Genomic DNA, 530,535 nt, shown 5'->3' with positions numbered 1-530,535 from the left:
AAAAAACTTGGCATTTCAAAAGAATTCTCTTAAGAAATATTTCAACAAAAGTGCTTTTGTAAACTTTTTTCCTTTTTAAATATTACAACCTGAATTATTTACAAAGTTCCCTAATTCCTGGTTTCACATAAATACCTTCGGTCATGTCTTCAATTCCTTTCAAAAGAGTCCACAGTCTTGGTTCCATAGCAGCCACAGCTTTGAGTTTTGGTATGATGTTGGCCTCCCATTTACGAAGGAATAGGTCTGCCTTTTCACCTGTGATCCTTCCAAATTCTGAGTCCAGCTAAAACAAGGAAAAACAAAATACGGTTTTGGAAAACTAAAAGTAGAGCATTGTTGTTTCAGTAATAAACTTAGAAAACTAAACTTGGAAAAGAAGCAAACTTACCAGACTTCGCCTGTCCAGAAACCGTGGTTATTCACTCAATATTTCTGCAAGCGTGGTTGACTCCCTCGTAATCCAGGCTCTGCAATAAGTGATGTTTTCTCCATTCCTGACTTAATTGCTGAAAGGTTTTCGGAAGAGGCCCGCAACCTTTTGATCAAAGTTAACCACTCATTTGTGGCGTTGTCATTTTCAGTCTCAGTAGCATTGAATGTGTGTGTTTCCCCTTGGTCGCTGGTCACTTTTCGTTTCCTGTAGCACCTTTCTTCTTGTTGCAGATTACGTTGAAGGTTGCGCAGTTTAATCTCTAGGAACCCACTGTGAGATGCTGGATCATAGAAATGCTCCTAGTGAAGAATTTGTTTTTCAATTACCAGTAGCTGAGGATTTTTCAGAAATTCAAAAGAAATATACAAGGAGAGACAACTAAATCTTTTATTTTTTGGCCCCAAAAGAAAATTGCTATTTAGTTGACTTACAAATCCCTCCCCTTGTCTAGCCACCTGGACACTCAGAGATGGGAAGGTGGCAATGATGCTCTTTGCTAAGGCCAGCTTGTCTCCATTAAGAGGATAACTGGGGGGAAAAGACCACTTATTCTTAGTCATTTACTCAATTTACTCATACGACAAATGATCAGATTTTTCTACATCAGTTCACAAAGAGATTTGTAAAGTGAAAAAACAACTCTGAAGTGTCAACAATGAACAATACTTACAAACCACACCTCTCAACTAGATCTCCAATACACTTCTTCACAAGAAGCTTTCTTGACTGCATTGACAGGAAGCCTGTGGTTTTGTATTCCTGAAGAATCTGTGGAGCTTTTTTCATGAGTAGTGACTGTAAGGGCTGACTCTCCTCTCCCCTATTAGTATGGGGCTGTGGAGGATAAAGGTTATTGCTGCAGTATGTTTAATATCATCACAATAATCTTGAATCTAAGAACTATAAAGAAAAAGTTGAATGAGTTGGTGATTAAATTAGAAAATGTTTTAACCAGTAAAATTACAAATAAATTTACTCTGTAAACATGCTGAAACATGAAATCCTGATTTTAAATGAACATGAGAACAGTATAAAAATAAATACATTTATCCAACTCAAACACTACCTGGTTTTGATTCATCTCCTCAAGAGAAGCTTCCCTCCAGTTGACAGGAACACATGGAATCTGTCAAAGTCCTTCATTTCCACATTGGTGTCAACATACGTGTACTCCAAGAAGTCAGAGTTATACTTTAATATCCTGTCCAAAGAACAGCCAGATTGCTGGGCAAGATTTTGTTCAATGAGATTATTGATACTTGAAACATGAAGAATTTTTTTAGAAGTCTCTTTTCCATTTTGAAAAGTTGTTACAAGGACTTTGACAGATTCCAGATTGTCAAATGAGAACTGAAAAAGTGAATAAACAAAAATAATACAATTAGAACATTTTCGTCTAGATTACAGACATGAAAAAATGCTTGTTTGTTAGCTTTTGAATTCAACACCATCATGATCCAAAATTGCACACAAGACAAACTAAATTTGTTGAACTGCAGCCATCTTAAGAATAATGTTAAACAGAAAAGTTTTTTCCTATGCTAATACCATACTAATTCGTTCCCACGACATAGGTATAACGTGCGCATGAAATACTAAATCATAATCTTCCTATACAGCGCACTTTCTGAAACATAGGGAGGAACAAAACAACAACTGGATGAAGAGGGATAGTCTGATCGAGTTTCATTTTAGGCTGGGGAGAAGCTATAAAGAGATTGGGAAAAGTCTGGCATCTTATTAGTGAGAGACCATTAAATAGAATATTAAAAGCCAGGTGTTAACCCTTCCTGCTTCTGTTACCTGACCGTGGTCGGGAAACACAAGGGAGATACTTCCTCCATGGCCGAAATGGTTGTTCACTTCGGGGTGTAATTTTTGTACTCCCTGTACTTGCGTGTCAAAGGGGGTGAGACTTCTATAATAATAAAAGCAGTGGAGTTTTTAATATCTGTACTGCACACTGATTACACGTTAAATGTACCGTGGCCAGCTGAACTTACTCTCCGGTCGCTGTCGTGCATAGGCTACTGCCAAAACATACAACCGCACCAACACTCTTCTTCTCTCTCTGCACTCTTCTTCGTGGTCCGAATATAACAGCGCACATCGCCACCGCAAATATGCACACGTACACATTTACACACCCACTGTACACTGAGCTCCATCACTTATGAGTTACACATCTCCTGTAACACAGGTCACTTGATGCCTACTTAGTATTTCGAGGAAACTGATTAGTATTTCGTGCGCTCGCTATATACATATATATTCCCCCATGTCAGTTCCCAGGCGCCATAGACATCTATAAAAAATATTTAAGTTTCATATAAAACTTCAACCATCTCCTTTTTACATTAAATAATTTTAACATCTTACCTCTTCAATTAACTTTGGCCAAAAAAAGACAACTATAGCAAACCATACCGATAAAATGGTATTTTAGAAGCCTTGCAACGAGAATGAGCTAGCTAAATTTGACATGAAACCCAGCATAACTACATGCTACCCCGTCGTAGCAACAAAAAATACCATAACACATTTTCAACTATTGATTCGGCAAATTCCAATAAGACTAACTTGTTACCACTGCGTTAAAACAAATAAAACGTACTTACCGAAGTTACTGTTACAGAAGATGCAGCCTCCATCTTTGTCTACTTTGTTAATTTAGACCATAAGGCGGGAAAGTCTTCCTCCAACTAGAACACAAACCAACACAAATATGTGTTGAAATATACAACACATCGTGTGTTATACTTTTGATGCCATTTTAACACATCGTGTGTTAAAATTAACGCATAATGTGCTTTAAATGTAATAACACATATTCTGTGTTATTTTTTTAACACATCTCTTATAAGAGTGTACATGTTTGTGTTTGTTATGGCTTGTGTCCATTTTGACCATTTCCAATCATCATCACAGGATTACAATTAACTGTATATAAGGAACTCATTTAGAGTTTTGTTTTTTATATATAAAACTTTTTTTATTGTTTTTTTTTTTTTCTTCATCAGCATTTTCATTTATTCCTATTTAAAGCCTTGTTTTTATGAGATGCTAAACAGTTATTTTTTTCTAGCCTGCTTTAGAAATGGTGGTTTTTCAGCAAACAATGAAGAAACAAACTTTGATTTGATCAAATTTAATAAGTTACATGATGTTAAAAAGTCAAGCTTTCAGCTTAAATGTTTTAGAGCCTCTGGACATCAAGTAGCATTTAAAACTGAAATGTAGCTCATGAAAACATTATCAGTGTGAACCACTTATCTTGTAATAAAACCTGGGAAAAGCTCCTATTATTGTTATCAATGTGTATGTATTTAAATCCAATTTATGCACTGCTCTTTATCTTTCTAGCTACATTATGTTGGTCTATGTTTATTTGTTTAGTTGATTTTGTTAAAGACTGATTGAACTTAACCTATGTGCCTGTGTGTTTAAAGAAAAACAGAAGGGGTGTGAACACTTTGTGGCATTGTGGGTATTTTAAACCAAACAGTAGAGAAGTCGCATTATCAAAAATACATTCATGATGTTACATAGAAAGTCATTTACTTGAATATTGACATGTAAGGTCACACAGCTGAAGCTTTCTTCTTTAATCTTTAATCTTTCTATATTATTCAGTAACATTTGTGCTTGTTAATATTATTTTGTTTGTATTTTGCTAAATCCACTAAGATCTGGTTTTGCTCTCACCACCAGTGCTGCCTTAACTTTCAACAACTGCTTCAAGGTAGTTTTTTAATTTCTTACCAAGCTGAAGAAAAACTGCTTCAAAGTAGTGGAACAACTGGCTTTCGAGCTGAATTACATCTAAACTTGTTCATAATTATTAAATTTGCTGCACAACATGAGAATGTGATGTAAATACTTTGTGTGTTAAATAGGAATGTATTATCAAAATCTCTCCAGCAAATGAAAATATTTGGCTCAATGTGGAAAAAGGAAAGGTTTTAAGAATTAAAGGGCTAACGTCTCATCAGGATCTTGAGAAACTCATCCATGTGTTTATCTTTAGTGGAATAGATTACAACAACAGTGTCTTCAGGTCTGCCTAAACAGACAAGCTGCAGCTGATCCAGAACGCTGCTGCCCGCATCGTCACTAGAACTAAGAAAGTGGAGCCCATGGTCCCAGTTCTAAAGTCCACTGGCTCCCAGTATCTCAGAGAATAGACATTAAAATACTTCTGTTAGTTTATAAATAACTGAATGATTTACCACCAAAATACATTAAAAACATTCTATCAACCCTCCAGACCACTCAGCTCTTCTGGTTCAAGTCTTCTCTGCATCCCCAGAATCAGAACCAAACATGGAGAACCAGCATTCAGTTCTGATGCTCCACTAATCTGGAACAAACTTCCATAAAACTACAAAATGCTGAATCCCTGAGTTCTTTAAATCAAGATGAAAAACGCATTTGTTTAGAGTTGTCTTTGGTTGTTAAACATCATTAATTTCAGTCTGTAGTCCAATTTTTCTTTACTTTAATTTTTTTTGCCAATGCTCTGTACTTTTTTATGTTTTAATCATGTAAAGCACTTGAAATCATCTTGTTACTAAAATGTTCTATACTAATAAACCAGACCTGCCTTAAGTTGAATCAACATTAATCCTAAAAAAGATTTTTTGCACAAGAAAATAAAAATACATGTACATAATCCAGTCATCACATTTATATTTAGGAGCAACTCTCTACAAAAGAATGGAAACAATGTAATTCAGCATCTAAAAGGTTACCTGAAATTGCCATAATTATAAATATGAAACATAGAAACATATAAATATAAATGTTCTTTAAGATAAAATGAAACACTAATGAGAGAAAGCACAAACCATTAAAGGGTAATATAACCTACCCTTCAATCTGGATACAAGTAGCCTCCTATTTACATAGAAATAAATTATTCTTAAAGAACACACACTGTAAAAACTTAATTAGATGAAAAAGGAAACAAGGCAACATTTTTCAGGCAATTTTCTGTTGTTCAGTGAACTTACTGGCATTTTAGGTATTGAATACCTGAAATATTTTTGTTTTACTGCAAGCTAAGAAAATTAAGTTGCCTTCATAATAAAAAGCAAACAAATTGAGTACACATGAAACAAAAACTATATCAGCATCTCAAACAAAAAAATACATAATTAAAATAAGTAACTTTTGAAAAATATATATTTGTATATACTTAGACATACTAATATTTTAATATTTGTTTCTGTTATTTAAAATGTGTAAACGTATTCAAAAGATGTCAGCTTTAACATTTTTAAGGTTTTAAGATTTTTAAAGATTTTTAAAATACTTATTAATTTATCAAATGCAATAAGAAACATTGTAAAAAATAAACCAGACCTTGTTAGTAGAGCTAATAAAAGTTATCCAAATAACCTCTTCATTTTAAAAGCCAACTTTGTCTACTCTCTCATCTCCAGATAAAATTAGACAAAATGTGGTAAAACTGACATTTTTTAATATTATAAAGATTTAAAACACATTCCATAATATTTACAGTAGCTGCTTATTAAATGTAGGAACATTTTAAAAATGTGTCTTTTAGTTGGCTGATTTCACCAGCCAATATTAACATCTAACACAGCAGGACCTCTGCTTTCAAGAGTTGATGGAAAATGTCTCACACTTTTAACAATCACCACTCTTATCTAACGACACACTATAAAAACTACAGTAATTACAATTTTCCACTAATATTCACCTAATATTGACTAAATTTAGCATTGAAATGCAGTTAAAATAAATATTTTTGTTTAAAATGTATTTCTTTCTTTTTCATGGTGAGGACGACATTAAGATTCCTTGGATGAAACTAACATGCAGCCACAACATCACCAGTCCTACCAGTGACTTCAACACAATTAAATAATTTTATATAATTTTACATTTACAATTACAAATATTGGTATATCACTGCTGCATTGTGTCAATATCAAAATAATCAATCATTTATTCCAGGAAGTCCTTGTACTCAATATGCTCATAAAAAAAAAAAATTATATGATCGTTTAAAATATTTCAAACTTTAAAACTATTTGTGCTGCAGATTGTAGTCAATGGAAGCATTATTTATATAGTCTTAATATTATATTCCACTTATTAACCTCTCTAGTAGTAAACAAGGTGTTTTGTACAGAATAGAATAGTAATATGCATTTAGTTCACATGCTGTCGTCTGCCAACGTTTTTCTGCACATTGATTATTGCAGATGTGTTTTACTTTTTATGTATTGTTAAACATTTTTCAAGCAGCCGTTTTTGTCTGTTGATGGCGGAATAATTAAATAATAGCAAACACCCAGGATGGGATTTAAACCCAAGACCTTCATACTGCAAGGCAGCTATGCTATCAACTGCACCACCATGCAGCCCTTAGGCCAGTTAGAATTCTTCTGTCGTGTTTTTAGCTTTAAACAGTGTAAGAGAAAACCTGTATACATCATGAGATTGCTTATAACTTTAACTTCTAACAAAACAAGAGGAATCTGTAAAGTAACTCATTAGAACAGTCCTGTCACTCAAAATAATCCATTCAGTAATTTAGTAAAGTTACCTAAATTACATTATGTGCTTTAACTTAACACCCAAAACCTAAATTAAAGCTGAAAACAAATTCAGTTGTTTTTTCCAACATGAAACATGTGTAGGAACCATATGAGGGAATTTGGGCTGCATCTTGTACGTTTATTTTGTCATCTTGTTGTTTTTACAAAACCCCAAAGAAAGTTCACAGTCAAACTGTTGGTCATTAATTAAAAGAAATTCACTTTAAGGCAGCATTTGTTTTCCACATCACACAACAGATCTATAATTTGAAACAAAAATATGTAAAACAAGTCAAGTTAGTTTCTTTAAGCTCTGAATATAAAGTTTATCAAATCAGATCCAGGCCTCTTTTTATTGACATGAATATATAACCTGAGACTAGACAGAATTATGCTGATATAAAACACATTTAGAGACAAAGAAATTAGAATATAAACATTTTTGATTTTGGGATTCAGGATTATTTATCAGCTTCTTAATGTCAGATTGTACATCAGACTAAAGCACTTTTCCTACACGTACTGAAGTCCTCATGAAATTGAATGTTCTCTTTACTCATTGAAATGAACTGCTTAAAAACATCTTCTTGGGTTTTCTTCTCACTTGTTTGGTCATCACAGGCTCAGGTTCTTAAGACTGCAGATTTGTTGCCAAACAGCTTCTCCCCAAACATCACTGCTGTCCAACTACAACTTCAGACAACTGGCTTACGTCATTAAATTAGTACATTTAAGTGTAACTGAGCAAATAAGTTATTTTAATAAATCAACTTAATAAAAAAATTGTTAAGTTTGTTTTCCTTTACAAATACATTTTCATTTTATGAAAGTGTTCTTTTTATTTTGAGCTATTAACAGTATGATGATGATGATAGAATCAATGTAAAATAAAATAAAGCCTGAAGTCAGAAGTATTTATCCAAACATAAGAAAAGACATGTTGTGATCATCTAAATAAACTAAACAGTGTTTAATCCTGGTGATTAACCATGAATTCACAACACAGCAGTTTTATTAGTAGGACAAAACTATTTACATCGACTGTCATACAGTTTATAACCATGCTAATACAGTCAATACTTTTATATACAGAAGATAATCATGAGCATTATTACAGAAATGATTACTGTCGCTGTAACTCAGTATTTGGATTTGTTGTGAAGACCAGATAAAACTGCAGCTGCCCTGAAATCAACAGAAAATTTAGCTTTTTAGTTAAAAAACAACAGAAGTGTTGGGACCACAGCCATGGTTACAACATGAAAGGCCAGTACAGACTTTCCTGGAACTTTCAAAATAAATTGCATTTAACCTACTTCCAACATTTGGAAAAGTGGGGAGTAGCAGCGGACTTCCCATGATGCCACTGCCCGCATAAAACCCCCACTTCTCCCATAAGTCTTTCTCTTTCACACCGGTGATCATCGGGACAGGGGAGGCACAGCGCTAATGTCTCTTTGCTGGCAAAAAGACATAACTCTTCAACTGGATCAGAGAGTGTCATACAATCATCGATCATATGCACTAAGATAAGTACAAATGAATCACTGCTCGTGTATCCGGTAGATTCATTCATAAACGGGAATTAAGGTACAAGCCTGGCTTGACTTTTCTCTCTGAGGCCTACAGAATCAGGCTGTGTTATAGAGAGTTCCCGGCAGAGACGCTGTCTCTACGACTCCGAGTGGAGCAGTTTCCCGAAGGAGGACAACGGACGCATCACCATGGTCACCAGTAACCAGTAGCCGTGCCATCAAACAGCTACAGAGTGTAGAATATAAACTATTTATGTGTGTAATATTAACTATCTCTGTGTGTAACTGGCATGTGTACATAGAGCATAGGGGGGGTCAAGCTTAGGGAGTGAAGCATAGAAAGTGCAAGGTCCTTGGGGAGGGAAGTAGAGAGTCCAAAGTCATAAATTAGTGAAGGACAAGGAATCACTAATGGGGGAGAAGAAGACAGGGGAGAACAGCGCACAGAGAGGGCAAGGTCATAAATTGGGCCAGACACGATAAGTTTGTTATAAGAGAAGAACCAGAAGAAGAGGTTATATGGTTGCTGGGGAGATATCCACAGATAGAATGATTGTGTATGTGTACTGCATAGCAGCGAGGGGTATATAAAGGTATTTGTGGCCCTTCCAAAACGGACAACACACAGACGTTTCTAGGTACCAGTGTGAGTGTGTGTCCCCTCTCTGAATTCAGATTGTTTTTTTTATAAATTTGTGGAAGCGTACAACTGATCTCTGACTGAGGATTGTCCTTTGGGTGCCAAATAAAAGAGTCGGGGAGAGGTGAGGAGTAATGTAAGAATTAACTGACGGCCAGTAAAGTTTTCCTACCTCAACAAGAGGTTAGCTGGAAGCTAATCCTTTCATTCACAGAATTCTTCAAAATTCGTCGTTGCCCGGACAACTCCTCTTCAGCACGGTTCAACGAGGTTATGGTTTGGGCAGAGAAAGATTTAGGATGAAATTATCTGAACATTTTTCATTTTATGAAGTTTGGTTTTGTTGTGTTGAACTCAGCTATCTTGGTGTTAGCAGAATATCTGCAGCACACATGCTCAGGTTGTGTTCTTGTTTGTATGTTTTAAAGTTAAGACGAACTTTATTTAAAGGGTGATTTTAAACAGAAGATTGATCATAACGCGCCGTCGGCGCTTATGCATTTTGACCCTTTTATTAACGGTATTTTAAAGGTTGTGGAAATATAAAGGCCTTATTATTAGTAGTTAAAACTAAGATATATTTGGGACTTTGCTGCTTATAGACTGATTTTTATTGGCTTTAGTTATGCTTTTGAAGGTTAGAAAAAACCCTAACACTAGCCTCTAGTATTATAACACATGAGTGTTCATTATTCAAGGACAAGGCTTGCAGGTGTTCTCTGTCTGTATCCACGTGTGGGAAACAATTCTTAATTAAATAATGACATATGTCTCTGTTTTTTATGCTGTTGCTGGGGAGACATCCACAGACAGAATGATTGTATGTGTACTGCATAGCAGCGTGGGGTATAAAATGTAATGCAACGCAGCCCCCAGTGAGACAACACACATGGATTTCCAAGGTATAGCAGTGTAAGTGTGATGTCTCCCTCTCTGAATTCAGATTGGTTTTAATAAACTTGTGGAAACTACAACTGGTCTCTGACTGAGGATTGTCCTTTGGGGTGCCAAATAAAGAGTCGATGAGAGGTGAGGAGTAATGTAAGAGTTAACTGACGGCCAGTAAAGTTTTTCTACCTCAACAATTGGTGCCGTGACCCGGATTTGGCACTAACTAAAGGATAATTAATTGACTACGAGGCGGACGTCGTTCTACAACACCACAGGGTCGACCCAAAACAAAAGGTAAGGAGATTTATATTTAATCTGCTTTTGCCTGCTAATAGTGTAGGTGGTGTTGTGGAATAGATATGTTTTCTCTTAAATTTACAGTCTTGACCAGTTTTGGGTAAAATATTTGTTGGTTGAAATAATGTATTATGGTAAAGAAATTATATATTGAGTAAAAATATTTGTTGATTGACACAAGATAAATTTTAGCCGAGATACTTGAATGGTGAGGCTTTTTTCGGATAAATTTTAGCCGAGATACTTGAATGTTGAGGCTGTAACATACTTTTCACCAAAGATACTTAAATGGTGATGGTGTTGAAGTAAATAAGTTCCGGAATTGGCAATCCAAACTCAGTCCTGACGAGGACTGGGGTATTTAGGCTGGGGTTAGTAAGAGCCTCCCCGAGGGACTGAGGACGCCTCAAAGTGGCCAGGAATAGGACCCCGAGACCCTGAATCGGCAGGTGTAGGAAGCCAGTTGAGATACTTAAATGATGAAACTGTAATAATAAGATTAAGTAAAAGGAATTCCAGGGAGTCAACGGAGGGTTGATTCCTAGGTGTCAAACCGGGTTTGGCATCACAGCGGTTGACCAGGAGAGATTGAAAAAGTCCAGCTGAGTGGAAGAGTTAAAGGCCCTCCGCGGCGCGCCAGCTATATACCCTGTTGTGTTTTTGTATTTGTCTAACTGGATTTACTATGCATATGAGTGAGAAGAGAATACAAATGAGTGGCTGCGAATGGCTGAATGGCTGCACTTGAGTGTGAGTGATTATATAAGCGGTGATTTTACTATAAACTGTATTGCCATAGGGTGAAAAAAAAAAAGAGACAAGTTGTTCAACATGGCAGGAGAGATTGATGGTGAAAAGAGTGATGATGGATGGGGAAGAGGTCCCTGGATATCGTTGTCAGATCAGGTAACTGTGCTGGCAGACTTTATGGAAAAACATGAGAAAACGTCAAAGAAGGAAGTTCAGAAAACTATAGAAAAGATCATGGAAATGATTGTCGAAGGAGGAGTAGGAATGGATGACAGGTAGATGAATATAAGAGGTATCTGAAGGATAAAGAAAGTTGGTAGATTAAAGCTGATGAGAAAGGACGACTTGGTGGAATAAAGTATAAAGTTGAAGCAAAAGACGCAGGTAAAAGAGAGACAGGATGGGGTAGTTTGTTGGTTTGGTGGCAGGGATTGATTCACTGCAGCAAGGACAGAACACAAAAGAAGCAGTCAGAAAAAACAGCAGTACCCCCGGCAAGTGTCCCTCCGCCCTATAGTCTCACACATGGTATATATCCAGTGATAGATGTGCAAAATGGAGAAATGTATATTAGAGGAGACACAGAATCAGGCCAGTTATGTGCGCATTACAACCCGTTTGTCCCTGAACTGTCAAAAGTATACACACCACAAGTGGGAGGACCTGCCTGTTATGAGCCCTTCTCTGACCGCATAGAGAGAGATAAAGAGGGCCCTACACACCACTCTCCCCCGCAGCACTCTACCCCATGCGTGAACCCACCTACAGGAGTGAGCCAGACCCTCCTGGGAAATTTTAAAGAGAAATTAAGTGTTTTGAAAGTGTCCGGTGAAGACGGAGCATGCGGCTCTGACTCACAATCTAGACAGAAAACGTGGCCGGAGGCACCCAGCCCTGGTGACCGGCAGACAGCGGGAACTCCTGTAAAGGTGGAGATATCCCTGAAAGGCAATTGGATCCCTGAGCCAGACGTGTCAGAGGAGGAAGCAAGTGTTGAGCAGTGTAGTGTGGCTTCTGGCAGTGATTGGTTGAGTGAAAGAGCTGAAGTAGGGCCTAAGAGAGACAGAAGCTCAAGAAACGCTTAGACTTTTAAGAGGGGTTACACTATTGGAATCAAAAGTGCATGATTTATATGAGAAAGCTTCTCAACAGATGACAGAAAAACAGTTTAAAGATTCTGGAAGAACACACACCATGACTACTCATAGCCAGAGCGGTCCGTCCAGATTTCAATGTCCGTTGTTGACCTCATCAGCTGGAATGACAAAATATGTCCCTTTTTCATTGGGAGATGTACAGGTATTAGTGGATAAGTTGCCACCTATTGCAGGATGTGGACGTGTCTGGTTACAGGAATTGGATACATTGACTAAAGGCATGACACTGGCCTTGGGTGACTTTAGAGCAATTTTGGGACGATCTGTGCGTCCCTCGGTGGCTAGGGAGATAGAACAGAAGGCTGATTGCAGTAAGGACCCTGATGACACACCCCTGACACGTGTAATGACAGCCCTAGGGAAGGCCATAAGAAATCAGTATCCGCCCCCGTTGCAGTCCCACAATTCGATTGGGACCCTAATCAGCATCCTAAAGAGCACATTAGTGCTGCCGTGGACACGTGGATGAGACACAGGACGGATGAGGCAGCGTGGGCACAGCAGATCCCATGTTGCCTGCAAAGGTGGGAGAGAACTGTCTGAATTTTTTAGTGGACACTGGAGCTACTTATTCCACCATAACACAGCAACCTCCTAAACCACTGCTCTCTACCAAGACTGTTTCTGTGATGGGCTTCTCAGGGGCTGCACAAATTCTGCCTGTGACTTTACCACTTCCTGTTCAGATTAGGACTCCGAGAGTAACTCACCCTTTTGTGTTTTCACCCAGCACACCTGTTAATTTGCTGGGCAGAGACTTATTAGTGAAGCTGTGAGCATCAGTGCTGTGTGGTACTGATGGGTTAACGGTAACCTTTCCAGATGGTTCCTCTGGCATGTGGACAAATGCTTCAGCATGGACAATATCTTTTACAGCCAGTTGAAGAGGAATATGCTGACATCTACTGGGGACTGCTGACCGCACCTTCTTCTCCAAGCAGCATCTTCTCTGTGTATCAGCTGTGGAAACCCTGGATTCAAAGTCTCTGCCCCTACACCTCTCCACCTGACACGCCCCATGTCACTCTGTTCTACGACTGTTGTCACACTGAATGGTACCAGGATTTGTTTAATGAAACAGTAGAAGGTAGGACATGGTTTATTTCATCCAAAATATTTATGTGGCTCCTGAGGGTGTGGCTGGAACAGTTGATTTAACACTTGACCAAGCAGAATGGTATTTAATGTCAGATGAAGCTGTTCCTCATGTTTCTCTTTCTTTGCATCCTGAGCATCAAACTAAGGAATTGGGAGGAGTGGTAAAGCTCTCTCTGGCGGCTGGGGACTGGCAGGACACCTCAGTCACCAACTTAAGGTATTCTAAAAGCACAGACACATACTGTATAAAATGTACAGCTACTGATGAAGTCCTGTTGCAGCATGACATGCTCATACATCATCCTGGAAGAGAAAAAACAGATCATCCCAAAGCTGCAGCTCTTTTGCAGAGCCTACCTTCTCAGTTATGGGCTGAAGGGCCCACAGATGTAGGATTAACCCCCTGCACCCCAGTTTCTTTTCAGGTTGCATCTCCCTTGCTTATTTGGGTTCCACAGTATCTGCCCAAAAAATAAGCTCTGGAAGGCATCAGAGACACCATTGAAGGCCTGAAGGCAGCAGGTGTGTTAGAAACCTCAGCATGGAACACACCCATCCTTCCTGTAGAGAAAAAAGGTACTGGAAAATACAGCATGGCACATGATTTCTGGTGACTCCTACTGTTCCTGTATGTTGCTCTCCCCAACCTTGAACCTTCACACCAGTGGTACACATGTATTGATCTAGATAATGCCTTTTTCTGTTTGCCATTAGCAGAAGAGTGCAGAGACATTTTTTCTTTCACCTATTGAGGGGAGCAGCTGCGCTACACCCATCTGCCACAAGGGTTCGCCCTTTCCCCAGGTATATTTAACCAGGTTTTGAAAGATGTGTTACAGACTTGCCCCCTACCACAGAACGTGACTCTAATTCAGTACTACTGGCAGCATCTACAGCGGAGCTCTGTTTGCAAACTACAGAACTCATGCTGAGACATAAACATGGATTCAAGGTCACTAAAAATAAACTACAAATAACAAGGAAGCAAGTTTCCTTCCTGGGCAGAGTTATTACCGCAGGAAACACGAGCATGTCAGGTTCACATAAGCAAAGTATTTTAACACACCCTAAACCTCTTAGGGTGAAAGACGTGCTGTCTTTTTCTGAGGCACATGGAGTAGGACACGTTGGAATTAAACAGATGCTGGAGAATCTGAAGGAGTGGTGGCATCCTTTTATGACAGACATGGTGAAACACGGTTAAATGCTGTACAGTGTGTGGGCAATTTAACCCAAAGAAAACTTTGACACCGTTGCAGGTAAAATTGCCTTTAATCACAAGACCAGGAAAGGAAATAATTATTGACTATACAGACATGGTGCAGTCACTAAGAAGTTTCAGATATCTGCTTGTGTGTGTGGATGCTTTCACAGGATTGCCAGAAGCATGGCCAGCGAAAAAGGAAGATAGTAAAACTGTGGTTAAATGTCTCATTAACCATTACATTCCCAGACACGGGTTTCCTGAAAAGATAAGGACTGACAATGGAACCCATTTTAAGAACCAGGAGCTGCAACAGGTGGAGTCCAGTTTGGGGCTGAAACACTGGCTCGGTGTATCACCCTCAGTCCCAAGGAAAAGTTGAAAGAATGAATCAAAACCTGAAAAACAAATTGGCTAAAATCTGTGCACAGACCAAATTATCATGGGTTGATGCATTACCTCTTGCTTTGATGTCAATCAGGTGTTCAGTGAACTCAACCACAGGATACACTCAATACGAGCTGGAAAATGGAAGGAGTTTTCCAGGACCACGAGGAGCAGTTCTGACATCTACAGGTGATATACAGAATCTGTCACACAAAGACTATTTTTCTCAGCTACACACTGTGGTGGAAACCTACAACAAGGTTCTGGGATCTGAGAGATCTACAAGAGAGCCAACAACACCCCAGGTCGAGTGGGTGTGGTTGAGAGTCATCAAGCGAAAGTGGGTGGAGCCAAGATTCACAGGACCATACCAGTGACTGAGAGGACATCCCACGCAGTGAGGCTGAAGGGCAAAGGAGACACGTGGTTTCATTGGAGCCAGTGAGGAGATTGGAGGAAACACAGCTTCATCACAAGGAGCAGAATAATCCCCTGAGCTGTCAGACAACTAGGCAGTCTACCTTAGTTGTTGAAGAAAGAAGACCAACAGACACCAGCGCACAAGATGTCACCTGTATTAGAAACCAACGAACAGCGAGACTGCGACACCCAGAGGACAAAATAAGACACACACAAAAAATAAATAAAATAATATAACATTTTCAATTTATGATTTTTACTTAACAAAAGTTATATTTTATATGTTTTGCATTTTTACTCTTTTATTATATTCATCAGTGTTGTGCTTACTGTTCAGGGGCCATAAGGACTGTAGTGATTGAAGCCAGACATTGTTTTTAATGAAGAAACAGTTAATTAATAGGACTGAGAAGACATCCTCCACTTAGAAGGGGTCAAGACATCCCTGCTGAGGATCAGAAGGTTTTAAGCACCCTGAGACTACAAAAGCACGAAATGCAATAGTCCTCAGGCAAAGGTGAGGCAGAGGCAGCTGGGCCTAAAGCATAGTTAATGTAAAAGAATCCTTCTGTCCCCTCTGGAGTAAGAGGTGTATATTGATATTGCTTTAATTCATTTTTATCTTCTCTCTGAAAGTATTAAAGTTCACAGATGATTTGATTTCAACGAGTTCCATTGCATTGTCGGTTCCAGGCATGCTTAATTATAGTACTCGCGGCTGCACTAATGACCAAAATGGAGGGCACCGGTGGGAGCACCGAAACTAAACGGCCCCCTCCTATAATTATGCGCAGCCCGTCTGACCCTTATGGCGCCAAATTGACCATTCATGCTAATACTAAAGGAATCACAGTAGCACAACTTGACTTAAGTAACATTATTAATTGTGGAACCAACCAGGTGGGTTGACGTGGTTATGACATCTATATGTGTGTGTTGAGAGGCCACCCCAGTCAATTGTCTCGGAATCTGTGTGGAAGCTGGGATCAGGTATTGTGGAACACTGGACCAGGCAGTTACACTCATCATTATGACCGCAGGAACAACTTAGGACAGCTGCAAAAGAATATATCCTTGATTAGAGCCACACCAGCACCTGGTGGACCTGCGATCCCCCTCAAATTCACCACTCGATATCTGACATATGTCCAACTCACCCCACAATCTCTTAAGACAAGTAATGGGTATTATTTTGTCATGGGTGTTGACAAATCAGAAAAAGACCCTAAAGGCATTATTAAGATACAACTAGCATCACCTATTCCCAGTCCTGGGCCGTCCCTTGTCCATTTTGTAGATGTACATACCGTGAAGGACCTTATAACATTGGAAACAGGATTTACTGAAGCTAACCTATGGCTAGAATGGATGGCTGAGACTGCGCAAGAAAATCATATGTCTAACTGTGTAGCCTGTGCAGCTGCGAGACCCTCCCTTTACACTGAACCTGCTCCTCTGTACCCCTCTGATACTTGGGGCTATAACTGTATGCTAAATTTAATCAAGGCAGCTACACCCACTAACTGTACCACACTGGCTACTATGTTTCCGCCCATTAACAATAAAACTCTCGCTGGACCATTTACCCCTTATAAAGGAAATGGAAGCTATACATGTTTTAATTTTACCTCTCCAAATGCTATTGTGCTTCTAGGTGAAATTCCACAGGATTGGTGTAACAGAACTGAACGTGGTTCAAACATTGGAAGGTGGGCTAGAGCAGGTTTATACTATTATTGTGGTGACAGGAGACTTTTGATTAGGATCCCTCAGGAAACCTGGTCAGGCTATGGTCAGATTACAGGCACCACTGATGTTAATTGATGAAGTCATAAAAAGAACTAATAACACTCATCTACCCTAACAGCTCGGAGGCGCAGACATGTGTTAAGGAAGCGTGCAACTAACTCCTTTGATCTCACGTAGAACTCTCCCTCCTATATTGATGCAATTGGAGTGCCAAGAGGAGTCCCAGATGAGTATAAATTAGCGAATCAAGTAGCTGTCGGCTTTGAAAATATCCCCGTAATCTCAGCATTTATTCCAATAACTCCTAACAAGAATGTAGACCGCATTAATTATATTCATTACAATGTACTACGACTGGCCAACTTAACCCGGGATGCTGTTGAAGGTCTCTCAGAACAACTAGCCCCCACCTCTCTCATGGCAATACAAAACAGAATGGCGTTGGATATGTTGCTAGCTGAAAAAGGGGGCGTCTGTGCCATGTTTGGAGATATGTGTTGTACTTTTATCCCCAATAACACCGCTCCTGACGGATCTGTAACCCAAGCCTTAGAAGGATTGAGAACTCTGAGTAAAACTATGCAACTACAGGTGCTTCTCAAAATATTAGCATATTGTGATAAAGTTCATTATTTTCCATAATGTCATGATGCAAATTTTACATTCATATAGTTTAGATTCATTGCACACTAACTGAAATATTTCAGGTCTTTTATTGTCTTAATACGGATGATTTTGGCATACAGCTCATGAAAACCCAAAATTCATATCTCACAAAATTAGCATATTTCATCCGACCAATAAAAGAAAAGTGTTTTTAATACATAAAACGTCAAACTTCAAATAATCATGTACAGTTATGCACTCAATACTTGGTCGGGAATCCTTTTGCAGAAATGACTGCTTCAATGCGGCGTGGCATGGAGGCAAGCAGCCTGTGGCACTGCTGAGGTCTTATGGAGGCCCAAGATGCTTTGATAGCGGCCTTTAGCTCATCCAGAGTGTTGGGTCTTGAGTCTCTCAACGTTCTCTTCACAATATCCCACAGATTCTCTATGGGGTTCAGGTCCGGAGAGTTGGCAGGCCAATTGAGCACAGTGATACCATAGTCAGTAAACCATTTACCAGTGGTTTTGGCACTGTGAGCAGGTGCCAGGTCGTGCTGAAAAATGAAATCTGTTTAACAGAAAATGAACACTTTTTATATTCATCCCATATTTTCCCCACATATTGCAACTCATGCTGTCTTATCACTCGTTTCTCTGTCACTCTGGGCTCTGACGTCAGTCTGTTTGGGGGTCAGTCAAGGTAAACCCCAAACCCAGTCTGGTGAGCGCGATAACAAGGAAACGGGGCGTGGAAACGACACACTACCTACCACTCGTGTTTTGCTTTATTGTGGGGAGCTGGGAGATAATCAAGAGGCTTCACACGGAAAGAAAACCAAGCCCAAATAAGTAACTTCACGTTCAAAGACAAGCCCTCATAACGCAATATGCGAGTAACGAGATTTAGAAGCGACTTTAGAAAAAAACACGCCCAAACTCGCTTATAATAAGCGGACTTGTCAACAGTGACTCCCTTCAGGAAGCCACAGAGACAGCCCCCCTTCCCTCTGCTCCACCAATCACCAGCCAGCTCGCTGCCCACATACATGCTGGCCCAATGGCAGACAGAGAGAAATAACAGGCTGGACAAAGGTTTCTTTTATCTGCTGACCGGACAGTCTTTCTGTTAGATACAAAACACCATTAAAAGCCTGAATAAAGTATGTGTTGTAGAAAAATTTGTTTTTACCAAGACAGAGACTGATGATGGTCACTCAGAACCAGCTTTATTACAGGTCCTTCTCAAAATATTAGCATATTGTGATAAAGTTCATTATTTTCCATAATGTCATGATAAAAATTTAACATTCACATATTTTACATTCATTGCACACTAACTGAAATATTTCAGGTCTTTTATTGTCTTAATACAGATGATTTTGGCATACAGCTCATGAAAACCCAAAATTCATATCTCACAAAATTAGCATATTTCATCCGACCAATAAAAGAAAAGTGTTTTTAATACATAAAACGTCAAACTTCAAATAATCTTGTACAGTTATGCACTCAATACTTGTTCGGGAATCCTTTTGCAGAAATGACTGCTTCAATGCGGCGTGGCATGGAGGCAAGCAGCCTGTGGCACTGCTGAGGTCTTATGGAGGCCCAGGATGCTTCGATAGCAGCCTTTAGCTCATCCAGAGTGTTGGGTCTTGAGTCTCTCAACGTTCTCTTCACAATATCCCACAGATTTTCTATGAGGTTCAGGTCCGGAGAGTTGGCAGGCCAATTGAGCACAGTGATACCATGGTCAGTAAACCATTTACCAGTGGTTTTGGCACTGTGAGCAGGTGCCAGGTCGTGCTGAAAAATGAAATCTTCATCTCCATAAAGCTTTTCAGCAGATGGAAGCATGAAGTGCTCCAAAATCTCCTGATAGCTAGCTGCATTGACCCTGCCCTTGATAAAACACAGTGGACCAACACCAGCAGCTGACACGGCACCCCAGACCATCACTGACTGTGGGTACTTGACACTGGACTTCTGGCATTTTGGCATTTCCTTCTCCCCAGTCTTCCTCCAGACTCTGGCACCTTGATTTCCGAATGACATGCAGAATTTGCTTTCATCTGAAAAAAGTACTTTGGACCACTGAGCAACAGTCCAGTGCTGCTTCTCTGTAGCCCAGGTCAGGCGCTTCTGCCGCTGTTTCTGGTTCAAAAGTGGCTTGACACGGGGAATGCGGCACCTGTAGCCCATTTCCTGCACAAGCCTGTGCACGGTGGCACTGGATGTTTCTACTCCAGACTCAGTCCACTGCTTCCGCAGGTCCCTCAAGGTCTGGAATCGGCCCTTCTCCACAATCTTCCTCAGGGTCCGGTCACCTCTTCTCGTTGTGCAGCGTTTTCTGCCACACTTTTTCCTTCCCACAGACTTCCCACTGAGGTGCCTTGATACAGCACTCTGGGAACAGCCTATTCGTTCAGAAATTTCTTTCTGTGTCTTACCCTTTTGCTTGAGGGTGTCAATAGTGGCCTTCTGGACAGCAGTCAGGTCGGCAGTCTTACCCATGATTGGGGTTTTGAGTGATGAACTAGGCTGGGAGTTTTAAAGGCCTCAGGAATCTTTTGCAGGTGTTTAGAGTTAACTCGTTGATTCAGATGTTGAGTCATCCGTATTAAGACAATAAAAGACCTGAAATATTTCAGTTAGTGTGCAATGAATCTAAAATATATGAATGTTAAATTTTCATCATTACATTATGGAAAATAATGAACTTTATCACAATATGCTAATTGTTTCAGAAGGACCTGTAATGCTTGTCAGATCTGATGCTGCAGAAGCTGTGTTTCACCTGAGCTGCTCAACTCTCATTGTGGAGGGGGTGGAGTTTATCAACTGAGGAGGGACAGAGTGGGTGGGGCTAAGACTGGAACTTTCAGCTCCTTTAATCTAAATTAGGCAGAGGAATGATTACAGAGATCAGCGCTGAGGCTCCCGTCTCGGACCGTCGCCGTCTGTGAAAATGATGACGAAAGAGCCTTGAAAGAAGGTCACATGTAGTTTTATATCTGGCACTCCAATGCAATGGATGTGCCCTCCCTCAGTGATTATAAATAGATTATGTGTGCTGTGGCTTTCTAATCAAACCAGTTACTGGCTGCTCCACTATCAAACCCAGTTCCCCAGCCTCAGGTCATTCCTGACAAACCTTGGGTCATTTATCCTTGTAATGTGTGTCGATGAGCATTCTTATCCTATTCTAACAAAAAGGAAACATTAGAACTTATGATTTATATCACTATGGTATAATTGGGAAAAACAGCTATAAATAATATTAATAAAGGTTATTCCTAACATCTCAAAGCATTTGATAAAAGTAAATATGGTGAAATCTGCTGGCAGACCTTAAACATTGCATTTGCATGAAACTAAGGTCAACAGTACAGCATTGTTGTATAAAGAAACAACAAAGGTTCTACGTGCATCTGGAAATGTTTTGCTTTATTAATTTTAAAGACAATATTATACTATTATGTGAGCTAAAACTTGATTGTGTCGCCATAAAAAACTGCATGCAGGAGAGATTTGCAGGATTGCTATAAATACAAATATATATTTACAAAATATTAAAAATGCTTATGCAACAATAGGCCCGGAGTCTAAAAAACGTTATTAATCCCTTATAGGACCATTTGTTTACCATCCAGACCATTTACTGTACATCTCAAGAAAACAGACACAAACATTAGTACAGTAACTGTAATGTAGCAGCACCAGTTAAAACCAAGCCTGCTGTATTGTATAAGTGCAACCATAGAGTGTACTATAATATATAAATTTAAAAGAGTAGAAAAGGGAATAGAAGAACTGCAGTGGAGTCATTTAGGGCCGATTATAAAAGCATAATTTTATATGAAGTCAAAGACCTAGAGTTGCAAGAGCATGAGATAATGTTGAAGGCATCACAGTCTTTGACTTTTGATGCGTTCAATCTTCTTCCTGCCCTTACTCTGCCATAGTGACAGATCTCTGTTTGGTACCAATATATTTAGCATATGTTATGGAAATTTTTAGTGACTTGCTTGATTTGCACTTTGATACTCTGCAGGAACTGTCAAAAGTATTAGAACCCCTCAGTGTTGTTCCATTTTTCTCTTATTTAGTCTTAGAGTAATGGTTTCTCAGCCTTCTGCTTGCAGCTGTGTGAGATAATATGTATGCCACACTGTTAAGATTATGTCTAGGACAACAGGTCTCATGAGAGGCACCTTGAAAACTGTTGTAGCTTATAAGGAGAACCTTTGCTTTGTCTAGGCAGAACGATTTGGCAGCAATACTGAGCACATCTCCAATGCTGTAAAAAATCCTTCTCTCTTGCAAGATTATAATAAAGCTGATTATGAGTGACAATCATCAGTCTCTGTCTTGGTAAAAACAAATTTTTCTACAACACATACTTTATTCAGGCTTTTAATGGTGTTTTGTACCTAACAGAAAGACTGTCCAGTCAGCAGATAAAAGAAACCTTTGTCCAGCCTGTTATTTCTCTCTGTCTGCCATTGGGCCAGCATGTATGTGGGCAGCGAGCTGGCTGGTGATTGGTGGAGCAGAGGGAAGGGGGGCTGTCTCTGTGGCTTCCTGAAGGGAGTCACTGTTGACAAGTCCGCTTATTATAAGCGAGTTTGGGCGTGTTTTTTTCTAAAGTCGCTTCTAAATCTCGTTACTCGCATATTGCGTTATGAGGGCTTGTCTTTGAACGTGAAGTTACTTATTTGGGCTTGGTTTTCTTTCCGTGTGAAGCCTCTTGATTATCTCCCAGCTCCCCACAATAACGCAAAACACGAGTGGTAGGTAGTGTGTCGTTTCCACGCCCCGTTTCCTTGTTATCGCGCTCACCAGACTGGGTTTGGGGTTTACCTTGACTGACCCCCAAAAACACTGACGTCAGAGCCCAGAGTGACAGAGAAACGAGTGATAAGACAGCATGAGTTGCAATATGTGGAGAAAATATGGGATGAATATAAAAAGTGTGCATTTTCTTTTAAACAGATGTTGAAATAAGTTTTTTGTTGACTGTGTTTATTGTCATTTTGTTGTTACGTATGCAAAATTCACTTTTTAAAAATCTTAGTTTAAAAGTATGTTATTCCAAGAATCTTATTTGTTCCAAATGTGTATGGTAAAACTGTTTAGCATACGTTTGCTGCTGTTTATGAATAATGCCCTAATAACTGAATACATTCATACCGTTTACAAACGGCCTCTGTTTTACACAGAGTGGTGGGTTGAACGTTGGGCTTGTTGTCATAGATCTGGCTGCTCTATAGGAAGAAAACACTTTCTCTTCCTGGTAATCCCTGTACTGAGAGCTGTTATTAGTGCGTATTAAACGTGGCTTATTTATCTGCAAATCTGCTGGTTTACGCGTCTTGTGGAGCTGTAGCAATGCTTTGTTCTCTCTTGGATAGACTTTTCAACTGAAGACTACATTCTGCTATAATTAATTAATTTCTTTTCAGGCACCTGCACAGACAGACAAATAATGGACGTCAAGCATTCGCCCCTTTGCACTGGATGAGAAAATTGCAGTTTCTGCTGGAACCCAGTTTTAGCACATTACACTGATCACCGCACTATAAACCTGCGAATATCCGAAAAGGAAACTAGAAACAAATTTAAAGGTTACTGGAAATTAATTTCTGACTCACTAAAGAATGATGAGTAACAATGGGAATTTTTTTTTAATTGCCTTTAAGGAAATGTTCCATTTTCTTCATTAAAAAATACAGAAAAGGAGAAAAATGGAGGAAATAACCAAATAATTAATTTCATATTATAAATCATAATGGAGTGAAGAAGACCAAATCAATACCAGTATCATGCAGTCTAAACTGGACAATTATCAAAATTAAGCTTGCGGGGTGTACATAGAGTCAAGAGCCAGGTGGCTGGAAGAAGGTGAAAAGATACTTTATATTTTAGAAAATGTAGAAAAACAAAGACAGGAGAAAAATAACATTTAAAGTCTCATAATTAACGTTGGGGAATGCACAGAGTTGAAACAAATATCTAAAGAAGTTAATTAATGTTAAAGTATTTTGGTAACATCCTCATATTCAAAACAGGACTCAGAATCCTTTTTGGGAAAAATCTAAAAAGTTATTCTTACCACTGATGAGACATTTAGAAATATTTGTGAAGAGGATTTCCAAATTGAAGAATTTGGCTGTGCTATTAAAAAAGCATCATCAGATAAAGCCCATGGCTCAGATGGTATACAAGCAAACTTTTCTAAATTCTATTAAAAAGACATAAAAATGTTGTATTTTTAATGCAGATATTGAACGTATTAAGCAAAATGAACTAATGACAACCAACATGAAGCTGGGTTTGATCATATTGATACCTAACCAGGAAAAGACAAAAGAAAGCTGAATAATTTAAGCCTGATAGCACTTCTAATCACAAATTAAAAAATATTTACTACAATTCTTGCAGCTCGCTCCCAGTGATCTTCACCCTTGTGTCCTGCCATGGTCTACTCCACTGTTTACGATATTAGTCATTATATGTGTTCATTTAGTGTTGATGCCTTCTTTGAGAATCTACGTACAATTTAAATAGTCATAAAGAAAACCATTAAATGAGAAAGTGTTTCTAAAACTTTTGACTGGTTCTTATTTCATTATGCATTCAATCAGTCATTTTCTATACCGCTTCTTCCATAGAGAGGGGATGGGCAGGAGGAACATCCTGGACAGGTCACCAGTCCATCACAGGGCAACACACAAACAACCAACCATCCACTCAAGGGCAATTTGGAGAAACCAGTTAACCTAACAGGCATGTCTTTGAACTGTGGGAGGAAGCCGGAGAACCCATGCATGCACAGGGAGAACATACAAATGCAGAAAGAACCCCGGCTGGGAGTCGAACCAAGGACCTTCTTGCTGCAAGGCAACAGTGCTACAAACTGCGTCACCGTGCAGCCCTTATTATATATCATAAATGTTACATTAATCACATTACCAAGTCAAACAGGGACCCTTTGTTGAAAGTCCGGGTAAGATCTAAGCTGACAGGTGACATCATCAATGACCCTCTGCTCCAATAGCAGAACTATCACCAAACTGCGTCCTCGCCAATAGGCGGAGTGCTTCCGATCAGGAAATCTTTTTATAAATCGTGCCGTTGTCAAAGGAAACGCGCGCTGCTGTTGTGTCCACAAACGGTAGAAACATAAAAAAAACGTTTCTCTTTTAACCAAAAAACGTAGCCGTGAGCACCGAGTCTGAGAGGAGTGGCTCCACAGTCTTCTAGAAATATCTGCTGGTGATTAAACTGTTCAGTGGAGAGCAGCTATGGAGCTTCTTGTTCTGGTGTCTTTCTGCATTCTGACGTTTACTGGAAAGTCGTTTGGTGATGAAACCGGTAAGAAAACCAAATATAGTCATTTTATCACTTTATTCAGTAGTAATTTATACATACAATTTATTCGGAAATTTATTAGTAATATCAGATATTCTTTGCTAAAGCACGTTTGTCACATTTAAATTAATCCTCCGTTTGAAATGGTGTAAAATTCTGGAGCTTGAAGAGTCACCAGGCTGCTTATAAAGAGTAATAAAATAGCGGAAACCAGTCTTCACTCCTGCGTTTAGGTGTGGCTCAGAATAACTTGAACACTTCATCCTTTACAGCTGAAGTGTCGCTAGGAAAGAACTGCATCTATCTGCCCCCATACTTGTATTTTTATTTCATGCTTGTAATGTAGAAATATCTTATTATTGACTCTGAATGTTGCACCATTTGTGGCGCATCGGATAATCTGAGGGGAGGATGTGTACTGCGTCTTTAAAACCCAGATCTGCTTCTGAGAATCGACAACCATGAACTGCCTACGCTGGTTGCTGCATTAATTTCTGTGCCAAGAATAAGAGCTCTGACTTCCGTTGTTTTTAGAGAACTAAAAATCTGAAGCATGTTGGTTTGTTTTCAATTAACTCTCATAAGCTTTTACTGTTTATTTTATTTAACGAAAGCAGAAATGACCATCTCGAATCTGTTACATCCTACTTTAAAGATTAAATATTAATAAAGTAATTTTTAAATTAAGTTATTATTTAAATATCTTTAAAGAAGAAACAAATTTGAACGAAAAAACAACATTTACTAAATTCAGTCAATAGATTTTCTTGTCTCATTTATTTATTTAGTTCCAGTAAAGCTGTAATACCAGTTTAGATGGTTTGTGTTGGTGGCAGATGGAGATTCTGTTAAATAATGTCTGTCAGACAAGCTGCTACAGGAACCTGAAAATATAAATACTTTATGTTTTATTCTCCTAGTTATGTGTTGTTAAACCTGCAGTAATTTTAATCCGTGGACACTTGAGGGCAGTAGAAACACCCAACTTAAAGAATTTCATAAAACTTCTCAGACATGTTTGAGCGTTTTCCTCCATAATTAAACAAAAACCAAATCACATATAACCAACAGTCAATATGGAATAAATACATTCAAGGGCGTGTTTGTTTCTATTAAATGTTATCAAACTGCTGTTTCAGACTACTTTTGGGAGAATGTGTGAACACTTTAATGATGCATGTTTTTTTTTTTTTTTTTCAGGTCATGTCAAGATCAAAACAGATCAGGATGTCACCCTACCTTGTTATTTTGGCAAAACACTTTTGGATAAGCGCATTAACTGGAAAAAAGATGGCAAAGATATATTTCTTTATGAAAATGGCCAAGTTAAACCTTCAAGTCAAAATGGGCAGTGTAAAGTTCGGGTCTCTCATTTTAAAGATGAGCTGAAGTCTGGAAACGCCTCAATAACTATCAAACAAGCAAAGGTGTCAGACAGTGGAACTTATATCTGCTTGTTTTATGAACAAGGTAGAAGTCTTCCATCAGGACGTGTGGAAATTAAGCTTACTGTTGGTGAGTATTTTTAAGGAAAACTTAAAGACTAATGAATTAATAGATTATATTTTCATTGATTAGTACTTGTTTGTTCACAGAAGGATTAAAATGACACCAGAAGTCAAATTGCTTTTGCATGAAAGGAACATTCCAGTGTGGATTTATTCTTTTCTTGCTGAGAAACTCCAGCAGAAAAATAAGTTCTGCAGAAAGCTATATATATTTTAAAGGAAGCCCTTTCTGCAGCAATTGTTCAATAATTTTCAGGAAATGTAAAGTAGAAGTAAAAGTAAATAAACCTAGCTAAAATCTAAGCTCTGTGCTGAAAAATACATTTAAAGGAATTGAAATCAAGAACTGAAGCACATGGACCAATCTACATTGATAAAATAAGCAATATTTGAAAGCATCAGACATTTATTTTAGGTTATAAATTATGTAGTTATGCATTATGATCTTAGTGTATTTTTTTCCTTCTTTTTTAACTGTTTTGCTTCTGGGATTTTAAGTAGTGTTTGGCTGTCATGTTGTTTACCATTTCTAGCTGCGTTCCCTTCATTCATCTGGCCTAATTCACTATTTAGGCTTGCTACCTTTTCTCTGAGGTGATGGAAATACCCCATCCAGGATGATATGACCAGTCTTGTCTGTAAAAAAGTCTGAATGTTTATAATATGTTAGATTGTAGCTTTTTTCATTGCAGCGATAATGAAATCTTAAAGATGGTGACAATGAAACACTTTTAGAGTTTCCTTATCAATTTCAATTCAGTTCAGTTTCAATTTATTTATATAGTGCCAATTCACAACACATCACCTCAAAGCACCTAAGAAAAAAATAAACTCAACCCAGTCATACAGACAGATTCCAACTCAGCTGAGCCTAATTATCAAACAGTTAATTCAAGTTCAGTTTAATATTAAAATTGCTTAAAAACTTTTCCATCTAAGGAGCAGATTGCATCACTGACATGAAGCATTCACTCCTGGAAAGTGGACTGTCGCTTGCATTGTGACGTTGACTTTGCAGCAATCCTGACAATGGAAAACAAAACACCCCTTTAAACAGGATGAAACCTCCAGCAGAACCAGGCTCGGTGAGAGCTGGGACCTGCCATGGCCGACTGGGGGTTTGAGAAGACGAAGCATACACACAAAAATATAAAGAAACACAGAACCACTGACCCAGGAACACCTTCTTTATTAAAGAAAAGTAAAAGGTTAACAGCTATGCAGAGAATCTCAGAGCCAGTTTTCAAGTGTACAAGATGAAACAGAGACATACATTTAGTCGCAGCAAAATCTCAGGCAGTAGCTGTGTCTGGGAGCAGAGCCGTCGCAGGTAGGGTGCGAGGCCCTGTGGGAACTTGAAATGTGAGGCCCTGCTCTTTGATATGGATGCGTAATTGCACATGAAAACCTGCGATCTGTGCCCTACACCCCCCCTAGAGTTGGCCAGAATATTGGGTACAGCACGGGAAAGCCGCACAGAGTATAAAACGCTGCAAACGCTGTTAGCGACGTTCTTTGCGTAGATGAGTCAAGCATAAACCAGGCTTAACAGTCACACAGACATGGCTATTATAGTAATACTGAACACATTGTCACGCTGCAATACGTTTGTATCAAGTAGAATAATACAGCTTAGATTTAGCTGTGATTTGTTGCTATTTATTTCAAAAAGGGAAAAAATCAACAGTGCAACAAGTAGCTTTGCATCAAGTCAGCTCAGTCACTGTATTTTTAGCATCTTGACATCTCTTACACAAGTAGCTTAGGACACTTTTCAATTTCATTAAAACTCTACACAATATATTCACTGCACAGTAACTCTAAAGTATGAAATGGACTCACCAGATTGCGTAGAGACTGTTCATGCCAGAGTCAACTTTCTAGCCTTCTTGGTCGCAAGGTCAACCACAAGGTCTGTATAGTACTGTTTGGATGCAATATCCTTTTTAGTGGATATCCGAGAAAGCCCACACAGTCTATTCTGTGATATGGAGGTGTGCAAATAGTTTTTAATCAGTTTCAACTTTGAAAAGCTTCGCTCGCCTGATGCCACATTACTGGAAAGGTCAAAAGGATCCTGAGTGCAATCTCACAGTTAGGAAAAGTTCTTTCAGTCCGTTTGAGGTAACGAAGTGTTTTAGGTACTGTGGTTGTTTCCTTTGGGATTATATCTCGAAGTATCCTCAACTCTGCAAAGAGGTCCAGTGCAATTATATCCTGAGATTCGGATGTGCCCACAGCATCACTCACTCTTCGCACTGCCTTTGCAGGTTAGTCTCCTCCATTTTACGCAGCTTGGTCACATCAAAAAGAAATCTCAAAGTTTTGTCAAACTCCTGCATTTGTTTAAAGCGAGTATGGAGAGCAGCGAGGGTCCGGTCCACTATTACATTGAAATATTCAGATATATACACCTGCTCTGGGTCTGGAATATTTTCATTTTCATCACGTTTCCATTTGCTGCTTTTATTATAGGTTCAATGTCTGTATCAGAAGCAATCTCTGTTGCAGTAGCTTTTGCAGACACAAATCCAATGTCTCTGTATTTTTAAGTGAATTAATTCATATAGCTGCGATAAGGCCGTGTCAAGCTGCATGTCTTTTGACTGGAGTGTCTTACTGACGGTGTTCACAGCAAACAAGATATCATATCACCATGGAAATAAGAAATTCAGAGCATTGTATTGACTTGACTTGACTTTTAATTTTGGGGTCGTTACAGTCCTCTGACACTTGGAGCAAAGCATCCTTAATGCCACTTATTTGATTGCTTTCACACTCTCTCCCCGACACTCCCACCTTGTTTCAGACAGAGGTTTAACCGTGAGATTCTGAATTTGTGCTCTGAGTATTTTTTCTTCGTTTAGGAGAGCCAGCGAATATGGTATAAGGTTGTTTTACAATACCAAAAGTGACATTGCTTTTGGGCAGCATTTTGCCATATCTCCAAGTGTTAAATTCAGGTTGTGGTAACCGCATGGCATGAAGTAAGGCTGGGAATTGAGATGCTGAATATGGGCTTAGATTCCCTGATTTTGTCCCTTCATATTCGCTCTGCCATCATATCCTTGGCTGCGACATTTATACTCAGTCCAAGGGCCTTCAGTTCCACCATGACAGCATTTGATAGTACCTTTCCAGTTTGGTCGTTTACTGGGTTGAAGGCAATGAAATGTTCTTTTACATCCACTTCTAATGATGTCATATTGACAAAACAGAGAATCAGTGACATTTGCTACTGATGGCTCCTATAAGGTGTGCAATCAAGAAGCACAGAGAAATGTTTTGCTCTCTTTGTGTCATTCACAATGGAGTATTTGACGTTATGAAATTAACTCATTTTGAATCCAAGGTCGTAAAAAATGTCTATGAGTTTCCTTACTTTTTATGCTCCTGACATGTTCTTGCATAGTGGGATCAAATTTGGCAAGAATCTCTATTAATCCCAAAAAGTTACCATTGTTCTCTTCATAAAGCTTCAAATGTGTTCTATGAAATGCCAAATTATGTTTCGTTTCATCTCCATCCATTTTGCAGCGTGTGCAATATGATCAGGGGACGTTTTGTGTTGTTTCCACAAAGTACTGAAATGTCTCCAGTCATTATTGCCATTATTAGCTAATCATTAACTAATTTGGACCAACTTGCACTCCTATTAAACAGTTTGCAACAAAAGCAAAATAATCTGTTTTCTTCTAATAAAGAAGCCAGTTTCTGCAAGCTTTTTCACCACTGGGCAACTTTCTTACATAGAAGTCATGAGAAAAGTGTCTTTTTTTCTTGATTCATGGATAAATGAAATAATAATAATCTAGACTTTATTGATCTCACAATAGAGAAATCTTCCTGTGCATTTAATCCATCCCTTAGGGAGTAGTGTGCTGCCACTGTGCGGCTCCTGGGGAGGATTCAGGAGCTAAGGGTCTTGCTCAACGACCCAGAGTGAGCGTCTGTGGGATCAGAACCAGGGTACTTGTGGCCTCTCCAGGACACAAATGCCCTGCTCTCTAACCTAGACCAATACTCCCCATAAGTCGGAAACCTTAATCGGTCTCTTTTCTACAAGTAAATCCAGTGTTTTGGTATCCAGGTTCTGGGGCCAATAGCTGTGGTCATCAAGGTCTGCAAGATGCACTGGTATTTCACTGCTGGAGCAATGCTCTTCATCAGGTGTTAGCAGGAACTCCTCTTCCAGGGCAAACTGATCAGTTGTATTAGAAAAAATGAGAGCTGATTGTGTGGTCCAGCTCAGCTAAATGGATCAGTATGAAAATAGCATGATTCATCATAAAATATTTGTGAACTACAGCTACTTATTTTTTCCTCACCTCAGACTTCCTCATCATCCTCAGTGCCCATGTTCCAGTCCTTCTGTTGTTGAAGCCCGCTAGGCTCTGCCTCTGTGTTGGTGAGGGTGATGCTAGATGGTTCCACCACATTATCATATTCAGACGAGCTAGCTTTGGGCACCACCTCTCTGAAAGTGCTGATAAATTTATCCAGTGATCCCTGTAGTGACCTATTGAGTTCCTCCTTGTTTTTAATTTCTTTCCTTTTCCCAGAACCTGATTCGTTCTTGTGAAATCAGTCGCGTTCTCTTGCAGCTGACATGTTGGCTTCCTCCCCTTCCTTCCTCAGGGAGGCTTAATAACATAGTAACAATGAAAAACCCACTAAAGTTGTTGCATTTTCTTTTACATTTTTATATGTTCTCGATGGAAACAGACACTGTCGTATATAACGAATGCATTTATTTAAAAAAATAAAAAATTACAGACGTGAGTCTTCCTAGTATCATGAGGTCCTGTGCGATTGCCCAGTTTGCACAGTATATGCGATGGTTCTGTCTGGGAGAGAGACCGGGTTAAACACTGAAAGACAGGGTCCAGTGTATCAACTATGTAAAGACAACATTAAGTTATTGGCAGCAGTAGCTCAGCAGATGTCACCCTCCAGGAAGCCAGGCCAGATGTAGCTTCTATGAATAGAAAAAACATTGTTGTGCTGTCTGGATTCTGTTCATTCTTTGAAGAAGCAGTTGAAGACTTATTTATTCAGACTGACTTTTAGAGCGTTTTATGCTGTATGATGTTAGATGTATTATGTTTGTTTTCTTTTCTGTTATGTTTTATCTTCTTTTTTTAATGCTGGTATTTATTGTAAATCACTTTGTGGTTTTTAACCTTTGAAAGGTGCTATATAAATAAAGTTTACTTATTACTTATTAAATAAAGTTTACTTACTTTAGTTTTTTAGCATATCTCCTGGACCAGATATTTCAAATTTGATCAATATTCCAGAGGTGGAAAAAGGAAATCTTAGAAATCTGTTTAATAAGGGATTTATGTTACTCCCAAACTAGTTACATTAACAACTATCTAACATATCCTTAATTTTCCCCATAGAATCTTCTTATCCTCCTGGAGTTGATCACTAGAAATCTTTATACTAGTCACTGTGAACTTTTTTGCAAAACCACTACATATATACCTTAATATTTTAAAGTAAACTAGAGGGGGCTTTCATTAAACACAAAAGACTTACGTGTTACCTCAGCAAAGACAGCTTGCTATAAAATAAAATAAAATTTAATTGATGATTTTCAGATATTGATCTATTTCCCACATTTCCATTTTAAACACATTAATTTACGTCCAAAAAAAAAAAAAGAACAGGTTGAAATTTAAACAGTAACTGTTGTTTTCTCTCCAGTCATTGTACTACATTTAAAATCAATGTGTTGCTGTGGATTCAAATATTATCATAAAGTGTAAATCAGGGCATCTCCAGTAGATGGACACAGAGTTCATCAACAATCACTTCAAAATAAACAATATATTTGTTTAAAATGTGTCATAAGTATTTCAAGAAAAAAAATCAACTTTGACTTGATTTAATTTATAGATTTTCTTGTCTCTACAACATTTATTTATTTTGTTTCAGTAAAGCTGTGATAGTTTTTTGTATGATTTATGTAGGCAGCAGACAGAGATTCATTGTTAAATAATACTTGTCAGACAAGCTGCTATAGGAACCTGAAAATATCTTTTTCCTCCTAGTTAGGTGTGTTTATACCTGCAGTAATTTTAACACGTGGGCACTTGAGGGCAGGAGAAACAGACATCTTATCAATTTTTTAAAATTCCCCAGACATGATATTAAGAGGGTTTTCCCCACAGTAAGAGAAAAAACAAATCATATATATAAAAACACTCAATATTGAATAAATACATTCAAAGGCATGTTTCTTTTGGTTAAATGTTATTAAACTGTTTCAGACTAACTTTAAAGAACGTGTGAACAATTTTAATGAAGCATGTTTTTGTTTTTCAGATCCTGTCAATATTACTGTGGACGTATATGAGGATGTCATCCTACCTTGTTCTTTTAACACATCATTCACAGATAAGAGCTTTGACTGGAAAAAAGATGGCAAGGACGTATTTTTTTTTGAGAATGGCAAATTTAAACATTTAAGTCAAGATGAGCAGTTCAAAGGTCGGGTCTCTCATTTTCTCGATGAGTTAAAGTGTGGAAACGCCTCAATAACTATCAAGCAAGTAAACCTGTCAGACAGTGGAACTTACACCTGCTTGTATATAGATGGTAAGGAGGAGGGACCCCGGCAAATTAATCTTACTGTTGGTAAGTATTTGTATGGAACATTTAATGACTAATTGATTAATAGAGTTTTTTTCTTATTGATTAGTACTTATTTGTTTACAGAAGGATTAAAATGACCCCAGTGCTCAAGTCAAATTACTTTTGCATGGAAGGAATATTCCAGGGTGGATTTATACTGAAACAAAACTCCAGAATAAGTTCTGCAAAAACCCATCTATATTTTATAGGAAGCCTATTCTACTGCATTTTTTCAATAATGTTCAGGAAATGTAATGTAGAAGAAATATAGGAAAATACAGGTAAATAAACCCAGCCAAAAAAATAAAAACAACTTACAAGGCATTGATATCAAGAAGTGAAGATTATTGTACTATTGTTTAGAATTTATATTTATGTATATATACTGTATATTTTTTGAGTGTTTTTCCAAATTTATTTTTTGAACGTTTTTGACATTTTGTAAATATTTAAATATTTCAATACTATATTGTTTATCATTTTGTTCCCTTTTTATTCATAGTAATTTATTATTCCTAATAATAATATTATTCCTAATAATAAATTGCCATAAATAATATTATGACAATATATAATAATATGACCTTACTAGAGGTGCACCTTTAATCTGTCCTGCTGCTGAAACTATTTAAAATTCACCATAGGGGGATGGCAATGTTAATCTTGTCTCTATATTAATACTTGTATGATTGTTATAGAAGTTTATGTTCTCATTTACTTGACTATTAAGGGGTTGGATCCCTGTGAGGTCGAGTCGGTAGCATTTTATTAATTTACTGTTAATCATTGTTCATCAAATATCTCTCCTTTCTCTCTGTCTCTCCCCCACCTTGCCTGCATAAGACACTCTTAAGCTCAAATGTCCTCCTCACGACTCTTAACATTTTCTCGTGTTAGCAGCTCTCTCAAGGCCTAAGATGCTTCGGGAATAACTTTTATCTTACCGAGGGAAGATACTTTGAATTTGAGAAATTTTATGATTTTTCTTAGAATGACGTCACAACGAGCTACTTTTAGTCTTAGGATTCTTTGTGAATATGGACCCAGATCTCTGATGTATGATGGAGGTTGATCATTTAGGGCTTTATATGTGAGAAGGAGAATTTTAAATTTTATTCTGAATTTAACAGAGAGTCAATTGTGTGAAGCTAAAATAGGATAAATTTGATCTTTCTTTTTAATTTTCATGAAAACTCTTATTGCAGCACTTTGGATCAGCTTAAGGCTTTTTACTGCATTTTGTGGAAATCCTGATAGTAACGATACAATAGTCCAGACTTGAAGTAACAAAAGCATGGACTAGTTTTTCAGCATCACTCTTGGACAGGATATTTCTAATTTTGACAATATTCTGGAGGTGAAAAAAGGAAATCCTTAAAACTTGTTTAATATGGAATTTATAGGATTCATCCTCTTATGTTTTTTATGTTACTCCTAAACTGGTGACTTTAACAACTATCTAACATCTCCTTTTCTCCCCCTATAGAATACATCTTAAAGGACAGATCAGGAGGAAAGATAAATGGTGAGTAACGTTTCTGATGACCTCATCGACTTCAAAGTCTGTGTGGGTTTTAATTATTCTCAAACCAAGAAACTAATCATCACGTTATTTAGATTACAACACGTAGTGCGGGTGTCGTCTTTAAACTAAAATTACAAATTAGATACCTAATTAGTTTAAATATCATGTTTGAATACACCATAAAATAACATTAGACATTTTAAGTCCGGTTCAACTGGAAGGTTTATGATGACGAGTTAAAATATTTTTGCGCTAAAATCAAATATTTAAATATAAATACTGTGGGTAAGAAGAAAGTTTGATTTTGATAATTAGGTAATTTTCTACAGAATCTGAGTTGTTCAGACGGCTTACAGATTACTTTGTTTAGTGATGTTTCAGGTATTCTTGATCAAATGTTCAACTGTTTTCTTGCTCCTAAAACGATCTTGTGAAGCACAGCTGAGGTAGGAATGATGAACATGAAACATTCAAGGAATATTAAACTTATTAAATAACATTTCTGTTCACAGGTGCATTTGCAAAACCATCAGCCTTTAGGCTGCATATTAATGGTGAAGGGGCACTGCTGAGGTGTGAAGTTCTTGGTGCTTCTCCTGAACCCACTGTAGTCTGGTATGACAGTGATGGAAACAATGTTTCTGATAGAGAACCAGAGGTCAGTGAAGAAGGTGACCTCTATCACATCATCCTGGAGACCAAAGTGACCAAGACAGACAACTATACCTGTGTAGCCACACAAAATGAACTTTATCATCAGTCTAATAAAACTACATCTGTAAATATCAGAGGTAAGTTCAACCATGTTCTGTATTTATTTTTTTAATTATTGTTTGTTTTTCTAAATCCTCTATTATCTTGAGAGTGAACATGGAGGAGATAATAAGAAAGACACTAGTGTGGGTTTTAAACTCAAACTTAAAAACCGTTTCAAAGTCAAATTTCTACTTTGTCTTTATGTGTGCAAATCATTATTTAAACAGAATAAACTGTTAAGAGATCTTACAGCATTTTAAAATAGAATAATTACATTTTAATGGAAGCCAGGTCTGTGCCAGACATTGATAGAAGTGTGGTTCAAAAACAAACCAAAAATATTTAGCAAATCTTACACTTGGACACAGTAACAGATTTAGAAAATGCTAGTTCATTTTCACACTCAGAATCATAAAAACACTACAGTAGAATGTAAATATATTTTATTTAAAGAGCACCTTTCACAGATAGAAATCACAGAGTGCCTCACAAAGACAGAGCAGAGAAATGAAATCATGATTAAGAGTACAGAAAACAATCAATGATACAGATTAATGATTGATATCTTAAAACAATCAATGATACAGATTAATGATTGATATCTTAAAACAATCAATGATACAGATTAATGATTGATATCTTAAGAAAAGGGATGCTTGAATAACAACGTCTTCAGCAGCTTTTTAAATAGTCCAGACTCTCAAAACATCAGAACAAAGGACGTTTGTTCCAATTTGAGAGTTGTCTGTAGTTTGAAATCTAACAACACATTTTTGGTTGTTTAAAACAGTAAAATGCTACAGCAGTTTGCAACAGTTGCATAATATAATGTTTTCTACTCCTGACAAGATACAAAGTATTTAATCAACTCTGTAGGTTGCTGCTCAAAATAACAATTTCCTGCAGTTGACTTTGAAACTTGTGTACCAAATTATTGCCTAAAAAACAAAATAAATCAGATTTATTTCTCTGAAGCATATTAGTTTTATCTGACTTCACTGGATTTAGTCACAAAATCAGGATGTTTATATTGGGCAGATATTGACTTGATCATCTGCTGATTTGTGAACTGTACTGTGCATCTGGATTCAGCCCCAGGAGTCAATGTTCTGTGAAATCATGTTTTGCCACAATAAAATCTGTGGTTCTCCTGGTTAACGTCTCTTTTACCTTTAAACATGTAGAGACGGAAATGTATTATGAATCTTCTTTGCTAAGTAGCTCAAGCTAATTTCAATTAGATGAGGAGCAATTTTAAACATCATTTTACATTTCTTGCCACATTCTCAACTGGATTTAGTTCTGGACTTTGACTGGACCATAGTAATATATGATTATAATTTGATCTAAACTATCACATGAATGTACTGTTTGTTAAGGATCGTTATACTGTTGGAAGACAAACCTTCACCTCAGTCTCAACTATTTGTAGCCTCGACTAGGTTTTCTTTCAGCATTGCCCAGAATTTAACTCCATCTTCCCATCAGTTCTGACCTGATTCCCTTCCCTGGATTCTTGGTGCTGCTTTGCCACTTGAATTTTCAGTTCAGTCGTACATATTTTCAGTAGGATTTAGTTCTGAAAACTAGATAGACCACTTATTTTGGTACTCCTTCATTGCCTTACTGGCATGTTTGAGTATTTGTTGTTCTTGAAAACTCCTCCTGATCTTCAGCCCCTCAGTGCGATGAATTCAGAAAGGAGAGGTATACTTAAAAAACCCTAACAATGTCCTCGGTGTTTCCATTTTAATAGTCAAATAATCCATCAATGATCTTCATCATCACTTTCTGTGATTGAAACTGACACATTAGTCAGTTTGTCCTTTTTTTTACCACTCTTGTTTATTTAACACCTTCACAAATGAGAACCCATACAATATGAATTTGAAAGTTAACTGACTTCATGTATTTTTTAAGATATACATTTTTAACAGCTGCTAAAAAGTCAAAGATTGAAATGTTTAAAAACATAATCTTTCAACATTCAAGCTTTTAACAATCCTTAATGTTTACAAGGATTTTAAATTACTGTGTATAAAGGTGAACATATGAACATGAACAGCAGTTATGTATTCATTGGACTACATTTTTCTCTAAAAACAATCAGTGGATCACCTGGATCAGGACTACAATACGGGAGATTGCTTATTTCAGAGCAGCTTGGTGCGTGTGTGCTCACAGGAACAGGTGGAAGCAGAGCGTCATACCCCAAACTGAAGTTAGTGTTAAAATCTAAATGCTGGTTTAGAATTATAAGCTACACCTAATCACTTATTCACCCAGTAAGACATGAGGTGGATGTTCACTAATGAGCATCATCATAAAGATGAACAGAGAGTAGACGGGTCTCACCTGAGCAACAGGTAAAGTTAAATACCCTGGCCATGATAGAAAACAGTAGGAACCATCTCTGTGAGCTTTTTCATAATGATGTGAACATACCTGGTCCTTTTGTTCAGTCAAAATCACAGAATTTAATCCTGACATTACATCTCACTGCTGCAGCCAGTCCTATTGTCCAGTTCTACATGTAGACAGAAAAAAGTGTTGCTCAAAAAAACCAGGAAAATATCTACTGTTGCCATTAAGACATAGTATAAAGTGAAAAAATAAGCCTCCATTTCTTTGATATCTTCTGATCCTAAACATACAGCCCTGGGTTGTTTACAGGTGAAGAATTAATAAGAAATAACTAATAGCAATTAATCACAACTGTACCATTAATTAGTTAACTGTTTTTTGTTTTTTTTTCAGAATAATACATGTAATATGTAATGTTATATAAACTAAACTTATTAAATAATGATACAGTTTTACTCAAGGTAAAGCATAAGTATAATTTTATGTATACATTTAATAATAATGTAATGTTAGTACTGATAACAGGACAAAAGGGACCAAGAAAGGTCCAGTGTGAGGCTCTATGATATATTTTAAACACATTTTTCTCTACAGAAAGTGTTTAATTGTAAAGACTTAACTAATGGCTCCCATGCTCAGTTGACGACAAATGACAATGTTGTAAAATATCTTATTTATTATTTTTGGCTGCCAAATGAAAATAGTTTCTACATATGTGTAATAGAGGCTGGAAAGATGGTACTAAAATCAAACAGGTTTATGAAAGAAGGAACAATTTTAATCAAATATTTAAAACACTCATCATACTTAAAATAAATAAATGTGTTTTTAGGATCTTACCATTTGATTAAGATTTAAAAAATCTGATTTATATCAGTTTCCTTTTTTAAAATGTGAGAAATTATGACCACAGAGCCTCAGGCGGGAACACTTTGAGAGTGCAATATTTATTTAGGTTATTTACATAGACTGGTAAAGAATCTAATTTTTTGTCCCACTTTAAACATAGTTTCTCAGAGTATAAGAAAAACGTTTGTCAGATGAATCAATTGTAAACTATTTCTCTTTATAAATTTACTAAATTTGAGAGAAACAAATATTTTTCTGCAATTATATCTTCAAATTGTCATAACCCACATGTACTGTTTAAAACCATCAATTATATTTTAAATGCTCCTCAAACTACAATTCTGATTGACTCTACTGATATTTGTAATAACTTTCTTCATTTCTTTGTTGACAAAGTTCAATCCCATCTTCTGGACGTGACCCATCTACCATGGTCCTGCTCGGCTTGCTTTAATCAGCTTGATCCTGTTTCACTTTCATTTTTAAACAAAGTAGTTGACCAAATGAAATCTTCAGGTTCTCCCTGTGATTCAATCCCTGCACTTCTTCTTAAACACTTCTTCAATTGAACCCTCAGTTCTTGCCATCATAAGCAGCAGTATGGTCTATGGAGTGGTTCCCAGTGCTTTTAAGCATGCGGTGGTAAACCCACTGAAAACAGAAAAAAGAAACGGGCCTAGACCCTTCAGTGTACGCAGATTTTCGACCGATCTCATAACTATAATTTCTGTGAAAATTATTGCAGAAAATTGTTTCTATCCAATTAAATAACTATCTGAACAGAAATGGGATTTGGGAGGTTTTCCAGTCGGATTTTAAACGTCTTCATAGCACAGAAACAACATTGTTGAAGGTCATAAATAATGTCCTTTTAGCAACCGATTCTGAAAGTTTTGTAATTTTAGAACTTTACACCTAACAGCAGCTTTTGACACTTTCGACCACAGTATTCTAATATCCCTTTGGGAACAATGGGTGGGGATTAAAGGTGTAGCATTAGATTGGTTTTGTTCATACCTACAGGGCAGAAGTTTCTGTGTTCACACAGAAAATTTTAGTTCTTGGCCCCTCTTCTTTTTTCTTTGTATCTTCTTCCATTAGGGTCAATCTTGAGAAATCATGGCATCTCCTTTTCATTGTTATGTGGATGACTACCAGATTTACCTCCCTATAAAGTGTCTCGACGATATCGATGGCCATGAATTTTCTGAGCTTTAATGACAAGAAAACAGGTGATTTTATTCCACCACAATAGATATTCATGCTCTTCCAAACCTTGGTGATCTACAACCATTTGTCAAGCAACAGGTTACAAATTTTTGTGCAACATTGGATTCAGTCTTCAAGTTCAGTAAACAGCAGAGTATTGCAGAAAAGTTTCTTTCAGCTACGTCAGGTAGTGAAATTAAAACCAGTCTTCTTGAATCGTGATCTGGAGATAATAATCCATGCATTTATCACAACATGTCTAGATTGCTGTAAGTCACTTAATGCTGGAATCAGCCAGGCCTCTCTTTAACTTGTCCAGAATGCTGCTGCTCGTCTTTTAACAGGAACATATAGGCATGAACATATCTCTCCCACTCTGTCTTTACTTCACTGGCTGCCTTTGCACCAAAGAATTGATTTTAAAATTCTACTCTTAGCTTTTAAATGTCTATATGGCCTTGCTACTCCACACCTCTTTGATTTGCTTCAGTCTTATGTTTCACCAAGGGCTCTTAGATCATCTGAACAGCTACATGGTGTCCTATATTAATTTAAATCTAAAGTACTTGTAAACTGGGCTGATGACTTATTAAATTAAAATATTTAGGTCCTGAGTTGAAACTCCCAATGTTTCAAGACCCACAGTTTGTACATCTCCCCTCTGTCACTACTGCATAGAGACAAAATGAATCATGGGATAGAGTGAGCCATTGCTCACCAGACAATTAAGGTTATACGGCCCTCTGCAGTCTCATTAGTAAACTCTATGTGATTTATGGCGCCTACCACTGAGACTGAAATATTCACCCAGTCTCTCTTTCTCTCCTCTCTTTGTCTCTCTCCTACATCTAGTGATGTAAATCTGATAAAATGGAAATACGTTTGGAACAGGAAGAAAATGAAACTCCCTACAAGCAGCCACATAGAACTACTATGCATAGAATGTGCTTCATAGATGATCCAATGATCTTTCTGCTCTAGGAGCTTGTCAGCGTCTTACTAATCCTTTACGATTTAATATTGTCATAAATTCAGTAATCCAGACCATACATGTTGGTTTATCAGGCTGTATGATGGGCCACCTGTTAGCTATTTGGGGAAACCAGTTAATTATTTTTACAAGATGGAGAAGAGATTATAGCCAGCAGCACAAATATGATTTGCATTATTTTGCGGTTGTTCTGAAACATATTGGCACTCTCACTGCAAATTGGTCTTCTACATCAATATATTGTTATTTGAAGATGTGTAATTTGTTTCTTGTTTACTTGTAATTTCCCACATTTTGTTTTGTTTTAAGGCAACCTCATTAGAAAGTAAATCTCATTTTTCTTTATACTTGTTCTTTCAGTTGGTATTTAAGGATACATATGCAAAATCCACTTTTTTAGCCTTTAAATAATTTGTTCTGTATACTTGGAGTCTGTAGGAGTGCAGAAAAGTTGAATTTAGTCTCTCCAGGTGTTGCGTAGATATCTTTATATTCTGTTTGGGTCATATTTTTTAGTCCGTTCAGTTTTCTCTAGTGGGTCGCGGGGGAGCTGGTGCCTATCTCCAGCAGTCTATGGGCGAGAGGCAGGGTACACCCTGGACAGATCGCCAGTCCATCACAGGGCAACACACAAACAACCATGCACACACTCATTCATACACCTAAGGGCAATTTAGAGAGACCAATTAACCCAACAGGCGACCCACTATGGAATAAGCGGTAGAAAATGACTGACTGACTGACAGTTTTCTCTATCATCTCTTAAGATTTTCCAACTGCTATGTCACACTATTTGCTGCAGAACAGCTAAATTACGTCTTGGACTTCCAGCTGATCAGTTTTGTGCATTCACCATATTTATTTCTCACTGCGATTTTGTAGTCCAAGCTCAAAATTGCCTACGCTGAAAGAGGATAAGTTCGGTTCGATTGTTGGGTGTATTAACCCACATACATTTTTACACCGTCCCTCAACATCAGAACATCTTCGAAGTGTCTGGTTAAATTTTATTTTTCATGGAATTGTTCCCACATAAGTTGGGAAATATCTATTTACCCCACTTCAAGGATGAGTGCCTTCAGCAACCTCCGCCAGTATTAAGAAAGATGTGCTGAAAGATTTCATCTGATTGGGAGTCAGTTCCTTCTGTCTATGGAAACAGACAGCAAAGCAATAAGCTGCAAATAATTCTAAAATGACAACAAACTTTATTTTAGACATCCATCTATTGTGTTGATATGACATCCTGGCCATTTGTCTTGTTTCTGCACCGCTAGATAATTGTATCTCTGTTATCAAACTAAAACATCAGTCTATATCTAATTAATTCATATTTGGGGTTTCACTTAGTGGATTAAGTTCTAAGTAATATTTATTTAACTTGTTCTTGCAGTTCTTATTGAAACAATCCCGTCATAGAAACCATATTCTTAATTTGAAACTGTATCCTGATTATTATTTAAATTTTTCAATACTGAAAAAAAATATTGTGGTAATTTCTTTGTCAATATCTCCCAGGTCTAAGTCCAAGGAAAGCAAGTTACTCCAGATCTGACCCATTATTATTTGCATTTTGTTGCCTCTAGGTGCCATAACAACAAAAAAAACATTATGGTTTTATTTATTAATACATATTTAGTGTGGACAATTTGAGACCCCGTAAAACAGACCCGCTAGTCGTGGGAACTCTCAAATGTTATTGAAACAAACAATAAACATGGTCAATGATGTATTGTTAAAAATAACTCTCCACCTGATTGCCACTTTTTTACTAAAAAATGTTTCACCACAAAAGGATTAGAGTTCAGTGAATTGAGAAAGGAGAAGGTATACTTTGCAAAATATGTAACAAAAGATGATGTATTCTCCTCTGAGCTTTCACATTTCTGTGCCACTGTTTCACCTTCCTCTTTCTCATCCCCTGGTTTTAAGCAAACTTTGTGATCAATTCTAAGTACTTTGTAAAGTCATTTCTCCTTGATATCTTAGAAAAACAGCAGATTTTTCCAATTTAAAACCACTGAAAGAAATAAGTGACAAATATGCCTCATTAAATGCGGTAATTGTTTAAAATTAGAAACATGGAGTCTAGATGTTCCTCTAAACTAGCATAACAAAAACTGTTTTTCAATTAGTTGAAATTGCTGCACTTTGTACTGATGAATTAAGACTGATTCTGAGAAAACATTTCAATTGGCTAAACAAACCTTTTTATTAATGAAAAAAGTTAATTTCTACATTACATTTGATGGACCTTCTCATTTTAATGAGAAGGTCCAGGAGGTTTCTTGGTCCTGCCTCCACAAATGTAACATCATTAGAAGGTCCAGGATGTCCTCTTTAAAGTGCATCAAGATAAATCGAAATTTTATAAACCTTAACTCACTGATAGATGCCAGACTAACATCCAGCACACAGGACAAACAATTTGTAAATGTATCTCCAGAAAAATCAGTTTAGCTCTAGAAATATCTGCCTCAACACAGTTACTTTATTAAATAATTCAGGTCAAATAGAGACTGATTCTTTTCTAGTTTTGACCTTTTATCAAATGTTTCAAAGTAAACTGGATGTGATAATAAAGTCAGGCTGGAATTCAGAGTTTCTCTATTTTTTTGTGAACAATATTTTCTTTAAGTTTTATTTTCTGTTACATAAACAGATCTTAGATATATCAGAAAGTGGAACACAAAGTATCTCTGCAAACGTCAACATAATTAACTTAAAAATTCACATTTCATGATAATTTTCTTAGAAAATTGTCTTTTATTTTACTTATAACTATTAGTTACACTCAAACGCTAAAGATTTATTCGTTTATCAACATTAAAAATTTTAGTTTTACAGATTAGATCATTAATTTCTGCTATGTTTATGTCTCCTCAAATTAGTGAGATCAAATATTTTAGGTTAAAAGAGAAAATATGGCACCAAGTTAAAAGTATTTTAAGTCTAATAAGTTTTATCTGATCCAAGTAAGATGCTGATTAGTCTGACTGGTTTCTGGACATTTAATGACTTCAGAGGTTTTGATTTGGTTACTGATTAAATATGTTTTCAATATTTTGTATATTTACTGATATTGTTTGTAGGTTTGTGTAAATCTTTTTCAACTTAACAAGGAAACTAACAGCTATTTTTATTGGAAATCTTTATTATAATTCTCACATTTGAAGAAGTTTAAAACATTTGTCTGAGTTTAATGTTTTAAAACAAGCTTAAACCATTTAAAAAAGGCAACAGATGTTGGGACACAAGTTGATCGATTTATTTTCTGGTTTAAGATAAACCATAAATAATAATAATAATATTAACAGGTTGTAAATAATTTACCAAACATTGTGCTTCTAGTAAAACAAAAGAAATCTAAGCTTTTGACAAAGATGTAAATAGTTTTTTTTTTGGCTGATATTTTCCACTGTAATGAAAACATACAGTAAATGTATTTAATAATATTTCTGTGTTTTTATAGAGTTGAAGGACATAAGAGAAAAACAAACAGGAGAGTCCTGATTTTATATTTCTTTAAATAGTTCTGGATATCAATAGAGAAGATATTTAAGTATTGGCCTATATATCTAGTAAAGATCTATTAAAACCTGCATGCCGGTACAATTCCACATTTACTAGAAAAACAGGCAGATTTGTTTGCATTTGTTTCATATTTCATACAATCAGTGTCTGTTTAACAAAACTGACTATTTGTACCAAAGACACAGCAGCAGCTAAGATTCACCCACATGCAGCCGGTGGTTCTTCTATTGTGTCTTAGCTCAGTAATCAGGAAGTTATCTAAAGGTTCTTCTCAGTCAGATAAGTGTGGCTGAAACTGGTGGAGGAAGAAGAGTTTCCTCCTGTTGCTGCTGGAACAGGAGAGCTGAGCTGCTTCCTCCACAGAATCAGGTTGGAGGGATTTTCTCCAGCTTGTCTCATTAAGGGAATCTGAGTCGTTTTTGTCTCAGTTATGAAAACATTTCTTCTGTTAGAGCAGATGAGTAAAAAATAAAGAGCTGATTATAAAAAAACAGTTAAGATAAAATTGCAAAAATGTTACAAAGGAGAAATTGTGTAAATTATTAAACACCCTAATTTATTAAATTTATTTCCTTTCTTCCAATGATTTAGACTTTATTAAATTGTAAAAAGTGAAGCTCTTGCAAAGGGTTTTTTTTGGACATTGATTGTTTTTAACATATTTTCTGTCCATTCCATGAATCTAACCATGACAGCATATTTATCTGTGTGCTTTAAAGATAAACCAAGCAGACAAGTGGAGGACAGAAGAGGAGTCAGGCCTAACAAATAGAAATGAGGAGAAATCCAGCAAAAACCAGAGACTGTTACTGAGAGAAGCATCATTCTTTAGCTGATCATCTACTTTGGTTAAATAAGAGAAAATAGACTTTTACTTTAAAAGATCACAACGAAGCCAGAATCCTTGATGAAATAAATGAAAACATCAGTAGAAGTGTTTGAAAACCTTTGGTTCAGCAGTGGAAGATCAGCTGAAAGGGCAACAGTCATCAGTCATAGAAAAATATTGTTTTTGCAGCTTTTGGTTAAATCTCAAACTAAATAAAATTATTGAATAACATATTTTTTCTAAATCTACATATTTGACCAAGGCTAAAATATAATAGAATGTGATTATATTTTAAATGTATCATTTTTCTAATTGATGGAAGGAGGAAGATGGTGGTCAAGGAGTGGGACACTAAGATCTTGGTCTTAAAGGACATTTAGGTTGATGAGGAGAGGATCAGACTCAGTGGTGATACTTTCTCTCAGTTTAGAAGCAACCTTTTGTCAGACAGTATGAGCAGAAACTCAAATATTGTTCAAAATGTCAAAAAATGACCTTTTATTAAATTTCACAAATGACTTTTTCATCTTCTCCAAACTCTCTGTTGTTTTTAGTCCTTTTAGTTCAGCTCCAACCAAATAAAATGTTTCCTCCTTTTTATTCATCACTATTCACTGACGTTCTAAATGGCTGAAACTATTGTTTTGAGATTATAATGTGGGTCATAGATGGCAAACATTGGTGATATAGGAGAAAAACAGCTACAACTACACCTGCCTGCAGTTTACACCAGATCCATGAGTCCTGAACCAAAAGGTGGAAACTATGAGAAATTACAAACAGATTCACACACAGTTTGGTTGTGTTAAGAAAGGCATAGTGTCCCATAAATTAAACTTTATATGGGAAAACTGTTAGTGTTAATCCCTGGTTTTTACAAGCAGAAATTATGTAAATGAAGATTGTTTCTCACAAGAGTCTAACAAAATGGTGTATTTTGAACTTAGTCATGAAATTGTGCTATTCTTGGGGGTTGGGCTGGAGGTTGCTATACTGATACATTGTGAGAGTAATATAATCCTCTTCTAATCCATATTTCAGGTAATGGTGTTCCAATTAAAGTTGTCATTGCATGTATCATTGGAAGTTTTATCATTGGAGGTCTCGCAGCTGCTGTGGCCTTTCAGCTTTGCAAGCGGCGCCGCAACAGAAACTCTTCAGGTAAGCTTCAGTGTTTCAGGTTTCCTAGATATGCATAATTAGCTGTCAGTAAGTCTAAAGAAAATAAATTAGCATTTGTTTTCTGCACCTCAGTGATGTGACATCATAAGCAAATCTGATCTGCTTCTTAAAAACAAAGTTTGGTTTTCAGGTCAGTCCTTTTTCTGATAAATAAGGGATCCTTTATCCTGTAACACTTCTTGTTACTATTCAGATTAGTAAAATCAAATCTGATCTGTGATTCAAAACCTCTTTCTTTCATTTCAACCTTGAGTTTTATTAAGTTTATCAGTTAAGCTTTTAAAAAATGGGTTCATTTTAGTTTTATGTCATTTTAATTAATAAATGTGTTGTTTTACTGTTGAACAAATCATTCTTAAATAGAAATATTTAGTTTTATACCTTCAACCAAAATCCTGTGTCTGAACTCAATGACCAGCAGGTTTTAAATCTGTGTTTAACTTCTTCAGCACAGGTTTGCAGCTGGATGATGCTGTTTAGGATTTTAACTATTCAACAAAATGAAATATTGCTTCTCTAAACTTAACAGAAAATTTGTATCTCAGTTTAACAAAGAATTTGACTTTAACTGAAATATGCTCTACTTTTTGCAGGTCAGCAAGATGACCAGACTAATGGTGCTAACCATCCCTTAACGAATGACCCGATGAGGATGAATTGATATGATGACGTTTCTCAATAAGAATAATTGATGTTCATTTTACATCAGTCAGTGTTTCTACACAAAGATAAATTATCTCCAAGGTGTTTTAGGACATTTTTTAAAGTCTGACAATTAGAAATATTACATCAAGATTTTATTGCTGTTTGTATTAAAATTCAGGTTTAATAACCAAATCAAGCTAAGAAAACAATGTCAGGTATGTGGTTGTTTATCACAAATTTCTTCATGAATTTATTTGATCTATTGAAAAACTTATTGGAAAGTTTACTATTCAAGTAGTAAAATTTAATCTGTGACTCAAGCCCTCATTTTCTCTCTGAAACACATTAGCTACTCTTTGTTGACACAAATTAATCATCAGAGGCAGAACAGCTTATTGGGTTTTACTGAATAAAACTCAGTATCTAAGATTTAGTCAAATAAATATTCACTGTTTCAGCAGTTAGTTTCTCCACTGCTGCAAGACTTTAATGTTCAGAATGTTTTCACCCTAAATTCAGTAGTGACTGTTTTGACCAAATGTCTGAGACTTTAACAGAGTTAAGGGTCAGGGTTGGTGAATGAAGGAGAAGACTGTACACTCTTAAAACAGATGTGTCAAAAACAACACATGAGGTGTTCAATTTTAACACGTGCTGAATCAGCTCAGGGACAACACATGTTGTCATTTATGACACAACTAATGCGTTAGTCATTTTAACACAACTATTGTGTTAGTCCAATGAACACAAATGTGTGTCAAAATGTGTTATTTTGACACATATATGTATAAAATGTGTTTTCATAGATAAGGTCAAATAAAAATGGGAATTTTCATTTGAGGATATTAGAGATACTTTTATTACAATTAAATATGTTACAACAATAATGGTGGGGCATCTAAATATTTTAAAAAGTTTTAAAATAAATTCATATCACAAAGTCAAGCAAACAAAATACCCATTTTTCTAAGGTATAAACACCAAACCTTTTTTAAAATCCCCAACTGTCTGTGTAATAAAATATATTTTCTAACATTCAGTGAACATCTATGAAAAACATGGCAATTAATTTCATAAAAGAAATAATGAAAAAGAGTCCCTGTTCCTTCCAATAATAATCAGCTTTTCCAATTGCACTCAAATGGCAACATGTATTTACAATCCAGTACAGTCATCAACCAAGGTACAAGATTTTGTATTTTGGAGACACATACAACTCTTTGGTGCCAAAACTCATAACATCTAACGGATGCAAATCTGGAACTTCTGCAAGTGTGATCAACTCGTATTCGCTTGTTTTTTGTTCTGCATAAGCATAAAAATCGATCATCAAAGTACAGTACATTTAGTATTCGAACAAACATGAAAATGGAGTCGTTATGCACCAGAATATGAACAACTTCTCCAAATAAAGACTCCTTTCTGTGATCTGTTCTCAAGGGCAGATTTCATTTAATAAAACTTGAATTTAAAACGAATTTAAGTTATAATATGTCCTTGGACAACTGTCTTGACCACATATAATTTTTATATTCTGTCCATCTGATAAGCAATGTATTTCACGGAGGTGCCATATGAGGTTTTTTACCTCTTTGAAAGCAGTCCCTCCACATTTTGGACAACTGTACATTTTACTTGCAAGCTTTCAGTTGTGCAATCAGTTCCAGCACTTTTGCCTTTCTTTGTGTGGAGAACGGTAGATCGTAGATGTACTCAAAGAATGTAAAGACAGGGCAGAGTTGTGGAGGATAAGACAAGTTACAGACCCAGTAGAGTTTGAAAAGCTTGTCCACAGCACACGTGAGACCATCATCTAGAGGGATGGTGACTTTGTCATTCTTAGCAACAATGACATACTGCTTCAATGACCCCAGGTCACCGATGCAGATCAGCTGGGGCTGATGAGTCGTTGATGAAGCAGAGGAATCACTGCACAGCGATGCTATTCTTGTTCCAGGCTTAGAGACAAAAGATCACAAATTAAACTAATTTGTTAGTGGAATAATCAGGGTCTGACAAATTTTATATTTAACAGAACTTTTACCAAATTAAAAACATACCAGCACAAAATCAAGAAGGTTCGTTATTGTTGTCTTGGCGCTACAACGACTGACACCAACAGGGGGTAGTAGATGTGTTAACAACACAAGCATTGTGTAACAAGCCTCATCTGAAAGTGGAAAAAAAAGAAAAACTCAAATGTGTATTTTATGCTGTGTGCCACTGTAAATACACATCATCCACCATTTTCTATAATTACCAATATACCCTCCTGCCAATGGCTGGCATTATACATAAAAAACTTGGCATTTCAAAAGAATTCTCTTAAGAAATATTTCAACAAAAGTGCTTTTGTAAACTTTTTTCCTTTTTAAATATTACAACCTGAATTATTTACAAAGTTCCCTAATTCCTGGTTTCACATAAATACCTTCGGCCATGTCTTCAATTCCTTTCAAAAGAGTGCACAGTCTTGGTTCCATAGCAGCCACAGCTTTGAGTTTTGGTATGATGTTGGCCTCCCATTTACGAAGGAATAGGTCTGCCTTTTCACCTGTGATCCTTCCAAATTCTGAGTCCAGCTAAAACAAGGAAAAACAAAATACGGTTTTGGAAAACTAAAAGTAGAGCATTGTTGTTTCAGTAATAAACTTAGAAAACTAAACTTGGAAAAGAAGCAAACTTACCAGACTTGGCCTGTCCAGAAACCGTGGTTATTCACTCAATATTTCTGCGAGCGTGGGTGACTCCCTCGTAATCCAGGCTCTGCAATAAGTGAATGTTTTCTCCATTCCTGACTTAATTGCTGAAAGGTTTTCGGAAGAGGCCCGCAACCTTTTGATCAAAGTGACCCACTCATTTGTGGCGTTGTCATTTTCAGTCTCAGTAGCATTGAATGTGTGTGTTTCCCCTTGGTCGCTGGTCACTTTTCGTTTCCTGTAGCACCTTTCTTCTTGTTGCAGATTACGTTGAAGGTTGCGCAGTTTAATCTCTAGGAACCCACTGTGAGATGCTGGATCATAGAAATGCTCCTAGTGAAGAATTTGTTTTTCAATTACCAGTAGCTGAGGATTTTTCAGAAATTCATAAGAAATATACAAGGAGAGACAACTAAATCTTTTATTTTTTGGCCCCAAAAGAAAATTGCTATTTAGTTGACTTACAAATCCCTCCCCTTGTCCAGCTACCTGGACACTCAGAGATGGGAAGGTGGCAATGATGCTCTTTGCTAAGGCCAGCTTGTCTCCATTACGAGGATAACTGGGGGGAAAAGACCACTTATTCTTAGTCATTTACTCAATTTACTCATACGACAGATGATCAGATTTTTCTACATCAGTTCACAAAGAGATTTGTAAAGTGAAAAAACAACTCTGAAGTGTCAACAATGAACAATACTTACAAACCACACCTCTCAACTAGATCTCCAATACACGTCTTCACAAGAAGCTTTCTTGACTGCATTGACAGGAAGCCTGTGGTTTTGTATTCCTGAAGAATCTGTGGAGCTTTTTTCATGAGTAGTGACTGTAAGGGCTGACTCTCCTCTCCCCTATTAGTATGGGGCTGTGGAGGATAAAAGTTATTGCTGCAGTATGTTTAATATCATCACAATAATCTTGAATCTAAGAACTATAAAGAAAAAGTTGAATGAGTTGGTGATTAAATTAGAAAATGTTTTAACCAGTAAAATTACAAATAAATTTACTCTGTAAACATGCTGAAACATGAAATCCTGATTTTAAATGAACATGAGAACAGTATAAAAATAAATACATTTATCCAACTCAAACACTACCTGGTTTTGATTCATCTCCTCAAGAGAAGCTTCCCTCCAGTTGACAGGAACACATGGAATCTGTCAAAGTCCTTCATTTCCACATTGGTGTCAACATCAGTGTACTCCAAGAAGTCAGAGTTATACTTTAATATCCTGTCCAAAGAACAGCCAGATTGCTTGGCAAGATTTTGTTCAATGAGATTATTGATACTTGAAACATGAAGAATTTTTTTAGAAGTCTCTTTTCCATTTTGAAAAGTTGTTACAAGGACTTTGACAGATTCCAGATTGTCAAATGAGAACTGAAAAAGTGAATAAACAAAAATAATACAATTAGAACATTTTCGTCTAGATTACAGACATGAAAAAATGCTTGTTTGTTAGCTTTTGAATTTAACACCATCATGATCCAAAATTGCACACAAGACAAACTAAATTTGTTGAACTGCAGCCATCTTAAGAATAATGTTAAACAGAAAAGTTGTTTCCTACGCTAATACCATACTAATTCGTTCCCACGACATAGGTATAACGTGCGCATGAAATACTAAATCATAATCTTCCTATACAGCGCACTTTCTGAAACATAGGGAGGAACAAAACAACAACTGGATGAAGAGGGATAGTCTGATCGAGTTTCATTTTAGGCTGGGGAGAAGCTATAAAGAGATTGGGAAAAGTCTGGCATCTTATTAGTGAGAGGCCATTAAATAGAATATTAAAAGCCAGGTGTTAACCCTTCCTGCTTCTGTTACCTGACCGTGGTCGGGAAACACAAGGGAGATACTTCCTCCATGGCCGAAATGGTTGTTCACTTCGGGGTGTAATTTTTGTACTCCCTGTACTTGCGTGTCAAAGGGGGTGAGACTTCTATAATAATAAAAGCAGTGGAGTTTTTAATATCTGTACTGCACACTGATTACACGTTAAATGTACCGTGGCCAGCTGAACTTACTCTCCGGTCGCTGTCGTGTATAGGCTAGTGCCAAAACATACAACCGCACCAACAATCTTCTTCTCTCTCTGCACTCTTCTTCGTGGTCCGAATATAACAGCGCACATCGCCACCGCAAATATGCACACGTACACATTTACACACCTACTGTACACTGAGCTCCATCACTTATGAGTTACACATCTCCTGTAACACAGGTCACTTGATGCCTACTTAGTATTTCGAGGAAACTGATTAGTATTTCGTGCGCTCGCTATATACATATATATTCCCCCATGTCAGTTCCCAGGCGCCATAGACATCTATAAAAAATATTTAAGTTTCATATAAAACTTCAACCATCTCCTTTTTACATTAAATAATTTTAACATCTTACCTCTTCAATTAACTTTGGCCAAAAAAAGACAACTATAGCAAACCATACCGATAAAATGGTATTTTAGAAGCCTTGCAACGAGAATGAGCTAGTTAAATTTGACATGAAACCCAGCATAACTACATGCTACCCCGTCGTAGCAACAAAAAATACCATAACACATTTTCAACTATTGATTCGGCAAATTCCAATAAGACTAACTTGTTACCACTGCGTTAAAACAAATAAAACGTACTTACCGAAGTGACTGTTACAGAAGATGCAGCCTCCATCTTTGTCTCCTTTGTTAATTTAGACCATAAGGCGGGAAAGTCTTCCTCCAACTAGAACACAAACCAACACAAATATGTGTTGAAATATACAACACATCGTGTGTTATACTTTTGATGCCATTTTAACACATCGTGTGTTAAAATTAACGCATAATGTGCTTTAAATGTAATAACACATATTCTGTGTTATTTGTTTTAACACATCTCTTATAAGAGTGTACATGTTTGTGTTTGTTATGGCTTGTGTCCATTTTGACCATTTCCAATCATCATCACAGGATTACAATTAACTGTATATAAGGAACTCATTTAGAGTTTTGTTTTTTATATATAAAACTTTTTTTATTGTTTTTTTTTTTCTTCATCAGCATTTTCATTTATTCCTATTTAAAGCCTTGTTTTTATGAGATGCTAAACAGTTATTTTTTTCTAGCCTGCTTTAGAAATGGTGGTTTTTCAGCAAACAATGAAGAAACAAACTTTGATTTGATCAAATTTAATAAGTTACATGATGTTAAAAAGTCAAGCTTTCAGCTTAAATGTTTTAGAGCCTCTGGACATCAGGTTAAGAGTTAAAAGTAATGAGTTGTCATAACCAATGACCAGTTACACAAAGCCTTGTTAAAAAACTTAGCCTACAAAAGTTAGCATTTAAAACTGAAATGTAGCTCATGAAAACATTATCAGTGTGAACCACTTATCTTGTAATAAAACCTGGGAAAAGCTCCTATTATTGTTGTCAATGTGTATGTATTTAAATCCAATTTATGCACTGCTCTTTATCTTTCTAGCTACATTATGTTGGTCTATGTTTATTTGTTTAGTTGATTTTGTTAAAGACTGGTTGAACTTAACCTATGTGCCTGTGTGTTTAAAGAAAAACAGAAGGGGTGTGAACACTTTGTGGCATTGTGGGTATTTTAAACCAAACAGTAGAGAAGTCGCATTATCAAAAATACATTCATGATGTTACATAGAAAGTCATTTACTTGAATATTGACATGTAAGGTCACACAGCTGAAGCTTTCTTCTTTAATCTTTAATCTTTCTATATTATTCAGTAATATTTGTGCTTGTTAATGTTATTTTGTTTGTATTTTGCTAAATCCACTAAGATCTGGTTTTGCTCTCACCACCAGTGCTGCCTTAACTTTCAACAACTGCTTCAAGGTAGTTTTTTAATTTCTTCCCAAGCTGAAGAAAAACTGCTTCAAAGTAGTGGAACAACTGGCTTTCGAGCTGAATTACATCTAAACTTGTTCATAATTATTAAATTTGCTGCACAACATGAGAATGTGATGTCAATACTTTGTGTGTTAAATAGGAATGTATTATCAAAATCTCTCCAGCAAATGAAAATATTTGGCTCAATGTGGAAAAAGGAAAGGTTTTAAGAATTAAAGGACTAACATCTTATCAGGATCTTGAGAAACTCATCCATGTGTTTATCTTTAGTGGAATAGATTACAACAACAGTGTCTTCAGGTCTGCCTAAACAGACAAGCTGCAGCTGATCCAGAACGCTGCTGCCCGCATCGTCACTAGAACTAAGAAAGTGGAGCCCATGGTCCCAGTTCTAAAGTCCACTGGCTCCCAGTATCTCAGAGAATAGACATTAAAATACTTCTGTTAGTTTATAAATAACTGAATGATTTACCACCAAAATACATTAAAAACATTCTATCAACCCTCCAGACCACTCAGCTCTTCTGGTTCAAGTCTTCTCTGCATCCCCAGAATCAGAACCAAACATGGAGAACCAGCATTCAGTTCTGATGCTCCACTAATCTGGAACAAACTTCCATAAAACTACAAAATGCTGAATCCCTGAGTTCTTTAAATCAAGATGAAAAACGCATTTGTTTAGAGTTGTCTTTGGTTGTTAAACATCATTAATTTCAGTCTGTAGTCCAATTTTTCTTTACTTTAATTTGTTTTGCCAATGCTCTGTACTTTTTTATGTTTTAATCATGTAAAGCACTTGAAATCATCTTGTTACTAAAATGTTCTATACTAATAAACCAGACCTGCCTTAAGTTGAATCAACATTAATCCTAAAAAAGATTTTTTGCACAAGAAAATAAAAATACATGTACATAATCCAGTCATCACATTTATATTTAGGAGCAACTCTCTACAAAAGAATGGAAACAATGTAATTCAGCATCTAAAAGGTTACCTGAAATTGCCATAATTATAAATATGAAACATAGAAACATATAAATATAAATGTTCTTTAAGATAAAATGAAACACTAATGAGAGAAAGCACAAACCATTAAAGGGTAATATAACCTACCCTTCAATCTGGATACAAGTAGCCTCCTATTTACATAGAAATAAATTATTCTTAAAGAACATACACTGTAAAAACGTAATTAGATGAAAAAGGAAACAAGGCAACATTTTTCAGGCAATTTTCTGTTGTTCAGTGAACTTACTGGCATTTTAGGTATTGAATACCTGAAATATTTTTGTTTTACTGCAAGCTAAAAAAATTAAGTTGCCTTCATAATAAAAAGCAAATAAATTGAGTACACATGAAACAAAAACTATATCAGCATCTCAAACAAAAAAATACATAATTAAAATAAGTAACGTTTGAAAAATATATATTTGTATATACTTAGACATACTAATATTTTAATATTTGTTTCTGTTATTTAAAATGTGTAAACGTATTCAAAAGATGTCAGCTTTAACATTTTTAAGGTTTTAAGATTTTTAAAGATTTTTAAAATACTTATTAATTTATCAAATGCAATAAGAAACATTGTAAAAAATAAACCAGACCTTGTTAGTAGAGCTAATAAAAGTTATCCAAATAACCTCTTCATTTTAAAAGCCAACTTTGTCTACTCTCTCATCTCCAGATAAAATTAGACAAAATGTGGTAAAACTGACATTTTTTAATATTATAAAGATTTAAAACACATTCCATAATATTTACAGTAGCTGCTTATTAAATGTAGGAACATTTTAAAAATGTGTCTTTTAGTTGGCTGATTTCACCAGCCAATATTAACATCTAACACAGCAGGACCTCTGCTTTCAAGAGTTGATGGAAAATGTCTCACACTTTTAACAATCACCACTCTTATCTAACGACACAGTATAAAAACTACAGTAATTACAATTTTCCACTAATATTCACCTAATATTGACTAAATTTAGCATTGAAATGCAGTTAAAATAAATATTTTTGTTTAAAATGTATTTCTTTCTTTTTCATGGTGAGGACGACATTAAGATTCCTTGGATGAAACTAACATGCAGCCACAACATCACCAGTCCTACCAGTGACTTCAACACAATTAAATAATTTTATATAATTTTACATTTACAATTACAAATATTGGTATATCACTGCTGCATTGTGTCAAATTCAAAATAATCGATCATTTATTCCAGGAAGTCCTTGTACTCAATATGCTCATTAAAAAAAAAAATTATATGATCGTTTAAAATATTTCAAACTTTAAAACTATTTGTGCTGCAGATTGTAGTCAATGGAAGCATTATTTATATAGTCTTAATATTATATTCCACTTATTAACCTCTCTAGTAGTAAACAAGGTGTTTTGTACAGAATAGAATAGTAATATGCATTTAGTTCACATGGTGTCGTCTGCCAACGTTTTTCTGCACATTGATTATTGCAGATGTGTTTTACTTTTTATGTATTGTTAAACATTTTTCAAGCAGCCGTTTTTGTCTGTTGATTATTTAAACTTTTAGATTTTCGTTCCTGCAGATCGCCGTGCCAAATAGGAGGAAAAGCAACTACTGAATGAAGCGAACCACCAGCTGGTCGCCTTGACAACCGCAGCTGAATTGTGTTTGGTTTTTTTCTCTGTTTGACACCAGTTTGGTTTTAAGTGAAAGCATTTTTACAGAAATGTACTTCATATTAACAAGCTGCTGGATAAACCTCAAATACATTGTTCCGACATGAACAAACCTTTTTTAAAGGGATGGCGGAATAATTAAATAATAGCAAACACCCAGGATGGGATTTAAACCCAAGACCTTCATACTGCAAGGCAGCTATGCTATCAACTGCACCACCATGCAGCCCTTAGGCCAGTTAGAATTCTTCTGTCGTGTTTTTAGCTTTAAACAGTGTAAGAGAAAACCTGTATACATCATGAGATTGCTTATAACTTTAACTTCTAACAAAACAAGAGGAATCTGTAAAGTAACTCATTAGAACAGTCCTGTCACTCAAAATAATCCATTCAGTAATTTAGTAAAGTTACCTAAATTACATTCTGTGCTTTAACTTAACACCCAAAACCTAAATTAAAGCTGAAAACAAATTCAGTTGTTTTTTCCAACATGAAACATGTGTAGGAACCATATGAGGGAATTTGGGCTGCATCTTGTACGTTTATTTTGTCATCTTGTTGTTTTTACAAAACCCCAAAGAAAGTTCACAGTCAAACTGTTGGTCATTAATTAAAAGAAATTCACTTTAAGGCAGCATTTGTTTTCCACATCACACAACAGATCTATAATTTGAAACAAAAATATGTAAAACAAGTCAAGTTAGTTTCTTTAAGCTCTGAATATAAAGTTTATCAAATCAGATCCAGGCCTCTTTTTATTGACATGAATATATAACCTGAGACTAGACAGAATTATGCTGATATAAAACACATTTAGAGACAAAGAAATTAGAATATAAACATTTTTGATTTTGGGATTCAGGATTATTTATCAGCTTCTTAATGTCAGATTGTACATCAGACTAAAGCACTTTTCCTACACGTACTGAAGTCCTCATGAAATTGAATGTTCTCTTTACTCATTGAAATGAACTGCTTAAAAACATCTTCTTGGGTTTTCTTCTCACTTGTTTGGTCATCACAGGCTCAGGTTCTTAAGACTGCAGATTTGTTGCCAAACAGCTTCTCCCCAAACATCACTGCTGTCCAACTACAACTTCAGACAACTGGCTTACGTCATTAAATTAGTACATTTAAGTGTAACTGAGCAAATAAGTTATTTTAATAAATCAACTTAATAAAAAAATTGTTAAGTTTGTTTTCCTTTACAAATACATTTTCATTTTATTAAAGTGTTCTTTTTATTTTGAGCTATTAACAGTATGATGATGATAGAATCAATGTAAAATAAAATAAAGCCTGAAGTCAGAAGTATTTATCCAAACATAAGAAAAGACATGTTGGGATCATCTAAATAAACTAAACAGTGTTTAATCCTGGTGATTAACCATGAATCCACAACACAGCAGTTTTATTAGTAGGACAAAACTATTTACATCGACTGTCATACAGTTTATATCCATGCTAATACAGTCAATACTTTTATATACAGAAGATAATCATGAGCATTATTACAGAAATGATTACTGTCGCTGTAACTCAGTATTTGGATTTGTTGTGAAGACCAGATAAAACTGCAGCTGCCCTGAAATCAACAGAAAATTTTGCTTTTTAGTTAAAAAACAACAGAAGTGTTGGGACCACAGCCATGGTTACAACATGAAAGGCCAGTACAGACTTTCCTGGAACTTTCAAAATAAATTGCATTTAACCTACTTCCAACATTTGGAAAAGCGGGGGGTAGCAGCTGACTTTCCATGATGCCACTGCCCGCATAAAACCCCCACTTCTCCCATAAGTCTTTCTCTTTCACACCGGTGATCATCGGGACAGGGGAGGCACAGCGCTAATGTCTCTTTGCTGGCAAAAAGACATAACTCTTCAACTGGATCAGAGAGTGTCATACAATCATCGATCATATGCACTAAGATAAGTACAAATGAATCACTGCTCGTGTATCTGGTAGATTAATTCATGAACGGGAATTAAGGTACAAGCCTGGCTTGACTTTTCTTTCTGAGGCCTACAGAATCAGGCTGTGTTATAGAGAGTTCCCGGCAGAGACGCTGTCTCTACGACTCCGAGTGGAGCAGTTTCCCGAAGGAGGACAACGGACGCATCACCATGGTCACCAGTAACCAGTAGCCGCGCCATCAAACAGCTACAGAGTGTAGAATATAAACTATTTATGTGTGTAATATTAACTATCTCTGTGTGTAACTGGCATGTGTACATAGAGCATAGGGGGGGTCAAGCTTAGGGAGTGAAGCATAGAAAGTGCAAGGTCCTTGGGGAGGGAAGTAGAGAGTCCAAAGTCATAAATTAGTGAAGGACAAGGAATCACTAATGGGGGAGAAGAAGACAGGGGAGAACAGCGCACAGAGAGGGCAAGGTCATAAATTGGGCCAGACACGATAAGTTTGTTATAAGAGAAGAACCAGAAGAAGAGGTTATATGGTTGCTGGGGAGATATCCACAGATAGAATGATTGTGTATGTGTACTGCATAGCAGCGAGGGGTATATAAAGGTATTTGTGGCCCCTCCAAAACGGACAACACACAGACGTTTCTAGGTACCAGTGTGAGTGTGTGTCCCCTCTCTGAATTCAGATTGTTTTTTTTATAAATTTGTGGAAGCGTACAACTGATCTCTGACTGAGGATTGTCCTTTGGGTGCCAAATAAAAGAGTCGGGGAGAGGTGAGGAGTAATGTAAGAATTAACTGACGGCCAGTAAAGTTTTCCTACCTCAACAAGAGGTTAGCTGGAAGCTAATCCTTTCGTTCACAGAATTCTTCAAAATTCGTCGTTGCCCGGACAACTCCTCTTCAGCACGGTTCAACGAGGTTATGGTTTGGGCAGAGAAAGATTTAGGATGAAATGATCTGAACATTTTTCATTTTATGAAGTTTGGTTTTGTTGTGTTGAACTCAGCTATCTTGGTGTTAGCAGAATATCTGCAGCACACATGCTCAGGTTGTGTTCTTGTTTGTATGTTTTAAAGTTAAGACGAACTTTATTTAAAGGGTGATTTTAAACAGAAGATTGATCATAACGCGCCGTCGGCGCTTATGCATTTTGACCCTTTTATTAACGGTATTTTAAAGGTTGTGGAAATATAAAGGCCTTATTATTAGTAGTTAAAACTAAGATATATTTGGGACTTTGCTGCTTATAGACTGATTTTTATTGGCTTTAGTTATGCTTTTGAAGGTTAGAAAAAACCCTAACACTAGCCTCTAGTATTATAACACATGAGTGTTCATTATTCAAGGACAAGGCTTGCAGGTGTTCTCTGTCTGTATCCACGTGTGGGAAACAATTCTTAATTAAATAATGACATATGTCTCTGTTTTTTATGCTGTTGCTGGGGAGACATCCACAGACAGAATGATTGTATGTGTACTGCATAGCAGCGTGGGGTATAAAATGTAATGCAACGCAGCCCCCAGTGAGACAACACACATGGATTTCCAAGGTATAGCAGTGTAAGTGTGATGTCTCCCTCTCTGAATTCAGATTGGTTTTAATAAACTTGTGGAAACTACAACTGGTCTCTGACTGAGGATTGTCCCTTGGGGCTGCCAAATAAAGAGTCGATGAGAGGTGAGGAGTAATGTAAGAGTTAACTGACGGCCAGTAAAGTTTTTCTACCTCAACAATTGGTGCCGTGACCCGGATTTGGCACTAACTAAAGGATAATTAATTGACTACGAGGCGGACGTCGTTCTACAACACCACAGGGTCGACCCAAAACAAAAGGTAAGGAGATTTATATTTAATCTGCTTTTGCCTGCTAATAGTGTAGGTGGTGTTGTGGAATAGATATGTTTTCTCTTAAATTTACAGTCTTGACCAGTTTTGGGTAAAATATTTGTTGGTTGAAATAATGTATTATGGTAAAGAAATTATATATTGAGTAAAAATATTTGTTGATTGACACAAGATAAATTTTAGCCGAGATACTTGAATGGTGAGGCTTTTTTCGGATAAAATTTTAGCCGAGATACTTGAATGTTGAGGCTGTAACATACTTTTCACCAAAGATACTTAAATGGTGATGGTGTTGAAGTAAATAAGTTCCGGAATTGGCAATCCAAACTCAGTCCTGACGAGGACTGGGGTATTTAGGCTGGGGTTAGTAAGAGCCTCCCCGAGGGACTGAGGACGCCTCAAAGTGGCCAGGAATAGGACCCCGAGACCCTGAATCGGCAGGTGTAGGAAGCCAGTTGAGATACTTAAATGATGAAACTGTAATAATAAGATTAAGTAAAAGGAATTCCAGGGAGTCAACGGAGGGTTGATTCCTAGGTGTCAAACCGGGTTTGGCATCACAGCGGTTGGACCAGGAGAGATTGAAAAAGTCCAGCTGAGTGGAAGAGTTAAAGGCCCTCCGCGCGCGCCAGCTATATACCCTGTTGTGTTTTTGTATTTGTCTAACTGGATTTACTATGCATATGAGTGAGAAGAGAATACAAATGAGTGGCTGCGAATGGCTGAATGGCTGCACTTGAGTGTGAGTGATTATATAAGCGGTGATTTTACTATAAACTGTACTATCACAGTATAATGCACTTGAGTGTGACTATAGAAGCGGTGATTATATTACAAACTGTATTGCCATAGGGTGAAAAAAAAAAAAGAGACAAGTTGTTCAACATGGCAGGAGAGATTGATGGTGAAAAGAATGATGATGGATGGGGAAGAGGTCCCTGGATACCGTTGTCAGATCAGGTAACTGTGCTGGCAGACTTTATGGAAAAACATGAGAAAACGTCAAAGAAGGAAGTTCAGAAAACTATAGAAAAGATCATGGAAATGATTGTCGAAGGAGGAGTAGGAATGGATGACAGGTAGATGAATATAAGAGGTATCTGAAGGATAAAGAAAGTTGGTAGATTAAAGCTGATGAGAAAGGACGACTTGGTGGAATAAAGTGTAAAGTTGAAGCAAAAGACGCAGGTAAAAGAGAGACAGGATGGGGTAGTTTGTTGGTTTGGTGGCAGGGATTGATTCACTGCAGCAAGGACAGAACACAAAAGAAGCAGTCAGAAAAAACAGCAGTACCCCCGGCAAGTGTCCCTCCGCCCTATAGTCTCACACATGGTATATATCCAGTGATAGATGTGCAAAATGGAGAAATGTATATTAGAGGAGACACAGAATCAGGCCAGTTATGTGCGCATTACAACCCGTTTGTCCCTGAACTGTCAAAAGTATACACACCACAAGTGGGAGGACCTGCCTGTTATGAGCCCTTCTCTGACCGCATAGAGAGAAATAAAGAGGGCCCTACACACCACTCTCCCCCGCAGCACTCTACCCCATGCGTGAACCCACCTACAGGAGTGAGCCAGACCCTCCTGGGAAATTTTAAAGAGAAATGAAGTGTTTTGAAAGTGTCCGGTGAAGACGGAGCATGCGGCTCTGACTCACAATCTAGACAGAAAACGTGGCCGGAGGCACCCAGCCCTGGTGACCGGCAGACAGCGGGAACTCCTGTAAAGGTGGAGATATCCCTGAAAGGCAATTGGATCCCTGAGCCAGACGTGTCAGAGGAGGAAGCAAGTGTTGAGCAGTGTAGTGTGGCTTCTGGCAGTGATTGGTTGAGTGAAAGAGCTGAAGTAGGGCCTAAGAGAGACAGAAGCTCAAGAAACGCTTAGACTTTTAAGAGGGGTTACACTATTGGAATCAAAAGTGCATGATTTATATGAGAAAGCTTCTCAACAGATGACAGAAAAACAGTTTAAAGATTCTGGAAGAACACACACCATGACTACTCATAGCCAGAGCGGTCCGTCCAGATTTCAATGTCCGTTGTTGACCTCATCAGCTGGAATGACAAAATATGTCCCTTTTTCATTGGGAGATGTACAGGTATTAGTGGATAAGTTGCCACCTATTGCAGGATGTGGACGTGTCTGGTTACAGGAATTGGATACATTGACTAAAGGCATGACACTGGCCTTGGGTGACTTTAGAGCAATTTTGGGACGATCTGTGCGTCCCTCGGTGGCTAGGGAGATAGAACAGAAGGCTGATTGCAGTAAGGACCCTGATGACACACCCCTGACACGTGTAATGACAGCCCTAGGGAAGGCCATAAGAAATCAGTATCCGCCCCCGTTGCAGTCCCACAATTCGATTGGGACCCTAATCAGCATCCTAAAGAGCACATTAGTGCTGCCGTGGACACGTGGATGAGACACAGGACGGATGAGGCAGCGTGGGCACAGCAGATCCCGTGTTGCCTGCAAAGGTGGGAGAGAACTGTCTGAATTTTTTAGTGGACACTGGAGCTACTTATTCCACCATAACACAGCAACCTCCTAAACCACTGCTCTCTACCAAGACTGTTTCTGTGATGGGCTTCTCAGGGGCTGCACAAATTCTGCCTGTGACTTTACCACTTCCTGTTCAGATTAGGACTCCGAGAGTAACTCACCCTTTTGTGTTTTCACCCAGCACACCTGTTAATTTGCTGGGCAGAGACTTATTAGTGAAGCTGTGAGCATCAGTGCTGTGTGGTACTGATGGGTTAACGGTAACCTTTCCAGATGGTTCCTCTGGCATGTGGACAAATGCTTCAGCATGGACAATATCTTTTACAGCCAGTTGAAGAGGAATATGCTGACATCTACTGGGGACTGCTGACCGCACCTTCTTCTCCAAGCAGCATCTTCTCTGTGTATCAGCTGTGGAAACCCTGGATTCAAAGTCTCTGCCCCTACACCTCTCCACCTGACACGCCCCATGTCACTCTGTTCTACGACTGTTGTCACACTGAATGGTACCAGGATTTGTTTAATGAAACAGTAGAAGGTAGGACATGGTTTATTTCATCCAAAATATTTATGTGGCTCCTGAGGGTGTGGCTGGAACAATTGATTTAACACTTGACCAAGCAGAATGGTATTTAATGTCAGATGAGCTGTTCCTCATGTTTCTCTTTCTTTGCATCCTGAGCATCAAACTAAGGAATTGGGAGGAGTGGTAAAGTGCTCTCTGGCGGCTGGGGACTGGCAGGACACCTCAGTCACCAACTTAAGGTATTCTAAAAGCACAGACACATACTGTATAAAATGTACAGCTACCGATGAAGTCCTGTTGCAGCATGACATGCTCATACATCATCCTGGAAGAGAAAAAACAGATCATCCCAAAGCTGCAGCTCTTTTGCAGAGCCTACCTTCTCAGTTATGGGCTGAAGGGCCCACAGATGTAGGATTAACCCCCTGCACCCCAGTTTCTTTTCAGGTTGCATCTCCCTTGCTTATTTGGGTTCCACAGTATCTGCCCAAAAAATAAGCTCAGGAAGGCATCAGAGACACCATTGAAGGCCTGAAGGCAGCAGGTGTGTTAGAAACCTCAGCATGGAACACACCCATCCTTCCTGTAGAGAAAAAAGGTACTGGAAAATACAGCATGGCACATGATTTCTGGTGACTCCTACTGTTCCTGTATGTTGCTCTCTCCAACCTTGAGCCTTCACACCAGTGGTACACATGTATTGATCTAGATAATGCCTTTTTCTGTTTGCCATTAGCAGAAGAGTGCAGAGACATTTTTTCTTTCACCTATTGAGGGGAGCAGCTGCGCTACACCCATCTGCCACAAGGGTTCGCCCTTTCCCCAGGTATATTTAACCAGGTTTTGAAAGATGTGTTACAGACTTGCCCCCTACCACAGAACGTGACTCTAATTCAGTACTACTGGCAGCATCTACAGCGGAGCTCTGTTTGCAAACTACAGAACTCATGCTGAGACATACACATGGATTCAAGGTCACTAAAAATAAACTACAAATAACAAGGAAGCAAGTTTCCTTCCTGGGCAGAGTTATTACCGCAAGAAACACGAGCATGTCAGGTTCACATAAGCAAAGTATTTTAACACACCCTAAACCTCTTAGGGTGAAAGACATGCTGTCTTTTTCTGAGGCACATGGAGTAGGACACGTTGGAATTAAACAGATGCTGGAGAATCTGAAGGAGTGGTGGCATCCTTTTATGACAGACATGGTGAAACACGGTTAAATGCTGTACAGTGTGTGGGCAATTTAACCCAAAGAAAACTTTGACACCGTTGCAGGTAAAATTGCCTTTAATCACAAGACCAGGAAAGGAAATAATTATTGACTATACAGACATGGTGCAGTCACTAAGAAGTTTCAGATATCTGCTTGTGTGTGTGGATGCTTTCACAGGATTGTCAGAAGCATGGCCAGCAAAAAAGGAAGATAGTAAAACTGTGGTTAAATGTCTCATTAACCATTACATTCCCAGACACGGGTTTCCTGAAAAGATAAGGACTGACAATGGAACCCATTTTAAGAACCAGGAGCTGCAACAGGTGGAGTCCAGTTTGGGGCTGAAACACTGGCTCGGTGTATCACCCTCAGTCCCAAGGAAAAGTTGAAAGAATGAATCAAAACCTGAAAAACAAATTGGCTAAAATCTGTGCACAGACCAAATTATCATGGGTTGATGCATTACCTCTTGCTTTGATGTCAATCAGGTGTTCAGTGAACTCAACCACAGGATACACTCAATACGAGCTGGAAAATGGAAGGAGTTTTCCGGGACCACGAGGAGCAGTTCTGACATCTACAGGTGATATACAGAATCTGTCACACAAAGACTATTTTTCTCAGCTACACACTGTGGTGGAAACCTACAACAAGGTTCTGGGATCTGAGAGATCTACAGGAGAGCCAACAACACCCCAGGTCGAGTGGGTGTGGTTGAGAGTCATCAAGCGAAAGTGGGTGGAGCCAAGATTCACAGGACCATACCAGTGACTGAGAGGACATCCCACGCAGTGAGGCTGAAGGGCAAAGGACACACGTGGTTTCATTGGAGCCAGTGAGGCACTGGAACAATGGAGACCCCTAGAGGAGATTGAAGGAAACCCAGCTTCATCACAAGGAGCAGAATAATCCCCTGAGCTGTCAGACAACTAGGCAGTCTACCTTAGTTGTTGAAGAAAGAAGACCAACAGACACCAGCGCACAAGATGTCACCTGTATAAGAAACCAACAAACAGCGAGACTGCGACACCCAGAGGACAAAATAAGACACACACAAAAAATAAATAAAATAATATAACATTTTCAATTTATGATTTTTACTTAACAAAAGTTATATTTTATATGTTTTGCATTTTTACTCTTTTATTATATTCATCATTGTTGTGCTTACTGTTCAGGGGCCATAAGGACTGTAGTGATTGAAGCCAGACATTGTTTTTAATGAAGAAACAGTTAATTAATAGGACTGAGAAGACATCCTCCACTTAGAAGGGGTCAAGACATCCCTGCTGAGGATCAGAAGGTTTTAAGCACCCTGAGACTACAAAAGCACGAAATGCAATAGTCCTCAGGCAAAGGTGAGGCAGAGGCAGCAGGGCCTAAAGCATAGTTAATGTAAAAGAATCCTTCTGTCCCCTCTGGAGTAAGAGGTGTATATTGATATTGCTTCAATTCATTTTTATCTTCTCTCTGAAAGTATTAAAGTTCACAGATGATTAAATTTCAACGAGTTCCATTGCATTGTCGGTTCCAGGCATGCTTAATTATAGTACTCGCGGCTGCACTAATGACCAAAATGGAGGGCACCGGTGGGAGCACCGAAACTAAACGGCCCCCTTCTATAGTTATGCACAGCCTGTCTGACCCTTATGGCGCCAAATTGACCATTCATGCTAATACTAAAGGAATCACGGTAGCACAACTTGACTTAAGTAACATTATTAATTGTGGAACCAACCAGGTGGGTTGACGTGGTTATGACATCTATATGTGTGTGTTGAGAGGCCACCCCAGTCAATTGTCTCGGAATCTGTGTGGAAGCTGGGATCAGGTATTGTGGAACACTGGACCAGGCAGTTACACTCATCATTATGACCGCAGGAACAACTTAGGACAGCTGCAAAAGAATATATCCTTGATTAGAGCCACACCAGCACCTGGTGGACCTGCGATCCCCCTCAAATTCACCACTCGATATCTGACATATGTCCAACTCACCCCACAATCTCTTAAGACAAGTAATGGGTATTATTTTGTCATGGGTGTTGACAAATCAGAAAAAGACCCTAAAGGCATTATTAAGATACAACTAGCATCACCTATTCCCAGTCCTGGGCCGTCGCTTGTCCATTTTGTAGATGTACATACCGTGAAGGACCTTATAACATTGGAAACAGGATTTACTGAAGCTAACCTATGGCTAGAATGGATGGCTGAGACTGCGCAAGAAAATCATATGTCTAACTGTGTAGCCTGTGCAGCTGCGAGACCCTCCCTTTACACTGAACCTGCTCCTCTGTACCCCTCTGATACTTGGGGCTATAACTGTATGCTAAATTTAATCAAGGCAGCTACACCCACTAACTGTACCACACTGGCTACTATGTTTCCGCCCATTAACAATAAAACTCTCGCTGGACCATTTACCCCTTATAAAGGAAATGGAAGCTATACATGTTTTAATTTTACCTCTCCAAATGCTATTGTGCTTCTAGGTGAAATTCCACAGGATTGGTGTAACAGAACTGAACGTGGTTCAAACATTGGAAGGTGGGCTAGAGCAGGTTTATACTATTATTGTGGTGACAGGAGACTTTTGATTAGGATCCCTCAGGAAACCTGGTCAGGCTATGGTCAGATTACAGGCACCACTGATGTTAATTGGTGAAGTCATAAAAATAACTAATAACACTCATCTACCCTAACAGCTCGGAGGCGCAGACATGTGTTAAGGAAGCGTGCAACTAACTCCTTTGATCTCACGTAGAACTCTCCCTCCTATATTGATGCAATTGGAGTGCCAAGAGGAGTCCCAGATGAGTATAAATTAGCAAATCAAGTAGCTGTCGGCTTTGAAAATATCCCCGTAATCTCAGCATTTATTCCAATAACTCCAATAACAAGAATGTAGACCGCATTAATTATATTCATTACAATGTACTACGACTGGCCAACTTAACCCGGGATGCTGTTGAAGGTCTCTCAGAACAACTAGCCCCCACCTCTCTCATGGCAATACAAAACAGAATGGCGTTGGATATGTTGCTAGCTGAAAAAGGGGGCGTCTGTGCCATGTTTGGAGATATGTGTTGTACTTTTATCCCCAATAACACCGCTCCTGACGGATCTGTAACCCAAGCCTTAGAAGGATTGAGAACTCTGAGTAAAACTATGCAACTACAGGTGCTTCTCAAAATATTAGCATATTGTGATAAAGTTCATTATTTTCCATAATGTCATGATGCAAATTTTACATTCATATAGTTTAGATTCATTGCACACTAACTGAAATATTTCAGGTCTTTTATTGTCTTAATACGGATGATTTTGGCATACAGCTCATGAAAACCCAAAATTCATATCTCACAAAATTAGCATATTTCATCCGACCAATAAAAGAAAAGTGTTTTTAATACATAAAACGTCAAACTTCAAATAATCATGTACAGTTATGCACTCAATACTTGGTCGGGAATCCTTTTGCAGAAATGACTGCTTCAATGCGGCGTGGCATGGAGGCAAGCAGCCTGTGGCACTGCTGAGGTCTTATGGAGGCCCAAGATGCTTCGATAGCGGCCTTTAGCTCATCCAGAGTGTTGGGTCTTGAGTCTCTCAACGTTCTCTTCACAATATCCCACAGATTCTCTATGGGGTTCAGGTCCGGAGAGTTGGCAGGCCAATTGAGCACAGTGATACCATGGTCAGTAAACCATTTACCAGTGGTTTTGACACTGTGAGCAGGTGCCAGGTCGTGCTGAAAAATGAAATCTTCATCTCCATAAAGCTTTTCAGCAGATGGAAGCATGAAGTGCTCCAAAATCTCCTGATAGCTAGCTGCATTGACCCTGCCCTTGATAAAACACAGTGGACCAACACCAGCAGCTGACACGGCACCCCAGACCATCACTGACTGTGGGTACTTGACACTGGACTTCTGGCATTTTGACATTTCCTTCTCCCCAGTCGTCCTCCAGACTCTGGCACCTTGATTTCCGAATGACATGCAGAATTTGCTTTCATCCGAAAAAAGTACTTTGGACCACTGAGCAACAGTCCAGTGCTGCTTCTCTGTAGCCCAGGTCAGGCGCTTCTGCCGCTGTTTCTGGTTCAAAAGTGGCTTGACCTGGAGAATGCGGCACCTGTAGCCCATTTCCTGCACAAGCCTGTGCACGGTGGCTCTGGATGTTTCTACTCCAGACTCAGTCCACTGCTTCCGCAGGTCCCCCAAGGTCTGGAATCGGCCCTTCTCCACAATCTTCCTCAGGGTCCGGTCACCTCTTCTCGTTGTGCAGCGTTTTCTGCCACACTTTTTCCTTCCCACAGACTTCCCACTGAGGTGCCTTGATACAGCACTCTGGGAACAGCCTATTCGTTCAGAAATTTCTTTCTGTGTCTTACCCTCTTGCTTGAGGGTGTCAATAGTGGCCTTCTGGACAGCAGTCAGGTCGGCAGTCTTACCCATGATTGGGGTTTTGAGTGATGAACTAGGCTGGGAGTTTTAAAGGCCTCAGGAATCTTTTGCAGGTGTTTAGAGTTAACTCGTTGATTCAGATGATTAGGTTCATAGCTCGTTTAGAGACCCTTTTAATGATATGCTAATTTTGTGAGATATGAATTTTGGGTTTTCATGAGCTGTATGCCAAAGTCATTCGTATTAAGACAATAAAAGACCTGAAATATTTCAGTTAATGTGCAATGAATCTAAAATATATGAATGTTAAATTTTCATCATTACATTATGGAAAATAATGAACTTTATCACAATATGCTAATTTTTTGAGAAGGACCTGTAATGCTTGTCAGATCTGAAGCTGCAGAAGCTGTGTTTCACCTGAGCTGCTCAACTCTCATTGTGGAGGGGGTGGAGTTTATCAACTGAGGAGGGACAGAGTGGGTGGGGCTAAGACTGGAACTTTCAGCTCCTTTAATCTAAATTAGGCAGAGGAATGATTACAGAGATCAGCGCTGAGGCTCCCGTCTCGGACCGTCGCCGTCTGTGAAAATGATGACGAAAGAGCCTCGAAAGAAGGTCACATGTAGTTTTATATCTGGCACTCCAATGCAATGGATGTGCCCTCCCTCAGTGATTATAACTAGATTATGTGTGCTGTGGCTTTCTAATCAAACCAGTTACTGGCTGCTCCACTATCAAACCCAGTTCCCCAGCCTCAGGTCATTCCTGACAAACCTTGGGCCATTTATCCTTGTAATGTGTGTCGATGAGCATTCTTATCCTATTCTAACAAAAAGGAAACATTAGAACTTATGCTTTATATCACTATGGTATAATTGGGAAAAACAGCTATAAATAATATTAATAAAGGTTATTCCTAACATCTCAAAGCATTTGATAAAAGTAAATATGGTGAAATCTGCTGGCAGACCTTAAACATTGCATTTGCATGAAACTAAGGTCAACAGTACAGCATTGTTGTATAAAGAAACAACAAAGGTTCTACGTGCATCTGGAAATGTTTTGCTTTATTAATTTTAAAGACAATATTATACTATTATGTGAGCTAAAACTTGATTGTGTCGCCATAAAAAACTGCATGCAGGAGAGATTTGCAGGATTGCTATAAATACAAATATATATTTACAAAATATTAAAAATGCTTATGCAACAATAGGCCTGGAGTCTAAAAAACGTTATTAATCCCTTATAGGACCATTTGTTTACCATCCAGACCATTTACTGTACATCTCAAGAAAACAGACACAAACATTAGTACAGTAACTGTAATGTAGCAGCACCAGTTAAAACCAAGCCTGCTGTATTGTATAAGTGCAACCATAGAGTGTACTATAATATATAAATTTAAAAGAGTAGAAACGGGAATAGAAGAACTGCAGTGGAGTCATTTAGGGCCGATTATAAAAGCATAATTTTATATGAAGTCAAAGACCTAGAGTTGCAAGAGCATGAGATAATGTTGACGGCATCACAGTCTTTGACTTTTGATGCGTTCAATCTTCTTCCTGCCCTTACTCTGCCATAGTGACAGATCTCTGTTTGGTACCAATATATTTGCATATGTTATGGAAATTTTTAGTGACTTGCTTGATTTGCACTTTGATACTCTACAGGAACTGTCAAAAGCATTAGACCCCCTCAGTGTTGTTCCATTTTTCTCTTATTTAGTCTTAGAGTAATGGTTTCTCAGCCTTCTGCTTGCAGCTGTGTGAGATAATATGTATGCCACACTGTTAAGATTATGTCTAGGACAACAGGTCTCATGAGAGGCACCTTGAAAACTGTTGTAGCTTATAAGGAGAACCTTTGCTTTGTCTAGGCAGAACGATTTGGCAGCAATACTGAGCGCATCTCCAATGCTGTAAAAAATCCTTTTCTCTTGCAAGATTATAATAAAGCTGATTATGAGTGACAATCATCAGTCTCTGTCTTGGTAAAAACAAATTTTTCTACAACACATACTTTATTCAGGCTTTTAATGGTGTTTTGTACCTAACAGAAAGACTGTCCAGTCAGCAGATAAAAGAAACCTTTGTCCAGCCTGTTATTTCTCTCTGTCTGCCATTGGGCCAGCATGTATGTGGGCAGCGAGCTGGCTGGTGATTGGTGGAGCAGAGGGAAGGGGGGCTGTCTCTGTGGCTTCCTGAAGGGAGTCACTGTGGACAAGTCCGCTTATTATAAGCGAGTTTGGGCGTGTTTTTTCTAAAGTCGCTTCTAAATCTCGTTACTCGCGGGTTGCGGTTATTAGGGCTTGTCTTTGAACGCGAAGTTACTTATTTGGGCTTGGTTTTCTTTCCGTGTGAAGCCTCATGATTATCTCCCAGCTCCCCACAATAACGCAAAACACGAGTGGTAGGTAGTGTGTCGTTTCCACGCCCCGTTTCCTTGTTATCGCGCTCACCAGACTGGGTTTTGGGTTTACCTTGACTGACCCCCAAAAACACTGACGTCAGAGCCCAGAGTGACAGAGAAACGAGTGATAAGACAGCATGAGTTGCAATATGTGGAGAAAATATGGGATGAATATAAAAAGTGTGCATTTTCTTTTAAACAGATGTTGAAATAAGTTTTTTTGTTGACTGTGTTTATTGTCATTTTGTTGTTACGTATGCAAAATTCACTTTTAAAAAATCTTAGTTTAAAAGTATGTTATTCCAAGAATCTTATTTGTTCCAAATGTGTATGGTAAAACTGTTTAGCATACGTTTGCTGCTGTTTATGAATAATGCCCTAATAACTGAATACATTCATACCGTTTACAAACGGCCTCTGTTTTACACAGAGTGGTGGGTTGAACGTTGGGCTTGTTGTCATAGATCTGGCTGCTCTATAGGAAGAAAACACTTTCTCTTCCTGGTAATCCCTGTACTGAGAGCTGTTATTAGTGCGTATTAAACGTGGCTTATTTATCTGCAAATCTGCTGGTTTACGCGTCTTGTGGAGCTGTAGCAATGCTTTGTTCTCTCTTGGATAGACTTTTCAACTGAAGACTACATTCTGCTATAATTAATTAATTTATTTTCAGGCACCTGCACAGACAGACAAATAATGGACGTCAAGCATTCGCCCCTTTGCACTGGATGAGAAAATTGCAGTTTCTGCTGGAACCCAGTTTTAGCACATTACACTGATCACCGCACTATAAACCTGCGAATATCCGAAAATGAAACTAGAAACAAATTTAAAGGTTACTAGAAATTAATTTCTGACTCACTAAAGAATGATGAGTAACAATGGGAATTTTTTTTAATTGCCTTTAAGGAAATGTTCCATTTTCTTCATTAAAAAATACAGAAAAGGAGAAAAATGGAGGAAATAACCAAATAATTAATTTCATATTATAAATCATAATGGAGTGAAGAAGACCAAATCAATACCAGTATCATGCAGTCTAAACTGGACAATTATCAAAATTAAGCTTGCGGGGTGTACATAGAGTCAAGAGCCAGGTGGCTGGAAGAAGGTGAAAAGATACTTTATATTTTAGAAAATGTAGAAAAACAAAGACAGGAGAAAAATAACATTTAAAGTCTCATAATTAACGTTGGGGAATGCACAGAGTTGAAACAAATATCTAAAGAAGTTAATGAATGTTAAAGTATTTTGGTAACATCCTCATATTCAAAACAGGACTCAGAATCCTTTTTGGGAAAAATCTAAAAAGTTATTCTTACCACTGATGAGACATTTAGAAATATTTGTGAAGAGGATTTCCAAATTGAAGAATTTGGCTGTGCTATTAAAAAAGCATCATCAGATAAAGCCCATGGCTCAGATGGTATACAAGCAAACTTTTCTAAATTCTATTAAAAAGACATAAAAATGTTGTATTTTTAATGCAGATATTGAACGTATTAAGCAAAATGAACTAATGACAACCAACATGAAGCTGGGTTTGATCATATTGATACCTAACCAGGAAAAGACAAAAGAAAGCTGAATAATTTAAGCCTGATAGCACTTCTAATCACAAATTAAAAATATTTACTACAATTCTTGCAGCTCGCTCTCAGTGATCTTCACCCTTGTGTCCTGCCATGGTCTACTCCACTGTTTACGATATTAGTCATTATGTGTTCATTTAGTGTTGATGCCTTCTTTGAGAATCTACGTACAATTTAAATAGTCATAAAGAAAACCATTAAATGAGAAAGTGTTTCTAAAACTTTTGACTGGTTCTTATTTCATTATGCATTCAATCAGTCATTTTCTATACCGCTTCTTCCATAGAGAGGGGATGGGCAGGAGGAACATCCTGGACAGGTCACCAGTCCATCACAGGGCAACACACAAACAACCAACAATCCACTCAAGGGCAATTTGGAGAAACCAGTTAACCTAACAGGCATGTCTTTGAACTGTGGGAGGAAGCCGGAGAACCCATGCATGCACAGGGAGAACATACAAATGCAGAAAGAACCCCGGCTGGGAGTCGAACCAAGGACCTTCTTGCTGCAAGGCAACAGTGCTACAAACTGCGTCACCGTGCAGCCCTTATTATATGTTATAAATGTTACATTAATCACATTACCAAGTCAAACAGGGACCCTTTGTTGAAAGTCCGGGTAAGATCTAAGCTGACAGGTGACATCATCAATGACCCTCTGCTCCAATAGCAGAACTATCACCAAACTGCGTCCTCGCCAATAGGCGGAGTGCTTCCGATCAGGAAATCTTTTTATAAATCGTGCCGTTGTCAAAGGAAACGCGCGCTGCTGTTGTGTCCACAAACGGTAGAAACATAAAAAAAACGTTTCTCTTTTAACCAAAAAACGTAGCCGTGAGCACCGAGTCTGAGAGGAGTGGCTCCACAGTCTTCTAGAAACATCTGCTGGTGATTAAACTGTTCAGTGGAGAGCAGCTATGGAGCTTCTTGTTCTGGTGTCTTTCTGCATTCTGACGTTTACTGGAAAGTCGTTTGGTGATGAAACCGGTAAGAAAACCAAATATAGTCATTTTATCACTTTATTCAGTAGTAATTTATACATACAATTTATTCGGAAATTTATTAGTAATATCAGATATTCTTTGCTAAAGCACGTTTGTCACATTTAAATTAATCCTCCGTTTGAAATGGTGTAAAATTCTGGAGCTTGAAGAGTCACCAGGCTGCTTATAAAGAGTAATAAAATAGCGGAAACCAGTCTTCACTCCTGCGTTTAGGTGTGGCTCAGAATAACTTGAACACTTCATCCTTTACAGCTGAAGTGTCGCTAGGAAAGAACTGCATCTATCTGCCCCCATACTTGTATTTTTATTTCATGCTTGTAATGTAGAAATATCTTATTATTGACTCTGAATGTTGCACCATTTGTGGCGCATCGGATAATCTGAGGGGAGGATGTGTACTGCGTCTTCAAAACCCAGATCTGCTTCTGAGAATCGACAACCATGAACTGCCTACGCTGGTTGCTGCATTAATTTCTGTGCCAAGAATAAGAGCTCTGACTTCCGTTGTTTTTAGAGAACTAAAAATTTGAAGCATGTTGGTTTGTTTTCAATTAACTCTCATAAGCTTTTACTGTTTATTTTATTTAACGAAAGCAGAAATGACCATCTCGAATCTGTTACATCCTACTTTAAAGATTAAATATTAATAAAGTAATTTTTAAATTAAGTTATTATTTAAATATATTTAAAGAAGAAACAAATTTGAACGAAAAAACAACATTTACTAAATTCAGTCAATAGATTTTCTTGTCTCATTTATTTATTTAGTTCCAGTAAAGCTGTAATACCAGTTTAGATGGTTTGTGTTGGTGGCAGATGGAGATTCTGTTAAATAATGTCTGTCAGACAAGCTGCTACAGGAACCTGAAAATATAAATACTTTATGTTTTATTCTCCTAGTTATGTGTTGTTAAACCTGCAGTAATTTTAATCCGTGGACACTTGAGGGCAGTAGAAACACCCAACTTAAAGAATTTCATAAAACTTCTCAGACATGTTTTAGCGTTTTCCTCCATAATTAAACAAAAACCAAATCACATATAACCAACAGTCAATATGGAATAAATACATTCAAGGGCGTGTTTGTTTCTATTAAATGTTATCAAACTGCTGTTTCAGACTACTTTTGGGAGAATGTGTGAACACTTTAATGATGCATGTTTTTTTTTTTTTTTTCAGGTCATGTCAAGATCAAAACAGATCAGGATGTCACCCTACCTTGTTATTTTGGCAGAACACTTTTGGATAAGCGCATTAACTGGAAAAAAGATGGCAAAGATATATTTCTTTATGAAAATGGCCAAGTTAAACCTTCAAGTCAAAATAGGCAGTGTAAAGTTCGGGTCTCTCATTTTAAAGATGAGCTGAAGTCTGGAAACGCCTCAATAACTATCAAACAAGCAAAGGTGTCAGACAGTGGAACTTATATCTGCTTGTTTTATGAACGAGGTAGAATTCTTCCATCAGGACGTGTGGAAATTAAGCTTACTGTTGGTGAGTATTTTTAAGGAAAACTTAAAGACTAATGAATTAATAGATTATATTTTCATTGATTAGTACTTGTTTGTTCACAGAAGGATTAAAATGACACCAGAAGTCAAATTGCTTTTGCATGAAAGGAACATTCCAGTGTGGATTTATTCTTTTCTTGCTGAGAAACTCCAGCAGAAAAATAAGTTCTGCAGAAAGCTATATATATATTAAAGGAAGCCCTTTCTGCAGCAATTGTTCAATAATTTTCAGGAAATGTAAAGTAGAAGTAAAAGTAAATAAACCTAGCTAAAATCTAAGCTCTGTGCTGAAAAATAAATTTCAAGGAATTGAAATCAAGAACTGAAGCACATGGACCAATCTACATTGATAAAATAAGCAATATTTGAAAGCATCAGACATTTATTTTAGGTTATAAATTATGTAGTTATGCATTATGATCTTAGTGTATTTTTTTCCTTCTTTTTTAACTGTTTTGCTTCTGGGATTTTAAGTAGTGTTTGGCTGTCATGTTGTTTACCATTTCTAGCTGCGTTCCCTTCATTCATCTGGCCTAATTCACTATTTAGGCTTGCTACCTTTTCTCTGAGGTGATGGAAATACCCCATCCAGGATGATATGACCAGTCTTGTCTGTAAAAAAGTCTGAATGTTTATAATATGTTAGATTGTAGCTTTTTTCATTGCAGCGATGATGAAATCTTAAAGATGGTGGCAATGAAACACTTTTAGAGTTTCCTTATCAATTTCAATTCAGTTCAGTTTCAATTTATTTATATAGTGCCAATTCACAACACATCACCTCAAAGCACCTAAGAAAAAAGTAAACTCAACCCAGTCATACAGACAGATTCCAACTCAGCTGAGCCTAATTATCAAACAGTTAATTCAAGTTCAGTTTAATATTAAAATTGCTTAAAAACTTTTCCATCTAAGGAGCAGATTGCATCACTGACATGAAGCATTCACTCCTGGAAAGTGGACTGTCGCTTGCATTGTGACGTTGACTTTGCAGCAATCCTGACAATGGAAAACAAAACACCCCTTTAAACAGGATGAAACCTCCAGCAGAACCAGGCTCGGTGAGAGCTGGGACCTGCCATGGCCGACTGGGGGTTTGAGAAGACGAAGCATACACACAAAAATATAAAGAAACACAGAACCACTGACCCAGGAACACCTTCTTTATTAAAGAAAAGTAAAAGGTTAACAGCTATGCAGAGAATCTCAGAGCCAGTTTTCAAGTGTACAAGATGAAACAGAGACATACATTTAGTCGCAGCAAAATCTCAGGCAGTAGCTGTGTCTGGGAGCAGAGCCGTCGCAGGTAGGGTGCGAGGCCCTGTGGGAACTTGAAATGTGAGGCCCTGCTCTTTGATATGGATGCGTAATTGCACATGAAAACCTGCGATCTGTGCCCTACACCCCCCTAGAGTTGGCCAGAATATTGGGTACAGCACGGGAAAGCCGCACAGAGTATAAAACGCTGCAAACGCTGTTAGCGACGTTCTTTGCGTAGATGAGTCAAGCATAAACCAGGCTTAACAGTCACACAGACATGGCTATTATAGTAATACTGAACACATTGTCACGCTGCAATACGTTTATATCAAGTAGAATAATACAGCTTAGATTTAGCTGTGATTTGTTGCTATTTATTTCAAAAAGGGAAAAAATCAACAGTGCAACAAGTAGCTTTGCATCAAGTCAGCTCAGTCACTGTATTTTTAGCATCTTGACATCTCTTACACAAGTAGCTTAGGACACTTTTCAATTTCATTAAAACTCTACACAATATATTCACTGCACAGTAACTCTAAAGTATGAAATGGACTCACCAGATTGCGTAGAGACTGTTCATGCCAGAGTCAACTTTCTAGCCTTCTTGGTCGCAAGGTCAACCACAAGGTCTGTATAGTACTGTTTGGATGCAATATCCTTTTTAGTGGATATCCGAGAAAGCCCACACAGTCTATTCTGTGATATGGAGGTGTGCAAATAGTTTTTAATCAGTTTCAACTTTGAAAAGCTTCGCTCGCCTGATGCCACATTACTGGAAAGGTCAAAAGGATCCTGAGTGCAATCTCACAGTTAGGAAAAGTTCTTTCAGTCCGTTTGAGGTAACGAAGTGTTTTAGGTACTGTGGTTGTTTCCTTTGGGATTATATCTCGAAGTATCCTCAACTCTGCAAAGAGGTCCAGTGCAATTATATCCTGAGATTCGGATGTGCCCACAGCATCACTCACTCTTCGCACTGCCTTTGCAGGTTAGTCTCCTCCATTTTACGCAGCTTGGTCACATCAAAAAGAAATCCCAAAGTTTTGTCAAACTCCTGCATTTGTTTAAAGCGAGTATGGAGAGCAGTGAGGGTCCGGTCCACTATTACATTGAAATATTCAGATATATACACCTGCTCTGGGTCTGGAATATTTTCATTTTCATCACGTTTCCATTTGCTGCTTTTATTATAGGTTCAATGTCTGTATCAGAAGCAATCTCTGTTGCAGTAGCTTTTGCAGACACAAATCCAATGTCTCTGTATTTTTAAGTAAATTAATTCATATAGCTGCGATAAGGCCGTGTCAAGCTGCATGTCTTTTGACTGGAGTGTCTTACTGACGGTGTTCACAGCAAACAAGATATCATATCACCATGGAAATAAGAAATTCAGAGCATTGTATTGACTTGACTTGACTTTTAATTTTGGGGTTGTTACAGTCCTCTGACACTTGGAGCAAAGCATCCTTAATGCCACTTATTTGATTGCTTTCACACTCTCTCCCCGACACTCCCACCTTGTTTCAGACAGAGGTTTAACCGTGAGATTCTGAATTTGTGCTCTGAGTATTTTTTCTTCGTTTAGGAGAGCCAGCGAATATGGTATAAGGTTGTTTTACAATACCAAAAGTGACATTGCTTTTGGGCAGCATTTTGCCATATCTCCAAGTGTTAAATTCAGGTTGTGGTAACCGCATGGCATGAAGTAAGGCTGGGAATTGAGATGCTGAATATGGGCTTAGATTCCCTGATTTTGTCCCTTCATATTCGCTCTGCCATCATATCCTTGGCTGCGACATTTATACTCAGTCCAAGGGCCTTCAGTTCCACCAGGAGTACATTTGATAGTACCTTTCCAGTTTGGTCGTTTACTGGGTTGAAGGGAATGAAATGTTCTTTTACATCCACTTCTAATGATGTCATATTGACAAAACGGAGAATTAGCGACATTTGCTCCTAATGGCTCCTATCAGGTGTGCAATCAAGAAGCACAGAGAAAGGTTTTGCTCTCCTTGTGTCATTCACAATGGAGTATTTGACGTTATGAAATTAACTCATTTTGAATCCAAGGTCGTAAAAAATGTCTATGAGTTTCCTTACTTTTTATGCTCCTGACATGTTCTTGCATAGTGGGATCAAATTTGGCAAGAATCTCTATTAATCCCAAAAAGTTACCATTGTTCTCTTCATAAAGCTTCAAATGTGTTCCATGAAATGCCAAATTATGTTTCGTTTCATCTCCATCCATTTTGCGGCGTGTGCAATATGATCAGGGGATGTTTTGTGTTATTTCCACAAAGTACACCACCTCTCTGAAAGTGCTGATAAATTTATCCAGTGATCCCTGTAGTGACCTATTGAGTTCCTCCTTGTTTTTAATTTCTTTCCTTTTCCCAGAACCTGATTTGTTCTTGTGAAATCAGTCGCGTTCTCTTGCAGCTGACATGTTGGCTTCCCCCTCTTCCTTCCTCAGGGAGGCTTAATAACATAGTAACAATGAAAAACCCACTAAAGTTGTTGCATTTTCTTTTACATTTTTATATGTTCTCGATGGAAACAGACACTGTCGTATATAACGAATGCATTTATTTAAAAAAATTAAAAATTACAGGCATGAGTCCCCCTAGTATCACAAGGTCCTGTGCAATTGCCCAGTTTGCACAGTATATGCGATGGTTCTGTCTGGGAGAGACACCGGGTTAAACACTGAAAGACAGGGTCCAGTGTATCAACTATGTAAAGACAACATTAAGTTATTGGCAGCAGTAGCTCAGCAGATGTCACCCTCCAGGAAGCCAGGCCAGATGTAGCTTCTATGAATAGAAAAAACATTGTTGTGCTGTCTGGATTCTGTTCATTCTTTGAAGAAGCAGTTGAAGACTTATTTATTCAGACTGACTTTTAGAGCGTTTTATGCTGTATGATGTTAGATGTATTATGTTTGTTTTCTTTTCTGTTATGTTTTATCTTCTTTTTTTAATGCTGGTATTTATTGTAAATCACTTTGTGATTTTTAAACTGTGAAAGGTGCTATATAAATAAAGTTTACTTATTACTTATTAAATAAAGTTTACTTACTTTAGTTTTTCAGCGTACCTCCTGGATCAGATATTTCAAATTTGATCAATATTCCAGAGGTGGAAAAAGGAAGTCTTAGAAATCTGTTTAATAAGGGATTTATGTTACTCCCAAACTAGTTACATTAACAACTATCTAAGATATCCTTTATTTTCCCCATAGAATCTTCTTATCCTCTTGGAGTTGATCACTAGAAAACTTTATACTAGTCACTGTGAAGTTTTTTGCAAAACTTGAACTTTTTTAAACCACAACATGCAATCTGCTGGGTTTCCTTAGACAGAAAAGCTTTTTATCCAATTTGAATAAATAACTGAATCTGACTGCACTGTTCAATGATTAGTATTAATTGGAATGTATGTACCTGACCTTTGTGAAGTGCCTTGAGACGATGTGTGTTGTGAATTGGCGCTATATAAATAAACTGAATTGAATTGAATTGAATATGTGCCTTAATATTGTAAAATAAACTAGAGGGGGCTTCATTAAACACAAAAGACTTACCTGTTACCTCAGCAAAGACAGCCTCCTATAAAATAAAATAAAATTTCATTGATGATTTTCAGATACTGATCTATTTCCCACATTTCCATTTTAAACGCATTAATTTACGTCCAAAAAAAAAAAAAGAACAGGTTGAAATTTAAACAGTAACTGTTGTTTTCTCTCCAGTCATTGTACTACATTTAAAATCAATGTGTTGCTGTGGATTCAAATATGATCATAAAGTGTAACTCAGGGCATCTCCAGTAGATGGACACAGAGTTCATCAACAATCACTTCAAAATAAACAATATATTTGTTTAAAACGTGTCATAAGTATTTCAAGAAAAAAAATCAACTTTGACTTGATTTAATTTATAGATTTTCTTGTCTCTACAACATTTATTTATTTTGTTTCAGTAAAGCTGTGATAGTATTTTGTATGGTTTATGTAGGCAGCAGACAGAAATTCATTGTTAAATAATACTTGTCAGACAAGCTGCTATAGGAACCTGAAAATATCTTTTTCCTCCTAGTTAGGTGTGTTTATACCTGCAGTAATTTTAACACGTGGACACTTGAGGGCAGGAGAAACAGACATCTTAACTAATTTCATAAAATTCCCGACATGATTTTTAGAGGGTTTTCCCAACAATTAGGGGAAAAAAACTAATCACAAGTATAAAAAACACTCAATATTGAATAACTACATTCAAAGGCATGTATCTTTTGGTTAAATGTTATTAAACTGTTTTAGACTAACTTTTGACTTATTTTAATGATGCCTGTTTTTGTTTTTCAGATAAAACCCCGATTATCATCAAAGAAGACGAGAGTGTCATCCTACCTTGTTCTTTTAACACATCACTCACAGATAATCGCTTTGACTGGAAAAAAGATGGCAAGGAAGTATTTCTTTTTGAGAATGGCAAATTTAAACCTTCAAGTCAAGATGAGCAGTTCAAAGGTCGGGTCTCTCATTTTCCCGATGAGTTAAAGTGTGGAAACGCCTCAATAACTATCAAGCAAGTAAAGATGTCAGACAGTGGAACTTACACCTGCTTGTATCTAGATGGTAAGGAGGAGGGACCCCGGCAAATGAATCTTACTGTTGGTAAGTATTTGTATGGAACATTTAAGACTAATTGATTAATAGAGTTTTTTTCTTATTGATTAGTACTTATTTGTCTACAGAAGGATTAAAATGACCCCAGTGCTCAAGTCAAATTACTTTTGCATGGAAGGAATATTCCAGGGTGGGTTTATACTAAAACAAAACTCCAGAATAAGTTCTGCAAAAACCCATCTATATTTTATAGGAAGCCTATTCTACTGCATTTTTTTTCAATAATGTTCAGGAAATGTAATGTAGAAGAAATATAGGAAAATACAGGTAAATAAACCCAGCCAAAAAAATAAAAACAACTTACAAGGCATTGATATCAAGAACTGAAGATTATTGTACTATTGTTTAGAGTTTATATTTATGTATATATACTGTAAATTTTTTGAGTTTTTTCCAAATTTATTTTTTGAAAGTTTTTGACATTTTGTAAATATTTAAATAATTCAATACTATATTGTTTGTCATTTCGTTCACTTTTTATTCATAGTAATTTATTATTCCTAATAATAATATTATTCCTAATAATAAATTACCATATATAATAATATGACCTTACTAGAGGTGCACCTTTAATCTGTCCTGTCGCTGAAACGATTTAATTTTGTCATAGGGGGATGGCAATGTTAATCTTGTCTCTATATTAATAATTGTATGATTATTATAGAAATGTATGTGCTCATTTACTTAACTATTAAGGGGTTGGATCCCTGTGAGGTCGAGTCGGTAGCATTTTATTAATTCACTGTTAATCATTGTTCATCAAATATCTCTCCTTTCTCTGTGTCTCTCCCCCACCTTGCCTGCATAAGACTCTCTTAAGCTCAAATGTCCTCCTCACGACTCTTAACATTTTCTCGTGTTAGCAGCTCTCTCAAGGCCTAAGATGCTTTGGGAATAACTTTTATCTTACCGAGGGAAGAATCTTTGAATTTGAGAAATTCTATGATTTTTCTTAGAATGACGTCACAACGAGCTACTTTTAGTCTTAGGATTCTTTGTGAATATGGACCCAGATCTCTGATGTATGATGGAGGTTGATCATTTAGGGCTTTATATGTGAGAAGGAGAATTTTAAATTTTATTCTGAATTTAACAGAGAGCCAATTGTGTGAAGCTAAAATAGGATAAATTTGATCTTTCTTTTTAATTTTCATGAAAACTCTTATTGCAGCACTTTGGATCAGCTTAAGGCTTTTTACTGCATTTTGGGGAAATCCTGATAGTAACGATACAATAGTCCAGACTTGAAGTAACAAAAGCATGGACTAGTTTTTCAGCATCACTCTTGGACAGGATATTTATAATTTTGACAATATTCTGGAGATGAAAAAAGGAAATCCTTAAAACTTGTTTAACATGGGATTTATAGGATTCATCCTCTTATGTTTTTTATGTTACTCCTAAACTGGTGACTTTAACAACTATCTAACATCTCCTTTTCTCCCCCTATAGAATACATCTTAACCTCTTAGAGCTGATCACAGCCATGTGCCTGTATGCAACTTTATGTCAGTCACCATTAACTTTTGTTGAAAAACTTGAACCTTTTTAAACCACAACATATATGTCTTGTTATTGTAAATTGAACTAGAGGGGGCTTTCATGAAGCACAACAGACTTACTTTTTACCGCAGCAAAAACAGCTTGGTAGAAGATGTAAATAAAACTGATAATTTTCAGATATTGACCTATTTCCCACATTTCCATTTTAAACACATTAAATTACCCCCAAAAATAACAGATCAGATGAAATTCACAGAGTAGCTCTGTAGTTTTCTCTCCAATAATTGCACTAAATTTAAAATCAATGAGATGCTGTGGATTAAAAAATGATCATAAAGTGCAACACAGGGCATCTCCAGTAGATGGACACAGAGTTCATCAACAATCACTTCATAATAGACAAAACATTTGGTTAAAATGTGTCTTAAGTATTTCAGAGAAACCATTAATGTTACTTCTAACCTAAATAAGTTTTCTAACATGTTATTTAAACTTATCGGGTTTTATAGTCTTTGAAGCGTTTGAATTAATACAGATAAACACGTGTTAACTGTTCATCAGCTCTAACATCATCGAGGTGTAAAATCTTAACTTATTTTGGCTATAAAGAGTTTATTTTATTGACAACAATCTCTGTATAATTTAGCTGAACTGAGTTTCTACTGGATGAAGGTAGCGCTGAAGAAACCAGAAACGTCCCCAATTGAGAGATACTCGACCCTGATTGGCTGACTGAGCAAAAAGGTTGATGAAGTTGTAACAAAACATTAAACGGAGATGCTGATTGGTTAGTTTCGTACCTGGTTGTTTGCGATGTGAGAGAACCTGAACCTCATTGGTCAACTCTTTAAGCGAGACTTTTAATACTTACGGAAATTTATTAGTTTAGAAGTTTGTGTCAGTTATTACGATCTAAACGAACTTTGGTGAATTTTATTTCAGGTTAATTGAATTCCGCTTGGATTTAAAATGACAGAAGTTATTTTACTAGTTTAGTTTTCTCAGTTGGAAAGAGTCACATTTTATTTACGTCTGTGTTTTTACCACAACTTTATTAACTAAAGAGATAAATGTCGGCAAACAGGTTCTTACTTTTTACTGATGTAAAATAAGATGAAAATCTTTAGATGCGCTTCACTAAGATACGTAATGCTGTTTTAAAAAAAAAAGTCCATCTATAGAAGCTTTCGATCGAGGTATAACACGCCTATGTAAACGTTTCCAAGCCTACTTAAATCATACAATATCAGTTTATTATTGTTTTCATGTAAATATTGGGTCGCATACAACCTCCGCGTTTTATAAGGTTAAAGGACAGATCAGGAGGAAAGATAAATGGTGAGTAACGTTTCTGATGACCTCATCGACTTTCTTCAGAGTCTGTGTGGGTTTTAATTATTCTCGAACCAAGAAACTAATTATCACGTTATTTAGATTTCAACACGTAGTGCGGGTGTCGTCTTTAAACTAAAATTACAAGTTAGATACCTAATTAGTTTAAATATCATGTTTATATACACCTTAAAATAACATTAGACATTTTAAGTCCGGTTCAACTGGAAGTTTTACGATGATAAGCTAAAAATATTTTTGCGCTAAAATCAAATAATCAAATATAATTACTGTGGTTAAGAAGAAAGTCTGATTTTGATAATTAGGTAAATTTCTACAGAATCTGAGTTGTGCAGATGGCTTACAGATTACTTTGTTTAGTGACGTTTCAGGTATTCTTGATCAAATGTTCAACTTTTTTAAATTTTTTGCTCCTATAACGATCTTGTGAAGCACAGCTGAGATAGGAATGATGAACATGAAACATTCATGGAATATTAAACTCATGAAATAACATTTCTGTTCACAGGTGCATTTGCAAAACCAGCAGTCACAAGTCCGAATGTTACTGGTGACTGGGTACTGCTGAGGTGTGAAGTTCTTGGTGCTTCTCCTGAACCCACTGTAGTCTGGTATGACAGTGATGGAAACAACGTTTCTGATACAAAACCAGAGGTCAGTGAAAAAGGTGACCTCTATAACATCATCCTGGAGACCAAAGTGACCAAGACAGACAGCTATACCTGTGTAGCCACACAAAATGAACTTAATCATCAGTCTAATAAAACTACATCTGTAAATATCAGAGGTAAGTTCAACCAAGTTCTGTATTTATTTTTTTATTATTGTTTGATTTTCTAAATCCTCTATTATCTTGAGAGTGAACATGGAGGAGATAATAAGAAAGACATTAGTGCGGGTTTTAAACTGAGTCAAACTTCTACTTTGTCTTTATGGGTACAAATCATTATTTAAACAGAATAAAGGAACAAAACTGTTAAGAGATCTTAAAGCATTTTAAAATAGAATAATTACATTTTAATGGTCAGTGCCAGACATTGATAGAAATGTGATTCAAAAACAAACCAAAAATATTTAGCAAATGTTACACTTGGACACAGTAACAGATTTAGAAAATGCTAGTTCATTTTCACACTCAGAATCATAAAAACACTACATTAGAATGTAAATATATTTTATTTACAGAGCAACTTTCACAGATAAAAATCACAGAGTGCCTCACAAAGACAGAGCAGAGAAATGAAATCATGATTAAGAGTACAGAAAACAATCATTGATACAGATTAATGATTGATATCTTAAGAAAAGGGATGCTTGAATAACAACGTCTTCAGCAGCTTTTTAAATAGTCCAGACTCTCAAAACATCAGAACAAAGGACATTTGTTCCAATTTGAGAGTTGTCTGTAGTTTGAAATCTAACAACACATTTTTGGTTTTTTAAAACAGTAAAATGGTTCAGCAGTTTGCAACAGTTGCATAATATAATGTTTTCTACTCCTGACAAGATACACAGTATTTAATCAACTCTGTAGGTTGCTGCTCAAAATAACAATTTCCTGCAGTGGACTTTGAAACTTGTGTACCAAATTATTGCCTAAAAAACAAAATAAATCAGATTTATTTCTCTGAAGCATATTAGTTTTATCTGACTTCACTGGATTTAGTCACAAAATCAGGATGTTTATATTGGGCAGATATTGACTTGATCATCTGCTGATTTGTGAACTGTACTGTGCATCTGGATTCAGCCCCAGGAGTCAATGTTCTGTGAAATCATGTTTTGCCGCAATAAAATCTGTGGTTCTCCTGGTTAACGTCTCTTTTAGCTTTAAACATGTAGAGACAGAAATGTATTATGAATCTTCTTTGCTAATTAGCTCAAGCTAATTTCAATTATATGAGGAGCAATTTTAAACATCACTTTACATTTCTTGCCACATTCTCAATTTGATTTAGATCTGGACTTTGACTGGACCATATTAATATATGATTATAATTTGATCTAAACTATCACATGAATGTACTGTTTGTTAAGGATCGTTATACTGTTGGAAGACAAACCTTCACCTCAGTCTCAACTATTTGCAGCCTCGACTAGGTTTTCTTTAGTCAGTTTGTCCTTTTTTTTACCACTCTTGTTTATTTAACACCTTCACAAATGAGAACCCATACAATATGAATTTGAAAGTTAACTGACTTCATTTATTTTTTAAGATATACTTTTTTAACAGCTGCTAAAAAGTCAAAGATTGAAATGTTTAAAAACATAATCTTTCAACATTCAAGCTTTTAATAATCCTTAATGTTTACAAGGATTTTAAATTACAGTGTATAAAGGTGAGCATATGAACATGAACAGAAGTTATGTATTCATTGGACTACATTTTTCTCTAAAAACAATCAGATTTCTTTCTATTGTATTCCATATATTCACTGCATGCTCCACCTAACCAGACAATGAGTCAAAAGAAAAGAAGACAAAAAATTGTTAGTTGCCCACATGGCACCACAGCTTATCAACTACTCGCACAGGGAGGAGCGGACTGGCAGTCTGGAGAAGTCCAGAAGGGCAGTCCTGTCCAGGACCATCAGTCTGCCTCGTTCATTACCTGAAAGTTACACTGGGCACCTGGATCAGGGCTACAATAGGGGAGATGGCTTATTTCAGACCAGCCTGGTGCGTGTGTGCTCACAGGAACAGGTGGAAGCAGAGCGTCATACCCCAAACTGAATGCTGGTTTAGAATTATAAGCTACACCTAATCACTTATTCACCCAGTAAGACATGAGGTGGATGTTCACTAATGAGCATCATCATAAAGATGAACAGAGAGTAGACGGGTCTCACCTGAGCAACAGGTAAAGTTAAATACCCTGGCCATGATAGAAAACAGTAGGAAACATCTCTGTGAGCTTTTTCATAATGATGTGAACATACTTGGTCCTTTTGTTCAGTCAAAATCACAGAATTTAATCCTGACATTACATCTCACTGCTGCAGCCAGTCCTATTGTCCAGTTCTACATGTAGACAGAAAAAAGTGTTGCTCAAAAAAAACCAGGAAAATATCTACTGGTGCCATTAAGACATAGTATAAAGTACAAAAATAAGCCTCCATCTCTTTGATATCTTCTGATCCTAAACATACAGCCCTGGGTTGTTTACTGGTGCAGAATTAATAAGAAATAACTAATAGCAATTAATCACAGCTGTACCATTAATTAGTTAACTGTTTTTTTTTTTTTTTTCAGAATAATACATGTAATATGTAATGTTATATAAACTAAACTTATTAAATAATGATACAGTTTTACTCAAGGTAAAGCATAAGTATAATTTTATGTATACATTTAATAATAATGTAATGTTAGTACTGATAACAGGACAAAAGGGACCAAGAAAGGTCCAGTGTGAGGCTCTATGATATATTTTAAACACATTTTTCTCTACAGAAAGTGTTTAATTGTAAAGACTGAACTAATGGCTCCCATGCTCAGTTGACGACAAATGACAGTGTTGTAAAATATCTTATTTATTATGTTTGGCTGCCAAATGAAAATAGTTTCTACATATGTGTAACAGAGGCTGGAAAGATGGTAGTAAAATCAAACAGGTTTATGAAAGAAGGAACAATTTTAATTAAAAATTTAAAACACTCGTCATACTTAAAATAAATAAATGTGTTTTTAGGATCTTACCATTTGATTAAGATTTAAAAAATATGATTTATATCAGTTTCCTTTTTTTAAATGTGAGAAATTATGACCACAGAGCCTCAGGTGGGAACACTTTGAGAGTGAAATATTTATTTAGGTTATTTACATAGACTGGAAAATAATCTAATTTTTTGGCCAACATTAAACATAGTTTCTCAGAGTATAAGAAAAACGTTTGTCAGATGAATCAATTGTAAACAGTTTCTCTTTATAAATTTACTAAATTTGAGAGAAACAAATATTTTTCTGCAATTATATCTTCAAATTGTCATAACCCACATGTACTGTTTAAAACCATCAGGGTGGATTTATACTAAAACAAAACTCCAGAATAAGCTCTGCAAAAACCCATCTATATTTTATAGGAAGCCTATTCTACTGCATTTTTTTTCAATAATGTTCAGGAAATGTAATGTAGAAGAAATATAGGAAAATACAGGTAAATAAACCCAGCCAAAAAAATAAATACAACTTACAAGGCATTGATATCAAGAACTGAAGATTATTGTACTATTGTTTAGAGTTTATATTTATGTATATATACTGTATATTTTTTGAGTTTTTTCCAAATTTATTTTTTGAAAGTTTTTGACATTTTGTAAATATTTAAATAATTCAATACTATATTGTTTGTCATTTTGTTCACTTTTTATTCATAGTAATTTATTATTCCTAATAATAATATTATTCCTAATAATAAATTACCATAAATAATATTATGACAATATATAATAATATGACCTTACTAGAGGTGCACCTTTAATCTGTCCTGCTGCTGAAATGATTTAAAATTCACTATAGGGGGATGGCAATGTTAATCTTGTCTCTATATTAATAATTGTATGATTATTATAGAAATTTATGTGCTCATTTACTTGACTATTAAGGGGTTGGATCCCTGTGAGGTCGAGTCGGTAGCATTTTATTAATTCACTGTTAATCATTGTTCATCAAATATCTCTCCTTTCTCTGTGTCTCTCCCCCACCTTGCCTGCATAAGACACTCTTAAGCTCAAATGTCCTCCTCACGACTCTTAACATTTTCTCGTGTTAGCAGCTCTCTCAAGGCCTAAGATGCTTTGGGAATAACTTTTATCTTACCGAGGGAAGAATCTTTGAATTTGAGAAATTCTATGATTTTTCTTAGAATGACATCACAAGGAGCTACTTTTAGTCTTAGGATTCTTTGTGAATATGGACCCCAATCTCTGATGTATGATGGAGGTCGATCATTTAGGGCTTTATATGTGAGAAGGAGAATTTTAAATTTTATTCTGAATTTAACAGAGAGCCAATTGTGTGAAGCTAAAATAGGATAAATTTGATCTTTCTTTTTAATTTTCATGAAAACTCTTATTGCAGCACTTTGGATCAGCTTAAGGCTTTTTACTGCATTTTGGGGAAATCCTGATAGTAACAAAGTACAATAGTCCAGACTTGAAGTAACAAAAGCATGGACTAGTTTTTCAGCATCACTCTTGGACAGGATATTTCTAATTTTGACAATATTCTGGAGATGAAAAAAGGAAATCCTTAAAACTTGTTTAACATTGGATTTATAGGATTCATCCTCTTATGTTTTTCATGTTACTTCTAAACTGGTGACTTTAACAACTATCTAACATCTCCTTTTCTCCCCCTATAGAACACATCTTAAAGGACAGATCAGGAGGAAAGATAAATGGTGAGTAACGTTTCTGGTGACCTCATCGACTGTGTGGGTTTTAATTATTCTCAAACCAAGAAACTAATCATCACGTTATTTAGATTACAACACGTAGTGCGGGTGTCGTCTTTAAACTAAAATTACAAATTAGATACCTAAATAGTTTAAATATCATGTTTGAATGTGAGGACTGCTGTGTACCATCATGCGCCAGGGTGAGTTACAACAACGATAAACCCTGGTTCACAGCTAAACTCAGAAGGTTAAGACTGGATAAGGAAGAGGCCTTCAGGAGTGGGGACAAAGACATATACAGAGAGGCAAAGTACAAGTTTGGCAAGGCAGTGAAAGAGGCCAAACGACTGTACTCTGAGAAGCTCCAAAACCAGTTCTCAGTCAACGACTCTGCGTCTGTCTGGAAAGGGCTCAAGCAAATCACCAACTACAAGCCGAAAGCCCCCCACTCCATCAACGACCGACGCCTCGCCAACGACCTGAACGAATTCTACTGCCGCTTTGAAAGACAAAGGGACAGTCCTGCAACCATCCCCCATGACACCCCCCAACAGCTGCAGCCACAATCCACCACCCCCACCTCCCCAACCTCAAGAGGGGCCTTGGCACCTCCAACCCCCACCGTGAAGTTCCCCCCCACCAGCCCCCTACCCACGCCGAGGACGGCTCTGTCCATCCAGGAGAGGGACGTAAACAAACTCTTCAGGAGACAGAACCCCCGGAAAGCTGCTGGTCCGGATTCTGTCTCACCAGCCAGCCTGAAGCACTGCACTGATCAGCTGTCTCCAGTCTTCACAGACATTTTTAACACCTCACTAGAGACATGTCATGTGCCAGCCTGCTTCAAGTCCTCCACCATCGTCCCTGTTCCCAAGAAGCCAAGGACCACAGGGCTTAATGACTTCAGACCCGTCGCCCTGACCTCTGTGGTGATGAAGTCCTTTGAGCGCCTTGTGCTCTCACACCTAAAAAACATCACCGACCCCCTCCTGGACCCCTTGCAGTTTGCCTACAGAGCCAACAGGTCTGTAGATGATGCAGTCAACCTAGCCCTTCACTTCATCCTCCGGCACCTGGACTCCACAGGAACCTATGCCAGGATCCTGTTTGTGGATTTCAGCTCTGCCTTCAACACCATCGTCCCAGTTCTGCTACAGGAGAAGCTCTCCCAGCTGAGTGTGCCCGACTCCACCTGCAGGTGGATCACTGACTTCCTGTCTGACAGGAAGCAGCGCGTGAGGCTGGGGAAGCACGTCTCTGACTCCCTGACCATCAGCACCGGTTCCCCCCAAGGCTGTGTTCTCTCTCCTCTGCACTTCTCCCTGTACACCAACAGCTGCACCTCCAGTCACCAGTCTGTCAAGCTTCTGAAGTTTGCAGACGAAACCACCCTGATCGGACTCATCTCTGATGGTGATGACTCCGCGTACAGATGGGAGGTGGACCATCTGTTGGACTGGTGCAGCCAGAACAACCTTGAGCGCAACGCTCTAAAGACAGTGGAGATGGTTGTGGACTTCAGGCAGAACCCAGCCCCACCTGCCCCCATCACCCTCTGTGACTCCACAATTGACACTGTGGAATCTTTCCGCTTCCTGGGAACCATCATCTCCCAGGATCTCAAGTGGGAGCCAAACATCAGCTCCCTCATCAAGAAAGCCCAGCAGAGGATGTTCTTCCTGCGGCAGCTGAAGAAATTCAACCTGCCAAAGACTATGATGGTGCACTTCTACACAGCCATCATTGAGTCCATCCTCAACTCCTCCATCACCATCTGGTACGCCGCTGCTACAGCCAAGGATAAGGGCAGGCTGCAGCGTGTCATTCGGTCTGCTGAGAAGGTGATTGGCTGCAGTCTACTGTCGCTCCAGGAACTGTACACCTCCAGGACCCTGAAGCGGGCAGGGAAGATTCTGGCTGATCCCTCCCACCCCGGTCACAGACTCTTTGAGACTGTCCCCTCTGGCAGGAGGCTGCGGTCCATCCGGACCAAAACCTCACGCCACAAGAACAGTTTTTTCCATCTGCCACCAGCCTTGTTAACAAAGCCCAGAAACCACCCTGACACTCTCCCTTTCCCCCACACCCCCCCCCCCTTTTTTGCTGACAGGACACCTGTAACCTGTAACTCTATGCGTTACATTAACGTTCAGCATGGACTCCTGCTTTACTTGCACAATGATCACCTGCACTGTTGTATTGCTCTTGCATCTTATACTGCTCTATATTTATTCTCACTCACTTAAAACTGTGCACATATATTTATATTATATTGTAGATATGTTTATACTGTTTAATTTGTATTGTATTGCACCAACTATGCCAAAACAAATTCCTTGTATGTCCAAAAACGTACTTGGCAATAAAGCTTTTCTGATTCTGATTCTGATAAACAGATCTTAGATATATCAGAAAGTGGAACACAAAGTATCTCTGCAAACGTCAACATAATTAACTTCAAAATTCACATTTCATGATAATTTTCTTAGAAAATGGTCTTTTATTTTACTTATAACTATTAGTTACACTCAAACGCTAAAGATTTGTTCTTTATCAACATTAAAAATTGTAATTTGACAGATTAGATCATTATTTTCTGCTATGTTTATGTCTCCTCAAATTAGTGAGATCAAATATTTTAGGTTAAAAGAGAAAATAAGGCACCAAGTTTGAAGTATTTTAAGTCAAAGTTTTATCTGATCCAAGTAAGATGCTGATTAGTCTGACTGGTTTCTGGACATTTAATGACTTCAGAGGTTTTGATTTGGTTACTGATTAAATATGTTTTCAATATTTTGTATATTTAATGATATTGTTTGTAGGTTTGTGTAAATCTTTTTCAACTTATCAAGGAAACTAACAGCTATTTTTACTGTAAATCATTATTGTAATTCTCACATTTGAAGAAGTTTAAAACATTTGTCTGAGTTTAATGTTTTAAAACAAGCTTAAACCATTTAAAAAAGGCAACAGATGTTGGGACACAAGTTGATCGATTTATTTTCTGGTTTAAGATAAACCATAAATAATAATAATATTAACAGGTTGTAAATAATTTACCAAACATTATGCTTCTAGTAAAACAAAACAAATCTAAGCTTTTGACAAAGATGTAAATAGTTTTTTTTTTTGGCTGATATTTTCCACTGTAATGAAAACATACAGTAAATGTATTTAATAATATTTCTGTGTTTTTATAGAGTTGAAGGACATAAGAGAAAAACAAACAGGAGAGTCCTGATCTTATATTTCTTTAAATAGTTCTGGATATCAATAGAGAAGATATTTAAGTAATGGCCTATATATCTAGTAAAGATCTGTTAAAACCTGCATGCCGGTACAATTCCACATTTACTAGAAAAACAGGCAGATTTGTTTGCATTTGTTTCATATTTCATACAATCAGTGTCTGTTTAACAAAACTGACTATTTGTACCAAAGACACAGCAGCAGCTAAGATTCGCCCACATGCAGCCGGTGGTTCTTCTATTGTGTCTTAGCTCAGTAATCAGGAAGTTATCTAAAGGTTCTTCTCAGTCAGATAAGTGTGGCTGAAACAGGTGGAGGAAGAAGAGTTTCCTCCTGTTGCTGCTGGAACAGGAGAGCTGAGCTGCTTCCTCCACAGAATCAGGTTGGAGGGATTTTCTCCAGCTTGTCTCATTAAGGGAATCTGAGTCGTTTTTGTCTCAGTTATGAAAACATTTCTTCTGTTAGAGCAGATGAGTAAAAAATAAAGAGCTGATTATAAAAAACAGTTAAGATAAAATTGCAAAAATGTTACAAAGGAGAAATTGTGTAAATTATTAAACACCCTAATTAATTAAATTTATTTCCTTTCTTCCAACGATTCAGACTTTATTAAATTGTAAAAAGTTGCAAAAGGGTTTTTTTTGGACATTGATTGTTTTTAACATATTTTCTGTCCATTCCATGAATCTAACCATGACAGCATATTTATCTGTGTGCTTTAAAGATAAACCAAGCAGACAAGTGGAGGACAGAAGAGGATTCAGGCCTAATAAATAGAAATTAGGAGAAATTCAGCAAAAATCAGAGACTGTTACTGAGAGAAGCATCATTCTTTAGCTGATCATCTACTTTGGTTAAATAAGAGAAAATAGACTTTTACTTTAAAAGATCACAACGAAGCCAGAATCCTTGATGAAATAAATGAAAACATCAGTAGAAGTGTTTGAAAACCTTTGGTTCAGCAGTGGAAGATCAGCTGAAAGGGCAACAGTCATCAGTCATAGAAAAATATTGTTTTTGCAGTTTTTGGTTAAATCTCAAACTAAATAAAATTATTGAATAACATATTTTTTCTAAATCTACATATTTGACCAAGGCTAAAATATAATATAATTTGATTATATTTTAAATGTTTAATGTTTCTAATTGATGGAAGGAGGAAGATGGTGGTCAAGGAGTGGGACACTAAGATCTTGGTCTTAAAGGACATTTAGGTTGATGAGGAGAGGATCAGACTCAGTGGTGATTCTTTCTCTCAGTTTAGAAGCAACCTTTTGTCAGACAGTATGAGCAGAAACTCAAATATTGTTCAAAATGTCAAAAAATTACCTTTTATTAAATTTCACAAATGACTTTAATCTGCTCCAAACTCTCTGTTGTTTTTAGTCATTTTAGTTCAGCTCCAACCAAATAAAATGTTTCCTCCTTTTTATTCATAACTATTCACTGACGTTCTAAATGGCTGAAACTATTGTTTTGAGATTATAATGTGGGTCATAGATGGCAAACATTGGTAATATAGGAGAAAAACAGCTACAACTACACCTGCCTGCAGTTTACATCAGATCCATGAGTCCTGAACCAAAAGGTGGAAACTATGAGAAACAAACAGATCCACACACAGTTTGGTTGTGTTAAGAAAGGCATAAAGTGTCCCATAAATTAAACTTTATATGGGAAAACTGTTAGTGTTAATCCCTGGTTCTTTTTACAAGCAGAAATTATGTAAATGAAGATCGTTTCTCACAAGAGTCTAACAAAATGGTGTATTTTGAACTTAGTCATGAAATTGTGCTATTCTTGGGGGTTGGGCTGGAGGTTGCTATACTGATTGTGAGAGTAATATAATCCTCTTCTAATCCATATTTCAGGTAATGGTCTTCTTATTGGAGGCCTCATTGGAGGTATCATTGTCATTGGAGTTCTCACAGCTGCTGTGGCCTTTCTGCTTTACAAGCGGCGCCGCAACAGAAACTCTTCAGGTAAGCTTCAGTGTTTCAGGTTTCATAGATATTTATAATTAGCTGTCAGTAAGTCAAAGGAAATTAATCAGCATTTTGTTTTCTGCACCTCAGTGATGTGACATCATAAGCAAATCTGATCTGCTTCTTAAAAACAAAGTTTGGTTTTCAGGTCAGTCCTTTTTCTGATAAATAAGGGATCCTTTATCCTGTAACACTTCTTGTTACTATTCAGATTAGTAAAATCAAATCTGATCTGTGATTCAAAACCTCTTTCTTTCATTTCAACCTTGAGTTTTATTAAGTTTATCAGTTAAGCTTTTAAAAAATTGGTTCATTTTAGTTTTATGTCATTTTAATTACTAAATGTGTTGTTTTGCTGTTGAACAAATCATTCTTAAATAGAAATATTTAGTTTTATACCTTCAACTGAAATCCTGTGTCTGAACTCAATGACCAGCAGGTTTTAAATCTGTGTTTAACTTCTTCAGCACAGGTTTGCAGCTGGATGATGCTGTTTACGATTTTAACTATTCAACAAAATGAAATATTGCTTCTCTAAACTTAACAGAAAATTTGTATCTCAGTTTAACAAAGAATTTGACTTTAAGTGAAATATGCTCTACTGTTTGCAGGTAAGCAAGATGACAAGACTAATGGTGCTAACCATCCCTTAACGAATGACCCGATGAGGATGAATTGATATGATGACGTTTCTCAATAAGAATAATTGATGTTCATTTTACATCAGTCAGTGTTTCTACACAAAGATAAATTATCTCCAAAGTGTTTCAGGACATTTTTAAAAGTCTGCCAGTTAGAAATATTACATCAAGATTTTATTGCTGTTTTTATTAAAGATTCAGGTTTAATAACCAAATCAAGCTAAGAAAACAATGTCAGGTATGTGGTTGTTTATCACAAGTTTCTTCATGAATTGATTTGATCTATTGAAGAACTTATTGGAAAGTTTACTATTCAAGTAGTAAAATTTAATCTGTGATTCAAGCCCTCATTTTCTCTCTGAAACACATTAGCTACTCTTTGTTGACACAAATTAATCATCAGAGGCAGAGCAGCTTATTGGGTTTTACTGAATAAAACTCAGTATCTAAGATTTAGTCAAATAAATATTCACTGTTTCAGCAGTTAGTTTCTCCACTGCTGCAAGACTTTAATGTTCAGAATGTTTTCACCCTAAATTCAGTAGTGACTGTTTTGACCAAATGTCTGAGACTTTAACAGAGTTAAGGGTCAGGGTTGGTGAATGAAGAAGAAGACTGTACACTCTTAAAACAGATGTGTCAAAAACAACACATGATGTGTTCAATTTTAACACGTGCTGAATCAGCTCAGGGACAACACATGTTGTCATTTATGACACAACTAATGCGTTAGTCATTTTAACACAACTATTGTGTTAGTCAAATGAACACAAATGTGTGTCAAAATGTGTTATTTTGACACATATATGTATAAAATGTGTTTTCATAGATAAGGTCAAATAAAAATGGGAATTTTCATTTGAGGATATTAGAGATACTTTTATTAAAATTAAGTATGTTACAACAATAATGGTGGGGCATCTAAATATTTTAAAAAGTTTTAAAATAAATTCATATCACAAAGTCAAGCAAACAAAATACCCATTTTTCTAAGGTATTAACACCAAACCTTTTTAAAAATCCCCAACTGTCTGTGTAATAAAATATGTTTTCTAAAATTCAGTGAACATCTATGAAAAACATGGCAATAAATTTCATAAAAGAAATAATGAAAAAGAGTCCCTGTTCCTTCCAATAATAATCAGCTTTTCCAATTGCACTCAAATGGCAACATGTATTTACAATCCAGTACAGTCATCAACCAAGGTACAAGATTTTGTATTTTGGAGACACATACAACTCTTTGGTGCCAAAACTCATAACATCTAACGGATGCAAATCTGGAACTTCTGCAAGTGTGATCAACTCGTATTCACTTGTTTTTTGTTCTGCATAAGCATAAAAATCGATCATCAAAGTACAGTACATTTAGTATTCGAACAAACATGAAAATGGAGTCGTTATGCACCAGAATATGAACAACTTCTCCAAATAAAGACTCCTTTCTGTGATCTGTTCTCAAGGGCAGATTTCATTTAATAAAACTTGAATTTAAAACGAATTTAAGTTATAATATGTCCTTGGACAACTGTCTTGACCACATATAATTTTTATATTCTGTCCATCTGATAAGCAATGTATTTCACGGAGGTGCCATATGAGGTTTTTTACCTCTTTGAAAGCAGTCCCTCCACATTTTGGACAACTGTACATTTTACTTGCAAGCTTTCAGTTGTGCAATCAGTTCCAGCACTTTTGCCTTTCTTTGTGTGGAGAACGGTAGATCGTAGATGTACTCAAAGAATGTAAAGACAGGGCAGAGTTGTGGAGGATAAGACAAGTTACAGACCCAGTAGAGTTTGAAAAGCTTGTCCACAGCACACGTGAGACCATCATCTAGAGGGATGGTGACTTTGTCATTCTTAGCAACAATGACATACTGCTTCAATGACCCCAGGTCACCGATGCAGATCAGCTGGGGCTGATGAGTCGTTGATGAAGCAGAGGAATCACTGCACAGCGATGCTATTCTTGTTCCAGGCTTAGAGACAAAAGATCACAAATTAAACTAATTTGTTAGTGGAATGATCAGGGTCTGACAAATTTTATATTTAACAGAACTTTTACCAAATTAAAAACACACCAGCACAAAATCAAGAAGGTTCGTTATTGTTGTCTTGGCGCTACAACGACTGACACCAACAGGGGGTAGTAGATGTGTTAACAACACAAGCATTGTGTAACAAGCCTCATCTGAAAGTGGAAAAAAAAGCAAAACTCAAATGTGTATTTTATGCTGTGTGCCACTGTAAATACACATCATCCACCATTTTCTATAATTACCAATATACCCTCCTGCCAATGGCTGGCATTATACATAAAAAACTTGGCATTTCAAAAGAATTCTCTTAAGAAATATTTCAACAAAAGTGCTTTTGTAAACTTTTTTCCTTTTTAAATATTACAACCTGAATTATTTACAAAGTTCCCTAATTCCTGGTTTCACATAAATACCTTCGGTCATGTCTTCAATTCCTTTCAAAAGAGTCCACAGTCTTGGTTCCATAGCAGCCACGTCTTTGAGTTTTGGTATGATGTTGGCCTCCCATTTACGAAGGAATAGGTCTGCCTTTTCACCTGTGATCCTTCCAAATTCTGAGTCCAGCTAAAACAAGGAAAAACAAAATACGGTTTTGGAAAACTAAAAGTAGAGCATTGTTGTTTCAGTAATAAACTTAGAAAACTAAACTTGGAAAAGAAGCAAACTTACCAGACTTCGCCTGTCCAGAAACCGTGGTTATTCACTCAATATTTCTGCAAGCGTGGTTGACTCCCTCGTAATCCAGGCTCTGCAATAAGTGATGTTTTCTCCATTCCTGACTTAATTGCTGAAAGGTTTTCGGAAGAGGCCCGCAACCTTTTGATCAAAGTTAACCACTCATTTGTGGTGTTGTCATTTTCAGTCTCAGTAGCATTGAATGTGTGTGTTTCCCCTTGGTCGCAGGTCACTTTTCGTTTCCTGTAGCACCTTTCTTCTTGTTGCAGATTACGTTGAAGGTTGCGCAGTTTAATCTCTAGGAACCCACTGTGAGATGCTGGATCATAGAAATGCTCCTAGTGAAGAATTTGTTTTTCAATTACCAGTAGCTGAGGATTTTTCAGAAATTCAAAAGAAATATACAAGGAGAGACAACTAAATCTTTTATTTTTTGGCCCCAAAAGAAAATTGCTATTTAGTTGACTTACAAATCCCTCCCCTTGTCTAGCCACCTGGACACTCAGAGATGGGAAGGTGGCAATGATGCTCTTTGCTAAGGCCAGCTTGTCTCCATTAAGAGGATAACTGGGGGGAAAAGACCACTTATTCTTAGTCATTTACTCAATTTACTCATACGACAAATGATCAGATTTTTCTACATCAGTTCACAAAGAGATTTGTAAAGTGAAAAAACAACTCTGAAGTGTCAACAATGAACAATACTTACAAACCACACCTCTCAACTAGATCTCCAATACACTTCTTCACAAGAAGCTTTCTTGACTGCATTGACAGGAAGCCTGTGGTTTGTATTCCTGAAGAATCTGTGGAGCTTTTTTCATGAGTAGTGACTGTAAGGGCTGACTCTCCTCTCCCCTATTAGTATGGGGCTGTGGAGGATAAAAGTTATTGCTGCAGTATGTTTAATATCATCACAATAATCTTGAATCTAAGAACTATAAAGAAAAAGTTGAATGAGTTGGTGATTAAATTAGAAAATGTTTTAACCAGTAAAATTACAAATAAATTTACTCTGTAAACATGCTGAAACATGAAATCCTGATTTTAAATGAACATGAGAACAGTATAAAAATAAATACATTTATCCAACTCAAACACTACCTGGTTTTGATTCATCTCCTCAAGAGAAGCTTCCCTCCAGTTGACAGGAACACATGGAATCTGTCAAAGTCCTTCATTTCCATATTGGTGTCAACATACGTGTACTCCAAGAAGTCAGAGTTATACTTTAATATCCTGTCCAAAGAACAGCCAGATTGCTGGGCAAGATTTTGTTCAATGAGATTATTGATACTTGAAACATGAAGAATTTTTTTAGAAGTCTCTTTTCCATTTTGAAAAGTTGTTACAAGGATTTGACAGATTCCAGATTGTCAAATGAGAACTGAAAAAGTGAATAAACAAAAATAATACAATTAGAACATTTTCGTCTAGATTACAGACATGAAAAAATGCTTGTTTGTTAGCTTTTGAATTCAACACCATCATGATCCAAAATTGCACACAAGACAAACTAAATTTGTTGAACTGCAGCCATCTTAAGAATAATGTTAAACAGAAAAGTTTTTTCCTATGCTAATACCATACTAATTCGTTCCCACGACATAGGTATAACGTGCGCATGAAATACTAAATCATAATCTTCCTATACAGCGCACTTTCTGAAACATAGGGAGGAACAAAACAACAACTGGATGAAGAGGGATAGTCTGGTCGAGTTTCATTTTAGGCTGGGGAGAAGCTATAAAGAGATTGGGAAAAGTCTGGCATCTTATTAGTGAGAGACCATTAAATAGAATATTAAAAGCCAGGTGTTAACCCTTCCTGCTTCTGTTACCTGACCGTGGTCGGGAAACACAAGGGAGATACTTCCTCCATGGCCGAAATGGTTGTTCACTTCGGGGTGTAATTTTTGTACTCCCTGTACTTGCGTGTCATAGGGGGTGAGACTTCTATAATAATAAAAGCAGTGGAGTTTTTAATATCTGTACTGCACACTGATTACACGTTAAATGTACCGTGGCCAGCTGAACTTACTCTCCGGTCGCTGTCGTGTATAGGCTACTGCCAAAACATACAACCGCACCAACACTCTTCTTCTCTCTCTGCACTCTTCTTCGTGGTCCGAATATAACAGCGCACATCGCCACCGCAAATATGCACACATACACATTTACACACCCACTGTACACTGAGCTCCATCACTTATGAGTTACACATCTCCTGTAACACAGGTCACTTGATGCCTACTTAGTATTTCGAGGAAACTGATTAGTATTTCGTGCGCTCGCTATATACATATATATTCCCCCATGTCAGTTCCCAGGCGCCATAGACATCTATAAAAAAAAATTTAAGTTTCATATAAAACTTCAACCATCTCCTTTTTACATTAAATAATTTTAACTTCTTACTTCTTCAATTAACTTTGGCCAAAAAAAGACAACTATAGAAACCATACCGATAAAATGGTATTTTAGAAGCCTTGCAACGAGAATGAGCTAGCTAAATTTGACCTGAAACCCAGCATAACTAAATGCTACCCCGTCGTAGCAACAAAAAATACCATAACACATTTTCAACTATTGATTCGGCAAATTCCAATAAGACTAACTTGTTACCACTGCGTTAAAACAAATAAAACGTACTTACCGAAGTTACTGTTACAGAAGATGCAGCCTCCATCTTTGTCTACTTTGTTAATTTAGACCATAAGGCGGGAAAGTCTTCCTCCAACTAGAACACAAACCAACACAAATATGTGTTGAAATATACAACACATCGTGTGTTATACTTTTGATGCCATTTTAACACATCGTGTGTTAAAATTAACGCATAATGTGCTTTAAATGTAATAACACATATTCTGTGTTATTTGTTTTAACACATCTCTTATAAGAGTGTACATGTTTGTGTTTGTTATGGCTTGTGTCCATTTTGACCATTTCCAATCATCATCACAGGATTACAATTAACTGTATATAAGGAACTCATTTAGAGTTTTGTTTTTTATATATAAAACTTTTTTTATTGTTTTTTTTTTTTTCTTCATCTTTCATTTATTCCTATTTAAAGCCTTGTTTTTATGAGATGCTAAACAATTATTTTTTTCTAGCCTGCTTTGGAAATGGTGGTTTTTCAGCAAACAATGAAGAAACAAACTTTGATTTGATCAAATTTAATAAGTTACATGATGTTAAAAAGTCAAGCTTTCAGCTTAAATGTTTTAGAGCCTCTGGACATCAGGTTAAGAGTTAAAAGTAATGAGTGGTCATAACCAATGACCAGTTACACAAAGCCTTGTTAAAAACCTTAGCCTACAAAAGTTAGCATTTAAAACTGAAATGTAGCTCATGAAAACATTATCAGTGTGAACCACTTATCTTGTAATAAAACCTGGGAAAAGCTCCTATTATTGTTGTCAATGTGTATGTATTTAAATCCAATTTATGCACTGCTCTTTATCTTTCTAGCTACATTATGTTGGTCTATGTTTATTTGTTTAGTTGATTTTGTTAAAGACTGGTTGAACTTAACCTATGTGCCTGTGTGTTTAAAGAAAAACAGAAGGGGTGTGAACACTTTGTGGCATTGTGGGTATTTTAAACCAAACAGTAGAGAAGTCACATTATCAAAAATACATTCATGATGTTACATAGAAAGTCATTTACTTGAATATTGACATGTAAGGTCACACAGCTGAAGCTTTCTTCTTCAATCTTTAATCTTTCTATATTATTCAGTAACATTTGTACTTGTTAATATTATTTTGTTTGTATTTTTCTAAATCCACTAAGATCTGGTTTTGCTCTCACCACCAGTGCTGCCTTAACTTTCAACAACTGCCCCAAGGTAGTTTTTTAATTTCTTCCCAAGCTGAAGAAAAACTGCTTCAAAGTAGTGGAACAACTGGCTTTCGAGCTGAATTACATCTAAACTTGTTCATAATTATTAAATTTGCTGCACAACATCAGAATGTGATGTCAATACTTTGTGTGTTAAATAGGAATGTATTATCAAAATCTGTCCAGCAAATGAAAATATTTGGCTCAATGTGGGAAACGGAAAGGTTTTAAGAATTAAAGGACTAACGTCTCATCAGGATCTTGAGAAACTCATCCATGTGTTTATCTTTAGTGGAATAGATTACAACAACAGTGTCTTCAGGTCTGCCTAAACAGACAAGCTGCAGCTGATCCAGAACGCTGCTGCCCGCATCGTCACTAGAACTAAGAAAGTGGAGCCCATGGTCCCAGTTCTAAAGTCCACTGGCTCCCAGTATCTCAGAGAATAGACTTTAAAATACTTCTGTTAGTTTATAAATAACTGAATGATTTACCACCAAAATACATTAAAGACATTCTATCAACCCTCCAGACCAATCAGCTCTTCTGGTTCAAGTCTTCTCTGCTGTAGCTGCTTATTAAGTGTAGGAACATTTTAAAAATGTGCCTTTTAGTTGGCTGATTTCACCAGCCAATATTAACATCTAACACAGCAGGACCTCTGCTTTCAAGAGTTGATGGAAAATATCTCACACTTTTAACAATCACCACTCTTATCTAATGACACAGTATAAAAACTACAGTAATTACAATTTTTCACTAATATTGACCTAATATTGACTAAATTTAGCATTGAAATGCAGTTAAAATAAATATTTTTTTTTAAAGGTATTTCTTTCTTTTTCATGGTGAGGACGACATTAAGATTCCTTGGATGAAACTAACATGCAGCCACAACATCACCAGTCCTACCAGTGACTTCAACACAATTAAATAATTTTATATAATTTTACATTTACAATTACAAATATTGGTTTGTCACTGCTGCATTGTGTCAACATCAAAATAATCGATCCTTTATTCCAGGAAGTCCTTGTACTCAATATGCTCATTAAAAAAAAAATTATATGATTGTTTAAAATATTTCAAACTTTAAAAACTATTTGTGCTGCAGATTGTAGTCAATGGAAGCATTATTTATATAGTCTTAATATTATATTCCACTTATTAACCTCTCTAGTAGTAAACAAGGTGTTTTGTACAGAATATAATAGTAATATGCATTTAGTTCACATGGTGTCGTCTGCCAACGTTTTTCTGCACATTGATTATTGCAGTTGTGTTTTACTTTTTATGTATTGTTAAACATTTTTCAAGCAGCCGTTTTTGTCTGTTGATTATTTAAACTTTTAGATTGTCCTTCCTGCAGATCGCCGTGCCAAATAGGAGGAAAAGCAACTACTGAATGAAGCGAACCACCAGCTGGTCGCCTTGACAACTGCAGCTGAATTGTGTTTGGTTTTTTTCTCTGTTTGACACCAGTTTGGTTTTAAGTGAAAGCATTTTTACAGAAATGTACTTCATATTAACAAGCTGCTGGATAAACCTCAAATACATTGTTCCGACATGAACAAACCTTTTTTAAAGGGATGGCGGAATAATTAAATAATAGCAAACACCCAGGATGGGATTTAAACCCAAGACCTTCATACTGCAAGGCAGCTATGCTACCAACTGCACCACCATGCAGCCCTTAGGCCAGTTAGAATTACAAAAATCATACATTTTTTTTTTACAGACTGGATTAAGTTTGTTCTTTAGAGTCACAGGTTTGGTACCAAGATAACAATTTAGTTCATATCTTGCTAATTCACAACAAAAGACAAACAAATTCAATTTATCAGACAAATAATATAATCAAATTAATCCAACCATATAGACAGATCCCCATTCAGTTACATCAATTCCAGTTCAATCCTAGTTAGTATATAATGCCATCAAATTCATTTTATTATCCTAATAGGTTAAACGTTTTCTATCTAAGGAGGTCCAGCTGATGGCGCCGAGCAAGCATGTGGTGAGAGTGGAAAGGAATACGTCTCTTTAAACCTGAACAAACCTGCAGCAGTGTTAGCTGCTATCAGCCAGGACCGATTGACGGTTTGAGAAGATGGAGCAGATGTACAAAAAATTATTAAATAAAAATATAAAAGCACTAATCCTGCAGTTTTTTCTATGTTAAAGAAAAAATAAACAGTTAATGGTGGAAGTAGCTCCCAAACAAGCTCAGACTAGTGCAGACTGCCCAGCTAGGAATTGTGGGTAAAATCTGGGGGGTGGGTCTTCTGTCATGTTTTTAGCTTTAAACAGTGTAAGAGAAAACCTTTATACATCATGAGATTGCTTATAACTTTAACTTCTAACAAAACAAGAGGAATCTGTAAAGTAACTCATTAGAACAGTCCTGTCACTCATAATAATCCATTAATTTAGTACAGTTACCTAAATGACATTCTGTGCTTTAACTTAACACCCAAAACCTAAATTAAAGCTGAAAACAAATTCAGTTGTTTTTTTTTTATACATGAAACATGTGTAGGAACCATATGAGGGAATTTGGGCTGCATCTTGTAAGTTTATTTTGTCATTTTGTTGTTTTTACAAAACCCCAAAGAAAGTTCACAGTCAAACTGTTGGTCATTAATTAAAAGAAATTCACTTTAAGGCAGCATTTGTTTTCCACATCACACAACAGAGCTATAATTTGAAACAAAAATATGTAAAACAAGTCAAATTAGTTTCTTTAAGCTCTGAATATAAAGTTTATCAAATCAGATCCAGGCCTCTTTTTATTGACATGAATATATAACCTGAGACTAGACAGAATTATGCGGATATAAAACACATTTAGAGACAAAGAAATTAGAATATAAACATTTTTGATTTTGGGATTCAGGATTATTTATCAGCTTCTTAATGTCAGATTGTACATCAGACTAAAGCACTTTTCCTACACGTACTGAAGTCCTCATGAAATTGAAGGTTCTCTTTACTCATTGAAATGAACTGCTTAAAAACATCTTCTTGGGTTTTCTTCTCACTTGTTTGGTCATCACAGGCTCAGGTTCTTAAGACTGCAGATTTGCTGCCAAACAGCTTCTCCCCAAACATCACTGCTGTCCAACTACAACTTCAGACAACTGGCTTACGTCATTAAATTAGTACATTTAAGTGTAACTAAGCAAATAAGTTATTTTAATAAATCAACTTAATAAAAAAATTGTTAAGTTTGTTTTCCTTTACAAATACATTTTCATTTTATGAAAGTGTTCTTTTTATTTTGAGCTATTAACAGTATGATGATGATAGAATCAATGTAAAATAAAATAAAGCCTGACGTCAGAAGTATTTATCCAAACATAAGAAAAGACATGTTGGGATCATCTAAATAAACTAAACAGTGTTTAATCCTGGTGATTAACCATGAATCCACAACACAGCAGTTTTATTAGTAGGACAAAACTATTTACATCGACTGTCATACAGTTTATAACCATGCTAATACAGTCAATACTTTTATATACAGAAGATAATCATGAGCATTATTACAGAAATGATTACTGTCGCTGTAACTCAGTATTTGGATTTGTTGTGGAGACCAGATAAAACTGCAGCTGCCCTGAAATCAACAGAAGAATGTTGCTGTTTAGTTAAAAAACAACAGAAAGTACAAGGAAAACAATCACAGTCCACATGTGTGCAGGTTTGTTTTAATTATAGTTTCTCCTTTTATTTGTTATGTGCAGAAGAAAACTTCCTATGAGTCCAATGATGAAGAATAGCAAACAAATGTGATCAGTGATGTTTACTTTTTTTTATTTGTGCATCAAATAGAGAAATTCTTAAATTTTTACAAAACAGTTAATTTTATCTTTCTACTTTTTTTTAAATGTGTTAAACATCACATTATGCTTCCAAGCATGTTAACTGTAAAATAATGATTAAAAGCAAATTTTACTGCTCGTTTGTTGCCAGAACATATTGATCTTAATTTTATTTTACATGTATGACATCCTGAAGAACAAATACAGCATTTCATGAATATTAAATTGTCTTATTAGCATATAAGCACATATATTTATATTAGCAATATAATATTATTGTACAGAGTCAATATTAAGTTGACCTTTCATTGTAATTCACTTTGACATGCTGGATCAACTTCAAGAAATTACTCGTTATCTGTTGGCTTCTGCTTATTCATCCACTCTGACTGAACATCTACAGACTTGAGAGTGTCTTGACCATGAATTCCTCTGCTGCTGACATTGAGCTAGCTCTGCACTGGTGGTAACATGACTATTTACTGCACCTCAGCAGGAAGGGATCATTGGGCTCCTAAAAAACCCTTCTTCACTGCATCTGAATCTCTCACCTTGAAGAAGCAAACAGAAAGGTGTTAAAAGTAACAACGGAGGGATATTCCTCTTTGAAGGTAACCGGTTTCCACCAAAGCTGCTCTTTTAAATGTAAAATATGTTTTATGGCAGTTCAGTTGGTCTCTTTCACCAGTGCCTATGAGTGTACTTAATGGAGAAAGCTGATCACTTTATCCCAAGGCAGACATTATTTGAAAGTGTTTTTAAAGTTAATAAATCAAGTGAGTTATTATACATTTGAAAACACTGCACAATACTGTTAAATACAATCAGAATTTTCAGTAGAAAAGCTGGAAAGGTTGAAAAACAGATTGTATTCCAGTCAAACATTTTGGCCATTTTTAAAACTGCAGCTGTTCCTTTTCATATTGAGTTATTCTGCAGCTTGAAATATCATCTCACACCAAACAAATTCACTTGGTTGGATGTAGTTTACAAACTGAACCTCATCCACAATCGGGTAACAGCACAGATGAAACTGTGAATATTAATGTGCCTTTTATAATTTAACAGCCATAAGATCTTTAAACACATTAACGTTGTACATGAGTAACTATGTGGACTGAGTAGCAGATATAAACAGAAACTCTCTGCGTTCAAAGTACAAAACCTTAGTTCTGAAACCTCTTCCACCAACAATAAAACAACGGTGACAAATTTTATTTCTGGGATCAGAGTTTGAGATTTCAGAAGCAGAAAAAAAAATGTTTTACTGATGTTTAAAATCTTTATTTAGGTCTATTTTCTACATTGAAACTGAGGAGATTTTTCAGAGGCAATTTCGGTCCAATAAAATTAATTATGCATCCAGAAGTTTTAATGATAGAACCTCATCACAGGACAGATTCATCATGCTAACCCAACATACATGTGATAAAATCTGATGTTTAACTAAATGATCTGTAGTAAGTGGAAAAACGATAACACACCCAGGTGAAACTGATAGCGTCATTATGACTGTAATTAACTAAGTCTGAGTCAGTGAACGCAACATGTGGATCCTGGAGAGTTTACATCTGCATAAACAGCAGCAACAGAAGCAGGACATTTTAAAAACTGATGGTAGAGCCACCAACATCTGTCAGTCAACTGATCTTTCTCCAACAGTCTGTAACTTAAACCTCAAAACCTAAAATACAGGACATTTGTTCAGAACATCTCTGTTAAAATGAACTATTTACAGTAGTCAGATGGTGGTACTGGGTGAAAGTAGAAGCAGGATCAACTGGTTTGATTCAACTCAGATCACTTATGTGACTTTAAGAAAAAGGTAACAAACAGAAATACAAACAAAAAAACACGTTCATTTATCAGCAGAAACAAACCTTGACTTTAATGGTTTCATTTTCTAAACAAAAGCTTCAGTGTCCAGTATTTCTGCAGGGCTGTTCAGGTACTCACCTGTGTGGACCAATCACAGTCTCTGTTTGAGTGTCAACTTCCAGGAAACAAACATGCATACAAACATTACAATGATTTAAAAAGTAATTGATTCAGTTACTCTCATAAAAATGACAAAGTGTGTATTTATTGTAGCTAATATTCTCTATAAATGTTCTTGTGTGTAAAACTATGCTCATATTTACGGGTTCAACTGCAGAACCATCATCAGCTAAAGCAAAACAAATCCATTGCTTCCTCAGCTTTCCGTAAAATGGGTTTTACAACCCTAAATGTCAAGTCTTTGTGTTTGTTTGTGAGGCTTTACTCCACATTTCAAAGAAGTGCACGTTTATCAAGCAGCTACTTTAGACTCAGAAAGACAACATCTTGCATATTTCTACACCAACTTCAACTTCAACCAAAAGTGAACACTTTAAATATAAATTATATTTCTTTTAACTTTATATACTGTTCAATTTTTACACACACAACTGGAAAAAATACTTTTTAGTTCCATCAAGGCTTCCATCGTCATATTTAGTTATTCAGTTTGCTGTATAGCTGGTTGATCTAAGCATCTAAAAACATAATCATTGCATTTTTAAATATTAAGATTTTTCATCTGGTCTCAGCAAAACTGTTCATTTGATAAGTGTGCATGTTTTTAATATATAGAAAGTACAATTCCTCTTAAATCTTATGGTGCTCTGTTCCTCTCTTAGTGCCATTCACTGAACATTATCAGAGCGAGGTATAAAGAAATCTGAATTCCTGTGCAAATTTTACACTTGAATTTCCCGTCAGTAGGACAGATGTTGATTATTCTTGTAAATGAAATCAAAATCAATAACATGACATCTGTGCAGTTTTAGGAAGTGGGATCGTTTGGAAATGTCACTTTATTTTATCCTGATGGATGTAGAATGAAAGCTATATCAGTTTATACAGGAATGCAGTGAGACGCAAAGAAAATGTTTAGATATCGAGGACATGTCACCGACCTTCACAGAACAGAGTCAGAGAAAACAGAATAGTTGAACCATCAGTGGTTCCTGTAGGACCTCTGAGGGGAATGTTCCAGATCCAGTTTGGTTCCGGCTCTCATTCTTATGTTCAACAAGAAGTTTCTGTTGTGTTTCTCTGAACCATCAGCTGACCTCACTCCTCACTGATGCCATGCTCCCACGCCACCTTAGCTTGTTCATCCTTGGTTGCTGCGATTATGGGCTGGGAGATCTTGCGTGGCATTGGCCGAGGTACAGGAAGGCGTGGTGGTCCGGACTGCGTTATCAGGGGGTCCTCCTCAGGGATGCAGCCCTCTCTGAGGAAGGGTTTAGGGGGCAGGAGAGGAGGGGGCTCATGGAGATGGTAGAGAGGTGGATTGTGGGGAATGTAGTGTGGGTGAAAGTGGTGGTGGTAAAATGGGTGTTGTTGCTGCTGCAGCCCATCCGGTTGTTGGGACTGTGGAGCTCCAGTGCAGCCCAAACCTGGAGCCTGAGACTGGATTTGATAGCCCACCTGGGCTGGGTTGACTCCTCCTGGGGCAGAGTTGCTGCGGCAGGACTGGGATTTAACTCCCTCCAGGACGTCTGGTTCAGACATGCTGTACCTGACGGGCTGGTAAGGAGAGTCCAAGTCATCCTGGTCTGTAGTCCAGGTCTGGCTGCTCGGGACGGAGTCCAGGGTGTCTGTGCGGCTGGCATGGGGGTCTGAGGAGGAGGTGGCGCCTCCGAAGTTGCTCTCGCTGAGGGAGGAGACCCCAGAGCTGGCGCTGCCTGAGAGTGTGGAGTTACTGCCATCCAGGACGGACTGCGAACTGGTGGGTGAGGCAGGTATAGGGTGAAGGGGAGACTGGCGAAACAGTAAACAGAGTTACAGACATTTAATTACATAAACTCACTGTTGACTAAGTCTGTCAGAAAAATAAAGTGATCAAGACAATAAAAAAGTAAAATTGGCCTTTTTTAAAATTAATTAAATAAAAATGGACCAAAAAAATAAAAATATCTCAGGAAATATATTTATAGTATTCTAAGATTGTAATAAATAAATAAATAAAAGGCAGTTGTTTTCATTTCTAAATGTGAAATCAACGTGACCACAGCAGAATAATACAGCTGGACAGGAAAGCACACAGAAGGATAAAAAAAACTGTTTTCTGTGAACATTTAAAAACATTTAAAAACATTTGTTTCTTGCTGAGAAAAGTAGTTTTTGATGATCACTTTTACAAACTCACCAATCAAAGTAACAATGGATAAAAAAAATTATCCAAAAATGCAAATATTCATGTGTGTTTCTCAAGGAGAGCTGACAGACTAATAGGAGGAACTGGGAGTAGAAGCAGGAGAAGGAGAAGGAGGGTACCTTTCTTAAGGAGCGCACAGGGAGAGCTGGAGGGAGGTCGCTGACCTGGTGGTGGAAAGCGTCAAAGTGCATCGACAGGTGTTGCCCTACAGGGGGAGAGACAGGAGGACTGAGATCTACACTCACATCTCAGAGGAGGTAGGAAGGAGAAAGGAGTGAGGCAGGAGGAAGCAGGATAGCAACTAAGAAAAGATGAGAGGAGAGATGAGAAAAAAGAGCACAAAAGAGACAGGGTGAGACGAGGAGCAGGAGAAAATTGTTTGATCAGAGAAGAGGTGGAGGCGTATGGGATGGAGAGGTGGCGATTAAAACTGTCCTAAAAAAAGCCAGTTTTATTGGGTTTCTTTTTTTCCACCTCTGAAATGTATGATTCTGTGTTCAGCTTCCAGTTTTCTATTTAACACTTTTCAATGAGGTTCATTTGGTCTTTCCAGTGTGGAGCATAAACGTTATCACAAACATTCTGCACAATCACAAACACTCTTGCAGTTAAATTGCAGTTATATTTGGAAATTTAACTGCAAGAGTACAAGTTGAAATGTTGAAAGAAAAAAGAAATTCAGCACACACAAGTGAATCCCTGAAGGAACACTGAAGCGAATAACTGACAGGCACAGACAGATACAAGCAGCAACAGTTTCTTACCATGAGGCACGTTCCGAGGTGGAACCGGTGGAGCCATCACGCTGCCAACATGGGAAGAGAGGAAAGGCAGGGCCTCCCTGGTGCCACTGTCCAAACTCCAACTGCTGGGAGTGGTTAGGACTGCAGGAGAGGACAAGAGAAGATAGTAGAGGACATTAAAAAAAAACCAAATGAGCTCAGATTTAATCTTATACATATTTTACAAAGATGTATTTTTCACTACCTTTCTCAGCCACAGAAAGGTTGGGGTCACTGCAGGGTTTACAGGGACCGATCACCTGATGAAACAAGGCTCTCTGAAAGTTCGGTGGCTGAAAAAAAACAGCGACCAATGAAAAACATTAATGGCTGCTTTCGGGGGTAAAAGAGAGTGCTCAAAATCCTGAAAAAGCTACTCAGACATGTGATGTAGTCAACATAAACTATTGTTTTTTAAAAGATCCAACCATCCCAATCCTGCCTTTGTACCTGTCCATTCTCTGTGATGTTGGAGTACATTGCACTGCTTGGCCTCTCTCTGTGGGGCGGCAGCAGCATCAGCATCTCTCTGTTGTGTCTGTACTTGTCTGGCAGAGAAGGAGAGCCCACTGGAGTCAGAGATACACATTTAGGTTGGAGAGTAGAAAAAAATGGTGTCACAAAGATCAGAAAACACAAAAATTAAAGTAACAAAGCTTTTCTCTTTTGGTGAATATCATGAGGACCTCTGATGCTGCAGGAGATCTGTGTTGCATTTGAACTGCTCACCTCTCATTGTGGAGGGGGTGGAGTTTATCATCTGAGGAGGGGCAGAGTGGGTGGAGCTAAGACTGGAAGAGGAGGGACTCGCCTGCAGCAAGAGATAAACATATCAGGGTATAAGACCTCAATTGTTAAGTACTGATGAAGAAATTGAGGGTTTCTTGAAAAAATGGATCCATGTGAATATATTGTGTTGAAATAGTTCAGTGTCTCAAAGCATTTGATAAAAGTAAATATGGTGACATCTGCTGGCAGACCTTAAACATTGCATTTGCATGAAGCAAAGGCCAACAGTACAGCACTGTTGTATAAAGAAACAAAAATGTAAATCTGGAAATGTTTAGCTTTATTTCTTTTAAAGACAATAGTATACTATTATGTGAGCTAAAATGTCATTCTGCCATTATAAAAAATATATGCCGGAGAGACACTTTTGCAAGATTGCTAGAAAACAGACAGAAACAGTAAAATTACTGTAATGTGACAGCACCAGTTAAAACCAAGCCTGCTGTATTCTGGCATCCAAAGTGCAAATTTAGAAACAGGCTTACCTGGGTGCAAGTGTACTATAATATATAAATTTAAAAGAGTTCAGTCAGTAAATAAGATAGAATCTTAAAAGACTGTGAATAAAAGAACGATAAAAGACTGTTTAGGGTCAATGACACTAAAAAGTCTTTACCCTGAGTGACTTTTATTTATAAAAAAAATCATTCAGCTGATTTAGGCTTCAGTTTGTTCCTCTTCTTTGTTTTTACCTCTCCAGCCTTATAAAAGAGCTACTTTCATGGCCCAGAGATAGCTAGTACATTATGGTAACCTTTAGCAGCGCTGTAAAGATTAAGATAAACTACTTTCTTTGACTACCAGCACACTAACCTTTTAATGTTCTTTTATTCGCCTTACACTTATCTTCTAATATTTCATTTTATAAGTCATAATATGTCAAGACAAGTCAAATTTTATTTATAAAGGACATTTGAAAACAACATGTTACCAACTGCTGAACAATAAAAGGCAAAGACAGGGAATACCTGCATTTAGATAATTCTGTTTTAGTACACTAAAACAGATTTATCTAAAAGCAACAGATGAAAACTAAACATAAAACAAAGCAAATACCTTAAAAACCCACACTGGGTCAAATACCAGGGAAAACAGATGGGTTTTTAAAAGAGATTTACAAAAAAGAAGCCTGTCTAATTTTGTAGGGGAGATTGTTCCAGGGTTTAGGAGCCACGGCTGAAAAAGTCACATCTCCTCTGAGCTTCAACCTAGTTTATGGAAAAAACCTAAAGCAGCTGATCAGATGTTCTCACTGCCCAAGAAGGAACATAAATTGAAGTAGGTCGGAGAGATATAAGGGTGCAAGGCCACTGAGGCATTTATAGGTCAACAGGGGAATTTGAAAATCAATTCTGTGAACAGCTAGGAGCCAGTGAAGGTAGGCTAAAACCTGTGAAATATACAAAAGCTTTTTAGTTTTGTTGGGACAAAATATTGGTTTATTCAACTGCCCTCTCAAATTATATAATGCAGCTAGTATTACATTACACATGTAATACTTTTGAAACCCTTGTTGTTCATATAGGGAATGAAAAGTTGCAGAACTGAAGCAGGGCCCTGAGCAACACCACAAGCAAAGTCCAAACATAATGACAAAAATAATCCCAACTTCACAAATATTTTTCGTCACTCAGTTTTTCTCACTCACTGCAAAATAACCCCTCTAATCTCATATCATTCCAGATTATTGTGATTTTTACTTTAACTGCAGATTAAATACTTGGCTAGAAAATGGGGGAATTTTGGCCCACTCATCTTTGCGGAATTGTTGTAATTCAGCCACATTAGAGGGTTTTCGAGCATGAACAGCCTTTTTAAGGTCATGCCACAACATCTCAATAGGATTCAGGTCAGGACTCCAAAGTATTCATTTTGTTTTTCTTCAGCCATTCAGAGGTGGACTTGCTAGTGTGTTTTGGATCATCGTCCTTCTGCAGAACCCACGTTTGCTTTAGCTTGAGGTCATGAACAGATGGACGGACATTCTCCTTCAGGATTCTTTGGTAGATGGCAGAATTCATGGTTCCATTTATCACAGCAAGTCTTCCAGGTCCTGAATCAGCAAAACAGCCCCAGACCATCATGCTACCACTACCATATTTTACTGTTGGTATGATGTTCCATTTCTGAAATGTGGTGTTACTTTTATACCAGCTGTAGTCTGTCACTTTCATATGGTGGACACATAAGCATTAACCTTAACTGAGGCAAGTGAGGCCTGCAGTTCTTTGGATGTTGTTATGGGGTCTTTTTAATTTAATTTAATTTTATTCTATTATTTCTACTTGTAATACACACATTTACCTTGTTCTTCCTTGCAATTTTTTCATATTTATCTGCACCTTGTTTGTGTGTTGCTTGCTGTAACAAGTTAGTTTCTCCATTGTGAGATCTAGTCTAAGTTATCTTATGTGACCTCTTGGATGAGTCGTTGCTGTGCTCTTGGGGTCATTTTGGTCGGCCGATCACTCCAGGGAAGGTTCACCACCGTTCCATGTTTTCGCCATTTTTAGATCAGGGCTCTCACTGTGGTTCGCTGGAGTCCCAAACTTTTCCAGACTGATTGATCTCAATCAAGTCAAGTCAAGTCAAGTTTATTTGTATAGCGCTTTTCAGCAACAAGGCACTCAAAGCGCTGTACATGAGGAAAAACATTACAATGATACAGAAAATAAAACACAGAAAAGCAAATCAAATGACATTAATAATCCTTGGGAATTTACTGGTAAGAGCTGGTTCTAATCCATTCTTTCTAATAGAGGTACTTAGCTCATTAAGTCCTCTGTTGTAGGGAATCATCCTGTGCTAGAAGAAAAATGATAATATTAATCCTTGAGGTCGCTGGAATGAGGCAGCTGTGGTCCCATCATTCAAATAGTAACAGTCATGGGCACTCACTGAAGTCTAAGTAGAGAAGCTGGGTCACTGGTTTAAAACAGTTCAGGTCCAAACTTTTTAAATACTAATAATGTTTGGCTTTCACTGGTATAAAATAATTGTAATACAATCCTTCTAAGAAATCTAAAAATCCACGGTCAATCACTTTCTTTCTCATTTGTTCCTGAAGTTCTTTGGATCTCGGCATGATGTCTAGCTTTTGAGGATCTGTTGGTTTACTTCACTTTGTCTTGCAGGTCCTATTTAAAATATTTCTATATTGAGAACTCTTGTGGCAGTAATCAGGCCTGGGGGTGGCTAGAGAAAGTGCCATTGTGTGTGGCGAATCGTCTATTGCTGCCTATTGTTTTATCTCTGCTGGTGCTGCTGTGCATTTTTCATGACGTTTACTCATTACTGATGGATGATTGGCACATCCCTCTGGAATGGCGTTTCTCTACGGCCAAATTTCTGCACTTTTACCATGAAAGACAAAATTCTTAGCCCCCGCTAATGGCCGGTATACTGGTTTACCTTGCCGGGCACCACTCCGACCTCACTGAAGAAGGCGTCACAGACGTCTTGGTAGGCGCAGCGGGCAGTTAGTGAAGCTGAGGGCCAGTGTGGGCCGATCTCTGGAAATTTTCCTGACTCTGTTTAGATCGATTGCTTGACTGTGTGTTTCTTGGCATTTCCTGGACCCAGTGTTTCCTGTCTGGTATCGGTTGTCGACTCTGACAAGGTGTTCTATCCCCATCTGCACTGGCAAGGTGCCAACCTTGGGAATTTGTGGCATTTTGCTCAGATTTCACCTACCTCTCCAACTACTGGTTCTTTGGACCAGGTACCCATCAAGGTATGTCTGGTGAACACAAGATCTGTTGCGCACAAAACGTTTATCCTTAAGGATTTATTCACATCACAGGGTATGGACTTTCTTTGCCTGACAGAAACATGGATCTCTCGGGGTGAGTCCAGTGTTTTTTCAGAACTATTACCCTGCAGCTACTGCTGTTTTAATACCCCAAGATCCTTGGGTTGTGGAGGAGGTTTGGCAACTATTTATAAATCAAGTTTTGAATGTAAGCAGCTGTCCCCCCCGACTGTTTTCCCTAGTTTTGAACTGAGCTGTTTTGAACAGGGCCGCCTCCTTCCACTGCTGCCAAAACATAACAAAGACTTCATACGGGACTTTTCAGACTTTTTAGGTGAAATTACATCCAAATATCAGCACATTTTAATTGTTGGGGATTTTAAATCCATGTGTGTTGTTCTGGGAAGCCTCTGGTGAAGGACTTAAGATTTATTGGATGCCTTTGCCCTCATTCAGTTGGTAAATGGCCCAACCTATGAATGTATGCACACACTGGACCTTGATTTGTTGGTTGGCTTCTCCATTGGTAATACTGAAATTGGTGATGTATTGTTTTCAGATGACAGGCCTGTCTATTTGATTTTATTCCTTTTATTCAACCTGTTAAACACAGCGCTGTCTTGTTTTTAATCTTTCCACCACAGCTAATTTCTCCCCTGTTTTTAATAATTGAAAATCACAACCCTCTGTGTCACAACAAGTGTGTCAGCACTGAGGAGCTTAGTTCTGTGGCCCTGGTTAAAAAAAGGCAATTAAAGCCCAGATCGGACCCTTGGTTAAGTGACCATACCCGTGCTATCAGACCGGAGAGCAGGAGAAATGAACGAAAGTGGAAAAAGGACCAATTGCAATTTTCTTTTGAGATACTGAAAGAGAGCCAAAGCTGTTATCAGAGAGCTGTAAAAACTGCTAGAGAGAAATATTTTGCTGACATCATTGCTGCTAACTCTCATTACCAATGTGTTCTTTATGATACAATTAACAATGCTCTAATTGCTCATGACCCTGTCCTTCTGAAAGCTTCCAGAGAACTCTGTGAAAAGTTTCTTCATTTCGTTTTGGACAAGGTTGGTAACACTAGAGCCTGTATTTCTCCTCCCTCCCATGACCCATCCATCTTGGTCCCCTGCCCTGCTATCCTGGATCATTTGGAGCCTATTTCCCTTTCTTATCTCAAGAAACTGGTTACTAGTATGAAATCATGTGGCTTCCCTTGTGATGTTGCTCCACCACATCCTCATCGGCCCCCTTATCCATAATGTTATTAATAGTAGTTTAATCTTCAGTGTAGTGCCAAGAAAATTTAAACACGCTGTGGTGCAACCCTCATTGAAAATATTTGGCATTGATACTTTCGCCTTGTCAAATTATAGGTCCATCTCCAAGTTACTATTTTTGTCAAACATTTTAGAAAAAATAGTTTTGACCCAGCTGACGGCCTTCTTGGATAAAAGTAATATTTCAGAAGTGTTCTAGTCAGGGTTCAAAATGTATCACTCTATCACTAAATCTGCTCTTTAAAGGGTTTTTAATGATACATTTTAACAATGGATTCTGGGAACTGTTTTATTTGAGCTTTTAGATTTAATAGCTGCTTTCGACACAGTGGACCACGACATTCCCATTTCTAGACTTGAGCAGTGGGTTGGTATCATTGGCTCAGCTTTGCAGTGGTTTAGGTCCTACCTCTCTGATAGGAGTTTTTCTGTCAAGATGAATGATTTTACTTCTGCTTCTGCTGCCCTCCCCTGGTAGGGGTACCCCAGGGTTTCCTCCATGGTCCTCTCCTGTTCTTACTTTATGTGCAACTTGACTCACATGTTAACGTTGTGGTTAAATACTCGTTTTTTCAGTTGAGTTGGCTGTCAAAAATAAAGCCCCTCCTGTCTAGACGTCACCTAGAGACAGTGATTCAACCCTTTATCACCTTGCACTTATTATCGTAACTCTATTTTGACTGGAGTTAGTCAGGCCTCCCTCTCACATTTACAACTGGTCCAAAATACTGCTGCCTTCAGGCACACTGGAGCACAGTACTCTGGTTTTAGCATCTCTTCATTAGCTTCCTGCTCAGTTTTGAATCCATTTTAAAATTATTTTATTTGTTTTTAAGTCTCTTAATGGTCTTGCCGCTTCTTATTTGTACGAGCTCATTCAGCCTTATGTGTCAAATCTTGCCCTAAGATCAGCTGACCAGATGCTTCTAAATATCCTTAAAACCTTCTATAAATCCAAAGGAGGCAGAGCCTTTGCAGTTTTTGCTCCATAAATGTGGAATGAGCTGCCGCTGGAGGTCAGGCAGGCTCCATCTCCTGCTATTTTAAAAACTCGTTTAAAAAATATACCTTTTCTCCTTGGCTTTTAACCTAGAATGAGTTAGCATCTGTCTTAATCTTTTATATTTTTAATCTTTTATTTTTATTTTTTGTTCAGCACTTTGGTCAGCTGTCATGTTGTTTTTAAAGTGCTCTATAAATAAGCGGTATGGTACAGTATAGGTTTGGATTTATTTCCTCTATTAATAATAAAAACTGCACTATGTGTTTACTTGTGTTGTATTTGTGGGGTGACAAACATGCAAAACAATAAGTCAGGAAGGGGGCAAACACTGTTTCACACCACCAGGCCTCGAAATAAGTTTATTTTACACAGAATCTGGACTTTTTTATCCCTTTTTGCAATCATCGATCATTTTAAATGATGTATTTCTGGGGGAAAACTAACCTGCATGCGATAGAAGTCCTCAGGATTCTCCACCACCATGCCATCGGCCAAGATCAGCAGATTTCCTACCTCACTGGAGTTGGAGGAGAGAGAAGGGGAGGAAATGCGCACTGGAGTCAAAACGGCAATGGGACTGGGAGAGGGACTAAAACCAGGAATAGTTTAAATAAAACAGATAAAAGAGAAACAGAGTTTGAAATAATAGAAAGGAAGAGAAACACAAACATAAGGAATTGTAATAAGAAATGATGGAGTGAAGAGGGAGAAAGGAGCCATGCAGATCGCAAAACAATAAATAATTGACAGGAAGGGGCCGAAATAACATCCAAAATATACATGCAAGTGATTTCGTAAAAATGAAAAAATCAGCAACCCAGAACAAGCAAGGACCCAAACATAGAGTGAAACCAATTGGGAATGACAGACAGAGAGAGAGAGAAAATTATGTCGTTCAGAAAGTGTGATATGAACAGAAGACTGTAGAAGCTACTGAGCTGCATTGAAGAAATTAACAAAGATCAGAAAGGAGAAACAGAAGATGGAAGCAGTTAACAGTGATAAAAGAGGAGCCAGTGAGAAGAAGCTCTGTGAGCCTTCAAAAAGCTAGAAGCATTTTTTGCCTATGTTGAATCAAATGCTATATTTTGTTGTTCTGTATAGCCCCATAGCAGTTAAGAATGATGGCAAAGCAACAAAGCTAGCAAAATTGATACTTTTTTCCTGACTAATGTGTTGTCCCTTGCTTGTCTAGGTCTGGATTCTGGGCTAAAATATCTACCTAAAGTAGACTTCTGACCCTGCTCTGCCTAACGATAGTTTTTCTAAGTGAAATTAGGGGTATTAAGACAAACATCCGAGGATTTGTTCCCTATCAGAAGACTTAAATACATCACATGGGAAAGGCCTGCAAGAGATTCTTACCAGAGCTCAGACACTGTTCAAGGTAAAGTAATGTTTGCTGGTTGTAACGTTAACCTTACTGTTTTGCTACTGATAATGGCTCAAAAGTATAATGTATATGAATTTTCATTTCAAGTTAAAAAGTGCAATCTTTATATAAAAATATCTAAATCTGTCGTTAGAATCAGAATCAGAATCAGAATCAGAAAAGCTTTATTGCCAAGTACGTTTTTGGACATACAAGGAATTTGTTTTGGCGTAGTCGGTGCAATACAGTACAAATTAAACAGTACAAACATATCTACAATATAATATAAATATAAGTGCACAGTTTTAAGTGAGTGAGAGTAAATATAGAGCAGTATAAGATGCAAGAGCAATACAACAGTGCAGGTGATCATTGTGCAAGTAAAGCAGTGCAAGTAAGCAGGAGTCCAAGCTGAGCGTTAATGTAACGCATAGAGTTACAGGTTACAGGTGTCCTGTCAGCAAAAAAAGGGGGGGTGTGGGGGAAAGGGGGAATGTCAGGGTGGTTTCCGGGCTTTGTTAACCAGGCTGGTGGCAGATGGGAAAAAACTGTTCTTGTGGCGTGAGGTTTTGGTCCGGATGGACCGCAGCCTCCTGCCAGAGGGGAGAGTCTCAAAGAGTCTGTGACCGGGGTGGGAGGGATCAGCCAGAATCTTCCCTGCCCGCTTCAGGGTCCTGGAGGTGTACAGTTCCTGGAGCGACAGTAGACTGCAGCCAATCACCTTCTCAGCAGACCGAATGACACGCTGCAGCCTGCCCTTATCCTTGGCTGTAGCAGCGGCGTACCAGATGGTGATGGAGGAGGTGAGGATGGACTCAATGATGGCTGTGTAGAAGTGCACCATCATAGTCTTTGGCAGGTTGAATTTCTTCAGCTGCCGCAGGAAGAACATCCTCTGCTGGGCTTTCTTGATGAGGGAGCTGATGTTTGGCTCCCACTTGAGATCCTGGGAGATGATGGTTCCCAGGAAGCGGAAAGATTCCACAGTGTCAATTGTGGAGTCACAGAGGGTGATGGGGGCAGGTGGGGCTGGGTTCTGCCTGAAGTTCACAACCATCTCCACTGTCTTTAGAGCGTTGAGCTCAAGGCTGTTCTGGCTGCACCAGTCCAACAGATGGTCCACCTCCCATCTATACGCGGACTCGTCACCATCAGAGATGAGTCCGATCAGGGTGGTGTCGTCCGCAAACTTCAGAAGCTTGACAGACTGGTGACTGGAGGTGCAGCTGTTGGTGTACAGGGAGAAGAGCAGAGGAGAGAGAACACAGCCTTGGGGGGAACCGGTGCTGATGGTCAGGGAGTCAGAGACGTGCTTCCCCAGCCTCACGCGCTGCTTCCTGTCAGACAGGAAGTCAGTGATCCACCTGCAGGTGGAGTCGGGCACACTCAGCTGGGAGAGCTTCTCCTGGAGCAGAGCTGGGACGATGGTGTTGAAGGCAGAGCTGAAATCCACAAACAGGATCCTGGCATAGGTTCCTGTGGAGTCCAGGTGCCGGAGGATGAAGTGAAGGGCTAGGTTGACTGCATCATCTACAGACCTGTTGGCTCTGTAGGCAAACTGCAGGGGGTCCAGGAGGGGGTCGGTGATGTCTTTTAGGTGTGAGAGCACAAGGCGCTCAAAGGACTTCATCACCACAGAGGTCAGGGCGACGGGTCTGAAGTCATTAAGCCCTGTGGTCCTTGGCTTCTTGGGAACAGGGACGATGGTGGAGGACTTGAAGCAGGCTGGCACATGACATGTCTCCAGTGAGGTGTTAAAAATGTCTGTGAAGACTGGAGACAGCTGATCAGCGCAGTGCTTCAGGCTGGCTGGTGAGACAGAATCCGGACCAGCAGCTTTCCGGGGGTTCTGTCTCCTGAAGAGTTTGTTGACGTCCCTCTCCTGGATGGAAAGAGCCGTCCTCGGCGTGGGTAGGGGGCTGGTGGGGGTTGGAGGTGCCAAGGCCCCTCTTGAGGTTGGGGAGGTGGGGGTGGTGGATTGTGGCTGCAGCTGTTGGGGGGCGTCGTGGGAGATGGTTGCAGGACTGTCCCTTTGTCTTTCAAAGCGGCAGTAGAACTCGTTCAGGTCGTTGGCGAGGCGTCGGTCGTTGATGGAGTGGGGGGCTTTCGGCTTGTAGTTGGTGATTTGCTTGAGCCCTTTCCAGACAGACGCAGAGTCGTTGGCTGAGAACAGGTTTTTGAGCTTCTCAGAGTACAGTCGTTTGGCCTCTTTCACTGCCTTGCCAAACTTGTACTTCACCTCTCTGTATATGTCTTTGTCCCCACTCCTGAAGGCCTCTTCCTTATCCAGTCTTAACCTTCTGAGTTTAGCTGTGAACCAGGGTTTGTCGTTGTTGTAACTCACCCTGGTGCATGATGGTACACAGCTGTCCTCACAGAAGCTGATGTAGGAAGTCACAGCCTCTGTGTACTCGTCCAGACTGTTGGTAGTAGTCCTGAACACATCCCAGTCTGTACAGCCTAAACACGCCTGGAGATTCTCCACAGCCTCACTGCTCCACTTCCTTGTCGTCCTCACAACAGGTTTGCAGAGCTTTAGTTTCTGCCTGTATGCAGGAATCAGGTGGACCATGATGTGGTCGGATTGGCCCAGTGCAGCACGTGGGACGGCGTGATAAGCGTCTCTGATGGTGGTGTAACAGTGATCCAGAATGTTGTCCTCTCTGGTCGGACATTTTATAAACTGTCTACTGTTAGTAGTGTTGTGTTGGACTACAATCCATCTCTAACTCAATTCTTCTCTTAAAAATCCCACAAAGATATTTAAACTTCTCAGCATGAAGACCTGCAGTTACCCTGCATAAGGGTCTGACAACAGGATTGCGTTGATCAGCATGGAAGCCTCTCAATGACCAGAAATTAGAAAGATTTTACGGTGTTGAACCTCACTCTGAGATAATGTAAAGCTGAAGCATTTGTGTTTGTGTGTGTGTGTGTGTGTGTGTGTGTGTGTGTGTGTGTGTGTGTGTGTGTGTGTGTGTGTGTGTGTGCCGCACACCTGTGTCGGTGCATGAGTTTGAAGCTCTCTGGGCTCATTGGGTTGTGAGAGGCCAGGATCCCTCTGTTCACTCCTGAACCAGACTTCTCAAAACCAGGTGGACCCTGAAAAGCAACATAGAAGCCCTGCTCTGATTATTCATACTATTCGTTCACAGACACAAATGTTCTAAAATTAAAATGAGAGAAAATTACATTGAGAAGGCTTTTCAGAGACATGCATGCTTAAAAAATACTACTGTTTTGGTATGAACAGGCAGGCTTCTAGCATCTGAAGAATCATTTCTAAATTCAGAAGGTGAAATGTTCAAAGTTAAAAGAGTTAAGACTCAGAGCTGTGATGTCTTTGCTCCAGGCAGAAGAACATCCTCTTTGAAGAACAAACTAATTAGGCTCCTTCCGTGCGCTGATTCACCCACTTTGATACGATAAATGACACACATTCCTCCAGACACACAGCTGATAAAGCTTAATTTCATTATAAAGAGCTCACAAAATTATGACTAAACAACAGTTGTGGCTCTGATTCTCTCAGTACATTATTCAGTGTCACAACTGCAGATAAAAGGTTGAAATAAAAAAATGAAAAGCTCTTTTTCTACACTCACATGGCAGAGGCTGCTCCTCATCATCTGGAACTGATCGATCAGCTTCTTGTGCAGGGGACGCATTTCTGGGTGCACCAACTTCTCATGCACAGCCAAGCCCACCCCTAAGATGTGAACCTGTGTAAAAATCAAATAAAATTTGGTTTTTAATTTTTGTTTTAATTTAGTAGGAATGAACACTTTTTCCTTCCTTTTCTTTTCAGCCCTCTTAGCTCAATAAAAACCTTCTGATTCACATCTGTTGATTTAGTCTCATTAGGCCTCTTTATCTATCAGGAACTACCACCATCTATCAGATTACAGTTGTATTTTTAAAATGTCAAAGTTGGTTCTTAATGTGAATAAAATTATATTATTATTATTTTCCAAATATCACTTTCAATTTCTAGGAGGTGCTCTTATTGAGACAGTAACATCATCAATATATTTTGGTATTTGTCTGGTTGATAGTCTTCTTTTCGGAGTGCATATTGAACATTTAGTAGATTAAACCGAACTTTTACTGTTGAAACAGAGCCTGTTTTGCCCTCCAAATTCCTTCCAGGAACTCCTGCCTCAAGTGGAGGAGTTCAAGTATCTCAGGTCTTGTTCACAAGTGAGGGGAGAATGGAGCTCCTTCAGGAGGTGTTCCAGGCAAGTCCCACCGGGAGGAAGCTCAGGAGACGGCCAAGGACACGCTGGAGGGACTATGTCTCTCAGCTGGCCTGGGAACGCCTTGGGCTCCCCCCAGAGGAGCTGGAGGAGGTGTCTGGGGAGAGGGACGTCTGGGTGTCTCTGCTGAGTCTGCTGGCCCCACGACGCGGTCCCGGATGATGCGGAAGACGACGAGTACGAGTACAAGTATGAGCCTGTTTTCATGTATTACTTAGGAAAAATATATATTTCTGAACCTTCTTGACTTTGATTATGTTATTTATATGCATGCTGTTTCTTCTGCAGCTCAGAATCAGAATCCTCTTTATTTAGTTTTTCCCCAAAATAAGGAATTTGAATTCAGTTCCACTTTGCTCTCAATGTAAAGGCATGTAAATATGAATATAATAACATAGTAAGAAATATGTTTTCAAAGAAATGTTTATATTGACATTCATCAAAAAAGAAGACAAGGTTGAATTAATACTGGTAAACAGACAAAGTCACACAAAGTCTCACTCAGAAACATGCAGACATTCATGATACATAGATTGGCAAGCAACTTGGGATTAAGTGCCTTGCCCAGAGGACATATCGACATGTCACAGAGGGACGCTGGAATCGATCCTACAACTTTCACTGTCACTGTCTAACAGCACTGGACTATTTCTATGCATAAAGCTGTGCTGGGTACACTCCCCTCTTATTTTAGTACATCCTTAAAACCTTCAAACACTGCCATGATTTGCAGTTTTTATTTGGGCTTTTGTTTATGGTTTAATGATTTCCATCGTAAGAGTAGGTACATCGAATCATAATGCTTTGTCTTCTGCTGGTTAGACTTTGGGAACTAATTGAATCCTTGAACCAGTAGTATGTTAGTTGTTTCGTTTTGTTTATATATTCCAATCAAAATGTCAGATTTTGAACTTGCAAACTGTGTGCCTTCATGCCCAGGCCTCTTCTGAAAAAGAGAAGCTAACCTCATGGGACCTTCTAGTTGAATTAAATTTAAATTCAAAATAAGAAAATTCATGACTTCTATATATAAGTGTGAATATTGTGTCACCTGCTCCTGCATGAGGTCTTTGAGCTGTGCGATCTTCTCTGTGTCTTCAGGGTGGCTGGTGATGTACTCCTTATCAAAGAAAGCCTGTTAAAAGGAGAAATTATGTCTGCTTTTACTGACTGGAGGATTACTGCTAATATCTGTAATTAGCTGAAAAGACTTTTATAATGCAGTAAAAGTCTTAGTTGACAAATTATAGAACCAGACTGAATTTCATAGAAATTCACTAATAGCTTTTACTTCTTTCATAGTTTAAAAATGAAACCTATTATTTTAAAAAAGTGGTCAGACAATATTAAAAGCTCCATAATAACACAAAAGATTTCATTTGGACTCTTAAAATAAATGGACAACCAAATAATACCTGAAGAGGACCCCTACAATAAACTCTTATTACATAACAAAGATGAAGGGACAGAAAGAAGGTAAAAGGTGGACTCATTAGAAGATAGGTCATGTTTTTTCAGGTTTTGTTCTCTCAACCTCTTGATATCTGGCGATGCCTCCATTCACGGCAGCGTCGATGACTCCATTCAGGGTCATGCTAAGCAGATTGATGTTCCCGTGCAGCTGCTTGTGTTGGTACTGACTGATCAGAGTCCGCAGCTCCTGGTTCTTATTTTCCACCACAGAGATGCCGTTTTCCAACGGACTCACCTCCACCTGGGAATGACAATGCAGTTATTAAGATAAAGAATAAGAATGCTTTACTGTCATCGGAGTTAGCCAATGAAATTATTCACGGCTTCTCTCAAAATTGATAAAGGTGCCACACATACGGATTATCTTTTTGTGTTACTTTTCTCGTTCATGTTTTCTAAGCCTATTTGACTTTACATTTTTAAAAATTAACTTACTCAGATTTCTAGATTCCTTGCATAAGTTTAGGATACTTTTTATTAAATAAGTACAAAGTTCCACTAACATTTTCATCAAAAATTGTGAAAGTAGTCAGACCACAAATATATAAGCACCATGAAAAACTAGACTGTATATGAGTGTATAAATAAATACATACTACAGCAGGTAAGAACATTTATCAACTCATGTCCCATAGAGTTTATTTTAAAAATCCCTTATATAACCTATGTTGTATCACTTGAGTGATCCCTCCTAATGAAACCTCTACTGGTGCTTGTGGTGTAGAATATTGCTACACCAAAAATGTTAAAGTTAAGATTTAATGTGGCTGAAGAAGACAAGCCTGTCACTTTGGTAGCTATGTCCAATGTCTCAGTAAAAATCTTAGGTAACTACAGATTTAGATCTTTCACTACTAGAAATTAGAAGAGGAAATAATAAAGTCTACAAATAAGAAGATTTTTCCAGGATCCATTTTCTTTTCCAATACAATCAAATTTCATACCTTTTTTTAACTTTCACTAAGAAACATTATTATAATATTGCCACACAAATTAACAAAATGTTATTATTCTAGTTTAACAAAAGCATTCCTGCTGTTTTAATAAAAGTAAACCACATCAACTCCTTTAAGTTCATGGGGTTTTCTCAAACAATTATCTATAGCTGTTAAAGGCATGGCAAGGCAAATTTATTTACATCGCACATTTCAGTAGCAAGATAATTCAAAGTGCTGTACATGTAAAAAGAAAAAAGAGACACAATAGGAAAAGTACATTACATTGGCATAAAGGTAATCAAATAATTAACGAACACAAATAATGAAAGAGAATAAAAACAAATAATTAAAATGATACGTTGATAAAATGATTGATAAGAAAATGAAAGTAATGTTGGACTGAAAACTTAACTAATAATGTTTAGATAGCACACTCTAAACAAGGCCGCTCTAAACAAATAAGTCATTAATATTTATTTAAAGCAACTTCGGGTTAAAGTGAAATGTAGAAATATTAACAATGGGGAAAAGACTTTGCACAGTATAGAAGATTAATTGACTCACCAGTTCTCTCTTTTCCACCTCAAACCAGCGTGAAATTCCAGGCAGAGGGTGGGTGAGGATCAGAGTCGTCCTTTCTATCCAGAGACTCTGAATAATAAAACATAAACACACATTAGTATTGACTCACTAAATGAAGTTCCTGCTCAGGTTTAACTTAAATCTCGCTAAGAATGTATTTAAAACAGTTCATGAAGCCTTTTTACCTCCAATAAGAACTAATCTGTTGGTTAGAAAACATTATAGATTATTTAAAAAAATTCAATTCCCCTTTGTGAATTTAGATGAAATTATATATTTTCTAAGACAAGTTTTCTGATCAAAATATGTGTTTAAAATTAATGATTTAGAAAATAATAATAGATTTTTCTTCAGGCTGTTCTGACAGGATTCTGCTGTAGTATTAGTTGATAAATTAAACAAAACAAAAATCTAAATTAAACTAAACTTGATAAAATAACACAGAGCACTAAGGATTAAGGATGGGTGTTTCGAGCTTCTAGTTCCCTTGCATTATTACATTATTCAAGCAAGTAGTCATTTTTTGGTATATTTACTGACCCTTTTGTTGTTTTCTCTAGTAGGTTTTTCTCTGGGACGGGCAAAGTTAGGTTTTATTTTTTTGAATTTTGGATGCTAAAAAATATTTTGAGTAAAAATATAATGTTTGCATATTACACCCAAAAGATGAACTTTGTTTTCACAGAAGAGCATTTTACACACTTCAAAACGTATATAGTCTAGTAAAGACATACAAGTCAAACTTTTCTGTTCTCACCTTAAACTCATTGTCTCTGTCTTTGGGTCCTTTGTGGAACGGCCGGTCATAGCGAAATCGCCGAACGTTGTTTACTCGATAGAAGCTCTTGATGCGGTCTGGAACTCTGTCCATCTGAAGGACAGTGACGCTTTCTGGAACTGGCGTCACAGCGTAAATCTGGAGGTCTGAGCCGAGGAAGTTGAGGTCAAACATCTAAACGGACATGTGGAGTCCAAACTTATATGATGGAAACAGTATTTGTAGGACATGAAGATGTTGAAGCGTTACATCTAAAGGATACATTGTGCGTCACACTGCAGAATGGCCTCATCTGGCTGATTTGGGTGCTGCATTGCAATGGCTTGTGGGAATTCTCCCAGCATCCTTTGCTGGAAGGCTTCTAACCTCTCATAGTCATGGCCACGGCAAACAAACTCTTTGTTCTGGTGTGAACCAATCAATTAAAAAAAACGTTTAAATTGTGTTACTAACAAATTCCAAAGGAAATGCACATTTTTCATCCAAAAACACTTAAAGCTTGACTTAATCGAGCATTAAAATGATGTCATACTCCCAAACATTTGACTCACTCTGAGGAAGAAAGGAAACTTCCTGCCATAGAATCCCACCCTGAAGAACTCCGGCTCCAGACGCTGCTGCTCCATGATATTGTCATAATATGCTGCTTCCATTTTCTGCAAACACAGACAACAATGGAAACATCTTATTAAAAACTATTTACATTTATCTCACGTAAAACTTTAAAAGGAATGAAAAATATTGTATTACTTCACTTATATGCAACCGAAGCATATCTGGTGTTTACAACAGACAGTTATACACTCTGATATTACTAAAGTACAATTTATTGCTGAATTAATGATGATCATAGTTTGTGTTAAGCTTACCCGTATCCAGCTGAGACTCTGGTAGTCGTACAGAGATTCATACTGGAAGGCCAGTTCTCTGCACAGAGGAATACCAAATTCCCAACACTGAAGAAAACACAATGCATAAACATTTTATTAGTCTGTTTTTTTTTTTCAAACAAATATTTAAAAACCTAATGTGTACACCACAGTAAAACTCGTTTCTAATATTACAAAATTTGAAGAAGAGGTTAAGCAATTCATCATTTCTGCTGCAATTTCTAACATTTTCTGACATTGTTTGACCTAAATATACAAGCACTCTGAAATTAATGAGAATTTTAGACTATGGAAATGAGTGTTAAAATAGGCTTTACACACAGAAAACAAGATGGAGAAAAAATGCAGAAAACACAATTAAATTGCTGTTTGGCTTGTCTACAAAAAAAGTTAGAAGAGGACATTTAGAGGGCACTGTTGTAAAATAAATATTGTTGTTTTGTACAATTTTAAGCATACTGACTAACATCAGATTTGTACCTCTTAATGACTGGTCATATTCAATAAATTAGAACATTACAGGGAAGTTTATTTATTTAAGCAACTCACTAAGTGAAACACATTATATAGGATAATTACACAGAGACTGATGTTTCCAAGCCTTTATTTCTGCTTATTATGATGATTTCTGCTTACAGCCAATGTAAACACAACATTTAACATTAGAATATTATATCAGACCAATAAAAAAAACTATTTTAATACAGAAATGTGGGCTTAATCAAAAGTGTGTTTAATTATTTCCCAAAGTTTGTTATTTTCAAAAGGTACTTTTAATCTAAAGGGCCTCATCGGAATGCATATTCTAATTTATTGAACATTTTGGTAGATATCATTGTTATCAGAAGCTAAATAATTTGTATCTTTAAAATTCCATGCAGTAAAAGCATGTTTTGGGGCAATTTATGGCATTAAAATCTAAATCTTTTGAATAGAAAAGCAGACATATTTTAAATATATAACCAATATAAATAACCATTGGATGCCTTAATTAGTTTGTTAGTTAGTTAGTTAATAGCTGCTTTTCTTTTGGTATTTATCCCAATTTGTTCCTTAAAGATTCAAAACACCAGCGATAATAATAGGACTGAGCTTTACATGCTTGAATTGGTCTGTTAACGTTTTGCATAGACTACTGTGTGTGATAACGAACCTTTCCCTTGTTGAAATAGTGGATGACTTTGCGGCAGAGGCCCTCCTTTCGGTGCCATTCAGTCTGAGCAGGGTAATGCAGGAACTCTTTAACTGGTCGCTCGTCCCAGTGCAGTAGCTCCCAGTACAACAGCAGGGTGAAGGCAGCCTCTGCAGCGATCAAACAGCATCAATAACACATTTCTAACTTCTTGTCTATACGTGTGATGATTTGAGTTTTTGTACCCGTATAGTTCTCAGCCTGCAGATGCATGTCACACAGTTTGTGGATATAACGGATGTACATCTCCTCTTTGTTGATTTCTGACTTGTAGAAATTCTGCAGAACAAAAATAATCACTGGTATTTTTAGTAAAAATGAATAAATTACTGAGCAAAATATGAGCTTGACTAAATCTTACAAGAAGGTTCACTGTGCAGCCAATCTTCTTGTTTTCTGTCTCATCTCCCTTCATACAGTCCCTGTAAAAAAACAATGAAACCAGGACTTGGTTTCACGGTGTGCTGAACATAATATATATCCTTTATGATCATAATCATAAAAGATGTGCTGTTAAAGCAGTTGTTAAAGAGATGATAATGTAACATATTTTACCTGTAATCCAGCAGTCGCTCCATCAACCGTGTGACCGATGTAACAAATGAGATTCCTGTTTCTCTCCACGTCTCCTGCTCAATCTTCTCCAACAGACTGAGAAGAAGACATGCAAAAATCAGGCAGATGGGCAAAAGAGAAACTGTTTTGTCCTTACAGGCTGGCAACAAATCTAAAGAACTGTTAAACTTCATCTGTAAAGATTGAATTTCTTCTTGTACTGTTGACTTTAAGAAACCATTTTGCATTGAAATTCTATCTAAAATCAAACATAACCTCCCTGCTGGCAGAGCTTCTGCAATAAAGGTAACATAGTGCAAATATTTTCCTGTTTTCCTGAACATTCACATGAACTTGTGCAGCGCATTTGTTTTTCTCCAGTTACAACAAAGTAAAGGGATTCCCAGGAAGTCCAGGATCAGTAATTAGTGGGAAATCAAAACCAACTCTAGGTTGTTATTTTCAATTGTGTTAAACTAAGAAGGTAATGTGAAGCATGTTTGGATGTTTTAATATATGTGTGAACAATAATAAGGATATTCTATTTTGGACATTTAAAACAAAGCTAAATGTAAAAGTGAACATACCATCACATTTTAGAGCCTGAAAACCTAAAAAAGTATGAAACATAAACAATCACAGTGGGCCTTTCATACCTGTTTTTAAAATAAAAAGTAATTTTAAAACACTCTTTCTAAAGGAAAGGTGTCTTCTAGACAGATACACTAAAACAGGAAGCACCACCATATAGATGCTGTTCTGTCTGTAATGCCACCACTTAAAAAATCTGTCACAGTAATCACAGAACTGCATTCTTGCCAAAAGTTGCTTTTTATACAGATCAAGCTGAGTACGCAAGATAATGCTTTTTGGCAACACAGAAAAAGAATGAAATGGACTGTTGTACTACAAAGATCATTGAAGCAGAAAACGTAGGACAGCTCTATGGAAGTAAATAGGTCTAAACAATGGATTTCTCATCTACGGAAAGCAAATTTTCTATTGCCCTAGGATCTAAGATTTAAGAGAAATAACCACCCAAACTTACCCAAAGCAGTATGAATAGATGAAGGCAAGAGTGTATGACAGCAGCTACAAACTGATTGTATTTATAAGTATTAAACTTCACCTCTATCCATCACATTTTAGGGCCAAACAACAGGTTTACTCACTATAGATTAAGACCAAAATAGCTTGAATATCATTTTGAAATATATTTATTTTGCTAATTTACTGAAGTTGCAGTATAAACCCTTAATGAGTAAAATATAGATTGATTATGTGGAGAAAAGTGAGACTTGCACAATTAGTGCATGGCTCACTAATAAAAGTATTCTGGTGGCTCAGGCCGTGGGAGGACTGTGCTGAGGCATGTCTGTGCACATCAGAGTAACAATACTGGTCAGAACTGGAGCAAAAATTACAATGCATGTTTGAATGCAGCCAGAATTCGAACGTTTTCTGTTAAACTTTTTGTCACAAGTGCCCATTTACCACTGTGGTGACTCGTTAAACCAGAGTCCCAATAGGCTGTGCACTGAACCACTTTAAATTTAAAGAGGAAATAATCTTATACATCTAAGATGAACAACACTAAGATGGAATAACTTTATTACACGTCTGCTAATAAAGTCGCTCCATAGTACTTCAAGTATTGCTGGAGTCTTAACCTCACCAGGTCATTGTCCCTCTCCATGCACCTTGGAAGTCCATAAAGTTATGGCAGAAACCTTTGGGTCTCTGGAAAATGATGATGAAAGTAATTTAATTGTCTTCTATTTTGTTTGTATTACTCATTGTTTTCCATCTGTGCAGATTATGCAAGACTTATATCTCAATTTACAGACTCACAACACCAACATGCAGACATCTGTGAGCATGACATTTTGTAACTTGTAATATTAACAGCATGGATCTCTGTGTATGTGATAAGGTTACCTGGGATAGGGCCCAAACAGCTGGGTTCTAGTCCCGCAGCAAAGAGCAAAGCAAACAGCAGAGAGCAGTGTTAGAGCAGGAGAACTGAGAGTTAATTTCTTTATCACAGACAGAGAGAGAGAGACAACTTAGCCAGGTGGGAGTTAAAGCAAAAAACAAACTCTGTGTTCCTTACAGCAACCCGAATAGCTCTCTGTAGTTCTCATCACCCTTTCCCTCCGAAACCAAACTGTCCAACTTGTCAATTAGTTCAGCCTCCACCTGCACATTCAAAGAGAAGTAAATTAACTTCCTATGTGTAGTTTCATGACAGAGCAGAACTATCTTGGGAAATCAAGGGAAATGTGAGTCTGCACATGTATATCTGTACCTGTTTGAAGTTTCCGTTTTTGCGCTGCTCCCAGTCCATCATGTCATGGAAGATCGGAATCATGATGTTTCTCACCTCCACCTGAGGGACCAGCGTTACTCCGAGGAACGGTCCAATCATCCCGGGAATGAAATGGATCTTATTCTCTCCTAAAAATCAGCACACGCTTTAAAATCTAAAATAAGCTAACAATTAATTCTATTAAGTTACATTTTAGAGCAAAACAATGAAAACACAAGATTTGATATGAAATATGTAGCAGCTACTAAAAAGACTATTAATGGCCGGTTTAAATAAATATGTCAAATAAAACACATCTCACCCAAGTTCTGCCACATGCTGAAAAGTTCATAAGTCATCATAACTCTCATGTCGCCATACCTGAAATGAAAATAAATCAGCTTTTAAAGACACCATTATTTCCTGATTATTTTATCAAACCCTATGTGTATTAGAGTTGAAAATATTTCTGCAAAACATATAGACTGAACCTTATTTTTGGTTTAATAATCTTACATAATAGGAAACGATAAAAAAAACAAACCAGGCAAAACCAAAACAAAATTTTAGAACCTACTTTTTACTGTCTGTACAAATTAAGAAATATAATAAGAACAAACATTTTTATTCAGAATGTGTAAAATATATATTGCAATATGTTTGCTTTATGATCAAATTAGAGCATGTATGTTTTTTATACAATGGTGTTTAATATTGTTTACTTTGCATGAAAAGCCCTAAAGGAGATTTCTTTTCTTAGTTTAGATGGAGTTTCACTTTGCATTTCACACATTAGACGTGTATGCCATTACTGCCTGGGTAGTGCTTGCAATTCTTACTGATTCCTTGAATTGTTTAGTGAAAAATGTATTTCTTTTCACATCAAGGAGTTGAATTGTCTTATTTGTGGGACTGTTTTCTCATCTCCTTGAAAGGAAAATGATCTGTCACATTGGAAACATTTGTGTCTCAAGTAAAGAATGTATGCATTAATGGCTCTATCATTTACAGTTTGTCAACAGATTTGCCATGCTTGGGATCCCAAGATGAAAAGTGCTGGTAACACTGTGACACCTCCTATAAATGTGTTGTGTGACTTGTTCATCGAAGATGTTAGTACTTTAATGGACGTTTCAAATATTTGAACCTATTTTTTCACATTTTTTACCACTGCTGTAAATCTGACTAACTTTCTTAATACAGCTATCAGACCCCTCTGTAGTAGCCATTCCTCTAGGAGTCCATTACTCTTTATTATTGCTGTCATCTTCCTCCCTCAACTTAATGATGGAATGATGAATTTAGTGATCATCATCCTCAGTTACAATAATAATGTTTTACTCCAGTGTTACACATTACATATATAAATCTTTTCCTGATATTTACATAGAGAATAAATGTCACATGGCAACCAATATCATTATTTCAGTCTAAATTAACATATTTTTCAAATTTTTATATATTGCACAACTTAAACCAGGAAACATATATATATCTATATATATACATATATAGCTTTTAATAGTTAATTTTCACAATATTTGCGGTGTTGGAAACAGAAGTGAAAGAAAATTAGAGAAGGTAACCAAATGTGGATGGAAATGATCTATCCTAGGAAACAGGCAGGTTTTGCCGCATTAAGGAAGAGTCTTAAATTGTTTAACACACTGATACAGCTCAAAGGTGTGAATAGCTTTTTTCAGCTTCTATGAAAATATGTAACTGTTGTAATGTTTCACATTGTGTGTTTTTTATTTTCTGTCTTCTTAATTGGAACATAGATTGATTGTGTTCTTACTTGTCTAAGATCTTCTTCCTCTTAATGGGACTCAAGTTCTCCAGCTGTAAACTTGGCTGGTTGATGTAGAGAACGGCCAAACTGAAGTAGGAGTTCCACACCTGCTCATGCACACACATACAGCCAATAAGGCACAGACCTTTCCAACATAGTATCATACTTTGAGTTCTGTGTAGGTCTATTTGAATAAATGTTTCAGTGCGGCACATGAAATGTTAAAAATAACGTTAACATCAGAGTCCTGCAGATGTATCCCTCTGGCAGGAGGATGTTTTTTTTTCTTCTTGTACGTGTATTTCCTTGCATCATAAAGTTCTAATTTTCTGCTATTTATGTCTCTGTGCTGAATGTTGTTCACATGCGTTGAAAGTTCAGAATATCAACTTAACATTAAGGGCTCAGAGTGTGTTTCAATTTTATTTATGCTCAACCACCCAAAATAAACAACAGAAAGATAACTTCCAAAGAAATAAGGAGAAGAAAACAAGTTATTGTTTATCATTATTTAAATCTATGTACCTTGAAGTCAAAGTCTGTTTCAGCAAAGTTCTTGTGCAGAGCAGGAGCGAGCTGCTGAGCTGTGGTCAGGATGATGCTGCAGAAAGCCAACACATATATAACTGGTTTTAGCGGCAGCTGTGGGTTCTTTATTTAGTTTCAGGTACTGATCCGTATCAACAATAAAACGTTTCTCGGCCATCTGGTAGACTATCTTTGCCTCTTACTTGCTGGTGAGCAGCCTCATGATGTTCCAGTCGCGAGGAAAAATACTGAGCTTCATCAGATTTCTAAACACACACAAAATCTTCAACAAGAACTCCTGAGGGCCAAGAAAAGAGAAGGTTTAGTGTTGCTCAACCAAAATCATTCTTTTGAGAAATGTTATTGGCATAAATAAGAATATATCTGAACTTCTTAACAGTCTGACTTGTCTTTACTCCTGTTTCATTACCAACATGACTGCAGTGTGTTTTCATGTTGTACCTTGAGCTCGTCCTTGCTTTGAAAATTTTCCATCAAGTGTTGAAAGTGGATGTCAGTCATCTGGCGGAGAAGCGAGAGGAGACACGAGACGTACTCCCCCTGCCAAGAAGCAAGATGGACAGACATGTGAGCCAATCATATGGAAGCATTTATCACAATACCAGATGATGAATCAGAGATAATGATAAGAAGCTCTTTCCTAGACAAGACAGTACTGCCATAAGGTTAAATCTATATCTATAGAGGACAGTAACTATTCTTAATCAGGTAAACTTTGGAATTTACCTTTAATCTCCCAGAATCAGAGTAAAGATTTGTTTAGTCACTTCAGAATATTGTTAAATATGATTTATTATTTCCCTACATGATGCTGTGGTTTATACAGCTAACAAATTGGTTGCTGTTGTTAATTTTCTCTTCATGGCTGCTGATGATGTTAACTTTTCTATTCTGAACATGTTTTAGTTTAAGATCATAAAAAAGAGCAAAAAGCATTAGTGAACAGGGAAAGTTGGGATCAGGTGTAAATGCTAAGGAACGTAAATGCGAATTGATTGACAACCATAATCTATCGTCAAAGTTTTTAATTGTAAAAAATTTTGAAATCCATGTATCATTTTCCTTCCACTTCACAGTTATGCATTTATTTACATAAATCACCTAGAATCCCAAAAACATCCATTGAGGCTCTTAGTTGTGACATGACAAAAAGTAAAATGAATACTTTTGCATGTCTCTGTATAATTAAAAAAGGATGTCAGAGAGCACATAAAAATGTTTTCAACATTTTTAATGCTAAAATTGAGGCATGCAAGCATTCCCAACAAGGATAAGTGGTTGGTGTCTTATCAGAAAAGTAATATGATGGCATGGGAATGATGACTGGATGGATTAGAACAGGGCAATATAAAATAATTTTCAAATGTTTATTCTGTTTGGACAAGATTTATATCTGAGCCTATCAAATGTTGTTAAAAATAATCAATAACTTGCTACATTATGAAAGAGGAAAAAAAACCGGGGAGGAAACCATGTTTAATATTGCCCAGCCCTAAAACAGAGAGGCAGCATGACGAGGGGCGGATCAGGAAAGAGGGCGTTGTAGTAGTAGTCATATTGTTAGTTACTAACAGTGATCTCCGCGGTGCACTGCGGACAGCGTTGACCCCTTACCGCCTCCTGCGATTGGCACTTGCTCATGATGGACAGAAGTGTCTGCAGGAGGACGTCCAACAGAGATTCCACCATCATCTCCACCTCTTCCTGCACCGACGTGTCCTGGAGGAACAGATGGGGAGCAAACATGGCATGAAGGGAACAATTTGGAAAAAAATGTTTAAAGGATAATGGAAATTTGGGTGGGGGTGGGGTATGTGAAGTAAAATACAATGACAAATAAAAGTTTACTGTAACTGCTTTTTTGGCCAATTTTGTAGATATTATAGGGGAGGAAAAAAAATCTAATGTTACTCTATGTGCTAGCTCATGTTTTCGTAATCATTCACACTAACACAATGGTACACTCTCCTAGCCTCGATTTCAAAAACAATGTTTTTTGTCGAATGATAGCAAGACCCGTGCATTATTTGTAGAAACAAGCCACGCACTGAAATTTAAAACAGATCCTAAAGAAGTCAAAATCCTAAAGAAGTCAAAATCTACATTGCTCCTTTCTTAGGAGAGAGTTGGTTAAACCCCTTTATCACTTTATTCTAATAACCTAAATGTATCCTGAATGCAGGAATAAATTCCACTAAATGTATAGATCTCAACATTATAAGATATCTATCTGTTTTGGAATAATATGACTGAATAACATCTACTTCACCAGGCCTAAGAGAAGAAGGGACAAATGTTTGGACCAACCAGCAGTCCATTATTGCACACTGATTTTTTAAATTTTGCAAAATTTAAACATGTCATCCTGTCGCAATAGACGATGCAAGATGCCAGCGCCTGTCTTAATCAGATTTAACCGAGTTCCATTCAAAACCATTTGGTGGTATCATAGATCAATTTAAAACAATCTATTCCTGCAGCTGTCCTCACAAGAACTCAAACATATTACAATTCTATGGCCATACTAAGTTATGTTAAGAAAAATCAAACTTCCTATTTTATTAAGTAGCTTTTAGTGTAGAATTATAGTCGTGCTTCTTTGTCAATATATTTATGTGCTTTTCGACTCAGCTAATTATTAGTAAACAGATGTTTAATTAATAATCAGCTTATTACTTGATTCCCTTAGTGATTACCTGTCTTCGATTATTTCTATAATCCTAAATTAGAATGCAATCATTACATTTTAAATATGAGAAAAGAATCATAGAAAACTCTCACTTCATGTAGAGGACTTCAATGAGAGTTTAGTTTTATCAGCTAGTTTCCTTTTGATGATGTGAATTCTCTCTAAAGAGCACAGAAAGTTACTTTACGTTGAACACCATTTAAAGGTTTGTGACTCCTTAAATATTTATGTGAAGTAAAATAATCTTTTCTCAAAATTAGACACAAATGACATCCGTGAACTACACACATGCATGATCTGAAGATATTCATGTGTGTACATGGGTTACCAGTGAGCTGCTCTTGATAATGGTGAAAATGGAGCTCAGTATTCCTGAACAGATGAGAAGTTCTTTCTGTTGCCTCAGATGAAGGTGGATGTGATGCAGGACAACGGGAAGCAGAATCCTTCGAGACTCTGAAAGCAAACACACGGGTCAGAGAGCCATTCATTATGTGCAATTAAATGGGTTCAATTTTTCATATATACATATATTTCATATATTCTTGAAAAACAATGATTCATGAACTAATTGTCAAAAACTAATCAGAATTTCTATTGTTTCCATACCAAAATGAGTAAAAACTGTTATAATTAACTTATTTCTGCCTTTTAATTCTAACTTAAACAATTTACACCCCCTTTCTGTATTGGAGAAAAATAAATACAAAAAAATAAATAATTAGACTGATCAATAAGTGTAAGCTTTTACCAGGGAAAGAGAAGAGTCTGCTATCCACAGTTCGAGCTATGGACTGCAGCTTTACCACGTCCATTGATTGTCCTATGTGCACCGTAGACGGCATGCTGCCCAAAGTGCCTCGCACAAACTCTGCCACCTCCTGCACCGTGAACATCTGCAGCAGCTCATCAAAGATGGCAGGGAATGAGCTTAACAGTGCAGCCTAAAGAAGAGCATGTAGAAAAGGGAGTAATTGAGGAAATTAGGAGGATATTTATATGACGGCACAGGTGAGAGGTGGGAAGATGAAGCTTTATGTTAGAAACAGAACAAGGAGGTTAATGATGTCAGTTACTGTGAATGCAATGATCGAAAGGTGCCCATGGTTTCTGTAAAACGTCCAAAGAGAGCAGAACTGAGTCACCGTGAAAAGCTGATTCCCTAAATGAATGAATATTTTCATCACATACAGGTGTGCAGCTCATGCAGGTTTGACCCAATCAACAACCTGATACAAGACTCAACAATAAATCTGTATGGGGTTTTAAAAGTGTGCTTTAGATTACCTCACAAGATCAAAAAAGGAAAAATTAAACAAATAAAAGGAAACTACTGTAAACCAGTAAGGGCAAAATGAGAAAGATTTACCAAAAACTAGCTAAGCATGAGTTAAAAATGAAGGCCCAGAAACAAAAGTGAGCTGAGTGGTAACCCTTCAGCAGTCACTAGCTTGTTTTTTATTAAATTGGTAAATCAGAGCTGCTGATACAAATTGGGGACCCTGGAGTGAACATTGTTTTAAAAGATAGGAGTTGCAACGCTCTTAAAACTGCTCATTTTGCTTCAACAGTGCAAATGTGCACCACAATCAGTATTTTAGCCGGTGCATCTACATTGCTTGAGCTAACATTATCATGATCAACTCAGATAAAAAGGTTTAGAAACAAAAAACTAACTATAATTAGACTATAATTCACTAATTTCTGACTAAAATGGTTTGGCAAAAAACAGATTTAAATGCAACTCTTTTTATTTTTATTTTAAATGACCATCACTCCAAAGCCGTCTTGGTCACCTCTTAAAGAATCCAACGCTATACTAAACTGTAAGATGGGTGTATGTGGTTATAGTTGTTAGTTTTTTAGCTTTCTCCGCTCTGTAAATAAAGCAAAATAGCAGATAAAATGAATATACAGAATGGTGCACAAATCTTGAATCTTTCTTTGGTAACTACATATTTTAATTCCAAAAAGCCAATATTTCTAGCAGACTTTTAAACTGGTGGTAGTGGTAGGTCTCCAGACTTTACTCCAGGCTTTCCAGAGGTCTTAAAGTTTTTCATTTTCTGCTATTTACTTACTTTCTGTCTAGTATCTGACCATTTTATGGGATTTTTTTCTTGTTTATTCTGTTGGCCACTGAAGAAAATGTGGTGTAGAGGGGAAGACTTGTTTGTCAGTTAAAAGTTTGCTGGTTCTATTGCAGCACTCTCTGCTACATGTTAATGTGTCCTTTGCAGGCAGGACATTGCTGTGTCCTCATACTCACTCTGACTGCTTTGCCAGACTATAAAGTGACTAACTGAATGAAGATGCATCTCCCAGGTATTGTATTTTTATTGAAGGTCTGGCTTTCAAATTTAGTCCATCTATAGGATACGTTTAAGTCTTCACATATTTTCTTTTTGACCTCCACTTGTTCACTTTGCTCATTTCATTTCGTACACACTGGGCATATGCTGACATGATCAGGTACAAGGACTGGACTTGATTTCAAAAGTACAAAAAATATATGTTGAAAGTAGAGATGTCCCAATCTAATCCCACATATCGGGACAAGACATTTTTGTCAGAATCCCTGAAGAAACACTACTCCCAGTACCTGTTTTGGTTTTTTTTGTCAGCCACTTCCCCAGTGAGCCATGTTGTAGAGCCAGCTCTTTAAAATCACAGCTTATGTTCATGTACATGGCTTTAAAAGCTGTATGCTGTCAGTGAAGTTGATCTTTCACTGTTTCATTCTGTAGGGTGAAAAAAGGTTATGTAAAACCCACAGTTCAGTACCTATACATTCTGAATTAGTTCAGAGTTCACATCTGAGTCCTAATATCCTAATATGAACTAATTCTTGTTCATAGATCAGTCCTCTTATGAAATGAAGTCTTTAATAACATATGATGTCCTTTATCAATTAGCCATTGATTATATTATCACCTAAAAGTTGAATAGTGGTCTTACCAGCTTATTGACCTCTGTTTAATTCTATAATGCTTCTTCACAAACTGTTTTTATGCAGCAAAATTCACAAAAAAGTCGCTCTCATTGACCTTTTGTGATGCTTTAGTTGTCAGAAAGCATAACAGACTGCAACAGACTTTAGAGGAGCTGAGCAGCTCCTTCAGACACCCTCGAGCAGAAAGGCCAGCTACCACAGCTCCATTGCGGTTAAACTGTTCAATACCACTGTATAATAACTCGTACAATATCCTCTGTATTTGCAAACAGCTACAATCATTGGCACTTTAACAATCACCTCCACTATTTATTTTACGTAAGTTATTTTATTGTATTCTATTATTATAACTTGTTTTTTACATTTACCGTATTTTCCGCACTATAAGTAATCCGGAGCGCCTTATATATGGATCAATTGGTTAATTGGTTGATCCATACTGGTTGTACACGGCGCTCTGTCAAAAGGTTTCAGTACGACTGGTAAACTACAAAGCCGCACCACTTGCAGCATTACGGCTACCGTAGTCAGGGGTGTCGCCGAAGTAATAGCGGTAAACACCTGTACTGTGCTTACTCCTAGTCCAACACCACTTGTGTGTGTATAACATTTGAATGTACTGTTGCAGGAATTGCCTGAACTACATGTGATTAGAAGCTCAGTGTGTGTGGTGTATGTTTCGTGTGTGTGTATGGAAGATGTTGACATTACTCCTCCGGACAGAGGTGGCGCTGTGTGCTGCCGCAGCTGAGAATCAAGAGTGAAGGAGTGACGTTGGTATTATTGTGTGTGGGGTGGGTAGAGACGGCGACCAGAGCAGCAGTGTATGAGTCTGTAAGCCCTGTGTTTTTACGTGCTGCAAAGTCATTAAAAAGATCCCCGAATCTCGTCAACAACTCAGTGTTTTGATGCTGTTTCTTCATGCTCAACTCAGCAACGTATGAGTGAGGGAGTTAACCCTGAGGAAACTAGTAACTTTGGCCCTGGAGAAAGCGTCTCCCCTGTGTCATCAGACTACGGTCAGGGGACAGAAACAGGAAAGGTTAACAGTACTAACGTTTGATTTAGTGCATCAAACTGTTTCTTTTACGTGTTTACTGAATCAGGGAAAAGTTCCCTTTCACGTTTTAACTAACGTTTGATTTCAACTTCAACGTCATAGACTCCAATGCATTCCTAACGTGCGGTTGGCTCTATTCAATAGAATTCTATGTAGAGGAGACCTTACCATGAGAGTGAATGGAGTTATCAGAACGCTGGTTTGTAGTGTATTAATAAAGTTTGACTGACTGACTTATCTGACTGTTTTGTTGACATTCTCTTTAGCACAGCTCCATCTAGTGGATGCATAACGCAACCCCAGTCAAACGTTTGACTGCAGTAACTTCTATTCTATGCGCCTTATAATCCGGTGCGCCCTATATATGAAAAAAGTTCTAAAATAGGCCATTCATTGAAGGTGCGCCTTATAATCCGGTGCGCCTTATAGTGCGGAAAATACGGTACCTTGTTTCTGTCCAGCTGTTAACAATGTTTCAACTGGCGTTTTGACAATTTATCTTTGTTTATGAAGTATTTGATATTTGAGGTAGGAAGGCCTCCTTTCCATCACTCTAATCCTTTGCTCCCTCCACCTTTCTCTGTCGGATTCAAGTTGAGACTCTGGCTAATTTTGAACTTTTGTACATTCATGTTTAAAATTTGCACCCGCTGCTGTTGCTGTTAAGGGCAATGTGGCTACAGTATCAAGGTGAGCATGATGTGATGTGTATTGGTTTAGTGTAACAGTGGTGACTCAATAGTGCAGAACAGGAATGTGTTCAAATGTGTGAAATAAATCAGGATGTGCAAAAGTGTCTGTGGGTTGTTCGGCTCACAAACAGCTGAAAACGTGAACAGGAAGTCTGGGCTTCACGCAGCAAACTGGGAGTTGTTGCTTGCTTCCAAACGTCTACTTACTGACAATGTAGGTGGTCGCAGAGCGTTGGAGCTCCAGGCCTGAGAGCAGCTAGATGGTGCGCTCCCAGGAACCTGTCCTTGGAAAGGGGTTTGGATTTGGCCCAGTGCAGAGACAATTGCTAATGGTCCTGCAGGCCCAATGCAGGGGCTTGGAGCCTGATTGGGGCCAGGGCAAGGCTGGGAGCCCTATAGTGTGTGGGTAAGAAGGAGGTCCAGGAGAAAACATTGGGACCCAATGAAAGACATTTCAAGGGGATTGAAAATGAAGGTGAAGCAAATAAGTAAGGAAAGTAGAAAAAAGTGTAGAGTGAAAAAAAGTTAAATTAAAGCAACTAATACAGAGAAGAAAAACAAGTCAAACTAAACAAATATTTATGGCACTAGATGTTATAAAAGCAAATTAAATTCTTGTGTAAGGCACAACAAGATGCAGCTTCATGTGTATAAATGAGAAGGAGTAACATTAAGTCGTAATCTTTATTTACAGGAATCAATGATTAAAAGAAAAAAGGCTGTGTTCAGTTTGTGTAATAAAAGAGTGCAGTCTCACCTGAGTGAATATGAGGGTCTCTGAGTTGCGGCTGTCCAGGCTGAGGACGAAGCGAATGGACTGAAAGAGTTCCTGGATGCTGGTTCGAAACTGCTCCTCCTCCATCCCGCAGGTGGCCCGGGAGTAAAGGATCCGAGACTGGATGATAAACTTGAACAGATACTCCAGAGCCTGATAGTAGTTTGGTGTTTGGGACAGAAAAACGCAGAAAAGATACTTAAATAAATTATGAACAATTTAAATACACAGAAAATAGGTGGGATATTTTTAAGAGAATGTTTCTTTAGTTTGCATCAGTAATAGACATACATTAAGCAAACGATTAACACAATGATCTTAGAAATAAACATTTCTATTATTGTACAAGGAATATTTAAACACAAAAAATGAATGCACCATACAAAGAAAGTAGAAAAGGAAACTGAAACTGAAAAAACTGTGTCATGGTGGCACCTGGACTCAACATGATGAAAAAGTGGTTTCAATCTAAGTACTAAATGATGTAAGCTGGATATGCATGTGTCTCACCCTTCAACAGAAACTACTCTCCAGCTCCAACTCAAAAGAAATTCAAGATACTGAATCAAGCTGTTTTCACTTAGCAGCAGCATATCAAGCCCGCCCAGCATAAGAGAGAAAACTCAATGATGAATGAACACACAGTTTGTGAAAGAATGCTAAACATTGTAACAGACACAAGCTAAAAACAGCTGAGGCACATGGAGACTTCCACATGATGATGAAAAAGTCAGATCGGAAGCCAAAGCTGCAGAATAAGTCAAAACTATCCTCAATAATTCATGCTGTCCACTTCTATGTGACAGTGTGACCCATGTGAAATGAATGTTTGATTCTGATTAATATTTCAAACTGCTCAGCAGCTTTGTTGAATAAAAGTGGTACATTTTTAAGATGGTGCATCTGTTTTAGAAAACATGCTCACTGTTCGATGCCAGCAAAAGAAGCAAAGACACAGCGAGATGATATAACTCTAAAAATAATTAAGGTTTTAGTTTTATTATTGTGGTTTGGTTTGGGAAAAACGAATTATTTAAAGAAAACTGTGTAGAACGGCACACACCGCAAGCAACAGTTACAAGTTTGGCTGCAATGGAGCATGTAAACCTATCTGAGAACCACATCTTATGAATGATGTGAGGTTACACTGGATCTTACCCTCATTGCTTCCTGAATGTGATCCTGTCTGACCACCTCAGCAGAACGATCCATGTACCACTTCAGACAGCGAATCAGCTCTCTGGAAAACAAGCAATAATCATAGCATTAGTTTCGATTACAGTTTATGTTATCAAACTCTCATATGGTGTCATTAGATGCAAAAATTTATTTGCCAAAAAAGTTTTATAAAATCTGAAGTTTGCCATAGATCAGTGCAAATCAGGAGGGCAAGCGATACACAACTCCATTTAATGAGAGCGGGTTGACTTCATAATTATTTTTGGCACAGTATAGCTAGGCTGAGGTTCAAAACATAAATCTTTATGACAAAGAAGAAAAACATAATTAAAAAACATTAAATTGCTAAATAATAAGTAATTTTGACATCTTGCAGTGTCTCACGGTCACTGTTTTAATAGTGTAATTCAATTCTTCTATTTGGAGAATAAGTCAAGTATTAACTCTCTCAGTGAACCAGACTAGTTAGAGCCAGATGATCTCACTTGTAGGCCAGAGCTCCAGCGAAGTGTTTCTGGATATACGTGTCCATCACCGGCCTGAAGTGGTAGTATTTACTGTCCCTGAGCAAGTTTATGATAAAAACCTGGAAGAGAGAGATAAGTCTGAGAAGAAAGCATAATGGAATATTTACAAGTAATAAGCGATGAGCTTTACAAAAAGGTGAGACACTAAAATAAAAATCTAGAAAAAATAAATAAAAACCCAAAAAAGTTCAGATTTGGCTTTTTTAGTGCATATGCCCAGTCCAACGTTAGTCTAATGAGAACATGGAAGGTCTGGAATGGTGAAGCCACCTGACCAACCTTAACTTTCCAGCCACATTTTCACGACATTTAAATGGAAGGAAACTTTGTATTTTCCACCTCTTTTTTGTGACATTTTGCTTAGGGGGATGCATTTAATGGTTGTTTGAAAAGTGACATGAAATAAAATATCATCTTTATTTATATGTTAAGGAAATACATCAGTCAACAGGGGGAGAAGTTGTATTCAGAGCACAGAATTAATGTTGACAATTATCACTATATTATTTGGCACAAATCATTTTATTGTGATTAAGAGTTTTCAACAAATCAAAGTCGGCGGCCTATAAATTGTCTCGACTTAAATCTTCTACCAAACCAGTCTTATTCCCTAATAGGTCTAGAATAGAACCTGAGGATGTGTTTGAAATATTTTGATATATTTGAACACAAAATCTAATTAAAACTGACACAGTATAACATTTGTTATTAATCAGTGTTCACTTGATCTTTAGTTGTGGCTAACTCAATAATTGTATATGAACATGTTTAGGCTCTTTTACATTTCAATTCTTTTCTGCTTTTATCATTTAACAAACTCTTACCAACGACTGGAACACAAGGGGCCCATATTTGTCTGTGTTCTCATCCAAGATGGAAAATAATGTGTCCAGAATATCTTGGAGAAACTGTAAGACAGAGAAATAGTAACACGTTTATTTGTAAGTATGGAGGCAGGTGGTCAGGTTTCCCTGAATACCGATCACATGACTAAAGAAAAATAGGAATTAATGTCTTTATTTTAACACAAAACATCCTGTTTCCAGCTGTAGAGAAAGACTGGGAGACTTATTTGGAAAGAAACTAACTCATACATGTGATTTAAGCACTGAATAGTTGCATTCTTTATGAAGTTAGAGGTTTAAATTCTTGCATCCCAGCTACAGTTCCAACAGACAGTTTTTACACCCTTTTCTTTTTCCACATTTTGTTACATTATAGCCTTATACTAAAACCCATTAAAGTAGTTTTCTCTACATTAGAATTTAGTTTCTCCTGGTCTGACAATAGTTTTTCCGTCTCCACATGGGGACACTGGAGCTCCACTTTAGTGGACACTGACTTCCTGTTCACCTCTCAGACCAAGCTCTTCTTCCTTCATTGCTTCAGGGAGCCAGATCTAAGGAGGGTCCTGGTAGTTCTTCGTTTTCCAAATAAAGTAGACAAGAGTATTTTTCCAGATAGTCAATGCTGCCGAAATATTTCTGGGTCATTCAACAGATTTGGGCTTTGCAGAGTTTGGTCTTGCACGTCTATAAAAGGTTGGTTAGACCATATTGCTTGGTTTCTGCTCTGATATGCATGTTCAACTGAGACTTGTAGATGCATCTTAAAGGATGGTCAGTGGATGCACTTGAGCTCAACTCTGAGTGTCATACCAATGGCTGTGAATACATGCCTAACATGTTTTAATGTTTAAATTTCATATACATTTACAGAAATACTTGAAAATATGCTGACATTTTGTCATTATGGGCTATTTTGATTTTTCTAAAATGAAAACTATAAAAAACTTGACATCAGAATAATTCTGCAAAATAAAATATGGAAAAAACGAAGGTATTTGAACACTTTCTGTGACAGTAAATGCAGTTGGCATATGAAAAACATGAACTAATGAGTTATATATGATCATGGCGCATTCTGCTGGCAGCTTTTGGCTGTCTACAACAGGGCAGAATGTTGAGTTAATGTTGACTGCAGGAACAGGTTTATACAAAGGTCACTGTGGCGGTACTTAGAGAGGAACACTGACTGAACATGACAACCAGATGGTCTTCAATAAGCCAACCATCCATGTAACTTCAAAAGAATTATTTCAGTCTTTATAAATTTGTAAAAAAATAAAGTACAGTTAAATTAAACCATGTTGAAATGTGCTGCCAGCAGTTTCACACCTTAGATGATGTGAACTGCCAAACACTGGACATCCCTGTCTTTTATTAACACCTCTGGGACAAGGACAGCATATGATCACCTGGGGATATCACACTATAGCATCAGAATCCTCTGAGCTGAACTCAAATAAAAAGTAAAATTGGTAAGCTGTTAGGCCATAAATGGATAACACAAATGTTTTCTCCTAAACCTGGTTCTGAAATAGTATGAAAATGAGACTTTGTCACAGTTTTTCACTGCTGGAACTCTTGCTTTAATCATTTCTTGTTATAAAGTAAGTATTTTGATGTCATGGAAATAATGGACAGAAATACAGCCTTTCTCCTCCCTTTGCTGTCACAATAAGCTTCACCTTGACTATTTCTTCACCACTGACGTGTCGGAGACGCCCAAGGATGTCCATGACCCGGTCAGGATGTGCTTTCCACTTAAGGAGGGCCAGGAGGTCCACTGAAAAAAAAACAAATCATAAAAATGAAATGACACAAAGAAAAACTGAATATTATAATATGGTTTGATGAATAAGTTTAGACAGAATCAGGAAAATATGACAGCAATATGTATTTAATAGAAACAAATCTGCTTTATAATAAATACTTCCTAGCTGTAAAGAGGCGGTGAGCCTTCAAAAACATGTTTCTAACAGACTGGTAAATCGACATCCTGAAATTGGTCCATGTTTTTCAAAAAGAAGAAATTCTGTTATTGCTGTTTGTTGATGAGAACAGCCAATATTTTATTTAAAGAAACCAGCAGCACCCCATCATCATGTGATTTTTTTCCCCTTTAAACACATTATAGAGCAAAATTATCTTTAGTATCTGTATTGTAGGTGCTCAATTGGCCTTGAATAGCTTTTTGCCATTTTACATAAAAATATCCTGTTACACTGTGAAATTTAAATGCATTTTACCAAACTTATTGACATAATTCCTGACCTGAATGGGGAGTTGGATTTTCTCAATCAAATTAAGAGCAGATTCAAATACACCCGGTTTAACTGGTTACCGTTCTGAGTCAGCTTGGTTGAAGAGAGCTGCGTGGAGATCCAGAACGTCTCCTTGATGCTTCGCTGGAAGATGAGGCTGGATGGGATGTTGGGACAGCTGTTAAAGTCGTCCTTACAGCAGGGAAGGCCCAGGTAGAGGGCATGGTTACTGAAGGTTGTATTCTCATCGCACTAACCCACAAAAAAGAAAAAAGAGGGTGAGAAGGTAGGAGAAGAGGTATTTCTAAAAATTTCTAATCAAGTTTTTCTGTTTTAGTTCTGAATTAAACATCAACAGATACAATCAAAAGGAATCTGATCTACGTTTTCCATTTAACAACTGAAAACAAAGCTTAAGAGACTTTACTTATCATTCATCACTAGTTCAACAGCCAAAAAAACCCTGGTGTAGCCCTAATTAGGTATGCTTTTGAGCTTTCCCAATGTGAATTGAAAGTTTAACTAGTTAGTAGACTGAATGCTTGGAAATACAAATGAACTGTATACTATTTTTAGACAAAGTTTGACTATTTGGAAGCAGAAAATCAACAAACACAAAGATGATGAGCCAGACAGAGAGAAATATGCAGCGTTTCTATCTGACCTTGTAGACATAGAGCTCATGACTCTCATCAGATAAAGTAGTTCCATCCTCCCTCATCAGAGGAGTAAAGGCAAAGCCATAAAGCTTTTTCTCTCCTTTATCCTTTGCTGTAAAATAAGAAAAAACAAGAAGTAAATAGGAATGTAAAAGAAAAGAGATAATGAGAGCTCACATGACAAGAAATCCATCAACTCAAAGTTTTCCTCTGTGTTTTATTTGTTTTCCTGTTGACTTTGGGAACACTCCGTTTACACTGTCATGGTTACCATTGATTTTTTTCTTTACCAGTACAGCTACTCTTGTCTGGTTACCAATAATACTTTTTACAGACTTACCTTTAACCAGTTTTTCACTGTCAGCTCTGTTACCTCAGTCAAGGTACCATTAATGAACTCACTTGAGCAATGTCTGAACTCAAAGCGCAGGTGGGAGCCTCTGAAACGATCGATGGGAATCGGCAGCTTAATCACTTCACTCCAGCGAGGGCTGTTGTTGTGGTAGAGGACGAAGGAGCGATACTCAGGGATGTTGGGCTCACCTGATCCCAGACTGATACACTCCTGCAGGGGGAGCCAGAGAGTGTGTGTGAACATAGATCAACAAACGTGATCAAGAGATAGCATTACTGGGGTGTTAAGGAGCCATTTTTTCTTAGATATGTTGAGCTTTGTTAAATGGGAATAATTATTTTGATTAATGTTAATTATTTAGAATATTTTCTGACAAACTGCAGTGGCAGATATAATTTGAAAATATACAAAGACAGAGAGCACTAGAATTATTCAAAACTAACTCAACTGTGCTGTAAAATGGGGAATTTCCAAGTTTTTTTAAAATTACAATTACATACAATTGCCGCTAACAATGTATGTTCACATTTTGTGCATTCAATACTGTAGCAACATGTTAGGTGATGTAAGTTGTGCAGAATTATGAATGTTGTTTATAGTGCAAATTCTGGCTTCAGAGGTAATGTGGTTGATTTCCCTGACTTGGAAATTCTTGCTTTTGAGTATAAGTGGAAAACTCAGGGACTGGGCAAACTATTAAGAGCATTACAAACTGATAACATGTATTCCTCAACATTTTACGCCTTCAAAACTGTAACAAGATGTACAAAACTATTTTCATAATTGATTTACTGAGACACAAATGACAGAAGAGCAACTAAACAGTTTATTACTGCAAAAATCACGACATTTTACACAAACATCAGGCATATTGAATTTCAAGGTTCAGAGGGCATTCATCCTTGTTGCTTGGTACGAAGACAGTTTTTCTAAGTACAAAACCAAAACAAAGGTACCCAGTAACATTCAAATTTTCACACATGACCAGTATTTCAGCTGTGAGCTGTTTGAGCAGTTTATGGCCTTAACCAAAAACAACACCAAATGTGCAATGATTTTGAACCCCAGTTTCATTAAAATGTGCCAATTTAGTTGATTTAACAGATTTATTTCCTGAAAGTTTTTTTTTTTTTTGTCTTTTTGGCAAACGTAAAAAAAAACATTTGTAGCAAATACTTAGTTTAATTAATGAGTGAAATCATGTACAACAAATTAGTGTCAATAAAATGTTCTAGATACTGAATGCTATGTGCAGTGTCAGTACAGAAGGTGTTTTCATAAAAATATGTAAGGTTAAGCAGGACGTAAATTGAACCGTAACAGGCAATAAATTATAATTTTCCTTTTATGCGATACTTTAACACTAAAACGTTTTTCTGTTGCTTAATATGTGGTAATGAAATGGTGAAAAGTGGCATATTTTAAGAACTAAACTAAGTATTCTTAATATTCTATCTTTCTCAAAAAAAGATTTATGAAGCATTAAGCTCTGCATCTTCACAGCTTTTAAAGGTCATATTTGAGCACAAGGTATTTCAACCCCACATTAGATATCATGATAGTGTCCAGAGGTACAGTACTGGGTGTAACAGGTACAGTAAAGCCCAAGATTAGTCATACCCCTGGCAGATTCAGGTTAAAAGTAATATTTTGATTTCTACAAAATATCAATGTTTTGGCATAGCCTACCTAAGATTCTTTGGAGAGAGCTGAAGATTAGGGTGATGGCAAGAAAGCCTTTTAGCCTGAACAACATGCAGATCATCACCGTGGTCAAAATATCAGAGGAAACCAGAAGAAACATGCAAAAACTGCACTGCAATTATTAAAACGTTCTGATAGCTGTGATGCTGCTGAAACAATTTCCACTGCTTATACAGGTCCTTCTCAAAATATTAGCAAATTGTGATAAAGTTCATTATTTTCCATAATGTAATGATGAAAATTTAACATTCATATATTTTAGATTCATTGCACACTAACTGAAATATTTCAGGTCTTTTATTGTCTTAATACGGATGATTTTGGCATACAGCTCATGAAAACCCAAAATTCCTATCTCACAAAATTAGCATATCATTAAAAGGGTCTCTAAACGAGCTATGAACCTAATCATCTGAATCAACGAGTTAACTCTAAACACCTGCAAAAGATTCATGAGGCCTTTAAAACTCCCAGCCTGGTTCATCACTCAAAACCCCAATCATGGCTAAGACTGCCGACCTGACTGCTGTCCAGAAGGCCACTATTGACACCCTCAAGCAAGAGGGTAAGACACAGAAAGAAATTTCTGAACAAATAGGCTGTTCCCAGAGTGCTGTATCAAGGCACCTCAGTGGGAAGTCTGTGGGAAGGAAAAAGTGTGGCAGAAAACGCTGCACAACGAGAAGAGATGACCGGTCCCTGAGGAAGATTGTGGAGAAGGGCCGATTCCAGACCTTGGGGGACCTGCGGAAGCAGTGGACTGAGTCTGGAGTAGAAACATCCAGAGCCACCGTGCACAGGCGTGTGCAGGAAATGGGCTACAGGTGCCGCATTCCCCAGGTCAAGCCCCCTTTGAACCAGAAACAGCGGCAGAAGTGCCTGACCGGGGCTACAGAGAAGCAGCACTGGACTGTTGCTCAGTGGTCCAAAGTACTTTTTTCGGATGAAAGCAAATTCTGCATGTTATTCGGAAATCAAGGTGCCGGAGTCTGGAGGAAGACTGGGGAGAAGGAAATGCCAAAATGCCAGAAGTCCAGTGTCAAGTACCCACAGTCAGTGATGGTCTGGGGTGCCATGTCAGCTGCTGGTGTTGGTCCACTGTGTTTTATCAAGGGCAGGGTCAATGCAGCTAGCTATCAGGAGATTTTGGAGCACTTCATGCTTCCATCTGCTGAAAAGCTTTATGGAGATGAAGATTTCATTTTTCAGCACGACCTGGCACCTGCTCACAGTGCCAAAACCACTGGTAAATGGTTTACTGACCATGGTATCACTGTGCTCAATTGGCCTGCCAACTCTCCTGACCTGAACCCCATAGAAAATCTGTGGGATATTGTGAAGAGAACGTTGAGAGACTCAAGACCCAACACTCTAGATGAGCTAAAGGCCGCTATCGAAGCATCCTGGGCCTCCATAAGACCTCAGCATTGCCACAGGCTGATTGCCTCCATGCCACGCCGCATTGAAGCAGTCATTTCTGCCAAAGGATTCCCGACCAAGTATTGAGTGCATAACTGTACATGATTATTTGAAGGTTGACGTTTTTTGTATAAAAAACACTTTTCTTTTATTGGTCGAATGAAATATGCTAATTTTGTGAGATAGGAATTTTGGGTTTTCATGAGCTGTATGCCAAAATCATCCGTATTAAGACAATAAAAGACCTGAAATATTTCAGTTAGTGTGCAATGAATCTAAAATATATGAATGTTAAATTTTCAACATTACATTATGGAAAATAATGAACTTTATCACAATATGCTAATATTTTGAGAAGGACTTGTAGACAAGAGCATAAATAAGTTTGGCATGCCAATTCTTTATAAAATGTAAACAAAAACATAAATACGTTTATATTTTTTTTATTCAATGTGGTGAATGTTGGAGAAGGAAACTGTGCATTTGAAACAGGTAAAGATTTCAATGACAGCAAAATATTACAACCTCAGTTCAAAACATTAAACTTGTATTGTCTTTTGAAAAATGCCTCTCTCCTTTACTTTTAGAAACAAACTTCTTTGTTGAACAGAAATTACTTGAAATGTCACTCTACCTGGGGTATGAATACATTTGGTACATACTGTTTCTTTCATCCTTTCCAGTTGTTGTTGTGTTCTGTTTCTTGTATTACTAATTTCACACTAAGCAGCATATTCTGTATATGTAGGACCACTTCCATACCTTCAGTATTTCTCCGTCTGCGTAGATGACATACATAGTCACTTCGATGTTTTTCTGAACACTCTTTCCTCCTCTTTCAAAGTCCCCTCGTTCCAGAGTAAGGTACAGGTCATTACGGATGTCGCCTGATTCAAGGAAGGATGAAATAACACAAAACAAAACAAATTAACAACAATAATCATGATAAAATATAATTAAATATTTTAAACATGAAAATCCGTCTGTTATAATTTAGGTACTATAAAACAGTCACAAAGCTTATCAAACAAAGAGAGCGTATCCTGTGCATGAAGGACACACATGTCCTCGAGCACAAACAGAGTCTCAGACACATTTAAAGTTGAAAATCTGTAACATACAGATAACAAATGGTCTGTATTATGATGTGTGGATTCATTTGTCATTTTCACTCATCCTTACAGAGGAGATGTCCCCTATAATATATCAGAATGGGTGTTAAATACTCAATCCATCTCTGTCATAGGGGAGGAGTGCTTAATGTGTGTGAAAGAGGTGTGAAACCCTTTGGCATGTTGTGTGTTTTACATTGCAGGCCTGTTGTCTCTGGTTTAGAAGATAGTTTAGGGATTTATATTCTTCACTGTGCTTATTTGGGTAATTTCTGAAAATATATCACAGCACATTAGTGGCTAGATGTTGAATTCTGATTATGAAGACATAAAACAAAATGGGAAGGATCTGGTGCCACAGACACGGTTTGGTTATTGCATATATAGGATTTTTAGGGGAAATTTAGCTGCCAGGCAAAGACTGTTTGTTCACATATCTTAGCATATCTCATATATGACAAATGTCAACAGATAAACAACTACAAAAGAGACAAATAGGTTAAAATGTAAATATGCATTCACCAAAAAAATTCTCACCCTAATTTTGTGAGTCTTAGAAATGCAAATAACTTTGTTTTGAAAACTATTGACTTGTGAAAACTGCTTCTTTATTGTGCTCATTTTCTTTTCTATTTAAGCCCGTATTTTCTATATTGAGAAGCCACCACTCCATGTGACAGGACACCACTAATGTTAGCAATATGTTTATCCCGCAGAACTGCAGATAAGACTCCACAGTGAAAACCTCACAGGTGACTGAAGGATATTTATACATTTGTTAGAACCCTGAAAAACAAGATTTTACTAGAAAGTTACTTGATGCGTCATTAAGAAATCCACTCAAGTCAAACACATTTACATGACCTGTCATAGTTTTGCTTGGATCTCATATTTCTTTCATGTTGCAGGGGTGTGCATGCACTTTATCGTGTTCTCTGTCTCACGGTGGAGAAGCTGTGGCTTCATAAAGCCATGTTGAAATGGAATGAAGACAGAACATTAAATGTTATAGATTTTAAAGTGGGTTGCTTTATATTTGTGGCTTTAAAAGCAACAGTAGAAAATCTAAGTATTATGATATATTCTGTGCTAGAAAAAGGTCTTAAATAATGAAATTAGCCTTTTTGTAACAAAACCGATAAAGTGCTGCAACTCCTCCTTTTAAGGACAATTTAAATAATTTCTGCATTGCTTTGGAAATATTGCTTAACCTCTGAGAAAGCTCAAATTTTACTGATGTTGGCAACGTCTTCTTTTGAACAGAAAGTTGAGAAAGTTAAGGTTGATTCAGAATGTAAATTGAACAGGTCAAGCGTTAAAATGACTACATTAGGACTTATTAGAGAAGCTATGACGCAAACGAACCAGGTTAATAAGAGATGAGGCATTCAGTTTTGAGAAATAAACACGTTTATGGTGGGTGAAAGACTTGAGCACCACCAAAGGTTACAGTGTCTTAGGTTTTGGGTTAGCAGTATGATTAGGTATTTGTGGATGCTAAATTTATACAAACATGTGTTCTTCTAATTCTTAAATACACACAGAGGCATATGTGCTCCAAAAAAAGCTCAACTAAACAAAAGGCATCTCTCTCAGTTGACACAGATTACCCACAAAATTAGGGTAACGCCAACCCTTTTTAAAATATATTTAGATAGATGTTGACGTGAGCAAATTGCATTGCAATTTTAAAGACCAGAGCTGTTTGCATCAGATTGGGTGGAAAAAATACTGTCAGTAGAATGCTTGAGGTAAATATACAAGCAGGAGAAGTTTAACAAAAAACAGTTGCTTTAATTTTGGAAACATCCATCTCTTATTACTTATGACTCGTACAGTCGAATGTTTTTATTTAAGTTTTAAAGAATGGCTTGTCAGGTCAGGAGTTCTCTGGTAGTTTTTATTTATTTATTACTTTGATCTGTTCTGCACCGGCTGTAGCTGAAATGAAAACAACTATAACCTGCTGCAAAAATAGAAGCAAATTTCTCACATATGCTGAACTTGAAGGACAGTATTGATCCTACATGTATTTGTTAATGTCAATGTCAACTTTATTTACAGTGCATCCGGAAGGTATTTACAGCGCTGCACTTTTCCCACATTTAGTGATCTTAAAGCCTTACTCCAAATGGTATAAAATTAATGTCTGTCATCAAAACATCATCTACACACAGTACCCCAATATGAAAACGTGTAAGACGTTTGTTTAAGATTGTTTCAAATTTATTACAAATAGTAAACTAAGAGATCAATTTGAGATCAATTTGATACCATTTGGAATAAGGCTGTAACATAACTCAATAGGGAAAAGTGCAGGACAGTCAGTACTTCTCAGATGAACTGTACAACAAACAAGTTATACAAAGTGCTGCATAGTTTAGTTTGCTACAAGAATCATTACTCATTTCCTACAGAGACTGTGCTGCCAAAACCTGATCCTGATTTTGTTACCCCTAAAAATGAAATCAAAAGTAAGTGGGTCAGAACCCCCGGAGGGAGTGTGGATCAGTTTCTATCAACCATGCTCATATTTCTGACTGTGTCCATCTGTCCATCCTTATTGCTTTTAAAATGTAATCCATACCCAGTTAATTATTTTCTTGGTATCTTGAACATTTCTCCCAAGGTTAAATTAAACAATACAATTTTTTACAACCAACAAACTTCAAAATCCAACAAACTAAGTTGTATCACTCAAAACAAACTTTTGGAAGCTAGGTAAAAATTATTTTCACTTCTAGTATTTTCACCTTTTCTCCTGATGTTGATTCAGTATGGAAGCATAGAGCTGCCACCCAGGCAAAGAGAAATAGAGCTATATAGTATTATAATGTGAAAACCTCATTGTTCTTACAATATACAGTACAGACCAAAAGTTTGGACACACCTTCTCATTCAAAGAGTTTTCTTTATTTTCTTGACTATGAATATTGTAGCTTCACACTGAAGGCATCAAAACTATGAATTAACACATGTGGAATTATATACTGAACAAAAAAAGTGTGAAACAAATGAAAAGATGTCTTATATTCTAGGTTCTTCAAAGTAGCCACCTTTTGCTTTGATTACTGCTCCGCACACTCTTGGCATTCTGTTGATGAGCTTCAAGAGGCAGTCACCTGAAATGGTTTTCACTTCACAGGTGTGCCCTGTCAGGTTTAATAAGTGGGATTTCAAGCCTTATAAATGGGGTTGGGAGCATCAGTTGTGTTGTGCAGGAGGTGGATACAGTACACAGCTGATAGTCCTACTGAATAGACTGTTAGGATTTGTATTATGGCAAGACAAAAGCAGCTAAGTAAAGAAAAACAAGTGGCAATCATTACTTTAAGAAATGAAGGTCAGTCAGTCCAAACAAATGGGAAAACTTTGAAAGTGTCCCCAAGTGCAGTTGCAAAAACCATCAAGCGCTAGAAAGAAACTGGCTCACATGAGGTCCGCCCCAGGAAAGGAAGACCAAGAGTCACCTCTGCTGCGGACGATAAGTTCATCCGAGTCACCAGCCTCAGAAATCGCAGGTTGACAGCGGCCCAGATTAGAGAACAGGTCAATGCCACACAGAGTTCTAGCAGCAGACACATCTCTAGAACAACTGTTAAGAGGAGACTGTGTGAATCAGGTCTTCATGGTAAAATAGCTGCTAGGAAACCACTGCTGAGGACAGGCAACAAGCAGAAGAGACTTGTTTGGGCTAAAGAACACAAGGAATGGACAATAGACCAGTGGAAATCTGTACTTTGGTCTGCTGAGTCCAAGTTTTAGATTTTTGGTTCCAACCACTATGTCTTTGTGTGGCGCAGAAGAGGTGAACGGATGGACTCTACATGCCTGGTTCCGACCGTGAAGCATGGAGGAAGAGGTGTGATGGTGTGGGGGTGCTTTGCTGGTGACACTGTTGGGGATTTATTCAAAATTGAAGGCATACTGAACCAGCATGGCTGCCACACCATCTTGCAGCGGCATGCTATTCCATCCGGTTTGTGTTTAGTTGGACCATCATTTATTTATCAACAGGACAATGAACCCAAACACACCTCCAGGCTGTGTAAGGGCTATTTGACCAAGAAGGAGAGTGATGGGGTGCTGCGCCACATGACCTGGCCTCCACAGTCACCGTACCTGAACCCAATCGAGATGGTTTGGGGTGAGCTGGACCGCAGAGTGAAGGCAAAAGGGCCAACAAGTGCTAAGCATCTCTGGGAACTCCTTCAAGACTGTTGGAAAACCATTTCAGGTGACTACCTCTTGAAGCTCATCAACAGAATGCCAAGAGTGTGTGGAGCAGTAATCAAAGCAAAAGGTGGCTACTTTGAAGAACCTAGAATATAAGACATATTTTCAGTTGTTTCACACTTTTTTGTTCAGTATATAATTCCACATGTGTTAATTCATAGTTTTGATGCCTTCAGTGTGAAGCTACAATATTCATAGTCATGAAAATAAAGAAAACTCTTTGAATGAGAAGGTGTGTCCAAACCTTTGGTCTGTACTGTATGTCATATGTTTGTACAATTTACTATGATGTTATTACAATGTACTCCTCACGTTTGAACAATATTACATTATTACAGTATACAAATGTATCACATTTTAACAATGAACATATTTTTAGAATATAAATATTATATTGTGCTAACGTGATAATTCAGTACTGTTTGTTAATCAAACAGTATTTTAACAAAATATGAATTCAAAGGTGTGCACACTTATGCAACCAGGTTATTGCTGCTTGGTTATATTTCATATTTATTTGAATTTATTAATTTTTCAGCTGATTTGCATGGGTTGTTTGTCACTTTAAAGGTGAAAAGGTTTTGAAATATTTTTTGTTGGTCTCATTTATTTTAGGTCACAAAAACCTGACATTTCAACAAGGATAGTGAATACATAAAGTCATAAAATAAAAATATTGTAAGAACGTGAAAAATTATTTTGTGATAATGTGATAAACATATACAGTATATTGTCGTAACGTGACATTCTATTGTGTAAACATGAAAAGTATATTTTTAGAACAATAACATGGCAGCTCTATTCCTCCAAATTATTGTTCTGTGTCCAGTTAGAACCTAAAAACAAAATAAAACCTCTGTGGGTGGACATGTGTTACCGGAGCACATTATGTGGGATGTGACTCGCCTGGCATGATGACATCTGGGAATCCCAGTTTCCGAGTGATGGCTACCCCTCTGCTGAAAATGAGAGGGTTTTCTCTGCGGACCTGGTCCATGTCACCTCTGAGCAGCTGCAGGGAGATGATCAGTCCTGCAGGGATTCATGGGGAGAAGACTTCAGAATAAGTCATTTCACAGAAATTAAGAGAGCAAAATAAAAGCAGAAATAAAAAAAAGAATGAAAGGGCTGCGTGCATAAAAAGAAACATCTTAGCCAATTCATTACTAAACAAGACCACAAATAATTGCATTTTGACTCTGAAAAAGACTAGCACATACAAAACTAAATACATAAGGTAATTACTTAATAATTGTATTAATGCAGTTGGTAATAATTCTCTCATCTGAAAATAATACTTCAGCTTTCACTTAGTATAAAATGACATTACAGATCGAAATGAACACAAAGTTTAGTTAAAACTGATACTACTCCAGGTCAGGCTGACTCCCCTACAGAGACACCAATTAAGACAATTTTCCAGCTGATGTCAGAGAGATTGCATCCATGAATCAGTCAGACGGCATGGAGGAGTTTCTCCCTGGAGGTTTGCATGTTTGTTTTCTAACTTTATGGCTTCTGTGTGCATTAGTTTAACTTGGCTCATTAAAGTTAGTTATACACTTGTTGTTGAGGCTGCTTGTTTTTTTACAACAGGAAATAAATTTTTCCCACAGACCTGTAAGGAGTGATATAACATATGCAAGAAAGAGAAAACAATAAACTTGTGAAGGGCTAAATCACAGTAAGAGTGTTTTGTGAAATGTAAACACCTGATTTTATGTAGATTATTTTAGATGTGAATGCATAATTATACCAGTTCAGCAGATAAAACAGTATAATAGTCATTTTTGTAATGCTCTCTTAGCTTGAATGAAAACTTAAATGAAAAGGAAAGACAAAATTAAAAATAACAAAAACACAAACATCTTAAAACATAATGGAAATAAGTCACTGGGGTTATTTAAACCCATAAAGCACAATTGTTTGCAAACTATTATTAATGTTATACATTGACAGTAGATCTTCAATAAAATAAACCAACCAAACATTGTATGTGGCAAAAATGTTTAAATGACAACGTATGGCAGATTAACTTAACATTAATCATATTCTTCAATAATCTGATGGAGTGTATGATGAGAAGAAGAGGAAACAAATAAGTTAACACAAATTGTTTTAAAATTCATTCAGTCTGCATAAAAATCAAGGCTCAGCATACTGACACAGTCACACACCAATGCTGCATCCATCCACAGTGGAGCTACACACACTCTCACTCGGCCTGTCCCTACCGTAGTTGGTGCTGGGTGTTGTGTATTTGGTGCTCGACTTGCGGATAATGTTTTCATGGATCTGGTACCATTCGTTCTCATTGTTACACCTGGAAGGCATCAAAAATGTTGTTAAATCAAAACATCAAAAACAAAAATGTTTGACAGGCAAGACTTTAGTAAATGTTCACTCATTTTTTCTCTACTGTCACATCCACTACAGAAACATCTAAATGTCTCCAAAGCTTGCACAATCTAAATGCACATTACACCGGGAGAGGAAGTTTTACAACCCACAAAATTAGTCATCTCATTTATTCAGACGCATGCCGCATGCGGACGGCACAAACAGGGACATAATGGTGCAATAAGAAGCACTTCAGGCTTCCTGCAGGCCATTCTTCAGAAGTTTTAGCCAACAGATATTTCTCTTCTCTAGGCCATAAATTCTTAAAGGTTTGTGTGTGAAATAATAGGTAATTGCATTAGGGAATTAGCTGTTGGGGAATCGTGTTTCTCTTTCATTTTTCTCATGATAAAAAGTAAAACTGAAAGAGGGAAAAAAAATTTAAATGAAACATTAAGATAAGATTAAAGAGTCAAAAAAGTAAAAACATTAATTAAAGGTTATGGTGTTTTTAGCACTCCTATTCCTCCCTCCTTTTTGATTTATCTTTATCCTCTGAGCCTGAAACATTCTGCGTTTGACTATATAATAACCTACTGTAAAAAGAATGTATTGTCAGCCTCCTGTTTTACAATACAGTAAATCTGTATCTGGTAAGATTATTCTTTACAAGATAATCTGTAAGAATAAAGTAAATCTCACTGTTTCTGTGAATAGGAGAGCTAACTCCTCATCCGATTTTTAGCATAACACACCAATACTGTCATCATTTTAACAATTTCTATTTAGGTTTGCAGAGCTTTGAGGTGCTTTTTAGTGGACATAAAAATATGTCAGATCTTTGTGACCTAAAATGAATGAGACCAATGAAAAATATTTCAAACTTTTCCACCTTTAAAGTGACACACCTGTTCAAATCAACTGTAAAATTAACAAATTCACTAGTAAAATATAAAAAAGCTGCAATGACTTGGTTGCCTAAGTCTGCACACCCTTAAACTAATATTTTGTCAAAATACTGTTTCATTAACAAACAGTATTGAATTGTCGTTGATAGAAGTCCATCGGCATATGCTAACTAGCAAAAGGCCTAAAAGTCTATCAAATTGTGAGGACATCTGTTGTCCACAGTCCTCTACTGATGTCCCCTCAGATTTTCCACAATATTTAGTTCTGGACTCTTTTCCAATGCTTTGATTTTCATCTAAGCCATTCTGTTGTTTTGAACAGATGCTTGGATTCACTGCAATGCTAAAAAATTAAATCCCTCTTAATTTTCAGTTTTCTACCAGATACCTGAAAGATTTGGACGGAAACTGACGGCTATTTGGAATGGTTCATAATTTGACAAAAACCCCAGTTCCACCTGAACTGAAAAGCAACTCCAGATCAAGATGCGGCCTCTGCCTTCTGGTGTTGTTTTAATGATGCACTGTGTTGTTTTTGTCCCAAATCTTTAGAAATGGTGGCCAAAGTTTGGTTTTATCAGACTATGACACATTGTGTCTTCAAGGATTTAGAAGATTTTAGCCGCCAGGTTTGGATGTTTTTATTGTAAAAAAAGGCTTCTGTCAAAGAATCCACATATAAGACCAAACATGAAGAATGCAAGAGATTGTTATTAGACGCTGAACACAATCAGTACTTGCCAGGAATTTCTTCAGCTTCTTCAGTGTTGCTGTTGGCCTCTTGGCACACTTCCTGACCAGCTTCCATCTTACTTTTTCAACAATTTTAAGGAAATGTTAAATTTTTGTAATGTCACTCTTGTCCAATTTTTCTGACTGATACTTTGGAACAATCAGATAATTTTGATCTTTGTAACCTCTCTGCAAACTATGGGTTCTGCTAAGGGATGCAAATGAGCAGATGTCTATCACTTTCTGAAAGGACAGCTTACGTTTATTTTGGGTTCATCACTGTAAGTGATGTTAGTTGTGTTCCAAAGAAGAAAGAACTATGAAACTGGATCAAAAGGTACATACAATCAAGTACTTGTCCAAGGCTGTACATATTGGTGCAGTCAAGTTATTCTAGCTTTTAATTTTGTTTTACATTTTACCCCCTGACAGATTGTTTGTTTTTTAGTTGAAATGTGTAGGAAATACACCATAAAAAGATGGAGAAAGTTATGAAATAATTTAACATGATCTGATTTGTTTCATCACAAAAACCTGGTTGTTTGATGGATGTGTGTGCACTTTAGAGATCCACTGTATACTGAATCATACGCAGATTAATGTTGTGACCGGGTTTGTCTCTGTGTGAACTTGTTTTAACGAACAGATTCTCAACCTGAACAGGGACACTTCTGTGTGAGAGCAGCCACTCACGTGTAGACTTTAAGCACAAAGTCTTTCTCCTCTTTGAGCTCTGAGATGATCTGCAACACATCGCTCATGGCCAGAACAGCGCAGCCGTACGGTCTGCGGTACTGAACATGTGCCGGACCTTTCTTACTGTCGTTCAGCAGCATGCGACCTGTAATAGGTATAAAATCATGTCAATTTAGACACTCTTTCGCTTCTGCTAAATAGCATGGATGCAAAACTGTGATCAAGTTAGAATTAAATAATTACAAATAATACCAGCAGATTCTAAAGTAAATATTGATTAAAATCTTTGAGCAGGTCCAAATATATTGATCCTTCATGTGTAACTGATGTTTAGCTCTATAGGCTGATAAACTTTAGGTCTTTTTTGTGTCTAAGGTACATGAAGGTATTTTATACAGTGTTGTGAAAAATGATATGCTCCTTTTACAGATTTCCTTAGTCTTTGTTTTTTGTTACACATAAATGTTTCAGGTCATTAAACAAATTTTAATATTAGACCAAAATAACCTGATTAAATACAAAATGTGGTTTTCAAATAAAGATTTCTTTTATCAAGGGAGAAAACCAACCTGACTCTATGTGACAAATAATTGCCCCCAGAACCTCATAAATGGTTATGCCACCCTTGGCAGCAACAACTGCTATCAGGGGTTTGCAATAACTGCCAGTGATCCTTTTCCATCACAGTTTTGTTAGAAAGGATAATTCTTGGTTCAATCAATTACAAAAAGTCATCCAGGTCCTAAAGAAGCAAAGTAGCCCCAGACAATCAAGCCACAACCATCAGGTTTGACTGTTGGTCCGATGATCTTTTGAAAAACAGTTTCATCGGTTTTACACCAGATGTCACACGATTCCAAACAAATCCACTTCTGTGTTATCACATTTTGGTCAACAGAGGTTCTGGCCTCGGACCTCTCCCATAGAAGCCATTTATGATAAGTCTCTTTCTTATTGTTGAATCATGAACACTGACCTTACCTGAGGCAAGTAAGGCCAGCAGTGATTTAGTTGTTCTAGTTTTTTTGCCAGACAGCAATCAGACCAGGGTGTGGCGAGTAAAATTAAACCAAAATCATTTATCACAATTAATTGCTTAACCAGGAGTGCAATATTTTTTCACAAAGGGCCAGGTTGGTTTGAATAGCCTCATTCAACAAATTATGTCATCCTGCGAAAACTGGCTTTTGTATTTATCCAGTTTAAATTCGTTTGGCATTTGTTTGATGACAAAAATGTTAAAGTAGAAGAAATATGTCAGTTCGCAAATATGTTTTTCACAGCACTGTAAGAGTCTTAGTAGGAACAGTCAGACCTGTTCGAATAACTTGTGAGACGATGTAGAGATCTCTCTTCATGTCTTTGTTGCTCAGGTCCTGCAGTCCAGGAAAAAAGAAACGAAACAAAACAGATGCTGTCAAGAAAAAACTGATGGATAAAATCAGGCCTACAACAAAAAGTGATGCATAAGGAGACCTTTGATTGGCCCTACAATTACAGGATGAGATTCTTGTTTCGGTTCAAACAGCAAGATTATTAAAAATTGTATATGTGGAGGATTTTTTTTATTAATCAGAAACGATTTATTTGAGAAAGATTAAAGTCTTTGGTTTATATATTTGCTTAAACCACCAAAATGACAGCTTAAGTGAAATTAACTAGCAAGTAAGCAATCACAAAAAGCAAAGTACATGAGTAAATATGCTCCAGCAGTTTAATAGTTTTGAGTATCATGTAATATCCAGTATTAATTAGATACTCAAAATCTTTGACCAAATCCAATGTCGCATTTTTTATTTATTTCATAATATTACACAAAAAAAATCCATCTCTCATAACTTCGTCTTTTAATTATGGCAGACACTTCAATAGGGGGCAATGCAACCTTACTTTTATCATTCTGTATTAGTTTTTCAGATGTGTTCTTTTTGAAAAGGCAACAAAATTCAGTACATGTTGTTTACATGTGTTCATCCTGGTTACCGTGAAAAGTGCACAAAGCCGGTCCACCTTCTCCGGATTCTTCGGTCCTCCATTCTTGTTTAGTCTCACCATAAACTTCTCGCTGAAAAACACAATCAAAGGTTTAAGTTGTAATGTTTCTGAGACTCTGGTTTTCAGACACCTGCTGGGAGGTTGCTACATGTCTGATCTCAGTCATAAAAGGAGCACAAATCAAAGCTGTGAGGACTAGAAAGTTAATTCGGAACACATTAAGCCTTTTATGAAAAGGTGTTTAATCATGTTTTTTGATGAGATGTAAATCATATTAGCAAAATATCATCAAGACAGACTTTGCTGCAACTTCTCATCTGCATATCCTTCTGAACATAACTCGAATATAAAGGAGCTCAGATGAGACTCCCCTGATGCGCGTACTCAGTGTCTTCAATGGCTGAGTTTTGACAGAGATGTGTTATCTCAGCTTGCTCTGGTGCATCACAAGCAAAGAAACTCTTAAAACAGGCATTTTAGCCAGGAAAAAAGAAACACAGTCTGTTTTTTCTATGAAATCATGTACATGTGTCTTTATTCTGTAAATATGAAGAGATGTGTCTTCACTGACATATGATTTTGCACTATGATTGTTCCTGAGATTTATACAGAAAAACTCAGGCATTTAAAACACAATGTCAAGCATTCATTTATTCGCTTATATTTGATTAATTTATTGGTTTGATTGTGACACATATCTCAATAAGTTACTATTTCGTTGAGAATTAGATACATTTGAATAATTCCATTCAAAAAGTGAAACTTGTTGATTTTGGCTTACATCCAAAATTATTTTTTACAGTTAAGATGAAACAAATAAAAAATAATTTTTAATACAGACGTGTGGGCCTACCTAATTTGTTTTGCAATAATTATTGCACTGCTGCAGCGTGCCATGGAGGTGGTCAGCCTGTGGCTCTGCTGAGGTATTAACAAATTCCAGGTTACTTTAATAGGGCCCTTTAACTCATCTGCATTGTTGGCTCTGGTATCTCTCATCTTCATCTTAACAATGCTGCAAAGGTTCTCTGTGGAGTTTAGGTCACCAGAGTTTGCTGACTAATCAAGAACTGTGATACGAGGGTCATTAAAGGAAGTATTCATACATTAGGCGGTGTGGGGAGTTGTAAAGTCAATGCATCCATTATCTATGCCCGCTTCTTACGTACAGGGTCGCGGGGGAGCTGGTGTCTATCTCCACTGGTCTACGGGCACACCTTGTGAATTCCCCATGATTGTGTAGCCAATTGACCCAGACTAAGAGAAAATTCAGAGGCTCAGGAAAACTTTCCAGATGTTTTGAGTTTACCAGCTGATTAGGGTGCAACAGCGGGAGTTTTTCAGTATTTTGCAATATTTGTTTACAGGGGAGTGCTCCTACATGTTTGTACAGGAGGTGTAAATGCTACAAGTGACTCGATGGAATCATCTAGGTGTCCTTTGACAGAAAATATTTTAATCAATTTGAATAATAAACCAAACTTGACTGCATTGTGTTACAAAGGTGAAAAGGTCACCATGCGCTTTTCAGGAAATTTCCAGATAATACGGCAGTTACATTGATTTGCTAAAGTTTTCATACTCATTAAACTTTTGCACATTAGTTGTCTTCCCACCACAAACTTGGATGCCTTAAATTGGCATTTCATATGCTGGACCAACAAAAAAAAATTCTTAGTTTTTGTGTGGAGTTTGCATGTTTTCCCTGTGCACGTATGTGTGGGTTCTCTCCAGGTAATTGGTTTTCCTCCCACAATCCAAAAGCATGACTGTTAGGTTGAATGATTTTTTAGTTGGTTACTCTAAAATTGCCCCTAGGTATGAGAGTATGTGTGCTGGTTGTTTGTCCTGTGAGTCTCTGTGATGGACTGGAAACCGGTCCAGGGTGTGCTGCGTCTTGTCCAATGGCAGCTGAAGATAGGTACCAGGCCCCCATGACCAGGCAAAGATCAATATGTGGCCAACAGATGAATGAATGTTATTTGTCACATTAGCAAACTTTTGTTAACATTTAGTGCAATCATCATAATGTTCAGATATAAACCTATATAAACATTACTGACTCAGTTGCAAGGAGAATAAAATTGACATAAAACAGACACAAAAAAACTACCAAAATCACATTAAGGTACTCGTACTTGTACACATTAAGGTAAGAGGCACAATTTTAACGTGACAGCCAAAAACGTAGCATTTGGCAAATAGTAATACGTTTTTTTCTTGGACATTTGGGTCTGTGAGCTAAAAAAATAGGTCAGAAGAGAGCCCACATTTTTTCTTGGTTTGGCAGAAGGCAGGTCGGTAATTAAACTATAATCTTTATAAACAAAACCAAAAGCTTTGGATAAGCAGAGATAACGCCAACTGAGAAGTAAACAAACACAAAGCTGAATTAAATTAGAAACAAAGCTGGGCAGCAGTAAAGAATATAATCAACATCTGACAATGAACTACTGTGCCTTGCAAAAATATACATACCCCTTTTTCTAATATGGTTAAGTTGCACCCACAAACATCAACGTGTTTATTGGGATGTTATGTAATATATCCAACACAAAGTATAGCATAATTATAAAAGATGATAAAAACGATACCTCGTTTTTCTTTCTTGTAAGTAAACTAATAAAATGTTTGGCTTGAATTTGTATACAGCCCCCTTTACTCTGTTTTCTCTAAATAAAATCCAGTGTAACCACTTGCCTTCAAACATTAACTAATTATTAAATAGAATCCACCTGTTTGCACTTATTTTTAAATAAATGCAACAATTCTGTTATGGCATTCGATGCTTGTTTGAGAACATTTGTGAAGAAACAGCATTTTAAAGACAAAGTAATAAAACATAAAGAGCTTGTTATAAAACGATAAACCGATTTCTAAACATCTCTGGGAGCAATCGCTCATCTGAAATTGGAAAGAGCATGGCTTAACAGCAAACCTACCAAGCACAAGTGTCCAGATAAACTGTCATGGTTGACGAGGACAGCAATAATCAGAGAAGCAGACAACAGACCCAACAGACCACAACTATTAGTCGTGCGCTCCACAAATCTGGTCCGTATGTAAGAGTGGCAAGAAGAAAGCCACTGTTAAAAGAGAGCCATTAGAAGTCCCATTTGTAGTTTGCCACCAACCATAAAGAGGGCAAAACAAATTGAAAATGGTGCTCTGATCATATTCCAAAATGTAATATTTTTGGCCCACATGCAAAAGGCAATCTGTGGTGGAAAACTAACACCCTTTATCATCCCTACAGTAAAACATGGCGGTGGCAGGATTATGCTGTGAGAATTATGGTTTCAGCATGGACAGGGTGATATTTTAGAGTTAAAAGGACCTTTAATGGGAAAACAGAAGCAAGAAACTCTGACAGAACAAGTTACCTGAAACATTTTTTTCATTTTATACGGTCCAACTTTGAAAATCTATTAATTGTTGTGCAAATAGGTTAAATTGGAATATTTATCTTTGAGTTGAGACTTGAGTCTGAGTATATTGGTTTACATTGTGGACAGCCCACGAGCACAGTGGATAGCACTATTGCCTTAATGGTTTTATTTAATCAGAACAAATTGGTCAACATTTTACATTGATTACAATTAGGACTATAAATAATTTTCCTATGAGGCAACATAATATGATCTTATTTGTTGGTGATTTATAAATAAACCAAACCAAATATAAATATAATAAACCATTAATTAAATATTCTCATAATCAGTTCTCAGAGGTCCAAATTACTGCTATTAGCACAAAAAAATCTTAATGAATTCAGGGTAATAAACATCGTTGTTAATTTAGGTATATGTCTGAGTTTGTGAGTCAGCAAAAACTTCTAGAGAATGTTCAAATCTCACTGCACATTTATGCATTAAATCCTTAGAGATGTTTGGGCAATTAAACTTCACCATAAACACAAAAACAGCCCAGCCCACTGAAAACGACATCTCAACACAGAAAAAAATATTTTCATGTTCTCTTTATTATTAAAGAACACCATTATAAACAAACACCACTCAGGTTACTGTTAACGTTGAAAGTCAGAGTTTCCTGCAAACACCAAGAGGACCAACAAATTCCCACAACAAACACTGTGTTGTCTTTAAACTGAAACAATTTATTCCATTCCCCCAGTGATACTGCAGCCTAAACAAATACCAGAAAATAAATATGTCTTTTCCATAAACAGTAGGCGAGAGGGACTGCTGTGTGGGTTTGTGGTAGGTGGGAAATAGGGTGTGATAAGGCGTGAAGAAAGACTGAGATACAGTCAATCTTTGCTCCTGTGTTGTTGGTGGATGTTTATTGATTTAAAAATTTACTGCAGTGTGGCCAAAATAAGCACCAGACAAGCAAGACAACACTAAATACATTTCTAAAGTTATATATAGAAGGTAACCATCTTTAACATATTTTGTACAGTATAGTGCGTCTGTGACACACATACATAAAGCATGCAAACAGGAGAACTCAAGCGTGAATGTACAAATACACACTCACTCTCATATAAAAAGAGGGTATTGCACTGCAGAATAACGCATGGATGCATGAAATCAGATGCATACTCGCTGTGCTCAGAGAGGCACCAATAGGCAAACACATACACGCAATATTCATGGGTATGCATATAAACCACTGCCAGGCTTCCTTTAAATAAACTTCATCTGTAGACTAACCTCATGACACATATGGTCTACAGGATGATACGAAAAGTTTACCTCATATTTATCAAGAAAATAATTTTTATTTAAATGTGCATGATATTACAATTCACTGACTTTTATTATTACCACATAAACCTTTTAAATCTCACACCCAGAAATGTTACTGTATCTTTTATGGAATATCTTATCATAGACAAAAGTGGTAAATGACTGTGAAGCGGGTGGAGAAGGATGCATGATTTTAATTTCTTTTAAAAAATAAAAATCGTTAAAGCGTGGCAAGCATTTTATGCAATTGTAGCTGCAAGTCTTTAGCGGTAAGACTCTCCCAGTAAATCTAGAAACAGAAACTTTGATCGTTTTCAAAATAACTCAGCGTCACTCAGATCAAATAGGCAGCATCTGCGAACATCATTTTTAAATTTTTGCCAGTTCAACTCTTGGATTTAGGTTTTGACTTTGTTTAATCCAACCATTTTGTCTTGTTCTGACAGATTATTCCACCTAAGCTGTGAATCTCTGCAGCTCCTCCGGAGATAACATGTCCCTCCTGACAGCTATTTCTTGATAGGTTAGCAGTTGTGCCATACCCTTCAATCTGCAGTTGTTGCCTGAAAATTTGGTATGTTTTTGTACGACCCTGACCTGTGTGCTGAGCTCCTTGTTCTTTATGATTCTGTTGGTTTACAAATGTTCTCTAACAAACCTTTAGAAGCTCCACAAGGACAGTTGGATTTATACTGAGAATAAATACATGTGGAAAACAAATGGAAAACTATGCATAATTTTCCTTTCACTTCACATTTACACACTACATTGTGTTGTTCTGTCACATATAATACCAATAAAATAAATGTATGTTCTTTCGCTGTTACGTGATAAAATGTGGAAAAATTCTGAAGTTTAGAAAGTTTTATATTTTCAATACAGCAGAAACATTGACAATGCTCAACATCAATTATAAGTGGAGCTCCATATTTAAGATTTAGTCTTTCCAAACTGCTCACCTGGGATGAACTTGTCCACTCTCGGGAAATCTATAAACCCCTTTAAGCACACAAAGACCTCCTATGTAATACTCCTATGTGCAAATGAAATCTGAAAAAAATTAATTATTCTGTTTTGTACATAATGTTAAACTTGCCAAGAATATTCCTACAATACAGAACACAGTATTTTTGACATCATCATATTTTATACATCTTAAGTAAAGGAATCAAAAACTAGCAGGTTGATTTCCTGTAGTATGTTATTAGGAAGGAACCACATGATACAAATAAATGAGCTGACTTTACAATAATCTATTCAAAAAAGTGGAAATACTTTACACACAAACTGCCTCAATTAGCTCAGTGTACCTGAGTCCAATGAGCCAGTTTAATCTCATTTCAAGAATTAATGCCTGATTTCACCAAATTACAATACAGTGGGAGATTCTGCACAGCCTCAACGTGTGACTACATACATTTACAGAAATATAGACATTTAGGTGACTCCCTCAAAGACTGTTTCCACCATATGACATATTTGGAGATAACAGGCATTTGTTGGAAAAAAAAAACCACACTGGTGTAACAGGGCTTCTGATTAAAAATAATTAATGAAAAGAGGATGAGACAGAAATATTTGGGCTCATCTGAATCACACGTTTTAAAGTTTTAAAAAGCCAGGAGTCAGAGAAGTGTCTGTTGTCAAAATGAAATGTAAAGTCTCAAGTTTTTCATTTTTAATTGAAAAACAGATAAAACAGAATTACTTGTTACGCTGTCATGCAAAATGTATTTATACTCTTTGAACCTTGTCACCTTTATTTATTGTTGCAACCATAAATGTTAGTGTATTTTACTGGGGGTTTATGTGATAGACCAACACAAAGTAGCAGATAACTGCGAAATGGAAATGAAACCAAGCATTTTCCTTTAAGAACTCGCCCAATGAACAAATAAAATTCACTTGTATGCACTTTAATCACTATATGAATCCAGCTATGTTAGAGAACATCAGTAAACAAACAGCATGATGAAGACCAAGGGACACAGCAGGTTAGGGATAAAGCTGTGGAAATGTTGTGCAAAAGTTAAGAGCAGAGTTAGGTTGTAAACAACAAACCAAACTTTGAACCTCTCACAGAGCAGGGTTCAACCTGAGGAAAGCCATGCCTCCAAATCATTTACAATTATGTGCTACTTGTGTTGGTATAACACATAAAATCACTGTGAAATACACTAAATTATGCTTCTTACACATAATGGAAAAAGCAATGTGAAAACAAAATGCAATTAGTAGGAAAATTACAAAAAAGTTTGAAGGAGATGAATTAAAAGTTGCAAAATTACACAGTTACATTAGTCTCCAAAGTCTACTAAATTACTAAAATAGAAATAAATTATCTAACAGATGATTTCCATAAAAACTTTCCTTCTCCTTCATTATTAAAGACAGGCAGCAGATCTGTTCCCTGAAGATGTATTCCTTCTCCTAACATATGAAACACAGGGATTGTTTTGAGGAAGGAGACAAAAGAAAAGAGAAAAATAATCTAAAGGACAAAACTCAGCATATAGCTAAGTTATACTGGGATACTGCCGGCAGTGAGTGACAAAAACAAATGGACACAACTCTCAACATCTCACTCGGAAACAAAAGCTTCCCATGCACCAACCGCCATCCTCTCCTCAGACCAACCGTCTGGACTTAAAATCTCTGAGGAAGATGTAAATAGGCTTTTTCATTGTCAAAAGACAAGGAGAGCTCCAAGACCTGACAATGTCTCCTCTTGCCTGAGAGTGTGCACTGACCCACTGGCCCCCATCTTCACTCAGATCTTCAACATGTTTTTTGGAGCTGTGTGAGGTTCCCTTCTGCTTTAAGCTTTCCACCATCATCCTGGTCCCCATGAAACGCACCATCATGGGGATATATGACTATAGGTCTCTCATTCTGATGTCTGTGGTCATGGAATCATTCGAGCGACTGGTGTTGAAGCATCTGAAGGACATCACAGGCCCGTTACTGGACCCCTATGCAATTTGTTTACTGGGAAAACAGGTTGGCAGATGATGCGGTCAACTTAGGACCACACTTCATCCTGCACCACCTCGACCACCCAGGGACGTACGCCAGGTTTGTGGACTTCAGCTCGGCCTTCAACACCATCAACCCAGACATCTTCCACCAGAAGCTCACCCACCTCACAGTGCCAGCCTTCACCAGTCAGTGGATCACCAGCCTTCAGCAGGCGATGGGACTCATAAGTGTCTTCTTCCACACAAGAACCATCAGCACTGGCACCTCCCAGGGGTGTGTTCTCTCTCCACTCTTCCTCTTTCTGCATGGTGGATCTGCTGGTCCACTGGAGCAGTCAAAACCACCTGGGGCTTAACCCACTCAAGCTTCCACATAATACACCCCATATTCCCTGTCTTTACCATCCTCAACAACGCTGTGTCTACTCTGTCCTTGGAACCAGCCTTTCTCAAGGCCTGAAATGATCCTCACAAATAGACAATGTTCGGAAGAAGGCCCAGCAGACACTGTATTTCCTGCGGCAACTCAAGAAGTACAACCTTCCATAGGAGCTGCTGGTCATCTTCTACACTGCCATTATCCAGTCTGTCCTTTCTTTGTCCAGTATTGTGTGGTTTGGCTCATCCACAAAACTGGACAGGTCTAAACAATAATGAACAATTAGGTCTGCAGAGAGGACCGCTAAAATCTCTGCAGACCTGACACAAACTGTTTCAACTTTCACCTTCAGGTCGGCCCTACAGAGCACTATTTGCAAAAACCAGCTGTCTTCCCCCAGGCTGTTTCTCTGATGAATACTTAACAGTCAGAGTGCCCAGACCGATACCATGAATATTTGCACTAATTCAACCTTGTCTTCCTCTTTTGTTAAAAAAAAACAACATTGTTTATATACATATTTACAAAAAACGTTTCCTTCCCTTTTTATATATTTATATTCTAAAAGGTCTGGTTCCTTGTTTGTGTTCACAAAGTTGGCAAATAAAGCTTCTGAGACAGGAGTTTTAGTTGCCTAAATACTTTCATAGGCACAACAGCTTTGATAGAGAAGCGGTCTCTGTGGGTGAGTTGGATTTAATGGCCTCAGGATGTTTTGGAGAGAAAGACAACAATGACCTCTCATCTCCTTCAACATCTCTCTCATCTGAGCACCTCAAAGGAGCAGGTCCAACCATTAGCCGCAGATGCTGAGTCAGAACAGACACTCAAATTAGGCTCTCAAGGTCAAAAATATTTGTGGGCTCAGCTGTGTGTTTGTGATGAGAGGGCAGAACCTTTGAGCTTGTTTTCAGTAATGTGTGGAATCAAATGAGCAAAAAGATGATGAGTGCTTGTTGAGCCCCTATTTATTTCAATAATGGACTGATATTGTCCTCTCTGCAGAGACAGACACGCAGTTATCACACATCCACAGTCATGCCATCACATTTGGCCTACATCAGCCTCTTTATTGACGTTAACTATTATTCATCTGTTAGCAGATAACTGTATAACTGATGGTCATTCATTAGGAAGGTAGGAGAGAGGTGGGGATAATGTATTATTAACGACAAGCTTTGTGTGGCCACTTGCTATTACTTATTCTACTTTATTAAGTAGATATGAAGGAGGGAGGGGTGGATGATGGGAAAGAGCACAACAGTGCAAGGTGGGAGAAAAGGATAAGTTGTCTGAATGCAGACAACAATGGAGTTCATTATGGTTTTTACACTTAGCATGGGAAATGTTTCTCATTTTCTCTTCTCAGTACTGTCGGAGCATGCTGTTTTGTTGATTTATTTTATTTTATTTATTTATTAGATGACTTGGGAATTACTGGCAGCCCTGTTTTTGTGAGCATGACTGATTTCAGGACCTCTCCATCTTGTGCATATTATGGTTGGGGCTACTATCTTTCCTGCTTTAGCTTTTTTAAGTATTCTGTTAATCCAGCTTTCTTTGAATCATTGCAATTCAAGTGTTTTTACATGCTATGTGTCCAATAAGCAATCTTATAATGGATTAAAAGGGTCTGGCAATATATTGCTTTTCATGTCAAAATGTAATATTATGAGAATCATGCTTTATCAACCAAAACCATGTTGTGTCACTTTATGATTTGACTGTAGTAACTCTTAAAAATGATCTAATTTAGACACAGAAAATCCCTTTAAAGCTTTGCATGTTTCCTGAATAATTTGCATTTTGCTTCATGTAAGGAGATTGAAAAGTTTTTGATATTAATAAAGACATTACAACATTCTGAGAAGTTTACAACACCTTCTTAACACTGAGCTGAATAACTTTAGCAAATTTTCCCAGAAATCACATTAATGCATACAATAACAGGAATAATTCTGTGAAGGAAATGGGGCTCGCTTAAAGTTAAATCAGTGAAACAATCTTATGCATGAACGACCTTTTGGATTCTCACACAAAGGACTAATGGATATTTCCTCCCTAGTTTAACTCACCTGAATTAAAACTTTAATAAAGAAATTAGGGTTTTCTCAGCAGTCAGCTCCCATTCCAGTATCAGATCCACCCGATCCACTCCAGTGAGTGACCTTTAAAACCCGTGTCTTTGGGGGCTTTTACAAAACTGATAAATGGCTTGCTATAACATAACAATACCATATGTTTAGTTTGTATTCAGTGTCTTAGCCCATCAGTCATTTGAATAGTGACACACACACACACACACACACACTTCAGGGTCATTTTGACTAATCTTTCATTCACACTAATTAATTTGGGTCCATTTCAAAGTAAATCATATGTCATGGGTTTAGGAGCAAATCATTTAGCTAAATTACCACAGGAAGGAGCACTCCACTAAGCAGAAATCTATAGAAATTAGGATGTCTCACATCCAAGCAATAATCACTGATTTAATATAACTCTTAATGGCCTCACCAACCAAGTCAATACTCCATTTAAAAATAATAAAACAAACACAACAATTGCAAAAAACCCTACAGACAAAACGGAAACATTTTACATTTATATATTGTGTGCATATACCTGATAGTCTTCCCCTCCCTCAGATCATACAGAGCGAAAAATATATCTGTGTCCTCCCCGATGCTGTTGTAGGTGAAGCTCTTTAGGTTGACCAGTAGGTGGTGTGGTAAAGGAACCCTGCAAGGTTCTCCATGTCTCTGCCGACTATTCTCACCCTGAAAAACAACAAAATAAGATAACAAATGTTTCTTTATTCATTTCAGGATCTGGTGCATGTACATAATTTAATGCCTCCATCTGGTGCTTATCTGTGAAAGTTTAAACTGTTTCATCACTTTTTTTTTAAACCTCTTATTTACATGTCTATTGGCTGTTCCACTGATGAAACCGATTAGTGTGTAAAGGACTGCTTGCATTGTACTATTTGGTTAAGCATGTATGTATGTTATACACATCCACATTATGGCCTATTAGATTGAGTTTGACTAACAATATCTGATTTAGATGAGAGCAGGCAAATTTCAAAAGCCCTTGGATGACCAAAGGCATTGGAACAATTTGGAACATTTTCTTTGCAACTGATATCATCACCCTAATATTAAAGCAAGACTGTAACTGTATGGTTTTCTAATGCAGTGCAGCCTTAGTTTTAACTTATCACTTTATGGATTGGATGCAAACATAAAAGGATCTTACAAAACCAAACAACGAATGGGCAGCTCTGTATTATTTGCGGAATCCAAGACTTTGAACTTCACATGGACAGTGACTGAAACACTACCTGTGTGATGCTCTGCTGGAGGCTGTGTCTGCTGGACAGATGCTGTAAAAAGACAAAATACATCACGTCTTTTTCTGCTTTCATGGCTTACTCTTCTGCTATCCTTTTTCATAAAATCACCATTCTCCATACCACACATACAACTGAACATGGTGTGCCTTCATTCCTTTTTTCTTCCCTATTCATTTTCTCTTCATCTCCTTCTGTGTTCTACTTCTTTTTTTTATCTGCTTTCTTCCAACCCTGGTTCTCTCCCTTCCTTCTCCTCTACATTCATTCCCTCAGATGATGAAAATATTTTAATACCCCTGAGGCTCATTACTCCAACTTGTCTCCTTAATTTGTCAAGTGGTTCTTTGAGTAGAGGGGAAGCAATAAGTCAAACCATGTTTGATGAATGAGAGTCAGGACCGTTAGTGACAAGACAGCTCTAATTATTCCAACCTGAGAGAAACCAACAGCAGTCTGCTACACTTTCTCTTGTTTTATCTTAAAACTAAGTTTGAAATGAATCAGAGTGGATTGCTTACTAAAACTGATACTGATAACAGAGACATACAATTTTATTGGTGCTCATGGCAAAGCGGCACAACAAAAACACACTTTTTGACTTCTTTTCAAATAGTGCCAGTTACCTCTTTAACTATGTGCTTATAAGTCATTTAAAACTAAACTAGCAAGAATATTAAAGAATTTTCAATATCTGTGTCCTGGTGTGGGGTGGCCCTGTGAGGAAATGCATGTTGGGGTTCATTGGGGGTGGGGGGCTCATGGGGTTAGGATCGAAATTCATTGGGGGGTTGGGAATATTTCATTCTGTGGCGGCTCTGGTTGCAACCTCTCTTTTGTACATGGCCCCCTCTCTGGATGAGGATGGAGGTCGTTGGGGACTGGGGTCGGTGGTGTGGGGGGTCGGGGTCCAGGCCGGGGTTGCTCAGGTTCAGGCACGAGCCCTGGCTAACACGGACCAGGTTCAGGTGAGGCGGCCTGCCTGTCTCCACCCCCGGAGGGAAGGGGACCACCTCCTGGGTCCGTGGCTGGTTGCCCCCGGGGTTGACCTGGGATTATATAGTATTTATGGGGAGTGTGACTGAGTGTACGACGTCCATTGTGCTTTGTCTTTACATTGGATAGATGGGTGTATGTGTTTTTATGTGTATGCATGAGGGTGGGAATGTGTGATTGTGACTTTGTGTGCCTGTTTTTTGTGTCATGTTGGGTCTTGGGCTGCTCCCTCTCCTGGATCAGTTTAGGCCCCCCATCAAACTATTTCCTCCCCGCCACACTACCTGCCGGTAGTTGGTGTCTCTGCCCGCCGATGTACTTGTGGTTCTTGGTGTCCGGGGCTGGGTGCTTTGGTGTCTGCTGGCTCACTACAGGTGGCTGCATGCTGGGGCCTGGACCCGTGGGCTCTGTCGAGCCTCTGCTTGGGAAGTGATACGTCTCGGGGTCTCGGGTCTCTGGGTCCATGGCTGCTTAGGCGTAGACGGCTGCCGACGGGGCCTGTGGGCTCATTGGTGCAGCTCCCTGGGGCTTCTGCACTGTGGCTGCTGGGTGGTTCCCCTGGGACTCTACCCTGCTCTTCTCTGGGGGGGTTTCGGTGGTGCCAGCGGTGGTTCTCCTGGGGTTCCTATGCTCTGGGGGGCTTTGGACGTCTGTGGCTCAGATTTCCTCTGTATCTGTCCAGGGTCCTGGGGGGCAGATCTCTGGCTCCTCACACTCGATATTGCATATTTTTATGGAGAAACCTTGTATTCACAAGTGCGCTCACACACAGACCCACAGGTGTTTAGATTCAGGTGTTAACAGATACACAAATGTTCTATATTGAGCCGCATTTACCACTTAATACATCTTGCATTCATAAGTACCATGCGATTTTTGGTAAAAAAAAATCTGTTAATAGGAACATTTCTGCAGGTGTAGAAGCAGGCATGGTGTTATCTTGTATTCTCTTCATCCTTCCTTCTTTCCTCCTTCTCCCCCCTTTTTCCTTTTTGCCCCACCTCTCTCTCTTTTGTGCTTCTTTTTTTTTCCTTTTCATTTCTGTCGTGTCCGTAACAACTGAAATAATCCGAAAGCAGAGAACAATTCTGAGTGAGACTCTGTGGGACAGGACACGGTTAAAAAAAAAAAAAAAAAAGAAAAGAATATTAAAGAATTAACTTTTATTATTAAGTTTTATACTTTGTATATTTAATTTCTTAAATAGCAACCAAAATATCTCTTTTAATAGCTTCATTCTCTATGCTCTAATACTCAAGAACCCAAATAGTCTCTAGTTTTACATGCAAACTGAAATTTGGGAAATTTTAGCTGGAACCAACACAACTTTTCTTTTTTGTTGCTTATTATATGCTCGGAACAAAGAAATACAATAAAGTGTTGAAGATGCCTGAAATCAAGGCCTTTCTCATTCTAAAACACTGTAAAGACTGTAACGTGGTGTTTAATCTCCATATGTTTAGTTCTCTCCAGATTCCTTTCAATGTCTATACACCTTTCAATCCTTTTCTCTTACTTTCAGATCAGTCTCTAAGTAACACAAGACCAGAAAACTTCCAGCAACATCATTGATTGACTGGGCCAGCTGAGCTATTTTAAAGCAAGCAAAAACGTGAAGTTTCTCTAAAAGACCAAGAGTCTTCAAGGGTACTGCAGCTGCACCGACATTTATTAGCCTTGGTTATGTTGTAATAGGCCATTTATTGTAACAGCTCTGAAACTGTGACACTGATTTAGTGGACCATATATATTCATCTATTCGTCTGTCCATCTGTCCGACCGTCCATATTTCTTTTTTCTTTTTTTTTAATGCAAGATCAGACTTTGGTTTTATTGATTTTCAACATCTTAGCATCTTAGCAAAACAGATGATGGGCTTTTTAAGCCTGAGATTTAAAAGTCATTACAAACAGGACCCAGTTTGCATATCATACACTTGCTAGGCAGCTGCTCCGCCTTTTGGCTGAACAATTCTATTAAAATCTAGAATATAGGGGAAGGAGAAAACTAAACTAAACTAAAGTTTGTTCATACTGCATGAAAATGACAAAATATGACTCAGAAATGGTATCTGAAATCTAAAACTTTGATTTATTTCTTTGTTGTTTCATTAAAGCTTTTGATTATAGCTTTATGCACACTTATATTGTGTACTAAAAACATTTTCCCTGTTTGTTGATTTTTAATTATCCTTACATCAAATGGAGCAAAATCATTCAAATATAAGCTCTGTATTTTTAAACAGAAACAAGTAAAATAAGTTTACCTTTAAGTATATAAGCTCTGTATTTTAAAACAGAAACAAGTAAAATAAGTTTACCTTTAAGTTTGGTTTGTCACTGAGGAGTTCTAGTTTGGCTTGGTAGATAAATAACATTATTCCTTATTTCCTTATTATGCCAGGATCCAGCATAACCTTTAATAGAAACATGATTTAAAAGATTTTTAAAACTGTTTAGCAACGGTTGGGACTATAATAATAATAATAATAATAATTATTATTATTATTATTATCGCTCCATAATAAGAACCTTATTTCTATAGAAAATGCTCCCAAATTCATCACAGTTTCTGAGCAATAGCTAAAATTTTCAGATTAATGGTTTTACGAGCAGGACCAAGAAAAGTCCACACAACTAGTCAGACTGATGCAGGTGAGTAATTTTACATTATTCATTAGTCAAGATCATTGGATCAACAGTTCTGAAGTGGCCTGGAGGATTCTGCTGAAGCCACCAGTACATGGCTGCACTCTGCACACTAACAGCTTTCTCTTCAGTTTATACCCTGTGATGGGTGTGGTTACATTTAAACAGCACAATAACTTGAAACAAAAAATAAATAAATAAATAACACATTGACTGCCGTTGATTCAGCATTTTAGCAACTAGGTAAAACATCTGACTGTTTCTACATTAAAGTTTTATTTAGATGTTGGTTTGATTACATGTGACTTGTATTTTGTTTACCAAGAAAAGAGGAAAAATAAATATCGGAAAGAGTGAGAGGTTGTTGAGCAGCAGACACAATCAAATCACATCCAAACATTTCAGCAGGTGGCTGATTTATAGCCAGAGCACAGATAACAGATGTTCAGCTTTACCATGGGAAGGAATTAAAATAATGTTTAAACCATTTTATTTAAAATATACCGTGTATTGGAGCACTACACAAGAATTAGACAGCACTGTTTGAAATCACGTGTGTCTGAAAAAGCAGTAAAGGATATTGATTGTGGAAATTGCTCCATTTTCACTACTTGGGTTGATTAATAAAGACTAGTGGCTTCTTGCAAACTCTAGTGTTCTTTCTGCAAAAACAGTTAAAACAAAATCTCCCTCTCCCAATGAACTGTAATTTCAAATCAATGTAAAAATCCAGCATGCAAGCAAAATGGGGCAAAAAGCACACCAGAGTGTTAAATCAACTAAATTAGCACAATAATTTTAAAATGGAAAATAAAGTCAGTCATTTTCTACTGCTTATTCCATAGTGGGTCGCGGGGGAGCCGGTGCCTATCTCCAGCAGTCTATGGGCGAGAGGCAGGGTACACCCTGGACAGGTCGCCAGTCCATCGCAGGGCAACACACAAACAACCATGCACACACTCATTCATACACCTAAGGGCAATTTAGAGTGACCAATTAACCTAACAGGCATTTCTTTGGACTGTGGGAGGAAGCCGGAGTACCCGGTGAGAACCCACGCATGCACGGGGAGAACATGCAAACTCCATGCAGAAAGACCCCCGGTTGGGAATTGAACCCAGGACCTTCTTGCTGCAAGGCAACAGTGCTACCAACTGTGCCACCGTGCAGCCCCAGAAAATAAAGTTTTAATGTAATTCTAATCCAGTTTTAAATCTAACCCAGTGTGCAGATTTTACGTTTAGACAAGATCAAAATGCTACATCAACCTCATATTTAACCGTCTAATTTACATCCCGATTATTTTTGTCGTTGCTCGACCTAAAAATGTAAAAAATTTACTGCTACTGAGAAAATTAACCACATAAAAAATAACAGTGTTTGGTGTGAGAGATGTGACAGAATATATGGCAAATGTGTTGTTCTAAGTGTTCAGAGTTACATCAGTTGTTTATGTATGATCTCAGCAGCAGCCAACGTATATACATATCGCTATAAAGTAGCCATTTGTGGCCCACGTTTTTTCCAACTTGGATGTATTCACGCCTGTTCTAATGATCAGATCAACTGTCTTACCATTTTATACAAGTCTGACACACTTATCTGGTCCTCATCAACCATCTCAAACTCCTTCCTTGGCACCAAGTCCAGACCCAGGTGTCTGAAAAAAAAAGGGATTATTAGTGTGATTAAATATTATACAAAAAAATTCAGTATAGACAGTTACACAGACCTTCAAACTCCTCCAAAGCATGCGCACAAAAACTTCTGTTTTTTGTAATGTGATTTTTAACGTCTTCTAATAATTATTGTTCATGACTGAGTCGTCTTTGTTTGCAAATCAAAGACCTTAAACTCAAAGACATGGTGCGCAAATGTCTTGGTAGTTAAAAAAGTTCAAGACATGAGTGTATTACTAATTAAGAGGTATGCTTAAATGGTTATGCATTAAATATTGAAATTCATTAGAAACAAAATTACTCTATAAATCTTCACATTTAGCTTAAACAATCAAATGTTTCATATCTAAATAGTTTATTTCCTATATTAATATTTTCATATACTAATGGTATTAATCATTAATACTTTCTTTAAAGAGTGAGCGCACTAAGGCCACAGTAAAGGGTTTGTTCTGAGATAAAAGCAATATAAATCATACGGCATTACTTATGTTATACCTGTGTGTGAGTGCTCATTGACCTCACAATAGGACCTTCAAAGTGTCGCCATTTCCATCTCCTCAATGTGAATAAACTTTCAGTCTATAGATCACACGGGCTGCTCCTCTACTTTCTGAGATCCACCAGCTTTAAACTGGATTAACATTGATCTACCCAACAAGATTAGCAGCCACTCATTAAGATGTTTGAGGTAAGAAAACTATTGGGTTTGCTTAATGAGCCATGTTTGCATTGATGTGTGAATAAAATAGTCAATAGGTAGTTTTATCTTGTTTAAAGAAATATTATAGCTGCAACGGAAGTCATTTGAATAAATCTTACTCTCTGAATTGTTGTTCATTAATTAAACACCTGTATTATTTCTTCTAACTGCAGCAACCAGGAACAATTCTCTAAGCTAAGTCTTTTTTAAAGTATCCTGGTTTTTAATGGGTCTTTAGATATAAATTCTCCTAAGGCTGCTATTTTGGTTTACTTTAAATGTAGATTACAAACTATCAGTACCTAAACATTTCTGGTCAGAAAACGGTACTTTTCCTGATTCAACATTTCATTCCATGTGTCATGTTTAACATAGAACAAATAAAGTTTACAATGAATTTACGAAAGTTACCTCAATAGTGGTCAGGCTTATAGGGCATTATAGGGATGGATGGATGGATGGATGGATGGATGGATGGATGGATGGATACAACTTTTAGACCATGGAGTAGGAAATAACACCTAAAAACATAAACAATTTCCCCATATATTTCTGATATATAGATATACATATAGATATATATCTCAGAACTTTCATTAACTTCTAGAGTGGTCCCAGGTCACTCACTTCCAAGCCCTTTCACAATTTCAGTCAATTTGAAGGCACATGGGGTTTTTACTTCATCCCATCTGTTTTTCATCAGCCTTTCACTGAGCTCATGACTCTTCTCAACTACTGGTAATGGCCTTCTATCACCTGCTTCTGAAAATCCCTTCTCTTGCCAAATGCGGGCATTGGGGGACACATTCATCTGCTGACTTGAGTTCTGATAAAGTTTACCAGTTTAAATCAAAACTTCTGGAAGAACTGACTGCTTGTCCTAAAATAGAAGTTGTGATGAAAGAAAGACTTCCATCATTTATGATGTTCAGGGTGGAGATTTTAAAATCTAAAGTCACTTTTATGTGCATAAGTGTGAAAAAGAGCATGTGTTTTTAATATAATTATGTTTACTCACTCGTTGCCCCAGTCGAGTCTGACGGTGATGTGTCTCTTAACGTCTCTGCTCTGGTCCTGTGTGAGGTGACCGGACAGCAGCTGCCTCCTCAGGTCGATCAGCTCCATCATAACATGACGGACCTTGTAGAACAGATCCACCTTGTGTTTCTGATAGACAGAAAAGAAGAAAGATTTCAATAAAGGGATTAGGCTTTCTTGCATTTATTTAACCTACAGGTTCTAAAACAACTCACAAGTGAATGCATTTCAGAAGAATTACAGAAGGTAATTGTGTTTAGCTGTAAGTTGCTTCACATTTAACTTTGAGTAGATGAGCAGAAATGATTGCAAACTAAAAAGGTTAGAAAATGTAGATAGATTTCCTACTGACAGTCAATTCTGTGAGCTGATGAGTGTTATTGTTTTTTTCACTGTTGGAATACAATACTTTCTCCCTTATCCCCTGGCTTCTGGACCCAAGGGTTTGACAATAGTTCAGTTACATAGTTTTGTTCTAAGGTTATATACAAGATGTAATTATACATTTTCTGTAAAATGTATTTAAAAGTTTGTTATATCTGGAAAGGGATCCATTTGGAAACCACCTCATATTGAAAAATAAAACATAGGCATATCACATCAGATCCATGTGATGAGAACATCTATAATCATCAAAGAAAGAGTGTTGCCCTGTTTAAATCGCAGGTATTTAGTTTGGTGTTCTGCTGACTGTTGAAATCAGAGTAAAGACCAATTTGCTGTCTGAGGACTTCAGCAACAAGTATCTAATGAGCCTGGTAAGGGACTTAAAGAAGTCCCAAAATAATTTAAAATCAGCCATTCTACTGCATATGAAAGAGTGTACAAGTGGAGGACATTAAAAACAACAGTCAACAAGCCCAGGTCTGGCCATCCAAGGAGGTATACCCTGAAAGCAGGCTCGCAAGTGCTAAAGGAAGTCAAAATTACTTAAATGTCGCCATGGGACCTGTAGCAGGTTCTTGCTACTATTGGTGTAAAAGTACATGCCGATGCAATCATGAAGAGACAGCACAAGTTTAACATTCATAAGATGTTTGATATATTTTGTGGTAATAAGCACCAATTCTTAGAGGTAGGAAGGCCTCTAGCCATCATCCTAATCTTTAGCTTGGATCAAAAAATAAAACTGAAATCCTTTATTTTTACTTAAATTTGTGTATAAAAATCAATAAATGTTATGTACAACATCATCAAATGTAATGATTTATTATTTGTATGAGAAGTATAGAATAATTGTTTCTTTTTTGCTTTTAAATAAAAGCAACTCAATAATGTCTTACAGTTTTGTATCAAGATGTGCAAATACTGCATTACCATTTTTACTAAAAGCTATTAGACCATCATAACCTCATATGTGCCCATGCCTATGCATAAGCAAATAAATGCTTTCTAATGAACCCTGCATCTTTGAGCTATGGAAATATAAATCAATTCCTTCAAGGTCTCACAAGCAACGATTAGACTCCCACGGTCAGTGGTTTTAGGTGCATAAAGTTCTGAATTCATGCACACTCACAGATAATTAACTCACACCTGCTGGAACATAACTCCCGTACCTCCCCCCTAGAAGCTTTTTCTATTATTAGTCCTCTAATTTATGCTATAGGCCTTCAACAGTAGGCTGTGGGGTTAAACGCCTATTCTGGTCTTGGCAGACAACTGCATCGACAGGAGAGAGCCAGGTGCATTGACCACACATACACACCTTTATTGTACATACACATGTTTATTGTCATTGAGAGAAAGATAGTGTAAGATGGACTGTATAAAACAAAACAGCCTATAGTAAACATTATCATTATATAAGTCATATGTAGTTGTGCTATACTTTACAGGATTTTGTGCTTTGTGTACAAATATCAACTATACATAATGTCATATGTGATTCCTCATTGCACCTGCTCATAGCTGTGTGTTGAAATATTCATGAGTACTTATCATGATGTAAACAGCATATGCAGAGGTCAGGAAGTAAACCCAGCAGGGGAAAAGCAAAGAGCAGTGCACCAGAAGTTTATTATGTTGCCAGGCATATCTCCATGTTTCTATCTAAGATTCTTCCTGTAATCGGAATCACAAACATACAGAGGTCTTCTGAACCATTAAATAAATGTGGCGGCAGTAGAGGTGGAGCTGTTGCTATGAACTTTAGCTTGGAAACACGACAACAAGAGTTCCTGCTTTAGAGATTCATATGCAGTTGTCACAGTGCAAAATGGTAACAAGAAACCAGAAATAACCTTATGAAATGATTGAATGGGAAGCAGATATAACACAGCTCCACCAGAGAAGACAAAATAATTAATCTTTTAATATACTTTTGAGTATGGATGGGCATTTGTTGTGTAAGATAGATATCCTGTAGCAGCCAAGGTTTATTGCGATTGATTCTTTTAATTCTACATTATCACTGTCTAATTCTAAAAGTTCACTCAAAATGTCTGAAAAGGGTTTCAAGCATCTAAATCTGTAACTATTTCAAACATTTAAATTTGGTTATGGTTGATCAGACATAAAATTTAAGGAGCGATCACTCACAAAGCTGTATCATATTGAATCACATCATACTGCAGGTTGTATTGTGGTGTGTCATTTGAACAATATACGTAAATCCTATTTGTTGTCTTTTAAATGTAATTATTATGGGTTGTGTACATTTTGAGTCTAGATTGGATTCAAAAGTCACTCAAGTAAAATAGATTTTGTAAATCATAACTCAAAATATTGTTTCAAAATAGAACCACACTGCAGTACTTTATGGCATTTTGGTCAAATATGGTCAGAAAAGGATGACATAATGTTGACTTTTAACACAAAAATTTGTTCTTTATTGTTATTTCCAAACATCTGGATTTAAACTAAGATTTACTTTTAAACTGATTTAACAAGTGTTTCAATTCAAATTTCAATGTAAAGAAAACAAATTAAAACAAACGTGGGATGAGTAGACTCAACTCTCAAAGACCATTTCATTCAGATAGAGAAGGAATGTCAAATCCAAAATACAAAAGGACAATAACACTTAAAGTCAATGCCAGTTCAATCTAAAGGAAGTAAGCTGTTGAGTAAAACAGAGGTGCTGGACAGAAAAAACTAGATGTATTGATGAATATTGGTGTGAAGTTCAATAAAGCCTGAAAATATACAGAATAAAACACAAGAAAATTAAACAGGAAGTCCAGAAAGCAATGAAACAAAACCATGTGAATAACTCAAACAACAACTTTTAAAATGTTGCCAACATACCATCTGGACTTCACAGAATTGCTTTTAAAAAAACAGCACAGCTTTACGGTTTGTGAACTCATAGGTTCACAGACTGGCTGGTTTCCTGCTGTTCCAGTTGGTTGTGAACTGTGGTGAAACTCTGAGGCAATACGTCCAAAAGAAACCTCTCATCACAAAACCAGCCTCTATTTCTTAGTTTCTCCTGCTGAGAAGCCTGCGCCATCATCCTGATGGTGCTGAGAAATTAGGAAGATTTCAACACTCAGTAATGCCTCAGGGTTAAAAATGCCAAAACTTCCAGCCTAAGGGTGTCGCATTTAAAATAGCTTTTCACTGGGTGCTTAGAAACTACAAAGGGAACACATGGCATTTCATGTGCAAACAGATAGATAGACAGACTGACTTTTACACATACAGGTCCTTCTCAAAATATTAGCATATTGTGATAAAGTTCATTATTTTCCATAATGTCATGATGAAAATTTAACATTCATATATTTTAGATTCATTGCACACTAACTGAAATATTTCAGGTCTTTTATTGTCTTAATACGGATGATTTTGGCATACAGCTCATGAAAACCCAAAATTCCTATCTCACAAAATTAGCATATCATTAAAAGGGTCTCTAAACGAGCTATGAACCTAATCATCTGAATCAACGAGTTAACTCTAAACACCTGCAAAAGATTCCTGAGGCCTTTAAAACTCCCATCCAGGGTTCATCACTCAAAACCCCAATCATGGGTAAGACTGCCGACCTGACTGCTGTCCAGAAGGCCACTATTGACACGCTCAAGCAAGAGGGTAAGACACAGAAAGAAATTTCTGAACGAATAGGCTGTTCCCAGAGTGCTGTATCAAGGCACCTCAGTGGGAAGTCTGTGGGAAGGAAAATGTGTGGCAGAAAACGCTGCACAACGAGAAGAGGTGACCGGACCCTGAGGAAGATTTTGGAGAAGGGCCGATTCCAGACCTTGGGGGACCTGCGGAAGCAGCGGACTGAGTCTGGAGTAGAAACATCCAGAGCCACCGTGCACAGGCGTGTGCAGGAAATGGGCTACAGGTGCCACATTCCCCAGACCTGGGCTACAGAGAAGCAGCACTGGACTGTTGCTCAGTGGTCCAAAGTACTTTTTTCGGATGAAAGCAAATTCTGCATGTCTTTCGGAAATCAAGGTGCCAGAGTCTGGAGGAAGACTGGGGAGAAGGAAATGCCAAAATGCCAGAAGTCCAGTGTCAAGTACCCACAGTCAGTGATGGTCTGGTTGCCGTGTCAGCTGCTGGTGTTGGTCCACTGTGTTTTATCAAGGGCAGGGTCAATGCAGCTAGCTATCAGGAGATTTTGGAGCACTTCATGCTTCCATCTGCTGAAAAGCTTTATGGAGATGAAGATTTCATTTTTCAGCACGACTTGGCACCTGCTCACAGTGCCAAAACCACTGGTAAATGGTTTACTCACCATGGTATCACTGTGCTCAATTGGCCTGCCAACTCTCCTGACCTGAACCCCATAGAGAATCTGTGGGATATTGTGAAGAGAACGTTGAGAGACTCAAGACCCAACACTCTGGATGAGCTAAAGGCCGCTATCGAAGCATCCTGGGCCTCCCTAAGACCTCAGCAGTGCCACAGGCTGATTGCCTCCATGCCACGCCGCATTGAAGCAGTCATTTCTGCCAAAGGATTCCCGACCAAGTATTGAGTGCATAACTGTACATGATTATTTGAAGGTTGACGTTTTTTGTATTAAAAGCACTTTTCTTTTATTGGTCGGATGAAATATGCTAATTTTGTGAGATAGGAATTTTGGGTTTTCATGAGCTGTATGCCAAAATCATCCGTATTAAGACAATAAAAGACCTGAAATATTTCAGTTAGTGTGCAATGAATCTAAACTATATGAATGTTAAATTTTCATCATGACATTATGGAAAATAATGAACTTTATCACAATATGCTAATATTTTGAGAAGGACCTGTATATATATATATTGTATTAACAGACCATTTCTAGTAGCAAGGGTGCACTTCAGCCAAAGGAGCAGCAAAGGAGTCAACATTAAACCCCTGAGTAAAATTGCACGAGGAGACCAACAGGCACATACAGGAGACAAAAGAAGCACATAATTATCTACAGCTACAGGCTAAAAGGGGATGTTTGCACTGACTATTCACGACACAATAGAGTCTAACAGTTCTCGGCTAACTATTGTATGGAAACCAATTGAGGAAACTTGAAGAAAATTGTTCAAACAATTTGATCTCAATGAAGAGGAGATGTTCTTCTCTGCTTTACCTAAGAGTAAGACTCTTTTACAGAAACAAATGTATTACGAACTGGGAATGTATTAGAAAAATGGCAAAACTAATATAATGCATAAAGTTTAAATAATAAAATAAAACAGTGCTAGAGATTAAATTAAAGAATTCCTTAAAGACATTAAGTAGACATAAGTATTAATTAAAAAGAATATGAGAAATCCTCTTTTTCATCTTAGGTGCAGTTGTCAGTCACTTAAAAGGTGTAATTCTTGATTCTGATGGAATTATTGATAAGTTAGGAGACACATTTAATATCGATAACTAGTGAGAACACTTGGTTTTTAGATATTTACTGAGAGTTGCTGCAACAAACTTTTTCGAAAATGACTGTATTGCATTAACACTCCACAGATGCTTGCACCTTGAAATAAGATAACCAGACTTCTGTTTGTTTCATGCCAAAGCTCACTAATTACATGATTCAAGCCATAACAGCTAACAAACAGCATACTTGTAGATACTTAGATTCCTAATTTTGTTTTGAGAATCATAAAGAGGATATAAAAGGAGTTTATGTTGCTGAGGACAAAACAAAACCTTGATGGCAGTTTGAAAGGTAATAGGCAGCAGAATAATCACAGCTATGTGCCATCTGTACTTCTTATAGTCAGGCAGCTTGCATCGCACCAAAATCTCTCCTAAATCCAGGAGTCTAGATTTATTTGGGACATCTGGCCATCACAGTCAGTGTGTACATGTGCTTGAACTGTGTGCCCTTTTATGAGACGATCAACTACATGAGAAACAGGCGCACCAGCTGGCTCAACGGGGGGAAACTCTTCACCTTCAGCTGGCATTCAAAAAAACACCCACCCACACTGCAACAGAGACACCGTGTTTTAAAATGAAACTGCATGATGTGTCTGACTTTAAGGCAAATAGAGATTCTCACAGGTCCATTTAAGCACATATTTTGTGTTTCTTAGTCTCATCGAACAAGTGCATATCAGTTTAAATCTACTATTTATGGATTCAGCCTTCTTCCCCCCCCCCCCCCCCCCCCCCCCCCCCCATAAAAGCCTCTGCTGCCTATTTCCCTAGTCGAAATGAGTAATCACACCTTTCCCTATGGCAGGAACTTAGACAGAAACCTTTAAACAGTTTATTGCTATTTCAGCAATACAAAAACAGTACAGCATATCTCTAACAATGATCCACTTGCTCTAACTCCACCTAACATTTAAAGGTTGCAATTTAAACAAAGTGAAACAAAGGACCGCCATCGAAATTCTCTCAACGTTTGATCCTTAAAAATTTAAATGCTGAGCACCATAGAAGAAATAAAGCACAGCTACTCATATTTAAGTAAAAATAACACTGTAAGAGTTCAGAAGTGTTATAGCTGTTGACATCAAACATTAACTATCATCTTCATTGCTGTTGTGGGACTTTAGGTTCACCGAGCTAGATATATTTCTAATTAATAAGGCAGCCCTTAGACTAAAAAGAAGACCATAATGTAATTTCATTAAAAAACACTGTATAGCTTTGCCTAAAAAATAAAATAAAATCAGCTAAAACCAAAGGTGGGACTTTGAGAAAAAAAAAACATTCACAGTTTGCATTTAATAAATAATCAGGTTTTATCAGGCCTGACAGCTTTGATTTGTACAAGGACATTTATATTCTTTTTTATTTCTGTTAGATTCATCCTGCTCATTCAACTCCTAATAGACATAGTCTAACAAGCAAAATGCATATTAAAAGTGTCTTTACAGGAATTAATAGTGTTCAAAAGGTTTCAGATTTCATTGCATTGAAACCTTTAGGCCTATTTACCAATAAAATGAGTTAGCAAGGAATGACTAATTCTTTTAATTTTTCCTTTTAAATATCCAAAACACATGGGAGAACATTAATATTAAGCTGAAGTCAAAGCCGAAGCCCATGGTAACTCTGGAAGAGTTGCAGAGCTCCACACCTTAGGTGGGAGAATCTGTGGACACAATTACTATTAGTCATACACTCAACTCAAATCTGGCATTTAATCAATGTAAAGTTTCTGGCTCATGTGTAAAACACTGTATGTGGAGGAAAACTTCCAATGCACACCACCATGAATTCACAACCCCCGTTGTGAAACATGGTGGTGGAAGCACTAATTAAAATCCTGGCTTCAGCTTGACTTTGTCAAGAGTAACCCAGGTGTATAGCTGTAAAACGTCCAACAAACATACTGAAAAATGCCAAATTGATCTCAAATCCAGTGCATCAGCATGACATCTCATATCATGTTGAAGCAAAACCTTGACATATTATAACATTTTAGTAGCTTGTGATATGATGAAACTACATGCCTGCACATGACTGTCAAAGGAACACTTTGGTCTAGAAACATGTTTGAAGTAGAACTATTCTACCAAAATCCACTTCAGGGAGAAGAAGGTGACTGCGCAGAACAATTGCAGGAGTATTAAAAAACTGATCCTAGTTTGGGTTCTTGTTAAAATTGCTTCTATATTATTTTGTTTCTATAGTGCTGTCATTTTTGTTTCAGTTGCTGATTCATTAGAGTAGCTTGGCTGGTTTGTATAGTTAGAACTAGTTACTGATACTGCTTGAAACTGCAGATTGAAACAACTGAAGACATAAAGCCTAAATAATAGATCTTGATTGTAGCTCTCCTCTGAATAAACAAAATTATAATAATGTCCTTTTAATAGAACTAGTCTTTTCACTGGCTGAGGCTTTCGTTGACATGGAAACCAAGTCAATGCACTGAAAGACTTTCAAGTACTACAGAAGAAGTCTGTAATTATAGAACAATATGTGTGTTAATGCTTTGTTGAGAGACCATGGTTATTTATTTACCTTCTTTGATACCTGGTCGAGCAGAAGTCAGATTAACCAACCCACTCAGTCAATTTGAAACAATGACAAAAAATACATCTAACCTGTTAATAAGAGAAAATAAGAAAATAAGAGAAATACACTAATTGAAATTCCTGTTAAAAAATCTGAATTGAGAATTAGATTTCATTCACCATTGTTTACTAAATTACAAATAAAACAAATATTTTTTTATTAAAAAAAAAAAGTATAGATCATTTTATTTGAAAACAGATGAGCAATTGACAGGTTTACAGTGATAAGCACAATTTCAAAAATGTGCACTGATCTTTATTATGACTGGCATTAAAAAGATATGAGCATTTTGTTGGACAAAAGTAGACTGTTGGGGAAAAGTGGCATATCTGTATTCATGTTTGATATAGAGCTGCATCTCGATAAATTAGAATATCATCAAAAAGTTTGATTTAATTTATTTTAGTCATTAAAGTCAAAAAGTGAAAGTCATATTTTATGTTGAATTATTACGTACAGACAGATATCTTTCAGGTCTTCTATTAATTTGGTTTACTGTGTCTTATAATTAATGATAACCCAAGCTCTTTTTTAGAGAATTAGATTATTATGTAAAGAAAGCAAATAAAAAAAAGAAAGAACAAAAAAAAAACAAGATTTTAATGCAGAATAGTTAGCCTACCGAAAAATACATCTCTGTATTGTGCAGTATATGAAGTGAGTTTTTGGCTGGGGGTCTTTGTTGACTGAATTACAGCAGGAATGCTGTGTGGCATGGAGGTGATCACCCTGTGGCTCTACTGAGGTTTTAAATAAGCCCAGGTTGGTGTAACAGCAGCCTTCAGGTCATCTGCAGGTCATGTTGGGTCTGGTCTCTTTCTAATTTTTATTTCAAACGTATCCTACATGTTCTCTGTGGGCTTTAGGTCAGGTGAGTTTACTAATCAGTCAAGCACTTGGATATCATAGTTGATGCCTTGTGAATTTTCTCCAAACCCCTGAATAAGCTTTACGTCACAAACCTCTTGAAGTTGCAGTCTGTCCAGCTGCTTGTGCACCTTTTTATGAGTTGATGATATTCTAATTTATTCCGATGCAAAACCTGCAAGAAATCTCCATCGACTGTGCTTCTAAACATTCTCATCTTCAGATCATTCATTTCCAGGTAATTCACAAATGAATGAAAGTATGATTGCAGATTCAGTTCTAGCACATAGCAGGATAGTGTCTGCTGTCCTAAACTGGAGTTCTGCATTTGACAGGAAATAACGAGAAACACATTAGAATTCTAACGTACGTTGACTACTTGAGCTGTGAATTTAATCTGGTTTTCTGCTGTATGTCACTACTTAGTTTGGGAAGTTACCAGTTTGAGGCTTCCCTAATAAGACATGACTCTATCTGGCTCCTCTTCAATCAGAAGGGACACCTCTGATCTATTAGTAAATGTCCTGCCTTGTCTTCACGCTTGTCAAAGCAGCTGCTGCGTTCCTGTAAACAAACGCGCTGAGACAAATCACCAGGGACAGCAAACAAAGAGCTGTTGAATCCAATTTTAGTACCTTCTACTAAGCTGTTACTGTAACAGGCTGCCACTTGTATTATGTACATCTGAATGAGGAAAATTTATATGCTAAATGTACCCTCTGGGCTCAATTAAACAACTGCAATAGATGGAGGGATGACAACCTTGTGGTTCAAAAGGAAAGACATGACCTCGTAGAACATTGAAAGAGAATTATTACTAAAATAATAACCCTTAGTGTCTGCCTGAGTGCATATTCGTTGGTACCATGTTCGTTTAAAAATATCTCATTTGGTGTCCTGTTCAGATTTGCAGTCTCTTTTCTGTTTCATTGAGGAAGAAATACTGCGTCCTCATCTTTATCTACTACACAGTTTACTTTAAATGACCAATCACATCTCTGTACTACAAAAGTAAGATATCTACTCTTTTTACTTTTGAGTATATAAATATAATCATAAGTAAATAACTTCATTAAAAACATGTTTCAAATTTTTACATTTGACTTATTTCTTAAATTATTAGGTTTTAAATATCATATTTATTACACACATTATCAGTGGTGGTTTTTGATATAGACTTTTCTGCACAGGGTGACACAGCCAGAAGGGTGTGGTGAGGCAAAAGAAACAAAACAAGTCATCTTTCATTTGTATCACAAACAAGTTTTCTGTTTTTTTTAGCATGACCAGTGAATGAGGAGTGGACACCAACTTTTTTTCTTGCATCTGGACTGAGATGACCTCCATTTAAAAATCTAAGTTTTGGATTTATCAAATCAGGTCTTAACTGCTCTACACTGAATAACTGGACATCTATCTGTATGGCGCCGTTTATGGCCCGTCGTCTGCCATGTAAGCTCTTTTTGCTTTTTTTTTTGCTCTGATGTCTCTGCTCTGCTGGTCTATGGTCGCATAACACTTCTCAGTCTCTGTTATGTTAAGTTGCAGACATCTAGTTTAGGCCTTTTCTTAATGAAAGCTGACACCAAGTTCCCCCTCTGTGTGCTCCTGGATCTCAAGCTACAAACCATCTACTTTAAACGACAACCCTCTGATCTCCATTCCATGGCTGGCAACCTCAAGGCTCCTCATTACCCTCTTCCTCAGTGCAACCTGTCCATTCTCCAATGCTCTCATCAAACCTCAGCTCCTTGCAACACCGTCGCCCTCCTTTCACCATCTAAACCACCACTTAGACCTCTTCCCCAGATTCCTCTCATTCACCCTGGCATTCATCCTCTGCATCTATCAGTAAGCCTCTTGCATTCCTTCACCATTATATCCATTCAATATTTCCTCTGCTCACCTCTTACCTCCTCAGTGACTGCTGTCCCGTTTTCCAAGAGAACCCAACCCAGACCAATATCTCCTTCATGTTAATCATCATTATATTTAATGAATGTATAAACCTTTCTCTGCCTTCTGGGAGTGTTCCTGCATGTAGGTCAGACAGTTAAACAAAACCATAACACTCTGGCTACAACTGTAGTTTTTGCCACTTTTGTGCAAACAGCTAGATGTATAAATTGAGGCATTGCTGGATTTAATTTGTGACTCTATTGCTCCCTTTGGATCTAGATCCTTTCACATATTGGTGGCGTGAATTGGATTTTATGTTTCTGACTGAGACTTGGCTTCACGTTGGTGAGTTTCATTTTCTGAACTTCTCTCTCTGAGGAGAGAATTTTCTTATAGCTCTCCTCGGACTGTCAAGGGAAGTGGATTAGCCTCTGTTTTAAAATCCAATTTTAACTGTGAGCTCCTTCCCACTCAGTTTTTCCAGAGTTTTGGGTATCTACTGCCCACCGAAGTACAGCAAGGATTTCATTCAATATTTTCATGATTTTTATGACATAATAGAACTAATATTACAATATGGCTGTCTTTTAATAGTTGGTGATTTTGATTTAAATGTCTGATGTGAGGCTGGACCACTGGTCAAAGACCTTTTGAAAACTATTGATTCTTTTAACCTCATACAGTCTGTCGCTGGTGCCACTTATAAAAAAAACAACCAAAAAACAATCTTGTGCTGTCCTATAGACTAACTATTGACTCTCTGGAAACCTGAACTCTTTAATAAGACCATCTACCTGTCCTGTTGACTGCAGTGATCTGTTGGTAGGAAGCAATGTGCTGGATCTTCTGTGCATTCTGCACACACAATGAACTCCAACACTACGCTGTGTTTCTCCACCAAAAGACTCGACTCTGTTTCCTGCAACCCACAGTTCTGCTCTGTGTCCAATTTCGAGAAGGTCACTGGTCTTTTAACTCTACTTGTGTTGATATTTTGAACTCTGTAGCTCCAATGAAGGTCAAATGATCAAAGTCTCCATCTCCACCCTGGGTGAACAAAACCACCCACTCTCTCAGACGTCAGTGCAGACATGCTAAGAGTGTTGAGTGTGGGACTGAGAGGTTAAAATGTAAATGGTTTAACTGGTTTATTGAAAAGGCCAGCTGGCTGTTACTTTATGTCATTGCTTGTATCGCATATAGTGTTTTAACAACCTGAAAGAGTTGAACAAATGACTTTCACAAAGACTCTAAAAAAACATATTTGCCATCTATCAATGACTGTGCTGTAGATGAACACAATGTAACTTGTGTTAGTAAAATGTTGGTAGAGTGCAATGTCAAATTGTCTCTGTGCTGTCAGTGTTTAAAAGGTAATTAGTGAGCATGAAACCTCCAAAAACACTTAAGCTTGTAGTGAAGAATATTAATACTTGATCGACATAGCCTCTGAAAGTCAAAAGACTTTAATATGTAAACTGTTTCCTGTTATATTTGAGTTTAATTAGTGAATCATGATTTTTGGAGCAAAATTTAAAAAAGGTAATATTTTGAAGTATTCATGGAAAAGAAAAGCTTGCACAAAATTTAACTCAATCGACAATTTATATGAACTTAAGGATAGTTTTGTGTAGCCAAAATAACAAATTTCTGCCTTTTTGTATGTATAACTTCCAGTCAGTTTCAGGTTCCAGTATAAAGTTATTGGTATTACATATAGATATAGGGATATAGACATATTCTCTTTATAACTAAAGAGGAAAGAGCCTTTGAATCTGAAGCAGCAAGATGGAGAAATGTGCCTCAACAGTGTAAAAGAGTTTCAACCACTTCTGACAAGAGGCACCTCAAAAAGTATACTGTATGTTTTCACGGGCTTTCTAAATCCCAACCAAGTGCCCTTTCTTTGAATCATTGAATTTATTAACAGTATGTTGTGTTTATTTTGTGTCGCATGTGTTATGAGTTGTACAGTGCTTTGTGAGTTTTCTCTGTGACAAGCACTATAGAAATAAATTTCACTTACTCTGCTTTTATGCTTAGACTGTATGGGAAAAACTGTGATGAAGAATATTTACTGGCTGACTCTAGCACACCGGCATCAGAAAATTAATATGTCCTCCTCTGAAGTATGAATCCACAGAACTAAGCCACCGGCAATCCCAAGCTGTCAAAAACGTTAGGAAGGCAGGAGTTCTAGCAGGAGTTCGGCACCATGCAGCATGCAATATGTGGTGTGTGTGAGTATGTTTCTGCGTGTTGGTGTGTTTGTGTATGAGTGCTCTATCTTGTGCCTGTGATCATCCCAAATCCTCACATAACCTTGTTTGAACCCTTTCAAGAATGACACACAAAAACGCACACAGAAAGATGGCAGGGGCAGCATGTGATAGCAGGGATGCTAGCTTGGCTCAGCTCATGCTGTGTGTTCTTGAAGAGGTCGACACAGGAAGGACAGTCTGGCGTCCAACTGTAAAAGTTAAACCACTGAGTGACACAAGTAATTAGCAGCACATAATGAACCTGTGAAATGTAACTGTTTCGTGTGCAGTTTAAGATCAGCTAGGTTTCAGGGTGTTTTAGAAGTCATGATATTAAATGGATAATCCTCTATTTTAGGCTTACATTGGTAAATAGTAAATGGCCTGCACTTGCATAGCACTCTATCAAGTCTGAGGACTCCAAAGCACTTTACAACACAATCAGTCATCCACCCATTCATACACACATTCACACAGTGACAGTGGTAAGCTACATTGTAGCCATAGCTGCTCTAGGGCAGACTGACATAAGTGGGGCTGCATTACAATAGGTGCCACCGAACTCTCTGGCCACCATCAGTAGGCGAGGCGGGTGAAGTGTCTTGCACAAGGACCCAACGACCAAATCGGCAACCCACTGGTTACCAGGCGAGCCAGTACCACTGTTGCCCTGTTGGGACCCAGCCATGGGTTACAACATTAAAGGCCAGTAAGACCTTTTCTGGAACTTTCAAAATAAATTGCAGTAACCAACTTCCAGCACAGCCAGGAACAGGAAGAGGGTAACAGCGGACTTCCCGTGACGTCACTGTTTGAATAAAAACCCCGCGTTCCAACAAACAGATCTTTTTCCATTGAGATCCCTACGGGAACCGGACAGGAGAGGCAAGCACCTGTATGTCTCCTTGCTGGCAAGCAGACATAACTCTTCAACTTGGATCGAAAAGTAACTTTGATCACATGCAACAAAGTTAAGTAATGATTTGCTGTTCGAGTATCCGGCATTCAATCATATGAAGGGTATAATGAGACAAGCGTGACTTGACTTTTCTTCTGAGGCCTCCAGAAGCAGCCCTAATCAAAGCAGATTTCCCCCACGACCTGGAAAAGAGGGCCAGGACTGCATCGCACGTCTTCCTGTGTGCACGTCCAGGTAGCGAGAGGTCGCATCGCGGCCACTCAAGGAGCACCTTTGTTGCGTCCTTGTCGTACGGTTTGGCCGGACCAGCTAAAAGCCCTTCCCCACAACTGCGGAGGTTAGCTGCAAGCTAACCCTTTGTTTACCAATACGTGGATGTTTTCCTCAACACCCAGGACAACTTCACCTCAGCACGGTTTATGTAAGACATAGTGTTGGGGCAGAGAAGATTAGTTAAGAATTAAATAATCTAATTTAATGAAGTTTGTTTTTGTTAATGTTGAGAAACTCAGCTGCAGTAAGTGCTAGCAGACTACCACTCAGCTAAGGATGCTTTCTGTGTTGTGTTTTTAAAGTTAAGACAAACTTTATTTAAAGGTTGGTTTTTAAGCCACCAAGGGTGGTTTTTGAGTATTTGTCATTCAGAAGGTTGGTTCTATTCAGCAAATCATTCTTAAAAATGTTATTTTATTAAAATAATGTTTTACCTGATCTTGCATTGTGAATAGTTGTTGGAAGGTATACCAATTATTGCCGAAGTCAGTACCAAGACTAACTTAACTTCATTTCCAGATTCATTTCAAGATAATCCTGAAGAAAGATGGAAATAAATGGGCTGAGGGAAATCTGTTGGGTAAAAAGATTCAACAGGAGTCTATTAGAGGGTAAAAATATATCAGTGCTTAAGAAATAGAAGAACAGTAAAATAATTTGGAAAATAAGATATTTTTAAGGAAACAAAAACATGTTTTAAAAATATTTAAGTGGTAATAAATTTGAAAGAAATACAAGGGGTAAAAAAAATAAAACAGCAAGAAATCCACCTGTTTTAAATAAACAAAGGAATAATATAGAACTCAAGAAAAAATATAATTTGAAAATTAGTGGTTAAAATAAAAATAGTGGATTAAAATAGAATATATTTATTTCTATCTGATTAATTGATTAATAATTTATTAAATCTCTTATTTTTATTATTGTGTTGCATTTAATGGCACACTAATTTATATTTCAAGCTACTTTTCAGCCCAGTAATTATTTTATTGAGTCATTTATTTATTTCTGTATTTATTCTTAATTATGGCAGGATCAGTCCTCCATAAGATTATAACATAATCGTTGTCCCACTCAATAGCTGTGATGCCTCTTAAGCAATTTCTACACCAAAAACCAAAGAACGCCTGAAGAGTAAGGTACAGATTTTCTCCACAGTTGCCTGTTCACACATGCACTTCACAGTGGGTGACTTTCACTGTGAGGCAAAATCTCACAACAATAATTCAGACTGGCACTGTGGAGTACACCGGAGGAGACATGATGTAGAAAGTACATTGTGAATCACAATGTTTGTTTACACCACCTGAGATGGCAGAAAAGGCTCCTACTTTGTGTTGCCAAAAATTTCTGCAACAAAACACAATTTTAGTCATTATACTAATACTACAATATATATATAACATTATTATTTATTTGACAGAACTACAGCATCTATTATGTGTGTTTCTGATCAAGAATTGTTGCAAGAAATTTTAAAGGTCACTCCGACAAAAACCAGCCAGAAGAGAGGAATGATTGCAGCACCATGAAAAAAAACCAAATAGGAGGATAAAACCCATTGTAAAAGTTTTTGCTGCCTGTGTGTTATTTCATCTTAGCATTTTATATTCCTTTGGCAAATTGTTGGTAAAAAATGTTTCATGTTTTAAATATACTAAATAATCAGATAACTGCTTAAAACTAATATGAACTGCAAAAAAATATAATGTTTACCTGAATTAGCAATGTGTACATTAGATTTCAGAGGTCAGTCATGCATTAAAATGGTTGATTTCGAGTTTCTGTACCCTGGCCCATATGTTTAAAGATAAGATTACCATCTATGCCAGCAATTCTCAAAGTTTAAACTTTTATCGGCATCTGGAGCAAACAGCAAGTCAATTTAGATCTAATTCATACCTTATTTTTAGGGCACAAACAGCTCTGACTGAGACCTGAACACAGCGCAGCAAGGTGCTCTAACAGTAGTTAGAGTTAAAGTTACAAAGTTCAAAGTAAAGTTCATAATTTATGAAGCAGGAGAACAACTCTTTGTGTAAGCTTTTTCACACACAATTAACTAAATACTCAAAGAAAACATGTTCTGGGCTGAGTTATTAACAAGGCATATCAAAACAAGGAGAAAACAAGCTAATGCTAGCCAAAGACCTCAGCAAACAGTTTCAGGTGCAAAGATCCCTGGAAATCCCTGCTCTATACCAAGTTCACCTGATTTGAGAAACATTTCACATTTACTTTGAGTTTTCACCAATAAAGGTTAACGATCTACAAAAATAAATAAATAGATATGCTACTGCTGTACAAAGACAAAGTTATTTCAAAAGGCCACTGTGGATACGTTGAACTAAACATTTAATTTTAAAGTATTATTTTCTTTAATTCAGTAAATTATTAAGAAAAACTGTGAGATGAGTACACACTTTTTTAAGTTAAAGTACATATGAAGATTGAGACAATTTAGCGGAGAAGTTCAGTCACCAAAATCAAAAACAACACACAGGTTTCTACAAAATGGCCTTTTATTATCGATTTCTTCACTCTCAATATAGACTTTTAAAGCATTTATTTCACTGGCATATTAAGCTGGCGCAATGTGTTACATTTTACAGTATTTTGTGCAATAATTACCCAAAGGGCCTCAAAAGTACAACAGAATTAAAAAAAATATTACAAAGGAAATCCACGTTGAACTACATACAACTCGTTTGTGATTTTTATGAAATAGTAAATCCAAGGACTTCAGACATTTTATATACATTTAAAAGTTACTTAGAGAAGTGTTCTAAAAGACACTATCAAGTAAGTGTAAAACAGCAAAGAGTTTTAGAATGGAAAAAGTTAAGAGACTATGGATTAGTTGCTTCACTTGGTGAGAGAATAATGACCAAACAAATGTATGCAAACTTCTAAATTTGAAGGGAATAATATGCACAATTATTAAAGGAAGTTTTAGTAAGAACTTGGTCTTTGCAATATTTCAATATATAGTATGTAGGATATTATTCTTTGTAACATTTCAATATACAGTATGTAGGATATTATATGATGTAGAACGTTAACCACATTTACATTTTACTGCTAAATCACAATAAATTATATGTATAAAAAAGATGAAATAGATAATATTTCATACACTTTTCTATCAATTCAACAAAAATCTGAAATTGCATGCCAAACAAGGGCCTTGTCACCATGGCAACAATGGGTGAGTCATCTTAGCAAATTTATGACACTGCACTTATTGAACAACTCTGGACAGACACTGAAAAACATGAATATATTTAGCCAAAGTATAGACCCAAGACGCTTTTCCTCTCTGTGGAGAGAAACACCTATGACACAAGCTGCATTCGTAAATACTCCCAATTACACAGCCATATTTAAGAGAAGATAGTATAAACTCACAGGCTTGATGGAGGGATGATACATGCACCAGTTCTGCTCCTCAGTGTTCTCCTCCTCCTCTCAATTTCTGTGGTTTGGACTGTTAATCAGCAGTACAAACGGGAGGAAAATCACAGCCTATCAAACGATTTTAGATCTGTTCACATTCTACAGCAGCAACACTACCACTCTCTCTCTCCCTGCTTGTGTTTTAGAGTCTACCAATGCCTTATTCTTCCTCTCTCTCTTCCTCTGACCTGCTCTCAATCTCCATCTTTGTGTATTCCCCCCTTCTTTCTGTAACACCCACCCACCCACGGGCCAGTGTGTAGCTCCAACCTCCACTTTTGCAATGTTCGAGAGAGCAGGAAGCTGAGAAAAGATACGGCGAGGTGTTTTTGCTAAAGATAGTGATGATAAAGACATTTGACAACAGAAGAGTTGACATCCTGAGGCTGTTGCCCACAGAGAGACTTTCAAATGAAAGGTGTGATATTTGTGTGTTCATAAAATATAGAAAATAGCAAGTCTGGCGAGGAGAAATAACTGCAATATATGGCAATAGACACAAAGGACTATGAGTCATCTCTTGCATTACATTGGGGATGAGGAAGTGGGTAACACCTTCTTCTTTGTTTTCACCACCTGGTCAGTTGACATGAATTCCAGCTGAGTAGTTTCTTCTCCTAAGCAGCCTTAAAACTGATATAGACAGATGAGGAATATCAGCGTGTAATAACATTTTGAACTTACATAAAGTAGTTTTAAGGTGACAAATTTCCAGTCAAATTCTGCATCCAAGGATATAGTTGGATGATAAAAAAGTTAAAAGTCAGAACTTTAAATGTTTTTTTCACTGAAAAATTACATTAATGGCCATAAGACAACCAACTGTCAATTATGTGTCAGTTTTGAATAGAGAAAGGACAAAAATAAATGACCTTAACAAAAACTCTGAAGGCTAATAGAAAATGTTTCAATTGCATCAATAGACTCAACAGAGTTTGCAAGTAGGTATCATATATTGATGGGAACTTGAAATCTGGATGCTGAATTTGGGCTGCAAGAGTGGGCACACACTTCTTAAGGGGTGAATGTGGTAGGGGTTTATTCTGTAACCAGTGGGTAGCAGATTTGAACCTCTGCTCCGTTTATCTCATCCTTGGTCAAGACACTACCCCCGCCTTGCCTGCTGATGGTGGTCAGAGGGCTCGGTGGTGCTTATTGTATGGCAGCCTCAATTCTGTCAGTCTGCCCCAGGGCAGCTGTGGCTACAGTGTAGCTTACCATAATCAGTGTGTGAATGGGTGTGTGAATGGGTGGATTACTGATTGTAGTGTGAAGTGCTTTGGGGTCCTTGGACTTGATAAAGCGCTATGCAAGTGCATGCCATTTACCATTTAACAAGCTGTTTTTCTTTAACATAAAAACAGTGTAATATAGTTTACACTGATTCACTACTCCTATGGAGTAAGAAATAAAAAGTCTGTATGACAACTGGCATTCACCTCACCGAATCAATAACATACAACATATAACCTGTAACTGAAAAAATTGTCTTTCCTTTTAAATAATAAGGTTTGTCTGTGCACATAAATGGACATCTCATAGGTATTATTAATTTTGTTATTAACCTTTATTTATCTAGGTGAGTCAATTGAGGATCATTTTTCATTTATAATGAGGACATGGATTAGACATCTGTTGTTCAGTGAAAAATCATGGGCACATTTGGTTACATCAGAAAGTTGTAGAGATGCACCTAAAATTACAAAACTACAATGCAAATTTATTGGATTCAATAGTAAAATTTGAAAATGTAAAATCAACAGGATGCTCAAAACAGTACCTCTGGTTTTGGATTTGGCTCCCATGTCGTGAGCCAATGTGTTTGCAAAGACAGATTACATTAGAACTGTTAACATCAAGCACAAAGTTATTTCCTAAAGGTGAAAATTTAACATACAGCGCTTCTATCTGATGGTCTCTTAAACAGATTTGCTTGTGTGGAGGAAACAGTGCACATCATACCGTTTTGGGACAACAATACAGTTTACATGATTTCTACTTCAAAGCTTCTGTAAAATATTTAATATCTTTCAATTTAAAATACTTCCTACACAGCAAAATTACCATTAATGCAAAAAGTAGCAGATTTCCATATTTCCTGATTAATACTTAGTATGTAAAGGTTAAATAATTACCTGTCAATGAATATCAGGGTACTCATTGAACCAGGTCTCATACTTGTACTCGTACTCGTCGTCTTCTGCTTTATCCAGGACCGGGTCGCTGGAGCAGCAGACTCAGTAGAGACACCCAGACTTTCCCTTTCCCAGACACCTCCTCCAGCTCCATTGGGGGAAGCCCAAGGCGCTCCCAGGCCAGCCGAGAGAAATAGTCCCTCCAGCGTGTCCTTGGCTGTTACGTGGGCCTCCTCCCGGTGGGACGTGCCTGGAACACGGCAGAAGCTCATTTTAGCCGCTTGTATCCGGGATCTTGTTCTTTCAGTCATGACCCAAAGCTCATGGCCATAGGTGAGGGTAGGAACGTAGACCGACCAGTAAATGGAGAGCTTCGCTGCACAGCCAATAGAACTCCTTCCCTGCTGGGGTCCAACATGCACAGGGAACAGGTCTGACTTAGTGCAGGCAATGCGGACAGAAACCAGATGGCCCCTAATAAAGGGCCCCTGACTCTGTACTACTGGAGCACCCCCACAGGACTCCACGAGGGACACAGTCGAATGCTTTCTCCAGGTCCACAAAAGACATGTGGACCAGTTGGGCAAACTCCTATGAACCCTCGAGCACCCTGCAGAGGGTGTAGAGCTGGTTCAGTGTTCCACGGCCGGGACAAAAACCACACTGCTCCTCCTGAAGTCGAGGTTCGACCATCGGCCGGACTCTCCTCTCCAATATCCTGGCATAGGCCTTACCAAGGAGGCTGAAGAGTGTGATCCCCCTATAGCTGGAACACACCCTCCGGTCACCCTTCTTATGAGGGGGGACCACCACCCCAGTCTGCCAGTCCTGAGGCACTGTCCCCAACAGCCACGTAATGTTGAAGAGGCGTGTCCACCATGACAGCCCCACAACATCCAGAGACTTGAGGTACTCAGGTCGGATCTCATCCACCCCCGAAGCCCTGCTATTGTGGAGCTTTTTAACCACCTTGGTGACTTCAGCCTGGGAGATGAAAGAGTCCAACCCCGAGTCCACAGCCTATGCTTCCACCGGGGAATGCATGACGGCAGGATGAGGAGATCCTCAAAGTACTCCTTCCATCACCCGACAATGTCCTCAGTCGAGGTCAGCAGCTCCTCACCTCCACTGTAAACAGCATTGGCAAAGCACTGCTTCCCCCTCCTGAGGCACCGGGTGGTGTGCCAGAATCGCTTCAAGGCCAACCAGTAGTCCTTGGCCTCACCGAACTCGTCCCAGGCCCGAGTTTTTACCTCTGCCACAGCCCGGGCTGAGGCATGTTTGGCCTCACGGTACCCGTCAGCCGCCTCAGGACTCCCACAAGCCAACCACAGCCAACAGAACTCCTTCTTCAGCTTGACAACATCCCTACTGCCGGTGTCCACCACCGGGTTCAAGGATTACCGCAGCGACAGGCACCACAGACCTTACGGCCACAGCTACGGGTGGCGTGGAGAACATAGTCCTCTCAGACTCTACACCACCAACCTCCCCCAGAATCTGGTCAAAGCTCTCCTTGAGGTGGGAGTTGAATACATCACTGGCCGAGGGCTCTGCCAGATGTTCCCAACAGACCCTCGCCATACCCTTGGGCCTGCCAAGTCTGTCCGACTTTCTCCTCTTCCAGTGGATCCAACTCACCACCAGGTGGTGATCAGTGGACAGCTCAGCTCCTCTCTTCACCTGAGTGTCCAAAACATGCGGCCGAAGGTCTGAAGACATGACAATAAAGTCGATCATCAACCTCCTGCCTACGGTGTCCTGGTGCCAAGTGCACTGATGGACACCCTTATGCTTGAACTTGGGGTTCATTATGGACGATCCGTGACTAGCACAGAAGTCCAAAAATGAAACACCTTCCCATCAGGAAGGCCTGAACCAGGCCTGATAGCACTATAATTAGATAATTGATGCGAAGTTTTTGGCTAACCCTTCCAAACTGTTTTTGTTAGCAGCAGTAGTGACATACAGTATATCCCTATAAGACCTATTGTCAGTCTAGTCATGCCAGATTTCATCACACATAGCAGGCATGCTGTTATAGACAGCTGGACACATGACATGGGAGCCAAATCCAAAACCAGAAGTACTGTTTTGAGCATCCTGTTGATTTTACTACAGAAGGCTGTCAGTCAAACTATATAAACCAAATGTCTGCACAGGCAGCACTCTGCTGTCTACTGCAAACACAAAGTAACACCAACTCCATCAGTGCCCGACAGACAGGGTAAATTGAAATTTTTCACATAAATCAATCAAACTACATAATTTTAAAGGAGCTGCCCTTCACATTCCAAGTGTGGTTTTAGAATATAAGAATTTAGAAATATACTATTGAGGTTACTGGTTAAAGCAAACCATATGAATACTGTACTTTTTATATAGCTGCAGTTATATAGGCAGGCCTAAATTATCTTTAAAAGGAAGCATAAATATAAAACACCACTTTTAATTTCAACTAAACACATTTAACAAAACAAACTTTCGAATTTTAAAACTACAAGTCAATAGGTTTCTCTCTCCTTTGACTCACTCAACTTATTTACTCACCTAACCTTACCCAGTATCATATGAATGTTTCAGAGCAATATTTTTCTCCTCAAATTTCCCTCTTTTATCGCATAAAAGGAAAGAATGGGATTGACTGGATTTAAAAGCAGAATTTTCAGAGATTTTTAGATTTTTTTCTTAATCCTTGATATTTTTCAAATTTGTACACAAAAAAAAATGTAATGAATTTTTAATAAATATTTTAGCTACCGACACCCCCATAATAACAAAGTTCGATTTCAGACTCTTAGTGTATGGCACATTCTATTCTCCTTTAAATATCCAGTTGTTGAATCTAAAACTACAAAAAAACCTAACAAGACCAACAAATTCATATTAAAAATTGTATCACTGGCAGCAGCTCACTGGCAGCTTAGCAACCCTGAAGTAAAATCAGCATTGATGAAGGGTTATGATATACACTGCTACTGAGCCCCTAATCATAACCACTTCTTAAATACACAGAAAAAAAGCAGACTTTGAATTAGGAAAATAGGTTCAAATAGGTCAGGTTCAAAATCATTTACTGAAGGTTTGTAACTGGACATCACTCGGTTCTATGAAAATATAAATATTGCGCAATAAGATATTACTTGTTGTACTTTAAAGTTTGATTATTTGAACAATTGAAACCAAGACTTCAATGTAATTATTAAGAAAAAGTAGTATCATATGTAGGAGCTGTGAGTTCAGACTTAAGAGACAAGAGACTTAAGAGACAACAAAAGCACTTTGATAATGGTTAGATAAACTTCTCTGCCTTTACCTTTTCCATTAAATTGTCCATCTATTGTCTACACCTGCTTATTTTTACAGCTTTAAGAGGGGACTGGTGACTTCTGTTAAGCTAGGTATATATCTAGTTAAATCAGAATTTGCTTAGAAACTTCAAGCTAAGTTAAAATTATCTCCTCCCTATTCTCCTGGTTTAGTCTGTGCTTAAATCTGTCAACAGACAATGTGAAGCACTTTGTGCATAAATTCAAAAAATCTTTTCTATTTAATGCGCCCTTACCTGTTCAATACACAGTCTCTATGTTTTTCTATTCTTTCACTTTGTTTCGCTGTAACTGGCGGATATATTTGTTGTTTGTCACCACATGCAGATATAAGGGAGAAAAGATAGCTGACAATTTCTAGAAAAGGTTTTGTTTTGTGGCGTTCTGTGGCTTCCAGTCAAGCCAGATTCACGCTTTTCCACACACATATGTTTCACATAATGTGCAAAAGAAACAGGATTTAACACAAAAAACATATTTTCACAAGCTGTCTGTGAACCATTAGATTTATACATGTTTTTAAATTAAACATTACAGACAAGCTGCAAATGTAGGTCCTCATACACAGTAAAATCACATCTTCACAGCGTTTATTCTTATGGATCCTGAACATTTCTCAGCGCACTAACTCTTCATCAGGAAGCTCTACTATCTACTTAGAACACACTGTTCCAGCTCTCCCTTTTAACATTGCTACTGTGCATGTACAGGCTTCCCTGCATAACCTTCTTAGTGTATTACTTAGTGTATTATTTAGTGTAATACTCAGAATTCATTAAAAAGGTGTAATGTGTGATATTATGTCTTGCTAAGCCATTCTTCCCCTCCTTTTCTCATGAGTATTTCTGTACTGTTGCTGCATTCCGCTGTACTTCCCTCCAGGGCTTTTCACCTTTTAATGGGTTGTTCCAGTTTGGTCTCTTGGGAAAAAGTAAAATAGGTATGTAACACGAAGCTTGGTACTTGGCCTCAAAAACAAAACATGTTTTCTTTTTATCACAAAGCGATACAACAAGACTTTCAAAGTAGTGTATTTCTGCAGTGTTTTGTGTTTCTGTTATGTTATATATAATAATATATATATAATAAAATGGCAAAAAATTGCAAGTCTCAGCAGCCAGTAATTGAGAAGAGGGACACGTTCATGCTGTTTATGGAGTATTCTAACCCTAACTTTTGTACTTTAGATTCCTAACCTTTCAGCTTTCATCTCAACCTCATACAAAAGATTTAAGGGTAAAAACCATAATATTTTAGAGCTGTAATACCAATATGAAATATAAACAAATAATAACTGAACTTTTAAATTTTTTTAAGATGTAATCCTAAAATCACTTTTTGACAACAGAAAAGCCTTTGTGGCCATGCCTCTCTTAAAAACAGGAAATGAGTACTATATATAGATAATGACAAAACAGCTGTTGTTTGTGATCATGAAGCTTATCTGGTAAGAAAATGCTTTGTTTTATGCTGATTTTCACTCTTTATGTGTCTTTATCAGGAAAAAATGTCAGATGAATCCGCAGATTTTAGTAAAACAATAACTGCTCTGCTCTGGAGGACTACCGGTTGGCTTCGAAGCGATTCTGGCAAACCGTCCGCCGCCTCAGGAGGCGGAAGCCGTGCTTTGCCAACACTGTTTACAGAGTGGGTGGGAGACTGCTGACCTCAACTGGGGACATTATCGGGCGATGGAAGGAGTACTTTGAGGATCTCCTCAATCCTGCCATCAGTCCTGCCATCAGCCTCTGTTTCCACCTGGTGGAAACTGAGGCTGGGGACTTGGGGTTGGACTCTTTCATCACCCAGGCTGAAGTCACCGAGATGGTTAAAAAGCTCTGCGGTGGCAGGGCTTCGGGGGTGGATGAGATCCGCTCTGAGTACCTCAAGTCTCTGGATGTTGTGGGGCTGTCATGGTTGACACGCCTCTTCAACGCAATGTTGAAGAGGCGTGTCAACTGGGGTCTGGACTGGCGGACCGGGGTGGTGGTCCCCCTACATAAGAAGGGTGACCGGAGGGTGGGATCACACTCCTCAACCTCCCTGGTAAGGCCTACGCCAGGGTATTGGAGAGGAGAGTCCGGCCGATAGTCAAACCTCGGCATCAGGAGGAGCAGTGTGGTTTTCGTCCTGGCCGTGGAACACTGGACCAGCTCTATATCCTCTACAGGGTACTCGAGGGTTCATGGGAGTTTGCCCAACTGGTCTACATGTGTTTTGTGGACCTGGAGAAAGCATTCGACTGTGTCCCTCGTGATGCCCTGTGGGGGGTGCTCCAGGAGTATGGAGTCAGGGGCCCTTTATTAGGGGCCGTCCAGTCTCTGTACAAGCGGAGCAGGAGTTTGGTCTGCATTGCCAGCACTAAGTCGGACCTTTTCCCGGTGCATGTTGGGCTGCCCTTTGTCACCGGTCCTGTTCATAACTTTTATGGACAGGATTTCTAGACGCAGCCAAGGGCCGGAGGGGGTCTGGTTTGGGGACCAGAGGATTTCGTCTCTTCTTTTTGCAGATGACGTGGTCCTGCTGGCCCCCTCTAGCCAAGACCTACAGCATGCACTGGGACGGTTCACAGCCGAGTGTGAAGCGGCTAGGATGAAGATCAGCTCCTCCAAGTCCGAGGCCATGGTTCTCAACTGGAAAAGGGTGGCTTGTCCTCTTCAGGTTGGAGGGGAGTTCCTGCCTCAAGTGGAAGAGTTTAAGTATCTCGGGGTCTTGTTCACGAGTGAGGGAAGAATGGAGCGGGAGACAGACGGATCGGTGCGGTTGCTGCAGTAATGGGGGCACTGTGCCGGTCCGTTGTGGTGAAGAGAGAGCTGAGCCAAAAAGCGAAGCTCTCGATTTACCGGTCGGTCTACGTTCCTACCCTCACCTATGGCCATAAACTATGGGTCATGACCGAAAGAACGATATCCCAGATACAAGCGACTGAAATGAGCTCCCTCCGTAGGGTCGCCGGGCACTCCCTTAGAGATAGGGTGAGGAGCTCGGCCATCCGGGAGGGGCTCGGAGTAGAGCCGCTGCTCCTCCACATCGAGAGGAGCCAGTTGAGGTGGCTCGGGCATCTATACCGGATGCCTCCCGGACGCCTTCCTCGGGAAGTGTTCCAGGCACGTCCCACTGGGAGGAGGCCCAGGGGACGCCCAAGGACACGCTGGAGGGACTATGTCTCTCGGCTGGCCTGGGAACGCCTTGGGCTCCCCCCAGAAGAGCTGGAGGAGGTGTCTGGGGAGAGGGACGTCTGGGTGTCTCTGCTGAGTCTGCTGCCCCCGTGACCCGGTCCCGGATAAGCGAAAGACGACAACGACAATAACTGCTCTCATCAAACAATATTCTTGCATGCTTATCCATGATAATCAGCTTCTGCTGCACAGATCTTTTTCAGTGTCTGAGCTGAATGAATGTTTGACTGCAACTGAACTGTTCAGTGGATTGGTATTTTATCTCCCCTTTCATCCACCACATGTGCGGCATGAGCTTGACGTGACTTTTTATAGGCTGATAGAGTTTGAGCAGCATTACAGACAATGCAGATTGGAATAGAAGCTACATCTAGCCTGGGTCTTTGTTTAGCTGTGACACCTTCCTGGAAGGGGCATCTGCTTAGCTGCTGCTGCCAACAACTTAATGTTCTCTTCCTACAGATACACTTGGCCCTGTGTTTAACCCTGTCTCTCCTTGACATAGCTACTGGCTGAGCTTTTACTGTAACTAATTGTATGTGTTCTCTTTGATACTGTTGGAAAAATGTATATAAGTTATCATTGTTTAGTTTAAATAATGTTTATGTCTGAAGTTCTACTATAGTTAAGATGATTCCTATGATTGCTTTTTTAGTGTGAAAAAGTGTTTGTGGAAGGTTAAGGAATGCTGTCTGGAGTAGATCTTTCCCTGGACATGACAAGCGTATACCACATATGGGAATGACTACTCTTTTAGGTTGAAATCTCTGTAAGAATTGGTTGAACCAATTCCCGCTTTTTGCTTGTAGGGATGTAAGCTGTAAATAAAAGGCTGGCGCAAGGATTTCTCCCTTTGTGAGAAGGAAGTCGCTGTTCTGGCAGAGGACTGTCTCACCCTTGCAAGTCAAACTTACTTGGTTCACTTGTGTCTTATTTTACACTTGTCTGTGTTTATCAGCTTTCTAACTCTAACACATACTCTAGACTTGAAAACTGGCTCAGAGTTCATCTGCTTACCTGTCTTTCCCTCTTAGATGAAGCCACTAAAGGAGCGACTACCATTAGTTAACATAGGACATTAGTACCATTTCTTTCTGACAGAAAGTAATCCTGGATTAGTGCTTTTGTGTTAATTTGTGTCTCTGCTCTGTTCTCTCAAACCCCCAGACTGACGTAGCAGATGGGTGCTCACACTGAGGCTGGTTCTGCTGGAGGTTTCCTCTTCAATGGGACTTTTCCTTTCCACTGTTGCTGCATGCACACTCAGTATGAGGGATTGCTGCAAATTAAGCAACTGCCCACTGTTGCTAAATGCTCATCCAGGAGGGGTCATTGACTCATTGCAATCTGCTGGGTTTCCTTAGATAGAAAAACATTTAAACCAATTTGAATAATAAACTGAATTTGACTGCACTGTTTGATAATTTGGCCGAATTAGAATGTATGTACCTGACTTGAAATCTGTATGATTCAATTGAATTTACTTTGTAAAATACCATTACACCACATGAATTGGCGCAATATAAATAAACTGAATTGAATTGAATTGAATAATGTTTTGACAGCTACATAACGTTTGTGTCCCTACACCCTCACAGGTAAAACACTGACTGATTATGTGGAAAAAGTGAGACATGCACAACCATTGCATTACTCACTATTATATAGGAGAATACACTGGCGGCACAGTTGTTGGAAGGAAAAGTAAGGCAAGTTTATTTGTTTACCATATTTCAGCTACAAGACAATTCAAAGTGCTTTACATGTACAACTAAGTACATTACAGTAGCATGATGACTACAGGCTTAAATTAATGATGTTTCAAACAACTGTTTAAATAAAACAATCAAACGAAATGTGCTTATACATGCCTCTGTACATCAGAGTAACAATACTTGCCAGAAATGGAGCAGAAATCTATCTGAAATCTGTATGAAGTTCGGGTTTTAAATTACAGCTTTTGCAACAAGCAGTTCTTTGCCACTGTGGTGAATCAAAGCAACACTTTAAATAATGCTTTTACATCACTTCATGTAGTGCCAGTCTCTTGTTGGTCACTGGACTACATTAGGTGTATCTGTAACTTTAGTGAACAACTTCTGGTTTCTGAACACTGATATTCTCCTTGCTTCTCAAATTCTTCTTTATTCTCAGTTTTTTGTTCTAAGCTGGTTAGTTCTATACCATTTTTCAAATCTACATTTTGGTATCTACTTTTGTTTATTTCAAAAATAATTTTCACCATAATTTTAGATATTAGCAGTAAACATGCTTAAAAACTTACAACTAGGTGTCTTTATGTTTCAAAGGGGTTTATTCATATGGCTCCCAGTTATGGTTCTGCTGCATCTTTCTTATTGTACTCAGATCTTTTTTTGTTTTATACATATTTGTTTTAGTTGTAGAAGTATTTTCTTCATTTATCCATCCTTACTTTTTTGTGATAATCTATCTTGCTAGCTTTTATGGGGTATCTTTACCCCAAAGGTTTACTTTATATACTTTTTTATTTATTTATATACTCTTTTTTTTAATTATGTATCTATGTAAACATTCAGTGTGTCAGTCAGTTAATCTGTCAGTATATCCAGGCCCTTGTGCTCCTTGATTATTTTGTCTTAATGCAATCATTCAATATAGTATGTTGGCCTTCCTACAAATATATTTCAATGTTTGCACATTTTTGTATTTAATAATTAACATTTTAGCTTTTTGTTTGTATTTTTACTGCATTTTGGACATCCTAACCTTTTCTTAAACATGATACAGCTAACAGTTGAAAAGGCTTATTTAAACCCTGATCTGAAAATACTGTTACTGTGTTTTGTGTAAAAATCCTCAAAAATAAACATTTGCCTAGGTGAACTTTTTTTTCTAAATTATTGTGCTCTTAAGCACCAGAGAATGTTTTTTCTTCTTGTAAAGCTAAAATATACTGGATTCTCCACAATCTGCCTCCTCCTACTGTGTCTCTTCTGTCACACCTCCTTTCTTTCGTTTCAGCTACTGAACACACAGACATCAACATAATCTTGTCTGCTCATTCCTCAGCAAAGAAATGTGTCTTTCTGCATTTATCCCAGTCTCCACATCTCTCTTTTATTGTTCAGTTGTCAGTGCACACCCTCCTCCCTCTTTCTTTAGCCTGCCTACACACATACAGGACAACGGAAGCCATTCTAACCACTTTGACATCAGAATAAGAGGCGACAGATAGAACAAAAATGTACAGAATGAGAAGCAAACTGTCAGAGAAGCAGAGGAGAGACAGGTCACAACTATTTGGGAGATAGTTATTTTACGAGAGGGTGCAAGGTTGTCAAAAATTAAGGTGACTGTAAATACTTAGAATAGTAACTAATAAAATACTATTGGTATGTATACAATGAATAACAAAACAACAAATTACCACAAATGAGGTGCCATAAGTGGTTTGAAATTTAACTATGTGTGCAGAACATTTTGCAGGAATTGCTGACAAAAAAGGTTTACAAAATCTAAAACTCCCCACTAGTGCTTTATTCAGAGGGCACAGCAGAATACAATAAATAAAACATGCCTTTGAGCAATCAGTCTTAGCAGCAATCAATTTCTTATTAAGAAGCCCAATCTTTAAATACAATGACATCAAGATTTTGGAGCATTACCTTACATTTACTCCAAACAAATTATAAAATAACTAATTAAATTTGCTGTCATTATTTAGATCAGTCTGTTACCAAATGCTTTTATTCATGCATTTCCTTTATTATGCAGTTTAGTAAAAAATTTGTTTAGTAATTAATGCTTTAAATGTTCAAACTACTTAGAATGGCAGATACAAAAAAATAAATAAATAAATAAATTATATTAAAATAAAATGAAGGCAGATACAAATACATCCATTTTAGCCAGTAAGTGCCAGTAAGAAAGTATTGTCCCTATTCAGTCAAGCAAACCTGATGTCAACCCCGACAATATAAACATCAAATAACATACAGTTGCAAATAAAATATTTCTTACATTGCCATTTGGTTCAAAGCAATTCATTTAGGGCTCTTAACATTTTATTTAAACTGTTCTTTTTCCAGTTGTAAGATCAAAACTTGGGGACACAAGCTTGAATTGATTATGGATTTTCTCTAATGCACACAGAATATGAATTATACATACAGGCTCAAATAAATCCATTGGGCTACATTTTTAAATAGGTGCTGCTAAAGGTTGTAGAGTGTCTTGTCTTAACTTGTCATGGCTAAGAACTATCTACTTCTTGTTCCTGACCATGACTGACTAAAGCTGCTAGTTTATCTTTGGCAGCATAAGAATTGTTGGAGAACACTCTTTGGATTGACCAATACACGAAATTATTAATTGTAAGTCCAGGGGACACAGTGAGGATCTAAGAATGGGTATTGCTCTTTTGGAGCCATTTCTAAACATCTGAAGATTCTAAAATCATTGGTTTAAACAGTTGTATGCAAGTATAAGTTACTGATATGCCGAAGTCTGGTAAAAGACCCAAACTGTTATCCTCACATAAAAGGAAATATGTTAGGATTTTAGGGAACAACCCAGGAATGACCAGAACTCAGTCCTGCAATGAACTGGAAACTAATGGAACACCAATATCATAGTCCCCTTTGAAAACGGCCATAAATCAGCACAGGCTGAAACAGAGATGTACCTGCTCTGAAACCAGTCCCTCAAACTGGACTGAAATCTGCAGCTGCTCACAAGGACAAGCCATATGCCTTTTGGAAAAAGGGTTTAGATTAGACATATATTAAAAAGGAGTCATAGTCAAGCTTTTAAACCTAAAAAGAACCAAATGTCAAGCATGATACTGGTAGCATCATGCTGCGGGACTGTTCTGCTGCCAGGTGTTCTGGTGCACTGCACAATCAAAACTAGAAGACTACCAGCCAAATTCTTAAATTTTCCCTTATATCAACAGTAAGACAGTTTAAATTGTGACAGAACTGTGTCTTCCAATAGAACAATGATCACAAACACATTAATGTTACTTCAGCAATCTTCAAAAGGCCTGACATTGTGCTTAAAAGCAATCTTTAAGTAAATAAACCAGTTTTTGAGTGAGCTATACCAATTTAGCCAAGATTTGTCAAATTTCCAGCTATAATCATAACGTTGGTTACAAAAGGTCGTTGATTGAGGTAGAACTTGCTAAGTAACAATCAACCAAACATTAGTGGAGGGGGTATATATATATTTTGGCCTGTATTTATAATAACATTTTAACTTTCTCTAAAATAAGCCACACTTCTTTAGAATTTCTTTTTCTTTAAATGTCAAAGAAGGTTCTGTGTGACACTGATATATTTCAAATACCTTGGTCTTTATCAAGGTTTTTGATCATCTTCAATAAGTCTCCTGGGAACCTCAGCGTAGGAGCAAATTATCTAGATAAACAGGTATGGTTTAGTGTGTCTAATATAATTACAATAATCCTCTGCCTGGGCACTTATTTTGGTCTCTAGTCACTTTCTCAAGGTACTTTTTTCCTTGTGTTTATATTCATTTAAAATCTACCACATTTCTCATAGTTATTCCGTTTCTAACAGATTAACATACACTATATAACATCAGTACAGTGTAAAGTGCATGTAGCAGCATGTGAAGATAATTTTTACAACACAGAATGCATTTTATAAGCTGTGAATTTACAAAGCAAAAACAGTAACTGATAAAAGTGCCACCACACTAAGATTCCAACAAAGGATGCATCTTTGTGCTTCTGTGTGAATAAGGATTTTGTTCATGTGTGTTTCTGTGTTTCACTCATGCCTCCTATGAGCTGCATTCATTCCTTCAGAGACTTTAACTTCATCGCTATCTACTTACTGAGAATCGGGCATACTTTTGTGTATCTGGGGGCTGGTTCAGTAACGCGTTGCTGTCTAACACTCTGGCTGGATAAATGCAAGCATTCTGACATTTGTTAACATTGTATAGGGATCAACACAGCTCTGACTTGTTGAGACATGGACTCTGTCCTGTTGTATCAAGTACCAAGAAGCTAGCAGTATATTCCCTCAGTCATAAAAAAATACAGGTCGGGTCTCAGTGGATAAGATTTGTTTTTCTGTGAAGATTCTTGACTGAGGTACTGAGGTTATTTGGAGGTTAAATCAATTAGTCATATTCCAAACGTCACGCCTCAACAACTTTTGATTTCAAACCTTGAAAGAAGTTGCTGCCATGAGGGAATAACTCTGTCGAGGAAGGGAGGAAGGTACATGGACTGTGATCATTTTTACCATGGCTGCATGTGTTAATTTCCCAGGGTTAGAACAGTATATCTTTATCTCTGGTGGCTAATATCTCTCTTATTAAGACCACACACATATGAATTATTTATCCAGGCTAACACATTCAATAGCTTCATACTTCAATTCTTTGGCTCATGCTTTCATTGTAAGTGGTTGTTGTGAAGGCTAGAGATGGCATTGGTCACCGTGAAAAGTCTACAGCTAAACACCATAAGGCCCAGAGAGGGCATAGTACCATAAAGTCATTACCTGTATTTGGGATTTTGCTAGAATCTTAAAATATATCCCTTATCCAACAGGAAACCAGTGGAGTCAGGCTAAAACTGGTGTAACAGAGATATTCTTTCTCTTTCTGTAATTAGTCAAGCAGCAGCATTTTGTAGTAGCTGCAAATGATGAAGAGGTGACTAATTTAAGCCTACATACAAGGAACTGCAATTGGCCCACAGAAACAAAATACAAATGTTAATAACTTTTTCAAAATCTGTAGGAAATATGCTCTTCCATAGCTAAACATCTTAGTTGCTAAAAGCTTGATTTCACAACTAGTCTGGTGTGAAAATATTTGTTATTGTTACATTGTTATTGTTACTGGTTTACTTTATATTCCATCACCCCTGTATTCTTAACATATTTACACACTAAATTATTACTGTAAAGAATATGAATATTTAGAAATGAAAACATTTAAAAACTTTCTAAATTGACATGGGTTGATGGCTTATTGTCTCCTGTTTCTGCACAACTTTAATCACTTGTCATGGTTCAAACAAGCCCACCTTGATTTTAAGGTGAACTACACAGTAGCAAAACGTAATGATTGTAACTTCCAAGATTGCAATTCTTTTGCAGTTTCATCAAATCCAAATATCTGGATAAGTATTCACAAACAACTTTGTGCTACAGCTGGTCAGGTCTGCATCACATTCGTAGTCTGGAAAAATATTTTTCATGCACTTCCACATTTTTAATCTCACATGTCAGCCATGTTGTTATGGCTATAACCTACTTAATAAATCTTTTCAATGTGTTCATATTATTATATTATGAGACAAGCTTCTCAGTGAAACAGAACATTTGTTTTAAAAGCTTTGTATTTTTATCTGCATAAAAATACACTAATGCACCAGATTACTAAAGCATCCTGTCCCCAGCCTTCAATCTTTTCTGGTTATTTTTGTAATTTATGTTCTTATTATTAATCCACATGGTATTTGTACCCAAATCATGAAATCTTCTTGATGCTGAATTTGCAATACCATTAACAGGACATTAATGTGAGCTCTCTACAGATGAAAATAGAAAATATGTCAGATGGGCCCTGATTAAAACATCTTGTCTCTCATTTCTTTTACTCTGGTAAGGAGGAAAGATAAAAGTCTGTTAATTTTGAATAAAAGAACATTGTGACAGAACTGGCAGGACATAAGGAAGATGAGTGATTAAACCAGCCAACCGAACAGATAAAGAAATGACGGGACTGTGACAAATTTAGATTTCATAAAGGCATCCATCAGAGACTTGCTCCTTTATCCATTTAGCGGAAGATGTATTTCTACTCAATCAATTAAGTGAAATTAATACAAAAGACACATAAAAAGACTCAGAAGTAAAGGCACCATATCCAAACTGCAGAAGGTAAAACGTTACCACTTCCTGTCTATAGTTTGATGCAGTCAGGCTGATTTAGGACAGAAATACACTCAACAAGATAAATATGAAAATAATTAATATTAAGTATGGCAGATTCATAGAATATCACTTTTCCCATCGCTCTATAAATCAGACATCTAAACAAAGGGAACCAAACTTTACTATGAGGAAGCACTTCTCCATAAAAAGAAAGAATAACCCATAATGGGTTAGGCTAATATATCTAGACCTCACCCTGGACCAACAAGCACAGTCTGTAATTCATCTTGTTTGGGCCAGATGTTTAGTCATAAAAACCAGATGATTTTTAGTGCAGATATTTGTCCCATGTTTTCTGCTTTTATAAGATTACTTTGCACAGATTTTACCTTAAACTATCATCTGTATATCTTACAAAGGACTCCAATGAGTTTGACTTTGTTCACATATATAACTAAAAATGAAAAAAATAAACATTGAAAAATCTTGACAAATAAAGTTCAATTTGCAGCTGCTCAGGTCTCTTGGTCTGCAATAACTCTTTCATCATCAGCACTTGGCAAACAGAAAAAATGAAGGATATATTCAGTAATTCCATGGCAAAGCAAGGCTGAGTGTGCAAACCAGGTAGTTCTAAAAAAATACTGCAAATAAAAATGTATTTAAAATGATAAATAATAGATTCAAATAGTTTTCCAAACATAGAGTGAGAAAACAAACAGATCAATAATTTGTGTTACTATCCTTTGTTTTCAAACCAGCATAAATTCTAATAGACACACTTAAAAAGTGAAGACTTTTGCAACATTAGTCATGTGTTTTACCAACTAATTATACCAAACAGTTGCTGATGATCATTGATTACACATATAGGTTGAAACAGAAACAGGCTGAGCACAGCAAGAAGGCGTAAGCAGCAGCATCAGCAAGACAGTTGCCATAGAAAGATTTCAAAGCAGACTGGGGCTTCAAGGTGTGCTGTGTATGTTTTTATGAAGAAATACAAATAAATGGACAATACTGAGGATCGCAGACAGAGAGCTTGGCCAAGGAAACAGATTAAAAACAGATGAAGCCATTTCACTTTTAAACTTAAGGATGTCCCACAGTATCCTGAGCTCAGAATTGGTAGAAAGATGTATTACTGCAGTACATCCATCTGCTGCTCTGTGAGGTTTGACCAGAAGGAGCTTTCATTGAAAAGTTCCAATCAGAAAGCTGCAATGCTGCAGGTTTGGTTTCAACTGTCGCTGGTGTTTTGTACTATTTATAAGTACTGTGCGCATATAGGATGTTTATTTGTCTGTCTGTCCTCTCTTAGACTGTGCATGGACTGGGTGGCTCTGAACAAATTGCCCTTAAAAGGGTTACTAAAGCTCTCCTGACCTGCCATGTCAAACAACAGGGCAACACGGTGACTAAACAATGAAAAAAAACACAGGATATGGAGTACAGAAAATGAGATCAGGCGCTCCTGACTGATTTATCAAAATGTGACAAATTTTGTTGTAGCAAAATGTTTGTTTGTTTGTCTCTTTGTTTGTTAATGGGCTGGAGAGCAGTACAATAATGAGTGTCAGAGGCAACAGTGAAGCATGATGCAAGTTTCAGGCTGCATTTCTCCAAATGTAGTTGGGGATTTAATCAGGATTAATGGTGTACTCAGTGTACAGAAATACAGGAAGATACTTATCCATCATGCAGTAGTACCATGATTTCTGGTTTATTCTGAATAAAGACAATGAGCCCAGACTGCCAATATCATTAAGAACCTGAACAAGAAGTACTTGAAGTGATGGTATGGCCCCCACTAACCCTGAACCTAACATGTTTGATTCTGTCAGTGATCACATGAACAATCTAAAAGATATGCAGAATCGTATATCCACAGAGGTTCTGTGGTTTGTTCTCTAAGATGTTTGGAGCAACATATTTTCATGATGTGCATTGTTGCACATGTACCCAGACAAAGGGAAGCTGATTTAAAGCAAAGGGTTGTCACACCAAATATTATTTCCATTCAAATTTATCTTCTAGCTATTCACTGCATCTGCCAACTGATGAAAATAAAATATTAACAATTTTTGAAAAAAGAAAAAAGTTTAGCTTTTTTTACATATCTTTTAAAATTTTGCACAGTTCTGAATTTTATCCAAACCCCATCGTGCACAAGTTCAATGTATTTTAATAGTAATATTAATCTTTAAAAAAACTCTTAGGTTCATGTATTTGGATAGCAAACAGCTCAGGGTGACTTTATCTTAATTGCCAACTTACGAGGCAAAATTAAACATAAAACAAACCAATATAAACATCATAAATATTATTTAAAAGGATTTTTACATAAATGTGATTATTATCACTGAACTGAGCTGTTGAGATGAAAATGGTTCAGTGTGCATTATTTGTGATGCAAAAGAATATCTTAAAAATATTGTGTAACCATTAATTATTTTCAAATATTCATTATTTTGACAACCCAGAACCAAAATACAGGAAAACAAAGGGTTATAAAAATGACCATAATAACCTGTCTAGCAGGCACAAAGTTAGGGTTGTTTTCAATCAGAATTTCACGTTGCAAAATTAGAAAAGCCTCTTAAAACCCACCTCCCCTGCTTGGCGTTTGTATAAGTTGTTGATTAGGGGGTTGCCGGTTTGAATCCCCGCTATGTCTCTCTCAGTCGTTGTGTCCTTGGGCAAGACACTTCACCCGCCTTGCCTACTGATGGTGGTAAGAGGGCTCGGTGGCACCTGTGTAGCCTCACTTCTGTCAGTGTGCCCCAGGGCAGCTGTGGCTATTATGTAGCTCACCACTGGCAGTGTGTGAATGGGTGGATAACTGAATGTAGTATAAAGCACTTTAGGGTCTCTGAGGACTTGATAAAGCACTATACAAGTTAAGGCAATTTACCATTTAATTTTGTTGTATTTGTTCCTGTTTATGTCATATTTTCTAGTTGCTACTTTTACTTGGATTTAAACTCTATAATTTTAGTAATTTTAATTCATTTATTTTAATTATTTTTGCTGTTTGGCACTTTTTTCAGTCCCTGCTGTTTGTAAAGTGCTTTATAAATAAAGATGGCTTGGCTTGACTTTAAACAGAACAACTGTTATCAGTGTTTCAGTGAACCAATGACATAAGTTGTTGTGTGTCTTTTTATAATACTTAAGGCAAAACTGTTGTCAAGCTTCTCAAGCGGCATTATGTGCACACAGCAGGAACACTCTAAATCTGCACAGTGGTTAGCTGTCTCAGTATAACCGATTTGAGAGTCATCACGATCAACAATTTTTCTTCCTGCTGAAAGACAGGAAAAAAAGTGTGAAATGTTGACTGAAAATGTCCTAGTAAGATTGAAGTCAATGAATTTTTTTTGGCTATTCTGGACAAAATTTATTTGACTCTTTTCCAATGGTTATGGTCAATCTGACAGATAGAGGTATCCCAATTGTTGTGGTTTTTAGTATAACAATGGCAATCAGTGGACAAACTGTCGACTTTAAGGCTAGGCTTAAAACTTTCCTTTTTGATAAAGCTTATAGTTAGAGTGGCTTAGGCTATCCTGAGCTATCTCTGTAGTTATGCTGCTATAGGCTTAGGCTGCTGGAAGACATAATGACCACTTTCACCCTCTTCACTACATTCTCACACTACTCTCTTATTCTGCATTATTTGCTGTTATTTCAGTTTTTAACTTTATGTTCTCCCTCTTTTCTCTTCCTAGAAGATACACCTGGCCTGGCTCTGTGTCTACCTGTGACACCTTTCTGGAGAGGGGCATCGTCCAAGCTTCTGCTGGCAACAACATAATGCTCACCCTCTACAGATGATCCACATGGCCATGACTTTTAGTGTTTAACCCTTTCTCTCTCCTAGACATGGCGATTGACTGAGCTTTTACTGTGACTAACTGTATGTGCTCTCTTTCAGACTCTAATCTTGAAAACTGGCTCAGAGTTTATCTGTTCTTTCTTTCTAGGTGAAACGACTAAAGGAGCTACATCCATTAACATTTACTTTTCCTTCCCATAGAAAGTACTCCTGGATCAGTGCTTCTTTGTTCTCTTTGTGTCTCTGCTCTGTTCTCTCAAACCCCCAGTCGGTCGTGGCAGATGGTCGCTCACACTGAGCCTGGTTCTGCTGGAGGTTTCTTCCTGTTAAAAGGGAGTTTTTCCTCTCCACTGTCGCTACATGCATGCTCAGTATGAGGGATTGCTGCAAAATCAACGCCAGTGACTGTCCACTGTCTCTACATGCTCATCCGGGAAGAGTGAATGCTGCAAGTCACTGACTGGATGCAATCTGCTGGGTTTTCTTAGATAGAAAAACTTTTTATCCAATTTGAATAAAAAGCTAACTCCAACTGCACTGTTCAATGGTTACGATTAATTGGAATGTATGTACCTGACTTTTGTGAAGTGCCTTGAGACAACATATGTTGTGAATTGGCACTAAATAAATAAACTGAATTGAATTGAATTGAATTTAGTTGCACCCTTTGGCATGACTACTATGAAGCATCCTCTTTATCCAGCAACAAGCAACTATGATGCCACATAAGTGAGCAAAATAAAAAGCTATAAACCACCAGTAACAGTTCCAGGACACAAAGTTTAGTACAAAGTGTCAAACACAGTTCAGCAGACATGAAAAAATTATGAAACCAACAATCAATACCCCAATCATTCTGTCAGGCTGAAAGGAAATGACAACTAGCTAAATAGTGTCCAGCGTTAAAAGAATAAACTATTTAAATTGGATAAAGTACTTATGTACTAATTCATTAAAGGTTCTGCAGGTCCTTATTGTGGGCAAACCTGAGCTTGTGCTTGTAACATATTTACAAAGGTGCATCGGCTCCTAAAATGCCTCTACTGACCGTTCTCTCTGCTCTGACAGAGTTTGCCAAAATTTGAATGAGGGACTAAGCACACATTTAGAGAAACTTTAAATAAACTTAAGAAAACTTCAGGGTATAAAAATACCGCCAGCTGATTTTGGTGGGTTTTATGTTAGAGGAGAAGATAATGGGAAAAAGGGACCTGCTATGCTGCTGGATTTACAAAACAGAGGTTAGAGATGTCACAGACGTCATAATTCATAATTTTTTCCAGTTTAGCTAGCCTCCCTGAAATATGTGCATAAATGTTTCAAACCAAATAACTTGTCTAAATTGTACTTGGCTGCAGAGGGGCACAGTACCTGCTTAGCATAGGATGTCACATAAATGCACCACCAGCGGGATATAATTGTTTTTCTAGTTATTTTTACATAACTAAAAGCTAATGTTGTATTTTTGTATATACAAGCTAATAATTTCCTAGTCTGATACATTTTCAACTTCAATCAAAGCTTTAAGGAAATAAATAAATTAAAGGAATTAATTGTTTTGCTCTCTACAGTATGGAGCACCACATTGATTACAAAACGCCATTCTGACATGATTCCTCCAGTCAAATGACAATAAGAATAAAGTCCAAATGTTTTTCTATTTTTTTGATCACTTCACAGCATCTGCTGTGTTTTCATGTAAAGAGAATGCGACTGTGACCTAATGCAAAAAAGGGGCAAATTACTTCCATCAGCTGAAGTACAATCTCCTTCTTGCAGTGCAGAAATAAAGCAAGGCGTGCAAGTCAAACAGTTGAAAAAACATGAATGAGATATCACTTCCTCATTCTCCCTTAAATTATTTTTGACTGAACAAAAATGTTTTTAATTGTGATTCTGTGACATCTTTAGAATAAACCCAAATTTGTAAAAAATACGTTTTTGTTTTTTTTCGTAATGCTATTTTCTTTACACACTTAATGCGGTTTAGGAACTAGAGCCTAACCCTGCAGTACGCCCCTGGACCTGTTGCCATGTCATTGCAGGGCACACAAAGAACAGAGACACAAAGACAAACACCTAAGGGCAATTTAGATTTGATAAGCAAACAAACATCCATGATTTTGGAGTGTGGGAACAAGCAAGAGTACCCAGAGAAAGTCTATGCATGCACAGGAAGAATATGCAAACTCTACACAAAAAAGGCAAAGCCAGAATTTTGACCAGCGGTTGCTAAGTTATAAAGTGACAGAGATAACCACCTGAGTCACCCCATTAAAAGTTCCTGGGAGATAAAGAATCACTTGTTGTATGTTGCATTTTTAAGTATTCATTGTAATAAATAGGGCTGCACGGTGGCGCAGTTGGTAGCACTGTTGCCTTGCAGCAAGAAGGTCCTGGATTCGATTCCCGGCCTGGGGTCTTTCTGCATGGAGTTTGCATGTTCTCCCCGTGCATGTGTGGGTTCTCACCGGGTACTCTGGCTTCCTCCCACAGTCCAAAGACATGCCTGTTAGGTTAATTGGTCACTCTAAATTGACCTTAGGTGTATGAATGAGTGCGTGCATGGTTGTTTGTGTGTTGCCCTGCGATGGACTGGCGACCTGTCCAGGGTGTACCCTGCCTCTCGCCCATAGACTGCTGGAGATAGGCACCAGCTCCCCCGCGACCCACTATGGAATAAGCGGTAGAAAATGACTGACTGACTGTAATAAATAATAAATACCTCTTACATCTAGGTATTCAACTAGCTGTACGTAGTTTGTTGCTTACCACATAGAGTTGCTTCCATAGTGAAGCCCATTCCTGAAGAGTTGATGTCACCTCTGTAACAATTGGGTCTTCCAGAGGCACCACAGTCTCATGAGGCCTGCACAGAAATGAAAGAAAAAACACACATTTTATTAACAGCCAATGATTTTAACAATCACTTACAAATCATGTCATGCAAAGCTTAGAATATCCCACAAAACATCAATTATCATTCAGAGTATAAGTCAATAAACTAATGAATGGGTTTTTGATTTATTGTGCTGTATTAGTCAGGCAAAATAAATTATTATTTTTATTGGCATTTCAAAGTGACAGTCGAGGGAAGAATGTTATAAGATAATCTGCTTCTATTTCATAAATATGTTATCCAGATGGCAGCCGAGAATAAATATTGTAATCATTTAGAGTTTAGTTAAAACTTTAGCTGCTAAAATGTAAGGTAAAGATAAAGTCAAAAATAATGCCGCAAGTGTTAAGTCAATAACACTTTACCAAAGACCACAGAGTCTTGACTGAGTTTGAGGAGATAAACTTGAAAGGAGCAAGATCAGAGTTATGAATAGTCCTGAGCCAACAATAACAGGACACTAAACAAAAAGTTATGGAAAAAAAGCAATTTCTTGATTTTATAATCTACTGTTCTCCACAGAACTTCTAAACCAATCATATTGTTTAATAATTTGCTTCCAAGCAGCTAGACTTATCTTTTAAAGTGTACTAAATAACCTCACTTTACTCATTTTTAGTCCAGTCCAGGTGGTCAAGTGGAAGAAAGAAGAGAATGTGCCAACCCTAAAAAAACTAAACTAGACGAAGGTATGTGAAGATATTGTTTTTGAGAAGTAGGAAAGAAATCCAACAAAGACTGAACACAAAACCTGAGAGTGACCTCATCCAACAGTTGATTTTAAGTTGACAGTTTTCTGGAAATTGCCTTGTTCTACCGATTAAAGCTTATCAAACTGTTATCTTTGGTGGTTTTTTATATTTGTATGTTTGTGACACACTGAGAGCGACAAACTGCCCAGAGAACCATCAAAAATGTATTGAAAACACTCAGTTTTTCTGCCTGAAGTGTCCTCATGAGGAGAAGTTAAAGAAAAATACTAAATGAAAAGAAGATTAGGAAATATTGATCATAAACAATACTTTGATGTGTACTATTTTCTCTAAAAAGTATTCATCAGGGGAAGACAAGACCTTATTCCACCTCTGAACATACCAAAATGATTCCTCTTTCATATATTATCTTTTTGTTTTATTTTCCTTGCTACTTTGCCCAGAGGGTAGAATGGTCAGTTAAAAATGAAAGGTGACTCACAGAGTCAGGCTGGAAGTCAGAAATAATCATGCAGTTTATTATTCATTATCTCTGCCATGGATGCCACATTTTTCTCCTTCCATCTTCATACTTTGCTTCCCATGTATTCCCATTCCTCTGCCAGCTCCTTCTTCTTCTGTTTCATAACTGTTTAATTAATAACAGCACTGTACCAGTTTAGCTGATCTCCCCACAGAACAGTAGATGATAACTGCCTGCTGAGTTCACCCATATCAGTTGCATTTCAGATGTCTCCTCTCTTCTTCTATTCCTCCTTTTTCCCTTCTCTTCTAAATTCATTTCAATACCTCCTGGTGCTCTTCTTAAAGTTTCTTATTATAACTTTACTTTTTTAACACATCTAACCCTAACTCTTTGTTATGACTACTGTCATTTTCATTTGCCTATCCCAACCAACCTCTACCTGTGAAACGCTGTGGTAAACACCTTTAATGAATTTGAGTAGGCAGGTTCGGTTAATATTTAAGATATTTTTTTTGTTGTTGTCCACCTTGAAGTTATACCCAGCTCCTCTTTAGTGTTAAAATCTAAAAAAGGGTTGTGGCGGGTGGTGTAGCATTAGAGCGAGTGACCCATATATGGAGGCTTCAGTCCTTGACGCATCAATCCAAGGTTCGAGTCCCGATCACAGAGACCTCTGCTGCATGTCTTCCCCCTCTCTCCACCCCACTTCCTGTCAGCCTACTTTAGAAAAATCTAAAAAATAAAGGCCACTAAAAAACATTTAATACTACAAAAAACATTTAAAATCTAGAAAGAAAAATACCATATTGTCAATAATCCATGCAAATATGACACAATTCCTCAATCAGCCACAGTTTTGTGGCTGATTGAGGAATTAAGAGGATGGATCACCTTCATCATGTGGCCTTACCACCACTAAACAGACCACAACACTCCTTCTGACCCAATTTCTGTTGGGTCAAGCTTTTTTAGGCTCTGTCTTCTTTGTTTTCCGATTTTAGGCTCTTTATTCCTCTTCCATATTCTTCTTACAACTTTCCCATTTAATAATTATTTGAGCTCTAATTATATGCCTTTGCATACGTTGATTCTATTTTTTTGGGGGGGGGGGGGGGGTTCTCCTGCATTTTTCATGTATTTTCTTTCTGTAGTTGTGCATTCACATTCCCTCGGATCATGCATCAATCACTCCACATCTTAGTTCTCATCCAGGCTACCATTTCTGTCATTCATCCATCTAAAGCCATCTTCTCCGTCCCAGCTGGCTTGTCTGGCTATGTGTTCTCCTCCTGTTGTTTTCTATCCCAATGTTTAACCATTATAAATAGACTTTCTGTGTCTCAGAATCAGATCAGAATCAGAATCAGAATCAGAATCAGAAAAGCTTTATTGCCAAGTACGTTTTTGGACATACAAGGAATTTGTTTTGGCGTAGTCGGTGCAATACAGTACAAATTAAACAGTACAAACATATCTACAATATAATATAAATATAAGTGCACAGTTTTAAGTGAGTGAGAGTAAATATAGAGCAGTATAAGATGCAAGAGCAATACAACAGTGCAGGTGATCATTGTGCAAGTAAAGCAGTGCAAGTAAGCAGGAGTCCAAGCTGAGCGTTAATGTAACGCATAGAGTTACAGGTTACAGGTGTCCTGTCAGCAAAAAAAGGGGGGGTGTGGGGGAAAGGGGGAATGTCAGGGTGGTTTCCGGGCTTTGTTAACCAGGCTGGTGGCAGATGGGAAAAAACTGTTCTTGTGGCGTGAGGTTTTGGTCCGGATGGACCGCAGCCTCCTGCCAGAGGGGAGAGTCTCAAAGAGTCTGTGACCGGGGTGGGAGGGATCAGCCAGAATCTTCCCTGCCCGCTTCAGGGTCCTGGAGGTGTACAGTTCCTGGAGCGACAGTAGACTGCAGCCAATCACCTTCTCAGCAGACCGAATGACACGCTGCAGCCTGCCCTTATCCTTGTCTTAAGTGATGAGAAGTGCTTTTGGCCATTTTGTTACAATTATTTGCCTGAAAATATGTAAAATCCACAACTGCTCTATTGAATTTAAAAGGCTTTAACCCTTTGACCAAGGGAAACTTAACTTTGTTTCATCACCTATCCAGTCATCAATCAATTTTTTACTTTCACAAAAACTAAATGCATCTCTTAACAATTTTGCTTTATTTATACTTGTTGATGTATAATCTTGGCGCTTTTTGGAGAATTAAATCTCGGATACAAGTATAATTATGTGTATCCACAGTTTCCTTGACCTTCGACCCACTCATCTGTGTTTATGGTCTATATACCGTACCAGTCAAAAAGGTTGGATATCTAAACTTGGCTTGCACTGTAAATAACTGTAAGCCCTACACATACACAGTATATTTTACGCTTGACACCTTCCTGCTGCTGAAGGTCCCTGACAGCCCAAACACACAGTCTGAATCCCACCTCCACCTATGACAGCAGAAAAGCCCAAACACTCAGCTCCTGCTTCAAAATGTTCTCTAGGCCATTTAAAAGAACAGCTTCTTTCTTTTTTTTCACACAAATTGTCTCCACTAAAAACTAGTGTAACATTTATCCACTTGCCTCTTCCACCTTCCCTTTCAAACTAGAACCATCATCCATTTGGCAATTCACACAACATTGATGTGGTTTCATAAAAAAAATTCTCGGGCCTAAATTAGAAATAGCTTTTGGCTTTTTATTGTTTTTTTTATTGACTTTAGTGCCAAAACAAAAACTTATAGCATTCAGTATGGGAGTTGCAATACAAAATCTGTATAATTAATTATAGCAGCTGGTCTTTAATGCATAGCTCAATTAAATACCTTGTTTTTCTGTAGTTGTCAGTAAATTTAGAAAGTAATGAAACAAAACTTTTCCAGTTTTTTATACATTCTTAGAGGTCTCTTAAGGTCAGAGTAAAGATTTCTTTACTTGAATAATGTTACAAAAGGCCAGTTTAAACAAAACTAGTTTTGTTTTGTCTGAAGGTTCACGAGTTAGGTTCAAATTGTAGCAACGTTGCTGCCGATGGGAAGAGAATTTTGTCTAAATAAGCCATGTTTTTAGCAACAATTACAACAAAAACTACACAATACCATAGCAAATAATTTTTAGAATAAAAGTAAAAAGTTGTCCACCAATTAGGTAAAATAAAGTTAAATTCCCAAAAGTTGTACCTAAATTTCCAGCTTTGGAAAATCTTCATTTATTCTTACATTTATTTATTTCTAGAGCACATTAATCCATGTTAATATCATGTTTTTTTGTTTTTTTTTCATAGAGTAGGTGTTTTAAATATTCATTTTATGACTGATAGCAATAAGGCTCACTATTTAAGTCACAGCAAACTTTACAAACCAAAGACTGAATAAATAGATGTGATATCAGTTTGTCTTGAGGGGTATCATTTCACGTAAATGTTTATATTGTATGTTGAAGACAATAGACTAATCCATGTTTTAAATTGGTTTATCCCACACCAAGAAGTTGAGTCCACATTTTAGCCGAAGTCATGCTGTTCTACTCTGACTGTTTGAGAATACGCCATGCATTGCAGAGCATGTAGAGCATGTTGTAATGTGTGGCATCAGATGTCATGATTGGAGGGGGACAGTGTGATCAAGTTGTTGTCGTCTTCAGTAATCGAGTAACATCTACTCAAAATGGCTTTATTTGATTTTTAAGTTATATGGAAATAGTCAAAAGCCGGTAACATAGCAGTTATTGTAATAGGGTCTAGCTCCATCATACATCAGAGATCTGATTGTTACATACGTTCCTAACAGAGCACTTCGTTCTCAGACTGCAGGTTTACTGGTGGTTCCTAGAGTCTCTAGAAGTAGAATGGGAGGCAGATCCTTTAGTAATCAGGCTCCTCTCCTGTGGAACCAGCTCCCAGTTTTAGTCCGTGAGGCAGACACCGTGTCTACTTTTAAGGCTAGGCTTAAATCTTTCCTTTTTGATAAAGCTTATAGTTAGAGTGGCTTAGTTTATCAAGGAGGGAGCCTTCCTCCCTCCCTGTTGGTTGGAGTAAGGGGGAGTCAGGTTTAGCCTAAATTGGCTCAGTTATGGTTGAGGTGCAAACACACCCTCCATTTCTGCTACCTGTGTGACCCCTTCTCTTTTCCGATGGTTGTGATCTGACAAAGAGAGGTATCTCAATACTTGTGGTTTTTAGTATAACAATGACCATCAGAGGGACCCTTTGTGGGGAGCCTTGAAACGACATTGTTGTAAATGAGCGCCGTTTAACTAAATAATCTGAACTGAAACTATCTGTGTAGTTATGCTGCTATAGGCTTAGGCTGCTGGAGGACATAATGACCACTTTCACTTCTGGAGAGGGGCATCATCCAAGCTTCTGCTGGCAACAACATAATGCTGACCCTCTACCGATGAACCACATGGCCCTGTCTTTTAGTGTATAACTCTTTCTCTCTCCTAGACATGGCGATTGACTGAGCTTTTACTGTGACTAACTGTAGGTGCTCTCTTTCAGACTCTAACCTTAAAAATTGGCTCAGAGTTTATCTGTTCTTTCTTTCTAGGTGAAATGACTAAAGGAACTACATCCATTAACATTTACTTTTCCTTCCCATAGAAAGTACTCCTGGATCAGTGCTTCTTTGTTCTCTTTGTGTCTCTGCTCTGTTCTCTCAAACCCCCAGTCGGTCGTGGCAGATGTCTGCTCATACTGAGCCTGGTTCTGCTGGAGGTTTCTTCCTGTTAAAAGGGAGTTTTTCCTCTCCACTGTCGCTACATGCATGCTCAGTATGAGGGATTGCTGCAAAGTCAACGCCAGTGACTGTCCACTGTCTCTACATGCTCATCCGGGAGGAGGGAATGCTGCAAGTCACTGACTGGATGCAATCTGCTGGGTTTTCTTCGATAGAAAAACGTTTTATCCAATTTGAATAAAAAACTAACTCCAACTGCACTGTTCAATGGTTAGGATTAATTGGAATGTATGTACCTGACTGTTGTGAAGTGCCTTGAGACAACATGTAGCTTCCTTCACAGAGACCCTTCAAATTGTAAAGTGACATTTTGCAACCTTTAAAATAAATACAACATAGGATGAATATGTTTAAACTCCTTCCTAATAAGTAGTAGATAGGCGAGGAGTTCCATGGTGTCTTTCTTTTACAGTTAAATTTTATGCTCTAGAAATGAAAAAATCTTGATGCCTGATAAGCTGCAGACAGACTGATGCAACTGAGCTTCTAATCCATGAGCTTCCAAATAGGTCTCTGTTGGAATATCTTAATAGCTTTTTTCCGCAAAGTACTTCAAATTTTTAGAGCAGCTTCAAACACAAGTGGCTGAAATAGAGGAAACAATTAACTCCATGGAGAAACCAAGCAGGATGGAAAGACAGAAAAAAGATTAAGGAGAAATATATGGTACCAATAAAACCCTTTTTTCAACTAAGTCTGAAAGAAAGTCTTTATAAATATGAAACAGTAGATTTTTGAGAATAGGTGGGTGGACACATTAGAAAACATACTGTCTGTAGATGTGATGCAAGCTTTTATTGCACATTTTAACACTCATTATTTATTTATCTCAAACACACACACACACACACACACACACACACACACACACACGTAGGTACATCTCAAAACAAGAGAAAATCATCAAAAATTCAGTAGTGAAATTTAAAAAGTAAAACTCATTACATAGATTTATTACACAGTGACAAATTTTAAGCATTTATTTATTTTTATGATTATGTTTTAGAGGTAATGAAAACCCAAAATCAGTTTCTCAGAATATTAGAATATAACCAAATAAACTATTGTTTTTAATATAAATTGTCATGTTATGGCCGTGTTAAGGAACACTCAATCATGGGTAAGACTGCTGACTTGAAAGTTGTCCAGCAAACAATCACTGACCCTCGGCTAAGAGGTAAACCACAATAGGGCATTGCAAAAGAATATGGCTATTCACACAGTTCTTGATTCAAGGATACAAACAGAAAGTTGAGTGCAAGTAAAAAGTGCACAAGCAACAGGGCTAACCAGCCACAACCACACACAGATTTAATTTTCCAGCAGGACTTTCCACGTACATACATACAAAAGTACTAATACCAGGTTTAATATCCATGGTGTCACTGTGCTTCATTGTCAGTTATTGTCAAAAGGAAACTAAAGTAACCAGATAAGAAAGCCTCCATGCCATGCCGCATTGTTGCAGTAATTTATGTAAAAGGGGCCCTGACCACGTATAGGGTGCATGCACAGTAAAGTACTTTGAAGTGTGGCATGTACTTTGTTTTTTCATTGGTCTCATGTAATACTCACCTGCATATCTTAAACCTCTAAAGTAATTATAATGTGAAACAATTTATGCCGCTGTTGAATACTTTTTACACACCTCAGTTCTTTTTAATTACATACACTAGATGCCCCTTTCTTATTACTCGTCATTATTTCCCTCACTCCCAGTGCTGCATGTTAGCTCCTCCCAACGAGAGTATGAAAGCGACGTCAGAGTATGCCTGTTGCCTCATCAGTTTCCTCCTGGATGTGAATTTAGAGGACATGGAAGTCCTCTGAGATGACAGTTAGGAAATAATTTTCATATAATGGAACTAAAGAGACCAAGCCAAGATTACTCAGCGTAATAAAAAAGAAACACCACAAGGACAGCCAACTGTAAAGCACTTTTTTCACTCAAAATGTTCATATTTAGAGGATATTCTAGATTCTTGATCAGCCCTCACATTTGGATTTATTACTATGCAGCAGCTTTTAAAATCAATGAAGTACACTCTAATCCCTAGCAAAGTGTAGCACTTCTTTGTCCTGGATGGTAGTTTGAAATAAGAAAAGAAACATTCCTTCGTTTCAGTTAATTTACCATCCCTGTCTAATTAAAAGAAAAAAAACTTATGTAAATTGGCATTGACACTGGTAAATTAGATTTTTTTCTGTTAAACAAGCTTTTGCAGTGATTATGCAAATATACCAAACATGAATTGTGTTACCTGGAAACAAAAAGGAAGGGTTTTTCTATATTTTTATTCAAAGAAAGGGTCTTTAACAACTAATCCCAAGACAAAGAAAGATTATACCGAAGAACATTTTAAATGTCTCACAAAGCCACACATTTTATACTTTTATACATTTTATATGTTTTATACTTTCTTTGCTAAGATTATAGAGATTATAAGAATCTCTAAAACAAAAGTATTTGATGCTAAAAAGAAATTTGGTGAGTCTGTTGCTCTGATCATGGTGTAAAGCTGCATCATGTGGAGAGAAAAGGGAACTAAGACATGAACTAAGACAGAATGACATCCACATTTTAGTAGCAGACCATATATTTAGGACAACTGTTCAGTCCTTCACTGAAGAGGTCATCAACAAGATGCTCAAGGGCTAATTATTTGTAAAGCTGTAGGTTTAAAGGCCACCGTTTGATTTGACACAGTCTAGTTATTATAGTCTATTTTCTTTTTTTTTTTTTTGATGACTAGTTTCTGATATAACTATATTTGTGAGTCACTGTAAATGTTTCATTTAGAAAAAATATTTGAAACTAAAATAAATACTAAATAAGATCAAATTATTTAAAAATATTTTTAAAAGTTATAAGAACATTAGGAGATAAAGGAGGACGCTATAAACAGTCTAACGGGTTAGTTTACTGTCACTTGGAGATACATATCTTAGGCTCAAGCGTCGTACAATTATTTCAGCTGTTAATATATTTGCTGCAGACTTTTGATTCAGCTACAAATCAACTTTAACATTAACATTTTCATAGCTGGGATACAACAGATTCATGTATCAGACTGGCAATATCTGTTTGACAGCTGAACTAAACCAAGCTATTCTAAGCACCTTAAGGACCTACTGTGAAATCTGGAGTTGTTTTTTTAGTTTTTATACAAAGTTCTTAAGAAAGTGGACACAATAGATTTTAGATTATCTACTACCGGATTTTGCACTTTCATGTAAATCAATCCACTGGAACATCAATACGAGGGATGGTGAATAATTTATGACTGGCTGAAGACCTAAAGTTGCCATTTGTTTTGATGTGGCTATATTGTAGTGCTCCTTTTGACACAGCAGATCACATAGATAATTGTTTTGGGATCTGAGGTCAGATGCCTCAATAATTATAATCTTATTGTTAGAAATGTTCCAGTTTGCTCTCTATTATAACATGTTCTCTAAATGTTTTAGGCAGTGGGTTCCTCAGAGATTTGTATTAGGTCCACTTCCGTTTCTTTGTATTTAGCACCTTTATGTCTGATTATTATTATTAATAATAATAATAATAATAATAATAATATATTTCTTCAGAAAAAATGTATTTCTTCATTTAGGAAGCTTCAAAAGCATTGTTGATGTGTATCTCCAAAAATGTAAAATGTGTTGACACTACTAAAGCATGTTAGAACTAATTATAGATGTGTCTAATTCAGTAGAAATAGGCTGCACAGATGCAACAACCTAAAGATAGCATGGCAGAGTTTCCATGTCTCTGAACTTACCCTCTGTTGGTAACAATGGCTTTCTTCAAGTGAATGTAGCTGGCAGGAAAAACTCCCTGTGAAGACAGAAAAATGCCGCATAATTAGATGAAGTTGGAGCTAGAATAAAATCAGCATTTTTAAAGCTTCACTAATGAATTGCACATGGTAAAATGAAACATAATAATGCCATTTACATATGGTAACCACCACACTTTTAATCAAGCCTGAGGAGTTGTATTATCTTATACAAATTTGACAGATTTTCACTAAATATATACAGCAGAGTGTTTTCAGTAATAGATTTTTCAAAGACTTTCCACTTGTGCAGACAGAACAAGCTTAAGACATCCAGAGAAAACCCTAACTGCCATGTATATCACGGCTATAAACGTGGAACATCCTAGAGGTGCACTGGTAAATAATTCATGAGAGACACCGAAAGTTAAAAAATAAGCTTCAAACTGGTAGACAGGGTGTTAAGTTTCTTTTCAAATACCAATAGTGCTTTCTGTAAACATGAAAAAAAAAAACAATCTGCATATACACAAGTGGAGGTTTATAATGCTCGTTACATGCAAATGCATATTCTTATAAGCAAAGCAATAGACAAATCAAATAATGCAGAGGTCATTTACATTTCCTATTGTAAAGACCTTAAATATGTATTATACTATTTTGTTTAAATAATGCTGCAAATTTATTAATTTCACGCTGCATTTACAATTTCGGCTAGTTGTTGACACTGTGAATAATTAGTAAATAACTTGTTATAGCTAAATGTACACATGAAGCAGAGAAGAATTCCCTAGTCTTTTGTATAACCAAAAAAAAAATCGAATTGACTAAATTAGACTAATACCCGTAAAGTTATTAGTGGTTTTTTATTAATCTTTTAGAGCATTTCCTCCAAAATATAAAAAAAATTCACGATGATATGAACAGAAAAAATTAAGTGAGGAGGGATGAAAATGACCCACATTACAAAGTGTGTATATCAGATTCAGATAGCATAAAATCAATTTTCTGGAAAGACTTTTTTTAATGTGAATACATGTTTTATGCTTAATTCAAGCTGTTACAACGTCTTCAAAACAGACAAAACTGAAAGTAGCAGCTTTGCAATCAAGATTGAAAATTCAAATCAGGTATTGATTTGACAGAGTTTTCCTTTTACTTTTCTCTGTTCTGCTCAAACAAAAGTCATTTTGACCAGAGGGCCTCATGTTCTGGTTATGGTGGGATTGCAACAGAAGCCAATCCCTCATGATTCAGTTTTCTTTTGCACTCATGAAAAATATAACTAAACCACTAAAACTGTATGATATAACCATCTACAGTCACACTGCTGGAGTGCTGATAAATCAGGTCAACATTTATCCTAATTTCCAATGATTATATATGTAATTGAGCTGTTTTAACCCAGAAAGGTTGATGAGACAGTGAACAGCATTTTATTCAACTGGCTTCCAGTCTGCTGCTCACTGACCACCTTCATTTTAAAAAGGGTACACTATATTTCAACTAAGTAGGAATTGTGTAACATAAAAGCTTTGTATCACAAGTAACTGGGTACACTTTCATAAAGAATAATTGTGACTGGAAGAAGAAAAGATCTTTTGAATTTATAAACTGCAGAGGGAGAAGCTGGCATCTCCTTATGGAAGGCTTCAGACTTCACATTTCACACTGAAAGCCACTAGTCATTTTAAACCATAAACACAAGGAATCTTTGTTTTTAAGCAATTTGGAAGGACAGCCACACACCGTCATCAAGAATAATAACACTAAATAGCATTTCAGCAGCTTCTCCTATCTTAAAAATGCATTGTGGTTTTCCTTGTGTGTCAACTACTAAAACCTTTGACACCAAACACAAGGTATCACTCTGTCATTTTGCTATTAAGATGTAAAGGCATTTTTATAGAAAGAAAAAAAAATAGCTGGAGTGAAAGTTAGAAGGTCAGCCATGCTTTTGAAATGAACACCTCAGAGATGTAACCCTGCTTCTAATAATATACTACAATAAATTTCCCATCTGCCCAGATTTGTAAGTTCAGTATGTGTATTTTTCCCAATTCAAAATCTTTGAGAACTGAAACAACTGAACTAAGCACATATTAAACACACAAACGGGTGCACCAACACACGTGCTTTCCAGACCTTTAAGTAAGATAAATGGACTGAACTTATATAGCGCCTTTCCAGTCATACAGACCGCTCAAAGCACTTTACACTAGCGCCACATTCACCCAATTGCACTCACTAACGCTCACACATACGCAGATCGGTAAGCAACTTGAGGTTATTGCCTTGCCCAGGGGCACATCGACATATGGCAGGAGAAAGCTGGAATTGAACCCACAACCTTCTGATTGCAAGACGACTACTCTTCCTACTGAGCCACAGTCGCCTGTCGGGAGCTGAAGGCGTTCTGAATGCACTGACCTGTACACTATCACCTACTGTCACAGCTAACTAGGCAGAGACAGGAAAAAGATGTCACGTATGTGTGTGCATAAGGGGTCGTGTTGTGCAATTCCTAATTTAGCTGATGGTGTCAAAACACCAGGGCACTCAGGGAAAGGTCAACCTGATACAGACAGAGAATGGAAAGAGAAAAATACAAGAGAAGGTTAAAAAAGAACCATATTATATTATAGGATATATAGAGAAAAGAACAGGGACAGTAAAGAGCAGCTGAGAAAATAAATGACAAACAAGGATGCAATGAAAATATCATCCTCCCACAAATAAATTGCCTCTGGACTCTTAGCTGCAAATACCTTATTGTCACCTTGTGTTGACCTGCTTTGAGCGCCTTTTAGAGCAAAAGTATTATCTTGAATCTGAAATATGGCATATGTCACATAATGAGAGTCCTGGAAAAAGAAAGAACTCAAAGAAAAGGCAAATGAAACCCAATGATGTACTGTAGATTGAGGCAAAAAGAAAAAAAAAGAAATGTAATTATTAATCATGCCCTTAATCATTTCAATCTAATTATTTTCAGATTTCTGTTCAAAGAGACTTTGCAACTAACTGATTACGTTTTATAACAGAGTTCAGTAATCACAATAAAGCAAACACAAAAATCCATTCCTTATCAACTTCACCACCACAGTTTATGCGTTGTTTGCTTGTGGGTGTCATGTGGATAAAATATGAATGATTACATAACACATAAACTCATACATTACAAAATATCAAACCATGTGAACAAAATGATTCCAACTTATTTTATTTGATCAATTAAGCATGGTGGAAAACAACAATCTAGAAGAACTATAAAGTTCAGCTTAGATGAGTGAGAGCAGAGTTATAAAACGAGCAAGAAGTGAAGAGCAGGAGATAATTAGGACTGTATCACATTAAAAGTAAGCTTTTGATATCACTGGATTGTTGAAAGCATTTATGATCTCACAAGGGGTCAGAAAAGCATTTTATTATCAAACAATCTGCAGATGTTAATTTCAAAGCTGAAAAAAATAATCAGTCAACATGCTCTCATCACTCCAGTTTGTAAAATATATGTCTTGGTTGATCACATAAAGTAGTGTTGAAAACATTCTTCGTCCCCTTCCTGATTTCTTCTTTTTTGCATGATTGTCACACTTAAGTGTTTCAGATCATGAAGTCAAAGAGAACACAAGTAAGCACAAAATGCAGTTTTAAGCCCCCCACCCCCCACTGATGCTGTTGTCAGTCATGAACAGAAAGAAATAACTTTTAAAATTCATGTAAATTCTATGAAGCTGCAGCTTGGAGCTGAGAGAAAGACATTGAATTAAACTGAGACTCGCATCACTAGCCCTTAGACTCTGAGCCATTCTGCATCATTTGTATCTTTTGATAGCTTGCCATGTAGGTTTGGATTTTTTCCCACCTACTAATAAAAACCTTTGTTTTAAAACTGCATTTTGTGTTTACTTGAGTTGTCTTTAACCAAGGTTTGTTTGAAGATCTGAAACACTTAATTGTGACAAACATGAAGAAAAAAAAAAGAAATCAGGAAGGGGGCAAAGCCTTTTTTACACCACTGTATGAACACAAGGTTAACTAACGGTTTCACACATTGATCTAGTCAACTTTCCTCACTTTAAAACAGTTTTCTTTCACTTCTTAATGCTTCTACACAGTTATTGCTCTCTATTGTTTCACCATTATCACACCAGCCAATATGTTTGGGATAATCTGCTCTTCATTGTACTCCATTTGCCTCTAACTCAAACTGAAAGAAGCCTCAGCTGTGCTCCACCCTTACTTTTTGCCTTTCTGATTTGTCCCTCTATTGTCCCAGAGGCGGTAATCTCCACTAACCGTAACATATCCCTCTATTCTCTTCCATTATGAGCTTTTCTGTTTTGTTCACGTCTATTCATTGTTTTTGTTTTAAGTGAGAATTGTGTAGCTCCCCTAAACAGCTTCATGCAGCATCAGAATGCAATCTGGGCTATAATTTTACACAGCACTTCTGATCGGTTTGGATGACAATATAACTGTGGTAACATCATAATCACCAATCTTGTTAATCCACTGTTGAATCTTTAAGAATTAGCTGCTTTCTAAATATTCAAAAGAAAACTGTTAAGTTGCAGAAATCTTTAAGAAGATGTTGTCCGGTTGCTGTATTTTCTTTTTTACATGACTTTTCTCTCTAACACTTTATACAGGACTTTATGGTTATGACTGATTTTCTCCAAAAAGACAATTTGCATCTACATTTGGTGTTTTAAGACTTTAGATGTTAAAACATCTACTGTGAATAAAACTATTAAAGAGGGAAAGGGATTAAAGATACAATTAAAACTAACATTCAAGATCTACTTTTCTCAAAGTCCACACCTTGGTCTGGACATCAAGTCAATCTAGACCTTCTCCACAGTTCAAAAAAAGGAATGAAAATGCAGAATTAAAAATGCAAAATGTAGAATATCATGGTAATTTCCAAAATTCCTCTAATAGATCTAGGGCTTATATAAAAGTAGTCATTTATTAATACAATGCTCAAAACAAAATGGTTACTTTATGAAGCCGGAGAACAACCATGTGTGTCAGTATAGTTCAAACATGATGGATTGTAAACACAGGGAGAACAAGTTATGAGCCAAAATATCAGTGAGTCATATGAGAACAAAGAGTATGAACGCTAATATTAGCCTGGAGTTTCTGCAGACTTACCCATCTGCAAGATTCCTCATCAGAGCGAGATGTATTTCCTGAAGACTTTATGCGGCTGAATTTACTGAGTCAGACTGCCCTTTATATAAATACATGAAAAAACTATGTGTGTTTTAAGTCAAGTGTTAGAACACTACCGCAGCTTTGTAAAACGCAGCTAACCCTGTGTTGGAGGTAAGAAGTGTCCAGAAATTCTGGGAGGACGCCACTGTTAAGAAAACACAAGCATCCTGAGCATAATAATTGCCACCTCAGTTGGGTCACAATTATAAAACTATTGCATCCAACATGATTATTATATGTAGTGTGAATGATGAATTTACATGTGAGGTCTTCCAGAAAAGACATTTGTGCTACTATTTTAATACAAAAATGCTTATAGATAAATTACTTTAAATAGTGATTCAAAAAAGAAAATATATTGAGCCCAATATTTTTTGGTTATTTTTCCGATTTATATGTTGAAACTTTATATTAACTATACAATACATTTTTTCAAGGTTAAAGAATGTTTACTTTGTAAAACATGAAATATTGAAAAATAAAACAGATTTTATTGGAAAACATCAGAGAATGTCGTGGATTTTCCTTTTTTCACATAAATATTGTCACTCAAATTCATCATGCTTTATTTGATGAGTACCCATTAAAAATCTCAAATATGCATATTTAATAACACAAATACCATTAAAAACTGCCTGTTCAAAGTGCTGAACTGTAGCCTGAAGTCAGCTGGCTGCAGTTGCAGGCAGACATGTGTGTTTTAAATTTGGCAGCCCCATTCACATAAAAATATGACCTTCAATGGACTGCTGTGAGAAACACCTTCCTTCGCTAGATATACAGTATATCACCAAAAGTATGCCTACTTTAACATCTAGAAGAACTTTGATGACATCCAATTCTTAATCTAAAAGGTCCAATTGGTTAATGGACCAACCGTTGCCAGCAATAGCGACCTATTCTGTAAACATCTTTCACAAGGTTTAGTATTATGTTCATAGTTAGATGAGAAAACTAGAATTTCAGCCACCACTCTAATTCCCAAAGGTGAACCAAGTTTCTCCACACCAAACTTTACACACCTGCAGCCATGGACGTTATTGTAACACCAGTACTTTTGGTGATATAGTGTACATACAGACAAGCCATGAATATTGATTTGATTGAATATTGATCACTCTAAAGTAATTTTAAAGATTAAGAACACATCTAAACTGCAGACAAATTTGAAAAAAACCCTCAACTAAATGCTTTAAATGATATTTATCTAGCACAAAAACAAATACGTCACACAGATGTCAGGTATATTGGGCCACCACGGCAGCAAACTGCTGCTGTCACCTGAAGAGATACTTAGACGAGGAACCACAGTCAACATTTCCAATTGTGTGAAAATAAAATGAAAATTACATATCATTATTACTATAATGAAAATACCCAGAGCAAGTTACAGCAGGACTTGAAAATATCCAGTTCAATTCAGAAAATGGAAGAAAAACATTAAAAGACATTAAAAAGAGCTGATAAACAGTGTCAGAACAGGTGAAGATAAGTGTAGAAATGCAAATAATTGACATATTTAATAACTTAACTATTGCATAAAACTGTGGAAGTATTGTGGATGGTTGCACTTTTTAAAAAGTGAATTTGTTCAGCCTTTGACATTTTCATTCCTGCACTTTATTGACAATTATATAAAACATTGTTATTATGCATGTTTTCTAAACATATTTCTCATGAGAATGAGACAGATTAGTTGTAGAAATATAAGTAAAATAAAATGTACAAAATAAAGCTTAAACTAAATTACACAAAATGTATCTAAAATTATTTTTAAAACAAATCTTGGTTTTCCATTTAAATTCTTTTTGAAAGTAAATAATGGAGTATTATTTATTGAGTTGTATATATGCACGCATAATACATCTTAAAGCAGAGAATATAGCTTTTTTTCTGTCTGCACGCTGCCCTTTCTGTTGTCTCAATGCTTAGGCTCATCCAAACATTGATGAAACTCAACATGGAAAGTTCTCTGCAGTGCAGCAGGATTAGAGATGACTCAGAATGGGAAGGCATTTCTTCAGGGAGACACAGTGATTCGTTTTAACTAGCATGCCCATTGTAAAGAAACCAGGTGATTACGGTGGAACTAACAGGATTGGGTTGATGCCTTTACACTGAGAAAAGGGAGTAACAAAACAGACAAACACAATCGCATTAAGGCATACAATCACACCGTGTAACAACAGAATAAAAGCATAAGAATGTATTCTGAAGCATGCATATTTTAGCACGTAAGCGGGCATTGTAATGCAATGGCTTCTTGTAAAGCATGCGCACATAGCTGCCGTTTTGTTAAAATAAACTTATGCAGATCTGGATCATGTCCCGTCGTAACTCCATCACAACAGGGGAATAAGATCTGCAACTTATCAGCCGATAATCATGTTTCTGTCTCAGCCTCGTTTCTCCGGTCTTCTGTTTTGCCAGATGTTGTTTCTGGAGCGTGAATTAAACCTGTACAATAAAAACAAATTGAGTGCTTGCTGTTGTGCTCCTTCTGAAATATTGCTAGGATTGTAGAAGTGTTCCGCGTCACCATATACCTTCTTAACCAAGGCAAGAACATCTCTAGCCTGTGATATCTCCATTGCATTCCAGACTTGAATATACACTGCTCAAAAAAAACACTCGTCGTCACACTCGTGGTAGCATGAGACGGACTCTACAACCCACACAAGTGGCTCAGGTAGTGCAGCTCATACAGGATGGCACATCAATGCGAGCTGTGGCAAGAAGGTTTGCTGTGTCTGCCAGCAAAGTGTCCAGTGCCTGGAGGCGCTACCAGGAGACAGACCAGTACACCAGGAGACGTGGAGGAGGCCGTAGGAGGGTGACAACCCAGCAGCAGGACCGCTACCTCTGCCTTTGTGCAAAGAGGAACAGGAAGAGCACTGCCAGAGCCCTGCAAAATGACCTCCAGCAGGCCACAAATGTGCATGTGTCTGCACAAACGGTTAGAAACTGACTCCATCAGGATGGTATGAGGGCCCGACGTCCACAAATGGGGGTTGTGCTCACAACCCAACACCATGCAGGATGCCTGGCATTTGCCAGAGAACACCAGGATTGACAAATCCACCACTGGCGCCCTGTGCTCTTCACAGATGAAAGCAAGTTCACACTGAGCACATGTGACAGACGTGACAGAGTCTGGAGACACCGTGGAGAGCAATCTGCTGCCTGCAACACCCTTCAGCATGACCGGTTTGGCAGTGGGTCAGTAATAGTATGGGGTGGCATGTCTTTGGAGGGCCACATGGCCCTCCTTGTGATCGCCAGAGGTAGCCTGACTGCCATTAGGTACCGAGATGAGATCCTCAGACCCCTTGTGAGACCATATGCTGGTGCGGTTGGCCCTGGGTTCCTCCTAATGCAGGACAATGCTAGACCTCATGTGGCTGGAGTGTGTCAGCAGTTCCTGCAAGATGAAGACATTGAAGCTATGGACTGGCCCGCCCGTTCCCCAGACCTGAATCTTATTGAGCACATCTGAGACATCATGTCTCGCTCCATCCACCAACATCACGTTGCACCAGAGACTGTCCAGGAGTTGGCGGATGCTTTAGTCCAAGTCTGGGAGGAGATCCCTCAGGAGATCATCGTCCGTCTCATCAGGAGCATGCCCAGGTGTTGTAGGGAGGCAAGTGGAGGCCACACACAATACTGAGCCTCATTTTGACTTGTTTTAAGGACATTACATCAAAGTTGGATCAGCCTGTAGTGTGTTTTTCCACTTTAATTTTGTGTGTGACTCCAAATCCAGGCCTCCATTGGTTAATAAATTTGATTTCCATTGATGATTTTTGAGTGATTTTGTTGTCAGCACATTCAACTTTGTACAGAACAAAGTATTCAATAAGAATATTTCATTCATTCAGATCTAGGATGTGTTATTGGAGTGTTCCCTTTTTTTTTGAGCAGTGTATATTCATCAGTATTGTTCACATGATTTGTCTGCATTGTATGTGCTTGTGCACAGTTTTGATGAGGCCCATCAAAAAAGGTACAAAATAATCAAGAGATTATTATTATCGCGTGGCGTAGTGGTAGAGTGCCCGCCCCATACACAGAGAGCTCGGTTCTTGACACAGCCGTTACGACCTTTTTTTTTAACCTCTTTCCTTTCCCTCCTCCCCACCTTCTCTCTGCCTAATTTGGAAAAATGACTAAACTAAAAGGCCAATAGTGCTGCAAACAAATACAAAAAATAAATAAATAAATAATCATGAGGCCCCACTCTGATCCTTGTGAAACTTTAAACATAAGTTGAGAAACACATTTAAACACAAGATTTCTTCTTCCTCGCAGATACAAATCCTCAGATAAACATGTTACATGAACACCAGAACAAAACTAAAATCAGTGCACGTAAAAAACATTATCATTGGCTCATTGGGTAAAAGAAAACTTCAGGAAAAAGCTGTATTATTAGAATTCAGTTCCAGTTATTGGTTTATGCATCTTTTCCACACTACTGCAAATCTTACATTAGTACTGACCTTTGTCTGGAGAGGATGGAGTTACATAAACCATACATCTAAATTGAAATATCACAGAAAACATCATGTATTTTGGAAATTTTATTCAAAATCTGAAATTCATATTTTCTAGAGTTATTTCATACACTGATGAATTTTAAGCATTCATGTCTGTAAAAGGCACGGCCGTTCAATCAGTAGCACTGTTGCCTTATAGCAAGAAAGACCTGGGTTTAAATCTTACTGCATGGAGTTTGTATGTTTGGATATAGGTGGGTACAGACAATGGATAAATTAATAGACATTGCTACACAATCTTAACAGCCGTCCAGCAAAAAGACAATGCTAAACAAGATCGGATGACCACTGAGTGCTGCATATAAAAGGGAAGTTAAGTAGAAGGAAAAAGTGAGTTAGAAAAGGGTGCACAAGCAACAGGAATCACCACTACTTGAGAGGATTGTAATTTAAATTCTATTGAAGTGGGGGACATTCACAAGGACCAAGTGCTGCAACACACAGATACATCCAAGACAAAAAATGCAACTGTGACATTCCTTGTGCTAAGCCACTCCAGAATCACAGTCCAGACAGAAGACTGGAGGAAGAGTGGAGAGGCACATAATTCATGTTGCTTGAGGTCCAGTGTGAAGTTTCCAGTCAGTGATGATTTAGAGAGCCATGTCGTCTTCTGGTGTTGGATTGTGTTTTGTTAAGTCCAAATTCAGAGTAAATATCTACCAGGAAATTTTAGAACAGCTTCATGCTTTGCTATGCTGGCAAAGCTTATGGGGAGCTGATGTTATTTTCCAGCTGTATCAATAGCTGGTTTAATGACCAACAGAATTGATGCAGAATTAAAGAAATGAAAAACTAAACTTTTTGATGATATTCTAATTTATTAAGTGGAACCTATAATCTAAATTATTTATATACCAAAAACAAAAAATACTACATTTTGGCAGTAAAATAAATGCTTATGCACAGGATAAAAAATTAATTTAATTTAAAATAATTAATTCTACGTTTATGTTCATAAAACTCTTCTGAGCCAAAATGAATTGTACTGTGGCTGTCATGTACTGTCTTTAATATTGTGGTGTTAAAGAGGTCATTTCTGAGACCAGGCCAGGAGACTGATGCTGATCTCATTGATTTCAGAACACCAGAGGTCAGTACTGCAGCAATACACTGCATACATTGCATCTGTTTTGTAAGAGGCTGCTTGTCATGCACATCAAATCTGACACAATTCTAGACTAAAAACGGTGTACATGAGATGTTCACTCAGTAAAGCTGCAAAAAACTCTGAAGTAATGAAGTTCAGAGACAGTTGTGTTTTACTTTCAGTGTTTATCTCCCTCCTCCTCCGTCTATGCTAGGAGGATTTTATGAGCCGAGGTCTTCCTCATAAAGCAAGGGATTTCTTTCCCTTATCACAGATGATGACTTAGTGCAGTGATTGCTTTGCTTTATCATAAAGAATGTTCTGTTTCTATGTATTGTGCTGTGCTCATGTTGTTTTGTTTACAGTTATTTTTCAATCAAAGAACAAACAATGGTTTAGGAAAACACTTTATAAATGTTTACTTCCATCTTTTATTCTTTTAGCCTTCAGCTGCTGTTGAAAGGAAATACAAATTACAGTTGCTATGTTAATGTAAATTCAAGATGAACCATCACTGCTAAACAGTTTTCTCTACCACAATGTTCAACATGTCCGATGTTTGAATAAAATGAGGAAACCTAATCTAAAACTTTTTCTCTCCTATTATCCCTGAAAAACTGAATCCATTTGCTCTTGTTGTAATAACCTGCAGGGCTCCACCCACAGCAAAAACATTTGATGGACCACTTTAACTGACATTTTATTAGGAGGTTGTGCCTCTCAACAAGATCTTATTTCCACATGGAAGCTCTTTCTCTCCTCTCACAGATTCAGTCCTCATCGCTTTGAGTCTTAGATTCAGTCATTCCCTTACAATTTGACTTCTAATCATTAATTTTACATCCAATTAACCTGAAAGAGCAGAGTGTCATAAAGCAGCAGCCTAAAAAATGCACCATCATTGTAACCACTTCTGTGCAGCCTAGACTTGTAGGTCAATTAAATTCTGAAATTGCTCAAAGCCAAAATGTAAATCAAAGATTTGATGAAAACATGTCAAAAATTTAAAAAAGCATTAAATGATCTTAAAGAATTAACTTTTCCACTTAAAAACATGGGAGACAATGCGTTTTATTTTAGCTGAACTAAGACTTTCCATGAGTAAGATGACATATTTTTTATTCTTGCTTTACAAAAACTGTTAAACAGAGTTTAAGCTACATTAAAACAGTTTTCAAATTTTGCTCCACTTGCAAATGATTTTTGCAGGCATGCTGCATTGCTATCCTAGTTACAATGATGTCCAAAACATCTAAGCAAGAAGCAAATCTCTGCGTGCTGATTGCTGAGGACCACAATGGGTTCCATTTGTTAATGAAGATTTTAATTCTGTGAGTTTACCTGCTGGTTAAAGTTAAACAGATTGCCTACAACCCAAACAAACAAATCGAAGAACAAGAAGAAATGCATTTGTCCTTTAGATGTAAAATATGTCAGGTGTCATTAGTAATTGTACTGCCAACATTTGTGATGCCATGTAGCTACAAGTTCAAAACAATGAACAAATTGTTACGATTTACATCCCATCTTTGCTTAATGCTGTTTGACAAACACTACATGATCCATTTAATGTGACAGTAGAAAAACTTGATGATTTTTTTTATGTTTGCTCCATGCAAATCTGAACTAACACACACATTTACAGAGTGGTTTCAGTGCTTGTGTGAATGAACTGACATATGGCCATTGAGCATAGAAATTCAAAACTAATGAACATTTTTAATGCAATGTTACACATATTTATTTAGAAATGATCTCACATTTACAAACTGAAATGTACTAAGACAAGTTCATAAATTTTTCACAAGAACAACAAAACAAGAGTACAAGTTTATAAGGAACAACACCACAGTATTCTCTTAAAAGTTAATTAGAGGATGCTGTCAGTCTGTCTTACCTTGACATTAGGCTTCCTTGTTGAGAATCCTCTGAACCATCCTAGAAGAGAAGAAAATTACCATTGACTAAAATAGATGACAACACAGAATCAGTAAAGAGATAAACATGGTTGAGACAACAGTTTGACTAGGTTTAATAAAAGCACTTTGAGAAAGGTATTTGATCTGATTTTGACCTTTTATTTCTCAAAACAAACTGTGAAATCAAGTCAAAGGAATCGAAGCATAAGTTGTCTCTGGTGTAAAGCAAATACTGTTTAGGACAGACATCATTCAAATATACCAAAAAAAACAAATCCAACCAAAATCAATAAGACAATTCTTTTCTAGATCTGCAAACGTTTTCCTAGTTACATGAAAAAGAAAAATGGGATCAGGCTTATATGTGCCTAAAATTACCCTTAAAGTAAAATTTCAAATTATACTTGAGTTCCTGAAAGACCATTTAAGGACTCCGTCCATATTCACAGTGCAACTGTAACCCACATGTTCTGGTAAATATCAGATGTTTAATATTTATTTTACCTGATTCAGTTTCTATTTTAAGAATTCAAGTATTAAGTTTAAAACTGAGTTCAGTGCTTACCGAAATGTACAAAGCAATAAACATTCTAGATCACAGGTGAAAAGACAGATTACTCAAAGAAATAAACCCTGAACCATGACTTCAAATATGCTTTCCAGATCTAAGCATTGAAGTACAAGGCTGATATAAAACTAACATGACTAATGTATGTAGGATTTTTTTCTGTAGGCAAAATGCATATTTAGTTTTGATTTAGCATCCTGTAGTCTAAAAGGAACTATAAATGTTTGATTATATGATAAAATAAAGAGTTGTAGATAAAAAAAAACTTGAGTCATTGACCTGGGGTGTTTAAGTGTGTCTCTGTGTCTCTGTGTGAGCGTGTTTGGAGAGGTTGAAGGGTAAGGTTGATGACCTAGTTGAAGTGAGTTTACATCGTATGCAATGAGCTCATGAATCTGGATGACAAAGTCTGATGGAGACACTGATGGACATGAAGCCCCGGAGCTGGAGACAGATTCAGTCCAATGCGCTTTACACTGTGTGGGTGGCTATGTGTATGCATATGTTATTAGATTTTCTATCTTTATAAGGAGCATTATGCAAACATGAATGGACGAAACTAATTTGTCCAACGTTAATAACAAAACTGTAGATGGTAGTATTTTAGCACTTTACCAGCTATTCCTTTATTAATGCCACTTTCTTGACTTCTTCAAACTGCTTTACTACAAGGTTTTATCAAAGTACATAGAAGGCCTTGCATTTCTTCTCAGACCTCTTGTCTCTGATACTGCTAAATAGGATCCAGATTAACCAACTTCTTTCAGAAGTCATCTAATCAAAAAATCCCTATTCAGTGTAATATAATCTCAGTATAAATCCAGATGTTCTGTAAAGGTCAGAGAACATTAGTGAAAAACAGCATCATGAAGAGCAAGGAACACACCACACAGGTCAGGGATAAATTTATATAAAAATGTAAAGCAGGCTTGGCTATAAAACAATTTCACAAGATTTAATCATCTTACACAGTACTGTTTGATTCATATTTAAAAATGACAGAAATGTAACACAAATACAAACTCACTAAAACATGGCCCTCCACCTAAACTCATAGGCCAGGCAATGACATGTTTTATTAAGTACAAATAATTACAAATAATAAAAATAATAATACAAATAAAAACCATGTTTGATTCTTCAGATTGTCACCTGAGGCTTTATTGTGAAAAATGTGGAAAACGGATATAAAAAAGGATATAATACACCTTTGCAAGGCTTTGGATTATGTACATGGTTAAATCAAAGTGGGAATTTTTAAGAATCAGATCTTGGGAAAATAAAACTGGATTTTTTTTTTGTAAATGAAGAGAGTTAAAACTAAGTTTATAAATATTTATGATGTTCATGCGAAAAACTTAAAGTCTGACTGGGGGAAAAATGTGCATCACATTTTGAATTTTTCTGCAGTTTTCTGAATTAATTACTGCAGTTTGACAGAAGAAACAGTAGTACTCATTAACACAACCCAACTATCACGAGACACCCCAAATTATGTTTCTCAGATATGAGTCGTTTTGCCTACAGACATTAAAAGATCTTTCTCCACTCAGCCTCACTGTTTGCATGCTAGGGTAAGAATCAGATTAGTGATAGGCAAAACTGGGTCGGTTTCAGCTTCTTGTCACTGATGGACCTCCTTCTTTTGCAAGTCTGAGAGTACAGCAGTCTTCCCACATGGAGGAACATCCATCAGATGCCTCAGCAGAGTAGGGAGCTGTCATCAAAGTAGACTCAAGTTGAAATAAAACCTTGACAGTTAAAAATTACTTATATCCAGGGAGTTAGTATTTCAGAGCCCACAGACAGACATTCTCTCAGACAGGAGAGACATCATTTGTCTCCATCTGAGTGGAAATGAAAATGATTGTTTCTGCAGCTATTGAAATTTAGGAGGTGAGCGATACTTCTTACTTTCACAGGAAGGAAAAAGAGACAATTATTGATCTTAAAATGGTATATTATACTGCTTTGAGCATATTAGAATAAAAACTATTTACTTCATAAAAAGTGTTTTTTCAACTTCAACAAGTAGGCAGAACTTAGAAATTAGAACGATTTGTAACAGCATGACAAAGAACTGATATGAATGTGACAAAATGTTGTTTTTGCAGAATTAATGTTTTGAAACAATTTAGAAGGAAATGTACATCTGGGGAAGTTTTTATGTACGGTTATAAAATAACGGCTCTCTGAAATGCTTAACATATGGCATAAATCAGAGTTTCTGACAGGATACTTCAAATTAACTTTCATCTTATCGTCCTGCAAAATTATGAGATTAATTTCTCTGTGGCACTCCATAATCTGATTTGAATATGGAGATGAAAGTCTAAATGACTGGCTAATTAATAACATATCAAGACGCATTTCTCACCAGCAATAAGATGGCTTATTCCCCGGTCTCTCATCTATATGATAATCACAGAGTGGTTGAAGCCGCACTGTCAGGGTCCATTTCTAATGGTTCTAATGGTTAACAACAAAATCTCTGGGAGGCACTATAAATGTTATCTGAATATCATAAATCTTTGAAAGTAAAGGTCACAGAGCAGGTGGTTGAGTGGTAGATCCATGCATACACAGGTGCATGTATATGCATAATTTGTCCTTTGAAACGCAGGCTTTCCATGATGAAGAATAATAATTTTCCACCCGCAACAAAAGACCTCACCCTGTAGTTATTAGAATAATCATTTTGCAGTATTATGAACATAATCCACAATAATAATCATGATAAATCATTTTCAAAGGACGGCAACTCTCAAGGGGCCTCTTCTGTGGTATTAACCGATAGACTAAACCTAGCTTATAACAGGCGCTGTATTACGAAACGATTTTTATCAGGCAATCAAATCAGACAAATGAGTCTTAAATGATGCTTCATATTGCTGTAGAGATCACCTCGAGCTAGGTTATGAGAAAAGAAATTATTTGTTTAACCAATAATGGAACCCAAGAGGAGCATCTTACTCTAACTTCGGTTATGACCATGATTTAATAGAGGTGTAAGCTGCAGCTGAGGCCCCAGTGTCACTATCTGCAGGCTGAGAAAACACAAATACAATCAATGTGTATGTGTTGAGTTACTGGTGGTCAAACACAAATCATTTTGTTTAAACACAATTCAGAACAGTGCAGTCATCTTCAAATTACCGATGTTACTGTGGAAAATTGCACCCTGAGGGGAAATGTGACCTTTCATAACAACCTATTTTCTGAACTTTAAGGTAACATTGCACCACCACACCGGAAAAACATGCATTTGCATTATTACTGTTCACAATGGTTATCACAAAATTTCTTGACTTTTCTCTTTCTCCTCTATCATCATGGTGTACCATCATTTGCTGAGATTTAGTATCTTTGTCAAATGCCGACATCAACAGCACTGAGAAGCCATCCAACTGGAATTACATTATATTAGTGAAGTAAAGCACACACACATCAAATGTGAACCTTAACCAACAGAAGTGATTTGTTACAGGACACTTCTAATGGGACCACAGATATAGCTTTAGATTTAAGGAAAGCAAACCCATCTCCATGCACGTGCTGGCCCAATATCTTATACATAACATGAGATATATATCTGTGTCTGTATCTGACTGGTTGATTCCTGCCTGACTAGTCTCCCAGTAGTCTGCTGAGCTGGAGTCAGTGGACTCCACACACCGCTGATTAGAATGCTTTTCTCAGTGGAGGAAGGTGATCACCCATTCCATAACTTCAACTGAGTTGAACCTTTTATTTTGTCTGCATTGTATGTTTTGTTTAGTTTGTGTAAAGAATGAATGAAACTGTTGCAAAGTTACATTTCTCATTGCATACCAGAGAGGTGAACACAGTTCATTTCCATCAAACAATGTACAGATTAACTAGATATTTAATTAGGAGTACCAAAATTACTTCTATTTGCCAAAGTTGAGAGAGTTTTCTTTCCATACACATTTCTTTAGTATTTGTAACAACTGACTTTTAAACTGCTTGAATAGGGTCAATCGTTTAGGGGTACTTCCACAATCTTCTTACAATTTGTTTTGCAAAATTTGGCCCATTCCTACAAACAGAACTGGTGTAATTGAGGCAGGTTCACAGCCCACCTTACCTACACACATTTTTTTATAGTTCTGCCCAAAAATGTTCTTTGGATCAGGGTTTTATGATGGCCACTCCAAGACATTGATTTTGATGTCCTTAAGCCACTTTGTAAACATTTTAGTAGTATGATTACAGTTATTGTTCATCTGGAGGACCCATTGATGCCCAACCGTTATCTTCCTGAATCATGCCTTGAGATGTTGATGCAATATTTCTGCATAATGTTCTCGTGACACCATGTGTTGGGACCCACAGCCATGGAAACAACACGAAAGATGCGTTACAAACTTTTCTGGAACTTTGGGGGGTAGCAGCAGACTTCCCATGATGCCACTGGCTGTATAAAAGCCCCCCCTTTCCAAGGAATTTTTCTCTTCTACCCGGACTCTGTGCGAGGCTGGCCAGAGAGACAGCGCTCTAGTGTCTCTTTGGTGGCAAACAGACATAAACTCTTCAACTGGATCCGAGAGTGTCATACGATCACGCGATCATATGCACAAGTTAAGTACAAATGAATCACTGTTTGTGTATCCGGTATTCATTCATAAAAAGGGGTAATTAAGGTATAAGCATTGCTTGACTTTCTCTCTGAGGCCTGCAGAAGCAAACAGTGTTCCAGAGTGTTCCCTGCAGAGACGCTGTCTCTACAAAGCCGAGTGGAGCAGTTTCCCAGTCTGAAAGGAGGACAACAGGGGACGCATAACCGTGGTAACATGGAGCTTGGTCGGCCCAACAGCAACTCTCCCCCCCAGGCCAGAGTGATTTAAGTGTTTGCAAACCTCTAAATCTCAGAAAAGTATTTAAGATTTTGATTTTAAAAATTCTCACTCAAATTATTCTGGTAGCCAGTGAAAAGTAATAATTTTGGTGATCCTAACTGACCCTAAAACAGGAAATGTTAAGCCAGATGTAATGTCAGACAGTGAGAAAAAAAAAGTTCATGATTCTTTTTATGCAATGTATGTAAATATCTGGTTTCAACCATATTTTAGCCATTAAACAACAAAATAACTACTTCTCTGGGATTTAATCATGTACACATGATCATGCAGTGCTAAATTCAAAAGAAAGAATAATTTTCTAGTGAATTCTGAATTTCATTTTTTGGTTTGTTACACCTTCAAGAAGCAAACATAAATGCATGTCCTCTGTTGGCATCATTCCCTGGTGCTGTATCTTTTTGAGGGCAAAAAGGTGTATATTGACAGCCCCTGCTTCACATTACATTGAAATATGCTGCATCCATTCTGAGGGGGTGTCAATTTCATGATAAAGTGTGACACTTTAAAATGTCACTGCACCTTGAAGCCATGGCCAACTCTATATCTTTGCTCTGCCTTTGGACGCGAAGCTCTCCCATCACTCACATTTTTGTTTCACTCCAACGCTGATGGATAAAATTCACTGGTGTTTATCAATATTACTACTAAGGTCCAAATGGAAATTTGAAATGTGGTTTTACACCTAATTCTTTATAAACACTGGTAGAACTCGCACAGTCATGACAAAATAAGATATTGTTTCACAGAGGAGGACATATTAAAAATGATCTGGTCAAAAATCATGTTTATATAAAATCATTTTTAATCTTATCTCAATAGTAGTAAAACACACGGCCGACTTTTATAACATAAAGATGAAGCCAAAATAAAAAAGCTGTGTATGAAAATCATGGGCCCCAATCGGACCTGGAAATAACAACTAAACGTGATGCAGGTGTGTGTTGCCAAGAAGGAAAGTCATCAGCAATGACCATAGAGATTCAATTGCATTTCTGTTACTTAAACTACTACTGCTACAAATCTCTGAGTTGGTGCAATCTGCTGGGTTTCCTTAGCTAGAAAAACTTTTTATCCAGTCAGTCATTTTCTACCGCTTATTCCATAGTGGGTCGCGGGGGAGCTGGTGCCTATCTCCAGCAGTCTATGGGCAAGAGGCAGGGTACACCCTGGACAGATCGCTAGTCCATCGCTTTTTATCCAATTTGAATAAATAACTGAATCTGACTGCACTGTTCAGTGGTTAGGATTAATTGGAATGTATGTACCTGACTGTTGTGAAGTGCCTTGAGACGACATGTTGTGAATTGGCGCCAAGTAAATAAACTGAATTGAATTGAATTAAACAAGGGAGGCATTAAGGCCATTTCCGAACAGCTGTCCATCACAATCCATAACATACAATGAGGATGAGCAAAAAAGAGAGTTAAAATAATTGTAAATACACCCAGCAATGTCCTGGCATATTCACCCACTGTCAGAAAGTGTAATGCTCAGAGAGAGAGCACAAATATCCAAAACATCTCAGACTCTCCATGGCCCAATATGAGAGATGTTAAAGTTCATGACAGTCCATTACAAAAAAACTGAACCTGTATGGCATGTTTAAAGCCAGAAGCCCTCTTCTGTTTGAGAAGAATTTGGCAGTTTAAATCAGGCTTGTAAAACTTCAAAGGATGAAATGCCTGGCCAAAACACACAAGAGCAAAAACAGCATCTTAGCTAAAACACCCAAACCACCTGTCAAGTAAGGTGGTGGAAGGGTGATGATTTGGGTTTGTTTTGCAATTATTGAACCCCTCTGTAAACCAACGTTTTCTAGTGCCTTACATGATCTATGCAGCATCTGAAGCTTGACAGAAACTTGGTGATCAACAGGACAATGATGAAAAGCACATGAGCAAGACTACAGCACAATGGCTGGAAAAGAAAGAAATAAAGATGTTAAAAAGGCCCAGTTAAGGTAAAGACTTCAACATGACTAAAATGCTGTCGGGGACCTTGTGACAGCTGTGCAGAAACAAACACGTGCAAACCTCAATTAACTAAATCAATTTTTCAAACTGATAAAGTAATATGAAAAAGAATGACTTTAATCTTTCTGTAATAACCAATGATGGTGTGGAATCTGGATTATGTTCTGGTACACCTGAGTTACAATTGAACAAATTTTAGAACCAGATAATTTTCACTGTCTTAATACATAAAGCTCTACAAGTGAAAGAGAGTGTACTTTCTTTTTACAAAGACTGTCACTCTTCTTCATAAAAAATAATCTTGTTAAGATTTTGTAGAATGATCTCATTAGGTAAAGATTAGGCAAAATATTCAAAAGTTTAATATGGCACAGTCATTGTGTTTTAAACCTAAGTAGCTTCAATACAAGCTTACAGGCTTAATGGCAAAATCATTAAGGACAAAACATTCTAGGATGCTTACCAGGCAGTTGTTTCCAAATTTCAAATCACTAGCTTTCTATACCATAATCCCTACTGGGTTGGATAATATTGCAGAAAGTGGTAGCTGCTTTGATATAGTGAGAAAAGTCCATTTGAATGTGAGTTTTACTTCAATTATGAACACTAATTTCTGGAATTGAGCATTGAAGCATTTCTGCAGCAACTAATTTCAGAAAAAGAACATCAAATACACTCCGCAAATATTTCTTTGACTGGTCTCTTCAACATCCACTCTTATCAGGGCTCTTTCAACTAAAACATTATTCAGATATTGACAGCAATTGTGTGAATCATCAAATTGTCCTGGGGATCTCTGATAAAAGTTAGGCCTGGTTTAGCCTGATAATCATTGTGCATCAGAGGGAACACTGTGATGCCAATTTCTGCCACATGAACTCAGATAATACCCTGTGTCCCTCACTAGCAGCTTTGCATTTCATAACCAGAGCAAATTAGATGCTGATAGGGTGCCATGGGAACAGTCGAACCTTTGATACAACTGGTCAGTAGGCACAGCAAGAGAAGGGGAAATGTGAAGAAGTGGAGCTGAAGAAGCTGAAAGGAATAACAGGAAGAAGAGGGAGGAAGACTAAATAAAAAAAACAGTAAGGAGGATTGCAGAGGATGACAACACAAGAGCATAAGGATACTGGAAGAGAAAAGTTAATCCATGCAATTTGCTTCCATCCATCAACAGAACATTCCTCCCTCTTCGTCTGCATCCCTTAGCTCCTTGCAGACATCTTACCACCGGGATGAGGAAAAGCCTAATCAGCCACTGGCACTGGATATATGCTATTGTCCTGCCCAGCTGTCCCTAATAGGCCACATTCTCCATCATTATCTCCAAAACAACATATTCCAACTTCAGAGGCATTCTGGCTTGAGCTGGAAATTTTGGGAGTCAAGTTAGGAGTAAATGTACAATTAGCATTAGCTAATAACTTTGGCCCTTATCCAGACTATTTGCAACCATTAGAAAAAGAGAACTGCAATATGTAGTGTGTTGCTTTTCTTTAGCACTTCTGTGTGTAAAAGCTGAGGCAGCATCCATAAGAAAGCTTTTCTATCTTGTGTAGTAACTGTCTGGACTAGCAGGGGAAAATGACTGACTGAGGCTAACAGAGGGACAAGAGGCTACTGCCTTAATGAACACTTTTTCGCATTCACACTAACATGATTACGTTAGTTTGAAGCTAGAATTTTCTACCATTTAGGAAAATAAACACTACAGATATTTCTCAAATTTAATGCTTTTTAATGCACTTGGACATGTCTTGATGAATAATATATGTTTTATGACGGTGCATCTCAAGAAACTGAAATATCTCCAAAAATGTATTTATTTAAACAATTTAATTCAAAAAGCAAAACCTATACATCATATAGATTCATTAGTCACAGTTATATATTTCAGGTGTTCATTTGTTAAATTTGATGATAATAATGAAAACCCAAAAATCTGTTTCACATAAATGTGAATATCTAAAAAAAAAAACATTTTTAATACAGAAATGTTACGTTATGTCTAGTTTATGGCCTATGCAGACCATGCAGAAGATTGCTGACTTTACAGCTGTCCACCAGACAATCCTTGGCACCCTCTACAAGTGAGGCTAAATCACAAAGGACCCAGGTCAAAGAAGCTGGCAGGGCTGTATTTAATTATCGGAAAGTTGAGTTGAAGAAAAAGTCTAGAAAAATGTATATAGGAATAACCACACGCCACCCCACAAAGACATACAGTATCCGGGACATGGCCTACACCTGTCACAATCATTTTGTTGAGTCACTTCTGAACCAGAAACAATATCAGAAGAGGCCTGGTCTAAGTAGGAAAAGGACTGTTGCCCTCCTTTGAAATTAAAGTAAATTTTGAATTTCATTTTTAATTAGTTCCAATGTCTGAAGGAAGAGCATAGAGATACCGAATTGAGGTTGCTGGAGGTCCAGTGCGATATCCATGCTGGCAAGATTTTTGGAGCTTCAGTTTTAATTTTCCAGTTGAATATGGCATCCACTCACACTTCTAAAAATACCAGTATCGTCATTAAAGCAGGTATCACCTATAGGGTATTTTCAAGAGGAAGATATGAGACACTGGACCAAATAACAGATTTGCAGAAGGCTGCTATTAAAGCAACCTATGCTTCCTTAACACCTCAGTAGTGCCACAGACTGACCACCTCCAAACCACACTGCTTTGCAAGTATTGAGAGCATATACTGTACTGTATTAGATGTACTTTTAAGTAGGCTGACTTCTTTGTTAAAAATCCTTTCCTTCTGAGAAACTGAAATTTGTGTTTTTATTAGCTTTATGCAACATTTATCAAAACTGACAACACATGTACAGTAACAGTCCTTATGCATGGAAGAAGATCAATAAATGATTACAATCAATAACATTTTCCAAAATATATTTACCTAATCAGTTTGTAAAATCAAAGCATTGCTTTTAGTTGTGTACATTAGGTTCATTAGAACATTAAGTTTGAGTGCAAGTCGCAGAAGATGTTTTTAGGTTGTATTTTTGATTATAAGGGTGTTCATTCATAATTCCGTCATTCACCATTAATCCTGTGAGCTCAATATTCTAACTGGGGAGTAAAGCCCTCAATTCTGGAAATGACCTGATCAGTCTTAAGAGGATAAGGTAAAGTATCATAAGGTTCCAGAGGTTACAACACTGCAAACCTGATTATTGTCTACAAGAATCAGAAGGCAAGATAACATTTTGCTGCCTATGGACAAACTTTTTTCTTTTTCCCATTTATGATGAGATTATGTATTTTATTTTAGGATAATAGAGCATTTTTATTAGTATACTATAATGTGAAACAAAACGGCTATCTACACAGTTTTTCATCACAGCATAGTTCCTCTTTAAGCTTTTCTGCAGTTAAGTAAAATGGTAATTTTATTTTGTGTGTCTGCCCACAATTTTATTATTCTTTATGTATGCAGAAAAAACAACATGAAGAAAACATGTAATTATATATTTATGCTAAATCTTAAAAGGTATGCTTAATGTTTACTCTGGGTTTATACTTACTTAAAAAAAAGAAAGAAGAAAAAGTACATAATTACATACATAAAACGATATTTATGAGACAAAAGTCTTACCTTCACATGTTTCCAAGATCTGCACTGTCTCCCCCACCTCCAGAGCCAAACCCTGAGTCACTGAGCCTCGGAAGTTACAGATGACTGTAAAGAAAGGGACATAAAATGAAAGATGAGATCCTGAAGAGATGATGAAGGTGTAAAAATCACAGCCATTGTAGAGATAACAGAGAGCTCTGATGAGCAAAGATAATGTCATGAAAGATTAATTTCATTCTCATTAAGGAAGAGACTATTTGATTTTGTGCAGTAGCAAGCACATCCTAATCATACAAAAGCTACGTCCCCACATATCCTCTGCACTGTCCTGTTTTGGTTCTCCAATGACAGCAGTATGATGTTAGCTTCAGAGCTTGACTGAATCCATCCACATACACTCCCATATTAGAAACTGTTTATGTTAATATTCCTCATGACTGCACTGATGCACCCAGAAAACAATGGATGTCAGAGCTTATTCCAGAGCCTTAGTCACTGTAAGTCACTTTGTACAAGGCTGAAATATCAGGTGTCAAAAAAATCAATCACCTGAGGGTAGATAAAGGTCTCAAACTACTGAAAACAATAGTAATACTTTTATACTTGACTTATTCTCCTCCTGCAACATCTCTTCACGCTCTTTTGGCCATTTAAGGTAATCTGTAACACTTTATATTCAAATTATGACGGATTTACTGCAGATTCAGAGCTCAACTGTCACAGTTTTTTAACAGGAAGCTAAAGGTCTAGAATGGTTTGGGTTCAATTATGAACTCTAGATAATGTTGTTTGGTTACATGTCCATTGTTGTATTAAATAGCAGTAGAAAACAAATGATGTTACAGAACCAGATGTCACACTTCTAAAGAGGATTTACATTATTGTATACCATATCCGGCAACAAACCTTTTAACTAAAATACATAATATGCCTGAAATAGGCCCAATATTTTGCTAGTCTGTTTTAAAAAATTTTGGAGGAAAATTCATGTAAATCAATTAATTCAAATCTACAAAAACATTTCCAGACAGCTCAGCCTATCAGGGTTCAAAACTATCCCAATGAAGTTTTAAAGCTTGTATGTTCATGTTATCTAAAATAATCCATGAAAACTCACCTCCAGGGGATTAAAAGAAAACATTGTTTTTGATAAAACATGAAGGCAAATTGCTTAGTAGGAACTCACACAAAAATTATGCCCCACTCGCTTTTTACTCGTTCAGAGAGAGGTGTTTGAAGAGGCAAGTCCGGGCCCAAGTCTATGCTCTGAATGTAGAACAAGCCTCAAGAGAAGTCTTTAACTCAGTCTATATGCATCCGTCTTTGTTAAATTGACTGTAAATGGCTTTTTGTCTGAGACATCTTAAAGATGCAATGGCTTTTTTTGCTCTTACAATCCATTGCTGCATGGCTGCATGGTGGTGCAGTTGGTAGCCCTTTTGCCTTGCAGCAAGAAGGTCCTGGGTTCGATTTCCGGCCGGCCATTGTTACATACAAATATCAGCGCTGTCTGCAACAAATCATAGATTGATTGAAAAAATACCATCTGCTGAAAGATGGTGGTAATTTTGATAGACAAAACCAAAGGAAATAAAAGCAACCTGTTGCACTGCTGGCATTACAGATAGACAAGGCAGGGGTGTCGCAGAAGGTAGAATTGATCCTCTCTTACACTGATGTTTGCCTGACTTATTTTTTCAAATAAGTCGTCTAAACATCATCATCACTCTTAGACTATTGATCTACTCATTAATCACCTCATTTTGGGACATTAAAGGATCTTTATAACATATTCATGCCTGATGCAGTCAGGCATTCTTCCTTAAGATTTGAGGTGTGCCCATTACTTGTCAGGACCTGGACTTCTATAGAAAAATAGCTTTTATCTAGATCTGTGCCTGTATTTGTAGCAGGAGCAAGGACATCTGAGACCTAATATAAAAGCAGATGAAAATTGTTCCTATCTACTGTTTGTTTTAGTTTATGCAAAAAAAAAAAAAAAAAACCTCAGCAAACAATGGAGGAAATTGCATTGGTTTGTAATCTAAAGGTTAATTTGAGTTGGATGTTGGAGAAATTGGGCTGCACGGTGGCGCAGTTGGTAGCACTGTTGCCTTGCAGCAAGAAGGTCCTGGGTTCGATTCCCGACCGGCGGTCTTTCTGCATGGAGTTTGCATGTTCTCCCCGTGCATGCGTGGGTTCTCACCGGGTACTCCGGCTTCCTCCCACAGTCCAAAGACATGCCTGTTAGGTTAATTGGTAGCTCTAAATTGCCCTTAGGTGTGTGCATGGTTGTTTGTGTGTTGCCCTGCGATGGACTGGCGACCTGTCCAGGGTGTACCCCGCCTCTCGCCCATAGACTGCTGGAGATAGGCACCAGCTACCCCGTGACCCACTATGGAATAAGCGGTAGAAAATGACTGACTGACTGACTGACTGTTGGAGAAATTTGTATTCCACAGAATACAGACAAGTAATTTCACTGTATCTTTATTTTGGTAATTTGTTACTGTTATTGTTTTACTAAATTTCGATTTTATATATATATATACATATATATAGTGCCTTGCAAAGGTACTCGGCCCCCTTGAACTTTTCAACCTCTTGCCACATTTCAGGCTTCAAACATAAAGATATAAAATTAAAAATTTTTGTGAAGAATCAACAACAAGTGGGACACAATTGTAAAGTGGAATGAAATTTATTGGATGTGTCAAACTTTTTTAACAAATAAAAAACTGAAAAGTGGGGCGTGCAATATTATTCGGCCCCTTTACTTTCAGTGCAGCAAACTCACTCCAGAAGTTCAGTGAGGATCTCTGATTGATCCAATGTTGTCCCAAATGACTGATGATGATAAATAGAATCCACCCGTGTGTAATCAAGTTTCCGTATAAATGCACCTGCTCTGTGATGGTCTCAGGGTTTTGTTCAAGGCGCAGAGAGCATCATGAAGACCAAGGAACACACCAGGCAGGTCTGAGATACTGTTGTGGAGAAGTTTAAAGCCGGATTTGGATACAAAAAGATTTCCCAAGCTTTAAACATCCCAAGGAGCACTGCGCAAGCAATCATATTGAAATGGAAGGAGTATCAGACCACTGCAAATCTACCAAGACCTGGCCATCCCTCTAAACGTTCATCTAGAACAAGGAGAAGACTGATCAGAGATGCAGCCAAGAGGCCCATGATCACTCTGGATGAACTGCAGAGATCTACAGCTGAGGTGGGAGAGTCTGTCCATATGACAACAATCAGTCGTACACTGCACAAATCTGGACTTTATAGAAGAGTGGCAAGAAGAAAGCCATTTCTCAAAGATATCCATAAAAGGTCTCGTCTAAAGTTTGCCACAAGCCACCTGGGAGACACAACAAACATGTGGAAGAAGGTGCTCTGGTCAGATGAAACCAACATCGAACTGTTTGGCCACAATGCAAAACGATATGTTTGGCGTAAAAGCAACACAGTTCATCACCCTGAACACACCATCCCCACTGTCAAACATGGTGGTGGCGGCATCATGGTTTGGACCTGCTTTTCGTCAGCAGGGACAGGGAAGATGGTCAAATTTGATGGGAAGATGGATGGGGCTAAATACAGGACCATTCTGGAAGAAAACCTGTTGGAGTCTGCAAGAGACCTGAGACTGGGACGGAGATTTATCTTCCAACAAGACAATCATCCAAAACATAAAGCCAAATCTACAATGGAATGGTTCACAAATAAACGTATCCAGGTGTTGGAATGGCCAAGTCAAAGTCCAGACCTGAATCCAATCGAGAATCTGTGGAAAGAGCTGAAGACTGCTGTTCACGAACACTCTCCATCCAACCTCACTGAGCTTGAGCTGTTTTTCAAGGAAGAATGGCCAAGAATTTCAGTCTCTCGATGTGCAAAACTGATAGAGTCATACCCCAAGCAACTTGCAGCTGTAATTGCAGCAAAGGGTGGCGCTACAAAGTATTAACACAAGGGGACCGAATAATATTGGACGCCCCACTTTTCAGTTTTTTATTTGTTAAAAATGTTTGACACATCCAATAAATTTCATTCCACTTTACGATTGTGTCCCACTTGTTGTTGGTTCTTCACAAAAAAATTGAATTTTATATCTTTATGTTGGAAGCCTGAAATGTAGCAAAAGGTTGAAAAGTTCAAGGGGGCCAAATACTTTCGCAAGGCACTGTATATATATATATATATATATATATATATATACAGGGGTTGGACCATGAAACTGAAACACCTGGTTTTAGACCACAATAATTTATTAGTATGGTGTAGGGCCTCCTTTTGCAGTCAATACAGCGTCAATTCGTCTTGGGAATGACATATACAAGTCCTGCACAGTGGTCAGAGGGATTTTAAGCCATTCTTCTTGCAGGATAGTGGCCAGGTCACTACGTGATACTGGTGGAGGAAAACGTTTCCTGACTCGCTCCTCCAAAACACCCCAAAGTGGCTCAATAATATTTAAATCTGGTGACTGTGCAGGCCATGGGAGATGTTCAACTTCACTTTCATGTTCATCACACCAATCTTTCACCAGTCTTGCTGTGTGTATTGGTGCATTGTCATCCTGATACACGGCACCTTCAGGATACAATGTTTGAACCATTGGATGCACATGGTCCTCAAGAATGGTTCGGTAGTCCTTGGTAGTGACGCGCCCATCTAGCACAAGTATTGGGCCAAGGGAATGCCATGATATGGCAGCCCAAACCATCACTGATCCACCCCCATGCTTCACTCTGGGCATGCAACAGTCTGGGTGGTACGGTTCTTTGGGGCTTCTCCACACCGTAACTCTCCCGGATGTGGGGAAAACAAGTAAAGGTGGACTCATCAGAGAACAATACATGTTTCACATTGTCCACAGCCCAAGATTTGCGCTCCTTGCACCATTGAAACCGACGTTTGGCATTGGCATGAGTGACCAAAGGTTTGGCTATAGCAGCCCGGCCGTGTATATTGACCCTGTGGAGCTCCCGACGGACAGTTCTGGTGGAAACAGGAGGTGCACATTTAATTCTGCCGTGATTTGGGCGGCCGTGGATTTATGTTTTTTGGATACAATCCGGGTTAGCACCTGAACATCCCTTTCAGACAGCTTCCTCTTGCATCCACAGTTAATCCTGTTGGATGTGGTTCATCCTTCTTGGTGGTATGCTGACATTACCCTGGATACCGTGGCTCTTGATACATCACAAAGACTTGCTGTCTTGGTCACAGATGCACCAGCAAGACGTGCACCAACAATTTGTCCTCTTTTGAACTCTGGTATGTCACCCATAATGTTGTGTGCATTTCAATATTTTGAGCAAAACTGTGCTCTTACCCTGCTAATTGAACCTTCACACTCTGCTCTTACTGGTGCAATGTGCAATCAATGAAGACTGGCTACCAGGCTGGTCCAATTTAGCCATGAAACCTCCCACACTAAAATGACAGGTGTTTCAGTTTCATTGTCCATCCCCTGTATATATATATGTACATTTACAAGAAATGTACAAACAAAAGTGGAATCAATAGGTAGGATTAATTTGTCTCTGTTTAAACGTTTTCTACTTGAAGTTAAATTGTTATATACTATCTCACTGCAAAATATAATGTTGGTATGATGTAATTTATTAGTACTGAAAATATCTGTTTTTTCTAATAGTTTCCTTTGGGGTGAAGTCATGAATAGGTAGTGAACTTGAAATATCACCAGAAAACTAAAGAGCACACTGAAGAAAAGATGGTGGGGGAGGGGAATGTTCAACAGCACAGCGAGACCCGCACTTGGAGGGCTTTTTATTTTGCTATTCAAAAACCCTTTGCACAAGCCTTTATCTAAAGAGTACTGACTTTAACAGATTTGAATACTTTTAAGTAAAAGCATGAAAACACAGCATAATTTATAATTAGTTTTCTTTTTTTAGTAAACTGAGTCCAGTATGCATCAGGTATTATTTTGCTGAATTTGTGTTTATGCATAATGCATTATATCTGCTTCATGCTGCATTAAGTAGATAAATGAGAAACATATTGCAAGCGGATTTAACCCTGTATTATAACCATAAGTACATGAAAAAGGAAAAATAGAAGTGCAAATCATGAGAAAGAGCTTCCTTTAACCAAAAGGAGGAATGCATGCTTCTATGGGTCTGTATTACAGAGTTGTACTTTAGAGCAAAAACCATTTTGCGAAATAAGCTGCTATATATGGGACCCAGACTGAAAATAAAACATGCAATCAGAAAAACTAAATGCATTGATTTGAATTTCACTTTTTAAAAATTTTACATACTAATGGACATTAATGTAAATAGAAACACGCTAAAAAACGATGTAACGCTGAGAAACAATATATTCATACATAGCATGCATCACTGCAAAGGAAATCAAACAAGTAAATATCACCACAATAATTTCTTAACCTCCTGGTTTCATATGCAGAAATTCTGTCTGTACTGACCAAGAATCGGTCCTCGGCCTGCAGAGTTGCTCTAACTGATGGTAGTCTCACTATTTTGTTTGATTAACTCTGATAATTACTTGACCAATTGGGCTTTAGAACATTGTTCAGTAGAAGACTGTGAATTTAAACCCATCATCCCAATACATACAAATGTATAGTACAGTTTCATATGGTTTCAAGTCTTGAAAGGACTTGATATTCCACAAAGTACCCACATTAAAAAGCATATTTAGATAAGCAAACATAAATGGCCAAAAAGGAAAAATGGCCAGATTAATGTATTTTCTAAACTGTTGTGGTGGTGTTGGACCCATGGACAAACAGGAGAAAGGGAATATCATGTTAAAGGTAAAATTTGTTAAAAGAAACAAAACAAGGGAACTGGGGAGAATCTGGTGAGAGCAATAAATGGCCCAACAACACAGAACAGGAGATGCACAGAAGGACCGCAAACTGGTCAAACCGGCAAAGCAGGCAAGCGTCAGAAACCTGACTGGCTTATGACTGCTATGGAGGTGATCATGTACATGAAAACCTGAACTGGAGAGCTGAGGGAAAATGACAAATTAAAACAGAAATGAATACACACGGATCTAAACGAGATACAAAGGGCTCTCCTGAATTAAACACTAAAGATTAACCTCCACCAATAAAGACAAAAAAGAACTAAGAATATCTGAATAAAAAAGTGAACAAAGTATGGATCACCGTAAGTCTCAAAACACAAAAATCATCCATCCATCCATTCATCCCTAGTAATGCTTGCAGGATCGTGAGGGCCGTGAACCCCGTCAAACATAATCACAGCCCACAAAGATCTAAATACAAAACCAACGTGACTAACAAAACACAAAGACCCACAGGTCATCACATTAATTGAAAGTATGTTTCTGAGATTTACTGCTTTTTTGAGCTTCCTGGTGCTGTTTGACACATTGCAAAAGTACTTTGCAAAGACAGGAAAAGATTGTTATAAAAAAGTGCAAGATTTTTACAAGAATAGAAAACTATATTGCAACATGCAATATATAATAATAATAATACACTATAATAAAAATGTGAAAATATTTTCCTGGGTTATCAGCTACACAAAAAGTAGGACTGAAGACACAACATCTACAAACAAGGTATGTGCCAGTTATCAGTATCAAGGTATACCAGGGCTTAAAAAGTTATGGTTTCAAAAATCACATATTTTGTATCATACATTTCTACATTTTAAAGTATTTTTAATGAAATGCAAGAGAAAAAACTGAAATCAACAGTTTTTTTATGGCTTAATGGAGCATAGAGAAACACAGTATTGCCCCATCCTTCTGCTGCTGCTGGGACTGCAGCAGCTTATAGAAGGCTTCAACACTTTTTGCCTCACTAAAAAGCAAGATAAATTTAGCTGTTTGGACTTATTTCCACTCTCAAAATGCAGACAACCATGGTGTAGAAACTAAAGGAACCCCACCCATCACTCCTTTTAAGATAACACTGTTTTGAAACTGTGAGCAACATGTTTGTTGAGCAGCTGACTGCAGGCTCACTACCCAAGCAGATGGCCCAACTAATTCCCTAGTTTTTAAGACTCTAAAATGACAAAATGGTATAATACTGATATCAAGTTGTCTCAGATGTCAGAGTTTAAATCTAGGAATGAAGGCACACACAACTTAAGCATGTTGTCAGAAAACCAGTAGAAATTTCTACTAGTTTTGCTGCTAACAAGGAACAAGCAGCCCAAGCTGATAATACATTTTACTCTATTTTATGCATTCAAACAAGATACATGTTCTCAAATGGAGGCTGCAGAGCACTGTGCGGGCCACTGGTTTAATGAGATACAAATTTGTAGTATGACAAACATAAAAACTTTAAGCCCATATGTAAAAACGTTTACAAAAAGTGATAATGCTTTGGCTTGATTATTGCAGGAGCAGATATTAGGTTACATGTTACAAGTTTGGCTGAAATAGATTGAGAAAGGCTGCAACAGAAGGGCTTATCCAAAACATCAACGAATCTCTGCATAAAACATGGCATGCGCATTAGTGTGGTTTGAGTGCATGAAAGAATGTATGGCGTTGTGATTGTGTGTCATCGTTCCCTGTAAAGAAATAAAACATTTTAATTAAGACATGCAGCTTGTTATTGTCACTTCATTCACAAGGCCCCCAGGCACACGCAGGCAAGCATGGTTAGCACTCCAGCAGCTGGATTGCATGTAAGTGTCTGAGACAGTGTTTGAGATTTTGCCCTGCAGTTGCAGCTGTTTCACCACATCTTGTAAAAATGTTGAAAAACGGTTGAAAAAAGCAAGAGCACAAAACTCAAACAAAAAGATGGGAGAATATGTTGACAAGTTTTCATTTTCCACGTTCACATGCATACATTTTTAATTTGCTGTATAATATTTAGCTACATTACTAAGAGTTGTAAAAGATGTGCAAAACAACAGAGAACGCTAAACATAGTGACAGGCTGTGTAGGGAAAACAATTTTGAAGAGAAAATAGATTTAAGTGTGCCTTAGTATCAGCAGTAGTAGTAAGCAGAACTAGGTCAACTCCACAAACCGGCATTTGTGACTGCAACAGCGACGAAAACACACACCAACCCATATACAGCTGAGATCAACTGTATGACACAGATGGGATGCAGACCTCAGTATGTCATGACGAGCCTGCTCTCTGCTTTAAAGAGGCTCAACGGTAAAAGCAATACGTCTGCGTAAGCAACAGTTCGGGTGGTTCTCAAAGAGCATCTCCCAGATGAAGACAGTCGGAATTAATTAGTTTCAACACCATGTTTTTCCAAAAGAATATGGTCACTAAAACCTTCAATGTTTTGTTCATGTGTCCACATCTTTGTTTTCAGCTGCTGCAGAGCCTTGTGATATCAGGGCTTATGTAACCGCATGCCTGTATCCTTTTACAGTGATGCAAGATGCTTATTTATCCACAGAATCAGTGACACAGAATGTCGCAGCCACAGTCCCAAACTACCATAATAATACTGGACTATTACAGAGACTGTAACTGTGAGTTTTTGTGGTGAAGGTTATTTCAGCATGAACTGGGACTACAACAACACTTACCAAATCATAAGTAGATTAGAAAACCCATCCTAGCCCAAATCTTACTATATATCTGAAAAAGTAATCTTTAGGATCTTAAAAGCACTTTCACTTGACCACATCTCTGATTTATTATGTTGTTGCCAGTGATTTTAGCAAGTTACAAAAAAACCTCTTTACATCTGGGATGCAGAACAGACTTTTCAGTTAAAGGTGATAAATTTCTAAGAAAGAATTTGCAGTTTAATTACAAATTTACTACATGATTCATCCATGTGTATTACAAAACACCAAATAAATAAAAGTGGGAAAGGGCTGAGGCAATTATTGAATAAACCTGAGGGAATTTCAACAAGTCACTCTAGCTGATTAGATTTTTTATCCATTTTGAAACAAACATGCTTTTCTTTTTATCAAGAACTTTCATCAGACTGTTAAAACCACACAGTTGTTTCCCTATAACAAGATTCCTTTTTCAGATTTATGTATTTCTGTAAGAACAACAACGTAAAATAATGCTCACCCACACTGGACATGTATGCCAAACATACTGAAAGGCGAAAACCTGCAGAGGTAATAATGTCAGAAGTACAACTGATGTTACAGTCAAAGAAACTATGTATTAGTTAGTGTAGTCAGTTTTTGGTGTTAAATAATCAAGAATAACAGCTAAAGAAGAGCAATATAGCCATAAAGACATACTAAAAGATTCTTAGGATTTTAAATAATCTACTAAATCTCCCTACTGAATATTTTTAGAATAACTTTGTTGGGGATCCAATCCAGCCACATGGAGAACAAGGAGTGAACTACATGCAGAGAACAAAAAAGACTGGTAAAAACTCTGAATCCCAGAATGCACAGTATTAACATATTCTCTTGACGGCTCCCAGGAAGGAGGAGTCACAGCACATGTGCTCCACAGTTCATCAGAACAGGTCACAGTAAGAGGTTGTATTTAGACTTTAGAATACTTTATTGTCCCCAGGGGGAATTCATTTACAGCAGAGTCCACAAATGAACACACACACAAGAAAAAATGACATTTAAACAGCATTACAAGATTTTGGCAGAGAAGATTAGTTTAGAATAAAACTATTTAAATATTGTTCATTAATTTTGCTTTTTTTTAATGGTTAAGCTGTGCCAGAACAGGCCTAGAACAAGCCAGAGCCTAGGCTATCAGATTCAAACTGTATCTTAATGAGTGGTTTGAGCACTGATAGCCCAGTAACATGAACGTTATCCATTTCATCTGTTTTCCCTTCCTCGCTAACCTGCAAAAATGTATGTCCACATAGTCGTTATGCATAATTGTGTCTCCATTATCCCAACTGGTAATACTAAATCTCTGCTAATTCTATTAGGGTAGCAACCATTAGTTCTGCTGTGTTTACCACATAGTTTATTCAGCTGGTGCTGCTATCATCCAAAGCATGCTGCTAGCAGTCATACAGAGACATGCTGCGAATTGGCACTATATAAATAAACTGAATTGAATTGAATTACATTGAACAGTGTAAGGAATAAAGAACATTGTTACCAGCAATCAGTCAACAGTCATTCTTAATTTAAACAGCACTTTTCATACTAACAGCATCGCAAAGTGCTTAAAGAATAAAATCAAAACAGAACACCCCACACCCCAACAACTTTCCTAAGTAAAAAAAAACATTAAGTAGAAATATGCAAATGCACTATTATAACCAGTTTTTACAGATATGGTATGGAAGCCGAACAAACACACATACCGTCATAAATGCCAACATACTTTTAAATGCAATGAAAAATCTGGTGCAAAGCTGCCGAGGAGGAAAGACAATCTTTTTTTTTTCTTTGTAGAAACAACAACAAAATGTAAAATAAAGAATTGATCCTTCATCTAAGAAACTGCACAATATCACAGTTGTTAGTACTGTTGCCTTCAGGCTGATTCAAATACCAGCCTGAAGACTTTTTAAAATTGCAACAGTTTTATTAAATAAGAAGGACAAACACGTTAAGGATTTAGTAAAATTATTTTCTGAAGTAAAGCCAGTTTGTCTCAAAAAGGGGCAAAGATGTATAAAGGATCCCTAGTTTGTCAACAAATATGTGTAAGACTGTTTAAAATGCTTAAATGTTAAAAAAAAGTGATTATTGTTTAAAAACTAGTGAAAGAAAATTACATTTTCTCCCTCTACACTGCAAAATATAAGTTATGTAAAATAGTCTTTATCTTTTGGAGATATTTGGATAAATTTAAGTGTAAATAATAATCAAACCTTAGCATGAAAATCATGACATTCAATGCTTTATGAGCAATGCATGAAGAACTATCAGTGATAAATAGATACTACGACAAAAGTGAGAAATTACTGGCATAAAATAAATTCAAATTCCTTTTAATTCCAAAAGGCTGTAAATTCAAATTGTTTCCTGGACTAACTCGCGTTTCTGAAATGAGTCATCACTCAGTGGACATGAGAATTATGGCCAACTAAGTAAATCGTGTTTCTGGAAGAAACAAAATTCTATGTGGTCAAGACCAAGACAAAGAGGACTATTCAGACTGCTGCGAAAAAGTCAAAGCCGGGCTCTGTGACAGTAAGAAAATGCGTTACTGCCACTGGCAAAGGTCATTTTGACTTGTGTGATGAAAGTACTCATGCAGAAAGTACACAGAGATTTTAGAGCAACATACGTTGCATTGAAGATTATATATTTCCAAGAAAGCCCACACATTATCCATTCTGGCAATGCAGAAGGCCATTATGCATACATTACAAAAACAAGAGGACCAAGGATTGGGGTGCTTGCAGCCCTGCTATGTTAGTAAGATGAAGGAAACTAAATCGCTTCTGAAAAATGCTTCAACTTCAATATCCTAAATGCCTGAATGACTCGAGTGTTGTTTTTTGGAAAGTGTTCCAGGCCTGATATCAAGAATTAGTATATTTTAATTTTAAAGATAGAACATGAAAATAAACTAATTTACACCGGGAATAAATTAAATGCCACAAATGGCTTCTGATGTGGGATCACAGCTGTGACAGATGTTAATATGTAAACAGCTTCTCCCACAACCTTTTAAGAAGCTCGCCTCTGACAGCTTCGGGTGACGAGAAACAAACACAAAGACAGAGGCAGGCAAATCTTTTAAGTTCACAGAGGGAAACACTACTTCTGTTGAAAGCTTTCTCTAATGCTGATTATAAGTGTCAGCATTTCTTTTTTATGAAATCCAACTTTTATTTTTGAAATCTGAACACTAGCTGGGTGATATGCCTTAAAGGTTCATCAGTTTCAAGTCAGCAGGACTGGACATGTTTCACTTTACACTAGAAATCACAAAGCAATAAAAACAAAACGTCTTGAAGCACAAAAAACTATATTTCTAATGTCTAGCATTTGCTTTTGAGAGAATATTTGTTGATTATCACTTCTACAAGCTTAAAAGAAATTGCAGTTCATCTGGTTGAGACCGACTAAATTTAGCAAAATGTTGTGATGTGGCACTTTCTCAACATCAAAACCAACACATCATAATCAGATAGTGTCTCTGCTTTTAAGAGAACATTAACAGGTAGTGCACATGTTGTACTGACTGTTGCACAATCAATTATAGTTAATATGTATAATAATATGTATCTGAATATTAATAATAATGGAGAACATGTTTTCAGATAATCACAGCCGACTGCACTTTCTCTTTTTTGCAAAACCCCTCCATATGCACAGAAGCATGTTTATGCCAATTGACCCCATATAAACTCCTATAGTAAAACAAAACAAAGTGATCTACATATCTATACAACATTAAATACAAATATACTCTGACTTTTTGGAAGATGTGAAATTCCCCAAGAAATGATAAATCTGAGCTCTTTAGACAACATCACAAATTATCAAGTTAAGAAAACCTTGGTTTAATATTTGTTTATCTACGTTTCACCTTAGCTGTATTTATAATACATATTAGGTACATGTTAAATATAAAGTCATAATTTGAGTCAAAGACTTGTGGGTGCATCTCAATAACATGGAATGTCACTGAATAGTTAAATCAAGTTGATTCAAAAAGTGAAACAATTACAGAGTTACTGCAGAGATTACTCCATGTTTTATTAGCTCTAAAACATCTGTACAACCAATACAGATAGAGAAACCATAAACAGTGTGTCCGTCTCTGTTTGCATCTGTAATTATTTCTGCAGTGGTATTTTACTGCTGAGTCTGCACTTGTCCTTGCAATGACAGAACACAGGCAGGGACAAAAATACCCAGTAAACAGCAGTAAACATGTCTGTCTTCTAATGCATATGTCTGTATTTATATTTATGCAGATTTTCTTAATTTACCCACAGAGCAAAGAGGACCTGGAGTAGGCTTGTGTGTGAATGTGACTAAGCATCTGTTCTGTCTTATTGAGATATGGTCTATTTGTGTATGCTTGTTTGTCTTGAAGACATCTGAGCTCATCTACATTTGATTTTTTTCTGCCTTTTGTCTGAATCACAATGTGATTTATATGCCTGTAAACACAAACTCTGTCTGCAAAACTTTCTCGCAAAGACAAGGGGGACAAAACAATGCATACAGAAATAAATGATCCAGGTTGCTCAGTGTCCTCAGGGCCAGATCACATTAATCATGTATGTAAACACCAACGTCCAGGTTTGACGGACAGGGTTTCTGATTAATTCAAAGAAGGTTCCTTCTGTTTCAGGGAAGAAACAAAATGTCTGATGAAACAACACATCTCAGAGACATCTGGAAAAACACAAATGAAGGTGTAAAACAGAAAGGGAATGCTCTAAAGATAGCTGAAGTAATAAAACAGCTTAAAACTCAAAGAATATTCAGGAATATCACTCAGACAGACAAAAATAAAATCTGAGGGGCTAAGGGAATTAAATAATTCATGTGGAGGGTGAAATGTGTGTCTAAGCCTCAGCAACAAACACATGAAACCTCAAATACAGAAATAATAATGCTGGGGCACTGGATTCCATCAGGTTGATCGATAAAGGAAAAAAGATGAGGTAGAGCAAAACACAATCCAGGTGTCTCATGCAAAAAAGAGAATCGTGACTAGAGGAAATTTTGATAAAATATGAATAAATGCTGGAATGGTCAAGGAAATAAAACTGATATAACAACAACAGGGTCATATAGAGATTTGTGAATAAGCATAAAGCTACAGATCTGGTACTAAAACTTTCAGTTAAAACCAAGATTAAAACAAAAATATATACTCATAGAACAGAGAAAAAAACAGACAAATAAGAGGGGCAAGAAGGATATTCTGCATACAACTTCTGGTAATTTTCATCTGAGAAATTTCTCATTTGCTTTTCTCATTCAAGATTATATAGGCTTTATCTTTTCCCCCTCAGTGAATTGCATCACTTATTCCTCCTCTTCCCTGAAGTAACTTTCAATTCAGTAGTGAAGACACATGGAGTATGTGAACAGTATAGCTTCATGAGAAAAGGAAGGAAGAAAATAACAAGAGTAACAGGACAGGAGTGGTGACTAATGCTTGGGAAGGGGGGGGTCATGTGTATTTTTGCTAAGGTAATTAAGCTAATTGAACACCCTTGGCGTTTTAAATAGTAGCTCCTATTTGAAGAAGGAGGGTTTCTGATGAACACATATGGCTGGAAGATCACTGATGCAAGGTTGGAACAATATCAGAAAACAAATAAATGCTATGTGAGAATGAAATGAAGCAAAACGTAAAAAGAATTTACTAAAAGAAATAAAAGGTGGCAAAAAAAACATGACATGATTAAGATAAACAAGAACGGTAAAACATTTTAAAATCTAGTCAAGAATTAAAATACACTAACCATCTTGCCAGTTGTCCACTTATAAACTGGACAAATGCAATACCCAGCTCTGAGTGTTACACATACAGCAAAATTTAAGCAACAAGCTGCTTTATTCTCACTGGTTGCAGATGCTGAAATCCAAACATTAACAGCTATAACAGCTCACTGTACAATATTGTGGTAGTATTGTACATCTTACAACAAAACATTCATTCAGTGGGTTTCCTTCTTCTATTCCTCACAATATCTCTCACCCTTCCTACAAAAAGAAGGCTGTGGAGCTGATGACCAAACTTGATGACCAAACTACTGATTTATATAAAATCAATATAATACACCAGAGTATAAAGCTAACATGTGGCTCATTGCTGCATAACCTTCCACTTGCTCTGCTTTTGTTTGATTCTTCACTTTTGCCAAAACATGAATGGGTTGGCAAAACACAATACCCATCAACCTAATACCTGAAAATGGAAAGAGTATGGCACAACTGAAAGCCTACCAACAGGACTGTGAACCTAAGCTGACTGAAATGAGCCTTGGGACTATGGTTTTGTATTTTTCTAATTTTGTGATTTAGTTAGTTTACTTTTGGCCTTTTGTGTGAGATTCTTGTTGTACTATATGCCCTAATTCCTGTTTTATTTATTTCATCTGTCTTCATCTGTCTATTTTTCTGTTTCTGAGTTTCACCTTTTGCTTGATATCTTGATTTATCCTTGTTTTGGGTTATGCTCTGTTCCTGGTTTGATGTTTCTGAGTACGTTTTCAGATCCTTGTGTGTTCATTCTGTTTAATATTCATCATCCACAGCTACCCTTAGATTCCTGCTTCTCATAGCTGCATTGCATCAGGTAGTCATCTCCCTGGTTTATGTGCTGTAATAGCATCGCCCTATATCTAACTCTCTGGTTTTTTCTTTATCAGATCTGAAGGCCACTTTCATTTCTAACTGGTTTGGTCCCTTTAAATAAATCCATTATGTAAAATTCAGGTACCCGATAGTTTTTTTTTCTTATAAATCACCTTAAATGTGCCATTACTTGTAATTGATTTAACACCATAGCAACCCATAGCAACACTGAAAGGTAAGAATAGCATTACCCAGACATGACTCTCTAGAGGATGCAAAAGTCCAATAATCAGGTGGTAAAATCTGTTGAAAGGAGAACTACAATACAATCCACACAACCGAGCTCTCTAGAAAAGTGGCAAAATTGCTGAATTGTTGAAAGATAGGTAAAAGATTTCCCCTCTGCCGGTGGCCATAGGCCATGTGGGTAACTCAGTAAACATGTGGAAGAAGGTGCTTTGGTCACGTGAGAGCAAAACTGAATTTTTTGGCCTACTTGTGAAATGCCTTCATGTCTTTCACATGTAGGCCAAAAAAACCTGAACACATCATGCCCATAATGAAATATGGTGGTGGCAGCATCATGCTATGGGGATGCATGGCGGGGAAGTTGGAAAATCAGTTAGAAACCACAAAAAAAACAAAAACTGATGGTTTAGAAATTAAAGCAGTTTCATGTGTAAAAAAACAAATATAGATCTAACAGCCAATTTTAGGCAAGGCTTGAATTTTGGTGTTCACAGATGTTTTTCATCCAACCTGAATGAGCCGGGACTACTTTCCAAAGAACAATTGGCCATATGTTCAGGCTTCAGACGAGCAAAGCTGACTGACACCGGAAAAAATACTGCTGCTATAATTGCAGTGAAAGGAACTTTTACAAACTATTAAATCAGGGGGCTGAATAAATATGCATGCCACATTTTCAGATTTTTATTTCTAAAAGCATTTCAAACCTGTGTACCATTTTTCTTACACATCACACTTTTGCGGTACTTTGTGTTGATCTATTATAAAAAATACCACAAACATATGGTTGTTAGGAAACAAAATGTGAAGCAATTCAGGGGTTAACATTTTTGCAAGGCAATTAACTCATAAATTTGCATCATGTAGTAAATGAAGGACAATCTTGAGATTTAAGCTAATTAGAAAACCTGTAAACCACACATCATTGTGGATCATCTTGAACGAGAAGAGTACATCATATGATGCAATCCGTTTAAAATTTTATCAGAAAAAAGTTATGCATTAAAAAAATAACTCAATCTCATTCTTAGTGAATAAAGTTTGAATCTAAGAGAATGAATACATGTCCACAGCAGCTCTGATAGTTTTACACTCATTAACACCAGGCAAAATGACCTAGTCATTAATCTTCTGAACAGTGACAGCCAGCAAAAAGCAGCTGCCCAAATGGCACTCCTCGCCTAGGGGTGAAAACATTCCCTCTGACAGCCTGTTTTAACAGGGACTGATCTGACCCCCCAGCAATGGAAACCTCTGATTGATCATATTTTTGTGATGTAAATGTCTGCTAAGTGGTCATTCTGCACACATTAACTGGACTGTCCTGTGTGCCACTGGTTAAACAAAATAATAAGATGAGCTCTTTTGCCATGTTTTTTGTTTTTTTTCAGTTTGGGACTTCAAACAAGTTTAATAATTAGATTAAACAGAAATAATTTCTTCTGGGCTTATAACTTTCTCTTTACCTACTACAATTTATGGGATCTACGGCAATAACAGAGATTAGGCTTAAAGATTGCTCCCTGATTAAAGGATGAGTTTTACTCTGGAAAACTGAATTGTAGATAGTGAACAGGAGATTAAAGAAAAGTTACAGAACTGAGGTTGAGGTTGGGTCAAAGGAAAGCTCAAGATGATCATTGTGAGGGTAACAAAGATTAGTTATGCTATGTTGCGATTTAAAAAATCACAAAGTGGAAAACATTAATGTCGCAATTACATTTATGGATTTAAAAGTTGATTAAACAGAACTGAAGCCGGGGTTAAACAGAGAGTCGCTAGCTAAATGTTAAATGGTTTAAAAAGTCAAACAGGAGGAGGGTGCACTTTGAAAACATGATGTGGTAAGGTCACGTCAAGCCTCTTTCAGTTACATCGCAGCCAAGTGAGAGACACTATTGTTTTAGGACTAAAATGTATCTGTGCACTCAGTAAAAATGTTCCTATGCTTTTTTTTTTAACAGAGGTTAAAAGCAGTAAAGTCATGTTAAAATTGGAAAATGGTAATAACTATATTTTCTCTATGCAGGATCTTCAAACTAACACCATTAACAAAGTATACTTTTGAGTATTAAAATTTGTTCCAAAATGAAAAAGAATGGGCTGATTTAGTAGCTTGTAGCAATACCTTTAAGTCATTTTGTTCTTTATCACTTTTTCAGTTACATTGTTGAGTAAACCACTTTAAATTTTTTATGCACAACTCTAATAAGTGCGGGAACAGCCTTTTTGGTAAGTCTGGACTTTGACTGGGCCACTGCAACACTTTGATTATTTTCTTTTCCCAAAACTCCCTGCTGTGTTTGGGATAAACATCCTAAATAAGAAAACTTTGTTGCTTCAGCTGTCAGATAGACACTCATCTATGAGTTTACAATATTCAGCTACATGTAAAAATCTCTTCTCCAAATTGCTCTGTGTGCTATAGACAAACATCTCCATTTGGTCTCATCCAGAACATTGCAACAGATGTTTTTTGGTTTTTCTCAAATCTAATTTTAAAACAAAAGATGTAATCCTCGTAAAAAGCAAAAGCTTTCTCCTGTTACTTCTTCCGAACAAGAACTTCTTAAGTCTTTTTGTAACTGTGCTTTCATGAGCTTTAGAGTGTTGAGCATAACGATAACACAGACTTGCTGGGATTTAAACAACAATTAAACCAGTTTAAGCCACAGAACACAACACTTACAAACAGGAAGGAAACGTAACCCAATAAATTCATTTTTGTAGTACAGCAAAGCCATTGATTATAAAGAAAAATAAAGATTTCCTCAAGATCTTGATTTTGGTATGAAGACCGATGACCCTGGGGCGACTGTGGGAGGAGTAGTCATCTTGTAATCTGAAAGTCGTACACTCCATTCCAGCACCCTCCTGTTACATGTCGATGTGCACCTGGACACTTAACACAACGTTGCCTACCAATCTGACTGTGTGAATGTGGCTTTAGCGTAAAGTGCTTTAAGTGGTCAAAATGACTGGAAGAGTGCTATATAAATCAGCCCATTTACCCTCACAGATGACTACAGCTTGCTTGGATGGAGACTTTGGGGAAGATAAAACATTGTACTGTGGCATCATTATCATCCTGTACAAGGTGTACCAACAACATAAGTGAAACCATTTAACGAGCTGGGTAGAACAGCCACAACTCTAGGGGTAGCATAACTTTAAATAATATACTTATATAAAAGTGAAAAGTAGTCATTTAAAAAAATTATGTAAAAGTAAGACTAAAAGAGGTTTTGTTGAAAAAACTACACCAGTACTGAGGAATTGTTTGGTCATAGTGCCTGATGTATTTTTCAGAAGTCATAATGTGGAAATTCTGGTAAAATAAAAAGTAAACACAAATAAATACAATTTTTACAAAATTTACATTAAAGCACAAGAACAAAAAGCTTTTGAAATCTATGTAAGGTAATGTATTCATGTTAAAACAATGAAACCTTCCTTCATACATACACTGTATTATAACTTGTCCTCTAAATAACACAGCAGGTTCAGCAGACAGAAAAAAATACAAAACATACAAGAAGTCCTACTTTACCATAAACTGTGTTGGTGTGTGTCTGTGGGCGTGCATGATTGGTTAAAATGTGCTTATTCTTTACTCAGTGTAGTCACACAAAGGTTCGTAGAGTAGCCAACAATTATACTCAAGTAGGAGTGGTGTTACCACTTAATAACTACTCAAGTAAGAATAAAAAGTATGGAGCAATAATTTATTTTCCAAATCTACGAAAGAATTTTCAAAGAACTTACTAAAGTAAATGTGAGTAAATGAAACTCCCACCTCTGACCATTTATGTTCTTTACAATCACATATTAGCTGAAGTTATTTACACCCTGATCCAATAGGCACATCACCCTGCATATTCCTAATGAATCCCTGCTGCAGCACAATTGACTTAAAAGACTGAACTTTATTGAGTTCTGTAGAAAAAAAGTCTTTGAACCATCAATGTCAGTCAGGTGTGTTAAAACAGGGAAGGATACAATAAATCATATCTATGTTCAGAGTCCCCCAAGGAACGGTGTTGGTAAATACACAGTAAGCGCATACGTTTAAAATAAATACTACAAATATAAAAACAGGTCCATTACAAACACAATTTTGGCAGAAATAACTTTAAACCTAACCCTATGTGAAACCCCAACAGGAGACAGCAATCACCTTTTAAATTATGATCCGTTTATTTTTTGGATGGAGTGAACCAGATGAAACTACGCTTGCTGGAGAATTCTCTGCTTTTGTTGTAACTCTAATGCATTCATACACGTTCTCAGAGCATCACCCATTCCCCAAATTATATATTGCTGATCTTGTGAAGAATACTGAGGGTTTAGAGTCAAATTCAAAAGAAAACAAGTTAATGTTGTGTATTGGTTAGGTATTTCTCCAACACAGGTCTAATAAATGGTAATGTAAACAGAAAACTTTGTTCCAGTTTTTACCTTTTTATTAGTTTTTTTTTTCATGCTGAGAATGATCATTTTCAGATATTTGCATATACTCCTTTGCAGTACCAAGAAATCAGAAAAAAGAAAAGAAATAGGAAAGCATTACAGGATCAAACACAGTAACACGAAGAAAAACAAGGATCAAAATGAGATTTACTGTACTGTAAATCTGTTCGTTCCTCATTTTAATTGGGACTGAATATCCTGAAAGCCCCCCTCCCCCCTCCATGCCTGGATGGTGGTCATTATTTCTAAAGCTCACAAACGTGCTAATCTGTGTAGTGTGTGTGTGTATGTATGTGTGTGTGTGTGTGTGTGTGTGTGTGTGTATATGAGTACAAAAAGTGGGTTAGGGGCCATAAGGTTCTGTAACTGTAAACCCTCTGTGTGTGCTCTGTCAATCTGTTATACACCCACATCAGCGCCATAGAACGTGGAGTTCCACAGCATGGCAACACTGTAAGGTGGTTTTATAGCGACTAGACCTTTGCACGCTTTACCAGCAACGCTAAGAAGATTTCACAATACTCTCAATCTTTTTATTTATTTATTGTTGCTTTCAGACTGGCACATTTAAAATCATTCTGACATAATGATTGACACATTATGATTACATTTAGACAGAGCAACACCCCCCTCCACACCAAACAGGGTTTGCTGCACAGTTCTCAGTTGGTATGTTTATGGAAGTCTGTTTTCCAGTTAGTATTGATTTAGATTTAAGAAGTAAAGAACAGAAATGCAACATTGCGCTTGTTGCATCATCTGACCACAAATGACCTTTAATTCATAACAAAAGGTTCCATAATACTCCTGTCACATTGCAAAGCTCACAAGTCAATTTGTTTTTGCTACATTTAACACTGTAGCATACACAACTTGATAATCTGATAAAGCAGCCTGCCACAATTTTTTGGGACATGTCAAAAAATCCCACAACATTAGCGTCACAGCTCTTTAACATTAGGCGTACTGCTGGGCTGGCCCAATGCATAAGCAAACTAAGCAAACTAAACAATTCTTTTATTTTTTTTGGATGTATAAAGATTTTTTTAGAATTATAGTAACAAAAACACACAACCATGCTAAACGTTTGCGTTTACTTTCTTTTTAAATGCACTCTAAACAATACTCATCAACAACACATTTAAGTGGTTGGAAGTAGGCTTGGGGTCTTTCCACATTACCGTTCGCTGTGTACCGTCTGGGGTTGGAGCCCGGGAAACCTCAAATTTAATATCATTTTAAGTCATTTTTAAGTCATTGTCCTTCTTTTTTCTGTTCCTCAGAAGCTTCTTCTCAAAGTCTCCTTCAGACCATGGATCATCATCAGCTCCGCCAGTTGACCCAGCTGAGTGGCCATCTTTCCTCTCAGAGTTAGACATGACAGAGCAGATGATCAGAGAGCCACTGCCTATTAAGGAGAACTTTTCCTTCCCCAAAAGGCATGACGGTAAAGGTTTTCATTATCAGTATACCTACAATTAGTCAATGATGAAAATGTCAAGCTAAGCTGGCTGACCTATTCAAAAATGAAAGATGCAGTCTATTGCTTTTGTTACCATTTTTTCCCAAAATTCCTTAAAACTAGCAACGGGGGGACAGCACGATTGGGCCAACTTAGGAGCACTGCTGAAACAGCATGAAAATAGTGAAGAACTAATGGCTAAACTTGATCCTGTCTTAAGAAGTCACGTGAGAGTCACATTGAGAGTGGAGCACAACATATAACATACTTGTGGAAAACAATAAAAAATTTACTGATAACCTGTGTAAGTGACCAAATACTGAAGACAATGGTGTCAGAAATAAAATATTTTTAATATTATGCAATCATTCTAGATTGCACCCTAGATGTTGGTCATCAAGAACCGATGTCGGTTGTTGTGCGTACCGTAAACCTTGGTAAAACACCAGAAATAAAGGAACACTTTTTGGGGTATCTTTTAGCTCCGGAAACTACTGGTCAAGGCTTGCCTGCACTAATTCTTCAGAAGCTTGAAGAACTGAACATCCCCTTTGAAGACTATAGGGGACAATCTTATGAAAGGGGCAAATAAAGGCGTACAGGCAAGGCTTTCAAAAACAAACCCACATGCTTTTTACATGTTGAGCCCAAAGCTTAAATCTTGTGGCTTTAGATGCCGCTAAAGTGTCTTTGGATGCCACTTGCTTTTTTGGAAATGTGGAAAAAAAATTAACAAACTCTTCTCAGGTTCCCTTCAAAGGTGGGCAATTGTGAAGAAGCATATGAACATCACACTGAAGTCCTGGAGTGAAACATGTTGAGAGTAACATTACGGAAAAGTAATGTACCCAATTAGGATCCAACAGAACACTGTGAACTCCATCCCATTCATGGAACTTTGTACAGCCAGTGTAAAGACTGTAGCAATGGTTAAAAGAGAACTACATTTTCTCATTAACCTTTAAAGGGTGGCTGAGGTTTCGTATGAGGAATACTCACCTTTCAATCATAAGGTTGTGAGTTTGATTCCAGTCTGCCCTTGAGCATAGCCCTCAACCCCAAGTTGCCTACCAATCTCCATATTAGTGTATGAACGTGACTTATGTAAAAGGGCTTTTACTAATCAGTATGGGCCAAGCAAAATAGCTTAACAGCACCCCCAAAATATTGCCCCTCACATTTTTATGTAGAGCTGATCATAATGTTATGCCTGATCATTGTATACCAGGAAAACATATACATACTTTCGCATTAATAACAGAAATATTATGCCCTCATGTTTGTAAAGTCATAAATGGAGATTATGGAGATTACTGTGCGGTTATACTTTTAAAACAAATAGTAAATCGCATCTACAACAGATACTGAAAAGAAACATAATATTTAAAGTTCTTCAGATTGAATTTCATGCAAATCATGCAAATCACATGATACATGTCACATGATAATCTGTCTGCCATAATGCTGCCACGAAAACCCAGATACTGTATGTGATGGTACTGAATGCGAGGAAGAGAACAAGGGAGACAAAGCTTCATCCAGCTGATAGAGGATTTGATGCGTGATACTGAAAAATGAAATGGCTTCATAATCTTACTGCCAGGAAAAGACAGGAAATCACAAGGTTAATCCCAATTCACATTCACTTTGTTGGTGAGAGCCAGTCTAATGAAATTTGGTCAGCAAAAAAAAAAAAAAGACAAAAAGGAGCTCTAATATTGTTAAACAAAGACCACTTTGGGAAATAAAAGAAGATTCAATTTTTTACTTCTGCTCCAGCCCAATAGAGATGGGAGAGACAAAGACTGAAATTAAACAAGAGGAGGGATGAGAAAAGTGGAACTGACTACAGAGGAAAGAGAAACAATAACGATAGGAGGGTGAAATAAAGGTATGATAAAATAATAGAAAAGTAAAACTTCACATGTAATCAAAACAGTCCTGTTCCACAAAATTCACATGGTGGAAAATAATGTTTTTACAAAACTGATCTAAAAATATTCACATAGAACATTTTACTAAAATCTTAAATCTTAAGTCAAATCAAGTAAGGAAGATAAAGGAATCTAATATTACAATCAAAAGCAACCTTTAACTGATAAAAAGATGTTCCAAAGTTTAGACCTGATGATTGAGTTTTTCCTCACATTTTATTTCCATCAACACAAATGAGGCATTCATACATAAACTGCAAAGCCATGAAGCTTAGCCAAGGCAAAAACATCCCTCATGTGTGCTGTTAATTTTGTGCCTTCGCCAAATTTCAGTTTTGCTCCTTTGATTTTAAAGCGATCTGACTTTTTCTCACTTTGTACACAGTATGACAACATTTGTACACAGTATGGAAATGAGAATTTACTTGGTACTTCTACACTGCCTCTACGTAAAAATATGAAAATCGGTACACATGTGGAACTTGAACTGAAAAAAAGGGGGTTGGAAGCAGAGTGAGTTCCTTGGATGGCAAGAAAAAGTTTATACACTAACCAGTGCTTTATTTTAAAGTCCCTCACTCTAACTTTCTAAAAAATATATATGCAATTAAAAAAAATCTGTATCTCCACAAGATTTCCCAACCCTGTTCCAAAAAAACTTAGCTGTAAAAGCCCAATCCCAAACTGAAAAAAATATTTAGCAAGATAATAGTCTGATAAAATCAAATAAGATGACCTGTGACTTTTTTGGCAATTTTCTGACTTACTGTTAACTTTTTTCATGTGTTATCACTCAGTTGTACTGAGCTACACCATAGAGTACTCTGCATATATAGGTAAAAACAGGTGCTGTGCAATCAGACCTCAGTGCTCTACATGTTTACATGTTCCTGTTCTGTTATGACTATACCTCCACCCACTGACAAAAAGAAATCACTGCTTTTTGTGGTGAATGTCTATCACCTCAGCTTCAACATGTGTCTGATAATGATATCAAGCTGAAGTCACATAATCCATGTTTTATAGGAACTTCTCCATTTTGGATTACAGTTCTCGCCAATCCGTCACCACCAAATAGGATGCTGGTAAAACTCAGAGACAAGGTCCGATCTCAACCAACGTTTTGCTGCTTCACAACACCTTTACGTATAAGTGTCTGATTGTCATTTTCAAGACTCGCAATTAGTGTTATTTAGTCACTAAATGCACAATTTGCGAGACAGAGGAAGTGAATTCACTGAGGTGACTGCACTCAGACAGGCAGGAACGCTGCCAAGGTGCGAGGGTCGTCCAACAGTGCTTGCAGCTTTAATTATTCATGTGATTATGTCACACTTTTAAATGAGTGTGGTGTTTATTATGTGAACCTGTCCCTTAAAGAATTTGAATTCTTATGCCAACATATTATTACTAAGCAACCTTTTTAACTTTAAATGTATTTTCAAAGTATTTTTGTGGCCCTGAGAAAGCTTTTTCTGAGGCTTTGTGAGAAAAGTGTCTCCCTCTTGTTAAATTTTAGGTGAGGGATGTTACTCAAAGGTTAAAATGATACTCTGCCAACACATCCTAAGTTGTGCTTATTTCTCAGTGGTCCTAAACTTTCCCGAAAGTACAAGCTGGAAATTCAACAGATTTGTTGAATTCTAACATGTTTTCCCTTGAGATTGAAGACTGATCAATCACTACCATTTTAAATCTCCTACAGGCACACTGTTAGTTTAACAATCCAATGTGTGAGATCAAGTCTAGAGAATTGGTCCAGCCGTTTTGGCTCTATTTTAGAGATGGAGATAATTAATAAAGATCAGAACATTAGTTGCTGTTAATATATATATATATTTTTTTTTCTGAGACTGATTTATTTAAGTTTTCTATTTCTGAAATGACTTATTAAAACTAGTGCTTATAACCTCTCTGAAAACTACTTCTTTAAACCATCCATCTATTTTTTTATACCTGCTTCCTCCATACTGGGTCGCGGGACAGCTGGTGCCTATCTCCAGCAGTCTACAGCTAGAGGTGGGGTACACCCAGTCATTGCAGGGCAAGTTCTTTAAATCTATTTATTATTATTTGGTGCCGCACAAACACACAGCTAAGCTGAGTATCTACAGCATACAAAAAGGAATATCTAAGACTCTTGTTTACCAAAGCATCAGTCATCCGAAGCTTTCTGTAGCTGCTCCAGCGGCCGTTTTAAATGTGGAGCTTTGATCCCTCAGGAAATAACACACTAACTTTTGCTGATGCTATCCTTGACTATCTATCCCCTGGCATGCTGTATCCCCCCCTTTTGTATGCGAACACGCTGTGTTTAAAAGTTTGTTGTAATTTTGCAATGGAAACCCCTATGTATGCAATAACTATAAAATTTCTGTCCATCCTTTAGTTTTATATACTTCAATGGCCCAAGGATAGATGGTTATCTTTGTCCATTTAGACTAGTTTGTAATTTGTGTTTGGGGCACTGTAAATAAATTAAACTGACCTGTATCTGGGAAAGGGAACAATGAAACCTCTCTACAGGTTAAAAAACAATAAATTCTGATTTAAAACAAGTAATGTTAGAGAGCTCCTTCTACATGACAGAGCACTGGTTTATGTTATTAAAATGCACGCTACTGTACTCTCATGACCTCTGGACCTGCAATGGCAGTGTTTCCTTATTGGATCGCTGACTCAGCACTTTGAATAATACATGTGCAGGGATTGAATGACCAAACGAAGGACATAGTGACATGATGAGTCATTCACAAAATATCTCTTTCCTCTAAACAGCTTCACACTTCTTTACGTGTCCATCTCTACCTTTTACTGTCCCTGTCCAATTTTTCTAATTTTCAAATAAAAGAGTTCAATGTAATATATATACATCACTGCTGGCCATAATGGGCTGCACCATGCCACAGTTAGTAAGAGTGTTTTTAAGAGTTTTGCTGCTTTAACAACTTTATTGACCACAATAATATATACATGCACAATTAATTACTCATTTAAAATCCAAAGAGACCAAGATGCTAGGAGACAAAAAGTCTCATCAGCAGTGTAAATTTAGTGTTTCATAAACTATGTAACACACAGTTCAGACCCCATTAATTGTAACAGCAGCCTCGTTCATGGTGTTGCGGTGCTGCCCACAACTGCAAATAGTCTGCAAATTGCAAATAGTCAGCCAATGTGTATAACTGCCGACCCCTCTGCTACTGAAGACACAGATGACGACACACATATTGACCAATCACATGCACTTTGAAAAGGGAAAAAAGTGTGAGAAAAGGAGAGAGAAGCGAGTAAAACAAAAATGGCTCCCAATCAGGAGCCAGCTCCTGTCAATTACTTTAAAGAGCCAGCTCTATGAGCCATGTTGTTTGCGACGACACATCACCACTGGCTTCAAATCCTGACCTGGCGTCTTTCATGACTGTTAGATTAACTGGTTCCCCTAAATTGTCCCTAGGAGTGAGTGTATGTGTGAAGCTGTTTGTCCTGTGTGTCTAAGTTGCCCTGTGATGAACTGGAGACCTATCCAGGGGGTACCCCGCCTCTTCCCAAATGACTGCGACCCTGCAAGGATAAACAGGATAACCGATGGATGGATGTTAGCCATAAGCTAGACGTTATAACCAAACAAGCCACTAAACTGAAAAATAGGGCATTACAATATAAAAAAATACATATTACAATAATATCACAAAGGATTGTTCAGAATGCAATGTGTCATGACTTCAAGCTTTAGACGCCAAAGATATATTTGCCCAGTTGCATGGACTCTAGATGGCCACACCTGGCACATATGATAGTGGTCAAAGATGGCAAATGTTACAAAGAGTGGTGGAAATGTCAGAGTGCTTTTATACCCGAGCTGATTGGTTCACTTTAAACGGATCAGTTACTTTCCTCGAATAGTCTGCTTCATCAAGGTAGGTGTGAAAGCTGGGGTTCTCCGTTCACTTATAAGTGAACTATGGGCCGGTTTGCTTACTATACATTAGTAATGCAAAAGGGTAATGTTGCAAATGAAAGAGAAATTAACCAAAAAAGAGACAGCAACATATGATTTACAGATGAATGTGTGAAAACATGTTACAGTACCTCTATTTATGTAGTGCTCAGTTTGTCTCACGTATACCGGGCAACATGCTTGATAGCTCAATGTTTCGCCTGCTGCTCATACTGGTCAGCTTCTGGTGATACTGCCTGAAGTGATTAACTATGGTAACTCCATGACATTGGCCAGGTGGTATGGTCTGCTTTAAAAAGTGCAGTGTGAGGGGCGCTATTGAGCCTAGATGGAGTAAAGACGGTTTTCTCAGAGCTTCTGCAGGTTTATTAACATTTTTGTTTTAAAAAACGACAACTTCTTACTAAAGGTGTCCTTAACTGGACTGATAATAGTTTTGGACCGTAGAGAGTCAGTTCCAGTTGAAATCCCTCAATAAATGGCGGATAAACTACGTAAATGAAAGTATGACAGTAGTGCATCAAAGCTAACGGCTAACTCCAGATCCACGAGGCAGCACATTCCAGAAGACGAAGAAGCACGACCCCAGAGCCCAGGTATGAGTGAGGAGATAAAAGTTGACATTTTAGCCTCTATAAGAGGGGAAATTTCCAAAATTATAAGAGAGGAAATGAGGAGCACTCTGTCTGAAGAATTCACCAGCCTCAGAGCTGACATCAACGATGTGAGGGCTGAAATAGCCGGCATTGCCGCCGCCATCCGAGCAGAAATTTCCTCTATAGAAACAGACATTGAAGATTTGAAAGGTGGGCTGTCCACGTGGTCTGACGAGGTAAACACACTGCAGACTACCGTTGCCGAACTTCAGAGTGAGCTGGTCAAATTAGGGGACAAGCGCGAGGACATGGAACGGAGGATGAGGCGTGGAAATATCCGTATAGTCGGCGTTGAGGAGCGGCTGAACTCTCCCAGCCCTAAAGAGGTTTCAAAAATTATTAAAGAAGTGCTGCGGTTGGATAGGAATGTGAAAGTCAACCGCTCGCACCAAACGACTGCACCTCAGAAACCTGGAGATGCAGAAAGACCCCGTGTGATCATCGCCAAGCTGCATTATGATGGAGACGCCGCTGACATTCTGAGGAGAGCCAGAGATCAAGCCCTGCTGCCCTACAACGGTAAAAGAATCACAATCTTCCCGGATTACACCACCAGCGTGGCCAAGGCGTGTGCCGCTTTTTCGGATGTACGGAAAGCTTTACGAGGACAGAGTGACGTGCGCTTTGGATTACTTTATCCAGCAAGATTCAAAATTACATACAAAGAGAATAGTAAAGAGTTTCTGGATCCCGTGAAGGCCATGAAATACATTAAGAAGACCATCCTCAATGCAGCCACTGGAACCGAAACATAAACTCAACTGTGATCGTTGGTATGGCATGGCTGGTTCGGTTGGCCCCTCTTGACGCTCAGATGCTAACTATGAGTATGATAGACAATTTAACTTTTCTAAACTGGCCTGTCTGCAGGTCTGCCTCCTGGTCACGGTTTGTATTAATATTACTAGAAAATTCTATGTTGTTAAAGTACGTACATTTATGCTCACCTGCAGGAGCCTGAACTCCTACACTCTAACCTTTCTCCTTTTCGTTGTTTGTCCACACATCCATATTTTTGGGGTGTGCTTGTTGCTGCTTATTATAGTGGCTAGGGACTTAACCCACTACGTTGCACTATGTTTGCAATACTTTTTTTAAATACTTGTTGTGCTTTCTGCGTTCTGATCCTCTTGTCATATCCAAAAAAAAATAACAGAACATTTGAATCTTAGTCGTGGCATGCTTGAAAATACTGCAGAGCAAAGCATTGGTATTTTTATTTTATTCCATCACCTTAGTTTTCAGCATCCATTTTACTTAAATGTCTGGTATCACCCATCACTCGGCCGTCTCTGCCTCCAACACAGCTTGACATTATCATATATTTTTTAAATTGCTTATGAATAAACTAACGGTAACAAGTTACAATGTGAAGGGTTTGCATAGTCCAATCAAAAGAAAGAAAGTATTGTTGCAACTTAGACAATATAAGTGTCAGGTTGCACTTTTACAGGAAACACACTTATCATACAAAATTAAACAAGTCTTGGACTGATAAAGTTTACTACTCCTCACATGGTTCTGGTAGGAAAAGGGGCGTTGCCATATTAATACATAGGCAAATTAACTTTATTGAAACGTTAGTACATAAAGATAGAGGGTAGATTTATATTGGTAAATGGGACAATTGATGGAACAGCTGTTTCCTTTATAAATGTAAATGCTCCCAATGAAGACCAGGGTTTATTAAGTCAGTTTTCAACAGGATTGCAGAATACAGCTCCGGCCTCCTAATTATGGGGGGTGATTTTAATTGCATAATGTCAAATCTAGATAGACAGTCAGCCTCTCAGACCCCCATACGAAAGCTGGGTGAATTGCTTAAAAATCTATCTGTGGAAACTGGATTAGTGGAGGCGTGGCGATCCAAATTCCCAAAGGATAGAAATTTTACATCTGATTCAAGCCGACATGCATCTTGTTCACAAATAGATTATTTTATTACCGCCAAAGTCGAGCTACACAAAATTGAAGATATCACAATATTGCCCATCACAATCTCTGACCACGCACCCGTTGTGCTCCAGTGGAATATAGTCTTGACACCATCTTTTAAGCAATGGAGATTTAACACCTCTCTTCTTAACGACAAGGAGTTCATTGCTTTTATTACGTCAGAGTTTAAGAATTATCTAGACATGAATAATACCACTGAAACATGCTGTGGGACTGTGCAAAGGCCTATTTAACAGGTGCTATCATTTCCTTCACAACAGCAAAAAAAAGACAAAAAGCAGCAAAACAGAAAGATTTAGAGGATAAAATTAAAGATCTGGAACTTCAACATAAAAAGAGTAGGGTATCCAATATCCTGAATAATTTGAACACAACTCGCAGAGAGCTCCAAGATTTACTATCAGAAAAGATTGAGGGTGACCTCTGCTTTGCCAAACAGCAGTATTTTGAACATGGAAACAGAGCGGGAAGACTCTTGGCCTTCCGACTTAAAAAACAACAGTCATCAAATGTAGTTCAAAAGCTAAAATTGGGTAATAAATCCATTCAAAAACCAAAAGAAATAGTCAAAGCATTTGCAGAATTTTACAAGATTCTACACAGACACGGACACCTGTGGAGATGAGGATAGAATAGTAAATTATGTACAAAATATAAATGTTTCTGAATTGTCTGATACAGTTGCTAAACAATTAGACAAGCCAATTCGAGAAGGAGAAATTAGAAAAGTCATTTTATCCCTAAAAAATAAGTGTCCTGGCCCGGATGGTTTCATAAATGAATTCTATAAATGCTTCATAGATATTGTCACCCCTCTTTTATTGGAAGCATATTGCCATTCCCTAGAATAAAAAAAATGGTGCCCTCCTGGTTTGATGCAATACTTGTTGTTTTGCACAAAGAAGGAAAGGACCCCACTGACTGTGGATCATATAGGCCGTTATCAATGCTTAACGGAGACGTGCGTATCCTGACAGGCATACTGGCTAGACGATTAAATGGCATAATAACTCAAATCATACATCCGGATTAAACTGGGTTTATTGCTGGGAGGCATTATGGAAATAATGTACGTCGATTATTAAATATCATAACTCATCAAAAAGAATATAAAGCTATGACAGCTGTAATATCTCTGGATGCCCAAAAGGCCTTTGATCGCGTGTCATGGAAATACCTAATTCAAACGTTAAAGAGGTTTAAATTTGGACCCAAGTTTGTAGACTGGATACATATATTGTACTCATCTCCGCAGGCACCTGTTAGAGTTAATGACTTTAGGTCATCTATTTTCAGGCTGGAGCGTGGTTGTAGGCAGGCGTGCCCTCTGTCCCCCCTTTTGTTCGCAATCAGCATTGAGCCATTGGCCCAACTCATTACGCACAATGAGGGAATTAAAGGAATTTTGATTGGTACAGAGGAACATAAAATATCTCTTTACGCAGATGATGTTTTACTATATTTGTCTGATCCTACGTCATCAATACCACATTTGAAGGAAATTATTTCTGTATACGGGTACTTTTACTATAAAATAAATGTTGAGAAGACAGAGGCAATGGATGTCAATAGCAATATTCCACTGGGGGTAAAACAACAAAGCGGCTTTGGGTGGGCTAGAGATGGCATCAAAAACCTGGGTATCAATATTCCCCTTTCATTAAATAATTTATTCCACACTAACTACAGTAAAACGCTGGATATAATTAAGAAGGACCTAGGCTGGTGGTCAGTGTTGCCGCTGTCCCTCTCAGGTCGCATTGACCTCTTACCTAGATTATTGTATTTATTCCAGATGTTACCAGTTGGAATACCAAAATACATGTTCATTGATTTGGATAAAATAATATCAAAGTTCATATGGCAGAACAAGCGCCCTCGCATAAAATATAAAACACTACAGAGAAGCAAGGCAGAAGGAGGTCTTAACCTTCTTGTTTTAAAATACTATTTCTAGGCAGCACAGTTAAAGCCTATATTTTCATGGATCCAAGAGGATTCTCACACGAGATGGTTGAGCATTAAACAAGTGAAGTGTTCTGAACCGTTAAAGGTATTGCCATTTTTAGATATTCCAATAAAAGGAACTACCATTGTGGACTAGAGCTACACTTAGCATTTGGTACAAAGTAAAAGCTGCTATTAAACTGCCAAGAGGTTTATCAATATTAATAAGTATTGGACATATCAAATCCTTCACCCCCAATTTGTTGGACAAAACTTTTTCAAAATGGGCTGAACAGGGGCTCACGTTTCTACATCAGTTAATTGACAGGAATAACCTCATGTCATTCGAAGAATTACATGGGCATTTTCATCTCCAAAAAAAAAGATTTTGTCCGATATTTACAGTTGCGTTCTTTTTTGTGTACACACAGGGGCTGGGACAGAATCCTAAACCCCAAGCCAATAGAGAACCAACTAATTCGATTCCAAAAAGGTGAAGGGGATAAGATGCTGATAACAAAATTATATAAGGTGTTTCTCTCCATGAACCTTAGTGGACCCACTTGGACAAAACAAAGGTGGGAGGCAGAGACGGCCAAAAGTATTTCTGATTAAATATGGGAAGGAGTCTGGACTGAGGCACATCGAGCTACAAGCTCAAATACGTGGCGGGAACATAAATAGAAAATTATCAGCAGATATTACAGGTCCTTCTCAAAATATTAGCATATTGTGATAAAGTTCATTATTTTCCATAATGTCATGATGAAAATTTAACATTCATATATTTTAGATTCATTGCACACTAACTGAAATATTTCAGGTCTTTTATTGTCATAATACGGATGATTTTGGCATACAGCTCATGAAAACCCAAAATTCCTATCTCACAAAATTAGCATATTTTATCATTGACCCTGCCCTTGATAAAACACAGTGGACCAACACCAGCAGCTGACACAGCACCCCAGACCATCACTGACTGTGGGTATTCCACACTGGACTTCTGGCATTTTGGCATTTCCTTCTCCCCAGTCTTCCTCCAGACTCTGGCACCTTGATTTCCGAAAGACATGCAGAATTTGCTTTCATCCGAAAAAAGTACTTTGGACCACTGAGCAACAGTCCAGTGCTGCTTCTCTGTAGCCCAGGTCAGGCGTTTCTGCCGCTGTTTCCGGTTCAAAAGTGGCTTGACCTGGGGAATGCGGCACCTGTAGCCCATTTCCTGCACACGCCTGTGCACGGTGGCTCTGGATGTTTCTACTCCAGACTCAGTCCACTGCTTCCGCAGGTCCCCTAAGGTCTGGAATCGGCCCTTCTCCACAATCTTCCTCAGGGTCCGGTCACCTCTTCTCGTTGTGCAGCGTTTTCTGCCACACTTTTTTCTTCCCACAGACTTCCCACTGAGGTGCCTTGATACAGCACTCAGGGAACAGCCTATTTGTTCAGAAATTTATTTCTGTGTCTTACCCTCTTGCTTGAGGGTGTCAATAGTGGCCTTCTGGACAGCAGTCAGGTCGGCAGTCTTACCCATGATTGGGGTTTTAAGTGATGAACCAGGCTGGGAGTTTTAAAGGCCTCAGGAATTTTTTGCAGGTGTTTAGAGTTAACTCGTTGATTCAGATGATTAGGTTCATAGCTCGTTTAGAGACCCTTTTAATGATATGCTAATTTTGTGAGATAGGAATTTTGGGTTTTCATGAGCTGTATGCCAAAATCATCCGTATTAAGACAATAAAAGACCTGAAATATTTCAGTTAGTGTGCAATGAATCTAAAATATATCAATGTTAAATTTTCATCATGACATTATGGAAAATAACGAACTTTATCACAATATGCTAATATTTTGAGAAGGACCTGTATGTGTTGGAGAAACTGTGGTTCAGCAATCCCCAATCATACACACATGTTTTGGTCATGCCCCAAATTACCAAACTTTTGGGATAATGTGTACAAGGCTATAAACCAGATCTTTTAGGAAGTTATTCCAAAGGATGTAACGGTCGCATTACTCGGTATTACTCCAGTTGGGTAACAAGGACGAGCCAACTCATATCTTTTAAATGTTATTCTTACAGAAGCCCTGAAATGCATTACAATCAAATGGATGCAATTAGAACCACCTTCCTACAACTCATGGGTCCAAATAGTAAGGGAATTGTACCAAATGGAAAAGATAACATACTTGTTAAGACTTCAAAAAGCCACTTTCAGCCAACGCCGGGGTCCAGTGGAAGATCTACTCAGGTAAACAAGTCTTACAACTTAGGCTTTTGGATTATTGTACGTAGACCTGCCACCTAAGGTGGATTCTTGTGTTAGGTTTGTATGGTGATGCTGAGACTACAATTATGACGCTGAAATTGTAAATGTCATGCCCAGACGTTTAATTTATGGTAAATTATTGCTGTTGTATGGCTGTGTAATTGCTCTGTTTTAAAATCAATAAAAATGTAAGTTCTAAAAAGTGCAGTGTGAAAGTGACCAAACCAAAATTAAAGTCTCAAATGTTTTGACATTCCGCACCCAACTGAACCAACGACCCCAGACTATCCTGCTGCGAAAGCTCACTTAATGATGACTGAGAAAGAGAAAAATGAAGTAAAGGTGGTTTGCTGATAATATCACTGAGATATGACCTCACAATGCCTTAATGACTTTTTTCTAGACTACATCCATCCATTTAACAATCTAAAGAAAATAAAAAAAGATTTTTTATTTTACTTTAAAAGTTTTCAGAAGATGAGAAATGTGAGCTGTAACAAAGAGATGGGCCTAGTAATTAGGACTGGTTTGCAATCAACTGGCTAAATTTTAGATACTCATGTAGGTCCAGTATGTTGCATCTTTTAACATTGGTTCCATCAGCAGTATAAGATGAAGTTTTGTTTTTTTCTTTTACATTGCCTTTGTGTTCTAAGATTAATGAAAGAGAAATTTAAGGTTGAAGTAGCACAAGGAGACATTGTGACAACTGCTATGGGAGAACAACATTTTAACACAAAATAATCTAAATTTAAATAATTTTAAAACCAGGTCAAGACCAGATCCTACAATTAAAAACACAAGCAATAAAAAAGACTAGCTGCTTTTAAGATATCACACAAATGCAAGTATGGCATGTCAATTAAGAGAAAGAAAAGTCCCCAGTGCCTGCAACCAGCTTACTTATATTATTTGTAGAAGTCTTTCTCTAAAATGAGAATTTTTTTTTTCCAATTATGTTTTCTTTGAGCAAATATTATTTTTACTATTTAATTACAATGACTTTTTTAATTTGTAGATGTAGAAATAGTCAGAGATGTTATCTTAAGAGAAAGCTTCACACAATAATAGGGAGAAAAAGGCTGCTGTAAACAAGTACAAATGGGGTTAGGTGATAATTAACATAAAAACACTAACATGTAATTCTACACTTAGGTCATTATAGAAGGCTAAAACTGCCATGAGCAAATGCCTCTCAAGAGTTTCCTTAGAATACAAGTAAACACATTAAAATAACTGGATTTTACATTGTGGCTTAGTCTCAAAAACCTACAGAACCTCATCTACCAGTGTTACTGTTTAGTTCAGCTGGTTGCCTCCAGTGTTGTATTAAATCATTCATCATCTTCTAAATTTGTTTGCTACTGTAAGCCATGGCAGGGTGACTGGAAGCTTTGTCTTTTTCCATTTGGGTCAGAGCAAAGCCATCTCTTGCATAAATCCAGCAAATCCGTACACAAGGGTAACATCCTATGGCTTTTAGATAAGAGAGAAGCAATACACAAAGTTTTTTTTGGAGAACTCTTTGGGCAGAGGTGAACAGCACAGTTCTCTTAGTTCTCCAGGATTTATGATCAATGTGTCTATAGTATCTATAAGCATAAAGGGAGATGTGGAAAAACCAGTAAAAGTTATCTACAGGATGACTCGAAGGTCTACGGTTGCATAAGTGCATTAGCAAGCTGCAGCCTCTGGACGCCACACAGAAACGAAAGAGCTCCATTGAGGTTTGTGAAAGACTGACTGATGACTCTGGTTAAATTTAGAGACATCCCATAAACTAAGAGCATTTTAAAGACTACAGATCTCTAATATACTTTATTTGTCCCCTGAGACATTCATATTTTTCTGATTACTCTAGATCTGCTCCAGAATCATTTCCCAGAAAACTCCAGAGAAGGCAGTCCAAGAGGCATCAGTATGCTAAATCCTTTCAATATAGCGGAGCCAGTACCAGCTATATCTCTAAGGAGTTCCAGAACCAATACAGAGGAAGCAAATATTTCTGGAAATTTGTTGTTCAGGCAATATTTCTGGACCATTGTTAAAGGTTTGAACTATACGTAGATGGACCGGTAGATTGAAAGCTGGCATGTAGACCAGAGTAACAAACCCTTGTTGCACTCTAAGATCCATCCCTCCATCCATCCCTCCATCTTCTTCATCATCATCCCACTACCATATATAAACTAAGCAGCAAACTATACTGCCTTCAAAAATATTAATTATAACTTTTTTTTATGTAACAACCACAAACTTATATATTGCATAATTGCATTATTGTGAAGTCATGAAGACATGGCTGCCCACCTAGGAGTGGAAAGAATGTTAAATAAAAGATAGTTCCCCTCAGTTGTTTCAGAAAAGTCATGGCAAACAGTCAGTCAATTATTTTCTATAAGGCTTTTTTCATGGTGTTTCGCGGGAGGCGGGGTACACCCCGGACAGGTCGCCGGTCCATCACAGGGCAACACAGACACACACAGGACAAACAACCACGCACACACTCATTCAAACCTAGGGGCAATGTAGAGAGACCAATCAGTCATGTTTTGGATTGTTGGAGGAAGCCGGACTACCCGGTGAGAACCCATGCATGCACGGGGAGAACATGCAAACTCGATGCAGAAAGACCCCTGGCCGGGAGCCGAACCTTGGTAGGACCTTCTTGGCAACAGTGCTACCAAACATTGTGCAGTCCGGCAGGGCAAACATTTAAAATAAAATCCAACATTTTGGCTCATATGCAAAACACATTATATGGTGGAAAAGAAACTGAATAAACCACCGGGCCCACGGTTAAAAACAGTGGTGGCAACATCATGCTGTGGGGATGCTTTTCTTCAGCAGGAGCAGAGAAACTGGTCAAGAGCCAATAAAAAGATGAATGGAGCTAAACACAGAGCAACTCTGGAAGAAAACCTGTCACAATCTGCACAATACTTGAGACTGTGCCACAGAATTACCTTTCAGCTGGACAACAACAAAGCATATAGCCAGAGCTACAAAAGAAAGGTTTAAATTAAGATTAAGGTGTTAAAATGGCCTAAATATTACTCTAATAGAGAATTTTAGAAAGGCTTGATAATCAATATTCACAGACACTCACCATCAAATCTGATTAGGTTTGAACAATTTCAAAATGACAGTCAGCTACAATTTCAGTCTCTAGATGTGCAAAACTGGCAGGGACATTCCCCAGAAGGTTTGGACCTGGAATATTATCAAAGATTCTACAAACCCAGTCAAACTACTAAAAAAGTCAACCACACCTCTCAAAATTTAACTCGATGCAAATGTTTGAAAACCATGCATCATTTGACTTCTACTTCAGAAGTATGTGCTACTTTGTGCTGGTCTATCACAAAAACCCCAATAAAACAAATACAGATTTGTGGATGTGATAAAAAAGGGAAAACGTTCAAGGAGTAAGAATACTTTTGCATGTGGATGTCCCTGCTCAGCATTTTACTGTTTTCTGGTCTACAGCTTCATCTAATTTGATTACAAAATAATGGAGTCCTATCCCAGCTACTTGTTATATAAGTGTGGGTAAAATATTACAGCTTTTATTTTATTACTAGGCAAGCAACATGAAGATGCTGCAGGCAATGTGAGGGAGAACATACAGGTCCTTCTCAAAATATTAGCATATTGTGGCACTGCTGAGGTCTTATGGAGGCCCAGGATGCTTCAATAGCGGCCTTTAGCTCATCCAGAGTGTTGGGTCTTGAGTCTCTCAACGTTCTCTTCACAATATCCCACAGATTCTCTATGGGGTTCGGGTCAGGAGAGTTGGCAGGCCAATTGAGCACAGTGATACCATGGTCAGCAAACCATTTACCAGTGGTTATGGCACTGTGAGCAGGTGCCAGGTCGTGCTGAAAAAAGAAATCTTCATCTCCATAAAGCTTTTCAGCAGATGAAGTGCTCCAAAATCTCCTGATAGCTAGCTGCATTGACCCTGTCCTTGGTAAAACACAATGGACCAACACCAGCAGCTGACACGGCACCCCAGACCATCACTGACTGTGGGTACTTGACACTGGACTTCTGGCATTTTGGCATTTCCTTCTCCCCAGTCTTCCTCCAGACTCTGGCACCTTGATTTCCGAATGACATGCAGAATTTGCTTTCATCCGAAAAAAGTACTTTGGACCACTGAGCAACAGTCCAGTGCTGCTTCTCTGTAGCCCAGGTCAGGCGCTTCTGCCGCTGTTTCTGGTTCAAAAGTGGCTTCCCACTGAGGTGCCTTGATACAGCACTCAGGGAACAGCCTATTTGTTCAGAAATTTCTTTCTGTGTCTTACCCTCTTGCTTGAGGGTGTCAATAGTGTTAAATTTTCATCATGACATTATGGAAAATAATTAACTTTATCACAATATGCTAATATTTTGAGAAGGACCTGTACTGCATGTGTTAATGTACAGTAAATATGACTCCAAGGTCCAAATGCTGTTTGTGTTACCACATAACAACAAAGAAGAAATTATCTGACAGGTAATACACTAAATCCCACACAATAGCAAAAATAAACAAGAAACAAAAAGAATCCTCCATATGTTTTGATCCTAAATTGATTTATGCAGATGTTTTTATAATGCCTTAAAAGGATTGTAAAAAATATAAAGACAAATCTAAATCAAGGTCTTTTGTTTGCACAACATGCATCTCAAGTCTTCCTCAGAACAAGCAGCCAAAATTTACTAAAGTAGGACTTTAAAACCAAAACACTAATTCTACTTCTGGTTTATGAATCTAGAAACTATATCAAAACAAAATTATACACAAGTTGTTGTTTTATCTGCACAATAATCGCAGCAGCTGATAATTCCTCCATAACACAAAGCAATGGTCCATCTAATAACTATTCATTGTGAAATGTTGGTACCAGGTGATCTAACAAATAAAAGAACAACTTTTTAACAATTTGTTACTAAATAACAGCAGATGAATGGGAGAAGGATTAGGTGTTCCTGTGTAGAGAAAAGGGAGGACTGGTAATCCTGGGCAGAGTTGGCTTTTATAAATCTCGCTTTGAGGAGCTAAGAGGCTTTGCTTATTGACAGTAGAGAAATTATGCATAAAACATAGAGTGAATATGAGCAGAGATGGGACATCGGCCTCAGCGACAGCATCAGAGTGAGTAAAAGTAGATTCCAGCTGTGAAAAACCTCTGCTGTTTGAGTCACACGTTTGTCTCATATGTGCCCTAACGATCATTTCAAGCAAGATTAAATACAATCCCTAAAAAACCCTTCTGTTTGTTAGCATTAACATCAGCGGCAGTAACCCCTATCCCCGGCACAAATTTGTCTCATCCTGCCATAATTGATTTGTTTAATGTCAGGCAGGGGGAGAATGTGGCTCGCTGCTAATGTGTCATTGGACAAAGGAAGCATTAGTAGGGATTAATCGGGATTAACATAGAAAAAAATGTGATGGACAGGAACAAATAAAAAACTGAAAAAGAAAAAAATATATATATATCCCTCCATCCCACATGCTCACTGTACCCAAAATCTAGTTCGACATTTGACTGGTACTAATTAGCAGATGGAGACAACAGCCTTCATTAATGTTGATGAATGCCTCTATGTGTGGTCCTGTCACTAGTCATCCATGTGTCTTTGTCTCTTGATGCGTTTCTGACATTTCTTTTTTTTCTAAACGTTTGTTATTGTCAGAAAGTGCCTAATCCAAATTTCTGTAAATATTTACTGCGATCCATATGTTCTTTTAACAACATGTAATAGCCATGGTTGTTTAAAGATAGCTTCAATAAAGAAGATTTATTCTACGTTGTTAACTAAAAGCTGAAATATGAAGGCAGGATAAAAATAATTCTTTTAATTTCCTTAAATTGACAATGATCCAATAGATATGATAAACTAGGTAAGAATATGTAGCTAATTGTGGTGCTTCTGAAACTAATTGTAGGAGCTCTTTCTGTGGAAGTAAGAAGTTAATAGAGCGTACAGGACCTACTGTTGTCGGTGACTAGTTTGGTGACAAAGTTACTAAAAAGCTTTCCTCAATGTCCATATTACCCTTTGTCTTAACATTACAAGGCTTTAATAAAATAAAATTTAGGACAAGTCAGTTGAGCTTTCCAAATACAACTGTAAATCTAGTGAACATGTCAGCACCCCAGGTAACAATCCTTTTACCACAAGTGAATAAAGGGCTTGTTCACTAAGAATCTATGGGCCAGTTTCCCTTTGATGAGTTCTGAATTGTAATCAGCAAGTCAAATAATGATTTGTTTACTATTCATTAAATGCATCACAAGTAAGAAGTCACATCATTTCACCTCTATAAAAATGGGACATATGCTATGATGCATAAATAGGAATAATCTTTTAATCCTTTCATTTTCTGTTGGATTTAAATCTACTATCTCTAACCAGGAATCAGCAGCACATTTGGTTGCATTTTATGAGTTACGATCCCTCCCAATAAAAAACTGCATCGGCCAGGAAAAGGCTGATCAGTAGATATCTAGTAAAAGCGGTGCAGTTGAAGACTCACATTGTTATGATACTTTAGGTAAGATACCTTAAGTTTACTTTACAGACTTCAACAAAAGAAAACATATGCCCTGTCAAATTTATAAAGGATTCTACAGCTTTCTTAAAAGTAATATTTGGTGATGATCTGTGATTATATTTGTTGTACTGGCTCATCACTGCAGTTATTCGGCAGTCACATCTAGGTTTGGATGTTCGAGGTGGTGGCAAACTGCCCATGGGTTTAATGTCTGTTAAGGATTATTATTAGAGATACTCTGATCAGGCTTTTACTGGACAATAAAAGTGATTGTTTTTTTAGGTCTGACGTGCTGATTTTGAGCATCAAAGAGCATTAAAGTAGATGCTGTTGGTCATCTTTCAGTTTAAAAGTTGTGGATTCGATCCCAGTTTCCTTCTGCCACATGTCGATGTGGCCCTGGACAAGGCGCTTAACCTCAAGTTGATCGATCGATCTGGGTATCGGTGTATGAATGTGTGCGTGCCTCTGACTGCGAATTGTCAATGTGGGTCTAGTGTAAAGCGCTTTCAGTGGTCAGTATGACTGGAAAGGCGGTATACATGTTCAGTCCATTTACCATCATCGATCAGAGTAGATCAAGAAAAAATATAACGCTCTCTGGATAATTAATTGGTGCATCTTCCTTTAGTAAAACCTGTCCTCTTTGAAGCATTCTTTTTAACAGTTAGTGATAATTGCTCCAGTTCCTAATTCACTCTTCCTTTGACCAGTGAGGTGCTTCCCCTGGTAAGTACTGCAACACACACCCAAAGTATTTATCAATACAGCACCCATAGCCTTTTCTATTAAGAATCTTCATTTTTCACTTTGAGGCCACAGAAAAATATCAGGCTTTAATAATGATTTACTGATTTCACAAGCTAGGTTTTGTGGCAGTGAGGCATGAAAATATTTGCTTCTGGCTGATAAAAAGTGCTGATATAAATTCTGTAACTTATGTTCTTTAATTGTGCCGATGGGTTTTTGTGAAGGGAGCTACACTGTCTTCAATAATAATAAAGGACAACAGAAAAGAAAGTGAAGCAGAGTAAGAATGATGATGGGGATGAAAGGACGAAGGCAAAGAAAAACATGATTAATATTTAGGAATATATGGGGCAGAGAGGAGAAGAAATGTCAAAATTAGATCAAGGAACAGAGAGAAAAGATTAGAAACAAATTACAAAAAAGGATAAATTTCAGTAGAATAAAAGATAATGAAAACATTGTAAAACAGAAAACTCCCAAATTTGATGAAACACCACAAGAAATTGTATAAAAAACATGCTGACATTCTGCAGAACTACTAACTGAACAAATAAATCTGACAAATTTAATTAATAAATCTACAACAAAGAACCGACCGACATAAACTAATTGGCAAACCAAATTTAACAAGTCGTAACCTCTGATCATCTCGCTGCCATCACAGAAATTAAATTTATGAAGCAAAGAGCACCACCAAATAGAGAGGAAGTTCAATCAAGGTTTCCAAAGAGGAAGAAAAGCCAATAAAAAACAGCAAATTGTATGAGAGAAGTCAGAATAACAAGAAGGAGAAGGGTTGAGGTGAGATATGAGAGACAGAAAGCATGAGAGGCAAAGGAAGCAACCCTCGGGCAACTGTTAAACTGACTTAATCAGATCAAGTTACTGACCTGGATAAACTCTGCTTGAATGTAACACACAACTCGAATAACAAATCACCCCTTGAGATCAGAGCGTGGTGTGTGAATGCTTTACACTGCAGTGTAAAAAGCAGGAGTGCAATGCAACAGTAACATTTACGTAGAATGTTTTAAACTGGAGAAATTCATTGCATCCTAATTACTTTCAATTCATGCACCAATTAATATTTTAATCTTTGGGTTTTATAGAAAAAACCAAATGTTTTTTAATTACATTCCCAACAACATGCAAGCTAAAGAAGAGAAACTGTACCTCCAAATTGCATGCATGCAATTGTTTGGCACTAACGTGTGCAGGTGTTTGTGTAACAAGCAATGGATCAAGTGAATTTTTTACATGATGACAGTTTTATCATAATAAAGTTATTTTGTTCACAGGAAGGTATACACACCTCTAACAATCTTAATGACTGTTAAAGATTTTCTTTAACGTATTTCAGCCTTTGGCGCTCGAGGAAAAGACAAAACATCACACTCATTCTAATATAAAACAAAGCAAAAAATTGCACCCTTTCTATCCAGCAGAGAAATAAATCCACAAAAACAAACTTCCAGCAGATCACGCAAATTGCAAATGAGTCATTTATTTAGCACATATTAGGAATCATACTCCATCATATGTCTGAAATATTTCAGCGAAAGGCAGTTAATATTGTCAGAATCTATTGAAGTACCAGCCTTTTTGTAACTGCTTTAATCTGGTTGACCAGTGACAGCATTGTACAGAATGTCACATTGAAAGACAGTACAAGACATATCAAAACATCACTTTTTTCATCTAAAAATCAAAAAGGAAACAAATTAATGTGTGTTAATCTGCATCTGCAGCAGATTTTAAAGCATTCAGCAAAAAAATATTTCAAAAGCAGTAAATTCAAAAACCCATTCAGATTCTCATTCAAATGTGTGTTTATTTGTAAACAAAACTAGAGTTTTGAGGAAACCTTACTTTTGATGTAAGCCCACATTAATTTTCCCCAGAGAGTCGAAGATGCAGCATTAATGATTCTCTGCAAAATGTCAACGACTTCAGGCAAAACCATAATGACTCAATTGCCTGGGAAACTCAAAATGACTGAGTTCATAAAACGCTGAGAAGAATAAGCAAAGGGAAGGAAAGATAAAGAAGGAGAGGAAGAAGTGAAGTGACAGGGAAAAGAGAGGAGAATGGCTTTTTTCAAACTGAACCAGTTTGGGAAACAGTTCAGTGAGTTACTCGGCTTTTGCTATGGTTCCTTAGCAGCACACATATAGTACATGATCTGTTTTAATGGATCGATTCACAATTGTGTGCGCATGAGTAGGTGTCTATGACCACAACGAACAAAGATAGGAATGCGCCTGTTAAGCATTTCACACAGTGCGCACACTTGTAATATGCTCTCTCGCATTGTTGCAGGGCTCCACTGATACCCAGTGACAAATTCAAAGGCCATATTGACACAAACCTTCCTCATAAGAGTTTTATACTGCAGAACACTAAACCTGGACATTGTACATGAACAAACTGAAGTATCTTGGTTTGTATATGTAACAAGCTGTATTCACTGAGAATCTGAGGTCATTTTCACTCGTGGGTAATGTAACCCTGCAGTTTTGTGGTCAATCGGTCTGTGAGAGTAATCTTCATTCTGAAGCTGCTCACTTCTATCTCCTAGTGGCTCATTTCAGGTATACCAACAATAATGACAGCAAGATCCACAATATACACAAAATATTTGGTATGCAAAACGAATAAACAATATGTCGAATGAGCTCTTATGCAGGTTTTTTAGAGATGACCTATGACACTTATGACATGTGGTTGTTTATCATGTTGCAGTTAGGCCTGGGCAGTGATAGGATTTCCACGGTATGATAACCTTAATGCTCCAGAGTAAAATGTTCCAGTTTCATGTTATCATAACTCAAAGAAGTATTTACAGTTGTAAATGCTATCTATGTTATATATGTTTTGTTATTTTGATTTAAATTAAGACAAAAAAGTTAAATTTAGAAGCAGTTTTCAAGTAAACTAGTTATTGCACACAATTTTACACCATTTCAGCCCAAAGCTGAGATGAGGACACAACTAAGGTCATACAACAGTCCCAATAGACATTTCTAGTGCAGCAAGCATTGACGTAACCGCAGACCAGAGGTTAACAAGGGTGTTGTTTGTGAGCATAAATTTCATGTAAGAACATTTTTGTTTTACTGTGTTTTTTACTTTTTTGTGTGCTCTGTCAGGAAAAACTTCTGATGCTCAGATAATTTTATCAGATTAATAACCACCTTCTCCAAACATTCCTCTTGTATGTTCACCTATGACAGTAGCAAGTCATTGTTTTCTCCATGTCTGTGCCAAATGAAATCACAAACGTTTGGCTCAAGATGATATCCAAGTGTTTTAGCTTTAATTCCAAACACCATGTGCAGCATTTTCAGGCCCACACAACATGTGGGGAACATAACTGCAAACAGATTTATAGATACAGTTTGAGTTGTGTAACAGGCAGTGTCCTTAGAACAAGGTTTTAACAGCTATCTTAATTTAGTGTAGTTAGAACCTCTCAAGTAAAACACTATGTGATCATGTGGAGGAAAGTTTCACAATAACAACATGCCTGCTAAGATAATTAAGTCTTCTTTGGTGACACTCTGGTTAAGAGAAAGGGGAAAGCAGATGCCCGTGCATCCAAATCACAGTTCTACTACTTATATTTCAAATTGCGGTAAATTTCCAAACATTTTTAGGCTTTCACAATGGGACCTAGAAAAAAGTAATGAAGAATTTAGTTGAGAAGAACTTTGATTAAAAATATCAAACTGAGTTGACAAAGAAAATCTGCCCTTTCCCCAACAAAACAATGTGCGTGAATAATTGTTGCACACTGACTCAGTGAGAAAGCTGATAATGTTCTACCAGGTGCAGATGGAAGTGGGAGGAAAAGAAGACATGAGTAATTAAAAAATGAGGAAAGATTAGGTAAATGGGCTGAATCATGACATTTTATGAAGTGCAAACCTTGCCTTGCTGTCCTTGAGAAATGTGATTGAATGTAGATTTGAATTATGGACCTTCAGTCAGCTCCCAAGCGAATCAATTTTCCCGCCCACATTCTTCGTGTGTGAGGGCATAATTTTATCGCTAACTTCATCACACCCTCATCGTTCCTCCTGATTTCTCTTGCTAACACAGAGACACCTTTACATTAGTTAAATAAGAAGTAATGTAGTAAACTCAAGGGTTCTCCTGCAACGAAATATCCAGAGAAGATAATCAGATACACAGAAGCATAAAACTGCCAGCCAGATAAAAGTAAAACGGAGCTAAATAACACTATAAATTGAAAACTTTAAAGTTCTAACAATATACATTTCATGTTGATAATATATTGTTGCCATATAAATATTATATTGCTCTAATCTGAAAATTATATTGTTAGAACAATAAAGCTTTCATTTTATTCCCTTTCATTGTTAGAAAATATTTTATGTTACAACATGGTGACATTGATGATGGTGCACATAAGTGGTAAACAAAATGTCTACATGAAAAAGTTTTACATCATGCTTGGACTGAGTTGGGCAGAGATTTTTCTGTTATTGAGCAGCTTGGACAGTGTTGTGACAATCAGGCGTACACTCAGGTGGAACGTCAAATGCATGGAGCTGTACAGGAAGACGTATGAGTCTGATCTGTTTGAGGTGGAAGCCCTTCTCATCAATTAACTGGAGGGGCACATGAAGCTCCATGAATACAAACTACACCACCTGAACTGCATTCAGGCGGGTGATGTTGTCAAGCAGAGTACCGGGAGACTTTTACTGAAATATCTCACCCATACAGGGTTGAGCAAAAACTAAATGGGCCCAGATTATTAAGGCATGTTGACTCCTGTGACAACTCAAAGCTGTTTGGAATATGTATAAATGTAGCGATTGATGGCGTTTCCGAACATGAAATATTTGCCATTCTAACAATAAAGCACAGATCTAACAATATCTAATAGTCGTTTCTACTGTAAATTATCAGGTTTATATAATATAGACGTTATGTGGTAAGAATGGGAAAGGTTTTTTTTGTCATATCATTAATATGTATATTGTAATGACGAGATGTGTAAAAATGTATGTGAACCCCAAGTGAAGAAATATAAAAAAGGAAGTGCATATCCATCCATTGTTGTATCCCCCATTTCCTCGCAGGGTTCTGGGTGGGGTGATGGTGGAGGTGGGGGGTCCCTGTTGCCTATCTGCAACAGTCAATGGGCAAGAGGCATGGTACACCCTGCGGATGTGCATAAATGATGTGGGGAAATAAGTTTACTAAAAGAAGCAGAAATAATTAGAAGGACAGAAGTTTTAATTTCTTTAAAAAATGAGGCATGTTATGGAGATGGGAGAGCATTTTCCACAGCAGGCCCACCCGTACCACAGAGAGTTGAAATTGGCACCAAATAGCAGTGAGCAGCAGGGTTATAGCTGTAGCATATGCCTGCAAGCTCAAAAACACAGAGTAAAATATAACATCACATACTGAGAGTTCTCATCTGTAGAAAGAATTTTAAGTAGATTCGGATCGGTAGGGAGGCCGGCTATCAGTTTGCTGGTAACTGCACTAAAGAGTGAAAATGATATTAATGACAAAGTATAGCTATCTCAAAAAAAAAGGATAACATGTCTGAAAATCCAGAGAAAAAGCAAGTCTGACAGATTTAATAAAACATGTGGTAATAAAAAATATGATATCACTTATTGAGTACTGCAGAAGAATCTTGCTCTCCATTTTACCACCGGTACAGTAGCATTACACATCCACCATGCTGTGTCATCCAGTAAAACTAAAACAGTAGTGAGCACTTTTGTCCCTATAAGACATCTAAGAAAGAAAATACAAATTTCTATTCAACCTTTAAACCTGTTTATCTTTGTAATAAACCAAAAAAGCTGAAGGATTAATTTCTTGTTTAAACTGGACTGAAATAAACCAGATACATGATGGGAACACCTATACAAGCCACCCCATGGAAACTAGAGCTGATATTCAAATGTGTTATAATAAACAGCTAAGGGAACAGTGGGAGTTTCTTCCACAACATCTGCCAGAGGATGAGGTAAACAGCAGGAAAAACAGCCAAAGGTCCATGTATGTTTCCAAGCTGCATAACTTTGACCAATGAAATAAAATAATCTACTCAGAGTTTCCTCAGAATACAAAATTTGGTATTTTAAAAGCACCCTTTGAAGGATCTTTGTTTAGCAGAACTAAATGAATGGAACATTGTGAGCATTTCTTTATTTCCTAATGTGGCAGACTCATCATGAAGCAAATTTAAATGTCTGTTGCACAAAACAGCAAAATTTAATAGGATCTCTAAAGTCTGAGGAAAACCAGGCAAAAAGCCTTATTGAACATCAATACAAATATATACAGTAAAGTATCATGATGGTAAAGCATCTTTCTGCAGGGATCTTGTTAGTGACAGCAACTGGAAGCCTTCAGAGTAAAGACGCAAAGCAATATTTAAATAAAATATTTCTGTATTTCTCCTTCAAGACTGGGGTGCAGTTAGATTTATACAAGCCAAATGTTAGACCTGAGCAGCCTAACATATCTCTGGAGAGAGATATGGGTGTAACTCTGTGGCTCACTAATTTAAAAAACTGGCCAAACTGCTAAAGAAAAACGTATATCAAGAAAGCAGCAAAACATCCAAGACGATGTTAGACTGTCTGTGATTTGGAAGCCATCAACTATTTACAGGTCCAGAACGTCACATAAATTATAGAAAGAGCCATCCATATATATTTGCAAGCCACCCCATTTCCCCGCCTGTTCATTTATTTAGTTTTTATTTATTTATTTTTTAATATGTAATAGCATATACAGAATGCTTAAAAAAGAACAAGAAAAAAAAGGTGGTGAAATTAGATGTGGTGGATCCAGCGTCCTGTATTTTTATGCCACAGATGCTGCAGTTTGCTGCTCTTTTATGTGCTCCTTGGGTGAAGTTTTTGTACCCAAAAGTTATTACGAACAGTGGGACAGAAACCGGCTTGCTCACCGGCGCCGCCATGATGGTGATAGTTTGCACATGCACCCGCATTTGGTCATGTAACTTTATGTCATAAGGAAAATAATAACACACAGCAGGCAGGTGATCAGACAGAGAAGATATTGTCACACAAAAACAATTCAAATTGAAAAATTGTCCACAAGTCTCAAATTGCAAGTCTGAGTCCATTACTGTCCTGAGGCTTATAATTACATTAGTAATCAGAGAATCGATGTGAAACATGAATGGGACAATTTAAATAGAAATCCATATGCTTCCATAAACTTATCAGCTATTTTATCTGGCAAATCCATAAATAAACAAAGAAAAAGAAAAAAATAAATCAGTTTAGTGTCCCATCAGAATGTGGCAAATAGTTTTTTCTCTTGGCTGAAATGTTACATAGATTAAATCAGGTTGTAGCAACACAATCTTGAAGCTGTGATCTGACAATCAACACATGAAAAATATTGTGAGAAAACCTGTATTGTTTTTTTTTTTTTTTAATCAAGACTACCACAAGAGATATGTGTGGGGAATAAAAGGAGCATTAGACAGATGGTTGACATTGTACACTTTTTGTGCCACAAATTAAGAACGGAAGAGATAAGCTTTAAAAAAAAGAAAAGCTGACTTTAGGTCCTTTAATGTCCCTGGAAAGTTGCTGTAAAGACAATCTAGCAATGTCAGTACCTTTTATTGATTTTGTTACTTTCATATTCTTTATTCTTTGCTACAGCAGCCAAAAGCTGGGAAAGCCTTCAGGCCAAATGACAAATAAAGAAACATACATGTTTTTGCTCACAACAGGCTTCTTGTGTCCTTTCTTTTTTTACTCACTTGACTCCATCGTGAGGTTTCCCTGCTTATAAATATTAAATGGATGTTCACTGTTTTCCTGGAGGAGGATCTAAGTTTCCAAGTAAATACGCATGTTCATTTTCAAAAACTGGATAAAACAAACAATCCTGAAACAACACAAAAAACAGCATGGCACCTAAACCTCCAATGATCACTTATGGCATGAATATCTCATCTCCACTATGATAAACTCAGCTGTGTTTACTTTCCCTTCCTCTCTCTGATGATACGCTCTGCCATTCCTTGCTTTCATTCCCTATTTCTGTTACTCCCATCACTTCCCATTACAACCCGTCTCCTTGATTGGCCAGGAAACAAGACGAAGGGAAACGGGCAGACTAATGAGGTCAGTAGCACTTACATGTAGAAGCTGAATGAGGAATAATGAGGACTAATGGCCTCACAGACAGTTTTTTAAACTTTCACCCTTCTTTAACTTCTGTCACCTCGTGTTACGCTAGATTTCACCAGGGTATTTTTCCCCTCTTCTCATAGCATTTCTGTTTTATGTTTCATCACTGGATCCACACTATGTGCTTACAGAAACATTGTTGGAATTCTGAACATCTTCATGGTTTAACCAAGCCCAGAAATAGTTGAATTTTCATAAAGCAGCAGAACGGTTTTGAATTTAATTTTAAAACAATCGCTTTTTCTTTTACAGCAAGCTTTATAGCAAGCTGCAAAGAGCTAAAATATACTTTTGACTGATGAAATATCACAACCTTCTAAAAGTTTGTACACAGTGCCTATAAAATTTACACTTTATTTTGTCCAGGAGTCAGGCTTTATTATGATCTGTGTTAAAGTTCATTTGAACAGAAGAACAACAATAAGATCATAGTAAATAAAGTAACAAATTTAACACTTCAAATCAAGGAAGGAAATACCTTAGCACAGTAAAGTTTATCCTGTACAATTTAGTGCAAATCCTTTGAGATTTTTTAAAAGAGAAGCAGGCATGTAACAGTTACATTATTAAAATATTCTTGTGAGAGAATAAAAGAATAAATCTTATAAAACACACTTATTGTATCTCATCAAATTGGTGATTTTTAAGAAAATAACAAAAAGATATCCCTTTAAAGTAAGGTTTAAAAATAAAGAAATCAGACCATAACCTTGAAGTTTTACCTTGACCAAAACCTAAACCTGAGCTGTTATATCAAGCCCATAAACTGAGTGTGAAACATCCTCCAGCTTCTTCTGGTTAGTCAAGATGACAATGGGCCAAAATGCCTTGAAGATATAGAACTGCCATCGGTCCTCACAGTGATAGATGGACCAAACACACACACACACACACACACAGACACACAAAATAATAGATGTGAGGTGACAAGCTGAGGATGGTAGAAACACTCAGGAGGTCACTTTGTCTTTCTCTTCATATAAGAACACTTTCCGAAAAGAAACTTTCACCATGAAAAATAAAACTAATAATGAACTGAAACAGACTAAACTGTTAAATAATTTAAACATAGGCTGGCTCTCACATATAATGGTTGATAGATATGAACACACACAAACACACCAACATTGCAGCCCCACCCCCATGTTCTATCCAATAATAACAATGTGGGGCAGTCAAATCAGCCAGATGTTTGTTGCTACATTTTTGCATGTTATAGTATATGAGTGTGTGAATACCCAGTGGCAGGTGCACCTACTGTATCTCCAATCGTGCATAAGTAAAGAAGTGCCTGTTCTTCTGTAAAACTCTGAGCCTGATGTACCAAACAGCCTGTGTTGTTCAAATATTCCACATTGTACAAGTTAAAGCTTGTTACTGGGTCTGAGTAATAAAACATTCACCCAGTCACAGATATATCTCTTTGTGCCTCTAATCCTGAACTTTTTTGTTCTAGTTTTTGCTTGATTTCTACAAACATCTTTCCGAAAATCACATACTTTCTCTGGTGTCACCTGGTGGGTTGGTCTGGCGCGTGACCAAAAGGACCCCAGCAGTGAAGCATTAGAGTACTGGTGTCCAGATGGCCGGGCTTGCTGTCCCTGCCCTGAAACTAGAGCACTGGGCTAAGCTTCCATTATACAGGCTTAAAAAACACACACTAATCGCCCACTAGTGCTCTGCACAATCGCTGCTTTTATACGATGCCACCAAGATACAATTGCATTTAATCTTAGTAGTGCTCTGTCTCTCTCTATCAGAAATATCATTCACTGCTTTCACAAGTTGTGCACCTGGCAACTGCAATTTTCAAGTGTCTTCAAAGATTGCAATTGAATTTAGTTCTGCACTATAACTGGGCCATTGTAACAAATAATTATTCTGTGATCTAAACATCTCCAATGTACCCCCTGTGTGTTCAGAGTTGTCCTGCTTAAAGGTGATCCATCCTAGTCTAAAGTCTTTCACAGTCTTCAACATGTTTACTTGCTCTTTCAGCCTGGGATGTTAATAGCCTTTCTTGGGTTAGCAACTGGAAAGGATAAACTAGGCTCACAGGCTCAATACTGCTGAATGTTAGACAGTTATGGGTTGTTCGGATGAAGAAGGGCCAACTGTGAGAGGCATTGTTCTCCAATGCTTTCCAGTAAAGTAGGAAGAAACATAGGAGAATCTATTAGCTGTTCACCACACAAGTCATTCCGTTCTGAAACAGTGGTAAGAAGAAAACGATTGTTGCAAGAAAGTCATAAGTCCTGTTTTCAGTTTTCCAAAAGACAGCAAACATGTGGAAGAAGGTGGTCTGGTCAGGGCAGACAAAATTTCCACTTTTTAACCTACATGCAAAACACAGCACAGTATGCTTTGAGGGAAAACTAATGTTGAGCACACCATCCCTATGGTGAAACATAGTGGTGGGAGCATCATGCTACAGGGATGTTTTTTCCTTAGTAGGGTCATGGAAGCTGGTCAGAGTCAATAAGTCAATGGATGGAGTTAAATATAGGGCAATCATGAAAGAAAACTTGTTGGAGGCTGCAAAAGACTCAAGACTGGGTCATAGTTTCACCTTCCAGCAGGACAACAACCCTAAACATACAGTCAGAGCAGCAATGGAAAGGTTTGGGTCAAAGCACAGACTTCAAGAAAACTGATGTTCACAGATGGTCTCCATCAATTCTGCTTGAGCTACCTTTAAAATAATAATTGGCAAGTACTTCATCTTTTAATTACGCAAAGCTGACAGAAACGAGCACAAAAGATTTGCAGCTTCAATTGCATTATTGAGAGGGTGTACAAAATATTGACTCAGGAGGGCTGAGTATCGGCCGTGGACCACTTCAGGTTCTTAGGAACCACCATCTCTGAGGACCCGAAATGGTCTTCACACATAGACACTGTTCAAAAGAAGGCCCAGCAAAGACTGTACTTCCTGAGGCAACTCAAGAAGTTCAACCTTCCACAGGAGCTGCTGGTCATCTTCTACACTGCCATCATTCAGTCTGTCCTGTCTTCATCCATCTCAGTGTGGTTTGGCTCATCCACAACACAGGACAGGTCCAGACTGCAACGAATAATCAGGACTGCAGAGAGAATAATCAGGGCTGACTTTCCCTCCATCCAGGACTTATACAGGTCTAGGGTCAAGAAAAGAGCTGTTAAAATCTCTGCAGACCCCACACACCCTGCACATAAACTGTTCAGAGCTTTACCTTCAGGCCGCCGCTACAGAGCACTGTTTACTAAAACCAGCCGCCACAGATACAGTTTCTTCCCCCAGGCTGTTTCTCTGTTGAACATTCAATATAGTACAAAACAACAGCATACAGATGTTGCAAATGCACCTTTTTATTATATATGTGTATATTGTACATTGTAAATATGTATATTCTGTAATACAGAACAAAACCAAAGAGCAAAGTGTACCGGAGTCAAATTCCTTGTTTGTATGTACGAACTTGGCAATAAAGCTGATTCTGATTCTGAATCCAAATGCAGCGTTAAAATGACAGGAATAGAGAAGTAATTAATGTGAGCAACGAAGAACCCAGTAATAAAATATTTAAATGTATGTTTTATAATTTATGTTTACATGTTAATTTCTAGCTGTCTTGCAGCCTGCTTTCCTACAAACATGCTTATGCTGTCCTTAACATGCAGACCACAGCATTAACTCCATCTGTTATCAAGCATCTCCTTTTGAGGATTAAGAGGGTACTGATAATGCATGTCACACTTTTCCGGCATCATGTAAAAAAAAAAAACTAACCTATAAAAACAATGTATATTTTTTCTTCCACGTTGGAATGAAGCACTACTTTGTGTTGATCTACCACATAAAATCCTAATAATATACAATGCAGTTTGTGATCGTAAGGTGACAAAAGTTGAAATATTCAGGGAGAATTGATATTTTAGCAAGGCACTGTAATGTCCTCAAAACCTGGTGCACATGTATGAGCAGTCTCCTTGTAGAGCAGAAATTTTGAATGCAACAATCTGTAACTAAATCCCATTTATTAATTATTATGCAAATACCCTGCATTGTGCCTGCAGACAATTTTGTCATGTTAAAAGCTCAGTTCCATGTTTAAACTCAGTTCATTCCGCACATCGTCTCTGGCATCTTTCATCTCTGTGCTGGAGCAGTTGCAGTAAAACCAACTGCTATTCAACATTTATTAGTTCCAAGTTATTCAACTTCCAACTTTAGTTTTCTGCTGAGTTTAATAACAAAACAGTCAGATAAACCAAAACCAACAAGTAAACCAGCCAACTTACACAAGCAATGGTTTCTTTGTAGGTTACATTATTTAATTTAAAGTTTCTAACTCAAAGGTGTATTATGCCTGCTAGAAACCGCTGTTAATATTATACATTGCTCAGGTTTAAAACTCTGCACCTTTGTTTTTTTAATAATTATTATAAGTGAAATAAATCCAATTTTATTGATGTAAACAAACAACCATTTAGCGAGATGATCGTTTTTTACAAATGTCAGTTTCTCTTGTTCAATAAAGTTTTAGTTAAGAGTTTGAACATTATTTGTTTTACAAAGAGGAAGCAATATGCATGTGTTTTAGTGCTCTCAATTTACTCATCCTGGCCGTAATTTACTTACATAAGATTTAGTTGAACTCAAATACTTCTTCCTCACCTTGTGCCCAGTCATGTATTACAGATTTAACAGTGTGCCATCTTAGCAAATTGTCTCATCTCAGAAAAGAGCTTAGTCAGCATGGATTAATGATGTCACTTTCATACGTCCTCCGTCCAACACGACACCCCAGCTGCCTCTTAGGAAACCGGATGGGTGTCAGGTTATACATCTCACTGACTGCGAGTCGGCAGCCGAGTGATCCCACCTCAGATCAGCTACTCATCATTCATCCAGAGATGTTCCCCTTCAAAATAAAGTTCAAGGCTCTAAAACAAAGAGCTTGGACACCGCTGATTTAATATTCTGGTTTATGTACGCTAAGTTATCTGTAATGTCCTTTTAATGACAAAAGGGGGCCACTTACACCTGCCATTAAGAGCCATTAAACCTACAGAAAGCATTTAAAGACCGAATGTGTGCATTTAACCAAATCTGAAAGATCAATGTAAAGTGTTTATTTGAAGGAAGCTACATAACATGTTTTCCATTTGACTTGGCTGAAGACTGTCTGGCACCACAGTAAACTGCCTCAAATTATATAGTGCTCATGAAACGCCTTCACTTGAATGGCTATAAATGTTTTGTTTGGCTTTTCGTTTATTGTGAATAAGAGGTTTCTAAACCACAACAAACCTATTCTTTCTAAATATAATCCCACACATATTTAAAGTTGAAAGTAGAGTAGAGTAGCAACCAGTCTGACAATGTTCACAATCTGCTTTTGAACAGTGATTAGTCGGCTAAAGACTGAAAATATCTGAAAAACTGAAAAATATCTATTTTTAGGTGGGGGGTAATTAAATCCATTAAAAATTAAGAACCAGCACAACTTTCAGTTAATAAGTCCACAAACCAATAGCATGTCCTTTACAGCACTTTTTTCATTTTAACAAAAATCAGATAAAAGGTTGGGGACATATGCTTTGACACATAAGTTAAATTGATCTCATGCATTGCAGTTCTTAGAATAAAAATAAAAGGACAGGTTTTTTTCTTATTATTGGTAGAGAAGTGAGTACAACCCATAAAGGTTGCCGGTCCACCTCAATGCCCACCTCAACATTCTGAGCTAAATTTGCAACATAAAAAAACAAATCTTCAGTAATATTCTGTTTTTTTAATTGTCTAAACACTTGACACAATGGACCAGTTAAAACAATGTTTAAGTCATCACCTAGAATCTTCAATCAGGACTCATTTACATCTATTTAACTCCTCTCTTGCTCTCCTGTCCTGTGTTTTAATTTGGTCAAATTCACAATTAAGCTGCTCTGATTCACAAAGTTTCTTGCTTTAACCATCTGAAAGCAAAATGAGTCAAAACCGTTTTCTGACAATATGAGGGGTACGTGTCAAAAGTGTTTCCTGTGTCGTTTGATGATGATGAGAGAGAAAATGTACAGTTGACATAATGACACTTTTGAATATGCTCAGTTGTAGTTCTGGTAAAAATGTGCAAAGTTTCTTAAACTTTAGTTAAGCAAGAAATTTCTGAAAGACTGACGATTTTAATATGTTGGAAATCGTTACTGGCTGAAGTGTTAATTCAGCTTGGATTTCCAAAGATTACAAACAAAGATGCACAGTGGCTTAACAATATCTTGTTGTTTTGGTACCCTTTCTAGGTTTGACCAACATTTAACACAAGCTGAATATCAAAGATTTCACAATTATTTTTCTAAGGTTTTTGCAAAGTCCAATTTCCCCATCTACTCACAGTTCTGGGTACAAAAAAAACCCAAAACATTTATTCTAATTTAGCGGCAGCTTTTCCACCCAGTCAGGAGGATTTATTCCTACTGAGCGTTTATTGGATTTCTCAACCTCAGGGTGAGGAATCATAATTTGTTGAATCAATTAGTAACTGCAGGCTAATATTCATAGCTGATAGCTGATATGTGGTGGTTACCCGATGATAGTTGAAGATTAAACCCGTTCTAACAGCACTTGTACAGGGAACAGTTGGAGAAACACTTAGGAATAGGGCCAGTGTAGTAAAACAGTACATGTTCAACATTTAGTTAAATGGTTCTGTGCATAATTTGCTTAATTTTGCTTGCCAGGGCAGACTAATTAGTGAAGAATATTAATTAGTTAGAGACAAAAGCCGAGCTAAAAGAAGAGATAGGAAATTATACTTTGGCTGTATTAAAAGTCAAATTCAGTTATTAACTGGTTTTTCATATCCAACACGTTTACAAACAGAAATTTAGATGTAGTATGTTTGCTTTTGAGCTAGCGTAAAAAAAATTTATTATACAGCTACTCTATAGATATATAACACAAGTAAAAAAAAAAAGGTAATTTTTAGATATTTGCACTAACATTTATTTCAAGATCTCAATATATATGACTACTTTGCTAATCAAAATCCCTGCAGTCCTACCCAATGAGGAATAAGTGATCCTGCTCAGGTCCCATGAACTCTGACTAACCTGCTAAGCTTAGAAACACAGTAGATAACCAGAACAATACAATTGGGATCTGACACACTGATGACTTTAGTTACTGTTATTAGGATTTATTTTCTGATAGGGAAAAATTAAATGTCTTGAGGCAATGCATGTAAGGTTGAGTAATTCGTTTAGCAGCATATGTTAGGTGAAAATCATTACAATCAGTTGAGTTTCTTAACAGTGTAGCATTCAAGTCAAGCAAGTCTTTGGATTCCTATTAAATAGATAACTAAAGATCAGCATGAATATCTATTTAGCATGTCTGCTTTTTGTGCACACTGCTTTTAAGACATGGCCCATTGTTTTCATTGTGCTAACAAATCTTGGTTGTCCCTGACATTGTTAGTATTTTTCATCCTTTACAATGATGGTCAAAGAGACTAGAGACTGTAATGGCTACTGCAGTCAAATTCCTAGTCTATAATAACCCAAGCACTAAGTTTATAAAGCAGAAAGTTTTTTTTTGTTTTTTTAATTAAATCAAAAGTCACTAAGTGGAATCATACTGACCTGAATAATCAAAGATTCATATCAAAACAGAGAATAAAAATGCTAGTGTTAGCCTGTCACTTCTGCAAGCTCTTTGCATGGAGACATGGTAAGCAGGATTCAGACAAGTCAAGTCTGTCAAACAAACAGTACAACATCCTGAATCACATTGTTGAGTAAGTTAAATGGGATACAATCACAATGCTATTGTAGAACATTTAATACTAATCAAATAAGTTTTCTTTTACTGCATTTTAAAAGCTGCTTAAATTCGATATCAATAAAGGCCTAACTTCAAATGACTGGGATCAGTATATGGGACAAAAACTCCTGATCTGGACATAACTCAAGTGCAGATTATAAAGTGAAAAGCTATTGTTACTATACAAGCCAATTGTTTAATGTGACTGCAAAGGTTCCCAATTGTTCTCATAAAATAAGCTGAAAGGTGTTTATTCAGACATGTCATACGCATATTCAGAAACTGTCAGATTAATGGGAAGTGATGCATATACTGACACCACTTAAACAAAAATACATTCCTGAGCAGTAAGAAAGTGATATTGCTCTGTCTTAATGTATTCAGCGACATAATACATAAAATACTGTGAAATCTGTTTTTTCACAGGGTCTCAGCCTAATCAAACAGAAGTGGAATTACTGATGATTAATTCTAAGGCTTATCTAATTGCAACCTAAACGTTTTTAGATTAATTCTAGCCCTATAGAGATATGGGTAAAAAACATAAAAGCACTATACCTTAATTAGAATAAATTGGTGTTGTGCCCAGAGGTGGAAGACACTTTTTGTTAGTTCAAAATGAGGTAACAAAACTATAACGAGCTTCACCGCTGGCCCTGAAATGGGGCCAAGCTTCCTAATTAACTGCTTGAAAACAAAAACCTTTTACGATGTGCATGAAAAATTTCCTCACCACCCTGAAACTAATGCAGACTTTGAAACACATCGTTATTGGTCTAGAACCTTTTAAAGCATTAGCCTGTGGAACATTAGAGCCTTTATTCCTATATAGGTTCCATGAAGCACTCTAACAATGAGTTGCAATTTATTTAAGGAAATAGGGAATTTAAGAGTCTTGCCCAAGAAAACAAGTCAAGGCTGGTTTTCTTGGAAAATTCCAATCAGAGGAACACCATTCTGCCACTGACCCATATATACCCTGAAAATAAAGTTAAAAAAAAAATAACTTTGACTCCGCTGGAGTAAAATGTTTAATCTTCATAATACTCAAAATGTAGCATTTTCTGCTTTGTTGAATTCCTAGTAAACCAAACAAATGAGATGGCAAAAATCTTGCTTTGCTGAAGGGTTTTAAAGTTTTAAGGAGTGGAGCCTCTGAGTGTGGAATCAAAGGTGCGTTAATCTTTTGTAAAGCAGCTCCATAAATACAACAAAGAAATCTTTGAAAATCCCCACATTACCACATAGAACTAAAATGCAAACCTACAACTCTCAGTAAGTCTTACACATACATGTTTACTAAATCCATACCGGCTGAAAGGCCAAATCTAATCAGGTCAAAGAAAAACATCCATCATTTACCTGGAAGTAGGGGAGGTGGAGGAATGGTGTTAAAATGAAAGAGCCAGTGGGGTCAGAAAAAGAGAGCTGATGGGTGACCGGGAAAAGATGGCACATATGTACAGTAGGTCAAAGAAGACGAATAAAAACAGCGTTAAAATGACAGGAATAGAGAAGTAATTAATGTGAGCAACGAAGAACCCAGTAATAAAATATTTAAATGTATGTTTTATAATTTATGTTTACATGTTAATTTCTAGCTGTCTTGCAGCCTGCTTTCCTACAAACACGCTTATGCTGTCCTTAACATGCAGACCACAGCATTAACTCCATCTGTTATCAAGCATCTCCTTTTGAGGATTAAGAGGGTACTGATATGCTGTTAGCAGCCTCTACTGATGTGGGACACCTTTTATGCATCCCTCAATGTTTGGAAAACTGAATATTTTAGATATTTTGCTCTGAAGCCTCACATGAAACATTTGGCTTGTGTGGGTTTTGACTTAATACAAATTAAATGTGCTCATTTTCTAATTCAGCTTTTCACAATTCAATCACTTAGAGGATCATAGAACCAAGATTCAGATTAGGCAGAGACGTTCATTTTCAGTTGTGCACACATGTAGCCCAACTAATAGATAAACCAGGAGACAACTTCGATTATGGGTGTACAGATTACTTCTTTCTTCTAATGTATTTTCACTGTACCTGTAAACTGTTCTACTTTAAAAGTTTGCCCTTCAAACCACAAAACGCTTTAGACGGACAGTTGTATACTCTTTCCATCAAAATGATGAATATATCCTTTTCTTTTCACTTCACACTTACAGTATGTGCTAACAAAATATCTTGAAGTTTGTGGTTGTAACATGACTAAAATGGGTAAAAAGTTAGAGGTTTGTGAACACTTTTACAAGGCACTATAGAACATCCATTATCATAGCATGTGTGTTTCTTCTATTTGGACTGTGAGAGTACCCAGAGAAAACCCAGCGTGCATATAGACTACTCCACTCAGAAAGGCCCTGAGCAGAATCTGAATCCAGGAGCTTATTGCTGTGCAACAACTCTCACCATTATGCTCCTAACTAAAAAAATCATTCCACTTCAGCCAACATAAACACAACTAACAGGGATTAAGGGCGGCAAGGTGTAAGTCCTACTGCCTGGGGAACACAGGAACAAAAATATTAACAGAAAATATATCCTTTTATGTTACATTACCCTCTTGAAAGCAGTATAACATGACAAATGTCAGAGAAAAAGAAATTACCATCCACCCCTTTTGCAGTTGAAATGTAAAAAGCTTTCATCATATTACCAGCAGTGCATTTTCCTCCTGCAGTAGTCCCAGTACCTAAAGCTGGACAGATATTTTAGGTGAAGCACAAACCCATTAGCCTTAATGGTACAGTAAACCCATTTACCCAACAGACTGTCAGAACTGTATAGGCTCCCAAACAGCTCATTGACCTTTAGTGCAACCCCCCCCCCCCCCCAGCCCATTATTGTAATTCAATGGGATGTTGAATGTAAGGTAACCTGAAGGCCACACACATTAAAGCACACAGGTCCAAATATCACCACCTTAGACATGCATGAAAATACATTGATTGTATCGATCAGAAATAGTCCATCTCAAATTGCAACACGTGTAAAAATGTTTATATGTTTAGCAAGAGATCTTGCTTATTCCCACTTATTAGTTACATAGAATGTTATTTTGTGGTTTTCCAACATTGCCACTAAATGCAAATTGATTGCTACTTTTGAAATGGGTGTAGCGGAACCAACAGAAAGCTTTTGTGACCTAACTTTTTTTTTCCCCTTGGGGGACAAGCCCCACAAAAGCTCCATACTCTTGCACAGAGCCTAAGACTGATGTACATTTTTCTTTTAATATTAAATGTGTGGATATTTAGCTGCTTTCTTAACTTGTTTTAGCTGCATCATTAAGATAGCACCATTCTTTAATAGTTTTGAAGAATTAGACCATTAGGTGCAGTTTATAATTATGTGCTTTTATCAAAGCAGTACAAAACTTTAGCTGAGGATCTCTGCAGCTCCTCCAGAGTTACCATGGGTCTCTTGGCTACTTCTTTGATTAATGCTCTCTTTGCCTGGCCTGTCAGTTTTGGTGACTGGCCATGTCTTGGTAGGTTTACTCTTTGTGCAATACTCTTTGCGTATTTCTAATGATCGACTGAGGTTGCTTTATAACCTATTCCTGCTTCAAAGTTCTGTACATTAACCCTGACCTGTTTGTTATGTTTCTTGATCCTTATGATGATCTTGAAAACCATGAATTATTTTTGTTCCACTTTGCATATAATACACTGATTTATGTTGGTCTATATTAGAGTCTCAATCTCCAGTCCTGGAGGGCCAGTGTCCTGCAACCTTAAGGCATCTTACTGGTCCAACACACATAAATCAAATGGGAGTATTACCTCCTCAGTAAGCAATCATGTTCAGAGTTTTGTTAATTATCTAATATTTGATTTAGGCGAGCTGCAGCAGAGATATCTAGAAGTTGCAAAACACTGACCCTAAAAGACTGGGTTATGAGACTTCTGGTCTATCACATAAATGCAAATTAAATACACTGAAGTTTTTGGTTGTAACGTGAAACAATTTAAAGAAGGTCCAGGTTTTTGAATACGTTGCAAAGGTAATGTATCTGCTTACAATGTGCAACTCATTAGAAAAAAAACAATCTTTCAAAGTAAGTATTAACATGAATAAAACTGTTAAATCGATGTAATACAGGCAAACTAATCATTTACTGGGTATGAAATAACCGTCAGGAGCATGTTACTATTTGACAAAATGTTTAAAAAAAAAAAAAGCTAAACCATGGTGTTATAAATTATTGTCAATCTGCATTCTCCAACAGGAAAAAAAAACATTTTGTCGATGATCATTAAAAGTGACGTGAAACTCAACCTCAGTGGAATAAGGAAAGCATAAACCCATGCAGACCAGAAAGCTGAGCCTGATGATGGATGAAACAGAGGGCCGATTACATCTAATTATAGCATTTCTACGTTAAATATTCATTACACTGAGTGAGAGCTTGAAGAAAGAGAGAAAGAACACAGCAGGGGAAGGAAATAACAGTTTAGAAGAGAAAGCGAACAAACTAACCGACACAGAGGAAAAACAAACATAAAAAATTAGAGGTACAACTAAATAGAAATGAGAAGGAAGGAAAAAGGCAGATACTGGAGTAACAACCACTGCCCCCAGCCTTTTGGTGTCAACCACAATTTGTGTCCCTTCATATGCAGGACAGGAGTTTGGCTCGCTCTAAAAATATTTTTATATATAAAGAGTAGAAAAAAAAAATCTTCCCTCAGTACCAAAGAAAGAAATATAAATGTGGATACATGAGGAGGTGTACATCTACGGCCCGATGTCTGAATAAATAACTGCTTGTCTCACCTCTGTGTCCAGGCTGGTTAATAAATCAACTTGACTTGTACATGAAGTCAGAGCTGAGTGTAATTCACTGGCCAGATAGTCGAAGAACACGTGGTCAGGGTTGGCTTATGCAACATAAGTTAAGAAGGGATCAATTATGAATCAAGCAGAAAACGGCAAACGTATGACAGGACTAAAGATTTTCATAGCACTATAAGCTTTGAGTGGTGATTCTTTACTTTAATTAAAGGTCTAATATAATGATTTGGTTTTCGTCTCTCTTATCCATTATCTTTGTTGACCTAGTTGATAGTACAACCAATAGAGCTGCACAAATAATCCACTTTCTGTTGCAAGCAGACTTATCCATTTGTTCTGTGACATGTTTCAAATCTGGAAATTGTCAAAACGTCAATGTTCATTAAATTTGCTGCATAAATTTGCCTTAAATCACATGACAAGATGGCCTCCCCCATTCTGCAACCCACAGACAACAAGCTGCAGGACAGAAAGACTGTTAAACTTGAGGGTCTATTTTAGCCACTAATCAATAAATGGAGACAGGCGAGTTTTGCATTTCAGGGAACAGAGCTCAAATGTTGGAAACGGTTCATGGCTCCTTTCTTACTTATGAAACGATGGAGCACATAAAAAGCTGATGTAATAAAAAAAAGCTTATAACACAAACATCTTGGATTTCAGATTTTAGGTGAAGATTTGAACATTTCAAACATATCTTCATACAATGAGGTAAAAAAACAGCCTAACTCAGTTTTACTATTTCAGTTGAAAATAGATTAAAGTACTTCTGTGAATCTAAACTTAGTGTTTGGAACCTGTCCCATCAGAGGAAGCCAGCGCTATTAGGCTGAGAAAATGTTGCCTCTCTTAGAAATGTTGTGCAAATCACTGCCAAATTACTTCAGTTATGAGTAGAAAACGTCCTAATTACTCCAAACACTTCACAGTTTGACAAGGACTTACTAAGCATCAGTGAAGTACTCTTAGCATTTAAAAAAATAAATAAATAAATGATAGACTTCTGAGAAGAGTAAGTCCTTTGAGGTGTGAGAAGGGACAGTGAGTGGCCTTGATGTTTTTCTCCATGCCTTTCAGGAATGAACCACCCAGGTCTTACGTGTAAAATGAAAAAAACAACTCACTTCTCCCATTTGCTCCAAGACCTCTTTGAATAAATTATCTCAGGCAGACATATTTTTCATGGGCAGAAACATCCACTCTCGTTTGTGTCTTTTCTTCCAAAATATAAGATAGTTGCCTAATTCTACATTTTATCCAACTTTGTTCAATAGCTCCAACCAGCTCAGTGATAGCTGATCAATGCCTCTATAATACTCAGGGGTGAAAGTGAGCCGGTAAGGTCCGGTACTGCGTACCACTAAAAGATTCTGCGCCGGTACGCAGTACCGGGAAGAGGGAAGAACAGCTGCCTGCTATGAAGCCGTCCTTCAGAACCAGTTACGGCTGCAAAAACTCACGAGCACACAAAGATCAGATCCGCTACCAATAGAAAGTCTAAAACAAGACTTAATCTGTTTATAAAAATAGCTTTTTTCCCCTCATTCCAAATAGTTTCTGAACTGTTCTGCTATGATGGAGCCTCAATGCTCTTGCTTTGCTTCTCTCCCGTTGGAGTTCGAGGCTTTTGTGAACGGCCAGCCTTTAAAACGAGCACCGCTACGTTTAATGTCTGTCTGCTCGCTGCTAAATACTCCAGTTAAAAGCAAAGGGAGAGTAACTAGTTGTGGTTCATGTTATTTTGCTGAATTACAGCAACACAGTACAGTTCGAAGACACCGCTTGTGACCCGAGATTTCACATACACTACACGAGAGCGCAAGCACGATTACCTCCAAAACAGAGCGGTTGCCAAGGAGATCGGTGCGTTCGATTTAGTGGACTGGGAGATTTTACACAGGTGGTGCACAGACAAAAAACCGCCGCTTGCATTAGGACAGGACAAACAATAAAACACTTACCATCTTCGGACTTAAAAAAAAAAAAACGCAAAAACAACCGAACTGTCAAATTTTTTATTTAAATGAAATCAAAACCTGACCACAATGCAGAGAACAATAACTTCTTTGTTTAAAAGAAAAGATGGAAACTGAAGATGAAAAGTTATGCATCAGAAAATGGTTTATCATTGTTTAATACATGGCAGTACTTTAACAATTGAAATATATATATATATTCTACATTGTCAAGTGATTCTAATTTCTGCCTTATACAGTCAGCCTACAGTAAAGTAAAATATTGACGTTTAAATTAGTTTGAGTTTGGACTTTGCTGAGAGAGAGAGATCTCGAGGGGGCCACAATTAACACACACACACATTATATATATATATATATATATATATATATCCCCATTCCACCCTCTAGCTCCGCCCCTAAGTACCGGCAAGAATTTAAAACTACTTTCACCCCTGATACTACTTAAGTCAACTTAAACAGCTAATAACCCACAGGACAGAGCTGAGCCATTGATCCCAAACAGTGAATGTATTTGGCAGCTGTTATGCATTGGCTGCATTTTGAGGGCATGGTTTGCATCTCTAAGGTGGACTATAAACCAGAAATCAATGCAAAGTTGTTGAATAATATTTGGCTTTGTTGGCAAAGTGAATTATTCAGTTAGAAGCCTGACCAGTTTGGTTTAATCTACCCTCATAATTTGAAAAAACCAAATTATGAGTAAGTAAATATAAAAAGTTTTCGAAGTTTCATTCATGTGGATTCATTGTCCTTAGCTGTCAAAAATGTTTGGCTTTAGAGATACTTTAATTTTGTTTTACCATTTCAGTAAATGAGTTGTTCCTTTGTACGTGATAGAAAACAAGCATTATTGTATCTCAAAACAGATCATCATCAACTAGCATTTATAAAATGTACATAATGTAGCATTCAATGGTATTTTGCACTGAAATACAAAGATAACTTTGCAAGTATAAATATAAAAGAAATAAGGACAAATTTGGTCACAGCCTATATAATGACTGCATGTTAATCACATATACAATGTTGAGTAGTTACCCAGAACAGTACAACTAATATTTAATAACTCCTTGTGTTTCAGCAGTCAGCTTTCTGAATAAATGGTGATACTAAACCAATATGTTTCAGTGTTAAGAGCGATCTGGACTGTTTATGATGCACTTCTCTTTTCTGAATGAAAGCTGAGAAGTTGGCTTGTTGTTATGGCAATTGTGCAACCCGTCCTACCAAGGTGTCTGCAGAAACTGAGAGTAACCATAACAACGGCGGAGCTGTCCTCCAAAACGCAGAGCCATACAAACACTAACACTGACCCACACACGCAAAACACCCACAGCGGGATGACGGAGTCCACATCCAAACCAGAATCAGTGAAAAGTCTTTAACATAAACCATGAAATACAAATATTTACTTCTTTTTTTATTATTTAAACAAGTCCAACATTTAGGCCTTTTTTTTCTACACCATTAAAAAAATAAATATTATGTCTTTTGTCGGACTTCTCCCACTGGCTCAGATATTTCTTCCAGCTCACACTCCACCCCGACATCCCCCACAAGCAAGACACAAAGACAAATAAAGTCTTCCTTTTGAGGCCGAGCTTGTCCCCCTACCTGGAGGCAGCAGTCCACATTTTAGTTGAGAACCATAATCTTAGACCTTACAATAAACAATAAAAAATAATTGTGCTACATTCTGTTTTGAAAGTATATTCCTACTTTGTTCCTGAAGTACAATGAATGTTGCATGTTTCCAGACTCAATGAGTTATCGCTAAATAATCATGATTTCAATATTAACCAAAATAATTGCGATGACTTTTTTCCAAGATCCAAGCAGTCAAAGTTGGAATGCTACAGACAGATGTTTGAAGAGATTAGGATTTTGGACAAAGAAGGGATGAGTTAGAAGGACAACATGACAGTGACAGAGATGGAAAATTAAGTCTGAAATCTAAACAGAACCGAAGATCAGAGTTTAAAAAAAGGAGCATATTTTCTTTGGCCATTATATGTGCAACACGCAATTAAACAATGGAATACTAGGATGTATAGTGGAGGTTTATTCACTCATTATGATCAGCAAAACAACTACAGAAAAACACGCAGAGAAAACGTCTACAGTATGTCCCCAGGCAAATGTGTAACCAGCAAAATCAACCCATATATTACAGAGATCAACTGTGTCCTGGTAATGCACAGAACCACTTATTTTCACAACAACAGCGTACTTGGATCAGTAACAACATTTGCAATATTTCACTGATATGTAAATAATTTTATCATCATAGAGTAAAGCAATTACAGGACCCCGCCACCCATCAGTTAGGTTCATTAAGCTCAGAAGTCCAGCTGCTCAGCACATAATCCTCTCAAGTCTCTTGCCTTGGGTGTTTTGCCTTACATGCCCACTCTAATGTGGGAGAACAGCAAAGGCTTTATAGATCAATTGTGCGCTCAGTTTTGCCCCTACAGATTGTGAATGAGTGGAGATGCTGGAATTACATGTCACAGACCAGGACAATTTGTGATTCAGGTGAAAATCCTGCACCATCCTCATGACTTGGCTGTAAGTTTAAGCAAGAAAGGCAAAGATCAAAAAGGAAAAGCCCTGTCCTCAACTAAAACATTGATTAGATGAGTGTCAGCACCATGGACAGCAGCCAGCATCGCAAATTGCATAATGGAAATCTCTTACATTTTTTGCTTACTAATAGAAGAGAGATATTTTTGTGTCAGGAAAACATATTGTCCAATTACAATTACCTGAGTGTGGGTCGAAGAAGGTCAGTTTAGTCCTAGTGACAAAGTATGACAACCTGGATGTTCTCTCAGAAAGAGACATCAAGACAGGACACCGTTGAAAGCTCAAAAGGATAAAACTGAGCAAAGTTACTGTATGTTGTTTAGGCTTTACTGTAAACTGCTTAAGGTTTTGCTCTCTTTTACCCTCTAGCAGCCTGAAAGTACTAAACATACTTCTGAACATGAACAGAAAATGTCTGAACATGAACATGAACAGAAAATTGTGACCTTTCTAGAGGCATCTTACATCTCTTAGCTTCCTCTGATGACATTTTTAAACTTCTTAGGTATATTGAAAATAGCCAAGTTTGAGTCTTCTTCCCTCAGTAACACTCTCCTTGTACAGTTAAGCCAAGTGGCCTTCCCTGATAAGAAAAATATCTGAGTTTCCCAGTTGATCATGACCAGTCAGTCGACCACTGAGAAGCTGAGAATCAGACGATTCTGGTCATCAACCGATTTTCTGATGCACCTCTGTTCTTCATTTTGTATTCCTCTTTCACTCTAGACATTTTCTTTTGGTTAACCAGAGTGTCAAAAAACTACTAAATGACAAAATGCTGCACTGCATGTCAAGTTTTTAAAACCAACTGTTATTTCACAAAATGCTGCAATGAACCTCCCCACGTGTTACACAATGCAGTTAGATGAGTAGGTGGGAACGCCTGGATATGTTAAGGTTTAACAAAGCCACAAATACAACTTCAAAATGTCCTTAATAATGCAGCTCAAGTAGTAATGAGTAGTAATGCCCAAGAAACAGAACTTTGATGAAAAATCAAGAAGTATAAAATGAAATGTGTAGTTTGTGAAACATGCTTGCCTGAAGGGGGTCTACAGATACTGGACACAACTGTGGAAGATGTGTCTTTGCATTAGAAACAACAGCAACAGACATAAATTCAAATGTTGTACAGAGAAAATAAAAAGCCAACTAAATAAAGGCAAATAAACAACTTTGTAGCTGAAAGCACACCTGTATAAGGTCAAAGAAACCTTGGCTAAAAAGTAGATGAGTGAAGAAATTTCTTTAAATTGCAAAGTTGACAGTTAACGGCTGTTTGACTACTTGCTTCAGGGTAACAAAGCTAAAGTTAAGAAATGCCATCAGGGATATCCATCCATTTCCTACAGCCATACTCATATGATCCATTCAGCTATGCCCATCAACCCAACTTGTCCTGAACTGAAAGTGACCTTGGATAAGCCTACAAACAACCAAGAGTCAACAAAACAACTACAACCGCTATTGTTGACCTAGGAGAGGTAGAAAACAAGTTCATTCAAAACTTCTGTTGTTATGACATTCTGTAATATCAGATCATTTAAATTTAGAATGTAAAATCTAATGTTCATGATTGCTGATGGCTTTTTAGAATTTAAACTTTTTTTATTTTATAGATTTTCTTTTTTACAGTTCTATATATATTTTTGCTCCAAGGACTGCATTTCAGTTTCATGGAAGACGTTCGGATAATGTCAGGTTGAAGCTGTTAACCGACCCTGACTTCGGTAAAGTGCAAAACATCATTGATCGATTTTATTTATTTAGAGAGACTCCACACAGAGCCTTACCCAGATTAGAAAAATTGTCTCACTTATTATTACAGCTACAACATTTTGTCCGTTTGTGTTTTTTTCAGAAACCACGTTTTTTGTGGTCTTGAACTGCATTTATACTTCATAAATAATGTGTTTCTTTAGAATGGGAGTAGTTGCTTTTCCTTCTGCAACAGCAAGATGTGCCCACACAAAAAAATACATAAAACTGTTAAGGCATGCTTAACATGGCATTCATATAAATGTTCAGTCACTGCTTATAATTATGCAAAGATGATCTAAAATCCCACTTTAAAATAATAAAAATGTGTTGTTTTTTAAACAATTTTTCTTTTAAAAAGAATGAGCCAATCTCTGAGCCCTGTTTGAAGGACGTTAAGGTTTTCAGAGACGGTTGTTCAAGTAAGAAACACATTAGAAGTCAACAGAAGAAAAAAAATTGTAGAATCTCCAACAACTGGCACTCATCAAGAGATCCTTATTGTCCAATAATCCTGGCAAGAAATCACATTCTGTGACAAAGAAGTGATAGAAAGAGAAACAGAACAATATCCTGCTCTGTTTTGATGCTGAACCTGGCATGTTTCATATTTCTTTCACACCCTTAAGGAAACAATGATAATGTTGAACTAGTTCTGGAAGACAAACCAACAGCTGAATTTCTCTGGGACACTCGCCTGCATCTCTTCTAACTGTCTCATACTAAAACTCTCCGTTTAAACTACCAAAGACTCACCTGTTATTATTATGTGTCAGGGGAAAATTGGAGTCTCTTACTAATTAAGTATTTTCCCTCCTCTGAGAATAGCTTTTATAACCGCACTTTCTAATGATTAAAGCTGTAAATCTGGGCCACTAAACACCAACAGCCATGAAAAGCAGTAACATGCCTCAGAGTGACTGTTCAACAAATTTAAAGTTCAAATGCAGTTCAGCTTATCATGACACAGCAGGCAGGGCTTCATTTCAATAAGCGGGCCGCAAATGGATGCAAAAACTGCACACTAATGCAGATTATGGTTTTATTGCATTTTTAGAAAAAATAATCCTGTTCATAAAACCAAAAATCATTACGGGTGCTTCGAAGCTTTTCCATGAATGTTGGGACAAAAGAGCATGAATAAACTTTAAAAGCTTAATCCAACTTGAGATAAAACAAAAAAAAAAAAAAAAAAAAACAGATCTCACTCCACCATTTACGAAACATAGTGACAATAAAAATCAAAAGTTAAGTTGGGGTCATAAAGCCCCCCCCCCCAATACACACACTAACAGATGCTCGGTACACTAATGGCTCTAATATCCTCATAATGGCTATAACATAATGCAGAGCATCAACAATTGGACTTTAACACCATCTGTGAAATCTGCTTGAGCTTTCAAAGTAGAAACAAATGTGCAAAAACACAATGTTTCTTGACTTTAAGCGGGAGATGAAAATATTATTCTATAATACAAAACACTGTTCCGTACAAAAGGTCCAAATAAGCAAAGAGATCCTTAGGAGATACAGATGCACAAATTTACTGTCACCACAGGTACAGTTGTGTACGAAGACTTGATATTAATTAAGCTGTTTCACAGAGAGGTCATCTCAAACTGGAAAGTTTTGCAAAATTCAAACCAGAATTTTTGCTTTTTATATAACGTTACTTGTGGCACAATAATGTGTTCTCCTTGCGATTTACTTTTATGAAGTTGATCTGGGTTTCTAGAGACCTCTAACCAGTAAACCATGACTTTTGTTCTCCTGGAGCATGAATATGACATGACACTGAGGCCCATTGCTTTTAGCCACTGGCCACTAGAAGGAACAGGATCTATGTTTATCTTGCCACCACAGCAGGATAGCAAGACAGGTTAAAAAGGGCATCTTTGGGGTCACTATATAACCATTAGACACTATCTGCATACTTACTAGTTGATACCAGAAAACTCTATTGTGTCCTGTCATCACAAATTTAAACATTTGGAGTTTGCTGAGCTCTACAGGAGCTTCAACTAAAACATTGTGCTCTGGTCAGATGAGATGAGGATTGAGTTTTTAGGAGAAAATATTTCAAGTGGGTTTAGAGTGAAACAAAGGACAGAAATGTGAAAGCACTGTTAAGCATGGTGGAGGATCTTTAATGCTGTGGGCTCATTTCTCCTCCATGGCCCCACAGACCCTCGTTAGAGTGCAAGGCATCTTAAACCTTTTAAAATACCAGAACATTTTTAAATAGAAATCAGGTAGACTTTTCCAGTAAACTGACAATGAGTCGCTTAAACAGAATAACGATCCAAAACATTTGGCCCAAACAACACTTGTCGTACTGGTAGTCTTCCGCTTTATGCGGAACCGGGTCGCGGGGGCAGCACTCAGTAGAGACACCCAGACGTTCCTCTCCCCAGACGACTCTTCCAGCTCCTCTGGGTGGAGCCCAAGGCGTTCCCAGGCCAGCTGAGAGACATAGTCCCTCCAGCGTGTCCTGGGTGGTCCCACGGGCCTCCTCCCGGTGGGACGTGCCTGGAACACCTCCCAAGGAAGGAGTCCAGGAGGCATCCGGTATAGATGCCCGAGCCACCTCAACTGGCTCCTCTCGATGTGGAGGAGCAGCGGCTCTACTCCAAGCTCCTCCTGGATGGCCGAGCTCATAAATTGTTAATCTGACAGAAAATCCCCCTGAATTCACAGACCTAAATCTAAAGAGAAGAGATCATAAGAGTGGAGCCTTGACTCTAGATGATCAAGAGAGATTTTACAAAGAGAAATGGTCAATGATACCTCTCAGTTTGCTTCAACCATGTAAAATGCTACAGGAGAAGACTAATTGCAGACCTATTGGCAACAGAGGGTAGGTGCAGTTTTAACAGCAGGGGTATAAATAGTTTAAAAAAATAGCAAAAAACAATATTTTTAATGAATTAATTTAAATGCCTTTTATTCATCTTTACCAGGGGTGCCAACATCTGTAGGCCCAATTAGGGCCATTAATCAAACTCAGTAGCATGACATCATGCGGCATTATATGTTTTTACAAAATTACAGCAAGGTTTGTGATTTATCATAAAAGTTCAACTCTAAGAAAATGATTTGCATAAGAAGAGTCAATAAATTGTGGTTAAGAAATGTGTGACAGAGCACTTCATTGTCTGGGGAGAAGTCTAATAATGGCGCCATCTGTAATCTGATCGTGGAGTTTTCCAAATCCAAAAGGACACAGCAGTAACTCACAGTTGAGCACAGGGAGAAAAATAGGAAAAGTTGGTCCAGAATAAATAGGTCAGAGCGAAAACACCCTAGATAAATTATGGAAACAATTACACATCAGTTCATTTCAGCGTGACCCAGTTTAAACAATGGGTTGGCAGGTTCATGCCTGTAAAGATTCTTCAGCGTAGCCATCATCTGCAGACAAGGTGGTTGGCGCCGTTTCAGCTCATAACAGAAAGGTTCTGAGAGTTACCCAGCTGGTTGGCTGGAACTTTTTTGTGCGTTTAAAATCCTCTCAGCTGGACAGTTAGTTGTAATAATGTGTCTTAACTAGTTTTTAATAAAAGGAGGTGAATGAGAAATTATGTTTTGAACCCGACAAATATGTTGATTATCAGCAAAAAATGAAACCTACAATATTAAGCGCAACTTTCATCATTCCAAATGATGTAAAATTTCAAACCTCTAGCAGGTACAGTTGATAAACAGTATGTCTAAGACATCACTACACATGTCCAGCTTTTTCTCAAATATCCATTTGTCAGTATGTGTTCTGTGTCGAGTGTGAGAACTGAGCAGTGTGCAGTGCAGCCCTGGGGGAGGCGAAACTGCATTCAGGACCCTCTATGGGTGCCACAAAGCTGCATTCATGCAGCTGAATAGCTGTTTTCTACAACGAGGCACTAGTCATCCCAACTCCATTGGAACGCCTCTATGAGTTACCACTCTCCCAGCCTTGGTATGCAGAGCCTTATCCTGCAAAAATCACAAATGCTTGGATTACCAAAGGCATCAGAACACACTTGCATGAAAACAATGATGAGTTTTTTCCAGGATTTGTTTAATCCTGGTATTCACTGATATTAAAGACTTCCTGATGTCATCGCCTTTGTTTACCTGTTTAGATGTTTTTAAAGAAGATAATGTGAGGATAAATGAGAAAAACTGTCTGCTATGATTTGCATGTGATATGGAGCAGAGTAAAATCAGAAAAAAAAATACGGGTAGACTTAGAACATCACTTGAGGATAATATCTAATAAATTAGCGCAATTATCACGAAACAAATCACTTTGTAGTGAAAAAATATGTCAAGCAATACCTTGTAAATAATTGTGATGCAATTCAGGCTGATGTAAAAAAAAAAAAAAAAAAACAAATCAGAGCAGGGACACGAAACTAAGGCTGGAGTCAAAGAAGGGGGGGGGGGGGGGGGGGGGGGTGTATACAAAGTCTCAAAGTCTCATTCAGAATCAGCTAATGTTTGTTTCCAATTAACGGAGTGCTGGAGTCATGATTCCCCACATCGACTTCCTGTCAGCAGAGTCCTGCTTCCTCCCACAGCACATACTGGTGTAGAATTTCCCCCTAATCGGTCAATTGGAATAGTCTGGGCGGCTGTGAATCAATAGCTTTGACCTCCGGGGTTTGGAGAGGTTGGGGGTCTGTCACCTCATTTGAAACAATTATGCAAATTTTGTTGGACTCTCCAAATTCAAATTAATTTTTTACACAGAGTTTTGACAGCATGGGTGATCCCAATTAATGAATACATGTTCTAAGGCTTTAAAAAAGAGTTTGTTAGAAACTCAAACTTCTTATGCGAGACTGAATGTTACAAAACTGCAGTTTTAGGGCACTAGGTAAGGCTGAGGAACAATGGAGAAGACTTGATTTGGGCCTGAACCGCAAACGTTTTTGGCACAACTACATGTATTCCAAGCTGCATGGAGAGGGACCCCAGCAATAATGTCAGAACTAAAAATGCAACTTTATGAACAGGCCATCATGTTTTGACATCATCATAAAAAGTCAAACAGTTTGCAATTACATAAGAAAGGCGGAAAAGTGAAAATAAAATTAAGAACAACCAATCACACCCCTCAATACAAACAGGCTGACCGATGACAAGGAATTGCTTAAATCATCTCAAACTGGTCTCTTGAACATGATAAGGGGTTCAGTGTACTCCAAAAGCCTCCACAGTCACCAGATCTAACTTTTGGGAGATTTGCATCATGGATGTGTAGCACAGCACATCTGTAATGTGTTCATGTCAATCTGGACGGGAATTTTTGAAGGTTTCCAAAAATTGTTTAATCAGACAGAACTAAGCCAGTGTCATTAGTGGCCAGAGTAGGAATTTGAAGGAAATGTCCAAAAAAAAAAAGATTATTTAAAATATGGAACAACTGGGAACAGACAGAAGCATGTAGGAAATGTTCACTTTTTAACAAGCTCAAAAAATAAAACTGCTTTATGTGCAATTAACATAGACACTGAACAAAACAGAAAATACATACAAGAAGCTCGCCTACACTGTGTGGCAGTGACTGCTTTCAAGGATTATGTACAGTAACCAGTGTGAGGAAATGATAAAAGGGCGAGAGACTAATTAAAATGTAGATTATGGCTAATGGTTCCTGAATAAGTCTTCTGAAACAATGAACCGTGATCCATCACAACATATATTACCGACTGATGGGTCCCAGCTGATCCACTGTGGTCACAGATCACTGTACCATCCACTGGTTCCACTGCTTTTTCTTTTCCATCCAGTTTTACTGTATATTACAGTCTACATCAGAGTTTCTGGGGTCTATAAATTGGCCTGTCTCAAGCAGCAGCTCTTTTAAGACAGATAGCCCACTCTAAGGTTCTTAAATTATCTCTTGTAGCAGAGCTTGAAACTAAAAGTGCCAAAGGCTTGTACCAATGCGGAAAATGCTGATACAGACAGGGCACAGTATAAAAAATAGTCCACCTATGATTACCCCAGGTACCACTTATTAAAGAGAAAATGCTTAAAGATCCAAGATAGGACAGGGCTTATGCAAGACCCACAGGCAACATTATGAAAGGGTCAGGATTCCTGTTGGTACTGGATGAATCTCACGTTGGAAGTATATTTGTTTAGCATGACAGTCCTCTCTGCATAACAGTTGCAGGTGTTCTTGGATGTGCAAAAAACGACACAATGATAGAAAAAAAAAAAACATTATTTTACTCACCAACACCGATTTTCTCGTCCTCCGTGGGAGTCCACATGATGTGCCTCTGGAAGCGGAGCAAAATCCCCAACTAAGTCTAGTCACCCGAGGCGTCGCTTCATGGAAATCCCGCTGAGATGTCACCCAGAGAAGGGAAGGGAACCGCAGCAGAGCCGGGGAGAGAAAAAGTTTACCTCAGGATGACGGGAGGCAAATAAAAAGATAAATACATTTGATTCAATTGGTTCTTGAATCTGAAGGTGGCTCAGTTATTTTGACAGTGTCCAGCAGAGATGTTTTATCCCGTCAGGTCTGGCGCATTGTGCTTGTCCATCTCTGCTGATTTACAGCTCTGAGGCAAAGAAATCCGATAAACAGGCGTCACTGCGATGGGAATCTAGTAGTCTACCACTTATACAGCGATCTGGATGCTATTAAGACAGGTGGGGGCTGCCTTAAGAAAAGAAAGCATGCAAAGGACCTGACTGAAATTAAAAGTGCGCAAAATTTACCATGAAAAAAAGTGTTGTTTTTTTTTTTGTCTGATTTTTGGTCAAGCCCCATTGAACTCCTCTTCTCACTCAGCGCAGCATGTTTTCTAAGTGCAGGCACGCGTTGACGAGTTGCAACTATACTTAACTTGTCCTGGTGCAGATGGAGAGGGAATAACAAGCAAGAACGGCATTCCCGTCTGGGTTCGGTCTGTTTAGGAGGATCTTGGAAGAGAAGGAGCCCGTGTTGGAGTGCGTAACACGGTCCAGAGAGGGAGAGTTTAATGTAAGAGCGGGCGACTGTTTGTCTGCTGCAGCAACCCACCATTAAAGGTTTTCTTCGGGTGACGCACGAGCTAAACTGTCACATAACATCACGCAGGTGATCATTATTCATCTGTGCGCGAGATGGCTTGGTACGCCGACACGCGCTCGACCTAAAACGCACAAATGTGGGATTTGGACGCAGATTCGGGCGCTTACGTGCGCAGAAAACATACAAATATATTTAATATCATCGAAATGCTTGATGCGCTTTGAAGACTTGCTTGTTGTGTCTCGACTTCAACACATAATACCACAGTGGCATAATTCCTGATGTTGCGAGCGAATGATTTTCAGCGCGAATTGACAGAGAAATAAGTATGTTCATAAAACTGTTGGTGCCCATTGAAAGTCGCCACTAATATCTGTGTAATTGCGCCACCGCGTGGAGGTTCCTGTGCAGCACACAAACATCTCAGCCCATGGGATTAGCAGTGCACAGACCTGATCACTTATTTCTGGCCTGTAAATGTTAAAACAGGTTTTCACTTCCCGTTTACGTGTTAGGAAACTAAATTGTTACTGAACTGAGATTAATTCAGAATAAATATGTCACTGGCAAAGTGTCAACGTTTTAAACAAGAGTGTATCTAAAAAAAAAAAAAAATCTAAAATGATCTACAGATTTATTTCAGGAATTCCAATCAAAAAGTGAAGCTTGTTGTATAGGTTAATTACACAAGGATACTGGCCTACTTGAGCGTTATTTCTGTTAATATTTATGATTTTGGCTTGCAGATAATGACAACCCATGTGTCATGTCCTTAAAAAATATTACATATGTTCAGTAAAAAAAAAAAAAGTAATTTGAAATAAAGAGATATTACCTTTACAACACTACTGACCTCACAGTTATCCATCAGACAGTGACACCCTCTACAAGAAAAGTGTTTATTAGTGTTCTACAAACCTGACGCAATAAATACACATCCACACATGCTGCATGCCGTAACATCTGAGTATCATCTGTCAGAATAAAAACCCATTTTCACCTTATCCTGTTTTTAGGTTTGCTTGTCGTCTTGCATCCAAACACAAACACATACAAATGTGGTGACATTTCCAAGTTAGTCATGAGTCAAATAAAGAACAAAAAGTCATGATATGCCAACTAGTGGACAACAAGGTGGCCATGCTAATAGTCTAAGTTCTGCCTTGTTCAAATTAGCTGGGCCAATTTTTGGGTACCAATTCATAAAAGCTACTTATATGTTTTATTAGTCTCATTACTAAAACACATCAGCTACATATCTATCAATAATCTGAAGGAATAAATTCCTTTAATCATTGAGCTCTAATTGCATAATTTCCAAAAAGGAATAAGATTTATTTTATTGTTTATTGTAAAAAATATGCTTATTTGGAGAATCACATTAGCAATCACACTAACCTAATTATTACTTAGAGAGAAAACGTTTTTTTTTTTTTTTTTTTGCAAACTAATCCTACAATAGTTGATTGGGCTTGAAGGACTGGTGGGCAGAACTTGAGTGATGGTGCTGGTGCTTCTTAGTCTATCTGAGTTCTACCCGGAGTCAGCTCACAGAAGTTGTGACGTCGTTTGGTAGGGATCACCCCACCAGAACAGGCAAATTTGGAGACCTGTGTGTTTGACAAATTACACAATCAAGGATAAAAGAGCATCTAGCATTTTTTAAACCCTATTGTTTTAAGTTTTCAGTGAAAGTTCCAAAACGCTAGACCACAATGTCTTTCTGGCCTGTGTTCAACTATCATATACTGGCATGTTTTAAGAAGAAAAACACAAAAATGCATTAATTTCAAAAGCTTTCAAAGTTTTAAACAAGCAGACTAAGATTATTAGACATTCAAACAACTTGCGTCTTGATAACTCTTCGTGAGCATTGCATGTTTTGAAGATCTCAACATCATGTACAATAAAACATTTTATCTTCAGTTAAAAGGTCATGATGAAGGGAAAAGTCCTAGTCAGAGCAGTGAAATGTGCAAAAAGTCAGATTTCATATTGCTACACTCGTGAGACTCAATAGACAAAATGGATCACAGGCTGATTAAATAACATTATGGTCCAACTTGGTCTATCGTCATTTACATGCGTGTAACCTTAATATGTTTAGGAGATTGTATTATTTGCCACACTAAGATCTAGAGGAATACACTTTGACTATATGGCTGATAACAGTAAACACAAACTTTGATCCACATCATGTTTCCCTTCTTTTAAAAGATAATCACCTCCCTCGTCACGGGTCAGACAATCATATTATTTACATCTGCACTTTAATAAAAACTATAGTGAAATGATTTCTGTCTATCTATAAAACCGTGTCAATCAAAACAAAAGATTATAGTTGTAAATAAAGTTTTTTGCTGTTTATTCAAATTTGGCAACACTGACCTCTACTGACAAAAAAGCACCTTCAATCAAAAAGCAAATGTTCCAGCACACACTTTATCCAATAATGCGCACGAAAAACAATTATTCCAGTTTATTTTTTTCAGTACTGACATATGAACTACAGTTAAATGTTTTCTATCTTACAGAAAGCAAAGAGAAAAAGATTGCAAATGTGTATCAAAAGGTTGGATTTACTATGGCGAGAAAGAAACAACAATATCTCACCATGATGATCATAATTTTAGCCCATGCTGGTATTATGACACCAACAAGTTGCATAGGATTATTTTTAATTTACAAAGAAACAAACAATAGTAAGTAAATTCAACAAACATTTCAAACTTATTTACAGTTTAACTGAATTTTAAAGTTTCAATTTAAGTTATTAATGACGAAAATGCCTCTCAGGCATGATGACACAATCATTCAGTCAGAAACCAGACTTTTAAAAAAACTATATATAGGGAAAACCCAAGTTGCTATTCACTAGCTGCAGCTGTGCATCCAAAACATGTCCCAGTTAATAAAATACCAATAATAATGATGAAAAGGACTGATAAAGCCAAATAAATCTGGCTGCTGCCATGTTTTTGCTGATTGTTTGATGCGGATTCACAAGTTGAACAGAACAGGTTACTGAAAACAGTACAAAGTTTTACAAGGATTTGCATATTTTAATCATATTTTTATCTTAGACTGGCTTAAGTACTTGTAAACTAATGGCACTCTTGTAGACCCGTAATCATAACCATTTTTCTACATTTTATCCCCTTAAAATAGGTAAAATGAAAATGAGAGTATATATACAGATGTAAAAGACTATTGTTTAATGAGGTAAACAGAGTGCAGTATAAAACTGCACTAACGAAACACAAAGTGAAGTCAACCAGCCTCATACCAAACTATAACTGCCTGTAACACTGTTTTTTTTTAACATGTATTAATTTAAGTAAGCAAGCATTTGAATTATTCAAATATTGTCAGATGAATGAGGAAAATCTCATTTGTTACTTTCAGCCTTTACAGGTTGCATCAGTAAAAGACTGTAGTGTCGTTTTCTTTTGACAGGAACGTTCGCTGCTTAAAGCAAAGAATTTTGGCTCATAAATAACAAGACAGGCTTTCTGCTAAAGATGTGTGGACTCTAAGCATAGTAAAACACAACCACATATGCTACCCCTACATTATTTTGTTCTTCACATTTTTAAATATGTAAAAAACATATTAACATACTTGTAGCCACCTAACCATCTTGATCGGTGCTTACACTGATCTACTTACTGCTTCCCGATACCTGAGGGGCACAAGAGCTAAAAGCAAAAACAAAATGAAAAATAGCAACTCCAACAAAGAAATGTCAAAATAAATAATGAATGAAATACATTTCCTAAGGCTAACGTTGGATAATCTACAGGAAAAAAAAACAACAACTTAAGACTAAAAAGTACTTCTAACACATAATAAACCGTGAAATATTCTGGGTTAGAATATTCAGTCAAATCAAATGTGGGTGTGCTGCCATCTGGTGGAGAAAATAGGTCATGCAGCTAACTGAAACTTATTTTCCACTTGCAAGGATACATAAAACAACAGAAATATAAACTTTAGAGACAATATTTGGTATCCTAGTGATTTCCACATCACCAAAAAGTCCCACACTGGATCTTTAACACCAAAGAAGAGCTGAATTTGGGCATTTGAGACATTTCCCAATATTAATAATAGTGCAAGCAACACAATAGTTATATCTTTGTTTAGCCAACCTATAATTTGATAAAGAAAAAAACTGTAACAAATCTAAATGCCCATGTTTTCCTAATGGCTCGATTTCAGTTGCCATTAAATCAATTTTCACAGTATGTAAGAATACCTAGCTATGATTAACACTTTATATGGAGTTTTTTTCAGAAGGTAAAGCCATCTGAAAATTGTCTAGAATTAGATTTACTCCTCCTTTGTCTATTGAAAGTATCTAAATCGCACCCAGACAGCTGAGGTTACTTGGAAGAAGCTAACTCATCTCTCCTAAAGTCTCTAGTTTATGGATTAGCTTTCAAATTTTTAAGATGCCACCTCTGGCTTGTCTAAAACATGTCCATATAAAAACATTTCCTACATAGACAGGGGACATGAAAACACTTCAAATGACTTTGCACAGTAAAGTACAACAACATAATCACAAAAATGAGGCACATGGGCTTTTTATATGTCCAAAAGGTTATTATCACATTAGTTGACGTCAGGATCAAAAAAGTGTTTGTTTTCTGATAAATCTGGAACATTTGGACATTTCTGTGGGTCAAATCTATAATTTTAAATAAAAGTTGGACTTTTGAGCTAAACAGTAAAACAATGCTTGAATAATAAGATGGAAAACTTTAATTATGTCAGAAATTTTTTTATAATTTTGTAATTTATTGTAAATTTTCTCCTCACTCTTACATAACTGGGTCTACTTGTGGATCTGCTGCATATTACTGTAGTAGAAAAGATGATCTACTCCATGTCTCTAGCAGAAGCAAAGAGCCAATAAAGCAACATACATATTCCAAACCTTTTAAAATTACTCAAACAGAAACAAGAAATGGGAAATGAGTGGTCAGTGAAGATGTTTATGTGAAACCTTTTTAAGTTTTGGTACCATTAACTTTTAAGAGGGGTTCAAATGCTCTGCAGGGGGCGGGTCTTCTCCTACATCATTAAAACCAGACATCAGGCATGGATCCAAACATGTCGGAGTCGTCGTCATCTGATTCTTCTGCAAACACTGCAACACGACAACGCAAACAAACATGCAACGTGACAACAAAAACAAACATGCAACGTGACAACACAAACAAACATGCAACGTGACAACAAAAACAAACATGCAACGTGACAACACAAACAAACATGCAACGTGACAACACAAACAAACATGCAACGTGACAACAAAAACAAACATGCAACGTGACAACACAAACACGCAACATGACAACGCAAACAAACATGCAACGTGACAACACAAACAAACATGCAACACGACAACGCAAACAAACATGCAACGTGACAACAAAAACAAACATGCAACGTGACAACACAAACAAACATGCAACGTGACAACAAAAACAAACATGCAACGTGACAACACAAACACGCAACATGACAACGCAAACAAACATGCAACGTGACAACACAAACAAACATGCAACGTGACAACAAAAACAAACATGCAACGTGACAACACAAACATGCAACGTGACAACAAAAACAAACATGCAACGTGACAACGCAAACAAACATGCAACGTGACAACACAAACAAACATGCAACGTGACAACAAAAACAAACATGCAACGTGACAACACAAACATGCAACGTGACAACACAAACAAACATGCCACACGACAACGCAAACAAACACGCAACATGACAACGCAAACAAACACGCAACATGACAACACAAAAACATGACAACACGACAACGCAAACAAACACGCAACATGACAACACAAACAAACACGCAACATGACAACACAAACACGCAACATGACAACACAAACAAACACGCAACGTAACAACACAAACATGCATGCAACGTGACAACACAAACAAACATGACAAAAACAAAAATGCAACAACAACAACAACACAAACAAACATGACAAAACCAAAAACACAACACGACAACACAAACAAACACGACAACACAAACAAACATGACAACACGACAACGCAAACAAACATGCAACATGACAACACAAACAAACACGCAACGTGACAACACAAAAACACACATAACACAAACACGCAACACTATAACAAAAAGAAACACGACAGCAAAAACAAACGCAACATGACAACACAAACACGCAACACGACAACACAAACATGCAACAAGACAACACAAACAAACACACAACATGTCATTCATTTAAAACCATAAAGTGCAACATACTGAAGAAATGTAGATGTTCATTTTTTTCATTCGTCACTAATCTTTTCCGATTTAACTGTTCTCCTATTTTTATTATGGGATATTACACAACCAAAATGCAGCTTTTAAAACTTTAATTGGTTTCTCTGTCAAAATTAGGAAACATAAGAAATATCAAAGCTGGACACGTAAATAATGTAAAACTATTAATGGTGTCAGAATAAATTTGAAAAAGTACATGAAATGTCTCACTGTCAAGCTTTCCTTCAGTTGTGTTGTCACAAAAAACATGATCATTTTATCCGCTTCAACTTTCACCAGTTGAGAAAAAGTTTATAGATGAATAGTTGAAACAAAAATAATCAGTTTACAAAATTACATGAAATTTAGTTGGCATACCTAAATTTGTAAAAATTACTGTAAGGGAGGTAAATGTGAATTTGGATCCTTCTATGTAATTTAATTAAACCTATTATATATTTCTGTAGGTCAGTTGGTTTGTGATATAATGTTCCTTGAGACAACATTTATATAAATACACTGAATTGAATTAAATCTTAAAAACTGCTTAAATGGTGCCTGAATTAGAATCCCTGACACATACATTTCAGTTACATACACTGTAAATACAATAATATTTTAAATTAAACTTAGCAATAAATAAAACACCAGAACAACTGGTTTTTATAACTTTTCATTTTTTACATAAATCAGCTGAACTTTTTAAACTGAAATAAATGACATTTTTTGTTTATTTCACATAGACCCAAGAATGAGACAACCTTTCCTACAGTGTACATACAACATAGACTGCACATTGTTAGCATAGGTGCTAGAAATAAATCTGCCATAAAAATATTGTATTCCATCACTTACATGTCACATTGAAGTCTGATTCTTCTTGGTCTGAATCATCAGAGTCACTGATGTTATCATTACCACTGCTACTACCAAGAAGAGCCTCAATCTGAAATAAAACAAAAAACAAAACTCAGAACCCAGCATATTGTCGAAATATTAACGTTCTATATTTTATTAATATATTTCTGCTAGAGTCTGCTACAGGTTTCCAAGGCCTTACCTGAAGTAACCACTTCTGGTAATAAACTATAAACAGGTTTTATTTAGATGGATCAGTAGCAGAAAAGCAGGAAGCCACAGTGTGAGACTGTTCAGTAGCTTAGCTAGAAAAATATCACAAAACTCCTACATAAGATTGGGAATCGAACCCAGGACAACCACGTCGCGGACTACATGATTCACCTGCTCTAACAATAGAACCACACAGCGCGTGATTGGACTTACTTTTAACAAAGAAATCACTCTAGAATATATTTTTATTTCATCAGAGGACATGTGTGAGATGAGAAGCTGGAGGTTTCCACTTACTATAAACTCTGTAATGGGAATTCCTATCAGCCTAAAAAGTGAGTTTAACAAGTAGCTGTGTATATTTGTCAGGGTCATATAACAATTATCTATACCAATCTTTAAGGTATTTGGCGATGTCAAGTCTCAGTCTAACAGTTCATTTTTTTGGAGATTTGTACAATAAATACCAAAAGAACACAAATGTTTTAAAAGCAGTACTATATCTATTAAAGCATTATAAAAACTTTTGTTTCACAAGTTATTTTTTAAATTGTTAACATGGTAAAAACTCTTAGCTGAGATTGTGATATTCATTTTAGCATTAATTACCCATTTAATTGTGGCAACTAAATTTATCTATATTGCTACAGCCTTGACAAAAATTATAAACTGAATGAAGTACAAAACTGCTCTGATTTTCTACTTAAAACTGTTTCACAATGCAGGTTAGCTGGCAGCTGTTTTAACATAAAACCAGAAACTAGACCAAAAACAGAGATGGAAAGTCGAGAGTGGTCAGAAACCCCCATAATCATCAATCAAGTGCTTTGAGACCCTGATAAATAGGATCAATTAGGAACATCCATAATTACTTCTCCATTTGTGGGTGTTTGGAGTTTTTCTCATTGCCACTTATAGACACGTCATCTATGAGTAATGTTAGAATTTGGACAAAAAAAACCTTTCTGCAAGATGCTTAGCAATGTTTAAACCTAAGGAAATTATTTGTATGTTATTCAACACATGTTGCCATTTTATATGATGAAATATTGTTCATGAGTCAAATATGCTGTTGGTCTATTTGAAATAGCAGTAGTAATAGTATAAAAACATGCATTAAAATGATCGAAGTTAAAACAATCTTGTATTAAACAGCATCTTATACATCTGTCCACCTTCAACATGTTTATTAAGATAAAAATAATCTGTATGACCATATATGATTATATTAAGTAATGAGATACCCTCTCATCTTCAGGGGAGTTCGCTTGATCCTGGTTCTCCTGTTCCTCATTATTTGCCAGTTCCGCAATGAGGGGGTCTGTATCTATGTCATCATCGTCGTCATCATCATCTGTGTCTGAGGAATCATCGTCATCCTGATCCTCATCCTAGAAAAACACAGCATGCAATGACGATAAAGTATCCAAATCTCAATTCCAAGCAGTCGAGGTACAGCTGATAGGCGTAATTAACAAACAGCTCCGTCTTACACCATCTATGCTGATTATAAAAATAACCCAAACCAATAATTCTAACAAGAAATAATGTAGAAAGAATTACTAAAAAAAATAAAGGAACAAGAAACAGGAATAGAAATTTCATGAATCTTACCTGATCATCGTCGTCTCCTTCTTCTGCCAGTTTCTGTCGTCCAACCTCATAAAGACGACATACAGTATCTATGCTTACTGCATCTTGGTTCTACAGAGTAAACATGGAAAGATGTCATTATATAAAGTGCATCAGTGATATATTCTTCATATTTCTTTTTTAAAGATTTATTTTTCAGCACTAGTAGCCTTTATTTTGTCATTGTTATTTTGAAAAGTAGGCAGACAGTAAATTAGTTGAAGAGAGGGGGACGACATGCAGAACAGGTCGCCATGGCCAGGACTCGAACCAGGGGACAGTCGCATCGAGGGCTGAAGTCTCTGTACATTGTTCGTGCGCCCATCAGTCATTTATTCTTAATGTTCCATTCTATAATACATAAAAACTCTAACTTCAAAGATAATACTTAAAAACCTGAATATTGCTTATGCCGTTTACATATTTTTAGTTTTTTTTTATGTTTTATACTCTTAACTTGATTTGCAAATGATTAAAATCATCTGCGCCGCAGATGTGCTTTACCGTTATCTTTTACGTTGAAATCCCCAAAGTCATTTTAGCAGAACAGCATCAGCATGAAATAACATCGAAACAAACTTCAATAAGATGAGGTTAAAAAAATAAATCTAACCAAGTACCTCTATGACAGCCAGGTAGTAGTCCTTAGTATCAGTACACAGATCAAAGATGTTCCTCTTTACATCCAGTGTGGCTGTTTAAAAGCAGACACAAAATGAAAATTATTGTCACAATCTGAAGTTGATTTATGAAACAATAACTTTTCAGCAAACCACTGAAATGCCAAAGTCAGTAGAAAATAGAATATAGGACACAAAAAATTATGGATTTAACTTTATGATTTAGAGGCCTCAACCTTTATTTTTACCAAGAGACAGATTTCAAATGCTGCACAAGGCTTTTTGAACTTGTTTCTATGTCTTACAAATTAGTAAACTTTGATAGGTAGAAATGATTTGAGTCATTACAGTATGAAGTTTAACCAACCAATAGGCTTGTAGTCTGTGGCATCAAAGGTTCTGAAAGATGAGCCAAATGGACTGGTCACCTGTTGCTCCATGACGTCATGCTCATCATCAGCTTGCAGCATCGCTGTTCATGAGAAGGGAGAGCAACCAGGACATGTAGTGCACAGCACAGCGAAACTCATCACTTTTAGCAAACGGTAAGTGAGTCAGGCCCATACCTCCATACACGATGGTGCCATTGCTGTTAAAGACCACCCTGCATTGATCCAGAGCAGGAACAGTGTGGAGCAGGTGGAAGGTCCTCAGGTCCCACTGAAACCTGCAGTCAAGGCTGACTACTAACTACAAACATCAATCTCAGTATGAATAAAATGGTTTTTAAGAGTCATCTCTTCGCAAAGAGTCTGGTTTAGAACTTTTCTGTTTACATGAGGAAATGTTTGCAAAGCTTAAATATTATGGTTCATGGGGCATGCCTGCCCATAAGCTGGCAAAAATGATCTTTCTCAATCATTTCTTAACGTCAATGAACCTTCTTACTGGACAGTAACACTAAACCTTCCCTGCTGTCTACAAGATGAGAGAAAACTACCAGCATTCAGTTCTGTGTGAGGTGACTTGTAGACTCAAGCACCACTAACAAATGACAGAAGGAAAAAGATCATTTTCACTGAATTTCATGGATTGAAAGACTAAGAACTGCTGACTTTTTGTCCAATAGTGGAAAAAAGCAGCAATTTACATTTTTCCCACTCTACAAAAAATGTTTCAGCTCTCACTCCCATTACTTAAGATTGCACTGTTACTTATGTAAATGCAGAAACATCAGCCAACACACTGAAGACCACCTGTGGTCATCCACCTAAGAAGAGACCAAACGTCATATTTCTTTTTATTTTATTTTTGGTGCAAAGCAGTTTCTACCCTACTGTGGTATGAACATCCAAAACAGAGCAGCAGAAAATCTAAATCGGGGGCTAAACTTGTCGTTATATTTACAAAGGATACAATCTCCGTGTTTATGATGACCTCCAGGCCATTTGGATGGAAAACCCCGCTGAAGTTCATGTTGAACTTGTCGAACTTGTGGATGGCCCGTGATGCCCGCACATCCCACAGCACCCCATCATTAAGCACCAGGTCGTCAGTGGGGTTGAACGTGGCACAGTTCCTCTTGTAATTGTTGGCCAATGCGGGGTCGTTCAGGGTCAGGACCATCTCACCCGTCTGGATGTCGTAGATCTAGAACATGGGAGGCAGAAACCGAAGTCTAAATAATAGTTTGTACCTTAAAAATATCAACGTGGCAAACTATTTCAGTTCACTGTAAAATTTGTCTTCTTTACTGAATCTAATGCACACAAACACTTAAGACTTGACCTTTCACCTACTATAACTGCTTTCCTCAAGGTCATTTCAAAACATGATTGCTGGATTTTTAGCTCTGATTAAATTTAATTCTTATTCCACACTGGTGGCGTCCCATATCTTCAAAATATTAAAGTTTCTATGACTTTGTTCACTGGAAGGTTCAAACAAAGCTTTGTCCAAATGTCAATATATATATTTAAAAAGTTTCTATTATACATATTACCTTTTTTGCCAATTTAGAAATGCAGAAATCTTTAAAATATTCCACAATAATTACTTCAGATACCGATTAATGTGTTAATCCTTAAAGCTGTCCTTTTGTTTATTTGAATGATTAGCTGTTTGAAGCTTAGAGTTTGGAAACAGCTCCAATCAGGAGTATTTAGGCAATAGCGATAAATTCCTCTTTTGTGTTTATTTTTTAAATAATAGAATCCAATTTTATTGGCTGTGTAACATGACCCCGTTCTCTCGCTGTGATAGGTTTGCCTCTGATTGGTTAATCAGCCCCAAGTGGAAGCACACTTCCGAGAAAAGACAATGAGGGAGAATCACTAATATCCTGGTATGCTACAACCTGGAGCAGAACTGACTGCTGCCAAAACAACAGCTGTTTGTGTCAAGATTTCCTCGTCAGACGAGCTGATCGTAGGATCATAGGAACTACGAAGCTGGAGAGGTGCTGCTGATTCTGAGGGAGAGACAACAGCAAGCGGCTCAATTACTTCTCCAGTGGTGGTTCTGGTGGTGAAAGCTGGTGAGACCAGGTGGTTCAAAGAACTCATCCTCCTTTTTTGCCCTCTCCTCTCAAATTAATACATTAGAATCAAACTTAGCCTGCAAACCTCTGTCTATGAACTTATGCAAGACTGATAAAGGTCAGATATTTATTTCATTTAATGTTTTGAATGTTCAAACACCTTGTCATAAAACTTTCTTAATTGAATCTATAGCTGAAGATAAGAATTAGCACTGGAAGTCTTTGTGAGTCACCAGATTTGTTGGTCGGTGTGTTTTATTTTTCCTAATTAAATCTTTACTAAATAGATCTTTTTGTGATTAATAATAAATTAATTCTTCATTATGTTAAGCAGTTACAATTCACCTTTTCTTCTATCTTATTAAGATACTTGTTCATTTAGGTGTTGATCCGAAATAAAATCAATTCTGAGAAATATAGAGAAATTGCTTTTTTTTATAAGAAATCCCTTAATGAATCGGAACATAATTAATGGTTTATTCTGATTTCACTAGAATATGAAAGCAACTTATTTATGAAGATTAATATAGCTTTATGTAGCTTAACCTCACACAAAAAAACAGCCAAAAGAGTCATCCAAAGCTGTAAAAGCACAAATTTTACTCATTTTGATTATGACATCCAAACCAATAAAAAAAAAAAAACACAAAGACTATTAAAAAACATAAGAAAATGGAAGGCAAGAGAAGAGTTTAAAATTATTATAAAATATTATTTGTAAATGGATTTTCTCAACACATGACAAATAGCACCAAAAGTGAGTCATTTGTGTTACGTACGTGTGCAACCTGGTCCTTCGTGCCAATTACTCTGTCCTGAGAGAGTTTGCTGAACTCAACATGGTGATCCTCTCCAAAGGAGTTCCTGGGGACAAAAGATAAATGTGAATACTCAATAATACATGATATACTGCATTATTACTGCAGAGTAAAATTAAAACTGTGATGTATGACAGATTTTACTTCATGCTAAAGACACCGCCCATACTCCACAGAGCTGACAGAGGGATGCTCCAGGAAGCAGAGGTAAGAACTAAGTTACCATCCTGTGAAACAGACAAAACAAATCACACAAAATGTTCAAGAAAAAATACACTGAGCAAGAGCCAATGTGCGCAAATTAACTCATGTTGCTTATTGTTTCAATACAATATTATGAGCATAGATTTTAATAAAGCCATTATCTGAACCATAATCTGCTTTTTTCTGTAAAATCCCAAACAGTATTTCATCTAACTAATCCAACTGAGATATGAATTCTGTTTTGCTACCCGGGAAGGCTCGATGTGAGAGATGGCCGATCCATGGCAGGTGTAGTTGGCCTCCACATCTCCAGAGAAGATGTTGTAAAGTTTGAGGTGACCGGAGCAGGTTCCCAGCATCAGGAAACGCTCGCAGGCTGAAAAGGCACAACAGGTGAAACTGCTATCGCCGCCATCGCCTTCGTGGAAAACTGACATGGGGCGAAACCTCGATGCAGGAAAACCAGAGGAAACAGAGTCAAAGATCAAGCTGACAGAGCTTTAAAAAGACATAGCTGCTGTTTCTTACCTGCTGAATATCAGCTGTCTGTCCAGACTTCCTCTGTCCACACCCCCATATTTGGGATACAGCACTCTACTCCCCAGACGAGCGGTGAAGTTGGGTGATGCCTGTCGCCTCTGTTTGGACTCTGGGCAGCGGTGAGGGTTGAAAAGGGAAAAAGGTGGGCAGGTGGTGACAGGATTCGGACAGCGTGCGTGTTGCTCCCTCAGGTACTCTGTGATGATGCTGTCAAGGGACGGCGGAGAAGGAAGGTGGAGCTCCAGCTGCTTTTTCATAGCTGGGGTCTAAATAAAAGAAAGAGAAGACAAGATTGCAGCTCTTAGACGTTAACTTAATTGATTGCAAAATAAAGTGGGTCCAACCAATAAATAATAAAGTGGCTGTCATACAAATGAAAACATTAGCTGACTGACAAATTTCTCCATTATCCATGGATCCTGTTTGCCATCAAAAAATTCCAAATTCCAGGCTGAAGCGCTCGTTTATTAAAGTATCTTAAAATGTCTTAAAATATAAAATACTAAAGTTTACCATAAACCTACGGCAGATATTTGTAAAGTGAGCCCCAGATTTTTATGTAGAACCTGCAAAAATGTTAACTAAGAAGGCAGCAAGTTTTGTTATCCCTAACCTTCAGGAGCATGAACAACTCAGAAGTCAGATGTCAACCATAATATTCACCACTTGGCACAATTAATTACAAGGAAACCCTGTTATTACAGTCCTGTAATTATTACTTTATTACTATCACAGAGACAGGCTTTTTATGGAATTCAGCTTTGTGTTAAATACACCCAACTAAACGTATGACTGACCTGTATGAAAGCACCATGGTCAGACTTCTGTTTAAGTGCACGCAGTTTTTTCCCTGAGTTGCAGCTGGCCACCGTTCGTTCCCGAGAGAACAAAATCCGGCCAACAATATGCGAGCTCTGCCCATGAGGTGCAGGATGAGGAGGAGTAGTCGGAACAGTTGAGGTAGACATCCAGGAACCTGACAAGTGAGGAACGGCAGGTGAACGAGAGGAAGAAGGAGCAGAGGAAGCTGAATTACCCGAGGACAAGGGAGAGGTTCCAACATTGGCAGCAACACGAGCCGCAATCCCACTGGCTAACCGACAAGTCCTAGATTTTGAAATGGAGGAGGCAGGGGTGACACATGAGGCAGAATTAGGACAGAGAGATGCTGCAGGTAGATTCGCCTCTTTAACCAGGGTATTTGCTGTGTCATGGAGTCCTTTGGCAACAAGGTGGTTCCTAATCAGAATGAGGAGTTCCTTTTCAGAAAACGTGATGCGAGTCTGGGCGACCACGTTGGCCTTCTGCAGGCGAGCCAGCGAAACGTCAGCGCCCATGATGAGGGGCTTGCCAGACACTCGCTCGGTCAGCTTGACGGCGTAGCGACAGAAGTGGATGTGCTCGCTGCGTTTGTCCTGCAGCACCGGCTCCTTCATGAGCTGGGGAGGAGAAAACAAAACATGAATTATTTTGTCTGGAAACTGAAGTCATGCTCTCTTCTGCAATATTCCCTTTTCTGCTGAACACTTATTATTCTGAATAACAAAGCAGTAGTAGAAACAAAAAATAAAAAGGGAATATAGTTCATTAGAAATTAAACTAAAATAAAATAAAACCAGTAAAAAAGATGAAAAGTTACAGCCAAATACAAGGAAATTTCAAGTTTCTTTCATTTAGGGCTGCAACTAACGATTATTTTGCTAATCGATTAATTTGTTGACTATTTTTTCAATGAATCGATTGATAATCACATGACAAAGGGTGCTTAATGGGATATCTTTTTTTACAAAACTTGAATAAGGTGAAGCTAAAGCAATACCACTTGATTGAGATATGGACAGAACATATTTACAGACAAAGAAAGTTTTTTTATCTTAAATGCAAAATATATAGATTGTTTGTACAATTTTGGCCTCATTGATGCTCTGAGTGAGTTCTTCTCTTAGCAAACGGCATGTTTTAGAGTTTGTATACTCCAGCTAGCGATTATTCGATTACTAAATTAGTTAACAATTATTTCAATAATTGATTACTCACCGATACTTACTGATTAATTGTTTTGTCCCTACTCTCATTCATTTCCCACAAAAAAGACGAGGAATGTCTTCAGTAATTAGCTTGTTGTCATTTAAGAGAAATCTCCCTTTAAATCAACAATAAACCGAAAACTGGACCCAGAAAAATAATTCTGTCATGATTTCATTCTTTTCTGACTTAACATGAAATTAAGACAGTTTTGACACCAATGGCACCTGATACACAATTAAACTCATGTCTGTATTTAATATGTTATTAAATACAGTGAGAGAATATCAGATTTTCACACTATTTTTAATCCCAAACGAATTATGATTTATACAGATTTCTCTAAAAAGGCCCACATCTTACATATAAGAGAATTTGTACAGGAACAAATCTTTAGATGCATGAGTTTCTGTTTTTTTTATATTTTGAAGGATGAGCAGTCTATCGGCTTGTCCTCTCTGTTTAGGGGGTCACAACATGATATACACTTCTTTTTACGACCAATTTCTGCACACAGCTCTGTAATAACGGCAAACAAAAAAACATCAAAGGTGTTAACGGATCCTGCTGAGAACCGTTGGAGGGTTAATTTTAGCCTTTTGTATTAATTGTCAAAGAGGTTTATAAAGCACAGGATTTTCTTTTTGTTGGAGTTTGGATTGAAGGTCTTTTTGTTACCTGCTGAATGTGGCTGCTGGTGAACAGCGGCAGCTTACTGATGATCTGTCTGATGGCAGAACTGCGAGAAAGTCCAACCAGAGCCTTGCAGGCCAGAGCGCGGATCAGGTCTGCGTCTGTGATGGGAACCTTCACCGACAGCAGAGACAGAAGCACCTGCAGGGTAGAAGAGGTGCAAGACGATATGATCTCTTGGACAATGAGGAATGTTGTTTTCCTTTTAAATATATTCAATAAAATATATGAATGTCATATAGTTACCAAGGTAATTTTAGGAAATGATGATATTTTGATGCACATATTTTACACTGCCTACCTTTATACCATTATTGTTCTGCACTACTTGCCACATGTGGGCCAGCACTCTGTTGTGGGTGGGAGGGGGCTGCTGGGGGTGCAAAGACTGTCGGAGGGGGGCAAAAGCGCCGACACTGTTCAGGCTCTGGTCTGGAGCGCACACGCAGTTTATTATCACCTGAGGTAAACAGCAGCCAGGGTCAGAGCGGGAGGCGGTCAATAAAAAAACAACAACAGTAGCAGAAACTCAATTTATCTACCCTGCACAAAAAAGATGTGTAGTTAAATATTTTTTCTTGTTTACCAAAAAAATGGTAATAATTAGAAGTGATTTTCACCAACAAACCAGACTCTAAAGGTGAAATGATAAATCCCTAATTAGCTTTAAAAAAAATCCCAACAAGCTCTTATTTTGACAGTAATAAATAATAGCTAAGGCAGTAAACAAATAAAAAGTCAAAGCATTAGCTTACTTGCAAAGCAGACTTCTGAATTTCAGCATCGTTAGGAAACACTTCACCTTCAGCAACACCCAGAATGATGCTCATCCCTGCAGGAAAAACATGACACACGCACACACACACACACACACAGAGACGCGCACAAAAATGATGAAATGGAAGTTTCCAAACTCCTCGGTTATGTAAAACTCAGTGAACACAGAACGGTTTTACAGACCTACAGTGGGAACAGGGGACCTATCTTCATCCAGAACTTCCACAGTATCAGCCAGCACCAGCTGGACTTTAGGAACAACTGTAAGGATAGCCAGGATGTCCAAAGCATAGCGAACTGTGTCGCTCCTGGAGAGCACAACACACCATGAGATGAAGTAAAGAAAACTGTTTTTTCTTTCACTGCTGCTATATGTCAATTTTTATCTAGAACTGTATTTTTTATTTACTTTCCTAAAACTCTTCTCAGCTCATGTTATGATTACAGCTGGTGAGTCAGGTTACCTGCCGTAGTAGGTCTTCCAGTCGCAGGCTGCGGATATGAGCTGCAGCATTAAAGGAACACAGGACAACTTGTAGAAAACTTCAACTGGCTCCCAGTGGAGCTGAGGAGGTCCACACTCGATAAGGAACTCCATCATCTCAATTATTTGCTCTCTGGTATATGAATAGGCCTGGAAACGGAGAATAATATATACATATAGGTTTATACAGGTATCATTCTTTTTCTTTTCAGGTAACAACCACAAACCTCAGAGTATTTCAACTGGATTCTGATAGATAATTGGGAAGTGGCAGGAAAATGATACATGGTTTTCATTTTTTTAACAAATGAAGTCTTTTAAAGTGTGGCATGAATTGGTATCCTTTAGTTACAGCTGCAGTTGTGTGGGGTTATGTTTGCACATGTAGACCAGAATCTTTTTTGTCAAATCTTCTTCGTAAAATATCTCAAGCTTAGTTAGATTGAGAGAAGAGTGATTGTGAACATAATTTAAGTATTGCCTCAGATTATCCACTGGAGTAAAGTTAATGTGCTACTATGGCTCATTAACATGTTCTGATGTGAACCTGGCGTTCTCAAACTTTTTATAGCGAGTAGCATCTCATGTTGTAATATGCTCTCTGAAAGCCAACATAATAAAGGACATAACAAAACCAAATCTGTACAATAGAACTTGCAGTTTTACTTTTATTTTCTTTATTTAAGAAATTGTTAGCTTTAAGGACCCAGTTTAAAATGTGAGAGCAAGCACAGTGGACATTAATCATTCTGTCTTATAGTCAAAATTAGTTGAAAAACATTTCTTCAACAAGTCGCGCATTTTGTTGCTAGCAAAGACTTCAGCGGCTTCACTTGCTCCACATGGACCCATTTGTTGTACAGGTCCTTCTCAAAATATTAGCATATTGTGATAAAGTTCATTATTTTCCATAATGTCATGATGAAAATTTAACATTCATATATTTTAGATTTATTGCACACTAACTGAAATATTTCAGGTCTTTTATTGTCTTAATACGGATGATTTTGGCATACAGCTCATGAAAACCCAAAATTCCTATCTCACAAAATTAGCATATCATTAAAAGGGTCTCTAAACGAGCTATGAACCTAATCATCTGAATCAACGAGTTAACTCTAAACACCTGCAAAAGATTCCTGAGGCCTTTAAAACTCCCAGCCTGGTTCATCACTCAAAACCCCAATCATGGGTAAGACTGCCGACCTGACTGCTGTCCAGAAGGCCACTATTGACACCCTCAAGCAAGAGGGTAAGACACAGAAAGACATTTCTGAACGAATAGGCTGTTCCCAGAGTGCTGTATCAAGGCACCTCAGTGGGAAGTCTGTGGGAAGGAAAAAGTGTGGCAGAAAACGCTGAACAACGAGAAGAGGTGACCGGACCCTGAGGAAGATTGTGGAGAAGGGCCGATTCCAGACCTTGAGGGACCTGCGGAAGCAGTGGACTGAGTCTGGAGTAGAAACATCCAGAGCCACCGTGCACAGGCGTGTGCAGGAAATGGGCTACAGGTGCCGCATTCCCCAGGTCAAGCCCCCTTTGAACCAGAAACAGCGTCAGAAGCGCCTGACCTGGGCTACAGAGAAGCAGCACTGGACTGTTGCTCAGTGGTCCAAAGTACTTTTTTCGGATGAAAGCAAATTCTGCATGTTATTTGGAAATCAAGGTGCCAGAGTCTGGAGGAAGACTGGGGAGAAAGAAATGCCAAAATGCCAGAAGTCCAGTGTCAAGTACCCACAGTCAGTGATGGTCTGGGGTACCGTGTCAGCTGCTGGTGTTGGTCCACTGTGTTTTATCAAGGGCAGGGTCAATGCAGCTAGCTATCAGGAGATTTTGGAGCACTTCATGCTTCCATCTGCTGAAAAGCTTTATGGAGATGAAGATTTCATTTTTCAGCACGACCTGGCACCTGCTCACAGTGCCAAAACCACTGGTAAATGGTTTACTGACCATGGTATCACTGTGCTCAATTGGCCTGCCAACTCTCCTGACCTGAACCCCATAGAGAATCTGTGGGATATTGTGAAGAGAACGTTGAGAGACTCAAGACCCAACACTCTGGATGAGCTAAAGGCCGCTATCGAAGCATCCTGGGCCTCCATAAGACCTCAGCAGTGCCACAGGCTGATTGCCTCCATGCCACGCCGCATTGAAGCAGTCATTTCTGCAAAAGGATTCCCAACCAAGTATTGAGTTCATAACTGTACATGATTATTTGAAGGTTGACGTTTTTTGTATTAAAAACACTTTTCTTTTATTGGTTGGATGAAATATGCTAATTTTGTGAGACAGGAATTTTGGGTTTTCATGAGCTGTATGCCAAAATCATCCGTATTAAGACAATAAAAGACCTGAAATATTTCAGTTAGTGTGCAATGAATCTAAAATATATGAATGTTAAATTTTCATCATGACATTATGGAAAATAATGAACTTTATCACAATATGCTAATATTTTGAGAAGGACCTGTATATTTCGGGTCATTGTTCTGCTAGACGATGAACGTTCTTTCTTCAAGGTTTTTCTTGCTTATAAATCCATCCATTTCCCATCAACTCTGACCAGCATCCCTGTTCCTGCTGAGGTAAAGCGTCTCTCCACAGCATGATGCTGCAGAATGACAGTTTTCCACCACATTTAGTGCTTTGCATATAAGCTAATGTGTTCACTTTGGTCTCATCTGGTTCCTTGAAAGATATTAACTGTGATTGATTCTATTCCCAGTAAAATAAACATGATTTTCACTGTAAACTGTTAAATATTTTGAATACTATGTCTCATTTTTCAAACACCTAACTATTTCACTACTTTGTGTTGATCTTTTATATAAAATCCCAACATACTGTAATATACTGTAATGAAGATTTGAAAAAGGCCAAGGTGTACAAATTCAAGGCACTGGAAAGAAAATTGGTAAAAAAAAAAAAAAGCATTATAGATGTTTGAAAAGTCTTGAAGTCATCATGGTTAAAAGACAAAAAAAAGTGTATTCATCAGTCTCCAAATGGCACTAATCAGAAATGGCACAAACATCCACCCTGAGTGATCTAGTCACACCTGTAAGACTGAAACTACAGATGTGAATGGACTTAAAATCATTTGGTACCAGTTTTCCCCAGACCACCTCTAAAGGTGGCCTGGGACAGAAAAAAGGACCAACCACTAAACTCACTTTCCGCAAAGGTTATTCCGCAGACTGCTTGTTTACAAAGAACCAAAACTGCTTTTGTACCTTGTAGTATGGCTGCTGGGGAATGATGGTGCCGCTTTCTGAAGTATGCAAAGACTGTTTCACCTGTTCGGTCTTCACTGCCAGGTGAGCCTCAAAGTACCTTCACAAACAGATTAATGATACAATAATGTTTAATGCATGGTTGCACGTTTCCCTTCAGTGCGCTGGCACAGGCTCAATAAGCAGACGCAACGGTTGGTGAATAGGAGGAGCACAAAAAGGCTTCATGGTGCCTTATTAAACACTTCATCTCAAAATTAGAATTGAAAGTTGGCAGAAATAAAGGTTTTACTCTGAAAGACTAAGACATAATTTCACTACTTCTCAATAAGTGGATAATTTTGCATCCATTCAATAACTTGATACCTGCGTAGTGCCATGCAGGTGTGCTTGGCTGTCTGTCGGCTAGAGAACACCTGGTCGTCACTCATTATCGACGCCTCATTCTCTATGTTCAGGATCTCCAAAGTACTGATCTAAAGGGATGAAGAAAGAGTTACCAAAGTGGGCGAAAATTAAACCAAGCACCCACCACACTAATTTATGTCTGCAAATATAATGTATAAGATAATATATGAACAACTCAGAAATGATCAGCAGCACAGACAGACGTGTTTAAAGGACATAAAATACTTTATGGTCAATATTCAACTACATTCCATATTTGGGTGTATTCATCTCAAAAGATCGTACTATTCTCCACATGTAACATGTTAACAGACATTGACTAAAGTTATTAAAGACTGATCTGATTATAACTCTTGTGTGGCAAAGGTATAAAGAAAACATCCTCACATTTAGGCAAATATTCAGCATCACAACACAGCTTTAATTAGTTTTCTGTAGCTATTTGTATATAATTTAACCTTTACTAAGCAAAAATAAAACCACTGCACCATCTGAGTAACAGCATTTGAACAGTTTAGTACTAACCAGGTTGACCAGCCTGCGAAGACCATCGAGCTGGTCGAAGAGTTGCAACACCGCCCTGAATAAAAAAGAAATGGAAAAAAACATGATGGCGTGGCAGACGCCTGAGGCGTGGGACGACTCCAGCAACCACAGAGCGTAGGACACCATGTCTGACAGCACACCGTCTGGGAACATGCACACCTAAAGCAACCGAAAAACAAGGAGGTAAGATGCTGGCGGTCAACCAAAAAAAAAAAAAAATGTGATTGGACCCAAAAGGATAAAAATCTAATCAAGTGAAATGTGCTTAGAATTTTGCTAAATTTAAAACATTAAGGATCTTTTTTAAGACTTGCATGTGAAAATATTTTGTGCTTATGTTCACTGTACCCTCTCCATTGCATCCTGATTGTAAGCCAGGTAGTAGAGGCAGAGAGAAACTCCTGTTGCTGCCATGGAAGGCCTTGGGATCTCCAGGAGTTTCTGCACTCCTCCATGGGCAATGAACTCGGAAGCAAACTTCTTATGAAGGAGCAGCGAGGCGAGATACTGAAGAGACAAGGGGGAAAAAATGCATGGATTCAATACCTAACAAATTTACACATATTCCTATAACTGAAGAAGGCAATCTGAAATTGAAGTTTTGCAATGTAGGTTTAAAGATAACAGTTAGAAGGTAATCTGGAGCATGTTTGAGTTAATAAAATCAACTTAATTACATAGTGACAAAAATGTGTTTGACTGCAAGTTGATTCCTGTGGTGTAATCTTTTTTCCATTTTTTCTCTGTTTGCATAACTTCTCTTAGTTTTGTTTAAGAAAGCAAAGCACAACAGCAAAGCGTTCTGACGAACTGAATCAGTCATTTATGGTTATTAATCGTGTTACAGGCTCATAGTTTGTCACGCAACAAGCAAACAAAAAAATACTGATTTACTCATTTTACCATCAATTTAGTACAAAGTAGGAGATTAGTTTGTTAGTCAAATTAAATTAAAAATTTTAAGTAAAATATTTCCAGTTAAAAAAAAAAAAAAACAGTATCAGTGACGTTTGCTTCTCTGAAGTTTTTTTTAATGCTAAAATATCTGTAAATGGCTGGCTGCTACTTAGCAAAATGTAAAAAGAAAAATAAATAAATAAAAATACTTTTATTTTATCAATATTAAAATCCATATTTTCTTTTTATCTGCAGTTAAACCATAATGAGCAAAACCTTTAGTGGTTTATGTCAGTCTCCAGGTGTTCCTTATTGGTGAGCCAGACCAAGCAGCAGAGCCCCACCCACAGAAGTAGAAATTATCTTGCACACGCAGATGCCTTTTCAGAGGAGAGGGGGCTGATAGCTGAATGATATACCGTATTTTCCGCACTATAAGGCGCACTTAAAAACCATTAATTTTCTCAAAAAATGACAGTGCGCTTTGTAATCCGGAGCGCCTTATATATGGATCAATTGGTTAATTGGTTGATCTATACTGGTTGTACACGGGGCTCTGTCAAAATGTTTCAGTACGACTGGTAAACTACAAAGCCGCACCGCTTGCAGCATTACGGTTACCGTAGTCAGGGGCGTCGCCGAAGTAATAGCGGTAAACACCTGTACTGTGCTTACTCCTAGTCCAACACCACTTGTGTGTGTATAACGTTTGAATGTACTAACGTTTGATTTAGTGCATCAAACTGTTTCTTTTACGTGTTTACTGAATCAGGGAAAAGTTCCCTTTCACGTTTTAACTAACGTTTGATTTCAACTTCAACTTCATAGACTCCAATGCATTCCTAACGTGCGGTTGGCTCTATTCAATAGAATTCTATGTAGAGGAGACCTTACCATGAGAGTGAATGGAGTTATCAGAACGCTGGTTTGTAGTGTATTGATAAAGTTTGACTGACTGACTTATCTGACTGTTTTGTTGACATTCTCTTTAGCACAGCTCCATCTAGTGGATGCATAACGCAACCCCAGTCAAACGTTTGACTGCAGTAGCTTCTATTCTATGCGCCTTATAATCCGGTGCGCCCTATATATGAAAGAAGTTCTAAAATAGGCCATTCATTGAAGGTGCGCCTTATAATCCGGCGCATCTTATAGTGCGGAAAATACGGTACTATAAAATTTTAGGTCCAAAAATATTGTTCTGCATTTTTTAATTAAGTTACATTCATAAGACAATTATTTGCATTAAGGCTGGGCTTCAACATCCTGTTTTTAAAAAACTGCCATTCATACTGTAGATACTAGACAATAAAGCTGACACCTACAAAATGAAAACAATACCAAACAAACTGTTGGATTTAAAAAGAAAAACAGTATTTTTAACATCCATGATATTTTAATTAGTAATAATCTTACCAGCAGGGCATCAAAGGTAAGCTGAACATTTTTGGTCTTCTTGAGGTCGATGTAGTTCATCATCAGCGACCGAGTGTCCAGTTTCATAAAGACTGCAAGCAGCTGCAGAAACCAAAAGGATGATTTAAATTACAAACTTGGTTCACAAACTTGACTGTCCAAAAATAAAATTACCAAGGGATTGTCTGGGGCTGCAAGCATGCAGAAGTATTCATACAACTCGGGCTTTTTTGCACTTAAACAAGTAGCAACCACAAATGTCCGTGTTTTTTATTGAGATTTTATAGGAAAACTTTAAACAAAATAGGAATAATTCAGCAGTAGAAGAAAAATCATACAAGGTTTTAAAATATTTTAAACAAACAAAAATCTAAAACGTTGGATTTGCATTTACATCAGCCTGTGCAACAGATTTGGACAAACAGGTGCTTAATATTTTCATTCCCAAGGTGAAATTCTGCATTTTTCATATTTTATACCCCTAATCTCTTGTTTGGGGGTCACTTTTACCAGTTCGCACTCTTACCTCCTGGTAATCTCCGAGTGGCGTCAGATACTGCAGGATGAGCCTCTGCTCCATGGCTGGGCTCAGTGGCGACAGCCGGTAGTCGGAGCCGATCAGAATGGAGCTTATCTCAGACCAGGATGAGCCGCCGCTCGGCTGCTCGCTGGGATCAGACCTCTCTGCCTCCTCCTCACTACCACCAGTGGAGGTAGTAAAATGGAGCTTCTGTTTAGCCTTCCTCCCATTCTCCTTTACAGTCTGTCTATTCCCTCCTCCTCCTTCCTCTCCTCCCTGAGTGTCTTCCTTCTCCCTGGAAGGTGGATGAGGGCTTGCTTGATACACAAAGTTTGGAAGAAGGCGAGTGGAGCTGCTGCTACCACCACTGTTTCTCTGGGCAGAACATTTGGCCTTTGGCATCGATCTGCTGGTTTCTCCAACATTTGTTTCTTTTCTCCTCTCCTCTTCAAAAGCATCTTCCTCTTCTGTCTGGATTTGCTGTGTTTGTGTGACACCTGAGGTTTGGGCGGGTTCATCCAGAGTGTCTTGAGGTAGATTCTGGACAGCGTGGATGGGTTTAAAGTGCCTCGTGGGATCAGATTGCAGCTCGTGTAGACGTTTGATCATCACGGATACCTGGATGTGCAGAGCAAGCTTATTGCAATGCAGAAATGCTTTTTAAATGGAGCTGGACTAAACTAAGACAATGTATATGGAAAATAAACCATACTTTTTAAAGGTGGAAGGTTCAGATTCTTAAAAACTGAGTCACAAATGTTAAGAGAATATTTTTTAACAGCTTAAAGATGTTGAAGATGACTAAACATTTAATTTTTTCTGTCTGTCACCGTTAAGGCTGAAAAAGAAACAAACCCAAGCTTTTTCTAGAGACCCAGTTGAAATCTAAATTTAACCGTTTCCTGAGTTGCTACCTCCACCATCAATGTTTATGAAACCCACCAACTGAGCGTTGTCCTCCCTGTAGCTAGTCGCCACCTCCTGGTTGCTCATGGCTCTGGCCAGCAGGCCAATGGCATAGACGCACAGCGGCCGCTCGGCTTCACGGGCCCAGCTGAACAACTTCCCAACCAGACCTTCCTGTAATCCACACAGCACAAAACTGACAGCTGATTGTTTTGCTCAAATGTATCAAATGTCAAAGACATTTTCCTCCTTTCTGACAGTTAGAATTAATTACTTCTCTTTGCCGTAAAAGGCTTCCCATAAACGCCCAGGGCTCCCTTGTTAAAATTAGCTCAGCACGATAAGGATTTTGCATTTTTTAATTTAAACACATTTACGTTTCTGTACATTTGTAGAATAAAACAGAATATTGCTGGGATTAATAAAACTTTCACGTTTTGATTTTACTGCACCAAACACAATGCATTCACAGTGCCTTGCAAAAGTAACGACAGCCCTTACACTTTTTCACATTTTGTCACATTACAACCAAGAACTTTAATGCACTTCTTTTTAAACAGAACAAGCTCAGACAGACTGGGGGCAGAGCATGAATGAAAATCAGTTTTAAAAGCCTTGCTACAGATTCTCAGTTAGATTCAGATTGGATCTCTGACCAGGAAATTTTAATATATTAACATGCTTTCATCTAAAACAATCTATTTTAGCTCTGGCTGTTTGTTTAGCCAGAGCTAAAACAAATTGCTAAACATAATCTTCAAATCAACTCCGGCCAGCTTCCTTCAACATGCTGAAGAAAATTATCGCCACGGCATGATGATACCACCACCAAGGACGGTGTGCAGAGTTAGTTTTCACATAGTGTGGTTGCTTTCAGTTTCTGTCTCATTTGATCACAGAACCTTTTGCATGTTTGCTGTATTCCCCAATTGTTTTTCAAAGTTCTTTACAAATAAAAATGAAGTGTGCAGTCCTATTTAGCCCCCTTTAACCCTTTTCAAAATCTAACACACCCAATTCCTTATATAATCTCACAGGCTAGAAAAGATCCCAATAAAATATGCTAAAGTTTGAAGTTGTGATGTGAAAAAATGTTATAGTTATGAATACTTTCACAAGGCACCATATGAAAGATTTTTAAAGGTGTGTAAAATAGTTTGAAAAGGAAACTGATGCCCGTCCCACTGATAGTGGCTACTTCGCTCTTCTCAGACTGCCGAGACCCATTTTGCAATAAGTATTTACATGAAGACTGATAGTCCTAGTGACTTTATGTCAGATTATTCAGATGATAAACATAATGGATGAAAAAATGAACAGAGTTCCGTCCTGCAGTTTTAGACAACAGAAAACCTGTGGAAAAATATGAATGTCCAACCATGAGAGCAGGATTTAACTCAGGAATTAATCTGAATTTCAACAGCACATGGCTTGTATGAAAGCATTGGTGTGTTTGCCTTTTGCTACAATCAGGTTCTCTCAAATGCAATTTAAGACTCGAAGATGTTCACACAGGCACAACAAGCAGAAGGGAAGTTTTTAATATCGACTTTAATCCACGTATTACTGGGAAAACATCTTATCAACTTTTTATTACGCTGTATATGATCTAATAAGCATAAATGTAAAAAATACCTTATCCTCAAAGACGACAGCTGTATCCAGGCCTGGGACAATGTTCAGAAGGAGGCGACAGGCTGCTGTGTTGAGGGTAACGTCTCGATTGGTCATGATATACGTGTCCAAAAGCTGAAAGACACATGCAAAAACTTTCATTGATTTCAAATTTCATTTAAACTTTCTTAAATAACAGCTGTGAAATGGAGAAGCCTGTTTTTGATTTTTTTTTTTTTATTGATACAATTAATTAGGTACACCTATTTGTAATATATATATTCTAATTGAATGGACATGTCCATACTTCATACATATATGGGATTAATAAATATATACACATAATGAATACAACATGCAAACTCTTAAGGTTACCGCATTAGTGAAGTCATCATTTAAAAACAGCATCTTCAGCAGCTGACCCAGCATACAGTTTGGGTCAGCTCGTCCTGAAAGGTACACACAAGCCAAGTAGTCAACAACAGGTACAAACGTAAATTAGACTAAACTGACTGAAAAGAAATGTAAACAAAAACTGACAGCAATGCACACAAAGTTTGAGAATGTGCACAAACCTGGATGACGATCATCAAAGGGATCTGGATCCGCTTTATAATACCCTTCTGTTTCCTGTTCAATCAGCTTAGACATTCTGCAAAAAGATGTCAAATAAAACAGGTCAGATACAGTTGCTTCCTCAAAAAGCCCTCAGAGAAATAGATAAACAAAAGGAAAGGATCTGACTTGGTTAAGACGGACACCAGTTGCTCTGTGGTTCCATGATGCGCCACCTCCCACTCGTCTAACAGTTTGGCGAGATCGGCTTTGGCGTCCGCGGACATGGCAACAGCCGTGTCAGCCGACAAAGCAGCTGTCCATGCAGAAGACAGGACAGCAGACAGGGCAGCCGACGGATCTTCATCTTGGGAGGACATCGCAGCCTGGAGAAAACAGAAGAGATGATGAAATAGCAGCATTATGGCTTGACCTAAAGAGCTGAGATGAAAAAATATTACATGGGTCGACACATATGAGGAAAACATTTACTAAATGCTTATTAGGGCTTCATATTGTGATGATAAAAATGAGTTTTAATAGATTTCTGTAGTAAAACATGGATGGATGGCCCCTGCTGACCACTGCACAAATTCAATAGAAGAAGATCATTTGAAACAAGCATTTGTGTGGGACAAGGTTCGAGGTTTTATATTTTAGGAGAAAATACAGTTTCATATTTATATATAACAAGTTTTCTAAGACTATAGAAATTTAATCCAATGAGCATATTGCCTATTTTGTCAATAAAAATTCAATTAAAGTGAAAAGTCCCATTCCATGAAGTTGGTGAAAAAATGTGTCAATTAATAAATAACCACAATTCAAACTCTTCTTGATGAGAATAACTAATAAAACAAGCGATGCAACAATCAGTCAGCCAATTTTCCCTTGAACAACTCTGACTACTGTTTGGCAGGTCAATGAAAAATCAGATTTATCAAAACTCAAAACTCCCAGTTTTTTTTTTCAGTGTAAAAAAACATAAGCTCTGATATTAATGTTGCTAAACATGCTACCTGTTGAGAAAAATAAAACAAACTACCTTCATGACGGGACCTCCAATCAGTTTGGAGAGTTATTATGTATTATAACCCTTAAAAGGAAAAACAAAATGGAATCTGGCCAACCCTCAAAGCAAAACAGAAATTGGGATCAGCTTTAGATCAAATTTGAAAGGTTTTTGCCATAAAAATAGCATAAGGTGCAAAATATACAATTACAAGCCAACCAAAAAAAACATAAAATGACAGGATTTTCAGTTTCAAAAGCAGCAGCAGAATCCTGTATTTGTCAAACAAGTATCAAATGAGTAAAACAAATAAAATATCTCAATCTGCAAGCAGAAAAAAGCATTATATTGGAGTACTAATACTTGTGCAGCTGCTCGAGTGGAAAAAGGGCTTTAGTCCCATGGATCCAAAACAAAGGGTGGAGTCGAAGGGGTCTAAAGATAAACCATTGGGGCTGAAAATAACAGCTTAATGTCAAAGGGACACGTTTTCACTCTTTTCCATTTTAATATTTTGGAGCACCTGGAACTGATTTACAATGGATAAGTTGTGAAGACAATCTTGCATTTAACAGGAATTAAAAGAAACAAGATAAATGCAGTGAAGTAAAGCAAGCAACACCTCCAAATAAAATGGAAATGTACAAAGTTAGGCGATATATGGTGGTGCAGGGGTTCAATAATATTGCATTTTACAAACAAATGTCCTGCTTGCTGAATGACATCAGATTGTTAAAAGAGCGAAATAAGGAACTTGAATTTGCTTTAGAATAGTACTAGCTAACCGACTGTGTATAATTTCACCCACTTCTGATCCCAGTGACGAAATGTAAATTCTATCAATGAACATTTAATACAAACAGAAATGTCTCTGTTCCCTAAAATCTGCCTGTTGATTTTGCTCATATTTACCCTTAGCTGTCGTGAGGATCGTCGCGGCCTCATCTCTATAGCAGCGGTTAGAGGTCGTGACAGGTGAAAACAAACCCTGGATGTTTTAAACCCGCACCAACAGGTGGGCCTGTCTGCTGCGGGACGGCTGGGTTATTTGTTACTTCAGTTACTGAGCTCAGCTGGCAGGTAACAAACTCATTGAACAAGAGTCATTTCAAACAACACGCACCGAGTCTTCCGCATAAACATCTGCTGTTCGTGTTGCGAAGAGATAAGCTTAAAAAAAAAAGCCTGCGAGCTCACCAGCATGTTGACAGTCAGTTGCCTCATGTAGCAGCTTTAGCTAGCAACGAAACATCAGTGGGTTTTTTTGTTTTTTTTTGTTTGTCTTACTTACCTGAGAATACGTTTTCTCTGCCTCGCGTCGCTCGTCTAACTCGTTACGCTTCCTTTATTGATATTCTATCAGACTTGTTAGAAAGTACTGAAAATAAAATCTACGTACGTCAAGAGAAAAAAGTTTCACGTTTATTTTCAAACTTCTCTCCGGCGAACGTATGCTACGTCACCAAACGACCAGTCGACGTTAGATGACGAAAATAGACGACTGTGCTCATGTGACTTGTAGTCCACAATCTGTGCGGAACCGCTTACACATTGGCTTGTGACGTTTACAAACAATACCGCTTCGTTGTTTGGCTCTTGATTGCGGGGATCAAGAAGCATAACCCGGAACATTTTTTAAACAGAACATTTCGAGAAGACGAGAAGAAATGCAGCGACTGTTTTCCATTTTGTACAGCTTCCTCCCAATTTAATTGTATTGTAAGCTTTCATGCTTTTCCTGCCAATTCTGACTTGAGAAAACAATGGCTGATAAACGTAATTACCTCTCATACCAAAGTCTGCAGCAGAAATGTTGCTTCTGATCAGCTTATAAATCCAACATCCTTGAATGGTTGAAGGAGGCGGGTTAAGGTGCTGTACTGTTTGAATGGAGCATCTGTGAAGTTAAAACAGAACCAGCCCCCTTCTCATCAGGAGCAAGTACAGCAGAGTTTTCCAAAAGACCATGACTACTGCTTAGTCCACGCTCTTTCTGCATTGGACATGTCGGTATCAGCAGCAAGAGACCTGTCAAAGGAGGTGGAAAATCTCAGGAAGGAAATATTGAAGCTATGTAGTCAGCAAGAGTTTGGTTTACCTTTTTTGTGTGTCCTGTGATGTCATTTCAGGCATACCATATGGAGCAGATGGTTGCCTACATGTGCCAGGGCAATTTTGCTCCACTGAAAGGATATCTCAAGACAGTATCCTAATTGCATGATTAACTTTATTAATTCAGGATTCAATCCCGCATCGCAGTATGCAGGTTGCATTGATGAAATAATAGCCTGTGTTTGTATGACCTGACGAAGTTTGCTGGCTCTGATGAAGGTATACGATTGTATACCAGGTACACCAATTTATGTTCAAGCTGTCTGAAGTAAAATCCAGTGAAGCTAGTTAGCAAATCCTAAAAATCCACAGATCAATCAGTCAAAGACAGAAATCAATGAGTTTTCCTTTGATTTGATCCCATGAGCAAATAAAAAACTCCAGCCATATTCGGTCCATAAATGCACCAACCAACAGCATGTACTTCCATTAATTTCTTTTTTTTTAACAGCTTATTTCACATTTAGGCATGGAGAACAGTAAGAACCTGCAGCACTTTATTTTTATGTAGATTGTTTTTTATTTTTTAAACATTTTGTGGTTTTTTACCTGTGAAGGGTGTTATATTAATAAAGTTTACTTTTCTAGAAAATCAGTATAGGTCAGGAATAGCTAGATCAGTGCATCTCTTGTAAATAAAGGTCGCCTGTGTTTGTAACGTAAAGTCAGAAATAAGGACTTATCTATTAAACTTATAGAGCTGACAGGAAAGTTGCAAATTTTACCGAACTTCAGGAGAGTTGAATGTAGCGGTGTTAACACGCAGTCTGCTGCTTGTAAAACGTGTTTAGTCGTAATCAAGTTCACCAGTGATTAAGGGACGCTTGTAAGACAGATTCTGGATTGAATCAGCGCAGCATCTCTTCATTCATCAAACCAAAAGTACCAACATGTGTCAAGTCTCATCTGACCAACAAAACTGCTCCATGTGCACTAAAGATTTAAGATCCTTTGCCACAGTAGAGGGGAAAGGCTTCGTCAAGGGAAGATATTAAATAAATACGTAGAAAAAATTTAATGTACCATTAAATGTACAATCTATTTAATACATCATTAAATATTAAGTGTACCGCTAAGTATGTCATGTCATCTTTAAAATTATATTTAATTATTCAGTGGCACATTTAATTGCATGATAGTCCATTTCATGATATAATGGTACATTTATTGTTTCTAATGATTAAATAATAATTATTATTTATTTATCATTAAATAAATAAATGGTACCTTTAATTTAATGGCACATTTAATGTTACATTTCTTTCATGTTACATTTACTTCACTTATGGGACATTCACAACATTTATTTATTTAATGAATATTTTATTGTATTAATTTTGTCCAGTTTGACCCTCCATTCTTGATGCCTGTATAGGAGGTCATGTCAGAATTTGAATCAGGTGTTCTGGAGCAGACACACATTTAAAACGTACAGGGAAGGGGTCCCTGAGGTCCAGGGCTGTGAATCATTGAGGTACAGTTTCTAAATTATGAAGGTAATGCCTTTTTGTCCTTTTGTTCACCAAGTACAGTTCTCTTGCTAGGTGCATTTTTCTTTTGTTCCAGCAACTTGAAACATAAAAGTGATGTCATTGTTCAAAGGAAACAATCACTTAATAAATGAGTAAAATACAACTATGTACATTTTGTTTATTCAACTAAGATAGACATGGTCTGTTTCCTTGTTTAATATTTTATTATTTCTTCATTATTATTCTTTTTACTTTAACTGGCCTTTACTACAGCTAAAAACAGGGACCTAACTGGTCCTTCAAAGAAATTCCCAAAAGACTAAACGAAGAAAACAAAAATGGGAGTGGCACAGGAGTGGAAGTCGTTCTAAATGGGAGCAGGATGGGAGTGGGACTCATTTTACCAGGAGTGGGATGTGACAGGATTTTTTTTTTATGCTGGGCTGGGAGCGGGATGGGACAGGAGAGAAAATCCAATCCCATGTCACCCTCAAATGGAGACACAGGCCACATCCACACTCAGGGTGCAAGTGGAGCAAGCATTTGGAGGGTAAAGCAGAAGAAACTTTTTGATGGCATTATCACTCTGTCACATGCCTACAACATTAGCCAGCTGTTTTCAGTAGCATGTATGCTGTCAAATTATCAGAAAACTGCTTTAGTTAAAAAACGGGTTCATTGAAAATAGATGGGCTGTGGCAACAAACAAAATGAAAAGAAACGTTGTACATAGCAGTTGGAAAACTACCTGCAGTAGATGCTTTTCTGTCTTTTGAGTCAACAAAAGTAGATGTAAGAACTCATTCTAAACATTGAAAATTTAAGATATGATTTTACAAACTGGCATTGTTAAACTATATTTGACTGTATAGTTTTATATTTCAACTAAACTGGACTGTGTGTTTTTGGATCTGAAGCTCTGACGTGAATGGATTCTACTGAAATGAATTGGATTGATTTGAATTAAAATTTTGTCCGAATTGGATTCTATAATTTGGATATAAATTGCACCCGTTTGTCTTGTCAAGTGCATTGAGATTACATTTGTTGTGAATCAGTGCAGTACAAAAAAGATGAATAAAATGTAATTGCTATACAGATTCAATTGAACTCATTTATCAGAATGCTGAAGTACAAATGATTGAATTCTAATTGTTTGAATGTGGAATTTTAAGCTGGATTGTTTTAAAATTCCTACTTTTTTTACATCTGAAATGTAAAGTTTTCTTTTTACCTTTTCTGTTAATGTGTAGCTGCAGATCCATATTCTGTGAATGATGTATGTATTTTATATGTAATTAGTCTCTCTACAAATGCAATGTTTTAACATGAAAAATGTGTTCATATCATTTACACACACACACACATTGGCACGTGTGTGTATGTAAAAAACATTACAGCTTACATGTGCTTTTTCTCTGATTGTACTTTGACCAAGTTGCGCTTCCTGTGCCCAAACAACAAAGTGACACCACTGCCACTTGCTGATGAGCAGTTGTCTGTGTAATTCCCTGTTATAAGAATTTCTTTTCTTTAGTTGAGTTCTTCCACATTCCATCTAAATATTAATATTTATGCTCAACATCTTCAACATTGCGTGGCGGAGCAGGAGGAGCTGTGTGGTTTTCGTCCCGGCCGTGGAACACTGGACCAGCTCTATACCCTCTATACCCTGGATTTCGTCTCTTCTTTTTGCGGATGACGTGGTCCTGCTGGCCCCCTCTAGCCCAAGACCTACAGCATGCACTGTGGTGGTTCGCAGCCGAGTGTGAAGCGGCTGGGATGAGGATCAGCTCCTCCAAGTCCGAGGCCATGGTACTCGACCGGAAAAGGGTGGCTTGTCCTCTTCAGGTTGGAGGGGAGTTCCTGCCTCAAGTGGAGGAGTTTAAGTATTTCGGGGTCTTGTTCATGAGTGAGGGAAGAATGGAGCGGGAGATCGACAGACGGATCGGTGCGGCTACCACAGTAATGGGGGCGCTCTACCGGTCCGTTGTGGTGAAGAGAGAGCTGAGCGGAAAAGCAAAGCTCTCAATTTACCGGTCGGTCTACGTTCCTACCCTCACCTATGGCCATGAACTTTGGGTCATGACCGAAAGAACGAGATCCCGGATACAAGCGGCTGAAATGAGCTTCCTCCGTAGGGTGGCCGGGCACTCCCTTAGAGATAGGGTGAGGAGCTCGGCCATTCGGGAGGGGCTCGGAGTAGAGCCACTGCTCCTCCACATCGTGAGGAGCCAGTTGAGGTGGCTCGGGCATCTATACCGGATACCTCCTGGACGCCTTCCTCGGGAGGTGTTCCAGGCACGTCCCACCGGGAGGAGGCCCAGGGGATGGCCCAGGACACGCTGGAGGGACTATGTCTCTCGGCTGGCCTGGGAACGCCTTGGGCTCCCCCTGGAGGAACTGGAGGAGGTGTCTGGAGAGAGGGACGTCTGGGCGTCTCTGCTGAATCTGCTGCCACCGCGACCCGGTCCCGGATAAGCAGAAGAGGACGAGTACGAGTACCACATTCCAACAAAGCTGGGACAGGGGCATGTTCACCACTGTGCTACATCAAATTTCCCTTAAAAACACTGAATAAGCATTTGGGAACTGAGGATACAAACTGTTAAGGATGGATTTGTAGATGGAATTCTTACCCGTTCTTGCTTGATGTACAACTTCAGGTTCTCAACAGTCCGGGGTCCGAATTGTAATATTTTGCTCTTTATAATGCAGTACACATTTTCAATGGGAGAGATGTCTGGACTGCAGGCAGGCCAATCCAGTACCCTCTTACTAAGAAGCCAGTCTGTTGTAACACGTGCAGAATGTGGGTTGCCATTCTCTTGCTGGAAATAGCAGGCAAATCCCTGAAAAAGACGTTCCCTGCATGGCAGCATTACATTTTTCCAAACCTGTATGTAACTTTCTGCATCAGTGGTGCCTTCACAGATGTGCAAGTTACCCATGCCTTGGGCTAGTGCCCAAGGCATGGGTAACTTGCACACCCCCATAACATCACAGATACTGGATTTGAACTTTTGCGCTGATAACAATCAGGATAGTCCTTTTCCTCTTAGGCCTGGAGGGCACAAGGTCCATAATTTCTAAAAACAATTTGAAATGTTGACTTGTCAGACCACAGCACACTTTACCACTTTGGGTCAGTTCATCTCAGATGAGCACAGGCTCAGGGAAGCCAGCTGCATTTTTTGAGCATTCCTCAAATTTCCCAGGGTTTTGCTGCCCCTGTCCCAGCTTTTTGGAACGTGTTGCAAGAATCCAAATTAAAAATGAGTGAATATTTGCTAAACAACAATAAAGTCTATCAATTTGAACATTAAATATCTTGTCTTTGTTGTGTATTCAATTACATATAGGTTGAACAGGATTTGCAAATCATTGTATTGTGCTTTTATTGACGTACACAATGTCCCAACTTCATTGGAATATGGTTTTTAAAACAGTGATGCTATTAGTGTTTCTTTCATCTAAATAATGTATGTCACAAATTTATAAAAATCCTGTTTTGAATTCAAGTTTTATTCTTTTTTGCTGAATGAAAATAATTTTAAATGTAAAGATTTACACAATACCAGGGGTATGAATAATTGTGGGTCTAAGTATGGTTCTATTTACTTACAATGAAAGGTGTGAATTGTTTGTACATATTTTTGTAGGGCCTGCATACCTGTTTCCATGAATATAGTGGCCTTCACAAAGTGTTGTGTTTCTATGTAAATTATTTATTTAGGAGCTTCTGAAATTTTGCTTTGGACATATTTCTGGTACCATCTTAGTGAAGATCACACCCTGCAAACACAGGAAACACATTTGTTATGGATGCCGTTACTATTTACATGTAGAAATGAAACATTACGTAAACTTATCACATTTAAACCATCATTGTACTTGGTTTTGGCTGTTGCTGTTCTGGTTTGGTGCCACAGGGCAGGGGACAACTAGCATGCTGAGTTTTGCATAGTAGGCAGTTCCACTCTGTGATTGCATATAACAGTGTCTGCTACACTGGAAGTACTGGCTGTACATCAGTATAACTGAAGATTAAACAAGAAGCTGAAGCTGAAAAAGAGGAAGAATAGAAATTTGACATCACCTTCATGGAAAAAAACAGTACGAATATGGTTCAGTGTTATGGTTATTGACCTATGCTTCAAACAGAGACATATGGTGCATTTTGCTAATTGTTGCCTTGTAACTCCTACAACAACTTTGATGTAACAGCCTTGATAACTGCAATACCTCACTTGATTAAAAAGATCTGTATTTTTTAAATAAAAATTCATATTAATTCATTAAATTATCCGATCAATGAGACTAGGTGTGCTTTTAAGAATAATTTTAGAAAATGCTCCACTGAACGGAACTCCAGTGAATAGGACAAACAACATATAGCTTTCCATACACATTTAGTCTGTGCAGTAGCTCACCTTTTCTCATTATAACATAATGCTCTTACTCTCCTGAAAACCAGTCTTCATTGAATACTGAATAAACTAGTGAATGCATGCCTCATTAGTAATTATTCTGCTTCTGGGGTCATGACCTCATTCAGGTAATTAACCTCAAGTAGGAGATTTTTTAAAACACTAAGTAACAGCAAGTTAAAATTAAATACAGGAGTCACACATGGAGAAAATAAAAAACACTTGGAAAAAACATACCTAGAAGTTATTGTCCAAATTTGATACATATGCTGTCCATCAGTTATGGTTGTACGATGTTAGAAGATCATCTATTGGCAATATTAGCTGTATATATTGTGATGATGATACCACTTTCAAAAAATATGCATTTTCTCCCCTGTTGTCTTTCTTATGTGCTTCCAACTATCTGACCTTTAGCATCTAGGTCACTGTAATCTGTGTATTTGTGAGAATCTACTACAGTGACACTCCATTTGATAGGCTGAATATTTTATTTCTACACCAACATGCAAAGGATTTGATTCACAAATTGCTCTACTTTCTAGAACAGTCACCAGAGAGCATAAGTGGTAGCTTCATGAGTTGACTGATACTGTTACAGGCAGTTGTTTGATTGTCAGTCAAAATAGTATTCGAAGGTCACCCGTCATAGAGGATAGCACAGATTAAATAGCATACATTAAGTAGCACTTAATGTAATTTCATTTCAGAAGTGAGTAGAGTTGCCAAAATTGAACTCAGGTAAGAGTGGCACTACTTCTGTTGGGACATGGGAGTGTTATTCTGTGCTTGTCCACCAGAGGTCTTCCTGGAGCCACTGCTGACTGCTACAAGTGTTCCTGATCGTTGGCTGATTGTGTGTACCTGGAAGGAGTATTTAGGAGCCAGCCACCAGTCCTTCGTTGCCTGAGTGTTTTGCCCATGTGGTAATCACCAAGCCAGAGTAACTTTGCCAGTCTGACCTGAGCTTGTGCTAACCTTGTTTTGGTTCTCTGCTTCCTGCTAGTACCTGTGAGGTGTAGGTGGGTTCCTCTCAACCTGGACATCCAGTACCTCTTTCAAACAGTTTGTGAATTTTGGACTATCACCACTAGACTGTGGTTTGGTTCCTGGATCACCCAAGCTCCTATCACTGTGAACTCAGACCTGCTGTGGATCGTTCTTATTGGACAGCATTCTGGATTGCCTGACTCCCAAGCCCATGGTAAAGATCTTCCCAGAGTTTACTACCAATGACAAATGTAAGCAAAACTCTTTTGGACTTTGAGGATGTATTTCTTGTGGCCAGAACTTCTCTCTTTAGAGAACCTGAGAAGTCTAAAGTACCTGCCTTAGCATTTTCTACCAGGTTTCTGGTATGACTTGAAATACAGACTGTAAAATAAACCTTTAAAACCTTTTCTGATCTCCTGAGTGAGTTTTCATGTGGGTCAAACAAATTCAAAAAGAAATGACAACTTCAATATAAATTTTACTCAAGTAGAAATAAAAAAGTTATCAAATTTCTTAAGAGTAAAAATGTGTTCAATGAAAAGGCTCAAGTACTGAGTACTTGAGTAATGCTATTTAATCTGGTTTAATTGGTAAAAATCATGTGGCTATAGAGACAAAATAGTATGTTTAAAAAAAAAAAGTGTGCAGGTTTTGGTACTTGTATTAAGATTAAAAATGGATACACATAAATCACATTCAATACATTTGAGCAGAAGAAACGCACATTTCCAAATCTCATTTTTCCACAACATAAAATTTGTGAAACCAATACTTGCAGTATGTAATGTATCCATGTAAAAAAATAAAAAGGCAAAATACTTCCAAGGCCAATATTTACTGTATGATCATTGGACTTCCAAATGGCACAGGTTCAGCAGATAGAAATCACCATTAAAACAATGAAGCTTGTTTACAAACCAGAAACGGGTTGGTTCGTCATTCAGTAAAGTAACACAAGGTTAGTTGAGTAACCAGAAATTGTACTCAAGAGTTACTTCAGAATATTTAGGTAGAAGTAAAAAGTACAGTGCAGTGAAACTAATCCTAGAATTCTTTTTTTTTTTTAAGTCAAGTAAATGTGACTAGTTACTACCCACATCGAAGGTGACTTTTGTTCAGTGGGAAGAGTAGTCGTCTTACAATCTTCCTCCAGCAACATGTCCACAGGGCCCTGGGCAAAGCACTTAACCTCAAGTTGCCTACTGATCTGCATATCAGAGTATGAACGTGGGTGTGATTGGGTGAATGTGCCTCTAGTGTTCAGTGCTTTGGGTGGTCAGTATGACTGGAAAGGGCTATGCAAATTCCTTCCATTTACTCTGATTTTGGATATGCATAAGACAGTCATTTTATGCAAATCTGATATTCCAATATGTGAGGCATGCTTTTCACAACACAGCACAAGATAAACCAAAGTGTGTGGATGCTTTCATGTACCCTTTGGTTCTTACCCTGGATCACTGTGACATCTGTGTCATGCCACATGCATGTGGGAAGGTTTCATGATATAAACCGTGCCTCAAGCAAACACAACGCGACTCCTACAAATCTTCATCAAAGGCTAGCAATATTGCCTAATGTGTCTATCAGCCACCCTCTGCACACCTGCCTGTTACACATAACATGACTCATGATGCCACCACTTATGTCATGTACTTGTTCCAGATGTGTCAACTCATTTACAAATTAAATAATTTGCACAGCCATCTCTGGTCTGCATGTGTATCGATTACATCCAAATTAGACATATCCTTCTTTGTGCCTAACGTTTATTGTCAGTGGGGTGAGTGTAGTTGCTGAAGCTGTTTTTGTTGTAATTGTGTTTTGTTTATCTAAATAGCAATTTTTTGGGATATATACGCTAGTGATAGCTGGGGTTGCAAGTCTCTGCCACTGTCAAAATACAATGAACAAAAATACAGGCACAGCACAATAAATTCAAATAACACAGAGGTTAATTTATTTTTTGTCATTGAGTTCAAAAAGTGAAACTCATTACACAGAATAGTTTAAATTTTGATAATTAGGACTTTCAAATAATAAAAACCTAAATTCATTTTCTCAGAAAATTTGAATTTTAAATAGGACCAATAAAAAGGATTTTTAAATTACAATCTTTGGGAACACAGTTGTCCAGCAGACAGTCACCGAAACCCTTTGCAAAGATGGTGTTCCTTAATAGATTACTGCTAATTAAGCTTGCTGGTCACATTGCGCTGTATTTTATGCATAATAAAAGTTGAGTCGAAGGACAAAGTGTGGTGGAAAGATGTATGCAGACAACTGGATACACCTAATTAAGTATTTTTCAGGAGATTCACAATGTGTGGACTAAGTATGACAGAGTGCTTCAAGGGCCAACACACATATATGTATCCAGGATGTGGGCTATAACTGTTACATTCTTTGTAGAAAGCCACTCCTTAACCCAGGGTTAGATGTATCTTACTTGGCCTAGGAAAATTACTGAACTGTTGCCCAGTGTTACAAAGTCCTTTTGCAGGTGCAGAGATTGCATTTAATTTGATATTTAAGGTCCCAGAGTCTAAAGGAAAAGTGGAGAGGCACCGAATCCAAGTTATTTGAGGTCCAGTATGAAGTTTCCACTGTCATTGTGGAACCACATCTGCTGGTGTTGATGCACTGTGATTCATAAAGTCTAAAGTCAGCTCAGCCATCTACTAGGACATTTTATGGAGATGCTGATTTCATTTTCCAGCAAGACTTGACTCCTGCCCACGGAGCAGAAAATACCAATACATGGTTTATTGACCATGCTATCACTGTTCTTGACTGGACAGTAAACTCACCTGATCTAAACCCCAGAGCATATGTAGGGTACTGTCAAGAGGAAGATGAGAGAATCCAGACCCAACGATGCAGACAAGCTGAACCCCACCATTAAAGCAACCTGGACTTCCTTAATACCTCATGTCAGACCTTGCAGTGTGAATTCATGCCATAGGTGCCCAAGTCAAGTATTGCATGGATATATTGCAGAGTACAGGGATATACTTTTCACTATAGACTGACATTTTTGTATCAATAGCCCTTTTTTATCTGAGCTTATGTAACAATTACTGTGACTTAGGTCAGGGCAAAAAGCAGCCAAAATATAATTGATTTAAATGAAAAAACATTATCTTCATCAACATAGACACCTACGCCTATTTATTGCCCTCAACAGTCAACAGAAATATGCAGGAAAATAGTGTAAGAGTCAATTTATGTGACTGGCAACATAAACCAATTTTCTGTGATACATTTTACTTGCACTGAATACATATTAGGAAAGTAAATCATTTAATTATAGGGGGAGAGAAAGAAACCAACAACTAATTTCTTTCCATGTAGTTCATGGTGGAGGATATTGGAATTGCTACCACCACCTACACTGGACTGATCCATACTGGAAAACATTCAAAGCGGCCTATGATGTGGGCTTTCATGTAATCTGGGATTATATGTATATATATATATATATATATATGCATATACATACATACATATATATATAACAGGTTTTATCTTTTCAAGTGGAAGCTAAATGTGACCAAGATGCAGCACCTGTGTCCAGGAGACAAATATTTAATATTTTACAGAACGAGGGAAATCTTCCACCTCCATAAAAAGAAAATAATGCAAGAGGTTTTAAATTAAGCCTGTTTAAAGAGTTATCAGTGACATTTGCACCGAGCAAATAACACAAAGTGACAAGGATTTAGGTAACAGCATTAGGCGTCAAATTTATTTCATTGGACCTGAGAATGTGAGCTTTTTTTTTAAATCGTTTGGCTTTTGAGGTTTTCTTTATATTGTTCAACATAAAGTTCTAATACCTTGATCAAATCAGTTACACTACCAAATCCCTTAAAATCAATGTGTCACTAACTAACCCAGGCACCAAACATGTCTCAGAGTGTCTGCAAAAACCGTAGAAATGAAAATTGTAGACAAAACGTAGTTTCAAAAGTTATTCATGCTATGCTAAGTGAATGTTTCCTATTAAAATTTTATATTTCTAACAAGCCAACATAGTAGAGTCAGCCAGTATGACCAAATCAATGACGACTTAATTCAACCATTAACCGTTTGCTCTTTGTTTTTACACCTCATACAAAATACTCAGATGCAATCCTCCTGTGTTTGTCTGCGTTTCTTTGCTGTCCTCTCAATCCCTAACTGGTCAGACAGATGATCACTAATCCCGAGCCTGGTTCTGCTTGAGGTTTCTTCCTGTTAAAGGGAATTGTTTCCACCATCTTCCAAAGTTTGCTCAGGCGTTAGACCATGGAAGTAACGATTCAAAGCAATCTGCTGGTAGCTTGTCACCTCTAGAAATTTTATGATCCAATAAATTTGACTATTAATGTGATCACACTCAATTGCATTGTACAGAACTGGATTTAAATTGTCCCATCAATTTCTTTGACATGACAATTGTTAACTGGTGAATTATATATATACTTAAAGGGAAAAGAAGAGCAAACATGCGGATAGGTTTTCCATTTTATTCCAAGGTTAAATAGCAAGGTAAATTAAAAACTATTTGTTCCTCTGCAGTGGTGAAGTACTGGCAGTGGTTTTTAATACTGCATTTCTTTTCACAATGTCATGTTTGGAATTTGTTGAGGACCAAACAATCTGTTGAGGACCAAAGTATCTTGCAGAATAATCCAACAAATGAGCAGAGCAGGGTGACTGTGGAACAAGAACAGGTAAGTTTAATGAAACTAATGTGGTTGCAGCTGTGTAGGGAGTAACACTAAAGGAGCTAAGGGATAATGGCTAAATGATACAAAATAAATACAAAGCAAGCACTGGGATCAGGAATATTAGCTATACATAAAAAAAAACCACAGTAAACATGGTAAAACAACATAAAACTGAAAACCAAAATTAATTTCCAAGTCCACAAGATTGTGACATTTATTGCCTCTGGAGCACACAATATCAGTGTTCACTAACAGCTGTTTTTTATGCCTGATTGTTTGTTTGGAAGTTATAAATTATAATCATCTGGTGTTGTGGGAGTACTTTATAGCTGCCAGGATTTTTTTAAATCTTATTTTCAATTCTAGCTTAATCTTATTCAGGGTCAAGAGAGACCGAATATAAAGGCTTATTCCTATTTAAAATTTCCAGTTGACCTAGCATGTATGTTTTTGGAACTTAACTGAGTTCAAACAAAAATAATTAATAGCCCAAGTTTCACAAATGTTAAAATATTTTTTCTTTCAAATCAACACATGTGAGATATTGGAAGCAAGACCTGTTAACCGTCTTCCTCTTTCACCTCATCCATGAACCTTCCCTGTTTCCTCTTCCTCTCCTGCATGGCAGCTACCATATTCTGAATCCTTTGTTCAAAGTGCAATGCCATGAAAGATACTTGCTCCTGTATAGATTAATTGTAGTTTTGCTTTACTGTTACACCTAAATGTTTTAGATCATCAAACAAATTTAATGTCAGACACATTTAACTCGGGTATATGCACACAGCTATTCCCAAATCATAATTGTATTTATTAAAGAGAAAAAAAAGCTATCCAAACCGACTTAGTCATTTGTAAAAAAAAAAAAAATAATACAATTAGTCTTATATGGTGGTGGTTGTGGGAGGGTCTGAGGCTGCTTTGCTTTCTCAGAAAATCCTAAAGGAGAATTTCCCTCCACCAATTGATGATGTTCAAGCACACTTGGGTTATGCAGCAGGATATTGATTTAAAGCATACCAGCAAGTTCACCCCTGAATAGTTTACAAAAATCTAAATGGAGATTTAGGAGTGGTCTAATCAAAGTTTAGACATAAATCCAATTTATATGCTTTCACATGACCTCAAACTGTCATGGTGTGTGGAGGTGATGCAGGACCAAGTACTGTATATACAGGAGGATGGAAGCTGCATGTTGAGTAGATCAATGCTTTAATGGTGAGAACAGAAAAACACTCAGAGGATGGAACTCAGGCAGGTTTACTGACTAGAACACAGAGACATGGAATAGGGAAGTCAGCAGTGTAGTTTCCAGGGCAGATGTCAGGAGTAACCAGTGGGGAACAATGACAATAAGGGAATATGAATACTGAAAGAGAGTGGAGAATGGACAAATGACCCAAGGGAGGTTATCAGAGGGGAATCAGGAACAGCTGGTGGAACAGGGATGTACTGGGGTGTCAAACTCCAGTCCTCGAGGGCCAGTGTCCTGCAACTTTTAGATGCGTCCCTGGTCCAACACACCTCAAACAAATGGCTGCATTTCCTTCTCAGTATGCAGTCAAGTTCTCCAAAGTCCTGCTAATGACCTAATTATTTGATTCAGGTGTGTTGAAGCAGAGGAACATCTAAAAGTTGCAGGTTGCCGGCCCTGGAGGACTGGAGTTTGACACCTGTGCTGTAGAAGGCAACTGAGGGAGGGTGACGAATTGCACTGATGACCAGGGAGTCTAAAGAGGTAACTGAAAACATCTAATTAAACTGAAATAAGTAGACTACTAAAAGAACATAAACAGGGAGGAAAACAAATCTGCAAGAAAATACAAGCTAAAACATCTAACATAGGAACATAGGATTAAGAAACACCTAAACACCAGAATGAATCTAATAAACCGCTATTAACTGAAATAAAGCAAATGAAAAACATTACAGTGCAGAGAAAGTAAACAGAATTCAAACTCAAAACAACAATTACAGGCAGATTTTGACACAAACATGCTATTCATGCTAGAAAATCCTCAAATGTGGCTTAATTAAAACAACTATGCATAGAAAATGGGCCAGCACTCCTCCACAGTGATGTAAAAAACTCAGTTATTGTAAATGCTTGATGCCAGTTGTGACTATCAGTCATTGGGGTTTGGGGGAATGACCTCTTCACATAGGGCCAGGTTGGTTTCAATAGCCTTTCTTTCCTTTTTATAAATGAAATCATCATTTGAAAATAGCATTTCTTGTTAACATAGGTTTTCTTTATGAGATATTAAAATTTGATCTGAAAGATTTAAGTAGGATGAAAAAAGCAAAACAGAAAAGAGGAAAATACATTTACACAATAGTGCACAGTATCTCTGCACATAGGCAAGGTTTTACGCTTGATTGTTTTTAATCTCCTAGATTTGAATGAAGCACAGCTGTTTCGTCACTTTACACTTTTTACTACTCTGTCCATGTTGTTTTTTTTTTTTCCTTTGGATGCATTCCCTAATGATCTTAATGTCATATCATAGCTCTTCCATATTTCTGCCCACGGTCTTCTGGTGGAAGCCAACATTCCTCAAAGTGAAAGAAACTTCTCCTGGAAGATGTTGTCAGGACGACTGTGTTTCTATTGGTGACTGTGGAGGTGCCGTAGCAACCACAGACTTCGGTCCATTTAGGTTCATTAAGTGTTCGGGTCGATGAAGTCAAGGAGTTGGTGAAAAGCTCCAGGTGACAAACATTTTAACTATGGAGTGTTTGGAAAAGTTTAAACCGAAAGCATCACACAATTGTTTGAGGTTTAGCTCATCTGCACCGACTCATTCAGGGTCTCTTTGTCCACCATATCAATAAAACCATTCAACCATTCTCTAAATTTGTCCTTTTTCCTCAGGTGCCAGGGTCTTTTCAAAAAAAGGAATGTGAAGGATTAGACCACAAAATAAAGGAATCCTGATCCCTCAATTTAATTCGATCCTTCATTCCAAAGCTCCTGATTAAATAAAGAACACATGCGAGTGAGCCGAGGCACTGAAAGACAGTTGTCTATTTGGGATTATGTTAACACAAATAAGCCTAAAAGGCTTTGACGTTTTATCTCTCTGGACAAAAGTCACATGTCAGAAATGATGCTGCTGACGTTTTTTTTTTTTTTTTTTCATTTCCAAATCAAGCGGCCTATTTTCAATTTGTGGCTCCTTATTATGTGGGTGGGCTAAACAAAATGTGTGTCTATGTATGTGTGTGTGTCAGGGGGCTTTATAAAAAGTCTGCTGGGTCGGATCAGATCTCAGTTAAGAGTTTAAACATCAGAGAAGCTGTCTTCACTCAGAGAGAGGAAATGTAAGTACCTTCCATTAATACAAGAGACATTTACATTTATCAATTTTTGCATGTTTGTTTAGTCTGAAATTTTATGTTTTGTTTTTGTATTTTTTTATGCAAATGACAGAAATTAAAAGTAACATTCTCAAACGGCATGTGCAGTTGGTTACAAGAATGTAAAAGTGAAGGCATAGCAAAAGAAACTTGGTAATATTTTTTTATTATTTATTTATTCTTTTTCTCAAGTTAGTTAACTGATATTGTGCAGATGTTGTTTGTTGTGCTGCATCTACCTTTAACATGGCAGAGATCAGAATATCAAAATTAGGATTAGGATTTCATTGATCACTTCAAGGCAAAATCCCAGTCACAGAAGCATTTCTCTTACAATATTAATTTTAAGTTCAATAATTCAAAATTAGAAAGGATTTTTCTAACTTCATTTATAATTGTTCTTTAATATCAAAGATTGCACTAAAATGTGAAATTAATTATTTCTAACAACTCATGCAAAATTCAGTATTTTATGGATTCATGTATGACACAATTGCTGCCAATTGCCAACAATTTATTACTGTGATCCTTTTTAAAGTGAAATGATTAAAAATGAAGAGGTAATAAATTTGCTTTGTGACAATGAATTTTCATTATACAGGTTTGCATATTGCCACATAGTTATTGCATTAATGATTCTCTGTGAAGGAGTTTAGCAGTAGATCTAACTAAATGAATAGATGCCCAGATTTATTTTTTCCCTGTTTTTCATATGTATATTTTTTCTGATTCAGAAAATGCAGATCTCCCACAAGCCTGTGCAGTTTTTTGCAGTGTTGGTTCTTGTCATCTTCACAAGCGGCCATTGTCAACAGAATGAAAGGTGAGACTGCCAAATTTGCCTTCATGCCTCTATGTTGATTTTGTCTAGAGAGAAATGAAACATAAATATTTTAATTAAAAAATCAGTTATTTTAAGTCATTTAAACTCACTTAATTAATCCAAAATCTGTTCTTCATTTCATAGAGACATTAAGGTTAATCTATGTTCTGGTCAATCAACAAGTTACCTGATTATTTTTATTACATGTACCGATAAAAATCTATTTGGTTTCTATTCTCTTTATGATAGAGAACTATTCATACATGATTTGAGGAAAAAGTCCTCAGAAAGCAGCAGCATTTCTTGATTTTTTTAAAATCAACAGTAAGTTCTGTTTAGGTCTAATTCTATTTATTACCCTCCAACCTTTCTAGAAGTGATGTTACTTTGTACAACTTTTTACTTTTAACAATTGTTTTAGGTAAACAATTAAAATGAAAATGGATTTTTCAATCATAACATTTGCCTTTTTATGTCATATTTTTTAAGTCATAGTTTGAGATATTTTTGCACAAGTACCAACTATTTTATACTATGTCCATGTAAGACGGTTTTGGCAACCCTCTAAGCTGAATAGAAAATGTTAAAATGTGTTCAAGCGTATGACAAAATTGTGTATTCCTGAATGTTTTCTGAATTGTGCGGCAGTGCAGTGATTTGTGTTTGGTCTCCGTACAGCCGTCGAGCAGTGACTGAACACCAGCTGATGCACGATCGTGGTCGAAACATCCAGAGTCTGAAAAGGCTAATTTGGCTTTCCAGTGCTATCGAGGGTCTTCACACTGCGCAGACCCGCTCTGCTGCTGCTGCTTTCACTCCTTCGAAGCTCGTAAACTCCCCTCTGAATCCGCTCCTGATCCCAGCTGGAGAAAGCCCTCAATCTGGTCAGGTCCAGAACATGCTGAGAGACTTCTTTTATCCCCACTGAAATCATCTCCTGGACGAAAAGCCCTAACACCACACAAATGCACAAACATGAAATAAAATGTATTGAATGATTGAGTGTGTCATTTTTTTGTTTCAAATTGGGCTAGGTTGGTTTTAATTGCCCTGTTTTCTTTATAAATGAAATAATAATTTGTATATTTATAACTTTCTATAGAACTGTTCTTTACACTGTCTCATGAAACTACTTAAATCCTGTCTGAAAATTACATTACATGCAAAAGAAAATCATTCCACAACTGTTATGTTTGTTTTTCCTTCTTTTTTGTTTGTGAAATAGACACAAGTTTTAGGATCTTAGTCTTACAACACAAAAACAAATTATGCTTTTCTCATTTCAGCAAAAGACATCAAACACATGACCAATATCTAAAATATCTTGGACAATATGTGTAAAATACAAACCTACTTAAATAGCAGTTGCAGCACACATAATGTCACCAGAGCCCCGCAGTCATATAGCCTACTACTAGCACACCTTTCAGCTGTTGATATCTGCACATTCTATTAGGCAAATCTGTCTATATCCGGTGCATACAGAAAACTTAAAAATTGTCTCCTGTTGTGCTTCACCTTAAAGATGACATGTTAAATTCATGAAATTATTAAAATGTTTTGGCAAAAGGCACGATCATCTACAAGGCCTCTGAGCTTTCCTGTAATATGTTTTGTGGATTTTTTGTACATGCTGAACTGAACTCAAATGAACATTATAACAGCATCAAGTTGAAAATAAAACCTGTAATTATTTTATTTAAAGACAGAAGACAGTTATTTAGTGAGAGTGATATGTCTTAAGGGCTTGTGCTCTCACTGCATCATCTAATTTGTTTCCCTGTAACAATAAGGCGTTACTAACAGCTTTAAGTAATGTTTAAGGAACAATGCTTTTATAAATTTTAAAAAGTCGTCATTGGTTTTACTACAGCGGGAGAAAAACGTTTTGAGCAAGTACATGTATTTCTCAGTCAGCATACTTTAAATAGGTATATTGTAATGAAATCCTCATAATATAATCTTCCCTGGCACCACATGCTACTCACAAGATGCATAGTGCTTCTGTGTAATTTTTTTGTCTCTGCTCTGTTCTCTCAAAGCCCCAGTCGGTCGTGGCACATGGCCGGTCACAGTGAGCCTGGTTCTGCTGGAGGTTTTTTCCTGTTAAAAGGGTTTTTTTCCTCTCCACTGTCGCTACATGGATGCTCAGTATGAGGGAATACTGCAAAGTCAACGCCAGTGACTGTCCACTGTCACTACATGGATGCTCAGTATGAGGGAATGCTGCAAAGTCAATGCCAGTGACTGTCTACTGTTGCTACATGCTCATCCAGGAGGAGTGAATGTTACAAGTCACTGACTCAATGCAATCTGCTGAGTTTCCATAGAAATAAAAACTCTTAAACCAATTTGAACAAATAACTGAATCTGACTGCACTGTTCTATAGAATCAATTGGAATGTATGCACCTGACTTGAAATCTGTATGATTTGTCTGAATTGACTGTTGTGAAGTGCCTTGAGACGACATGTGTTGTGAATTGGCGCTATATAAATAAAACTGAATTGAACTGAATTGCAATTGAATTGAAGATTTCTGAAATAGGAGTAAAAAGAATAATCATAACTGGTGCGCTCCGTAACCCTTTCCTCTATGCATGATCATCGCACAAGACTCCACTGCAGAAGATAAAGCATTTAAAGCTTGTTTAATGTTTGCTACTTTGAACAAGTTATTGACATACTGATAGAGTATCTGGTCAGATGAGACCAAATTTGAACTGTGTGTTTGTGAGGAAGAATGATATAAAATCACACTTGAGCAAATCATGCAGTAGATACACATACAGGATACGTCTGGAAAATTTCATTTCCAGACGTATCCTGTACTTAGCAGAAAAGCCAAAGGAAGCTTTACTACTGAGTACTAAATACATTTCAGTAAGTGTGTTCACTGCTTAACCCCTGTGCCATATCACTGTGTTACATATAACCTAATTTATGGATCTGTTTATGTTAATTTCTTTGCATATGTGGATTACTTGGGCTCTTGCATACATTTGGTGCAAATTTCATGTCAATAGCCTCATTAAAATATATTTACATTGACATGTTAAGTTCTTATTTTTCCAGCTATATACATCAATAACATTTAACTGACAATACTATTTTTTTGTTTCTAAATCACAGAATTACCCTTCAGATGAATGTTAATAAGGTGCGCTTTATGTGTAAACATGTGTGGAAAAATTTCTACTGTCCTACATTTTTTCATTTGTACCAAACTATTGCATCTGATCTGAATTGGATACAAAGCTTGTAACATGAATAGTGTTTGCCTTTTATTCATAATTTCTCTTATTTTTATTTATTAGATGTTCAGTTAGCAGCACCAAAAACAATCAAAGCAAAATATGAAAAAAGTGCATTAGTGAATTGTACAAAATGCTTTGAATGTGTTCTCTACGAGCATGTATAAGGGACTAAGACTGAATATAAAATTGCCTGCTGAGTACTTCTTGAGCATTCAGATGAAGCTGTCTTCAGAATAAACAAGGTCCCTTGAGAAATTGTTTTACCCCGGTGGAGTATGAAGGGCCAAATAGTAATTTTTGTATTTTTTCCGGATCCCTTGTAATAAAAGCATTTACCTCTAATAGACCTAGTGCGGATACAAAGCTCAAATATGTAGACAAGGCATAGTTTATGCAAGTATATCAGTCGTGTGATTAAAAAAAGCCGATAAATTGGGGGAGCAATTACAATTTCATTTAATTCAATTCAATTTAATTCAGTTTATTTATATAGCGCCAATTCACAACACATGTTGTCTCAAGGCACTTCACAAAAATCAGGAACATACATTCCAATTAATCCTAACCATTGAACAGTGCAGTCAGATTCAGTTATTTATTCAAATTGGATAAAAAAAATTTCTGTCTAAGGAAACCCAGCAGATTGCATCAAGTCAGAGATTTGTAGCAGTCACTCCTCCTGGATGAGCATGTAGAGACAGTGGACCGTCACTGGCGTTGACTTTGCAGCAATCCTTCATACTGAGCATGCATGTAGCAACAGTGGAGAGGAAAAACTCCCTTTTAACAGGAAGAAACCTCAAGCAGAACCAGGCTCAGTGTGAGCGGTCATCTGCCACGACCGACTGGGGGTTTGAGAGAACAGAACACAGACACAAAGAGAACAAAGAAGCACTGATCCAGGAGTACGTTCTATGGGAAGGAAAAGTAAATGTTGATGGATGTAGCTCCTTTAGTCGTTTCACCTAGAAAGAAAGAACAGATAAACTCCGAGCCAGTTTTCAAGGTTAGAGTCTGAAAGAGAGCACATAGAGTCACAGCCATGTCTAGGAGAGAGAAAGGGTTAAACACTGAAAGACAGGGCCATGTGGATCATCGGTAGAGGGTGAGCAAAAGAGAGGGGCTCATACAGGTAGCAGAAATGGAGGGTGTGTTTGCACCTCAAGCATAACTGAGCCAGTTTAGGCTAAACCTGAATTTACCAACCAATGTGTATTTTGCACATATTTCAAAGATAGATATATCTTGAATGTTTTAGAATGTATTATTATTATTATACACACTAAATCAAATAAATTTAATTTCCCTTTGGGATTAATAAAGTATTTTTGAATTGAATTGAAGTGAGAGGTAAGTTTACGTCACTGACTGGTTGCCTGGGAGATCTAGTTCGGGATAATTTTCACCTTGACTGAAGTAAACGTCGCGAGATTTCCGTGATGGCTAACGATAGTTAGCTGACCGAGTCCATTAGGTGCTGGGACACCGGGTCGTGGTTATTTCCCTACAGCTGCGGACGCTCCTCTGGTGTACAAGATCACAAAGTAAATCAGAGCGGAGACTACAAGGAGAAAGTGGTTGTCGGATTGAAGCTCCATAACTGACCCTTCGATCGTCCGTGGCTCTCGTCCTTTAATCGACAGGTCAGTCGGTGTTAGCATTCGTTAGCTGGATTTGGTTTAGCTAGTCAAGTTATCCAAAGGTGCACGTAGTCAAGACCACTTTCTTGCATAAAACCCTTAGTACTATTTTTCTTCATATAATAATGCGAACCTAAGAATATGTTAAACGGGGGTGGGGGAGTTTGATTTCGTTGCGTTTGGTTTGTTTGAACCAAGCTAACAGCAAGCATGCTACTCAACAACTTGTTTATTTGGTGTCAAAGAATTGTCAACGCTTCGTATATTGCTGACATTTAAGTAAGTATACTAGAAACGCAAATATATGTAGTAAATACATTGCCTATGGTTTGTACAGTGATAATAAACTTGTTAAGTAACTCTCAGTGGAAGTGATCGTGTAAATGTAGAAGGCAACATGACACGTTGTTTTGACTTGTTTGGATGTTCCACGTTGACTTGATTGATCAGTGACAGAAACATGTGACAGTTGGGGCCACCGTGTCCTGCTGTCACCGAGGACATGCACATGTAACAGTAAAATAGGGGCTTGTACACCTGAAGATATTTGACTGTGGTTTCAATATCAGGATTTAAGTAGTATTGTTTTAACAACAGGTTACATGATATTTCTTGTCTTAGCCATGAGCCAGTCTAAATTCTTCACGATTAATTGTCCTTGTTCTTCAGACTTTCTGCATTTCTTTTAATTCATTTCCAGTGTCCTCAAACACTCAGTGATTCCTTTTTTGTTCATGTTTTTCTTTGGTTTCTATGTAGTAGAATTTATATGTAGTTTTTAGCTTTGTTTCCAGAGCCTCTCGCAGCTAGCTAAGACTAAGGTATATGCTTTATACTTATAATGATCGATTCAAGCAACTTTTTTCTTTTTAATTCCTTATCTGAACTACTTTGGGAAAACCTTTTTTGTTCCAAATGTTCAAATATATGCTGCATTTCTTAGCTCAAAAAACTGAGCTAAGAGGTAGAGATGCCCCAGACAGTAAGAGTTAGAAATTGTACAGTTTCTGTCTGATCAGCAGATCACACACAAGTTATCCATGTTTGTTACATGCATCAAAAGTAAGATAAACATCCTCTAACCTACAGCATGTATTTTCATGCACTTTTTGAATTGAGTAAAAATCAGAAAAAGATGAAGGTAGTCTTATAAATTCTTAATTGCAATATTTTTCTATGTGTTAAAGTTATTAGAGAAATAACATAATAATGATAATAATAATAAGGATTTTTATGACCTATTTCAATGGACACTGTTGGTTGATTCTCCCCAGAAGCCACAGTGTGGATCTTCAGCCCTCCTGGCAGGGCAGAAGCAGAGCCATCAGGGATCAGACCAGCAGGGCTCCATGAGCACAGCGGGGCAGCAGCAAGGGGGAGGGCTGCGTTCTCGCCAAAGCCTTGTTCGGGACAAGGACCCTGGGCAAGACATGGGCATGGAGGCGGCCTGCTGGGTGTCTCCTGGAGTGCTGCGCAGGCTGATCGAGCTTCCTTCCCCCCCTCTTTCTCGGCACCAGCTCAAGAGACTGGAGGAGCATAGGTTAGTGTCCTCCCTTAAGTGGTAGTATTTATTTAAGTGGCAGTGACCACATAAAATATTTACCAACGGAGCTGAATATCAAGCCTGTAACAGTGGCGTATGCAAGTGTCCAGTATTTTGTTGATTGTTTTCCAATTTTTTTTGCATCACTGACTCAACTCAACCGCTTTGTTTCCATGCACAAGTAATATAGGATTTAGAGGCTGATCTGAATGTTTATCATGTTTTCAAATGTTACGAATAAATGAAAAGTTTTAAAATAATGAATTCCTTTTATTATAGATCAGTGGTTTCAAACTCCAGTCCTTTCAGGGCCAGTGTCCTGCGACTTTCAGATCTTTTCTTGGCCCTACATACCCGAAATGGCTAACCTGCATCACTAGCATGCAGTCAAGCTCTACTTCTCTCTTCTGCTCTTGGTGGGGTCAGACGCTTTTCCACTCTCTCCTTGATCCTCCCCCATTTTTTACCCTGTTTCAGCTTTTCTCTATGTTTTTCTTAGAGCCTCTGTTCACATATCCTCCTAATTTGTTCATTATAGATTTGGTCAGCTGGTCTCTCAACACAATCGATCAAATTTTCCCAATGGGAAGACAGGGTAAAGGGGAACCCTCTTGTCCAGACGGGATGTTCTTCTCCAGATACGCAATGGATTCCTGGCAGTAGTGGAATATTGTGTGTCTGAAAACAATGTCAGTCGAGGACGTGGAAGATTTGTACATAATTGGATTTCTGATAACAGGATTTCTGCTTTTTGGAGCTGGCGGTTACTTGGCTTATTGAAAGATTCGTAAAACATCGGCAGCTTTTCAAAGCACTCCAAAGCTGCCTGGGATGTTTGAAGGGATTTTTAGAGCTCTCAGCACTCAGACTGATATGTTAAGAGAGCAGAATCGCTATGGAAGCAAATCGTTACCATATTTCAAATGAAAAAGCATTTTCAGAAATGCTTTTTCATTTTAAGAATGTGGCTGCATTGTTTGACTCATAAATGAAATTAGTAATCAACAATCCTATTTGCATTTTAATTTTCTTCTTCAAGACTGCTCATTCTTTCACTTAATTAAAATGAAAAAGAAAAATACTTTTGAGATTTATTTTTCAAAATATGCCCCAGCAAATAGATACCAAAATTCAATTTGAAATGTAAAATTTGAAAATGAAAAAGCATTTCCAGAAATGTTTTTTCATTTTAAGAATGCGGCTGCGTTATTTGACCCATAAATAAAATTAGTAATCAATCATCCTATTTGCATTTGCATTTTCTTCTTCACGACTGCACATTTTATGCCATAATCAAAAAGAAAACAAAGCAGACATTGCTTTTTCGTGGTCTGCCCGCAAAGTACTGCCCAGAACTCGAAAACAAAAAAGCATTCCGAGCTGCGGGCGCAGAAGAGTGACGTCAGCAGCCGCCCTTCCTCAGCTCCCTGCTGACCGAGCTACCCATCTTGTTCGGTGGGAGGCGCTGTGCACGTCTGCAGTGCATTACATTGCAAACGTGCCGAGAAATTGATTGAATTGCAGCAGGGCCGAGCTCAATTTGTGGCAGTGGCAGGCAGAACTGGCAGTTCCGGTGGCAGGCACCGGAACTGCCACAGTCTGCCGCTGGGTGGCACAGGATTCCGCGAGGATGCCAGAAGGTGCCAGACCGGCCGTAAACGCTTGCCAATGCGGTTGCCGCTGTTTTTGTGGAAGCTGATGCTGATTATCGGCAAATGGGTTGTCATTATTGTTATAGCCTGTTACCTTTAAATAATGATTTCATTATTGATTATTATTTAATAAACAGCTTTAGACCCATAACATAAGGTGATTGTATTTACTTGACATGGAAAATAAATAGCACTATGTGTGACGTGTTGAAAGGATGACGAAGATTTATTGCACAAACAGCCGGTTTATTATAGAGCATGAGCGGCTATTCTGAATCGTCACTCACAGAAAATTATAAATAAATGCTTAAAAACACGCTGGATGTCCCAGGCCATCGGAACTACCAGTTCTGCCTGCCACTGCCACAAATTGAGCTCGGCTCTGCTGCAATTCAATCAATTTCTCGGCACGTTTGCAATGTAATGCACTGCAGACGTGCACAGCGCCTCCCACCGAACAAGATGGGTAGCTCGGTCAGCAGGGAGCTGAGGAAGGGCGGCTGCTGACGTCACTCTTCTGCGCCCGCAGCTCGGAATGCTTTTTCGTTTTCGGGTTCTGGGCAGTACTTTGCGGGCAGACCACGAAAACGAAAAAGCAATGTCTGCTTTGTTTTCTTTTTGATTATGGCATAAAATGTGCAGTTGTGAAGAAGAAAATGCAAATGCAAATAGGATGATTGATTACTAATTTTATTTATGGGTCAAATAATGCAGCCGCATTCTTAAAATGAAAAAGCATTTCTGGAAATGCTTTTTCATTTTCAAATTTTACATTTCAAATTGAATTTTGGTATCTATTTGCTGGGGTACATTTTGAAAAATAAATCTTAAAAGTATTTTTCTTTTTCATTTTAATTAAGTGAAAGAATGAGCAGTCTTGAAGAAGAAAATTAAAATGCAAATAGGATTATTGATAACTAATTTCATTTATGAGTCAAACAATGCAGCCACATTCTTAAAATGAAAAAGCATTTCTGAAAATGCTTTTTCATTTGAAATATGGTAACGATTTGCTTCCATAAATCGCGAGCTGGACCCGATCCAGAATCGCAGGCTGGCTGCGTATCCCGGACTCAAAGGTGATATGATTTAATCTTGGAGAAAGTTGTTTGCTCAGGATCTACTGAAAGTACCAGAAATTTGGCTATTTGGATTTGAAATTAGAATGCCAGTAAGACTTTGAAGGCAGGTGGAAAATCACAGCCGACCTGAACCAAAACATTTATTGTTTGTCTAATTAGGCACCCTGATATGGCCTTCACTGGCTTCTTATCAAAATATTTCTCCTGGATGTTCTGTAAATACGACGCTCTGCCCCAGCAACCCCCCTCATCTGTGAACTGAACTGTACGGCCGTTTGATAAAACTTCCATCTCTTTTTCAAGGACAATGGCACCTTCGTCAGTGTTGACAGTCTAATTCTTTCCACACATGATCATACTAAAATATTGGCACGATAACGAGTTCACCATGCCCCTGCAAAATCTTTGCTTTCTGTGTGTTGCTTTCCCAGGCTCCTTATTTTTACCTAAATATGGATTTCATTTCTTAATTTCTTCTCCTTTTCATAGATTTTTAGATTTACCAGTGAAAGGAAAATAATACTAGTTTCTTAAAAATTTGAACAAAAGCTGTTTTTACACAAGTGACTCAGCTTCCTTAGTTAAAACTCAGTGATTGCTTAGTTAAATTTCAATGGATGCAAATGACTGTTATTAATTTTTAGATTTCTCAGAAGGATTCATAGATTTTTAGATTTCTTAAAAGGATTGTAGTATCATTTGATTTGTTTTTCTGTGTCCGTATCTGTGTTTATTTTCTTTGTGATTGTACTGTAATTGTATGTAGAGCGCTTTGAGTGTCTCGTTACTGAAAAGCGCTATATAAATAAACTTACCTTACCGTACCTTACCTACAGAGCTCTGTTAATGAGCTAGTATTTGAGTCAGCTGTGCTGGAATCAGACCCTTTGAGACCCCTGTTTGAGGTAGTTGGCTAAATGGTAAAGGGACAAAACATTTGCATGTGTGTGTTTGCTCCACTGACATGTTGGGGGGGAACAAGCTTATCACATCACCTGCTTCAGGAAAAGGGCAGCTAAAGATGTTCAGGCTGTACTTAAGACAACATTTTAAGAATAGATTGACAGTGAAGCCCAGGGGATTTTCAGACATTTCAGCTCATTGACAACACCTGTATGGTTCCCAGTTACTTTACTCTGAGTTTGCATTTGTGCTGTAGTGTTTACTTAACCTTATCCAGTGTGATAAAGATGAATGATATATCTACTTTAAAAAGGAGTACGGCTTCTTTATGGCAAGCTCCGGTTCAGGGTTTATGTTTTTAGAAGAACAAGTCTGCTCTGACATGTATGTAAAAACCCTTTTTGCAACTCTTCCTGCACACCTTAAGCAGGACTTCATTTAAAAAAGGCTATTAATAATTACAAAAAAATAAAGGAATAAAATTCCTCGAAATAATACAATATGGGAGGATAAGGCAATATTTATTAATAAATATGCATCTTTGGCTAAGTGTAAGACCTGTTATATTAATGTACATAATTACAGAATTTGTTTTAATGCGTTGTGAAAAATAGTCCCAATATTGACTAGAACCAACTATCCTTAAATTTTATCTTTGTAGAACCCGATTTAGCTGTAGCTATGGTAATTTGATCACTGTCTTTTTTTAATTTTGTCACACTAGTGGCCTTTATTTTGTAAGTTGACTGACAGGAAATGGGGTGGAGAGAGAGGGGAAGACATGCATCAAAGATCGATGAGCCAGGACCCGTGACGGCTGCGTCGAGGACTGTAGCCTCCGTACATGGGTGGCATGCTTTACCCCTGCGCCACCACCGCTCCCCTGATCATTCTTTCAGCACCATTGTTTCTCGCTCTGGTTTTTGGAGAAATCTCCAGGGCCTCACCTGGTTGTTTACTGTCCTGCAGGTACAGCAGTGCTGGACGCTCGCTCCTGGAGCCTCTGATGCAGCGGTTTTGGGAGTGGTTGGTTGGACAGGTCCCTTCCTGGATTGCCCCCAACCTCATCACCATCATCGGCCTGGCCACCAATGTCTTCACCACCCTCGTGCTTGTGTATTACTGCCCAACTGCCACTGAGCAGGTCAGTCAGAAAAAATACATTTATTCCAGTAACCCATTATTGTTACCCAAAGAAATAAATAAAAATAATTTAAAGAGATAATCAGATTATTAAAAGTTTTGAAAGTGGTGAAGAAATGTGAATGTGGTGTTGTGGTTAAATTAATCAAGATCAAAGATAAAAAAAATTGTAAAATACCAGCCTTCCTTTAACAGATAATGTAAACCTAAGTAAAAAAAAAAAAGTAATTCTTCTCAATTTTCTTCTCAATACCAAATCTTGCTTTGGTAGTAGAACATAATGTGCTTGGCTGTATTAGACAGGTGTCTTCAAGTAAAGACCATTTTCAGATCACAACATGAGGTCATTTATTGACCTCAAACCATTTATAACATTAGTATTGCCAAAGCATAACCTGTCCTATCTTGTGTAGAAAGCTTTCGATGTGGACTGGTTTGTTGCCAGAAGCCTTTTTTGTTTTAATGGTTTCAAAAAAAATTATCCAGAACCACATTTCTGTACAAACACACTTGTGGCATCTTTTGCTACAGTGGACTATTAAATGGGAGGGACTTCAGATTTTATCAAAATAATTTTGTGCCATTTATTTTGATGAGGATAAAAGTGTTGATTCAGATTTATACATTATTTGTATGATGATACATTATTTATTATTATATATGTGTGTATTGTACATTGTAAATATGTACACAGGTCCTTCTCAAAACATTAGCATATTGTGATAAAGTTTATTATTTTCCATAATGTCATGATGAAAATTTAACATTCATATATTTTAGATTCATTGCACACTAACTGAAATATTTTAGGTCTTTTATTGTCTTAATACGGATGATTTTGGCATACAGCTCATGAAAACCCAAAATTCCTATCTCACAAAATTAGCATATTATTAAAAGGGTCTCTAAACGAGCTATGAACCTAATCATCTGAATCAACGAGTTAACTCTAAACACCTGCAAAAGATTCCTGAGACCTTTAAAACTCCCAGCCTGGTTCATCACTCAAAACCCCAATCATGGGTAAGACTGCTGACCTGACCTGGGCTACAGAGAAGCAGCACTGGACGGTTGCTCAGTGGTCCAAAGTACTTTTTTCGGATGAAAGCAAATTCTGCATGTCATTCAGAAATCAAGGTGCCAGAGTCTGGAGGAAGACTGGGGAGAAGGAAATGCCAGAAGTCCAGTGTCAAGTACCCACAGTCAGTGATGGTCTGGGGTGCCGTGTCAGCTGCTGGTGTTGGTCCACTGTGTTTTATCAAGGGCAGGGTCAATGCAGCTAGCTATCAGGAGATTTTGGAGCACTTCATGCTTCCATCTGCTGAAAAGCTTTATGGAGATGAAGATTTCATTTTTCAGCACGACTTGGCACCTGCTCACAGTGCCAAAACCACTGGTAAATGGTTTACTGACCATGGTATCACTGTGTTCAATTGGCCTGCCAACTCTCCTGACCTGAACCCCATAGAGAATCTGTGGGATATTGTGAAGAGAACGTTGAGAGACTCAAAACCCAACACTCTGGATGAGCTAAAGGCCGCTATCGAAGCATCCTGGGCCTCCATAAGACCTCAGCAGTGCCACAGGCTGCTTGCCTCCATGCCACGCCGCATTGAAGCAGTCATTTCTGCAAAAGGATTCCCGACCAAGTATTGAGTGCATAACTGTACATGATTATTTGAAGGTTGACGTTTTTTGTATTAAAAACACTTTTCTTTTATTGGTCGGATGAAATATGCTAATTTTGTGAGATAGGAATTTTGGGTTTTCATGAGCTGTATGCCAAAATCATCCGTATTAAGACAATAAAAGACCTGAAATATTTCAGTTAGTGTGCAATGAATCTAAAATATATGAATGTTAAATTTTCATCATGACATTATGGAAAATAATGAACTTTATCACAATATGCTAATATTTTGAGAAGGACCTGTATTCTGTAATACAAAAACAAAACCAATGAGCAAAGTGTAACGGAGTCAAATTCCTTGTTTGTATGTACAAACTTGGCAATAAAGCTGATTCTGATTCTGATAATGGTAATTAATGTAGTGAGCAGTTAGTTCTTAGCTTGATTGTTGTTAAACTTTTTCCTCTGCAAAGTATGCTGAAAATTCCTGGATTAAAAAAAACTCATGCTACATAAACAAGCAAGATCCTCGTCACAGGCTCCATTCCTGTTTTCCTTACCAACATTTATTATTTTGCTGATTATATGTATCAGTTAATTAGCATTCTGTCACACACTTCTTCAGATAATATATTTATTTACACTTTAAGACTAAACAGTCCATCTTGACCAGAGGCAGCAACGTGTTCATTTGTATTGGTGATGTTGTACAGTGCCTTGTAGACTCAACTGAAAGTTAAATACGTTCTGTACTGAATATAAGTTTGTTTTCATTTTGACTACATGTGTTTTTCTGTTCCAGGCTCCTCTCTGGGCATACCTATTGTGTGCAGTGGGTCTGTTTATCTACCAGTCATTAGATGCCATTGATGGGAAGCAGGCCAGACGCACCAATAGCAGCTCTCCTCTGGGCGAACTGTTTGACCATGGCTGCGATTCTCTTTCTACAGGTGGGTAGATCTACTCATCTTTGGTGTTTTTTTTTTAGTACTGTAAGCTAACACCTCAGTCTGGTGCTGCAGGTCCCTCTGTGGTAATTCATTGCAACTGAATAACACTTAACCCTGTATTGGTGTGTGCTGACTAATGCTAGGATCCCTGTCTTTGATTAGAACAGCATCTTTTCCGCTGCTGACCTTCCATTACAAACATCTGTCTGTCACTACTTCTGCCGGACCTCAGCAGCATAACGCCATGATCTCTTTACTCTGCCACTGTGCTGTACAGATACGATGACAAGGCGCAGTTTGTCCCACCTTGATTACTCTGAGTGAGCAGAGCATTTGTCTTGGAAAAGCTGTAACCATGTTAACAGGTTCTGCACTTGTGTTTCATTTTTGCAGTGTTTGTTGTACTGGGAACCAGTATAGCAGTGCAGCTGGGCACCAACCCAGACTGGATGTTTTTCTGCTGCTTCGCTGGGATGTTTATGTTCTACTGCGCCCACTGGCAGACGTATGTGTCGGGAACGCTGCGCTTCGGCATGTGAGTCAAGAAATACTAAAGACAAGTCTGTTTTGCCTCAGTCTGACTTATTGTCAGGACTGCGTTTAACTGAGTCTTTCAGCGCTGATCTCAGACCAGACTTTAGTGACGCATCAATTTGACACAATCTTGTGTTTTGTGTATTGTAGGGGCACTAGAATTATATGCACAAAACAGAACAAAAACATCTTTCACACATTAGTCAGAAATTTCTTTTAATAACCAGATAAGGTTCCGTAGTGTCACAAGTTAAAAGAACCTTGTGAGATGGTAACAAAGATGGCTAAATAGTGATATATGGATAGATCAATATCATTATCATTATTAGTAATGTCATATTGTACACTGATTTTCTAGTTGGCCCCTTTTTTCTTGTCTTGGCCATGTAAGATTTTTGTCTACACACCTGGAAGCAACTGCATGATGGGTAGGTACTGAGTTGGTTGCCATAGGCAACTTATGTTAATAGATATCACTACTGTGCTTCCTGTCTTCACACCAACAGTTTGGCCTTCTGTGTGAGGTTTTAATATTACTGTATAGAGTTGGCTTTCATTTAGCCTGAGGTTAAAGATGTACTAAATTCAGTCAAAAACTACTAATCATGCTTTTGAAAAGGCTGAAGCTGTAAATCCTGAAATTTGTGTAAATGATAATCACATTTGCTTCAAGGCTTCTTGGTGAATTGCTAAAAAAAAAAAAAAAACCTGAATAATATTTTCTTTTCTCTTGACCTTTACTTCGTGTGCTGCTCATTTGTAGCTTTTTTTTTTTTTTTGAGAACATTGGGGCTAGTTATGTGATTGAAAGTTTGCCAAAAGCTAATTTGTACAGTTTTGGCAGAAAGAGCCCGGTCTTAGGGTTAAGGGTTAAAGGGAACAATTTGTTATCAACTTGTAATCTTGGACTTTGTCCACAGCTCTGAAAAGGTTATCTAAAAGTGGATCAACCAGTAATACTTTGATATTAATCCTTTGATTAGCTTATAGCAGTAGCGTGTGCAGTTTAGGTGGAGTAAATGTAATGTGTCCTGTGTGTAGATTTGACATAACAGAGATGCAGCTCTGTCTAGCAGGATTACAGATGCTCACAGCCACTGCTGGTCCCTCCCTGTGGAACGCGATGGTAAACCTCCTGGCTGCTGCCTGCATGGCTCACTGCTGTCTGCCTCCACAATGGCTGCTGTCCTGCATGGAGTCACATTGAGAACATTAACTCATAATCTGGTTTTAACTTTCCACCCGCACAAAAACTCAAAGTTAAACATGGAAATCAAAGCACTGACTCCATGTTCAGTCACGTGTTGTGGAGGAAGGTTGCAGGAATTTGATGTGCTGGTAGACTTTTACTAAACTTCACTGTAAATTCTCTGCTTTCTCCTCCCACTCAGCATTGATGTGACTGAGGTGCAAATCTTCATTATAATCATGTATTTGCTGGCCGCCATGGGAGGATCTGCTTTTTGGCAGTCACTGGTAATTTTGAATGGTTCTAATTCCAACAAATTGACGTAATACTTCTGATGCTATAAATATGTTGTGGTAATCTTAATAATTGTTATAGAAATGTAATGCTGCTCTAACCTTGTTGTTTTGACTGTTTTATTCCAGTAAAAAACAATCCCTCATAGTGCTTTTATCATTCTCTAACATTACTCATGATGCCTTCATTGTGGATGCAACTCCGAACATGCTTATGAAGTACAGAACAACAACTGGATTTGAAAACTGGACCAGTATTGTTTTTAATCAGTTTGTTTGACCACCCTTAGGTTTCTACGTTCACCATGTGAATCTCTCAATTTTCCAGATTCCAGTCCTAAACATCCAGATGAAAATGATTCCCGCCATCTGCACTTTATTAGGAGCAATCTTCTCTTGCACAAATTACTTCAGAGTTATTTTTACTGGAGGTGTTGGTAAAAATGGATCAACAATAGCTGTAAGTATAGAAACACTGTTGCTAATACTTTATATTTTTTCGTTTCAGAAACAACGATTGATGTTACGGTTTGTGGACCTGCAGGTTGTTTTATTGAGTTATTGTAAATATGTTGGTAAAAAAGTTTACTTGGTATCATTTTTTTCCTGGGTGATTCGATCGCAGCAGCTCCAAGCAGGTCTGTTTACCTTCATCCTGTGTGAACCCTTGTAATCAGATCTGACCTGCTCACTATGCAAATGCATGCGTAGTCTACATCTACAACATGAGTCAGGTCACAGTAGATTGTATCTCTGTAAAATTGCATCTTATTTAAATCTGAACGGTATAAAAATTCATATTTGTTTGTAAATCACTTTGAAACTAATCATAGTGGTGACTAAAGTCCTGTACAGTAAAATCAGAAGCAAAAAATGCAAGAGAATGAAAGGCGCACAAACAGCACAAGTTCAGAAGACTGAACGAAAAGTGGTTTTAAAACATTAAGTGAAGGTACCTGCAAAGCATTCCATAGTTTTGGAGCTACAGCAGAAAAAGCTTCATCATCTCTTGGTTTGCGAGCTGCTTCACTGACCTGACGGATCGAGACGACACATGTGGGTGCAGCAGTTCTGACGGAGCACAGCTATTAAAAGACTTGAACAAAAAGGATATCAACGTGTATTTTGAAATGAATCGAAAGCCAGTGAACTGATGCTAGGATTGCCAAATGTTCTGCTGTTTGCTTGTAGCAGCGGCATTTTGGTACCAGTTGTGAGGGACAAAAGGACAACTACTTCCAAAAAGAAACAAAGTAGTGAGGACACAAGGTTATAAAAGCATGGATGTTGTTGTTTCAAACCTTTTTAGAGAGAGACAGAATGGGTTTTATCTGTGACAACTGCCTCAACTGGAAAAAACAAGGTTTTTACCACTTTTACCTGACTTCTTGAATGAAGTTAGGGAGGAATGGTTGATAACAGCAAGTCCTGTTGGTGCCAGTTGGCCGAAACAGCATGACTTCTGTCTTGTTCTAATTAAAATTTAGAAGTTTCAGCACAATCTATGCCCTGAATTAAACCAGGTAGTTAAGAAGAGGCTAGGCAGAGCAGATAACTGGAAAATAAACTCTGCAGCTGTCTGCATAAAAATGAAGGGAGACGTTATGTTTCCAGAAAATAACGTTTCCAGCTGAAACATAAACATTTTATTTATTTGTGATTCGGTCACCCAGGACGCATGATGGCACCAGCGGTTAACAGGGCCAATATTTATGTCTGTGTAAATTGTTTGGCAGTTGATTATTAGGACTCCTCTATATGTTTTCCTGACACTGATTGTGTTTTTCTTCATCCCCAGGGAACCAGCGTCCTGTCTCCTGTCCTACATATTGGTTCAGTAATAGTTTTGGCGATGATGATATACAAAAAGTCTGCCGTCCAGCTCTTCGAGAAACATCCATGTCTTTATATCCTAGCATTTGGCTTCGTATCAGCCAAAATCACAAATAAATTAGTTGTAAGTCATCATTGATGGTATGCTTTTATCTGTCGGTCTACATGCAGAAAATTAACAGAACACATCACAGTGAACACATCAAGGTAGTGGCAGCATCATGCTCTGGAGGAGGAGGCTCTTCTGCAGTAGGAACAGGGAACTGGTGTTACTTAAATTTAGTTACAAATCTCCTGCACATGTCTACGGTTTTGTCCTGTGTTTAAACATCTGATGTTCTTAGTCTGCCACACATGAAATTGATCCTAAGGAGTAGTGGCAACTTTGAAGATTAAAAAGCATAAATGCAGGAAGTATACATTTTGCAACACTGTAGTCATGCTGTGAAGTCTTCAGTCCGACCTTCATCTGAACATCTAACTTTTAAGACCTTTGAGTAGAAGGAGGCTCAACCAGCACAACTAAAATGTTTGGGGTCAGTAATAAAACCTATTTTCTGATAAATAGTGATTTAGGCACGCTCCTAGACTTGTGTTTGAGAACTCACTAATCGAGTCACATTAGACACATGTAAAAAGGTGGAAAACTATGTATGCACACTCTGGTCTCTAGAGGGAAATTATGTCTTCCTTAGTCAAATTATTCACCTTGTAAACAGCATTATCTATTAGTAGATGCGATTTGTTAGCATTTGAACTCGTTTTTAAAACAGATGGGAAATTATAAATGTACAAATGAATAAATATAAATCATTAATATAAATGATTTACGGGTGAACAAGGTTGTGCTCTGAGTCTCATTTGTAAAACTTCCTGGGGCCAGCATTGATGGAGATTTTGTTGTTTTTTTTTTTTTTTTTAAAGATTGCATAATTAATTTCCTTTTGTTTTTAATGCCGGCTGCATGTTATTCTTTTCACAGGTAGCGCATATGACAAAAAGTGAGATGAATCTCCACGATTTAGCCTTCCTGGGACCGGGATTACTGTTTCTCGATCAGTATTTCAATAGTTTTATTGATGAGTACCTGGTGCTCTGGATTGCTCTGGTGAGTACATGCTTGATGCTGGGTGATGTTCTTTGGACAGTCCAACATGTAAAATCTCACATGCAGTTAATGGCATAAATGATAAACCTTTGTGTTGTAATGAGTTCAAATATATTTTTGTATTTGTTTAATTTGTGATGTTTGTAGATTTTTTATTGGTTGCAGCTCCTAAATAAGTCCTGATTCTGTGGTTTAAAATTATATTACCACTTTAGCTGTTCAAATGAAGTTTTGTTTCTGAGACACTGAAACTATGGTACAGTTTTTAATGCACCCCGTGGCATGCAAATTGTGAAGACATGCCATTTGGAATAAATTAAGCAACAATTATTGAATCAGTCCCCCCCCCCCCCCCCCCCCCCAAAAAAAAACAAAAAACTTTATAGTTGGTATTATGGGAAACAACGATTGCTTCTGGTGTTTTTCCTCCATGACGTTGCGATATTGCACCGTCCAGACCAGCAAACTACTAAAACAAATATTTTTGTAGAGGCAATTATATGCTGTTAATTAAAGGAATAAATCCTTGTGAACCAGCCGGGGTGTACTTATTCTTTTCCCATCTTGGAAATGTTCTTATTCCCCGACATCTGTCTCTGAGATTGACATACTGTATGATTTTGTGAAAATTTAATTTTCAATTATAGTTCAGTAAACATTTTAATCATTATTTTGACATTTTGGACCTGGTAGAAGTTCTTCCATGGTTTTCTTCTCTTGCTAACTTTATTGTACATTCACTGTCTATAACTTTGTCTTTTCCACATTAAGATAGTGACCATTTTCCTGTCTTTTGCAGATCATTTCCTTGTTTGACCTGGTGCGCTACTGTGTCAGTGTTTGCAACCAGATTGCCTGCCATCTTCACATTTTTGTTTTCAAAATCAAGCCTTGCTTAGTCCCCAGTTCAACTAATCACTGAAGGCACTCCAGCCATTACTGACTCTGTTCCTTCTACTTAGTCGCACTCATCTTCTCTTCCCTCAGTTTTCCTCCTGAAGAGGCAGGAGTCGATGTGGTTTAAAATATGTGCTTCTGCCAACTGAATGTGAGGACAAATAAGATAATGGAATATTACTGTCACTTTTTTTTTTTTTCCACCAGTGCAGAACTGAGTTTCTGCCAGATTCATGGTTACAGAGAGCAGATGTTTCAGAGGAGTACAGGTGCTACTCGGTGTGTCCAAGGAGAGAAACTTACATGTGTTTTAACTGAATAAGTGCAAGAAAATGTACAAGGAACAATTCAAGGTTTTTGCTTTTCATGATAAGGATTTTTGTAATATTTGCCTAACTTTTGCTATTGTAAATAAGAAACCGTTAGTGTCTGTGCTTCTCTTAAGTTAAAAGTTGTACTCCGACACACACACACATATATATATATATATATATATATATATATATATATATATATATATATATATAAGTGTGTATATATATATATGTAAGTATATATATATATATATATATATATAAAATATAGCAATTTTTAAAGTAACGTCATCTTCTGCACATGAATCAATACTGTGCTGCTATTTTGTATCAGCAAAATATGTTTTTGGAGGAAACAGCAGTAACCTTATTTTATTATGTAATATATCGGAGCGTCCTTTTTTTGTACTGCAAAAATACTGCCAAACGTTTTCTCTTTACTTTTGTGCATTCTGTTTGTTATCTTTACATTTAGTTTATTTTATTTTTTTTGGTTACAAAAAGCATTTTACAAGTGGACGCAGTTTGAATTTTTCAATAAGAAACTATTTTGAGTTGGAACACTGTTTAACGGTGTTTGTAGTGTATGGTATGGATGAGAGGCCGGAGAAACTATTAGTGGCCTTTGCGATCTCAACAGTAAACTAATACAAGTAATTTCACACATTTCTAGCTGTTTTTTGAGCAAATTTAAAATAGAACAACATGTGTTTTGGTCCTGTTACAGTTCATTTCACCGGATGTCACTTTACCTCCCCTCCAAAAAATCCCATGAAAAGACCAAATCATACCTGCACATCTCACTTTTATCGCATACTTTTGTTAAGATGTTTGCACCTACTGAATTTGTAACGGTGTGTGGTTCATTATTTTTGATGAATGTTTATCTATTTTATCTAAAGCTGCTTGTTTTTCTGTTTTACGCTTTCTTGCTTATTAATGTTTTTGCTAAGATTCAGATGTATTAAAATAAGTTAAGGTTCATGGTAATGTAGAAACAAGTCACACAGTGCAACGATGTAAGTGAAGTCCCACTAAGTCGTTACTTGACTTGAAAGTTTAACTCATTAGAGCATCCGATGGGTTTCCTTGTTTTGTCTTCCTTTTATTTATTTCTTTTCATGGGATTTGGGGATGAGAAAACCAAACACCCTCACCAGACTTATGAATACAGTGCAGCTGCTTACCTGAATCACCCCTGTGAGCTGCGTTCAGTGTAGATCTTAACGTTTCCCCCCTAAACACTTCTGCTGCAGCAGAACAGGTACACATGTGAATGAGTGCGCAGGAGATGAGGTGAAATAACAGGCACATTGTTTTTTTTTTTTTTATGTGATGACTGACAAGAATCTGAATAAGTTTAATAAAACCTTGTTTATTCTGTGTGCAGCTGCTGCTGCTTGCTCACCTCATACTGATGATGTGTTTGGAGATTTCTGCTTCTGAGGAGGGTTCCCAATGATGTTCCAGATTCATGCAGACCAGATAATAGATTCCTGCTTATGCATTTTGTGCCTGTTTATATTTAAGTTCCTTCTGTAGAATCTCTTTCTATGCCTCCACAGTTTTCTTTATCAACATATGTAATGCCAAGTATTGAGACTCAGTGTGCAGTATCTGTTTTGTTATTTCTGGGTGGTGGTGGTTTTGATTATTCAGATATCTGAATGTATCTTTACATAATAGGCGTTAAAGGACTGGTTCACCCAGATCACATTTTTAGAAAGCAATTATTGGAAAAATATAATAATTTGGAAAGGGAAACTTTAATTTGGATGGATGTTTAATGTGTTTTGGCACCATACAAAAAATCACTTAAATATTTTTCTTGTCATTTACCCCAAACCGCTGGTTTTTGACACATGGTTATTGTAAATTTTGAAACGATACAACTTGAAATAAAATTGTTGGAATTTTGCAGAGAGTAACATTTTAGAACTATGAGGAGTAAATTTGTTTTTAATAAAAGGACATGTTGAAGTTTTTGTTAGATTTGTGTACGATGCCAGAAGAATAATATAGTAATGAATTAGAAGGGAAATGACATCGACTAAGTCAAATATTTTAAGATTATGGTCCCCAAACCGCCCTATTATAAATCAGGTAATAAAAGAAATGTTTTATATGTCAAAAACACTTACTCTATGTTTAGCAATTATAATTTCCCAAACTTTCTTTTACTCCAAACTAAGTCCCATTTTGTCTAGAAGACTTGAACCTTATGTTACACTCTGGAGGGATTTGGGTCATCTGGGTCATCAAAACAATACAGCTGAAGGTTCCACTTGGCAGATTAGGTCTAAAATACAACATTTAAGAAAAGTCAGTCACAGAATGTCATTTTTCTGTCTTTCTTGTTTTCATTGCTCTAGAACAAAATTAGGATTGAACTGATTGAACTAAATCTGCATGTTGTTGTATTCCACTGTACAGTTTGTATCTGGAGAGGCTTTGTATAACTTCTACCTGAAAACTCAGCCGAACAACCTTTCATAACAAATCTGTGAGGCACACCATCATCGCTGCAGCTTGTGTGCTTATAGTTCCTGGCGTCAGGTCCACTCTCATCTGTGAAATGGAAAAAAAAATGCCTTAATGAACTCATTTGTTTTTTATTACCTTGTACAAAATGAAGCCTTTTTTGAAGAGCACGTTGTCACCGTGTGTTCATGCTCTCGGAGGCTTGTGGAAAAGTTTGTCTTCTGTTGGCCAGAATGCAAAGCTCAGGTATTTCACCAGTGTGCACCACAGTGTGTTGGATCACCTGACAATCTCTGCTTCATCTAACAATGCAAATAAATTTCATACTCCCACATGAAAACCGGGTTCTGATTGTGTCTCACTGGAAATGTCTAATTTCTATGTCTATGGACTTGTGAAGACAATTTTCCTCTAATGCATAAAACTAGTCTTGCTTATATACCCAAGATAAAACTTTAATTAGAAGTTCATGCAGAGTTTTAAAACTGTTCCATCGCTTCTCAGTTGTTTAAGTGTGTTCATGAATGACCAGAGGTGGTGATTATTAGTGGTTCAAAACCCCATTAAGTCTCAACTATTAAGTGATTTTTGGCTACACAAAGGTTGATTTTCACCATTTTGTAACATGAAAGCAGTTTTTCTTTCTCAAATAAGAGGAAAGCGATCGGGAGGGATGAAATTAAATTGGAGAGCTTGCTGATTCACTGGGAAAATTTACTTATTGGGAGTTGTCAGTTGAAGCAAAGTTACTTTGGTTAAGAAATTTAAAATTAATTCCACCATAAGTAAAGTGTAAAACTTAAAACAAAGAAAATGTAATTTAAAAACGTTAAAAACATCAGGTAAATTTTCTAATTAAAAAGCAGGAAAATCAAAAAGACTCCCACTGAAGGATACCATAAACACTTTGATGTATTTGTAGTGGGTTTTTTTTTAACACTTTTGGTTACAGTGAATGAAAACCCTCAATTCAGTCTATTAGAAATTTAGAATATTACACAAAACCAATTAGAAATGTTAGCCTATGGCACTGCTGAGCTCAGTGAAGAACTGGTGCTTTAATAGTGGCCTTCAGCTCACTGCTTTGTTCGGTCTGATGCTTCTTCATGTTGACATTACACCATATATTCTCTGTGAGGTTGAGGTTGGGTAAATTTGCCTAACAATTAAGCACAGTGATAACATGGTCATCAAAATAAGGTTTTGGTATTTGTGGCAGTAAGGACAGGTCCCAAGCTCGGCTGGAAAATCAAATTGGCATCTAAAGCTTATCAGCAGAAGAAAGTTTGGAGTGCTCTAACATTTCCTATTAGATGGCTGCACTCCATTTGGATTTTCAAACACTGCATCAATATAAGTAGATGACATGGCTCTTCAGATTATCTCTGAACTTTGGAAATTTCACACTGGACCTGAAGCAACTTGGATTCTGCTCATTTCTGCTATTCCTCCAGACTCTGGGACTTGATTTTCAAATTAAATGCAGTGCAGTCCTTTTGCACATTCGCCAGGTTAGACACTTATGTCTCTGGTCAATGATTGGTTTAATACAAGGATTGTGACAGTTGTAGCCCATGTCCTGGATACGGCTGAGTGGTGGACATTGAAGCATTTACTCCAGCAGCAATCCGTGCCTTTTTGAGTCTCCAAAGACTTACTGCATGCACACCATTTTCCACATTCCTTCCTATATATGCAGTCTAATTGTATTTTTTTTTTACGAGCTTCTATATGTAAATTTATCTCTTTATTAACAAGCCTAATTGCACAGGTATTAAGTGTTGAACAAAGTACCACATTGCCTGACAGCCAGAACGTGGGACAGAAAAATTCCGCGTAAATGTTGACGTGCGCATGCGTGCCTCATCAAAAGAGGAAGCGGACGGACGTTGCGTGAATTTTTTCAAGCTTCTAGCTTAAGCAGATGTTTCACGTCTAAATTAGTGTAACTAAAAGTTAAAGAAAGTCTGAGCCCCTCTGTTTTTAAGATAGGCTTGTCTTGTCCAGATTGCTTCGTGGCGCAGGAAGGTTATGTTCCCTGGAAGTCTCGAATAAGGTGAATTTCATTATTTTTCCTGAAATGGTTTCGAGTACAGCGACTTTTTAATACAACTGTGTGACAGCTAATATATTAACATGTAATTCTTCAATACAAGTTTTAGTAAAGTATATAATAGTTTCGGAACTGAATAGAAAAACCTTAAAGATTGTCCTAATTTGCTTAAGAAAAGGTCAAATGATTAAACAAAATATAATCATTCCTAAATATCACTTTAACTGATTCGTTTGTTTACATATATACATATAGTTATACACAAGCTGTTGTCAGTATTTGCAGTGTTTTCAGTTTGTATGTGTTTTTAGCCGCATTTCTGTGACAATTTAATGCTGCTTCATTTCATGAGAACGAGGAAGTGAAACCTGAAAAAGTTTAACTGTATGTTTTCCTTGGAGATTTTCCGTAGTTCTGCTACAGTCTCAAATACAAAACATCTATTTTGCTGAAAGTCAGGTGATTTTTTTTTTTTTTTTTTTTTTAGGGTCCAAAGCAACACTTTAGTATAAGTCAGGAGGTTCACGTTTGTTTTCGATGTTTTATTAAATTGAAGTTAAAGATCAGTATCAAATGGGATGCATTGTTTTCATCTTTAAGGTCCAGCGTGACCACCCCCTCCCAATTTAGTAGAGCTGAAATTGCAGACTTGCTTTAATCTTTAAACACACCAACAAACAGCCTTGTGTTTAAAGCGGTTTGTTGTGAGATCAGTAAAAGTCAGAAAAGTAAAAGCCACCAAAAGTGAGAGGAGTAGAGATTTAGAAAGTTTTTTGTTTGGTTTCTTTTTCATAATAGGATCCACTAATTGAATCGGTATTTTCGAGAATGTGTAATACACTTGAAATAGGCCAGCTTTGACTAATATATACAGTTGAAACCACATATTTACATCAACTGGTTAAAAAGACAGATTTCCCCTTATTTTCTCAGTGTTTAACACTAAAACTAAACTTTCCCAGCTTTAGGTCAGTTAGGATTACACAAATAATTTCCATTTGCTAAATACCAGAATAGTGTAAGAAAGATTTTTTTAAAGACATTTTTTATGTTCTTCAAAGTTAAACGTTTACATACATTTCCTTTGTATTTGGTACAATTGACTTTTAAACTGTATGACTTTTGACATTTGTTCTGACATTTTGGGTATCCTTCAACAAGCCACCACAGTGGACAGCCATTTTTCTTACAGTGCTTACCCTGTGCACAACACAGGATGCTGCTCACTCCCCACTGACTGGAAATGCGGATAAGTGAAAGAAAACTCGTTATGACGGCAGTGGACAGACAACTTATTGTATCTTTTCCAAGCATTTGTGCTGCCCCCCGAGACAAGCCCTCGGTAGTGAGCCATATAACCCATATCGAAAAACGACTGCTGGTGATAATATTGATAACAATGTTTCATACAGGACAGTGTAAAGAAGCTGTGAAGACACCATGTGGTGGTTCCAGCAGGGTCTCTGCTTCCTTCCCACCGCCCTGGTCATCTGGACGGTGGCGTCCTTCATCTGCGCCTACATCACAGCGGTGGTGCTGAGGCACGTGGATCCTCTGCTGCCTTACATCAGGTCAGAGCTGGGAGGAAGGCCCTCCTGCAACTCACACATGGAGGGATATAGAGGATGTAATTTGACAGTCTAGGTGATGGATGACTCGATATAAAGCACAGTTCTAATCCTACATTGTATAGGCGCTGTAGATTTATGCCTGGTGGCTCATATTTTTAGAAAATCTATTTTTTCTTGCTGACTTCCTCAGAGCTGGAGCATAAATGTAAAAAAATTTAGACTGTTTGACATTAAATATTCTTTTTAAGACCTAAAGCGTCGTTCATGTTAAATATTGATAAAACATAGAAGAGACACAGCAGAGTTTTTTTTCTTACAGACATGTTTAGTGATTTAGTTTTAGAGAATTTCTTCAGAAGTATGAAAACAGAAATTTGAGTGGTGTTTTTCATATTACAGTTGTAATGAAGTTTTTAACACAGTTAAACATCCTTTCGTACATCATGCTTGTGTGTTTTTATTTTTTTGCAGTGACACGGGAACCATGGCACCAGAACGTTGTGTGTTTGGGATCATGCTGGATGTGTCATCCTTTTTAGGTAAAACTGCGTGGACTAACATCCTCTTATTCTTCATGGTGCGAGGAACAACAACAGGCATTCTTTTAATGTTGTTCCTGCTCTGTGTGTATGCTGTTTCCAGGCATTGCCACGGTGTATGTGCGTTACAAACAGGTGGAGGGTCTTATCGATGATGACGAGACCAAACTCCAAAGACTGAACCTCCTTGGGCTGGTCCTTGGCTGGACAAGCTCCTTCGGGATGTGCGTGGTGGCCAACTTCCAGGTGAGTGTTGCTGTCCTGGGATCAGTTTGTGCACTCTGAGTGTCTGAAATGATAAACGTGTCAGCTGAGAGTCTGTATTTACCTGTCTGAGCAGAAGACCACCATATTCTCCATGCACCTGGTGGGGGCGGTGTTGACATTCGGTGTCGGAGCGCTCTACATCCTGTTTCAGACGGTCATCTCGCATTTCATGCAGCCACTCATCCACAGCAAGACCACGTACAGGGTTCGCATCGGTATTGGGCTCTGGACACTGGGCAGCATCATCAGCAGTATCCTTAAATTACTCCTCCCAGTTCTGAAGCACAGATGTAATGATCACATGAAAGAAGAAATATGATGCCAGATTTTTCACTAGGACTGAAATTCCTGCTGTCTTAATGACATGATCTGAATCCATCAGGATTTCAGTACAAAAGCCATTAAACATTAAAGCAAAGCTACATTTGCTTTAACGTTACTTGATTTCCAGCTGATTTTAGTGAACACAAGTAAGACCCTCGAGTTTTTTCCTTTCTTCCTTTGTCTACTGTTCATGACAAGTGGATTATTCAGTTATTATCCCTCGTTTAGAAAGTCGTGTTTAAACTAACCCAGATTATTAAAACACCATCCAACAGATATAAACTCCAGTCACATACTAGTCTTGCAGGGTCCGTTAAAAAAGACTTGCACCTTAATTCCTCTGTCACGTTAACTTCATAAACAGCTGATCCGTACACTTTCAAACATTAATATTAAGAACTGTTGATTTTTATGCTGTTAATGGATCATCCAGGGACAGTAGAAACCTAAAATCTGAATTTTTGTCCATCTTAACAATAAGCCGAAATGAGAAATGCACCGATGAGGCATTTCTTGGCCGATAGCGATTTCCGATTTTCTTTCAGGTCTGACCTGCTGCATCCGATTTGTTCTACATACCAAAACACATAAAAAATGATCTGCTGCAAGCTTTTTTAATAGAGATTCTAACTGTATGTCAAACAGCTAATAAGATAGATCTTAGTTTATGCATCTAAGCATATGTCTGTAACTTTTCTTTTTTATTAAACCCAAAACGGTACATAAAGATACATGAGTAAGATGCATTTCTAGACTGAAAAATGGTGGGAAATGTTAGTTTTGATGCGTTTAATGTATAGCTTTGTCAATCTTTGACCTTCCAATCACCAGTCGGTTCTGATCAACAGAAAACTGGCTGATTCTGAGCGCTCACAAACTGATTGGTGATCCTCTCACATAAATGCATTCTTTGAAGTTGGCTACATGTGATAATGAGTGAGTTGTGTTTCACAAAACTAAAGAGGTAACAGATTACTAACTTGCAAATCTGAATTGCTCGTTGATTGAGAAAGAAACCCTAACTGGGGTGGGTTTCGTTTCAAGCCGTTATCCTTAACAGCCTGTCAGTGTTCATATCATCAGTCATCATGTACAGCAGTCTGCCGGGAGTCGACGTACCCCGTAAGCTACACTGGATCCCAGGAGAACCGGTCAGTTAGCATCCCTGTTTTTTGTATTAATTGTATTTCTTTAACATTTCCACATTCAGGGTTTAGTGCCGAAGCTAAAGGTATAATTTACAAACGCAGACACTAACGTGCAAACACAAACAGATAATAAATCTAAGACTTAAACCAGAGCACAAAATACACCTAAGAGTTAATATGTCCCCACCAGATGTTACTACAGCGTTTATGTTTTGTGTTCTCCTCTTTCAGGGTTACGTGGCCCATATCGTCAGCACTGTGTCTGAGTGGTCCCTGGCCTTCTCCTTCATCAGCTTCTTCCTCACATACATCAGAGATTTTCAGGTAGTTTGTGCTGCTGTTTTACACCACAGGGCGAGTGAGTCAGTTCATGTGAGTTTAATTCAGCAGAACTACGTCTAACAGCTGCAGAAACCTCAGTCCAGTTTAGAGCTGTCGATACACTTAACATTTTAAACAGTGTATCAATAAAAAAATGACAAGTATCTAACTAGATTTTTCCATTAGCAGCAATGGTGTTCCTGACTAAAAAGAAGCAAAACTCCAAATAAACATTAAATCACAGACATATCTTCTTAGTTGTATTACAGATAATCAATTAATTTGATCATAGAAAGAGAATTTTAACATTAATACATGACTTGTTTTATTTTAAAGAAGTAAAAAAGATATTTTACAACGAACCAATAATAAACTCAAGAACATTTTTATTTTCATTTAATGTATTTGTTTATACAATTATTTCTGTATTTAAAATTAAAGAAGTTAAATGTGTTTTTTTTATTATCTTTTCCTATTTTCTTATTTTGTTTCATATAAAACAAATAATTGGCTAATTCCACATGTAATCATCAGGAATTCAGGACTCTATGAACCGACTATTCAGAGACTTTAGTGAAGCCTCTGTGGACTAAAGCTGATGATAACAAAATCATGCTGGGCAACAGTCCTAACTGTAAACCTTGCATACACACACACACACACACACACCACTTCATCCTGTCTCCTGATGTGTCACAAGACGTGACGACAACTAAAACACATGAAGCAAGTCACACCGGAGCATCTAGTTGTGAAAGTCAACCTTCAAATGCAGCTTTATGCTCATTCTGGATCCATGATGACGCTTAGAGCAGAAGAAAAAAGCTCGGTGTGTTAGAACGTTTTAGGCGTTCGGCTGGAACCGGCGGGGTGTAGCTGTGTTAACCCAGAGAAGACAAAGAGGGCACTGTTTGCTGTGCTACTGATCAGATGTTTTCATCTTGTTTCACAAACCAATAATGTCCTCCTTTTTCTTCAGAAAATAAACTTGCGAGCAGTAGCGGTTTTGCAGAGCAGCCATCTGTACGACTGCCATCATGGAGGCATCGCATCTCCCCATCAGAGCAGAACCTCTGAAACATCTCCTCTGCTGGCAGGAACTACGTGACACCAGGTGCAGCTACACCTGAATCTGCTTTCACATCTAAAGCTTGTTTGCATAAATTATCCACAGACTTTTAAGGAGTCAGGGCACCAAAGTGTCTCCTCTGTCTTGTTGAACAGTATATAGTCAGACACTCGGGTTCAGGTTTGTCACGCCTTCAGTATTCTGCAGGTGGGTAGCATTAGGTCCAAGCTGCTCACACCATAAGAATGTCTTTGTATAAATCTGTACCATAACTAAAACCTGTGGAACCAAACCAGTAATTATAGGAAAATAGATTTTTTTTTAGCGTAATGAAACTGACCATAAGAATGCAAACATTTATTTTTGTTGCCCTATTTCCTGTCCACATAATTGTACCTTGATATAATTCAATTCAATTCAATTCAAAAATACTTTGTTAATCCCAAAGGGAAATAAAAAAAAAAAAGCTAATTAATGCAAGTTTATGTCAGCAAAACTTGCTGACATATGAGTCGTAACTGATTAAAAGGCTTAAGTTTTAAATACACTTTATCAAACTGTTCTGTCACCTAACTGCAGTTATTTATTATTATCTTGGATGGGTATGTTTTTATTGTTTAAACCCTATTGTAAAGCATATTAACTGGCCTGAAGTTAATCATCTGTGAGAGAGTTAAAGGACTGTATCAAACCTGTAATATATATAAAACAAAAAACTTCTCATGGATAACTTTTATTTTAATCAATTTGTATAAATGCTTTTTAATCTTTGTGGTTGTTTGATTGATTTTCTGAGCACACAACTGACTATTTTAAGGCTTTGTTGGTGTTAGTATTCCAACATTTATATTCCAGCCATCCGTGAGCATGAATAAATGTTTCATCAGATGGAAAACCTTTCCTTTGCGCTGGGATATGACTCGTTTTTATACTAAACATTGTGCCAACCACATTTGTTTGCACCTTCTGGTGAATATGTGTACGAAGGCTTAAAAGTCTGTTTGGTAGCAGTATCTCACACTGAAAACAGTAGAGAAATTGAACTTTTTATTTAATAATGTGTATTCTATATGGGGGGAAAAATTCTTTTTTCCAGTCTGGTTTAACATTTAAGATGGTTGGAGCATACAGAGAGAGGATTTTTCACCAAGACCTAGATGTAGTTTTTCATTGCAGAAAAACACATTTGATGTCTAAGCAAACCAAATCCCATTTCAACTAAAACTCCCAGTAGAGACTAGCACATTTGGCATCGCTCCCAAATGACATTTTGACCTCTAGTGTTGAGGTCACCTAGTGACCCCATAATGCCAATATTTATACCCAGGTAAGCTGGAATCAGTGGGGTACTAATTAGCAGTTCCTCAAAACTGTTCAATTTAAGAGTAAATAATAGTAAATATAATCAAATGTTTTTGTAAAAGAATTCAATGTGAGATTATGTTCCTGTAGTAAAAGAATAGATTTTTAAGCTTTTTACACAATTGCCTGCATCTGCATACTTGTACAGTAAATATGCCTCATGTTTGACCTCAGTCTAATAGGGATATGCTTCAAAGCTAAAATAACAGCATTAAATCAGATTTACATTTAAAGGAAATTGCTAAAATGATCTTTTTTTTTTCTTTTAAAGACCAGAATGTTAATATATTTATGCTTCAAGATAGAACAACTTTAATATCTGAAATATTTGACTTACTGACTCAAATTGATGATTTTGATGCACATGGAATACGAGTAGGTCCATGGCTTCTGACCCGTTAGTTGAAAAGCAATCATTTTTAATGTTCAGAATGTGATCTGAAAACGAATCGGAAATGTTTTAAATCGCATTTTACTGACATCCAGACATTGCCTACCAGACATACTTAAATATTTTATTTTCCACTTTCACAAATCTTTTTAAGGATAATGCAATATGTGTTAATCATTTTTGTTAATCCTCTGATTAATTCATAGTGTCATATTTAAGTGAAATAACTTTATACTTCATCATTAAAATAATAATGCAACACAAAAGGAAGCTGAATATTTTTATTTTGTCATAAAACTATTTCCTCTCTATGCAGAATTTTTTTAGCTGTGTGAACTTTCACTTTAAAATGCATACTTCTGTTTGGCACACAGATTCAACATGATTCAGAGTTTTATTTCTTGATCATACATACAAAATATCCTCTGCTGTCACTTTGTCCTGAAACAGTAATAAATATATATTACAATATATTTCTATTAAAGTCAAAGATTTGACATGTATAGTCAGAACAATAAATAGCCACGCTGAAAGTAGCTTTGTAAAACACTGGAAATTAAAACGCTTCCTTCTTGCGGCGGTGTGGCGTTGTCAGAAGGTCGGTTCTCATTTCTGCCTCTGCCCAAGAGGGTAAAAGAAAGTTCCACATACAGGTTCTCCAGGATAACCCATCAGACAAACTCACAAGAGCCATAACTTGGAATCAGTAGGGCTTTACCATTTTTACAGAGTCATTTTACATTTAAAAGCTCTATCCTAATTACAGAATATAGTCTGCTTTTGATTTGTGATTAAACAGCACAATACTTTTCCTTTCTATTTGTTCAATGTAATGTTTAATTCTGAATTTATGTAAATAACAATGTAGATAACTTACATTGTAAGCTGTTACAACAAAATTGCAGCCATATTTGGACGTAACCTGCAAGCAAAAACTGCAAGAAAGAAAACTTGAACTGGCCCTTTAAATGAAAATCGGCTCAGGAGGTGAAGCTGCATGTGCATTTCATAAGCTGGTAAATGTTCATGGGTGGATGTGTCTGACGTGGTAAGATGATACCTGTGTGAAAATCTAGAGAATTTGGTTTTGCATCAGTAACAAACTGAACCACATTTTTATGCAGGTAGAAACTCTGCATCATGAACACGAAAATATGGTTTGGAGCTCAACTGGCAGGACTGTTTAAAGCTCTTTTTTCATACCAGCGTAAATGATTAGGACCAAATTAATTGCATTAATGAATTATAGATGCAATCATACCAAGATGAGCTTGCCTGATTGTAGGGTCTGCAAATTAATGGTCAGTCAGCTCCTATGAAGACATTTTCTGGCTGTGGAACTTAATAGAAAAACATACAAACCAATGTACTCGTTCTTAATCTCACTTGTTTTTATTCTTCCACTGGGGGTGGATCTGAATGCAACAAAAGTACTTTTAAGTCACTGAACAGGATGTAGATGATTCCTCGGTCCGGGACCAGTGTTATTACCTTCTTAAGTAGTGACACACCCTATCATTTCTAAGATTATTTTGCAATAAAATTAGCTAGAAGCTGTGGCACGAGCACAGATCGTTTTCAGCCCTTCAGCTAAAGAACAAGTCTTTATTTATTACTCTGACCTTCACTCTTACAGGACCTGGCAGGAAGTTCTTTTTTTTTTTTTCCTCCACCTGACCTCTTTGTGTTCAGTTGTTAGAGGATTATCAAACCAGAAAGATGCTATAAAACAAAACATCATCGGTGTTATAAGGCAACGATGGGCAGAGAATGGGCACAAAGAGGCCAACAAGCTCCAGACACAAACATTTAGAGGTGCTTCGTGTGTCACATCCAAGTCCTGAACTCTGTCAGTCTGAAGGCTAAAAGGTCGTGCCGTCACAGATGATGTTCTGGCCACGTCCAGGGAACAGCTCCATCTGCCAGTATCGAGGGTCAGCATACACTGCACAGATTGACAATCAAGAGAGAGAGAGAGATTGGATCATAATGTGAAGAAATCTTTAGCCACCACTCATTTATCTAAAATTTGCTTTGAAGAAGTTCAGACGCTGATCAAGACTCTTGTACGCTACTGTGAAGAAAAAAAAAAAGGTTTACAAACCTTAATCCAATTTAATCTTTAACACAAAACTAGTGCATTTTTGTTGTCTAAAGGAGTTTAAAGGTGCAGCTGCAGTAGGAGTTACCCATGTCTCCAGGCGAAAGCCAAAGGTTGAAGGAGCTACAGTGTTTCTGGCACCGCTCAACAGGCACAACTCGAACTGTTGGCAGCCCCTCTCCCACCACCAGCCATCCCAGCACCCTGATACCCTGAAACATGAGCAACAGATTAACAACGAAGTCCCATGGTGGGGCTGCAGTAAGCCCTAACTTTGTTTTTCTTCATTAAAAAATATCCCAAATTTGAACTGTTATTTGTTGACTCTCCTAATCTGTTCTGGATTCAGTAACTGTATTTCATCTATTCTCTTACTGGGTTATGTGAACAAAACATTTAGTCTTGATGTAACTTATGGAAAGGTTTAAAATCCATTCTAAAAATTACACAAGAAACATGCGTTGCATTTGTTATTTATCCATTTTAATACAAGGCAATTAATCTGTTTAGATCATCGCTTTTTCTTATTTTATTTTAGCTGCCCCTCATCATTTCCCTTAAGTTCCAGTAATTCTCAAGTTCTTCACTCAGAGTTTGAAGATTCCAACAGGTGGGCCCGGTTCCACTTGCCTTGCTCTGAGAGTTTGTGCTATGGGTGACCAGGCAGCGCTGCAGGATGGTCCCAGAACTTTCCAGCAGGGGGCAGAGCTCCGCCTTTGGGAAGAGCCACCTCAACACCTTTTCCCTGGTTCCAGAACTGAACCTCCTGTAGGTACAAAGACATTAAACACGCTTATGGACTATGTGCGTCTTTTTTTTAATTTATTTTTTTAAATAAAAGTTCAACAACTGTGTTCCAAAATTCTCCAAAATTTGTCCTGAGTTTATGTGTGAAAATGGCTTGTTTCTGTGCGCACTGAGAATGAATATGTATTCCAAGGGATATTTCACCTCCTGCAGCAATACTCCAACGATAAATGAAAAAAACAGATGCACTGACATCCAGCCGGTTATGGATGTTTAACAAAAAGACTTGTAAAAGTAGACCGGTCCTAATCTGTATCAGGATAACCACACCATGTCCTTAACTTTTAAAGGACTATGTTACCTGTAAATAAAATCCAAGGCAACCACCTGCTTTTAGAATCACCCAATCAGTAAATAGAGTGAACCTATGTGTAATTTCATTTAAGCATAAAACAAATATAGCTGGAAAACACCAGCCCAGTTAGTGATCAACCTACTGAGAAGTTTAAAGTCTAAACAACATCTCAAGCTTTCAACTTCAAGGAGAGTGGTGGCACAACTGCAAACCTACCAACACATGGCTGTCTACCTAACTGACAGACCTGGCAAGGAAAACATTAATCAGAGACGAAGCCAAATGCTGATTGTAACTCTGGAGAAGCTGCAAAGATGCATAGCTCAGGTTGAAATTGTGTCGATATGACAACATCTGGTAACGTACTTCATAAACCAGGCCTTTATGGAGGAGAGGGAAGAAGATGTTTTTAGAACAAGGGAAATCTCAAATGCCATGTTGGGGACACAGCAAACATGTGGAGGAAGATGATCTGGTCAGATGAGACCAAAATCAAACTTTTTGGCCAACATGTAAAATGAACAGAAGTCTTCAGACTGAGGTTCACATTTCAGCAAGACAACGATCCTAAACCTACAATGGAAGGGTTTGAATCAAAGCATATCCATGTGTAAGAATGGCTCAGCTTCACACCAGAGCAGGGTGAAGTTGGCAGGTCCCTGAGGGAGGCCGAGGTTGTCGCTATGCAGGCCGTCTTCCTCCTCCAGCAGAATTGACATGGATCCTGAATGGGCCAAGTAGAGCTCCTCGAGCTGCTGCCGCTGGATGCTGAGGGACTCCCCGCCCTGCAAAGAACAGTTTTGATAAAAAGAAAATGTATAAATTTGTAGAAAAAGGTCATATGAAAATGTGTATTATTGCTACTCATAGTTTTCATTTCATTTTTCGTGATCAGCACAATTTTGAAATGTAGGATTTTTAAATATCAGACATGAGCTAACATTTATGACTGTAAAGTTTACCACAGATTATGAACATTTAAAGCAGGGTTGTGTTTACCTTAAACTCAGAAAATTGCTGTTTCTTAATTTTGTCTGAAAAAAAAATCTAAAGATTATTCTGAAAATGTGTGAGAAAAAAAATTCAAGTGTCCTACTTCATACTAGGAAATGTAAAATAAATTCTTAATAACACTTAAAATATCCAAACAACAACGGATGACTCATCAGATGGCTACTCTTGATCAAACAGAGCTCTGACCTTCAGCAGGACCAGCTGTGGTCCCCGTCGTAGAGTCACAGTCCCCCTGAGGCTTTCTGGGACTTCCAGCACCGAGGAGATCTCTGCACATCCTGAACAGTTAACCAGACTCTGCCGGAGAGAACCAGCACTCCACCATTCATGAAAACCTGCCACACAAACACCCCAAACACAAAATGAAACCTCAGGGTTTGACATGAAAACCTTCCATACCTCTAAAACTACAAGCCACTTTAGTTGGACTAAATATTTTCAGCTCATGTTTATTTTTCATTAAGCTAAAAATACTTCCCTACACATCAGATTCATTCTACATTTGTTTCTTACGTTTTGTTTGAATATGGCAGGTTCTTCCTTCCATTAATAAAAAGGTGAAGATGACTTTCGGGAAATGTAAACAATGTGACTGTTTCTTCAGGCTTGCCGGGGTACCTCCAAGCAGATTTCATGTGGTTGATTGTGCTGCACTTTCAAAAAACTTTATTAAAAGCTTGAGATCTGGCAATGCCTTGTGTCTTTACATCAAATATTAATAAAAGAATAGCAGAAGACCTCCTCTATTGAGATCACAATATTATGCACCAAGATACAAAAGCTGTTTGAACCAAATTAAGGTCTGATTGTCACACGTCCTCTGGGAGTTTGCATTTTGTAAGAGCTGCAATGCTTCTCACCTTGGAGGTTGTACTTCTTGGCAATAGGAAGGGAGAGCAGGCGGACATGGCTGAGAGGGGACGACCAGTTGCAACAGCCCAGATTTACCAGTCCCAGCTGGGGGGAACTCTTCGGGTAGGTGAAGGCCAGCACCACCACCAGCAGGAAGCCCACAGCCACCAGAAACTGCACAAAAACCATGACGGTAAAACCCTGAGAAAATACCCACTCTGTACTGCATGTAGACAATACAGGCATTTTATATTATCCACCAGCTTTTCACCTTAATGGTGGCTCTAAGAATGGGAAATTGTGGAGGCTCTCTTCTGGGCTCGTTGGTCTCCAAAATCTGCTTGATGAACCTCTCGATCTCTCTCTCTGACATGCCGTAGCGGTATCCCGACTGACGGAGGATATCGATGCTCTCAGACAGTTTGTCGTAGATACACGGCTCGCTTGTCGTTGTCCCCATAGTGACAGCAGCTTTGTGGTGAATCGTGTCAGTCTTCAGCTGGTGCAGGGAACCAGGATCATGACGTCACCTCACCTGATAAGAAACTGAAAAGATTGCGGCCAACGTTTCTAAACAATACGTCATAACTGGTTTATTATTGCTTGTAATTCTTCCCTTTCACTCCTGCAGCTATTATTATTATTAATAATCATTTCTGTTTTTGTCAAACCAACAAGTTTTGAATAATCACACAAGGAGGGTTGGAGGGTTATGGCACAGAATTTCAATCAGATTTAAGTCTAGCAATGTTTATGTCACTTGTAAGTCATTCAGAGCTGGACTGAATAAGAAAAGATGCCCCAGACCATCACACTTATCACCACCAAATGTTTGACTGCTGGTATGATCTTTGTTTCTGAAAAAAAAAAAAAAAAAAAATGTAAAAAGCACTACAAATAAAAACAGAACCAATCACAGTAAGGATAAAAACAATAAAAAATTCAAACCTAAATGATAAAAAACAAACAAAATTAGCGTTGAAAAAAAGTTAAACAGGGAAAATTAAAATGCAAATCCAATGCACCTCATTGAAATTGGCTCTTAAATTTTGACCCACAAAGATCAGCTCATCATGCTTGCCTCATAGTGTATTTGGACATTGGCTGTTCCGTAGTGTTGATACAGGGAATGATAATAACACTCACAGACTGTCCTGCGGATTTTCAAGTTGCACCTGTTGACCACAGCTGCTTAAAACCCGTCCACCTTCAGACCACCAACACCTCTGCTGTCCTCATTCACAAACATCTAATGTGTCACCCAGATGGTTTGTTCAAAGCAAAGTATTTACTTGAATGAAAAGCTAACAACCAGACAGAAAAGGGCGCCGCATGAAAAGCAACCAGCATGCAACACACTGTAAACGAGAAAACCTTGTAAATATACACGTTTTACCTACAGGGGGACTTGGTGTAGATGTAAAAAAAACACTCATGAGACAGTTCAAAATACAGATTGCGCTGAGAATACTTTTTGTTGTTTTTCCAGCAGAGATTTTAAACCTATTAGCATTAATAACTTGTCCAACATGGTTCCACACAAGGATACTATTGCTGGGATCAGGCTACCCTATGTCGACGTGTTATTCTAAATAAAACAAACTAAACCCACTCAGGAAATAAAATGACTCTGAGGGGTGTTTATGTACTTTTTTATTTCCATTATGGCGCACACAAAGCGTAAAAAGACCGAAGAGACATCAACATGCGCAAAAACTTAGAGCAGCTTTTTCTTCTGTTTGTAAAAACAGGAACCTGTCGGCGATAATTATGTAACAAATAAGCAAAATCGGTGCCAACACGATGACACAATGTTTATCAGCGCAGTTAATCACAGATACAATACACTGAAGGCTTGTCGGATGAGCTTGTTTGGCATAAATAATTCAAAACCACGGAAATCAGCTGTCTTTAGCCTAAATAATCTGACAGGTTAGCTTCTCGGGTAGCAACATTGAATTCTCACTTCAGCAGTCACAAATTCCCGAAAAAAAAAAACAACCCTCACCTCAAGGAGAGATCCACCGCCGTAGTAAAAACACTCCCATGTCTTACACCGTTAACAAAAATGACTGTGTTTTTAAGTAAAAGAAGTTTCAGCTCGTTCGTTTAGACGTTAGACATGGCTGCACTCTACATGACAGTGAAGTTGGCTTCCGACTTGTAACTTCCGGCTCAGCAGTTGAGTAAAGATTATTTCACAGTTTTTCACAGCGTTTTACAGCATCTGGAAGACCTCATATCAGATATCCTTTAAAATATGTATGACGTTTTCAAGACCGAATAAAGATAGTTTAAAATACAATGCATGATACGTTAATCTGTATTCATTTTGTGAAAATAATAATTAAAAAAAACATTTATTGATTTTAGCCCTTTAGACCAGTAGTTAACGAAGCTGGGGTCAGGACCAGAGTGAGGACTTGAGACCATAACAAAAATAAAAATAACAATAGTAAAGTGTAGGTATACTAACATGTTAGAGTAGATGAAAAAAAAGTACTTACAAAGGAATATGTGTACAATATGTGGCTGTTTTATTGACTTGGTGGTAATGTTTCTTTGATGAACTGATATAATTATTTCCACAGTTGGAAAATGCTGGTCAATGCGACCTAACATTTTACATGTATGCAACATAATCCTATTTTGAATGAATTTCTTTAAATGGAGTTTGTGATGTGTGTTTTTCTAGTTAACCACCACCAATGATCTGTTTGTAATTCAAGATGCCCTTTCCAGTTTCTGATGTCTGGCTGCATATTTCTCCTAACATTAATTTTATCACACGTACCGATTAAACCTAAAGAATGTTGTGTTTTTCTGAAGCATCTAAGTGCGTCTGTATGCTTTAAAAAAAAAAAAAAAAAGTCAGTTATTAGTCAGTTAAAGATCATTTAAAGAAACAGAAATGTCTTGCCACAGAAAACTGGATGGAAGATAAAAGGGTACGTTGTACATGTGATTGATGATATTAAAAGCATTCTTAATTTGAATGAGTTATAAAAGGTATGCAAAATAATGTTCTCATTTGCTTTATATTTATTTATTTAATTGGACATATATTACAAAAACTAAATGGAACAGCACAATATGTTTTTCTTGCTCATCTGAAAAAAATATTTCATTAAAAGAAAAGGCAAGACATTTTTTTCTTGAAAATCTACTATGAAACATAAAAATGTCATATTACCCAAGAATGTATAAAAATAAAGTTTTCTGTACTTTTAATAAGGTTTCATAAACGTTTCCTTGTAGCCAATCAAACAAACTGAGAGGCCTTCATCCCGCCCTCAACGGGACCAAAACAATTGTTCTCGACCAATGAAAGCACGGACTATCCGCAGGAAGTCCCGACCTCTGCTTCCGTGGTTGTGCAACCATTAACAGCGAACGTGAAACAACGTCAAGTTCCAAACAGTTACAAAGAAGTTAAACGGAAAAGAGGCGGAAGCAGCAAATTAAAATTATTGTTATTTTGCGTCACAAAATTAGAAGAAAAAAAAAGGTTAATTTTAATACATGAAAATTGTAACAATCATCAATAAATACTGTATCTATCATTTTGCCATGGCAAATGTGTTATCATCAAAAAAACTATAGGAAAGGATTTTCGATAAAAAGTCAAATTTCTAAACCAGGCATAAATCAAGTCTTCCAAGGTTTTAAGTTACACTTAGAAAAGTTTTTTGTAACATAAGATGCAGTGCAGTGCTCCTCCACTTGTTGCTGGACACTGGTGGTCAGTTGACAGGCTAAGAATGATTCAGCTATTGGAGAATATTTCTAGTTGAAAAAAATATGGACAGTCATGGTTTGGAAATTACTGGAACGCCGCCAACCATCTTATAAAAACTACAGTTGACAAGCTGCATGTCTGTTAAGTAGCCAAGTACAGACCAGCCACTCAGTAGATAGCCAGTTGACCAACTAATCCCAGATTATTATTTTTAGTGAGTGTTTATTATTTATTTTTGATGTAGCTAATGCATCAAAATCAACCCAAAAATGTTGTAGATAACATTATTATAAATGAAATAGGATTTAAGTTGCTTTTTTTGTTTAAAATAAAAGCAGTTAGATGATGTAATACATTTTTGCTCTAAATTATTATGTTTAAACAGTAAAACATTTTTCACTCATGGTTATCATAATTTCAGAATCTCATAAGTGCCCAAGCGCATTCTCAACAGTTGTATTTAGCAGTTTAGTTTAGTACCTAGACTAAAATATAAAATGTTTCTTATCTCAGAGGGACACTTGAGGGTTGCAATATGATTTATCATACCGAAGAAAAATCCTGTATATGAAAAAAGGAAATAAGGCTGTCCTGCAATGTAGCTCCAGAAGTCTGTCACCAATAATAACCAGTAGTCATTTCATCATAATAATATATTAAAGATGTGTTGTGTTTGACAGTAGTGAGGAGTTTATAGTATTACTTTGAATGTGAAATCCCACTGTCTGGTGCAAGAGGCTCAGAACATCAGAGAAGATTTACTGTAACACCAACAAAGACTTATAGCAACATTTTGCTGTAAATGTTGAAGGACCAAATGCTCTTCAGGAACTATAGTATGTTGCCATGTTCAAATATTTTTGAAGCGAATAAAATCTCGTCTACCACCGCTCTTCCCCTAACAATATACCATAGTTTTGTAATTTATTACACAATCAAAGTTGTGTAATACTTTTCCAATGAATGTATATTATTAGAATTTAATTATAGTCCATCACTAAATAAACTTCACTGCTGTATTTCAGCATGTAGCTTTGTATTCGAAATTTTACCTAATTCCACAATTTTTTTTTATTTTTTGTAGCTCTTTTGATTTGAAAGTCCCTTCCGGAAGCTCACTTTGCTGCGTTGTTTTGACTCGTCCCATCGCATCCTGCGTTTAAACGAGTGACAGTTGGATAGAATCTAAACTTTACTCATGTGTGACCTTTGTTTTATATTTTTTCAGTTCTTCTCTTACGGGAACCTGCTTGCTGAACAAAATCACACCGTTATTTTTTCGGTGCCCCGGTTGTAGTCAACGTGTTGGTGTAGACGGAGGTCTGCGGAGCTTAAGCTGAAATCAGTCCGCCGACCCGATGCTTTCTCCGGGCAAGACCGTGTCCTCCCGGCTGCTGAGGCCGGCCTTGTGGCTTCCTTTTCAAAGTCTGTGTCCTGCGCGGACAGCCGTTAGCCTCATGCACAAAGGTAACGGAATCCAGCAGCAAGCTTGCATGTTCATTTCAATTAAAGTAGCTAGCAGTAAGCTAACCCCAGAGTGACGCAGTTTATTAGGGGGTACAAGAAACTTTACAACACCTGTGATTTAACCGTTATGTTATTGCATGGTTACAGAAACAAACCCCATAAATAATCGTTTTATTTGCTGTATATAAACAAATATGAAAAGCTAACTTATAAAAAATAATGTTGTTTATGGACATAGGGTTCATAAAAAATATGTTTTTTAATATTTTTAACGTGGCAGTATGTGCTGCCTGATTATACATTGATAGCTGATGAATAAATGAATGACAGTTCAGAATCTCTGGTTAAACACTCTTCCATCCGCTGAATGACCATTTTCAGAGTAGTTGTGCATATTGAAATATTTTAAAAGGAACTGATCCTAGGTTATTATTTAAAATGATTTATTATTTAAACTGTTCATTTGATTAGTTATCCTTATTAAAATGATCAGAAAACAATGACAAACTGGGCTACAGTAATAATAAGTTAGAACTTATTGTTTCCTCTTGGTTTTCTAACTTGTGCAGCAGTGTCCTGAAACTCATAAAATTACATTGTCTTGGACATTTTGGCAGTAAGCTTACAAAATTGTGCGACATGTGTTTTGTTCTGAAGAGCTGATCAAGAAACGTGAACTGGAGAAAGATGAGCTCCGGCCCCTCTACATGGACTTCCAGGCGACCACTCCTATGGTAACTGTTACCTGTGTTGTCAGTTATTCAATAAGTCATGGTGAATTGTTTTAGACTGTAGCAGATTTCAGCCTTGCATTTGTCATTTAGTGTTGTGCTTTGAATTATGACGATTAAATAATCACACCTTCTGTAACGGCTTCAAAGTACTGAGAAGCAAAAAAATATTATTTGTCCAGTCTTGTGTGTCTTTACTAGCAGCAAACTCATTGCTTTTTAATTTAATACAGATTTGTGCATTAAAGTAACCTCTGATTGGCATCATTTATGACCAACAGATATCTATTGTACATAAGTGAAAAGCAACTTACAACCTTTTCAGTCCTCTTTTGGTGAAGCAGTTCACATTTTGCTTCGTAAACAAGAGGATCATGTATGTGTCCGACATGGTCTTTGTCTTTTTGGCAATTGTATTTGGTACATTTAGGACCCTCGTGTGCTGGATGCCATGTTGCCATACCAGGTGAATTACTACGGTAACCCTCACTCCAGGACTCATGCCTATGGTTGGGAGAGCGAGACTGCCATGGAGACTGCCAGGAAGGTATAAAGACCCTCACTCAGCACTTCAATAAGAGCTCAACCCAACTCAGTTCTGTGACCAGCAGGTGTAATAGTGGCAGGATCTTTAATGATTCCCTCCCTGCTGCCCCTACAAGGCCTATTTTGCAAAGAACCATAACTTTTTATTTATGTAACCAAGCACAACCAAAAAGTTGTTAAAAATATTTACAGTACCTCTCTGTGGAGCGTTTCAGTGACTGTTTGCTAAACAACTAGCAAGTCAACAGCTTTCCTTATGATTGTGAAGATACATTTGCTTATTTATGATATTCCAATTTATTTATATGCACCTGTTTGATACAATGAGAGGTATTATGAAAGTAACCTAGTAACAGGGTAAATGAGTCACATGACACCGGGACGTGAAAATGACTAATTGGGCACAATTTGGACCACGGTGGCAGCCTGTGAAGTTACAGGTCCTTCTCAAAATATTAGCATATTGTGATAAAGTTCATTATTTTCCATAATGTCATGATGAAAATTTAACATTCATATATTTTAGATTCATTGCACACTAACTGAAATATTTCAGGTCTTTTATTGTCTTAATACGGATGATTTTGGCATACAGCTCATGAAAACCCAAAATTCCTGTCTCACAAAATTAGCATATCATTAAAAGGGTCTCTAAACGAGCTATGAACCTAATCATCTGAATCAACGAGTTAACTCTAAACACCTGCAAAAGATTCCTGAGGCCTTTAAAACTCCCAGCCTGGTTCATCACTCAAAACCCCAATCATGGGTAAGACTGCCGACCTGACTGCTGTCCAGAAGGCCACTATTGACACCCTCAACCAAGAGGGTAAGACACAGAAAGAAATTTCTGAACGGATAGGCTGTTCCCAGAGTGCTGTATCAAGGCACCTCAGTGGGAAGTCTGTGGGAAGGAAAAGGTGTGGCAGAAAACGCTGCACAACGAGAAGAGGTGACCGGACCCTGAGGAAGATTGTGGAGAAGGGCCGATTCCAGACCTTGGTGGACCTGCGGAAGCAGTGGACTGAGTCTGGAGTAGAAACATCCAGAGCCACCGTGCACAGGCGTGTGCAGGAAATGGGCTACAGGTGCCGCATTCCCCAGGTCAAGCCACTTGTGAACCAGAAACAGCGGCAGAAGCGCCTGACCTGGACTACAGAGAAGCAGCACTGGACTGTTGCTCAGTGGTCCAAAGTACTTTTTTCGGATGAAAGCAAATTCTGCATGTCATTCGGAAATCAAGGTGCCAGAGTCTGGAGGAAGACTGGGGAGAAGGAAATGCCAAAATGCCAGAAGTCCAGTGTCAAGTACCCACAGTCAGTGATGGTCTGGGGTGCCGTGTCAGCTGCTGGTGTTGGTCCACTGTGTTTTATCAAGGGCAGGGTCAATGCAGCTAGCTATCAGGAGATTTTGGAGCACTTCATGCTTCCATCTGCTGAAAAGCTTTATGGAGATGAAGATTTCATTTTTCAGCACGACCTGGCACCTGCTCACAGTGCCAAAACCACTGGTAAATGGTTTACTGACCATGGTATCACTGTGCTCAATTGGCCTGCCAACTCTCCTGACCTGAACCCCATAGAGAATCTGTGGGATATTGTGAAGAGAACGTTGAGAGACTCAAGAACCAACACTCTGGATGAGCTAAAGGCCGCTATCGAAGCATCCTGGGCCTCCATAAGACCTCAGCAGTGCCACAGGCTGATTGCCTCCATGCCACGCCGCATTGAAGCAGTCATTTCTGCAAAAGGATTCCCGACAAAGTATTGAGTGCATAACTGTACATGATTATTTGAAGGTTGACGTTTTTTGTATTAAAAACACTTTTCTTTTATTGGTCGGATGAAATATGCTAATTTTGTGAGATAGGAATTTTGGGTTTTCATGAGCTGTATGCCAAAATCATCCGTATTAAGACAATAAAAGACCTGAAATATTTCAGTTAGTGTGCAATGAATCTAAAATATATGAATGTTAAATTTTCATCATGACATTATGTAAAATAATGAACTTTATCACAATATGCTAATATTTTGAGAAGGACCTGTATTCTGTAATACAAAACCAATGAGCAAAGTGTAACGGAGTCAAATTCCTTGTTTGTATGTACAAACTTGGCAATAAAGCTGATTCTGATTCTGATAATGGTAATTAATGTAGTGAGCAGTTAGTTCTTAGCTTGATTGTTGTTAAACTTTTTCCTCTGCAAAGTATGCTGAAAATTCCTGGATTAAAAAAAACTCATGCTACATAAACAAGCAAGATCCTCGTCACAGGCTCCATTCCTGTTTTCCTTACCAATATTTATTATTTTGCTGGTTATATGTATCAGTTAATTAGCATTCTGTCACACACTTCTTCAGATAATATATTTATTTACACTTTAAGACTAAACAGTCCATCTTGACCAGAGGCAGCAACGTGTTCATTTGTATTGGTGATGTTGTACAGTGCCTTGTAGACTCAACTGAAAGTTAAATACGTTCTGTACTGAATATAAGTTTGTGGTGGCCGCACAAAATATTGACACTTTGGGCACAGTTTTGAGATTTTTACATTTACATTGTTATACCAGCTGTAACTGATTACTTTACATCGTATGAAAGTGTCATATCTTCAGTGTTGTCCTATAAAAAGATATAAAATTTTTACAAAAATGTGAGGAATGTACTCACTTCTGTAAGATACTGTATCATTGCAGTATCAGTTTCTAAAATTTCCAAATCAACGGCAACTTCTGCAACAGAAAATTAATTTGGAGAGCAACTGATGACTTATTTTTGTGAATGCTTGTGCTGCAGCCCAGGCTGAGCTGGAGTTGGTCAGCCATATTGCCCATATTAAGCAATATAATTTAGCAAACCCTTTCTGCTAAATGCTGACCTTGACCCAAGTTGCTTCCGTAATACCCATCGTGTTATTCATTACAATAGGTATTATTAAATTATGTTATTTGTCCTGGTGAGTAAACATATTTAGTGTTTTAGATTTACTGTTCAGTTCTGTTGCAACAAGGTTTTAACATAAAATTATATGAATATCGGTAAAAAAAAAACTGTAAACACGGCTCAGTTTAAAATACTGATTATTAAATTATTGTGAACACAGGGCATTTAACTCAGGGCCATGTTGTGGTGAGTGGTGCAGAAATATTGAAAATAGCCGCTGACTTTTTTTTTTTTTTTTCTCCGAGCAGCAGGTAGCCAGTGTTATTGGAGCCGATCCCAGAGAAATCATCTTCACCAGCGGAGCCACAGAGTCCAACAACATGGCCATCAAGGTCCCGAATTCCTGCTTTATTATAATCACACATACAAACAACCACAGCCCACGTCTAACATCTAGTTTTGTTTTAAACTTAATAAAAAAACGATTGTTTTTGTTATAGTTACAAAATGTTTGTTTTCTCTTTATGTGGAAATAAATGATCATTAAGTCGAATCTAAACATGAGAAATTAAAATTAAAGCACAAGAAGAACATAAAAAAAAGTAAGAATGAAGTCACAGGACCTCACTCGGCATTGATCCTTTATATTCCTTCTGCAGGGCGTGGCCAGGTTCTACCAGGCCAAGAAGCGCCATGTGATCACCACTCAGACTGAACACAAATGTGTCCTGGACTCGTGTCGGATTCTGGAAACTGAAGGATTTAACATCACCTACCTACCTGTCCAGAAGAATGGACTGCTGGACCTGAAGGTACAAAGTGACAGTCTTCAGATAGACAACATATAGAGAGGCTCTCAAATATGCACACCTTTATTGAAATGTCAGATTTTAGTGATGTTAAAACCTGAGAAATTCTTTCAAAACTATTCCCACATATTATATGAAATATATCCTGGACAATTCAACTGAAAGACAAACAAAAATAATTCAAAACTGAGAAACAGAAAAGGCTAAAACTGGTCAGCGAGCCTGACAGAAATACTGAAGAACCTGCAGGAATTTCCAATAGTTATTGTTTGTGTTCTGCAAGTGACAACAATTTCCTGCATTTTCCATATGTCTGGACTAAAGGCTCCCAATGAGTTGGGCGTGCACTGTCTGCGGACGTTTGAGATTTTATAGTCGTAGTTGAGTGCACCAGTTTCCTACATTTCTTGGAACAAATGTTGACATTTCCCACACTTTCTGCCGTGGCCTCATTGGACGAGGAGGAAAAACTTATTAGCCTTGAAGGGAAAAACTAGATTAGGGACAAAGAAGGGTAATACAGTTTGCTGGTGAAGGACATGAAGACGATGGACAGCAAAAAACACTTTCAATACTTCCGAATGGACAAGTTTGATGAGCTAGTTGGGCGCCTAGCCCCATTTCTTTTCCACCAGGGCACTCACTGGACTCCTGTCAGTGCAGCACAGAGAGTGGCAATGTGTTATCATTATTTCAGGAACCAAACGTAAGCCTTCAGGCTATAATGCCAAATGTTGTCTGGCGCAAAACAACACTACACATGACCTAACACCATTCCTACGTTGACACCTGAGCTGACAGAATCATGGTCTGGGGTTACTTTTTCTTTGATTGAACTGTCTTTTTGTCAAGGTGGTTGAAGTTATGAATAATGTTTTTTATACCAGCTAGATATGGCCAAAAGCCTTAAGGTGTCTGCTGGAAAGCTCAAGATGAAGAAGGGTTAGGACCGTGGTTAATCCAAGCAAACACATTAAATGCACCAAACTAAGCAAAAAATGTGGCTTCGCTGCACTCAGTTTACTCGCCCATTATAGAACAAAACATGAAAATACCAGGATGCATAAATGAAAAATGAAGCAGTTTAACTTCCGCAGAATGAGTTGTTTTGTACTTGCTACCGCACTGGCTTTTGTTGCGCCATCTGTGTATGGTTCTTGGAGCTCCTCCGAGCTTACCAGCGGACCGGACCTAATCGGACAGGAGCAGATACAGTGTAAATACAGAGTTACGGTGAGCAGCATGGAGCAGTAGCTGCAGACACAAAGGATAATTCAAGATCTGAAGACACTCCCTGGTGTGTCATTTTTTTTTTTACTTTATATTAGAATCTTTAGAGAAACATTTATTTAAATACATTGTATGCTCGTTTAGTTTATTTTATATGAATAATAATCATTTTGGATTATTATTATTATTATTAATAAAAATAATAATTTCGCATTTTTAATTATTAACAATAAATGCCAATATCTTAATGTACTGTTGTGTTCTTACATGCTGAGCCTTGATCCGTTTAGCAACAACGACCTTTTCTTTGGCGATCTTTTCCCATCAGATGCTCTGAAAAGTGTGGCTATAGCATCTTCAACATTCTCTTTCGTCTATCAGATATGCTAACCTCTGACATACTTTCTCTTGTGAATTCAGAGGTTTTTTGTGTGAAGCAGGTAGCTAAAACGTACTCAGATCACAACTGGCTGTTCTTTGTGGGAGCAGCCCATCTGTCCCTCCTCAGTTTTCCAGCTCTGATCCAGGCAGTTCTGATCCTCTTCACTTCAGGAAAGTAGTGCAGACTAACGGCTGCTGTCGTAGTATTGCTGCCACCACCAGCAATGCATCGTTTACCATATTAATGCTGTTTTTAACGGAACTTGGCTTCTACCTGAACCGTTTATCATTGACGCTCACACAATGAATGACCTGTGACTTCCCCTTTCAAGTCATTTCTCGGACTTTTGGTTTTTGGACAACTAAATATGCCTATTTTGTGTCACAATTGTCTTTTATCTCGTCTTTAATACTAATATCATGTCAATTACGGCCCGTTTCCTTCCATATTAAGATGTTTTATTTTAATTTCCACATTTGTGGGAAAAGTCTGTGACAGGTACTTTAATGTCACAGCAAATGTGTAAAAATGCTTTAAAATGATTATCATTGTGCTTTGTTTTTATATCACAAAATTTTTAACAGGGCGGTGTAGACTTTTGATAGCCACTTTAGATCTCTCAATGTAACCTCTGTGTGTGTGTGTGTGTGTTTGCAGTTACTGGAGGCCACCATCTGTCCGGAAACCTCACTGGTGTCTGTGATGACCATTAACAACGAGATTGGAGTCAAGCAGCCCATCAAGGAAATCGGTAGATGTGGCAGCAAATAATCAATACTTGTTTCGTACTACATTGTAATTCACTTAACTGTGTGCTTCTTGGAGCCCAAGTGGATATTTGGCCAATGTTATTGGACTGATCAAGGCTTACTCTTCCTGTTTTCAGGTCAGATTTGCCGATCCAAAGGAATCTTTCCAACAGCCTGCGCAGCATCAGTGTGGAAGAAGACTCCTTTGGATCGGCAAAGGAGTCTTCTTCCACACTGATGCTGCGCAGGCTGTTGGAAAGATTCCCATCAGCGTCTCTGACTGGAAGGTTGATCTTATGTCCATTAGTGGTCACAAGATCTACGGACCCAAAGGTTAGCGTCATTAATGTTAGTCGTATGATGATTGGTATTGTAATCTCAACAGCTCACCTGTTTGTACCCATATACCTAAAAGACTGTTAATTTCTCTTGTTTGTTATGGATTTTGACAAATTACGGAGATAATCTTATGAATTCTCTAGTGCTATGTATGATTGTTTTTACCGGTAGTTATTTGTTGTTAACTTAATTGGATTTTATTTTGTAAAAAGCCTTTTAACCTAATGTCTGTTTCTTTTAGTTATTATCAACCCTTTGGGCCAGATGACTGTTATAAAATGTAACAGATTATGACCCCTGATCAAAATAACCAAGTGATTTCCTGGAGATAGATATTATTTATAGTAGTCACATACCTACATTATATTACAGTGGATTATAGAATATTTACCATAAATGTTTGGTTTTCAAAGCAGGTACAAAACATCTCCCTTTGGGTACGGGTTGACAAAAGGTTGGTATAAAATGTTCTGTGGTAGAGGGATTCTTTTTGTGCCTGAAAATATCTGCTACCAAACCACCATAACTACACAGGGGCAATAGAAGAAATTATTAGAAGAAATTTACAGATCAGTTTTTTTTTTTGTTTTGTTTTTTTTTTGGTCCTGTCTCATCAAACTTGGCCCACGCCTCCTGCAGTATATAGTGACAGTTACTGAAAAGGGTGATATGGCTCAGCACCCAGGGCACCACAACATGGGGGAAGCTCAAGCACTCAGCAAAAACACAAAACAAAACAAAACTGTTTTATCTTAGTTGTTCACTGAACGACATTTCTGTTCTATATTTGCCTTTCCAGTCAATGTGTAGCAGGTGCCCCCATTTGCTCAGGGCAACCTCCTTCATAACATATGGCTACATATAGCTGGTGGCTAATGACACCAAGGTTTCGATCTGATTCGACCTACCAATTCACATTAACAACTTACTTCTTTGTGATTTTAAGGAGCCTGGGCTTTATTTATATCCTCCAGTTTAAAATCTGACACCACTGCTCACACCTGAAATGGATTACTCTACACTAAATGGAGATTCTTTTAAATCCACTTTGATATTTGTTTTGGCATGCTGATCAATTCAGATTTGCTCTCAGGGAGGTTGGGGCGTACAGGAAGAGGGGTTCGCCTTCAGTGTAATTCTTGCACACACTATCGCTGACAATACAGACATTCTTGTTAGCATTGTGGTGCTTCACATGCTGGCATTCATGGAGTGGAAATTGGTAATGCATGTGTATGTTTGCAGGCGTGGGCGCTCTGTATGTGCGACGCCGACCTCGAGTTCGTCTGGAGCCACTGCAGAACGGGGGCGGGCAGGAGAGGGGTCTTCGCTCTGGCACGGTACCCACCCCGCTGGCTGTTGGGCTGGGAGCTGCATGCAGCGTTGCTCAAGAAGAGATGGAGGTAAAATCAGCATAAAAAAGCATTTAGAAAAAAACTAACTAAGCATACCTGATGATTACTGTTTATGTTTTTAGTATGATCATCAGAGAGTGTCCATGCTGGCTAACCGTCTGGTCCAGAAGATCATGACTGAGATTCCTGACGTTGTCATGAATGGAGATCCAGAACAACGGTACCCTGGTAAGGAAACCTATAAGTCTATGTGAGAGACTTTATTCATTTTCTCTAAGAGTTTAATCTTTTTGTTCTAAGCTTAAATCAAACTTTAACCTTTTGCTCTAAAATTCAACCTCAAACCCTCTTTTCAAGGCCTTTGAAGGAGGATAAAAGTCAGTTATGACCTTTCTGTGTGTGTGTGTGTGTGTGTGTGTGTGTGTTTTTGCAGGGTGCATTAATCTGTCATTTGCCTATGTGGAAGGGGAAAGCTTGTTGATGGCCCTGAAGGATGTTGCTCTGTCATCTGGGAGGTCAGACCCCAACTTTTAACTGGTACAAGTTTGAAAATGAATGATGTTGTTCGCCTTTTTAAAGATGAGGTGGGTGTGTTTGTATGGGTGCAGTGCGTGTACATCAGCTTCTCTAGAGCCATCATACGTTCTCAGAGCCATCGGAGCAGATGAGGACCTGGCTCACTCCTCTATCAGGTACAAACGCTAAACCAAACAGAGGTCTCTACATTTTTTTTATTTTCTGTTTGGTGGGGGAATGCTCTATTTAATTCTGTTTGGTTTATTTATCTAGCGTCAAATCATATAAAAATCTCTTTCAAGGATCTTTATAAAACTGTTTTGATTCGTATCCAGGTTTATAGAATCAATTAAAATGAGTCAGTGTAATTCATTCCAGTACAATCAAACCGTAACAACAGACACTGGCTTTATATAGCATAGATTATCTGAATATGACTGTATATGGTCAGACTGAATTGGAAATAATTGTCAGTCATTTTCTATCGCTTATTCCATAGTGGGTCACGGGGGAGCTGGTGCCTATCTCCAGCAGTTTATGGGCGAGAAGCGGGGTTCACCCTGGACAGGTCGCCAGTCCATCGCAGGGCAACACACATACAACCAAGCACACACTCATTCACACACCTAAGGGCAATTTAGAGTGACCAATTAACCTAACAGGCATGTCTTTGGACTGTGGGAGGAAGCCGGAGTACCCGGTGAGAACCCACGCATGCACGGGGAGAACATGCAAACTCTATGCAGAAAGACCCCAGGCTGGGAATCGAACCCAGGACCTTCTCGCTGCAAGGCAACAGTGCTACCAACTGCACCACCATGCAGCCCTGAAATAATTGTTTCTGTATATTTAGTTAGAAACTGGACCTGTTTGTCTTGTGAAGAGCCTTGAGATTAAACTTTGTTCATTTGTGCTATCTGAATAAGATGCTAATTATAATTTCTTTATTTTATTCTGACAGCTAGTTTCAAGTGTTTCTCATTAAAACATCAAACATCAGAGACTCACTGATGAATAAAGACATATTGTGAACAGATTTTCTGTATTTCCTTGTGTCACAGGTTTGGTATTGGCAGGTTCACCACAGAAGAAGAGGTCGATTACACAGCAGAGAAATGCATTCAGCAGGTCCACAGACTTAGAGAGATGAGGTAACTGCCGCTTACTTTTCACGTTGGTTTTCTTATGATCACATGTAGCTTTTATTTTTAATAGTGACATATTTATAAATAATTCTAGCTAGAGTAACCTGCCTCTGTTCCTTCTCTTGTTGTCTGTTAGTCCTCTGTGGGAGATGGTTCAGGAAGGCATTGACCTGAAGAGCATCAAGTGGACGCAACACTGAGCCCCACCCATTTCTCGTCCACTCTTTTTTTAAATGCCGAAGATGATTACGGTTCCCAAGAAATCCTTGGGATGGTCCAGCTTTTTGTTCCTCTTAACAATCACGCACAAACGTCCTGTCCGACTTTAAGTCTGTTTGTAGCTGTAGCTCTTCGTTTTTGTAGAAACTCCCCAAGTTAGTCTCTCAGGAGATGTTAACCACCAACACTGCAGTCTCTGATGGTTGTGTCATCAACTATGAGCAGTTTCACTGACCGTGTGGATGTAAAGCATCCCCACCGCATGATGCTGCCTCCTCCGTGTTTCACTGTCAGGGTGGTGCTCTTGATGAAATCAAAAAGTGATGCGGTTAGGATGATGAAAAAAAAGTGAATTTTTGTAAATGTTTATTTCTGTTTGTTACATCTGTAAGCGGGCAGTAGTGGGGAAGTGTGGTTCACTATAAATGTTACATGAAAATGGCATCTAAATGGGAAACGCTCCAGTTAATGGGGAAAACCATAAAAGTTGAAACTGAAGGCAGTGGGAGTCATCTGATTTTTATTATTCACCTGAAAGACTTCAGTTTTCCCATCAGATAAGCATATTAAACATTATCATTTCTGTCCTTTCTTTGTTTTTTCTTTCTGCAACATTTCAGTGTATCATCATCATTTAAAATATCCCCCTAAACAGTCTTAGAAGGAGACATTTTATTAATTAGCGTGGAACATTTCATGACAAATTTAGGCCTAAATTAATGTGATGAAGTAAGAACTTTCAAACAGAACTGTCACAAATGTCCATCTGAGATTGTTACAGAAATCCTGAAAATGATCCTCCAAATAAATGCAAGGAGAGCAAATTTAAACATCTCCTTAAGAGATGTTTTCACTTTTAAAGTTTTGTATTGTGTTCCTGGGCTCCTCTAGCTGTTGTATTTAATTACACCAAACTTTCTGCTGTCATCTGGTGTTACACAGTGCTCATTAATACCCAATGAAATCCCAGCTTTATGGTTATAAATTCAACATTGATACTAATTTGTGTGCAATTTCTGTTTACACATTAGTGTAAATTGAGATTTACTTTATGAATGTCCATAGCCACACACAATATGTGCAAAATTATTAGGCAAGTTGAGTTTTTGAGGATCGATATTATTGAAAGCTACAGTGGCCTCTGTGGCGATCGGGTAGCTGTTAGTGTGCAGAATTATGCAACTAAAGGAAACATTTCACTTATGAAATAAGAATAACTCAAAGAAATTAACATTTCTGACCAAAGATTTTTACAAAATCAGCCTCACAAACCTTCCATTCATGGATTCTGTCAGTTTCTGTTGATCAACCTTCTGTGTGGCAGCAACCAGCTTACAACATTCTGTTTAAAGAGGTGAACTGTTTTCATTCACTGTTAATCTTCTCTGTATGGTTTTGGCTCATTCATAAAAGGCCTTTTATGGCTAGCCACACAGCAGAGCCTGCAATGGAGCATTATCCTGCATAAAGGTCACTGTCTTCCTTAAGGAAGCAAACCTTTTCTTGTACCACTGCTTGACAAAATGCCCTGTAAAACCTGGTAGTGGGTTTGGGAGTTAATTTTTCAGTCCATCTTCAACCCAAAAAGGTCTAACTGGCTCATCTTTAATAATACCAGCCCAAACCAGTACCCCAGCTCTGCTTTGTTGATGTTTGAGTTGAAGTGGAGATATGTGTCTGTTAGTGATCCATCCACTTACTCTCATCTCATCAGTCCATAAAGCCTTTGAAAAATCTGTCTCCACGTATTTCTTGGCCCATTCTTGACGTTTGAACTTGTGTGTCCTGTTAAGTAGCTGTCAGGTTTCAACCTGCCCTACATTTGCCATGTTTCTGAGCACGAAACACCTTCCACTTCTGGGACAGCACAGGAGGATAATACTTTCATGATAATAGTTCTAATAGTTGTGCGCACAGTGTATAAACAAATTAAAGAACATTGAAATTTTTTTCACATGCACTGTCGGTTAATGCAATGTTCATAATTCAAGGATTCAGAAAAATATTTCAGTTTGCAAAGAAGATGGAGGGACATTTGTTGTATTACCACTGAAAACAAGTAAAAGGAAAAACATCAGTATTAAAATTGTGCTATTTTCTTTATCTTAAATGCTTTCAAATTGACTGTTGACTAACCACACACTGAAATACATACTCCTTTAAATTTTCATATGTCACGTTACATCTGCAAACTTAAGGGTATTTTTTTTAGGTTTTATGTGATTTGACCAACATAAAGTAATGCATAATTTTCTCAAACCCACAGTCGGTCGTGGCAGATGGCCGCTCACACTGAGCCTGGTTCTGCTGGAGGCTTCTTGCTGTTAAAAGGGAGTTTTTCCTCTCCACTGTCACTACATGCTCAGTATGAGAGATTGCTGCAAAGTCAACGCCAGTGACTGTCCACTGTCTACATGCTCATCCAGGAGTGACTGCTACAAGTCACTGACTGGATGCAATCTGCTGGGTTTCCTTAGATAGAAAAACCTTTTTAACCAATTTGAATAAATAACTGAATCAGACTGCACTGTTTGATAGTTAGGATTAATTGGAATGTATGTACCTGACTTGAAATCTGGGTGATTCGACTGAATTTACTTTTCCCGTTTTAAAGTTACCCACCTTTCACACAATGCAACAGGAAACAACACTCACCAATTATTTTTACCTCTGCCTTCCTTCCTCCCTGTTGGATGGAGTAAGGGGGAGTCAGGTTTAGCCTAAACCGGCTCAGTTATGGTTGAGGTGCAAACACACCCTCCATTTCTGCTACCTGTGCAACTCTTTCTCTTGTCCAATTGTTATAATCAATCTGACAAAGAGAGGTACCCCCAATCCTTGTGGTTTTTAGTATAACAATGGCCACCAGTGGGCTCTATATGGACAAACTTTATCAGTTTATTATTTTACTTAGTACCCCTACACATAGCAACCCTACAACAGCTTTTCCTCTAGGGTTGCCCTGTATTTAGTTTTAATACAATTTCTCTGTCCCTGCTATAAAAACACATCCTCACTACATGATGCTGCCACCACAATCTTTCACAATTTAAGAGTTTAATTTTAGTCTAATCTGACCCGGGCCCCATCTTGAACATCTTTGCTGTGTCCCCTACATGGCTTGTGGCAAACAATGTTTTTTTTTTTTTTTGGCCACCCTTTCATAAAGAACAGGTATGTGGAATGCATTAATAAAGGTTTGCCTGTCAATAGATTCTTCACATTCACATTGTTCTTTAAAGGTTTTTATATTGGAAAAAATTTGAAAGCCATGTATCAAGATTTTCTTTTACTTCACTTCAGTTATAAAATCCCTTTTTGTTCTATCATAAACAAAACAAACTGATTGTAACGTGGCAAACGTTCAAGGGTGTGAATACAACCTGGATTAAACTGCAATGAAATTTCTTTAAATTACGCATTATTTTAATGATGGACAGTTCTATTTTCTAAAACAAATATGGATATTTTAGTTAAATAGCCTGGTTTTAAAATTTTAAATGAATCATATTAAACCTTCTTATTCTTGATGTTCTTCTTATTCTTATTATTTGTGAAACCAGTTTGTTATATACTGCCTCTGTGTATAGGTAAAGTTCCCAAAAGATACCTAATATCTATTATATTATGTTGACATAATACCTCATATTTAGGTAAGTTCATTTCTTTATTGGCTGCAGTGACTTTCCTTTAACCAAATTCAGCCAGCAGGGGGCGTAGGCTGCACACCTTCGCGTCATCGTTGCTATTATCGCGGTGTTTGTGCCGACATTTTGTGCAGAAACCTCCCGCAGAGAGAAGAAGACTCCCGTGTATGACTTAAACGTCAGTGTGTTAATTGACAAATTTCCTCGGTAAGAATCCACATTCGACAGGCCGCTTAATGGCATTATACAGGCGGCTTGGAAACCACACGTACTGTTCGTTTATTGGCTCCAAAATGCGCATATTAGCTTGTTTCGCCAACAACTAAGTCTGCTAATTGTACTTTAGCCTGAATGGATGCTAATACATACTAAACACGCTAGCGTGAATCAGTTAGTTGATATCGAGTTTTAGTAAATATGCCAGGAGGCTTTGTATCGAAGCTTTGTATAGTTTACACAGCATTTATTAAATATTTTGCTTGGTTTTGCTTAAAAGCTCGTATTTTTTGTTGCTACTTGCTCTTAGCTAGCTAACCGAAATCTATTGTTTTCTTTACGGTACAACTCATCATGAGATTAGGTCATTACACCTTGATGCATTGTGTTTACGGCTACTTACAGTCAACTGCAAACGCAAACAAAATTGTGCTGTTTCACATGAAGTATTTTGATTTAATATTTCAGGGTGTGAGAATATAGCTAGCTTAAACCAAGTCATCACAGAGTATCTTGACTTAATTATACAGTAGACTTGAATGAGAGAGATACATTCTCCAAAGAAACCTATTTAATGTCATATATGTACCTTTTATATTTACATTTAGATTATATACCTTTGTTATCAACGTTTGCAGAAGAAAACAACACAGAACTTTTAAACTATACTAAAACCATATGTTTATAGTTGAAGGCATTTTTAAACGCTTGGATTCTGGCAGATGTCCCTCCATTTCCTCTGAATCCTGTGAAAAACCCAGTTCATTCATACTGGCTTGTTTCTCTCTATTTAAGTGGTTTAACCGTTGGCCCTGAAAGTGCATATCCTGCTTTTCATAAGTCTAATCTTTCCTAAAACTTTGCAAATGCTATGCAAAATACAATGAATTAGTTTACATTAAAATTACGCTTTTACCACATTCATTTTAAGTATGATGCCACTTTAGGTGAAAAAAAAAACCCATCTGCGTTCTCTTTTCTTTTTGTTTATTTTATGGTACGTTTGATATTAAATATGTTTGCTTGAAAGTACTCTTGTAGTAGAACATAATGCACCTTCTGATTGGCTTAATAACTTGAACATTTGTATAAAGACATGCATGACTTCAGTTTTGCTAGAGGAATTAAATTGCTGAAGATGAACAAATACAACAATTACTCAAATTAATAGCTTGTTTGTATCTGTACTCTGGATTACAGTTCAGAATGTGGATGTCGGTGGAGCTGGGTTAACAGTCAGACTTTTTCAGTGATTGCAACATTAGTAATAAGGTTGGAAAAGGCATCTGATTTCTTTTGATGTGGTCTTATTTTTTGTCAGATTTGGTCTCCATGTTGCCTGTCTGTCTCTTACTGGTTTTGAATTACCTTATGTCTTCAGGATTTGATTTAGTTGAGGGGATAAGTTCTTTCTGACAAAGTCCTTCCTAAACTGCTCTTTCTCGTGGCTTAGAACTGACAAAAAACAGATCTGGGTAGTGTTGTTTTGTCATTTTGGTTTTGTTCCATGATTCTGAAATTGCTGTTTAAAAAATAAAATCTTCATTTTTTCCCCTCTTTTTGCAGGAAGGGGTTTTCTAAATCTTTCGAGCTTCATTTAGCATCCCTGTTCCTTGAATGTCCAGCTTTGGTTGGATGGTTTCTTCTCCTGGTTTCTGCTGTAATGTTATCTTTTTCTCCTCTTTATGTTGCATCTACATTTAGCACATTGATACCAATGTGTGAGGATTGGTGAAGATGTATTTATTAAAACTTCAATGAAAAGTACAATTTAAAACATCAAAGTAATTGGCCATCATCTCAGTTGTCTTATTTTGTATAATCTGCAGTCGAACACTTGTTTCACTGGGGATGATGATGTTGAACTTCGTGTTATTGTGTAGTACACTACAGCCATTTTTTTTAAATTTACAACCGTTTTAGCTTTGCTGAGTTGAAGGGAGCAGTGGTTTGTCCATCTTGAATGACTATGCAGGGGATTTTCAATCTCAGGTTTGCTCCATCTTCTGTTGCCCAGCATGTTTTATTGGTCTTAGCTAACAAATTGCTCTGCTCTTTTCTGCTGTTTACCTTTTTCTGTTCATCAGCTGCTGTCATTTGTTCTTTGCTGATAATCAGTTGTGAACGTTGCTATGGTTTATATGATGCTAATGTTGCTCTGGTTGACATGATGCTGCTCTTGATAATCATGTCCTTAAGATATCTTTTCTAAATTGTTAATAATGACTATGCTCCTGTTCCATTTTTTTGAGTTTCTGCTGTTGCTGCCGTTATAATGTTAATGTTTGGTTGATACTATAATGTTTGCTGGTTAAGATGGCCATTCTGATGTGGTGTTTACAAGGAGGAGCTGAAATGCTGTTTGCTGGCTCAGATGTATGATTATTTGTATCTGTAAGATTTTTCTGAGCACCTGATTGGAAGGTAAACCCTAGGGGGGTTGCTTGGTGTTGTGATGTGGTTTCGGCAGAGGCGGGTTAAGTCCTTTGGATTTCTGGGTTAATTTTATGTTTGTAGCTGTGATGATTTCATCCTGTACAAGTATGTTTCAGTTCTTTTAGGTAGGAAGGTATCTGCTGTCTGGTGTCATCAGTTGATTCTCAAAGTTCAGTCTTGCTAAAATTTAGCCTGTTTTTACAGAGTTCGAGTCAGTCATACTTTAGTTTGGTATTTTTTTCACATTCCGGAGTCTTATTCAGAGTTAGGTGTTGACACAGGTTAAATACATTTTGCAAGTAACTGAACACAACTTTCACCTTTTAGCTAATTTAGTGCTTCATGTTATTTTGCTGAATAAAGAATGTTTTGAACAGGAATGTTTGTTTCTCTGACCTTTTCACCAGGTTACAGTGTCCTGCAGAAATCCTGTAACTCAGTGAAAGTATACACACTGCTTAGTTGCATTGGTGAGTTTGAACTGCATGAGTTAAATTTTTGCACCACATTTGACAAGCTTGAGCAAACATTAAGGTGATTTCTCTGCATTGCATTGTAAAAATCAGGTTTCTCTGAGAAAGAGGGAGTTAAATAATTCATTTTTTTGACTGGAGTCAGAACTAGAGATGTACCTGTCAGAAGTTTGTAAAGCTTTGACCTACCAATTTCTATTTTAGCTTGCTTTGCCTTCTCTTTAAAGGACTATAATAATCAGCATTAAAAATAGATTTTTAGCCTGCCTGCCCTTATCTGTCGTTAATTCTTTATATTAGAAGCAGAGCCATGTGTGTGAGAGGAGTCCCTGTTAAAGACTTTTGTACTATTTAAAGCAAAAAGACAAAATTATTATGAAGTTGACCTTTTAAAGTGTGTTTAGCATCTTACATTAGCAATCAGCTCGGCTAACATGCTTAACTTTAAACAACAGTTTCTGTGCGAGTTCTATAGAGAGCCTTAGCTAAACTCTGACAGACCCTAATAGACTGCCAACCTTTCCAGATATAGCATATTTCATGACAGACAGGTTGAAAGCTTAAAAATAAAAATGAGAGCGAGCAACTTGGCTTTCTTGGTATCTGCTGAAGTTGGCTCAAGGTCATCTTCTACCTTTGCCAGCTCAACGAAACGTTTCCAAGGCATTTACAAATTGACGTCTTGTGGCGGAGGGCGCTTTTTCATACCTGAAAAAGTCAAGTACCAAATAAAACAGCAATAATACAAAATAGTGTGCAAAATGCAGTCATCACAGTTTAGTCATTCAGTTGTAGCACCTTGAATGAACATAAGCATGCCTCCATAGGGAATACAGTTTCCTTTTAAATTGCCACTTAAATCTTTTATGTTTCTTATGACTTCATTTTTAACTGAAACTGAAAATGGTTAATTTGGACTCTTCTTGCAGGAATGTGTTGCACACAGAGCGTTGTGCTCTCAACCTGGTGGTGGATAGGTGTGGGAGCATTCACACATTGGATAAAGATTAGATTTAAAAGTTTTAAATCAAGCAAAAACTGTTTGATTTTGGTCACCTGCTGATTTCTTGGTGCATGTCTATTCATGACATTCTTCCTTTCAGATAACATAGTTCTCTATAAACTGGTTTTGGAGCGGGTTTCTCATTTGGAAGCAGCTTTTCGTTTTGTTCAGACTCAAAACTAGGGCTGGGCGATTTTGACCTAAAAATATATCTCGATGTATTTGGGTTATATCTCAATATACAACATTTAATGCAGTATTTAAGGTTCCTAATCACTGTTTAACTCTATAATACAGTGGTGAACCATGACTTAAGACTCTAAACCATACTTTAAAAAACAACAGGATAGAAATAAATGTTACAGCAATCTTGCTACATAATCTAACAGCTGAGATTATTTTTAACACCAAAAAACCCTTGATTCAGAGGTTTGTGTTTGTGTGACATCTCAAATCCTTGTTGGGCTGTCGCCATGATGCTTCCTCTCACTTGAAACAGACTGCACGCTCCATTTTCCCAAAGAGCGAGTGGGGCCTTCAGTAGCCTTTAGGAAAACTAAGGTCCCAGCAAATTATTTGCAGAAGGATAAACATTTCTATGGAAATGTATATCGATATTAGCAATAGATCTATTTGAATAACTCATAAATGTTCTTATTGATTGATCGCCCAGCCCTACTTAGGTAGTCCAGAACAACAATTGGCAGAAAGTTGAGCAGAAAAGTGCTTTATGTAGTTCAATGGTGGCTCTCTAATGTTGAAAAGCAGAAACTGATCCCAGTCCAATTTGACTCTAGTCTTTGATGGGGTATAAAAATTTGTATTCTTCAGCAAAGTGTGACCAGGTCCTGTTTTATAAAGTGGTGGTTCAAAAAGAAAAAACTTACTGTGAAAATAAGTTTCTCTTTCTTAGATGACCCATACAGGTTTTTCCATTGTGTCCAAAAAGGTACTTGTTTAACCCTGGTATTGGTATTAGTTATCATTTAAATAGCAGGGAAAGATAAAATGTGGCTTCAGGATGATCACACAGGTATGTTATAGGTTTGTTACAAACTAACCACATTTGCTGGATAAAACAGAAGGTACTTATTAACCAAATTGTTCTGGGAGGATTTGCATAGTATGAAATGGCTTTAATACCTGTTTGCTGAAGATGGAAAAAGAACATTTTTATTTAGCCAATTTCTTCTCCCAAACATTCTTTAAGAACAATTTTACAGATGGCAACATTTTGGACATATTTTAGGTTTTTATTTGTTGGTTTGATTTTATTTGTTGATGTGCAGCCTCAGTATGACCAAGGCTGTTAATCTGAAATGTTTGTCCTACTGATTATTGGCTTTCTTTTTATGAGTCACTGTGTTCATGCTCATTGCCTCTATTGTGGTTAAACAAAACAATCCATTTTGCCTTATGATCTGACTTTTTTTCTGACACAAGCTTACCAAACCTAATAATGCTGCTTAGTTAGTCTTTGTTAAACTTTTTTTCTCTAACTTTCTACCAAACTTTTCTCTACAAAACACAAAGTTAGAAAAGGTGTTGTTAATTGGTTTTACTTGCCTACGTAATTTGAAGTCTAAAACATTTAGAAACCACTTCTCTGCTCTTCATCTGATGGTAGTGTTGCTTTCTCCCCAGGTTGTAGGGCTGTTGTTAAACAGTCAATATGGCTGTAGTCATCAGGCTGCAGGGTCTGCCAATAGTGGCTGGGACCATGGACATCAGACACTTCTTCTCCGGCCTCACCATTCCTGATGGGGGAGTGCACATCGTGGGTGGGGAACACGGTGAAGCCTTCATTGTGTTCGCCACGGATGAGGATGCTCGACTAGGGATGATGCGTACAGGCGGGTCCATCAAAGGCTCTAAAGTGTCATTGTTACTTAGTAGCAAGACAGAAATGCAAAACATGATTGAACTTAGCCGCCGTAGATTTGAAGCTGGAGCAGGGCCAGTAGAGATGGCTGCGCCAATTGCAGGAAATGCTAACCGACAAGCACCAGCAGCCTCCATACCCACGGTGCAGAGCGGATCAGGGGGGAGATCTGGTAGCCATGGGAATCAGGGTTTCAGCAACACTCCAGCCTCAGTGGCTGCTGTAAGCTCATCTCAAGAGCAAACAACTAATAAAGCACCAGCTACCATGACCAATGTGGTGCCAAGCTTCCCCAACAACTACAGTTCCACTCCCACTATTTCCACAGCTCTATCACTCAATGCTGGTCCTCCTCCCATCTCTGCACTTGCCAACATGGCTTCCATGCCCCCAATGCCCACGATTTCAGTTCCTCCTCCTGTGTCTACCCTTCCGCCTGTTCCCTCTGTTACACCTCTTTCCCAAGGTCGTCCAGTGCCACCCATGTCTCACCTTCCCCATATGACCTCTCTACCTCCCTTCAATCCTTCCCTACCTCCCCCTTCAGGACTGGGCTCAGGCCTACCTCTTGGAACCCCCAATCCCATGCTTTTCAACCCTCTTTCTCCTTTGGCCTCTCTTGGCCTTCAAGCTCATATGAAAGCTGCAGCAGTTGCTGCCACTGGGGCAGGAGCATCTAACCCTAATGAACTGTACGTTCTCCTCCAAAATCTCCCATTCTCCTGCTCAGAGATGCAAATCAGGGAATTCTTTCTGGGTCTTGGTGTTGATGGGGTTCGCCTACAGAGGGATGGGCAAGGTCGACCAAATGGAAGGGCTATCGTCAAGTTCTTCTTGCCCCAGGACAGTTTTGAAGCTTTGAAGCGAGGTGGTGGCATGATGGGCCAGAGATTCATTGAGATCAGCCCAGGTTCTGAGCATCAGTGGGTCAGTGTCACTGAGAACAGGATAAGCCATATGTCTCATAATATTAGCAAATTACATAATGAGCCACAGGATCAGCAGCACCACCGCATCAATGTTGGTACTGGAGGCAGAGATCAACGAGACAGGTCGCGATCACCTCACAGGCAGGAGTTTTGTGTCTATCTGAAAGGTCTTCCTTATGAGGCCAACAAAAGACAAATTAAGGAGTTCTTCAACAATTTGGCCATTGTAGAAGATAGTGTCTTCATTTCTTATGGCCCAAATGGGCGTGCTACAGGAGAGGGCTTCCTGGAATTCAAATCAGAACAGGATTACAAGAGTGGGCTTGGAGCTCACATGCAATACATGGGCTCTCGCTTTATCCAGGTCCATCCAATCAGCCGCAAAGGAATGCTAGAAAAGATTGATGCAATCCGCAAACGTGAAGCAGCACAAAATGATGGCAAGAACCCAGATGGAATGAAAGCACCAAGGAATTGTGTCCACATTAGCAACATTCCATACAACATTTCCAAGAAAGATGTCCGTGCCTTTTTTGACGGTATAGGAATTTATGAGGAGACCCTGAATGTCCTTACAGATAGCAGTGGCAATGGCTTGGGGCAAGCCATCTTACAGCTGCGAACTGAAGAAGATGCTCGTAAAACTGAAAGGCTACACCGCCAAAAACTCAACGGCCGTGATGCCTTTGTCCATTTGTTGACCTTTGAACAAATGAAGGAGATTGAGAGAAATCCTCCACCCCAAAACAAGAGAGGTCAACGCAATCAAAACCATCAGAACCAAAACCAGCACCAGCAAGCACAGCCTAATCCCCAGCAGCCCCAGATTAATCCCTTTGCAGGCATGAGTGGTGAGGAATTTAACTTTCTCAGAAACACCATGGGAAACCTCAACAATAACCCCTTTGTTACGCCATTTTCTGCCCCTGGCAATGGGCTGGCAGGCCCTCCTCCCATGCCTCCTTTGGCAGCAGGGTTAGGGGAAGTGAATCTAGGTGTTGCTCCTCCTCTGGTTCCAGGAATACCTGGAGCTCCTATCTTGGAACCACCTGTATTTCGCCCTGGAGCTACTGGAGGGGCTCCTTTTGGCCAAGATGGACTGCGAGGCTTAGTGCCTTTTGACAATGTCAATAGAAAGGGAGGTGGAGGGGGACAGAACCGGGGAGGAGGGACCAACAACATCAACCAGGGACTTCCAAGCGGTGGAGCAGCAGGTGGACAGCAAGTGTTTACTCCTGGGAATGAAGCCCTCCGCAACCAGTCGGCTCCTGGAGGATCCAACAACCCCAACAATCAGCGTGTTGCTGCTGGCCCAACAGTTGTGAAGCTTCAGAACATGCCGTTCACTGTAACTGTGGATGAAATTATGGACTTCTTCTATGGTTATCAGGTGGTGCCGGGCTCAGTCTGCTTACAGTTCAATGATAAAGGCATGCCAAATGGTGAAGCGATGGTGGCTTTCCAGAGTCATGATGAGGCCACTGCTGCAGTAATGGAACTCAATGACAGACCTATTGGAGCCCGTAAAGTTAAAATAAACCTGCTTTAAAATGACTGTAAATAGGACTTTACTTCTTTCTGGATTAACAATCCTGGTTAAACCACAACCATAACTGATTCTGAAGTAACCCAACTGTCAAGAACATTGTTAAAACCTTCAGTTCAGTGACTTAGTCATTAACAAAACTCCTCCCTCTGTGTAGATATCTACAGGTAAGCCCTGTCCTTTTCAGTCTGTCCAGAAAGGATTGTAAATCCACACGTTTTTTTGGTTATTTTTTCCGCAGCTGCTCCACTGACTTTGTTTGTACATACCAATAATGGTTGGGGATATGATACTTGTAATGATAATGTTGGCAGTATTTTGGTCTTTCCATATTCGTTTCATTGGGAGTACAGCTTTTTTTTCTTGCCATATTGTGTCCGCAGTCACCCGTCTTTCTTTGCTATGATTACCCAATTGTAAAGAGTCTCAACCATTGTTGCTGTATGTGCTTAATAATGCTCTGCTGCTGTGGTTTTAAATACACACGCTCTGTTGCTCGGTAAAACCACCACAGTAGGATGCTGTGATAAAATTTTTGTTTTTGTTGATAGGGTAAAAATCTACAAGCATTGTTGCTGCATTCAGATCTTTACATCCTGTGTTGCTTTGGTAAAATCTGCTGCTGTGCTGATGAACTCATAATCCATGTTTCAATTATACAATTATATGAAAAGGCTTTTTTTGCCGCGATCAAACGTCTGTGACCTGTTGCTATGGTGACATGTGAACATCTGTTCTTGTTTATTAAAGTCATACTGATTAAAACTGATGCATTGGTCAGCGTTGCCACATAGAGGATGTGGGATGGCAAGACAGTGGAGTGATGTTTTTCTTTTTATTTAACGGAGCTGCTTATTTCTTTTTCTCTGTCACGTTTTATGATGATGCTGTTTTTGAATTATGCTACCCTGAATACCCCCACCCTCCTTCACAGAACATGCTTTTTAGGTATTTGGACTGTAGAGTGCAGAGATGAAGTCTGTAGTGTTTTTACTTTCTTAGCATTATGTCGCTTGTACGTTTAATTATGATTCTGTTTCCACCTCAAAGCTTACATTTGTTTCTGATGTTGGTGTGAACAAATTTGTATGATCGTATAACCATTCATAATGTTGAGTCTCCTTTGCTTTGGCTAATAAAGGGACATTCTTCATCTGCAGTGATCTCTTGCAGCTGTCTGCTTTTCACTTCTGATAAAGGGAACACTTGATTTAGCTTAGCCCATGAAATACTTGAACTGAAATTTAAAATTTTTATACCCCTTTGTTTTTATGACTTTGCATTCTGTATGTGGGTCCAAATTACTATCACCACCTCCCTTAGATGCAAGCTTTAGTACTTTACTGCTGTAAGATTGTCCAATGGCTGCTTCTTGTCCTTTCACTCTATTTTGTCCATGTGTGAATAAATATATAACTGGTTTTCTTTACATCTATACTATATTACATTCGACATCTGGAAGTACAGCAAGTGAATGTAAGTACAGCCTGTGCAGTTGAAGGTCTAAAATTATTATTATGCACTCACCGGCCACTTTGTTAGGTACCTTACTAATATGGGTTGGACTACCTTTTGTCTACAGAACTGCCTTAATCCTTAATGTCATGGCTTCAACAATGTGTTGAAAAATTGTCCTTATTGACATGGAAACACCAATGCATGACAAACTGGTGCAGGTTCTTTGGCTGCACATCCAGGATGCAAATCTCCTGCTCCAACATCATTCTGAAGTTGGTGTATTGCAGTCATTCTCACACAGTGGGGCACATCCTTTAGTGGGGGCGTTATGGAATGATGGGGGGGAGACGCGAGAGAACAGCCTTGTCCAGAAACGACAATCCAAGAACGGAACTAATGTGAAAGTCCGAGGACTCTGACTAATTTTGGTGTGACACAAACAAAACAAGCAGGGAAACGCGGACAGATCCAGAAAGTCTTCTGTCTGTAAAATGGACAAATATAGGGGCAAAAAGAAAAATAAGCAATGTGTCAGTTACAATCAGATCAAAGACAAATGAAGACTGTTGGGCAGAAACAATTAATCGGATTAATCAATTATTGAAATTGTCAACTAATTTAGTAATCGAATAATCTTTAACTGTAGAATACAGACTAAGACATGCTAAAAGAACAACCCAGTCAGAGTAGTGATTAGGCCAAAATTGTACAAAATTAAATACATTTTGCATTTAAGATGAAAAATCTTTGCTGGTAAATATGATCTATCCAGAAAAGTGGCATAGCTTTAGCTTCACCTGTTTCAAATTTCTTTTTAAACGCCTTTTGCTATCAGATTATTAATCGAAAAAATAGTCAACAGATTAATCGATTGGCAAAATAATTGTTACTTGCAGCCCTAAATGACTGAGGAGACTTAATTTTTTTGCCAAATAATTGCACTTGATTTTCTTCAGGCAGGTTGCACCTTTTAGTTCTTGTATTTAAAAGGTGTGCAGTGGATAAAAGGCTAATTGTGAGTGACACTATTAGCACAAATTGACAAATTCATCTATTTGCCTAAAATACTTTTTTCTTTGCACACAACTTTGTTACTGTTCTAAAATGTATGATTCCACATTTTGTTTTTGATCAATTTAGATGAGTAGTTGTCATTTTTATCTTCAATTAAAGTTACACTTTTGCTGTTTTGTAGGGAGTGGGGGCAGACATTATTGTAGTCTTCATAGGGGGGTGCAACAGAAAACGTTTGAGAACCACTGGTGTATAGGATTGAAATCTGGTGACAATGGAGGCTATTTGAGATGGACCTTAGCTGTCCATCTCCAAGTCCTCAAGGGCTATGTCCTGCATGTTTTAGATGTGTTCCTGCTCCAGCACAGCTGATTCAAACTCTTGACTTTAGAATCTAGTGGCATAGAGTAACCTCATTGCCATGTTTAAAAATTCAGTTTGAGATTGAGCGATATGGTGCATTATTCTGCACCCATGGTACATTAACCTGGAGGATTTTGGAGATATTCCAAACTGGAAACTTTCCATGTTAGGAATATATAATTTGTGCTAACAGGTGTATCTAATAAACTGGCTGAGGACTGAAAATGATCATTTAAATTCAGTAGTGGCGACAATAACTGCATCATCAAGTGTCTGTAAGTTTAACCCAAAAATTTAAACAAATGCTAGAATATTGGAAACACTGAGTTTTTGTTTTGTACTCCATAAAGTTTGTCCCTTTCAGAAAACAAATTAGAGACACCGAAATAAAGCATTTAAGAATTATTCAAATATGTTTAATAGCATGTGGTGGCTCAGCTGCTCTCTTCTTGGTTAAACCTGTGCTGTAGTTTCATCTTTAAAAGACAAACGTGTTTTGAAATATTAACTCTGACTACTAGAAGCCATTACTGAAAACAATTTGGTCTGGAGAAGACTTATGATTTCAGGGAGTGGTGAACCCCCAAACAGGTACAAGACCCATGTTCAACAAAATGTGTGCCTGGGTTAGAAGGTGTGTGCATAAATTATTTTCTTTCTCCTTTGTTAATAAAGGAAATTAAACATGTGGTATAAAGATGATTATTTGCTGCTGGTGTGGAAAGAGGGGAGTTTTTGTGTAATATAGTAAATCCAGATGGTGGACATTCAGCAAAGGATGTGACTAAGCGGTGAGTGGGATTTATTTTACTTCTTTTTAATGGGACCACCAAGCTGTTGATCATACAACTGTTGAGATTTAACAGAAGGCATTTCTGGCAGGTGAGTGATGGACACATGGATTGTTGAACATCGTGACGACCCTCAACATCAATTATCAGTTTTCAAAAGAATATTCATGAACATCAAAGTTGCTCTTGAACTTAATATTGTGAGTGGGTGCCGTGATAGTGTGGCAGTCAGTAAATGGTGCATTTGACTAGGACAACAGAGGATGATATGTAGATGGGACCCTGGATGTGTTAAAGGGGGAGCATAGCTTTTAATACTTGTAGAAAAATTTAAATCCGTTATATACAGTTGTATTTACATAATGGGTGGTCTGTTTATATTTCTCTTAAAGTAGCTCGTCAGTCGAAATAGAACCTAAATAACAGCATTACTATGTGGCATTACTTAAGCATTATTTTTAACAGCGGCATTTGATGGTTTTACAGCTGTTTATATAAGTAGGTTCAAATTGACAGTCGACAGATATCTAATATTTGAAATAGTCAAATATAGTGACTAAGGTGGTGGCGCTAAATGCACCACCATATCTGGTTGCTTCAAATAAAAACTTAAACCTGAAATTAATGATATTATGAAATCATAATACGCCTTTTAAAAAGCGCTGATGTCAAAATGTGTGATAGAAATTGCTACATAAATTTAACATACTAACAAACTATCCCAAACATCAGCGGTAAAGAAAGTCCTTTTATTTTCAAATGTAATGCCGATAAATACATCACGTAAACCTAATTAAGAGTAACTTTCTGTGGGTTAAAAGTATAGTGTTTTAGTCATAAATAACTACCAGGATACACATTTTGCATGTGGCCACTTTTAAATAGTGCTTCTAGTTTTGAATTCATGCTAAAATCAGATTTTTGTACTTTGACAGACCATCAGCGCTCTTGCAAACTTGTCTTTTTGAATTTAAAGTTTAATGCCTTGCAAAGGTATTTATAACACTTGAAATATTCCACAATATTTTATGCTGCGACCAAAAACAGTTGGGATTTGATGTAATAGGCAGGCACCAAGCAGGGTATAATAGTAAAGTGAATGGCAAAGAATACATGGTTTTAATTTTTTTTTTTTTTACAAATAAAAACCTGAAAAAGTGTGGCGTGCATTCTTATTCAGTCTCCTTAGGTCAATACTTTTTAGAACTAAATCAAAATATCAAATTTGCACACTAGGATATTGAAAATAAACCCATGAAGGACAGACATTGAGAATTTAATTGTATGCGTTTTTTGCTCCAATTAACTGTATAAAAATAAAGCAATAAATGAAAAACTCTTATTTGCAAAATAGTTCATCCAGACAATTTAGATGGCGAGTGTCTGTGAACATCAATTTTTAAGTCTTGCATAATGATTTCCAAGGTCTGAGTGTCTAACACAAGGCTATTATAGTTGATCCAAACCCCTCTGTAGCTCGGTAAGTTTAGTTGTTGTTCTGCAGGAAGGTGAGCTTCTACCCCACTCTCAGGTTTCTCCAGCCTTAAACAGTTTTTCTTCCAAGATTTTCCTGTTTTTTGCTCAATCCATCTTCCCATGCACTCTGACCAGCTTCCCTGTCCCTGTTGAAGAAAATCCTCCCAACAGCATGATACTGCCACTTACATATTTTAAGAAGGGTGGGCCTGTTTAAGGTGATGGGAAATGTTAGTTTGTATCCACATACAGCATTTGGGAAGCAGGTCAAAATCAGTCATTTAATTTTGGTCTTAATGAAGCACCTTGTTCCACATGTTTGGTGTGTCCCCCTGCATGTCTTGTGTCACACTGCAGAACTTCCTCTGTCTTTCAATAATGGCTTTCTTCTTGCCACTTTTTCATGAAGGCCAGATTTGTGGATTGCACAACTAATAGCGGTCCTGCTGACAGTGGATCACTGTAGCTTTTCCAGAGTTACCATAGGCCTCCTGAGTGCTTCTCTGATCAAAGTTCTTGATAGCCATGTCTTGACCTGTTTGAATTTGTGCCACACTTTTCCTTTTTTAGGTGATGGATTCAGTGCATCGTGCGATGTTAAAAGCTTGGGATATTGTTTTCTAACCTAGCCCTGCTTAAAATAAACCATCTATTACTACCACTGACCTTTCTGGTGTGTTCCTCGGTCTTCATGATGCCATTTGTTCACTAATGTTCTCACCTCTGAGGTGTTCACAGAACACCTGGATTATAACGGCATTAAATTACACACTGGGACTCTGCTTACTAATTAGGGGACTTCTAAATGCAATTGGTTGTGCTGGATTTTTTTTTTTTGGGGGTATTGGAGTAAAATGCAAGCTGCCCATTTCAGGTTTTTATTTGAATAAAATGTTAGAAATCACATATCTTTTTCCTTTCACTTCATTTTATGGTCTACTTTAGTTGGTCTTTCACACTAGGCCCTGGGAAAATACATTGAAGTTTGTGGTTGTAATGACACTGTGAGCGATCAAAAGATCTGTCTAATTGACCCCTAAATGTAATGTCCATAAGCATACTTGGACAATCGGTGACTGGTTGCCTGTACAGGAAATAGCTTGTTGTTAGCGATATGGTACTATGATCATGTCAAGTAAATGGTGCCTTTATCAAATTGGGTTTTGTATAAACAAGAAGAGCAGATGAGCTTTTCCTTCTGGTGGTAAAAACTTGATGCAGTCAACGGTCCACTGTCACCACAGGATGAGGGATTGCTGCAAAGCCAGTGATGATGAATGTGTGTTACTGACTTTGAATCTGTCTATATGATTGCACTGAATTCACAGTATATTTGTAAAAAGGGTTTGTTAGTTTTATAAAGTGCCTTGAGACTTTTCTTTTTTTGTGTGTAGGCACTATATAAATGAGCTGAACTGAAGTTATTAGGAAAAGATGTGTTATGGATAATATTTTGTAGGCTGCATGTTGTGATTGGTGAAGAGGGTTGCCAGCAGATGGTGTTTAAAAAAGGAATCGTGAGCCATAGCTGTTAAATGTTAACATGCAACTCAAGTCAGCATCATCCAGAAGTGTTTACAGGAAGTGGTTTGTAGATTGTGGTGTTCATAGAGGGTAATGGGCACGCATAACTTTTTCTTATTAAACAAAGATTCGTAGTTTTATATTTAAAGTAAATTTATGACGCACCTAATAATTTATAATCATTTGGTACGTGTCTAGATGATCAGAATTTCTCAACATCATTGTATTGAGGTACAACTGTGATGATGGTCTGCTGGATGTTAAAGTTTCTCATGTTTGACCAGGCAGATGATGTTACAGGGTCACTTGTGTCCGTCTCTCATTGCTGATATGTCGTCCAAAGTGAAAGAAAATGAGCAAAATGAATAATTTAACCCTTTTGGGAAGGTTACTTTACATTATGTTAAGACACATTTTTTGTTGACACCCTGTTCATACTTTTTCTGTACTATTAGTCTCTGGACTAAGTGTCTTTTTTTGTGTAAAAGTTCATTTATTTACGTCATTATTGGTGAGGTGCCTTTAAATGACACCTCATCAGGGGGATGAGATTAGCATTTATACTTTATCGTTATGGAGTGTGTGAAAGCTCATCTATAAGCTATAATAAGCAAGGTTATTCCTAGCAATATGTAAAACAAAATGTAGCTCATGTGACTTATGGTGCAAGGAAAAATAGCAATAATCTGCTTGTGGAGCACCTTGAGGTTATGTTGGATTTTAATTTGGTTTTAGCTCTGTGTTGCTTTCAAAATTAAGACAAAACCAATAAAAACATATCAGTGAGTGAATATTTAATAATTCAGATAGTTATTTACATTTAGGGGGGTATACATATTTACTCAGGCAAGGTGGTACTTGTTATAAAAAGGGCATGTATTATAGCATGTTTTGTCACAGAAAAAATCACTGAGGATTGAAAATGTTAAATGTTTAAACTGTCGCAGATCATAGATCATTTTAACTTTCTGCTTTATTAGTTGTTGTACATGTTTTGTCTGTGTTTTCTAATTTGTTGCCATATACAATGCCAGTAAAGGATCCTGTGGTTTATTTGAGAAGTGTCTGTCAGATTGTGTCGCCACTTATTTTGTGAAAGTGTGTCCTTCTCATCATGTAACCTAACCGACAAACAGCTTGTCCAATCAGAGCACCGCTTTGCACTAGACTGGCCAATCAGAGAGACGTTCTTTTGTGTCGGGTTAGCTAAACTTGCTGGAATTTGGTAGCACAGCTAGACGCCTTTTTTTCTCTCTTGTAGTTGCAACAGAGATAAAAATTGTCGCTGGCTTTTTTGGAGGCAAATCTTCTAATAGGGAAGTTAGCGTTTTGTGGCCTTAAGGCGGCAGCAGAAGCTAACGTTAAAGAAACGTATCTGTTCCGGTGTTGAGGGAGTGGCTGTCTCATCCGCCTCAGTGTTTGTCCCTGTGGTCTGGAAGAAGAAACGAGCGCTGTGAAAAGGTGACTGATAACATGCTGACTTAACTTTGTGTTTTCTGTTTCTGAAAGAGTGGTGAGTGTAGGTATAGTTCTTGCCTATATAGCTGACGAGTATTTTATAACTAATTATTATTTAGCATGCCATGCATAAATATTCCTGTTCACAAAAAGATGGCAGAGAGAAGGGCGTGGAAGAGGCTACAAAGTAACAAATACGCATCCGTGATGGATAGTAGAAATTATATTTATTTAAACACACTACGCAGAGTCCATCAATAATTGTACAGCTGTGGTTTGAGAGCCTTGTGTAAGCGAATCGTCAGTTAATGTTCTCGTAAAACCGGTTTCGCCCTCATAGCAGAGAAACCTAGTGTAATTTCCAGAAATGGACGCTTCTAGAAAGTGAAAGGCATATAGAATAAGAGAACAAGTTCAGAAGTGGAAGTACAACGCTACTGGAGTTAGTTGGACTTCAAAGAGAAAGATGGAGTTGCATTAATTGCTAAATGGTTGCATCTGGGTGGATGTGTTCGCTCATCAGTGGAGATATGAGGTTATAAAACACAAAGCTTGAGGTTTAAGTTTTAAAATAGGCAAGGCAAGTTTATTTGTATAACACCATTCACCCCCCGAAATATTCCTATAAAGTTCATTGTGTCTGTATACAATATAGTCTTGAGGTTATTTTGTTGTTAGATGCACAACCTTTTGTCTTTGACATGTTTCAACGGAGACAAAACGTTGCGTCTAATAACAAAATAACCTAAAGACTAAAGCCACAAAGTAATTCTAAGTGCTTTGCAGGAAAAACAAAATGTATAGAAATGTATATTTAAGGCAAATACTAAAGGAATAATCATCACATAAAAAGCACATTCAATACATAGCTTGGACATTATACAGTTGAAGTGTTAAAATGTTATTTGAATTTTATCAGAAGGTTTTAGTAAACAATGATGTTTTTAGTCCTGATTGAAAGGGGCCAACAGTTTCTGCACAGCTCAGGCTTTCTCAAAACCTGAGATGGTCCTCACACACAGACAATATTCGGAAGAAGACCAGGCAGAGACTGTACTTTCCAAGGCAACTCAAGAAGTACAACCTTCCACAGGAGCTGCTGGTCATCTTCTACACTACCATAACCCAGTCTGACCTGTCTTTGTCCATTTTAATGTGGTTTGGCTCATCCACAAAACAGGACAGGTCCAGACTGCAACAAACAATCAGGTCTGCAGAAAGAATCATCAGGGCTTCCCTCTATCCAGGACTTATTCAGCAACTCAAGAATGGAACTGCTTCTTCCAGTAAATGGACCTGAAGCTGTTGGACATTTTTGTATTTTTTTAGAACGAGGTTATCAGTGATACATATATATGTTCTTAAGCTGAAAAATTTAGGTACAACACATAGTATGTTTTTTAATTTTTATATGATAGTAAGTAGGATCACAAATATCTAGGAACGTTTTAGACCCAAACAGACTTGGGGACACCCATATTTTAAACTTATCTAAATACAGCAAGGGTTTTCAAGGAAGATTCTTGATTTTGTTGCAGGGAATAGACTTAAAACATTTCATAGACCAGCAATATAGAAAGCACTGCGCCCAAAAGGTTAGGAAACTGTACACTTTTCTTTAATTGAGGCAAATGGCGGATACTCTTTTTCTGACCTACAATAATTAGTTATTTTCTGCTTTGTTTTATTAAAATGTTGCATGTTTAATTTATTGCTGAGCAGGTAAAAGGAGAAGAAGACAATAAAATTGTCTTTAATTGGAAAAAAAAGTAAATGATGGCCCATGAGTACTTTCAACTTGGCAATTTTGGCAGGTTGGGTAAAAGGTTTAGACACCACTGGTCTAGATTGTTCAAACCTGACCAGGAACTTTAAAATGTATTTTGGCCCAAGACTATTTAGTGCTTTATAGACGGTTCAAAAGTTTTTACAAGAAGTCTAAAGTGTGATTGGAGCTCTTTACAGGTAAAGGGTTAGTGTTAGTCAGGACTCTGGATGGAAGACCTGCAGCTGCTTCATTTATTGTTTTTTCTAAATTAAAATAATCTAACCTTCGGAAAAGAAAAACCTTTTCTGTGTCCTGATTTGACAGGAAACCCTTTATTCTGACAATGTTGTTAACATGGTGGTAGGCATATTTAGTAATACTTCATGTTGATGTTAAAATTTAGGCTGGTTTCCATAATACCTAGGTTGCTGGCATGCTATGTGGTCTTTAGCCTCAGTATGTCTAGTTTAGAGATGAGCTTTAACCTTGTATTTTTGAGGTCAATGTAATTACTTTTGTGCATTGCACTGGAGGAAATTTTGACCAATCTATTCAATTCAGTTTATTTATATAGCACCAATTCACAACACATGTTGTCTGAAGTCAGTTGAATTGAAGTTGGGAGCATAGCTAAATGTCTTTTTTCTCTTAAATGCATCTTTATTATCTTTGTGGGTATTATGGACACACTTATTTGGTGACTGGTCATGGCAGAACTATATCAGTATGTATGGTAAAATATGCTGCAGTACCCCATAATCTCAGTGAGGGGGAGCATATAGATGTTGAATAAAAGTGGCCTGAAAATTAAGCCTTGAGGAACCCCATATGTGACTACACATGTGAGCTGAAATGTGTACACATTTCTCACTGTATCTCTTTAGTATTTTATAGTGTTGTATGTTGGCATTAAGGTAGTACTTCACTGTTGGAACCTTGGCTGTAGTAACTTTTTTGTTTTTAAATCTGTAATGTTTACGGTTTTAGGTTGCCTTCAAAGTGATATGAATATAATTTGTAAAAAGGTATGCATGCATCTGTTGCAGAGGTGTACTATCATTGATTTAAAGCCACATTGCTGATTTAAGAGAGCTTATTTTGAAGTTTTATTATACTAAATGAATAATTTCACTGCCACATATTTCTTGTATTCATCATTTGAAACATAATAACACCATGTCAAATAAGCAGCTGCAGAACATTTGACGTTGGGTTTAAAAAACAACTTTCTGTATTTATTTATTTTTTAGTCATCGGAACCGACCTGCTAATGGTTCTGATTACTGATGAAACCTGGAGTATTTTATTTTTGGAGCTAATCAAAATGTCCCTATGTGCTTTTTTCAGATGGCAGACTGTGTCTCTAAAATTGAGCTGACAGTTTCCTGCTCTAACCTGCTGGATAAAGATGTTGGATCAAAGTCCGACCCTCTTTGTGTACTGCTCCAAAAATTGGGAGAGGACAAATGGACAGAGGTAACAGCTCTTTACCAGCTACAGTTTTTCTTCCAGATTAAATTAATATTTGAGCTAAACCCACTGCACTCATCTCTTCCTGTTTCTTTGTCAGCTGGGTCGCACTGAACGCCTGAAGAACACCTCCAGTCCATCCTTCAGTCAGCGCCTCAGGGTGGATTATCACTTTGAGACGGTTCAGAACCTGAAATTTGGCATCTACGACATTGATAACTCCACCTCTGATCTCGCCGATGATGATTACCTTGGAGGGGTGGAGCTGACACTGGGACAGGTACTCGGCATACATGGCCAGGTTTAAAATGTATTAGAAGAAACATTGATTTACTTTTGATTGCATCAGGTTTAGGGTCAAGAGATCCTTAAATGGTCAACGTTTTATGCATGGCCTTACATCATTGTTTATGTCAACATTCAGTTATTGGCCGGTGGGAATCAAACCACCCTTAAGGCCTGATTTTTGTTGTCATAAAAGCTGTGGATTGAATGTCAGTGAGTGATGTTCTAATGGGCTGCTTAGAAAACCAGTAATGAAGGAATTTGATCAGACCAGTGCTGAATGTTCGGGCCGACAGTGGAGAATAACAGGCTTTTGTGCATTTGTTATGTAAATTCCTTAATAATTAAACATTTATTTTGATTCAGATCCGACTGAGCATCATGCTCTATTGAACAGGCCTGTTGGATATGTAGAAACTTTGTAAATGTGGGATGTGTGTGTGTTCAGATAGTTTCCAGCAAAACTGTGACCAGACCTCTGCAGCTGAAGAAAGACAAGCCAGCTGGGAAAGGAACCATCACAGTATGTGGCCTACATGTTATCTAGCTAAGCATCTCATAGTGCCGATAGACTCAGTGATAATGAAGCAATATGTTTTATTAATGTGACTCTGTGTCTGCAGGTCGATGCAGAGGAGATAAAAGACAACAGAGCCATTGTGTTGGAGGTGGAAGCTAAAAAACTTGATAAAAAGGTAACTGCTGAAAGTTCTCTCTCTTCATTTTTATTATATCAGAACGAGAGCAACTTTTTTCTGCTTTGCCGTCTTCAAATAACAAACCTAGTGCCTCCTCACACATCCAACACTGCTTCATTGTTCCTCATAAAAACTTGCTGAGAAAAATAATTTTTCTTCAGGATACATTTGGGAAGTCTGATCCATTCTTGGAGATTTTTAAACAAGGAGATGATGGGAAATGGCAGCTGGTTCACCGAACAGAGGTAAATATTTTATTAATGTATCTGTGCAAACTTTCATAGACAAAATTAATAATTTCCTATATATCCACCCGTTAATGGTCTTCTATGGTATAAAGAGGGGATGTGTGTTTTTATGTGCAGGTGGTGAAGAACAATTTGAACCCCAGCTGGAAGACGTTCACCGTTCCACTGCAGACCTTCTGCTCCTGTGACCTCGAAAAGCCTTTGAAGGTTTCACCAATCAGGATCGAGCTTCATTAATGACAACCAATCAGATCTTCATCTGTTTTGTTAAATCCCTTTTTCTCCTCACAGGTGGATTGTTCAGACCACGATGGTGACGGCTCTCATGATCTGATTGGTTCTTTCACAACAAAAGCTTCAGAGTTGCTGAAAGCTACTGGTGGCTCACCAGTGAGTTCAAGTAAAATTAAAATGTGGAAGTTAATTGGTTTTTGTTGGTCAGTGGTCATTAGGCTGAGTGCTGTTCGTTCGTTTAGGTGGAATTTGACTGCATACACCCAGAGAAAAAGAAGAAGAAAAGCTACAAGAATTCTGGGGTTGTGTCAGTGAAGAGCTGTAAGGTAAGGACTACCAGAGCTCATGATTGTGGGTTTTTGTTTAAAACTATAGGATCATTTGTGATTATATAAGTTTTGAATCATCTGACTTTTAGTTTCATGTGTTCACCTACAGCTTTTGACTCAGTACACCTTCCTGGACTATGTGATGGGCGGCTGCCAGATCAACTTCACTGTATGTCCATATCAACTTGTGCTAGCACACACACACACACACACACATTTTCTTGGTTAATTTTGATCAGTTCCAATTACACGCAGATGGTTAGATTTATAATCTCTGAATAACTAACCACTTAAAATTAAATTTTTTATAGAAACAAATTTATGTTTGTGAATACATTAGGTTGGCATCGACTTCACCGGTTCAAATGGTGATCCCCGCTCGCCCAACTCTCTCCACTACATGAGTCCAGGTGGGCTGAACCAGTACCTGTCTGCTCTGTGGTCTGTGGGTCAGGTGGTCCAGGATTACGACACGTTAGTACACAGTAAACCACAAACTACACCCATACCGACTCACAACTGGAAACTAACAAATTAGAATATTATTAAGTAAATGTATGTCCTTGTCAATGATGACAGAGTTTATCCAAAAGGAGCCAAATACTGTTTAGTACATGGCAATACTTTTCAGTAGGCTGACATTCTGGTATTAAAGTCAGTCAGTCAGTCATCATTTTCTTATTAAATATAATTTTATGAGAAACTGAACTGTTCTGGTTTTTCGTCAAAATGAACAGAAATCAAAGGTTGAAATATATCACTCAGTGTGTAATGAATCTATAAAGATTTTCACTTCTGGAATTAAATTACTGAAATAAACAAACTTTTAATAATATTCTTATTTATCTCCCTCCCTCCCAGAGATTAACACGCACATCCTTCTAAAACTGTAAACAGTATGCACTATATTTTAGATTCTGTAATTTATGCATTACATAACTGGGTAACTTCTTACTCTCAGAACCAGTTATTCACCACCTCCTTTTAGTAGCACTGGTAAAATAATAGTTGGGGAACCTGCTTTAAACTTTAGGATTTAACTGCAGGTATTTTGAGACCCATGTTGAAAAGCATAATTACTAACTCAATAAAAGGTCCTTTACATACAGTTGCCAGCTGACCTTGATGATCTAACTGAAATCTAAACTAAGCTTACACCTTGCATCCTGAGCTCATCGTCCTACAACTTCTTAATATTAACCACTGATCGACCTAATTGGACATTTTGTACAAAACTTCTGTTTGGAAATAGTATTTCTCCTTTCCAGTCCAGTTGGCTGCAGTAATTGAAGTAAAATCTGTTTGACTTCCCCATATTGCAGATTTGCTATCATTGTTCAGCTCCTATCATTTCTGCTTAAATCATTGAGGCCTGCTGTTGTAATTGGCATTTTCTGATGTAAAGTTTAGTTCTTTTAATTTGATGTATGTGGCTATAACAGCAGTTGTGTGTTTTCTTGCAGGGATAAACTCTTTCCAGCGTTTGGATTTGGAGCCAAACTGCCTCCAGACTTTCAGGTCAGCTCTTATAACCAACAATACACGTTCATATGTGTCCATCCAGGATGAATTGCTTTGTAAATGTTTTAAGAGTTAAATCACATATTTTGTTTTTCTCTTTTAATTTTTTTAACTTATCAGATATATTTTTATTGTTGTTTTATTGTGTTGGTCATTGAACTGATGTTGGTTTTCATAGGCGGCCAATCATGAGTTCGCCCTCAACTTCAACCCCAGTAACCCCTTTTGTCAAGGTAAACAAACATAGATACAGCATAATACAAGGGAATTTTATGGTGGGGTGCTGAATCATACTCATCATACTTACCATATATGTCACAAATACGTCTTTGTTTCAAGGTCATAGAAATATAAATAAACAAAATAGAGGTCGGCGGAAATTTTAATTAACAGGTTATTTTCTAAGTTTTCATATTTGCATTGTTTCATTTGTCCCTTCTTTGCTTTGCTTCTGTGTCTCCCAGGAATTCAGGGGATTGTGGAGGCTTACCGGACAACTTTGCCTCAAATCAAACTTTCTGGACCCACAAACTTCTCTCCCATCATCAACCACGTTGCTTCTATCGCCTCCGGTGCCGCTCAGGCTCCCACCACCTTGGTGAGGACCCGCTAACAACACAAAAGTCTAATCTGACATACACAAACCTTTAGAAGAGTCTGATCTTGTTTTGTGTCTACAGCAATACTTTGTTCTCCTGATCCTCACTGATGGCGAGATCACTGACTTGGACCAGACCAGGGATGCCATAGTCCGGGCATCCCGGTTGCCCTTGTCGATTATTATTGTGGGAGTGGGGCCAGCCGATTTTAAGGCCATGGAGCTTCTGGATGGAGACAATGGCGTTCTCAGGTCCACTGTGGGAGAGGCCATATCCAGAGACATCGTTCAGTTTGTCCCATTTAGAAATTTTAAAGATGTAAGTATCCCTTAATAAGAAATAATCACCCATTTTTTCATTTTGCCCTAAAAAACAAAATGGTTGACACTTTGTGTTCAAGCTAAGGGGAAACCATAGAAAATCAAATATTTTAGGTTTTCAGTTCCATTTAAGTCGTGATGACAAACATCACTTTATATAGGAGTTGATTATTATTATGAGCTAATAGGTGTTCCTCTGAAGTCAGAACCGAAATCTATTAATGACATCAAACAGAACCTAACTGGGTTGCAGTTCCAAGTTCGATAACCAGCAGGATTTGCTAACTTTCATTATTACCACTACTGGTATATTAATAATGCATTCTCTGTACTATCTCTCTTAGTTACATGTTCTCTAGAGAAGTATGTGAAAGATTTGACGAGCGGGGACAGACTGTTCTGTTCATTAATTTCAACTTAAAACTTGGAAATTCTAACTTCTGAGTAAAAATAGAGCACATTATTAAACGATATCCTTTCAGTTAGCGTACATGGTCTCTAGGTTTGAACACAAACTATAAAAGTAAACGTCCTCTAGTTTTAATTTTTCTCAGTACGGCTGAACTTGGAAGATTTAGTATTTACTGAGGTGCAAGTTTTTGAGAACTACAATTTTTTATGAATCTTGGGTAAAGTTTGCTAAAAAGTTATTCTATCTGCTTTCCCACAATATACTAAAAGTTTAATAGAAATCTAAGAAAACCTGCCTTGACATTGACAGGCTTTACATTGAATAAAGTCTTGTAGTAATAGTGGAAAAATAACACTGTTAATTTAATGAAATATAGAAATGAATATTATTAAAAATTTGCCTTAGTTCTTCTTTCATGAATTTCTACTGAAATGTATCTTCATTTTCATTTAAGAGTCTCAAAAGCCTCATGGTTCATTAATTTTCAGTGGAACTTGTACACAGTTAAAAATTTGTTGCACAAGTGGTTGCATCAAGTCTTAAACCCTGCAATCATGAATAAATGTCATATTTGGTTTTCATGTTGTTGAAATTACTTCCCTTCATGACATCACTTTACTGCAAAAACATTTAGATTAGAAAGACTCTTTAGTGCTTTGTACACATTTAAAACATTAAAGACTTTTTGGAAGCCAGTTAGAACAAGATGTTTCTGAACTCAGTGAGGCCTGGTAGAATTATGTACCAAAAGAAGGTGGTTTTTGTTTGATTTAAAAAAAAAAACCCAAAGAACCTGACATACCCAACCTCGCATACATTGACATATGTCTTTTGTTGCTCAGGCTCCCATGGCAGCGCTGGCTCAGTCTGTCCTCGCTGAGGTCCCCAACCAGCTGGTTTCTTACTTCAAAATGAGAGGCCTCGAACCACAGAAACAACAAGCTGCTCCCAAATCCTAAACGCCGCCGTGGATCAACCATCCTTTCAAAATCCCAATCACACATTCCACAAACCTAGACATAAAACTCCATTCCCATCTCATTCCAGATCACAATACCCTTGTAGGATGCAACACACAATCAACCAAGCATCAAGAGTTAGCATTAAAAGTCAACCAATCACAAAGCTGTACTTTAAGCTGCAAGCGTATTACAATACTTTATGCTAAATCCCCTTTAAAGTAGTTTTGTGACTATATTCTTTACATATTTCTCTCTTTCCACTTAAAAATAATAATAACAAAGATTATGATTTTTGCTTCTTCCATACTAACTATGCATGTTTTGTATAATCTGGGAAACCCTGAGCCACCTAGTTTTATCACACTCTAGTGGACATTTGTGGAATTGCATGAGTAGATACCTCACCACTCCCAGTATTTTCATTCCCAAATATTGCCAAGAGCTTTTGCACTTCAGACAGCTCTATGTGTTTGTTGTCTTTGATTAGCTTTATTGATTAGGTGCCAACACTTTGCACTTTGCATTTGCCTAAAATGCTGGAAAACTAGATCAGGAATGAAAGATGCTATAGCTTTGCACCTGAAGCCTTACTCAAAACTTTATTGTTGCCTTATTTTAGAATGCACGCTGCTTGTAGGACGTTTTTCAGCCGCTATAGCCTAATAGTGGCTTGTTGAAGCTGCCATCTTTGCTCCTTGTGTAGCATTCTTCACCTTGCTTGTTGCCAGACCATTCAGAACCTTTCAGCTTGACTTGTCCAGCTGCAGTGTCTCAAGCGTGATTGTCATCTCAGTGTGTTTTTTTTAATTTAAATGGGGCCAAAACATATGGTCAGATTTGTTACATATCTGAAATACAGTGTAAAAATTACAACTCACACCATCACAAATACAAAGAGGCTTTAAATGGTTTACAAATGTTGCTTTTGACTTTTATTTTTTTCTGAATGAATTTCTTTTGTTTTTGTTGGTTTGCACTTTGACAAAGCTTCAAAGTGATCCAGTGATTTGGTCCAGGGCACTGTTGAAAATTTTAGCATAAAAGTCAGTTGGCAGAAATGTAATATGGGCCTTAATACTTTATCAGTGCTTTATGTAATTTAATTTAGATCAAATTGAATAATATCTGAATAATGTTTTTTTTTTTTTTGAGAAAATTCCTGAAAACCTTTACCCAAATTCTGCTCAGACTGAGCAGTCATGTTACCCAAGCCACACCTTGTCACATTGCATCACACATATATAAAAGTCTAAAAGTCCAGTGTGTGTGTTTGTGGAGTTTTTTTACTTGCTATGACTCTGATTATATTGGAATGACCTGAACAGACCTGAATGTGTCAAACCACATTTGTTGCCATAAAACACATTATCATTAATGTACAGCGCTGCTAACATTTCAGACAATAATCATCTAATTAGTGCTTGTGTCTTTTTTTTTTCCAATGATAGTCAAAGGGAAGGATGTTCCTTTCTTAGAATGTTGAAGGAAAGTCACAGAGGGGACCTGTTTCACTTTAAATCACCCGTAACCACTTTAAATCACCACTTATTTTCACTTTCTTTACATTTGTAATACAAAGCTGTATCTTGTTTGTTATCCTTTGCTTTTTGATTGTTTTTAAACTGTGCAGAATAGCTGGGAACAGCTTAAACAAAGGTTACATTTGCACAAAATGTGTTTGCTGAAAGACTTTAGGAAGTTGCTAAAAGAGCTAATAATAGCTTGTTACACACACTGACAGATCATTGTCAGCTCTTTGGGCTGAGCTACATCATTTAATTCTCAGCCATCATTTCTACATTGTGCCTTTTATTTTTACACAACAGTTTTATCCGGGAGAAACTGGGAGGATGAGTGCGGGGAGTTATCTTTATCTTTAGTATTAACATCTTCTGTATCAGCATCATGTACCAATTTAACCAAAGAATCATGTTTCCTGTTAATTGAAGCTGTTTGGTTTATTTCCTTGTCAGAGGTCTTGGAAAAACACATGGTGTCTGGGAAATGAATCATGGTTTTCTCAAACTAAACAGAAACTAAATTTACTTTTTTTTAAATAAAATAACCTGAAGCTACTACAGAATTAAAATGTATGTTTTAGCTCTAAGATTATGTTTCCCTGCCATTTAAAGAAATTCTAATTGAGTGGACTACAAGTCCAATTGTTTTTGTTTTCATGTCAAATTGCAGTTTAAAATGAGTTCTGTTTAAGGGTTGTCTGTTGGATCATACAAGCTGCTCATCTATGTTTCCACTGGGATCTTGTTGATGATGCCGATGCTGGTTTCTCATTAAGTAAAATAAATCTTGTTTAATCATTTAGAGCCTGTTATTGTTTTTTTCCAATTTGTTTTCAGTATCATTTGACCAAACACTCCCGTGTCAAACTGACCAACCATTATAATTAAACCAGTGTACCAAATAACATGTCAGTTCAAATGCTGCTGGTTAGAATCAATAAATAAAACAACCTTGGTAAACAAAGATTTCTTCATGTGTGCATTAATTGACCAAAGTGAGTTCACTTAATCCAGTAAACCTTGTTACTTCTGAAACCTATAATTCAGTCCAGGTTTTGAAAAACGTCACATAATAAAATATTGCAAAGGTGTCCTTGACAAATGGGATAACAAATACATCATTTCCATAAGGGATAGAAATACACTATATTGCCAAAGATATTGGGTCACACCACCAAATCAATGAATTTCAGTGTTACATCACTTTCATGGCTGCAGGTGTATAAAGTTGGTGTGGAGAAACTTGAGTTAGAGTGGAGGCTGCAGTTCGGGTTTTCTTATCTAGCTATGAATACCTAAACCTTGTGGAAGATCTTTACAGAAAAGTTGAAGTTGCTATTGCTGGCAACAGTAGGTCCATCAACAAATTTGATCTTGGAAATTAAGAATTGGTTATCATCAAAGTTCAGGTACATGTAAAAGTAGACAAATACTTCTGATTACGGCACGTAAAGGTTAAAATGTGACTTAGTTTTATTTTAAGGCTTGGCTTAAAACTTTCCTTTTTGATAAAGCTTATAGTTAGAGTGGCTTAGGTTTTCCTGAGCTATCTCTGTAGTTATGCTGCTATAGGCATAGGCTGCTGGAAGACATAATGAACACTTTCACCCTCTTCGCTACATTCTCATACTACTCTCCAATTTTGCATTATTTGCTGTTATTTCAGCTTTTGACTTTATGTTCTCTCTCTTTTCTCTTCCTAGAAGCTACACCTGGCCTGACTGTGTCTATCTGTGACACCTTTCTGGAGAGGTGCATCATCCAAGCTTCTGCTGGCAACAACTTAATCCTTACCCTCTACCGATGATCCACATGGCCCTGTGTTTTGGTGTTTAACCCTTTCTCTCTCCTAGACATGGCTACTGACTGAGCTTAACTGTGACTAATTATATGTGCTCTCTTTCAGACTCTAACCTTGAAAACTGGCTCAGAGTTTATCTGTTCTTTCTTTCTAGATGAAATGACTAAAGGAGCTACATCCATTAACATTTACTTTTCCATCCCATAGAAAGGACCCCTGGATCAGTGCGTCTTTGTTCTGTTTGTGTCTCTGTTCTGTTCTCTCAAACCCCCAGTCGGTCGTGGCAGATGGCCGCTCACACTGAGCCTGGTTCTGCTGGAGGTTTCTTCCTGTTAAAAGGGAGGTTTTCCTCTCCACTGTCGCTACATGCATGCTCAGTATGAGGGATTTCTTCAAAGTCAACGCCAGTGACTGTCCACAGTCTCTACATGCTCATCCAGGAGGAGTGACTGCTACAAATCTCTGACTCGATGCAATCTGCTGGGTTTCCTTAGATAGAACAACTTTTATCTAATTTGAATAAATAACTGAATCTGACTGCACTGTTCAATGGTTAGGATTAATTAGAATGTATGTACCTGACTTTTGTGAAGTGCCTTGAGACGACATGTGTTGTGAATTGGCGCTATATAAATAAACTGAATTGAATTGAACTTTTTCTGGTGCTTTGCCTCTCTGTTTGTATGTGTGTTTTCTGAGGAGGAAACTAGTTGAGCCACTATTTGCTTTATCAAACATTTGAAAGACCTGCCCAACCACACACTTTAACGAGCCTAGATGTACACACAGAGAGCAGACTCAGTTAGTTTCCACCAATAGTGAACAGAGGAGACTTAAAACATGTATACCCAATCCTAGAAAGACCAACAGTTGAACAGAAAGCTAAAGGTCATCATGTCCATCAGTGTGGATCTGAAGAGGATCTTCAACCTGCCAGGACGTTCTGACAGAAAGGTTGAGCTCTCCTTCAGAGGTAATATGTACAAACATGCTCGTTTCTTTGTCTTCACAATGCTGTACACGTCAAAGGATTCCTAACCAATATTTTTTGGAGGTTTCATTAGTGGATATCTAGTTTAAAGCTGTCTTGATGTGGTAGATGGTCAGTTTGAAGTTAATTTACATCTTTTACACCCTGTTAGATGGTTATTTGTAGCCATTGCTTTAACTCTGATATTTGAGGTTGAAAGGAAAAGAAGAATGATCTAAAGAAACATTTTACACAGAGCAAAAATATGTTGAATATGACCTCAATCACATTCACCTTTAGAGGACTAGACATTATTGTTTCAAACTGCAGGATTTTGGAGGTTCATCAGGAAGGTTCAGCCCAATGTAATTAAATTTCAACATAATACTCAAAAGTATGATTACAAAGTGATCATTTGTTTTTTTATATTTATCAAAAGAAGTTCTTTTACACCAGGGACAATTATCTCTAAAGCAAAATTGATCATATATATCGTTTGTTAATTCATTGCCATTCAAGAGGCTAGGAGATGGTACGTCTGCAACGCTAGTAGCTTTATTTTAAAGGGGAGGTTGTGGATGGGTTAGGGAAATCTTGATTCTTCAAAAAACATCACAAACTTTGATGAAATATTTATGTAAATGAATAGAAAGTCCAGGAAAATAGACCATAAATGTTGTTGAAACGAGACAAAAATTCAGAAAGTTACCCTTAAACTCTGTTTCAGAGTTTAGAGTATGAGCCTAATCCAGTAATATAAAAAACAGACTGTCTGTACCTAATTAAAAAATAGTAATGATAATAATAATTGTGTTATTTAGATCCAAGAAGGTCCACTGATTTCCATCTTGCTTCCTTTTCTGGAAGTTTTGTTTTGCTCCCATTTACCAGATAATGATCAGTAGAGTTAACTCTGGTAATCAGTTTAATTTATTTATCCTCCAGGTTTCACTCATAAAACCAGAGCCCTGCAGTGTGAGAATGTTGCCATCTTCAATGAGGTCAGTAACCATTAGTAGATGAACTCAGTTCAACATACAGCTTTGGCTGTATCTACAGAGAATGAACATCTCTGGTTGCATGTTTTAGAGTCATTGTCCTGCTGGTATTTAAACTTTCACCCCCCTTACAAAGTTTTTTGCAGCTTTTAACATGTTTTTCCCCACGATTGCTCTGTATTTAGCTCCATCCATCTTCCCATCAGCTCTGACTAGCTTTTCTGTCCCTGCTGAAGAAAATCCACCACAAATGCCACAACTGTGTTTCACTGTGGGGACGACGGGGATAGCGGAATGTGCAGCATTAATTTTCCTCCACACGTAGCATTTTACATGGAAGCAAAAAAGTTCAATTTCAGTCTCATCTGACAGGAGAATTTCTACATGTTCGCTGTGCCTCCAGCATTCCTTGTAGCAAACTGCAAACTGGACTTCTTATGGCTTTTTCTCAACCATTGCTTTCTTATTGCCACTCTTCCATAAAGGCCAGAATTATGGAGAGCACAAATAATGAAGTAGTGCCAACAGATTCTCCCACCTGTTGTGCAATGCTTCTTCCATTTCAGGCTAACTGACTGAACAGTTCTCCAATGAGATTTTTCAAAGCCTGGGATATTGTTTGATAAAATTCCTTAAACGTCCACAATACTTTATCCCTGAGCTAACTGCTGTGTTCCTTGGGCTTCATTATGCTGTTTCCTCACTAGTTTTCTCCAACAAAACTCTTAGGTTTGCAAAGAACAGATACATTTATACTGAGAATAAATTACTCACAAATGGCTATTTACTAATAAGGTTTCTGAACTAGGTTTTATTTAGGGGTCTCAAAGTAGGAGGGGGTCACTGCACTGCCCTACCTCTACCTAGGTTAAAATGGAGTTTTTAACAACAATTCAAGAGACGGATCCGCTCTTCTCCTTGTCCAATTATCTCCCAAGACATTATATTTAAAGACCTTCATCGTGGAAGACACTACTTGTTGCTGAGCTTCAACCCTCCTCCTCCCCTTTCTCCAACATCTGGCTCCCATATTCCTTACAAACGTCTTCAGGCCACTCCACCACCAGGATCAGATTCCCGGGGGGAAGACATACCTTATCCTAATCCTAAAATGGCCTTTCTAGCTCACGTCATCCTCAGACTACACTTCTTCCTTCAGGATCCGAGTGCCAAATAGATCATTTTCATTTATAAACCTGCTAGTCATTATCTCATGGTTTCTCCCTTTTTGAGTCTTTCCAGGTTAAGTTTGTTATTTGTAAATGTGTGTGTGCATGTGTGTGTGTGTATTTGACAAACTCTGACCAAGTTCAGATTTAGAGATTTACATAAAATTAAGACATTTTCTAATATTTATTTAACTCCATTCCAGTTTTTTGGATGATGAAAGGCATTACGTTATTGAGGTTCTACAAGGGGAAAGAAATTTCACATACTAAAATATTTAGGCATGTGTGGGATTTTGTTTGCTACAGATTAAAACTATTTTAAATGACAAATGTGAAAATGTACTCCTCCTGCCATACATACACACATAAACACTCCTCAAACACAGCCACACCTCTGTTGAACAGTTCTTGGAGAAAAAAAAAAAGTTTCACAAAATATTTACAGCAATATTAATTAAAATAGCCCAATAATGTCATGCAAATGATAATATTGATTAACTTTTTAACATTTTCTACAGAAATGCTATGAGGTGGAATTTTTTGGTTGGAAATAAAATAGTTCAACAAACAGCATGTTATAAATGATGCATAAATACTTTATTAGAGAAATTTGTTCTCTACAGAGAGTGAATGTTTTACTTTATTTTATAACATCGTTCGTCTTGCAATGTACAGAGAAATTAGTTTTAGGATAAACACAAAAAAGAAACTCTTTTAGTAGTAAATGCTCATAATACTGGTTGCTGCTGGGACGTGAATCTGACCCATTGTTAGGTGAGGGTTATAAGTATTATGTCAGTATGTATATATTTATAAATGTCAAAGAAGAACATTAACCATGACTGTCTGGTTTCTTAAATACAAATATTTTAACTTTATGACCAGAGGCAATATTTGTTGAACTGGTGCCGCAGCCCACTTCATTCCGTCGTCTCCTGTTTGTTGATATGAACACAGCTTACAGTAACAGGAATGTAACCTCTGCATGACGTGAATAGATACGCGGAACACAGCCTAAGTTATATTTCTTTGCTAGTGAGTCAGACAGGTGTTTGTTCTGTAGGTGTTACCAGGTCAGTGTTTGTGTGCATGCCTACCTCTCAGTTAATGATTGTTTTGGAAATTTTCCAAAGTAAAGAAAGAAACAGTCTTTTTATTCTAGTTCAGGTTGGATGTTTTTCTATGTTAGAAGCAGATATTTTATAAAACTGAATTTTACTCTTAAGACTTATGGAAAGACAAGGAGGAAACGGATCATGGAGGCTGCCAAAAGGTTGGCTGAAACAACGAAAGAGCTGGTTGTGTTCTACATGTGACAACAATCGGCTATGTTCTCCACATGTCTGGAGTAAGGAATGGGTTTGCAAGACAAGAATCTGTTTTCTTCTGAAGAAAACATCCAGGCTTTGCTGAATTGACAATGGTTTGTGCTCTGTTGAAACTAAATTGGAGCTTTTGGGCTACAATTCCAAACAGTTTGGCACAAAACATCACTGGAAATAACCAAGAGAACATCTGTCCATAGTGAAACGTAGTGTTGGTGGCATCATACTCTGGGGTTACTTTTGTTTAGATGGAAATTGTTTTTTCTGTCAAGGTGAATGAGATCATGAAAAGTTCCAAATACCAGTCAGTCTTGACCCGAAACTTAATGCGTCTGTTAGAAAGCTAAGAAGAGAAGTTTTTATTTCCAGACTCACAATGAATCCAACGATGCATCCAAATCAACAAAAGAATGGACTTTAAAAAAATAAGGTTCTGTAGTGGTTTAGCCAGAGTCCAGAAGTGTAGGTCAACTATAGAGGGCTTTGGACAAGAGATATCCTCACTGATATATCTGAGGAACTTTTGCAAGGTGGAGGAAGCAAATGTAGCAAAGTCAAGCTGATAGACTCCTACCAAGGAAGACTGAACACTGTTGACACTTATGCTAACAAGCTATTGCACCTTTTATATTTTTCACCTTTTACTTCTAACAAGTTTTTCCAGTTCATTTGTACAGGATAAAAGTCACATTGGGGTGAAAATGATCTGAAATCACACATCATGATCTAATTTTCTAACATTATAAAAATGTGCAGTTTCAGTAGGGGTGTGTAAACATTTATATGCTGCAGTATGTGCTATAAAGATGAACATTTCAAGAGATGCTAGCACAAAGATTTTAATTAATTTATTGAACCTTTTCTTGACATTGCATAAGTAAATGGCCAGACTTAGAAAAAAACGACTTGAACTATTTTTGTTGACTTAAGATAATGCAGATTATAAGTGCTTGTAGCTTGTTGTGATTCTGTGTTTGGTGGTTTTACTCCTGCTTCTGATATTTAATTTTCTCAACATGCACTCATCCTGTATTCTCAGTTTGGAGGTTCAAGTTTAGGCAAGGTTAAAAAAGACCTCCAGCAGTGATCTCTTAACACATGCAATGTTTTTCAAAAAATTTGAAGTTAAAAAAGGGTGTCTTAGTTGTGATATTCTGGTTTGTGTTATTCTTTGATGCAGCATTTCCGTTGGCCCAATTATGGTAAAGAGATCACAGAGGAACTTTTGTCTGTCAGTGTTTACAACTGCAGCAAATTCTTTTCCAACAGGTAAAACAAACTCAAACACACTCAAACACATGTAAACACACATATGCACAAGAATCCAAGGTATTAGCATCCAATTCTTTTTTCTTTTTAACTTTTTATCAAGGATGTTGATTTTACATCCCAAACATTGATCAGAAGTTAGTACATGAACCTCATACTAAAGCACAGTCACAACCTCCAATGCAGAACAGCCTTAAAAAAACAGATTAGTCGTCAACAATAGGAGACATTGATATTACATTATGTTTAATTAGAAACCAAGTTGTCTTAAATTATGGTAACTGTTTGTGTTTTTTAAGACTGCTCGGTCAGCTTTTTATCAGTCTCCAGCATGTAGTCACCTCCGGGAGGTTGTTGCTTCGGGAACCTCTGTCTGATGCCAACTACAGCCTGACTGATGTAAGGACACATTAAAATCACCTTCAAGTGTCTTGAATTTGGTAACAGCCCCTTTACCTCTCTGTCGCTGTAGATTATTATAGAGCTGGACATTCGGTTCCATCCATTGGAGGGAATAGCAGGACACTGGGAAGGAATGGACTTTTTGGAAGTGGAAGACAGTGATGAGTAAGATCGTGCAAAGTTTTCACTTAAGTATACACAATAAGAAGTACAGTTCTGTGAAAAAGTACTTCCCCCCTTACAGATTTCTTCATTTAATTTAGTAAGTTTTTTGTCACACTTTTTTGTTTTACAGGATCAGATAAATGTTTATATCAGACATAGATTAAGCAGTTTTTAGACAATATTATTTATTTAGTGAAAAATGATATCTAAACCAACTTGGCCTTATGTGAAAAAGTAATCATCCCTGTTGTATGACTAATCACACTAAAAGGATTAAGGTGATGGGGATTAAGGTTTTGGGACTCCGGCAAACAACAGTGAGAGCCATTATCCACAGATGGGGAAAATATGGTGAATCTTCCCAATAGTGGCCAGCCTACCACATGACCCCAGGAGCATATCACCAACTCTTTGATGGTTACAAAAAAACCCAGAACATTCAGTTAATGATTCAGTTCCTGACTCAAAAGTAAGAATAGCACTGGGAAAACATAAGATACATCAGAGAGCTCTAAGGTGAAAACCACTCCTGACCAGAAAGAACACAATGTCCCAGCTCACATATCGAAGACCTCAAAGACTTTTGGAAAAATATTCGAGACAAAAGTGGAACTTTTTGGAACTTGTGTGTCCGTCTGGCATAAAACTAGCCGTGACCTGAGAAAAAAACATCATCCCTACAGTCAAACATAGTGGTGGTTGTGTGATGATCTGAGGCTGCTTTACTTATTTAGTGCCTGGATGATTTGCTGTAATTGATGTATGAATTCATTCTGCTCTCTACTAGAAAATCCTGATGGAAAATGTCTGGCCATATATTTGTGAACTTAAGCCCCTGGGTTTTGCAGCAGGACAGTGAACTGAAGCTTACCACCTTACCATACATTTTTGGAGTGGCCTAGTCAAAGTCTGGACTTAAATCAGATTGAGATGCACAGACATGACCTTAAACAGACTGCTAATGCTTAAAAACCCTGCCATAAGGCTGAATAAAAAAATTCTGCAAGGAAAAGCGAATGAAATTTGTCCACAGTGAAGTAAGAGACACATTGCCAGCTATCCCAAATGCTTAATGGCAATTGTTGCCAAGGTGGCAAATCTAGCTGTTAGGCTTAGGGGCAATTACTTTTTCATATCAGGCCAGAACAGTCTTTATCTGATATTAAAATTTGTTTGATCATCTTAAACATGTAAGTGTGACAAAAAAAGCCAAAATACAATATACAACATTTTCCCTTGAGAACAATTAGCCTTTTTAGTTGTATAAAAAAAATTTGCATATAAATTGTGTTGACTGAATCATTTCAAAGGCTGTCAACTTTAACTTTCCAAAATCTAACTATAATACAGAGTATTTTAAGTCAAGTGATTTATACCTTTTATAATTTAATAAACAAGCGGTTCAAAATTTTGTTCACCTACTGCAGATTACATATATTTATTTAAATAAAGAAATAAAATAATAGCATAGACACATTTGTTACCGATAAAGTATTAACTGGCATTAAGTAATTGAAATATGAATTAAGAAAATGATAGCAGCATTATTCTGGTAATGAGCTAAGTTTTAAAAAGAGAAGCCAAAGCTGTGAGATCTGGGGTTGTAAGAAAATTGCTCCTCTTCATTTTTAAGACATTTGTTGATTTAAAAAAAAAATATTTTATTGAATTTGTTAACTACACTGAATCAAAATATATACGTTATCAAAGTTCTAACATTGAAATGTGTTTTAAAGTTTTATAATAGCTGAAGTGCAGCTCTTCATATTAATTTTTTTACTTTATTAGTTATTCATTCAGAGTTAACACTATTGACAAGTCAGTAACAAGGGAGGCAAACCAGATATTGAATGGGAAGTAATCAATTTGGATTGCACACTAGTTTGCAGATGTAAATATTCAGCACAGAAAGAAAAGGTACTGTGTTAGCAACAGTTTGTGAAACATGTGAATGCTTTACATTTCCACATTTTCATTTTCACAGTAATGAATAAATATTCTCACTCTGGCTTCCTCATATGAGGTTTGAGGTTGTGGAAATTGTTGTTGCACACTTTTATATTACCTAAATAGCAGATATCTGGAACTCCACCTCCAGCACAATGTTTAACGCAGCTTTGCACAACTGGAAGAGAGGAGTTGCTTGCCTGGCTGTCTGGAAAGAGATTTCTAAGAGAGACTATATACAGCCCCACTGCAAGGCAGAGAAATATTTATTATTATGTTATATTACATATTTTTATCCATTCACAGATCAGCTCTAGTCATCAGGAATGATGGATTTGATGAAGTTGAGAGGTGAGACTTTGCTGAAGCCACACATGACGTTTATTCATCCCTTACAAGTGTTGCAAGACCAAGTTAGATATTTTACCCACAAGTTCTGTTTGCTGAACATCAGCAACCAGACACAGTCAGAACCTAGAGCTACAGTCTCTTGCAAAAGTATTTACATCTCTTAAGTATTTTCACTGTTCTGATGTTACAACTGAAAGCTTCAATGTTTTTGGGGGGATTTTATGAATCTTGCTTTTTCTTATCATTAGAGGGTCCATAGTGGCTCTCAACGATCAAATGGAGAGAGATGCTCGTCATCTGGGTCGGAGCCTGTTCCGGATGGGGGATGAAGACGAGGATGATGAGGATTATGATTATGAAGATGACCTTGTGGAGATGGAGACCTCTGACATCATCTTAACTCCTCTTCGGAGGTCAGTCAGTGTGACTTTCTGTCTCTATAACCCATCAGGGTGCAAAAACACTGATTTGCTGTTTGTGTTTGGGCAGCCGTTGCAGACCACTGTCTAGAACTGCTGTTGCAGCAATGCCCAGAGTTCAGAGCTTTCAGGTAAGTTCAGTCAGTATTCAATTCTAATATACACTCCTGATAAATCTCTGTAAGGCTCTTCTAAAGTTTATGAAGCTCTCCAACTTTGTGTTTCACTGTGTGTGGATGCAGGTGAATGTGAACATTCTGCAGGCTCAGAAGCTTGTCGGCGTGAACATCAACCCTGCCGTTTTTATCAGAGTTGGAGGTCAGAAAAAACACACAGCAACGCAGAAGTCCACTAACTGCCCATTCTACAATGAGGTATGTCAGAGTCAGGAATAAAGCAGAAAACTGTAAACCAAATCAGAGTCTAGTGTAGAAATCTCTTTGCAGATTAATATGGGGAAAAGAATATTGCATAGTAATGTATTTATAAAAAGGTTCTATTTTTGCTGTATTTTAATTTTGTGCATTACATTTGTTGATACTTTTGAATTTATTTTATTTTCAGTTTCAATGCCATGTTTACTTTTATGTGTAGTTATTCTCTAAGATCTTTGGACCACGCTTACATTTAAAAAATAATTAAATTTAGCTATGCAGAGAGACCTATGAATATGGTGGGGAACAGTGGGGTGGAATTCATAAAATGGTGCAGTATAAGGCACCTCTATAGATTGTACAGGATCCTGGGTCCTGGTTTTCCTCAGCCCAGCCACAGGCTTTGTAGGGGATTTGGGTCAGGGGACTGAGATGGCTGTATGTTGTGAAAGAAGGAGAAAGCTAAGTTTGTATCTGGTGAACTATTTCCATGTTGATTTGACCATAACTTTCCAGCCGAAAGATCCAATGAAGACCAAATTTTAACTTAGTGGTAGACTCCACCAGATTTTTATTGAAAATCCCCCATTATGAACTTTCTAGATAGTTCCTTATATAACGCTCTTTAACAAGTTTCAAAGGTCCTTGGGAGAGAAAAAGTCCCACTGCATCATAGGTCCTCCACCATATTTAACGTAGTTATGTATGTAACTATGGTTCTATGAATCCCGGACGACTACCAGAGGGCGGTGCTGAAAGCACTAAATGTTCCCTTCGTGCATGTGCAGTTCAAGTAATTATACCAACAGAGTCACATATGTGACACACCGGATGACCAGAGAGGCTATATATGTCTACGTCATCCGAGGCTCTGTACCTACAGAATCTTCTCAGATTCTGAGTGACAGAATCTCTGGCGGTCATCCGGGATTCATAAAACCGTAATTACATATGTAACTTTTGTTCTATTTCATCCCTACTGACCGCCACAGGGCGGTACTGAAGGCACTGAATGACTAATACCAACCATGTCACGAGGACTCCTGAGCACCTACCTCACTGAGAGAGCCCAGGGGATGAGGGGCGGCCACATTAACATTGTAGAACCTGGCAAACGTGCCTGGGGAAGCCCATGATGCAGCAGCACACATCCCCCTCATAGCAGCCCAGGAAGCAGAGATGCTCCTGGTAGAGTGGGCCTTCACACGGACTGGCAGCGGACAGCGTCCTGCTCTGTAGGTGTGGCAGATGACATTCACAATCCAGTGGGAGGGAGGTTTTCTAGAAAGACGACAACCCAGCCTGAGACCGCCATACCACAGGAAAAGCTGGTCTGAGCATCTTACAGCTGCAGTGGTTGCAATGTATGGCTCCAGCGCCCGTACTGGGCACAATAACTCAGACCCATCTGCTGTTGCCTCAATGGCTGATTACGGTGCAAACTAGATAACACCTTAGGCACAAATGCAGTGTCAGGCCACATGGCGACACCAGAATCATTCGGACCCCATCGGAGACATGAGGGACTGACAGAAAGAGCATACAGCTCACCAACCCTCTTAGCCGAAACAATAGCCAACAAAAAGGCAATCTTATACGAGAGCCACTTGAGGTCCGCTTGCACCAAAGGCTCGAAAGGGGAACGGTGCAAGCCTTCAAGAACTGGCAGATCCCAGTCAGGTACTTTCCGAACCAGCGGCGGGAGCAATCTACGTGCACCATCCAGAAAAAGAGAGACCATATCATGGCTCCCACCGTTCGGTTGTCAACAGATGCATGACAACATGAAATTGCTGCGACTTATACCTTAAGGGTCGAAGGAAAGCGGCCCTTATCAGTCAGAGACTGGAGAAACTGGATTTTCATTTTGGGCAGAACACCACTAAGAAAAAAGATGCCATCTATTGTCATTCTGCTGACAAGAGGAGCGTGCCCTAGCACCCAATATGGTGTGCCTGAAAGGGTCCAAAAACCCAGTCGGCCTCCCAGTGGCCATGCCCACAGCTGGAGACTTTGAGGGACAGGGTGCCATATCCGTCCCCCCAACTGAGACAGCAGATCCCTCCTGGTTGGAAAACACCATGGGGTGCCGTGACACAGATTCCGAAGCAGTGGGAACCACGGCCGCGCTGGCCATAACGGAGCCACCAGCAACAACCTGTGGCCATCTCCGAGAACCCTCCGTAGAGTAGGCCAAATCAGCAAGAGGGGCGGAAAAGCGTACAGGAGAACTCAAGGCCAGGGATGAGCTAGCGCATCCTGGGCCTGTGTGCTTGATGCCCCTGTTAGGGAATACCACAGGGGGCAATGAGTTGACTCCTTCATGGTGAACAGATCCACCTCCACCTGACCAAAGCGGCCCCAGATCATGCGCACCACATCGCAGTGAAGGGACCACTCTTCCTGGGTAGGGAAAGTGCCTGCCCAGCCTGAATCAACTGACCAACTGGAGTATGTCAGCCACCCTGACAACAGATGGACAAGCCCTCATGGTAGTTGAGTCTAAGAGCATCCTGAGAATAGTGGTCGTCTGGGACGGAACCAGGCAACTCTTTGCCAAGTTGACTTTGAGGCTCAACTGCGACACATGAGCAAGAAGGCGGCATGTATCTTGAGAGGCACCTGCCCGAGAGGGGGTGCAAATAAGCCAGTTGTCCAGGTATGGAAGAACCCTGTCTCCGGAGGCCTGTAGAGAAAAGAAGGGAGCTTTCACGCACCGAGTAAACACCCTTAGGGAAAGGGAGATGCCGAAAGAAAGCACCCGTAATTGCCAATGGCGACCCCAATAGGCAAACCTGAGAAAACGGCGATGTTCTGCCGCATTAGGCACATGAAAGTAGGCCTCCGTCAGATCTATTGACATAGACCAGTCTCCCTTTGCAACGACCTGAAGAACATCTGATGCGATAAGCATGTGGAAGGGAAGCACCCTCAGGAACTGATTGAGTCCCATCAGATCTAAAATGGGGCGAAAACCGCCTGTTTTCTTTGGCACAACAAAAAACATCGAATAGTAGCCCCTGGGTTGCTGCAGAAGGTCTACAGCCTTGATTGCACCCTTGGTCAGGAGGGCGGAAAGCTCCTGGTCCAGTGCTTGGGATTTCATGGGGTCGGCGATAAGTCATTTTGACCCGGCGTGAAAAGGGGGGCCGCCGTCAGAACTGTAACCTGTAACAGTGGGTCAAAGTGGCAACCACCCACGGATCCACCGTATGAGCAGCCCAGAAACTGAGCTGTAAATGAGACCACTGGCCCGGTGGCATCATCTTCGATCCCCACTGCCCCTGGGAGCCCTGAGGAGGGAGCGACCAGGATCCCGGGTCTGTCTAACTGGGCGGCAGACTGGCTGACAAACGTCCCTGCCGGGTCTCTGCTGCACCTCTTGGGGATAGAAACCCACAGATCTATCACCATGCCGAGGTGGCGGCATGGTGATAGACATCCTCCTCCGCAGACAAATCAGGCAAGGGTGGGGAAGAGAGCCCAGTGGTTAGAAGTGAGGCATCAGAATGACACGTTTGCAACAAGGACTTCATCTCTGCTAACTCCGTCGACAACTGCTCACCCCTTGTGGCCAGGCCCTGGTCACACTTGGCCCGCTTCCTCCTAGAGGGGGGCAAAGAAACTGTGGTCTCACCATGGCGCTTTGAACGCCTGAGGGGGGCCACCTTCCCAGAGGGCGGGAGGTCAGCATCATCCTGAGGGCACAACTGGGCCTACCAAGCCAAACCAAACCATGAAACCACAGTTCATGCAGGGATTCTCAGACAGCGCCTCCACCAGGTGATCACGCCCAAGGCAGGTAGGGCTCAGATCATGGCCTTCGTCTGCCTGAAGCTCAGCCCCACAATCCATGCAGCAGTGGGAGCCATCCATGTCCAAGATTCCAACAAGGCTCACCCCACTTAAGATGGGAAAATAAATAAGCTAAAATGGGGAGAGGGGGCGTTAATACTGCCGTCACCAATTTTAGCAGAGCAGGCAAACAAAAAGAGGCCAAGAGGCTGCAATTAGGAGCGGGGGGCGCAAATGCCGCCATCACCACTATAGCAGAGCAGGCAAACGAAAGATCGGTTACAAGTTGGTTACACTGAGAGAGGGGGCAAACACCGCTGCCTTCACCAGGTATAAAAAACACAACTAAAAACAGCTTAACACTGTATGCCAAACAGACCACACAGTCAGTTACACTGGGAGAGGGGGTGACAAATGCCGTCACCAGGTATAGAGCCAAATTAACAGCAGCCAAGCTGCAATAACACCACAGACACAGTAACAAGAAGCCGTGAGCTGGGAGAGGGGGCTCGAACGCTACCATCACCAGCAAACAGCAAACTTACCTGCAGAAATCCTTCACTAAGCTCAACCCGTTGCAGACCTAGAAGGGTGAAAATACCGCAACTCCAGCCAGCAAGCGACAGGGACTCCAGGCAACGGGGAGGCAAAAGCTCAAGCGAGCAGCACGCGAGAAGAAATAAGGAACAGAGCCTTGGATGATGTAGACATATATAGCCTCTCTGGTCATCCGGTGTGTCACAGGTGTGACTCTGTATAATTACTTGAACTGCGCATGTACAAAGAGAACATTCAGTGCTTTCAGCACTGCCCTCTGGCGGTCAGTAGGGACAAAATAGAATAGATGTTTTTTCCACAGGTCATGAATTGCAAATCAAAAGTAGAGTAAACTGAAGTTGTTTCTTCTTTAAAAAAATGTTTGTAGAATTTCCAGTTTGAGTTCCAGGAGGCTCCACAGATGTTCTTTGACAAAGTCATAGAGATAAAGGTTCCTCCAACTTTTATTTATTTATTTAAATTTATTTCTGCCTTTAAAAGACCAGGGGGCATCATGACCACTCATAACTTTTTCTCTTCTCAGGTGTTCCACAGACGGACTTTGGCTTTCCTCATGACTCACATTGGGACTTTCAAGATTGATATCTCCACTGTGTACAATCAGCCAGGTACAGAACTGCTTACAGCTCACAACAAACTACTCTTATTGTGACCGTATCTAAACCTTGCTCACTCATCATCTTTCTGCTGCTCCAGATCACCGTTTCTACCAGAAATGGGCTCCTCTCACTGACCCAACAGACACCAGGTCAGGAGTAAAGGGCTATGTCCAGGCCAGCCTTAGTGTGCTGATGAAGGGAGACGCCCCTCACATGCCCGGTCTACCAGTGGGCACCTCGTCTGGAAGCAGCGAAGACATCGAAAAGTCAGCAATATTAATTATGGTTATTACTTTAAAAAATGTAATATCAGATACATTAAAAATACAAAAGTGATGTTTGGTTTGAAATAATACATTTATCATGGATATTTCTGTTGTGGCTATCAAAGCTTTTACAAGCAGCAGAACATTACTATTTTTTTTGTCAGTACTCTCATTATGGGATCCCTCAGGGTTGTGTTTGAGGCACTCTTCTGTTCATTTTGAATATACTGCCTCTAGGGCCAGTCAGTATATTTCTTTTCATTGGTTTGGAAATTACATGTGTATTTACAACTCTCTAAAAAAATTATGTATTTTAGATTATGGATGGAAATAAACTTCCTATGCTTCAATGGAAATAAAACAGATTATGAAATTGTGACTGGTCTGGATGAAGTTGATAATTATGCTCTAACTTCATATAATCCCTATTGATTGAGAAAACTGGTCGTGATTCTTAGATGTCTATGTCTTGTTGTCCAATGACCAAAGAGATAAAATACATGTAAAAACTTATCACAGCACAAAAGAGCCTTTGACTCAGGTGAATTTAGTTTTATTTTGCTGTATTTTGTTTTTAAAGACATCTGTTACTTCCTCGCGGCATGCCGTTTGAGCGTCCATGGGCCCGGTTTCGTGTCAAAATCTACAGAGCTGATGGTCTCCCAACCATGGAAGCAGGGCTGATGGCAAAGATGTCCGTCACTGATCGGGCAGTCTTTATTGACCCCTATGTACAGGTGATCTTCGCTGGACAGCAGGTACACAGATACATACACATATTCTTGACGTTGAATTTTTAATTGACACAGATTTGTCTTGTATGCTGTTTGACTTTAAATCACAGTATTGATTATATGTAATATTTTAGGTTTCTGGTCTTTTGGTGGAAAAGGTTTGATTGAATTTGCTAAATTTTTAATTCTTATCTGTCTACTTTATGTTTTTAGGGGGAAACATCAGTCGCCAGCGCCACCAGCTACCCAGTATGGAATGAAGAGATCTCCTTTATTGAGCAGTTTCCCCCACTGGCACAGCGAATTAAAATCCAGCTCCTTGATGATGCCAAGATGGGAGACATAGCTTTGGCAACCCACTTCCTTGACCTCCAGCAAATATCTGACCCCACCAGAAATGGTATGAACCTGAAACGATGCATAAAACTTCTCTCAACCTTCAATGATACTGAGAAAGCTAAAATAAATTCAAAACTTCCAACAGAATCACATATTTGTATAAATATATTGGAACAATGGAAGATCTTATTGTTGCTGTTTTGTTGTTATATTTTATTACATTTTATTTTATCCTGATGCAGCGATCTGTGATAATACCGTGGCTGATGCACTCAGAAAAAATCAAGCACACAAAATCCCGAATCTGAATCTGATCACTGGGAGCTGATTACACTGGGGCTCTGACAATTTGTTGTTTTGCATTGTGGTGTAACTATTATTCCTCCTCCCCTTCATTCACAAAGCATTGACTTTCTGAGTTCCTTTTGTCTCTCACTCTCCACCATGCCCAATTGTGAAGTGTCATCATTCACATTTTAGCTTTTGCTATCATGGGGGAGCTCGAGTCTGTTATAGAGTTGACCATATGTTTTTAAAATATATGTGTATGTAAAATATTTTATGTTTACCTAATACGTTTTCTTTGAAAACATAAAAGGTTTAATTGACAAAGTAAGAAACTGTTACATTGTAAATGTATTTTTAATTATAATCTTAATACTCCTTCCCATTTCCCCATGCAGGGTTTAACCCAACCTTTGGTCCATGTTGGGTTAATCTTTACGGTTCACCACAGAACTCCACCCTGGGAGACATCCACCAGGTTAAATACATTCAGATGAACTAAGCATTTACAGCAAGAATGAAGAGTTTATGCTACTTATTTAAACTGAATTCACCAATTCCACACTGTTATCTGTACAGGAAGACTACAGACAGCTGATTTCTCATGAAATTGCCATTATAATGCTTAAGAACTGTATTTATTTATTAGTTTATTTTACTGCTTAATTGAAAAACAGAGGCAACATCAATTAGTGAGCTGAGAAGTTGCTGCTTGTTAAATATAGCTGTTTTTTTGACAAGGTCATGTTATTCTAAAGCATAATGTGTTGAGAGAGTCATAGTTTTTTTAGCCATATTTTAAAGTAAAATAAGAAAAAGATATAAAACCTGTAGCTATGGTAGAAATAAGAAAGTAAAATAAAACTTTTAAAACTTTTTTTCAGGCCTTAAATCAGGGTTTGGGTGAAGGAATCTTCTATCGAGGTCGAATCCTCCTGGCTCTCTCCATGGATCTTTATTCCTCTCCCTCTGCCATCCCCACAAATACAGGCTCTGTTGCAGCCGCAAAGGTACCCATTATAGGAGACTGTGATAGTAAACAACTACTTTATCAGCCATATGTACCTGTTTGACTTGGATATGTGAAACTTCATTGTTTGGGGCTTGAAGGTGAAAGGAGCACAGGGCAAGTTTGGACTAAAGAAGAAAAGGAACAGCAAGAAGGAGAAGACGGAAGGTTAGATTTCATAGAAAATTTGGTATTATCCATCAAAAAGTTTCATGTTTTAGTACAAAACTTTGCCTGGGAGCAAACCCGTTTCAGCTATCTTTGATAGCTGCAACACAGTAATTTTCATGTTTGGTTGGTTAAAAAGATCAAATTAAATCAAGTTTTTTTACTTTTTGCTGCCAAAGCAAATTCAGCTACGAGTGAATTAGCTGATGAGTCTGAAGAGGCAGGGGTTGAAGTACCAGAGTCTGTCACTGTGGAGGTCGAGGAGATCCACCCCTTGCCTGAGGTCAGTATAACCACTCAGTTTAGTTTATTAATCTCTGCCACTTTACAATTTTTCTCCTCTGTGTCTTTACCTTGAAAGAGAGGAAAAGGTGCAAAAAGTTAATTTATTGTCATTTCTATTTATTTTACACTATTATTAAAAGTGAAAAATAACCATAAAATCTATACAACAAAAAGCATTTATGATTTTCTGTAGATTTTATCCTTTCTAATTTAAATTCAGATTTGCAACATTTGTGTCAGTGACATGTTAATTAAGAGCTAATATTATCAGTATTAATCTATTGGGACTTCATTTCATTTTTAACTGTATTCTAAAAGTATGGTGAAACATTTAGCAAAATCTGTTATTGTACACAATGTATTTATTTTTCCTTCAGGGTTACCTGGGACAGAAAGAGGAGTTTCTGCTGTTTGCATCTCTGTTTGAAGTCACAATGATTGACCCGGTAGTAGGAACAAAACCACTAACCTTTGAACTCTCCATAGGTAAACATTGGATGTGTTTTTTTTTTTTATTACTAATACATTTATCACTAAATATTGATACAGATTGAAACTGATTTCTGTTAGTCAACTACAAGACAAACAAACTGCTCCTCTAAGAAATACATTATTACATGCATGTTAACTATTTTTAAGGCACTTCAGAATAAATTAGAGCTGCCAAGTGTTTTTTTCTAATTTTTAGTGGCACAGACTCTAATTTTCACTGAATATGCATCCTAAAGAACGTTTTGGCCTTAGAGAGGGTCAGCATCTGATTTAGCTCACTTATTTACCATTTTATTTTTCTGAAATCAGCTTTTGATTTTGACATTAAACCCCAGAGGTCCCTCATATTTTTTGTGTTTGGCAGGAAATTATGGGAAGGCAGTGGGAGTTGGGAAGTCTAAGAAAAGCCAGAGCAGGGAGGAGCTGAGGAGGAGCAGAGAAAATCTGACTGAGGAAACACATGGTCTGTTGGGGTCGGAGGATGAGCTGGAGAGAGAGGAGATGACCAATCCTGAACTGGAGAACAGATCTGTGTCTTCTGCCATGAGACCTCAGCCCACTGAATATGACAGGTAGACAGTCAAAAATCACTCCAACAGGTCAGTTCTTTGGACCTGCCCCAGGTAGTGTAGGAAGTATTCTAAAAGTTATTTAACTTCAAAAAATGTCTTCAATTCTTTTAATGTAAAAGTTATAGACCACACAGTTGGGGTCCTCAAACGTTAGAAAACTTAAGTTGTCCTGAAGAAAGCTGATTAGAAATCTAATTGGTACAAACTTCTTTACTGTATATGAACAGCTAGGTTCCAGTTTCAGAACATAATTCATAGTCACCTGCATAGTCACCTTAAAATGTGACTATGCAGGAACAAAATCCAAATTTAGATCAGCTGCTGTCCTGTGTTATTATTCATTTGGATATTTATTATTTTTTAGCAGGGAAAATTGCATAAAACAATGTTAAATTAAAAGAAACAGTTGTGCTGTCTATTTTCCCTCTAACCTAAGGCTAATTTCCAGGTCCTGGTTATGCCCTGGTTAGACCTTTAGATGTTAACCTTTAAAACTAATAATACAAATAAACCTATTTAAAACTAACAGTAAAATAAGACACAATCAAGAAGTCAACTTGTAAAACTACTATCACAAATTTTTTTATTTTAAAGAGTAAAATAATAAAAATAATAAAAACAATGCATAAAAAGTGTCGAGCAGCATAAGATGTACAAGTTTCAGTGCTGCTGCTCTTAATTGTGCTTAACTACCACTCTTGTGTGTAATTTACAAATTAATAAGTAAAATGATAAACAATGATAAGCTTGAAATAATAGTAAATGGATCAGAGCCTTGCAAAAGTATTTGTACCCCTTAAACTTTTTCACATTTTGTCACATTAGGGCTTAGGGGATGGGCGAGAGGCAGGTTGCACTCGGACAGGTCATCACAGGGCAACACAGTAACACCAGAAAAACAACCAGGCACACAGACACTCATACCTAAGGGCAATTTAGTGAGACCAATTAATCTAATGATCATGTTTTTCGACTGTGAGAGGAAGTCGGAGAACCCAGAGAGAACCCACGCATGCATTGGGAGAACAAGCAACCTCCATGCAGAAAGACCCCAGGCCAACATTCGAACCAGGACATTTTTCCCCAAAGGCTTGTTGTCATACTTGTAATGGAAATTCGCAATGAGCAGCAATCAGCACCCACTCTAGAGAAAGTTTTAACCTTTTTTACGAGGTTAAATCTTTAATATGCATCCCATAAACTGGTAGTGATTGATGAAGGGATAACAGGCTATATCTCATTAGTTTATGTGGTGAGATATAGCGTGTTTTTGTTTGACAACTTCTGCATGTCTCTTTCCTTTTTTTAGGTCATTTAAGTGTATTCAACTGCAGCCCCCAGCAATGAATCTAAAGCCTTGTCTGTATGTCTGGAGTCAGTTTGAGGATCACAGCTTTCGTCTCTATCAAGCCAACTGGTTAAGCAAGATGGCCGACAGGCTGGTGGGGGTCAATTGCTTTCAGTTTGTTCTCAGAAATGGCATTGAGTGAATTATTCAGTGTCTCCAAAGCTCTTCCTCTGTCTTTTAGGAGACTGGTCTCAATCAGGTGGAACATCTCTTGCGGAGGCCGAAGAGTAAAGCAAAGGAACGTTTGATTGAAGTGTTACTAGAGTTGGTGACTTGTTGCAAGTGAGTTACCATCAGAAATGTTGATCAGCAATAGAATGATATTTGGATTATTATCAGTTTGTCCTCTCTTGCTCTGCAGACAGTTCAGTGCTTTCTCGGACAAGAGATCTCAGTCCCGTCCGAACAGCCTGGATAAATGCAGGAGGGAGTTTATCAAAAAGAATTTGGTGAGTCTGTTCCCAGCTATGTTTCTGCTTCTAACAACGTGACTGCCAGTTTCTAACTGACTGTTTGTAGGTTCTACTAGCCAGACAGGCAGTCAGAGCCAGACGAAGGATTACCAGAACCAAAACCAAAGAGCAATTGATGGAAAGCTGGAAAATCCTGAGGAAGCTTCGCCAACTGGCTGTAGAGGTAAGAAAACACAGAAAGATCTTACAAACTGTAAATCACCAAAAAGACTGCACATTCTTTGACTGAGCTCTGACATCTCTTACTCCAGCCCCAGAGCACCATCCCAGATACTTTTCTCTGGTTGCTTAATGGAAGTAAACGACTGGCTTACGTCAGGATTCCTTCACACTCCATCCTTTTCTCATTGGTGGAGGAGCAGAAAGGGCGGGACTGTGGCCGCATCACCACTCTCTACATGAAGGCAAATATGGCACATCAGTCTGCTTTTACAGATTATTCTTAAAGTTGTCATTTTGTTAGGTGTCACTGTTATAAAACAGAGTAGTGAGAAGGCCTAGGTGCTAGGTGTACATTTAAAATACCTTCATGCTGTCCCAGGACTGCACTACTACTTTAAAAAAACTGTCAGAATGCAGATGGTCTTTGTAGGGTCCTTGCGAGGTCTTTTTGGGTGCTTTGGACTATACATTATATGTCATGTTGTTTGAGAGTTCCCAGCCTTTACTAAACACGGGTATTAAGACTGTAGCTGTTCATTATTATGGTGGCATAATGTTAGTGTCCTGGGTGAGGCATGGATGCCAATGTATACTGTGCATACCATGCTAGGTCATCTTGCAAATTAAATGTGGAGCAATGGTTTACGCCCTCTTCCGGAGTAGGGCTTCAAGCTGGGTTGCTGGGAGACCAAGGGAAGCGATGAGGTTTATTGGATCACTATGTTCAATGAACAATTCACAGATTTTGGAGTTTGTGTGCATGATAGCATTTGACTTTACTCACCTCCCAGAGTGCTGGAGAAAGTAAAAAATGTTATACATGATGGCGTGCTCAGCAGTCCCTCCATCTGGATCCTTTCATGTTGCTGATCAGCTGACCACAGCACAGATCTTGCTTTCCTTGCTATAGAAAAGCTGAAACTTATTGTGGAGGAGCAGCAAACTCCAGATATAAAGGGAAACAGAGGTGACAAAGGTGACAGATTGACAGGCAACAAGCTGGTGCAGATTTGACACCAGTGGTGGTAGTATTTTGGCATGGTGGCTGGGATAGCACTGTAGAAAAAGCTTTGGTGGGTAGTAGGATTGTAGCAGCGTCATGGTTGCTTTCTCAATGAAGATTTTCCAGATTAGCCACATTCCAGCAAACCTCCGAGAAGACATTGAGGTCTTCAAGACTGTGGGGCATCCATCCTGCAGTGTGAAATGGCCCTTATCCATACAGACAAAACATGCTTTATAGCTTTTGATAATAACATTTTCATCTCTACCCAAAAACCATCTGTGGGTGTTCCTTTTTACTGAACTATTGTTCTCATTAATGGCTCTCATCACTCTTAGTTTGTGATATATGTCGGACTCCTAAATCCTCTGGGAACCTTCATTTTCTTTTATGTCTCATATTACATTAAACTCATTCTCCACAATTTTAAGTGATGCTTCCGGTTTAAAACAGGACTTGTATCCTGAATTTTTTTTATCATCTGTGTGCTGTGGTTTCAAGTTCAACTTATTTTTTTCTCTGTGCTATAGTCTCCAGGATGCTCACCAGGCGAAATCTTTGCAAAGCTGGAGGTGTATCTGTGGCTTGGTCTTGTCAAGTACAGTAAAGAAGCAGTCAGCAGCCTCCCAGAGGAGTTCATGCCTATGTATGAGGAGGAGGAGGAGACACAGAGACAACTGCTTCCTGTGGAGGAGAGGAGAAAGATTCCTATCAGTCTGTCCTGCCAAGGTGAGTCCCCTTATCACCAAAAAGCGAGAGATCGTTATCTTAAAAGGTCTAACATATCCAAAGTCTCATTCGAGAGAATCTGTGAATATCTCTGTCTCTGCAGACTGCACGTACTTCCAGCTGCGGTGTCACCTGTACCAGGGTCGTGGCCTTTTGGCTGCAGATGATGACGGCCTGTCAGATCCTTTTGCAAGGGTGATCTTCTCTACGCAGTGCCAGGTCACCAGGGTAGGTCCAACTACTCTACTGGTGGAAAATTCACGAATGTTCTAGCACAGAATGACTTGACATGTATCTGTATGACTTTGAACAGATGTTGCCGGACACCCTCTCCCCCTCCTGGTGTGAGTGTTTGCTGTTTGACAGAGTTCTGCTGGAAGGAACAAAAGAGCAATTTCAACAAGACCCACCTGTCATCATCATCAACATCTATGATCATGACAAAATGGTAAATCTATGAATCACTTCTAATGTTTCATATTTATATCTGTTCTATAGGTTAGAAAGTTGCTTCCAGTTTAACCAAGAGTTATTTTTATTTATTTATTTATTTTTGTCACAAAACTCCAATTTAAAACAATCCAAATCAGTGGTGCTTAATATGGTTTATGGCTTAGGTTGATGTAGGGTTATTGATTCATTTTAAACTCTGGGTCAGTGATAAATCTGTTAAAGGAAAAAGTGATTTAACCACTATGTGCAATTAATGGCTCCTGTCTCAGCAGAGTGAAAACTTAATTTCAAGCAGTTTGTGAATTTCTATGTGTATGCAGGGCAGTCCGAAGCCTCTGGGTCGAGCTTATGCAGAGCCTGAGTTTAAAACTGTGGAGCAGTTCTATGAAAAGCCCAGACTTCAGTTTTACGATGTTAGCAGGGGGAGGATTCCTGCTGGAGAGCTCCTGGCTGCCTTTGAGATAATTGAGTTCGACTACTCTGCTTTTGGAGAGGTGAGACTGATAAATAAATAAATCAGTCTAAGTCCTGTACTTCATATTTTGTCTTGATAAATCCAAAACCTTCAATGTATTCTATTAAACATTTATGTGATACTGCCGCAAGAAGCAGTAACTGTGAGATGAAAGAAAAACGATGCATGGGTTTTAGCATTTTCACACATTAAAGTGTATTTGCTTTTATATTAACCCCTTTTGCCTAAATATCCCTAAATGAAATCAACTCTAACCTTTTGCCTTTTGTTCAGTCAAGTCAAGTTTATTTATAAAGCGCTTTTCAGCAACAAGGGACTCAAGGCGCTGTACATAAGGAAAAATATTACAATGATACAGAAAATCAAACAACAGAGGTAATAAAAAAAAAAGAGAATGAAGAACATAAGTGATAAAACCATTCATTGAAACCAAGGAACATAAAGACAGACCAAAGATAAAGAGGTGGAATAGTTTAAAGCAGGTAAAAGTTGTGAAACAACACCCCAAGCTTTGAACACCTCACAGTGCACTGATCAATCCATCATCTGAAAATGAAAAGAATATGGCACAACTGTAAACCTACCATGGCCGTCTGCCTAAACTGACAGGATGAGCAATGAGATCTTTAATCAGACCAGCAGCCAAGAGGCCCAGGGTAACCTGCAGAGAGGACCTGCAGAGACCCACAGCTCAGATGGGAGAACCTGCTTACAGGATAACTATTAGTCATGAACTCTATAAATCTGGCATTTATGGAAGAGTGACAAGAAATCCATTGTTAAAAGAAAGCCCTACAAATTCCCCTTAACATTTTACCACAACCCATGTAGGGGACACAACAAACATATCAAAGAAGGAGACTAAAATTAAATTAAATGGCCTCCATGCAAAATGCTATGTGTGGTAGAAACACTGCACATCACCCTGAACACACCATCCCTTTGGTGAAACATGGTGCTGGCAGGATCATCCTCTGTGCAGAGTTGCTGGGAAGACTGATGGAGCTAAATACATGGTAATCATGAAAAGACACCAAAGACATTTGGTGTCTTTTCATGTTTCTAGTGAACCTGAACTGTTACATTTCAGGAAAACTACATACAAAGGAAGAGGGTAAAATTATAGTTGTATTTAATGGTGTAGATTTTATCTTCTACAACTGATGCTGTCAAGGTCTGGGTTTGGATCGGACCAAAGTGCAGATAAGAGCTTGGCAGCAGCATGATGAGAGGAAGGCTTCTCTTTAATCAAAGGTCTCCAAAACATAACATAAATCACAGCAGGTACAAACATGAGTCGAGCCAAAAACGTCCACGTGTACACAGTTCTGTAACGTAGCAAAACTGAGCATAAACAGGGGTAGTGAACAAGAGGAACCAGCAAGGAACTGAGAACACAGACCAACTAATATACAGAGAGACATGAGAAAGTAACAATAGACAGGCAATCAAAAGAACTAGGGACAGGTGTGACGAGGCAAACAGGGAGGCTGAAGGGCAGGTGAAACTAATACAAAACTAACCCATGGGAGAAGGGACTAATAAACAATACAGTAAACAAACCTAAACCAACACTGACTCAAATAACTGGAAAGGAAGCAGAGAACGTGAGGACTAGAATACATACAAACCAAAATGTAAACAATAACTAAAACTAACCAATCAGGAGGGACTGGAAGAATAGAGACTTAAACCAGAGAACTATAATAATAATCATAATAAAGAGAAAACCATTCTAAGTGATAAATAAGAAAACAACAACAACTAAAGGAACTATGAGCGAGGGGAGAGAGAAGTGCAAACAGTAGGAGGCAGGAGGGAGAACAAAACTAACATCAAAATAACTGAAGGAATAAACAAACACAAAACCAACACAGAGTCCAAAAATGTCGAACCCTGACAGATGCAATTGTTTTTCATACTTTATTGCATTTAGATTAGGAGGTTATAATTACCTGGATACACTTGCGTTTTTTTTTAGCCAGTGAATGTTAAATGCTATTAACATGATTATATAAAATTAGAAACAATGACACTAAATAAGATTATTGCAACAATCAATCACAGCTGTTTTTCAACCCGCTTCCTTGAAGCCCTGCCTCCCCATCAGTGTGGATCCTCAGAAGCTGACCTACCTCGATGAGCAGAGATATTATGTCATCCCAGAGGGAGTCCGACCTGTTCTGAAGACCTTCAGGATTGAGGTGAAGCTCACCAAAGGCACACCCATGCTGTTGAAATGTTCATTGATGATGGCTATTTGCATCTTTGTGTTTTGTTTTTTTCAGGTTCTTTTCTGGGGTCTGCGGGAGCTGAAGCGGGTGCATCTGTTTGAGGTGGAGCGTCCAAAGGTGAAGGTGGAGTGTGGAGGAAAGCATCTGGAATCTGAAGAGATCCAGAGCTACAAGAACAACCCGAACTTTAAAGAAGTGGTCCGCTACATTGATGTGGTCTGTATTTCTTTTCATGTCATCAAATGCAGTTAGAATTATTTTACGATAACTATGATGAAGATCAGTAGCTGTGGCACCAGAGATTATTTTAAGAGCAATAACTGATAAATTCATGTACTCAAATTAAAGATTACATTTTTATGAATTGTTTCTGCTTTTATTTTTTTTCACATCTTTGTGAAGTTTTCCAGCTGGAGGTTGCCAAAGCTCACAGAACATGAGTCAAACTGAACATCCAGCTGCTTTCTGTCTTTGGTTTTATCAGGAGCTTCCAGAGCAGTCCTACCTCCACCCTCCTCTGACGGTGTTTGTGGTGGAGCATCGGCCATTTGGTCATCTTGCTCTAGTTGGGTCCCATGTTGTCCAGAACCTCATGAACTATGCTCTACGAGATCATGGAGGAGAAGAAGAGGAAGAAGAAGAGCAAAAACCAAAAGGTAACAGCATTAAAAGTAGTAAAAGCTGCAAAACGATTTAGAATTTAATAGATATTTAGATGTTTTGTTTGGAAAGTATCATTTCAACACGCACTGTGCACTGCTTTAAACCAGACATTCATGGAATGCTTAACAACCTTCTCCGTCAGTTGTTTTCTGAGCTTTCTGATTGTCTTTCAGAATTTCTCTGCAGTTTTAACTTGTTAATTAAAGCAACATTACCTGTTGTTTACCTCATCTAATTGTTAAAATGACTGCTGTTTCATTTTAGCAGTTTGGCAGCTGATAGATGTTTTTGCAAATCCCAAGGGTGTTTTAATGAAAGAAGATGCTTAAAAATGTGTTTAGCAAGAAGATAATTGTAGTTGATATAGATGGTTACCATGGATTGTTTGGGGTTGAGTTGGATGAGTTAAAGCTGCAAAATAAATTAATATATTTTCCAAAAAACTGAAGCTAATATGATGTAGACTGATGTTTCTCTGCAACACGATCCTCTGGACTTCCCAGTTTTTTCTACATTAAACCTTTTTCCAGACACATGTGTTTTATTTGCTTATCTCTAGTAAGGCAGACTTCAATGAAGGTCAACCCTTTGACATCAGTAAAGAACATGGGACTCAGCAGTTTGACAGTCAAGCAGTCAAAAATTCCTATTAACCCCATGAAGATAGTTAATGTGAGTATATTAATCGCCCTCTACTCATGAGAGACACAACACCCAAAACTGACCTATGTTTCAACTGCCCACAATACAATAATGAATGCAAGTTTGCTTAGTCTTTTCTGTTTGACATGAACAAACACCTTTAGGCTCCCCTGAAGAAACTGAAAAGAAATGTGGAGGAGCTGGAGGAAGAGGCTCCTGAGAAGGAGGAGTTGGACTGGTGGTCCAAGTACTACGCCTCACTGGAGGAACTGGAAAAGCAGGTGATACACAGATTTACCCAGCTAGTCTTTCTCAACATGCAGTGTCCTGTAAAAGTAATAATACTGCTTCAATATTTTAACATTTTCTTGCATTACAACTACAAACATCAATACATTTTATTTGAGTTTTATGTTAAATGAACACAAAAACATGCATTAATGTGGTAGTATTTAAGAATATTGGCCTTTGTTTCTTCCTACATTGCTTCCAATGAGCCAGACATTATTGTAATTATTAGAGACTTTTTAGGGGGACTTTTCATTAACCTTAATTAATCCTCTAATCCACCTAACACTGATTTATGAATAATTTCAATATTAAAACAACTAACTATTGTGTTTTCATGAAACAGATGGCAATAACAGAAACAATAATTCATGGTTTAATCACTGAAAACCTTACTTGTTAGAACATTTCTTCTGCGTTGTTCTTGATCCCATAAAATTATTTCTTCTGTTATAATGTGTTCCTGTGATTAGGCTGCAGAGAGAGAAGAGATGGAGGAAGAAGCAGAGACAGGTACAGGTTACCTCAGAACAGATGAACAACCTGTCAGGTTGTTGTTTTCTCTATCTCTGAACCAACTTTAAATAGCAATTGAGGCATTTAGCCATCATTAAAAAGAGGTTGGTTTATGTGTGTTTTGCATAAACATGGACTCAACATTACAAGTAGTTTTCTTAAGGAACAAATCTGTGAGGGGGAGTAAAAATGGCGTCCTTAGATGAATGAGATGAAAAAAAGATGACAAAGCATACATTTTGGAGAAAAACATTTGATGAAGTATTTTAAAAGAGAAATGTTCTGCTTTGAACAGATGGAGTAAATTTGACCATGGCAAACATTGAGGAAGAGGAGGAAGAAGTTGATGTGGTTGAGATTGAGCCTCCTAAACGCAAAAAGATTGCCACACTTAAGGTGGGAAGGCACAGTAGCTTAACCGACCTTATTCTGTCCAGTTTTATCCATTTTCCACTCAAATACAGACAATCATCATTGATTTGAGATGACCAGTAGTGAGCAGGGTTAACAGTTAAAAGATAAAAAATGAAAGTCTGGTTAAAAGTGAGCTATAAATGATTTTCACCAGAATTTCTATTGACGCATTTAAATAGATTTTTATCAAACAACCACAGCTTTATAATAAGTATTCATCTGCGTTTAATATTTGCATATCTAATGCTGTCTTATGTCCTTTTTTTACATAATTTGATTTCTATTCATAGTCCTACAGATTTCTAGCAAAGAAAATTGCGTTATTTACAGTTTTAGTTTTCATAGGTGTCCCAGTTTTATACATATAAAGACAAAAAGCAAGTTAAGTTAACTGTTAGCCTTACAAGAATGCAGCTTAAACTTGGAACCGTATTTTTAAACTGTATGTTAAGATCGCTTAATTGAACGTTGTCCGTGAGAAAGCCAATGACACCTTCCAGAAGACAGCTATTTTATCAAAGGTCAGTGTTAAAGAAGCTGGCAGTTCAGAGTGCTGTCTCCAAGCATATTAATGAAAGGTTGAGTGGAAGAAAAAAGTGTGTTAGAAGAAGGTTCACAAGCAACAGGGATAACTGCAACCTTTAGAATACTGTAAAGCAAAGCCCATTAGAGAGTTTATGGGAGATTCTTTATTAGAATTCTAATTTACTGAAAAATATGAGAGTTATAATATATAATATACTTATAATATATAAGAGACTCTGAATACTTTCAGAATTTCCTGGGAATTTCATGAATGATGCTGCTGACAGACAGCAGAGTACAGATGTCCAGTGGAATAACTTCTGTGTTTGTCTTCAGCTGTATGAACGCGATCTGGAATCAGAGTTCATCGACTTTCAGGACTGGCTGCGGATTTTTCCCTTGTTTAAAGGTCAAGCCATCACTGAGGACGATGAGGAGGACAATGAGGAGAGGCTGATGGGAAAATACAAGGTCTGAATATTACAGCGAGCTCTCTGTTTATATATATGACTGTGTTTCTGTAGAAAAGTTTATATTGTTTCCTGCTTTTCTTCCACAGGGTTCCTTCCTGGTTTATCCCATCGATCCGGAGGACAAAGATGACACTACGTGTCAGATCACTAATGGAATCCCTAAAAATTCACCTGTCAAAGTCTTAGTCAGAGTTTATATCGTCAAGGTACTGGTCTCTTTTTGTCTCTCATTCATATACACAGACTAGCTTTAAAACAAATACATTTACATTTTTATGTTCAGCTTTGTTCATATTTGAATAAGTTATCCACCAGCTGGGACAGTGTTTTCCTCTCAGCAGCTACTAATTGAGTTTTGTCTTACAGGCCACCAGCCTGGCTCCCACTGACCCTAATGGTAAAGCTGACCCCTACATTATTGTTAAGGTGGGAGATCAAAGTCTGGACTCTAAAGATCGATACATCCCCAAACAGCTCAATCCAACATTTGGAGAGTCAGTTTCTTTTTCTTTTCTCCCAGTTTGTTCACCCATAACTAAACCCCTTCCTGCCTGCCTTGCAACCTGTCTGAAGATCTAACTCTGTATTTCAGGGTGTTTGAACTCACAGTGTCTTTCCCTCTGGAGACTGAGTTGGTCATAACGGTCATGGATCACGATCTGGTTGGGGCCGATGATGTTATTGGAGAGACTCGAATTGATTTGGAGAACCGGTTCTACAGCCGGCATCGGGCCTCCTGTGGTCTCGCTCTTTACTACGACACGTTAGTACCACTTTGTAGGCTATTGTCAGGACTCAGCAACAGCTTAACATCAACAACATATTAGTACAAAAGAAGACATAAGTTCTCAATTTAGGCCTTAATGTGATTAGCACCAAAATGAGCACAACTGTCATTCAGCTGGTGAGTATCTCAATATGTTAGAAATACAAGCTACGCAAAAAGAACAAAATCACCTCTGTACCAAAAAATTAGTCATGAATGTCATGAATTTTGGGCTTTTCAGTATTTTTGTCACCTGTCATTTTTTCAGTGTGGAATGATTATACAACAAACAACACAGAACAATTTTAGGACAAGTAAAAAAATTGTATACAGTACAGACCAAAGGTTTGGACACCTTCTCATTCAAAGAGTTTTCTTTATTTTCATGACTATTAATATTGTAGCTTCACACTGAAGGCATCAAAACTATGAATTAACACATGTGGAATTGTATACTGAACAAAAAAGTGTGAAACAACTGAAAATATGTCTTATATTCTAGGTTCTTCAAAGTAGCCACCTTTTGCTTTGATTACTGCTACGCACACTCTTGATATTCTATTGATGAACTTCAAGAGGTGACCTGAAATGATTTTCACTTCACAGTTGTGCCCTGTCAGGTTTAATAAGTGGGATTTCAAGCCTTATAAATGGGGTCGGGACCATCAGTTGTGTTGTGCAGGAGCTGGATACAGTACACAGCTGATAGTCCTACTGAATAGACTGTTAGAATTTGTATTATGGCAAGAAAAAAGCAGCTAAGTAAAGTAAAACGAGTGGCCATCATTACTTTAAGAAATGAAGGTCAGTCAGTTAGTCCGAACAATTGGGAAAACTTTGAAAGTGTCCCCAAGTGCAGTCGCAAAAATCATCAAATACTACAAAGAAACTGGCTCACATGAGGTCCGCCCCAGGAAAGGAAGACCAAGAGTCACCTCTGCTGCGGACGATAAGTTCATCCGAGTCACCAGCCTCAGAAATTACAAGTTAACAGCGGCTCAGATTAGAGAACAGGTCAATGCCACACAGAGTTCTAGCAGCAGACACATCTCTAGAACAACTGTTAAGAGGAGACTGTGTGAATCAGGCCTTCATGGTAAAATAGCTGCTAGGAAACCACTGCTGAGGACAGGCAACAAGCAGAAGAGACTTGTTTGAGGTAAAGAACACAAGGAATGGACATTAGACCATAAATCTGTGCTTTGGTCTGATCAGTCCAAGTTTAAGATCTTTGGTTCCAACCACCGTGTCTTTGTGCGACGCAGAAGAGGTGAACGGATGGACTCTACATGCCTGGTTCCCACCATGAAGCATGGAGGAGGAGGTGTGATGGTGTGGGGGTGTTTTGCTGGTGACACTGTTGGGGATTTATTCAAAATTGAAGGCATACTGAACCAGCATGGCTACCACAGCATCTTGCAGCGGCATGCTATTCCATCCGGTTTGTGTTTAGTTGGACCATCATTTATTTTTCAACAGGACAATGACCCCAAACACACCTCCAGGCTTTGTAAGGGCTATTTGACCAAGAAGGAGAGTGAGGGGGGTTGAAAGCAAAGTGCTAAGCAGCTCTGGGAACTCCTTCAAGACTGTTGGAAAACCATTTCAGGTGACTACTACCTCTTGAAGCTCATCAACAGAATGCCAAGAGTGTGCGGAGCAGTAATCAAAGCAAAAGGTGGCTACTTTGAAGAACCTAGAATATAAGACAAATTTTCAGTTGTTTCACACTTTTTTGTTCAGTATATAATTCCACGTGTTAATTCATAGTTTTGATGCCTTCAGTGTGAAGCTACAATAGTCATGAAAATAAAGAAAACTCTTTGAATGAGGTGTGTCCAAACTTTTGGTCTGTACTGTATACACACACACACACACACACACACACACATATATATATATATATATATATATATATATATATATATATATGTATCAACTACAGTTAAATCACGTACTCTGCACCAATGTTTACACTAGAAACCCCTCCCTTTTGAGTGCATGTTTTGTTTTTCCTCTAAAAAAAATTTGCACTTTTAAATATGTGTTTTAAAGGAGTGATTACGCTCCAATATATTTAAACATAGACACAATCTATAGCCAGACAAAGCATGTGATTGGTTTTGTGTCTTTTTTTTGTCTTGGTACTCCTTTCTTGTTTTTGTTGAGTTTGATAGATTTTTGTATATATATAAATACATAAATAATGCAGTGTCTGTAAACCATTTAAATTTTACCTGTGTTCCTGCCTTTTAAGTGATGGTTACAACAAGTGGCGTGATGCAAAGAAACCGTCAACAATCTTGGCTGAGCTCTGCAGAAAGAACGGCATCCCATCTCCAGAGTACAGAACATCTGAAGTCAAAGTCCTCAACATGATCTTCAAAATACCATCAGATGCAATACCTGAAGGTGGGACAGAGAATAAAGGTAGACAGATATAAAATTAAAGAGACAAACAGATAGATGTTTACATGTTCAGTCAGTCGGTAAGAGAGCTCAGGTCCTAAAGAACTATAATATATGTAAATAGTAAATTTGTAGTAGCAAACTGGTTAATTTCTTGCTGAAAGCAATATCATTTATAACTGATATGAATTTATGTAAATAATTCTCAACAAAACTGACCAATATGAGTCAGTGACATTAAAAGATATTACAATGAGCAACAAGATACAGGGGTTGGACAATGAAACTGAAACACCTGGTTTTAGACCACAATAATTTATTATTATGGTGTAGGGCCTCCTTTTGTGGCCAATACAGCGTCAATTCGTCTTGGGAATGACATATACAAGTCCTGCACAGTGGTCAGAGGGATTTTAAGTCATTCTTCTTGCAGGATAGTGGCCAGGTCACTACGTGATACTGGTGGAGGAAAACATTTCCTGACTCGCTCCTCCAAAACACCCCAAAGTGGCTCAATAATATTTAGATCTGGTGACTGTGCAGGCCATGGGAGATGTTCAACTTCACTTTCATGTTCAACAAACCAATCTTTCACTAGTCTTGCTGTGTGTATTGGTGCATTGTCATCCTGATACACGGCACCGCCTTCAGGCTACAATGTTTGAACCATTGGATGCACATGGTCCTCAAGAATGGTTCAGTAGTCCTTGGCAGTGACGCGCCCATCTAGCACAAGTATTGGGCCAAGGGAATGCCATGATATGGCAGCCCAAACCATCACTGATCCACCCCCATGCTTCACTCTGGGCATGCAACAGTCTGGGTGGTGCGCTTCTTTGGGGCTTCTCCACACCGTAACTCTCCCGGATGTGGGGAAAACAGTAAAGGTGGACTCATCAGAGAACAATACATGTTTCACATTGTCCACAGCCCAAGATTTGCGCTCCTTGCACCCTTGAAACCGACGTTTGGCATTGGCATGAGTGACCAAAGGTTTGGCTATATCAGCCCGGCCGTGTATATTGACCCTGTGGAGCTCCCGACGGACAGTTCTGGTGGAAACAGGAGAGTTGAGGTGCACATTTAATTCTGCCGTGATTTGGGCAGCCGTGGTTTTATGTCTTTTGGATACAATCTGGGTTAGCACCCGAACATCCCTTTCAGACAGCTTCCTCTTGCGTCCACAGTTAATCCTGTTGGATGTGGTTTGTCCTTCTTGGTGGTATGCTGACATTACCCTGGATACTGTGGCTCTTGATACATCACAAAGACTTGCTGTCTTGGTCACAGATGCACCAGCAAGACATGCACCAACAATTTGTCCTCTTTTGAACTCTGGTATGTCACCCATAATGTTGTGTGCATTTCAATATTTTGAGCAAAACTGTGCTCTTACCCTGCTAATTGAACCTTCACACTCTGCTCTTACTGGTGCAATGTGCAATCAATGAAGACTGGCTACCAGGCTGGTCCAATTTAGCCATGAAACCTCCCACACTAAAATGACAGGTGTTTCAGTTTCATTGTCCAACCCCTGTAGAAGGACACAATAAAATATAAAGAAACGTTTAAAAGACGATAAATAAGAATAAAGTAAAACCACTAAAAACAATGTATGAAGGTGTTATTTTTGACTTGTACCAAAAGCAAAAGAGAAAACATAAATCACAACAAAAAGTGGAATCAGCTTTTTCCTTATATCTGGATCTGTTAACGTTTCTGACTAACGTGTGCTCTAACATGGATGTTGGTGTAGTCAGGATATGCAAAGAAAGATCATCATGAACAGGAATGAATTTAAAACACAATAAAACTATAAGATATGATTTGTGTATCAATTAAAAGACAAAATCATGACATGTAAGCAGTTTGTGTGGAAAGTAGAGGAATTAATACACCAGCATATTACTATCTCATCATTATCTAGTTGGGAAGTGACAGAGTAAATAACTTTTACTTTTGCCTTTTAATTATATTGAGGTCTTTACCTTGAAAATCTCTTGCTAAAAATTTTCATTTGAAATAGTTCCTTGCAAAAGTATTCATACCTCTTTAACGTTTCCACGTTTAGTCATGTGACAGCCAGAAACTTTAATGTATTCTGCTGGGATTTTATGCGACAGTTTAACACTGATTAGTGCATGATTCTGAAGTGAAAGGAAAATGATACATGGTTTGCAATTTTTATTTTGTGAAACAAAATCTGAAAAGTGTGGTGTACATTTAAGTCAATACATTGTAAGACCTCTGGCTGAAATTACACCTTTGTTTAACACTACGACCTTTGCAAATCTAGATGTACAGCAACCTTCCAGAGATTGATCAGTTGCTGTTTAAACTGATCAGGACCAGTTTTAACAGAAGCGTAACAACATCAAGTTAAAGGCCAGATGTGCCTGGGGAGCGTTTTTAGGGAACAGATTTTTCAGAACCAAAAAAGACTCTCCAGTAATTTAAGAAAGTTTCTTTTTATCCAAACTTTCCGGTCACTCACAAATGCCTGACAGTTGAAAATATGATAAACTGGGTCACATTTTCACCAGGAAGAGAGGTCTGATAGAAGTGTCGTTGTTCTTGTCAGATCTGCTGAAGAAGAACGAACGCTCTCCAGAGGAAGAGGCAGAGATAGAGGAGCATGCATCCTTAAATGTGCTGCAGCGCTGGGAGGAGATGAGGGAGTTCCTCCCTGGAGCTGTTCCTCTGGTTCCAGAACATGTGGAGATCCGGTCTCTGCAGAACCAAGACAGTCCTGGACTCCCTCAGGTTCAGAAACATCCACAGAACTCAAATTGAGAACAAATCACTCAGTGTGGTGCAAATGGTTGCACTTAACAATGTTTGTGTCTGGTGTATATTCCAGGGTTATCTTCATATGTGGGTGGACATGTTTCCCACAGATATCCCAGCTCCGCCTGCTGTTGACATAAAACCCCGTCTACCTGAACAGTGAGTGGACATTCAACTGAGGGCAAATTAACAGAATAGAAGGTAAGCTGCAAAAGTTCACGTTTGTTTGCTAATTTCACTACGACAGGTATGAGCTGCGTGTGATCATCTGGAACACTGATGATGTGTTTCTGGATGATGTCAACCCTTTCACGGGTGACCCATCCTCTGACATCTATGTTAAAGGGTAAGACTTACACCTTAAGTTGCATGTTTTTCATGCGTTAACCTACAGTACAGCGTTATGCACATTTCATTTATTCTTTTTGTAGCTGGATAAAAGGGCTGGATGGAGACAAACAGGAAACTGATGTCCACTTCAACTCCCTGACTGGAGAAGGAAACTTCAACTGGAGATTTGTTTTCAGATTTGACTACCTTCCTACTGAGGTACATGCATGTTAACCCTGAGGACATTATTATAAAGCAGGTATATTCAGCGGGTCTCCAGGTGATCTGGCTTTAACAATCAAGGACCGACTGAGCATTGAAGGCACATGTTGGTTGATACTTTCAAAATAACGCAAGTGTTTGCAGAAACAACATGATTTAGCATTTGAAAATATCATGTATAATAAGAAAAATGATATTGTTCAAATAAAAATGCGTTCTGCCGTTGTAGAAAGAGGTGGTGTTTAAAAAGAAGGAGTCCATCTTCTCCCTGGAGGAGTCTGAGTTTCGCCAGCCTGCTGTTCTGACCCTTCAAGTGTGGGATTATGATCGCATCTCAGCCAATGACTTTCTAGGTGAGATTGAAGTGGCAGAAATTCTGTGCTGTCTGAGAAAAGCATCTTTATCATGATGAAAGTTCAGTCATAGCAAAACGTAAGGAAGAGCCCCATCATGTTGCTGTCCGATGTGCTGCGTGCATATTTCAGCATAATGTAATGGTACTTTCGACCTCTACATGCCTTCACTAAAGCATTTCAAAGAGTTTAAATTCAGGTCAAATTCAGTTTATGTTGCAGAGAAGCTGTGTGTGATTTTAGGATTTAGGAATTTTATGTGTGTGTGTTTCAGTAACTATGTTTCTGAGAATCCTGCTACTAATACAGGTATATTAATTACTGCAACTTGTTAATTAGTGACATTATATGTGCCTTAATTATTAATTGCCCCTTCCAGACAAACACAGGAGCAAGTTATTAAAATGTTTATCTTCACTAAAACATATTGCATAATATTCAGAGCCCCATGTGCTTTCTGACTTGCTCTCTATTATATTTCAACATACAGTACAGCACAAATAATCAGGCCTAAATTTTTGCGAAATTAACAATTTTTGCCAAACATGTCATTGAAGGCAGTTCAAAGAAAGAAACATTGTTTGAATTTTATTGAAGAATTTAGACTATAATGTAAACATCACCATCCCTTTAATTTGCCAATGATATTTTTAAATGTTTAACAGAAATTCTTAAAAAATTCAGGCTTGCATTGAGTGTTCAAAAGTCTGTTTCTGTATTATCTCCTCTTATGATTACATTTGCAATAAAAAGTATCATCATCCTTTTTCTTATTCTCATTCAGGGTCCATAGAGCTGTCCCTCAGTAGCATGGTGCGACCGGCGAAGTCGTCCAGCAAGTGTACGATTGAAATGGCAAAGGACCAGGCCAGTCCTCGCTTCTCGATCTTTCGAGCTAAAAAGATGAAGGGCTGGTGGCCGCTGGTCCGCTTGAAGACTGCGGAGGATTTGGAGAGGGAGGAGAAGGAGAAGGCGGAGGCAAAAAAGAAGGGACGCAAGAAAAAAAAGAAGAACAAGGACAAAAGAAGCCAGATGAGCCAAGAAGACATCCAGTACACTGACAGTTTGGGCAATACTTACTTATTAATGGTAAAAAAAAAAAGACTGATCATTAATCTTTCTTGATACTACTGATATCTCAGACTGAACATCTGTAATGTTTCCGTTTAGGGAAAAGTGGAGGCGGAGCTTCAGCTGGTGGCTTTGGAGCAGGCGGAGGCGAACCCTGTGGGGTGTGGGCGCAAAGAGCCAGAACCTCTGGAAAAACCAAAGTAAATACAATCACACACAAACATATTATGTATTCTCAAACATATTCTATATATAAATGCTGCAGTAAATATGACATTAAACAGGGAAGTCAGAATTTCAAAAACTGGCAAAAATGACAATCCTGCCTGACATTAATTGTATTTGAGCATGAGTAGTGTGAGTTTCTTTCACTCTTCCAGAGGGCGGCAACTTTTTTATTCAAGAGTTTTTTTTTAACCCCTTTTCTACTAAAAAAAGATTGCCTAGAGATGCAAAATGTACTCATTGTATTTCCTTAAATTGATGCAGAGGCCTTTATTTATCTCATCTTCTATTTATTTTAAGACTTTTGTGATATTTTTCTCTAGCACTCAACCAAACTATTTGATGTGTGACTCACTAAATTATTTACTCTGTGAAAGATGATCACTAGGTGCTACAATAATTTGAGAGAAAACTTGCAGATATGCAAATATTGTACGATATGAAACTAGACAGGAGAACAGCTAAATTGTGTTTATAGATAGAAAAATAATATTTTTAGATAAAATTACAAAAACTGGGGAACTTTATGTGGCTCCAGGGCCACTGATTGCCGATTCCTGCACTTTACAGATTGACTATTTTTCCCTTTTGTTTTTACCTTTGAAATCATTATTTCTGAAATAGTCCACAATAAAAAAAGGCAATTTATTTTTCTATGTTCTTATTTATAAATGATCTCTGTAAAATTGAAAAAATATTCCGACAAAGCTTAGTAGGGAAAATGTTCTGCTGCACTTACAGGTGTCATCCACAATGTAATCAGTTTGCATTGCTGTTGCCTTCATAATGTCAAAAAATTGTGGGTTACATAAGCAGTAAAATAATGTTTTAACATGCAATCCCTTTAGCTTGGATTTGTTTAAATCCAGTAAAAATCCAAGTTCTTGGCCTATAAAAATTGGATCAAAACTTGAAACAATGCATTTTACGTCTTTAACAAATGAAACTTTAATCACCTAAACGGCTTATTTTTCACTTGATTTTTTCAAAAGCCAAGTTAGGGTGCTCCTTCAGGTAATATTGAAAGTTGTGTGTGGTCATAAGTCCTCTGTTCAAACTGGATAAAATAATTAGAGAGGCTTGAGGACCTGCGATGGCATTGTAGGGTAGTCTCAGGGTAGAACATTTTCTCTTTGCACCAGTGCTGATTCTCAGTTGAATTAGGGCAGATCAAAAATGTTGGCTGACAGGACTTCCTTTAGGAGTTTTGTTAGAGCTTTAGTAGTTTTGTGAATTTAAGCTTTGTAGTTAGAGACTGGGTGTTCCAGGTTCCCAGTTTCTAGTCAATTAAACACATGCCTTGTGACTCAATAAATTATTTCTGTCACCAAACATCACATGTTTTTGGTAACATGAACTTAGATTGGAGTCTTGTTCTTTTGAAAGCATATCATTTACAACATACTGTATTGTGTTAAATACCTGGCTAACTAATACTTGTTTGACAATATTCGCTTTTATATGACTAGATTGAATAGAGAATATTTTTGGCAGTTGTCAAGCTTCATTTTTCATCTAATGCCCTAAAGCAAAATTGTTTCTTATTCATTAGTCGTTGAACTGAACTTTTTGAAGATTTGTTTCCCTTCATGTTAACAGTAAAGAAACACATCTATAAAATGCTACAACAGAAGCTACTGTTTACATTAGCATTCAATCTCACTGTTCACTGCTTTAGATTTGGCTGACTGGACCCGTAGATTTGCAAACAAATGCTTTTTGTCTTTGCAGCCGTCCCACCACCAGCTTCAACTGGTTCATCAATCCTATGAAGACCTTTGTGTTCCTCATCTGGAAGAACTACAAGAAATACATTATAGCTCTGGTCATCCTCATCATCCTGACGCTCTTCCTAGTCCTGATTGTCTACACGTTGCCTGGAGAAATCAGTTCCCTTATTGTCAACGGGTGAAGAACCCTGCTAGGGCTTCTTTTCACCTTGTGCTAAATGACTCAAAGAGTTTCAAGTTTTCTTCTCAGACTGATATATTTAACCTGGCTGCTCTACAATATTAACACAAATAAGAATAATCAGGAGCGTGTTTAGTGTTGTAATAATCTGTCACCAGAGGGAATTATTAAACAATTATTACCTCAGATTTGAGGACAACAAATGATTAGTTTTTCTAAACTAAAACATATTTTCACCCATAGTGTGATGCTAGTAGTTATGCTTTTTTCATGTATATGTTTCTAAAATATATTAAATACATGCTGTAAAAACACAAGTGATTTAATTCACTGATTTACAATAAAAAATGTTTTATGTTTGTTTCACCTGAAATTGATCAATGTGAAGGTGTTACTTTTTATGAATAAATACATAAGTATTTACCCGTTAGGTTAAAAACTTCTGTGAGTGAGTTTACAGGTGGGAATTAGGAAGATACTAGTAAACTGATTTATTTAATTAAAGTGAAGGCAAGGCATGGATTACTTATTGTAGAGCAGTGATTAAGGCAGCTTGTTCTGTTCAGCTGCACTGGGATGTTTAAACACTGATGGAAAATGAATAAATCCTGACCAAAAAACAACAGTTTCACACATGATTATTAAAAGTGTTTTAAAAAAAAAAAAAGAACGTTTATGGCAGTTGGAGAGGACGAAGCAGTTATTCTTACTTTTAAAACAAATGAATCTTCATCAAGAATAAATCTATATTTACCACACTGGCACACATTGGATTGATGACAGAACACATTTCATGATCTTCATTCAGTGACCACTTCACTGTGTATTTTTCTCACTAAAAGGGCACTCGTTGCCATAGTGTCCCCCTCATGTGTGGGCCAAATTATCGTGGTTTTATTTCATCAGAAGAGTAACCAATTCACCAGATCGATGTGTTAAGCTTTAGGGACAACCTCCAGCTCACTCCAGTACAAGGACAACTCAAAGGCCACTGTTTTATCGTCATCTTTTCATTGTCTTTTAGGCAATTTTACAGTAATCTTCGAAGGTTACTGTTTCCCATATTTTGTGAAATAATTCATTTTCTGCCCCTTGAACTTTTGCACCTTTTGTTACGTTACAATTAGAAAGATGAATGTATTTTACAGAAATTTAATGTAATAAACCAACACAAACTAGAGCAACGAAAATCAGACATAATTTGAAAGCTTTTTTAAAACTTTTTTAAACTAATAAAATTTTAAAAATGTGGTGGGTATTTTTTATTCAGACTTCTTTAGTTTATTCTTAATTGAACAACCCTTTTCTAACATTTACAGCTGCAAACGTTTGTAGGTATGTCTGTAACAGCTCTGCAGATAGAAGAAAATTGCTCAGAGCCAATTAGAATGGAAGAATAGTGTCTGCAAACATACATTTTCAAGTCTTGCTGCAGATTCTCAAATGAATTCAGCTCTGAACCTTAACTAGACCATTCTATCCCATGAATATGCTTTGTTCTAAATCAATCTATTGTAGCTCTGGCTGTATGTTTAGGGTTGTTTTCCTGCTGCAAAGTGAACCTCTGCCCTGGTCTTAGATGATTTCCATCCTCTAACAGGCTGTCTCCCAGCTCCATCCATCCACATTCCCAGCAACTCTGAACAGCTATACTGTTTCCTTTGGAGAAAAGCAGCCCCCCAGAATAATGCTGCCACCAACATGTAGGCCAAAATGTTTAGTTTTAGTCTTGTCTGACTAGAGCTTTTTCATCCATGTGTTTACACTGTCCCTGACATAGCTTGTGTCTAACTATGAACAGAAATTTGAAGGGTTTCCTTTCAACAATTACTTTCTTTCTTACCATTTTTCTGATAAAAGCCAGATTTTTGGAGTCCATGGCTAATAGTTGTGCTGTCCACAGATTCTCTCATCTGAGTTGTGGATCTCTGCTGCTCCTCTAGAGTAACCATATGCCTTTTGGCTGCATCTCTCATAAATGCTCCCCTTGCCTGGCCTGTCAGTTCAGGTGGGTGGTCAAGTCCTGGTAGGCTTGCACTTTTGCCATGCTCTTTTCATTTTCAGATGGTGGATTAAGGCTGCTTTAAGCGTCTTCATGGCTTTATCCTTGATCTGTCTGTTGTATTCCTTGGTTTTCATTGTGTTTTATGTTTATTAATATTCTCTAAGAAACCTCTGAGGCCTTCATAATACAGCTGTATTTATACTAAGATAAAATTAAACACTGGTAGATTTTACTTACTAATTAGGTATTCTCTGAAGGCAGTTGGCTACAGTAGACTTTATTTGGGGTTATGAGTGTGATGTAGCTGAACATAATATAACGTTTATTTGTAAAACAAATTTCAAAACCATTAAGCATTTTCTTCCATTTAAAAATTCTGCACTACTTTGTGTTGGTCAACCAAATAACATTTTAATAAAAAAAACCTTGAAGTGTTTGGCTGTAACACTGCAAAATGTGAAAAAGCTCAAGGGGTAATAATACCTTTGCAAGGAGCCATATGATGCAACCCCTACAGACCTTTGTTATGTTTATACTACTGGAAAGGCTTTTTGTTGTCCTCTGGCCTATTAGTACTTTTTAAAAGTGAAAAGAATGAAGCTTAAGCAAGACTCTACAGTCAGACTTTGTCCTTTTTCCTTTATTGGTGCTACAGGAAGTTGCAAATTGTTTGTTTACTGTCCAGATGTTTGCTCCGATTATTTCCTTTGAGAGTGGCAATGCTGGTTTGTGCTGAGACAGAAATGTTGGCTCTGATGCTACGAGGGAAAGGATGTCAGATGAATATGAAGGGTTTGCCAAAAACTGTTACATTTCCTTGTGAAAACTACTTCCTGTTGTTGAGTATAACTCTTTGTGAGTGACCTGAGCACTGGAAGGAGGCACTCTGGTCAGATACTGGTCAGAGAACAAAACTGAATGTTCCAGCTAACAAGCAAATCACCATGTGAGGAGGAAAACTAACATTGCTCATCACCCTAAACACACTCGCCAAAGGGAAACATGGTGGTGGTATCATCATGGGATGGGAATATTACATGACTAAGTGTTTTTAAAGGAAATGCTAAAGTTGTCAATAGGCTTTAACTACAATAGTTTATCATACAGTTGTGGGAATTGTGAGGATTTTATTTATCAAAATAAAAATATTTGTTAATACGTTGTTTGCTTAAAAGCCGTTTTTGGAAAGGTTTTGGCGCATTCTGTACAATCAGGGTTAAACCTTCACAAAAGAATGGATGTATTTAAAAAAACGGAAGCTGGTGTGATGAATGTGAGGCATGAAATTCCCAGTCCTCCCAGTGCACCCAGTGATGGGCTCGGTCAGCAGTGCGCGCCACCGCGACAGAGGGCTCCATCGCTGTTCACTGTGAGCGCGCCTCTCCATGCGGGTTCAATAAAGGAGCAAAAGCTATGAAAAGAAAATGAGATGCTGCTGACATGACGGCGACACTGGACAGGAAATCTGAGCCTGGTTTGATCCTCCTATCCGAACCCGGTCCCTCGGTCCGCTTGGTCCGGTTCTCCGCACATTGCCTCCAGGTCTTTGTCAAGCCGGTTTACACACGGAGAGCAGAGCGCTTTGTGGATTTTATTTATTTATGTTTTTGAATGAAGACGCTCCCCAACGAAAAGCTGTTTTAGTTTTAACGCAGAAGTGAAGCGGCAGTGTTAACATCTAAGGGATCTTGTGAAGTTTGTGGAGCTGGGATTTATTTTATGCATAGACTGAGTCACCTTTTGTTCGGAGAAAAGAGGCGTTTGATGCAGCGGTTCGGTCACACTGAGGCAGGAGAACTGAGCAGGTCCTTAATTGCAGCATATCTTCCATTAATGCTCAACACCAGCATAAGAGGGCGTTTTAACATTTCCCAATCTTGATATTTAAATCATTACATATTATTTATTTATTCATTCTTTGACTCTGCGCCCTGCGCCTGGTGTTCACCTTCTTCTGTCAGTCCCGGACTGCGCTTGACGGTCCCGGTTCTGCCCTTTGTGTGCCGGGGTTGACAGGATCACCATGCCGGAGTGCGTGTCGGTGTCGGAGTTCGTGCAGGAGGTTCAGGAGGACTGGAGCTCTCCCACCACCTCCTCCTTCACCTCCAAGATGATCAATTGCAGAAACACCATCTACCTGCTGGAGGAGGTGAGTGCTGACAGAGGGAGGAGAGAGGGTGGGAGGTGGCCGTAGTGGTAACAGCAGCAGCAGCAGACAGATGTTCAGCACGATTCATGTTTCTACTGAGACCAAAATTTAAACTCACCATGTTGCTTACCCCACATTCATAATGATCAACCTCCCCAAAGAAATAATGTTTTGGACTCCATTCAATACCCCACCACCAGTTGCCCTTTGGCCTTTATGTAAGGTTCAGCTGTCAGCATTTTTCTACATTTTCTTCAAAATTATTTTGTCATGTTGAAACTATAAGGCCCTGTGCATTGTTTTTTTTTTTGCTCAAGTTATGTCAGTAACTGCCTGAGAGAAAGAAAGAAAAAAATCTGCACTTGTATTTTTCTTATTGGTACATTGATTGTGGTGACATCATGTAATTGGATCTTGTCACAGTGAACAGAAGTCTCAGCTCTGATTAGCGTTAACATTTGCATTCAGGTGCTGAGATGCTGATAAAGCTAAATAATAGTCAGGTTCATTTCAGTTTGTCTATATTACATCATTACACCAAAAATGTCATCTCATGGCACTTCACAATATTAAGCTTAGGTGAAATAAAATCATGTTTAATCTGTATTCAATCCTTATTACTCCAACCTTTTCCCATACTATTGTCATAGTATGATAATAACATTTAATTGCATATAGTCCATGCAGGCTTACTATAATACAGTACAGTGACTGAACCATTCTGTGTGTAAGCAGCCGTCTGCTGCGACTGGGACAAGAATGGAAAGAAAGAATACAACAGAAGCACTGGGCCAGCAGTGCTTTCTACAATATATCAAAACAAAACCACAGTACACACAGTTACTGGCAGCAATAGCTCTGTCAATGACTTTGTCCAGGAAAGAGACACAGCTAAACACAGAAACACTGGGCCAGAGTTGCTTTCTGGTAGAATAAAAAACTAACTGAGTATACAAATTAATGTAAGCATTTGCTATGTCAGTAGCTCTAGCAGTGAACTGGACACAGCTAAACACAGAAGCATCCGGGTGACCTTTCAATAGAACAGAACATTTTAGCAAAATCTCTTTCAATAGCTCTGTCCAGGAAAGAAAAAATCCTAAAGACAGAAGCACTGGCCCAGGGTACTTTCTATGGGAAAGATGTGCAGAACACAAAGTCAATGGCAGCAATAGCTCTGTCAATAACTCCTTACTGGAAAGAGACACAGCTGAACACAGAGGCACTTGGCCAGGGGCACTTTTTCAAGAAAAAAAACAGAGAGAATACATAACACAGATGGAAGCAAGAGCTCAGTTGATGGCTCCATTAAAGAAAGTGATAAAGCTTAACACAAAGGACCTGGCCATGAATACTTTCTACAAGAATGAAAATCAAGGAGAGTACATAAAGTTAATAGCAGCAATAGCTCTGTCAATAGTTCCGTCCAGAAAGGGGACAAAGCTAAGCACAGAAGCACTGTGCAAGGTGTACTTTCTGTGGGAAATAACAGTGAAAACTGTATACAAAGTTAATGTAGGCAATAATAACACATAGCATAGAAAGAGAAAATATCAAAGCAAGAAAAAATGGTCAGTATATCCTCCAGCAGCCTAATTCTATAGCAAAGAGAATAATTCTGTGCAATTTTCTCTGATATTCTAGCAGCTGATTTGGATGCATTTAGCATAGAACTCCATAGTAAGAGATACATTCTACAATAAGAACCTGAGCTTATTCTTTACTTGAAAAATAACTGATGAAATTCTTTACAAACATTTCTGACTGTAAAATCTCTTAACTGTTTTTGCAGACACGAGCTATAACAGAAAAATGCAACCTGTAAGAAAGTGTCACCAGTGTAATACTTATATTACTTATATGCTTATACTCTCCCCTTATGAACACCCCTATTATGTGTGACAAATAAAACTTTTAAAAAGCTCACAAGACTTCTGGTGTATGATGCAGATCATTTCGTATTTTTAGTGCTCGACAAAAAAGGGACACCCCATACAGTATTGCAAGTATTTTATTATGTCTAAATATAAATTGCCTGCAACAAAAGTGAGTGCACCCCTAAGTGAAGATGTCCAAGTTGTGCATAAAGTGACAATATTTTGCGTGGCCACCATTATTTTCCAGCACTGCCTGAGCACTTCACTGCCCTTGCAATCCTCTTCCACTCTTCCACTGTGACGTCGCAGAGCTGGTGGATGTTAGAGACCTTGAGCTCCTCCACCTTTTGATTGAGGAAGCTCCTAGATGCTCAACAGGGTTTAGGTCTGGAGATATGCTTGGTCAGCCCATCACTGGCTAATTGGGCACAAAACAAACATGGAAATTGTACTTGTGATATTTATTAATGTAATGTTAGTATTAGTCTTTGAGATTGGAGGTTCTTTGGCAGATAGTAAAATAGTTCAAAAGAAAAACAAGTTATTCAATAAATAGATGTCTGTTTTAATTGATACGTATTCTACGCATATGATATATGACAATCTCACCTGTCTTAGATGTCCATATCCTGGAGGACATCGTTTGCATCTCCAAACATAGCAGAGTTTTTCAGGCAGAAATTTGATCGAATGCATTAATTTATTACTACTGAGAGTAGTTCCACATTCTCTTGTCTGTGAATATTTTTGGGCAACTGAACAGGATTCCTTCATTTTTCAGCTCTTTCTCTGCCAGTTAACAGATTAACTGCTGTGAACAATTTGTGTAGCTGGTCCACTGCTGTGTGTGGTCTGTGGATTTGGATGAGGATATGCTTTAGATCAGCATGCACCAGGTCCCCGCCTCTCTTTCCCCCACAATGGTAGTTATTGACCTGGAGAATGGCCTGAAAAACATGTTTGGACTGAACCCTCCCCTCGGCCCCCATCATGTACCCCCAGCAGGGCCGGCATATGTTACCAAGGCAACAGATTACTGGCCGTCATCGTTCTTTGTTATTGTTATTTTATAGGTTTAAAAAGAAGCCAGAGAGATTAATGTTAATGAAGATGTTAGTTAATCTGCAATCTGGTGTGGGATTAAAGACAGACGAGAGGTGTGAAGTAAAGCTTTTAATGGGTTATTTTGCTATGCATAAAATCTTGTTTTGCATTTGTTGCAAGATGTTGCATCTGCAGAAAATTTTAGTCCTGTCAAATTCTGTATGAGTATTGAAGATTTTTTTTCATAATGTTTTGATAGGGTAATCACTTTACCAAATAGGGGACTTTAAGCAGCATATCCCCAAATCAATATGCCTAATATAGACTTATTTTTCATTTGAACTTTTAACCATGGAGCCCAAATCAAATGGAGACTTTCAGGATACAAGAGCTTTTAAATTGTCTTTAGAATCATAAATTGACATAAAGGAAAGACTTAAATTAATTAAACAAACATTAAACAAGTTACCAAACTTTGGACTGTTACTGTTCTGGTTGTCACATAGTTATTACTGCATTCACATAATAATATTCTACGTGCAAATAACTTGAATAATGCATCATTTCTGTGTATTTTGCTTCCACTGAGGAAGATTGTCTTGTAATCCTTCAAAGTGGTCTAAATGAAAAGCCTCCTAAAAGTCTTCAAAGTTTTTCTTTGGACTTCCACTGTTTATTTTCAACTATTTTCAGTCTTATTTCAAACCACTACATGACCATTTTCATGTTTTTTTTTTTTCGTAGCCCTGTAGATCATTACAATTACAATTGTTTCAGCATTTAAAATTTTTTTCATGTTATACCCACAAACCTCAGTAAAGAATTAATCTTATGGGGATATGAGGGATTATGATGTTGGACGAACACATCAGCTTCGCACATCTGGTGGTTGAGATTTTGGACCTCCTCTTTGCAAACTATCACATGTTCAGTTAGAATGGATAGGAAGCGTCTGTAAACTTTCATTTTCATGTGGATTTACACCAAGCCTGTCTAATAACTGAATATGCTTTGATCTAAACCATTCCAATGTATGGCTATATGTTTAGGGTTCTTGCTCTGCCAGAGGGTGAACCTTTCACCTTATTTCATGTCTTTTGCAGCTTTTTACAGCTTCTTTTAAATGTTTTTACCCAGGATATCCCTGTTTTTCTGACCAGTTGTTCTGTCCGTGCAGCAGGAAATCATTCTCACAGTATGATGGTGCCACCACTACGTTTTGCATTGGGAATAATGTGTTTTGAATGTGGGCCAAAATAGTTTAGTTTTGGTCTCGTCTGACTGGTGCATCTTCTTCCACATTTCTTGTGGCAAACTGTCAAGAAGTCTTATTCTGGCCTTCTTTATAATATTGCCTCTCTTCCATGAAGGCCAACTTTGTGGAGTACACTGCTAATAGTTGTCCTATTAACATTTTCTCCCACCTGAGCGTTTCATCTCTGCATCTCAGGTAGGGTTATAATGGGCCTCTTGAATGCTTCTTATTAATCCACTTTATGCCCAGGCATCCAGTTTGGGTGGATGACCATGTTTTATCAGACTTGCATTTGTGCCATTTCCTTTTCCATCTTCAAACCTCCTGGAACGCTTAACATTTTTCTGTCTTTTTCTCCTTCTCTCCTTATTTTTAAAGCACACACTAAAAAACGTGAAGGCAAGAACTGGACAGAAAACTGGGGAAAAGCAGCGAAAGTCCCGATAAATAGACTTTCAGAAAGTCTTAAAAAGTATTTTACACTTTTAAGTAAAATATAATGAAATGAGGAATGTTTTAATAAATAATATTATATTTAAGCAATAAGAAAAGCAAACATTGTTTAGTTTGCCATAAAATAAATTAAAAAGTAATTTCTGATTTACCTGACAGCTGATATCGAATGTCACTTGAAAGTTTGCCTTTTTTAATAGTTTATAAAAAGCAGAAGCGGTTTCTATCATCACTTGGGCAGTGTAAGCAGGATGTGATCCAATATGCACCTGAAACAATAAAGATAGAGGGGATAAGTGGCAAAAATCTTACTATTCCTCCCAGTCCAATAACAGATAAAAGCCTTAGTTTAAAACAGCAGCATACAAACTGAGCTGCTTCATGCAATAAAGTTTAACAGATAAGATGATGGTTTACACTCACAGTTAATGCAGCCAACCATTGTCCGGCAACAAAGCCTGCCACCTCCTTACACATGCAAACCTATTCATGCAGGCAGCACCTACACCCACTTATCATTCATGTGTGTGCTTGATCAGGCTCTGGACAGCGACCGGTTGGTATTGCAGAAGATGAAGAAAGCAGCTAAAGCCAAGTACGCTTCAGGACAAGGTACAAAAATGCACATGCAGTCAAACACACTTTAGATTATTCCCCAAACTAACGCTTGTTTTTATGTTAGATCATGTATCTCACCTGGAGCACTACATCAACTCGATGGAGAAGCTTGCAATAAACTGTCACTCAAATGGAGAGACAGAGGTCGGCTCGGCCTTCTGCCACCTAGCGGACTTTTCTAAGGAGCTTCTGTCTCCAATGAAAAACCTGGTGAGTAACAACTAAACATTTAAGAGCGCAAGGGCCACATCAACTATTTCTGACTTTGATTGGTCTAAAAATAGTTGTATTCCCTTGACTGCAATCTGCAACGTCTCCACTAGGACTCAAAAAGCATTTCATTGCCAAGAGAGATGCAACCTGTAAGAAAGTGCCAAGTGATGTTGTATTGTAATACAATTGGACAATATGAGTGATATATTATATGTGCCCAGAGGTTATTCTATACTATGTTGTATATTGTAGATATTAATTTGATGGAGGCACATGAGCTTCCCATGCTTGCTATTACATTTCTCAGCATTTGTAGCAGGGGTGCTGTGTTTTGAAGATCTAGGCCCATTAAACTGATGATTGGAACAAGAGTTTTCCCAAAAGGTAGCATTTGCAGATGTCTTTTACTGCTGATGAGAACAAATGTGTTTATTTTGCTGTGTGAGCGTTTGTAAAATGTTATGCTGGGTGCTGATGTCTCTCTTCTGAGTTAGAGATTGTAATTTGTACCAATGCAGCTCTATTAAACGACAGATTCTCCACAGAAGACAAGGCAGGTACAGGGAATACTGTTTTACTGAGCTCCCTGAAATCATTGCTAAAACCTAAAAGTCTATGATCCCTTACTAATTTTGAATACCATTGACAAGGCAACATTCTTAAAGGCAAAAGCTCCAGTAATCCAGTTAAGTCTCTATAGGGCGCTTTTGCATTTAAAAGTGTTTAGTGAATTATTGAGTGAATTATTGAGTATCATTTATTGTGCTTATGATTAAATGCACATATCTTACGTGGTTAAAAATAAGTGCAACTATTGATCACCCCTAAACAGCTGATCACGTTTTACTATCATTTGGAAAATCTCTAAATGCTTAACTTATAATTAATGTCTGGAAACATGAGTCACTTGTTTTTTTTTATGACTAAGGACGTATTTATTCTCTGTTAAACTGCCAAACCAAACTTCTATGTGGAAAAGCATCAGTTAGGTTTACAATGAACATACCATCAACATATTTCTGTCTCTGTCAATGATGAAAATCTGCTAAAATATAAGACCTTCACCAAACTGAAGAAGTTTTCCTCCACAGAGAAGTCGCTGCTCTTGAATTGTCCAAAATGTCTGGCTGGTTGTTCTTTTTTGGCTTTTTCCCTTTTGATGTCACAAAGAAATCTATTTGCCAAACTTTCAACTCGTGACAAGTGTGGCACACTTCAAAACAGAAATATGGCAGGTGCTTCCGTCTTTTTTCTCCCACATCAGCTGACCAACTGCAAGCCTTTTGATAAGAAAGGATCCTAAAAATGGAAGAGGCTATGAAGCATTTGAAGTGGAGCAATGTAAAATTATGATGAAATTATCTTTTTTAATATTACTGCATGTCAATATGATGCATCTGTGTGTTTGTGTGCAGCTAAAGAGCATGCTCCACAACATCAACTTCTTCCTGGACTCTTTGGTTAAAGGAGACCTGAGGGAGGTGAAGGGGGTGAGGAATTTTCATGTTCTCATATCAAGTGTATCTTTTCAATAAGTTAAATTATGTGTAATCTAAAATGATTAGTAGAAAACCGTCTTCAGTAAAACGATCACAGATGATTTCTGTTGATCTAAAGTAAACTTTTTGTCCTGTGTCTCTCTGCAGGATCTGAAGAAGCCCTTTGAGAGATCATGGAGGGATTACGAAAACAGATTGTGAGTGACAACCCCTTTAAAGCATCTGAGAGAGTTTGCATGCTCACACGTATCGCCTATTTTTAGGATGCCTTTGCTGCAAGTTTGTGCATGTAAAAAAGATATTACATCTCTGCATAATTCAGAAACACAGAACAGCTCTTGTAAGCAGAAGTGAGCTGGTAAAACTACCAGGAGTCAGATTAATAATTCAAAGTGTGCATGTGTGTTCAGCAAGCAGGTGGAGAAGGAAAAAAGGGAGTTAGCACGACAGTATGGGATGGTTCGGAGTGAGGTGAGCGGAGGAGAAATCGCTGAGGAGCTTGAGAAGGAGAGGCGCTCCTTCCAGCTGAGCATGTGCGAGGTCAGTGACCCCTGCTTCTTTTAAACCATGTTTATCTGTGATCCCTCCTTCAGCATTTTACATTCACACAGCTACATCTAGGTGCTGTTAATGGACCAACTCTCTCTATCTCAGTATCTCATTAAGGTGAACGAGATAAAAACAAAGAGAGGAGTTGACCTGCTGCAGAATCTCATTAAGCACTACCACAGTCAAAACAAGTAGGTCCTGGTTCACACACTCTTTTAATGACAAAACACCTCACAGTACAATAACATATTTAGATTTACAATAATCGTTGTGTAGTTTTCTACAGGAGTGTGTCTCCACCACCCAGAGGTTGAAGCAGTACATGGAGGAGCTGAACGTAGTGCTGAACACGGTACGAGTAGTGGCAGGAGCCTAAAACATTGTGTTTCCATTTATTTAGTTTTGTAGTGACGTTGTGCGGATGACAGTCTAATTAAAATGTTATTAAAGATACAGTATGACGCAAAAGTAGTGGCAGGTAATGGTACGTTTATTGTAAGGTAACAGGAAAGGAGTATACTTCGAAAGATTTCTCCTCATTACCTTGTTTAAATGTGTGTGTGTGTGTGTGTGTTTGTGTGTGTGTTTGTCTGTGTTTGTTGGTAGTTTTGTTCCTTCCCTTTAATACAAATTGCTATCAAGAGTTTCGACTTTTTCGGCCAGTTCTGCTTGTGTTGAAGCACCCTGGCCGATTTGTTTTACTCTTTGCCATCTGGATTGTAGCACTAAAACGTGAAATCTTAAAATTATATTTGTTGTGGCAAAAATAGTCAGGAGAAAAAGGAAATACTGATTTAGTGTATTTAATATTGAGGAAGGTCTCAGTGGAGTGAAGCATTCCCACTGCTTTTGTATGCTAGCAGAAAATGATTCCTGATAAAGAGGGGATAAAAGATATATTCCCTAAGAGAACATTTTACAGCCAAGGTTCTAGCTCAAATTTAAAATAACCTGAATTATTGCCCTCTAAACAATAATAGTAAACTATTACATGGTGTGAAAACATGCCTTTCCACTCTCTTGTTGCAATGACAATAATGTAGTATGATATGCAGCGTTGAAAATGTATGTTAAGCTATTTAATTAACACAAATAGCATCAGTATCATAATCAATCACATAATCTATAAAATACATTTTGCAAAATTTAGCATTAGGAATTATTTATTTACCTATCCCAGGGAATGATCTTTATTAATTTAAAGAAGCAATGGGATTCTGTATATTAAGGTTTATTTTGCATTACTAGAACAATTACGTGTAAGTTATCAGATTTGCTGTCGTCGAATACCCTGTTATTCAGATTTGAAAATATTATTAAATATAAATATGGCATAAATGTCCCTTGTTATTCTATTAACTCACTGCTATGTACAGTACAGACCAAAAGTTTGGACACACCTTCTCATTCAAAGAGTTTCTTTATTTTTATGACTATGAATATTGTAGCTTCACACTGAAGGCATCAAAACTATGAATTAATACATGTGGAATTATATTCTGAACAAAAAAGTGTGAAACAACTGAAAATATCTTATATTCTAGGTTCTTCAAAGTAGCCACCTTTTGCTTTGATTATTGCTCCACACACTCTTGGCATTCTGTTGATGAGCTTCAAGAGGTAGTCACCTGAAATGGTTTTCCAACAGTCTTGAATGAGTTCCCAGAGATGCTTAGCACTTGTTGGCCCTTTTGTCTTCACTCTGCGGTCCAGCTCACCCCAAACCATCTCGATTGGGTTCCGGACCAGTGACTGTGGAGGCCAGGTCATCTGGCGCAGCACCCCATCACTCTCCTTCTTGGTCAAATAGCCCTTACACAGCCTGGAGGTGTGTTTGGGGTCATTGTCCTGTTGAAAAATAATTGATGGTCCAACTAAATGCAAACCGGATGGAATAGCATGCCGCTGCAAGATGCTGTGGTAGCCATGCTGGTTCAGTATGCCTTCAATTTTGAATAAATCCCCAACAGTGTCACCAGCAAAGCACCCCCACACCATCAAACCTCCTCCTCCATGCTTCATGGTGGGAACCAGGCATGTACAGTCCATCCGTTCACCTCTTCTGCGCCGCACAAAGACATGGTGATTGGAACCAAAGATCTCAAACTTGGACTCATCAGACCAAAGCACAGATTTCCACTGGTCTATTGTCCATTCCTTGTGTTCTTTAGCCCAAACAAGTCTCTTCTGCTTGTTGCCTGTCCTCAGCAGTGGTTTCCTAGCAGCTATTTTACCATGAAGGCCTGATTCACACAGTCTCCTCTTAACAGTTGTTCTAGAGATGTGTCTGCTGCTAGAACTCTGTGTGGCATTGACCTGTTCTCTAATCTGAGCTGCTGTTAACCTGCGATTTCTGAGGCTGGTGACTCGGATGAACTTATCGTCCGCAGCAGAGGTGACTCTTGGTCTTCCTTTCCTGGGGCGGTCCTCATGTGAGCCAGTTTCTTTCTAGCGCTTGATGGTTTTTGCGACTGCACTTGGGGACACTTTCAAAGTTTTCCCAATTGTTCGGACTGACTGACCTTCATTTCTTAAAGTAATGATGGCCACTCGTTTTTCTTTACTTAGCTGCTTTTTTCTTGCCATAATACAAATCCTAACAGTCTATTCAGTAGGACTATCAGCTGTGTACTGTATCCACCTCCTGCACAACACAACTGATGGTCCCAACCCCATTTATAAGGCTTGAAATCCCACTTATTAAACCTGACAAACTTTTGGTCTGTACTGTATGTTTGTGATGTCATTTGAAACAAATCAGTTTTCTGAAACATAAATCCTGCTGGATGTAAAATAATCCAACATACATGTTTTTGGACTTTGGGAGGAATCTAAAGAGAGACCACCCCCTGGCTTGGGGAGAACATGTAAATTCCAAGCAGAAAGACCCTTAACATATTACTTTTTTAAAGTTTTTTGACACCAGTGGCTTTTATTTAAAGCAATTTGACTGGAAAGAGATTGAAGAGAGAACAGGAAGACATTCAGCAAATAGCCTGAGATTGGGAATTGAATCCAGGACAACCACATCGGGAACTTTAGCCTCTGCACATGATGCGCCCGCTCTACCAACTGAACAACCCAGCACTCCTGAGCACAGGACTTTCTTGTTGCAGCAATGCACCATTGTAGAGTCCTGATTGAAAACATTGCAGCTAAATAGTGACAGAACCCCTTAAGTTAAACTGCACACTTTCATCAACATTGCATTCTCTTTTTACAATTTGAAACGTAATTGTTTTTACTGAGAATTGTCAGTTATTATTTAGTTTTTATCAGCTATGAAGAGTTATCTGTTGTTTTAAACAACATTTTAATGTTTCTTTTGATATTTCATTTTTTCATCTTTGAAGAATCTTTTTATGGAAAGGGTGCTATAAAATACACTTTAACCGCTATCTTTCCCCCAGGATTTTTTCCAGGTGACATTAATTAAAATCATGAGATGTGACGTTGTGTTGGTGTGTGCAGGTGAAGCAGCGTCAGGAGGAGGAGAAGAAGCAGCTGTGTGCCATCAGGGATCAGCTAAGGCCGGTCGTCCACACGGACCAGGTCAGAGACCCCAACACTAACACCGACTCAGACTGTGTTACAGATCAACTGATTAGAAAATGGTTTGTTTGTATGTGCAGGACTCTTTACCTAAACAGGTGTACAGTATGCATCAACTTCTGGGAGACAAACAATACGGAACAGAGAGAACAGGATTCCTCTACAAGAAAAGTGATGGGTAAACACAGACAGATTGCAAACTTGTTTATGTTTAATTTAGGTGTTATATAATAAGACATAATTAATTCAAAAAAGGAACAGATTTGTAATTTAGATAGCTGTGTGCTTTTCATAACATGACAAGCTGATAAAAAATGGATTCTCACCAAGTACAATATAAACGGAAGGAATTTTGCTCGTCCTCATTAATAGTAATGGCTGTTCACGTTCTAGAGAGGTAATCATTAATTATATCCTTGAGTGTAATGAAATGCTTTGTTTCGTACAATCTATTTTAATGTGGAGAAAACTAAACCTATTTTATTGCATTCAAGGTTATGTTTTTACTGGGAATAAGGAAGACACATGCAAGCCATGTTTGCTTCATAAATGTGTTTGTGTGAGCTGTGGAGGTTGCAGGTTCTAATGTAATATACAGAGGACCAAGGTTATTTTTTACATGTAATGTCCAGTGTGGTTGAAAACTGGTGAAGGGGCACCATCTTACAGGATAAAGTCAGGGAATAAAAGTCCTTGTGACTTATAAACAGGTGACTGACCTTACCTTAACCAGCCCCACTATCATGTTCAGTTTGTTTCAACAAAATAAGCATTAAATTAGCCCAGCCACTTACTGCTATTTGAAATATTTGATCTGTTTCTCTTTGTTAGTCGCTTCTCACTTTTTTCACTTGCCTCATGTATTTTGATAGTTAGTTGTTCCACGCCTAGAGCCAGTTTTAATTGAAAATACCTTGGTTGATACTGGTTAGATCTGCTGCTGACCTTCCTGTTATTTTGAGGCTTTCCTCTGTGATCAATGAGTACAGTAACTGCTGGATTCTTTTTAAGTCCTGGACTTTATGCGCCTTTGGCCATGGCAGTGATTGCCCTTGCATTACATGATTGGGAGGGATGATTTAATGCTGAGTTCAAAAGTAGATGTGAAGTGGGAAGCAGCCATGATGCTGGTGTTTTATACATTATATTATCTACTTTTGAACTCAGCTCTTTTTATTTATCTCCCTTCAAGGCTCAGATGGACAACAGTGGTAGGTCATCTTCAAACCCTGAACTGGTCCTTACATAACACATGGAAGCAAAAGACTGTCTAAAGGAGGCTTCAGTTTAGTAAATGACATGAAATTCAGACAAATGAGTCAAAGTTAATGGCTGGTAGGATCAGGGAAAGCAAAAGTGTGTGTTGTCACCATCTGGCAGAAGATTTTTAAACCTGTGAAACTATTTAAATAGGCTACAAGATTTTGTAGGAATCACTTAATCAAGTTTACAGAATGCTTTCTGACTCTTATCTGGCTGTTATCTATTGCACTAAAGACTGATTAAAAACAAAGATTTTTAAGACAAAATGTACCTAAAAAAACGCAGCTCAAACATATATCTACACTCAAACGCTTGAAAATGAGGGAAAAGCATGTCAGTGTTATTTGGATTGCTAAAATATTGTGTTTGTGTTGCAGGTTGAGGAAAATGTGGCAGAAGAGGAAATGTTCAGTTCACAACTGTTACCTTACTATTGCACATGCCACAGTGAGTGTGTGTTTGTGGAAGTTACTGCATCCTCTGGTTTTTAACATTGAAATTGTAATAAATAAGATTTCAGAATTAAAACTACTGGTTTGACTTCTTAAAAAAACATGGTTTTAATAAAAAACATTTTAGCATTACTAGGTATTTTTGTGGTTTCAAGGTAATTATATTCCCAAAATGGAAGAGAGGCCTTAGGTCATTTTAAGACAGACTTGGGAATTAAACAGATGAATGTACCTGCATCACCCAAACATGCCTTGTTAGTGTAGAATACCTTTAATTATCTCAATGTAATTGATGGATAAGTATTTGTTTATTCTCATTATGTTTTTAAACCGATAATAATAATAATTTAAACATAAATAATTCTTTGTATTATCTGTCTGCTAATGTTGTGCCTTATTCCCTCACGCAGTATATTTGAATGTTTTTGCTTTTAGTTGTTTTTTACTCAGCATGTTAGAGGACTCTAACATGCATGCAAGGTTTAAGATTTACTATCTTGCCAACTTTTTTTCTGTGTCCTTAAGCCAAATAAACCTCCGACTCGGCTAAACCTGCTCACCTGTCAGGTGAAACCCAGCATGGAGGACAAGAAATGCTTCGACCTTATCTCCCGTAAGACAAATCAAAAAGGGCATTAAGTAATTTGTGATCATTGTGACAAATACTTTCACTGTATTTAAATTACTGTATTTACATAAAACCTATAAATAAATAGTATACATATAATTAGAAAAGATAATAATTAACCATATTTACACAGAGAAGGTAGAAACTATTTTGTATATTAGATACATGCTTGGACTCTTTGTCTTGTAGATAATCGGACTTATCATTTCCTGGCCGAGGATGAAGCTGAATGTGTTGTGTAAGTCAAAAATCTTTCAATTTGGTTGTTAAAAAGCAGGTTCGCTGTGTGATGTGTGCATAAAAAAAAAGCCAAAGAAAAAAACAAACTTTATTTAAGCATTGATATTTGAGTCCTCTTTGTTTGAATTCTTTCATCTAACCTGGTTCTTTATCTTGACCTCTTCTTTTGTAGTTTGAAATCGAATATTTTTTTTAACTAAAAGACAGTTAAAAGTTGGTCAAAAAAACAAATGAGAACCCGGGATATATTTGTATAAAAGATGTACAATTCTATTGTTGTTACTAAGATGTTACAGGTTGCAATGTCAATCCCTGCTGTGCTCATTCAGTATAGCATTCCAATGGCAGTGTTCTACATCAGAATTATCATAATAATCATAAAGTGTGTCTGAAGATGAGAACTGTGAGTTAATTTTTGTTGTGAATGTTTAGATGGATCTCGGTGCTCATTAACAGCAAGCAGGAGGCTCTGAGCATGGCCCTGGATGGCGGCAGGAGAGGGGGTGGAGGTGATGAAAGCAGTGTGGAAGATCTGACCCGGGCCATCACTGATGACATCCGCAAAATGCCGGGAAACAACAGCTGCTGTGACTGTGGCGCTCCAGGTAATCTCTGTTTGTCAATCATATTTGATTTTTTACTCCTCATTTCAAGTGTGCAAGTCACCTTTCTACTTCTCTCAAGATCCTGGATGGGTCTCAACAAATTTAGGCATCCTGACCTGTATTGAGTGTTCGGGGATCCACAGGGAGATGGGGGTCCATGTGTCCAGGATCAAGTCTCTGAGCCTGGACAGCCTGGGAACCTCAGACCTGCTGGTATGGAACATCTATATCTCTATTGATCCTCTAGTCACCTTTGAGGATCTACTATTTATATTTTTGGTGCAGTGTGTTACTCTGTGCTGAAATTGGTGTATACTGATTACAAAGTCCAAAACAGGTTTAATATGGGCTCACTTTAGGTCAGTTAGTTGTTCATCAGTGAATCTACCCAATGATCCATTCCTCCATCCATGATGTGGCAGCTACCATTGAAAAAGAATTAGGATAAGCACCACTGTGTTCAACATGTTTAATTGCTGTTTGATTGAAGGACGGATGTGTTTGTGAAAGGGTTAAATCTTTCACTGAAATGGACTGTCACATTCAGGAAAACAGAAGTTGATCAAATATAATCTCCTAACTAAAGTCTGTGTTGCTCAGCGCTGTCTAGAAATAAGCTTTATTAGTTCCCAAGCTCAGGCTCCATACAGACTGATGAGGTACATCGTGTCAATAAGGCACAACCTAATGTCAACTGTTTGCAACTGAGAATACTTTAGTTGTTGTAATCTCTTGTTTTATGAACATCAAATTATTTTATGCTAACATGCTGTTCCCTGTTTCAGCTTGCCCGAAATGTTGGGAACTCTGGTTTTAATGAAATATTGGAGGCAAACCTGCTTAGTCCATCACAGAAGCCCTCCCAGCACAGCCATATGTAAGCTACACAACTAATATCATTTATTATAGGGGGAAAATATACATTTGAAACATTGTACTTCTAACAGGGCGGAGCGCAAAGATTTCATCCTGTCAAAGTATCAGGATGTTCATTTTGTGAGGAGGTTCAGCAGTTCTTCTGCAGCGCTAAGACTGGGCCTGCAGGAGGCAACTAAGAGCTGTGACATCTACAGCCTGGTCCAGCTGTACGCTCAGAGGACGGAGCTAAGCCAGCCCTTGCACACCCACATACAGGTAACCACACTGAGGAATATACATTCACACACATGTACTTGTATTTACAAATGTACAGCTTTAAATTGTCCCTCATTTCTATATATTTTTGCTTAAGTAAACCAGACCTTTTTGTAATCCATAAGTGAATAGCTCCACAGGCTTTCATAAGGTCTTTCAAAGTTTTTCTTAGTCTTTGGCAGCTTTGTCAGTAATGTTGTGCACTGGTACACTCAAATACACACAGATTGAGAAATTAACAGGCCCAAACATCTACAAAGCCAAAACCTACCAAACACAAACATGCAACATCCCCCACACTTATTGCCCTCCCCTGGTAAAGATGTGTATAAAACACTGAAATTCTTGCAGTAGCAATGAAAAGAAGAAAAAAAAAAACCTTACAGATCAAACCTCTGAGAACATTTATTCAGTGAGAAAATCCCATAGGTTCTATGGAAAATAACCTCCCACATGTTTTGGCAGCTTAGAACAACTGATATTAAAGCCTTGAAAAACGTTTTTGCTGATAGAACAGCACTTAGTGTTCTCCTTTACAATTTAGAAAGGTTTCAAAGAGAGGGATTTTTGACCATTCCTCTTTGCACAATCTCTCTAGACAACCCAGAGCCCTTGATCATCTCTTATGCATGCTTATCTTAAAAAAACAAAAAAAAACATTTTCACTGTTTTGCCAGAGACCTCCAGATTTTAGTTAAATTATTCAGGTATTTCAAGGAGTTCATAATGTCTTGAATTCCAAGTAGGGTTTCAGGGTTTTTAGAAGAGAAACAGGCCCACATGTGATTTTTCACACATTCATTCTTTGCTTCATACCAAACCTAGAAATGCTTGTTGCCAAAAAGCTAAATTGTAGTCTTACTGACTAAAGCACACATTTCCAGTTAAAAACCCCTGTAGAGCTTAGAAAACATCACAGATTTATGTTTGTGATGGTAGACTCAAAAGTTTTTTTGTGGTATTTTACACAAAAAACCTTTTGGCATGTAGATGAGGTCTAATTGTTGTTTTAGAGATTTAGTGACCCCAATATGCCACTAATTGCTACAGTTCTCTAAAATTGAGCTTTGGAGTTTTTTTTTTACCTTTCTTCCCATCCTTATTATGTGTGGTGGTGAAATAAACTCCTCATCCCGTCTCATTTGTCACAGCTACCCCTGTTTTAAACCACTTATTGACTCGGACTGTTTATATATAGGCAGCTTTAGCTAAGCAGCTATATTCTTAAGGCCATTTTCTGAATCATGAAAATCAACACAGATCAATATTAGTTCAATGTTAGCTCTCTTGTCTTTTTTGTTTTGAAGAACTAAGAGAAATTCCACGTCATATTAAAACACCATAGAAACAACAGGTCAATGTTTGCTAAATACAAGTTCCTTGATACTCTGATTAACTTAAAAGCCTGAATAAAAAATAGCAGTAGCTGAGGTTTGTTTTTGTTTTTTTTTAAGTTCCTAAAGTGTATTTTTGTTCACCAAATATACTTGAATTAAAGGTTGGATGTTTTAAAAAATTTTCAGTGTCAGATTTTGCTACTACAATATAATAATAGTAATATATTTTAGGGCTTTTTACACATCTTTACCAGGGGTGCCTATAAGTTAATTCATTGTTTCTGTGAGTACATGTGTATTCAAGTAAACATACTGTTACAAGTGATATAGACACTTTATCTGTATAAAAGTTTAAATTTCAAAACATTTCAATAAAAAATTATCGGTTTGTTGCAACATCAACAGGAGAAGGGGGAGACGGCTCTCCATTTAGCCGTCCTATTTGCTGACAGGACGTCGCTGCATATCCTGGACTTCCTGGCCCAGAACTGGTCAGTCTGCTATAATGATGCTTTTTAGTTTATACGCCTGAGAGTGGTAATGTTCACACCTGCATGTTTACTTGCATAGGTTTTCTCTTTTTTCCAGCTCCAACGTGGATGTACAAACGTCAGCAGGAAACACGGCGCTGCACTACAGCTGCCTGCACAACAAGAGCGACTGTGTGAAGCTGCTGCTGAGAGCCCGAGCCAACATACACATCAGTAATACAATCACACACTTAAAGTATTATTCAAGTACAAACCTGCCTCCTGAATAAAACAACGTCTTTAAAACTCATGATGTTAGTGTATAGTTTAGTCTGAACAGAGGATGCTTCATTTAAACGATTTCTTGTAAATGCATTTTTCAAAGAAATAAGTATTAATTAAACCAACCAGACACATCAGTAGTACCTATTATTATATATATTTTTTTCTTTTTACATTTATAAATGTAAGGTGCATGAACACTGGAAATGAAGAAAAAGCTTTACAAAATCCTGACAAAGTAAAAAAAAAAAAATTTCTAAATCCCCCATAAAGCAAATTTAGTCTTTGTTTTGTTCAAAGAATCGACATTATGTAACAATATAATTTTTCTGTGTTGCAGAGAATGAGTTAGGAGAAACTGCTCTGGATGTGAGCCGCCGATTGAAGCACAGTGAATGTGAGGCGCTGGTGAGAACCTTAGTCTGATTATGGAGCGATTTATTTAATTAATTGAAAACCTAAATTCTCTGGTATTCTTTGTACTTCTAGTAGTTAATGTAAACTTTTCACAATACAAAATATAATAGGAATGACAGTAAGAAGTAAAACAATTTAAGGCCAAATTGGTCAGAAATTTTAGAAGGTTATGCAATTGTAATCATGAATAAATAAAATCAAACAATACATAATCAGCTGATGTGATGATAAATTAAAAAAAAGACAAGATGCCCTCTCCAGGTTTCCCTCATTAATGACTGACGTGTGATTGCAGCTGCAGCAGGCCCAATCCAACCAGTTTGACCATCACGTCCATGTGGAGTATGAGTGGAGGCTTCGCCACGATGATGTATACGACAGTGATGACGACTTTGATGAACGGGTAGCCATGACAACAGATTGTCTGCTGAAATTAAATATTGGTTTTGATTAATGATAAAGTGCCAGATTTTGTGAATTCTTATTTAATCTGTTTGATCTTTTAAATGTTTACATAATATCTATATTTATTTATTTATTTATTTATTTATTAGGTTTATTTGATAGTTGACAGACACACAATAACATAGACAAACTGAATAAAACAGCAGTCCCATATGCCTGTATCATAGTGCTTATAGCATAAGCTAGTTTGCAGCACTTTGCAAATGGGCTTTAATAGCTTTTATATTTCAGTTAATGTTGCATGGCAATCACGAAACATCAGTATGTAATTACTTACTAATAATAATATTTAGCAATTTTGAAACTCTTGGATAATATTAATAACTGTTCCTACTTTTTTGTTTGTAACTTTATTTTTTAAATAAAATTTTTAATAAGTTATCAATTTCTAACTGATCCACAATCGGGGTGTCTGATTAGGCCAGTAAGCAGACTTGGCATTTTGGAAACTATTCTATTCTATTCTATTCTATTCTATTCTATTCTATTCTATTCTATTCTATTCTATTCTATTCTATTCTTGTATAGAATAGACGTCCCTCTCCCCAGACACCTCCTCCAGCTCCTCCCAGGCCAGCCGAGAGACATAGTCCCTCCAGCGTGTCCTGGGCCGTCCCCTGGGCCTCCTCCCGGTAGGACGTGCCTAGACCACGTCCCAAGGAAGGCGTGCAGGCATTCCATGTCCATAGAGCCAGCCTAAGCATCCAGAGATCGGGCCGTCGAGGTCTCCACCTTCGTCCGCTGCCCAATCCTCTTTGCACCGGTCCCTCATGGTTCCCCCTGTGGGTGGTGGGCCCACTGGGGGATGGCCTCGTGTCTCTCTTTAGGCTTGGCCCGGTCGGGTCACGTAAGGAGCAAGCCAGCCACCAGGCACTCTCCAACGAGTCCCAACCCCAGGCCAGGCTCCAGGGTGGGACCCTGGTTCTGCCGCACCGGGCGACGTCACGTGTCTCGATGTTTTGGTCCTCGTGAAGGCGTCTTGAACCGCTCTTTGTCTGACCCGTCACCTAGAGCCTGTTTGCCATTGGAGACCCTACCAGGGGCATTTAAGCCCCAGACAACATAGCCTCTAGGATCATTTGAGCACTCAAACCCCTCCACCACGTTAAGGTGACGGTTCAAAGAGGGTTCTATTCTATTCTATTCTATTAATAAGCTAGGAGCTGGATAAGGAACACACAGACCTTTTTTAACCGCTGTTTATCTGTGTGCATCTGTTAATAGTTGGAAACCTGTGTCTTGTTTCAGAATGGTCCGGTAAAGAAGGAGCGCTCCTCATCTTCATCATCCTCAGTCTTCACCCCCTCGTTCTCCTTCTCCTCCCGTCCTTTCAACTTTAATCAGTCCTCCACCTCCTCCTGCTCTGTTGTCCTCCCATCCTCTGGAGGACCAGGAGCAGGTCTCCTCAGCGTGGGGAGAAGACTGGCCATGGCCATGGACCTCCACAGCCGTCAATCTGGCTCTGCCCCCAGCCCTCCCCCTCCCCCTCCATCCTCACCCGCTCCACCACTGCCGCCCCGGGTTAAAGGTTAGATTCAAGCTGTTGTAAATTGTATATATTAATTATAGCTTTGAATGCACAGGAAATTGTTTTCCACCAACTTTTACTTCATTGCTAGCTGTTTATGTTTTTTATGTTATATATATATATAGATACAAATATTTGAATAAATGAAATATATAATTACTTCCAGAAGAAACATTTGGAAACAGCTGGAGCTATTATGCTCTGATTTATGTGTACATTTTCCATAATTACTCATCTGAAAAAAATGAATGTTGTTTTTATTCCCTAATTAACTGAATTTGCACTCTTCATGCTGAGCATTCAATGTGAGCTTTTCACCAGCGGTAATGTGTTTGGATGAGTGTGGTCTAGAAAATGACTTTTTAGTTTCTGCTGCAACTCAAGGTTAATTATTTGGAGATGACAATGCTTATTGTGTTGTCCTAAATGCATTCATCGTTGTGAATAATTATTGTCCAATTGCACAAAACAAAAAAAGTCTTCTGCTTGTCAGATGCTGCATGTGCAAAGCTGGCACAAAGAGATAGCATCTTAGCAGCTCTAGCAACTAATTTCAACTGTGAAGCTAAAGCTTTACTAGTTTAATCATCTTTTATCTTTTAGCCCCTTGTGTTCCCCCTCCTCCTCCTCCAGCTGGGGGTGATGGAGTGAGGGATGAAGAGGAGGAAGAGGCAGAGGTTTTCTTCCCCATTTCAGGAAACAGAAAAACGACACCTCCCCCTCCCATTGCTGCCCGCCACAAGAGGACCTGCTCTGAGTCTAATAAGCAGGGTAATATCTATGAGACACCCCAGAGTTAGTCTGTCAGAGTAACACTGTCATTAACTCTGTGTGTGTGTGTATGTGTGTGTGTGTGTGTGTGTACAGATCATGGGTTGCCAACCAGTCCCAGGATTTATACTGGTCCAGACTCCTCCTTCAAAAAGTGTGTGTGAGTATTTGAATAACACCATACTTTAACACAAATAGGAAGAGACGTTTTGTATGATTAGTGGGCCGGGTGTCAAAAAAAGCGGACCGGGTCGCGGGGGCAGCAGACTCAGCAGAGACGCCCAGACGTCCCTCTCTCCAGACACCTCCTCCAGTTCCTCCAGGGGGAGCCCAAGGCGTTCCCAGGCCAGCCGAGAGACATAGTCCCTCCAGCGTGTCCTGGGCCGTCCCCTGGGCCTCCTCCCGGTGGGACGTGCCTGGAACACCTCCCGAGGAAGGCGTCCAGGAGGCATCTGGTATAGATGCCCGAGCCACCTCAACTGGCTCCTCTCGATGTGGAGGAGCAGCGGCTCTACTCCGAGCCCCTCCCGGATGGCTGAGCTCCTCACCCTATCTCTAAGGGAGTGCCCGGCCACCCTACGGAGGAAGCTCATTTCAGCCGCTTGTATCCGGGGTCTCGTTCTTTCGGTCATGACCCAAAGTTTATGGCCATAGGTGAGGGTAGGAACGTAGACCGACCAGTAAATTGAGAGCTTTGCTTTTCGGCTCAGCTCTCTCTTCACCACAATGGACCGGCACAGCGCCCCCATTACTGTGGCAGCCGCACCGATCCGTCTGTCGATCTCCCGCTCCATTCTTCTCTCACTCGTGAACAAGACCCCGAGATACTCAAACTCCTCCACTTGAGGCAGGAACTCCCCAACCTGAAGAGGACAAGCCACCCTTTTCCGGTCGAGTACCATGGCCTCGGACTTGGAGGAGCTGATTCTCATCCCAGCCGCTTCACACTCGGCTGTGAACCGCCCCAGTGAATGCTGTAGGTCTTGGCTAGAGGGGGCCAGCAGGACCACGTCATCCGCAAAAAGAAGAGACGAAATCCACTGGTCCCCAAACCAAACCCCCTCCGGCCCTTGGCTGCATCTAGAAATACTGTCCATAAAAGTTATGAACAGGACCGGTGACAAAGGGCAGCCCTGCCGGAGTCCAACATGCACTGGGAACAGGTCCGACTTAGTGCCGGCAATGCGGACCAAACTCCTGCTCCGCTCGTACAGGGACTGGATGGCCCCTAATAAAGGGCCCCCGATTCCATACTCCTGGAGCACCCCCCACAGGGCATCACGAGGGACACAGTCGAATGCCTTCTCCAGGTCCACAAAACACATGTGAACCGGTTGGGCAAACTCCCATGAACCCTCGAGCACCCTGTAGAGGGTATAGAGCTGGTCCAGTGTTCCACGGCCAGGACGAAAACCACACTGCTCCTCCTGAAGCCGAGGTTCGACTATTGGTCGGACTCTCCTCTCCAATACCCTGGCGTAGGCCTTACCAGGGAGGCTGAGGAGTGTGATCCCCCTGTAGTTGGAACACACCCTCCGGTCCCCCTTCTTATGTAGGGGGACCACCACCCCAGTCTGCCAGTCCAGAGGCACTGTCCCCGACCGCCACGCAATGTTGAAGAGGCGTGTCAACCATGACAGCCCTACAACATCCAGAGACTTGAGG

General features: G+C 37.9%; 10 protein-coding genes and 5 long non-coding RNA genes across 35 annotated transcripts in view; 12 read left to right on the top strand and 3 right to left on the bottom strand.

The window, feature by feature from the left end:
* The first annotated feature begins 24,564 nt into the window (after positions 1–24,564).
* Positions 24,565–95,454, top strand: LOC124857545 (polymeric immunoglobulin receptor-like). The gene is made up of 10 exons (XM_047348848.1): positions 24,565–25,118; positions 26,316–26,630; positions 32,957–33,268; positions 34,752–34,790; positions 35,303–35,581; positions 75,012–75,326; positions 80,964–81,275; positions 89,506–89,544; positions 94,662–94,772; positions 95,387–95,454. The coding sequence occupies exons 1-10, from the start codon at positions 25,049–25,051 to the stop codon at positions 95,452–95,454; spliced, it is 1,860 nt and encodes a 619-aa protein (XP_047204804.1). The 5' UTR covers positions 24,565–25,048.
* Positions 46,467–47,469, top strand: LOC124856238. 2 transcript variants are annotated; one of them, XR_007035287.1, is made up of 3 exons: positions 46,467–46,483; positions 46,577–46,634; positions 47,098–47,469. It is a non-coding gene; the product is annotated as an uncharacterized LOC124856238 (long non-coding RNA). The 2 variants fall into 2 exon arrangements; XR_007035288.1 differs by lacking the exon at positions 46,577–46,634.
* LOC124856237 lies at positions 53,571–57,365 on the top strand. The gene is made up of 2 exons (XR_007035286.1): positions 53,571–53,703; positions 56,287–57,365. It is a non-coding gene; the product is annotated as an uncharacterized LOC124856237 (long non-coding RNA).
* A 4,605-nt stretch (positions 95,455–100,059) lies between the features above and the next one.
* Positions 100,060–333,540, bottom strand: LOC124856236 (dedicator of cytokinesis protein 3-like). 11 transcript variants are annotated; one of them, XM_047346522.1, is made up of 55 exons: positions 332,576–333,519; positions 256,804–256,887; positions 245,750–245,790; positions 232,981–233,036; positions 223,156–223,252; positions 181,883–182,031; positions 180,058–180,142; positions 174,830–174,871; positions 174,109–174,263; positions 163,403–163,484; positions 162,735–162,795; positions 161,417–161,564; positions 158,978–159,066; positions 157,650–157,775; positions 152,158–152,282; positions 148,320–148,482; positions 147,923–148,029; positions 147,339–147,510; positions 146,683–146,780; positions 144,977–145,060; positions 144,111–144,211; positions 143,605–143,686; positions 142,429–142,599; positions 141,879–142,064; positions 137,718–137,910; positions 137,295–137,422; positions 135,850–135,996; positions 134,719–134,817; positions 134,460–134,554; positions 134,254–134,329; positions 133,735–133,835; positions 132,259–132,317; positions 131,937–132,085; positions 131,742–131,827; positions 131,567–131,593; positions 129,629–129,724; positions 129,435–129,495; positions 129,259–129,352; positions 129,035–129,183; positions 127,861–127,947; positions 127,543–127,647; positions 127,254–127,395; positions 126,971–127,137; positions 126,196–126,282; positions 124,755–124,934; positions 124,272–124,355; positions 122,570–122,686; positions 121,963–122,087; positions 118,037–118,181; positions 111,502–111,583; positions 111,223–111,341; positions 110,978–111,065; positions 110,755–110,874; positions 110,110–110,195; positions 100,060–109,593 (listed from the first exon to the last, which is right to left on the bottom strand). In XM_047346522.1, the coding sequence occupies exons 1-55, from the start codon at positions 332,610–332,612 to the stop codon at positions 108,901–108,903; spliced, it is 6,528 nt and encodes a 2,175-aa protein (XP_047202478.1). In that variant the 5' UTR covers positions 332,613–333,519; the 3' UTR covers positions 100,060–108,900. The 11 variants fall into 11 exon arrangements, with proteins under 11 accessions (XP_047202478.1, XP_047202481.1, XP_047202479.1 ...); XM_047346525.1 differs by having other exon boundaries at positions 135,892–135,996; positions 332,576–333,518; XM_047346523.1 differs by having other exon boundaries at positions 121,963–122,066; positions 332,576–333,517.
* Positions 333,541–335,709: 2,169 nt separating this feature from the next.
* LOC124857015 (DDB1- and CUL4-associated factor 1-like) lies at positions 335,710–363,588 on the bottom strand. The gene is made up of 30 exons (XM_047348047.1): positions 363,428–363,588; positions 361,314–361,510; positions 361,145–361,221; positions 360,945–361,018; positions 360,591–360,704; positions 358,992–359,129; positions 358,056–358,667; positions 357,530–357,631; positions 355,565–355,723; positions 355,196–355,375; positions 354,629–354,738; positions 354,263–354,362; positions 351,010–351,179; positions 350,729–350,853; positions 350,524–350,600; positions 350,070–350,228; positions 349,754–349,909; positions 347,848–348,489; positions 347,039–347,316; positions 346,759–346,957; positions 346,451–346,533; positions 346,268–346,352; positions 344,366–344,599; positions 343,576–343,669; positions 343,377–343,481; positions 343,010–343,083; positions 342,372–342,461; positions 342,002–342,148; positions 340,542–340,632; positions 335,710–338,516 (listed from the first exon to the last, which is right to left on the bottom strand). Exons 2-30 carry the CDS (start codon positions 361,502–361,504, stop codon positions 338,449–338,451), a joined length of 4,734 nt encoding a protein of 1,577 aa, XP_047204003.1. The 5' UTR covers positions 361,505–361,510; positions 363,428–363,588; the 3' UTR covers positions 335,710–338,448.
* Positions 363,589–377,443: 13,855 nt separating this feature from the next.
* LOC124857143 lies at positions 377,444–379,377 on the top strand. The gene is made up of 4 exons (XR_007035519.1): positions 377,444–377,596; positions 378,369–378,570; positions 379,093–379,182; positions 379,292–379,377. It is a non-coding gene; the product is annotated as an uncharacterized LOC124857143 (long non-coding RNA).
* A 5,351-nt stretch (positions 379,378–384,728) lies between these two features.
* On the top strand, positions 384,729–402,829 carry cept1b (choline/ethanolamine phosphotransferase 1b). Of its 2 annotated transcripts, none has more exons than XM_047347771.1 (10): positions 384,729–384,940; positions 386,212–386,477; positions 391,087–391,261; positions 393,693–393,840; positions 394,234–394,375; positions 395,416–395,500; positions 396,185–396,316; positions 397,655–397,813; positions 398,672–398,797; positions 399,597–402,829. In XM_047347771.1, the coding sequence occupies exons 2-10, from the start codon at positions 386,287–386,289 to the stop codon at positions 399,717–399,719; spliced, it is 1,281 nt and encodes a 426-aa protein (XP_047203727.1). In that variant the 5' UTR covers positions 384,729–384,940; positions 386,212–386,286; the 3' UTR covers positions 399,720–402,829. The 2 variants fall into 2 exon arrangements, with proteins under 2 accessions (XP_047203727.1, XP_047203726.1); XM_047347770.1 differs by lacking the exon at positions 395,416–395,500 and adding an exon at positions 395,766–395,850 and having other exon boundaries at positions 384,730–384,940.
* Positions 402,830–404,355: 1,526 nt separating this feature from the next.
* dram2b (DNA-damage regulated autophagy modulator 2b) lies at positions 404,356–410,681 on the top strand. The gene is made up of 8 exons (XM_047347611.1): positions 404,356–404,545; positions 405,955–406,113; positions 406,585–406,652; positions 406,756–406,898; positions 406,993–407,170; positions 408,312–408,394; positions 408,623–408,715; positions 409,692–410,681. The coding sequence occupies exons 2-8, from the start codon at positions 405,983–405,985 to the stop codon at positions 409,818–409,820; spliced, it is 825 nt and encodes a 274-aa protein (XP_047203567.1). The 5' UTR covers positions 404,356–404,545; positions 405,955–405,982; the 3' UTR covers positions 409,821–410,681.
* Positions 410,682–411,801: 1,120 nt separating this feature from the next.
* On the bottom strand, positions 411,802–418,777 carry c20h6orf89 (chromosome 20 C6orf89 homolog). 3 transcript variants are annotated; one of them, XM_047347609.1, is made up of 9 exons: positions 418,612–418,777; positions 417,411–417,460; positions 416,875–417,149; positions 416,612–416,777; positions 415,938–416,086; positions 415,371–415,522; positions 414,266–414,401; positions 413,724–413,847; positions 411,802–413,479 (listed from the first exon to the last, which is right to left on the bottom strand). In XM_047347609.1, exons 3-9 carry the CDS (start codon positions 417,061–417,063, stop codon positions 413,397–413,399), a joined length of 999 nt encoding a protein of 332 aa, XP_047203565.1. In that variant the 5' UTR covers positions 417,064–417,149; positions 417,411–417,460; positions 418,612–418,777; the 3' UTR covers positions 411,802–413,396. The 3 variants fall into 3 exon arrangements, with proteins under 3 accessions (XP_047203565.1, XP_047203566.1, XP_047203564.1); XM_047347610.1 differs by lacking the exon at positions 417,411–417,460 and having other exon boundaries at positions 416,875–417,138; XM_047347608.1 differs by lacking the exon at positions 417,411–417,460 and having other exon boundaries at positions 418,612–418,776.
* Positions 418,778–421,459: 2,682 nt separating this feature from the next.
* On the top strand, positions 421,460–433,305 carry nfs1 (NFS1 cysteine desulfurase). The gene is made up of 14 exons (XM_047348587.1): positions 421,460–421,809; positions 422,467–422,543; positions 422,971–423,087; positions 426,283–426,366; positions 426,634–426,786; positions 429,053–429,146; positions 429,282–429,302; positions 429,364–429,477; positions 430,729–430,886; positions 430,961–431,066; positions 431,272–431,353; positions 431,447–431,530; positions 432,416–432,505; positions 432,636–433,305. The coding sequence occupies exons 1-14, from the start codon at positions 421,701–421,703 to the stop codon at positions 432,697–432,699; spliced, it is 1,353 nt and encodes a 450-aa protein (XP_047204543.1). The 5' UTR covers positions 421,460–421,700; the 3' UTR covers positions 432,700–433,305.
* A 3,150-nt stretch (positions 433,306–436,455) lies between these two features.
* cpne1 (copine I) lies at positions 436,456–464,266 on the top strand. 5 transcript variants are annotated; one of them, XM_047346694.1, is made up of 17 exons: positions 436,518–436,572; positions 439,425–439,487; positions 456,050–456,178; positions 456,273–456,452; positions 456,906–456,980; positions 457,081–457,152; positions 457,317–457,400; positions 457,521–457,610; positions 457,695–457,793; positions 457,880–457,963; positions 458,076–458,135; positions 458,307–458,440; positions 459,430–459,484; positions 459,666–459,720; positions 459,952–460,085; positions 460,168–460,404; positions 461,661–464,266. In XM_047346694.1, the coding sequence occupies exons 3-17, from the start codon at positions 456,050–456,052 to the stop codon at positions 461,775–461,777; spliced, it is 1,605 nt and encodes a 534-aa protein (XP_047202650.1). In that variant the 5' UTR covers positions 436,518–436,572; positions 439,425–439,487; the 3' UTR covers positions 461,778–464,266. The 5 variants fall into 5 exon arrangements, with proteins under 5 accessions (XP_047202649.1, XP_047202645.1, XP_047202647.1 ...); XM_047346693.1 differs by lacking the exon at positions 439,425–439,487 and having other exon boundaries at positions 436,456–436,572; XM_047346692.1 differs by lacking the exons at positions 436,518–436,572; positions 439,425–439,487 and adding an exon at positions 452,679–452,937.
* A 1,758-nt stretch (positions 464,267–466,024) lies between these two features.
* LOC124857038 lies at positions 466,025–470,821 on the top strand. Its single transcript, XR_007035481.1, has 3 exons — positions 466,025–466,074; positions 467,017–467,072; positions 470,744–470,821. It is a non-coding gene; the product is annotated as an uncharacterized LOC124857038 (long non-coding RNA).
* A 310-nt stretch (positions 470,822–471,131) lies between these two features.
* LOC124857037 lies at positions 471,132–474,058 on the top strand. The gene is made up of 4 exons (XR_007035480.1): positions 471,132–471,231; positions 471,305–471,399; positions 473,653–473,697; positions 473,946–474,058. It is a non-coding gene; the product is annotated as an uncharacterized LOC124857037 (long non-coding RNA).
* A 6,236-nt stretch (positions 474,059–480,294) lies between these two features.
* On the top strand, positions 480,295–504,430 carry fer1l4 (fer-1 like family member 4). Its single transcript, XM_047348824.1, has 37 exons — positions 480,295–480,466; positions 480,656–480,842; positions 481,465–481,544; positions 481,951–482,076; positions 482,177–482,243; positions 482,423–482,526; positions 482,906–483,014; positions 483,385–483,592; positions 484,902–485,034; positions 485,122–485,222; positions 485,302–485,389; positions 485,460–485,576; positions 485,665–485,817; positions 487,109–487,307; positions 487,411–487,535; positions 487,621–487,755; positions 488,081–488,254; positions 490,329–490,439; positions 490,524–490,685; positions 490,954–491,125; positions 491,692–491,804; positions 491,939–492,055; positions 492,536–492,575; positions 492,874–492,974; positions 493,854–493,988; positions 494,077–494,196; positions 494,357–494,484; positions 494,583–494,753; positions 497,014–497,168; positions 499,747–499,928; positions 500,026–500,111; positions 500,200–500,298; positions 500,384–500,501; positions 500,734–500,857; positions 501,642–501,946; positions 502,028–502,128; positions 503,885–504,430. The coding sequence occupies exons 1-37, from the start codon at positions 480,311–480,313 to the stop codon at positions 504,063–504,065; spliced, it is 4,983 nt and encodes a 1,660-aa protein (XP_047204780.1). The 5' UTR covers positions 480,295–480,310; the 3' UTR covers positions 504,066–504,430.
* A 2,921-nt stretch (positions 504,431–507,351) lies between these two features.
* The window catches only part of unm_sa1614 (un-named sa1614), a 32,540-nt gene continuing 9,356 nt past the window's right edge, over positions 507,352–530,535 (top strand). Inside the window, exons 1-24 of one of the 3 annotated variants that reach the window (XM_047347056.1) lie at positions 507,352–508,218; positions 513,387–513,459; positions 513,530–513,675; positions 515,094–515,168; positions 515,325–515,374; positions 515,588–515,717; positions 515,832–515,917; positions 516,003–516,078; positions 519,198–519,278; positions 519,359–519,456; positions 520,919–520,988; positions 521,519–521,606; positions 521,811–521,859; positions 522,294–522,466; positions 522,546–522,679; positions 523,252–523,343; positions 523,414–523,600; positions 525,343–525,428; positions 525,508–525,641; positions 526,030–526,097; positions 526,402–526,509; positions 527,820–528,099; positions 528,703–528,870; positions 528,967–529,024. In XM_047347056.1, the coding sequence (XP_047203012.1) occupies positions 508,093–508,218; positions 513,387–513,459; positions 513,530–513,675; positions 515,094–515,168; positions 515,325–515,374; positions 515,588–515,717; positions 515,832–515,917; positions 516,003–516,078; positions 519,198–519,278; positions 519,359–519,456; positions 520,919–520,988; positions 521,519–521,606; positions 521,811–521,859; positions 522,294–522,466; positions 522,546–522,679; positions 523,252–523,343; positions 523,414–523,600; positions 525,343–525,428; positions 525,508–525,641; positions 526,030–526,097; positions 526,402–526,509; positions 527,820–528,099; positions 528,703–528,870; positions 528,967–529,024 (2,636 nt within the window). In that variant the 5' untranslated portion in view covers positions 507,352–508,092. Of the gene's footprint in view, positions 508,219–513,386; positions 513,460–513,529; positions 513,676–515,093; positions 515,169–515,324; positions 515,375–515,587; positions 515,718–515,831; positions 515,918–516,002; positions 516,079–519,197; positions 519,279–519,358; positions 519,457–520,918; positions 520,989–521,518; positions 521,607–521,810; positions 521,860–522,293; positions 522,467–522,545; positions 522,680–523,251; positions 523,344–523,413; positions 523,601–525,342; positions 525,429–525,507; positions 525,642–526,029; positions 526,098–526,401; positions 526,510–527,819; positions 528,100–528,702; positions 528,871–528,966; positions 529,031–530,535 lie in introns of all 3 variants that reach the window. The other 2 variants (XM_047347055.1, XM_047347057.1) reach the window with 2 other exon arrangements.

Source organism: Girardinichthys multiradiatus, chromosome 20 (genome assembly GCF_021462225.1).
Source record: "Girardinichthys multiradiatus isolate DD_20200921_A chromosome 20, DD_fGirMul_XY1, whole genome shotgun sequence".
Taxonomy (NCBI): Eukaryota; Metazoa; Chordata; class Actinopteri; order Cyprinodontiformes; family Goodeidae; genus Girardinichthys; species Girardinichthys multiradiatus.
Note: the sequence above shows the minus strand (reverse complement) of the source record. Positions and strands in the feature narration are given on the sequence as shown.

Coding starts and splice junctions, on each gene's coding strand:
- LOC124857545 (XM_047348848.1), top strand. CDS start 25,049: ATGGAGCTTCTTGTTCTGGTGTCTTTCTGCATTCTGACGTTTACTGGA. Junction 35,582..75,011: donor TACATCTGTAAATATCAGAG/GTAAGTTCAACC, acceptor TTTTTTTTTCAG/GTCATGTCAAGATCAAAACA. Junction 75,327..80,963: donor GGAAATTAAGCTTACTGTTG/GTGAGTATTTTT, acceptor TTTGTTTTTCAG/ATAAAACCCCGATTATCATC.
- LOC124856236 (XM_047346522.1), bottom strand. CDS start 332,612: ATGTGGACTCCCACGGAGGACGAGAAAATCGGTGTTG. Junction 132,318..133,734: donor AGGAAGAAGATCTTAGACAA/GTAAGAACACAA, acceptor TTTTCATTTCAG/GTATGGCGACATGAGAGTTA. Junction 129,184..129,258: donor GCAGGCTGAGAACTATACGG/GTACAAAAACTC, acceptor TGATCGCTGCAG/AGGCTGCCTTCACCCTGCTG.
- LOC124857015 (XM_047348047.1), bottom strand. CDS start 361,504: ATGTCCTCCCAAGATGAAGATCCGTCGGCTGCCCTGTCTGCTGTCCTG. Junction 360,705..360,944: donor ATGATGACTTCACTAATGCG/GTAACCTTAAGA, acceptor TGTGTCTTTCAG/CTTTTGGACACGTATATCAT. Junction 350,854..351,009: donor TGGAAGACCTACTACGGCAG/GTAACCTGACTC, acceptor TGTGCTCTCCAG/GAGCGACACAGTTCGCTATG.
- cept1b (XM_047347771.1), top strand. CDS start 386,287: ATGAGCACAGCGGGGCAGCAGCAAGGGGGAGGGCTGCGTTCTCGCCAA. Junction 393,841..394,233: donor CTGCGATTCTCTTTCTACAG/GTGGGTAGATCT, acceptor TCATTTTTGCAG/TGTTTGTTGTACTGGGAACC. Junction 395,501..396,184: donor CCTCCCTGTGGAACGCGATG/GTAAACCTCCTG, acceptor TCAATTTTCCAG/ATTCCAGTCCTAAACATCCA.
- dram2b (XM_047347611.1), top strand. CDS start 405,983: ATGTGGTGGTTCCAGCAGGGTCTCTGCTTCCTTCCCACCGCCCTGGTC. Junction 406,114..406,584: donor CCTCTGCTGCCTTACATCAG/GTCAGAGCTGGG, acceptor ATTTTTTTGCAG/TGACACGGGAACCATGGCAC. Junction 406,899..406,992: donor GCGTGGTGGCCAACTTCCAG/GTGAGTGTTGCT, acceptor CTGTCTGAGCAG/AAGACCACCATATTCTCCAT.
- c20h6orf89 (XM_047347609.1), bottom strand. CDS start 417,063: ATGGGGACAACGACAAGCGAGCCGTGTATCTACGACAAACTGTCTGAG. Junction 416,087..416,611: donor CAAGAAGTACAACCTCCAAG/GTGAGAAGCATT, acceptor TTTGTGTGGCAG/GTTTTCATGAATGGTGGAGT. Junction 415,523..415,937: donor CACAGCTGGTCCTGCTGAAG/GTCAGAGCTCTG, acceptor TGTTCTTTGCAG/GGCGGGGAGTCCCTCAGCAT.
- nfs1 (XM_047348587.1), top strand. CDS start 421,701: ATGCTTTCTCCGGGCAAGACCGTGTCCTCCCGGCTGCTGAGGCCGGCC. Junction 426,787..429,052: donor ATGGACTGCTGGACCTGAAG/GTACAAAGTGAC, acceptor GTGTGTTTGCAG/TTACTGGAGGCCACCATCTG. Junction 429,303..429,363: donor TCAGATTTGCCGATCCAAAG/GAATCTTTCCAA, acceptor GGATCGGCAAAG/GAGTCTTCTTCCACACTGAT.
- cpne1 (XM_047346689.1), top strand. CDS start 442,166: ATGGCTGTAGTCATCAGGCTGCAGGGTCTGCCAATAGTGGCTGGGACC.
- fer1l4 (XM_047348824.1), top strand. CDS start 480,311: ATGCCGTTTGAGCGTCCATGGGCCCGGTTTCGTGTCAAAATCTACAGA. Junction 485,818..487,108: donor TCACCACTCTCTACATGAAG/GCAAATATGGCA, acceptor TCTGTGCTATAG/TCTCCAGGATGCTCACCAGG. Junction 502,129..503,884: donor GAACCTCTGGAAAAACCAAA/GTAAATACAATC, acceptor TTGTCTTTGCAG/CCGTCCCACCACCAGCTTCA.